The following is a 410,602-nucleotide window of genomic DNA, read 5'->3' on the forward strand; positions in this document are numbered from 1 at the left end:
GGAGGATCACTTGATCCCAGGAGGTTGAGTAAGCCGAGATGATGCCACTGAACTTCAGCTTGGGTGACAAAGTGAGACCCTGTCTCAAATAAATAAATAAATAAATGTAAGAAGGTAGTATAGTGCAGTGGTTAAGAGTGTTAATGGCCGGGTGCACTGGCTCATGCCTGTAATCCCAACACTTTGGAGGCTGAGGTGGAAAGATCGCTTGGGCCCAGGAGTTCCAGATAGGCCTGGGCAACATAGCCAGAATCCACTTATTTATTTAAAAAAAAAAAAAAAGAGTGTTAATACCAGTTAATACCAGAAGAAATGGGTTCTTATACCTGTTCCACTGCTTTTAGCTGTGTGACCTTGGGCAGAATATTTAATCTCTCTGACCCTGATTATTTTTATCTGTACAATAGAGATATTACAGTCTGCCATTAACATCCTGTTTTATAATTTACATTAGCCATTTGATGTGTAGCATATTCTTACTGAAAAATCTGTTTTGACAACTTTTGTTTTGGTTCAGGTTTTGGAGGCTAGAGATGGAGAACAGAATTCTTTCGATTTATTTTGCATAACTAAATAGAAAACGGATTAAGATTTGGAATAAGTTACAGGGAGGAGGGCTAATACGATTTGTCTTTTGAGAAATTTAGTAAATTTAAGAAGACCCTAAGAATCAGTTGAAGATTGTTTTAAGGAATTCTACTATATAAAACTAAAAACAGACATAAGGCCTAAAGTGTGAAAGGAAAATAAATCTTGGGGCCTCCACCTCACTAAGCTAAAGAGAAAAGTCAAGCTGGGAACTGCTTAGGGCCAACCTGCCTCCCATTCTTTTAAAAGTCACCCCTCTGCTCACTGAGATAAACGCGTATCTGACTGCCTCCTTTGGAGAGGCTAATCAGAAACTCAAAGGAATGCAACCATTGGTCTCTTATCTATCTATGCCCTGGACGCTCCCGCCCCACTTAGAGTCTTCCTGCCTTTGCTTTGAGTTGTCCAGTCTTTCCAGAATGAACCAATGTTCATCTTACATACGTTGATTGATGTCTCATGTCTCCCTAGAATGTATAAAACCAAACTGTGCTCTGATCACCTTGGGCACATGTCTACAGGACCTCCTGAGGCTATGTCACGGACGCGTGTCCTCAACTTTGGCAAAATTAACTTTCTAAATTAACTGAGATCTGTCTCAGATGTTGGGGGTTCACAAAAGGATACAAGAAGGTCTGTCATTTAGCAAGCTTCCAAAATGCAATTTTGAGTTATTCAACTGCTAAGCAACTCTTTACATGTGTCTCCAATGCAAAGGAGGGTACTTCTGAGTAAAGAAGTTTTTTTTTTTTTTTTAAGACAGAGTCTCGCTCTGTCACCCAGGCTGGAGTGCAGTGGCGCGATCTCTGCTCACTGCAACCTCTGCCTCCCGGGTTCACGCCATTCTCCTGCCTCAGCCTCCCGAGTAGCTGGGAGTATAGGCACCCGCCACCACGCCCGGTTAATTTATTCTATTTTTAGTAGAGATGGGGTTTCACCGTGTTAGCCAGGATGGTCTCGATCCCCTGACCTCGTGATCCGCCCGCCTCGGCCTCCCAAAGTGCTGGGATTACAGGCGTGAGCCACCGCGCCCGGCCAGAAGTTTCTGCTTTTAATTGCCCAGGGCCACACCTAAGAAATAACAGTCTCTGAAGGGAAGATAAGGTAGTGCTATCAAGAGAAGCGTTACTCAGCAAGCCTTCAAAAATATAAAAATAGCTTATTGTTGCAAGTTTTTCTTATTGAACACCATCCTATGGAAATATACCAGTAATAAGCAACTACAGAATCACATAGGACGGCACTATTAGGAAAACAGATTAAATCTTTACCCTGGCAATGAGTCTAATACATTTATCATTGTTGTGAATTTTAAAAGGTGTAGCAGGCCGGGCGCGGTGAGCCACCGCGCCAGGCCTAATCATAAATACTTTTAAAGTGAAGAGGCTTTCCGCTTCCTCAACATGAGTAAATCTTTCATGCTGCTTCTGGGAAAAAAAGTACAAGAAAAGCAAGACTTCCTCGTTGCCTTCTCTTTAAAAAGCAACAGCCGATGAACATGTGTTGGAGCGCTCTCGCCTTAACAGAATTAGAGATCTTCAGAATCACATGGCCTGGTGGTAGAAGCGTCTAGCCCTAGCTCATTAGGGTGCCACAGTTTCTCGGCCCACAAGTCAGCTTTTAACCACTTTTCTCCGCAAAAGGCCGGGCCGGTCTTCATGCGTTAATGAAGGCAAGCGTCTGATCCCGTGTGTGAGACGTGTAAGTTCATGGCATCAGGGAATCCCCAACGCGCGTATCGTAATAGAGGAGGGCGAGGTTCCTCACCTAACCCATAATTCTCAGCTCGCCTTTCCGGAAGCAAGGACTATCACCCCGACAATGCCTTCATCCGGGCGGAAGCGTCTCACCCTGAGTCCGATTTGGAAGTGACGAAGCAAGGTATTGTGGGACTTTGTCTGTCTCCCGGTACGCATGTGCCCCAGCCGGCCTCTCCCGGCTCTTGGAGCCACGTCCGGGCGGTGGCGTCGACGAGAGATGCACGTCAGCGAAACTGGCCAATCCCCTGCGTGCGCAAGCGCAGTGGCTCGGGCGCACCGGAAGCGCAGGGGGATGGGGCGGCGGTGACGCGATTCTGTCCGCGTTGGAGGGGCCGGGCCGCTGCTGGAGTCGCCGCGGCCGCCGCGTGACGTGGCACAGCCAGAGCCTAAAGGCTAGAGCCGGAGCTGCCGCGCCAGTCGCCTAGCAGGTCCTCTACCGGCTTATTCCTGTGCCGGAGCTTCATCGGCACAGCGGCCAGCGAGACGTTCCTGCCTCCCTCTTTCTTCCTCCGCTGTTTCTCTTCTCTCTCGTTTAGTTTGCCTGGGAGCTTGAAAGGAGAAAGCACGGGGTCGCCCCAAACCCCTTCTGTTTCTGCTCATCACAAGTGCCACTACCGCCATGGGTCTCACTATCTCCTCCCTCTTCTCCCGCCTATTTGGCAAGAAGCAGATGCGCATTTTGATGGGTGAGTGAGGGGCTGCCAGTCGAGGCGGCACCTGGGAAAGGCAGGGTCTCCACAATTGGGGTGGCCTCTGGGCCTGTTTTTCCCTCGGCCCGCTGTGGTGGGGGAGGGGCGCCGGGTCGGGGGTCGGGAGGAATTCTGACCGGGGAACAATGGAGCGGAGGGTGAGCGATTCCCCCCCTCCCCGATCTGTCGCCAGACGAGACAGGGACAGGGCTTCGGGCAAGATTTCTTTCTGGACTTGGCTTTTTCTCCTTGATCTTATTGAAAGCTGGACAACATTGGGCAGAGATGTGGGGAAAGCCAACTCTGGGAAGCAAACCCTTGGCGAGGCCCTTTCTGGGGGTGCTATCTGCATACCTTCTTGCCCGGGTGTGGATAGCGGTCAGGAGGGAGGCAGAGCAACTCCAGCCTTTTCCCTCCCCCTCTGCGTTTCGTGTACAGTCCCTGCACACTCCATTGGTATGTGAGCCAGCGGCCACCCGGAGCCTGGAGCCGCCCGGGGCAGGAAGTTGCGGTGGCCAGGGAGCACCCAGGAGCACCCAAGGTTTCCGAAGAGTCTGGAGTCCTTAGCGCTCACTTTGTTAAACTTAGCCTTGCGCTGGATTCCGTTTCAAGTTTTTCCCTCCTTGTTAATCTCATTCTCCGAAAACTGAGCTTATCTTCTATTTCTTTGGCTATTTTCAAAAACTTTAAATGTGTTTGGTTTATTCTCCTAGGTTTTCGAGCTTATTTTTAGCTGGCCTAAGGTCTAATGCAAAAAATTTTAGAAACGAATTTTTAAAAAATACCTGATAAATTTTCAAGTAACTGAACTGAACATCATGACGCTGAATTTTATGGTAGCCTTGTTAAGTAGTAACTACAATTTTTTTTAAATTTCTTTTTAGAAAATTGACTTTTTAAAAACTACTTTTTAGGGGGCGTGTTTTTGCTCAACTGAGGGAGAAGGGCTGTCAGTTGGCTGAAGTAAGCAACCGCTCCCGGTTACTGTGAGCCGTCTACATCACAGCTGAGTTCCATGGACTAGAATAACGCTGAAAGAAGCCCCTCTAACTTTGAACGTTGAAACTTGTTGGTTCATTAGCTTGTTTTCTACCGGAGGAGGTTTTATTTTCTCTTTTTTTTTTTTTGGAGACGGAGTTTTGCTCTTGTCACCCAGGCTAGAGTGCAGTGGCTCAGTCTCGGCTCACTGCAACCTCCACCTCCCGGGTTCAAGAGATTCTCCTGCCTCAGCCTCCCGAGTAGCTGGAATTACAGGCATGCAACACCACGCCTGGCTAATTTTTTGTATTATTAGTAGAGACGGGGTTTCACCATGTTGGCCAGTCTGGTCTCGAACTCCTGACCTCAGGTGATCCACCCACCCAGGCCTCCAAAAGTGCTGGGATTACAGGCGTGAGCCACCGCGCCCGGCCGGAGATTTTATTTTCGAGCTGTGCTACCATCAAAAGCTTGGAAACACAAGCTTCTGTAATATTTCAAGGTATATAAAGAGTAATAATATATACATTGGCTCATGTTTATTTTCCTCTTAGCGTACTTACATTTTGTGAATCAATTGTTTATGATTCATTCATAAAGTATTTTCTCTTTCAAAGTTTCTTAGATTTCCTTTGTCAAGAGGACAGAATTATTTTAGGAGGGCAAGCATATTTAAGTTTTAAGTGGCTGAAAGTTGGCAGTCTGAAAAAGGATCGGAAGTTAATGGGAGGACTTCGGACTGTGATAAATGAATTTCCAGTCTGTTCCTTAAAGAGATTTAACAACATATGGTTATGTTCCAGAACACATAGTATATTGGTCTTTTTACTGAAGATTTATTGTAAATGAATTGCTATTTTTCATTTCATTAGTCTTTTGTGATTGATGAAAGTATCAGAGGGGCAAGGAAGATAGAAGTATGCTACCAGCATTTTCCTATATTTACGATATTGGGAGGCATTTCCCTCCACCCCAAAAAATGATTCGAAGAAAGTGGGAGAGAAAAAATATTTAAGTTTCTGCATTCGTGCGGAGGATTTAGGAGTTACTTGTTTTGAATGTTTTATTACTCAGGCATGCTATTGTTTTGCACTTTAATTTTGGGATAATCAGTTTTCCTTGACTAAAAACACTTCAGTCACAAGATCAACATTTATGGTAACTCATCAAAGGAAGTATCAGCGTACAAGGGAGATATGTGCATGAACAGGGAAAAAGGTGGTTTGGAAGTTTGATAATTCTTACATTTTTCTGTCTGGCTTTATGAGTGACTGACAGCAAAAATAATAGATCACTTTTAAAGTGTCTGCCCCTTTCAACTGTTGAAATTATTAGTTAATGTTTTACATTAGTGTGCTTCTTTTTTCTTTATAAAGCTTAGATAAGATTCATGCCCTCCTGAGTCAGTGTTTTTTTCAGACTTTACCATTTTAAAGTATAAAGGAGATAGCAGTTAGCTGATGTGTCAGGTTTGCCAAACTGCTATGCAGAAGTTTTAAATTTAATTTGTACACCTGCTGTTCTTCCAAAAGTTCAAGTAACTTTAAAAGATATTGGAAGTTAGCTTGTAGTTAACCGTAATTAAAAAACCAACAGAGTGTATCAAATTTAACATCATCTGAACTATTGATTGACAGAAGTTATGTACTAGCTATAAGGGGAAGTTATGCAAGTGATGATATTGCCCATACCGCTCATGTTAGGAAGCAGTAGCTTCTGGTCAGGTGTGGTGGCTCACGCCTATTATCCCAGCACTTCGGGAGGCCAGGTTGGGAGGATCACATTGAGGCCAGGAGTTTGCGACCAGCCTGGTCAACATAGCAAGACCCCATATCTATTTGAAAAAAATAAAGCAATAGCTTCTGTATTTTATTTTGTTTATTTTTTTTGAGATGGTGTTTCAGTCTTGTCTCCCAGGCTAGAGTGCAATGGCATGACCTAGGCTCACTGCAACCTCTGCCTTCTGAGTAGCTGGGATTACAAGCGCCTGCCACCAAGCCCGGCTACTGTTTGTATTTTTAGTAGAGACGGGGTTTCACCATGTTGGTCAGGCTAGTCTCGAACTCCTGATCTCAGGTGATCCACCTGCCTTGGCCTCCCAAAGTGCTAGGATTACAAGCATGAGCCATCACACCCAGCCAGCTTCTGTATTTTGTATATCTTTTTAAAATAATTATTTTTTTTCCTTTTGAGTAGCTGAGACAACAAGGACATGCCATTAGACCTGCCTGGCTAATTTTTGACATTTTTTGTAGCAAGAAGGTCTCACTATCTTGCCTGTTCTTGGGCTGAAGCGATCCCACCACCTTGGCCTTGAAAAGTGCTAGGGTTAACAGGGCGAGCTACCGAGCCTGGCTGCATTGTCCTATTTTAAGTCTGGTTTCTGTATCTTGATCCATGATAAGATATAATATTGTTAAGTGAATCCTTAAATTATGTATATATCCAAAAATACTAATGTGTTCTGCAGAGGAATTACTAATTCTGATCTCTTTACTTTGAACTTTCCAGTTCTTGCCTGTTGAAAAGCTGAAAAAGTGTTACTTTTAAAAAGTTTGCTGATACCAGTGTAGTGTAGTATGCCAGTGTAGTTCTGTATTGTCTTGAATGTGACTTTGGTTTTGGGGGTCTAGAGATGTTCAGGAGAAAGGATCCTATATTTGTCACTTTAAAAAATATTACCAAGCTAAAGAGTGGTGTTTGATATTTGTTTCTTAGCATATTTTGTAAATCCATCTATTTATGTAATTTTTATATTTTTTTCCTCCTGATTCTAAAAGTAGTATATGTTCCTTCTGTTACATTTAGAAAATAGGTAAAAGAATAAAGTGATAATAACCTATCTGTAATTCCACTATTCTGTCATATTTACTCTCAGCCTTATTTTTATTTTTATTTTTTGAGACAGGGTTTTGCTCTGTCACCCATACTCTGGGGCACATACAGGTGGCATGATCATAGCTCACTGTAGCCTTGAACTCCTGGATTCAAGCAATTCCTCCTGCCTTAGGCTCTGGAGTAGCTAGGACTACAGGCGCCACTATGCCCAGCTGATTTTTAAATTATTTTGTAGAGAATGGGGGTCTTGCTCTGTTGCCCAGCTGATCTCGAACTCCTGGGCTCAAGGGATCCTCCTGCCTCGACCTCCCAAAGTGCTGGGATTACAGGTGTAAGTTACTACACCTGGTACATGCTCAGCCTTTTAAGAGGAAGTTTTTGTTCCTCTAAAATTGTAGTTGTGATGTTTAGTTTTGTGTCCTCTCTTTTTGATTTAGCTTATTACAAGCATTTTCTCAGGTTATTGGTTGAACATATAACTGCCAGCCTTTAAAAAAACAGGCTCTTCTGATTATGTGAATATAGGAAACAGAAAAGGCAAAAATCCTGTTTCATGCCACTGGCTGATAGGTACAGCCATCCTTAGATGCACCCTTTTGCATTATTATAGTAGTGCAATAGGCTGTCAGAAACTTTGATAATTTGCTGCTAATTAACTGATAAAAATGTAGATGTTTCTTATCCGTGCGTAGAAGCAGAACCTAAGTTCACATTTTTCCATATACCTGGTGGCCTCAGTTTCAGTTTGGATGATCAAGCGTCTGATGAATTTGATAAAATGTATTTGAGATGGCGTTTCACTGTGTTACCCAGGCTCAAGTACAGTGGTGCAATCTCGGGTCACTGCAACCTCCGCCTCCCAGGTTCAAGGAATCCTTCTGCCTCAGTCTCTCCAGTAGCTGGGATTACAGGCCCCGTGCCACCATGCCCGGCTAATTTGCATATTTTTAGTAGAGATAGGGTTTCACCATATTGGTCAAGCTGGTCTCGAACTCCTGACCTCAGGTGATTCACCTGCCTCACTCTCCCAGAGTGCTGGGTTTACAGGCATGAGTCACCATGCCTGGCCAAAACATGAAGATGCAGTATGTCCACCAGAAAAACCTAAAGGCAGGATGGCAGTATGTAAATAGTATTTGAGGTCTCTGGCATCAGAACTAGGTTTTTTGGTTTTGGCTTTTTAGAAAATTTTTAAATAAAAAAATCGAGATATAATACATATACCATAAAATTTACCCTGTTAAAGTGTACAGTTCCGTGGGTTTTAGTGTATGTATTCACAAAGTTGTGTAACCATCACCATTGTCTAATTCCAGAATTTTTCATCATCCCTCAAAGAAACCTGATACCCATTAGTAGTAATTCCCATTCCCCTTTCTTCCCATCTTCTGGCAGCCCGTAATCTGTTTTTGCAGCCCGTAATCTGTTTTCTGTTTCTATGGGTTAATCTATTCCGGATGCTTCATTTAATGGAATCATGATTTATGGCCTCTTTGTCTGGCTTTTTTCACTTGGCATGATGTTTTCAAAGTTCATTCATAATGGCCGGGCACGGTGCCTCACGCCTGTAATCCCAGCACTTTGGGAGGCTGAGGTGGGCAGATCACGAGGTCAGGAGTTCGAGACCAGCCTGGACAACATAGTGAAACCCCATCTATACTCAAAATACAAAAATTAACCGGGTGTGGTGGCAGATAGCTGTAGTCCCAGCAACTCGGGAGGCCGAGGCACGAGAATCCCTTGAACCCGGGAGGCAGAGGTTGCAGTGAGCTGAGATCGTGCCATTACACTCCAGCCTAGGCGACAGAGTGAGACTCACAGAAAAGAAAAGAAAAAAGTTCATTCATATTATAGTGTATATTAGTACTTCATTCTTTTCCTTTTTTTTTCCTGTTCATTAAATTCACATAAGCACCTCATTTCTTTTGATGGCCAAATAATAATTACATTGTATGGATAAACCACATTTTATTTATCCATTCATCAGATGATGAAAATTAGGTCGTTTCCATTTTCTAGCTCTTCAACATTCATGAACAAGTTTTTGTGTGGGCATGTGTTTTAAATTCTCTGATAAATACTTAGGAGCGGAACTGTGTCATGGTAACTGTCTTGAACATTTTGAGGACCTGACAAACATTTCCATTTTACATCCTCGTTTACATCCCCACTAGCAATATATGAGGGTTCTAATTTCTCTGCAAGACTTAGGTTTTAAATGTCTGTTCTTCTGTTTCTGTGATTGTGGGGGACATTTCTGGACATTAAATGTGTCATCTGAAAAATGAAAGGTTATTGTGAGGATTAAATTCCAAAAATGTATAGAATCACCTACTATGCTTAGAATGCAGTAAATATTCAATTTTAAATTATTATTTAAAATTATTATGCAGCCTGGGCACCATGGCAAGACCTCATCTCTACAAAAAAATTTTAAAAATTAGCTGGGCATGGTGGCGTTCCCCTGTAGACCCAGCTACTGGGGAGGCTGAGGTGGGAGGATTGCTGGAGCCCAGGAGTTTGAGGCTACAGTGAGCCATGTTTGCACCACTGCACTCCAGGCTGGGTGACAGATCAAGATCCTGTCTCGAAAAAAAAATGTATACATATATATACACACACACACACACACACACACACTTATAATTATGAAGGTATATTTCAAACTTGTAGATAATTTGAAAGATAAAGGAAAACATGAAAAATCTTATCTATCTGAAAATACTCTTTTGTTTTTCCAGTCTTAGTCCTTTCTGCAATATTTTTTTCTCCCTCAAAGTTGAGATCATTGGATCTAACCTTTTTTTTTTTTTTTTTTTTGAGACGGAGTCTTGCTTTGTTGCCCAGGCTGGAGTGCAGTGGCATGATCTCGGCTCACTGCAGCCTCCGCCTCCCGGGTTCAAGCGATTCTCCTGCCTCAGCCTCCCGAGTAGCTGGGATTACAGGTGCCCAGCTAATTTTTGTATTTTTTAGTAGAGATGGGGTTTCACCATCTTGGCCAGCTGGTCTCGAACTCCTGACCTCATGATCCACCTGCCTTGGCCTCCTAAAGTGCTGGGATTTCAGGGGTGAGCCACCGTGCCTAGCTGGATCTAACTTTTTTAATTTAAAATATAAGTATTTCTTGCTGCCATAATTATGGGCAAAGGTTTGTTTTTTGGGGTTTTTTTGTTTTTTTGAGATGGAGTCTCGCTCTGTTGCTCAGGCTGGAGTGCAGTGGCACGGTCTGGGTCACTGTAACCTCTGCCTCCTGGGTTCAAGCGATTCTCCTGCCTCAGCCTCCCAAGTAGCTGGGATTACAGGCGCCAGCCACCACGCCTAGCTAATTTTTGTATTTTTAGTAGAGACCGGGTTTCTCACCATGTTGGCCAGGCTGGTCGCGAACTGCTGACCTCGTGATCCGCCCACTTCAGCCTCCCAAAGTGCTGGGATTACAGGCGTGAACCACGGGACCCGGCCTTGTTTGTTTGAGACATGATCTTGCTCTTTTGCTCAGGCTGAAGTGCAGTGGTGTGATCATGGCTCACTACAGCCTTGATCCCCTGGGCTCAAGGGATCCTCCACACCCGGCTAATTTTGTATTTTTAGTAGAGACAGGGTTTCTCCATGTTGGTCAGGCTGGTCTCTAACTCCTGACTTCAGGCGATCCACCCGCCTTGGCTTCCCAAAGTGCTGGGATTACAGGTGTGAGCCACTGTGCCCTACTCACACCTGGCTAATTTTTGTATTTTTTGTAGAGACAGGGTTTTGCCATGTTGTCCAGGCTGGTCACAAACTCCTGAGCTCAGGCGATCCACCTGCCTCAGCCTCCCAGCATGCTGGGATTACAGGTATGAGCCACCATGCACAGCTTCCCAGCAAATTTACTTTTTCTTTTTTAAAGATGGATCTCGCTATGTTGACCAGGCTGGTTTCAAACTCCTGGACTCAAGCGATCCACTGCCTCAGCCTCCCAAAGTGCTAGGATTACAGGTGTGAGTGACTGCCTGGCCAGCAAAGATTTCTGAGGTAGTTTTCCTGCTATAGTAACACTTTGGTCAAAGTGCAGGTCTAGTTAAGGAGAACAAGTATTCCAGTACATCTTTAAATACAGTTGCTTGTTTCTGGACATGGAGGGGAGGGAGAACATTGCTGGGCTATACAGATTAGTCTTATCTGGGCTAGTTGAAAATTGGTAATATTTTTCATTTTGTGGAGAAATTTCATTGCCAAATATTGCAACATTAAGGAATACGTAAGAAATGACTAAAGTGGCTCAAAATTGTTGGACCAATATGTTTTTGAGTAAAGAACTATAAGTTTTAAGTGATGACTGTATATGTTTAATTCGTGCATTAAAGCTTATAAATACCTTTTTAAAAAACTCTTAGTTTGCATTTATACAGCATTGTTATTTTTGATACAACTGCATAAGATACATTCTGTATTGCTGTGAGCCATTAAACTGTTGTCTTGTAATTTATATTTAGAAAATAATTTGTGGACACTTAAAAGTCATTATGGGTGCATTATTTTTTACCCTTGAATTCTGGGGTGACCTAGAAATGGTTGCATGATTTTGTAAACACTTCCCTTTTTAAAAAAGTAAAATGAGTATGTAAAATATTATATATTTAAAGCCCTCAAGCAGTCATCTTCAAAAAGATACATCAGGAAATGTAAACAGCCCAACATTTTAATAAAAAAAAATCTACTTGGACAATTTTTTTTCTCTTTTCATAAAAGTAATACCTGTTTTTTGGGTAAAAAAAACTCCTATCAGTAGAGGAGCAAGGAAACTAATTATTCATACAGTATTCATACAAGCACATATAAAACCTATTAAAAGAAAACTTGGATTACCTACGTGCTTTTGTATAATTTAAAATGATATAATCATGATTTGTCTTGGATTTCTTCCATTCTTTGTCAATATTTTTGGATTTACTTTTTTTTTTTTTTTGAGACCGAGTTCCGCTCTTGTTGTCCAGGCTGGAGTGCAATGGCATGATCTCGGCTCACTGCAACATCTGCCTCCTGGGTTCAATCGATTCTCCTGCCTCAGCTTCCTGAGTAGCTGGGATTATAGGCATGTGCCACCACATCCAGCTAGTTTTTGTATTTTTAGTAGAGACGGGGTTTTACCATGTTGGCCAGGCTGGTCTCAAACTCCTGGCCTCAGGTGATCCGCCCACCTCAGCCTCCCAAAGTACTGGGATTACAGGCATGAGCCACAGTGCCAGGCATTACATTGTTTTTAAATGACAATCTGAGGTCCAGTTGGACCTCCAGTGATAACTGGCAGGTACCATAGTTTTGTGTGTGCGTGTGTGTGTTTCCTAATCAGCGTCTCAGTTTCAATTCTGACTTGGCTTAATCATATTTGAACTTAAAGGTTAATTTTGGTTAACTTAAAAATCTGATGCTTTCAAGAGACAGCTTTGTTGAACCATTTAAAGATCCAGTTGTTTTTTGCCACCCCCCTTTGTTTTATATCTTGTTACTAAAGATGCCAAACTTTAATATAGCTCCTTTTTATGTATTTTTTAGAATTATGTTTTCTGATCTTTTTGATAATGTTCCATGCTCAAAAAATAAAACACTTGTATAACAGTTGGTTTTTATTATTATGCTCATGAATGAGGGCTTGATGTGGGCTGATCACACTGACTAGTATTTGGGAAGGAATAAACCTGTATCCGAGTACGAAGTGGGGAACAGGGTTTTACAGGACAAAGGAATAAAAGGCTTGAGTCTCCAAAAAGAACTTAAAGTTATTCTTGGTAGGGTACAGAGTAGAAGGGGTTGTTAAGAGGGTAGAAGGAATCAGAATTGCCTGTAACCTTCAGTTCTCTTTTGGACTAACTGATAAAAGATAGACTTACTTGCACAGGAATGTAAATTAGATAAGTGAGATAATTTCAGCTCTTTTTTAACTTACTAGCATTGCTTTTATGTGCTAAGTCATGCTTTGATTTAAATATTAAGAAAGTGTCCTTGCTGAAATCAGTACTCGATTGAATCGATACAAAAATCTGTGATAAGATAAATCCAGGCGGCCAGATATGATATCCTAAGAACAATGATAGATTCAATGAGGTTATTAGATATTGATCTTTCATTTGTGAGGGCTTTAGCAAACACTGCAGAATATTCAGGTTTTGAGAGAATTATACCTACAAGCATTTAATTTGTTCTTCACTGTCACCCTAAAAGGAGGTATAGCCTCTTGTTCTAGTGTGGATTTTTTTTCACAAGCAAACACATTCCTCCCTACCTGTACTTCCGCTTCAAATGAATCATTTTAAGAATTTAGGCCGGGCACAGTGGCTCACACCTGTAATCCCAGCACTTTTTTGAGAGGCTGACGTGGGCAGATCACCCGAGGTCAGGAGTTCAAGACCAGCCTGGCCAACATGGTGAAACCCCGTCTCTACTAAAAATACAAATTAGCTGGGGTGTGATAGCACGTGCCTGTAATCCCAGTTACTCGGGAAGCTGAGGTAGGAGAATCGCTTGAACCTGGGAGATGGAGGTTGCAGTGAGCTGAGATCGTGCCATTGTACTTCAGCCTGGGTGACAGAGTGATACTCTGTCTCAAAAAAAAAAAAAAAAAATAGAATTTAGATATTACTTATATTGTAGATGAATGTGATAGGGTCTTTTTTTTATTATTATACTTTAAGTTCTAGGGTACATGTGCACAACGTGCAGGTTTGTTACATATGTATACATGTGCCATGTTGGTGTGCTGCACCCATTAACTCGTCATTTACATTAGGTAATGTGATAGGGCCCTTTTTTTTTATTATTATTATACTTTAAGTTTTAGGGTACATGTGCACAATGTGCAAGTTAGTTACATATGTATACATGTGCCATGCTGGTGTGCTGCACCCATTAACTCGTCATTTAGCATTAGATATATCTCCTAAAGCTATCCCTCCCCCTCCCCCCACCCCACAACAATCCCCAGAGCGTGATGTTCCCCTTCCTGTGTCCATGTGTTCTCATTGTTCAATTCCCACCTATGAGTGAGAATATGCGGTGTTTGGTTTTTTGTTCTTGCAATAGTTTACTGAGAATGATGATTTCCAGTTTCATCCATGTCCATACAAAGGACATGAACTCATCATTTTTTATGGCTGCATAGTATTCCATGGTGTATATATGCCACATTTTCTTAATCCAGTCTATCATTGTTGGACATTTGGGTTGGTTCCAAGTCTTTGCTATTGTGAATAGTGCCGCAATAAACATACGTGTGCATGTGTCTTTATAGCAGCATGATTTATAGTCCTTTGGGTATATACCCAGTAATGGGATGGCTGGGTCAAATGGTATTTCTAGTTCTAGATCCCTGAGGAATCGCCACACTGACTTCCACAATGGTTGAACTAGTTTACAGTCCCACCAACAGTGTAAAAGTGTTCCGATTTCTCCACATCCTCTCCAGCACCTGTTGTTTCCTGACTTTTTAATGATTGCCATACTAACTGGTGTGAGATGGTATCTCATTGTGGTTTTGATTTGCATTTCTCTGATGGCCAGTGATGGTGAGCATTTTTTCATGTGTTTTTTGGCTGCATAAATGTTTTCTTTTGAGAAGTGTCTGTTCATGTCCTTCGGTGATAGGGCCATTTTTATAACACAGGTTAATCAGACTTTGGTTTTCATTTTGGCACATTTAATGATGAAATGGATTTAAGCAGGGGTAAAATTGGCTTCATCTTCCTTTATTATCATTATAAGGTCACTAGGACATAGTTATATTAGGTTCATTAGAACATAGTTACACCACTAGGACATAGTTATATTAAGTTCATTAGAACATAGTTACACCACTAGGACATAGTTATACCAGTGTATTTTTACCCTTTAGCATCAAAATCTGTTACCCAAATTTTACTCTGTAAATAAGAGAAAATATTTTTACAAATCTTAAGATAATTCTTTATTCACTTGTTGTGTTGTCTGAATCAACTTCTAATTTGTGTTTTTAAAAATGGTAGTAGGCTGGGCACGGTGGCTCATGCTTGTAATCCCAGCACTCTGGCAGGCCCAGGCTGGCAGATCACTTGAGGCCAGGAGTTTGAGACCAGCCTGGCCAACATGGTGAAACCCCATCTCTACTAAAAATACAAAAATTAGCTGGGTGTGGTGGTGGGTGCCTGTAGTCCCAGCTACTCGGGAGGCTGAGGCAGGAGAATTGCTTGAACCCGGGAGGTGGAGGTTACAGTGAGCTGAGATCATGTCACTTCACTCCAGCCTGGACAACAGAGCGAGAGTACGTCCCCCGCTCCCTTGCCCCCCCCGCCCCGCCCCAAAAATGCTGGTAGTTCATAGAATTTAATTGGAAGAGATCTTAGATGATCTGATCCAGTCCCTTTCTTTATGGCTAATTTCTCTGGCCTCAGTGTCCTAAAGTCACTCAACTAGTTTGTCACAAAGCTAGAGATCAGAGCGTAAGTCAGCTATATACTTGTTTCCTTTTACTAGTACATGCTGTCTCTCGGTCTAGAAAGAAGAATGGAAAGGCTTTCTGTAGGAAGTGTTGCCTTTGGGAATCAGAAATAAGATTTCATTTCTAACTCATTTAGAAGTTGTCTTGAACAGTCAACTTCTACTTTTGAACTATAAATTTATTGTAAAATTATTTCTTGGAGTGTGCTTTTGGTCTGGATTTTAAATCTATAATGTCTTTTTCTAGTTGGATTGGATGCTGCTGGCAAGACAACCATTCTGTATAAACTGAAGTTAGGGGAGATAGTCACCACCATTCCTACCATTGGTAAGAAAGTTTACAGATGACTTTATATCATGATGATATGTTGTAAAGTGAAATATATACCGTCTAGTTTTGAGATTGTCTTTTTGTTAAGCGTGTTGATTATCTTAGAAGTACTTTTAAAACAGGCCAGGTGTGGTGGCTCATGCCTGTAATCCCAGCACTTTGGGAGGCCGAGGCGGGTGGATCGCTTGAGCCCAGGAGTTCAAGACCAGCCTGCATAACATAATGAGACCTTGTCTCTGTTGATGTTTAGGTTTAAATATCTTTTTTTAAATAAAAAGAAGTACTTTTAAAACACTATCCTAAGAAAATTCCACAATAAAAGGTTTTATTTTCTTAATGACGCTGCACAGCGGTCATTTTTGTTTTTCTTTGTAGGTTTTAACGTGGAAACAGTAGAATATAAGAACATTTGTTTCACAGTATGGGATGTTGGTGGTCAAGATAGAATTAGGCCTCTCTGGAAGCATTACTTCCAGAATACCCAGGTAAGGGATACTGTATGTTTTTATAACTTTTCTCTGTGGGTTTCATGCTCTAAAGTTTATATTAGTATCTAGTATTTACTTGGATATTGGTGTTTACTATGAGTTGGCATTTGTCTTATCACCACTTCCACATTCTTCAGTGGACTCTCACTTATGCCTTGAAGGCTAACTTACATAGGGTGGAAGAGTTGTAAAGCAATTACGGTAAGTGTTTGGAAGATGGGGTGGGTGCTGGTGTACTTCTCATGAATGAATTAGGTCTCTTATCCATAGTTCTTTGCTTTCCATCTTAGTTTAGAAAGTAAGGTCTGTATAAACTGTCATTGTAGTTTCTGATGAATGTAAGGCAATTTGATAGTCCTTTGTTTAGCCCAGTTACTTGTTTACTTTATTAAATACAGTACGGTCTGTTCACTGCATTGATTTGTAAGATATTTTTATATTGCCACATAGTATGTATATATAATACTGGCATGGAAGAGACTTTAGTGATCCTGTAGAACAGGAGTTCTCAAATTTGGGGGTGGCATGTAAGAATCACATGGGGAGCTTTGAAAGTCCCAAGACCTGGATCATCCCCTAGACCACTTGAATCAGAATCTCAGGAGATATAATCCAGGTACAGTAGTGTTTCTTAAACTTTAATATGCATATCAATCACCTGGGTATTTGTTAAAAATACACATTGAGTCCATAGGTCCTAGCTAAGGCCTGAGATTCTGTGTTTCTAGCAAGTTCTCGGGTTGTGCTGATACTACTGGTCTGGTATCTTACAGCACAGCACTATTGACATTTTGGGCTGGGTTATTCTTTGTTGTTGGGTATGGGGAGGGCTCTCTATGTGTTGTAGGTTGTTTAGTGGCATCCTTGTCCTCTACCCACTAGATGGCAATAGCAGCTGCCCTCAACTAGCAGCCAAAAATCTCTCCACACCTGCAAAATATCCCCTGGGGGCAAAATTGCTCCCTGCTGAGAACCACTGTTCTAATCTAACTCTCTTACATATGAGGAAACTGAAACTTGGAATGACTTACCCAAGTCAACTTGGAATGACAAACCAAAGGAGAGTTTGTTCTCACTCTACCTTTGTTTAACCTGGTCCCACCTCGATTGTTCTTTCTACCACCCAAGGAATTTCTTGTCAGTTTTTGTTTACTACTTAAGTTAGTAATTTTTTTTAAGTGTGATATCACTGCCACTTTATATGTTTAAGACTTGCAATGTCATCTTGTTATCAACCTCTTAAAACATTGCATACAATGGGGTTTATTGCCATCAGGTGGCAGTGAATACCCTAGGTGAGTGGCTGGGACAACCAGGTTTACATAGTGTGTCATATTAAATAAGTGGTATACTTTTTTATTTAAAAACGAGAATGTTTAGGCCAGGCGCGGTGGCTCACGTCTGTGATCCCAGCACTTTGGGAGGCTAAGGCGGGCGGATCACGAGGTCAGGAGTTCAAGACCAGCCTGACCAACACAGTGAAACCCCGTCTTTACTAAAAATACAAAAATCAGCCGGGCGTGGTGGCACGCACCTGTAATCCCAGCTACTCAGGAGGCTGAGGCAGGAGAATCGCTTGAACCTGGGAGATGGAGGTTGCGGTGAGCCGAGATTGCACCATTGCACTCCAGCATGGGCGACAAAGCAAGACTCTGTCTCAAAAAAAAAAAAAAAGTAGAATGTTTATGATCATCAATATAGCTGTGACTAGAAAAGATATTTGATACAGAGGCACATGCTTTAAAAAGCTTCCTTATGGAAAATGTTAAATACAAGGTAAACATTCCTTATCCGTAATTCTTGGGACCAGAAACCACTGTTTCTGATCTCAGAATTTTGGGGGTTTTGGAATTTTGGCATTGTACCCAGTTGAACATCCTAAATCCAGAAATCCAAAATCTGATATACTCCAGGGAGTTTTTCCTTTGTTATGTTGGTGCTCAGGAAGTTTTGGATTTGGATTTTTGGATTAAGGAAATTCAATCTGTACACATACAAATAGAATAGCATAATAAACTCACATGTATGTATTATGCAGCTTCAGTTACTAGGATATAACCAGTGCTGTGTTGTTTGATACTCATCTCTAATGTGCTCTACCCTTTAGACTGGTTTTTTATTTTTTTTGAGATGGAATTCTCGTCCTTTCACTCAGGCTATGGCGCAATCTTGGCTCACTGCAACCTCTGCCTCCTGGGTTCAAGCGATTCTCCAGCCTCCCAAGTAGCTGGGACTTCAGGCATGCGCCACTACACCTGGCTAATTTTGTATTTTTAGTAGAGACGGGGTTTCACCATGTTGGCCAGGCTGGTCTCGATCTCCTGACCTCATGTGATCCACCTGCCTGGGCTTCCCAAAGTGCTGGGATTACAGGCGTGAGCTACTGCGCTTGGCCAATATATTTTGAAAGAGTTAGATATGAAGTAAAACCTTGCTAATCCTTAAGCCTAATAATTCTTGACCAAGGGTAACCCTGGGTTTATCCCTAGATTTGTTTAGAATGCTTTGTAATTTACTTTGCATTCTTAATTTGAGATGAGACCCAATTCTGGCCTCTTTGGACCACCTTAGAATTAAAAGTCCAAGTACTACTTCCTAGGGAGTTCATGCTAGCTGGGGAGAGCTTTATGTGTTACCTAACAGAATCAAAGCTAAGCTCTTAGCTTGCATTCCCAGCATTACTGATCAGTTCTTCTTGCTATAAAATTTAAAAGAAACTATAGCTTTAACCATGTTTCTAACTTATACTAACAAACCATGGCACAGTGTGTAGTAAATTCCTCTTATGAGATAATTCCAACTAATTTGCCATTGTAAATAAGCAAATATTTGTCTTTTAAAATAATCTCATAGCAGCTGGGCTTATCTGTAGAATCCTAGCTTTTCTTCACTCTTGATTCTAGGCTGTTCCAGGAAGAAAATAATTAGGGATTAATTCCTAAAAGAATTCTTCTTTTCAATAATGTTACTTTGGGACTGATAGCATTATTTGCATTTTAAAACAAGTAAAGGCTGGGTGCAGTGGCTCATGCCTGTACTCTCAGCACTTTGGGAGGCTGAGGTGGGAGGATTGCTTGAGCTCAGGAGTTTGAGGCCAGCCTGGGGAACATAGCAAGACCCCGTCTTTACATTTAAAAAAAAAAAAAAAAAAAAGGAAAGTTAGTAGTCAAGATAAAATTAGGTCCCTTTTAGGGGCATTACCTCTTGTAAAGGGTAGGTTTCAGGACCAGGTGCTATGGCTTGTGCCTGAAACACCAACACTTTGGGAGGCCATGACACGAGGATCACTTGAGGCCAGTAGCAGTTCAAGACCAGTCCAGGCAACAGAGTGAAACCCTGTCTCTACAAAAAAAAAATTAGAAAAAAATTACCTGGGCATGGTGGCATACTCCTGTAGTCCCAGCTACTTGAGAGGCTGAGGTGGGAGGATCACCTGAGCACAGGAGTTGGAGGCCGAAGTGAGTTATGGTTGTGCCTCTGTACTCCAGCCTGGGGGACAAAAGGAGACCTTGCCTCTTTTTTGAAAAAAAGAAGAAACAAAAATAATGGAAGGTTTGGTTCTAAAAAGGAGTAGCTTTTGAAATATGGAAAGGAGGAGACATATTTGCTAAATAAATGCTCATGATAAGCCAAGAACAATGATAGATCTTTTATACCTCTGTGATTGCATTTAATCTTTAACAAGCTTATGAAGTTGGTAGTATTTTTATTTTATTTAGACGAGGCATATTCAAGGATTAGGTAATATATATAACAAGTAGGGTAAGATTTGAATTTGAGTCTGTCTTCCCACCACACTATATTGGCTCCCAAAGCATCAAACGTTATTTTTTGTTTTTGAGATGGGGTCTCACTCTGTTGCCCAGGCTAGAGTGCAGTGGCATGATCATGGCTCACTGCAGCTTCAGTCAACCTCCTGGGCTCATGTGATCCTCCCTTCTCAGCTTCCTAAGTAGCTAGGACTATAGACATGTGCCACCATGCCTTACTAAAATTTTAATTTTTTTCATAGAGACAGGGTCTTACTCTGCCCAGGCTGATCTTGAACTCCTGACCTCATGTGATCCTCCCACCCCAGCCTCACAAAGTGATGGGATTAGAGGTGCCATGCCAGCCAAAAGTTTTCTCAAAGGATAGGATATTTAAAGTGATGGTTTTCCAGGTGGTGTAGATGCAGTGTAAAATAAAATAAAAAAATTAAGTTATGGTTTCCAACAGAGATAAAGGAAATGGACTTATAATTTGCTAAAACAAAGGAAATTGTCATTTAATGGATGTAAAATAAGTGGTAGATGCCCCTGGAGAGCCCAGTACTGTGATAATCCTGAGAGGTAAATAGAAAATGATGTAGGATGGGGCTAGGCGCAGTGGCTCACACCTGTAATCCCAGCACTGTGGGAGGCCAAAGCAGGCGGATCACCTGAGGTCAGGAGTTCAAGACTAACCTGGCCAACATAGTAAAATCCTGTCTCTACTAAAAATACAAAAATTAGCCAGGTATAATGGTGGGTGCCTATAATCCCAGCTACTCAGGAGGCTGAGGCAGGAGAATTATTTGAAACTGGGGGGAGGGTTTTGCAGTGAGCTGAGATGGCACCACTGCACTCCAGCCTGGGCGAAAAAAAAGATGTAGTATAGTCCTTTGCCCTTAGTGGATGTAATCTAGTTCCTTTTTTTTTTGAGATGTAGTTTGCTTGTCGCCCAGGCTGGAGTGCAATGGCGCAATCTCAGCTCACTGCAGCCTCCGCCTGCCAAGTAGCTGGGATTACAGGTGTGCCACCATGCCCTGCTAATTTTTGTATTTTTAGTAGAGACGGGGTTTCACCAGGCTGGTCTCGAACTCCTGATCTCAGGTGATCCACCTGCCTCGGCCTCCCAGAATGCTGGGATTACAGGCGAAAGCCACCGCATCCAGCCTAGTTACTTACATAAATCAGTAGTGCAAGACAATCTGTGATAAGTGACATGATCAAAAGTACTTTAGGAGTCAGGGTTTATCTTTTTTTCTTTTTTATTATTTTATTATTTTTATTTTTGCCCCCTTTTTCTAGCTGAAAATTCTATACTTTCCCATTTGAAAGTTTTTAGAAAAACAGTTCAACTAATTGCTTCCTAATTCCTTCCATTTATCTTGTAGTATAGAATTCTAATAATGGGCCAGGTGCCATGGCTCATGCCTGTAATCGCAACACTTTGGGAGGCCAAGATGGGTGGATCACTTGAGTCCAGGAGTTTGAGACCACATGGGCAACATGGTGAAACCCCATCTCTACAAAAAATAGAAAAATTAGCTAGGTGTGGTGGCACGCACCTGTAGTCCCAGCTACTTGGGAGGCTGAGGCGGGAGGATCATTCGAGCCCAGGGGGTCAAGGCTGCAGTGAGCCAGGATTGCGCCACTGTGTTGAGACCCTGTCTGAGAAAAGAAGCTAATATTTGTATCTCTAAGAATTGATACTACCTTCCGTTTTTTAAAGAATGTCTTACTCGATCGAGTAAATCTTGAATTTTTCTCTCTTTTTTTTTTAAGAGATAGGGTTTTGCCATATTGTCCTGGCTGGTCTCAAACTGCTGGGCTCCAGTGATCCTCCTGCCTTGGCTTCCCAAAGTGCTGGGATTACAGGAGTGAGCCACTGCGCCCAGTCTTGGATTTTTCTTGCTATCATTTTCTTAAGATGTCCTCCTGATCTAGAGTTGGCAGGCAGCATTCTGAAGCAAGTTAATTTTTTCCTTCCATGATGAAGCAGATAAAAACTGTAGTGTACACACTCCCGCTATCCCACCCCCCTTTTATTACACTCTGTACATGCCTTTGAGTCAGTAAGCTAATTCAGTTAGTAAATTCATGGGGTTTTTTTTGTTTGTTTGTTTTTTGAGATAGGGTCTCGCTTTGCCACCCAGGCTGCAGTGCAGTGGCGCGATCTCAGGTCCCTGCAACCTCTGTCTCTCAGGCTCGTGATCCCTCCCACCTCATCTCCCAAGTAGCTGGGACTAAAGGCATGCACCACCACGCCTGGCTAATTTTTGTATTTTTTTGTAGAGATGACCTTTCGCCATGTTGCCCAGGCTGGTCTCAAACTCCTGAGTTCAAGCAATTTCAGGCCTGATCGTTTGACTGCCTCGGCCTCCCAGAGTGCTGGGATTACAGGATGAGTCACCATGCCTGGCCAAATTCACGATTCTTTAGGATCCTTGATTTGTTATTTTTCTTTTTGTTCCTACTTTGTGGCTATTTTGGTACCTGCACTTAAATGTGAGAGTGCAGAGGGAAGGGGGAAAATAGATACAATTTATTCTTAGGGTAGTTGAGAAAAGTAGTTAATTGGTGAAGGATAAGAATTTTTTAGATTTGAAATAGCACTAATAAACTTACAAATAGTTCTCAAATCAGCTTTTAGCATTACAGCCTTAAGTTCTTACTTTTAAAGAGACATTTTCTTCCTAATGTCTAACCATTGGTACCATTTTGCTGCCTTCTGTTTCATATAGTGTCATTTAACTGTTAAAATTTACTGAAACAATTTTTCCCCAGGGTCTTATTTTTGTGGTAGATAGCAATGATCGTGAAAGAATTCAGGAAGTAGCAGATGAGCTGCAGAAAATGGTAAGAATATACTTTAAATTCATCATTTTCAAGGTGTGCTTTTCTGAGTGAAACTGGTGGTGGTTTAGTACATTTTGACTATGATTAGATTACACAAATGGATTCGGGGGTGGCTAAAAATAAACTTAAGAAACTATATTATCCACAGGTTCTTAATAATGTACTTCAAAATCTCTTATAGAGCGTTTTAAAAAACACACGGAAGAGTAGCTACTTCAGTAAGTTGGGAGGAAGGTAGAGCAGCGTTGTTTTTTTTTTAGAATGCCTCATGGGTAATCTTGATGCCTGTCTGGCTGAGGATATCTGATTTAGCTCAGTCCCTTATTTTACAGATATCAAATCTATAGTGCTGTAGCAGTTTTGACCCTAGGAATCTTGGTTCAGATGTTTTGTTCCCAAGGTCATCGGTTCCATTTTCTCTATGCTGTGCCAATAATTACTTCAGAAATGTTTTTTAATAGTAACCATTTAAGGATAAGGAATTCCTTCTGAAAGTAGAGACAAATGTTTGGTTCACAGTGGCATTTTGCAGCCTTGCCATAGATTGGATTAATGTTTTCATGTGTTCATGTTGTTAAATGTACTAAATGGAGGAAGACTGCTGAGAATCCTTGTCATGATTTTAAACTTGTAGCCATAAAATATTTACTGAAATGAAATCTTAATTCTCATTCATTCCTCCTAAGATTAGAGGGCAGTTTGTAAAACCATTGTGCCAGTATATGTGTAACTAAGTCATTGTTGGATTTTTGCCTGAGTCAAATGTCACCAGCTTTCCCTCTTCAAAAAAAAAAAAAAAAAGCTTTGTTGAGACATACTTTACATACTATAAATGTCATCCTTTTAAAATGTGCATATCAGTGGCTTTTAGCATACGTAGCTGTACAACCGTCATCACAATCTAATACTAGAAAATTTTCATCACCCCCAAAGAAATCTTGGAACCATTAGCAGTCACTCCCATTTCCTTCCTCTCCCACACCACACTCCCAGCCTCTGACAGCCACTAATTACTCTGTCTTTAAACAGTCACCTATTCTGGACATTCATATAAATGAAAACATACAATGTGTTCTTTTGTGATTGACTTTTTTCACTTAGCATAATTTTTCAGAGTTCATCTATATTGCATCATGCATCAGTACAACTTCTGTTCTTGGTACTTTTTTTTTTGTATTTTTCATGATACTGCCAACACCCAGATAATTGTGTTATTGTCCCACTGTTGTTGGAAAGAAGTCCTAAAAGAATCATCATCTATCTAAGTACTTCTGCTACTAAGTACCATAAGATCCTGCCATAAATATTTTATTCCCGTATGTGTTTCTTGCCCTTATCAGTCCTGACAATGGGTAATCATGAAGGCTGAATGATGAGTGATTTGCTTTAATGGGGTGTAGGATGATTGACTTGGAAAACAGTTCTGTCTTACTTGAAGGCATATGATTGTTTGCTCTGGATTTAAAAACTGAAGGATATGAGACTTCAGTTGTAAGAGTGAACTTTGTGTCGAGAAATTAGGTTAATGTTTACTAATGTATCCAATGCTGAGTAAAGTATATATAGGAAGACAGTTTCAAAAATCGGATTCTGGTTGGTAGTTGTTAATGCCTTACCTTTTATTTCCAGCTTCTGGTAGATGAGTTGAGAGATGCAGTGCTGCTACTTTTTGCAAACAAACAGGATTTGCCAAATGCTATGGCCATCAGTGAAATGACAGATAAACTAGGGCTTCAGTCTCTTCGTAACAGAACAGTAAGTATTTGGAGGTTGATATTAACCTCTTGACTATTAAGACTTACTAGGATAGTTGTGTAAGCCAGTATTCAGTTTAAACATTTATTATCTCCTTTGGACAAATAATGAGCACATCATTTATTTAAAAATATGGTAATAAACTTTAAATACCCATGTAAAGATACAGAAAACTACTGTAGAATAGGTCTAAAGATTATTGATAGTTTCTTTTTTTCTTTTCTTTTTTTTTGAAGGGGGAGGTGGAAGGAATGGAAAGAAGATTATTGATAGTCTTAATTTTAATTTTGTATCTTTTAAGTAACCCTACATCAAATATTTTGAAATCTGGCTTTCTTATTAGGGGCCCAGTAATGTTTGTTTGCTTGTTTTAAAAGTGGAGATGGGGGGCTGGGCGCGGTGGCTCATGCCTGTAATCCCAACACTTTGGGAGGCCCAGGTGGGCGGATCATCTGAGGTCAGGAGTTCGAGACCAGCCTGACCAACCAGGGAGAAACCCTGTCTCTACTAAAAATACAAAATTAGCCAGGTGTGGTGGCGCATGCCTGTAATCCCAGCTACTCAGGAAGGCTGAGGCAGGAGAATCACTTGAACCCAGGAGGTGGAGGTTGCGGTGAGTCGCGATCACGCCACTGCACTCCAGCTTGGGCAACAAGAGCGAAACTTGGTCTCAAAAAAAAAAAAGTGGTGATGGGGGTCTCGCTTTGTTGCTAGGCTGGTCTTGAACTCCTGGACTCAAGCAATCCTCTCACTATCTCTCAGCCTACCAAAGCGCTGGGATTCCAGCCATGTTGCCCAGCCTTGTTTGCTTGTTAACATAACAGCTTATGGAGGAAACCAGGTACCACGGCTCACACCTGTAATCCAAACACTTTGGGAAGCCAAGGCAGGAGGATTGCTTGAGGCCAGGAGTTCCAAACCAGCCTGGGCAACAAAGCGAAACCCTATCTCTACAAAAACAAAAATTAGCTGGGTGTGGTGGCATGTGCCTTTAGTCCCAGCTACTTGGGAGGCTGAGGTGGGAGGACTGTTTGAACCCAGAAGTTGGAGGCCGCAGAGAGCTGTGATTGTGCCCATTGCACCCCAGCCTGGGTGACATAGCACGGCTGTTTCTTAAAAAAAAAAAAAAAAAATTGTAGTTCTCTAAAATTACTTGTCATTTTAGATCAGTGATTCAGTGATGGAGATAAATTATCAGAAACTTAGTGTCATAGGCTTTTTACAGTAGTTTTGCATTAACCTGTAAATAAGGGAAATACTGTGGCTGGTAAAAAATGAAACAAACAACAAAGAACCTATTGCAGGCCGGGTGCAGTGGCTCACGCCTATAATCCCAGCACTTTGGGAGGCTGAGGCGGGTGGATCATGAGGTCAGGAATTCAAGACCAGCATGGCCAAGATGATGAAACCCCATCTCTACTAAAAACTACAAAAAAATTAGGCACAGTGGCAGGCACCTGCAAGCCCAGCTACTCTGGAGGCTGAGGCAGGAGAATCACTTGAACCCAGGCGGCAGAGGTTGCAGTGAGCCGAGATCGCACCACTGCACTCCAGCCTGGGTGACAGAGCGAGACTCCGTCTCAAAAAAAAAAAAAATCTATTGCCTGTTTGAGATATCTCAGGCTGATTTGAAGAACATAAACTGGGCCGGGTGTGGTGGCTCACACCTGTAATCCCAGCACTTTGGGAGGCGAAGGTGGGTGGATCACTTGAGACCAGGAGTTCAAGACCAGCCTGGGCAACATGGTAAAACTCTGTCTCTACTAAAATTACAAAAATTAGCTGGGCGTGGTGGTGCATGCCTGTAACCCCAGCTGCTTGGGAGGCTGAAGGCACGAGAGTCTCTTGAGCCTGTGAGGCAGAGGTTGTAGTGAGCCGAGATCACACCACTGCACTCCAGCGTGGGCAACAGAGTGAGTACTCTGCCTCAAAACAATCAGTCAATCAATCAATAAATAAGCAAGCAACACTAACTGTAAATGATACAAGTTTTCCATGCTGTGAAGGTATGAATTTGAGCCTTACCCCAGCCTCCTAGGTTACTGAGATTTGGTATTCAAATAATTGGCAACATGGTATACCTGCAGTGGCCTTGCAACATTAAACTGGTCAAAAAAATTAATAGAAGTAAACTATGCCTTAAATGTAGATTGTTTTCTAGGTTTTTTTTTTTGATACCTTCACACAGTTACTAGAGATAAGATTCATTGCCATTTAAAAGCAAGAACTTTTTGGAATGCATGAGACTAAAGATAGTGAAATTGTCTGAAAAGCTTGCCCTTAAAATATTAACAAACCCTACTCTTTTTTTTGAGACGGAGTCTCGCTCTGTCGCCCAGGCTGGAGTGCTGTGGCACTATCTCGGCTCACTGCAAGCCCTGCCTTCTGGGTTCACTCCATTCTCCTGTCTCAGCTTCCTGAGGAGCTAGGACTACAGGCGCCCACCACCATGCCTGGCTAATTTTTTGTATTTTTAGTAGAGACAGGGTTTCACTGCGTTAGCCAGGAAGGTCTCGATCTCCTGACCTCATGATCCACCCGCCTCGGCCTCCCAAAGTGCTGGGATTACAGGCGTGAGCCACCACGCCCGGCCTAACAAACCCTACTCTGTCAAAAATTTGCCTCTTCTACTTTGAGTTTAGTTTTATGGGAAACGAGAGTTATAAAAACCGTATGGGTAGTTTATTAGTTACTAATTTCCCCATGATTTCTCTTTTCAGATTAAGTGGTAGAAAGTTTACTAAAAGGGAACCAAAAACCAGCACTGAAAAGAAAGCTGAATGACTGAGGGGGGAAAATCTTGTCTAAATATAATGAATAGGTAGAAGTAGCTTGCTTGATTGAGACAGAGTCTCACTCTGTTGCCCAGGCTAGAGTGCAGTGGCACAGCCTCGGCTCACTGCAACCTCCAGAATAGGTAAAGTGGCTTTATTTTTAAAAAATAATTTAATCTAAAAAAGTAGAGACAGAGTCTCACCATGTTACCCAGACTGGTCTCAAACTACTAAGCTCAAACGATCCTCCCATCTCCGCCTCCCAAAGTGCTGGGATTTATAGATGTGAGCCACCACGCCCAGCCAGAAGTAGCTTTAAATATGGGAGAGTTTTGTGAGAAGCAAGAGGTGTGAAAAGACTCTTAAGTTTGATTAAGAAAGTTTAAACACTGGTGTTATATATTAACTTTGTTAATCAAGTATTTTCTTGTCTTTACAGTGGTATGTTCAAGCCACTTGTGCAACACAAGGAACTGGTCTGTATGAAGGACTTGACTGGCTGTCAAATGAGCTTTCAAAACGTTAAATGAAATTGGATATCTAACCAAGGACATGTTTGATAAAATTGGTCTAGGCTTGTTACAGCAAAATTAGTTTGTATCTTGGTTATTAAACAGTGTCTGGGACTGGTTTGGGCAGAATATTAAACTTATTTTGTTGCCAATTATTGTTTACCAAGTATAATGTTGCTGTTTAGCAATGTGCTTGGTTTTAAAGAAATTCTCCTTGGGAAAAAAGTATCCTCTTTTAATTTTACTTCCCATAAGCATAAATGCCTGGACATAGCTCTTGTGAAACCTTTAAATAAATTGTTTTGAGTGTTTTTTGAGCCCCAGACAAATAATGTTTTAAAGTTATCTCCTTGCTACTTTACTGATACCTTTATCATTCCTGAGACAGTTTGCTAATTTAAAAATGTAGCATTCCATTTGTATTTATTTCTCTCCCTTGCCAAAAAGATTTTCTAATACTGCTTGTACCAGCCAGAGAAAGATCCAAAACACTACTCAGCTCTCTTGCACTGAGGAAATTTTTCCCCCTACATTGACTCCTGGCCTACATCAGCCAAACTTAACCTTGGTGGGGTTTGGATTTGATAGCTAATTAGTTCTCTGCTGGTTGCAAAGAATTGATATTTAGATGGTTTTTAATACTCAGCAGATTGTCTTCCTTTATATTGTGTCTTTTTTATGTTGCATGTTGCTTTTGTTATCAGCCTGGTTTTTTGCTCAGTATATGATAGTTCTGCTGATGTTTTGTTTATTGGGCAGACATATCTTCATTAAGAGTTTTTGGAAAACTCAACAAATTCGATGAATACATTTTCTTCATAACCCATTTGGAATTATTCCTAATAAAATGATAAAATACATAATTGTGTGTGTTCTTTTTGAGTTTTGAAGGTGTTTGAAATGTATTTTCTTATGTAGCCAACTTTGCTTGCATATTTTATGTACTGTGAACAGTAACACAGATCCCACTTAGTGACCAATTAGTAGGTTACTAATTGTATAAAGTGGAGATCTAGGCTGTTTTCATGTGTATAACAGCATGGGGAACACTATTAAAAACGTAGTTTTCTAAAGTCAGATCAAGGGTAAAAGGAGGGCCTGGCATGGTGGCTCACGCCTGTAATCCTAGCACTTTGGGAGGTTGAGGCAGAAGGGTCACTTGAGACCAGGAGTTTGAGATCAGCTTTGGCAACATAGTAAGACCCTGTTTCCCCGTCTCTACTTAAAAAACTAAAAACAAAACAAAACAACAACAATAGAAAAAAAACAGGTGGGGGGTGGGGAGGGGCGGCATGTGGAGTGGGGTAGGGAGAGTAAAAGGCAGTAATAAAATGAACTGCCCAAAAAGCATGTATGTATGTGTTTTTTAGTTAAGGTTAATTAAACAAAAAAATTCAGGTGCTACTTGTATGGCCAATATAGAGACTTAGTGATGCTACTCTCCTACAAAAAAGTTTCACAACCACTTTTCTTTTTAACAGGGCAAATTTTAGAACTTTAACAGAAAGCTGCATATAATTCATACAAAGGTATACCTCATAAACTACATCTATTAAGTTGTTAAGGGCTCAACTTGATAACTGAGTAACTTAGTTTCTGTCTGTATTCTCATGTTGCATTCTTAATGGCTTGTAAAGATTCAGCTAAATTTATGGATTGAAAATTCCAAAATCAAATGCATACTTTTAAAAAAAATGTATATTTTTGAATTGTCAAATAAATAACAATGGCCGGGCATGGTGGCTCACACCTATAATCCTAGCGCTTTGGGAGGCCAAGGTGGGCAGATTGCCTGAGCTCAGGAGTTCAAGACCAGCCTGGGCAACATGGTGAAACCCCATCTCTACTAAAAATACAAAAAAAAAAAAAAAAAGTCTGGCGTGCTGGTGCATGCTGTGGTCCCAGCTACTTGAGAGGCTGAGGCAAGAGAATTGCTTGAAACTGGGAGGCAGAGGTTGCAGTGAGCCAAGATAGCACCATTGCACACAGTCTGCAAGACTCTGTCTCCAAAAAAAAAAAACCAACACACTGGATTAACCAAAAGGAAATTAGAATTAGTTGATGATTAGGACAAAGTATATGTTTAGTTTGTGTTACTTGTTAGAAATGCAATTTCCCTAGCCAACTGGATGAATTCTCCCTTCTTCCTTCCAAAGAAGAGAGGTATCATTTCCTGTAGGATAAAACTGAACTACAGTATAGTATATGTGTGTAGTCTTACGGGGCATTAACTAGGAAATACAAAACATCAGTGAATAAGTTCAGTGTTAGGGCTAGGTATTTAACCTAGTTACGCAAAGGTGTTTACATGGACTGTAAAGGGACTAGAGAATCCACGTAATCTTACTTGTGATGTAAGGCAGCTCTTACTACCATTGGAAATTACTTTTTTTTTTTTTTTTGAGATGGTCTTACTCTGTCACCCAGGCTGGAGTCCAGTGGCAGGATCTTGGCTCACCGAAACCTTTACTTCCTGGGCTCAAGTGATCCTCCCATCTCAGCCCCACAAGTAGCTGGTACTACAGGCATGAGCCACCATGCCCAGCTAATTTTTATAGTTTTTAAATAAAGTATTAGGCTGGGTGGGGTGGCTCACACCTGTGATCCTGGCACTTTGGGAGGCCAAGGCGGGTGGATCACCTGAGGTTGGGAGTTCGAGACCAGACTGACTAACGTGGAGAAACCCCGTCTCTACTAAAAATACAAAACTAGCCATGCGTGGTGGTGCATGCCTGTAATCCCAGCTACTCGAGAGGCTGAGGCGGGAGAATTGCTGAACCTGGGAGGTGGAGGTTGTGGTGAGCCAAGACCGCACCATTGCACTCCAGCCTGGGCAACAAGAGTGAAACTCCATCTCAAAAATAATAATAATAATAATAAAGTATTAACTTAGCAACTTGACACGTTTACCCCTAAAAATTATTTTTTCTTCAGTCTTTGTATTATTTTTTTTTAAAGTTCCTTTTTTTCTTTTTCCAAACAAGTGGTTTAAATGTTTTGGGAAAAAGTATTGAGAGATAACCCTTAGCCTTTCCCTGTTTTATGCAAACATAAAATCACTGTCACTGTCCTTATTTATTGAAGTATTCTTATGAAATAGTTGATGCTATCAAGATTCAATGCTTACTGTTCACTCAAATGTTAAACCTACTGTTGGTCAAGCAATAAGAAGAGTTCTCTGTGACCACCCCTGTTGTACAGAACGGTTGATTATATCCCTAGATTAAGAAGTATTCTATCAACTAATTGTCAAATAATGTCAGTAGAGAAACTGAAGAGAAATTGTGATTCCCTTACAGGCTCACTTGGCAGCATCAGAGTTGAGGATAGCACGATTATCTGTTCTCTGGTTCCCCTGTCCAATAAGCATTTTTTTTTTTTTTGTCCACAACATTTCCCATTGTCTTTTGTCTCACTTTAACATAAGCTGCTTTTCTGTGACGTAATATCTTGATATTTTGTTAAGGGTTTCAATTTCCACGAAATTTTCCACTTACCTTATATACCCTCCATTGAAAATAAAAAAGGCATGGCAGCTCATGCCTGTAATCCCAGCACTTTGGGAGGCTGAGGCGGGAGGATCCCTTGAGGCCAGGAGTTTGAGACCAACCTGGTAAATATAGTTAGACCTCCATCTCTATTAAAAAAAAAAAAGTGAAGTGTATCTTTTGTGGAGAGTATTGGTGTCTCATTCAGACACTTGAGTTTACTTGAGTATACAGAATTATGTTTCAGGTAGTAGTAATTACTTTCAGGTCACTTACTAGAATCAAACTTTGTTTTTTTGAGACAGGGTCTCGGTCTGTCACCCAGGCTGGAGTGCAGTGGCATGATCACAGCTCACTGCAGCCTCAACCTCCCAATCTCAAGCGATCCTCCCACCTCAGCCTCCCACATAGCTGGGACTACAGGCCCACGCCATCACTCCTGGCTAATTTTTGTAGAGATGGGGTTTCACCATGTTGCTTAGGCTGGTCTTCAACTCCAGAGTTCAAGTGATCCACCCACCTAGGCCTCCCAGAGTGCTGGGATTACAGGTATGGGCCACTCTGCCTTGCCCAAATTTAATTAAATGTGAAATACCTGGTTCTTTGTCATGGAGGTTTGAAAGTGACTCCTAACTTGTCATTGAAAACAAGTGCTTTACTTTTTTTTTTTTTTTTTTGAGATGGAGTCTCACTCTTATCACCCAGGCTGGAGTGCAGTGGTGTGATCTCGGCTCACTGCAACCTCCACCTCCCAGGTTCAAGCGATTCTCCTGCCTCAGCCTCCTGGGTAGCTGGGATTACAGGCACACACCACCATGCCCGGCTAATTTTTGGTATTTTTAGTAGAGATGGGGTTTCACCATGTTGGCCAGGGTAGTCTTGAACTCCTGACCTCAGGTGGGATTACAGGCGTGAGCCACCGCATCCGGCCAAGTGCTTTTCAGTGGGGAGAAACTAGAGAGAAAACAAGTGCTTGTACCTTCTGGTAGCTTGTATTTCTGGATGTTTAAATAATGTAAATATTCGTCACCAGCTTTGGTGGAATTAGTATGAAAACTAGATTGAATAATAATAGTCTGTAAATTCATTACCTGAGGATCTAATAGGGAAAATATATTTCTACTAGCATATATATGTGACATTGCATTCATGGGCCACTACTGGAAGGTTACTTGGCTGCTGTTTCTTACTATGCTACTTTTAGAGGACTATCCCTTACATGGTTAAATTCTAATAAGATTGTGAGAAATGAATAGCAAAAGTGCTTATCTAGACACAGGCAAAGAATAATTGAGGTAGCTGTACTATTGGATGCCTGCCAGTATGGCTTCATGTGTTAGAGGCAGCGGAGTTAGGTTCCTTCCTGACCTTGTCAGTCATTTTTCTATATTGTTTAAATAATACGTTTTCAATTTTTTTTTTTTTGACACAGAGTCGTGCTCTGTCACCCAGGCTGGAGTGCAGTGGCACGATCTCAGCTCACTGCAACCTCTGCCTCCTGGGTTCAAGCGATTCTCCTGCCTCAGTCTCCGGATTAGCTGGGAGACTGTGTACCACCACGGCCAGCTAATTTTTTTGTATTTTTAGTAGAGACGGAGGTTCACCATGTTGGCCAGGCTGGTTTCAAACTCCTGACCTCAAGTGATCCAACCGCCTTGGCCTCCCAAAGTGCTAGGATTACAGGCATGAGCCTGTGCCTGGCCACACTGTCAATTTTATTGGGCATGTAAGTACTTGGTGTTGGACAACTTATCCTTGCTTTCTGGGAACTCACCAGATTTTGGTTACGGTGTTTCTTTTTTTTAGGCTGGGAACTAAAGGGATGTATGAATCACAGACTAAGAAAGATTTGCCTCCTGGATGGTCCTGAAAAGGCAAGGGATGATGGATTATTATTATTATTTATTTTTTAAGGAGGGGTGGCTAAACAACAAATAACATTTTAAAATGGGCAAAGTATTTCAAAAGACATTTCTCCAGAGATATATAGATGGCCAACGAGCACATGAAAAGATGCTTAACGTCGTTAACCATCATGGAAATGCAAATCAAAACCACAATAAGATGCCACTTGACACTAGGATGCCTATAATCAAAAAGATAATAAAGTGTTGATGAGGATGGAGGGAAATTGGAACCCTCATATTGCTGGTGGGAATGCAAAATAGTGCAACTGCTTTCCGCAATAGTCTGGCAGTTCCTCAAAAGGTTATCACAGCACCCAACAATTACATTCCTTGTATGTGCCCAAGAGAAACAAAAACACATATTCACTCAAAAACTTGTACACAAATGTTTATGGCAGCATTATTCATAGAAGCCAGGAAGTGGAAGCAATTCAAATGTCTGTCAACTAATGAATGGACAAATGTGGTACGTCCATAAGATGGAACATTCATCATAAAAACAAACTCCTGATACATCCTACAACAGTAAGAACCTTAAAAACATCCTAAGTAAAAGAAGCCAGTCACAAAAGACTACATAAATTATATGATTCAATTTATATGAAATGTCCAGAATAGGCAAATCCACAGCGACAGGTTAAGTTGTTGCCAGGAGCTAGGGGGAATGGGGAGTGACTGCCAAGTGAGTATGCAGCTTCTTTTGGGGGCCAGTCCTTGTCAACTGAGTTGATATGCAGTGACAAAAAGCTCTTAAGGGGAATGGGATTATGTGACATGAGCCACTGTGCTGGCCTGATTCCATTATTTATAATAGAATCATTAAAAATTCTACAGCTTGGATAGAAATACCCTTTCTTGGTTTAAGATACCCAAAACACTATAGCTCAGCTTTTCTGAGGAGGGCCACTGTTTATTTCTAACTGATTTTATCTTTGGATGTACCATTTCTCCAAACTATTCCACAGGGGATATAAGAATTATATGCAATAAATCCTTTTATTTTTATTTATTTATTTTTTTGAGACAGAGTCCCGCTTTGTTGCCAGGCTGGAGTGCAGTGGCGTGATCTCGGCTCACCGCAACCTCTCCCTCCCGGGTTCAAGTGATTCTCCTGCCTCAGCCTCCCCAAGTAGCTGAGACTACAGGCACGCGCCACCATGCCCAGCTAATTTTTGTATTTTTAGTAGAGGCGGGGTTTCACCATGTTGGCGAGGATGGTCTCGATCTGACCTCATGATCCACCCACCTCAGCCTCCCAGAGTGCTGGGATTACAGGCGTGAGCCACCGCGCCCAGCACAATAAATCCTTTTAAAAGTGTGTATATCACATTTTAGAATAACTGAGGGAGTACAATTGGAATGTTCGTAACACAAATGAATGCTTGATGTGATGGATACTCAATTTACTCTATCGAAAGAAATATGTCCCACATAAATATATACACCTACTATGTACCCATAAAATGTTTTTAAAAGTTGCTAAATATGTTCTTTTCTGGAGAAAAAAATTGTTTTTAATTTTTTTTAAAAAGGGCTATGTGTGGTGGCTCACACCTATAATCCCAGTACTTTGGGAGGCTGAAGCGGGAGAGTCATTTGAGTCCAGGAGTTTAAGACCAGTCTGAGCAACATAGAGAGACCCCCATCTCTAAACAATTTAAAAAATTAGCCAGGCATGGTGGCATGCACCTGTAGTCCCAGCTATTCAGGAGGCTGAGGTGGGAGGATCGCTTAAGCCCTGGAGTTTGATGCTCCAGTGAGCTATGATCATGCCACTGCGCTCCAGCCTGGGCGACAGCAAGACCTTGTCTTATTTAAAAAAAAAAAAAAAAAAAAAAAAGTGTGCTGACTGGGTGGGGTGGCTAATGTCTGTAATATCAGCACTTCGGGAGGCCGAGGTGGGTGGACTGCTTGAACTCCGAAGTTCAAGACCAGCCTGGGCAACATAGTAAAACCATTTTTTTTTTTTTTTTGTCTATAAAATATACAAAAATTAGCCAGGTGTGGTGGTGCACACCTGTAGTCCCAGCTATTTGGGGAGGCTGTGGTGGGAGGATTGCATAAGCCCAGGAGGTGGAGGTTGCAGTGAGCCGTGATGGCACCACGGCCCTCCAGCCTGGGTGACAAAGCCAGACCCTGTCTCAAAAAAGAAAAGAAAAAAAAAGTGTTTATATTATCCAGTATAAGAAAGTCAACTAAATAAAGCCTATCCAATTCCCCTACTGAACCATCTTCAATATATAAGGAACACAAATGGTATGAAACTAGCACAAATGCAACCTAGGAATACTTCAATACACTAAAAAAAAAGTACACCAACACTTCATGATAACATCATTAAAGTGAATTACTGGGCAAAATGGACTGTGTTATATAAATGCTTTGACATACATTCAATACATAAATTGGACAGAAGATAGAGATGAATAATTCAGTTTTCTGTGAAACTTTGCAAGGAAATTTTAAATTATGAGTAAAAATCTAACACTGACAATATGAACATGGATTTTTGACAACCCAAAGTTTGCTAGCATAGCAGATAGGTGAACAGATTTACTATATTTAAGATTATTTTGCCAATTATATATAAAATTAAAATTTAGGCCGAGTACCGTGGCTCATGCCTGTAATCCCAGCACTTTGAGAGGCTGAGGCGGGCAGATCACCTGAGTTCAGGAGTTCAAGACCAGCCTGGCCAATATGGTGAAACCCTGTCTCTACTAAAAATACAAAAATTACAAGCAGTACTGTATGGTTATTTTGAAGTTAGTGCTAAGGAAAAAAAAAATCAAGTTAATACAGCTCTAGTATTTTCAACATTTAAAAAAGTACTTTCACATAAAGTGAGAACACAGAACTTATATATTACCCATGTCAGTTAAAGCTGTTAAAAATTGTCCCCCCTACCCACTACAAAATGAAATCTAGAGTGGTTTTTTGGAGACAGGGTCTTGCTCTGTTACCCAGGCTGGAGTGCAGCGGCACCTTGATCACAACTCACTGCAGGCTTGACCTCATGGGCTCAAGTGATCCTCTGGCCTCAGCCTCCTGAGCAGCTGGGACTACAGGCATGCACCACCATGCCTAGCTAATTTTATTTTTTGCAGAGATAGGGTCTCACAATGTTGCCAAGGCTGGTCTTGAACTCCTCAGCTCAAGTGATCCTCCTGCCTCAGCCTCCCAAAATGTTGGGAATACAGTCAAGAGCCACTATGCCTGGCCCTCTAGATAGTGTTGCCTTCCCGTACTATATTAAGCAAATTATTAAAATTCTCAAAACACTGAAATATTTTTTATTTGTGTTTAAAAAATTCGTTTTCAGGGCAGTGGGAGGGATAGCATTAGGAGAAATACCTAATGTAAATGACGAGTTAATGGGTGCAGCAAACCAACATGGCACATGTATACCTATGTAACAAACCTGCACGTTGGGCACATGTACACTAGAACTTAAAGTATAATAATAAAAAAAGAAAAAAAGAAAATTAGTTTTCAGTTATGGAAGGTTGGGCTTGTAATCTCAACTACTTGGGAGGCTGAGGCAGGAGGATCATTTGAGCCCAGGAGTTTGAGGCTGTAGTAAGTTATGACTGCACCACTGCACTCCAGCCTGGGTAACAGTGACACTCTCTCTCTTAAAAAAATTATGCTGAGAATATTTTCTGAGTTGTCACATGGGTCTTATGATAAACTAATAATGCAAACTTTTATTTTTCATTATATATAAATATTGGATTTATGCCAACCAAACTAGTTTGCAGGGAACCTCTGCCTTTATTTCACAGCTGGAGAATGAGATACAAAAGACATCAATTTCCATCATAAGAACTTTCCACAGTAGGGTTCTTTGGACATTCTCTCCCTTGTATTAGGCTCCTCAGAAATCTATCTCCAGACTGAAACCAGCACATTCTGATGAGATCATAGCTTAGTACTCAGAAAAATCACTACTCAGTGGAATTCTTGAAATTTTGAAACAACTGATTTTAGCATACAGAATTTCAAAAAGAACATACATTACAGCTAGAAACGATTGTTTGCTCTGAATTATGATTATTGGCAGACACATTTGCTGTAGTGGCAACTGTGCAAGAGTTCATTTTAACAGAATAATATGTTCTGAAATACTCTTTTATAATCAATATAAAATTTTAGAATGTTAATTCCTATAGCAAGAACTTGTGACATTATAAAATGTGGTTTACCATAGAAAGTCACTAGATTTCCCATGTTTTCTTAAAATTAAATGTACTAAAAAATCCAAATGTAATAGAAAAATGCAATCACATAGGTGCTTTAAACAGACATTTCTGAATAACACTGCATTCTAACTCATGAGTACAAAGAAATGTGTATGCTATTTATACATTTTCTTAGTGTTCCCTACCTTTGGACTCCAATCATTTTAACATATCTGTATACTGGAGATTTGATCACAGTATATGGCACTTCACAATAACATTCCATGTCCTAATAATCTGAAATGCCTGTATACAATCTGAGTATATTGTTTAGTCAGAAAACATCAAAATTAAGGATATAGGACATGGAATGTCTGTTAAGTGCTGAGTTTTTCTGACTAGAGTTTAATCTAGCCAGTGTTAATGTGGAACCTGTATGCTTTTTTCATGGGCATGTTTGAATTTTTTCTTTCAAAATGTTTCTCAACTTTTTGATGTGACACTTTGTTTTCTCCCAAGTCACTCTAAGGGTTCTATCAAGATCTTTCTTTGAAAGCAGCTCAAAAACATATTTTTAAAATGAAAAAAAAAATTCACAAGAGAATCAAGTTTTGGTTTTAATCTATTATTTACATATTTGTAAACTGCTGTTAAAATGCTCTCAAAAATGTTATTTAGGAAGGCACAATTTGGTAGCATCAATTTTTTATTTATAGTTTTTTCTAAACAAGATCCCAAGAAACTTCCACTTTAATTTTTCCCTTGGAGTACTTAAAGTACTTCAAGGTTCAATGTCAAATGCAGATAAAACCCCTTCATTTTCAAACTTACTAAGAGTTAACAATACATTTGATAGTGAGCAGAATATGAAAGTACAGATGTTATCAAAAGAGGAAAATTCTTATGATACTGGGTTCAGAGATTAAAGAATTTGAAACAAGGGCTTTCATGACTGGGGAAAATCAAAGCTTTTCTTGAAGGGGGTGGGCTTTTAATACTCGAGCTATTAATTAAATGCAGAAATGAGATAACATAGTTATCGTGAACATCAAAAAAGCAACAACTAATACAACTAATGCATTATAAATAATGTATTTGATAATTGAATTAGTAAAGCTTGGTTACCACTCTAGGCTAGACACTAATCAGTATAACCATTTGTAGTTTCTAATTTTAAAAAGTTTGGCTTCATATTTAAATCTCCTTTTACTATATATATATTACATATATACACACTGTTATCTGTAACTCAAACTATACTGCTTGTCTGTAAAAAGAATAGTTTTTTATTTCAGAGATGCTTAAAAGTCCCACTACTCACCCTTTTTCCTGTTTATAAAAACCAACAATTTTGAAATTACTTCTAGCGTAGAAATGCTCAGTGATTCATCCAAAATTTCAAGCCCGTATCAGTAGGTAGTTTCTCATAAAGTAATGTGCTGTATTTTCTAATATCATATGGTCAAATACCCTGTTCATTTATGAACATTTTTCATGGGCAAGAGTAACTAAAGACAATGGGATCAAGTTGAATATGTTGCTACTCACTTTGAATACTAAATTGTGCTTGCATCCTAAAAATTAAAATGAACTGCAGTAAGAATTAGAATATAAACTGTGTTCATTTGTACCATACACTAAAAACTAAAATCCTAAAAATAAGAATGAAAATACCTTACTTGTTCATTGAAAAATGAAAGATGAGAAGCAATAACAATTGGTGACGATTTATTTTTATCTTTTGTTAAAGCTCTGAAATTGTAGTAAATCGCTAACTAAATTGAGGTAGAGGTAGACCCTAATGTTACTCCTTGCCATGTGTCAAGTCTCTCACCTTAGGTCTCTAAGGTCACCTATAACATAAGTCTCTCACCCTTAACTTATATACATTTTCCCTTAGTACATAAGCATGATTCATTTTGGAATGTGTTGTCATGAAAGAAAAATTAAGATCATTCAAATGGTACTTTAAAAATTCTGAACTCCTAGCTAAAAAAATTCTCTTATAAAAATGTACACAAGGGCCAGGCGCGGTGGCTCATGCCTGTAATCCCAACACTTTAGGAGGCCGAGGCGGGTGGATCACCTGAGGTCAGGAGTTCGAGACCAGCCTGGCCAACGTGGCGAAACCCCATTTCTACTAAAAATACAAAAATTAGCCAGACACGTTGGCACATGCCTGTAATCCCAGCTACTCGGGAGGCTGAGGCAGGAGAATCGCTTAAACCCAGGGGGCTGAGGTTGCAGTGAGCCGAGATTGTGCCATTGCACTCCAGCCTGGGCAACAAGAGCGAAACTCCATCTCAAAAAAAAAAAAAAAGAAACAAAAACAAACAAACAAAAACACGATAATTCAATCTTCCTTTTCTGAGAGTCTCAAGTTGGAGAAAAATAATTCAATTTTCTATTTTGCTAGTAATAAATATATTTGTTTCTCCTCCAATTGTAGAGGAAAACAAGGAAAGAGAAGATGTATGATGCAAACATTATCAACAGTTTCATAACGAAGACATCAGGAACATAACTAGGAGGGATGAACATTTTACCATTCCTCTTTGAAGGTTACATATAAGCTTTGATTCATATTAAATTTTCTGCTAAAATAACTACTTCCTTTTCAGACTTCAATTCCATTAAACACACATCTATTTCCATTTTAAATCACATACAAGTGCTATGTGATCAGAGGGATGGGAAACACTAGGTAAGGCCTGGTGGGTGGTAACTTCTTCATGACTAGGTAATGGAATCACCTGTTCAACCTCTAAAGCGTTTAAGTCTATGAAAATGTAATCTAGACATCCATGAAAGCCACCAACATAATTTGTGTAAGCAGGTTCACCACAAGCACTTTTCAGCTTGAAGAAATGCGTAAGAGACATGTTGCATCTTTCCTCCTCCCCATTGGAAGCCCAGTCTTCATGATCCTCTGGAATGCTGCCATTGATGACAAAATGATACATTCCTGTTGATGGTGTACTATTAAAGTCCCCACAAAATATAACTGGTATGCCAGGATACAGATCACATGAAACATGTCTAATGTGAGCCAAGGCTACTGCCATTTGAATGAGGCGAATATACCCACCTATGAATATAAAAAACATTAATGTAAGTATTTTTTAAAGTTGTCTTTAAGTTAAAAAACTACACAAATTACAGTCTCTGGGTGACGTTCAAGATATATATTTGCGTAATACAGCTTTAAACAACCTTAAGCGTGTTTAAGTCACTTGTGATACCAAATAAAACCTACCTTTAGGATGCCAGTAAAGATGGGTATTAGCAACACATATCCTTTTAGAAGAGTCCTTTGTAGACTGAAGAACTGAAACCTAAAATAAACGGAAAGTGCCAAGAGTTCAGTTGGCATTTGCAAATCTCCTGAATGTTTTTGTTTGTTTGTTTGGTTTTTTGGGTTTTTTCGAGACAGTCTCACTCTGTCAACCAGGCTGGAGTGCAGTAGTGCGATCTCGGCTCACTGCAAGCTCCGCCTCCCGGGTTCAAGCAATTCCCCTGCCTCAGCCTCCGCAGTAGCTGGGACTACAGGCGCGTGCCACCACGCCCGGCTAATTTTTTTGTATTTGTAGTAGAGACGGGGTTTCATCGTGTTAGCCAAGATGGTCTCGATTTCCTGACCTCGTGATCCACCCGCCTCGGCCTCCCAAAGTGCTGGGATTACAGGCATAAGCCACCACGCCCGGCCTGTTTTTTATCTAAGACTATATGGCGAACTAACGTTTTCTTCCATCTCCTTCCCTTGATGAACTAGGACTGTAGTCATGAAATCTGACTTGTTATTTAAGTTTCAGGATCTACATGACTAGCTTCAGTGTAACATGTTTTAATAATAGTCCAACATAGGCCGGGCGCGGTGGCTCACGCCTGTAATCCCAGCACTTTGGGAGGCTGAGGCGGGCGGATCACGAGGTCAGGAGATCGAGACCATCCTGGCTAACACGGTGAAACCCCAAACCCCGTCTCTACTAAAAAAATTAGCTGGGCGTGGTGGCACGCGCCTCTAGTCCCAGCTACTCGGGAGGCTGAGGCAGGAGAATCGCTTGAACCCGAGAGGCGGAAGTTGCAGCGAGCCGAGATCGCGCCACCGTACTCCAGCCTGGGTGACAGAGACTCCGTCTCAAAATAATAATAATAATAATAGTCCAATATATAAAGCTAGTAATATAAACAATACATTTTACATGACAACACTTTGACTGGAGAAAGTGTTTTCAAGCATAAGCACAGGATTTGGAGTCAGGCTTGACTGGGTTTGAACACTCATTTTACCATTTATAGCAATGTGATCTGCAAAAAGATGCTTTTCTAGCCAGTTTCGTACTGGTAATCACTGACAATACCATCCACCTCATGGACTGTTGTGTGGAGTCAATTAAATGATCTTATAAGGTGCATGAAACACCTTAGGTGCTCAAAAAAATGGTAGCTGCTCTTCTTACTATGAACAAAATCAATTACTTAAAAACTTTAACACACGAATGACATCTATAAAATGGGAATAGGGGAATTACTGTGAAGATTCAATGAGCCTATGATTTAAAAAAAACTAGTTTATATTTATGGAGCACTTCAAAACACACCACGCTCTTAAATTTTAAGTACTTTAAAATGTGCCAGAACAGTCCTTGGCAAGTAGTAAAAAACATTAGCTACTATTGTTCTTGCATTTAGCGTGTGTCCCTCTCGCTAGATTGTAAGCACTGTAAAAGTCCCTGCTTGTCCTGTTCAAGGCAACCTGCAGTGTGGCAGGCACACCAGAGGTGTTCAAAAAATATCTGCTGAATGAATGAAGAGTAAACTTTGTGCTGAAGATACAAGGGCAAACACACCTTTCAACATCTGGATACTTTCATCGCAGTTTTAACCCCCACCTCATTCGTCGCCTTCCTGGCCCCTAAAAGTGGTACAGTATGTTAAGAGACGGGCGGAGCTACTTTACCTGAAGAACAGAAGATCTCTGGAGCACCTTCTCCTGCGCTGATGGGTACAAAACCAGTTTCTCCAGCAGTTCTTTGTGAAGTGGGTCGGACTCGAGGGCTTCGTAGAATGAAATGTCATGCTGGCTAAGAAGGCTGAACTTAGACTTTCGGTAGAAAGTGGCCAGGCCTTCGTGCTGCTTGATTCGAAACACCCCCTCGAGCCCGAAGGCCTCTAGGGCGGGTACCAAGCTGTCAGAAAACACTGCGCGGTCAACCTCCTGCAAACAGATGACATCGGCGTTGTAGCCGGTGAGTTCCTTCTGGATAAGGTTCTGGCGGTAGTCGAGCTCCAGGGCGTAGGGGGCACAGTATGGGTACAGAACCGTTCGCGAGAACTCAGTCTGCGCGTACGTGTCTGCCAGGATGTTGTAAGAGACAGTGCGGATGAGAGCGTCCTCCGTCACCTTCTTCGTGTAGAGATGCCGGTGGTCAAAACTGCAGGTGCCAGGCCCAGCCTCTACCACACACACACTTTCCAACTCCCGGCTGTGCCCAAAGCGCTGCCCATCGCCTGGGGTGCAATGAAGCTTGAGCCTTAGCCCGATGTCGGCATTGGACGGGGTGTAGACGCGTTCCTCCACATCAGTCTCAGTCCAAGAAGAAGGTGAGGAGGGAGACAATGACGAGGGGACACCGACCTCGGGCTCCGCCGCTCCGGGCTTGGCTTCCTTATACCAGCGGAAAAGGGAGCTGGCGGGATCCCCAAATTCGAGGCTGAGTTTGGGGCACACAGGGAACCCGGCCATGATGTAGCGCGGCAACTGCAGTTCGGTGAAGGCGGGCGGGTTGCGCTCCACCTTGTACTTAACATCGCCGATCTGCAGCACCGCGCCGTCTTGCCAGGCATCCACGTTGAGCACGTCCTCAGCGACTGCCTCTTCCCGGTAGTACAGCTTCACCACGGGCTCGCAGGCCACAGCCGGCTCGGGCCCCGGCCCTGAACAGGCCGCACCACCGCTCGCATTCGGCCGGCTCTTCCTGCTCTTCTTGGCGGCGGCCGCCTTAGCGTGACCCTTTAGGGCATTGGTAGCGATGCGGCTGAGGACTCGACCCAGCGGCTCGCTCTGATCGCGCTGCATGTTCTTGTGGCTACCATCAGCCAAAGCGAATGACAGGCTCAGCTTGGGTTCCGAGGGTACACAGCGCACTACAGCGCGCTCCATCGCTCCCGCCGGTCTCTGGCTCTCCGCTTCAGCCCGGCTCAGCTTCTCCACCGCCGTCCGGATCACCCGAAGCGCGGCGCGGGCGCCTGGGAGCCTCCACATGAACCTGGTGGCTTAGCGGTCGACAAGACCCGCGGCCGATCAGCGGCCTACTGTCAGGTGGAGCTGAGGAGCCGAGGCCGCCGGCTTTGACTCATTCAGACCTCGCGACTTCCGGCCAGAGAAGAGAGGGAATGAAGTGCTTCCGCCTCGCACTTTCGCCCAGCGCGTGGGCACTCATGTCTGTAATACTCTGAAGATTAATTTTTACCTACAAGATAGGTTAGAATTATAGGGAAGTGAAGAAAATATAAAGGTGTCAGAGGGAAATACTAGATTCCACGGTTTTGTCGAAAGTGCATGTTAGTGACGAGAGGGCATGCCCTTCCAGCCGGAAGTGGATGGGGTGGTGTCACGTGTTCCGCTTCGCTGGAGGAGGTGGACACCTGTCTTGGAATCTTGGCTGGCGAACTCTCCTCCCCGCTCCCGGGGCTGGACTGCGCTAGGACGTGGAGACCTCCACCCGGATTGCGAGCTTTACTCGCAGTGTGGAAGGTGTTGCCCATTTCATCTCCACAGCTTTGCCGACCCTGATCGCTCGCTTCGGTGGCGTGGTGGGTTCACCCCAGGCTGAGTCAGCGCCTACGCACCGAGCAGAGCCTTTGTGGTAGTTAATAACGAACGATATACAATAACTCCGTTTAGTGAGCGCAGACTATGGGAGAAACGCTACACACACTATCTTATTTAAGCCTCATAGTTCTTATGAGGTAGGTCTCTTTATCCATCGCTTTACAGATGCAGAGTCCCGAGATATTACCTGTTCAGGATCACACAACTGTTAATTGGCAGAAAGAAATAGTACTGACAAACTGCGGAAGGCTGTTTGTTATTTTTTATTAGAGACAGGTTGTCACTTTGACGCCCAAGCTGGAGTGCAGTGGCCTGATCATAGCTCACTGCCCCCTCGAACTCCAGGGCTCGTGCGATCCTCCCGCCTAACCCTACCAAGTACAAACTGGCAAGAGCCACCCAGTGTTTATTTTTCGTTAGTAAACGGGTAGGAAGACTCTTTCTATTTAGAGTTACTACATTTAACAAATAAAATTACAAGATCTCAGTTAAATTCAATTTCAGATAAGGAATAATAATGGGGCATACTTATATTAAGAAATAGTTGTTTATCTGTTTTTATTTTTTTAATTTTTTTTTATTTTTTAGGTAGGGTCTTGCTCTTTCACCCAAGCTGGAGTGCAGTTGTGCGATCTTGGCTTACTGCAACTTCGGCTTCCAGAGTTCAAGCGATTCTCGTGCCTCAGCCTCCCAAGTAGCTGGGACTACAGGCACACACCAACACGCCCAGCTAATTTTTGTATTTTAGTAGAGAAGGGCTTCACCATGTTGCCTGGGCTGGTCTCGAACTCCTGGCCTCAAGCAAGCCCCCCGCCTTACCCTCCCAAAATTCTAGGATAACAAGTGAAAACCACCTCCCCTGGCCTAAGGAATCGTGCACTTTATTGCTATTTCTTTTAAAGGTGTTGAAGAAGCTAGGCGCAGTGGCTCACGTCTGTAATCCCGCACTTTGGGAGGCTGAGGCGGGTGGATCGCCTAAGGTCAGGAGTTCGAGACCAGCCTGGCCAACATAGTGAAACCCCGTCTCTACTAAAAATACAAAAAATTAGCTGGGCGTGGTGGTGCACGCCTGTAATCCCAGCTACTAGGGAGGCTGAGGCAGGAGAATCGCTTGAACCTGGGAGATGGAAGTTGTAGTGAGTTGAGATCGTGCCATTGTACCCCAGCCTGGGCAATAAGAGCGAAACTCTGTCTCAAAACAAAACAAAAAAAGGTCTTGAAGAACGAATGAATTGCTTTACCTGTAGACCAGAAAGAGGTCCAGTGTGATGAGTAAGGTGAGACCAGGGGAGAGTAGCAGATAAGAAAGATATGCATCCACCAGATTGTGTAGTGCATTCTAAGCCATAGTATGAAGTTCTGGATTTCTTCTGAAAGAGGGCCATTAGAGTTGTTTTGCTTGCAATTATGGAAAAGCTTTAATTTTCATTTTCTTGAAAGGGGAAAAGCTAAAAACATTTGGTTTTAATTGCAAGAAAAAAGGTTTCTGATACTGTAATTGTCATTGGCCTCCATGTGATTTATTTTTTATTTTTTTATTTTTGAGATGGAGCCTCACTCTGTCACCCAGGCTGGAGTGCAGTGGTGTAATCTCGGCTCATTGCAGCCTCCACCTCCCGGGTTCAAGCGATTCTCATGCTTCAGCCTCCCAAGTAGCTGAGATTACAGTGTCCACTGCCATGTCTGGCTAATTTTTGTATTTTTAGTAGAGATGGAGTTTCACTATCTCTACTAAATATGGTGAAATGCCGTCTCTACTAAAAATACAAAAATTAGATGGGGTTTCACCATCTCTACTATACATGGTGAAACCCTGTCTCTACTAAAAATACAAAAATTAGCCGGGCACAGTGGCGGGTGCCTGTAATCCCACCTACTCAGGAGGCTGAGGCAGGACAACCTTTTGAACCTGGGAGGCAGAGGTTGCAGTGAGCCGAGATCGCGCCACTGCCCTCCAGCCTGGGAGACAGAGCGAGACTCTGTCTCGGGAAAAAAAAAAAAGAAATATCTTCAGAATTTAATTTAGACATTTTGCATGCATCAGTTGGTCAGACAGATTTATGCTTTCTTTGCTAGATGTTTTAAAGTCATAAAACTGTTGCTTCCATGATATTTTTAATACTTGCTTGATTTGTGTATAAGTTAAAACTATGAGGTCTGGCTGCTGGGCTCCCCTGAAACCTTGCACACATTTTGATATGAGCTTTTGTCTTTGGCTTTGGGCCTCTGGATTCTGAGATCTAGACAGGTGGCCATGGTGAAGCCTGGAAACATATGTGTGTCTGTATCACCTGGACCACCAGCTGCATGTAAAGCTGAGTGCAGTATGGCCCTGTCCTCCCTGGCGCAACTCTGCATCCTTATCATGTTGGGAGGGGTTGGAACCTCCACCATCATCTTCACAGCTTTATCCTCTGTACTGGGCTCTATACCTGGTATGTAAATCCAGGACACAGATGGGCTCTGCCCTTCATAGCTGTCCTGGATGCCATATGGATACTCAGGAACAGGATGACTGGGGTTGGAGAAGGAGAAAGGGATATTGGGAAAAGTGCCTATGTCCAATATCTGAAAGGCCTTGGTTAAGATGAGACTGGCTGATGCAGGGTTAGGTTAGTTTTGTGTTTTCTTTGCTCTTTATTTATTTATTTTTTGAGATGGAGTTTCACTCTTGTTGCCCAGGCTGGCGTGCAATGGCATGATCTTGGCTCACTGAAAACCTTCGCCTCCTGGGTTCAAGCGATTCTCCTGCCTCAGCCTCCCGAGTAGCGGGGATTACAGGTATGCATCACCACACCCAGCTAATGTTGTATTTTTAGTAGAGACAGGGTTTCTCCATGTTGGTCAGGCTGGCCTCAAACTCCCGACCTCAGGTGATCCACCCGCCTTGGCCTCCCAAAATGCTGGGATTATAGGCATGAGCCACCATGCCCAGCCACTTTTTATTTTTTTAAGACAGGGTCTCACTCTGTCACCCAGGCTGGAGTGCAGTGGCAACATAATAGTTCACTGCAGCCTTAAACTCCTTGGTCTCCTACTTTAGGTACACACCACTACACCCAACTAATTGTTTTGTATTTGTTGTAGAGATGGGGGATCCCACTATGTTGCCCAAGCTGGTCTCAAACTCCTGGGCTCAAGCGATCCACCTGCCTCAGCCTCCCAAAGGGCTGAGATTAGCAGTGTGAGACACTATACCTGGTGGCTTCGTTTTTTCAAAATAAATAACTTTCTAGAATGGAAGGGGCTTAATGAAAATAAATAAATAACATAAATGGCTAGTTTTGCTTTCCATAAGCAAATGAAATACAGTTGTTAAGAACAAGTAAATTAGATAAGTGTGAATGGGATAAGCATCTACAAATAAACTTGTCATAGTTTCAAAAACTTTTTCAGTAATTTAAAATCTTAAAGTCGTGCTGTATTAAATGAAGTAATAGATAATTATAAATTGTCTGCATTGGCTGAGCACAATGACTCATGCATGTAATCCCAGCACTTTGGGAGGCTGAGATGGGAGGATCATTTGAGCCCTGGGCAACATAGTGAGACCCCATCTCTTTTTTTTTTTTTGAGACGGAGTCTTGCTCTGTCACCCAGGCTGGAGTGCAGTGGCGTGATCTTGGCTCACTGCAAGCTCTGCCTCCTGGGTTCACGCCATTCTCCTGCCTCAGCCTCCTGAGTAGCTGGGACTGCAGGCACCCGCCACCACACCCAGCTAATTTTTTGTATTTTTTAGTAGAGACAGGGTTTCACCATGTTAGCCAGGATGGTCTCAATCTCTTGACCTCATGATACACCAACCTCAGCCTCCCAAAGTGCTGGGATTACAGGCGTGAACCACCGTGCCTGGCCCGAGACCCCATCTCTTAAAAAAAAAAAAAAAGTAAAATGTCTGAGTTATTTCTAAGTAAAAATACTGAAACGTTAACTATTAAACTTAAGTTTATATACTTTGATGTCTTTTTTTCATTTTTCCCACTTATTCTCAAATGCTGTTTTTCTTTTTCTTTTTTTTGATGTGTTGTTTCATACGATATAGAAAGCTAAATATATTTGGATTCATTAATAAACAACACATTGAGAAAACATATCTTTTTAGAAATTATTAAGTGGCTCTTGTCTGCAAATACTGATATAAAACAATTCAAAATTACTGACTTCCTGGGTTTTCACTAGAAATTAGGGTTACTAGGAGTTAAAACTCAAATTAATATATGTAATTAAAACTACTGAAAGTAAGAAATAATTTTGTGGCCGGGTGCGGTGGCTAATGCCTGTAATCCCAGCACTTTGGGAGCCAAGGCAGGCGGATCATGAGGTCAGGAGATCGAGAGACCATCCTGGCTAACACGGTGAAACCCCGTCTCTACTAAAAATACAAAAAATTAGCAGGGCGTGGTGGCGGGTGCCTGTAGTCCCAACTACTAGGGAGGCTGAGGCAGAATGGCGTGAACCCGGGAGGCGGAGCTTGCAGTGAGCCGAGATCACGCCACTGCACTCCAGCCTGGGTGACAGAGTGAGACTCCATCTCAAAAAATAAAAATAAAATAAAATAAATAAATAAATAATTTTGTATACAGAGTATGATAAAAACAACATATCTTTTTAGTGAGGAAAAGTTAAGTCATGAGAATATGTGCTTTTGTTTAAAATTTTTGTTTTGGCTGGGCATGGTGGCTCACGCCTGTAATCCCAGCACTTTGGGAGACTGAGGTGGGTGAATCATGAGGTCAGGAGATCGAGGCCATCCTGGCTAACATGGTGAAACCCCATCTCTATTAAAAATACAGAAGACTTTAGCTGGGCGTGTAGTCCCAGCTACTCGGGAGGCTGAGGCAGGAGAATGGTGTGAACCCAGGAAGCGGAGCTTGCAGTGAGCTGAGATTGCGCCACTGCACTCCAGCCTCAGCAACAGAGCGAGACTCCATCTCAAAAAAACAAACAAACAAACAAAAAATTTGTTTCTAGTCACTGAAACAATAACAAAAAAAAGGAAAAACTTTTGGCTAATTAAAGGTTATTTAAAGATTGTTTTAGAATAAATGTATGGCACTTTGGGAGGCCAGGGCGGGTGGATCACCTGAGGTCAGGACTTCGAGACTAGCCTGGCTAACATGGTGAAACCCTGTCTCTATTAAAAATACAAAAAAAAAAATTTTAGCTGGGCGTCGTGGTGCATGCCTGTGGTCCCAGCTGCTTGGGAAGCTGAGGCAGGAGAATCGCTTGAACCCAGGAGGGGGAAGTTGCAGTGAGCCAAGACTGCACCACTGCACTCCAGCCTGGGTGGCAGAGTGAGACTCTGTCTCAAAAAATAAAAATAAAAATAAATGTGTGGAAAAATGTACACAAAAATAAATGGATATTAAAAGTTGGAGAAAAAATTTAAAAACTGTAAGAGGTTATAAAAGACTTATGGATTTCTTATGTGGTCAAAGTTGACTGAGACTGGATCTATTTGTTTATAAGGTTTTATTATTAATATTTATTTATTCATTGTTTGTTTTGTTTTTGTTTTGTTTTGTTTTTAAAAGCAGGGTCTTGATCTGTGACCCAGGCTGGAGTATGGTGGTGTCGTCATAGTTCATTTGTAATCTCAAATTTCTGGGCTCAAGCAGTCCTCTTGCCTCAGTTTTCCAAGTGGTTAGGACTACAGGTATGTGCCACCATGCCTGGCTAATTAAGAAAACTTTTTTTTGTAGAGATGGGGTCTTGCTAGCTGTGTTGCCTAGGCTGGCAACACTCCTGGCCTCAAAAGATCTTCCCACCTTGGCCTCCCAGAGAGTTGGGATTACAGGCGTGAACCACCATGCCTGGCCTTATGGTTTTATTGAAATTTGCTTTAGTAATACACTGATACAAAACTAAATTTGGTTCTCTCATTTGAACATGATTTTCTGGTGGTATTAATAAAAGATAGTAAGCCAGGCATGGTGGCTCACACCTGTAATCCCAGCACTTTGGGAGGCCAAGGCAGAAGGATTGCATAAGCCCAGGAGTTTGAGACCAGCCTGGGCAACATGGCAAAACCCTGTCTCTACCAAAAATACAAAAATTAGCTGGGCATGGTGGTTCATGCCTGTAGTCCTAGCTACTCTGGAGGCTGAGGTGGGAGGAAGATTTGAGCCTGGGAGGCTAAAGTTGCCGTGAGCTGAGATTGCACCATTGCACTCCAGCCTGGGTGACAGAGCCAGACCCTGTCTCAAAAAATAAAATAAAATATAGTAAAAGATTTTGTTCACTTTTTGAGTAAATTGCAAAAGAAAGGAGAGAGAGAGAGAGAGAGAGAGAAGCAGATTGTGTGCCTCATGCTGTCTTTAAACAATTTTAAAAAAATTTTTTGGGTCTTACTCTGTTGCCCATTTTAGGTCTTACTCTGTTGCCCAGGCTGGAGTGCAGTGGCATGATCTTGGCTCACTGCAACCTCCATCTCCTGGGTTCAAGCAATTCTCCCACATCAGCCTCCCAAGTAGCTGGGATTACAGGTGCGCATCACCATGCCCGGCTAATTTTCGTATTTTTGGTAGAGACGGGATTTCACCGAACTCCTGACCTCAAGTGATTTGCCTGCCTCGATCTCCTAAAGTGCTGGGATTACAGCTGTGGCCCACTGCACCTGGCCTGATTAAATTTTTTAATTAAAAACATTTTTTATAGACATAGTCTCACTCTGTTGCCCAGGCTGGAGTGCATTGGCTATTCACAGGTGCAGCCATAATAGCTCGCTGCAGCCTTGAACTCCTGAGCTCAAGTGATCCTCCCACCTCGGCCTCCTGAGTACCTGGGATTATGGGCACAGGCCACTGGATCCGGCCCTGCTCTCTTTGTTAGATCTTTTCCTTATTTGGAAAACTGAGTCTTCTCTCTATGAAAAAGTGAAGGATTTTGCTTTATAAAATCTTTTTTTAAAAAAACTATGGAATGCTTCACAAATTTGTGTGTCATCCTTATGCAGGCACCATGGTAATCTTTTCTGTATCATTTCAGTTTTAGTATTATGTGCTGCCGAAATGAGCACTGCTTTGTAAAATCTTTTAAATTTTCACTTTGGCTAAATGAATAACTGTTATTTTACAGTGACCTGTGATCTTCTTTTGATCAAATGTCTTAAAACTTTCCTTGTTTGTTTTCATTTAAAAAAAATTTTTTTGAGACAGTGTCTCACTCTCACCCAAACTGGAGTGCAGTGGTGCAGTCATGGCTTACTGCAGCCTCGACCTCCTAAGCTCAAGTGATCCTCCCACCTCAGTCTGCCAAGTAGCTGGGCCCACAAGTGCACACCACCAACGCCTGGCTAAGAAATACTCTGTAGAGACAGAGTCCGCCGATGTTGCCCAGTCTGGTCTCAAACTCCAGGGCTCAAGTGATCTTTCCACCTCGGCCTTCCAAAGTGCTGGGATTACAAGTTTGAGCCACTGAGCCTGGCCTTTTCTATTTTAATTGAGTGTTTTTATCCTTTGACATACTTGACAGGCTTCCCAAAGTCAAATTTCAAATTCTAAATTAAGTCTTTTCGGCCTCAAACTAACCTTAGGTTATCCCAGAATGGCCCCTGGAAGCCTAAGAGAGACGTATTAGGCTTATTTGATGCGTAAATTATGCAGGAAACCTTTGCATTACATTTATATGAACATGTTATTAATATGTGTTTAAAAAGTATATGAGATTCCTAAAAATCTGATGTGTCCTTTTATATGTTATCAGTCATAATTATGGCTACTATGTAAACTTGTTATAGACTACAGAAAAAAACAAATTTCCTTGTCAATCGCGTCATTGTTGTAAACTCTTACCAGGTCTTTCACCATAGCCATTCTAAATCTTGTTCATGGTAAATTGCTTTATTCTAATGTTTTTTCTAAATGATATTTGCAAGCAAATATAATCCTAAAGCATGTGTCTTCAAAGAGTTTATGAAAAGGATAAAAAGTCTCTGATAAATACTCTGGAATACAGGCCTCTGTTGATTATTCAGTTGGACTGAATAAGAACTTTAGAAACTCCAGTGGTAAAAACTGGACTTAAAATTGCTAATTTATCAAGTAGAACAAAAATTAATTACATGGGACAGAACTGATGAGGACTGAAATGATTTTAATGACTTTTTTGCTTGAAACATTGCTGACTTTTTATTATTATTTTCTTTGAGTTAAGAAAACTTTTTTCTCTGCATTATCTGTAGTTTTATAGCAATTTGGTAACTTTTTGGTATATTCTGTGAGTAAAATTGAAATATTTATCTTTCTCTCTACCTGATATCTCCAGAATTAGGAAACTATTCATGAGTATTCTTGTTTTATGGCAATATATTTATTTGTATAATCTCAAGAGGAATCTGTTCTTGTAAAAGAACACACTTTTGGAAACATTGGCTATTAAAAAGGACGTACATCGGCCAGGTGTGGTGGCTAACACCTGTAATCCTAGCACATCTAGAGGCCAAGGCAGGAGGATTGCTTGAGGCCAGGAGTTCAAGACCAACCTGGCCGACATAGTGAGACTTTGTCTCTGTAATAAAATTTTTTTTAAAGTTAAAAAAAAAAAAGGACGTACATTGTATTAGTCAGGGTTCAAAGTGGGAAGCAGAACCAGTAAGATATAATATATATCATCTATATCTATATCTATATATGTGTGTGTGTATGTCTATACATATATATACGTTTTTTAAACAAAGAGTTGGCTTATGCAATGGAGGGGGCTGGTTAAGCAAGTCCAAGGTCTGTAGGGCAGACTATCTGTCAGGAAGGGAAGAACCAGAAAATGGAGAGCAGTTGTAGACCCAGCTGCTGTTTGGAGTTTGACTCAGGGCATGCCCATCTCTTTATTATTTTTTTTTTTAATTTTTAATTTTTTAAAATAGAGACAGAGTTACACCATGTTGCCCAGGCTGGTCTCAAACTTCCTCAAGCAGTCTGCCTGGCTCAGCCTCCTAAGGTGCTGGGATTACAGGGTTGATCCACTTTGCCAGGCCTAAATCTTTTTAAAAGGATTTCTACTGATTGAGTCAGGCTCACCCAGGATAATCTCCTTAGACCAATGTCAATTGACCAGGGACTTGAATTGATCTGCAGTCTCCTCACAGCAGCCCTAGATTAGTGTTTGATTAATGACTGGGAGAAGGTGGGTATATCATACACAAGATTGCTGCCTTCTCTTTAGTCCTTCTAATTTAGCCTAACCAAATTGACATTCAGGCCAGATATGGTGGCTCATGCCTATAATCCCAACACTTTTAGGAAGCTGAAGCAGGAGTATTGCTTGAGTCCACTAGTTTGAGGCAAGTCTGTGCAACATAGTAAGACACTGTCCCAACAAAATGTTTTTAAAAATTAGCCGATGTCGTGGTGTGTGCCTGTAGTCCCAGCTACTCAGGAGGCTAAGGTGGGAGGATCCCTTGAGCCCAGGAGTTTGAGGATGTAGTGAGCTATTGCTGTAGTCTCAGCAATGCACCAAGATGTAACAGTTTCTCGTTGTCTGAGATAACACCTGGAGTTATTTGTCCTACCTCCAAGATGATTAAGGAGCGCAGACCCAAAGGTTAGTTTAGAACGAATGTTTAATAAGCAAAAGAAGAAAGCTCTCTGCCAGCAGAGAGGGGGACCTGAATGGGGTGCCCCCTATGAGGCTGGGGTCCAGGGTTTTTATGGACTGGGAAGGGGAAGGAATGTGCTTCGTCCCCCCCACCCCCCTACCCTGGGGCTTGGCCTGGTACTAATCAGGAGCTGTAATGATGATTCATAGATGCTGCTTAGCTTGGCCCGGTACCTATCAGGAACTGAAGCGAAAGTTTGGCCCTGGACCTTGGCCCAGGACCAATCAGGGGCTAAAGTGATGACTCCTAGAAGCCGGATTTACAATCCAAATAAAGGAAAGTAGAGTGCCCACCGGAACCTACTGGAGCCCACTGTGCCCATACCCACAAAAGGAAAAGAAACGTTTTTTTTCCTGGGAGCCCACTGAGTATACAAAGGACAAAGGCATTTCTTTGTTCCTTTATGTGAGTGAGGAGGAGGTCTGTGCAAGTTTTTGTCCAAATAGGCTGGAGGTTTTTCTATCTGTGGAGCCGTGGGCATGTCTCCAGCTGCAACACCCTGTGCTAGTTCCCTTATTGGTGCCTGCAGCTTGAATTTTTTCCCAGGCTGCTTTTTATGTTATGTGGGGGTGAGGCACTGACCCATGGGCTGGGGGTTCTCTGGGGACCCTTCCCTTGCTATCTACCTAAGGCAAAAGCTAGCTGACTCCTTTCACTATGATGGTGCCGCTGCACTCCAGCTGCACTCCAGCCTGGGCGACAGAGCGAGAGCCCTGTCTCTAAAAAATAAACCCTAACAAATTGACATTAAAAAAAACTGTCTAATCTGTCATAGGACTAGAGTTTAAAAGAGAAAAGGTGGCATGGTGCAGTGGTTCACGCCTGTAATCCCAGCACTTTGGGAGGCCGAGGTGGGCAGATCACCTGAGGTCAGGCGTTCAAGACCAGCCTGACCATCATGGAGAAACCCCGTCTCTACTTAAAAAAAAAAAAAAAAAAAAAAAAAATTAGCCGGGTTTGGTGGTGCATGCCTGTAATCCCAACTACCTGGGAGGCTGAGGCAAGACAATCGCTTGAACCTGGGAGGTGGAGGTTGTGGTGAGCACTCCAGCCTGGGCAACAAGAGAAAACTCTGTGTCAAAAAGAAAAAAAAAAGTCACATTATTTATACAAGTATTTTATTTTCTACAGAAAGATAATTTGCTTTTACAAAGTACCAGAAAGGTTTTACTTGTTCATTCACTCACTTAAATGACATTTTAGAGCACCTACTGTGTGCCAGACACAATAGTGTAGGCTATACTCTCATTAAAACAACAACAAAAAAATTACATAGCAACTGGCACATAGAAGGTGCTCAAACATTTGTTGAATGAATATGCTGTTAACACACCGGCAGAATTTATTCACTTCCCTAATTTAATTTTGGCACATAGTGTTCTTGTAGGCCATTATCATTTAGATGTTGTATGCATTGTGCAGCTTCAAACAGCAAAATTTCACATCTTTCTCCCAGGATACTCACTAAATTCACACACCTTAACCTGTTTGATTTTGCCAAAGAATTCCTGGAAGTGCTGTGTCAACAAATAGCAAATCTAGAAGCAAGATAAATTATATTGCTGATTAGTTACAATATTTACAGGATGTCACTAGGGGACACTTGAAGACTTGATTCTCTTGCTGAGAGTGTTTCCGTAAATCTATTTTCCAACAGATCTAAATTTCCAGTCTTGCAGTTTTCCACAATTTGAAGATTCTGATTTCCTGGTCCCCTTCCAAGGAAAGGCAGTTAGGTTAAAAAACAAAACAAAACAAAAAAAACCTCGCACCCCATTTACTTGAGTAACGACTTATTGTTGTGACAGGTAATCCTAATCCCTTGCAGCTTGGCAACTGCCTCTCCAGGCAACCTTCACCCAGCCCCTCCGGCTGGGGCCGCCACAGTTTCCATGGCGACGACTTTGTTTCCAACCGGTCAGCGACCGCCCTTCTCCAGCTACTCGTTTGAGAGCCGGTGGCGTTCCGGAGGTTTCTCCCTCGTTATCCCCCTTCCTTTCACCTGAGGAGAGGCTCTGACTCTCTCTCGCTCTCTGTCTCTGGCGTCTGCGCAGCGGAGAAGTAGTGAGAAACAATCAGGTACTTGTTCTCTGCTTTTCTTTTCCTTTCCCTCCCAGGGCAGGTATCGCGATTTGGGTTCCAACTTAAATATTCTTTCAAGGCAGGAATCTCCAAATCCTGTAGGCATTCATGGCAAATATAGTTGTTATCACGGTACAATTTTTTTTTTTTGAGACGGAGTCTCGCTTTATCGCCCAGGCTGGAGTGCGGTAGCGGGATCTCAGCTCACTGCAACCTCTGCCTCCCAGGTTCAAGCGATTCTTGTGCCTCAGCCTCCTGAGTAGCTGGGATTACAGGCGCCTGCCACCATGCCTGGCTAATTTTTGTATTTTTAGTAGAGATGGGGTTTCACCATGTTGGCCAGGCTGGGCTCGAACTCCCGACCTCAGGTGATCCGCCCGCCTCGGCCTCCCAAAGTGCTGGGATTACAGGCGTGAGCCACCGCGCCTGGCCCACCGTAAAATTTTTGAGCATTTACATGACATTTTAGATTTGCCATGCATCAAGTATGCCTATTTTTTGCTTGATCATAGCATCACTTTCTTGGAAGGCAGCAAGACTAAGATATCATATTGATGTTTAAAAATATTAATGATTGGCTGGGGGCAGTGGCTCAGGCCTGTAATCCCAGGACTTTGGGGGGCCGAGGCGGGAAATCATCTGAGGTCAGGAGTTCGAGACCAGCCTGGCCAACATGGTGAAACCCTGTCTCTACTAAAAATGCAAAAAAGTAGCTGGGCATGGTTGCATGCCTGTAGTCGTAGCTACTCGGGAGGCTGAAGCAGGAGAACCACTTGAACCTGGGAGGCAGAGGTTGCAGTGAGCCAAGATCGTGCCATTGCACTCCAGCCTGGGCGACAGAGCAAGACTCTGTCTCAAAAAAAAAAAAAAAAAAAAAAGCATTAATGATGTTAAATATCAGCTTTTACTGGGAAGGGGATCATCCCTCAACAACTGGATTTGCTGTTGTGGTGGTGGTGGTGGTTTGCATCTCGGGAAAATTTTGAACCCAGAATGCAACAGCTGTAGGTATATTTACAGAGGATCTACTTCAATTCCTTAGTTTCATCCATTAGGAAACAAGCCCTGAAGGGGAACTGACTGGCTCATTGCTGCATAAGTGGGTTTTAGAGTTCTAACAGGAATCCCTGCCAACTTACCTCAACTGTCGTTCTTTAGACTAATACCATACTTGGGAGGAAGATCTAAAAGTGTCTAGAATTTTATTTTTGGTATTGATATGTTAGATATGTTATGAATATATCAAGGCTTGCTGACATAATAATGGCTTTATGGACTTTTTCTCCTCAGAGTACAGGGTATTTTAATCTTTAGGGGATCAAGATGTCAGATGCAAACAAAGCTGCCATTGCAGCAGAAAAGGAAGCTCTGAACTTGAAGTTACCCCCCATTGTCCATCTCCCAGAAAACATAGGCGTTGATACACCAACACAAAGTAAGCTGCTAAAATACAGAAGATCCAAGGAGCAGCAGCAGAAAATTAATCAGTTAGTGTAAGTAGCATATTAGTAGATAATTCTTGCTTGGAATTCAAGTAAAATGATTAGTGTTCATATTCTCATAAAAAGTTTTAACTGTGGAGGTTGTTCATGGGTAAAATACTATTTTCAAGTTAATTAGAAAAACAGTTGAAAAGTAATTGTAATGGTAGCAAATATTATACACTGTACACTGACAGACATTGTTCTTATTGCCTATACTTCTTACAACAATCTTGTAAGGTAGGTACTATTGTTAGCTCCATTTTTTAGGTAAGTAAACTGAGGTATAGAGAAGTTAAGTAACTTGCCTAAGGTTGCACAACTGGGATTTGGACCTGGGTGCTCTGGTTCTAAAGTTCACATTCTTTAAGCACCACACTATTCCTCTTCTCAATATGTTATAACCATACTGGTCTCTGAAAGTAAAATCAAATAACTAAACCTCCACAATTTGAACAAATACTTAATAAAATATCTTGAAACTACTTATATTTGAAATTTTTTTGCTACAAAAGGAAACAGAATTCAACATCCTACTCACCGCCCCCAATTTAGTGGAAATTAAAACTAATTTGGGTACCTGCTGCCAAAGGCTGTGATGAGGTTGGTTCAGTTCAATTAGACAGTTACTGAGAATTTCCTAGACACCCGATTCTGCTGGTTTCTAGGGATAAATAAAAAGAAAAATACATGGATTTCATTTACAAAATTCCAAGCCAACACTTAAACTATTAAATGAGGATTTTCTCTCTGGTGGATTTCTGTTTCCCTTTCTACATTCTGTTTCCTTTCTTGGTCGGCCTTATTTAAAAACATTTTTTTGCAGCTAAGTATCATTGCCAATGTAATAATTTTAATTTTTGCTAATTTTGCTAATTTTACTTTCCTTACAGTTAAACAGGTCTATTAATCATATAACTTCTTTAGATTTACATTGTATTAGTCCAGCAATAATTTACTCATATTTAAATATACATTTATAGGGTATATAAACTAATATCAGTACATGTACTATTAGAGATGCTTAAGTATTCAAGACTTAGAAAAAAAAAAAAAAGATTACATGCCTGTAATCTCAGCATTTTGGGAGGCCACAGTGGGAGGATTGCTTGAGCCCAGGAATTTGAGATGAGTCTGAGCAAGATAGTGAGACCCTCATCGCTACAATAAAAAAAAAAAAAAAAAAAAAATTAGCCAGGTGTGGTGGGGCATGCCTGTGGTCCTAACTACTTGGGAGGCAGAGGCAGGAGTATTGGTTGAGCCCAGGAGGTCAAAGCTGTAGTGAGTGAGATGTGATGGCATCATTGCACTCCCAGCAATGAGCAATGGAATGAGACCCTATCTCAAACAAGCAAACAAAAATAGTCTTAAAAGAAAAAGAGAGGCCGGGTGCAGTGGCTCACACCTGTAATCCTACCACTTTGGGAGGCTGAGGTGGATGGGTTACCTGAGGTCAGGAGTTCGAGACCAGCCTGGCCAACATGGTGAAACCCATCTCTACTAAAAATACAAAAAATTAGCTGGGCGTGGTGGCAGGTGCCTGTAATCCCAGCTACTGAGGAGGTGGAGGCAGGAGAATCTCTTGAACCTGGGATGGGGAGGTTGCAGTGAGCTGAGATCGCACCACTGCACTCCAGCCTGGGTGACAGAATGAGACTCCATCTCAATAGAATCATTCCTAAGATTCTATTCAGTGTTTCAGTAGATTTAGAGTAGAGAAGGGAGTTCTCTAGGAATTATACATTGTTCCTTTTTTTTTTTTTTCTTTTCGAGACAGGGTCTTGCTCTGTCACCCAGGCTGGAGTATAGTGGCACGATCTCAGCTCACTGGAGCCTGGACCTCCTGGACTCTCATGATCCTCCCATCTTAGCCTCTCAAGTGGCTAGGACTACAGGCATACACCACCACACCTGGCTAATTTTTTGTATTTTTGAAGAGACACGGTTTCGCCATGTTGCCCAGTCTGGTCTCAAATTCCTGGGCTTAAGTGATCCATCTGCCTTGGCCTCCCAAAGTGCTGGAATTACAGGCATGAGCCACTGCGTCAGGCCTAGATTGTTTTTACTCTGTAACTTTTCATTATCTTGCATTATCATGTTGAACTACTTGCAGTTTCACAAATATACTGTATTTTTCACAGTTTAGAGATGTGCTCTGCAATTTCCCTCACTGCACTGTCTGCCGGAATACTTATCCTAGTTCTTCCAGGTTTAGTTTATGGATCACCTCCTCTAGAAAGCCTTCTCCTAATCCCTTTCATGTACGCATTTCTCTCACAACAGTTTATTTAGCAGATAGTAAGTATCTGCTGTTACACAGATACTTGTTACTGAGGAGACCATAGAAAACACAACAGATCGTGGCTTACATCCCAGCACTCTGGGAGGCCGAGGCAGGTGAATCACCTGAGGTCAGGAGTACGAGGCCAACCTGACCAACATGGCGAAACCCTTTCTCTACTAAAAATACAAAAATTAGCCAGGCATGTTGGCGGGCATCTGTAATCCCAGCTACTCGGGAGGCTGAGACATGAGAATAGCTTGAACCAGGGAGGTGGAGGTTGCAGTGAACTGAGATCGAGCCATTGCACTCCAGCCTGGCAACAGAGCGAGACTCCATCTCAAAAAAAAAGAAAAAAGAAAACACAACAGAAAGCATTGTGTCTTTAAGTTGTTTGTATGCTAGTGAGAGGAAACAGGTAGTAAACATGTAAAAAACGAAAAAGGCATGTTAACCTTTTAGATGATGATAGATACTACGAAGAAATAAGACAGTGGGGCTGGGCATGGTGGCTCACTCCTGTAATCCCAGCACTTTGGGAGGCTGAGGCAGGCAGATCACAAGGTTAGGAGATCAAGACCATCCTGGCTAAAGCAGTGAAACCCCGTCTCTACTAAAAAAAATACAAAAAATTAGCCGGGCATGGTGGCGGGCACCTGTAGTCCCAGCTACTCGGGAGGCTGAGGCAGGAGAACGACTTGAACCTGGGAGGTGGAGGTTGCAGTGAGCCAAGATCGTGCCACTGCACTCCAGCCTGTGTGACAAAGCAAGACTACATCTCAAAAAAAAAAAAAAAAAAAAAGAGGAAAAGAAATAAGACAGTGGGATAGAGAGAAGATATTCCCAGGAGCACCACAGGAAAGGCCTGTGGAGGTGATATGTAAGTAGAGATCTAGAGAATGAGAATAAGACTGTCATCTAAGTAAACATGAGAAAAGCTCTCTAGCAAAGGGGATAGCAAGCATGAAATCCCTGAAATATGAATGCTTTCAGTACATTCTAGGAACTGACAAAGACCAACATCTCTAGAGTATCATGAACCTGGGGAAGGGTAGTATCAGGTGAAGATGGAGAGGGAGGTGGGAGCAGATAGTGTAGGGCCTTGTCGGCCATGACAAAGAATTCAGATTTTATTTTTAAGTCCAGTGGAAGCTACTGAAATGTTTCAAACAAGGAAGTGACATGAAACCTGATTTACATTGAAAAGATATCACTCTGTCTATTAAGGATAGACTGAGGTGGAAAGGAAGAGGGCAGGAATAGGGGGACACAAAGAGACAAGGGAGGATGCCACTACAGTAGCATAGATGAGAACTTATTTTGGTTAGGATAAGGCTGGAGACAGTGGAGGAGGAAAATAGGTTTACAAGAGATGTGTGCCAGAGGCAGAATCAGTAGGATTGGCTGTTGGGTTAGCTTTGGTAGCTAGGTGGATAGTAGTACCATTTATAGAGAATTGAGGAAGTCCAGGAGGTGGGGGGTAAAAAGCAATAATTCTCTTTTGGAGCTTAAGTGCCTGTGTAACATTTAAAGGGAAATATATTAATAGCAGTTGGATATATCAGAGAAGAAGTCTAGACTGGAGATGTAAAAATTTGGGAGTCACCAGCATGTAGATGATTTTTAAAGCTATAGGGAATTGTTGGAATCACACAGAGAGCGAGAGCGAGAGTTAGGCAAGAGAGAACACAGGAGAGAGCACAAGCGAGCAAGTGAACTGAGAAAGGCAAAGGCCTAGGGCAAAAGGTTAGATGTGTGGAGAAAAGTCAACCAGCAGGTAGTGTAAGTATGACTGGTAAGGCAAGAGGAAAAGCAGAAGAGCAGGATGTCATAAGCACAGAGTATGTTATAACACAGTGTACTTTTATTTTCTTTGTTGTCTTTCTTCTCCACTTTGACATGCTTAAGGAGAGGGATCTCAACACAAATCACAGGGTTTGGCATGTTATTGTTGATGAATGAATGAAGGGATGAATGAATTTTTAAGGAAGAACCTTGCCTTATTGTGCTTTATACAGATCTGTAAGTAGTACAACTTTGGTGCTTAATTTAAAAATACTGCCTCAAAATTACCTGAAGCATAGTGTTGTATTAATACTGAGATTAGAATTGCTATGCATTTCTTTGGGAAAAATGCATTTTGAATTATTGGTTTCGTTTTATTTTTCTTGGATATGTTCACAACGTTAGGTTCATTTAAAAGAAAAAAAATGTTACTTCAGTCAGCACTCACTTTGCTAAACTTTACCTCTTACTGAATTCTACTTCATTTTTTTCCCTCTCCTTATTAATAAGCTCATTCTTTGAAAACTAACTTTATCTTGTGTGTGTTTCTTTTCGCTGCTTTCAAAAACTTTAAGTATATTTGGTTTATTCTCCTGGGATTTCAAACTCATTTTTAGATGTCCAAAGGTCTAATGCAAAAACTTTCAGCTGGGCGTGGTGGCTCGCGCCTGCAATCCCAGCACTTTGGGAGGCTGAGGCGAGTGGATCACGAGGTCAGGAGATTGAGAACATCCTGGCCAACATGGTGAAACACCGTCTGTACTAAAAATACAAAAATTAGCTGGGCGTGGTAGCGCATGCCTGTAGTCCTAGCTACTTGGGAGGCTGAGGCAGGAGAATCACTTGAACCCTGGAGGCGGAGGTTGCAGTGAGCCAAGATCGTGCCACTGCACTCCAGCCTGGCAACAGAGCAAGACTCTGTCTCCAAAAAAAAAAAAAAAAAAAAAAAAAAAAAAACTTTCAGAAACCATTTTTTGAAAAATACCTGATAAAATTAAAGGTTTTTAAAAAAACTCGAAACATACCTTTCTGGATGGCCATGGACTTTGGGATTCTCCATCCCCTTGCTATCTGCACCTGTTAGATGATAGGAGCGCAGACTTCCCTTTTTCAAAGGTGGAGTGAAGTGTGCGGACAGAGGGAGTTCCTGGGGTGAGGTAGGATGTAAAGAGTCATGGGCAGAAGTGGACCCCCTACTAGGACCAGTTCCTGGGAACGCTTGGCTGAGCCAGTAACATTTTGTAGCTTTCCAGAGTCTCAAGAATAAGCCTGCCTTCTTCCTTAGCTACTACCTCACCTCTTGATTCAAGCCAGTTTCTGTCCTTCACTGCATATGGTTTCTCACCCAGTCATTTGAAATTATCAAGTTTTTATTTATTTATTTGATTTTATTACAAAATTTTTTAGTTTAGCTATGATTATTCATGTTTTTGCCGCCCCCTGCCTTTTTTTTCTGAGACAAGGTCTCACTCTTTTGCCCAGGCTGGAGGGCAGTGGTGCAATCTCTGTTCACTGCAACCTCTGCCTTCCTGGCTCAAGCAGTCCTCCCACCTCAGCCTCCTGAGTAGTTGGGACTACAGGTGTATGCCACCACACCCGGCTAATTTTTGTATTTTTTGTAGAGACGAGGTCTCACCATGTTGCCCAGGCTGGTCTTGAACTCAAGCGATCTACCTGCCTTGGCCTCCCAAAGTGCTGGGAGCCACTGTGTCCAACCTGTTTATAATTGCTAATATACAAATCAAAAACAGTCAGGGAGTGAAAAGGCTCACTTGTATGTTCTTCCCAGCTCTTTTTATTTGTAGGCAGTAGGAGAAAACATGCTCCAGAAATTGTTGCTATGTTAAAGGGTGGCATTTATATATAAAGAACAGGAAGTCAGGCATATTTATGTTGGGATAATTACAGTGCAAGGCTAACTATGACTAGTGCCAACTAGCATACCAAAGTATAAGGTAAATTCCTTGGAAGTAGCAATCACTGAGAGCTAGACTCTTTAGGGAGAAATGACGGATGAAGGGAAGCCTGGCCAAGGTCTTGAAGATTAACAAAGAAAGGAGGAGGATATCCAGGCACATTTTCTACTTCATGTGAGAAAGCCTTAGGAGTTTTAGTTTCATACAGGCTTAGTAAGATTGAACAGGGAAATGAGGCTGCTCAAAAAGGCTAATTCAGTTTTAGGATACTTTAATAAATGTAGCATGTCTAGGAAATGGGAGAGAAAATTTTCACTCTGCACTGGTCAAACATATGGAATTCTGGGGTCACACCTTAAGAGGGACTTTGAGTGCTCACTTTGGCAGCACATGCACAAAAATTGGAACAATACAGAGAAGATTAGTAAGCTGTCTGCGCAAAGATGACATACAAATTTGTGAGGTGTTCCATATAAAATAAAAATAAAAAGAGGGACATTGATAAACTAGAATAGCTACAGAGGTATCCTAGTCTATTTTTTATTGCTATAACTGAATACTACAGACTGGATAATTTATAAAGAACAGAGGTTTAGGCCAGGTGTGGTGGCTCATGCTTGTAATCCCAGCACTTCGGGAGGCCAAGGCAGGTGGATCATGAGGTCAGGAGTTCGAGACCAGCCTGGCCAACACAGTGAAACCCCATCTCTACTAAAAATACAAAAATTAGCCAAGCATGCTGGCGGGTGCCTGTAATCCCAGCGACTCAGGTGGCTGAGACAGAAGAATCACTTGAACCCGGGAGGCAGAGGTTACAGTGAGCCGAGATCGAGCCACTGCACTCCAGCTGGGCGATAGAGCTAGACTCTGTCTCAAAAAAAAAAAAAAAAATTGGGTGTGGTGGCTCACACCTGTAATCCCAGCACTTTGGGAGGCCAAGGTAGGAGGATCACCTGAGGTTAGGAGTTCGAGACCAGCCTGACCAACATGGAGAAACCCCATCTCTACTAAAAATACAAAATTAGCCAGGTGTGGTGGCGCATGCCTGTAATCCCAGCTACTCGGGAGGCTGAGGCAGGAGAATCACTTGAACCTGGGAGGTGGAGGTTGCGGTGAGCTGAGATCATGCCATTGCACTCCAGCCTGGGCAACAAGAGCAAAACTCTGTCTCAAAAATAAAAAATAAAAATAAAATAAAATATATAAAAAAAAGAATAGAGGTTTATTTAGCTCACAATTCTAGAGACTGGGAAGTTCAAGAGCATAGTGCTGACATCTTGTAAGGGCCTTCTTGCTGAGTGATAACATGCTGGAAAGCATCACATGGTGAGAGGGCAAGACAGTCAGAGAGAGCTTGCTTTTATAACAAAGCCATTCCAATGATAATGAGCCCACTTCTTTGATGGTGACATTGATCCAATCATGAGGGCACAGCCCTCATTAACCCATTAATTCATTCATGAGGACAGAGGCATTAAGTTTCCAACACGTGACCTTTTGGGGGACACATTTAAACCATAGCAAGAAGAGAGTGAAGAAATTTGAAGGAAGCTGATTCACTTAATTAGAGTATAGGCTCTGCCATCAATCAGGCCTGAGTTCATATACCATCTCTGTAGCTTATTAACCATGTGAATTTGGCAAGTTATGTAATTTATCTTCATGTTCCTATCTGTAATATGGAGATAGAAATAGTGTGTATGTTTTAGGAATGTTGTGAGAATTAAATGCATATAAACATCTTAAGCCTATGCCTAAAACATAATAAACTCATAATAAACAGTAATTCATTGACAGGAATAATTAAAGGAACCAGATAAGTAAACATGGACAAAGAATGTGACTTTTTTCTGTATAGCTTCAGAGACTAGCAGTTACAAACATACAGCTCAATGTAAGAAATTTGTTTCTAAGAATATGAGCTAGCTGGCAAGGCATAGTGACTCACGCCTGTAATCCCAGCACTTTGGGAGGCCAAGGTGGATGGATCACCAGAGGTCAGGAGTTTGAGACCAGACTATGCAATATGATGAAACCCTGTCTCTACTAAAAATACAAAAATTAGCCGGGCATGGTGGCATATGCCTGTAATCTCAGCTACTTGGGATGCTGAGGCAGGAGAATCACTGGAACCTGGGAGGCGGAGGCTGCAGTGATTAGAGATCACACCACTGCACTTCAGTTGGGCAACTGGGCCAGACTCTGTCTGAAAAAAAAAAAAAAAAAGAGCTAGCTAACAATAAATTGGGCTGCCTCAGAAAGTGATCATGGTGGTGGGGTGGGGAAACAGAGCAAGATGGTGTAATAGAAGGCTCCACTGAACATACCCCTCAGCAGGAACACAAAATTTAACAATTGTCTACACACACAAAAATACCTTCATAAGAACCAAAAAATCAGATGAGAACTCACAATACCTTGCTTTAACTTCATATTACTGAAAGGCACTGAAGAGGGCAGGAAAGAGTCTTGAATTGCTGACACCAGTCACCCCCAGTCCCAGCAGTTGCTGCATGGCACGGAGAGAGAATCTGTGCACTTGGGGATGGAGAGTGCAGTGATTGTGAGACTTTGCATTGAACTCAGTGCTGCCTTGTCACAGTGGAAAGCAAAACTGAGCTGAACTCAGGTGATGCCTGCCCACAGAGGAAGCATATAGGCCAGCCCCAGCCAGGGGGGAATCGCACTTCCCAGTGGTCAGAACTTGAGTTCTGGCAAGCCTTATCATGGGGTGCTAAAGTACCCTGGGGCCCTAAATAAACTTGAAAGGCAGTCTAGGCCACAAGGACTGCAACTCCTAGGTGAGTCCTAGTGCTGAGCTGAGCTCAGATCCAGTGGACTGCAGGGGCACATGACCTACTGAGACACCAGCAGGTGCTGTTAAGGGAGTACTTGTGCCACTCCTTTCCTAACCCCTAACCCCAGGCTGCACAGTTTGCAGCTCCAAAAGAGACCCTTCCTTCCGCGTGAAGAGAAGAGAGGGAAGAGCTAAGAGAATTTTGTCTTGCATCTGGGATACCAGCTCAGTCACAGTAGGATAGGGCACCAGGCAGAGTCATGAGGCCCCCATTCTGGGCCCTAGCTTCTGGATTACATTTATTGACACATCATTGGCCAGAAGGGAACCTGCTGCCTTGAAGGGAAGGACACAGTCATGGCAGGACCCATCACTTACTGACTAAAGAGCCCTTGGGCCTTGAATAACCATCAGCAATACTCAGGTAGTACACTGTGGGCCTTGAGTGAGACTCTGAGACATGCTGGCTTGTCTGAAATTATCCAGGTTAGGCCAAGCACATTCACAGCCCTGTTGGCTATGGTGAGAGATGCCATCTGCTTGAAAAAAGCAGAGGAAAAAGTAAAGGGAAATTTGTCTTGTGTCAAATTTTACCACTTGCCCAGGTAGGGCACAGTGGGGTAGAGTACCAAGTGGGCTCTTGGGGTCCCTGATTCTAGGCCTTGGCTATTGGATGGCATTTCTGGACCTGCCCTGGGCCAGAGGGGAGCCCACTGCCCTGAAGGGTGAGTCCCAGGCCAGGCAGCATTCACCACAAACTGACTGAAGAGCCCTTGGGCCTTAAGTGAACATTGGGAGTAGCCTGGCAGTGATCCATATGGGCCTGTGGCGTTGGTGGCCATGGGGTGAGGCTCCTCTGCCTGTGAAAGGGGAGGGAAAAGTAGGAAGGACTGAGTCTCATGGTTCGAGTGCTAGCCCAGCAGCAGTATAATAAGACACCAGGTAGATTTCTAAGGTTTTTGACTCCAGTCCCTAGCTCCCAGTTGGTATCTCTGGACCCACCTGGGGCTTGGGGAACTCACCACCTGAAAGGGAGGGACAGAAACCTGTCTTGCTTCACCACCTGCTGATTGTAGAGACCTATGGCTTTGAGTGAACATAGGTGGTAGCCAGGTAGTGGATACAGTGGGTCTTGGGCAAGACCCAGTGCTATGCTGGCTTCAGATCTGACCTAGCACAGTTGAGTGGTGGTGGCTGTAGCAGTGCTTGTGTCATCCCACCTCCAGCTCCAGGCAGCTCAGCACACAGAGAGAGGCTCTGAATGTTTGGGAGAGAGTAAGGGGAAAAAAAACCAAGAGTTTCTGCCTGGTAATCCAGAGAATACTTCTGAATCTTATCCATGACCACAAGGTGATACTTCTATGAGTCTGCAAGAACCATGATGTTACTGGACTTGGGATGCCCCCTAATGCAGATATGGCTTAGATCACAACACCCAAGTTCCTTCAAATACCTGGAAATCCTTCCCAAGAAGGACAGATACAAACAAGCCCAGACTGCGAAGACTGCAATAAGTACCCAACTCTTCAGTGTCCAGACACTGAAGAACTTCTACAAGCATCAACACCATCCAGAAAAACATGACCTCACCAAACTAAATAAGGCACCAGGAACTAATCCTGGAGAAACAAAGATATGTGACCTTTCAGACAGAGAATTCAAAATAGCAGTTTTGTGGAGACTCAAAGAAATTTGAGATAACACAGAGAAAGAATTTCGAACTATATCAGATAAACTTAACAAGGAGATTGAAATAATTAAAAATCAAGCAGAAATTCTGGAGTTGAAAAATGCAATTGAAATACTGAAGAATGGATCAGTGTTCTTTTAATAGCAGTTTTAATGACAGAATTGATCAAGCAGAAAGAATTAGTGAACCTGAAGACAGGCTATTTGAAAATACATAGAATACATAGAATAATACACAGAAAATACATAGAATAAAAAAGAATGAATACATAGAATACATAGAAATACATAGAATACATAGAAAATACATAGAATAAAAAAGAATGAAACATGCCTACAAGATCTAGAAAATAGCTTCCAAAGGGCAAATCTAAGAGTAATTGGCCTTAAAGAGGAGGTAGAGAAAGAGACAGGATAGAAGGTTTATTCAAAGAGATAATATCAGAGAACTTCCCAAACTTAGAAAAAGATAATTGACATTCAAGTACAAGAAGGTTATAGAACACCAAGCAGATTTAACATTTAACCCAAAGAAGATGACCTCAAGGCTTTTTTTTTTTTTTGAGTTGGAGTGGAGTCTTGCTCTGTCACCCAGGCTAGAGTATAGTGGTGTGATCTCAGCTCACAGCAACCTCAGCCTCCTGGGTTCAAGTGATTCTTCTGCCCCCGCCTCCTGAGTAGCTGGGATTACAGGCACATGCCACCACACCCAGCTAATTTTTTTGTATTTTTAGTAGAGATGGGGTTTTGCCATGTTGGCCAGGTTGGTCTCGAACTCCTAACCTCAAGTTATCCGCCTCCCTTAGCCTCCTAAAGTGCTGGGATTACAGACGTGAGCCACCATGCCTGGCTCCTCAAGGCATTTAATAATCAAACTCCCAAAGCCCAAAGATAAAGAAAGGATCCTAAAAGCAACAGAAGAAACAAATAACATACAATGGAACTCCAGTATGTCTGGCAGCAGACTTCAGTGGAAACCTTACAAGCCAAGAGAAAGTGGAATGAGATATTTAAAGTGCTGAAGGAACCTTAGACTACTGCATCTGGAAAACATATGCTTTAAACATGAAAGAGAAATAAAGACTTTCCTAGACAAACAAAAGCTAAAGGATTTCATCAACATCAGACCTGTCCTACAAGAAATGCTAAAGAAAGTGCTTCAATAAGAAAGAAAAGGATGTTAATGAGCAGTAAGAAATCATCTGAAAGTACAAAACTCACTGGTAATATTAAGTACAGAGAAAAAACAGAGTATTATAACACTGTAACTGTGGCGTGTAAACTACTCTTAAGTAGAAAGACTAAAAGATGAACCAATCAAAACAATAACTATAAAATTTTTCAAGACATAGTACAGGTGCCGAGCAATGGGCTTCTCTTCGTGACAACTGGCACAAGTGCTGCAAGACAGGGGCAAGAGTAAGCCCTCCCACAATAAGTGGAAGTATGAGCTGGAGTGCCCTGCTGCCAACACCAAGATTGGCCCCCACTGCGTCCACACAGTCCGTGTGCAGGGACATAACAAGAAATACTGTACCTTGAGGCTGGACGTGGGGAATTTCTCCTGGGGCTCAGAGTGATGTAGGTGCAAAACAAGGATCATCAATGTTGTCTACAATATGTCCAATAACAAACTGGTCCGTACCAAGATGCTATTGAAGAACTGCATCGTGCTCAGTGACAGCACACTCTACTGACAGTGGTGCAAGTCCCACTATGCATTGTCCCTGGGCTGCAAGAAGGGGGCCAAGCTGACTCCTGAGGAGGAAGAGATTTTAAACAAAAACAATCTAAAAAAATTTAGAAGAAATATGATGAAAAAGAATGCCAAAATCAGCAGTCTTCTGGAGGAGCAGTTCCAGCAGGGCAAGCATCTGGCGTGTATCACATCAAGGCCAGAACAGTGTGGCCCAGCAGATGGCTATGTGCTAGAGGCCTGGGAGTTGGAGCTTTATCTTTGGAAAATCAAGGCCCAGAAGGGCAAATAAATCCTCATCCTTTCTGTATTTGCTTATGTAATAAAGGTGTTTATTGTTCTGTAACAAGAAAAAAAAAAGACATAGAAAGTGTAATAAGATATAAATAGAAACAACAAAAAGTTAAAAAGCAGGGGGATGAAATCAAGATGTGTAGAGTTTTATTATTGGCTGGGCACGGTGACTCATGCCTGTAATCCCAGCACTTTCGGATGCTGAGACAGGTGGATCACTTGAGTCCAGGAGTTGGAGACCAGCCTGGGCAACATAGAGAAACTCCATCTCTACAAAAAAAGTTAGCTGGGCATGGTGGTGCATGCTTGTAGTTCCAGCTACTCAGGAGGCTGAGGCAGGAGGATTGCTTGAGCCCAGGAGGCAGAGGTTACAGTGAGCCAAGATCATACCACTGTACTCCAGCTTGGGTGACAGAATGAGATCCTGTCTAGAAAAAAAGAAGTTTTTATTACTTTTCTTCTTTTTGCTTATTTGTTTGTTATCCAAGCAATAGTAAATTGTTATCAGCATAAAATAATGGGTTATAAGATAGTATTTGCAAACCTCATGGTAGCCTCACAATGGATACACAAAAAATAAAAAGCAAGAAATTAGATCATAACACCAGAGAAAATCACCTTCAATAAAGTAAGACAGGAAGGAAGGAAAGAAGGAACAGAAGATCACAAAACCAGAAAACAAATAACAAAATGGCAGGAGTAAGTCCTGCCATTACATTGAATGTAAATGGACTAAACTTTCCAATTAAAAGACAGAGTGGCTAAATGGATAAAAAAACAAGACCCAGGCCAGGCACGGTGGCTCACTCCTATAATCCCAGCACTTTGGGAGGCCGAGGCAGGTGGATTACTGGAGGTCAGGAGTTCAAGACCAGCCTGGCCAACATGGTGAAACCCCATCTCTACTAAAAATACAAAATTAGCTGGGTGTAGTGGTATGTGCCTGTAATCCCAGCTACTTGGGAGGCTGAGGCAGGAGAATTGCTTGAACCCGGGAGGCAGGGGTTGCAGAGAGCCGAGATCGCGCCATTGCACTCCAGCCTGCGCAGAAATAGCAAAACTCCATCTCAAAAACAAACAAACAACAACAACAACAACAAAACAAGACCCAAACACACTTCACCTATAAAGACAAGCATAGACTGAAAATAAAGGAACAGAAAAAGATATTCCAGGCTAGTGGAAACCAAAAAAGAGTGGAAGTAGCTATACTTATATCAGACAAAATATATTTCAAGACAAAACTTTAAGAAGAGACAAAGAAGGTAATTATATAATGATAAAGTGGTCAATTCAGCAAGAGGATATGACAATTATAAATATATATGCACTCAACACTGGAGCACCCAGATGTATAAAGCAAATATTATTCAAGCTAAAGAGAGAGATAGACCTCAATACAATAATGGCTGGAGACTTCAACAACCCATTTTCAGCATTGGACAGATATTCCAGACAGAAAATCAACAAACATCAGACTTAATTTGCACAATAGACCAAATGGACCTAGTAGATATTTTCAGAACATTTCCTCCAACAGCTGCAGAATACACATTTTTCTCCTGAGCACATCAATCATCATCAAGGATAGACCATATGTTAGGTCACAAAACCAGTCTTAAAACATTCAAAACATTTGAAATAATATCAAGCACCTTCTCTGGCCACAATGGAATAAAACTAGAAATCAATAACAAGAGGAATTTTGGAAACTATACAAACAGATGGAAATTTAAAAATATGCTCGAGTGACCAGTGAGTCAATGAAGAAATTAAGAAGGAAATTGAAAATTTTCTTGAAACAAATGATAATGGAAATGCAACATACGAAAACCTGTGGGATACAGTGAAAGCAGTACTAAAAGAGAAATTTATAGCTATAAGTGCCTACATCAACAAAGAAGAAAAACTTCAAATAAATAACCTAGTGATGCATCTTAACAAACGACAAAAACAAGAGCAAACCAAACCAAAATTAGCTGAAGAAAAGAAATAATAAAGATCAGAGGAGAAATAAATGACATTGGAATGAAGAAAACAATACAAAAGATGAATGAAACAGAAAGTTGACTTTTTGAAAAGTTAAACAAAATAGACAAACCTTTAACCAGACTAAGAAAAAAAGAGAGAGGATCCAAATAAATAAAATCAGAGATGAAAAAGAAGACATTACAATTGATACTGCAGAAATTCAAAGGATCATTAGTGGCTATGATGAGCAACTGTATGCCAATAAATTGGAATATCTAGAAGAAATGGATAAATTTGTAGACACATACAACCTACAAAGATTGAACCATGAAGAAATCCAAAACCTGAACAGACCAATAACAAGTAATGAGATTGAAGCCATAATAAAACGTCTTCCAGCAAAAAAAGCCCAGGCCCTGATGGCTTCACTGCTGAATTCTATTAAACGTTTAAAGAGGAACTAATACCAATGCTACTTAAACTAGTCTGAAAAATAGAGGAGGAGGGAATACTTCCAATCTCATTTTTTGAGGACAGTATTACCCTGATACCAAAGCCAGACAAAGATACATCAAAAAAGGGAAACTGCAGGCCAATATCACAGATGAATATTGATACAAAAATCCTCAACAAAATACTAGCAAAACAAATTCAACAACACATTAAAAAGGTCATTCATCAGCTAGGCGCGATGGCTCACGCCTGTAATCCCAGCACTGTGGGAGGCTGAGGCAGGTGGATCACCTGTGGTCAGGAGTTTGAGACCAGCCTGGCCAACATGGTGAAACCTCATCTCTACTAAAAATACAAAAATTAGCTGGTGGCGGGCACCTGTAATCCCAGCTACTCGGGAGGCTAAGACAGGAGAATTGTTTAGAACCCAGAGGGCAGAGGTTACAGTGAGCGAAGATCATGCCACTGCACTCCAGCCTGGGCAACAAAGAGCAAAACTCTGTCTCAAAAAAAAAAAAAAGAGAGAGAAATGGAAAAGCCCAGAAAATAATGGAAAGATATTCCATGTTCATTTATTGGCAGAATTATTATTTCTTTTTTTTTGTTGTTTTTTTGTTTGTTTGTTTGTTTGAGACAGAGTTTAGCTCTTATTGCCCAGGCTGGAGTGCAATGGCATGATCTTGGCTCACCGCAACCTCTGCCTCCCAAGTTCAAGCGATTCTCCTGCCTCAGTCCCCCAAGTAACTGGGATTACAGGCATGTGGCACCACGCCCAGCTAATTCTGTAGAGACGAGGTTTCTCCATGTTGGTCAGGCTGGTCTCAAACTCCTGACCTCAGGTAATCTGCCCACCTCAGCCTCCCAAAGTGCTGGGATTATAGGCGTAAGCCACCGCACCCAGCCCAGCAGAATTAATATTGTTAAAGTGTCTATACTACCCCCAAATATCTACAGATTCAATGCAATCTCTATCAAAATAACAATGACATTCTTCACAGATATAGAAAAAACAATCCTAGGCTGGGTGCAGTGGCTCACGCCTGTAATCCCAGCACTTTGGGAGGCCAAGGCGGGTGGATCACCTGAGGTCGGGAGGTCGAGACCAGCCTGACCAACATGGAGAAACCCTGTCTCTACTAAAAATACAAAATTAACCAGGCATGGTGGTGCATGCCTGTAATCCCAGCTGCTCAAGAGGCTGAGGCAGGAGAATTGCTTGAACCTGGGAGGCAGAGGTTGCGGTGAGCCGAGATTGCGCCATTGCCCTCCAGCCTGGGCAACAAGTGCGAAACTCTGTCTCAAAAAAATAAATAGATTAAAAAAAGACTTAAATCTCACACTATGAAACTACTACAAGAAAACACTGGGTGAAACTCTCCAGAATATTGGAGTGGGCAAAGATTTCTTGAGTAATACCCCACGAGTACAGGCAGCCAAAGCAAAAATAGACAAATGGGATCATATCAAGTTAAAAAGCTTCCTCACAGTAAAGGAAATAACAACATGATGAGACAACCCATAGAATGGGAAAAAATATTTGCAAACTACCCATCTGACAAGGGATTAATAGCCATAATATATAAAGAGCTCTAACAACTCTAATATAGTTTGGATTTGTGACCCCACTGAAATCTCATGTTGAATTGTATTCCTCTGTATTGGAGGTGGGGCCTGGTGGGAGGTGACTGGATCATGTGGGTAGATTTCTCATAAATGGTTAAGCACCATCCCCTTGATGCTGTCCTCATGATAGTGAGTTCTCGTGAGATCTGGTTGCTTCAAAGTGTGCCTCCCACCCCTGCTCTTGCTCCTGCTTTCACCATGTGACATGCCTGCTCTTCCGTCACCTTCCACCATGATTATAAGCTTCCTGAGGCCTCCCCAACAGCAGATGCTGCTATGCTTCCTGTGTAGCCTGCAGAACCAGGAGCCAATTAAACCTCTTTTCTTTATAAATTACCCAGTCTCAGATATTTCTCTCTTTTTAAAAAATTTCCTTTGTTTTTGCTTTTTGGAAACAAAGTCTCACTGTGTTACCTAGTCTAGTTTCAAACTCCTGGGCTCAAGCAATCCTCCTGCCATGGCCTCCCAAAGGACTGGAATTACAGGCATGAGTCACCACACCTGTCTTAGTTATTTATAGCAATACAGGAATGGCCTAATACAAACTCTATAGAAAAAAAAACCTAATAATCTGATTTAAAAATAGGCAAAAGATCTAAATAGACATTTCTTAGAAGACATGAAAATAGCAAACGGGCAGATCACCTGAGGTCAAGAGTTCGAGACCAGCCTGGCCAACATGGTGAAACCGTGTCTCTACTAAAAATACAAAAATTAGCTGGGCATGGTGGTGGCTGCCTGTAATCCCAGCTACTCGGGAGGCTGAGGCAGGAGAATCGCTTGAACCTAGGAGGCAGAGGTTGCAGTGAGTTGAGATCGCACCACCCGCACCCCAGCCTGGGTGACAGAGCGAGACTCTGTCTCAAAACAAAAAAACAAACAAAAAAGAGGCCGGGCGCGGTGCTCATGCCTGTAATCCCAGCACTTTGGGAGGTCGAGGCAGGCAGATCACGAGGTCAGGAAATCGAGACCATCCTGGCCAACATGGTGAAACCCCATCTCTACTAAAAATACAAAAATTAGCTGGGCGTGGTGGCGTGCACCTGTAGTCCCAGCTACTTAGGAGGCTGAGGCAGAATAGCTTGAACCAGGGAGTCGGAGGTTGCAGTGAGCTGAGATCACGCCACCACACTCCAGCCTGGCGACACAGCCAGACTCCATCTCAAAAAAAAAAAAAAAAAAAAAAAGATTTGGAAGTAACCTCAGTGTCCATAAACAGATGAACGGGCCGCTCTGTCTATGGAGTAGCCATTCTTTTGTTTCTTTACTTCTCTAATAAACTCACTTAAAAAAAAGAAAACAAAACAAAAACCAAAAACCCAGATGAATGGATAAAGAAAATGTGGTACATATCATAATGGAGTACCATTCAGCCATAAAAAAAGAATGAGAACCTATCATTTGCAACAACATGGATGGTCATTATGTTAAGTGAAATAAGGCAGGCACAGAAAGACAAACATGTTTTCACTAATCTGTGGGCACTAAAAATTAAAGTCATTCACTTATCTGTGGGTGCTAAAAATTAAACTCTTTGAATTCATGGAAATAGATTGTAGAAGGATGGTTACCAGAGGCTGTGAAGGGTAGTAGGGGAGATGAGAGGAGGGAATTCGGGATGGTTAATGGGTACAAAAAAAGAAAAAGGGTCGGGCATGGTGGCTCACACCTGTAATCCCAGCATTTTGGGAGGCCGAGGCAGGTGGATCACTTGAGGTCAGGAGTTTGAGACCAGCCTGGCCAAAATGGTGAAACCCCATCTCTACTAAAAATACAAAAAATTAGCCGGGCCTGGTAGCCTGAGCCTGTAATCCCTGCTACTTGGGAGGCTGAGGCAGGAGAATCGCTTGAACTGAGTGGCAGAGGTTTCGGTGAGTCGAGATCATGCCACTGCACTCCAGCCTGGGGGACACAGCGAGACTCTGTCTCAAAAAAAAAAAAAAAAAAGAGTAAGACATAGTATTTGCTAGCATGACAGGGTAACTATAATAAAAATAATTTAATTGTACATTTTAAAATAACTAAAAGAGCATAATTGAATTGTTTGAAACACAAAGGATAAATGCTTGAGGTGATGGATACCCTATTTACCTTGATATGATTATTATGCATAGCATGCCTGTATCAAAATATCTCATGTAATCCATAAATACATACACCTACTATGTACCCACAAAAATTTAAAAAATAAAGTGATGACTGCCACCTCTCTTCCAACATCCCCACCCATCTCACAGTACTCTCATGGTTCTCTCAAGCTGTGCCCCTGGAGTACCATGGGTACAGCTTGATATTGCTGAGAGGATTCATCTATTAGGTAAGGTACCAAACTAGATATGCAGGATCATTTCCAAATATGCTATTCTGATCATTCATTCAACAGATGCTTATTGAGCTCCTACATCTTGATGGATACTATTTAAGTGGTGTGGGGAGAGCAGTGAGCAAAATAGACATGGTCCTTGTCTTTATGCTACTTACCAGTCTATGGTTTTATGGCTCCAGTGGACACCCTTTCCTTCAGATTCTTTTTTCTTTTTTTTTTTTCTTTTGGTTCTCCTCTTACCTACCTGATGGTATCTCCTTTGCTCATTCAATTGTTGTTTTTCCTCATTCCCGTCATACTTGACACCCTCCAATCTTTTCTGAATTCCCTTTTAATTTCCCTTGTATGCTTTTTTCTTTGGCCATCTCTTCTAGTATATCTAGCCTTATAGACTATTAGATTTGTCTTCCTAAATATGTTTCCATGCTCAAAACCTCTCGATTACTCCCCATTGTCTATTGGATTAAAAAGCTTGTTTTTGAGGCCTTTAGCTGGATATTTCAATCCACTTCTCCAGACTTATCTCCACTTGACACTGTCACCTTTGGGTGGATTGAACGACCCCTGCTTCCTTTTTCACCCTTTGATCCTTTCCTTGCCTTCCTGTTTCTTGGGGTCTTTGTTTTTTTAGATTCCAGGAAAACTATGTCTCCACCTGAAATCCTCTCTTTCATTTAAAGCTCATTGCTAATGGTAACGTGTATGTGGCCTTCACAGATGAAAGTGAACTTGTCCCCTCTCTGAACCACAGGGTACCTATGTGGCAGTCTGTTTTTTTCTTCTCACTTAATCAGTTCATCATTCCTTGATATTTGTTGGTATATTTTAATAGGATCTAGTATTGGTGATTTACGTAATATAGGCATTCAATAAATATTTATTGACGGATTAAGGGATTATACAATAGGATTATACAACTTAAAGAGAAAATTATATCTTATGGATGCAAAAAAATCTATAAACAGTTTTGAAGGTAAACTGTTTCTTGAGCAGCTACTATGTGCCAGGTACTGTTCTAGGCACTGAGGATAACCACAGTGAATAAAACAGTTTACAAAATATTCTATATCAAACGATGGTAAGTGCTTTGAAGCAAGATAAGTGAGGATAAAAAGGATGGATAGTGAAGGAGGTGCTACTTAATATGGGGGTACGGGGAGGCTTTTCTGACAGACTGGCAGGCATTTGAACAGAAATAATACATATAAGTGCCCACTATTCATTGGGATTAATTTTTAAATGGTCAGTAAGTTATACTTGAAAAAATTTGATTCTGATTTTTAGTTTCACCCTGTTACATATATATGCATTATTTAAAAATTAAGGTCTCATTGATAATGTCTATTGGGATTTGTTTCTCGTAAAAAATTCAGTAAGATAACTCTTGAATATCTCTTAGTGTAGTTGGAAAAATGCTTAAATTGTAATGTTTTAGTAACTTATGCTAATGCTATCAAGAGAGTCATATTTCTAACTATAAATTTCAGAATTGATGGAGCCAAAAGAAATTTAGACAGAACACTGGATAAAAGAACACCTCTATTACCACCACCTGATTATCCTCAAACTGTAAGTTTATGTTTTCTCATTAAAAAGTTTATCCTTATATCATTTTAATTTGTAGTTAAGACAATCTCAATATAACTGATGTTTTTAAAAGAAATAATAGATATATTTAAACTATATATTTAATTTTTAAGCAATTTAAATTAATTTTAAAATGTTCTCCTTGATTTAGTTATATCCTGTTGGTTTGTTTTTGACAGATGACCAGTGAAATGAAAAAAAAAGGGGTGAGTTCAAGTTTTTATATTTCTTGTTTGAAAATGTTCAAATAAATTATTGCAAAGTAGTTTCTTCTAAGACCACCTGCTAAGTCCCATTCTAGAAAATAAATAAATTTAGAAACTGAGGTTTTTATTTTCTCTTCCCAAGGGAGCAAACATGTCATGAACAACAATATGGCAATATAGATTTTTTTGTTTTTTTGTTTTAGACAGGGTCTTGCTCTGTCACCAAGGCTGGAGGGCAGTGGTGCGATCTTGGGTCACTGCAGCCCCACCACTCGGGCTCAAGCAGTCCTCCCACCTCAGCCTCCTGAGTAGCTGGGACTGCAGTCACATGCCACCATGCTTGGATAATTTTTAAAATTATTTGTAGAAATGAGATCTCACTGTATTTCCCAGGCTGGTCTTGAACTCCTGGACTCAAGTGATCCTCCCACCTTGGCCTCTCAAATTGCTAGAAATACAGGTTTGAGCGACTGTGCCCGGCCAATATGGGTTTTAAGAATTACATTTTTGTTGGCATTCACTATTTGCAGATTAATTACGTAAATATTTTCATTCTTATTCCAAACAACTGAAAAAAACTCAAAGTGGCAGTTATAAAGGAAATCCATCTCTTTTTTTCATTAGGGTAATAATTGAGTATTCTAATATTGATATAATGATATAGTAGCCACTCAGCAAATATGTATTGAGAATCTGTTATGTGCTAGCCACATGCTAGGTGCTAGAGATTAAAAAAAAAAAAAAAAAGACACTGCATGAGTGACAACAGGGGACTTATGATTGGTGGAAAGACAAAAACATCTAAAATTTCTTTACTAGCAAAGGATAACAGAAACATACGGAGCTGGAGACATGAAAGAGGAAATCATGCAGCATGTTTTCAGATGGGGTATAAGCTTCTCAAGTCCCTTAAAATTCACTTTGGGGGATAGAGGCTGAAGATGTGAATTCAGCCTCTATGAATTCAGGATATTTGGAAGAAACTCTTTTTAGCTTTTCCTTGTTTTGGTTTTGGTTTTTAAAATGCTCTTCTTCCTCCTTACCTGGCCACCCAACGTTTCTGGAGAATTTGGACGTGGATCTTTCTTTTTACTGATATAATTACTGATACACAACAATCCCAAAACATTAATAAATATTTAATGTACAAATTGCCAAATGTATTTAATATTTGTGTGTATGTGTTTAGTATCCTCATTGTTCCTAGCCAGGCATACAGTCATTCACTCCTGAGCCCACTGCTCTTGGCAATATGGCTTCTAGGAATTCCATCATTTCATCATGAATGTCACCAGTAACTACTAACTGTCAAATTCAAAGGATATTTTTTCTTTTATTTATTTATTTATTTTTTGAAATGGAGTCTCACTCTGTTGCCTAGGCTGGAGTGCAGTGGCGTGATCCCGGCTCACTGCAACCTCCATCTCCCAAGTTCCAGTGATTCTCCTGCCTCAGCCTCCTGAGTAGCTGGGATTACAGACATGTGCCACCACGCCCGCCTAAATTTTGTATTTTTAGTAGAGATGGGGTTTCACCATGTTGGCCAGGCTGGCCTCGAGCTCCTGACCTCAGGTAATAAACCCATCTCAGCCTCCCAAAGTGATGGGATTACAGGCGTGAGGCATCTCGCCTGGCCAAAAGATATTTTTTCTATACTTCTCTCTCTTGGACCTCCACCTGTCTTTTTTTTGAGACAGAGTCTCCCTCTGTCAGCTAGGCTGGAATGCAGTGGTGTGATCTTGGCTCACTGCTACCTCTGTCTCCCGGGTTCAAGCGATTCTCCTGCCTCAGCCTCCTGAGTAGCTAAGATTACAGGCGCCTGCCACCACCCCGAACTAATTTTTGTATTTTTAGTAGAGACAGGGTTTCACCATGTTGGCCAGGCTGGTCTTGAACTCCTGACCTCAGGTGATCCACCCACCTTGGCCTCCCAAAGTGCTGGGATTACAGGTGGAGCCACTGCGCCCGGCCTCTACCTGTCTTTTTAAAAAAACTTTGATCAGTGGAACAGAATGGATGACCCAGAAATAGACTCACACAAGTATAGCCAGCTGATTTTTTCTTTTTTCTTTTTTTTTTAGAGACAGGGGTCTCTGCTGCCCAGGCTGGTCTTGAGCTCCTGGGCTCAAGTGATCCTCCTGCCTCAGCTTCCTGAGTAGCTGGAACTACAAGAGCATGCCACCATCCCCCTGATTTTTGACTAAGTTGCGAAAATCATTCAGTGGAGGAAGAATAGTCTTTTCAACGAATGGGGGAAAACAACTGGATATCCATAAAATAAAAAAACCTCAGCCTAAACCTCCCACCTTGTACAAAAATTAACTAAAAATTGATCATAGGTGTAAATGTAAAACATAAAACTATAAAAAAATTTAGAAACAGGCATAGGAGAAACATCAACTATAAAACTTTTAGAAAAATCTAGCCTAGGCAAGGAGTTCTTAGGTATGTCCTTGAAAGCACAATCTAGAATTTTTTTTTTTTTTTTTTTTTTTTTTTTTTTTTTTTTTCTGAGACGGAGTCTCACCTTGTCGCCCAGGCTGGAGTGCAATGGCGCTCTCGGCTCACTGCAACCTCCGCCTCCCCAGATCAAGCAATTCTCCTGCCTCAGCCTCCCGCAGAAAATTTTTAAAAACTCAGTAAATTAGACTTCATCAAAATGAAAAGCTATTGCTCAGTGAAAGACCCTGTTAAGAGGATGAAAAAACAAGCTACACACTGGGAGAAAATATTCACAAATTGGCTATCCAACAAAGCACTTGTATCTAGAATATATAAATAACTGTTTAAACTCAACAGTTATGAAAGCAAAAAATCTGATTAGAAAATGGGTAAAAACGGGCCGGGCGCTGTGGTTCACGCCTGTAATCCCAGCACTTTGGGAAGCCGAGGCGGGCGGATCATGAGGTCAGGAGATCGAGACCATCCTGGCTAACACGGTGAAACCCCGTCTCTACTAAAATACAAAAAATTAGCTGGGCATGGTGGTGGGCGCCTGTAGTCCCAGGTGGGCGCCTGTACTCGGGAGGCTGAGGCAGGAGAATGGCGTGAACCCGGGAGGCGGAGCTTGCAGTGAGCCGAGATCGCGCCACTGCACTCCAGCCTGGGCGACAGAGCAAGACTCCGTCTCAAAAAAAAAAAAAAAAAAAAAAAAGTAAATAAAATAAAACAATAAAAATAAAAAGGAAAAGAAAATGGGTAAAAACGGTCAGGCGCAGTGGCTCACGCCTGTAATCCAAGCACTTTGGGAGGCTGAGGCGGGCGGTTCGAGACTAGCCCGGCCAACATGGTGAAACACCATCGCTACTAAAAGTACAAAATTAGCTGAGTGTGGTGGCACACACCTGCAGTCCCAGCTACTAGGGGGGCTGAGGCAGGAGATCGCTTGAACTCTGGAGGCAGAGGTTGCAGTGAGCCGAGATTGCCCCACTTGCACTCCAGTCTGGACGACAAGAGTGAAACTCCGTCTCCAAAAAGAAAGGAAAAGAAAATGGGTAAAAGAAAGATAAGGTAACGCTGTAGCCTGTCGGGCGGCCCCACAGAGCCTCCATAGCCTCCAGCTTTCCCCAACCCAACGTCGGCCATCAGCTCCGCGGCGCTACCATGGCCGACGTGGAAGACGGCGAGGAACCCTACGCCCTGACCTCTCACTCCAGGAGCGCGGGCTCCAAGTCGGGAGGCGACAAGATGTTCTAGCTCAAGAAGTGGAACGTGGTGGCCATGTGGAGCTAGGACGTGGAGTGCGATACGTGCGCCATCTGCAGACTCCAGGTGATGGGTGCCTGTCTCAGATGTCAAGCTGAGAACAAACAAGAGGACTGTGTTGTGGTCATGGGAGAATGTAATCATTCCTTCCGCAACTGCTGCATGTCCCTGTGGGTGAAACAGAACGATCGCTGCCCTCTCTGCCAGCAGGACTGGGTGGCCCAAAGAATCGGCAAATGAGAGCGGTTAGAAGGCTTCTTAGTGCAGTTGTTCAGAGCCTTGGTGGATCTTGTTATCAAGTGCCCTTCAAAGGCTAGAACACTCCAGGGGATTAATTCTTCAAATAGGAGTCGATGGATCTGTGTTCCTTTGGGACACATCAAAGGCTTGGTTTAGCATTTTGTCAGTTTTATTTTCAGAAATTCTCTGCAATTAAGAAGACAATTTATTAAAGATGATCCTTTCTACCTCTGTGGTATGTGTCGCACACATAGCTTAGAAGTGCTATAAAAAAGGAGAGAACTCCAAATTTAATCACCTTTATAATTTACCCATTTCTATACAACAGGCTGTGGAAGCAGTTTCATTCAAAGGAGAACTTTTTGCATGCTTACGGTTGATCAGTTAAAAAAGAATGTTATGGTAACAAATAAAGTGCAGTTTAAACCCCGCCTCCCAAAAAAGAAAGATATGAACAGACATTTTACCATAGAGGATATATGGATGGCAAATAAGCACGCGAAAGATGTTCAACATCATTAGCCGTTATGGTAATACAAATTAAAACCTTGATTAGTTTTCACTACATACCTATTAGAATGGCTGAAATAAAAAACAGTGACAATTTCAGCTGACTTTTGACACCACTGACTATTTATTTCCTTTCTAACATTCCTTTATATTTATTCATCTGGTTCTCTATTATTTATCTATCATCTCCACGGGTTCCTCTTTCTTGACTGGCTGTAGCCACTCTTCTCTTTCCTTGAATCTCCGTGGATGATTCTCTCCTTTTCTGATTTCAACTACCTTTCATATATTGATGACTCCCAGAGACTTTTTTGCACAAATACCTCAGATTCAACGTGTCAAAAAAATGAGACCACAAGCTTCCTCCTTAAGACTCCTCTTGCACATTTTCTATTCTAGTTGTTATCACCATCTATCCGGTTACTCATGCTTAAAATATCTGAATCTGAACTTCTTTTTCCCCCTCCCCAACTACCTCCCTCCCATATACTTAGTTCCCAAGAGCTCTATATAGTTCTCAAAACAGTCATTTTCTTGTCCTAGCCTTAGATCAGAGCTTCATCTCTTGTCTTGACCACAGCAGCCAACAGCAGCTTTTCTTTCTTTCTTTTCTTTTTTTTTTTTTTTGAGACAGAGTAGTCTTGCTCTGTCACCCAGGCTGGAATCCAGTGGGGCAATCTAAGCTCATTGCAACCTCCACCTCCCGGCTTCAAGCAATTCTTGTGCCTCAGGCTCCCAAATAGCTGGGATTACAGGCACATGCCACCATGCCTGGCTAATTTTTTGTATTTTTAGTAGAGACAAGGTTTCACCATGTTGGCCAGGCTGGTCTCAAACTCCTGACCTCAAGTGATCCACCTGCTTCAGCTTCCCAAAGTGCTGGGATTACAGGTGTGAGCCACTGTTCCTGGCCAGGAATTGCTTCTTAATCAACTACTATGATATCGAGCACCAAAAATAGTTACTTAATGAATGATTGATGAATGAATAAATATAAAAACACATGTTCAATAAAATATAATAGCTGTTATAATAGAAGTGTGAAGAGACTACAGTGAGGGCATAATATAGAAAGTTTTTTTTTAATTTTTTCTGTTTTTTGAGACAGTTTCTCACTCTGTCACCCAGGCTGTTGTGCAGGGGAGTGATCTTGGCTTACTGCAACATCTGCTTCCCAGGCTCAAGCGATCTCTTAGCCTCAGCCTCCCGGGGAGCTGGGACTACAGGTGCGAGGCACCACGCTTGGACAATTTTTATTTATTTATTTATTGTAGAGATGGGGTTTCCCCATGTTGCCCAGACTGGTCTCTCACTCCTGAGCTGAAAGGGATCCACCTGCTTCGACCTCCCAAAGTGCTGGGATTACAGGCATGAGCCACTGTGCTGGGCCAGGAAGTTTTCAAGAAAAATTTTGAAAGTACATCACTTGACTTAGATAGTGTTTTGCTAAGGAAGATTATATACTTTAATTCTAAGGGTCAAACATATTTCTATTTTAGGAGATGAAATGGTTTTAGAAAGGTGTAAGTTATAGACACATAATTAGAATAATGCATTTAAATTTCATTTTTTCTTTCTTTATTTCTGCAACAAAAACCACATTCAATAAATTTCCTTTCACTATATAGTCATATAATAATTTTATTCAAGCTTAGTTTTCTATCTAATATTTCAGTGCTTGACCCTGACCTGCTTTCTAGAACTGCTATAGGTTTGGGGTATTGAGAAAATATCATCTTTGTTTGTATAATTTATTTATTCATGAGATTCTTAACAAATATCTATGCATACTTGATCCTGTGCTAGATGCTGAAGATTGATGGACAAGATGGACATATAAGCCCTTATGAAGCTTTTACTTTAATGAGGAAGACATATAATAATCAAATAAACAAAATTTTTCTATTTCATTTAATAAATAAAATTGTGATAAGTACTATGAAGGAAATACAGGGTAATATGGTAGTGACTGGTGAGGGAGTGGGGCCATATTAGGCAGGTGGTTAGAGAAGGCATCCCTGAGGTGGTGACATTTATGGAGACCTGAATGGTAGAAAGGAGCCAGCCGTGGAAAGACCTGGGGTTGAGAATTTCCCAACAGAGGGAACAGCTAAGTTTAAGTTACCTGAAGGAGAAAACAACTGGGTATGTTCCAGGAACTGAAAGAAGGCCAGCTGCTGATTGAGCTCATGGGAAAGTATAAAATAAACTTGAAAAGGGGGTCAGGAGCCAGATATAAGGGCCTTGTAGGCTATGGTAAGTTGCTTGGATTTTACTCAGAGTGGCAATTGGAAGTCATTGGAGGATTCTACCCATGGGGTAACATAACTTGATTTACTTTTAATGATAAAAAGTCACTTTGACAATTATATGAAAAAGCCCACTTAGATTCTTTAGAAGGATTGTGGCTATGGCAAAAATATAAAGGAAGAACCAGGTAGTTGTACAAGATAACAGTCTAGGTGAGAGAGAATAGTTTAGACTAGAGTGATAGCAATAGAGCTAGAGAGAAATTGTTAGACTCAGGATATATTTTGGATGTAAATGCGACAGGACTTGCAGATAGGGTGCATGTGGGCAGTGAGAAAAAGAGGAACCAAGGATGATTCTTAGGCTTTGGTCTGATTTTGCAGGGTAATTGCCGACACTTATTATTAAGATCATCTAGAAAGGAGGGAAGAGCTGGAGCAGGGAGAGGACCAAGTTCATTGCTAGACAGAGGTCAGCCCATTGATGTAGTGAGGGATTGGAGACTATCACACAAGACTTTTAAGATTAAGCAGTACATGGGCTGGGCATGGTGGCTCATGCCTGTACTCCCAGCACTTTGGGAGGCCGAGTCGGGTGGATCACGAGGTCAGGAGTTCGAGACCAGCCTGACCAACATGGTGAAACCCCATGTCTACTAAAAAGAAAAAAATTAGCCGGGCATGGTGACCCACGCCTGTAATCCCAGCTACTCAGGAGGCTGAGGCAGGAACATCGCTTGAACCCAGGAGGTGGAGGTTGCAGTGAGCCGAGATCATGCCATTGCACTCCAGCCTGGGCGACAGAGGGAGACTCCATCTAAAAAAAAAAAAAAAAGACTAAGCAGTACATTAATGGAGTGGACATAGAAAACGTCTTTCTGTAAGAATTTTGGAGTGAGCAACTAATTGAAAAAAATTAAAGTAAGAGACAAAAGAAAAAATGTCCATCTAGGCTACACATTTAAAATATCTTTTTATCTCAAAATAATTTTAGACATATGGAAAATTTGCAAAAAAGAGTACAAAGAATTCCCCTGTATGCTTTATCTGTTCCCATAATGTTAACATCTTTGCCTGTAACAATGATTACTATGGTTGTTGCCAAATAGTAATTTTTCTATCATTTCTTTTACATTTTTTATTGGAATTCTGTAGTAGGAAAGAACTTTTAATATTTTTCTTCACTTATTCGTTCATTTAGATCAGTGTGGACTATAGATTTTTATTTTAACCATTAAGTTATAATGTATTATTATTATTAATAATTATTATTTTGTAGAGATGGGGTTTTGCTCTGTCACCCAGGCTGGAGAGCAGTGTTGTGATCATGGCTCACTGCAGCCTTGAACTCCTGGGCTCAAGCCATCCTCCCACCCCAGCCTCCTGAGTAGCTGGGATTACAGGCATGAGCCACAGGCCTGGCTTTATTACTAATTCTGAAGTTCTAGTTGTTCCACATTTGGCCAGTGGGAGCCCTTAAAGTTGACTCTTTCATCTTTTTTTACATATCCCATCATTCTTTGAGCACATCCTTACTTTCTGGCACAATAAGATATTCCAAGATCATGCTATATATACTTTTTCTATTCTAGCCCTGTAATCAGTCATTTCTCCAGGGATTTTTGGCTCCTTTTAGTGGAGAATGGTATTTAAAAACCATGATTTGTGTGTTAAATGTGCTCCTCAATACTGAGCGTCATTGCTTCCTGGCTTTCTCAGCAGAAGATCTAGAGAATAATTATTTCTCTCTCTCTCTCTCTTTCAAAACCCATGGATTCATACTGATACCTCCTATTCCAGTAACACCCCAGGGTTTATTCTAGCCTGTCCCCCATTTTCTATGCATAGCTCCCTTCTCTGATAGTGAGGAATCTGGCTTTCATCCATTAGCCACAAGGTTTACTTATTTTGTTAAATCCTAGAGTATACATAAATAATTTCAAAATTGCTAACTCATACTACTGTGAAAAACAAACCTCACCATAGTTTAATATTCACCTATAGTCTTTTGTACTTAGCATAAGGATATATGGTTAAAATATTGTGTTCAGTATTTGTTAGTTCTACACTCCTTTTCAGTAGGTAATTATTAATACATTTTCAGCTAGGTAATTATTAATAACTTGAAATTCAGGTAGGTTCATTGGTTTGTTTTCATTTGGAGTTTCTTTTCTCCCTCATTCATGTTGATATTTTTTACTTATACTTTGAGCAGGTAAAACAACAGCAAGGTTTAAAATCAGAACTATACCAAAAGTACACCTCAGAGAAGCATCTCCCATCCCTTCTACCCTGTTCCCATGCCCCCATACTTTCTATCTGTTCCAAGCTACTCTTTCATATAACCAATCTCATTAATTTTTGATTTATCCTTCCTGTGCTTAATTTTTTTACAAATGAACAGGTGTGTTTTCTTATTTCCTTTTATCTTATACAAAATGCATCATACTGTAGATACTCTTGCATTTTGCTTTTTTTTTGTTTGTTTATTTCTTTTTCTTTTTTTTTTTTTTTTTTTTTTGAGACAGAGTCTTACTCTGTCACCCAGGCTGGAGTGCAGTGGCACAATCTCGGCTCACTGCAACCTCTGCCTCCCAGGTTCAAGCGATTCTCCTGCCTCAGCCTCCCGAGTAGCTGGGATTACAGGTGCCCACCACCGTGCCCAGCTAATTTTTGTATTTTTAGTAGAGATGGGGTTTCACCATGTTGGCCAGGCTGGTTTCGAACTCCTGATCTCAGGTGATCCGCCCGCCTCAGCCTCCCAAAGTGCTGGGATTACAGGCGTGAGCCACTGCGCCCGTCCGCATTTTGTTTTTAACTTAATAATGTATCCTAGAAACCGCTCCATATCAATTTTTAGAGATCTCTCTCATTTTTCACTATTGCTGCACAGAACATGAATGTATGCATCAGCCACTCTTAAATGTTTCCAGTATTTTGCTGCAATGAATACCTTGTATATGTATGCTTTCATACTGCTGGAGGTATTGTTTTAATTTCTGTAAGTGGGACTTCAATATGTAGTCTTATTAGATATTGCAAAATTTCTCTCCAAAATGTGCTAGCAATTTATGAGAGTGTTTGCTTCCCCATAGTTTCACAAAAGAATGTGGGGGTCATATTTAAAAAAAATTTTTGTCAATCTGATATGTGACAGATGGTATCTCAGGGTAGTTTAAATTTGCTCTCTGTAATTATGAGTAAGATTATACATTTAAAATATGGTTTAAGTGCCATTTTAATTATATTGTTATTGTGAAATGTTAGTTTATATCTTCTGCCCATTTTTCTGTTGTAGTTTTGATGTTATTTCCCCCTAAATGTTTACAAATTGTGATAAAATACACATAACATGAAACCATCTTAACCATTTTTAAGGGTACAGTTTAGTAGTATTTTCTTTTTTTATTATAATTTTTTAAATTTTACTTTACGTTCCGGGATACGTGTGCAGAACATGCAGGTTTGTTACATAGGTATACGTGTGCCATGGTGGTTTGCTGCACCTATTGACCCATTCTCTAGGTTCCATCTCCTTGCCCTCCATCCCCCAATGGGCTTTGGTTTGTGTTGTTCCCCTCCCTGTGTCCACGTGTTCTCATTGTTCACCTCCCACTTATGAGTGAGAACATGCGGTGTTTGGTTTTCCATTCCTCTGTTAGTTTGCTGAGGATGATGGCTTTCAGCTTCATCCATGTCCCTGCAAAGGACATGATCTCATTCCTTTTTATGCCTGTGTAGTATTCCATGGTGTATATGTACCACTTTTTTTTTTTTTTTTTTTGAGATGAAGTCTCGCTCTGTTGCTAGGCTGGAGTGCAGTGGCGCGATCTCGGCTCACTGCAATCTCTGCTTCCTGGGTTCAAGCAATTCTCTGCCCCAGCCTCCCGAGTAGCTAGAATTACAGGTGCCCACCACCACGCCTGGCTGGCTAATTTTTTTTGTATTTTTAGTAGAGACGGGGTTTCACCATCTTGGCCAGGCTGGTCTTCAACTCCTGACTTCATGATCCACCCGCCTCGGCCTCCCAAAGTGTTGGGATTACAGGTGTGAGCCACCATGCCTGGCCATGTACCACATTTTCTTTATCCAGTCTATCATTGATGGGCATTTGTGTTGGTTCCATGACTTTGCTATTGTAAGTAGTGCTGCAATAAACATATGTGTGTGCGTGTCTTTATAGTAGAATGATTTATATTTCTTTGGGTGTATTCCCAGTAATGGGATTGCTGGGTCAAAAGGTATTTCTGGTTCTAGATACTTGAAGAATCGCCATACTGTCTTCCACAATGGTTGAACTAATTTACATTCCCACCAACAGCGTAAAAGCGTTCCTGTTTCTCCACAGCCTCGCCAGCATCTATTGTTTCAAAAATATGGAATGCTTCACAAATTTCTGTGCATCCTTGCACAGGGGCCATGCTGACCTTCTCTGTATCATTCCAATTGCAGTGTATGTGCTGCCAAAGCAAGCACCGTTTAGTAGTATTTTCACATTCTTGTGCAGCAAATCTCCAGAACATTTTCATCTTCAAAACTGAAACTCTATACTTATTAAATAACAGCTCCTCATTTCCTCTTCCCTGTAGCCCCTGGCAACTACTATTTTGTTTTCTGTTTCTATAAATTTAACTGCTCTATTTACTTTATGTAAGTGGAATAATGCAATACTTGTTTTCTTGTGATTGGCTTATTTCACTTAGCATAATGTCCTTAAGGTTCACCCATCCCTTAAATTTTAAAGCATTCTTTACACTTTGTCTGAGATGTATGTTGCAAATATTTTCTGCCAGATTGTCAATTGTCTTTTGACATTTTAAATTGTTTTTGTTATGCAAACATTTATGTTTTTATGTAGTAAAAATTAATCTATCACTTGTTTCCTTTTTTGTATCTAATATTTGAATCATAGCTAGGAAGGTTTTTCCTATACTCAGGTTATAAAAGACTTCATCTATGTTTTTCTTCCTGATCCTTGTATAGTTTCATTGTTTAAGTTAAATTCTGGAGTTTATTCTTATGTATGGTGGAAGGTATGAATTATTTTATCTTTTTCCAAATGGCTAACCAGTTGTTCCAGAAATAGTTATTAAAACCTTGATATTTTTCCCAGTGATTTGAGATGCCATGTTTATCGTATGCTAAATTTTCTGATATACTGGTGTATTTTTGGACTTTCCGTTGTTTTCTACTGGTCTGTCTATTCATACACCTGTGCTACACCAAGCTTTCTGGTATGTTCTAATGTCTCCTAGGGCTGGCCCTCCACTGCAGATTTTCTTTCTTAGGGTTTTCTTGGCTATTCTTGCATGTTTATTTTTCCACAGGAACTTTAGGATCAACTTATCTAATTCCATAAAAATGTATGTAGATATTTTTATTGGTATTGTGTTAAATCAATTTTGGGAAAACTGAAATTTTTATGACGTTAAAATGTCTTTACTAAGATCAAGTGTCTTTTCATTCATTCATGTCTATTTTTAGTCAGACTATTCATTCTTATGGGAGAATTTATGAAATTATATTATACTACTATTGTACTGGAATATAATCTCAAGACAGCATGGGCTTTGTCTGTTTCATTCAGCTACTATATACTCAGCGTTTAGAACAATGTCTGAATATTTGTTGAATCGGTGGATATATTATAATAATAAGTTAGATAATAAGGAATAATAAGTTAGGTAAAGAATCTTTGTTTTGCCTTGAGAAAATGAAGACTATACCAAGAATATTAATTTGGCAAGAATTCATCATAAATAAAGAAAAAGATAAAATGGTTTATTTGTAGGATGTACTTTTGGATTAAATGGTTTTTATTCTGAAAATGTTATTTTTCAGAATATCTTTAATCTGAAAAAATGTTGTCTTAGGAAGAGAGAGTTCAGGAGTTACAATGAAATGATACAACCCTGCAGAACATTTAATTTCTTCTTATGTTCTCAGTTCAACTATATTTATATGAAGCAATGTGTAGAAAGTAGTCCTATAGTACCTATTCAGCAGGAATGGCTGGATCACATGTTAAGGCTGATACCTGAGTCTCTAAAGGAAGGGAAAGAAAGAGAAGAACTTCTTGAAAGTCTCATAAATGAGGTGTCAAGTGACTTTGAAAACAGCATGAGGAGATATTTGGGTAAGTAGCGTCTAACACATACCAGGCTTCTTTCACCTTGGCCTCCCCCCAACCCCACTGAATCAAAAATAGAAATAAGCAAAATGAATAATGAACACTATGTATTTAAACTATATCTGTTTTTTTTCTTCTTTTCTTTTTATTTTTTTCTTCGAGACATGGTCTCTGTCGCCCAGGCTGGAGTGCAGTGGTGCTATTTCGGCTCACTGCAGCCTCCGCCTGCTGAGTTGAAGCGATTCCCCTACCTCAGCCTCCCGAGTACCTGGAACTTCAGGCACACACCACTATGCCCAGCTAATTTTTTTATTTTTTGGTAGAGATGTAGTTTCACCATGTTGACCAAGCTGGTCTAGAACTCCTGGGCTCAAGCCATCCACCCACCTCAGCCTCCCAAAGTGCTGGGATTACAGGCTGAGCCACTCAGCCCAGCCTAAACTATATGTATTTCATAGATACGATTTTTATTTAAAGTTTTTGTTTTGAGCCTATACTTAAGTCAAAATCCTTACAATTTAAGGATACTTTTTGTATTTTTTTATTAGCTAACATCTCTTTGATTTTTTACTTTGTCTTTATGATTTTATCTATACTATTTATAGGTTTGCTAGAAAATACTAATGTGTTTTGGGAGATTTATTAGGGGTATAATCTTTGCTATTTTTAGAATAAACTTTTTTCCTTTATAAAAATTGACAAATAAAAATTGTATATAATTATCATGTACAATACGTTTTGAAATATGTGTGGAATAGCTAAATTGAGCTAATTAACTGATGCATTTTTTCCACATATTTATCATTTTTTGTGTGTGGTGGGAACATAAAATCTACTCTTGACAATTTTCAAGGGTACAATAAATTGTTACTAACTGGTCACTATGTTGTATAATTGCTTTCCTTCTTTTTTTTTTTTTGTTTGTGATGGAGTCTCACTCTGTCGCCCAGGCTAGAGTGCAGTGGTGCAATCTCAGCTCACTGCAACCTCCACCTTCCAGGTTCAAGCGATTCTCCTGCCTCAGCCTCCCAAGTAGCTGGGACTACAGGTGCCTGCCACCATGCCCAGCTAATTTTTGTATTTTTAGTAGAGACAGGGTTTCACCATGTTGGCCAGCCTGGTCTCGAACTCCTGACCTCAGGTGATCTGCCCTCCTCGGCCTCCCAAAGTGCTGGGATTATAGGCATGAGCCACTGCGCTTGGCCTCCATGTTGTATAATCTCTTGAACTTGTTCCCTCCTATCTAACTGAAATTTTGTGGCCTGTGACCAACATCCTCCCAGCCCCTGGTAGCCACCATGAAATGCATTTTTTTAAGTGGCCATGCTAGTGACTTTTGAGTAGATGGAATGTGAAAAACTGAGATCTTATTAAAGCTTTTCTTCATCTGAACTCTCCTCTAAAGTAAGGCCAAAATAGTACCAAGAACTTGATTTTGTTTCAAATAAAGGAGTTTTTTCTTACATTCCTTTTAATGCACAGTAAACTATACCATCCAAAATCAAAAGTTAGAAACTTTGATGTTAATAGATTGTGCAGAGATTTTCAAGAAGCATTAATATATCCATGTATTTTAGTGCAGAGCGTTCTTGTGAAACCACCAGTTAAATGGCTTGAAGATGAAGGAGGTCCTTTACCTGAATCTCCTGTGTGAGTAAATTATTTTAAAAACAGTACTTCATCCAATTTTTGATATAGATAAAAAATAAACTGATCTTACATTCAAGTATACAATTGTGGTGCTCAAAGATATTTTGAACACATCTAAAAAATAAAGTACTCTTGTTTTTCCCCCAGAGGTATTCTCTCTACTATGCTTGTTTAGTTCTGCATACATAACTGGGGAGATCTTTATGAATGCATAGCTTAACTTAGCCTTGAGTAAGCTTTGGTGTATGCCAGACAGATTTCTCTAGCGTTTTCTTTAGTCCTGAAGACTGTGTTCTTTCATTTTTACCGGGATAACTGAGCCAAAGCACAGTGGAAGTTAGCAGAGCTCTCAGATCTGGCCCATCACTCTGCCTTACTCATAAATTATTTCTGTTCTCTCTGAAGATAATGCAGTTCTGAGTTCTTGATGTGTTTTTATTAAATGCATATATCTTAAGGTTCCCATTGCTGACCACAGTTCCCTCTTCTCAAGCCCCAGTTTTCTCACTTCAATACTAATTTCATGTTATAAGCATTGTTTCCTAAAGTTTAGGGTGTATTATTTTAATCATGTTTGATATGGTGTTTTGCTTTTCCAGAGGCCTAGATTATTCTAATCCTTGGCATTCTAGCTATGTGCAGGCAAGAAATCAAATATTCTCTAATTTGCACATTATTCATCCAACTATGAAAATGTTACTGGACCTTGGTTATACAACATTTGCTGATACAGTTTTGTTGGACTTCACAGGAATTAGGTAAAATCCTGTATTTATTAATTAAATTTAAAATTTGAATGTCTCCTTGCTTGAGTCTATATTTTTGACTGTATAATTTTTAAAACGGATTCCTAAATCTTCAACACTTTTCTCTAGATTTTAGAGTTTAAAAAAATGTATCTTGTTTGTTTCAACAATTGTGTGGTTTTTTTTTTTTTTTTTTCGTGATGGAGTCTTGCTCTGTCATCTAGGCTGGAGTGCAATGGTGCGATCTCGGCTCACTGCAACCTCTGTCTCCCTGGTTCAAGCAATTCTCCTGCCTCAGCCTTCCAAGTAGCTGGGATTACAGGCGCACACCACCACACCCAGCTAATTTTCGTATTTTTAGTAGAGATGGGGTTGTACCATGTTGGCCAGGTTGGTCTCGAACTCCTGACCTCGTGATCTGCCTGCCTCAGCCTCCCAAAGTGCTGAGATCACAGGTGTGAACCACTGAGCCCGGCCCAACAATTGTGTTTTAAGACCAATATGTATCATTTGCTTCAAATCACATTTCTTTTTCTCATAAATAGAGCTAAAGGTCCAATTGACTGTGAATCACTGAAAACTGATCTATCAATACAAACTAGAAAAGCAGAAGAGAAGATAATGAATACGTGGTATCCAAAGGTTATAAATCTCTTTACCAAGAAGGAGGCACTAGAAGGTGTTAAACCTGAAAAACTGGATGCATTTTATAGCTGTGTTTCCACACTTATGTCAAATCAGGTAAATACACTTTATATATATTAAATGATAATGTTATTAAAATTCAATATTTTAAATAGAATTCTATGTAAACATAGTGCTAAGTAATTATTTTGAAATAAATTAAAATATTTCTACTGTAATTTTATTTAAATAATTTTAGCAGAAAAATACTGAGTTTCTGAAACTATCTAAAATGAAAGGAAATCTAGAAGTATATATTAGTATTATGAGTAATTACTTGGCTCATGCCTAAAGGATATATAAGTTAATTATAGCTTTATTTGGAGTATGTTAACAAAAGAACTATTCTAGTAACATATTTTTGAATTTATTAGATTCCAAGTTGATTGATTCTCATTTTGTTCTCAGTAAAATCTTGGTTTAAAATGTTATTGATCATTGTATAAGAAGTATCTGGTGGAAAAAATTTTTAAAGTTATTGATCATCTTTAAATGACAAATAGGGAATTTTTAATTTTATGAAATTCTATTTATGGCCTCTTCAAATTTTCACTGTTGAAGATATACAATTCTAGAAAAATAGTTTTGAAGAAAAACTTCCCCTTTTGGTAAAGACCTCCAACAATTCCATGAATTTTGTCTAGCATATTTAAAAGGATAATATACATATTTAATATCTAGTATGTAATGCTGTAACTAATATACATGGTTTCCTTTCTACCTTTACCCTCCTAAGAGGACTGTGATTATTTAATAAAAGTAAAGAGATGAGGAATGTCTTGAAGATCATTTAGAACCATGTTTGTCTGCTAGGCTAAATTCCCAACAGTTGGTTCTCTATAAGAAACCATTATTCGTACTTTAGAAGCTCCTTGGGCACGTTTCTAAGTTCCAGTGGCTTTACCTTCACCCAGTAGTGTGCTAGAAATATGGCTCTCCAGAAAAGAAAATCACCCTGAGGCTGGGCACGGTGGCTCACACCTATACCAGCACTTTGGGAGGCCCAGGCAGGTGGATCACTTGAGCTCAGGAGTTCAAGACCAGCCTGGCCAACATGGCAAAACCTCCTCTCTACTGAAAATACAAAAATTAGCCAGGTGTGGTGGCATATGCTAGTAATCTCAGCCACTCGGGAGGCTGAGGCACGAGAATAGTTTGAGACTGAGAGGCGGAGGTTGTGGTGAGCCCAGATTGTGCCACTGTATTCCAGCCTGGGCAACAGAGTGAGACTCTGTCTCAACATAATAAATAAATAAACAAACAAATAAACAAATAAAAGAAAAAGATAATTACCCTGATTTGTAGTGCTTGTCGACTTCTGTGGTGTAAATATTTCCACAGTGGTAAATTTCGAGCTTCTAAGAGTTTAGCAACTGGCTCACAAAATTCTTGAATATTTAACAATTGGCTCTTGAAAGGACAGGAGCCAGCTCTAGCATTCCACCGTACCTCACTCTGTGTGCATGTCCCCCTATTACATACTTACCTCTGACTGTCAGGCCTCCCCTGTCTTCAGTCTTTACCATGTTGTTTGATCTTCTGGAACATTTTCTGTACCAGGGACAGAATTACTAAAGAATGTGAAAAGTTCTGAGTCATCATTTTAAGATCGTTGATATTTTATTAAAAAATTAAGGTTTGGCTGGGTGTGGTGGCTCACACCCGTAATCTCAGCACTTTGGGAGGCTGAGGTGGGAGGATCACTTGAGCCCAGGAGTTCAAGACCAGCTTGGGAAACAAAGTGAGACACTGTCTCTAGAAAAAAAATCACAAATTAGCCAGGGATGGTGGCTCATGCCTATTGTCCCAGCTATTCAGGAGGCTGAGGTGGGAGGATTGCTTGAGCCCAGGATCCCAGGAGCTCAAGCCTGCTGTGAACTATGATTGTGCCACTGCACTCCAGCCTGGGCAACAGAGCAAGACCCAGTCTTAAAAAACAAAAACAGGCTCAGCGCAGTGGCTCACACCTGTAATCCCAGCACTTTGGGAGGCCAAGGTGGGTGGATTACCTGAGGTCAGGAGTTCGAGACCAGCCTGGCCAACATGGTGAAACCCCGTCTCTACTAAAACTACAAAAATTAGGCAGGCGTGATGGCAGGCACCTGTAATCCTAGCTACTCAGGAGGCTGAGGCAGGAGAATTGCTTGAGCCCGGGAGACAGAGGTTGCAGTGAGCCGAGATCGTGGCATTGCACTCCAGCCTGGCCAACAGAGTGAGACTCTGTCTCAAAACCAAAACCAAAACCAAAACCAAAAACAAAATTAGGGTTTGCATATAATGTTCTATTTATTGTTTTAGGTTACGTTTGTTAATATGTGTTCTCATTTATTTGTGGGAGCTACAAATTAAAACAGTTGAACTAATGGAGATAAAGAGTAGAAGGATGGTTACCAGAGGCTGGGAAAGGTAGTGGGAGAAGTGGGCGGGGGGTGGGGTGGGTGGTAAGTGGAGATGTTTAATGGGTACAAAAAAAGTTAGAAAGAGTGAATAAGCTGAGTGTGGTGGCTCACGCCTGTAATCCCAGCACTGTGGGAGGCCGAAGCAGGCGGGTCACTTGAGCTCAAGAGTTTGAGACCGGCCATGAGCAATGTGGCAAAACCCTGTCTCTACAAAAAATACAAAAATTAGCCAGGCATGGTAGCTTGTGCATGTAGTTCCAGCTACTCAGGAGGCTGAGGTGAGAGGATGGCCTGAGCCCAGCAGGCAGAGGTTGCAGTGAGTCGAGGTCTTGCCACTGCACTCCAACCTGGGCAACGCTGTCTCAAAAACAAAAAGCAAACAAAACAAACAAAAAGAAAAAAGGAAAAAAAAAAAGAAAAAAAGAAAAGAAAAAAGAATGAATGAATAAGACCTAGCATTTGCTAGCACAACTGGGTAACTACAGCAAAACATAATTTAATCATCCCTTTAAAAATAACTAAAAGAGCATAATTAGATTGTTTGTAACACAAAGGATAAATACTTGAAGTGATGGAAATCCCATTTACCCTGATGTGACTATTACACATTACATTCCTGTATCAGAATATTTCATGTAACCCTTATATACACCTACTATGTACCCACAAAAATTAATAAGAACATATGCTGATTAGCTGGGTGTGGTGGCACACGCCGTAGTCCCAGCTACTCAGGAGGCTGAGGCAGGAGGATTGCCTGAGCCCAGGAGTTCAAGGTTACAGTGAGCTATGATGGCACCACAGCACTACAGTCTGGGCAACAGAGTGAGACACTGTCTTAAAAAAAAATGTATATATATATGTGTGTGTGTGTGTGTGTATGTGTGTATACACATATATATAGTATGCTGAAGATAATTTTCAATTAAATGGATTGATAGGATGTTTTAATTGTAGACAATTATAATCGGATATAGACAATTATAATCAGTTTACTGATTTTAGTTAAAGATTGAATTTGTACTCTCTAAAGTAACAGTGATTTATATCATGCAGCTAAAGGATCTATTAAGGAGAACTGTAGAAGGATTTGTAAAACTCTTTGACCCAAAAGATCAACAAAGGCTGCCAATATTTAAGATAGAATTGACATTTGATGATGACAAAATGGAATTTTATCCTACCTTTCAAGATTTGGAAGATAATGTTTTGAGTTTGGTAGAACGAATAGCCGAAGCTCTGCAGGTATTACATCTTTACCCATCAGGAAAGAATTTTAAATTATTTGAGTCGAATCTCTATGAAGTGTATATGTACATACAATGTTATGACTCTTTGTGTTATTTTCCTCCCCCAATTATTTTAAATTAGAAATTGCTTTCTCTTTGAAAAAGTCTCTTGAAGGCTGGAGATGACATTTTCCTTCTTAGAACTTTTCTTGTAGCTATGAATTGATTTTTTTATTTGCATGTCTCATCTCCTCTACTGAGTTGTGAGCTTCTTTAGAACAAGATCTAATTAATATTTGTTCTTTCTAGAGCTTTCTGGCATAATTACTTTGTCAATAAATATTTGTCGGCTGGGCGTGGTGGCTCACACCTGTAATCCCAGCACTTTAGGAGGCCGAGGCAGGCGGAACACAAGGTCAGCAGATCAAGACCATTCTGGCCATCATGGTGAAACCTCATCTCTACTAACAATACAAAAATTAGCTGGGCATGGTGGCGCATGCCTGTAATCCCAGCTACTCAGGAGGCTGAGGCAGGAAAATCCCTTGAACCAGGGAGTTGGAGGTTGCAGTGAGCCAAGATCACCCCACTGCACTCCAGCCTGGTGACAGAGCGAGACTCCGTCTCAAAAAAAACAAAACAAAACAAAACAAAAAAAACCCCCATAATAAATAAATAAATATTTGTCAAATATTTATTTGTCAATAAATAATTAGTCAATAAATATTTGTTGAATGATAGAAAACTAACCCAACTTAAGGTTTTCTTTGTTTTGTTTTGTTTCAGACAGGGTCTCACTGTGTTACCTAGGCTGAAGTGCAGTGGCTATTCACAGACATGATCATAGCACACTGCTGCCTCGAACTCCTGGGCTCAAGTGATCTTCTTGCCTCAGCCTCCCAAGTAGCTGGGACAATAGGCACGTGCTGCTGAACCTGGCCCAACTTGTTTTATGTTAGACTACAAACTATACAATTTTAAATTATTATTTTATGTCAAGTTATTTTTTCTTGGGCCACTGAAATCTGAAAAGAATGTTTAAAAATATAGTATAAGTTCTACACGTAGGCCGGGCGCAGTGGCTCATGCCCGTAATCCTAACTCTTTGGGAGGACGAGGCAGGCGGATTGCCTGAGCTCAGGAGTTCAAGACCAGCCTTACCAACATGGTGAAACCCCATCTCTACTAAAATACAAAAAATAGGCCAGGCATGGTGGCTCACGCTTGTAATCCCAGCACTTTTGGAGGCTGAGGTGGGTGGATCACGAGGTCAGGAGTTTGAGACCAGCCTGACCAACATGGTGAAACCCCATCTCTAAAAATACAAAAATTAGCTGGGCGTGGTGGCGTGTGCCTGTAATCCCAGCTATTCAGGAGGCTGAGGCAGGAGAATCGCTTGAACCCGGGAGGCAGAGGTTGCAGTGAGCCGAGATCGCACCAATGTGCTCCAACCTGGGTGATAGAGCAAGACTCTGTCTCCAAAAAAAAAAAATCTACATATAGATTAATTATACAGTTAGATATTTATTGTATACATTGTTATTATTTTTATTTGTGTTAGAATGTCCAGACCGTCCCCTCTTGGCTATCAGGAACTTCAACACCAGTAAATCTTGACACAGAACTTCCTGAACACGTGTTACACTGGGCTGTTGATACACTGAAGGCAGCAGTACATCGGAACTTAGAAGGTGCAAGAAAGCATTATGAGACATATGGTGTGTATGACATAATATTATACCATTTGTCATCATTTTATTTGTGCTAGACTTTGGTCAGGTGTTTGTTTGTCTGGGGCTGCCATGAAAGAACAGGGAGAGCCAGAAGTGAGCATAGGCATAGCTTTTGGCAGAGTCAAGAATCAAACCCAATACATTTTGTTGTCCAGTCCAAAGGGTGCATATGAACTGGAGCAGGGTGATAAAGTCAAAGGCAGAGAGAAGAAATGTTGGGAATAATTCAAGGGTAAAAGCAAGGTAATTTCTGAGAATAGTTTCAAAGAGCCTGTAGCTCAGTTTTATTGGTCTGTAGTCTCCTCAAGTGTGTGTGAGGTCAGGATGTATGGTTATTCTTTGGCATTCTATTAACCAACATCTTCTATTAATTGGTGTATATGTACCCCTAAGTTATTCTTAAAAGCCTCAAATACTCTATTACGTTTGTTTTAAAATGTCTGTGTTTAACTTGGTTTGCTTTTATTCTACCCATTTTCTTAAAATATAATAAATCATGTATGTTAATACTCTATTAATAATAATATTTAATTGAGTAGGTTCCCCATTCCATGATCATATAAAAAAGTGTCTTATCTTCTAAAAAGTGTATTATTGAGATTTTCATTAGATTATTAATTTTCAGTTGAAAAATATAATTGGCTCTTTGATGGGACTGCTGTTGAGAATATAGAGACTTTTCAGACAGAAGATCATACTTTTGATGAATATACAGAGGTAAGTGGTAATTCTGTTTTTATTAATGCATTTTGAATTTTTTTGTAACATTAGGATCTTTCCATTCTAAAAAGTAAATGCTTAAATAGAATTTCTTATTTAAAATATCATTTCAGTAAAACTCATTGTCTTACCTTATAATTTCTTTAGTCATTCATTTATTCATTTATTAATTCAATAAAAATTTCCTTATCACATTCAGACACCTAACAAGATTTGGTGATGCAAAAATAAATGATAGGGTGGGAATGGTGGCTCATGCCTGTAATCCCAGCACTTTGAGACGCCGAGGCAAGAGGATTGCTTGAGCCCAGGAATTTGAGACCAGCCTGGGCAACATAGTGAGACTGTGTCTCTACGAAAGGTTTTTTTTTTTAAATTAACCAGGTGTGGTGGTGCATGCCTGTAGTCCTTCTTACTCAGGAGGCTGAGGCAAGAGGATCACTTGAGCCCAGGAGGTTGAGGCTGCAGTGAGCTCTGATTGCACCACTGTACTCCAGCTGGGCAACAGGGCGAGACCCTCTCTTAAAAAAAATACATAAGCACTGTCTTCAGGAGCTTATATTTGGCCTGGAAGCCTGACACGGAAATAACAACTATAAAGTATTGAGATAAGTACTGGAATAGAGATACGGACAAAGTGTTGTTTGCTTTGGGAAACTGGTGAAGATATTATGCAAGAAGTGAAATGTGAGTCAGGCTTTGAAATAGATTTTATAGGTGGAGAAGGGAGGGGATGTAGCATGAACCAGGATGTTCAGAGAATATAAATGAATGAAAATAGTTAAAGAATAGGGAACAGGGACACAGTACATGGAAGATTTAGAATATGATGAAGTTAGAAATGTAAGTTGGAGCCACATGGGAAAATCCCGGAGTATCTTTGCTCAAGAGTTTGTACTTTGTTCTGAAGATTTTTCACCATGGAAGTAATCTATTTGGATCTGAGTTTTGGAAAGATAATTCTGGGCTGGGTGCAGTAGCTCACGCCTGCAATCTCAGCACTTTAGGAGGCCGAGGCGGGTGGATCACCTGAGGTCAGGAGTTCGAGACCAGCCTGGCCAACATGGCGAAACCCCGTCTCTACTAAAAATACAAAAATTAGCCAAGCATGGTGGTCCATGCCTGTAATCCTAGCTACTAGAGGGGCTGAGGAGTAGGATCACTTGAACCTGGGAGGTGAAGGTTGCAGTGAGTGGAGATCATGCCACTGCACTCCAGCCTGGGCAACAGAGTAAGGCCCCATCTCAAAAAAAAAAAGGTAATTCTGACAGTAGTGGGGAAAAGGCAATTGAAAGAAGAAAGATTCCTACCTCCTCAAGGGACCTTATTCTATTGGTTAAAACTGGCCTTATATTTCTTCATTTTCCCCCTTTCTATTGACTGTTTAGATTTTTTAATGTATACTTTATACATTTTAATTTTTCTAACATCTTAAATTTTAAACATATGGAGTTTTGTTTTGTTTTTTGAGACAGGGTCTCACTCTATTGCCCAGGCTGGAGTGCAGTGGCATGATCATGGCTCACTACAGCCTTAACCTCCCGGGTTCAAGCAGTCCTCCACTTCAGCCTCCCAAGTAGCTGAGACTGGAAGCATACACCTCCATGTCTGGCTAATTTTTTTAAGAAGTATATATATATATACTTGACATTTTATTTTTATGACAATGTCTTTCAAAGAGCAGACATTTTAAATTATAATTAATTCTAGTCTATCAATTTTTTTCTTTTGAGGTTCATACTTTTTGTGTCCTAAGAAATCTTTCCTACTCCATGATCATAAAGATTTGTTCCTGTTTTAATCTGGAAGCTTTTCTTAGAATCCCTAAACAACACATGTGATCGTCTAGAAGTTTTATAGTTGTGGCTTTCACATTTAGGTCTATGACCCATTGTAAGTTAACTTTTGTATGTGGTGTGGGATATGGGTCGTGGTTCAGATGTTTTTCATGTGGACATCCAGCTGCCCCAGCATCATATATCAAAAATACTATCTTGTCCTCATTAAATTATCTTGCCGTCTTTGTTGAAAATCAATTGACCTTATATCTGTGGGTCTATTTCTGGATTCTCTATTTTCCATTGATTTATATATCTATTCTTATGCCAGTACCATGCTGCCTTGATTTCTGTAGTTTAATGGTAAATTGTAAAATCAAGTAGTGCAAGTTCTCCCACTTTGTTCTTTTCCCAAAATTATTTTGACTATTCTAGGTGCTTTGCATTTCCATATACATTTTAAAATCAACCTATCAATTCCTAAAGAAGCCAGCTAGGATTTTGGTTAGGATTCCGTTGAATCTCTGAATCAATTTGGAAAGAGCTGCCGTCTTGAAATAGAAGCTTTCAATACATGACCATAGTATGTATTTAAATTTATTTGGACCTTCTTTAATTTCGCTCAGCAATGTAGCTGTAGTTTGCATTGTACAGCTCTTGCAAATATTTTCCTAAATCTGTCCCTTAAAATGTTTCAGGTTTACTTGATTTTCTTATAAATAGTTTTTTTTTTTTTTTTTTTTTTTTGAGACAGAGTTTCACTCTTGTTGCCCAGGTGTAGTGCAATGGCGTGATCTCGGCTCACTGCAACCTCTGCGTCCTGAGTTCAAGCAATTCTCCTGCCTCAGCCTCCCGAGTAGCTGGGATTACAGGAATGTGCCACCACACCCAACTAATTTTTGTATTTTTAGTAGAAACAGGGTTTCGCCATGTTGGCCAGGCTGGTCTTGAACTCCTGACCTCAGGTGATCCGCCCACCTTGGCCTCCCAAAGTGCTGGGATTACAGGCATGAGCCACTGCGCCTGGCCATAAATAGTATTTTTAATAGCAGTTTTTATTTACAGTACAGTGCTGCATAGCAGCGGTGAGATAGGGCATCCTTGCTGTGTTTATGGTCTTATGGGAAATATATTCAGATTTTCATCATTAAATACATTAAGAGTAGGGTTTTTGGTAGATGCCCTTTATCATGTGGATGAAATTCCCTTCTATTCCAAGTTTTCCAGGAGTTTTTATCATGGGAGGGTGCTGAATTTTGTCAAGTATTTTTTGGCATATATTTATTGATCATATGGATTTTCTCTTTTTTTCTGTTAATATTTTGAATTATATTTACTGATGTTCAAATATTAACCCAATGTTGTTTTCCTGGGATAAACTTGAATTACCCTCAAAATTTAGTGCCTTAAAATACCAAACTTTATTATCTCATACTATCTGTGGGTCAGGAATCCAGCCTTGGATCAGCTGGGTCCCTGTAGTTCAAGGTCTCTCATAAAGTTGCAGTCAAGCTGTCATCTGGGGCTATGTTCTCATGAAGGTTTGACTGGGGGCAGAATGATTCCAAGTTCACTCAAGTGGTCGTTGATAGGATTTGGTTTGCCACAGGCTATTGAATTTCTGGTTTTGGATACATAGATATTTAGGATTGTTATGTTTTCTTGATGAACATTCTTTATTATTATAAAATAATCTTTTAAGTCCCTGATCTTTTATATATATATATAAAAATATATTAAAAATATAAAAATATATATAAAATCAGGGATTAAAATATATAAATATATAAAATAATATAAATATATAAATATATAAATATATTCATATATTTTTAAAATATATATTTTTTAAAATATATATTTATAAAATATATATATGTTTTTAAAAATATATATAAATATATATAAAATCAGGGATTAAAAATATATAAATATATAAAAATATATAAAAAATATATAAAATATATAATATGTAAATATATAAAAATATTTATATATTTATATATAATCTCACCAGCAGATATAATCTGGTGAGACTGTAAATGGTATAACAACTTTGAAAGAAATATTTATATATTTATATATTATATAAATACATAAAAATATATATAATATATACAAAATATATAAATATATATATATATTTTGAAATGGAGTCTCACTCTTGTCGCCCAGGCTAGAGTACAATGGCATGATCTCGGCTCCCTGAAACCTCCACCTCTTGAGTTCAAGTGATTCTCCTGCCTCAGCCTCCTGAGTAGCTGGGATTACAAGTGCCCGCCACCACGCCCAGCTAATTTTTTTGTATTTTTAGTAGCCACGGGGTTTCAACATGTTGGCCATGCTGGTCTCGAACTCATGACCTCAGGTGATCTGCCCACCTCGGCCTCCCAAAATGCTAGGATTACAGGCGTGAGCCACCGTGTCTGGCCCCTGATTATATTTCTTATTCTGAAGTTTTTTATTGATTCTAATACTCTAGCTTTTATTTTACAAAACAACTTTATTGAGAAGTAATTCACATATTATACAATCAATCTACTGAAAAAGTATAATTTATTTCTGTCATTTAGTGTTTCATATATTTTGGTACTCTGTTATTAAGTGCAAATATATGTGTAAATGTCGTATCTTTCTGATGGATTGACCCTTTTATTATTTTAAAATATCTCTGTTTATCTCTAGTAACATTTTTTTTTCTTTTTTGAGACAGGGTCTTGCTTTGTCGCCCAGGCTGGATTGTAGTGGTGCTGTCACAGCTCACTGCAGCCTTAACCTCTAGGCTCAAGTGATCCTCCTGCCTTAGTCTTCTGACTAGCTGGGAATACAGGCATATGCCACTATGGTGGGATAACTTTTGTATTTTTTGTAGAGAAGGGGTTTCACCATGTTGCCTAGGCTGATCTCAAACTCCTGAGCTCAAGCGATCTGCCTGCCTCAGCCTCCCAAAGTGCTGGGATTACAGATGAGAGCTACCACGCTTGGCCCTGAATTTTCTGTATACAACATCATGTCATGTGTAATAGTGATTGTCTTACTTCCTTTCTAATCTGAGTTCCTTTTATTTATTTTTCTTGCCTAATTTCACTGGCTAAGTACCTGTAGTACAATGTTTTGTTTTGTTTTAGACAGAGTCTCACTCTGTTGCCCAGGCTGGAGTACAGTGGTATGATCTCAGCTCACTGCAGCCTCAACCCCCCAGACTCCCGTGATCCTCCCACCTCAGCCTCCCAAGTACTGGGGACTACAGGCACAGGCCACCACACCTGGCTAAATTTTTATTTTTTTTACTTTTAGTAGAGACAAGGTCTCACTATGTTGCCCAGGTTGGTCTGAAACTCCTGGGCTCAAATAATCCATGCACTTTAACCTCCTAAAATGCCAGGATTATAGGCGTGAGACACCGTGCCCAGCCAATGTAGTACAAGTTTGTTTTTTTTTTTTTTTTTTAGACAGGGTCTCACTCTGTTACCCTGACTGGAGTGCAGTGGTAGAATCCTGCTCACTGCTGCCTTGACCTCCTTGGCTCAAGCAATCTTCCCACCTCAGCCTCCCAAGTAGCTGGAACAACAGACGTGTGCCATCACACCCAGCTAATTTTAGTATTTTTTGTAGAGATGGGGGTCTCACTATATTGCTCAGGCTGGTCTCAAACTCCTGGATGCAAGTGATCCTCCTGCCTCAGCCTCCCAAAGCTCTGGCATTACAAGCACGAACCACCCTTATCTTGTTCTTGATCTTAGAGGGAAATGTTCATTTTTTCATCATTAAGTATAATATTAGTTGTAGGTTTTTCCTAGACATGCCTTATGAAAGTTGAGGATGTTCTCTTCTATTCCTAGTTTGTGTTTTTACCATGAAAGAGTGTTGGGTTTCGTTAAATGCTTTTTTTTTTCTTTTTTGACTGGTCAAGTACCCAATAGTGAGAAAGGGGAAAGAGTAGAACAAGCAGTTTCATCTGTGATTGACTGTGAACAATCAAATGAGGTAACTCACTACCTTTAGACCAGTTTGTTTAATGCTTTTTTGGCATCTATTGAGATGACTATGTGTTTTTTTCTAATATGCGTACTTTTTACCTTATTTGGTTTTTATGGGTTCATGAAACTATTTTGTGAATGCATAAATGCATTATTACTTTCACAAATTCAGAGATGGTATATAGTTGTATTTTGGTAGCTGCAGGTATTTGTTCTAGGACCCCTCTATAGATATCAAAATCTGCAGATGCTCAAGTCTCATATAAAATGGTATAGTATTTGCATATAATTTATGTACATCCTCCAGTATACTTTAAACTATCTCTAGATTACTTATAATACCTAATGCAATATAAATGCTATATAAAGAGTTATACTGTATTGTCTTTCATTTGAATTATTTTATTGTTATTTTTATGGCTTTTTCCAAATATTTTCAATCTGCCATTAGTTGAATCTGCATATATGGAACCCATGGATACAGAGGGCCAACTGTATTCTCTTTCATTTGTATTTTACCATATATCTCAATACAGTGCTATGCAGAGAATAGACACAATAAATGTTCTATGAATTACCAACTAAATTTTTTGTGGTCTGGGTATAACCTGTAGTGTCTATAAGTCCTAAATATCAAGACCAAGCATATGTTTCATTAAAGTTTTGTTTGTTTTTGTTTTTTTGTTTTTTTTTTGAGATGGAGTCTCGCCCTGTTGCCCAGGCTGGAGTGCAGTGGCGCCATCTCCACTCACTGCAAGCTCTGCCTCCTGGGCCCAAGCGATTCTCCTGCCTCAGCTTCCTGAGTAGCTGAGACTACAGGTGCCCACCACTACACCTGGCCAATTTTTGTATTTTTAGTAGAGACAGGGTTTCACCATGTTGGCCAGGATGGTCTCAATCTCCTGATCATGATCCACCTGCTTCGGCCTCCCAAAATGCTGGGATTACAGGTGTGAGCCACTGCACCCGGCCTCATTAACTTTGAAAATGATTATTTCCTTAGGTCTATTATTTTGTAGTAACATTTTCTAGGATTTTGTAATAATGTTGGGATAGTTTATATAACTATTTAAAAATTTACTTTTAGATTTAGTAACATATTCCTGGATTTCTTTGTCAGTTTCTGATATACTATAGTTGTGGTTAGTATGCCTATTTTGGGGGAAATTTAAGAATGATGAACTGTAACATCTGTACAGATGAACTTATTTATTATTTATTTATTTATTTATTTATTTATTTATTTTTTGAGTCGGAGTTTCGCTCTTGTTGCCCAGGCTGGAGTGCAATGGTGCAATCTCAGCTCACCACAACCTCTGCTTCCTGGGTTCAAGCAATTCTCCTGTCTCAGCCTCCCGAGTAGCTGGGATTACAGGCATGCACCACCACGCCCAGCTAATTTTGTATTTTTAGTAGAGACGCGGTTTCTCCATGTTGGTCAGGCTGGTCTCGAACTCCTGACCTCAGGTGCTCTGCCCGCCTCAGCCTCCCAAAGTGCTGAGATTATAGGCCTGAGCCACCACTCCCGGCCTATTATTTATTTATTTTTTTAGAGACAGGGTCTCTGTTGTCCAGGCTGGAGTGCGGTGATGTGAGCATAGCTCAATGCAGCCTCAAGTTCCTGGGCTCAAGTGATCCTTCCACCTCAGCCTCCTAAGTAGCAAGGATTAAAGGCGTGTGCCACCATGCCCGTCTAATTTTTTTTTTTTTTTTTTTTTTATTGACAGAGTCTCAGTCACTCAGGCTGGAGTGCAGTGGTGTGATCACAGCTCAGCGCAGCCTCCGCCTTCTGGGCTCAAGTGTTCCTCCCACCTCAGCCTTCTGAACAGCTGAGACTACAGGCACACGCCACAACACCTGGCTAATTTTTGTATTTTTTGTAGAGATACGGTTTCACCATGTTGCCCAAGCTGGCTGGCTAATTTTTAAAAATTTATTATTTTTTTTTGTAGAGATGAGGGTTTCCCTATGTTGCTCAGGCTGATCTTGAACTCCTGGCTTCAAGCAATCCTCCTGTCTCAGTCTCCCAAAGTGCTGGGGGTTTACAGGCATGAGCCATCATGCCTGGCTTATACAGATGAATTTATAAGACGCTTGTGATTTGTGTAAAAATAAAACAGGACAGGGGAGTAGTTAGGAGTATAGTTAAAAAAAGATTGGTCATGAGTTGCTAATTGTTGAAACTGGATAATGAGTACATTTTACCTATTTTTGTACGTTTAAAATGTTCCATGAAAAAATTTAATATAATTGTGAAATATAACATACATAGTACATATGTATACATTGATAGGTAATTATAACCTAGGTGGTAATAACCATGTAGCTTAAGAATGAGAACTTTGCAACACCCAGAAGCCACCACGTGCCTCTCCCCAATTATAACTTTCTTCTGTCTTTATTGGTAACTATTACTCTGACATTTCTTGCTTTCCTTTATGGTTTTACCACCTATGTGTGTATACTTAAATAATATAGTTTAGTTTTGTCCATGGTAAGTTTGTATGAAAGGTATTATACTGTATATATTCTTTTGTGTTTTTCTTCTTTCATCATGGTAAAATTTATCCATATTCATCTTTTTTCAATGCCATGAGTTCTATCTACCCTTTATCTGGTGGTTTTTTTTTTTTTTTTTTTTTTGAGATAGAGTCTCACTCTGTCTTCCAGGCTGGAGTGCAGTGGTGTGATCTCAGCTCACTGCAATCTCTACCTCTCAGGTTCAAGCGATTCTCAGCCTCTTGAGTAGCTGGCATTACAGGCATGTGCCACCACACTCAGCAAATTTTTGTATTTTTAGTACAGACGGGGCTTCACCATGTTGGCCAGGCTGGTCTTGAACTCCTGCCCTCAGGGGATCCACCCGCCTCGGCTTCCCAAACTGCTGGGATTACAGGCGTGAGCCACCGCACCTGGCCTATTTGGTGTATTTCCAACCAAGAACAAGGCAGATGCTTAAGATAGTCTCTGAATCAATTAATTATTATCTTCCCCCTTGAACACTGAAAAATTTAAACCCAATTCACCACATCCTAGATACTCTAGAAAAATAGGACAGCATTGAGAGAGAGTAACGTGAAGGAAAGTTCTCCTGAAGGAAGAATAAAAGGAACAGGCCATTTCGGTAGAGAGTAGAGATCGAGTGAGAAGGAAGGCAGATAGAAACATTAAAGGTGGATTGTGAAATTAAGTCAAAGTTTGTCCAAAGTTGGTAAGTGTGTTTCACTTTTACCAAGTACAACATATCTTGTCAGATTTTCTTGATACTACTTTGTTTAATTTTAAAAACTTACCCCAGTGTTTGGGTACTAAGAAGTTGACATACATTCCAATATCTTGGATCTTGGTAATTGCAGAGCATCTGTTCCTGGATTATTATCATTATATTTTTAACAGATAGGGTCTTACCCTGTCACCCAGCCTGGAATGCAGGGTGCCATCATAGCTGACTGCAGCCTCAAACTCCTGGGCTCAAGCAATCCTCCCACCTCAGGCCTCCTAACAGTAGCTGGGATTATAGGCTCAAACCATCATGCCTGGCTTGGAGTATTTTGACAAAAACCAATAAGTTCCTTATATATATGTATTTTTCCTAAAGGTTGAATTAGAATCCTTCACCATGTGGACGTAAAGTGAAAAAAAATAGGATCTTTAATGAGCTATCAGTAATGGCAAAAGCAAATATTTATCCACTATGCAAATTGTTACATGATGTAAGTTTGTTTCTAAACAGAGAAATGGGTTGACTCTGGGGATAGTTTTAAAAAATAATTATTGAGGGAAATTTTACCTTGTGATATGTTCAGATTTTGATACTGTGAATGGTATCGTATTAGATATTTACTGGTAGATTGACAAATTCCTTAATGAAAGAATAGGTGAAAAAAATATGTCTGCAACAAGGGAAAAAATTTTAGTCACTTAGCAAAAAAGAAATAAAGTTGTATTTATATTATATAATTAAGACTTTCATAACAATACAATATTATAAAATCACTGAAAGTTCTAAACTTTTTTTTCATTTGAACACTTTTTTTCAAGTTTATAGAAAAATTTTTCAGTCTTGCCTCAGAAATAATGCTTTTGCCTCAGTGGATTCATTACCCTATGGTGCGTTTGGATTGTGAAGATTTGAAGACAGGCCTGACAAATAAAGCAAAAGCCTTTGCAAACATATTATTAAATGACATAGCTTCAAAATATAGAAAAGAAAATGAATGGTAAGTAGAATTAATTCCCAAGCTCAGAATTATATGGCTAAAAGAAGTATTTTGCTAAAGTAACTCTTGTTTAAAAACAAAAGCTTAAAATATGTAAGTACTTATAATTTTTTCTCCATAGCTGCCTCCTATAGAGGTGCCTTTGTAGTCCCATTGGGCTGGGTTCTTTTTGTTTGATATTGTTTGATACTTTTTAAAATGTAACCCAGGATTTTTAAAAAAAGAAATGGAAATAAACCAGATTCAGGTACAGGTTACATGATAATAAGATTGTAGACTTTTGGTGATTTTGGGCAGATCTGGGATCATCCTTGACCCCAATATTTACTTATTGTATCACCAAGCTTATTTTTCTCATCTGTAAAATGGAGACAGTAATACCTACTTTTCAGGGTGGCTATAAAATTGGATTCATAAACTAGTGGCCTGCTACCTGAGTGTGTCATGTAGATGTGTTTTGCTTGTTTCACCCTGTGTTTTATTTTGTTTAAACAGATTTTGGACTTGCTACCATCATTTTAAAATTAGGAGTACACACAGACACACACACATGCACGTGCGTGCACACACACACACACTCTTTGGATTTCTTACCTTTCTTGAAAAAGTGGGAAGACCATGCCACATCGGGCCTGCTGTGGTAAACACAGCTAAGAAGCAACTTTGCCTTTTAGACAGGGACTATGTCCTGTGGTTTGTTCACCCAGTGCTCAACCAATTCATCATCCAATTTATTGAACTCATTTGTTATCCGTGTGTCCCCAGAAAAGCTTGTAACTTCTGTAAAGATGAAAACTAATGTATGTATAGCACCTAGCACACTGCCTGGCACATGGTACTCAATAAATGTTAACTATTATGTTTATTTTCCCGGAAGCAAAGTGAAAAAATTGCATGCTTTGGAATCAGAAAGACATGAATTTGAATACTGATTGCCATTAACTAGTTCCATAACTCTGGGCAAGCTACTTAATTTTCCTGAGCCTCAGTTTCCTACTGTGTCAACTATGAAAAATAGTACCTTCCAGGCAGGCGCGGTGGCTCACGCCTGTAATCCCAGCACTTTGGGAGGCCAAGAAGGGCGAATCACAAGGTCAGGAGTTCGAGACCAACCTGGCCAACATAGTGAAACCCCGTCTCTACTAAAAATACAAAAAATTAGCTGGGTGTGGTGGCAGGCGCCTGTAATCCCAGCTACTCAGGAGGTTGAGGCAGGAGAATCGCTTAAACCCGGGAGGCGGAGGTTGCAGTGAGCCGAGATGGCGCCACTGCACTCCAGCCTGGGCTACAGTGCGAGACTCCATCTGAAAAACAAACAAACAAACAAAAACAAAAAGAAAAAGAGTACCTTCCTCGCAGGACTAATATTAGGATAACAGATAACATTTGTAAAATATCTAGCACCTTGCTTGGCATAGAATAGGAGCCCAATAAATATCTTAAATTGAATAAGCAAATATATGACAGTCAGAAGTCAAATTTATCAGGCATATTCTGTATAAAAGTATACTACACGAGAAGATATCAAAGAGGGTAAAGTATTAGACCTTTCCCTTTCTTGAGAGTTGTAACCATCCTGATGAGTAACAACAATGACAATGCCATAGTTAGTTAAAAAAAAAAAAAAAAAAAAAAGCCCTCTCCCTCTCCCGTCTCCCTCTCCCGTCTCCCTCTCTCGTCTCCCTCTCCCGTCTCCCTCTCCCGTCTCCCTCTCCCGTCTCCCTCTCCCTCTCCCGTCTCCCTCTCCCGTCTCCCTCTCCTTTTTTCGGTCTCCCTCTGTTGCCAAAGCTGGACTGTACTGCCGAGATCTCGGCTCGCTGCAACCTCCCTGCCTCGGGCTCCTGTGATTCTCCTGCCTCGGCCTGCAGAGTGCCTGGGATTGCAGGCGCGCGCCGCCATGCCTGACTGGTCTTTGTATTTTTGGTGGAGATGGGGTTTCGCGGTGTTGACCGGGCTGGTATCCAGCTCCTGGCCTCGAGTGATCTGCCCGCCTCGGCCTCCCGAGGTGCTGGGATTGCAGACGGAGTCTCGCTCACTCAATGCTCAATGTTGCTCAGGCTGGAGTGCAGTGGCGATCTCGGCTCGCTACAGCCTCCACCTCCCAGCCGCCTGCCTTGGCCTCCTAAAGTGCTAGGATTACAGCCTCTGCCCCGCCGCCACCCCGTCTAGGAAGTGAGGAGCGTCTCTGCCTGGCCACCCATCGTCTGGGATGTGAGGAGCTCCTCTGCCCAGCCGCCCCGTCTGGGAGGTGAGGAGTGCCTCTGCCTGGCCGCCATCCCGTTTAGGAAGTGAGGAGCGTCTCTGCCCGGCCACCCATCGTCTGGGATGTGAGGAGCGTCTCTGCCCGGCCGCCCATCGTCTGGGATGTGAGGAGCGCCTCTGCCCGGCCGCCCCGGCTGGGAGGTGAGGAGCGCCTCTGCCCGGCAGCCCCGTCTGGGAGGAAGTGAGGAGCGCCTCTGCCTGGCCGCCCCGTCTGGGAAGTGAGGAGCGCCTCTACCTGGCCGCCCCGTCTGGGATGTGAGGAGCGCCTCTGTCTGGCCGCCCCATCTGGGAAGTGAGGAGCACCTCTGCCCGACCGCCCCGTCTGGGAAGTGAGGAGCGCCTCTGCCTGGCTGCCACCCCGTCTGGGAGGAAGTGAGGAGCGCCTCTGCCCGGCCGCCCCGTCTGGGAAGTGAGGAGGACCTCTGCCCGGCCGCCCCATCTGGGATGTGAGGAGCACCTCTGCCTGGCTGCCCTGTCTGGGAAGTGAGGAGCGCCTCTGCCCGGCCGCCCCGTCTGGGAGGTGAGGAGTGCCTCTGCCTGGCTGCCACCCCGTCTGGGAGGAAGTGAGGAGCGCCTCTGCCTGGCCGCCCCGTCTGGGAGGTGAGGAGCGTCTCTGCCCGGCCGCCCCGTCTGGGAGGTGAGGAGCGCCTCTGCCTGGCTGCCACCCCGTCTGGGAGGAAGTGAGGAGCGCCTCTGCCTGGCCGCCCCCTCTGGGAGGTGAGGAGCTTCTCTGCCCGGCCGCCCCATCTGGGAAGTGAGAAGCGCCTCTGCCTGGCCGCCCCGCCTGGGAGGTGAGGAGCGCTTCTACCCGTCCGCCCATCGTCTGGGATGTAAGGAGCGCCTCTGCCCGGCCACCCTGTCTGGGAGGTGAGGAGCGCCTCTGCCCGGCCGCCCTGTCTGGGAGGTGTACCCAACAGCTCCGAAGAGACAGCGACCATCGGGAGCGGGCCATGAGGATGATGGCGGTTTTGTTGAAAAGAAAGGGGGGAAGTGTGGGGAAAGGAAGGAGAGATCAGATTGTTGCTGTGTCTGAGTAGAAAGAGGTGGGCATAGGAGACTCCATTTTGTTCTGACTAGGAGAAATTCTTCTGCCTTGGGATGCTGTTGATCTATGGCCTTTCCCCAGCCCAGTGCTCTCTGAAACATGTGCTGTGTCAACTCAGGGTTAAATGGATTAAGGGCGGTGCAAGATGTGCTTTGTTAAACAGATGCTTGAAGGCAGCATGCTCTTTAAGAGTCATCACCACTCCCTAATCTCAAGTACCCAGGGACACAAACACTGCAGAAGGCCGAAGGGACCTCTGCCTAGGAAAACCAGAGACCTTTGTTCATGTGTTTATCTCCTGACCTTCTCTCCAGTATTATCCTATGACCCTGCCACATCCCCCTCTCCGAGAAACACCCAAGAATGATCAATAAATACTTAATTAAAAAAAACAAAGAAAAATGAACAGGGCCTCAGCGTACTATATGGCACCATCAAGTGTGCCAATATACATGGAAGGGGAGTACCAGAAGATAAAACAAAGAGAGTGGGGCAAGTAAAATATAGAAGATGTCCCAAATTTGATGAAAAACATTAATCTATACTAATATTCATTAATCTAAAAAGCTCAACAAACTTAAAGTCACAATAAAAAGATTATCAAAAGGAAAGAAAAACATCAATTGCCACCGACAGTTGGGAGGGGAAGTTAATCACAAGGGGAATGAGGGAATTTTGAGGAGTAATGGAACTGTTTTATATCTTAATTTTGGTGGTGGTTATACAACTGTATGCATTTGTCAAAACACATAGAATTGCACACTAAAAAAGGTGACTTTATCTATTTAACTACATGTAAAGTCTACCTCATTATACCTCATTTTAAACAAAAAAGAAGGCCAGGCACAGTGGCTCACGCCTGTAATCCCAGCACTTTGGGAGGCTGAGGTGGGCGGATCACCTGAGGTCAGGAGTTCGAGACCAGCTGCCAACATGGTGAAACCCCGTCTCCACTAAAAATACAAAGATTAGCCAGGGGAGGCGGCGGGCACCTGTAATCCCAGCTACTCGGGAGGCACGAGAATCACTTGAACCTGGGAGGCAGAGGTTGCAGTGAGCTGAGATCGTGCCACTGCACTCCAGCCTGGCCAACAGAGCAAGACTCGGTCTCAAAAAATAATAATAATAAACAGGAAATAAAGGAGCAGTAAAGAGCTCTAAAATAGAATCTTGGCTTTCTTCAACTTGGATATAATTGACTTCCCTTTCATTCGTATTCCAGTTATCTCTCATTAACATTTTCAGTGGCTTAAGCATTCATTAAATTTGCAAGCACACACACACACACACACACAAAACTATAAGTTTATGTTTAACATAATTTTTTGGTATTTATTTTTGTAGTATCTGTGATTTTTCTGGAAAATTCCATACTTCTCACAAAATAATTATCTTATTATAAACCTATGATATAAAAGCAGCTGAAAATTTATCCAGTTTCCTTCACCTAGTTTATTCTTTGATTCCATTCTGTTTAAATTCTGTACTTTAGATAACATCAAAAGGAGGAAATGTTTGCCACTAGGTTAAGTACAAGGTCACTGAAGAGCAATCTGCTTACTTCACCGTTTGGTTTAGCATCTGTTTGGGCCATCTTGCTCTCATCATTTTGTTTGCCTCCTTTTCTTTTGCTGAAGTATCTCTGCCCAAAGGACTCAGATTCTGTGCTAGCAAGATGATCCCCAGGAGGATTATCTGTCTTTTTGCATTATCCACATTAATGCTTGCTCGCTCTTTCTTTCTTCCTCTTTCTTTCTTTCTTTCTTTCTTTTTCTTTCTCTTTCTCTTTCTTCCTCCCTCCCTCCCTCCCTTTCTTTCTTCCTTCCTTCCTATTAGAGACAAGGTCTTGCCATGTTGCCTAGGCTGGTCTCAAACTCCTGGACTCAAGTGATCCTCCCTCCTCAGCCTCCCAAAGTGTTGGGATTATAGGTGTGGGCCACTGTGCCTGGCCACATTCCTCCTGTATTTCTGATATTCGATAATTAACTATAAAGTCCTACATGATCTGATTCCTGCTCACCACTTCAACTTCGTTTGCCATTCCTAAAGTATGCCAAGCTTATTACCACCTTATGGCCGTTGTCCTTGCTGGTTTTTCTTCCTGGAATCTCTTTTCTTGGTATTTGAACAACTCATTTGTTTTTTCCCCTCACCTTGAATATCACCTCCCTAGAAAGGCCTTCTCTGGCCCCTCTGTATAAAATAGTGGCTGCTTCTTGACACTCCATCATTCTTTTTCCTTTTATGTTGCTTTATTTTTCTTCATAGCTTTTTTTTTTTCTTTAGAGACGGGGTCTTACTATGTTGCCCAGACCGAAGTGCAGTAGCACAATTATAGCTCACTTCCGTGTTGAACTCCTGGGCTCAAGGAATCCTCAGCATTTTTTTTTGCTACCTAACAGTGTACATATTTGTGTGCTTTTGTCTCTCTCATCAGCTTCAATACAAGCTTTATGAGGGCAAGGTCTCATTTGCTGCTATATTTACAATGTTTAGAATTTTCCTTAGCATACTGTAGGTACTCAGCTATTTATTAAATGAGTGAATGAGCAAGTATAATTTCCCACATATTTCTCCGAATTCCTGCATGAACTAAAAAATCATTTACCTCTTTTACACTTTGTTTTTACATGGTTTTTTCCTGATATTTCTAGTAATAGAATGACAATACAGATTTCTATTTCTTACTTAAAATTAAAAAAAAATTTAATAGAGACATGGTTTTGCCATGTTGCCTAGGCTGATTTCAACCTCCTGGGCTCAAGAGATCCTCCTACCTCAGCCTCCCAAAGTACTGGGTTTACAAGCGTGAGCCTCTGTGCCTGGGCTAGATATTTTTTTCTTAAAGAAAAAATTAATTTTAATTTTTAAAATTTCAATAGTTTTGGGGGGTATAAGTGGTTTGGTTACATGGGTAAATTCTTTTTTTTTTTGAGATGGCATCTTACTGCAACCTCTGCCTCCCAGGTTCGAGCTATTCTCCTGGAATCTCCTCAGCCCCCCAAGTAGCTGGGACTACAGGCATGTGCCACCATGCCTGGCTAATTTTGTATTTTTAGTAGAGATGGGGTTTCATCATGTTGGTCAGGCTGGTCTCGAACTTCTGACCTCAAGTGATCTACCCTCCTGGACCTCCCAAAGTGCTGAGATTACAGGTGTGAGCCACCACGCCTAGCAGGTAAGTTATTTAGTGGTGATTTCTGAGATTTTAGTGTACCCATCACTCAAGTAGTGTACACTGTACCAATATGTAGTCTTTTACCCTTCACCTGCCTCTTAGCCTTCCCCACACCGAGTCCCCGAAGTCCATTATATTACTCTTTTGCGTCCTCATAGCCTAGCTCCCACTTATAAGTGAGAATATACGATATTTGGTTTTCCATTCCTGAGTTACTTCACTTTGAATAATGGCCTCCAGCCGGGTGTGGTGGCTCATGCCTGTAATTCCAGCACTTTGGGAGGCTGAAGCAGGTGGATCACGAGGTCAGGAGTTCAAGACCAGCCTGGCCAACATGGTGAAACCCCATCTCTACTCAAAATACAAAAATTAGCTGGGCGTGGTGGCACGCACCTGTAATCCCAGCTACTCGGGAGGCTGAGGCAGGAGAATGGCTTGAACCTGGAGGTGGAGGTTGTGGTGTATCACGCCACTGCACTCTAGCCTGGGCAACAGAGTGAGACTCTGTCTCAGAAAAAAAACAAAAAGAAAAGAATAATGGCCTCCAGCTCCATCCAAGTTACAGCAAAGGACATTATTTCATTCCTTTTTATGGCTAAGTAGTATTCCATGGTGTCTATATACCACATTTTCTTTATCCACTTATTGGTCGATGGGCACTTTGGTTGGTTCCATATCTTTGCAATTGTGAACTGTACTGCTAATAAACATGCTTGTGCAGATGTCTTTTTCATGACTTCTTTTCCTTTGGGTAGATACCTAGTAGTGGGATTGCTTGATTGAATGGTAGTTCTATTTTTAGTTCTTTAAGGAACCTCAATATTGTTTTCCATAGTGGTTGTACTAATTTACATTCTCACAAGCAGTTTAAGTGTTCCCTTTTCACCAAATCCATGCCAACATCTATTGTTTTTTGACTTTTAAATTATGGCCATTCCTGCAGGAGTGAGGTGGTATCTCACTGTGGTTTTAATTTGCATTTCCCTGATGATTAGTTATGTTGAGCATTTTTTCATAGGTTTGTTGGCTGTCTTCTTTTAAGAAATGCCTATTCATGTCCTTTGCCTACTTTTGGATGAGATTATTTGTTTTTTCCTTGATGATTTGTTTGAGTTCATTGTGGATTCTGGATACTAGTCTTTTGTTGGAGGCAGAGTTTGCAAATATTTTCTCCCACTCTGTGGGTTGTCTGTTTACCCTGCTGATTATTTCTTTTGCTGTGCAGAAGCTTTTTAGTTTAATTAGGTCCCGTTTATTTATTTTTGTTTTTGTTGTGTTTGCTTTTGAGGTCTTAGTCATGGATTCTTTGCCTAGGCCAATGTCCAGAAGCTTTTTTCTGATGTTATTTTCTAGAATTTTTCTGGTTTCAGGTCTCGGATTTAAGTCTTTGATCTGTCTTGAGGAGATTTTTGTGTAAGGTGAGAGATGGGGATCCTGTGGCTATTCAGGTTTCCCAGCACTATTTATTGAATAGGGTGTCCTTTCCCCAATTTATGTTTTTGTATGCTTTACCAAAGATTAGTTTGGCCCAGATATTTTAAAGCACAGGAAAAAATTCTATGAAATATAACTTTAGTTGAATAATGCTGTAGGATATCTAGGTTCATATCCTACATGGGATATTCTAAGAGGACTGTTAATTAAAGAAACTGTGTATAAGGGTTTGAGGGTTTGATCTGTTTACTTTCTGTACTGTCATGTTTCACAAGAGGCACTAATAATAATAAAACTAATAATTGTACTAATGATTATAGTTATCAGTAAATAGAGTGTACTATGTGCTAGGCCCTTTGCATTCATTATTGTGTTACAACAACCCAGAAATATGAATGTTACCTGGGTATTTAAGAGAGTTGAAGAGGTCGCTAAAATTTTTTTCTAATATGCCATAATTTTGCATGTAAATATTACCTTAATTTTGTAGGTTTTATTGACATATAGTATATACTGAGTTATAGCAGATAAGCTTATTTTTTTTTTTTTTTGAGACAGGGTCTCACTCTGTCACCCAGACTGGAGTGCAACGATGCAATCATGGCTCACTGTAGCTCAACCTCCCAAGCTCAAGTGATCTTCCTGCCTTAGCTTCCCAAGTAGCTGGGACTACAGGCATGTGCCACCATGCCAAGCTCATTTTTGTATTTATTTTTTTTTTTTTTGTAGAGACAGGGTTTCACCACTTTGCACAGGCTGGTTTTGAACTCCTGAGCTCAAGTGATCTGCCTGCCTTGGCCTCTCAAAGTGCTATGATTACAGGTGTAAGCCACTGCGCCTGGCCAAGCTTAAATATTTTTAAGATACCTTAGTGAATCAAGCAATTATTTTTAGGATATCATAGTTCTTATTTTATAGTAATCGTCATAACACACATTTATTGAATATGATATAACATTAATTAACGTAAGTCTATTAAAGCGGAGTATTATGTCAGTATTTGCAGTGAATTTGAAGCAATTAAAGAACATGCATTAAAAGTCCCTGAAACAACAGAAGAGATGATGGATCTGATATCTTATGTAGAAAAAGCCCGGACTGTAGGAATCGAAGAGTTGATTTTAAGGATCCAGGTAAGAAATTTTAATTTGCATATTTTGGTTTGTTTTCATTGTGAAATATGATTTTCAGAGTGAAGATGTGTAAAATATATAGTTACACAAATAGTTGTAAATTGAGTGGTTATATTGCCACCACCTAGGCCAAGAAATAGGATATTGTCAACACCCCAGGACTCTGCATATAACTTTCTGATCACCATGCCTCTCCTTCTCCCCTGTCCTCCTCTAGAGGTTTCCAGTTGATTTTTACAGTAATTTTAGCTTTGAATTTCTTTTTTTTTCAATGTTGCACAGCTTTTTTTTAATTATTATTATACTTTAAGTTCTAGGGTACATGTGCACAACGTGCAGGTTAGTTACATACGTATACATGTGCCATGTTGGTGTGCTGCACCCATTAACTCGTCATTTAGCATTAGGTATATCTCCTAATGCTATCCCTCCTCCCTCCCCCCACCCCACAACAGGCCCCAGAATGTGATGTTCCCCTTCCTGTGTCCGTGTGTTCTCATTGTTCAATTCCCATCTATCAGTGAGAACATGCGGTGTTTGGTTTTTTGTCCTTGCGATAGTTTGCTGAGAATGATGATTTCCAGTTTCATCCATGTCCCTACAAAGGACATGAACTCATCATTTTTTATGGCTGCATAGTATTCCATGGTGTATATTGCCACATTTTCTTAATCCAGTCTATCATTGTTGGACCTTTGGGTTGGTTCCAAGTCTTTGCTATTGTGAATAGTGCCGCAATAAACATACGTGTGCATGTGTCTTTATAGCAGCATGATTTATAGTCCTTTGGGTATATACCCAGTAATGGGATGGCTGGCTCAAATGGTATTTCTAGTTCTAGATCCCTGAGGAATCGCCACACTGACTTCCACAATGGTTGAACTAGTTTACAGTCCCACCAACAGTGTAAAAGTGTTCCTATTTCTCCACATCCTCTCCAGCACCTGTTGTTTCCTGACTTTTTAATGATCGCCATTCTAACTGGTGTGAGATGGTATCTCATTGTGGTTTTGATTTGCATTTCTCTGATGGCCAGAGATGATGAGCATTTTTTCATGTGTTTTTGGCTGCATAAATGTCTTCCTTTGAGAAGTGTCTGTTCATATCCTTTGCCCATTTTTTGATGGAGTTGTTTGTTTTTTTCTTGTAAATTTGTTTGAGTTCATTGTAGATTCTGGATATTAGCCCTTTGTCAGATGGGTAGATTGCAAAAATTTTCTGCCATTCTGTAGGTTGCCTGTTCACTCTGATGGTAGTTTCTTTTGCTGTGCAGAAGCTCTTTAGTTTAATTAGATCTCATCTGTCAATTTTGGCTTTTGTTGCCATTGCTTTTGGTGTTTTAGACATGAAGTCCTTGCCCATGCCTATGTCCTGAATGGTATTGCCTAGGTTTTCTTCTAGGGGTTTATAGTTTTAGGTCTAACATTTAAGTCTTTAATCCATATTGAATTGATTTTCGTATAAGGTGTAAGGAAGGGATCCAGTTTCAATTTTCTACATATGGCTAGCCAGTTTTCCCAGCACCATTTATTAGATAGGGAATCCTTTCCCCATTTCTTGTTTTTGTCAGGTTTGTCAAAGATCAGATGGTTGTAGATATGTGGCATTATTTCTGAGGGCTCTGTTCTGTTCCATTGATCTATATTTCTGTTTTGGTACCAGTACCATGCTGTTTTGGTTGCTGTAGTCTTGTAGTATAGTTTGAAGTTAGGTAGCGTGATGCCTCCAGCTTTGTTCTTTTGGCTTAGGATTGACTTGGCGATGCAGGCTCTTTTTTGGTTCCATATGAACTTTAAAGTAGTTTTTTCCAATTCTGTGAAGAAAGTCATTGGTAGCTTGATGGGGATGGCACTGAATCTATAAATTACCTTGGGCAGTATGGCCATTTTCACGATATTGATTCTTCCTACCCATGAGCATGGAATGTTCTTCCATTTGTTTGTATCCTCTTTTATTTCATTGAGCAGTGGTTTGTAGTTCTCCTTGAAGAGGTCCTTCCCGTCCCTTGTAAGTTGGATTCCTAGGTATTTTATTCTCTTTGAAGCAATTGTGAATGGGAGTTCACTCATGATTTGGCTCTCTGTTTGTCTGTTATTGGTGTATAAGAATGCTTGTGATTTTTGCACATTGATTTTGTATCCTGAGACTTTGCTGAAGTTGCCTATCAGCTTAAGGAGGTTTTGGGCTGAGACAATGGGGTTTTCTAGATATACAATCATGTCATCTGCAAACAGGGACAATTTGACTTCCTCTTTTCTTAATTGAATACCCTTTATTTCCTTCTCCTGCCTGATTGCCCCGGCCAGAACTTGCAACACTATGTTGAATAGGAGTGGTGAGAGAGGGCATCCCTGTCTTGTGCTAGTTTTCAAAGGGAATGCTTCCAGTTTTTGCCCATTCAGTATGATATTGGCTGTGGGTTTGTCATAGATAGCTCTTACTATTTTGAGATACATCCCATCAATACCTAATTTATTGAGAGTTTTTAGCATGAAGGGCTGTTGAATTTTGTCAAAGGCCTTTTCTACATCTATTGAGATAATCATATGGTTTTTGTCATTGGTTCTGTTTATATGCTAGATGACATTTATTGATTTGCGTATGTTGAACCAGCCTTGCATCCCAGGGATGAAGCCCACTTGATCATGGTGGATAAGCTTTTTGATGTGCTGCTGGATTTGCTTTGCCAGTATTTTACTGAGGATTTTTGCATCGATGTTCATCAGGGATATTGGTCTAAAATTCTCTTTTTTTGTTGTTTCTCTGCCAGGCTTTGATATCAGGATGATGCTGGCCTCATAAAATGAGTTAGGGAGGATTCCCTCTTTTTCTGTTGATTGGTATAGTTTTGGAAGGAATGGTACCAGTTCCTCCTTGTACCTCTGGTAGAATTCGGCTGTGAATCCATCTGGTCCTGGACTTTTTTTGGTTGGTAAGCTATTAATTATTGCCTCAATTTCAGAGCCTGTTATTGGTCTATTCAGAGATTCAACTTCTTCCTGGTTTAGTCTTGGGAGGGTGTATGTGTCGAGGAATTTATCCATTTCTTCTAGATTTTCTAGTTTATTTTCATAGAGGTGTTTGTAGTATTCTCTGATAGTAGTTTGTATTTCTGTGGGATCGGTGGTGATATCCCCTTTATCATTTTTTATTGCATCTATTTGAATCTTCTCTCTTTTCTTCTTTATTAGTCTTCTAGTGGTCTATCAATTTTGTTGATCTTTTCAAAAAACCAGCTCCTGGATTCATTGATTTTTTGAAGGGTTTTTTGTGTCTCTATTTCCTTCACTTCTGCTCTGATCTTAGTTATTTCTTGCCTTCTGCTAGCTTTTGAATGTGTTTGCTCTTGCTTCTCTAGTTCTTTTAATTGTGATGTTAGGGTGTCAATTTTAGACCTTTCCTGCTTTCTCTTGTGGGCATTTAGTGCTATAAATTTCCCTCGACATACTGCTTTGAATGTGTCCCAGAGATTCTGGTATGTTGTGTCTTGGTTCTCGTTGGTTTCAAAGAACATCTTTATTTCTGCCTTCATTTCGTTATGTACCCAGTAGTCATTCAGGAGCAGGTTGTTCAGTTTCCATGTAGTTGAGCGGTTTTGAGTGAGTTTCTTAATCCTGAGTTCTAGTTTGATTGCACTGTGGTCTGAGAGACAGTTTGTTATAATTTGTGTTCTTTTACATTTGCTGAGGAGTGCTTTACTTCCAACTATGTGGTCAATTTTGGAATAAGTGCAGTGTGGTGCTGAGAAGAATGTATATTCTGTTGATTTGGGGTGGAGAGTTCTGTAGATGTCTATTAGGTCCGCTTGGTGCAGAGCTGAGTTCAATTCCTGGATATCCTTGTTAACTTTCTGTCTCATTGATCTGGCTAATGTTGACAGTGGGGTTTTAAAGTCTCCCATTATTATTATGTGGGAGTCTAAGTCTCTTTGTAGGTCTCTAAGGACTTGCTTTATGAATCTGGGTGCTCCTGTATTGGGTGCATATATATTTAGGACAGTTAGATCTGCTTGTTGAGTTGATCCCTTTACCATTATGTAATGGCCTTCTTTGTCTCTTTTGATCTTTGTTGGTTTAAAGTCTGTTTTATCAGAGACTAGGATTGCAACCCCTGCCTTTTTTTGTTTTCCATTTGCTTGGTAGATCTTCCTCCATCCCTTTATTTTGAGCCTATGTGTGTCTCTGCATGTGAGATGAGTTTCCTGAATACAGCACACTGATGGGTCTTGACTCTTTATCCAATTTGCCAGTCTGTGTCTTTTAATTGGAGCATTTAGCCCATTTACATTTAAGATTAATATTGTTATGTGTGAATTTGTTCCTGTCATTAAGATGTTAGCTGGTTATTTTGCTCATTAGTTGATGCAGTTTCTTCCTAGCCTCATGGTCTTTACAATTTGGCATATTTTTGCAGTGGCTGGTACCGGTTGTTCCTTTCCATGTTTAGTGCTTCCTTCAGGAGCTCTTTTAGGGCAGGCCTGGTGGTGACAAAATCTCTCAGCATTTGCTTGTCTGTAAAGGATTTTATTTCTCCTTCACTTATGAAGCTTAATTTGGCTGGATATGAAATTCTGGGTTGAAAATTCTTTTCTGTAAGAATGTTGAATATTGGTCCCCACTCTCTTCTGGCTTGTAGAGTTTCTGCCAAGAGATCAGCTGTTAGTCTGATGGGCTTCCCTTTGTGGGTAACCCGACCTTTCTCTCTGGCTGCCCTTAACATTTTTTCCTTCATTTAAACTTTGATGAATCTGACAATTATGTGTCTTGGTGTTGCTCTTCTCTAGGAGTATCTTTGTGGCGTTCTCTGTATTTCCTGAATTTGAATGTTGGCCTGCCTTGCTAGATTGGGGAGGTTCTCCTGGATAATATCCTGCAGAGTGTTTTCCAACTTGGTTCCACTCTCCCCGTCACTTTCAGGTACACCGATCAGACGTAGATATGGTCTTTTCACATAGTCCCATATTTCTTGGAGACTTTGTTCATTTCTTTTTATTATTTTTTCTCTAAACTTCTCTTCTTGCTTCATTTCATTCATTTGATCTTCCATGACTGATACCCTTTCTTCCAGTTGATCGAATTGGCTACTGAAGCTTGTGGATTCATCACGTAGTTCTTGTGCCTTGGTTTTCAGCTCCATCAGGTCCTTTAAGGACTTCTCTGCATTGGTTATTCTAGTTAGCCATTCGTCTAATTTTTTTCCAGGTCTTTAACTTCTTTGCCATGGATTCAAACTTCCTCCTTTTGCTCGGAGTAGTTTGATCGTCTGAAGCCTTCTTCTCTCAGCTCGTCAAAGTCATTCTCCGTCCAGCTTTGTTCCGTTGCTGGTGAGGAGCTGTGTTTCTTCGGAGGAGGAGAGGCGCTCTGATTTTTAGAGTTTCCACTTTTTCTGCTCTGTTTTTTCCCCGTCTTTGTGATTTTATCTACCTTTGGTCTTTGATGATGGTGACGTACAGATGGGGTTTTGGCGTGGATGTCCTTTCTGTTTGTTAGTTTTCCTTCTAACAGTCAGGACCCTCAGCTGCAGGTCTGTTGGAGTTTGCTGGAGGTCCACTCCAGACCCTGTTTGCCTGGGTATCAGCAGCGGTGGCTGCAGAACAGCGGATATTGGTGAGCAGCAAATGTTGCTGCCTGATTGTTCCTCTAGAAGTTTTGTCTGAGAGGAGTACCCGGCCGTGTGAGGTGTCAGTCTGCCCCTACTTGGGGGTGCCTCCCAGTTAGGCTACCAGGGGTCAGGGACCCACTTGAGGAGGCAGTCTGTCCATTCTCAGATCTCCAGCTGCATGCTGGGAGAACCACTACTCTCTTCAAAGTTGTCAGACAGGGACATTTAAGTCTGCAGAGGATTCTGCTGCCTTTTGTTTGTCTGTGCCCTGCCCCCAGAGGTGGAGTCTACAGAGGCAGGCAGGCCTCCTTGAGCTGCCGTGGGCTCCACCCAGTTCGAGCTTCCCAGCCACTTTGCTTACCTACTCAAGCTTCAGCAATGGTGGGCGTCCCTCCCCCAGCCTCTCTGCCACCTTGCAGTTTGATCTCAGACTGCTGTGCTAGCAATGAGTGAGGCTCCGTGGGTGTAGGACCCTCTGAGCCAGGCACGGGATATAATCTCCTGGTGTGCCGTTTGCTAAGACCATTGGAAAAGCACAGTATTAGGGTGGGAGTGACCTGATTTTCCAGGTGCCGTCTGTCACCCCTTTCTTTGACTAGGAAAGAGAATTCCCTGACCCCTTGTGCTCCCCGGGTGAGGCAATGCCTCATCCTGCTTCGGCTCATGCTCAGTGCGCTGCACCCACTGTCCTGCACCCACTTTCCGACACTCCCTGGTGAGATGAACCCGGTACCTCAGTTGGAAATGCAAAAATCACCCATCTTCTGCGTCGCTCACACTGGGAGCTGTAGACTGGAGCTGTTCCTATTTGGCCATCTTGGCTCCACCTCCTTAGCTTTGAATTTCTTTAGTTTCACCAATTGTGTGTATGTCCTTAAACAATATAGATTTTTTAAAATATTTTTTTCTTTTATAGTTTCTGCATTTAATAGTATGCCTTTACCTTTTCCAGCACAAGATTATGTACCTATTTACCTATATTTTACTCTTATTCTTTGTTTAAAAAACTTTTAAAAGTGTTAAACAACACATATACCAAAATTACATAAAACACAAATTGTACAATTTGGAATGTTCTAAAGTAAACAGCCAGTAATTGCCACCTAGGAAAATAAATAGAACCTTGCCAATGCCCTAGAAGCCCATCATAATCCCTCATCTTCTGGATTTTAGCACTATTCTGATTTTTTTTATTTTTTATTTTTTATTTTTTTGAGATGGAGTCTCACTCTGTCACCCAGGCTGGAGTACAGTGGTGAGGTTTTGGCTCACTGCAACCTCCGCCTCCCAGGTTCAAGTGATTCTCCTTCCTCAGCCTCCCGAGTAGCTGGGACTACAGGCACCCGCCACCACGCCCGGCTAATTTTTGTATTTTTAGTAGAGACGGGGCTTCACCATAATGGCCAGGCTGGTCTTGAACTCCTGACTTTATGATCTGCCCGCCTCAGCCTCCCAAAGTGCTAGGATTATAGGCATGAGCCACTGCGCCTGGCCTATTCTGATTTTTGTAGTGATTACTTCCTTGTTTTTTTTAATAGTTATACAACTTAAACTTGCATTTCTAATCAATATAGTTAATTTCTTCTGATTTTGATCTTTATATAAAGGGAATCATACTTTTTATATTCTTTTGCCTCTCGTCAATGTTATGTTAGTAGTGTCATTGTTCCTTAACTTTAGCTGATTTTCATTGCTGTCTAGTATTCCATTCCATATTGTATCCATTCCACATTGTATACAATAATTTATTTTAAAAATTTTACTGTTCTGGATATTTGGTTGTTTCCACTTTTGATATTACTGGCAATGCTTCTGTGAACATTTTTACACATGTATCCCAGGGCACACATTCATTCATTTCTTCCAGGTGTTATAAGATATGCTTTTATTCACCTTTACTAATTAAAGCAAAATTCTTTCTAAGTAGTTCCAGTTTTAGACTCCTATTAGCAGTGCACAAAGTGTCTATTATTTTAACATTCTTACTTGCAATTGTGAGATGGTTTAAATTTTGCCAGTCTATTGGGTGAAAGTTGTGGTATTTTCAATTTGCATTTTCCTAAAAAGAAATGAATTTGAACACTTTTCATATGCTTATTGGCTATTTGGAGTGCCTCTTTTGTGAAATGATAATACATACATTTTGCTCATTTATTTTTTTGGGTTATGTACCTTTTCCTTATTGATTTATAGCAGTTAAAAAAGTGGTAAAATGAACATAACACAAAATTTACCATTTTAACCATTTTTAAGTATACAGTTCAATGTAGTAATTTTAAATATATTATTAGGTATCTTTTTATTCACTCTGTAATTTAACTTTTTAATGGTGTCTTTGATGAACAGAAGTCCTTAATGTAAATGCAGTTAAATGGAGCAGTCTTTTATTTTATAATAAATGGAGCAATCTTTTATTTTTTTTCTTTCTTTCTCTTTCTTTCTTTCTCTCTCTCTTTCTCTATCTCTTTCTCTCTTTCTTTCTTTCTTCCTATTGGAGACAAGGTCTTGCCATGTTGCCTTAATTTTAGTGCAGTTAAATGGAGCAATCTTTTATTTTATACCTAGTGCTTTCTGTGTTTTATTTAAGAAATCATCTCCTACCTTGGTTCAAAGATATTTTTCTTCCACCCTTTTCTAGAAGCTGTTTAGTTTTGCTTTTGAGATTTAGGTTTCAATCCTGAAAATTTATTTCTGTAAATAATGTGAGGTCCAATTTAAATATTTTCCCATATAGATGAGCAATTACATATTTATTGAAGAAACCATCCCCACCATGTCCATATATGTGTAGATCTGTTTTGAGGCAGCTTGCTCTGTTCCACTGGCCTTTTTTTTTTTTTTTTGAGAAAGAGTCTCGCTCTGTCACCAGGCTGGAGTGCAATGGCGTGATCCCGGCTCACTGCAACCTCTGCCTCCCAGGTTCAAGAGATTCTCCTCTCAGCCTCCTGAGTAGCTGGGACTACAGGCACGCGCCACCACGCCCAGCTAGCGCCACCACACCCAGCTGATTTTTGTATTTTTAGTAGAGACAGGGTTTCACCATGTTGGCCAGGATGGTCTCCATCTCTTGACCTCATGATCTGCCCGACTTGGCTTCCCAAAGTGCTGGGATTACAGGCGTGAGCTACCATGCTCCGCCAAAATTTATTTTTATATACTAATTTAATACCCATCACTCAAATACCATCTCACACCAATTAGAATGGCAATCATTAAAAAGTCAGGAAACAACAGGTGCTGGAGAGGATGTGGAGAAATAGGAACACTTTTACAGTGTTGGTGGGACCGTAAACTAGTTCAACCATTGTGGAAGTCAGTGTGGCGATTCCTCAGGGATCTAGAACTAGAAATACCATTTGACCCAGCCATCCCATTACTGGGTATATACCCAAAGGACTATAAATCATGCTACTATAAAGACACATGCACACGTATGTTTATTGCAGCACTATTCATAATAGCAAAGACTTGGAACCAACCCAAATGTCCAACAATGATAGACTGGATTAAGAAAATGTGGCAATGTACACCATGGAATACTATGCAGCCATAAAAAATGATGAGTTCATGTCCTTTGTAGGGACATGGATGAAACTGGAAATCATCATTCTCAGTAAACTATCGCAAGGACAAAAAACCAAACACCACATGTTCTCACTTATAGATGGGAATTGAACAATGAGAACACATGGACACAGGAAGGGGAACATCACATTCTGGGGCCTGTTGTGGGGTGGGGGGGACAGGGGAGGGATAGCATTAGGAGATATACCTAATGCTAAATGACGAGTTAATGGGTGCAGCACACCAACATGGCACATGTATACATATGTAACTAACCTGCACATTGTGCACATGTACCCTAAAACTTAAAGTATAATAATAATAATAATAAGAAGAAGAAATTATCAGTCATAAAATAAATAAATAAATAAAATTTTCTATTTAAAAATTTGAACTTTAGGCCCTGCACAGTGGCTCATGCCTAAAATCCCAGCACTTTGGGAGGCCGACGTGGGTGGATCACCTGAGGTTAGGAGTTCGAGACCAGCCTGACCAATATGGTGAAACCTCGTCTCTGCTAAATACAAAAAGTTAGCTGGGCGTGGTGGCACATGCCTGTAATCCCAGCTACTTGGGAGGCTGAGGCAAGAGAATCACTTGAACCTGGGAGGCGGAGGTTGCAGTGAGCCGAAATTGTGCCATTGCACTCCAGCCTGGGCAACAAGAGTGAAACTCCGTCCTAAAAAAAAATTTTTAACTTTAATATTTTTATGTATTTTAAATTTCTCTTCTTAATTTTAAGTTTATCTGAAGATTATTTTGGAATGTCTGCATATACCATTATATAACTTGCAAATAATGACAGTTTTGTTTTTCCTGATCAAATGTTACACATTTGCAAAACTTTATTTTCTTTGCAACAATGGACTGTCTGGGACTCTAGTACAATGTCAAATAGCAATGGATGGCAGGTTTCCCATCTTTATCCCAACCTTAAGGGGAAAGCTTTCAAGATTTCACTATTGACATTTGTCATAGGTTTTATACAGGTACTTTTGCCAGATTAATGAATTCCCTTCTATTGCTGATGTGCTACTAGGTTTTTTGAAAAGAAAATTAGTATGATTGGACTTTGAATTTCACTACATGCTTTTTTGCATCAACTGTGGTGATCATATGCTTTTTCTCTTTAATCTATTAATATAATGAATTACATGGATTGTTTTTTATTGTAAAGTTTTATTTCTATATGCATTGTATATACATAATATATAGAAAGTATAAAATACATATTTAATGTTATTTTCAATACATAATTTTATATCTATATTATATATAGATTATATATACATATACATATGTATAATATAAAATCAAAAACCTTAAATTTGCCTTTGAATCTGTATTTCAATTCTTAAAAATTAGTACTACAGTACAGCTTATAGAGCAATGAAAGATATAGAGGGTAAAAATATTCAACCTGTCTACTCAGGTAATCTATTTTTTTAAGAGTTTTTTTTCTTTGCAACTCACCTCCAACTTTTTTTTTTTTTGAGACGGAGTCTCACTCTGTTGCCCAGGCTGGAGTGCAGTGGCACAATCTCGGCCCACTGCAACCTCCGCCTCCTGGGTTCAAGCAATTCTCCTGCCTTAGCCTCCAAGTAGCTGGGGATACAGGTGTGCGTCACCACGCACAGCTAATTTTTGTATTTTTAGTAGAGATGGGGGTTTGCCATGTTGGCCAGGCTGGTCTCTAACTCCTGACCTCAGGTGATCCACCCGCCTCAGCTTCCCAAAGTGCTGAGATTACAGGTGTGAGCTACCGTACCCAGCCAACTCACCTCCAACTCTTTCTGAACTATTACATACCACAATATTCTGGACTATTGCATACAGCAACATGTGAAGTAGGCCAAAAAGGTGGTGATGTTAGTGAAGATACAAAAGAAAAGATACTAAAATCTTTGTCATCAAAGATTCAAAAATAAAAAAATTTATAAGAATAAAATAATTTAAAATCCTTTAAAATCAAAATTAAAGGACTTCTGAAGATTTAATTACGTTTTTCAGTCATAAACAAGGGAGGACCAAAAGTTCCTTTATGTTAAATCAATTGCAAGTGAAAACTTTTTAAAAGCCTTATTTCTAGCGTAAAAGTATACAATTATGTGGCATGAAGCAGGATAAATAATACTGCAGCTATTGAAATACCCATCTGGTTTGGGTGATATATAAAATATCAGTTAATAATCTGAGCCAAATTGAAATCTGAAAGGGTATTAGAGATTGTTGTTGGTTCTTCTCTTTTTCATAATGACGTAGATTTTCTATATGACATATTATATCCAGAGTTTCTTTTGTAGGAATCTAAACACCAAATGAGTTACTTTTTAGATGTTTTCCTATTTCCTCAAGAAGACTTAGCTTTAAATGCAACTGTCCTCATGTGGCCTAGGAAAATTAATCCCATCTTTGATGAAAATGATGAGGTAAATATATTTTTCAGTATGTATTTTTGTAATCTGACATTTCAAGCACATCATTCACATTTAATTTTCATATCTCCTGGCCATCTAACTTTAAAAGTAATTTTGTGTGTCAATATGAGTTTGAGACTGGCCACACTTATGGCCCTCTAGGCTTAAGACAAGCTGTTAGGCTTAACTCACAAGGTCTGGTAAGTAGTGGGGCTGACATTTAGAAAGTCAGAACTATTATATAAATTAATAATAGAAGCACTTAACTGAGAAAGTGCTTTCCATTTATTCAATTATTTAACTCTCATAAAAATCCCACGTGCTCCCATTTCTTCCATTTTATAGATGAGAAATATGAGACTCAGAGAAATTAAATAGTTCAATATCACAGTGATAAAATTTATAATTTTATATCAGACTGAATATATTTCAGATATTGAAAAAGTCCTAATGTAAATCAGTTTAACCTGAATTGGGAGGTAAGATGGTATTGTAATAAAAAGCGTGGCCTTCAATCAGATAAACCAAGATTCTAATCCAGATTTTGATTTTTATGATTTTGTGAACATGAACGTGACTTCCATAAGATTCAATTTCTCTTCTCTGAAATGAGAATAATAATACCAGTAATAACATAGGTAAGGTATTTAATAGTTCTTGATACATGGCACATGCTCAATAAATGGTAATTTTATCATTATCCTAAAATCTGTTAAATAAAGTATTTGATTAATGAATATGAGTTGTTAAAGTAACTTTGGAGATCTAGGAATGTTTTTCTGTGTGGTTTATTATTCTTTGCATTTTTATGTTAGTAATTATAGGCATTGTTTTATTTTTGTACTCATTTTTACTTCTCTGATGGTTTTTATTATTATATACAGTATTTGGATTTCTGACTTGGTAATTCTTTGTTACAGATTAACTAACATGATCAAATTGTCTTTTAAAAAGCTAATTGAGAATGCTAAACATAAAAAAGAAAATGAACTAATGGCCAAGAGAGAGAAACTTATTTTGGAAATAGAAAAGGAATCACGCCGCATGGAGGAGTTTACAGAATTTGCAGAGCTGGAGCGCATGCAACAGGTCTGATAAATATATGAGACAATAGCTATGGCCAGCCCATAGAGTCATACAGGACATGTTAACATAAATGTAAAAATATAGAAAAATATAAGTTTACTATTTTTTTATGTTTACTCTATATTTTTCTATATATTGCATATATACATATATTTATCTAATAATATATAGTAAAATACATAAATATTTATTTAAATACTTTATATGTAGTCTCAGGCTCCTGAGTAGCTGGGACTAACAGGCATGTGCCAGCATGCCCGGCTAATTTTTTGTATTTTCTTGTAGAGATGGGGTTTTGCCATGTTGCCCAGGCTGGCAAACAAAGACCTGACTCTTAGGCCCAAAACTGGAACTATGTTATCTTTCTTGTGACTCAGTTCTCTATTTGTAGAGTAGACATAATCGTACCTTTTGCTCTCAATCATTGTTATGTTGTGAAGTTAATATTTAAAGTTGCCGTATAGGCCGGGCGCAATGGCTCACTCCTGTAATCCCAGCACTTTGGGAGGCTGAGGTGGGCAGATCACCTGAGGTCAGGAGTTCGAGACCAGCCTAGCCAACATGGCAAAATCCCGTCTCTACTAAAAATACAAAAATTAGCTGGGCGTGGTGGTCCGCATCTGTAGTCCCAGCTACTCGGTAGGCTGAGGCGGGAGGATCGCTTGAACCAGGGGGGCAGAGGTTGCAGTGAGCCCAGATGACGCCACTGCACTCCAGCCTAAAAATAAACTTGTTGTATAAATACAAGGACATATTGTACACAGTATCATATGATTTTATTTTTATAACATTACTTGAATATTTTTTAAGACAAAAAACTTATTTGCTTTCAGTATGTGACAGATGTAAGACAACTACAAAAACGTATTCAGGAATCTGAAGAAGCAGTGCAGTTTATTAATAAAGAAGAGGAACTTTTCAAGTGGGAATTGACAAAATATCCTGAACTGGATAAATTAAAAGTTAACATTGAGCCCTATCAGAAGTTTTTTAATTTTGTTTTGAAGTGGCAACGATCAGAAAAACGGTAATTGCTGGTAATGTAATAAAAATCAAGCAAATGATAGAAAATAATTTGTAAAATATAAATTGATTTTTTTTTTGGTTAAGTGTTTAAAAGTAGGATTTATATGTCCATTTGAAAGAGAACCAGGTACCATATAGGAGAAGCATCCAGTGCTGCTAAGGTCCCACTAACCTTACTAATACAATAAATATCCGAGATCCTTTTCTGGTTTATGAGCATAATGATTGGATTTTCATGCTCATGTGTGAGAGATGTGCCTCCCTCAAACGTTGTTACAATGTCGGCACATTACCCTTCTGACATGAAAAAAGTATATATAATATATGAGTTGTCATTTTGGTTTCTGAGAGTCAATTCTCTTTTTAATACAATAGATTAATTTCACTAATGTTTACCCCCAAAATTAGAAGTATGGAGTCAAATTGCATTTTATTTTTATTTTTGTTTTATAATTTCAAATTTTATTTTAGATTCGGAAACATTTGCATGTTTGTTTTGTGGGTATATTGCATGACATTGATATTTGGGGTACAAATGATCCTATCTCCCAGGTAGTGAGCACAGCACCTAATAGGTAGTTTCTCAGCCCTTGCTCCCCTCCATCTCTCCCACCTCTAGTAGTTCCCAGTGTCTGTTGTTCCCATCTCTATGTTCATGTATACCCAGGGCTTAGCTCCCACTTCAAAGTGAGAACATGAGATATTTGGTTTTCTGTTCCTGCATCAATTTGCTTAGGATAATGGCCTTCAGATGCATCCATGTTGCTGCAAAGGGCATGATTTCATTCCTTTTTAAGGTTGCATTGTATTACATGGTGTATATGTACCAAATTTTTTTTATTCAATCCACTGTTGATGGGCACCTAGGTTGACTCCATGTCTTTGCTGTTGTGAATAGTGCTGTGATGAACAGACAAGTACATGTGTCTTTTTGGCAGAATGATTATTTTCGTTTGGGTATATACCCAGTAATGAGATTGCTGGGTCAAATGGTAGTTCTGTTTTAAATTCTTTGAAAAATCTGCAAACTACTCTCCACAGTGGCTCAGCTAATTTACAGTCCCACCAACAGTGCAACAGTGTATAAGCATTCCCTTTTCTCCACAGCATCTGATTTTTGTTTTTTTTGTTTTACTTTTTAGTAATAGCCATTCTGGCTGATGGGAGATGGTCTCTCATTGTGGTTTGATTTGCATTTCTCTAATATGAATCTGCATTTTATTTGGGTACTGTTAATCGTCCATTTATAATCATACATATTTTAGCACATGCAGCATAATCAAAATGATTATTTTAGTTCTGTCTTTCTACCATCAGCTCTACTTGTGTGCCTGAGAAAAACTGTTAACAGCTCTTGCCCTCATTTTTCTCTCTTAAAAAACAAGGGGTCTAGCCTAAAGGATCTCTAAAGCCACTTCAAACTTCAAAAGTCTGAGTTTAATACTATTTTTTCTTTCAATTCAGGTGGATGGATGGAGGGTTTTTGGACCTCAATGGGGAAAGCATGGAGGCTGATGTGGAAGAGTTTTCCCGAGAAATTTTTAAGACACTAAAATTTTTCCAAACGAAGCTAAAGAAAGAATTACAAGAAAAAAGAAAGGCAGCAAGAAAACGGTCTTTGGAAGAAGAGAAAATTGAAGAAGAACCAAAAGAGAATGCTACTATTACTATGTGCAGTACAGTCATGGAACAGATAAAAGCTTTTAAGGTATAAATATATATAATAGCATTTTAATATTATAGCTATCTTCTCAACTTTTCTGTTACCTAATATATAAATTATAAAGCCTATCTTCTGGTTTTACATGTTTATTATTTATTATTATTAATAATTTTTGAGACAGGGTCTTGCTCTATTGCCCAGGCTGGAGTGTAGTGGTGACTCACTGCCACTGCCACCTCCTGGGCTCAAGCGATCCTCCCACCTCAGCCTCCTGAGTAGCTGGTGCTACAGGTGTGTACCACCATGCCTGGCTAATTTTTTGAAGAGATGGGGTTTTGCTGTGTTGCCCAGGCTGGTCTCAAACTCCTGTGCTCAAGCAATATGTCCACCTTGGCCTCCCAAAGTGCTGGGATTACAGGCATGAGCCACCACACCTGGCCTATTATTACTTTTTAAATAGGGTCTCACTCTGTTGACTGTGCAGTGGCACAGTCATAGCTCACTGCAGCCTCAGACTCCTAGGCTCAAGAAGAAGACACTATTTCTTCCCCTTTGGCTAATGAATTGGGTCTCTGTCACTTGTAATCAAAGGAGTATGGCCAAATGAAGGTACTGAGGAGAAACAATCAGAAAAAAATAAGATTTTAAATTCCTCTGCTGTGCCTCAGCCTCTTGGTCAAGCTCTGGACTCAAAAGCCTTCATCTAAGCATTTTGCAAATGCTAAAATGTTTTAATGTATTCACTCCCACCTCTGTTCTAGGCGTGGGTACTTGTGACAGAGCTGAGTGATTGGTTTTGGGAGGAAGTGGTAAGGGCAAGAGAGGGCACTTTATTCTTCTCATCTTTTGAATTACATCTGTTTGCATCTTTGATGTTTTGGTGTCCTATTCCCACAACTTTAGCTCCTCATCATGAAGCACCACTATGGAGTGTAGGAAAGGCTGGTTAGGTGGTGAATGGCAGCCATATTTGGGGCAGATCAAGGAGAATACACATATAAAGCCAGATCTGGCAAAAAATTCCTCTGGCCCAAGAAAGGCAGTAGAAGATTGCTCTACTATTAGGTCTTCTACTAATAGAAGACCTATTAGGGCAGATTGCACACTTCCTGAAAATGACACTAAGTCATTTTCCTATGGAAAACATAGGAAGAGTACACCATTGTTCATAATTTACTATAATAAAACTAAACAAGCATAATAAAATAGCCTACCATTAATTCAGCATAATCCAAACTTTGAAGTGAGGTTATAACTATTTTTTCTAGATGAATACATTAAAAAATTTTAGCATTTGCAAAATGCTTAGATGAAGGCTTTTGAGTCCAGAGAAATTATTGACCTATGGATTCTGAATCTTAAGAATTACTCAAGGCCAGGCACGGTGGCTTATGCCTGTAATTCCAGTACTTTGGGAGGCTGAGGCAGGCAGATCACCTGATCTGAGGTCAGGAGTTTGAGACCAGCCTGGCCAATATGGTGAAACCTCTCTACTAAAAATACAGAAAATTAGTTGAGCATGGTGGTGCATACCTGTAATCCCAGCTACTTGGGAGGCTGAGGGAGGAGAATTATTTGAACCCGGGAGGCAGAGGTTGCAGTGAGCTGAGATCAAGCCTCTGCATGCCCAGTCTGGGCAACAGAGCAAAACTCCAAAATTACTCAAGAAAGCCTTGATAGAGCTATTCTCATCATCAAGTGCTAATGAAGAGAAATAGAAAGGTTTGGAAGCAGGCTGGGTATAGCGGATGACACCTGTAACCTGTAATCCCAGTGCTTTGGGAGGCCAAGGCAGGAGGATCATTTGAGGCCAGAAGTTCAAGACCAGCCTGGGTGACATAGTGAGACCCTACCTCTACAAAAAATAAAAAATTAGCCAGGCATGGTAAAAAAAAAATTCAGCTGCACCTCAAGTCCCAGCTACTCGGGAGGCTGAGGTGGGAGGATCACTTAAGCCGAGGAGTTTGAGGTTGCAGTGAGCTATGATTATACTGCCGCACTCCTGGGCACAACAGAGTAAGACCCTGTCTCAAAAAAAAAAAAAAATAAGGGCATAAATTTACCAGGGCAGACCGCTTAGCCTATACTAAGTGCAGCAACACAGGGTAACAGTTTATTGGGAAGGATTTGGAACCACACTGCTTAGTTATAGCACAATTCTCCACTTGGCAGTGGCATACCTTGAGCAAGATATTTAGCCACTTGTGCCTCGGTCCTCTCATTTATAAAGAGAGAATAAGAACAGTTTTTTCGACAGTCAGTAATACATCCTTAAATTTCCACTGTCAGCATTTCCAGAGCACACAAACTCTGTGATTGGATTCAAGCATTGTTCCTGTCTATGTCTATTCATCTCAGAGATTCCATGGCTGTCTGATTTTTTTTAACTTAAAAATCATTTTCAATGTTGAATACATTTGCGTGGTCTAAAAAATATAAAAAGAGACATCTGAAAAGTCTCCTCATGGTTCTCACCTGTATAACTCAGGTGATCAATGTTATTACCTTCTTGTGTATAGTTCCAGAGTTTTATTACATATATAACAATGTGAGTATATATTCTTATCCTTCTATCTTTTTACATGAAGTGTAGCATACAATGTATATTATTTTCTTTCTTTGTTTTGCTTAATTTATCTTGGAGACCTTTTCTTCTTGTATATAGGGAGCCTCTTCATTTTTTTCACACCTGTATAATGTATGACTAATCTGGTGTGTGTGTGTGTGTGTGTGAATTGCAGATGTTCGAAGGTGTGACTGCAGGGTAAATTGTGGAAGAGTAAATGCCAGGTTAAAATCTACAGTTGAATTACCCTCTGTAGAGGTTATACCAACATATACTCTCATCAACCTTCATAACAAAATATCATCAAACTTTAGGTTTTTGCTACTCTACTAGGAGAATTTTCATTTTTCTTATTGCAAGTAAAATTTTAAGCATATTTTCATATATTTCATATATTTAAGAGTGTTTTATATTTCTTTTCCTGTAAACTGTTTTAACTTACCTCTGCCTATTTTTCTGTTGAATTATTGACCTTTTTCTTATTGATTTCTTTTCCTGTATGTATAGGAGATTAAGCTTTGTCTGTGATGTGAATATTTATTATTTGCTTTTTGACCTTGCTTATGATAGCTTTTGCCTTGCAGAACCCTTTTATTTTTATGTAATTATTTTTATTATTTTCCTTTATAGCTCTTGGGTTCTGAACTGTAGTTTAAAATGCCTTCCCCATGCCAAAATATTTTTTTCTAATACTCTTATAGTTTGTTATTTGTTCATATTTTATTCAGGATATTTGAGGTTATGTTCAGGAAGGATCTTGGTCTTAGTTTTCTTGTAATGTCTTTGTCAGATTTTGGTATCAGGGTTATGTTGGCCTTATAAAACAAATTGGGAAGTTTTATTTTCTCTATTTTCTGAAAGAGTTTTTTATAAATTGGTATTATTTCTTTCTTATTTTAGAGAAACATTCACTCGTGAAACCATTTAGCCTGACGTTTTGTTTGTAGGAAAGGTTTTGAAAACAGACTCTCTCTCTATATATATTTTTCAAGTACTTATTTATTTATTCTTCATATTCCATGAGGACCACGGGTTAGCTAAGTTCTGCTCCCAGTTGCAGTCCTGTTCTGCTCCTGAGTTTTCTAACTTCCAGGACACAGGCTATGTCTTGAGCTAATGTGGGCCAATCTCGCGTTAGAGAGAAAGGGCAAGGGCTGAACTAAACCATGTACCTGAGTTTAGATCTTCCACTCAGCTGTGACATACTTCATATCCACCCATATTACATTGGCTGAAGCAAGTCCTGTGCCAATTCCCCCTCTAGGGGAAAAGAGAATGTCTTTAATAGATATAGGGGCTATTCAGATTTTGTGTTTAATTTTGGTAGATTGTATTTTTAAGGAATTTGTCCATTTCTTCTAAGTCATTGATTTTGTCGCCGTAAAGTTGCTAATAACATTTCTTTATTATCTTTTAAATGTCTGTAGAATCTATAGTGCTAACTCCTTTTTAATTCTAAATATTGATTATTTTAATTTTCTCTCCTTTTTGTTGATCAGTCTAGTTAGGAATTTAGTTATTTATTGTTGGTCAGAGAGCTCACGTATCCCTGTCTGGTTAGAGTCAGTTACTGGTTCTTTGCTTCGTCTGTTTGTGGAGATCATGGTTCCCTGTTTGCTGTTGTTTTTGCTGGATGTACTCTGTGTCTTTGCATTGAAGTATTATTTATTCCAGTGTTTTTTGTCTGGCTTGTTTTGGTTTATATTGGATATATTTGCTTAGAGTTTCTTTACCGCTAGGTCACTGCTTCCTTTTCAGCTCCAAGTGGCACCTTAAGCCCAGGTTTGGCTTGGCTCTAGTACCTGCTGGGAGCGCTGCCCTTACTGAATGCGGACGGTCCCACAGGTATATTCTGGCAATGTGGGAAGCTGGCTAGGAGTTTGTGCCCAGGAGACCTATGGGACAGACCTCCTACAGTGTGGTGCTGCAAAATAGCCACTCTGATTTGGCATCTTCTGTGGCTTACAGAGTAACATTTCCAGGGCTGGGGATGGTAGTCCCACCTCTTCCCTTTGTCTCTGCTTGTCCATAGGAATTATTTATCCGTTCAGACACTGGAGTTGCTTCCTGTGGGTTAAGGCAGGGCAGGTCTCCTGCTAGGGAATGCAGGGTGGTGGGGTAGCTGGTTGTCTACTTTGACCTTGCTCTTATCAGGGTAGAAACAGTGAGTTGGGGGAAAATTTTCTGCCCTCTTGGTACCAAACAGAATAGAGGGAGGGGCAATGCAGATGTGGAAGTCCAATTCTCTTACTGTCTGCTCATCCTCTTGGAGTTTTTTCACTTTTGTGTGGCCCAACTACTCATGAGGCTACTCAGGAGGCTGTAATCCCAGTTACTTGGGAGGCTGAGGCAGGAGAATCTCTAGAATCCAGAAGGCGGAGGTTGCAGTGAGCCGAGATCGCATCACTGCACTCCAGCCTGGGGGACGGAGCAAGATTCCGTCTAAATAAATAAATAAAGAGTATGTCCTTTCTACTTTTTAGATGTTAAAACTTCATTTATTTAAAAAATACTTACTGAGTGCCTGTTATATTATGTTCTGATGAATTCTAGGGAATATGTGATGATAAGCAAAAACATGATGGTGATAACCAAGGGGAGGTTAAAACGAAGTCCTTAACTAAGCAAAACAAAAAGTGTGCTAGTTTATGGTCCTCCAATTAAAAAAATTTACAATATTAAGTTATTACTTATACAAAGTTAAAACATGACTCATATAAAAATAAAATAGGGGGCCAGGCATGGTGGCTCATACCTGTAATCCCAGCACTTTGGGAGGCCAAGGCAGGCGTCACTCAGCAGAGATAAAACATTGTTACATTTTGGGATTTGGGCACACATATTTTCCCCATTCATGCTATGTATGTGTGTTTATAACTATATATTATATATTTCTGCAAATAGTATATATAACGAATTTGAATTTCTAAAATAATACTTTTTTTTTTTCTAAATAGAGACAAGGCCTCACCCTGTCACCCAGGCCGGAGTGCAGTATTGCAATCTTAGCTCACTGTAACCTCAAATTCCTGGGCTCAAACAATCCTCCCACCCCAACCTCCCAAAGTGCTGGGATTATAGGCATGAACCATTGCGCCTGGCCCTTCATTCTTCTTTTTTACTCTTATAATTTTCCTGGCTATTTTTATATGCTTATTTTTGTAGGTGAACTTTAGGTTCATTTTCTTAGTATCTCTCTCCTTCCAAATCTAATTGAGGTTTTGATTGTACTGATAGAAATATATTAAATAAATTGAAGAAATGTAATCTTTATATCATCAAGCCTTCATCTATGGAATCTATGTGTGTGGAAGTCAAATGAGTGACTCATTATTGTTTATATTTTTGCCATTAGGAATATATTCCTACTGTCTCCATTCTGTGCAATCCAGGAATGAGAGCTCGTCATTGGAAACAGATGTCAGAAATTGTAGGCTATGACTTGACTCCAGACTCTGGCACTACACTGAGAAAAGTTTTAAAATTAAACCTTACCCCATACGTGGAACAATTCGAAGTGATAAGTGCAGGTGCAAGCAAGGTAAACATAAAGATCAACTGAAATACTTTATGTGATGACTTTGTTAATCAAGTAATCATAGTTTTTGTTGGGGTTGAATGTGTATAGTACTGGATAGCAGCAGGAGGTGGTGGAGGAGAGTGATAGAAGACCACTCTCCGGCCGGGTGCAGTAGCTCACACCTGTAATCCTAGCACTGTGGGAGGCCGAGACAGGTGGATCACCTGAGGTCAGGAGTTTGAGACCAGCCTGGCCAACATGGTGAGACCCTGTCTCTACTAAAAACACAAAAATTAGCTGGGCATGGTGGTGGGTGCCTGTAATCCCAGCTACTCAGGAGGCTGAGGCAGAGGAGAATCACTTGAACCCGGGAGGTGGAGGTTGCAGTGAGCTGAGATCCACTGCACTCCAGCCTGGGTGACAAGAGTGAAACTCTGTCTCAAAAACAAAACAAAACAAAACACTCTCCCCTCCCCCACCCCAACAGTGTGTGCTTACTTGTCCTGAATCCAGACGAGAAATGACTCCTTTGATCTCCTCTTAATTCTGCCACATTCCGATGTCGTTGGATGATGTGCTAGTGTTGGTACATAATTTTTTCATTAAGAGTACTGTTGTATGTGTGGCATGTGATATGTGTGTGTTCTAGCAGGGTAAGTATGGCCCTAAAGAATGGGTTCTTGAAGTACACAGAAAACATCTTCAGACTATGGGCTGCCTGTAGAAAGACCACTTCAGAGAAAGTCCTGCAGGTATTTTATTCTCTTGTCCATTTTTAATATTGACAGCAGTAGTTTTCATAGCAAGTGAATTCTTTAAAACTACATAATCGTTCTTCTTAGGAATTTTTAAATTATTGAAAAACCTTCTAACTTAAAAAGTTATACTGTAGTCACAGATTATCTTAAGGAAATGATAATGTAATACATCAAATGCTTACTGAATTCACTAGGGAAAGTCAATATAGTAAATAAGATCCTTTCTTCACCATCCCATTCTTTCTTCATTCCTCCCTTTTAGGAATTTTCATTAGAGAAAGCCATGAATACAATGATAGGAACTTGGGATGATATTGCTTTTCATTTAAGTCTATATCGTGACACTGGAGTCTGTATTCTTTCTTCAGTGGATGAGATTCAGGCCATCCTTGATGATCAAATTATAAAAACTCAGACAATGAGAGGCTCACCTTTCATCAAACCATTTGAACATGAGATCAAGGTATGTTAAACATGATAATCAGCTCTTGGTCATTTATACGGATTGCAATCCTATTACATATATGCTCTCATGGTAATAAGTAGCTTATTGGATTTTTTTTAAGTGTTTATCAAATCATAGACCTATAACCTTGATATTTTATTTCATAAAATACAAAATGATATTCAAAATTTAATATAGAAATATATACATCTGAGACATAAATGATTTTTAAAAGAAAAATGTCTTATTACAATCTTCTCCAATGGCAGTGATAGACTCGAGAGGAAAACAGGTGGTATTACTTATTCCAACTTTAGAAAACCTAGACCCTGTTTTTTGTTGCATTCTTGTAACTTGTAGTAACCATGCTTTAATTATAGTTGTAAACAGCTAGCATGAGGATCTTTTAGAGTAATTAATGAATTATTGTTCACTTGAGAAAAACAAATGGTATTTGAGGCTCCAAGATTATTTCGTATCTTATTGTTTATGAAAACTGTTCTAACTGGGGACTATATAAATTGGGGAAAGACAACTGGATTTTTTACCCTGATATCAATTGATTCGAAACTATGTTTCAGATGCTGCTCTGGAACTTTACACTTGTTAACCCACTTGATCCTTGCAGCAGACCTTCAAAGTAGGCACTGTAATTTTAATCTGTATTCATAGACAAGGAAACCAACATATAGGAGGATAGGTAATTTTTCTAAGTTCATCTAGCTAATAAGTGACAGAGCTGGGGTTCAAACCAAGGAAGTTTGGTTTTAATATGAGCATAAATAGTGTTTTATAGAAGATTTTGGCTGTCATTATTCAGAGAAAACAGAGTAATGTTCTTCCAAGAGGACATAAGGCTGGACATTATCCCAAGAAGCAGGCTAACCTAGCCTTTCCTGATAAGACATTACTTTTTTGTAGAAATTTACTTGTCTAACAAGAGGAATTTAGAAGACAAATTTAAAAGCTGTCTTAGAGATTTTTTAAAAATCGAAGATATGAGACTTAATCTCTTGACACATAGACCTTAGGCACATATTTAAGAACCAAAGAGAGATATTATATTAATGGTCTTCAGCTAATGAAATATCTTGTCATTTCTAGGGGATCTTTGAGAATAAGGAGGCTTATTTCATTTTATTTTTCATTTCAGTTCATTTTTCCCCAAATTGTGTTGATGTAGAGCAGGATTTCTCAACCTGTCACTGTTGATATTTTGGGCTCTATCATTCTCTGTGATGGGGGCTGTCTTGTACATTATAGGTTGTTGAACTGCATCTCTGGCCTCTACCCACTAGACATTAGTAGCATCTTCCCCCATCAGTTGTCACAACCAAAAATGTCTACAGACATTGTCAAATGTTCCCTGGGGTGGGAGGCAAAATTGCCCATGGTTGATAACCACTGCTGGTAGAGAAGGATATATTCTTGGATGGTTTTGGGACTCCAGATGGCTCACCGAGAGATTAGGAAACTGGTCAAAATAACGTTACAGTCATTTCCAATTGTGAGTTCCAGTGATTTAGGAAAACCTCAGACCTCTTAGAATTTTTCTAAGCCTTTGTGAGACATACATAAGTAACCTTAAGCTGTAAGATGTTTGCACTTATTTAAAAATAATAGTAAATTTAAAATGTATTTTCGTTGCTATAATTTATAGCCTTTCTTTAATAACTAGAATTTAGTGCAGTATACTTTTCATTAAGGCCTGGGAGGACCGCTTGATTCGAATACAAGAAACAATTGATGAATGGTTAAAAGTACAAGCTCAATGGCTGTACTTAGAGCCCATCTTTTGTTCTGAGGATATCATGCAACAGATGCCAGAAGAAGGGCGTCAATTTCAGACAGTAGACAGACACTGGAGAGATATCATGAAGTTTTGTGCTAAAGATCCAAAGGTGAAGTGTTTGTTTTCTCTCTCACAGTAGGTGAACCTTTGTTTTTGGAAATTAAGTAAAACATGTGACTTTTTTTCTGATTATAAAAATTAAACTTGCTCATTGTATACAAACTGGAAACTTCAGAAAAATATAAGAAAGCATAAAAGTATTAAAATAAATTTACTTTTCAATTAATAAGATACATTGCTTGTAACTCTTTAGTATACCTCGTGGAGCTGCTTCAAATGTACATCTGATTCACATGCCTTCTGCTATGAACACTCACTGCTCTCCTCCTCATAAAATAAATAGATAAATCAAATCAAATGGAGAGAGGAGAGACTGAGAACAAGAGAGAGGGAGAGAGAATGAATAGTGTAGGTGACTCACCTGAGATTCTACTAGTGACTCTGTATACTCAGAGTGATGGGGAAGAATCTGCTGTTCTCTCCATTGGTCTCACTTGATTCCTATGTCTCTCCCAGTAAATGTTGAGAGACAGACTATATATTTTTCATACGCACTGTGAACATAGTCCGTAGATATGCATCCACTTTTTCATCTGGTATTCAATTTAAGAAATAATAATTTATTCCCATGCTGAATGAAAAACTAGCTGTGCTGGACTTACTGAGAGTCAGTAGTGCACTGAAATTTATGAGTTTTAAGGATTTTTCTTTACCTGTTGACTTCAGAATCTTTGTGAAACATGATTTCTTGTAAATCAGACGTCAGCAATTTTTTTCTGCTAAGAGCCAAATAGTAAATATTTTAGGCTTTGCAGGACAGGTCTATTTTGCAGCTACTCAATTGTGTTCTGATTGCAGTGAGAAAGCAGCCAGAGATAATCTGTAAATGAATGAGTGTGTCTGTGCTGCAATAAAATTTTATGGACACTGATATTTTCATCTGTCACAAAATGTTCTTTTGATTAACTTCTAAAAGTGTGAAAATAATTTTTAGCTTACAACTCATACAAAAACTGACAGCAGGCTGGATTTGGTCTACAGGATGTAGTTTGCCAACTCCTTGCTGTAAATTGTTATGTTTATAGTTGACAGTAGTAAAAGTAAGAATTAAATCAAGCATCAGCCAAACAGACTTTTCTCACATCATTCGAAATAATATAGGAGAAATGACAATATGCATGACAATCATAACTTGTCATTTTAACTAGTGTCGTTGGATAAGTATTTATAACTTATTGAATTTTAATAGTTTTTACACTACAAAAAATTTCATTGCAAATTTTATAAACCTTTGACATTTTTTCATAAACCTTTTAACATTAAAAGATTTTAACCTATAGTATAGATTGATATTTAAGTCTTATAATATATCTGGCATAAAAGTGCTGACTTGAATGCATGTGTCTCGTTTAGGTTCTTGCTGCCACTTCTTTAACAGGTTTATTGGAAAAACTGCAGAACTGCAATGAACTTTTGGAGAAAATTATGAAAGGTCTTAACGCATATCTTGAAAAGAAACGTCTTTTCTTCCCTCGGTATGATAGACAATCAGTTGTGCTGTAATTAAAAGCATTTTCTTATGTGTGATGAATTATAACTAAAACTTTTGTATTTGCATGTTTTTCCCTAGTTTTTTCTTCTTATCTAATGATGAAATGTTAGAGATTTTATCAGAGACCAAAGATCCACTTAGAGTTCAGCCACATTTAAAAAAATGCTTTGAGGGCATTGCTAAATTGGAGTTCCTTCCCAATTTGGACATTAAAGCCATGTATAGCTCTGAGGGCGAGCGAGTGGAGCTGATTGCACTCATTTCCACGTCTGCAGCGCGGGGTGCTGTGGAAAAGTGGCTCATTCAAGTGGAAGACCTAATGCTCCGGAGTGTTCACGATGTGATCGCTGCAGCCAGGCTGGTGTGTTTCCTAGGATTTGATATATACCCTATATTCTGCAAATGCTTTGTTTAAGAGGTTTTGGAAACCAGTAAATTAACACTTAAAGTTCTTATTATTTTAAATCATTTATTTTCTTTACTTCTTTGTTCCTAACATTATTATTAATATAACGATATTGCTATTAATTGATAATAGTATATGATTGTTATAAAAGATAAAAGGTATTATGAGAGAGAAAAATAAGAGGTATATAATTTAGAATGGGGGGAAGGTCCAGTGATAGGCTATTGGAGGAGGTGATGTTGAAACTGAGACACAAAGGATAGGTAGGAATAAGCCAGGTAAAGAGCAAGTGAGAGAGGATCTAGGTATCCTACGTAAAGCCCTTGGGATCAGAGAGAACTGGGGATTTGGGAGATCCTGAAAGAAGACAAATATGTCTGGAGTAGAGTAAGCAAAGTGGAGAGTAAAGTGACATGAAGTTGGAAAGGAAGGCAGTTAGGAGTTTGCATTTTATTTGAAATGCAATGGAACACCATCTAAATATTTTAATCAGGGAAGGGACATAGTCTGATTTATATTTTTATACCACTATGGCTATGGTATAAATAATAGATTAGTGGAGGTGTGAAAACAGGAAGGCAAATTAGGAGACTCAGATTAGTTCAGATGAAAGATGATTTGGGCTGGTTTGCCAGAGATTCAGGTTCAAAAAATAAAAATAAAAACCAAAAATAAAGGAAAAAAGATGTGGTCTGTCACTAGGCAAATGGCAGAAGATAGGGAGCAAAGTAGAATATCAAAAATAAATTTTGTAGTTAATTTCAACAGGTCTTGATGATGAATTGGTTGTAGAGTACAAGGATAAGGAGGGGGAGGTCTCAAAAATCACTTTTAGGCTTCTAATTTGAGCATATGGGTGGCATTTACTCTGGGTGATTCCTGGAGGAGAAGCAGGTTTGTGGAGGCTTAGGGGAATATCAAGAGCTCAATTTTAGATATATTAAAATTGAAATGCTATGAGCTAGGCTAGTGGATATGTTTCATAGGCAAACAATCCTGCACATTAGCACATGCAGATCTGTAGGACAGTTCTCTTCAGACATGAGTGGTAAATGCATGACCTAGTTCACTTACTGCTTTTTACACTTAAACAACTACTTAAAAACTCAAATGAGATGAACAAACGTTAAAGGGGGATATGTCATAAATTTGAAAGAAGGATAACACTTGGCACTACATGTATCTCACTTATGTTAATTCAATTAACCTAATCTTGAATGATAAACACGTATATTTCTGCCTTTAGGACCACAAACGAGCAGTTGTAAAGTAGTAGAATAGTTTTAAAAGGCGTCGAAGCTTTATATTCAGCAACTCACTGTATGTGAGTGAGTGTTCTTTTTCTTTCACCGAGAGCCCTATGGAGCTCGTCTTCTTGTGGTGGCTATTCTGTTCAACTTCAGTGTTCCTACAGATAAATCTTGACTTTTTCTCTCCATTTACTATTTGTGATTCAAAGCAAACTAAAACACATAGGAAAGAACCACCATTGTCCATGAAAGTATTTCTTCAATTAGTATAGAAATTGAACTTCTATGTACCTAGCAATAGCTCTCAGTCACCATTCATCCATTCATCCTTCTTTGAAGCTTAGGTTAGCTTATCATTTACATTTATTTCTAAATATGGCTAAGAAGCATTTTATAAGAATACTGATATCCTATTTTAACATTCTTATATCTAAGATGATGTTATTTTATTGAAAATATAATTTGCATTAGCATCAGCTTCAAAATTCATTCTGTAGTTGTTTTCAATTTATAGTTTGGATCTGCTAAAATCACTTCCTGTTGAAAAAGCTATTTTTAAAAGGATTAAACCTCTCCCTCCATAAATCCATTTAAATGCATTTTGAATATCAAAATGTTAGAAAATTTGAATATCAAAGTGTTAGAAAAAAATGAAAGTATACCTTGAATTCAAAACTATAGATTGTTCAATTACACATAATTGAACAAATATATAATTGTGAAATTGTATACCCTGGTCATATAGGTTTTCAGAAAAGCTATGGATAAATAATACAAGGGCACTATTAGTGCAGTTTTTAACTATATTGTATAGTCTCCTTTTCAATTAAATCTTGGCATCAATATACATAATCTATTTGACTAGTTTTTGTTGTTGTTGTTGTTGTTTTTGAGACAGAGTCTCACTCTGTTGCCCAGGCTGGAGTGCAGTGGCATGATCTCGGCTCACTGCAACCTCTGCCTCCCGAGTTGAAGCAATTCTCCTGCCTCAGCCTCCTTAGTAGCTGGGATTTCAGGTGCCCACCACCATGCCCAGCTATTTTTTTTATTATTTTTAGTAGAGATGGGGGTTTCACCATATTGGCCAGGCTTGTCTCGAACTCCTTACCTCAGGTGATCCATTTCCTCGGCCTCTCAAAGTGCTGGGATTACAGGTGTCAGTCACCACACCCGGCCTTGACTAGTTTTTTCTAAGTTTACTAAAATTTTTATATTTTATTATGATAGAAGTAATAGGTATTCTATATGGAAAACTTGACAACTCTCGACAGCAAAGGAACATAAAAATCACATAGAAATCAACTTCCAGAAGAATCAACAGTTAAATCTGCCCATTATTAACATGTTGGTGTTTATCTTTCCATTCTTTTATAAATAAATATTTCAAAAACATAATAATTTATAAAATTTGGAGGGAGTCTTTTAGTCATTTAACATTTTTTATGACTATATGATATTCTAGCCTATGTATGTACCAAATATTGCATTTCTCTATTGCTAGACATTTAGCTATTTTTTCTCATTCAACCTTTTAAAGTTAGAAATTTATTTTAATTGTTCAGGCTTATCCAGAATCTGCAAGAAGAAACTGGGTTCGAGAGTGGCCTGGCCAAGTTGTACTTTGTGTTTCTCAAATGTTCTGGACATCTGAGACACAGGAAGTTATAAGTGGCGGGACGGAGGTAAAGCATTGTTTGCTTTTAAGTAACATCTTTCATTCCAGGTTTTTTTAAATTTAATTTTATTATTTTTAGAAATGAGATCTTGCTATGCTACCCAGGCTGGTCTTGAACTCCTGGCCTCAAGAAATCCTCCCACTTCAACCTCCCAAAGTATTAGGATTAGAGGCATGAGCCACTGTGCCTGGCCCCATCCTATGTTTCTTAGTTAACTTATCTATTGTTTGCAAAGACAATAAGTCTGTCAGTTTCTACATATAATCTTAAAATCATAACTATTCATTGAGAACTTTTTTTTTTTTTTTTGAGATGTAGTTACGCTCTTGTTGCCTAGGCTGGAGTGCAATGGCGTGATCTCGGCTCACTGCAACCTCCGCCTCCCAGGTTCAAGCAATTCTCCTGCCTCAGCCTTCCGAGTAGCTGGAATTACAGGCATGTGCCACCACGCCCAGCTAATTTTGTATTTTTAGTTGAGATGGGGTTTATCCATGTTGGTCAGGCTGGTCTTGAACACCTGACCTCAGGAGATCCGCCCACCTTAGCCTCCCAAAGTGCTGTGATTACAGGCATGAGCCACTGCACCTGGCCCAAGAACTTGTTCTTAATATTTTACTGGGCTTTGACAAAATCACTCACAAAATTCATTTCTCCGTGTGTGTGTGTATACGTGTGTGTGTGTGTTTAGAGACAGGGTCTTGCTCTGTCACCCAGGCTGGAGCGCAATGGCATAGTCATAGCTCAGTATAACCTCAAACTCCTTGGCTCAAGCCATCCTCTTGCCTCAGCCTCTGAATAGCTAGGACCACAGGCACATACCACATCCGGCTAATTTAAATTTTTTTTTTTATAGAGACAGGGGTCTCTCTGCTTTGCCAGGCTGGTCTTGAAATCATGTCCTCAAATGATCTTCCCACCTTGGGCCTGGTGCCGTGGCTCATGCCTGTAATCCTATCACTTTGGGAGACTGAGATGGGTGGATCACTTGAGGTCAGGAGTTCGAGACCAGCCTGGCCAACATGGTAAAACCTCGTCTCTACTAAAAACACAAAAAATTAGCCAGACCTACTGGCACATGCCTGTAGTCCCAGCTACTCAGGAGGCCGAGGCAGGAGAATCGCTTGAACCCAGGAGGAGGAGGTTGTAGTGAGCCGAGATCCCTCCACTGCAGCCTGGGAGACAGAGACTCTGTCTCAAAAAAAAAAAGAAGATCCTCCCATCTTAGCCTCCTAGATGCTGGGACTATAGGCATGAGCCACCGCACTTGAACTCATTTCTATATTGAGATAGATTAAGAAGTCAGAATTGTTTTATAAAAGACTAAATATATAAAATACGTTTTAATTATGATGTGACATCAATTAGATTGCTTTTTTTTTTATTTTGTAGGGATTAAAGAAGTATTATAAGGAACTTCAGAACCAACTGAATGAGATTGTAGAGCTGGTAAGAGGAAAGTTGTCTAAGCAGACCAGGACCACTCTGGGGGCTTTGGTTACTATTGACGTTCATGCTAGAGATGTGGTCATGGACATGATTGAAATGGGTATGTGACTTTTTCTTTAATTTTTAAAGATAAAATGTTGAAAGCATCTGTAAACAAAGACTTGTACTATATGTATTTTTCTCTCAACAGAATTTTTTTTAACAATCTTTTTTATAAGTTGGCAAACATGAATTATTTTTAATATTTGCTGTTATAAAAGATAAAATACTTCTTTTTAAAATTATTTCCATTTAAGGATCATGTGTCTTATTTTACTTTATTTTTTCTAGGTGTCTCACATGATACAGATTTCCAGTGGCTTGCTCAGCTCCGATATTATTGGGAAAATGAGAATGCCCGAGTTCGTATCATTAATTGCAATGTAAAATATGCTTATGAATATCTTGGTAACTCACCTCGACTTGTCATTACGCCTCTAACTGACAGGTGTTACAGAACATTGGTATGCATTTAAATTATCTTAATTCACACATTAATAATTACTTTTTGCTGTAGCGTCATCTTTTCTCACTTGTCTTACCTGCAGTAGTTGAATACAATTATCCCTTTCTAATCCCAAATTCTCTTTATGCAAAATTATAATAGTGAATATTTACTTCTGGTTGCTTTTGTAGCATACAAGAGTGTTTGAACTTTATCGTATGAAAGTTGTGAGTCACTCCGATTGGGGGTAATTAGAAAAAGGAAAGTATTGACAATATAATAAGAAAACTGGAGCTTTGGAAAATGGTATCAGTTTTTGCAGTGGTGTCTTGGGAGAGATGACAGGAAGATGAGAAAAGTACATTTGGGCTTTAGGACACCAAATTAGTGCTGTTAAATAGGATGGAGAGATGAAATGTACGGGGGTGGTGCTGAGACCTGAGATCCAGAGCTGAAGCTATGGAGGATAGAGCTGTAACTATAAAAACCCTGGGAATGTGGTTGCCGGATAAAATACAGGATTCCCAGGTAAATCTGAATTTCAGACAAACAACAAATAATTTTTTAATGTAAGTAAATATGTCCCAAATATTTCATGGGACATACTTACACTAATAAATTATTCATTGTTTATCTGAATGGTAGCAGTGGAAATTACCCAAGTCACATGGCACCAAAATATGTTACCAGTGGAGCATATCTGTATCGGTACGAGACTGCAGCAACCTCAATTCTTACCTCCTCAGAAGAAAGAATTCGACTGAGGGGCATAAGGCAGAAAGAGACTGAGGCAGGGTTTAGAGCAGAAGCGAAAGTTCATTAAGTGTTAGAGCAGGAATGAAAGGGGGTAAAGTACACTTCAAGGAGGCCCAAGTGAGTGACTTGAGAGATCAAGTACGCAGCTTGACCTTTTGAGTTTTATATGTTGGCATACTTCTTGGGTCTTGCATTACTTCTCCCCACTCACCCAGCTCCTGAGATCTTATGGGGAAACAGCTGATCACCAGTTTCAGGTGTTTTCTATTTGTTAGGAGCCCGCCCATCCCTGGCACCAGCTGTGACCAATTATTACTTTAGAGAGACAGTTAACAACCCCTGACCATCACCTGATGGTCACTGGACACTCCTGGTGTGTGTGGGGTGGGGAGCATTCTCCGGCTCTGCTCATACCTGACTAGCTACCCACTGTAACAGAATTTTTTGTTTGTTTGTTTTGTTTTGTTCTGAGACAGAATCTCGCTCTGCTGCCCAGGCTGGAATGCAGTGGCGCCATCATGGCTCATTGCAACCTCTGCCTCCTGGGCTCAAGGAGATCCTCCTACCTCAGCCTCCTAAGTAGCTGGGACTACAGGCAGATGCCACCACACCCGGCTAATTTTTCTATTTTTCTAGTAGAGATGGGGTTTCAGCCATGTTGCTTGCCCAAGCTGGTCTTGAACTCCTGGGCTCAAGCCATCTGCCTGCCTCAGCCTTCCAAAGTGCTGGGATTGCAGACGTGAACCACTGGACCTGGCCGTTATCTGAAATAAAATTTAACTGGGCATTCTGTATTTTTATTTGCTAAATCTGGCAACCCTACCTACGGGAATTGAGAAGGAGCATCAAGAAGTACCACTCTACCTGTGCTGAGTAAGTGAAATTAAAGTGTCTTCGAATGAGTTATCTTAAAGCAGAAATGAAGTGGCAGTTCTTGTGCAAAGGATTTATTAGGTAATGTTCTTAGTAAAAAACCTGTAGGGAAATAAGGACAGCAGGATGGAACAGTAAAAAGCTAAGCAAAGATGTGGTTTCAACAGATGTACAGTTGTAGCCTGATCTCACAGGGCACTCTGAAGCATGAATGGCACAAATTATTCCACTTCGAAGCAGCAGGGTCTGACTTTTGTACCCGTTTAATGTCATTGACTAAGGGTCACCTCTGGGGCAGGGATATGAGTAAGCTTTCAGGCATTTTCTTGCTGATAAGGAGAAAAGAGCAGCTGTGAACTATTTGCAACTGACACAGCAAATGGGGGATGAATGCAATGGCTGGGTAAAGGGGCTCTGGGTAGGGCAACAATGGGTCTGGGAGAAAAGGTTTCACCAAACCCTTTATTTTCTCAGGTAGCTGCCTGTGGGCAGGAACTATGTCTGTCTTGTTCTCTACTCTAGTGCTGAACAAGGACACAGTTATCCCTAAATATTTGTTGAGCAGATGAATTTCAAGATAGGATGTCATATCTGTTACCTCTGTGAAGTCAGAAGCTGTGGCGTGCCTGTAAGGTGGAGGCTAACAACTTTGAGTTGTAAAAATCAGAATCATATTCAACACTTTTTGAGATGGAGTTTCGCTCTTGTTGCCCAGGCTGGAGTGCAATGGTGCGATCTCGGCTTACCACAACCTCCGCCTCCCCACTTCAAGTGATTCTCTTGCCTCAGCCTCCCGAGTGGCTGGGATTACAGGCATGCGCCACCATGCCCAACTAATTTTGTGTTTTTAGTAGACACGGGGTTTCTCCATGTTATGCAGGCTGGTCTCAAACTCCCTACCTCAGGTGATCTGCCCACCTCGGCCTCCCAAAGTGCTGGGATTACAGGCATGAGCCACCTCACTGGGCCACCTTTTTTTTTTTTTAAATTGAGACAGTCTCACTCTGTCACCCAGGCTGGAGTGCAATGGTGCGATCTTGGCTCACTGCAACCTCCGCCTCCCAAGTTCAAGTGATTCTCCTGCCTCAGCCTCCCAAGTAGCTGGGATTACAGGCATGTGCCACCGTACCTGGCTGATTTTTGTATTTTTCGTAGAGACAGGGTTTCACCATGTTGGCCAGGCTGGTCTTGAACTCCTGACCTCAAGTGATCCACCTGCCTATGCCTCCCAAAGTGTTGGGATTACGGGCGTGAGCCACTGTGCCCACCTGGGATCATATTAAATGCTTGAATATAACACTAGACACTGAGAAAAAGTCTCCTAGAATATTTATTATTCATAATAAAGGGAACATGTTTGTGAATATTTTCTTAAAATTGAAAAGGAAGAGCCCGAGGTTTTCAGCAATCAAGTTAATGGGCATTAACAATATGGCATCCATTATAAATTTGAAATAGGTTGGCCAGGTGTGGTAGCTCATGCCTATAATCCCAGGACTTTGGGAGACTAAGGCAGGAGGATTGCTTGAGCTCAGGAGTTTGAGACTAGCTTGGGCAACACAGTGAGACCTCTTCTCTACTAAAAATACAAAAAATAAACTGAGTGTGGTGGCATACACCTATACTCCTAGCTACTCGGGAGGCTGAGGTGGGAGGGTTGCTTGAGCCCAGGAGGCAGAGGGGCACCTAGTCAAGATCTCACCACTGCACTCCAGCCTGGGCAATAGAGCGAGACCCTGTCTCAAAAAATAAAATGGATGAACTATCACTGATACTGCATTTTTTACACTAGCCGTCTCTCTTAGATTTTTAAAATAAAGTAAAAATATTTATCATTTTGTGGTTTACTTATTTTTAATAATAGACCTTTTTTTGAGCAGTTTTAGGTTCATAGCAAAATTAAGAGCAAACTGCAGAGTTCGCTTATTCCCCCTGCCCCCCTTACATGCACAGCCTTGGTCACTTAGCCATACTTTTTCTAAAAGAAGTTAAATTTGAAACTCCCATGAAACAGACTCCATAGTTAGAGCTGACTGTAATTTATGTTTCTAAAAATTTCCAGCCACTATTCCAGTCATTGTGGGGACCCAGGAATAATTCAAATACTGCTGATATTGTCATTAAGCACTTTAAAGACTAATTGATGAGAAAAAAGAATGTACGTAATTAAGTATAATACAAGGTAGAAAGTGATACTACCGGTAAGAGAAGCATAGAACAGTTTTATGGGAATGTAGAAAATGGAGAACATACCAAGAGTAAAAGGGAATAGCCAGGCAAATCATAGACAAAATTATATAATAGGTCATCTGTTTCTTTTCCCAATGATGGGTGCCATTGATAGCTCTCACTTTCTGGTGTTCTACCCCCTTTGCAGTGAGCCATCCAGAATGTGTCATGATTGTCCTCCACAACCATCTCCACAACCACTTCTAATTAAAACCTTCCTGAACTAATTTTACCCCCACAAGGCTAGATTTTCTTTGTTTTTAAAGGCAAATGGGATACCTATGAAAGTGTCAGAAGACAAGTTTTGATAAATTTTCACTTTTTTGAACATTTTAAAATGCTTTCTCTTTGTGCAGCTAGAAAAATTTGGGCTAAAAATTAACTGAACAATGTAATTATATAATGGCTTCTCTGAAGCTACAGAACAGGCTAAATCCATTTGGTAAACAAGTGTCTGTTTTTTTTTAAATTTAAGCATGGATTTCTTTTCACATGTATTTTTCATTTCAGATAGGTGCTTTCTATTTAAACCTTGGAGGTGCTCCAGAGGGGCCAGCAGGCACAGGAAAAACTGAAACCACCAAGGACTTGGCTAAAGCTCTTGCTGTACAGTGTGTGGTGTTCAACTGTTCTGATGGGCTAGATTATCTAGCAATGGGAAAGGTAGTTAAATTGCTGAATCAATAATATTAAATGTTACAAACTTACAGCTAGGTCTAATTGGATAAATGGAAGCAAACTCATGTTTAAACATATGAATGTGGTTTGAATATTACTTGGACTTTCATTTTAGGAGTAAAGACATTGTTTTTATCCTTGGAACTTTTACTAAATTTAACTTTCAATTCTGACTTAAAATATTAGATATTTGTTTTAAGAGGTGATATCCTTTCCTGAGAAAAAAATCACTTTCCTTTTTCTTTGTCCTTAGTTTTTTAAAGGATTGGCTTCTTCTGGTGCTTGGGCTTGCTTTGATGAATTCAATCGAATTGAGTTGGAAGTGTTGTCAGTGGTAGCTCAACAGATCCTTTGCATTCAGAGAGCTATTCAACAGAAGTTGGTCGTGTTTGTTTTTGAAGGGACAGAACTTAAGCTCAATCCGAATTGTTTTGTAGCTATTACCATGAATCCTGGCTATGCAGGACGCTCTGAATTGCCGGACAATCTTAAGGTAATATTATTTATTTATTTATTTATTTATTTATTTAATATTTTTGAGATAGTCTCACTCTATTGCCCAGGCTGGAGTGCAGTGGCACGATCTCGGGTCACTGCAACCTCCACCTCCCAGGTTCAAGCGATTCTCTTGCCTCAGCCTCCCGAGTAGCTGGGACTAGAGGCACACGCCACTACACCTGGCTAATTTTTTGTATTTTTAGTAAAGACGGGGTTTCACCATGTTAGCCAGGATGGTCTCGATCTCCTGACCTCATGATTCGCCTGCCTCAGCCTCCCAAAGTACTGGGATTACAGGCGTGAGCCACCGTACCCAGCCCATATTTTTTGAGAGTGTAAGTTTGTGAATTAAAAAAACCCAGCATAATCCATTCAAAATGATTTTTTTCCATAAAATCGTAATTTCCCTCCCAAAACTTTTTTAAACATCCAAAAAATACTAACTGCATAAAAATATTAAAAATACTACTGAAAAAAAAATTAGAGTTTAGAAAAAAGGTGCTGCATTTGGAGAATAAACTGACAACACCACACCTTTGAATACTTATGCTCAGCTTAAAAACAGCTTCATTTATGTACATAATATATTTCATTTATTTTATACTTCAGGTTCTTTTTAGAACAGTGGCTATGATGGTTCCAAACTATGCGCTTATAGCAGAAATCTCCCTCTACTCTTACGGATTTTTGAATGCAAGACCTCTGTCTGTGAAAATAGTAATGACCTATAGGCTTTGCTCAGAGCAGCTCTCATCGCAATTTCATTATGACTATGGAATGCGAGCAGTAAAAGCCGTTTTAGTGGCTGCTGGCAATCTAAAACTAAAATACCCAAATGAAAATGAAGATATACTTGTAAGTATTAAATATACACATTGGGAAAGTTTCAGTAGAAAGATAATTTTCTTTAGTGAGGTTAATCAGGGACTACAAATAGGCACTTGAGAGGGTTGAGCTTTGTCTTTTCATATGAGGTTGAAATGATGGTTTTTTGGGTTATGTTGTTATACTTCATATGAATACAAAGACTTTTTAGTTTGATAAGCATAGTATTGGCTTTTTATTATAGGGATTCCGTAGAGCAATGTAAAATAAACTTTGACTTTTAGCCGGGGGGTGGGGTGGGGCAGGGCGGGGCGGGGCGGGGAGGGAGAAGTGGGGTTGCAACTGCTGACAGCTAACTTACATTGTACTTTTTGGGTAATTTTAGCTTCTTCGATCAATTAAAGATGTAAATGAACCAAAGTTTTTATCACATGATATACCTTTATTTAATGGAATAACTAGTGACTTATTTCCTGGTATTAAACTTCCTGAAGCTGACTATCATGTAAGTAAACCCATGAGAATGACTTATTCGGCATAATAAATTCATCCGATGACTCAATTGTTCACCAAGAGTTATTAACAAGTGAAATTATTCTGTTTTGAGGAAAATCCCCTATTTTGACCACTTTAGTTAATAACAATAAGTAAATTTGGGTACCTTCATATTATATGATACCAGGGTTAACCTGTCAAGATTCAGGTTAAACAGGCCAGGCACGGTGTTTCACACCTGTAATCCCAGGACTCTGGGAGGCTGAGACGGGTGGATCACCTGAGGTCAGGAGTTTGAGACCAACCTGGCCAATATGGCGAAACCCTGTCTCCACTAAAAATACAAAAAATTAGCCAGGCATGGTGGTGTCCCACCACTGCACTCCAGCCTGGTCCACAGAGCAAGACTCTGTCTCAAAAAAATAAAAATGAAAATAAAGTAATGTTCTTTGTAAGAGAATAGGTATTATTTTATTTTATTATAATAATAATTATTTTTTGAGACAGAGTTTTGCTCTTGTTGCCCAGGCTGGAGTGCAATGGTGCCATCGCAGCCCACTGCAAGCTCTGCCTCCCGGGTTCAACCTGTTCTCCTGCCTCAGCCTCCCAAGTAGCTGGGATTACAGGAAGAGCCACCACGCCCAGCTAATTGTATTTTTAGTAGAGATGGGGTTTCTCCATGTTGGGCAGGCTGGTCTTGAACTCCCAGCCTCAGGTGATCTGCCAGACTTGGCCTCCCAAAGTGCTGGGATCACAGGTGTGAGCCACTGTGCCTGGCTGAGAAAAAATATTTTATTTTCTATCTTGTGATTTATAATATTAGTATGCATACTGTAATAGTGTATTACACTATTGTGTAATATATAGTATTGCATACTAAATACTATTGTGTATTTAATTAGATAGAAATGAAAGTAGTAAAACATCCTATAGGTAACATAATAAGGCTTTGTTTCTCAAATTTACTTAATAGACTCATTTTTTTTTTTTTAAAGGAAACGGTCCTTAAAACAAACACACCCGGTAACTATGGGTAGTGATGGATGTGTTAATTAGATTGTGGTAATCATTATATAATGTATATGTTTATCAAATCATCATGTTGCACCTTAAATATATAAAATTATTTGTCAATTAAAAATTTAAAACAACAAAAATAAGACACAAACCACTCGCATTTCCAACTTCATGTAAATTATACATATTATAATGAAGCTTAAATATGTATATACTTCTGCTTATAGCTGTTATAGAAAACCAGAATACAATTTAAAATTAATTACAGATCAGGCATGGTGACTCACACCTATAATCCCAGCACTTTGGGAGGCCGAGGCAGGTGGATCACCTGGGGTCAGGACTTTGAGACCAGCCTGGCCAACATGGTGAAACCCTGTCTCTACTAAAAATACAAAAATTAGCAGGGCGTGGTGGTACACGCCTGTAGTCCCAGCTTCTTGGAAGGCTGAGACAGGAGAATTGCTTGAACCTGGGAGGCCGAGGTTGCAGTGAACCGAGATTGCGCCATTGCACTCCAGCCTGAGCGACAGAGAAAGACTCCATCTTAAAATAAAAATAATAAATAAAATAACATTACAAACAAAATAATCTCAAATTCAATTTAACACAATTAATGAAATAGGTAATATGTGGCTGAAAGTAACTGGTTACTTTATGAGAATTTCTATTGTGAAATGTACAGTGAAGATTCTCTTGAGTTCAGCGTTCATAAACTACCTTTTGCCAAGTGATGATTCAATTCTTCCATGTCTCTCTTTACTGATATGACTGCAAAATCTTTTTGTTTGAGCTGTCAAATCATTAAGAGATCACTTAACTTGAAGACATCTTTTTTTGTCTGTTTTTTAAATTCTTATGCTCAAATACTAATATGCATTTTATGGCAGGTTAAGGTGACTATCAAGATGATTCAGGATATGCTAATATGATTTTTAAACACCAAAATGAAAACACAAAATTTTAATATATCCTTGAAGAACTCTTATGTACTCTTATGAATACAGCAATAAATCCATAGATTCCAGTTGGAAAAATAGTACTAAATTGTCATCTTGCTTTTTAATGTGTTCTGTGTTTGTTTTACTGACTTCTTTTGGATTTCAAAAAATGTTTATCACTCCATTTTATCTTCTCTATTGGCTTTATAGTTTTACCTTAGTGGTCACTCCACAGGATGCAGTATATATCCTTGGCTTATTACAACTTTACAGTTAGTATTTTACCACTTGACAGAAAATATAAGCACCTTAAATGGTATAGTTTCATTATCCACTCGCTCCTGCCCATTGTGCTATTGTTGTCATATGTTTTACTTCTATATATTTTGTAAACACCACAATACATTGTTATTATTTTCTGCTTTAAGTATTGTATTTGAGGAAAAAAAAAGCCTCTTAGACTACCCTTTCTAGTGCTTTTATTCTTTCCAGCAGATATATGTTTTCATTTGGGATTTTTTATTTTTAACCTAAAAAACTTCCTTTAGTATTTGTGTGTATGTGGGTCTTCTGGCAACAAATTCCCTCACCTTTTGTCTGTCTGAAAATGTCTTTATTTAATCTTTATTTCTGAAGAATATTTTCACGGATATAGAATTCTAGATTGGCAAGGCATCTCCTCCCCACCCCACCTTGCCCCCAGCATTTAAAGATGTTATTTCATTGACTGCTGCCTTTCAGTGTTGTGCTTAGAAGTCAGGCATTTTTATTATTTATGCTCCTCTGGCTGTTTTAATATTTTTTCTTTTTCTTTTTTGGTTTTGAGCAGTTTGACTATGTGCCTAGTTTTGTTTTGTACTTTATTGCCTGGGATTTGCTATGCTGCTTGAATCTGTGTGTTGATGTGTTTTGCCAGAAAATTTTCTTTTGTTTTCTTTTTTTAGAGACAGGGTCTCACTTTCGCCCAGTCTGGAGTGCAGTGGCATGATCATAGCTCACTGCAGTGTCAACCTCCTGGGCTCAAGCAATCTTCCCGCCTCAGACTCCCAAGTAGCTGCGACCACAGGCACGTGCCACCACACCCAACTAATTATTTTATTTTTCGTAGAGACAAGGTTTCACTTTGTTGCTCAGGTTGGTATCAAGCTCTGGGCTCAAGCAGCCTCCTAAAGAGCTGCGATTACAGACATGAGCCACTTTACGCAGCCAGAAAATTTTCAGTAATTATCTTTTTATATGTTTTTATGCCTTAATTTTTTCTCCTCTCTCCTTCTGGAACTTCAGTGACATGTATATTAGACCATTCTATATAGTTTCATGTGTCTCTCATGGCTCTTTTTTTTTCTTTTGTTTTTCATTACTTTCTCTCTGTAGTTTGGATACTTTCTAATTGACCTATCTTCAAGGTTAGTGGTTCTTTCTTTGGCTTTGTCCAGTTTGCTGATAAGCCCATTCAATGAATTCTTAATTTCACATATTTTGATTTTTTTAGTTCTAGTGTGTCCAATTGGTTCTTTTTAGAGAGTTTTTTGCTAAAATGCTATATTTTTTCCTCTTTTTTTTCTATCTTATAATCTATTCTTTTTATACTTTGTAAATGTATTGTCAAGTTCTTATCTGTTAATTATGACATCTGGGTCATCTATGAGTTTGCTTTGTTTACTGTTTTTTCTCTTGGTCATCAGCTATTTCTCATGACTTCATTGTTTTTTTGATTCTGTTATGAAGTGACTATTTAGAGTTAGGGTCTTGCTCTGTTACCCAGGCTGGAGTACAGCAGTGCAATCATGGCTCACTGCAGCCTCCAACTCCTGGGCTCAAGCAATCCTCCTACATCAGCCTTCTGAGTAGCTGGGACTACAGGCATGGACCACCACACCTGGCTAATTTTTTTTGTATTTTTAGTAGAGAGGAGGTCTTGTTATGTTGCTCAGGCTGGTCTTGAACTCCTGGGCTCAACCCATCCACTCACCATGGCCTCCCAAAGTGCTGGGATTACAGTCATGAGCCACCACTCCTGGCCTATTTACTTATTTTTAAAGGAATTTCAACTTTTAGATTCAAGGGGTATATGTGCAGGTTTGTTTCGTGGGCATAATCATGATGCTGAAGTTTGAGGTATTATTGATCCCATCACCCAGGTACTGAGCATAGTACCCAATAGTTAGTTTTTCAGCCCTTGTTCTCCTCCCTCTCTCTTCCCCTTAGTAGTCCCCAGTGTCTGTTGTTGCCATTATTATGTTCATGAGTACCCAGTGTTTGCCTACCACTTAAGAGTGAGAACATGCAGTATTTGGTTTCCTGTTCCTGTGTGAATTTGCTTAGGAGAGTGGCCTCCAGCTATATCCATGTTGCTGCAAAGGACATGATTTTGTTCTTTTTTATGGCTGCATAGTATTCCATGGTATATATGTACATTTGCTTTATTCAATCTACTGTTGATGGGCACCTAGGTTGATTCCATATCTTTGCTATTGTGAATAGTGCTGTGGTAAACATAATGCATGCATGTGTCTCTTTGGTAGAACAATTTATTTTCTTTTGGATATATACCCAGTAATGGGATTGCTGGGTCAAATGGTAGTTCTGTTTTAAGTTTTTTGAGAAATCTCTAAACTGCTTTCCACGGTGACTGAACTAATTTGCATTCCTACCAACAGCATATGAGTATTCCCTTTTCTCTGCAGCCTTGCCAGCATCTGTTGTTCTTAACTTTTTAGTAATAGCCATTCTGACTTGTGTGAGATGGTATCTCATTGTATTTTTGATTTGCATTTCTCTGATGATTAGTGACGTTGAATATTTTTTCATATATTTGTTGGCTGCTTGCATGTCTTTCGAGAAGCGTCTGTTCATATCCTTTGCCCATTTTTAAATGTTTTTTTTCCTGTTCAATTGTTTAAGTTCCTTATCAATTCTGGATATTAGACCTTTGCTGGATGCATAATTTGTGAATATTTTCTCCCATTCTGTAGGTTGTTGTTTTTTCTGTTGATAGTTTCTTTTGCCGTGCAGAAGCTCTGTAGTTTAAATAGGTCCCACTTGTCAGTTTTTGTTTTTGTAGCGATTGCTTTTGAGGACTTAGTCATAAATTCCTTTCCAAGGCCAATGTCCAGAATGATGATTCCTAGGTTTTCTTCTAGGATTCTTACAGTTTGAGATCCTAACTTTTCAGTCCATATTGAGTTAATTTTTGTATATGGTGAAAGGTAGCGGTCCAATAATTCTTCTATATATGGCTAACAAGCCATCCTAGCACTATGGATTGAATAGGGAGTCTTTTCTCCATCGCTTTTGTCCACTTTGTTGAAGATCAGGTGGCTGTAGGTGTGCAGCTTTATTTTTGGGTTTCTAGTCATTCTATTGGTCTGTGTCACTATTTTTGTACCAGTACCATACAGTTTTGGTTACTGTAATCTTATAGTTTGAAGTTGGGTAATGTGATTCCTCTGCCTTTGTTCTTTTTGCTTAGGATTGCTTTGGCTATTCAGGCTCCTTTTTGGTTCCATCTGAATTTTAGAATAGTTTTTTTCTAGTTCTGTGAAAAGTAATCTTGGTAGTTTGATAGGAATAGCATTGAATCCGTAGATTGCATTGAGCAGCATGGCCATTTTAACAATATTGATTCTTCCAATCCTTGAGCATGGGATGTTTTTCCATTTGTGTCATCTATGATTTCTTTCAGCAGTGTTTTGTAGTTCTTCTTGTAGAGATCTTCATCTCTTTGGTTAGATATATTCCTACTGTGTGTGGGTATGTGTGTGTGTATATCTATTGTAAATGGAGTTGCTTTCCTTTTTTTTTTTTTTCTTTTTTTTTTTTCTGAGACAGAGTCACTCTGTTGCCCAGACTAGAGTGCCGTGGCACAATCTCTGCTTACTGCAGCCTCCCGAGTAGCTGGGATTACAGGTGCATGCCACTACCGCCCAGCTAGTTTTGTATTTTTAGTAGAGATGGGGTTTCACCATGTTGGCCAGGCTGGTCTCGAACTTCTGACCTCAAATGGTCCACCCACCTTGGCCTCCCAAAGTGCTGAGATTACAGACGTGAGCCACCGCGCCCGGCCAGATTGCCTTCTTGATTTAACTTTCAGCTTGAATGTTATTGGTGTGTGGAAATGCTACTGATTTTTGTACATTGGTTTTGTTCCTGAAACTTTACCATAGTCATTTATCAGTTTCAGGAGCCTTTTGGCAGAGTCTTTAGGGTTTTCTAGGTGTAGAATCATATTGTCAGAGAAGACAGATAGTTTGACTTCTTTTTCTATTTGGATGCCTTTTATTTCTTTCTCTTGCCTGATTGTTCTGGCTAGGACGTCCAACTTTAAGTTTTGATTGTATGTTAAACAATGTGTATAAAATAATTATACAGGCTAAGGTTTTCTTTGTTTTGTTTTGTTTTTGTTTGTTTGTATTTTGTAGTTGAGATGAAGTTTCGCTCTTGTTGCCCAGGCTGGAGTGCAGTGGTGCGATCTTGGCTCACTGCAAGCTCCACCTCCCGGGTTCAAGCTATTCTCCTGCCTCAGCCTCCCAAGTAGCTGGGATTACAGGTGCCTGCTGCCACGCCTGGCTAATTTTTTGTATGTTTAGTAGAGATAGGGTTTTGCCATGTTGGGCCGGCTGGTCTTGGACTCCTGACTTCAGGTGATCCACCCGCCTTGGCCTCCCAAAGTGCTGGGATTACAGGCGTGAGCCACTGCACCCGGCCAGGTGGTATTATTTTCCTGCAGAAAAATCATGAGTTTTTTCCCTATTTCAGGTAGCTAGGTTGTATTGCTAATCAATTCAATTGAGAGTTGACCTAAGTCAGAGTTTTGTTGCAGCATTATTGAGCTTTAGTTTACTTCTGGCTTCAAACGTCTTCAGAGTAAGAATTGTCCTGCCATATGATTGGCCCTTCCCTGTAGTAGGATTTTGGGATCTAAGTGTTCTGAGACTAAAGAAATCTCTCTGTGTGTCTTTCCAGCCAAGCCCTTGGTCTCTTGTGTCACTACATGCTGAGCAAAAGCATGGATGGTTGGGAGAACCAGCTTGGCATTTGGGCTCCTCCAAATTCAAATCTGTCACATAAGCCCACACAACCATTAAAGTCTCTATTGGTTTCTTCCTACTTTGGCTAAGTCCTTCTGTCTATAGCAGGCCCAATCCAATATCCACCATGTCCAGACTTAGAAAATGTCCCCAGGGTGAAAACAGCTGTTGCTTTGTTCTTACCTAGAAAAGGCTCATCATCCCTTTCTGAAACTGAGTTCTTTTATATATTTATTTGCATCCAAAGTACTTCTATGTGTTTAAATTTTTTATAATTTTAAAAAACTTATTTGTTTATTTCTGGTTACTACAGTGTGCAGGATTGTCTGACAGGTCTTTCTATATCCTAACCAAAAGTGAAATTCTGGGAAACACTATTAAAAGGAGTTATTTTCATGCAGCATACACCCAGTACTATGATGCTATGATCATTCATAACTTATAATAGGGAAGACTAATACATTAAAAGTATTTTGAGTCTATGTTTCTCCTCTTGATTTGAAAAAATAATAAAGTTTTAAGAAATAATAAACAATGAAGATAGTTTTTTTTAACTAGTAAATTTAAAATCTACATTTATAAGACAGGTATGACATTTATAATATTGTGTTGTAGAAATGCATTACTTTTTTTTATTTCAGGAATTTTTGGAATGTGCTCATGAAGCCTGCAATGTACATAATCTTCAGCCTGTTAAATTTTTTCTTGAAAAAATTATTCAAACATATGAAATGATGATTGTTAGACATGGGTAAGATTATATATTGCTGTAGTTAGATGTTATTTCTTAATTAAGCTGTTAAAACAACTAAAATCCATGAACCAAAGACTTGGCAAACTGATTAGGTGAGTTGAGAGCAACCCCCACCCGCCCCCTGACCCCCCAGTGGTTTAAAAGGCAAAGGTTTATTTCTCATACTGCATGTCCAACAAGGGTTGGTGAGAAGTGCTCATTCAGTGACCTAGTACTAATAAATACCACCATTTGCATAAAAACACACTCTTCCCTTCCCAGGGAGGCACCTAAAAGTTCTAATCAATAAATGAACCAGACTCAAAGTTCAGGATCCCTAGGTGACGATGCATGATAGCCTTTGTATCATATCTGGAAGTTGTTCCTCTTGATCCAGAGACCTACAACCTAGAAAGACAAGTTATCTTTTCCTCACAAACCCAGTGCACAATAGTGGGCTTATCAGAACAGGATTACCAGAGCAAACACTCCCATTCAGAAACTGAATAATAGAAGACACAGCCAACACTGTTCTGTAGCAATTCTGAAATCCAGCTGGTCATGTGAGGGCCCCAGTTCTGGAGATGGATTGATTGTGAAACTAATAGAGTTTAAACTTCAGGACCTCTCACCTGAAGGGCCTCATCTAAGGAGCCATAAGCATTTTGTATATGTGATTTATTATACAGGGTGTCATTAAAGTGGCTATGGACATTTTGTATTTATAGTTATATAAGTAAAAGTTATATATATGTTATATAAGTAAGTTATGTGTGTGTGTATATATATTTATATTTACTTAGCCGCCTTTCTTAAAACCTGAATCTACTTCTGCTTGGTTTTTGCTACCAGGGAGGGGCTTTCCAGTTTAATTCTTCTTCTTGGGCCTTAGTTTAACCTTCTGAGAGGTCTTTCCATTTCCATTTTCTTCTCTGGGCACATATGAAGTGGGCAATAGAGAAAATACTGTTCTTGGGGGAGTTGAGAAATGTTTTCAGCTTGCTTCCTGCCTGTAGAAAGTTGGGATCTCAATGGTCACGATTTTTTCTAAAGGTAGGGTTACAAAAACATTATGTAAATTTTTAAACATATACAAAAATAGAGGGAATAGTACAGCCAACCCTTATGCATCCAATACCCAAGGATCATTTTAAATATTATTTATTATGTATTTTTGAGATGTAGTCTGTTGATATCGCCCAGGCTGGTCTCAAACTCCAGGGCTCAAGCGATCCTCCCTCCTGAGCTTCCCAAGTAGCTGGGACTACAGGTGCGCACCACCATACCTAGTTCCCAAGGATTATTTAAGTCTTGAACATTCACTTATATTTTAGACTAGACTCACAGTTTTTTTGGTAGTAAACTCCCTAAAAAACAATCAGCTTTTTATCTATTTGATTCTAGACAGCTCCATGTTCCTATATCCATAACTACTGTCCTTAATAAGCCATACCTTTTAAAATTTCCTTGAAGTATCTTTGACCTTATCAGGCTTTGTGGAGGGAGCCACAATCTTAGTCTGTTTTTCATGAATCATTTTATTCTCCTGAAATGATTACTGGGAATTATATTCCTTTTTTTTTTTTTTTTTTGGAGACAGAGTCTTGGTCTATCACCCAGGCTGGAATGCAGTGGCAAGATCTCGGCTCACTGCAACCTCCACCTCCTGGGTTCAAGTGATTCTCGTGCCTCAGCCTCCTGAGTAGCTGGGACTACAGGGACATGCCATCACGCCCAGCTAATTTTGGTATTTTTAACAGGGTTTTGCCGTGTTGGCCAAGCTGGTCTTGAACTCCTGACCTCAAGTGATCCACCCACCTTGGCCTCCCAAAGTGCTGGGATTACAGGCATGAGCCACCCGGCCCATATTAATCCTTCATAGGTTTTAATAATGTGATACAATGACCCTACCCTTGATTTGATACTTGATGCCAAACTGAGTTTTAATAGATTTTTGTTTAAAGGTTTTCTTAATTTTATCTTTTACCAGTTGCGAATGAGAATAACCTGATACATTCAATTCTAGAAGTCCCTGAATTTCTTGACTCCCTCTTTCATTCCTGCTTGCAAACTGACCATGTTTTTTTCTGGGCTCATTTCTTAGTTATGGTTCTTTTTTAAATGAAACCAGTACCTGTCATTATATACTAATAACATTCTGTTTACTATCCTTTTCACCTAAAATTCTCATTTCCTTAGGTAATTAGCTGTCTTCCAGGTAATCTCAAGGAATACATTTACCAAATGTTTCATCATTCATTGCATGACAATAATTGTCCATATTTTAGCCTCTGATACCAGTTAATTTGTCACTCACAACCTGGCCTTTAAGCCAATGCCACATTAGGGTTTTATTATTATTATTATTATTATTATTATTATTATTATGGCAAGAATACCCTCCCCCCTTCTAGGTACCAACTTTTGTTATTAAGGGTGGGCTAGGATATTCTGTAAGGACTGTCAACACCCAAATGTTAGTGATTTAAAAAACAAAGATTTATTTCTCATTTATATATAGTAGGTTACCAGGGCAGCCCTGCTCATTATGACCACTCAGGGCCCAGGCTGTTAGAGTAAGCACCACTTCAACATTGTGGGTCACGGCCATGCTAGAGGGAAAAGGGAGCTCTGTGAGGTCTCTAGCTGGCAATTACCTATCCCCACTTGGAAGTAATGCCCATCATTTCCATTTACTACTCATGTTAGAACTAGTTACCTAGTCTTTCCACAAGAGGGCCAGAAATCCTATATGTGCCAGGAGGGAGGAGATCCAGAAATAGTCGGTAAAGAACACTAATAGTTTTATGGCAAATGAAGACTTTGGGAATATAAATCTTTCCCAGTTCTCTCCTTAGCAGGCTTCAGGTTTAGTTTTTTTAAGAGTATACAGATAATAAGTTTTCATTGTCATTTGGAGATTGTTTATTATATTCCCTTTTGGAGAAAATAATATTAGAGTGAAGAATTTGTAGTCAATCAGTTCAGAAATTAAATATGTTTTCTTCATGTCTGAGAAAAATTCATATGATTTCAAAAATTATAAGTAGTAATTATCACAGAGTAAAGTTTTATAGACTGATATAAATTATTTAACTTTTTAAAGACTTATTGTATAATTATTTCTTTTCCTTCATAGTTTTATGTTAGTAGGAGAGCCTTTTGCTGCTAAGACAAAAGTTCTGCATGTGCTGGCGCATACGCTAACTTTAATGAATGAACATGGCTATGGAGAGGAAGAAAAGGTCATTTATAGAACTGTAAACCCGAAATCTATTACTATGGGCCAACTTTTTGGACAGTTTGACCCAGTGTCTCATGAGGTAACCTAAATATAAGTATTCCCAACTCTCTTATGGAAAGTGCCTGTTAAAACAAGAAATGTGAAGTATTTTCATAGTTTCACTCTTAAATCCAATTTTATGAGGAGAGCTTTTTAATTCTTTTTTTTCCTCCTCAGTGGACTGATGGTATTGTGGCTAACACTTTTAGAGAATTTGCCTTATCAGAAACACCTGACCGGAAATGGGTTGTATTTGATGGTCCTATTGACACTTTGTGGATAGAGAGCATGAACACAGTATTGGATGATAATAAAAAGGTAAATCATGATCAAAAGAGAAGCAGATTCAGCCAAGATTAAGCAATTTTATGTGTTCAACAACTAAACTAGGACTCTATTTAGAATAAAGGATGCAGCAAGTTGAGTAGGTTTATAAATTCTCTTTTCAATAAAAACTGTGCTATAGTAAGTCCTTGGGTTAATTTTTTTTTTTTTTTTGTAGAATGAAAGTATATTGTATTAAAATTACTGTGTTAGCCAGAAGACATAGTAATCTAGGGTGAGAATAAGTTGTTAAGTGACTTCAGTCTTATGGTTTCTTATAGAACTTTAATATTTTAGGATAAAATAACAAAAGCCTAATTCCTTTTGAAAACATGGAATGCTTCAGTGTTTATATATAGTATATCACCTTCGGCGCTATGAGATATACAAAAGAACTAGAAAGTGAAAGTATTCTAATATTTATTTTAATTGAGAGACAACATATATAAGGTATAAAATGTATACCAATTTCAAGTGTAGATTCTATGATTTTTAAAATATGTTTTTATACTCACATAATCATCACCCAAAAAATGACACATGAAATTTCCTGTACCCTACAAGGTTCACTCATGTTCCTTCCTAGTTTGTTTATCTTCCTCCAGAGATAATCACTCTTCTGACTTCTATGATGAATTAGTTTTGCCAGCTCTTGAACTTCATATATTGGAATCATATTCTTCAGTGTTTTTTTTTAAATCAGTATATGTGTGATGTTCATATTATTGTAGTTCAGTTTTGTTAACTTATTTATGTCTATATTAGTATCCTAGTGTGTGAATATATCACAAATTATTTCCATACTTGCATGAAATGACTGCCCTACTAAATAAACAAACTCATTTAATTAGCATTTAAAGATACACTCAAGGCCGGACGCAGTGGCTCACGCCTGTTATCCCAGCACTTTGGGAGGCTGAGGCAGGTGGATCATTTGAGGTCAGGAGTTTGAGACCAGCCTGAGCAACATGGTGAAACCCTGTCTCTACTAAAATACAACAACAACAAAAAAATTTGCTGGGTGTGGTGGCGCGCGCCTGTAATCCCAGCTACACAGGAGGCTAAGGCAGGAGAATCACTTGAACCCAGGAGGCAGAGGTTGCAGTGAACCGAGATCACACCACTGCACTCCAACCTGGGCGACAGAGCAAGACTCCATCTCAAAAAAAAAAAAAAAAAGATATACTGAAGTACTTTATCATAAGTGGTTAATCATTCACATTCCTTCTTTCATTCATTCAGTAATATTGGTTGAGCTGAGGGTGGAAAGTAAATAGAGAAGAAGCAGGAAGGTTATTCTAATTGTAGAGTGAAGTCTAAGGGTTCAGAGCCAAGTAGATGGATTGTCTCTTACTGCATGAGAGGGAATTATGAAAAGACAATTATAGGTGAGTGTATGGATTTGATTGTGGAAATTTGAAGGCAAATCCTTGTGATGATTTCTCTTTTCTTCATGAAGTGATGGGCCTTGGTTCTTTGCAAAATTAAGGATAAAAGAAGAGACTTAAATTAGCCTTTGTGGAAGATGGGAAAGAGAGCTACCTAGGAAAATATAGAAGCACTTCTGGGTAGCACTGAGAGCCTGATTGAGTGAAAGACCATAAATTATTAGTAGTAGTACCAAGGTCTGCCTTTGTGAGATACTCTCTACCAGTCTAAGCAGCTTAGGTGTAGGTGATATTGTAGGCCTGGAAATATAGTAAGACTTTAAAGATATTGACATGAGAATGGTAGAAGCATTAGACCATAGGACAAAAGCTGCCTAATGAAAGAAGTGAAAACATCAGGGATGTGAAAATGAGGAGCAAGTGTAGTAGGAGACAATGAATGAAATAACTGGATGGATTGGAGGCTGTGGGCAGAGACTGAGATACTTGAATTTAATATTTCAGAATTGTGTAGTATTTCTGGAGAGAAGGTCCCAGATACATAAAGTGGACAGCTGGAGTGGAGCAAGGTGGTCAAGGATCTGATGGGCAGCCGTGTTGAGATTCTCAGTCTTTATAAACACTGGATCAGGCAAGAGTTATAGTAGAGAGAGAGAGATTAGGCCATGTCCCAAGGACTTTAGCTATTGAGAAGGGAATCATTGAGTACTGTTGAGTGGCAGGAAAAAAACAGGGGTTGTCAAGGGTTGTAACTGGGGATGGAATAGAAGTCGTTGGGAAACAACACAGGGCAGTGAGGAGAATGCTGACCCTACCTTTCAAATTTGTGCAGAGTTAGGAGGATGTTTGCTGAAATAATCTGGTCAAAGATTAAAAGTATTCTAGACCAGCACATCCAGTAGAACTTTTTACAGTACTGCAACTATCTGCGTTCTCTGAGAAGGTAGCTACTAGTCACATATGGCTACTGAGCATTTGAAGTGTGGCTTAGTGCAGTTGAAGAACTGAATTTTAAATTTTATTTAGTTTTAGTTAGTTAAAATTAAATAAAAATAGCCACATATGGCTAGCAGCTACCATATTGGACAATCCACCTCTAGATCATTTTACAGCTAAGAAACGGAATCCGCAAATGTTAAATTTCTCATTGTTGACATGTGACTACATAGGGGAAAAACTGGAACTAAAGTGATGATTGTAAAAGCAGAAAGGAATCACTGAAAACTAAATGTAGAAGAATTTAAAAGACTTAGTAATAAAATTAATTTAGGTATCAAGTTAATAATAATTATTAATACTATTAAAAGTTAATGATAATTCCATAGGTGCAAGCCAAAGAGATTGAGGAGATAGGATGGCTTTAATAATAGACAAGATAGAAATTTGAGGGAAAGGAAGCAGTTGATAAATTCAGTTTTTGACATATTTGATAAAAGAAGAAATGTTTTAGATTAAGAGACCAAGGAGACATAAAAAACCCAATGCATAGTCTTTGATTGAATTTTGCTTTGAATAAATCCATTGAAAAGACATTTCTGGTACAACTGAGGAAATTTGAGTATTGACTGAGTATTAGATGATAATGAAGAATTATTAATTTTGTTAGATGTGATAATGTTATTGTGATTACATAGAAAATATACTTATATTTTGGAGACATAGGCATTTGGATGTGAAATGCCATGATGTCTGTAATGCTCTTTAAACTGTTTTTTTAAAAAGGTAATGGCAATATGGCAAAATCTTAACATTGATTAAATCTATGAGCTGGGTATATGAGTACGCATGCTATTCTCTATTTTCTATTTTTTAATTTAATGAAAAGGTCTATGGTCACTTTATAAATTCAGGAGTATTTCACTTAATTTTCTTAATAGCCGATATTTCTATAGGATTTTATAGGTTTTGGACTTTGTCTTATAGTCCCCCTTCCTACAATTCTACGAGAGAGCTATTATCCCTGTTTTATAGATGAAGAGACTGAGACCCAGAGATGTTAAGTATTTGCTTAAATACTTAATAATTAACAGGGCTAGACCTAGAATTAAGATTTTCTGGCTTCCATTCTAATTCTTATTGCATTATATCACAGGAGCTACTTTATCTTATACATAGTATAAATTTTTATCTGAGAAACTTGAAATTTAAAAAAATAAATGTTTGAAAAATAATTGCTTTTAGCTTTGCCTTATGAGTGGAGAAATCATTCAGATGTCCCCCCAAATGAGCCTCATCTTTGAAACAATGGACCTTTCCCAGGCATCCGTAAGTTCATAATTTAATACAATGGTGGTTTGTTCATTTCTTCATTCTTTAATTTAGCCAATAAGTATTTTTTATTATATGTCAGAAAATGGGTTAGGCACTAGGAATATAAAGATGAATAAGACACAGTGTATGCTTGTTTAGGGAGGATGAGAAGCATGTTAATAATCCCAATACACAGCTATATGTTAGTGTTTTAAGAGTGTGAAGAGGATGGCTGGGCACGGTGGCTCACGCCTGTAATTCCAGCACTTTGGGAGGCTGAGGCGGGCAGATCACCTGAGATGGGAAGTTAGAGACCAGCCTGACCAACATGGAGAAACCCCATCTCTACTAAAAATACAAAGTTAGCCAGGCGTGGTGGTGCATGCCTGTAATCCCAGCTACTCGGGAGGCTGAGGCAGGAGAATTGCTTGAACCCGGGAGGTGGAGGTTGCAGTGAGCCGAGATCATACCATTGCACTCCAGCCTGGGCAACAAGAGTGAAACTCTGTCTCAAAAAAAAAAAAAAAAAGTGTGGAGAGGAGTGAGCATCTGTGAGGAGGATGGATAGAAGAGCACCATGGAAGGTAACTGAGTGTTTGATCTGATTTTGAGGAAGATGTAAGACTTCTCCAGGGAGACTGGATTTGGAAATCCTAGGCATTTCCAAATCGAGATAATGTTTAAAGACATGGAGCCTTTGCATGTCTGGGGAACTGAACTGCAAATAGTTTTCTGTATGGGGAACGTCTAGACTGTGTGAAGCTATGTGAGGCAGATGGGAGCTAGATTATGAAGGATCTCATGAGTCATCCTAAGAAGTAGTTGATAATTGCCAGGTGCCACTGGTATAAAAGCAACAGTGCAAAAAGAAAATTTTGCCTTTTTTCTCTAGCCTGCCACTGTAAGCCGTTGTGGTATGATTTATTTGGAGCCTTCACAGTTAGGATGGGAACCACTTGTGTCTTCTTGGTTGAATTCACTGAAAGGACCTCTGTGTGAACCAGAACACCAAGCTCTTCTGAGAGGACTTTTTGTGTGGTTAATACCACCCTCTTTAAACCAGCGTAAGAAAAAATGCAAGGTAATCCTATAATTCTCTGACCTATTCAAGTTTCTTTGTTTCCATTCAACTTGACTAAGTCTAAAGTCACAGTGGTTGGTAGAATGAATAACTAAAACCAGTTTGTCCTTATGCATTTACTATCCACCGTTGGTTTTATATTGCTTAAGTTATAGCTGAATAACTCAGGGGTTGAATTTATTCCAGCTAAACTATTTGTATACAACCATAGTGTCTAAAACTGTAAAAATTCTAATTACTTTCCGTATTTCAAATTATTTTAAATATGTGCCTCTAAAAACTCACATGTATATTTAGTGAGTTTATGAGTTATTTAATATTTAGTATTTTATGACAAAACTTTACATATTGTATTAGCTTCCCAGGGCTGTCATAACAAATTGCCACAAACTTGATGGCTAAAGCTACAGACACGGTGGCTCACTCCTATAATCCCAGCACACTTTGGGAAGCTGAGGTGGGCGGATCACTTGAAGTCAGGAGTTTGAGACTAGTCTGGCCAATATGGTGAAACCCTGTCTCTACTAAAGATATAAAAATTAGTGGCATGGTGGTACATGACTGTAATCCCAGTTACTCAAGAGGCTGAGGCAGGAGAATCACTGGAACCCAGGAGATGGAGGTTGCAGTGAGCCGAGATCATGTCACTGCGCTCCAGCCTGGGCAACAGAGCAAGACTCCATCTCAGAAAAACCCCCCCCAGAACCAAAAAACACCCAAAAACCAGAAATTGATTGTCTCACAGTTCTGGAGACCAGAAGTCCAAAATCAGGATGTTTGTAGGGCTATACTTCCTTGGAAGCTCTAAGGGAGACTCTTTTCTTACCTCGTCCAGATTCCGGTTGCCTCAGGTGTTCCTTGGCTTGTGGCTACATAACTCCAACCTCTTCTTCCATCTTCACATGGCCTTCTTTTTATTTTATTTTATTTTTGAGACGGAGTCTTGCTCTGTCTTGCTGTGTCACCCAGACTGGAGTGCAGTGGAGCAATCTCGGCTCACCACAACCTCTGTCTCCCAGGTTGAAGCAATTCTCCTGCCTTAGCCTCCCGAGTAGCTGGGATTATAGGCACGTGCCACCACACCCAGCTAATTTTTTTTGTATTTTTAGTAGAGACAGGGTTTCTCCATGTTGGCCAGGCTGGTCTCGAACTCCTGACCTCAATTGATCCACCCACCTTGGCCTCCCAAATTCCTGGGATTACAGGCATGAGCAACCGCATCCGGCCAATCTTCACGTGGCCTTCTACTCCACATGTCTCTCCTCCGTGTGACAGTTACAAGGACTTGGATTTAGCACCCACTAGATAATCCAGAATGATGTCTTCCTCCTGAGATTTTTAACTTAATTGCTTCTTCTGAGACCTTTTTCCATATAAGATCACATTTATAGGTTCCTCAGGTTAGAACATGGAAATATCTTTTTGGGGACCATTGTTCAACCATTTCCACCATCTCCTACACACACACATTAGCTTCTTACATATAAATAAATATATTGATATAGAGAGGGGAAAGAGATAGTTTTATCCTAAAATGTTGTTCTAGGGATAGAAAAAAGTCCCATTTAAAAGAAAAAAATGAGCAATTCCACTTTATGAAGATTCTGTATAGTGTCTTCATAGAGAAAATAGACAAAGTCCCTTGCAGTTTTAAAGCTCTAATGCTATATGTTGTAAATAATACAAAATAGGCTCCACCTTTCCAGGTAATGAGTAATGGATTTTCTTCTCATAGTTCATTCTCATCCAGTCAGTCCCCAGATTTTTTTTTTTTTTTTTTTTTTTTTTTTGAGACAGAGTCTCTCTTTATCCCCCAGGCTGGAATGCAGTGGCACTCCACCTTTCAGGTTCAAGTGATTCTCGTGCCTCAGCCTCCCAGGTAGCTGGAATTACAGGCGCAATTACAGGCGCACACCACCACACCTGGCTAATTTTTGTATTTTTTTGTAGAGATGAGGTTTCGCTATGTTGGCCAGGCTGGTCTCGAACTCTTGGCCTCAAGCAATCTGCCCACCTCGGCCTCCCAAAGTGCTGGGATTACAGGCATGAGCCACCTGGTCCAGGCCCCAGGATCTATTGATTTTCCCTTCTTGATAACATTTATACCTGTCTTCTTTCCATCCCTGTTTCTGCAGCCACCTCCTCGCCCCACCCTTCCCGTTATAGCATCTCAATTCTGACCATCATCACTTCCTACCTGAATCAATACAATACAGCTGCTCTGGTCCAGTCTACATCCTGCTACAGAATGAAGTTTCCAAAACACAAATCCTTTCTGTTTATTCCTTTATTTAAAACCCTCCCTTGGAACTCTCTTCCTCTCGTAATTAAATCCTTAATACAGCATATAAAAACGTTTTAGGATCTGACTCTTGTCTATTTTTCAAGACTAATTTTTGGGCATTCCTCCTTCATACCCTATTTTCATATCCTACAGAATCCCCTTAATAATCTGTGTCTGCTCACATCTCCATTTCTTTGTATACATTCCCCTGCCTTGAATATCCTTCCCTTGTTCACCTGGCAAACTTACATTTTCCTTCCAAGTTCAGCTCAGCTATTATTACTTCCTCCAGGAAGCCCTCCTTGGTGTATCTCTCTCCCGTTTTCCTCCTTGTGCACTCCTCCAGTTGTTTATCCCAAGCACTCTAGTAGCCTCCTCCTACCCTGAGACTTTCTCTGTCATATCATTATTACATCATATTGTTTTTGTCTATTTAATTTTAATGTCACCCATTTTTAGGGATTCTTTTATTTCCATATCTCCTAGCTTGCCACATAGGTATAGTATGTTTTTCATAAATGTTTGTTGAATGAATAAATGAATGAATGGCTCTTAGAGACTTCATTTCTGCTATCCTTAGAACACTGTTTATTCTCTTGAAGTAGCTAGTTTTCATTTGTCAGAGAATTTAGAATGTATTATGTGCGATTGTACAATTGTTATGTATAATTGTGTAATATAATATGGGAAACTAAAATATTTGAGAAATGTTTTATCATGCCTACTTAAAGTTTTTAAGTTTAAATATTAAAAAGACCTTAAGAGGCTAGGTGTGGTGGCTCATGCCTGTCATCCCAGCACTTTGGGAGGCTGAGGCGGGAGGACTGCCTGAGTCCAGAAGGTTGAGGCTGCACTGAGCTGTGATCATACTACTGCACTCTAGCCTGGGCGACAGAGTGAGAGCCTATCTATTAAAAAAAAAAAAAAAAAATAGCCTGGTGGTGCACACCTATAGTCCTAACTACTGGAGAGGCTGAGGTAGGAGGATCCCTTAAGCCCAGGAGTTGGAGGCTGCAGTGAGCTATGATTGTGCAACTGGACTCCAGCCTGGATGACAGAGTGAGACCCCATCTCAAAAAAAAAAAAAAAAAATAGACCTTATTAAAACCATGTATGCTTTTATCAGCTTTTAAAAATAAAGTGTTTTTCTTATCTTCTAAATAAGATGAAAATTAAGAAAGTTATCTTATTTTCACCTTGCAGGAACTGATTCCTACAAGCAATAGCAATGTGGTTGTATCTCTCACACGCCTCTTTGAAGTGCTACTTTGCAATGTGGTAGAAAATGATCCTACTAGCAAGCACATTCGTGTTTGGATTATGGTTGGTTTTATACTTCATGTAGTTTTTAATTACGAATAAATTATGCTTCTGGTACATGATGTTTATATTGAGAAAGACATGACAAGATCCAAAGCTGTTTTTTGGTGAGCATTGAAAGAATAGCTGGAGGCAGTAAAGTTGCCCTGATGCCTGGTATTCTGATATAATAAAAAGCACTGTAAAGAAATGAAAATGTCAGAAGGGACCAAAACTATCTATTTTTTTTTTTTCGAGACAGAACAGAGTCTCACTCTGTCACCCAGGCTGGAGTGCAGTGACGTGATCTCAGCTCAATGCAACCTCCACCTCCCCACCCCAGGTTCAAGTGATTCTCCTCCCTCAGCCTCCCGAGTAGCTGAGATTACAGGTGACTGCCACCGCACCTGGCTAATTTTTGTATTTTTAGTAGATATGGAGTTTCACCATCTTGGCCAGGCTGGTCTTGAACTCCTGACCTCGTGATCCACCTGCATCGGCCTCCCAAAGTGCTGGGATTACTGGCATGAGCCACTGTGCCCGGCAACTGTCCTTTTTTTTTTTTTTTTTTGAGATGGAATCTTGCCCTGTTGCCCAGGCTGGAGTGCAGTGGTGTGATCTCAGCTCACTGCATCTTCTGCCTCCTGGGTTCAAGTGATTCTCCTGCCCCAGCCTCCCGAGTAGCTGGGATTACAGGTGCGTGCTACCACACTGAGCTAATTTTTTTTTATCTTTAGTAAAGACAGCGTTTCACCATGTTGGCCAGGCTGGTCTCGAACTCCTGACCTCAGGTTATCCGCCCACCTCGTTCTCCCAAAGTGCTGGGATTACAGGTGTGAGCCACCACGCCCAGTCAACTATCCTATTATGAAAGATTATAATTTGATCAACAATAAAGTGATTTAATATTAAACAAATTTGGACATTAGGTGAATTAATTTTATTAATTAATTAATGTTAAGCCAGCATGTAGGCAACATAAAAGCTAGCTATGAAAGACCAGGAGTAGGCCAGGTGCCGTGGCTCATGCCTGTAATCCCAAAACTTTGGGAGGCCAAGGTGGGCAGATCATTTGAGGTCAGGAGTTTGAGACCAACCTGGCCAACATGGTGAAACCCCATCTCTACTATAAATATAAAAATTAGCCGGGCGTGGTGGCAGGCGCCTGTAGTTCCAGTTACTCAGGAGGCTGAGGCAGGAGAATTGCTCCGTCTCAAAAAAAAGCCAGGAATAGGCATCCAGCCAGCTAGGTGGAGTGTTGCAGGCAGAATTCATGGAGGCCTCACGTAGGGAGAAGTCAGTAGTCTTGGTTAGCTAGGCCAGAGGGAATGGCACAAGTAAACAGATTATCAAGAGCCTGAGGAAAGAGGTTTTTAATGTCTTTTTCCTGGTCTATGCTGGTTTCCCATGCACCACCTTATTCCTAAATGCATTGATCCTCCTCCCTCTCCCCTCGCAGCATGGCAGTTGCCTCCCATTGTTTTTCCTTCGATTTGCTGCCCAAAGTATCTGCTGCCTCAGACATCTCACATTCCACGGTTTCTTGCTAACCATACCCCTTCCTTTTATCCTCCTTTTTTACCTTTATATCTTTCCACTTTAGAAGATATTGAACAGACATATTTGAAATATAATTTATTTATTCCTTTTTCTCTCTAGGTTGGGAACTGCCTTTTACAAAACTAAGTTTTAGCTTTCTTCCATATCTATCACTGTTACTGTTTATAAAAGTATCATGGGAATAGTTTACCTATATAACCTTCAGGTTTCATTTTTCCTGAACATTTTATTCTGTTGGTAAACCTAAAACCTAAACTTTTCAAGTGGTTCAGAATCACTTCAAGAGAGTTATACAGATTGATATCTAGGTGAAATTTTTCTCTGAATATATATTTACTTTTGAACTAGATAAGGCATGTACCTACAGTAAAATTCAAAAGGCAAAAGTGGGTTTTGCCCACTTTTCCATAGCAGTCCCCCAGCCACACTGAAGGCAGCTAATATTACCAGTGCCCTATATAGAATTCTAAAAGTATTTTATGCACACACTCTTTTACATGTATACATTTTTAAATACATTAGCATACATTATCTACTGATTTGCATCGTTTCTCCATTGTAATATGTCATTTTCATATTAGTGCTTATAGAGTGACCTTGTTTTTTAACAGCTGCATGTATTTCAGTGTATTAGCAGAATCCAATTAAACAGACCATTTCTGAAAAACAATTTGGGTTGCTTTTGATCTTTTGCTATTACAAATAGTGCTGCAGTGAATATTCTTGTACATGTATCATTTTCACAGGTGGAAATATATTTGAGTATAAACTCCCACAAGAGAAATTCCTAGGTTACTTGGTAAGGACATTTTATTTATTTATTTTTGTTTTAAAAAATATTTTGTAGAGATGGGGTCTTACTATGTTGCCCAGGCTGGTCTCAAATTCCTGGCCTCAAGCAATCCTTCTGCCTTGGCCTTCCAAAGCTCTGGGATTACAGGTGTGAACCACCATACCCAGCCAGTATGGGTATTTAAAATTTTGTTAGACGCTGGGCGCGGTATCTCACGCCTGTAATCCCAGCACTTTGAGAGGCTGAGGTGGGAGGATCACGAGGTCAGGAGATGGAGACCATCCTGGCTAACATGGTGAAACCCCGTGGTGGCAGGCGCCTGTAGTCCCAGCTACTCGGGAGGCTGAGGCAGGAAAATAGCTTGAAGCCGGGAAGTAGAGGTTGCAGTGAGCTGAGATCACACCACTGCACTGCAGCCTGGGTGAGAGAGTGAGACTGTCTCAAAAAAGAAAAAAAAATTTTTTTTGATAGATGTTGGGCCAGGCACGGTAGCTTATGCCTGTAATCCTAGCACTTTAGGAGGCTAAGGCAGGTGGATTGATGAGTCTAGGAGTTCAAGACCAGCCTGGGTAACATAGCAAAACCCCGTCTCTACTTAAAAAACAAAAACAAAAAATTAGTCAGGATTTGTGGTGTACCCCGGTAGTCCCAGCTACTTGGGAGGCTGAGACACAAGAATCACCTGAACTGGGGAGGTTGAGGTTGCAGTGAGTTGAGATGGTGCCACTGTACTCCAGCCTAGGCAACCAGAGAGAGACGCTGTCTCAAAAAAAAAAAAAAAAAAAAAAAAGACATGCAAACATTTTGATAAAAATTGCCAGAGAAATGACTTATGTGGCTTAGCGGTGATCCATTCCACTTTATTTACACTTATGACCTTGTTCAAGTAAGTTGAGCACGTCCGAATATATTGAATTTTGGTTAATGTTTCTCCTAAAATGCCTTTTAAAATAATTGCTATAAGTTAAAATTTTTCTCCACCAACAGGCTTGCTTTATATTCTCTTTGATTTGGTCGATTGGAGGAAGTTGTGATACAGATGGCCGTCATGTTTTTGATACTTTCATACGATTAATCATACTGGGAAAAGATGAAGAAAACCCAGTGCCAGATTCTGTGGGTAAATGGGAATGCCCATTTGATGAAAAAGGCCTGGTCTATGACTACATGTATGAGGTATGACATAAAAAGCTTGGTATGTTAAGATAAAACACAAAGGCTTAGACCAGCAGACAAAGCTCCTGGGTTTTCATCCTAGAGTTATTTTGACTCCTGCGGTGAGCTTTTTAAGCTCCCTTCTTTTTAGTTTCACCTCCCATAACTTACTGGCTGTATAAATAAATTTGCTTCAATAATATTTTTATAATTTCACATTTAAATTAAATTTATTTTTCCATTTTATTAAATAATTCCCCAAAGCATTTTTTAAACAGCAAGTATTTGAATAATTATTTGATTCATACAAATTTTATTTCATCCCCCATAAGATCTAAATAGAGTATTAGTTATAATTTCACTTAAATCTCAAGTTTTATGATAAGGAAGTAAACCTAAAAAGGTTAGTGACTAGCAGAGCCAGAACTTGACTCAAGTTCTCCTGACTGACAGTGCAGGACCCTTTCGCCAAAACCATGCTAACACAGAATTTTAAGAATCTGGCCAGAAAGAGAGCTTCATCCTCATTAGCCATAGCGGGAAGTCAATAAAGTAATCTCTAAAAGTGAAAAAAGGGGTGGAAACACAAGCATATTCTTTCTTTTTTTTTTTTGAGACGGAGTCTCGCTCTATAGTCCAGGCTGGAGTGGCGCAATCTCGGCTCACTGCAAGCTCCGCCTCCCGGGTTCATGCTACTGTCCTGCCTCAGCCTTCCGAGTAGCTGGGACTACAGGCTTCCGCCACCACGCCTGGCTAATTTTTTGTATTTTTAGTAGAGACGGGGTTTCACTGTGTTAGCCAGGATGGTCTCGATCTCCTGACCTCGTGATTCACCCGCCTCAGCCTCCCAAAGTGCTGGGATTACAGGCATGAGCCACCGCGCCTGGCCCACAAGCATATTCTTTAAGAATCGAAAATAAATACCAAACTATCCAGCTTAGAGAAGGTAAAGGTCTCTAGGAAGGGGAAAATGACAGTAGGGGAATGCTGTTTTTCTTAACCTTGTAAATCTTTTGACTGTAAAATATGTACATATATAATGTTGATAAAAATAAAAGATAAAACTTAAAAATACAAATATGAATTACTAAAGAAACATTCACCCAAACTTACAAAGTTACCACAATTCAAACACATAACATAAACGTGTACAATTTGCTGGAAAATAGGAAAAGATTGTGAGATTCCAGCCACAGCTCTGGAACAGGGTCCTAGGGGGCTACTTTGGCAGGTATTAAAACTTTTTTTACTTAATAGTGGAAGGGCTGGGGGTCTCCAGGGAGGGGTCAAAACAACCTGGAGAAGAAGATAATGGTTGGGGGTGGAGTGAAGATTGGGAGGCACTCAGGGGTGTCAGGACAGCAGTTATTTAGCCAGTGATTCAGAAGAATTTCAGTATCATAACAATTAATACAGCTATGCTGATATATATCCTAGTTGTTTCAGCCTGGATCAAAATGCCAAAGAGAATAATGTTAGAGAAACAAATATAGTGGTTTTATGTGATATTTTATTTTTAGTTAGATTATTGCCCATTTATTTTAAAATATAAAAAAGTAAAGCCAGAATCCAGGAAATTGTGACTTGAAGTACATTAGAGTGGCTTTCAAATAAATACTCGATGTATGCAAAAGGACACCTTGAAGGCATTTGGGGAATATTGGAGTGTTAAGAAGACATAAAGGCAAAAGTATCTCAAATGTTAGATATGTTGAATATGTGATAACAAAAGTTACATTATGTTTTTCAGTTTATTAAAAAGGAAAATTGAAAAAATATATATTTTTTAAATTGGTGTTTAAATTTAATGAATGCTTATTTTATTAATCTGCTTATGACTTAAAATATGCTATATGTGTTCTTTTATATGAATGTAATATTTCATTAAAAGGGGGAAGACTAAAGTTTTTAAAAGCTAATATAATAGTATAAGTGTTGAAAAGAGCCTTTCAGATACAGCAAGTACATGGTTTTAATATTTTAAAACTTATATTTTCTTGTAGTTGAAAAACAAAGGTCGCTGGGTCCATTGGAATGAATTAATTAAAAATACTAATTTAGGAGATAAACAAATCAAGATTCAAGATATCATAGTCCCTACGATGGACACAATTAGATATACGTTTCTAATGGATTTGAGTATTACCTATGCAAAGTAAGGAACTCTGCTATAAACAAGCATTTTGAATGTAAAAGTACCATTTTAATAGGATTATGGCAATTTTTGAAGTATTTGAGATCATCCTTTTTCAGATAACTGAAATCCTGGGGGACTTGTTGACATGTTGAAAGTGACATCTGTTGCTATTGGCAAACCTGGTATGCACACTTCCCATTGCCCACTCCAAAGCCCTTGCCATCATACTTTGCTGCCTCATAAGTCGCCTTACATTTTTGATTTGTAACAGCACACTGAAAGTCTGCTGCTGTTACTGTTAAAAAGGTATGCAGTCTACTTAAAGATTCAGCGTACTCCTGAGACATCAAAGTAACCATGATCCACATTCTCCTATTACATTTAGCATTTTTCACCTATGTCCTATGCCAGTTCTGGATTCCATAACATAAGATAAATATTAAAAACTCAGAAGAGTCCATCAAAAGTAAAGACACATGAAACTGATCAAAAGCCTAGATGTGTACGGTTTGCATATCCACACCAACTTTCTTAATAACATTTAATAGTTATTTTTCTTTTAAAACACTAGGTATAATTTACCATTCATACTATTTAAACTAGACAAGTTTATATAATCATAAATGTCATTTTTTAAAAAAGAACCTGTTTCTGAATGCATTCTGTGACCAATTTTATCTCGTTTTAAAAAAAAAAAAACAGGAAAAATAGCTTATGAGGGAAAATTAGTTTACCCCTATTTTGTGTCCGTGGTTGCATTTTTGCATTTAGAAGCTAAGCAAGGAAGACAGTTGCCAATTCTGTGACATTTCTAGTATAGCAGTTCTTTTTTTTTTTTTGAGACAGAGTCTCACTCTGTCACCGAGGCTGGAGTACAGTGGTGCAATCACGGCTCACTGCAGTCTTGAATTCCCAGGCTCCAGCGATCCTCCCACCTCAGCCTCTCAAGTAGCTGGGACTACAAGCATGCACCACTATGCCTGGCTTTTTTTTTTTTTTTTTGTAGAGACAGGTTGCCCAGACTCATCTTGAACACCTGAGCTCAAGCAATCCACCTGCCTCAGCCTTTCAAAGTGCTAGGATTACACCGTGCCTGGCAATACCGTTCTTTTGTGCCAAGAACCATTTGTCAGAATAATACTTTTAAATAAATAAGTACAAATAGAATTATAAAGTAAACCATATATATATTTATTTTGTTTTTTTATTTATTTGGGACAGTCGCTTGTGCTCTGTTTCCCAGGCTGGAATGCAGTGGCATGATCTCTGCTCACTGCAACTTCTGCCTCCTGGGCTCAAGCACTTCTCCTACCTCAGCCTCCCGAGTAGCTGGGATTACAGGCACCTGCCACCACGCCCTGCTAATTTTTTGTATTTTTAGTAGAGTCAGGGGTTCACCATGTTGGCCAGGCTGGTCTTGAACTCCTGGCCTCAAATGATCCACCCACCTTGGCCTCCTAAAGTGCCGGGATTACAGGTTTGAGCCACCGTGCCCAGCCTGTTTTTTTCTTTTTATATCGAAATACATTTATGAAAATATTGAACATATTTGGGCCATAGTAGTAATATATATATGTTTCTTTATTAACACATTAAATAACAAGATCTGTCAGTAGATCTGATGACTATAATACCTTTGAAGAAGGAATGGGCATGAGTGATATTTTTGAGATACTGTAACAATTGTAATGTGTAGGATAATAGCTATAATTTCTACTGGTGACAAAGACACAGGTACTAGTCACACAATTGCTACATTTTAGAGGATAGCAAAAAGTAAAGGTATAACCTTTTTGTCATTCAAGTTCACAGATCTCTGAATTCTATGAATGTTTTTAGTTGGCTCAGGGACCCCAAGTTAAGAACAGAAATTTATTAGTACTGTTTTAATAAATAGATTTTCATAGAGCTAGTGTTACTCAGACTGGAACATGTAGATGAATTCTCAGGGGTCACTCTGGTTCTAAAAGAACTTTAATTTTGTGTTCATATTTCAGTAACAATTTTTCAAAATTAATACTAGCATAGTTTGGCTCACTTAGATGACCCCTTAGAACTGAATATGGCTATTACTCAGTTTCAGTGCTGGCCTTTGTGTTTGTCTTTTTTTAAATTTTTTTTTTAGAAGGTGTTTCACTCTTCTTGCCTAGGCTGGAGTGCAATGGCACAATCTCAGCTCACCACAACCTCTACCTCCCGGGTTCAAGCGATTCTCCTGCCTTAGCCTCCCAAGTAGCCGGGATTACAGGCATTCGCCACCATGCCCAGTTAATTTTGTATTTTTAATAGAGATGGGGTTTCTACATGTTGGTCAGGCTGGTCTCGAACTCCCAACCTCAGGTAATCCGCCTGCCTCGGCGTCCCAAAGTGCTGGGATTACATGCGTGAGCCACCGTACCCGGCCTGTGTCTTTATGTATTGTGTAGTAACAAGTTATCATTCAAAATGATAGTATTTTATTTTTAATGCAGCATTTCTCAAACTGGGATTCTCCAGAGTTTTGTGAACATAAACTCATATGATTACTTTTCCCCTTAAAATTAGTTATGATCACTTAAGAATGGGAAACCTTGCTTGAATTCCCCATTCACTGAATGGGGAATTCCTTAGAGTTTGCTTTTAGACAAATATTTTCAGTTAGTAATTGAATTGATTTAAAAATGCTATTAACAGTATACATATACATAACTGTTAGCTTTAGAATTCACTGTCATTCCATCTCTCACAAAACCTTTGGCTATTGAGATCACTGGGAAACAGCCTACAGCTGTCTTATTGTCATCCCCTTCTTATTCACATACTGCCCCCATGTCTGTACCCTAAAAGTACAAATACAGCTCTTCTCTGAGGAGACAGACTTTGACTTTCTGGTCTGAAAAGTTAAGCATATTATTACTTGTTTCATAAGTGTTTTATATATAGCAACATTACATCTATTCAAATAATAGTTTATTACTATTAAAGTATCTGCAAGGCCGGGCCCAGTGGCTCCTGCCTGTAATCCCAGTGCTTTGGGAGGCTGGGATGAGAGGATCACTTGAGGCCAAGAGTTTGAGACCAGCATGGGCAACATAGCCAGGCCCTGTCTCTTTAAAACATTAAAAGTAAAAAAATTAGCCTGGTGTGGTGGCATGCCACCTGTAGTCCTAGCTACTTGGGAAGCTGAGGCAGGAGGATCACTTGAGTCCAGAAGTTCAAGGCTGCAGTGAGCTATGATTGTGCCACTTCATTCCAGACTGGGTGACAAGAGTGAGACCTTATCTCAAAAAATAAAAATAGATCAGGCATGGTGGCTCATGCCTGTAATCCCAGCACTTTGGGAGGCCGAGGCAGGTGGATTACTTGAGGTCAGGAGTTGGAGACCAGCCTGGCCAACACGGTGAAACCCGTCTCTACTAAAAATACAAAAATTAGCTGGGTGTGGTGGTGCACGCCTGTAGTCCCAGCTACTTGGGAGGCTGAGGCAGTGGGATTGCTTGAACCTGGGAGGTGGAGGTTGCAGTGAGCCAAGATCACACCAGTGCCCTCCACCCTGGGGAACTAAGTGAGACTCTGTCTCAAAAAAAAGAACAAAAAATAAAAAGACACAAAATAAAGTCTCTGCAATGTTATGCAAAAATGTATGCCAATCATTACTTTTATCTGTCTTTCATGAAATAATAACTATAGGTAAAAATATGAGTTTTTAATGAAGATGATTTGATTCTTATGTAAGCTTTTAACTACCACCTCCTTTAGTAGAAATGTATTCTGACTTTTTTTCCATTTTGAATAATATATTCATTGTTTTCATTAAGGCCACTCCTTTTTGTGGGTCCAACGGGTACAGGAAAATCTGTGTATGTGAAGGATAAGCTAATGAATCACTTGGAAAAGGACCAATACTTTCCTTTTTATATTAACTTATCTGCACGGACCAGTGCCAATCAGGTTCAGGTTAGTTTAAAGACAGAAATGTGGGTCTATCATTAATTTTTTTTGTCTTATTTGCTCAGTGTTTAAAATTGTACATTAAATAAGCAACTGTGTAAATCTATGAATTTAAAACTTTCAAATGTTTGGGTAGTTACAAGTTTTTGGAATTAATGATACAAGTTTCAGAGAACATTTTTACATTAATAGTGGGTTATTGAGCTTTATCACCTGTTTTTTTTGTTTTAAGCCTGAGAAGAAACAACAATTGATTTCTTAACGGGTGAAGGGAGTATAAAAGACACCCACACACTCACACACACACAAACACACACATAGGGTGGGGCAGGGGTGAGGAGACCCAGGGAGAAATGAGAGAACTTTGAATTGTTCTCTCAAGACCCTCCTGGATGGTCCTTAGGGGAATTTGCTGCTCCCTGGACTTTTCAAACCATGGGCCTGTGACAGGAAGCACGTGAGTGCATCCTACCCTTTGCCCTCAAATGTGTCAAGGTGAAACTACTTCATGAAACTGTTTCTAATTGCCGTTTTTATAGTCCATTCCCAAATTTATGCCTATCCATTCTCTCCTGGCCTTATTTCTGTCATTTTAAGTCTATATACTTCACTGAACTTCAAAATCTTACAAATTTAGAACTCCTTTACTGTGGAGCTTTATTTGAATGAAAATAATTTTGGTTTATTTTTCCAGTGGACAAGTGAGTTCCCAAAGCATTAGAACTATAAGAAAGCATCCACATTTATTTTAGCTATAAAAAGCTGCCAAATGTAAAGATTAATGCATTTAAATATTAAGTAAGTTAAAATTAATAGATACATTGTTGAGTACAGATGGACACAAAGAAGGGAACAGAAATCGCGGCCTACTTGAGAGTGGAGCGGGGGAGGAGGGTGAGGATTGAAAAACTGCCTGTTGGGTACTATGCTTATTACCTGACTGGTGAAATAATCTGTACACCAAACCTTCGCAACACACAATTACCCCTATAACCTGCATGTATACTCCCTGAATCTAAAATAAAAGTTGGAAAGAAAAATTATTCAGTGAAGAAAAAAATAAAAATTTGTTGGTTATCCAGTGAGGAAAATAATGTAGAAATTTTGGTGACATTTGTAGAAATGTTGTAGAAACATGCATATACTATACAAAGATAATACATAAATATACGTGTGTAATAATTGTGAGTGCATAGGATTTCAACAAATGTTTGAATGATGTTGATTGTGAAGTTTAGTATCACCCTAAATATGAATAAATAAAAATAAACACACACATAATGCTGCTTGGTATGATTTCCCTACAGAAACTTAAACTTTTTTTTTCTGGTGTTAAATATGGTATTTTATGTTAAGTTAATCATTGATAAATTAAGCAAATAGTAATTGTTACTGGTAAAAATCCCATGGATTCTGGCAAAATGGGTTGTTTTACTTGTTGATACTGATTTAACGTAAGTATGATAATAAATTCCTAATTCAATTATAGGTAAATATACCACTCTTCCTTTATATTTTAGAACATTATCATGGCTAGATTGGATAAAAGACGCAAAGGAGTCTTTGGACCACCTATGGGAAAGAAGTGTATAATTTTTATAGATGATATGAATATGCCTGCATTGGAGAAGTATGGAGCTCAACCACCTATTGAATTACTACGACAATTTTTTGACTGTGGACATTGGTAATAGCCTTTTCAGATTAGCTTCTTTCATTTAGTAATATGCATTTGAGTTTCATTCATATCTTCTCATGGCTTGATAGCTCATTTCTTTTTAGCACTGAGTAACATTCAGTTGTCTGGTTAACCACAATTAACTAATCCATTAACCTACTGAAGGACATCTTGGTTGCTTCCAAGTTTTCAACAATTATTAATAAAGTTGCTATAAACATTTGTGCATAGGTTTTACATGGACATAAGTTATCAACTTCTTTGAGTAAATACCAAGGAACACAATTGCTGAACAATATGGTAAGAATACGTTTAGCTTTGTAAGAAACTACCAAACTATCTTCCAAAATAACCATACCATTTTGCATTCCCATCAGGAATGAATGAGAGTTAGTGTTGCTCCACGTCTTCTCTGGCATTTGGTATTGTCAGTGTTCTAGATTTTGGCCATTCTAATGAGTGTGTGGTGGTATTTCATTGTTTTAGTTTGCATTTCTCTGATGACATATGGTAAGAAGCGCCTTTTAATATGTTTATTTGCCCTCTCTGTATCTTACTTGGTGATGTGTCTGTTACAGTCTTTGGCCATTTTTAAATTGGGTTGTTTGCTTTCTTATCATTTAGTTTTAAGAGTTCTTTGTATATTTTGGATAATGGTCCTCTATCAGATGTGTAATTTGCAATTGTTTTCTCCAAGTCGGGCCTGTCTTCTCATTCTCTTGACATTGTCTTTGGCAGAGCAGAAGTTGTTAATTTTAATGAAGTCCAGTTTCTCAACCAATCTGTTGGTGTTGTGTCTGGAAAAAGTCATTGCCATACCCAAGTTCAACTAGGTTTACTCCTTTGCTATCTCCTAGGAGTTTTATAGTATTGCATTTAATATTTAGGCCTGTGATCTATTTTTAGTTAATTGTTGTAAAGGGTGTAAAATTGTGTATAGGTCAGTTTTTTGCATGTGTATGTCCAGTTGTTTAACAATATTTGTCTTTTGCTAAAAGACAGGGTTCTTGCTATGTTGTCAAGGCTGTTCTCAAAATTCTAGCTTCAAGCAATCCATCTGCCTCAGCCTCCTAGGTAGCTGGGATTATAGGTATGAGCCACTGTGCCCAGCAACATTCCTTGAAAAGACTATCTTTGCTCCATAATATTGCCTTTGCTCCTTTGTCAAAGATCAGCTGACTATATTTATTGGGTCTATTTCTGGGCTCTCTATTCTTTTCCATTGACCTATTTGTCTGTTCTGCCAGTACCACATTGTCTTGACTACTGTAGTTTTATAGTAAGCCTTAAAGTTGGGTAGTGTCAGGCCTCTGACTTTGTTCTTCTCTTTCAATAGTGTTGACTAATCTGGGCCTTTGGCCTCTCCATATCAACTTCAGAATCAGTTTCTCAATATCCAAAAATTAACTTGCTAGGATTTAGATAGGGATTGCATTGAATCTACAAGTAAGTTTGGAAGGACTGTCATCTTCATAATATTGTTTTCCTATCAATGAACATGGAATACCTCTTTTTATTTAGCACTTCGATTTAATTCTTCAGGGTTTTACAGTTTTCCTCATATAGATCTTCTATATATTTTGTTAGATATATCCCTAAGTATTTCACTGGGGGTGGGTGCTAATGTAAATGGTGTTGTACTTTTCTTTCTTTCTTTCTTTCTTTTTTTGAGACAGTGTCTCACTCTGTCACCCAGGCTGGAGTGCAGTAGCATGATCTCAGCTCACTGCAACCTCTGCCTCTGGGTTCAAGAGATTCTCCTGCCTCAGCCTCCCAAGTAGTGGGATTACAGGCATATGCCACCATGCCCAACTAATTTTTGTATTTTTAGTAGAGACAGGTTTTCACCATGTTGGCTAGGCTGGTCTCGAACTCCTGACCTCAAGTGATCCACCTTCCTCGGCCTCCCAAAATGCTGGGATTACAGGCATGAGCCACTGTGCCTGGCCCAGGTGTTGTACTTTTAATTTCAAATTCCACTTGTTTATTGCTGGTATATAAAAAGGTGATTGACTTTTACATGGTAACTGTTTACAAGCTTGCTATAATCGCTTATTAGTTCCAGGAGTTTTTTGTAGTTCTTTCAGATTTTCTTCATAGATCATCATGTTATCTGCAAACAAGGACAGTTTCATTTCTTTCTTCCCAGTCTGTATACCTTTTTTTTCGTCTTATTGCTAGCCCTTAGTATGATGTTGAAAAGAAGTCATGAGAGGGGACATTCTTATCTTGTTCCTGATCTTAGTGGGAAAGCTTGGAGATTCTCACCATTAAGTATGATGTTAGCTCTAGGGTTTTTGTAGATATTCCTTACCAAGTTGAGGAAGTTACCTTTATTCCTAGTTTACTGAGAGATTTTTGGCTTTTTTTGCCTTTATTTGAGACAAAGTCTTGCTCTGTCGCTCAGGCTGGAGTGTGGTGGCATGATCTTGGCTCACTACAACCTCCGCCTCCCAGGTTCAAGTGATTCTTATGCCCTAGCCTCCCAAGTAGCTGGGATTACAGGTACACACCACTACACCCGGCTAATTTTTGTATTTTTAGTAGAGACGGTTTTGCCATGTTGGCCAGGCTGGTCTTGATGTCCTGACCTCAAGTGATCCACCGCCTTGGCCTCCTAAAGTGCTGGGATTACAGGTGTGAGCCACCACGCCCGGCCTGGAGGATTATTAATTGGCCTAACTTCCATATTTTTTATCTCAAGGAATAGGAAGGTCTGAGAAGAGGGAGAGAGATGGGGAACAGCCAGTCAGTGGAACAGTCAGAACACACACAATATTTATCAGTTAAGGTTTTCTTCTTATGTAGGTCAATTCATGGTGCTTCAAAACAATTACAATAGTAACATCAAAGATCACAGATCACCCTACCAGATATAAAAAAAATGGAAAAGTTTGAAATATTGCAAGAATTACCAAAATGTGACACAGAGACCAGAAGTAAGCAAATACTGTTGGAAAAATGGTGCCTATAGACCTGCTCAACACAGGTTTCTAAAAACCTTTTTCAGATTGTTAAAAAACACAATATCTGCAAAGCTTAATGAAATGAAGTGAAATAAAATGGGGTATGCCTGTACTTTTCAACTATTAGTTTCAATTATTGAAAATAATTTACAGGTTACATCCTTCAAAGTACCATTCCCCCAAGTCAAGAATTTGTGGGTAGTGCCCAACCTAAGTAACCATAATCAGCACCCTATTTTTCTACCACGTTTTTAACTGTATATTTTCTGCGGCTGCTTGGAACTACCTACCATATCTTTGAGATGGCTTGTATTTGACAGCAATCTCATGGATAACCCTTCCATTCTCCCCACACCAATTTATGGTGATATGGTTAGTTTCTCACATGCAAGATATAGCACCTTTTAATTAGGATTAATAATTCTTCCTTTCCTCCTCTTAAATGTACTTTTCTATTCCTCAGTATGCCATGATTTTTATCTCAAGACAAGGGTAGATGAATTTCAAAGCTAAGTCATATTTTACAGATGCATTTTTGTTATTACTATAGGCCCTAGGAATTCTGCTTTTAGGAGATAACCATTGTTGAGATGATCACTGTGATTATCTCAGAAGATAGTCACTCTCCTGAGTTATGATTATCAGCAGATAATCACTATTCCTCAGTGATTTTTTTCTATATAAGTGTATTTTTATGTGTAAAACAGGCTCATATTACATGTAATATTTTGTAAATTATTTTACACTTATATATTTATCTCAAATAGCCATATCAGTGCATATTTGTCTACTCATTCATTTTATTGGCTTTAATATTATGTGGATGTCACTGTAATTTACTTAGCTGGTCTTCTATTGATGATTATTAGGGTTGTTACCAAAAACCATATTTTCATACTTTCTAGCATGCTTTTAGTCTAAGGACTGGCTAGATAGACTCCTCCCCCAGCCTCTGTATGTGTATGTCTGTATGTCTGTGTGTGTGCAATAGCTTCAGTATTAGAGACTTGATGGCTTATTGACAATAGCAACCTTTTACTCTGAGTGGTTCCAGCTAAATTGTGTCATTTCATATTTCTTTTTGATTAAAACTTCTTTGAAATTTCATTTTTCCCTAATGGGTTCCTTTCTATAACAAAATGTATGGATCCTATTTAGACATCTTTATCCACTCTGAAGATACAGTTTGAGACGAGAAAAAGAAAATCAGGACATTGCCATAACCAGTTTGAGTATATAATTTAGTGTTCAAACCGTGACATTTCTGGAGTAAAAGGGGAGTGTTATTAATAATTACTTCGGCACAACAAGCACAAGCCAGAATTGTCCTAGGTAAAATGAGATATATGGTCACCTTATCTATAAACAGCTACAAATAGGATTGATCACTCATCCATGCTTCTAGATTTGGAATAAGAAAGGAGAAATGGAGAGTCAAACTGTAAGGAAGAGTAGGAGGAAAGAGAGGGAAAAGTAAGAGGAAGGGTCTTTCCAGATACCCAAAATCTGGGTAACAGAATCAGTCATTGAGGGGAGAAACCAAATTCTGCTTTAAAAAAAAATTCTCTCCTACTCAAAGTGTTATCTGAAGTTATTCCTTTTAGAGAAGCTAAAATCTGATTAAATTTCTTGGGAGATCTATATTTCATCCCATCTTATTGTCTTTATAACAGATAATCTAAATTTTTTGTGTGTGCTTTCTAAGGTACGACCTTAAGGACACAAGTAAAATCACGCTGGTGGACATAGAGCTGATTGCTGCAATGGGCCCTCCAGGTGGTGGAAGAAATCCAGTTACTCCCCGTTGTATTCGACATTTCAACATCTGCAGTATTAATTCTTTTAGTGATGAGACTATGGTCCGAATCTTCTCATCTATTGTAGCATTCTACCTTAGAACTCATGAATTTCCTCCAGAGTACTTTGTAATTGGGAACCAGATAGTCAATGGGACTATGGAGGTCAGTCAATAATGCAATGTAAATGTTTTAGTATTACATATTTCCCTCATTTGGCCCTTATTTTATTTTTTTAATGTTGTTTCCCACTTAGCTATCTGCTTTGGTCTTTGGTGTCAGAGAAACTGTTTAGAAGACCAGAGAATAGGAAGATCATAGGATTTGAAATGAGGGAATCCAACCTGGGTTGAGCCTTGACTGCTATTTCCTAGCTATATGACTTTGAGCAAGTAATTTGACATTCCAGAGGCTGTTTTTTTAATAACTAAAATGGAATAAAACACCTATTTCACAAGGTTGTTATAAGGAAAACATCTAAAACTAGTATCTGCCACATCACAGGTATTTTTCTGTTAGGTTCCTACTCTGGTACTTGTCGTTTCTTCTTTCTATCTTCCCTCCCATTTTTCATGCTTGTCTTAAATAAATTTAAGCAGCTAATGAATACATTACTTTTAGTCAGACCACATAATTTATAAGTAGCAATGAAAAAATAATTATAAAAGAGAAATACAAGGGTAGAAATAGACAACAAGACTCCCCATATGGCCAAAGAACAGTTTTTAACTTATTTCGAATGTGTTATTTGCCTCTGTTCAGAGTCTAAAGCCAGCCTCATCTCTAATGGTAAATGGGAAACAATATATTTAAAGGCATGTCAGTCATGATCTTACCAAACTACACTTTCTAGAAGCTTGGTAAAGCAAGTTTCATTTTGTGATCACTGCAACAGGAAGCAGAAAGCTCCCTAGAATCCTTCCATCCATTTCCAAGAACATCAATCTTATCTTCTAAAATTCTCCCCTTGTTTCAGTGGAAAGTGTGTGCTGTTCAAGTAAAGAAACTACTATGAGCAAAGAGATAGTACATTTATTCTGATACAGAAAAGTGTTTCTATTTATAAAACATAATATTTGTATTTCGGGCATGTCCTGGAAAATACAGAGGTGTTGGTCAGGTAGAAGGGGATACAGAAAGCATCCCTGCCACCCCCCTACCCCTGGCTTTTTTTTTTTCTGTCTTTGAAGCATTGTAGACCTACCATGTGCGGAGGTTGGAGCAGGGAGATGAATCACAGAACACATATGAATAAAAAATGTTGGCTGGACGCACTGACTCACGCCTGTAATCCTAGCACTTTGGGAGGTGAAGGTGGGTGGATCACGAGGTCAAGAGATTGAGACCATCCTGGCCAACATGGTGAAACCCCGTCTCTACTAAAAATACAAAAATTAGCTGGGCGTGGTGGTGTGCACCTGTAGTCCCAGCTACTTGGGAGGCTGAGGCAGGAGAATCACTTGAACCCGGGAGGTGTAGGTTGCAGTGAGCCAAAACCTCACCACTGCACTCCAGCCTGGCGACAGAACGAGACTCCATCTCAAAAAAAAAAAAAAAAGTTTTTTGGTTTTGCTTTTTTGACTGTATTATAAAAGGCTTAATTCACCTTCCTTCAAAGAGAATAAAATACCTAGGAATCCAACTTACAAGGGACGTGTGAAGGACCTCTTCAAGGAGAACTACAAACCACTGCTCAATGAAATAAAAGAGGATACAAACAAATGGAAGAACATTCCATGCTCATGGGTAGGAAGAATCAATATCGTGAAAATGGCCATACTACCCAAGGTAATTTATAGATTCAATGCCATCCCCATCAAGCTACCAATGACTTTCTTCACAGAATTGGAAAAAACTACTTTGAAGTTCAGAACAGAACAGAGCCCTCAGAAATAACACCGCATATCTACAACTATCTGATCTTTGACAAACCTGACAAAAACAAGCAATGGGGAAAGGATTCCCTATTTAATAAATGGTGCTGGGTAAACTGGCTAGCCATATGTAGAAAGCTGAAACTGGATCCCTTCCTTACACCTTATACAAAAATTAATTCAAGATGGATTAAAGACTTAAATGTTAGACCTAAAACCATAAAAACCCTAGAAGAAAACCTAGGCATTACCATTCAGGGCATAGGCATGGGCAAGGACTTCATGTCTAAAACACCAAAAGCAATGGCAACAAAGGCCAAAATTGACAAATGGAATCTAATTAAACTAAAGAGCTTCTGCACAGCAAAAGAAACTACCATCAGAGTGAACAGGCAACCTACAACATGGGAGAAAATTTTTTGCAACCTACTCATCTGACAGAGGGCTAATATCCAGAATCTACAATGAACTCAAACAAATTTACAAGAAAAAAAAACCCCATCAAAAAGTGGGTGAAGGACATGAACAGACACTTCTCAAAAGAAGATATTTATGCAGCCAAAAAACACATGAAAAAATGCTCACCATCACTGGCCATCAGAGAAATGCAAATCAAAACCACAATGAGATACCATCTCACACCAGTTAGAATGGCAATCATTAAAAAGTCAGGAAACAACAGGTGCTGGAGAGGATGTGGAGAAATAGAAACACTTTTACACTGTTGGTGGGACTGTAAACTAGTTCAACCATTGTGGAAGTCAGTGTGGCGATTCCTCAGGGATCTAGAACTAGAAATACCATTTGACCCAGCCATCCCATTACTGAGTATATACCGAAAGGACTATAAATCATGCTGCTGTAAAGACACATGCACACGTATGTTTATTGCGGCACTATTCACAATAGCAAAGACTTGGAACCAACCCAAATGTCCAACAATGATAGACTGGATTAAGAAAATGTGGCACATATATACCATGGAATACTACGCAGCCATAAAAAATGATGAGTTCATGTCCTTTGTAGGGACATGGATGAAATTGGAAATCATCGTTCTCAGTAAACTATCGCAAGAACAAAAAACCAAACACCGCATATTCTCACTCATAGGTGGGAATTGAACAATGAGAACACATGGACACAGGAAGGGGAACATCACACTGTGGGGACTGTTGTGGGGTCGGGGGAGGGGGGAGGGATAGCTTTAGGAGATATACCTAATGCTAAATGACGAGTTAATGGGTGCAGCACACCAGCATGGCACATGTATACATATGTAACTAACCTACACATTGTGCACATGTACCCTAAAACTTAAGGTATAATAATAATAAAATAAAAAAGAATAAAAAAGAAAAGTCACCAAATCCGACAACTCATTTAAAAAAAAAAAAAAAGAACATTAAACTTCATTTGGTGAATTCAGTACATAGTAAACATATACTTCATTTCCTTATAGCCAATTTAGATATAAGGAAGAAGGTGGGGTGAGGGAATAAGAGATAGAAGGGAAGAGAGAGAACAAGTTGATTTGTTTTGAAGTTGATTGTAGTAACAAGAAAATTATTTCATCTTCCTCTTCATTTGGAATGATTCAGCATGAGTTGTCTGATTTCCCTTTCTCTGAAAAATTTTGTTTTTCACTATTTAACCTCAGATTATTCACCTTTAAATGGCGTAACCATAATAACTGGGAAATTAGAGACAGGTTTCTACTTGGATGGGCTTGGATGGAATCGGATATTAAGTTCCCTCAACTTTATAATGCCTGGTTGAGTGCTATAAGCCAAAATAAACATATATGCCATGCTAGGCTTAGTACTATGCAATTTTCCAAGCCAGTATAATCTTTTTTTTTCTTTTCTTTTTTTTTTTTTTTTTTTTTTTTGAGACGGAGTCTCACTTCATTGCCCAGGCTGGAGTGCAATGACGTGATCTTGGCTCTGCAATGTCTACCTCCACCTCCCGGGTTCAAGCCATTCTCCTGCCTCAGCCTCCTGAGTAGCTGGGATTACGGGCATGTGCCATGACACCTGGCTAATTTTTGTATTTTTAGTAGAGACAGGGTTTTGCCATGTTGGCCAGACTTGTCTCGAACTCCTGACCTTAGGTGATCTGCCCACCTCAGCCTCCAAAAGTGCTGCGATTACAGATGTGAGCCACCCCGCCCAGCCCAAGCCCATATAATCTGATAGAGTAAATAAAATATTTTGTATAACATTCCATTGGTTACATGACTTTGCTGATTATAAGCATTTTATTTTTGCTTTGTTGCTTTTTTCATATTCAGATATATAAACAATCCGTGGAAAATCTTTTACCCACTCCCACAAAATCCCATTATACTTTCAACTTGCGTGATTTTTCACGTGTCATCCGGGGCTGTTTACTCGTTGAAAGAGACGCTGTGGCGAACAAACACATTATGATCCGTCTGTTTGTGCATGAGGTTCTCCGAGTGTTTTACGATCGCCTCATTAATGATGATGATCGAAGATGGCTGTTCCAGTTAACTAAAACTGTTATAAAGGACCATTTTAAAGAATCATTTGACAGTATCTTTTCACATTTGAGGAAACAAAATGCACCAGTGAGTATGGTGATTAAGAACATATTGAGTTAAAGCAGTACCATATATGAATTGTTACAATTAAGTTATATTTTAAAAAATAATTTCTTAATGAACATATTCTTTTAGCATTCCTTGTAAATAGGTGTTTGTTTTGAGAAGATTTATCTTCATAGGAAAGTATGCAACATAGAAGTTATTTAAAGAATAACACCTTATGTGATAGGGAATAAATGATATAATAGATATAAAGTGCTTAACATGATGACCATCACTTAGTAACTACTCAATAAATGCGAGTCGCCCAGAATGACTTCTCTAGCCTAATAATAACAAAACATATAAATCTTACTTTTCTTTTTATATCCTAAGGATATAATTTCAGGTATTAATTTTATAAGTGCATTATTTACTACCCTAATGTTTAAAAACTTAATTACTTCATAACATGGATGAAACAAAAATTTTGTATGTTTTCTTAAATTTATTTTTGAATGTTTTAAGTTTTATAATTTGTTGATTTCCTTTCTATAGGTAACTGAAGAAGACTTAAGAAATCTCATGTTTGGTGATTATATGAATCCTGACCTTGAAGGAGATGATAGAGTTTATACTGAAATTCCAAATATTCATCATTTTAGTGATGTTGTGGACCAGTGCTTAGATGAGTATAATCAAACACACAAAACAAGAATGAATCTTGTCATTTTTAGGTACCTATATATGGTGTTGATGCTTGAAATTGCTATCTGTAAAATGTTATTATGAAATGTTTAAAATGTACCAAAAGGTGTAAAGAAAAATACAGTGAATGACTTTGTACCCATTATCCAGCATAAGACATAAATAGTAATTTATTTGAAATTCCCTGTTATAGCCACCCTCTCTCACTGCATCCTGTGTCATATGAGTAGTAGTGAAAAGAAACTTGTGTTTCTTTTTCTTTTTCTTTTTTTTGAGACTGAGTCTTGCTCTGTTGCCCACGTTGGAGTGCAGTGGCACTATCTCAGCTCACTGCAACCTCTGCCTCCTGGGTTCAAGCCATTCTCCCGCCTCAGCCTCCCAGGTAGCTGAGCCCGGGTAATTTTTTTTTGTATTTTTAGTAGAGATGGGGTTTCACCATACTGGCCAGGCTTGTCTCGAACTCCTGACCTCAAGTGATCTGCCCGCCTTGGCCTCCCAAATTGCTGGGATTACAGATGTGAGCCACCACACCTGGCCGAAATTTGTGTTTCTTAGAACTTTTACTATACATGTGTGTATTCGTAAACATATATCTAGTCTTATTTTACATATTTTAAAACTGCATATAAATAGTATAATACTGGATATAATCTTCCGCTAGTTGGTTTATTCCATATTGTGAGAGTCACAGAAAAATGAATATTTACCACTATATTGCATTCTATTGTATAATTGTACCACAATGCAGTCATTCTTCTGAGACAAATTTCAGGTGACTTCTAGTTTTTGCTATTATAAAAAAGGCTTTGAAAATTCACATCTGTGTCTCCTTGGGTACATGTGTGAGAATTTCTCTAGGCTATTTTCCTATAAGTGGGATTATCATGTCGTAGTATATAAGCATCTTCAACTTTACTAAATTTTGCCAAAACATCTTTTAAAGTGATTATTATTTTTGAGAGCTTCCATTGTTCTTCACCTTTGCTGATGCTTAGGATTGACAGATAGTGTAAATTTTTCTAGTCTAAGGAGAGTGAAATGGTATCTCATTATCATTTTAATTTTAATTAACCTAATTACCAGTGAAGCTAAGTGCCTTTTCTGAATGTGTTATTTTATAGGTAATGATCTTTTCTCACATAGAAATCTTGAGACTGAAGAAACATATTTAATAAAAGTGATAATATACTGCCAGTATTAGCAGTTAATATTTCATTTTATTTGTATAACTTGTATATCAAATTTCCTGAATTTGAACTTTTAATTAGTTTTCCCCTACATCAAATGATCCAGTTGTAACTGCTTTTGAAAAATCACCCTTTTTGATAGTAAACTCTTTAAAATTGGGATAGTAACATATGGGACAGCAAAGTCACATTCTTCTAAAGAAGTAAAACAATAGTTACATGTAAATATACATTTACATTTATATTGTAATGCATTAATAAAATTTTTCTTTTGTGATAGGTATGTTTTGGAACATTTATCAAGAATATGTCGAGTTCTAAAGCAGTCTGGTGGAAATGCTTTGCTTGTCGGTCTTGGAGGAAGTGGTCGTCAATCTTTAACTCGTCTGGCTACATCCATGGCAAAAATGCATATTTTTCAACCAGAAATTTCTAAGAGCTATGGTATGAATGAATGGAGGGAGGATATGAAGGTAAAATTATGAAGAAGCCTAGTATCTAAAATGAAAACAGTGCATTATTTTACTTGTAAAGAGAGAACCAGCCTGTGTAGCTGTGTACTGAACTCCAGTGATGATGATGATGATAATACTGTCCATAGAGCATCTACTGTGTGTGCTGAGTTCTGTCTTGAGTGCTTTACCTAGCCTTTACCGCTTTTACCTACATGATCTCATTCTATAGGTACAGCAATGCAATGTAGCAGGTGGGTTGTCTCTGTGTTTTACCAAAGCTGAGTGACATGTGACACACAACAGAGCAAGGCTTTCTAACTCAAGTCTTATCCACTACACTATTACCATGACTGCTGCTTTAAAAAAAAATTGATGTATAATATTTGTACATATTTATGAGGTACATGTGATATTTTGATACATGCATAAAATGAATAACTATGGAGTCAGCACATTTAGGGTATCTATCATGTAGAACATCAATCTTTTTGTGTTGGGAACATTGCAAATCTTCTATCTTGAAATATGCAATACATTGTTAAATATAGTTGTGCTATTGTACTATTGAACACTGGAACTTCTTCTAACTGCATGTTCGTACACATTGACCTGCTTCTCTATATCCTCCCCTGTCTGCCTCTCCTTTCCGGCCTCTGATAGCTGTCTTTCTACTCTCTACCTCCATGAGGTCAACTTTTTTGGCTCCTACATATAAGTGAGAACATGTGATGTTTATCTTTCTGTACCTGGCTTGTGCCACTGACTATATATTTATTCCAGTTCAGAGAGGACTTATTTCAGATAAATAAATGGTTTCTAGCAGATTTAACCATGAACCTGATGATGATGATGATGGCACTAATGTTGTCTTAGTAATAGTTTCTTTAGAAACTAAAGAATCTTAATAGTTTCTTTAGAGCTTTGTTGCTGTCCCGGTAACCAACAGGATAGTGGAGTGCATACTTGGGGCTTCATCCTTATATGCCTAGGGGTCTGTAGCCCCAACAGAGAGATGATACAAAGTGAAAAAAAAAAGTAGGGAGAAATTGCTGGACTTCTTTCACAAACAATTTCTACAACCTAAAAGTTAGCATAGAGAAATGGATTTTTCTTTGCTACTTCTAGGCGGAAATGGTAGAATCCGAGCTCATACCAAAGAAATCTATCTACATAGACATGAAAGGAAAATTACCCTTACATTGCTTCTTTTTCTGCCTACACTTTAGAGGAAAACTTTTGATGCATTGTCCACCAAATTAACTACAAATTTAGAAATCAGCATACTTCATGTACTACTTCATAGTAGTAAGAACATGGACTTCGAAATTAGACAGATACAGTATTAGTTCCTGCTTTGCATGATTTGTTAGCTATGTTATTTTTAGCATATTACTAAATCGACCGGTGCTTTAGTTTTTAGGGACTTATCCATTTCTCCTAGGTTATCCAGTTTGTTGGCATACAATTGTTCATATCATTCTCCTATAATTCTTTGTATTTCTGTGGCATTGGTTGTGCTACCAGAGTGTGCTACTATTTTCATTTCTGATTTTTGTTGAGTCTTCTCTCTGTCTTTTTTTTTTTTTTGTATTGATCTTCTATTCTCTATTTCATTCATCTCCACTCTAATCTTTATTATTTCCTTCCTAGCTTCCCTGCTAGCTTTGGGTTTGGTTTATTCTTCTTTTTCTAGTTCCTTGAGGTGTCTAGTTAGGTTGTTGATTTTATATCTTTCTTCTTCTTCTTTTTTTTTTTTTTTTTTTTTTGAGATGGAGTCTCGCTCTGTCACCCAGGCTGGAGTGCAGTGGTGCAATCTCTGCTCACTGCAACCTTCGCCTCCCAGGTTCAAGCGATTCTCCTGTCTCAGCCTCCCAGGTACCTGGGATTACAGGTGCACACTGCCATGCCCGGATAATTTTTTTTTTTTTTGTATTTCAGTAGAGATGGGTTTCACTTTGTTGCCCAGGCTGCTCTCTAATTCCTGAGCTGAGGCAATCCACCTGCCTCAACCTCCCAAAGTGCTAAGATTACAGATGTCAGCCACTGCATCTGGCCTCTTTTTAAATATATGTGTTTACAGCTACAAACTTCCCTCTTAGCACAACTTTTGCTGCATCCCTCAAGTTTTGGTTTGTTTGTTTTTGTTTTCATTTTCTCAAGATATTTTCTAATTTCCCTTGTGATTTCTTCTTTGACTTACTGGTTAACAATTAAATTAACAGTTTAATTTTCATATAGTGTGATTTTTTAAATTTTTCCTTCTGGTATTGATTTCTAGTTTTGTTCCATTGTGATCAGGAAAGATACTTTCTATGATTTCAGTCTTTTAAAATTTGTTAAGACTTGTTTTGTAGCCTAATGTGTTCTATCCTAGAGAAAGTTTCATGTGCACTTGAGAATAATATATGTTTTGCTGTTGCTGGATGGAGTGTTTGGTAAATATCTGTTAGATCCAGTTGGTCTACAATGTTCAAGTTCTCTATTTCCTTATTGATCTTCTGTCAGGTGTTCTATCCATTATTGAAAGTGGGGTATTCAAGTCTCTTACTATTATGGTAGTCCCCCCTTACTTGTGGCTTTTCTTATTGCAGTTTTAGTTACCCACAGTCAACTGTGGTCCAAAAATAGATAAGCACAGTACAATAAGATATTTTGAGAGTGAAAGGGACCACATTCACATAACTTTTATTACAGTATATTGTTACGATTGTTCTCTTTATTATTTGTTGTTAATGTCTTGCTGTTAATTTATAAATTAAACTAATCATAGGTATGTATGGAAAAAAATAGCACACGTAGGATTCAGTACTATCTGTTGTTTCAGGCATCCACTGGGGGTCTTGGAATGTATCCCCTGTGGATAAGGGGGAACTACTGTATTGTGTTGCTGTACAATTCTTCTTTCAATTCTGTCAAAGTTTGCTTCATATATTTAGGATATCTGTGGTTTGGTGCATAAATATTTATACAGTTGACCCTTAAACAACACCAACCCCCAACACAGATGAAAATCCACATAAAATTTTTTTTTTTGAGGTAGAGTCTCGCTCTGCCCAGGCTGGAGTGTAGTGGCACGATATCAGCTCACCACAACCTCCACCTCCCGAGATCAAGTGATTCTCATGCCTCAGCCTCCTGAGTAGCTGGGATTACAGGGGCACACCACCATGCTTAGCTAATTTTTTTATTTTTTGTAGAGATGGGGTTTCACCATTTGGCCAGTCTGATCTTGAACCCCTGAGCTCAAGCAATCCTCCTGCCTTGGCCTCCCAGAGTGCTGGGAATACAGGCTTGAGCCACTGTGCTTAGCCCACATATAACTTTTGACTCCCCCAAAACATAACTACTAATAGCCTAGTGTTGACCAGAAGCCTTACTGATAACATAAACATTTGATTAACATGTATTTTGTATGTTATATGTATTAGACTGTATTCTTATAATAAAGTAAGCCAGATAAAAGAAAATGTTACTTAAAAAATCCTAAGGAAGAAACATATATTGACTATTCATTAAGTGGAAGTGGATCATCACAAAGGTCTTCATCCTCACGATCTTCACGTTGGATAGGCTGAGGATGAAGAGGAAGAAGGCGAGTGGGTTGGTCTTGTTATCTCAGGGGTGGCAGAAGCAGAGGAAAATCTACATATAAGTGAACTCACATAGTTCAAACCTGTGTTGTTCAGTGGTCAACTATAATTGTTATATCTTCCTGGTAAATTGACCCTTTTATCATTGTGTAACATCCTTTCTTGTGGTTGTTTTTGACTTAAAGTCTATTTTTGTCTGATGTTAGTATAGCTATCCCTGCTCTCTTTTAGTTACCATTTGGTTGGTATGTCTTTTTCCATTCTTTCACCTACATATTTCCTTGGATCTAAAATGAATCTCTTGTAGGCAGCATATTAATGGACCTTTTTTTTAATCCATTTGGCCACTCTATGTCTTTTGATTGAGGAATTTAATCCATTAAATTTAATGTAATTACTGATAGGGAAGGATTTATTATTGCCATTTTGATATTTGTTTTCTGTGTGTCCTGTAGCTTCTTTTTTTCCTCATTTCTTCTTTTATTGCCATGTTTTATGTTGTGATGATTTTTATTTGTAGGGGCATTCTTTATTCCCTTCTCATTTCCTTTTGTTTATATTCTACATTTTCTTTGTAGTTACCATTACTATTACATAAAACAACCTAAAGTTATAGCAAATTATTTAAAACTGCTAACAACTTAACTTCAGTTGCATACAAAAATGCTACTCCTTTATAACTCCACCCCTCCCCCATTTTTTGTTCTGGATGTCACAAATTGTATTTTTATATATTATGTGCTAATTAACATACATTTATAAGGCATGTTTTTATTTTTTAGAATTAAAAGTAGATTTATGCACCAAAATTACAATAATACAGGATTCTCTATTTGTCTACATGTTTACTTTGACTGGAGAACTTTATACTTTTGTATGGCTTCATGTTACATTCTAGGTTCTTTTGTTTCAACTTGAAGGACTCCCTTTAGCATATCTTGTTGGGCAGATATAGTAGTAAGGATTTCTTCAGTGTTTGTTCCTCTGGAAAGGTTTTAATTTCACTTTCATTTTTGTAGGGCAGCTCTACCAGATACATTGTCCTTGGTTGACAGGTTTTTATCTTTCTGCAATTAGAATATGTCACCTTACTTCCTTCTGGTCTGTAAAATTTCTGCTGAGAAATTCACTGCTAATCTTAAGGTAGTTCCCTTGTAGATAACAAGTTGCTTTTCTCTGGCTGCTTTCAGGATTTTCTCTTTGTATCTGACTTTTGACAGATTATATTGTTTCTTAAATGTGGATTTCTTTGACTTCATCATAGTTGGAATTCATTGATCTTCCATAAAATGAATTTTTATATCTACTTCTTTCCTCAGATTTGAGAAAGTTTCAGCCATTATTTCTTTAAAAAGCTCTCTGTCCTCTCTTCCTGTCTCTCTTATTCTGGGATTTCCATAATGCATATATTGGTCCACTTGATGGTGTACCATAAATCCCTTAGGCTTGCTCCACCTTCCTTTATTGTTTTTGTTTTGTTTTTGCTCCATTAACCTGGTGATTTCCAATGACTTGTTTTCAAGTTGGTTGACTTTTGATTCTGCCCAATCAAGTCTAATGTTGAACCCCTCTAGATAATTTTTTAGTTCAGTTTTATGTTTCGGGTCCAGAATTTCTATTTATATTTTATAGTTTCTATATCTTTGTTAATTCTCATTTTGTTCATGCATTGTTTTCCTGATTTAGCTCTGGGTTCGTTTCAGCTCATTGAGCATCTTTAAGGTAGTTATTTTAAATTTTTTGCTAGTCAGTTCATAGATCTGCATTTCCTTATGGTTGGTTTCTGGAGCTTTATTTTGTTTCTTTGATTGGGCCAAGTTTCCTTAGTTCTTTGCATCCCTTGTGATCTTTTTGAGAGCTGACCATTTGAAATACAGCCACCCTTCCCAATCATTATGACTGGCCTCATGCAGGGAAGATCTTCACCAATCAACCTAGCTAGAGGTTCTGGGACCTTTCAGACATTTTCTGGGGACGCGTCTTCTTTGAGGTTGTATGTGTGCTTTTATTGTTGCATGTATGAGTGCTTTTGACTGTCTTAATTTCCTGTTTCTTCTCAGGAGCTTTCAGTTGCTGATTCCGTTGTATTCCTCTGCCCTTGATCTCTTGCTCTCCCTGGTGCCTGCCTGTAGAACTGCAGCTTCTGCTGCTGTAACCCACCAGGGAACTCACCTATGTTTCAGTGGCCTCCAACCTGGTGTCCAAAATTGGCCATTGTTCCTTTTAGCACCTGAAGGCAGGTGAAACAGCCCCCACACAAGCCAATATTTTGGGCTCAAGTTCAACTATATTTCTTCTGTCCTGAGGAAGGAGCCATGATTTGGATGGTATTCTCTAGATCTCCCCACACTATGCCCAGTTGAGGGAGGGGCTAGAATGAGAAAAATATGAGGTACTGTCTTACCCTTTTGGGAATAGTCCCTTCTCTTGTTCATGGTCTTTTCTGGGTGCTGCAGCCACTTAACTAGTTTCTAAAGTTCTCACAAAGGTAATTGTGTTCTGTATATTGCTAATACGTGTCTTCAGGGGAGAACAAGGGTCTAGAGCTTCCTAGCCCATTATCTTGCTGATGGTCACTTTCTAGATTTTTCATTTGTAAAATTTGGGTAATACCACCTATTTCAAAGATTATTGTGATATTAAATAATTTATATTATATATAATTTATATATAATATATATAATATATATAATTTATATAATATAATATATTATCTATAATTTATATAATATAATATATTATATATAATTTATATAATATAATATATTATCTATAATTTATATAATATAATATATTATCTATAATTTATATAATATAATATATTATCTATAATTTATATAATATATAATATATTATATATAATTTATATAATATATAATATATTATATATAATTTATATAATATATAATATATTATATATAATTTATATAATATATAATATATTATATAATTTATATAATATATAATATATTATATATAATTTATATAATATATAATTATTATATATAATTTATATAATATATAATATATTATATATTATATATAATTTAATTTATATATTATATATAATTTAATTTATATATTATATATAATTTATATATAATATATTTAATTTATATATAATATATATAATTTATATATTATATATAATTCTATATAATTTCTATATAATTTATATAATTTATATATAATTTATCTAATTTATATAATTTATATATAATATATAATTTATCTATATTATATAATTTATATATAATTTATCTATATTATATAATGTATATATAATTTATCTATATTATATAATTTAATTAAATTATATTAAATAATTTATATTATTTAATTAAATAATTAATTTAATTTAATCTAGTTAATTTAATTTAATTTAATAATTATATTATTTAATTTTTAATAATTAAATATTTAAATAATAATTTTATATTATTTAATTTAATAATTAAATATATAAATAATTTATATATATTTAATTTAATTATATATTATATATGATATAAGTTGTATATAATATATAAATTATATATAATATAAATTGTATATAATATATAAATTATATATAATATAAATTGTATATAATATATAAATTATATATAATATAAATTATTATATATAATATAAATTACATATAATATATAATTATATATAATATAAATTGTATATAATAATTTATATATAATTTATATTATATATAATTATAAATTATATATAAATTATATATAATTATAAATACATATATAATATAAATTATATATATTATAAATTATATATAAATATATATAATTTATATTATATATATTTATAATTATATATAATTTATATATAATTATAATTATATATAAATTATATCCTTACATACATTATATAATTTATATATTATATAAATTATATATATTATATAAATTATATATAATTTATATTTTATATTATATTTAATTATAATTATAAAAAATATAATTATAATTATATATTTTATAATTATATTATTATATTATATATTATATAATATATAAATTATATATAATTTATATTATATATAAATTATATAATGTATGTAAGGATTTTAATAATATTCCCGACATATAATTAATATCTATTTTTTTGAGATGGAGTCTCACTATGTCACCCAGGCTGGAGTGCAGTGGCGTGATCTCCACTCACTGCAACCTCCACCTGCCGAGTTCAAGTGATTCTACTGCGTCAACCTCCCTATTAGCTGGAATTATAGGTGCCTGTCATCATCCCTGGCTAATTTTTTTTTCCTGTATTTTTACTAGATTTCACCATGTTGGCCAGGTTGGTCTTGGATCACCTGAGGTCAGAGGTCTGAGACCAGCCTGGCCAACATGATGGAACTCTGTCTCTACTAGAAATACAAAAATTAGCCAAGTGTGGTAGAACAGACCTGTAATCGCAGCTACTCAGGAGCCTGAGGCAGGAGAATCACTTGTAGTGGAATGCACCTGTAATCTCAGATACTTGGGAGGCTGAGGCAGGAGAATCACTTGTAGTGGAATGCACCTGTAATCTCAGATACTTGGGAGGCTGAGGCAGGAGAATCGCTAGAACCTGGGAGGCAGAAGTTGCAGTGAGCCAAGATCATGCCACTGTACTCCAGTCCAGTCAACAAAGCAAGACTCTGTCTCAAAAAACAAAAAAAAATCACGATGCTCGTGACAATAAGTTAAATATGTTTGTTTATATTGTATTGTAAATTTTATTTTAAATTAAAATTTTTATGGTTCTCTTTTTTTTTTTTTTTTTTTTTTTTTAAGATGCAGTCTTGCTCTTGTTGCCTAGGCTAAAGGGCAGTGGCACAATCCTGGCTCACTGCAACCTCTGCCTCCCAGGTTCAAGCGATTCTCCTGCCTCAGCCTCCCAAGTAGCTGGGATTACAGGCATGTGCCACCATGCCGAGGTTATTTTGTATTTTTCATAGAGATAGGGTTTCTCCATGTTGGTCAGGCTGGTCTCAAACTCCCAACCTCAGGTGATTCGCCTGCCTCGGCCTCCCAAACTGCTGGGATTACAGGCCTGAGCCACCGCACCCAGCCTAAATTAAAACTTTTAAATTTTTTATTTAAAGTAAGACAGAGTGAGGTGTCTCACTCTGTCACCCCAGCTGGAATACAGTGGCATGATCATAGTTCACTGCAGCCTCAACCTCCCAGGCTCGAGCAATCCTCTCACCTCACCCTCCCTAGTAGCTTCATGTGGGACTACAGACATGTACCACCATGCCCAGCTAATTTTTTTTTTTTTTTTTTTTTAGAGATGGGCTCTCATTATGTTGTCCAGGCTGCTCTCAAACTCCTGGGCTCAAGTAATCCTCCTGCCTCACCCTCTCAAAGTTCTCAGATTATAGGGGTGAGCCACTGTACCCAGCCTAAGATTTATTTTGATATAATAATAATTATAAACCTGACATGATTTGATACAATACTACTTTAAAAACTAGACTCTCTAGTTTTGATGACAGAAAATTATTTATAAGAACAAAACAGCCTTCATATTGGAAGATGGCTTTAATGGGAAAAGGACATAGTTGTTTTTGTGTACAATATAAAAATCCACCATTTATTTTATGGAGTGAAAATATTAGTTAATATTTAATGATTTAAAATACATAGTTTTACAATATAGAAGGTTATTTTTAAAAATAACTTACAGAAGTCGTAGTGCTATTTTCACTGTGAACTACAGCCAGTTTGTATCCTGACAAATGTTTAACAACCAGCTTTCCAGGACTAGGGGTGAGAGGAAGCCTCTGATGGTAGATTTTCTAATTTTCATGATGTAAAAACTCCCACCATGGCTGATTTGAAGCTCCCAACATGTTGTCACTGAGAATAGAACTGAAAAGAGATATGCATAGAACACCATGACATGGTATTTTACTGTATTGATACAATAACTTGAAAAACTTTCCAGAGCATAGATAATAGTAACACAATAAAATAGTTAGGAGATGATGAGATTTACGCTTTTACCTCCCTTTTAAATATAATTATATTTTTATATAATTGTAAGTTTATGTAATTCAATTTTTAAATCCTGGCTATGTTTTACAAACTTCTGACAAGTTCCTGAAATTTTAACAGTCAGTTCTAACAAGCCTATACAAGTCAACTTCAGCACACTACTGAGCCCATATCTTATATTAGGAATTTGGGTTGCAGTTGACCCCTGCATAAAAACCCCAGCCTGTCTACACTGAAGCGTCTAGAGGTAGATAGGCTTTTGACATAGCTGAATTTGGGGTCTCAAATTATTTCCTTAGTAATTACTCTTTCTATCTCCTGACACAACTCTCCTCCATTTGGTTTCCTTCTCCAGCAGGCTCATTCCATGAGGCAAACAGTTAGCTCCAAGTAATTTAGGTTACTGGCCTTTATATATTCCATCTCAGAACAGCCAGGATTCTTTCTGTTTCAAGTCCATCTCAGTCCCTGAAGTAAGACTATGATTGGGCCCTGCTTATATCATATGCCTTCCTCTGAATCAGTGATTATGTCTAGGGTTTTGGGGAAACTCTGACCAGTTTGGATCTCCCACCCAGGGGATGGAGGGAGTGGAGGCCCCAGTTGACAGCCCCAGTAGAAGTGGGGAGAGGTACTGCCCTAAAAATCAAAGTGTTGTTATCAAAAGAAAGGGAAAGTGAGAGAAATCAAAACCAACAGATGTCTACCGCATTCTGCTTACAAGTGCATTTTTATTTTAAGGGTTTGTTAAGGAATGTGGGCATGAGGGGCCAGAAGACTGTCTTTCTCATCACAGACACTCAGATTAAAGAGGAAGCTTTTCTAGAGGATATCGACAGTGTGCTCAATACAGGAGAAGTGCCTAACATTTTTGCAGCAGATGAGAAACAGGAAGTGATGGAGGTAAATGCTTTTGGGGAAGTGCTGCTCCTAGCACAAAAACTTTATTTCTTGAAACCATTTCTCTGCTCTTCAGGATAAATATAGTTTGTACATATGATTTTGTGTATAATTAAAAATTTAAAGTATATTAGTTTAATACATCATTGTTTGGTGAATTTTAAATTACTTCTACCATAGTTATGAGGCATAATTTTTATAACCCCTATCTTCATAATAATGGCAGTTTGTTTCACCTGTTTAATATTATTTAGCATGTTTTATGAGTGATTAGAGATTTTTAAATCATCTTTTAAGGTTACATTGATGTAAGAAAACATGATTTTAATGCTACTTTATTAGTCTGTGGTTTACACGGGTTAGTAAATTTTTTATAAGTTTTAATAAAACTACCTTATGGGTTTGATACATCTGAAAGTCTTGTTTGTGATTTAACTGACAAAAAATACAATGGTGACGTGTCCACTACTGTCATATACTTTAACCCTCATTTCTTTTTTTTTTTTTTTTTTTTTGAGACAGAGTCTTGCTCTATTGCCCAGGCTGGAGTGCAATGGCACAGTCTCGGCTCACTGCAACCTCCACCTCCCAGGTTCACGCCATTCTCCTGCCTCAGCCTCCCAAGTAGCTGGAACCACAGGTGCCCGCCACCATGTCCGGCTAATTTTTGTATTTTTAGTAGAGACAGGGTTTCACCGTGTTAGCCAGGATGGTCTCGATCTCCTGATCTCGTGATCCGCCTGCCTCGGACCCCCAAAGTGCTGGGATTACAGGCATGAGCCACCTCGCCCAGCCACTTTAACCCTCATTTCTAAGATGAAAGTAATGCCACACTTTCTCATTACCATAATCACTTTAACCCACAAAATATATCACTCACACCTGGATATTTAATTCCCAACCTCCAGCCATAACATCTGGAGTGAAATGGACTCACACTTTCAAGTACTCTGCTTTTCTCTTCCATGAAATGGCAGCACAGATAAGAGTTCTTCCTACATGGGGTTGTTGTGAGGTTTGAGAATCAAACAAAATAAAGCACTTATGTAGTGTCAGGCACTTACACAGCCCTCAGTAAATGGTGCATTACCAGTTTATGGTATGGAGTGTGAAAGGATAAAAGAGGACAAAACAACAACAACAACAACAAAAACCCATGTTCTTTGCTTTTATCTGGGATATGTCAGAGATGTGACCAAGGCTGCGAATTAGTGGTGTTCTCCCGATTTATAGGAGAAATGCGACCTCCATATGCCCATCCAAGGAATAGTCACCTCTGGGGAATGGAATTTCCTAAGCTTTGCTAGGCTTTTCTGCTGCTTTAGCTATTATCTATCTTTTCTTCCCATCACTTTGCTGTTAAACTTTTCCATTGCTTCACTATTTCTGTTTCATATTTGCTATTTTATATACATCTATATTTTTTAAACAGGATCATATCCTATATACCGTTGCAAAATTTTTTTTTAGTTATTTTATCTTGCTTATCTTCCCGTAGCACAAAATACACTGTGTGTGTGTGGGTGGGTTTTTTTTATTTGTTTGTTTGTTTTTCCTAGAGATGAAGTCTCACTGCTCTGTTGCCCAGGCTGGAGTGCAGTGGTGCAGTCATAGCTCACTGCAGCTTCGAATTCCTGGGCTCTTACCTCAGCCTCCCAAGAAGCTAGGATTCCAGGCATGAGACACCACTTTATTATTTTTAACTGTTGTAAAACATCCACATATTAGCATGTTATACATTTACAACTAGTTCCTTAATGATTGATACTTCAGCTGTTTACATTTTTTTCTCTTAAAAACAATGTAAAATTATATTTGTATACATCTTGGTGAACTTTTGTGATTATCTTTATAAGGTAAATTCTTGGCAGATAACTTGTTTTTAAATTATAGAATTTTGGAGTTGGAAGAGGTTTTCTAAGTACAAACTATGTCAAGGCCATTCTGTTGATATAAAACCAAAATTTTACAGATATTTACAGGGTGCAATACAACTTCTTCATATTCTAATATCCACCAATCTCATTACCCAGCTTATCTATTTTTATTTACAAAGTTTTTATTTTCTGATATTCCCTAGGGTGTTCGCCCAGTAGCTCAGGCTGGCAATAAACATGATGAACTCAGTCCCTTAGCTCTGTTTGCTTTCTTTGTGAATCGCTGCAAAGATAATCTTCATGTCGTGGTGGCCTTTAGCCCCGTTGGAGATTCCTTTCGAAATCGCTTGAGACAGTTCCCATCCCTCATCAATTGCTGTACCATTGACTGGTTTCAGGTTTGTAATTTTTCTTGGTTGGAGGGGAGGGCAAGTAACTCTTTTGGAATTTTACTGAAATATTTGAAAAACTTTATTAATATACATTCAGCAAGTGTTTCTTGATCACTTACTGTTATGACAGGCGTAATGTTCAGCACCAGAGACTGATAAGACTATATGATCCTCACTAGGAGCTTACACTTGTAGACTGGAAGAGAGAAAAAGCAGTCAGTAATCATGATTATATAAGAGAGCCATAATGTTGACGTGCAAAGGGTATACATACAAAGGCAGTGAATTTCTGAGGCATGAAGATGAATTAGTTACATAGAGGGGGAGTATATTAGGAATCAATAGGAAATTTGTATGTAAAGAAATTTATTATGAGGAATTGGCTCATATGATTATGAAGCCTAAAAAGTCCCAAGATCTGCAGTTGGCAGGTGAAAGCCCAGGAAAACCAGTGATGTAGTTCCAGTCTGAAGGCCAGCAGGCTCAGGAGCCAGGAAGAGCCAATTCAGTCCAAGTCTGAAGGGAGGAAAAAAAAATAATGTCTTAGCTTGAAGGCAGTCATACAGGAGGAATTTGGGGGAGGGTCAGCATTTTTGTTCCGTTGGATTGAACAAAATTGGACAAGGACAATTGGATGCAGCCCACTGACATTAGGGAGGGCACTCTGCTTTACTCAGTCTATAATGATTTAAGTGTTGAACTCATGTAAAAACACCCTCACAGAAACACCCAGAATCATGTTTGACCAAATATCTGGGAACCTCATAGCCCAGTCAAGTTGACACATAAAATGAACCATAATTAGAGAATAGTACTGGGAAAAGGAGAAGGGTGGGGAGAGGATGGCTCATCTGCCCCACTGAAAATTGTTTGGTATAGCTGGCTGGCATTTTAAGGGCAGCAGCAGTTGAGATGGAGCTTTGGGTGGGTACCAGGTTACAAAGACATTGGCAAGGTATTCCCAGGAATTTGGTTTTATACCAGAGATATCACAGTAGCATCAACATATTTTTAGATAATCTGCATTTAGGAAAAAAACCAAAACAGTTGGAAGCTGTGTGGTGGGTGAATTGGAGTAGGGCAAAACAAGAGACAGGAAAACAACTGGGCAACAATTTCAGTCGTGCTGGAAGCAAATGATGAAGGCCATTGCCTCACCTAAGACAGACTGTCACTGTCTGTGTAAAACCATTTGGTATTCATACTCTTGAGAACAGTAGCTCATGGTACCTTCTATTTAATTGTTTTATGCCCAATAGAATGTGGACTGTGCATTGACCCTGGATAATTTTTAAAAAAAAAAATAGTTTCTGGTACTGATTTGTTTTATTCTCTTTGCCTATGTATTATCAACTGCATTCTGGTTTTGTTTGGGAAATCACCCTCCGTGTAGCTATGTATCAGAGGGACTGAATCATGGTTGGTCTAAGTCAATATATATATATTTTTGAGACAGGATCTCTGTCGCCCAGGCTGGAGTGCACTGGTGCAATCACAGCTCACTGCAACCTCTGCCTCCTGGGCTCAAGCAATCCTCCCACCTCAGCCTCCAGAGTAGCTGGGACTATAGGTATATGCCACCATGCCCAGCTCATTTTTAAATTTTTTATAGAGACAGGGTTTCTCTATGTTGCCCAAGCTTGTCTCCCACCTCAGCCTTCCAAAGTGCTGGGATTATAGGCATGAGCCATTGTGCCCGACCCTAAGTCAATATTAGTGCTCTCAGTCAGGCATGGTGGCTCACGCCTGTAATCCCAGCACTTTGGGAGGCTGAGGTGGGTGGATCACAAGGTCAAGAGATGGAGACCATCCTGGCCAACATGGTGAAACCCCATCTCTACTAAAAATACAAAAGTTAGCTCAGTGTGGTGGTGCACGCCTGTAGTCCCAGCTACTCAGGAGGCTGAGGCAGGAGAATTGCTTGAACCCAGGAGGTGGAGGTTGCAGTGGGCCGAGATTGTGCCACTGCACTCCAACCTGGCAACAGAGTGAAACTCCATTTCAAAAAAAAAAAAAAATATATATATATATATATATATACACACACACACACACACATATATGTATATATATATTTATATATATATGTATGCTTTCATTTCTCTTGCTAGTGATTGTTTTATGCCTGAGCCCATGTATGAACCATTCCTTGCCAATGGGTCTTGAGGTAAAGTCTGCTGGGGAACTTTGGGGAAAAAAAGTATTTTCACTATAAAAGGAGTCACATGGTAAGAAAAGGGCCTTTTTTGTCTCTCAATCTTGTTGCTTGAGAATGTGATGCCCATAGCTGCAGCAGTCTTCATGTCACCATAATGGGACAAGCCCAAGGATGAAATAAAGTGCACTGAGAAAGGGAACAACAAGACAGAAAGAACGTGAATACTTGATAATACAGTTGAGCTTCTAAATGAAGCAACCATGGAAATACCCTACTTCTGGGTATTACTCTATAAGAATATGCATCTTCTTTTTTTTGAAGATACAGTAAGACTGGTTTTCTGCCTCTTTAGTCATAAATATTCTAACTGCTACAGATAGTATTAAATATGCATGATTATTAGCAGGATGATTAAAAATGAAGCACCCAGAACATAAATATAAGCCTCTGTAATGTTTGTTTGTTTGTTTTTTCCTGTGGACCTGCTTTTTAATGGAGGGGACAAAGAGTGAATAAGATAAAGAAGTAAATATACACAAGATAAAATATACATGAACTGGTGACAAACACTAAAGGGAAGACTAAAACAGGAAGAAGTGCATGGGAAAGGTGGGGGAAGAGAAAGAGGATGTTGTAATTTATTTTATTTATTTATTTTTTATTATACTTTAAGTTTTAGGGTACATGTGCACAACATGCAGGTTTGTTACATATGTATACATGTGCCATGTTGGTGTGCTGCACCCATTAACTCATCATTTACATTAGGTATATCTCCTAATGCTATCTCTCCCCCCTCCCCCCACCCCATGTCAGGCCCCAGTATGTGACATTCCCCTTCCTGCGTCCAAGTGTTCTCATTGTTCAATTCCCACCTATGAGTGAGAACATGCAGTGTTTGGTTTTTTGTCCTTGTGATAGTTTGCTGAGAATGATGGTTTCCAGCTTCATCCATGTCCCTACAAAGGACATGAACTCATCCTTTTTTATGGCTGCATAGTATTCCATGGTGTATATATGCCACATTTTCTTAATCCAATCTAAGCCTCTGTAATGTTTTTTAATGATGTGTAAGTTATATGACATTTAACCTGGCATTTTATCAAATTTCACTAATCTTTAGAAGTTCTTTAGAAGTCTCTTTTTAGATTTAAAATATGTATTGGTACAATTGGATCACATGAATATAACAATCTATTAATAAAAAATGCATACACTGGCAGTATGTGCTTAGGCTAGACACCAAAAAAAATTGGTCTTAAAATGCATATTGTCTGCCACAAAGGAAAAAAATTATAAGCATATTATTGAAACTAAATGAAAGGAAATCTGGAAAATACTCTAGTGAGCAAATAAAGATTAATGATATGCCATGTGTTGGTAAGTGCTGAGAAGAAAACTCAGTATAAAAGACAGAGTAATGGGGGAAGGAATGCTGTTTATATAAAGAATGCTCTGGGAAGGCCTTCCCGATAAGTCAGTATATGAGCTTGGATGTGAAGGAAGTGAGAGCATGAACCACATGGAGGTCTGAGGGAAGAGGGTTCTGGTCAGAGGGAAAAGCACGTCCAAAGACTCAGAGGTAGGAGCATGCTTGGCATATTCCAGGAAAGCCAAGGAAGGAACCATTTCACTAAGATGGAGAGGACTGGCTAGGAAGCAAATTTATAGGGAAGAAAATTTAGAAATCAACTTTGGACGTTATAGTAGAAATTATGATGGTCTCCCAGTAACAGAAACCCAAACTAAACACACTGGGTTTTTTAACTCTCATATGAAAAAAAAAAATCTAAAGGTAAGCAGAGTGGGGCTTTTGTGGCTTAACAAAGTCATGAGGATCCCAAGTTATTTCTGCTTTACTCTCCTTAGCATGTGATTTCCATTCTCAAAGTAACTTAGGACCTGAGGTGGCTGCTGGAGTGCCATTGTTCACAACCATGTTCCAAACAAGAAGTAGAAGAACGAAAGTAGGCCAAAAACGATATCCCAGCTCTATATAACTCTCTAAAAAGTCTTCCCTGAAGTCCCCACCCAACAACTGCTTATGTGTCATTGGCCATTCTGAATTCCAAGGGAGTCTAGGAGATTGAGTCTTTTAGCTGGGTATATTGCTATCTAGAATAAAATTGGAGTCCTAAGGAAGAAGGGGCTAGTAGATATTGGGTGGGCAACTAGCAGCTTCTGCCACTGTCATGATAAATTTGGGATGCCTACTAGACATCCAAGTGGAAGAGTTGGGAAGACAGTGTAATATATCTTTGATAACTAAAATTTCATTGATCCTTCCTTTATATTATCCTTTTTTCATTTTAATATATAAGAATATTAGGTCTTTCAGAGACCTCAGTCCCTCTTATTCTATTTTCTTCATTAAAGTTTTGATTTTCTCAACACCAAATTTTTCTCCCATACAAAGTCATGTAACTTACTATGCATTAACTTATGGAGTTGGAATGAGACTACTGTTCATCTTAAATTTCAAGTGTTTTTTTTTTCTTATTTTTAGTCATGGCCTGAAGATGCTCTTGAACGTGTAGCTTTGAAATTCTTAGAAACACTGGAGCTTACTGAGGTTGAACGACAAGAGATAGTTCCAATCTGTAAACACTTTCACACCTCCATTATGGATCTTTCAGAAAGGTTAATATTAGTAAATTTAAAAATGACAATGAAGGGATTTGTGAAGCCCATTTCCAAATTAATTCACATGTATTTGCTATCCCCTTTCCTACTGTACTTAACCTGGTTTACGTGATATCTTGGGTCTCTTACCAAGTTAGATCCTCCTGGCTTATGAAACATGTGAAATAGTCTGATTCTTTCTTGTTGTAGTTCATCTTTTATTAGACATATTTGTTGATTTGTGGGTTTTTAAAAGATAGGATCTCACTTGATTTGTGTATTTTAAATATGTCACCGCTAGTTGATATTTTAAAGACAAGAAATTATAATGTGGTAATATGTAGGATTCTAGAGTCTTAAAATGTTCAAGTACTCAGTAGCTTCTGTATAAAATGTAATCTTTATTAAATGTCTGTTAATGGTATGTTGCATTTACCTTTTTGTAAAATCCATTACTTAAAGTGAGCTATGTTATCTGCCTCTCTTTTAGGTTCTTGCATGAGTTAGGACGACATAACTATGTTACTGCTACTTCTTATCTTGAACTCATTGGTTCATTTCGACAGCTTTTGACACAGAAGCGACAAGCTGTCATGGAAGCAAAACAACGATACGTGAATGGGCTTGACAAATTAGCTTTTGCTGAGTCTCAGGTAAATTTGATGAGCTGCTCAAAATGGTAATATATACTGAGAAGTATAAGAAATAATAATACAAGCTACAGTTTATTGAGAATATGTGATATGCCAGGCTCTTTGTTGTGTCTTTCACATCTATTCCTTCAGTTATTCTTCATAACAACTCTATAAGGTAGACACTTTTATGATCCTCATTTTACAAGTGAGTACAGTAAGTTTTACAGAAGTTCAATAAGTTGCCTAGACCACACAGACTCAAATATATCATGTTTTATTTTTAATTAATTTTTTACCATTTAAGAGAATACAAGTTTAGGTCGCTTTTTATTGTAAAAGCTGGTTAAATATAAGATTTGTGGTTTTTTTAATGAGTCAAGTGATAGTAATACTTACTAGTGTTAGTTCAACATAAGTAATAGAGGTTTGGTTGGCTGATCTTTGTATCATATGTCATGCACATAGTATATCAGGAATACTCTGAGATGCTGCTTTGTTTTCAATCTACATTTCTTCCATAGTGACTGCATTCTCCTACTGAGGTCTTTTGTGAAGAAAACTAGCCCACACTTTTTTTTTTAGATGGAGTGTCACTCTGTCACCCAGGCTGGAGTGCAATGGTGCAATCTCGGCTCACTGCAGCTCCACCTCCCGGGTTCAAGCAATTCTCCTATCTCACCCTCCCAAGTAGCTGGGATTACAGGCACATGCTGCCACACCTGGCAAATATTTTTATTTTTAGTAGAGACGGGATTTCACCATGTTCCCTAGGCTTGTCTCAAACTCCTGAGCTCAGGCAGTCCACCTGCCTCGACCTCCCAAAGTGCTAGGATTACAGATGTGAGCCACCGTGCTTGGCCCTGGCCCACACTTACATAGTTTTGTTTATTATGCAAAGAACTAGAACAAAAAGTTAAGATTTTCTGCTCCAATACTTTTATGGATACATTTAAATTTCTATTTTCTGCATTTGGTTTCAATAGCAATTATAGCAATGGAAACTTTAATCATATTATAAACTGTTTCTTTAGGTTGGTGAAATGCAAATGGAGCTTGTTGAATTACAGCCCAAATTGGAGGAAGCTAAAATTGAAAATGCAAATATGATGCAGGTAGAGTATCCTGAATGTTTTTGATGTCAAAGGACAATTGAAATACATAAAATTAGCCTTCAAAATAAGGGTTAATGTTTTGCTACTAGACTTTAGAGACTTTACCCTTTTCCATTGACTGGCTATCTCACTGGGTCCAACGTGTGTTCTGTCTTTTTTGAAGGAATTTGTGAAGCCCATTTCCAAATTAGTTCACATGTATTTGTATTTATCCTCATTTTATTATAGACCCTTCTATCCTTCAAAATGATATGTTAGATTCCCTAATTTTCAAATATTCTTTTGTCTAGGATTGAGAAAGCAATAGGGTGTTTGAGAAATTGTCTTCATCTTTCACTTCTTTAGGTTATTGAGATAGAGTCTGTACAAGTAGAAGCGAAAAGACAATTTGTGAAATTGGATGAAGAGATAGCCAGTGGGAAAGCTGAAGAAGCCCAAGCTCTGAAAAATGAGTGTGAAAGTGACCTAGCTGAGGCGATTCCAGCCTTGGAAGCAGCTCTGTCTGCACTGGATACACTTAAGGCAAGTGTCTGAATTAGCTACTTTGTGTTTCATCAACCAAGGGAAGCTGAATATGGGTATTTGGCTTATTAGAAGTGGCTGTATTTCAGTGGGTGATATTATATTGTTTTTGTCCAATCAAATGAAACTTGCCTCTTAACAGTTTACCTTTGATATATTGTTGTTTTTATTTTATTGTATTGTATTTTATTGTATTTTATTTTATTTTATTTTATTTTTTGAGACAGAGTCTCACTTTGTTGACCAAGCTGGAGTGCAGTAGTGCAATCATGGCCCACTGCAGCCTCCATCTCCTGGGCTCAAATGGTTCTCCTACCTTAGCCTCCTCAGTAGCTAGGATCACAGACACACACCACTATGCCTGGCTAATCTTTTTAAACTTTTTTTTTATAGAGACAGGGTCACCCTATGTTGCCCATGTTGATCTCAAATTCCTGGGCTCAAGCGATCCTCCCACCTTGGCCTCCCAAAGTGCTGGGATTACAGGCATGAGCTTCCGTGCCTGGCCTATTTTTGCTTTTTATATATTATTTATAATTTTCATTCAGGATATTCTAGTGGGAATGAGACGAATAGACTCCAAGAGGCCAAAGTGGTTCTGTACATGGACCAGCAGGCGTATGTTAAGTACAGTGTGGAGCTAGTCTTCTGCAGCCTCCTGGACTTGCATACACAGAAAAACTTAAAGGCCATTTCCAGTACAGCTGTGAGGGGCACCTATCTGTACCACATTATGTTGTACGTAACTTTTTACAGGTCTTTAGGCAAGACCAGAACAACTGCACCAAGCACAGCAGGAGAGATAGCATCTGTTGAGTAGGGAGTCAACATTGTATTCAGGTCCCATTCTTTGCCTTTTTTCCTAATCAATACTCTTTCATGTAACAGGCCTGACAAGACTGTAAACTCAACCTATGGATAATTCAGCATCTCACAGGATCAAACTCTGATTTTTCAGTAACATCAGCCCTGTAGTTATAAGACAAGATTATTTTACGGCATTTATAGAAATTTCCTAGTGCTGTGAATCAGGAATTTAAAACTCTGAGCTTATTATATTCTTTCTTCATGCTCTCAGTACTTTTTTTCTTTTCTTTTCTCCTTTTTTTTTTTTTTTTTTTTTTAAAGACAGGGTCTCACTCTGTCACCCAGGTTGGAGTACAGCGATGTGATCACAGCTCACCACAGCCTGAAACTTTTGGGCTAAAGTAAACCTCCCTGCCCCCCGCCCCAACTCAGCTTCCTGAGTAGCTGGAACTACAGTCACATGACACCATGCCTGGCTAATTTCTGGCACATTTAAGAGTCACTTATTACCCTGTGATCTTTCTGCATTCTCTCCTTAGAGATTTATTACAGCAGCTACTTAGTTTGACAAAGCCTTTTTTAAGAGGCACTCCATTCTAGGTGACCATGAGCATTAATTTAAGTAACTTCTCCTTATGTTCCATGAACTTGCAGCACTCCATCCCCTGATACAGGATTCTTGATGCCTTCAAACTCTCACCAATTTAGATCATTAATATTAGGTTCCCCTTTCATTGAGAGTCTGTTGCTTATACCCTTCCTCATATCAAATGCTGTATTACCTGAGTTAGAGTTCAGTTTCAGAGAAGAGAGTTGGACTCTATTTAGTATAAGTAGACAAAGATTCTTCAGGGAATTTTATAAATGGATTACAGAATTGTTGGAAGAGGTAAAAGAATCAGTTCCCAGGCTGAGCTTCCAGGAATGACTCACAAAGCCACGCTGCAGAAATGGTCTACTAGAGCAGCTGTCTCTCTGAGTAGGAAGCCTGCAGAGCTTCCTACACTGCCACGTAACCTCCACTATAATCTATATTGTCACAATGGATGTCTCGCACCCTGCCACTCACCCCATTTATTATCTGAATTCTAGTATCACTCAAGTGATCTGGAATCTAATTCTCACCCAGAACTCCAGTTGCATGAAAAACTAAGATATATAGTTGTTAGCTTTCCAGCATTTGCATCTTGCAAGAAATGTCAGAAATATATTGGAGTGGGTAAGTGAATCTATACTATCTATTATAACAATATATACCTTTTTAGAAAATAGGTTTGGAATTGGGACGTACCTCTTCTTTCATCTTCTTCAATACAACTAATATATATAAGCAAATATAGAGTTAAGTCTTTGTCTAAATTAGGATTCTTAACCTAGGTTCCACGTATGGGTGTGGTATGTGACTGTATATGTGAAAAATTATATTTTCTGGTGGATTTATAGCTGCCATTATATTCTCATAGGCATCTATGACTGACCCCTCCCAACATTTGAGAACCATTAGTCTTAATCTGTGCTGAATTCTCTTTTGCTAATTCTTTCATAACCTAAAGTAAAAGAAAAAAAACAACTTTGATTTCAAATAAAAAGGGATGCTTTTATTATTCCCCAACATTACTTTAAAATTTTTCATTATTTAAAAGTAAACTATTCTGAAGATGTCCTGTTTGTTTTTTGTTTTTTTCTTTTAGCCAGCCGACATTACGATTGTGAAATCAATGAAGAATCCTCCATCTGGTGTTAAACTAGTTATGGCTGCTGTTTGTGTCATGAAAGATATAAAACCAGAAAAAATTTCAGATCCTTCAGGGACTGGAGGCAAGGTAATAACTTGACACAGATTTGAATCATATTCATGAATGTATAGAACTTGTCAGCAGCAACTATTATCAAATATCAACAGTACCCAAATTAGGGAAGAAACATTGTTTTCCAGATATTGTCTGTATATATTCCAGGGTAAAGCTAAGACAATGTAGTGTCAAAAAACGTGGTTCCAGACCAGTCTGGCTAACATGGTGAAACCCCGTCTCAACTAAAAATATATAAATTAGCCAGGTGCAGTGGTGGGCACCTGTCATCCCAGCTACTCAGGAGGTTGAGACAGGAGAATTGCTTGAACCCAGGAGGCAGAGGTTGCAGTGAGCCAAGATTGTGCCACTGCACTCCAGCCTGGGTGACAGAGTGAGACTCCAGCTCAAAAAAAAAAAAATGTGGTTCTAGTTGCTTCCATCTCCTTTTCTGTCTATGCAGAATTCTCCACTACCATGGGCTTGGAACTAAATGAACACTGAGATACCTGTACTTTTCCAGCTAAGATCCTTTCTGGGTATTCCAAAAAATCTGAGTTAAGCAGTATAGCAAAGTTGTTAAAAGCATGTGCCCTGGAGCTAGAATGTCTGTATTCAGAAATCCGGACCCCACTAGCAGTGTGACCTTGGTTAAGGTATTTAACATGTGTGGAATTCCATTAAAAAAAGACACGGTACTCATAGTATCTACCTCAAAAAGCTAGTAAGAGAATTAGATTAGTTAATACATATAAAGTTCTTAGGTATAAAGCCTCACGAACAATAAGTGCACAATAAATGTTAGCTGTTATTATTACAGTTATTATTCAAGGATACATCCTTTAAAAAGGAAGGCATAGTATTCATTCTAAACTGAATTTACAGACTAATTTTCTTCTCAGGTTTTTTTAATACCTGGGTTTAAATTCTTGAATTAAAGAATTAGATTTTTTTTTTTTTTTTGGCCATTCTGTCCTTCATTGAGATAATAAAGAAAATAAATAGGCTCTTACCTTATTAAGTTATTCTCATTTACACACACACACACACACACACACACACACACACACACACACACACACACACACACACACACCCCTCCCTCCCTATCAGGCTTCCAGAAGTAGAAAAAAATTTTCAGCTGGTTATTTCAGCTCTTTTGCCAGTATAAGTAGCATGTGCTTTTACCCTATGGTTGGCAGAACAACGTGTACTCTTTGGCCTTCTGCTTTCTCCTTTAATTTCACTTGGAGAGCCTAGGTAAGTGAGGAGTTTGTGTTTAAGAAAAAGTTTGTTACTTTTCTTATTTGAAAGAGTCAAAGAATAAAGGAAAATAAATTTTGAAGTAATAAAAATTTATTTTCTTATATGAAATTGTGATGGCGTTTATGCAAGTAGCTCAGGTTTTCAAAAGAAATAATCACATTATTTTCCTTTCAGTGTTTACTTTTTTAAACAAATTCAGTCTATAAATGCATTTCCATATTTAAAAATATTTTATGTTTAACATGTTCTTGAGGAAAGTCTTAATTTCCAAGGAGATGTAAGTTGATATTTTGAAAGTATATGATTAAGCTGGGCATGGTGGCTCATGCCTGTAATCCCAGCACTTTGGGAGGCTGAGGCAGGTGGATCACTTGAGGTCAGGAGTTGGAGACCAGCCTGGCCAACATGGTGAAACCCTGTCTCTACTAAAAATACAATAATTAGCCAGGTGTGGTGGCAGATGCCTGTAGTCCCAGCTACTCGGGAGGCTGAAGTGGGAGAATCACTTGAACCTGGGAGGCAGTGAGCCGATATTGCACCACGGCACTCCAGCCTGGGTGACAGAGCGAGACTCCATCTCAAAACAAACCAAAAGTATACGATTAGTTTCTCTGGATAATGCCTCTTAAACTTCAAGAAGAAAAATTTTGCATCTAGCATTTTTACTTGCAAATTTAACAAATTTCCATAAATTTTATTTGTAGATATTAGATTACTGGGGACCTAGCAAAAAACTTCTGGGAGATATGAATTTCTTAAGAGATTTGAAAGAATATGACAAGGACAACATTCCAGTGAGTTGCATTGGGTTTTTTTCTATAAATGTGACTTGGCTAAAATGTTTAAGAACGTTAATATGATGCAATAGTTTACAACACATATAGAAATAGTCCATTTTAGGATTAAGATAATTAATAAAGAGATATTACATTTATTAATGATACTATGAATTTTCATAATGTTTAAAACCATTCCTGTCTCAGATAATTAAAAAGTTATTTAATAAGATACTCTTTTAGTGTATAATTGACTTGAAAGAGTTGTCTAAATGTCTTCTTATGATAATTATTAAGAAATCTGATACACAAATTTATGTAAGATTTAAAAAGTGGCCGGGAGCAGTGGCTCAAGCCTGTAATCCCAGCACTTTGGGAGGCCGAGGCAGGCGGATCACGAGGTCAGGAGATCGAGACCAACCTGGCTAACACTTTGAAATCCCGTCTCTACTAAAAATACAAAAAAATTAGCCGGGCGTGGTGGCGGGTGCCTGTAGTCCCAAGCTACGCGAGAGGCTGAGGCAGGAGAATGGCGTGAACCCGGGAGGCGGAGCTTGCAGTGAGCCGAGATCGTGCCACTCCACTCTAGCCTGGGCGACAGAGCAAGACTCCGTTTCAAAAAAAAAAAAAAAAAAAGATTTAAAAAGTATAGCATATTATTTTCTATTCAAATTCTTATTCTTAATGTTTAATTGTTCTTTTCCATTGTTTCCATTTGTTCTCGTATGTCTTTTTTTTGTTTTTGTTTTTTGAGACAGAGTCTCACTCTGTCACCCAGGCTGGAGTGCAGTGGCGGGATCTCGGCTCACTGCAACCTCCACCTCCCGGGTTCAAGCAATTCTCCTGCCTCAGCCTCTTGAGTAGCTGGGATTACAGGCACCCGCCACTATGCCCAGCTAATTTTTGTACTATTAGTAGAGACAGGGTTTTACCATGTTGGCCAGGCTGGCCTCGAACTCCTGGTCTCAAGTGATCTGCCAGCCTTGGCCTCCCAAAGTGCTGGGATTACAGGTGTGAGCCACTGCACCCGGCCTAAACTTGTAAGTCTTTTAATATTTTTGGAAGAAACATTTTGCCTTAATATCTGTAATACATTTGCATATTTTGCTCACAAATATGATGTATTTCTGCTACAATTATGCTTATTTTTAAATTATCTCAAAATACTTATTTTGGTTTTTAAAGCCAACATTAACTTTTTTATACAAATGTTTTTATTGTATATGTTTTTTTTCCATCTGATGATTATGTGATCTATATTGAAATTTTAAAATTTAAATCTTTGTTGTATAGGTGACTGTTATGCAGAAGATTCGTAGTGAATACTTAACGAACCCTGAGTTTGATCCCCCTAAGGTTGCTAAAGCTTCTTCTGCAGCTGAGGGTCTGTGTAAGTGGATTATGGCCATGGAAGTGTACGACAGAGTTGCAAAGGTATTTTGAACATTAGCACCATCTATGTTTTACTAAGATATTCCCAGGAATTAAAATCTGTGCTTATATTTACTGGTTAAGAAGTTTCTCAAAGTGACCACAGAGAGAAGTTGTCCTGCTGTAGTGTATTATCATATATTGATTGCACACCTAGTAGACGAGGAGAATATTTGTGCATAACATAACCTGGTTGGGGCTGGTGTGGGTGGTAGTGATGCAGGAGCAGGGATGATGAGTAGAATTAGTCAGATTTACTTATAGCTTTAGGACCCAGGACAAAAGAGAATTAAGGTTTGATGAGGCAGAAGCAAAGAAAAATCTAAAACATCAAGGGGAAAGTGCCAGATTAAAAAGTTGATTCAAAGGATCAGAAGTAAGAAGATCCAGTAGAGTTAAGAGGCAGAGCATGGAAAGATCCCCTGAAACAAGAACATGCATTGACATAGAACCTTTTATGGAATACCCACTGGGTCCAAATTTCTGGGAGAGCAGAGAATAGTTAAGAGCATTTTGTAAATTTGGCTAGCAAAGGACCAGGGCAACAAAGGCTTTGCCCTTGCAGCTTGCAGAATTCTACCTAAGGAAGAAAGAAATATAAATAAAAAGGTAGATGAAAATACGTGGTAGCTTGTGTTTAAAACAAGCTCAGAAGATAGAATAGATGATCAAGCTGTAATAATTGGGAAGGTCTTCCTAAATGATATATGTACATGTCCTTATAGAGAGGTAGAGACTTCGTTAATTTCAAAGGAGCAGACCTGAATAAACTTGTTAAAGAAATAAAATTAATTTTATCTAGGATATCTTTCCATTAAACATCTTGTCCCTTCACACAGTAGTCTCATGGTAGCTCAGCTAATTTCCACATGTTCCACAGATGTGTAGAATCTTGTGGATCCTTTCTACAAAGCAGAGAAGCCAAGGCACTCAGGCTTTTTCCTGCCTTCCCACTCTATAACTCCACACTGCCATTTTTATTCTGATACAAGCTGCCCCATGTTGATACAGAAGCATGGGAGGGAAATATGCAGCAGTGTCTTCTCTGAAGTCAGAAGCAGAAAAGGGAACTTCCTGCTTTCTGTCTACTTATTTAACACATTTTCTTTCATGATTTCAATGCAGCAAAGAGAAAGCAGGGCATTTTGTGTCTGATACACTGCTCTCTCTCTCTTGTCCCTCCCTGCCTTCAGCTTCATTCATGGCAATTTACCAGAAGAGTTAGGTCTGTCTTCTTTCTAACAGGCACACACTCTCTCTGGTCATCTTCTACATTCTTTGTACCAAGGGCTTGGAGGACGCTTGGTGATCCAGTTGGCCAAACTGCATTCTTGATAGCTTGATGAGCATAACAAAAAAACTTTAGGAAATCTCTTTTCTCTCAGTCAAGTGTGGCTTTTCAAGATTTGTTGGGGAAAATTCAGTTTTGGTAGTGAAACTGAGCATCGAGGTTTTCTTCCTTTTTATTTCCACCATCACAGCTCTAATCCTGGCAAGGCAGATGTAAGCCTCAGTCTGACTGGGAAGAAAATCACAAGCTTGGAAAGGAAAAAAAAACACCCAAAACATATTCATGTGTTTAAACAAACACTTATTATTCCATGTTATATGTTTTTCTCTGTTATTTGACAATAGTTAAGTGACACCTACTCATTATTTTGAGACATCTTGTGACATTTTTTGCCACATATTTTGACATTTTGTTAGCCCAGTATAAATTATCTATTTTATAGGTAACAATTTGCTAGTCCAGATTTATCTATTTTATACAATATATAGGTGTATTTTACTTTGTATGTAAAAACAGAAGATTTAAGGCAAAATGTTTATATAATTTATTACAATGCATTTCTAATCCATAATATTTATAAGGGAGGAATTATATAGATATCAATTTTACATAGTACACATCATATCTGCATATATTCTTCCCAAAAAGGTAGTGGCTCCTAAGAAAGCTCGCTTATCAGAAGCTCAGAAGTCTTTAGCTGAGACAATGGAGCTTTTGAATCAGAAGAGAGCAGAACTGGCAGAAGTAGAACATCATCTGGAAAATTTACAAATGACATTTCTTGAGAAAACAGAGGAAAAGGCTGCTTTAGAAGACCAGGTGGAACTCTGTGCTAAGAAACTTGAAAGAGCCTCACAATTAATTGGAGGACTGGGTGGAGAAAAATCAAGGTCAGATTTCTATTTGTTTTAACAAGATTTAGGAACGTCAGCCTTGAATATGTGACCTTCTTTGGGTATTTATTGTGATTACTGATTTTACAATGGCTGGTTGAGAATGTGGGACATTCTAGAAGACACCTGGCCAGGCTTTTCCAAACAAGGATATCAGTCTTGAGGATGGTGTTTACAAATTGCTTTCACATGGTCTTTTAAAAGAGGCAAACAAGGCAAATGGTAACCATTTTTTAAATCCAAGTGGTAAGTATGTAGTTGTTTGTTGTACAGTTCTTTCCAATTTTATGTACGTTCAAAATTTTTTGTAATGTTTGGAGGGAGTAGTGAATGCATGGTTCATTGGTTAAATTTTATGTTAAGGAAGATATAACTGGCTTAATCTAACAAAGCTGGTAAGCTTTATTCTAATGTATTTACTTGGATTGGACAGCCAGCTATTTCATTTATTCTATTTGTTGAATTAATAGCATGATAAAGTAATAATATATCTTTGACAAGACTTTGTAGTACAGATTAGATAGTTTTAGAATACACTTTTTTATTGTATGGGTTTCATTAAATGGAAAAAATACCAATCTTAATATGTCAGCTTCTATACAGCTTAAATGTAATTTTTGGTAATGAATTGCAAATGTTCCTATGTTTTACAGTCTAACAATAAATACTAAAACAAATAGCACAGCCACTAGACCAAATCATCCAAGAGAAAATTATTAGGCAAAATGTTGGTGTTTGGGTTTTTTTGTTTATTTGTTTTTGTTTGTTTTTGCTTTTTCTGAAGGGCCAAGTCCTCTAAGAAATGTCTAATATTCTAATAATGAAAGGAAGATTGTCATTCACATAATTTAGATACATGTTATAGCATATAAGAGCTAGAAGGGTTCCAACCTCATTTTACAGATAAGCAGGTGTCCAACATTTTATAGCTTTTTGTTACAGAATTGGACTGGAAGCCCTTGCCCTTTCAATTACTGTCTCACATCATTTTCTGTTGTAAATCTGTTTTGCCTTTGGTTGATGGCACAGATGGTCGCAAGCTGCAGATGACCTTCAGATAACATATGAAAATTTAACTGGCGATGTCTTAGTATCAGCAGGAGTAATAGCTTACCTTGGTGCTTTCACTTCTGGCTTTCGACAAACATGTACAAAAGATTGGAGCATGTTGTGCAAGGTAGTGGATTTATATTTTGTAAGTCTTGTTTTAGAACATCCAAAGTATGTTTTGGGATATTTTGGGGGAAAGGATGATAATAACAGCAGAAAAGAAGAAATAACTGAAAACATGGGGTCTTTCTTTTTTTGCTTCTTGTTTCATCAGTAAAATACTTCCACCATTCAACTTTTAATTTCTTTTCTTTCTGTTCCTTAGAGTTATTAAATAATGCCTAGTGACAATTAAACCAATATTTTAATTTAAAAAATATTTCAGTTAACAAGGTGAAGGAAAACAGATTTTTGTTTATTTCTTACAGAAGAAAAAAATCCCATGTTCAGAGGAGTTCTTGTTGAGTAAAACCCTGGGTGATCCAGTAAAAATTAGAGCTTGGAATATTGCTGGATTACCAACAGATACATTTTCCATAGATAACGGAGTGATCGTTAACAACTCTAGGCGTTGGTAAGAAATATAAACTATTTATTTTTTCTGTTGTTTTATTTGAAAGTTTTCAAACATATAGAAACATTGAAAGAATTTTATCATAAGCACCAATATAACTACTACCTCCTAGATTCTGCAATTAACATTTTAGTATTCTTGCTGCTTTATTATGTACCTGTCCTTCCCTCTATCACTCCATCAACCCATCTTTTAAAATGCATTTCCATGTAAATGGCAGACATAGGTATACTTCCTTCCAGATACTTCAGCATGCATATCATCAACTAAAGTTCAATATTTGCTTATGTTTTATTCTTTTGAGGTAAAATTTACATACATGAAATACACAAAACCATACCGTTCAGTGAGTTCTAACAAAGATAACACACCAGTGTAACCCAAATCTCTATCAAGATACAAAACATGACTACCACCAGGGAAGTCTCCTTATGTTCCTTTCCAGTAAATCCCTACCCTCATCCCACCCCAGGAAATAATTGTTCTGATTATTTCCCACCATAGGTTAGTTTTGCCTAGGTTATTTTTGTATGGATTACTTCTAGAATTTCATATAAAGGAATCATAATGTATACGTTATTGGCATATTTTTTCTGAGATTTATCCATGTTATTGCATGCATTGGTACTCTGTTCCTATTTTTTGTTGCTGAGTTCCATTTTATGAATATATCACTGTTTATGTATTCTCCTACTGATGGACATCTGGACTATTTCTAGTTTCTGGCTATACAATGTACTTGTTTTAACTAGGTATTGCTACCCATCTTCAAGATACTATAACTTGATAATTTATGCAATTTCATGGGTACCTTTTTTATTTGCTATCATTGTTAGTCTGATAATTATAAAAACTTTTCAAATGGCCTTTATTGTTATCCTTTTATTTATATCACTTTGAAAAACTTGGAAAACTACTTTCCTTTGAGAAATAGTTTTCTATAATGGTTATGTAGTGACACTATCATCTAATTTTAAAAGTCTTTTCATGGGACTGTGTCTCAAATATGCTGTGATAGGTACTATGGAGCTCTTAGATTTATCAGGTACTAGTCTAAGTGCCCTACATCTTCACAATGTCCTGTGAGTTAGGTATTATTATTATCCCATTTTATAGATGAGGAAATTGAAGCCCAGAATGATTTAGTAATTTTAAATTAGTAAAGATAACTTAGCGAATAAGTGATAGAGTCAGAATTTGAATCCAGGCAATCTGACTTTCAAATCCTTGCTCTTAATTACTATGCTGGAGTGAATTGTGGAATAGGATATCACACTCACTGCCTTTAAAACCATAATGGAAATTTCAGTCTTCTTTTAGATGAGATAAATTAAAGATATAAGGAAATCTAACATCCTGAAAGTTTGAGTTATTGTTTGTTTTATATTCTTTGCAAATCTTTCTGGAAGCTTCAAAACAACTAACTCCTGTTTATATTGTCAGTATTGTTTTAATAAAATAAGAATGTATATAATCATATATTGAGTTTGTGCTCAAAACTTTACTTGAGAGCAAAGATACTTAGGTTGAAACTTCTAAGCAATAAGCAAAATTTAATATAATCTGAAAAAGAATATATTTTAGTTATAAAAAATGTGTTCTGTGGTAGAGCAGAGATCATTCTGTTTAGCAGAATATTAGACCCTTGTGTCGGTTAATTCTGTTTTAGAACCCATTTCCATGTGTTTCATGACCATTCAGATTGTTTAAATTGCAGTTTAGAAAATGCTGTTGTGGGCTGGGCACGGTGGCTCACGCCTGTAATCCCAGCACTTTGGGAGGCTGAGGCAGGCAGACCAGAAGGTCGGGAGTTGAAGATTAGCCTGGTCAATATGGTGAAACCCCATCTCTACTGAAAATACAAAAAAAAAAAAAAATTAGCCAGATGTGGTGGTGTGCGCCTGTAATCCAGCTACTCAGGAGGCTGAGGCAGGAAAATCGCTTGAACCTGGGAGGCGGAGGTTGCAGTGAACCAAGATTGCACCACTGCACTCCAGCTGGGGTGACAAAGCGAGACTCTGTCTCAAAAAAAAAAAAAAATCAGTTGAGTAATATAGATTAACTGTAACCACTGAGTCCAATTTCTAATTCCTGTGAAAAACATCTGCTTGGTCTAGCTTAGGACAAATATTCACCTTAGGTCTAGTAACTTACAGCTGCAGGGCCCAAGCCAGAGTAACAAACATGAGTATTGAAGACCAGGAGTGTAGTTCTCAGAAAAAGAGTCATGACCTGGAAAAGCAGTGTACTTTTTACAATTAGGACTCTCGTGTTTGCTTCCTTCTTTTTGCATTTTTGGACATGAAGAAAGGTAATTTTATTTATTTTTATAATGATAGCCATTTACTCCAGCACTGTTTGTTGAGTTATCCATTATTTCCTCACTGCTTTGTCCCTTTAGTCTTTCTAATTTTAGTGAGGACTTGTGAATTGCTTTTAAAATGACTTTCTTTTTCTTTCTACTTTTAATCACAGTATTTAGATCATTTACGTTTAGTGGAATTATTGATACACTTAGATTTAAATCTACCATCTTGTTCTTTTCTATTTGTCTCCTTTGTTCTTTGTTCTTTTTTCTTTTTCTACTTGGATTTGGATTAACTGAATTTTTTTTTTATGATTCCATTTTATGTCCACATTGGCTTATTGGTTAAACACTCCCTATTTTTAGTGTTTGTGCTAGTGTTTATAATATCATCCATCTCTAGTTCATTACTGAATATCTTCAAATAATTTTATGCTATTATATATATAGTGTAAATATCTTTCAACAGTATAATTCTATCTCTTTTCTGTCTTTTGTGCTGTTATATATTTCACTTTTTCATATGCCATAAATTCTATAATACATTCTCTTTATTTTTACTTTAGACAATAATTTATCTTTTAGAGTGATTAAATATAAGAAAAAAGTCTTATGTTTACCTTCATCTTTTTCCCATTTTGGGAACTCTTAATTTCTTTGAGTTTCTGTTTGGTTTCACATTTCTTCTGCCTGAAGAATGTCCTTTAACACTTCATGTGAACAGGTCTACTGGCAGTGAATTCAGCTTTTTTCTTTTTCTGGTCTAAAAAAATCTTTTAAAAAAATTAATATGCCCTCTCCCCCTCCCCCTCCCTCTCCCCTTTCTTCGGTCTCCCTCTCCTTCTGTCCCCTTTCTTTGGTCTCCCTCTCCTTCTTTTTTCGGTCTCCCTCTGTTGCCAAAGCTGGACTGTACTGCCGTGATTTCGGCTCACTGCAACCTCCCTGCCTCGGGCTCCTGTGATTCTCCTGCCTCGGCCTGCCGAGTGCCTGGGATTGCAGGCGCACGCTGCCACGCCTGACTAGTTTCTGTGTTTTTGGTGGAGACGGGGTTTCACCGTGTTGACCAGGCTGGTCTCCAGCTCCTGGCCTCGAGTGATCTGCCCGCCTCGGCCTCCCGAGGTGCTGGGATTGCAAACGGAGTCTCGCTCACTCAATGCTCAATGTTGCTCAGGCTGGAGTGCAGTGGCGTGATCTCGGCTGGCTGCAACCTCCACCTCCCAGCCGCCTGCCTTGGCCTCCTAAAGTGCTAAGATTACAGCCTCTGCCCTGCCGCTGCCCCATCTGGGAGGAGCGCCTCTGCCCGGCCGCCACCCCGTCTGGGAAGTGAGGAGCCCCTCTGCCCAGCCGCCGCGTCTGGGAAGTGAGGAGTGCCTCTGCCCGGCCGCCATCCCATATAGGAAGTGAGGAGCGTCTCTGCCCGGCCGCCCATCGTCTGGGATGTGAGGAGCGCCTCTGCCCGGTCGCCCCTTCTGGGAAGTGAGGAGCGCCTCTGCTCGGTCGCCCCTTCTGGGAAGTGAGGAGCGCCTCTGCCTGGTCGCCCCGTCTGGGAGGTGAGGAGCACCTCTGCCCAGCCGCCACCCCGTCTGGGAGGAAGTGAGGAGCGCCTCTGCCCGGCTGCCCCATCTGGGAAGTGAGGAGCGCCTCTACCCAGCCGCCCCGTCTGGACAGTGAGGAGCGCCTCTGCCTGGCCACCCTGTCTGGGAGGTGAGGAGCGCCTCTGCCCGGCCGCCACCCCGTCTGGGAGGAAGTGAGGAGCACCTCTGCCCGGCCGCCCCGTCTGGGAGATGAGGAGCACCTCTGCCCGGCCGCCCCGTCTGGGAGGTGAGGAGCGCCTCTGCCTGGCGGCCACCCCGTCTGGGAGGAAGTGAGGAGTGCCTCTGCCCAGCCGCCCCATCTGGGAAGTAAGGAGTGCCTCTGCCCGGCCGCCCAGTCTGGGAGGTGAGGAGCGCCTCTGCCCGGCTGCCACCCCGTCTGGGAAGTGAGGAGCGCCTCTGCCCGGCTGCCCCGTCTGGGAAGTGAGGAGCGCCTCTGCCCGGCTGCCCCGTCTGGGAGGTGAGGAGTGCCTCTGCCCCGCCACCACCCTGTCTGGGAGGAAGTGAAGAGCGCCTCTGCCCGGCTGCCACCCCGTCTGGGAGGAAGTAAGGAGCGCCTCTGCCCGGCTGCCCCGTCTGGGAAGTGAGGAGCGCCTCTACCCGGCCACCCCGTCTGGTAAGTGAGGAGCGCCTCTGCCCGGCCACCCTCTCTGGGAAGTGAGGAGCGCCTCTGCCCCACCGCCCATCGTCTGGGAGGTGAGGAGCGCCTCTGCCCGGCCGCCCCGTCTGGGAAGTGAGGAGGACTTCTGCCCGGCCGCCCCTTCTGGGATGTGAGGAGCGCCTCTGCCCGGCCGCCCCGTCTGGGAGGAAGTGAGGAGCGCCTCTGCCCGGCCGCCCCGTCTGGGAGGCGAGGAGCGCCTCTGCCTGGCTGCCACCCCGTCTGGGAGGAAGTGAGGAGCGCCTCTGCCCGGCCACCCCGTCTGGGAGGTGAGGAGCACCTCTGCCCGGCCGCCCCATCTGGGAGGTGAGGAGCGCCTCTGCCTGGCCGCCCTGTCTGGGAGGTGTACCCAACAGCTCCGAAGAGACAGAGACCATCGGGAGCGGGCCATGAGGACGATGGCGGTTTTGTTGAAAAGAAAGGGGGGAAGTGTGGGGAAAGGAAGGAGAGATCAGATTGTTGCTGTGTCTGTGTAGAAAGAGGTGGGCATAGGAGACTCCATTTTGTTCTGACTAGGAGAAATTCTTCTGCCTTGGGATGCTGTTGATCTATGGCCTTTCCCCCAGCCTGGTGCTCTCTGAAACATGTGCTGTGTCAATTCAAGGTTAAATGGATTAAGGGCGGTGCAAGATGTGCTTTGTTAAACAGATGCTTGAAGGCAGCATGCTCTTTAAGAGTCATCACCACTCCCTAATCTCAAGTACCCAGGGACACAAACACTGCAGAAGGCCGCAGGGACCTCTGCCTAGGAAAACCAGAGACCTTTGTTCATGTGTTTATCTCCTGACCTTCTCTCCAGTATTATCCTATGACCCTGCCACATCCCCCTCTCCGAGAAACACCCAAGAATGATCAATAAGTACTTAATTAAAAAAAAAAAAGAATCAAAATTGAGGCCGGGCGTGGTGGCTCACACCTGTAATCCCAGCACTTTGGGAGGCCGAGGCGGGCAGATCACGAGGTCAGGAGATCAAGACCATCCTGGCTAACATGGTGAAACCCCGTCTCTACTAAAAATACAAAAGATTAGCTGGACGTGATGGTGCCTGCTTGTGGTCCCAGCTACTCGGGGGGCTGAGGCGGGAGAATTGCTTGAGCCTGGGAGGCGGCGGTTGCGGTGAGCCAAGATCACGCCACTGCACTCCAGCCTGGGTTACAGAGTGAGACTCTGTCTCAAAAAAAAAAAAAAAGAATCAAAATTGAATCACTTGTGTTAAAAATTCTCACAAATGGAGCTGGGGAAGGTTCTCATGCACAACTGCCTGATAACGAGAACTATTAGAAAAGAATCTGCAAAAACCACAATCTTTTACAAAGGCCATCGCAAACTTACATAAAAAAATACTTTTGTGATGACATCTGCCAGCAACTGCCTGTCCAACTTGGGACTGGTGCCACTAGTGTTATTGATCCTTGTAGCCAAGGATAATTGATTCAAAACAATTATGTAATCCCCCTCTTTTATCCTTTAAAAATCTTTATCTTCCTTTACCTCCCTGAATATGCACGTTTACTATGGCATGTGTATTCCCATTGCAATGCCCATTCCCAAATAAATATGATATAATTTATTTATTTTGAAAAAAAATTAATATGTAATAGTTGTACATATTTCAAGGATATATGTGATATCTTAATACATTCATTCCATGTGCAGTGATCAAATCAGGATAATGGGGTATTCATCACTTTAAACATTTATATTTTCTTTATGTCGGGAATATTCCAATTCTTCTTTTCTAGCAGTTTTGAATTACACAATAAACTATTGTTATAGTTCCCCTACTGCACTCAAATGCTAGATCTTATGCCTTCTACTTAACTACATTTCTGTATCTATTAACCAACCTTGAAAAAAGTCTTTATTTCATCTTCATTTTGAAAGATTTTTTTTTTTTTTTTTTTGCTGAGTTTAGAATTCTGGGTTGACAGTTGTTTTTTTGCTTTTGTTTTGGGGCTTTTTGTTTTTTCTTTCAAGATGTCACTACATTGCTTCTGACCTACATAGTCTGATGAGAAGTCTACTCTAAGTCTTACTTTAGTTCCTCTTTATGTAATGTGTCTTTTTTTCCCTCTGGAAATTTTCCAATTTTTCTCTGTCTTTAGTTTTCAGCAGTTTGATGTGTCCAGGTGTGTATGCACGTGTGTTTGTGTATGTGTGTGTGTTTTGAGATGGGGGTCTCAGTTTGTCACCTAGGCTGGAGTGTAGTAGTGCAATCATGGCCCACTGCAGCCTTGACCTCCTGGGCTCAGCCTCCTGATGTAGCTGGAACTACAGGCATCTGTAGTGCCCCCACCTCCCATCATTTTTAACAGCTGTATTGATAAATAATTCATGTACCATAAAATTTACCCTTTTAAATTGTACAATTCAGTGATTTTTAGTATGAAATGCTACACTTAAGAAATATAAATACATTTTTAAAGTAATTTACCATTAATAGCCTAAAATCAAAGAACAAGTCATTTTCTAAGAAATGAATACTGTGAGTATATGTTAAGATGTTAAAAGAAGACATTTCATTAAAATTTTTCTTATCTTTGATATTTATATATATTATGCTTTCCAAGAATAAAAAAGACTAAACTTCAGTTAGGGAACCACTGGAGTGGCAGTAGGGGTAAACTTTCAAATCTACTTTCAGCTGCAGTGTGTGTGTTGCCTTTACTTCTTCAGGATTCTTTGGAGTATTGCTGGACACAAACATGTTAATTTTCCATCTTGGAGTTTCCTCAGTCATGTAGGTGGTATGAATTTATATCCTAAACGTGTATGAGATATAGACCCACAGCTACACATTCATATTTTCAGGGGACACTTTTTCCTAGCCAGATATGAGATGGGAATCAAAACATTTCCTTCTTTTCTCTTTATGCATAGGCTTGAAATTTTTCTGTCAGTGACTTCATTAAGCCTTTTGTGAGTTTCAGCTTAATGCAAAGGTCTCAGTACTAGCCTCCCCCCACATATGGACCTAGTGAGCCTCTAGGTTATCAGACTGACACTCTTCCCAAGTCCAGGTGTCAGTTTAGCTCACAAACTTACTGTTCTGGATTTTAGTTTTATCTGTTTCAGCACCTGTGTTTTTCTGTATCTATGTATTAGTTATGTGTGAATGTATGTATGTGTCTTTTAAATGCAAGCCTCAATTAACCAGTGCATTTAAAATAATGTCATATTTTATCCATCAGTACTAGGAGGAAGAAGGATTTTTAGCCAGTCATGCTGTTGTGACCATAGTTTATAATTAATCATTGTGCTTGCTCTTTATAGTTTCTCACAGTTTGTCTGTTTATAATATTGTGCAGTGGTTGAGAGCAGTTCAGACTCTGGAGTCAGGACATTTGGGTTCAAGCTTCCTCACTTTCTGTCTTGAGATTTTGGTAATGTATTTGACCTCTCAATGCCTCGGTTTCCCCATCTGTAAATGAAAATAACTCCTACTTCATAGAAATGTTGTGAGAAAGCACTTAGCACATAAGTGCTCAAGAAATGTTAGTTTTTTATAATTATCTTTGAATATCTCATTTTAGTCTATATCTTAAGTTCTGATTTTGCTATGTTTCAACCATGATGAAAATACTTACTATGTCTCCTAGGTGGAGGTAGGAGACAAACAAATAAAATGCAAAATAGTGTGTTCCTTTTTTAGTATTTATACATTGCTTTGGCTACTTAACAGCAAAGCTTATTTTCCTCCAAATTACCACCTCTGTCAGAAACATAGATGGATAATGCTGCTTTCTTCAGACTGCTCAAAGATCTCAAATGTAGCCTAGTATTATTTTCATACCTAGAGCAAGGTATACTTGGAATGCAAATACCATGGCCTGGCCTTATTTCTATGATGGACACAACAATCCAATTTTCCAGTATTCACATAAGGTTATATTAACTAGAAGTCAGATTTCTTTCAGAGTAGACAAGAATCTCTAATTATTGGATAACCAAGAACATTTATTTAGGCATTACCAAGGACATTTATTAACATTAGAATGTTAATTTATAGATGTTACATTTTGTGAGGGAATGAACACTTACTGTCTTTTTCCAATAATAAAGACATGAAAGGAAGAAAATAATATCTCTTTAAACAGGGGCTTGAAAGGTACTAAAATCATTTACTAGTCTAATTACTAGGTAACTTCTATGAAAAAATAACTTTCTTGTTAGCAGAATGCCTTTGCTTTCTTGCTGTGGTAGGAAAAGTAGATTTTAAGTACCGTCTAGACCTTTTTGTACTTTAAGTAGGATTTCAGCACAATTAGAGCCAAGAAAGAAAACATCTAGCCAGCTAGTTTTGTCTCTGGGGAAAGAAAGAAACTAAAAGAACACAGTTATTTGAGAATAAATTAAAGAGCTTATTCATAGGGAAAGGGGATTTTAGCCCTAGCCCTAGAAGCTGTTGGAATAGAAAGAGAATGGGAAAGCTGAAGTGACATGGGACAAAAACTCCCTTTTCTATTATTTTATATATATTTATTTATTTATTTAAATATTTATAAATATTAAATATATATAATTTATATATAATATATAATTAAATAAAATTATATATAATATGTAAAAATTATATATAATTAAATAAAATTATATATAATATGTAAAAATTATATATAATTAAATAAAATTTTATATATATATATATATATATTTTTTTTTTAATGGAGTTTCAATCTTTGTTGCCCAGGCTGGAGTGCAGTGGCGCGATCTCAGCTCACTGCAACCTCCACCTCCCGGGTTTAAGCGATTCTCCTGCCTCAGCCTCCCCTGTAGCTGGGATTACAGGCACCCACCACCGCGCCCAGCTAATTTTTGTATTTATTTACTTTTTTTTTAGTAGAGACAGGCTTTCACCATGTTGGCCAGGCTGGTCTTGAACTCCTGACATCAGGTGATCTGCCCGCCTTGGCCTCCCAAAGTGCTGGCATTACAGGCCTGAGCCACCGCACCCGGCCTCTGTGCTATATTTTTAAAAGAAAATTTAATGTACTGTACTGAATACAAGAGAAACCTAGGACAGTCACCATCATCCATGAGGAAGAGAAAAGCACATCATATATTACACATCTGAACCATGAATCATATATTCTTGAACACAGTCTTTACTATACTAACTCAGAAGAAACTCCTAAATAGATCTCAGATATATACCACCCTAAATTTGGACACGGTTTGTAATTCTACTCATAATCTAAGGAAATCCCTTATATGCTAGTGGATCTTTTGTTTTAAATGTTTATCAAATATTTTATAGTATTATTTTCATATTACATTAACAGATGTCATGTATTAAAGTTACCATGAAGACAGCATATTATATTGGAAAGGGCAGAGCTCATAGATTCACAAGGTCCTACTACTTCTAATACTGAACTAGTTTTGGAACCTTGGAACCTTGGGCAGAGTACTTCCTGAGACTGAATTTCTTCATTTGAAAAATAAATAAGAAAAAAAAATTCCTTTTCACTTTTTTCTCATAGGACTTTTGTGAAGAGTAATGCTGATAATGTATGTGAAATACTTTGTATTTGTACAGATTGATGGTGATGTTTATTATTTATATAATTTTAAAGAAATCTCAACGTCTATGTCTTCCTCTCAGAATTTTTCTTATTATATTCTAGGCCTTTAATGATTGACCCCCAGGGTCAAGCCAATAAGTGGATCAAAAACTCTGAAAAAGAAAATCAGCTTAGTGTTATTAAGCTATCAGATTCAGACTATATGAGAACATTGGAAAACTGTATTCAGTTTGGAACTCCACTTCTATTAGAAAATGTTGGTGAAGAACTGGATCCATCTTTGGAGCCTTTACTACTCAGACAAACTTTTAAACAAGGTATAAAGCAATTACTATTAATCTGTAGAACTGAAAGATGATTGAATTATCTTGGAGGCATGAAAGAAGCCTACTACATAAATTTAATAACAATGTTAATAATGCAGAACTTCTGGCTCATTGTTATGAGTGAAAGGAAATTTGGAACAAGCTGTCAGGAATGAACCTTCGCCAGGTATTCTAAGATAAATACATTGCCCTCTCTTCATTGCCTTAACCGCTGTTATCTAGACTATCAGAGAACATAAAGAAGTTGAAGCCAGCTTGAAATTCCTTTATCCTGTGATCCTTGACCACAAAAAGTCTATTGTTATGAATAGTGATGGTGTCAAACTCCTGGCCTCAAGTGATCCTCCTCCCTCAGCCTCCCAAAGTACTGGGATTACAGGCATTAGCCATCATGAATAGTGATGGTGAATGTGGGCCTGAGTTGAGTTTAGGTAAACATTGTCCACCTAATATCTTTCTGTTTATAAAAATTTGTCTCTGCCAAGTGCTATTACCTTTAAGAGCTTTAGTCATTTACATATATTTTAGAATCGTGACTGAAAATTGATGGAGGAAGAAAGCTCAAAAGAAATCTTGATTTACAAAGCTCTATGACAACCAGAGAAAATGTCCTATATTAACCCAGAAAGAGTCCTGCTGTATAATTGCTTACTTGCTGCTGTGTCTGTGACTTTTGCCACTCCTGTTTTCTGTATGTTATTATTATCATTTTGAGACAGAGTCTTGCTCTGATGCTCAGGCTGGAGTGTGGTAGTGCAGTCTCAGCTCACTGCCTCCTGGGTTCAAGCGATTCTTGTTCCTTAGCCTCCAAAGTAGCTGGGATTACAGGTGTGTTCCACCACGACACCCAACTAATTTTTTTAGTATTTTTAGTAGAGATAGGGTTTCACATGTTGGCCAGGCTGGTGTTGAACTCCTTACCTCCAGTGATCCACTTGCCTTGGCCTCCCAGAGTGTTGGGATTATAGGTGTGAGCCACTGAGCCTGGCCCTGTTTTCTATTTTAAACTACTTTAGGACCATTTATTTGTAACCTAGGCAAGGCCATAGCATGAGGGGCTATGTAACTAGCTCACTTGTTATGCATTTGTTTTCTGAAATATAGGTGGCATTGATTGCATCAGACTTGGTGAGGTCATTATTGAGTATTCCTTTGATTTCAAATTTTATATCACCACAAAACTGAGAAATCCACACTATATGCCAGAACTGGCTACAAAAGTGTCTTTGCTCAATTTCATGATAACTCCAGAAGGACTTGAAGATCAATTACTAGGTATTGTTGTTGCAAAGGAGAGGTACGTATTTTCTTAGATGCTTCTAGATGGTTTAAAAAGGAATATTTGTAGGTCATTGATATTTTTGTTTTGTGAATATTTTAAAACTTTGTCAAATTTTATACTTTGTTACTATAAATAATCACATAATCCTCTAAAATAGCCATCTGTAACAAGTAAGTTATAAGCCAACCACGTTATATTGGGCTTTTAGTATGGGCAGTTGGGTTCGGGTTACCTGCCATTGTTACAGGAAAGGGATTCCGATCCAGACCCCACGAAAGGATTGTTGGATCTTGTGCAAGAAAGAATTCAGGGCGAGTCCACAGAGTATAATGAAAGCAAGTTTATTAAGAAAGTAAAGGCATAAAAGAATGGCTGCTCCATAGACAGCCCCAAGGGCTGCTAGTCGTCCATTTTTATGGTTATTTCTTGATTATATGCTAAACAAGGGGTGGATTATTTATGTCTCCCTTTTTTAGACCATAGAGGGTAACTTTTTGACATTGTCATAGCATTTGTGAACTATTACGGCACTGGTGGGTTGTAGCAGTGAGGAGGACCAGAGGTCACTTTTGTGGCCATCTTGGTATTGGTGGGATTTAGCCAGCTTCTTTACTGTAACCTCTTTTATCAGCAAGGTCTTTATGACCTGTTTCTTGTGTTGACATCCTATCTCATCCTGTGACTTGGAATGCCCAACCGTTTGGGAATGCAGTCCAGTAGGTTTTAATCACATTTTACCCACCCCCTGCTCAAGATGGAGTTGCTCTGGTTCAAATTCCTCTGACACCATGACTTCTGACTTTGGAATGAGCCAGAAATTTCACCCCTAGGAATCTATGCTATGACCGTAAATAGAAATACATTCATATATATATATATAGGATATTAATAAGAAAATGCTTAGCAAAAGAAGGAAAAAGCAGCATATAAAACTATATCCAGAATAGGTGATATTTTGTTTAAAAAAAGATTGATATTTATCTACATATATAAAAAGAATAAAAAAAGATTGGAGAGGAATACACTTCAATGTTAAAGTAATTATCTCTGTGGTGGTAAGATTATGGGTAATTTTTATTGTTTTCCTTATACTTTATATGTGTACTATTTTTATTTTATTTTAAGTTCCAGGGTACATGTGCATGATGTGCAGGTTTGTTACATAGGTAAACGTGTGCCATGGTGATTTGCTGCGCTTATCAACCCATCACCTAGGTATTAAGCCCAGCATGCATTAGCTATTTTTCCTGATGCTCTCCCTCCTCCTACCCACCCTGACAGGCCCCAGTGTGTGTTGTTCCCTACCCTGTGTCTACGTGTTCATATTTTTCAGCTCCCACTTATAAGTGAGAACATGTGGTGTTTGGTTTTCTGTTATTGTGTTTGTTGACGATAATGGCTGCCAGCTCCATCCATGTCTCTGCAAAGGACATTATCCTGTTCCTTTTTATGGCTGTGTAGTATTCCATGGTGTATATGTACCACATTTTCTTTATCCAGTCTATAGTTGATGGACACTTAGGTTGATTCCATGTCTTTGCTATTGTGAATAGTGCTGCAGTGAACATACACGTGCATGTGCCTTTATAATAGAATGATTTCTATTCCTTTGGTATATACCCAGTAATGGGATTGCTGTGTCAAATGGTATATCTGGTTCTAGGTCTTTGAGGAATCACCAGACTGTCTTCCACGATGGTTAAACTAATTTACATTCCCACCAACAGTGTAAAAGCGTTTCTATTTCTCTGCAGCCTCACCAGCATCTGTTGTTTCTTGACTTTTTAATAATCGCCATTCTGACTGGCATAAGATGGTGTCTCATTGTGGTTTTGATTTACATTTCTGTAATGATCAGTGATGTTGAGCTTGTTTTCATATGTTTGTTGGCCACATAAATATCTTGAGAAGTGTCCTTGTGTCCTTTGCCCACTTTTTAATGGGGTTGTTTGTCTTTTCTTGTAAATTTGTTTAAGTTCTTTGTAGATTCTGGATATTAGATCTTTGTCAGGTGGATTGATTGCAAAAATTTTCTCCCATTCTGTAGGTTGTCTGTACATTCTGATAGTTTATTTTGTTGTGCAGAAGCTCCTTAGTTTAATTAGATCCCATTTTTCAATTTGTGTTTTTGTTGCAATTGCTTTCGATGTTTTTGTCATGAAATCTTTGCCTGTGCCTATAATAAGGATTAAAGACTTAAATGTAAAACCCCAAATATTTTTTTTTAAATGAGGAAAAACACTAAGGTACCTGGGAGGGCTACTAGTAAAGAATTTCTTCTGGAAGGAAATCTGATATCACTTGAATCTAAATGTAGCATTATCAAGTGGTCTAGTAAATGAAATCGAATTAAAAGTGGAAATATGTAACCATGAAGTGTTTCTTCCAATATTTAAATCCCACTTGTAGAGTGTCCAATATGGAGCCATGTCATAACATATTCTATTCCATGGTAGACTGTGTTATTTTGAAGTTTCATCCCCTTTTTGTTTGATATAAGTGTTTTGACATAAGTGCCAATTTTGCCTTTCACTTAAAGAACCAGTTTTATGACCAGTCATCCTTTCAATGTTTGCTACTATAGAAAATATGATGAAAATGAGACTTAGTGATGACAAAATCAAGAAATAGATAAGAAGTTCATACTTCGAGTTTCTTCTCCAGTTCTTACTCTTGCATACCAGCTATGCCATATGGATAAGTCTAATGTATTCTTAGACTTACTGTGGCACATGTTATTGCCACATTTTACGTGTATACAATTAATGCTTTTTCTGCTTGAACTCTCAAATAGTTATATGTGTGAAAGTATTCTTCCCTTAAAGCAATTAATCACCTTAGTTTGTGTTAGATGTCTACAAATTTGCGATATGTAACACTTAGATATAAATTTAGATAAAATACTACAAATTTGGACTAAATGTTTCTATCTTTTTAGACCAGAATTAGAAGAGGAACGAAATGCCCTTATTCTTCAGTCTGCAGCTAACAAGAAACAGCTGAAAGACATAGAGAAAAAAATTTTAGAAACATTATCATCATCAGAAGGAAACATTTTAGAAGATGAAAGTGCAATTAAAGTCTTAGACTCTGCCAAAATGATGTCCAATGAAATAACAAAGAAACAGCAGGTGAAAAAAGAATCCTAGAAATCTTTTGATTTAAATCTTAAGATTCTTAAGAAATCTTAAGATCCTGATTTGCTTCCAGTCCCCAAGGAAGGTGCTGGAGTAGCCTTGCTGGAAAGGAAAAAGAAAATGATAAAATACCAAAACATAAATTTAAACTCATAAGAGAATATCTTACTGTTAAATTATTTAAAACCTGGTCTGATCTATATGGTATCTATACACAGAAGAAATACATTTAGAATGAACATTTTAAAATGTATTTATTATTATTGGATAGGTAAGGTATTATTATAAGTATCAGATAGGTATTATTATTGGATAGGTAAGGTATTATTAGAAGTATTGGATAGGTATCCAGTTTCAGCTTTCTACATATAGCTAGCCAGTTTCCCCAGCACCATTTATTAAATAGGGAATCCTTTCCCCATTTCTTGTTTTTGTCAGATTTGTCAAAGATCAGATGGTTGTAGATGTGTGGTGTTATTTCTGAGGGCTCCATTCTGTTCCATTTGTCTATAACTCTGTTGAAACTGGATCCCTTCCTTATACCTTATACAAAAATTAATTCAAGATGGATTAAAGACTTAAATGTTAGACCTAAAACTATAAAAACCCTAGAAGAAAACCTTGGCAATACCATTCAGGACATTGGCATGGGCAAGGACTTCATGTCTAAAACACCAAAAGCAATGGCAACAAAAGCCAAAATTGACAAATGGGATCTAATTAAACTAAAGAGCTTCTGCACAGCAAAAGAAACTACCCTCAGAGTGAACAGGCAACCTACAGAATGGGAGAAAATTTTTACAATCTACCCATCTGGCAAAGGGCTAATATCCAGAATCTACAAGGAACTTAAACAGATTTACAAGAAAAAATGAAACAACCCCATCAAAAAGTGGGCAAAGGATATGAACAGACACTTCTCAAAAGAAGACATTTATGCAGCCAACAGACACATGAAAAAATGCTCATCGTCACTGGCCATCAGAAAAATGCAAATCAAAACCACAATGAGATACCATCTCACACCAGTTAGAATGGCAATCATTAAAAAGTCAGGAAACAACAGGTGCTGGAGAGGATGTGGAGAAATAGGAACACTTTTACACTGTTGGTGGGAGTGTAAATTAGTTCAACCATTGTGGAAGACAGTGTGGCACTTTGTCAAGGATCTAGAACTAGGAATACCATTTGACCCAGCGATCACATTACTGGGTATATACCCAAAGGATTATAAATCACGCTACTATAAAGACACATGCACACGTATGTTTATCGCGGCACTAGTCACAATAGCAAAGACTTGGAACCAACCCAAATGTCCATCAATGATAGACTGGATTAAGAAAATGTGGCACATATATACCATGGAATACTATGCAGCCATAAAAAAGGATGAGTTCATGTTCTTTGCAGGGACATGGATGAAGCTGGAAACCATCATTCTGAGCAAACTATCGCAAGGACAGAAAACAAAACACTGCATGTTCTCCCTCATAGGTGGGAATTGAACAATGAGAACACTTGGACACAGGATGGGGAACATCACACACTGGGAGCTGTCATGGGGTGGGGGGGAGCGGGGAGGGATAGCATTAGGAGGAATACCTAATGTAAATGACGAGTTAATGGGTGCAGCAAACCAACATGGTACTTGTATACATGTGTAACAAACCTGCACATTGTGCACATGTACCCTAGAACTTAAAGTATAATTTTAAAAAAGAAGTATTGGAAAGGTATTATTACTGAACAGGTAAGGTATTATTATTGGATAGGTATTATTAGAAGTATCAGATAGGTATTATTATTGGATAGGTAAAGTAGGCTACTTGGGTTCATCCAGGTTTTAATTGACTCTTCTCCGGAAAATTGAATTTGAGAGCTTGTCTTACCTCTGTTTCTGATTGGCATTGTTGGTGGAGGTAGTTGCTAGTTGATTGAACAATTAGGGATTCTAGGAATAAATAGAGATTCTTAGACATTAATTCCATCATTATCTTGTCATTTGTCGGGAAGACGGGTATAAGAGTTGAGGGTGGCAGGTGGAGGAAGAGAGGCAAATAGTTTACAGCCAATAATGGATTTATTGCAAATTCACCTAACAGAGCTGAATGAGATATATATATATATATATATATATAGTGTGTGTGTGTGTGTGTGTGTGTATATATATAGTGTGTGTATATATATATATATATAGTGTGTGTGTATATATATATAAGTGTGTGTATATATATGTATATATATTTTTTGAGACAGAGTTTCGCTCTTGTTGTCCAGGCTGGAGTGCAGTGTCATGATCTCAGCTCACTCCAACATCCACCTCCAGGTTCAAGTAATTCTCCTGCCTCAGGCCTCCTGAGTAGCTGGGATTACAGGCGCTCACCACCACACCAGGCCAATTTTTTTGTATTTTTAGTAGAGACAGGGTTTCATCGTGTTGGCCAGGTTGGTCTTGAACTCCTGATCTCAGTTGATCTACCCGCCTTGGCCTCCCAAAGCGCAGGGATTACAGGCGTGAGCCACTGTGCCCAGCCCTGAATGATATTTTTATATTACTTCTCTTTTTATAGAATAATACAATGTTATAAGCAGGAAAGGCGTTAGCAAGCAGTTATTTTTTGCACTTCATAGTTGAGAAAACTAGGGCCCAGAAAGGTTGGCAGAGGCCCAAGTTTACACAATTAAGTGGTATTACAGAATGACTTCTGTAAGCTAACGTTATTGATCTTGAGGCCTTTCAGTTTTCCTTGACCCGCCCAATGAATTACGTGCTCCTTCACTTCAGGGTAATTAAAAAATAAAAAGAAACCTAAACAGAGATTGCACTAATTACTCAGCATCTCTGCACTGCTCCCCACCCCACAGTGCACCCTTGCTCTGGGACAGAGGACTTGTTGTTGTCGTTGTTGTTGTTGTTGTTGTTCCAGAGTTTTGCTCTTGCTGCCCAGGCTATAGTATAATGGCGCCATCTTGGCTCATTGCAACTTTCGCCTCCCGGATTCAAGCGATTCTTCTGCCTCAGCCTCCCAAGTAGCTGGATTACAGGCATGCGCCACCACACCTGGCTAATTTTGTAATTTTAGTAGAGATGGGGTTTCTCCATGTTGGTCAGGCTGGTCTTGAACTCCCAACCTTAGGTGATCCGCCTGCCTTGGCCTCTCAAAGTGCTGGGATTACAGGCATGAGCCACTGTGCCCGGCTGGACAGAGGACTTTCTAAAACTCTAGGCACCCTTCCCTTTTGGATAGATTTATTTTGCATGAATGTGATGGTAATCATGCTTTCTGGTCACTTGTACTATTTGGTGCTTTGTTTTGTTTTGGGTTTTTCATCTTCGTGGAGCCAAAGGAGTAGGGTCTTAGAGTAATATTCTGTGGCAGCCCCCAGTCTGGGACCATGGCTGAGATATTCTGTAATGTCTCCTTTCCCAATACCCGTCCATCAGAGCAGAACAAGCTACTTCTTGTTCCCTCACCAAACTAGTTTTCAAAGGGGAGAGAAGATAGGGAGCATTTATTGGCTTATTTCCTATTAAGACTCGAAGAGAAAGGGAGATATAATTATTTATTGGTTCAAGTACTTTATCTTACAGTGAGAAAAATATAATAAATGATAGGACCTTTCTGACTGGATCCCACTGATCATTGCAAACACAGTTTTAAATTCACTATATGGTGTGAGCTAAAACATACTCTGTATCTGACCCTGACTTCTATTCTACCTCTCTCCACCTACCTAATGTAAGAAAAAACATCTTCAGGGAAAGCTCTCCAAAACAGTCAAAATCTGCTTTTCCCTTTTCCCTGAGCCCACAAGATTAAACAAACACAAACAAAACTTTACAAGTTTATTCTAGAGATTTCAAAGTTTACCCCTACAGCTACTCCAGTGGTTTCCTGACTGAAGTTTAGTCTTTTTTATTTTTGGAAAGTATTATATATATAAATATCACAGACCAGAAAAGTTTTACAAGTAATGAGTTGCCCTCTTTTAACATCTTAACATATACTCACAGTATTTCTTTCTTTTCTTTTTTTTTTTTTTTGAGATGGAATTTTGCTCTTGTTGCCCAGGCTAAAGTGCGATGGCGCGATCTCGGCTCACAGCAACCTCTGCCTCCCGGGTTCAAGCCATTCTCCTGCCTCAGCCTCCAGAGTAGCTGGGATTAGGGGCATGTACCACCACATCTGGCTAATTTTGTATTTTTAGTAGAGACGGGGTTTCTCCATATTGGTCAGGCTGGTCTCGAACTCCGGACCTCAGATGATCCACCCGCCTCAGCCTCCCAAAGTGCTGGGATTACAGGTGTGAGCCACCGTGCCCAGCCCACAGTATTTATTTCTTAGAAAATATCTTGTTCTTTGATTTTAGGCTATTAATGGTAAATGATTTTTAAAATGTATTTATATTTCTTAAGCCTAGCATTTCATGCTAAGGATTCAAGTTTAGCAAACACTGTTTGTAAGTATACATAGATCAAGCCATGGAATATGAATTAAGTTATTATTTAATATTTTAAAATTATAGCCGGGTGCAGTGGCTCATGCCTGTAATCCCAGCACTTTGGGAGGCCAAAGCAGGTGGATCACCTGAGGTCAAGAGTTCAAGACTAGCCTGACCAACATGGTGAAACCCCATCTCTACTAAAATACAAAAATTAGCCAGGTGTGGTGGTGGACACCTGTAATCTCAGCTACTTGGGAGGCTGAGGCAGGAGAATCCTTTGAACCCAGGAGGTGGAGGTTGTAGTAAGCTGAGATCGTGCCACTGCACTCCAGCCTGGGTGACAGAGCAAGACTCCCTTTCAAAAAAATAAAAATTATATTTCCTGTTTGTTTCTGCTTGCTATTGCTATTAATTGCAAAATGGCATTTTAATTGAAAGTCAAAGTTTAAATAGCAAAAGGTTTAAGTGAGAATACTAAAATTATGTTTTCTTACATAAGATGTCATTAATTCCCATTGTCGATAACTTTGTTTTACTTATTTATAGTTAGGACTGAGATTCCAAACTTATTTTTAGTTCATTTGTGGTTATACAGTATAATTTTGGGGAAAGTTTGTTTGCAAGGAACAGGAACCCACTTGAATTAGCTAAAATAAAAAAGATACAAGGGAATAATTTATTTTCCCAATTATAGGACATACATCCATACCTCAAGGATGAACGGAAGGCCTTAGGTTTCTGTACTCTCTGTCTCTTCCTCTACCTCTGGGGCTGTGTGGTCGTTCTGTGCTTCCCTCTACTCTATCTGAAGAGCAGTTTATTTTAAGACTTTTATATCTCTTCCTTTATATACTCATCTAGCATGTAGAAACCAACATGTAGAAAAAGTCTCACTACCTTTTACTCCTAATGCCAATGCCACCTAACTTCAGTTTCTGAGGCTTTTAAAGTTTTAATTCTCCAGGGAAATTTTTGATTACCTTATCTTGGATCTGGTTCTATCCCTGCCTCTTGATTAAATTAGCAACAAACAGGATTTGATATAAACGTGACTACATAGGCATACCATTCATCAGAGTCTGTGGATAGCATTACCAAAGAAGGAAGAGTGAGTTGGAATAGTGCTCGAAACATTTTTTCTAGAGAATATCAACCTATCCGATTGAGTTGATGAGCTATTATCTTGGAGAACATTTTTCTTTGGGGGTTGAATATCTACAGCCCTGTTAAGTTAGAAAATTAAACATATGAGAAGCTAGTTGAAAAAGCATTCTTGTATATAAAACCATCAATCAACAAATAGTTTTGAATACCTACTTTGCCAGACTGTGCTGGGTTCCAGTACACGAGTTAACACCTTAAATATACGCACATGTACACTTGCTCTCCATCCCTCTCTCCCTCTTTATCTCTGACCTGTTAAAATAAAAGAAGGTGAATGACTACAGTAGATACAGGTCAGTCAGTCAAAGAATAAGCAAAGCTTTCTTATTTGGTATGTCTCAAGAAAGAGATAGTTGGTAGCTGATCATACTGTTAATCTAAAGTTTAAACTTGTTTTTTCTTTTTTCCTCTCTTGTTCCTCCTCTCTCTCCTTCCCCTTTCCTCCATCCCTAGTTCTTTCCTTCATCCCCTTTTGTTTTCTTTATTTCTGGCTTTTAGTACGATAAAGCCCTCTCTTGTAAACCATACTTAAACTCATATAATGTTATTGCACTGAGATTTTTTAAAAAATATATATACTTCATTATATGAAAAGTACATAATTAAAATACTCTTCCTATTTCTTAATCTTGCTTTTTCTATTCTCCTAGATTGCAGAAAAAACAGAACTCAAAATAGCAGAGTCTCGAGAAGGCTATAGAGCCATCGCCAAACACTCATCAGTATTATTCTTTAGCATTGCAGACCTGGCTAATATTGATCCCATGTATCAGTACTCTCTCACGTGGTTTGTGAACCTTTATATCAACTCTATTCATGACAGGTAAACATTCTCTCACTTTATTCATCTTCCCGAGGTTGGATTTTCACAGCCCTTTCCATTTAAAAAAATGTTACTTTTTTAAAAACTTATATAATATATATCCATTACAGAACATTAAAAGTGTGGAAAAATGGCCGGGTGCAGTGGCTCACACCTGTAATCTCAGCACTTTGGGAGGCTGAGGCAGGCAGATCACTTGAGGTCAGGAGTTGGAGACCAGCCTGGCCAACATGATGAAACCCCGTATCTACTAAATATACAAAAATTAGCCAGGCGTGGTGGCGGGCGCCCGTAATCCCAGCTACTCAGGAGGCTGAAGCAGGAGAATCGCTTGAACTCAGGAGGTGGATGTTGCAGTGAGTCGAGATGGCGCCCCCACACTCCAGCCTGGGCAACAGAGTGAGACTGTCTCAAAAAATAAAAATAAAAATACAAAATAAAAAAGTGGAAAAGTGAAAGAAAAAAAGACATACGAAAGATAATCAAAACCTCCTTTCTATTTTAAGTTGTTGTTTCACTCCTACTCAAGATTTAGGCATGGAGGGATTAACTTTAATTTTTTTCTTCTCTCTTTTAAATATTTCAATGAGGCAGGCACATGATTTATTTTTCCTAGCAACTCTAGTGTATCTTTCTCCAAGACTGAGGTCTCTAAAAGGCTTCAGTCCCACATTTCTTTTTTCTTTATTTTATTTATTTATTTATTTATTTATTTTTGAGACAAGGTCTCACTCTGTCACCCAGGCTAGAGTGCAGTGGCACAATCACAGCTCACTGCAACCTCAACCTCACAGGCTCAGGTGTTCCACCCACCTCAGCCTTCAGAGTAGCTGGGACTACAGGTGCACACCACTATGTCTGGCTAATTTTTGAATTTTTTTGTAGAGATGGGGTTTCACTACGTTGCCCAGGCTGGTCTCGAACTCCTGGTCTCAAGAAATCTTCCCGACTCAGCCTCCCTAAGTGCTGAGATTACAGGAGTGAGCCACTGCACCTGGCCCCACATTTCTAATAGTTTTCTAGATATTTGCACTTTAATCACTTAATGAATGTATTCAAATTTCGGAGTCAGACTGGAGTTGGGGATTACACCTCAGTTCTGCCACATACTAGCTGCATGCCTACAGGCAAGTTCGTTAACGTGAGGTAATTGCCTCAATTTTTCTTCTCTATAAAATTGGGATAATAATAGTACCTGCCTTTTGGATTTTTATGAGAATTAAATGAGATAATTTTTGTAAAGTGTTTATAACAATGTCTGGTATTTAGTAACTGCTGTACTTGTTAAGTAAAATAAAAATACGACTTGAGCCAATCATGTATGCTGTGAGAAATTTCTACATTGGCTCTTGGTAGAATAACCTCTGCTGAGTGATTGAAATCCCTTCTCAGTTGGGATTTGGAATTTGAATTTATACAACCCATATGATGAAGGAAATTCAAGTTAAAGAATTGACATAAAAATGTCAATATCAAGTTTTGGTGAGGATGTGGAATAATTGGAACCCTCTTACACTGCTGGTTGGATTTTAAAATAATGTGGCCACTTTGTAAGTTCTTCAAAATATTAAACCTAGATTTGCCATATGACCCAGCAATTCCACTCCTGGGTATATACCCAAAAGAATTGATTGCATATGTTCACACAAAAACTTAAAGTTAAAAAAAAAATTAGGCATAAAATGCTATATTCAAGTTACTTGGGTAAGTTTTTCCCCCTTCAACATGTGATGTTATTCATGTGAAATACAGTTAGGTTCATTTGTTTATTTTTATGTTTCATTTTAGGGTTTTTCTTCATCTTTGTTGACTTTAATTTTATATATGTTTGAGTACATGAACCATTAATGACTCCAAAATTCAATCCTGTACCAAAAGATCTACTCAAAGAAGTGTCAATACCACCATCCCATTCCCATGGTCCTATGTATTACTTTTTAAAAATCAAATTTTTAATTTTGAGTTAAGTGTAGATTCACATGCAATTATGAGAAATAATAAAGATCTCATGTACCTTTTACCCAGTTGCCCCAATGGTGACATTTTGAAAACCTGTAGAACAATATCACAACCATGATAATGACATTAATACAGTCAAGATACAGAATATTTCTACCACCACAAGGATCTCTGTGTTCCCCTTTTATAGCTATACCCACTTCCTTCCCATCCTTACCCCTTTCGTAACCCTTGGCAACCACTAACCTGTTCTCCGTTTCTGTGCTTTTGTTACTTCAAAAATTTTATATAAATGGAGTCATATGGCATGTAACGTTTTGAGACTGGCTTTTTTTACTCAGCATAATTCTCCAGGGATTCGTTCAAGTTGCTGTGTGTATAAATATTTGGCTCTTTTTAATGGCTGAGAAATAATTCATAGCACAAATTTACCACAGATTAAAATCTGTTTAATCATTTACCTGTTGAAGGACTTCTGAATTACTTCCAGTTTGGGGTTACTATGAGTAAAACTGCTATAAACATTCATGTACATGTATTTGTGAATAGAAATTTTTATTTCTCTGAGATAAATACCCAGGAATGCAATTGCTGGGTTATGTAGCAGTTGTTGGTTTAGATTTTTTTTTCTTTTTTTAGCAAACAAGACATAGGGTTTATTGAGGACTCTTTTTTTAAACTTTCAGGTTTAGGGGTACATGTGCAGGTTTGTTATACAGGTAAACTACATGTCACAGGGGGTTAGTATACAGATTATTTCATCACCCAGGTAATAAGCATGGTACCCAATAGGTAGTTTTTTGAACCTCACCGTCCTCCCACTCTCTACCTTTGAGTAGGCCCCAGTGTCTATTGTTCCCTTCCTTGTGTCCATGTGTACTCAGTGTTGTAAGTGAGAACATGCGGTATTTGGTTTTCTGTTCCTGCATTAGTTTGCTTAGGATAATGGTCTCCAGCTCCAAAGGACATGAGTTCATTCTTTTTTGGTGGCTGTGTTGTATTCCGTGGTGTATCTGTACCACATTAGTTTTATCTAGTCTACGATTGACAGGCATCTAGGTTGATTCCGTGTCTTTGCTGTTGTGAATAGTGCTGTGATGAACATACGCATATGTGTCTTTATGGTAGAACAATTTATATTCCTTTGGATATATACCCAATAATGGATTGCTGGGTCAAATGGTAGTTCTGTTTTAAGTTCTTTGAGAAATCTCCAAACTGCTTTCCATGGTGAACTAATTTACATTCCCACCAGCAGTGTATAAGTGTTCCCTTTGCTCCACAACTTCGCCAATTTCTGTTATTTTTTTGACTTTTTAATTATAGCCGTTCTGACTGGTGTGAGATGGTATCTCATTGTGGTTTTGATTTGCATTTCTCTAATGCTTAATGATTTTAAGCATTTTTTCATATGCTTTTTGGCCACGTGTATGTCTTCTTTTGAAAAGTGTCTATGTCCTTTGCCTACTTTTTAACGGGATTGTTAGTTTTATGCTTGTTAATTTAAGTTCCTTACAGATTTTGGATATTAGATCTTCATCAGATGTACAGTTTGAAAATATTTTCTCCCATTGTGTGGGCTGTCTGTTTACTCTGTTGATAGTTTCTTTTGCTGTGCAGAAGCTCTTTAGTTTAGTTTTTAAAAATTTTTTAAAGAAAGTGACAGCCTGGGCAACATAGTGAAACCCCGTCTCTACAAAAAATACAAAAAACTAGCTGGGCATGGTGCCATGCACCTGTAGTCCCAGCTACTTAAGAGGCTGAGATGGGAAGATTACTTGAGCCCAGGAGGTAGAGGTTGCAATGAGCTGTGATCATGCCACTGCACTCCAGCCTGGGTGACAGGGTGAGACCCTGTCTCAAAAAAAAAAAAAAGAGTACCAAACTATTTTTTAGAATGGCTACATCATTTTATATTCCCATAGGTATTACATTTAAAAATTGAACTGAAAAAAAAAATTGAAAGCAATATATGCTTATTGTAAACATTTTTTGGAATATGAAAGTATAAAGAATATCAGTCATAACTCCACCCAGTAACTACATTTATCCATATGTTTTCTGACTTTTTATGCATTTTTTTTCCTTTTGAGACAGAGTCTCATTCTATTACCCAGGCTTGAGTGCAGTGGCATGATCTCACACTGCAATCTCCACCTCCCGAGTTCAAGCAATTCTTCTGCCTCAGCCTCCCTCGTAGCTGGGATTACAGTTGTGTACCACCACTCCTGGCTAATTTTTGTATTTTTAGTAGGATGAGGTTTCACCATGTTGGCCAGGCTGGTCTCGAACTTCTGACCTCAAATGATCCACCCACCTCAGCCTCCTGAAGTGCTGGGATTACAGGCAGGAGGCACTGCGCCTGACCTTTTCATGCATTTTTTAAAATATGTAGATCTTTATCTAGATTTTATGCTTCTTTGGGGCCGGCAAGTGTTTCATAATTCTTTGTCTCTTACATTCCCCGCCCTAGCATAGAGCCTTACACTAATAGAGATTTAATAGGCATTTTTTTTTTAAATGAGCTGATTGTTTTCAGTCACTTTGGGGCAGAATAAGATATTTAGGATTTGGAAAATAGAGAGATGGTGTAAACCATATTTCACTTTCTCAGAGAATTATACCCTACATTTTAAAACTTTTTATTTTAAAATACTTACAGACTCACGAGAAGTTGCACACAGAAAAATATGTGCAGAGAGGTTTCATGTACCCTTCATCTTGTTTCTCCAGTGCTAGCATCTTGCCTATAGTACAACCGAGAAACTGACATTGCTACAACCCATAGAGCTTATTCAGATTTCACCAGTTTTACATGCCCTTGTGTGTGTATCTTTATATGTTTTTAATAGTGATACTTTTGTAAAATAAAAAGTGTATATGTTAATTCACATTGCTTATATTTTCTTAGTTTTGTTTGACAATACGTTTTCCTTCTTTTTAACTTTTAGTAACAAATCCAAGATTTTGGAAAAGCGCCTACGATATTTAAATGACCACTTCACATACAACTTATATTGTAATATATGCCGATCACTATTTGAGAAGGATAAGCTGTTATTTTCCTTTTTATTATGTGCCAATCTTCTTCTGTAAGTTACTTGCTTTTACCACAATTTGTTTATTTTTAAAACCTCCCTGGAAAATCAAATCTGTAAATATGTCTTCTCACAGAAGTCTATATTTTTCTTTGGTTAAGTCATGATTTTGCTTGTGCATTTCACTGATAACAATGGCTTCTAGGTTAGTATTGGTGTTTATTTAATTTTTAAAATTTATGTAACACAGAAAAGTTCACAGAGTATTAATATACAGTTCAACAAATTCTTACAAAGGGAAGATCTGGTGATGAAATAGAACATTTCCCCACCATCCTTGAAGTACTTGTACTCCTTTCAATTACCACCTCCTTACTACCCCAAAAAGGTAACTACTATAGACTCATAACACTGCAGATTAGCTTGACATATATATATATTACATATATGAATGAAAGCAAGTAATATGTATTCTTTATTCTTTTATCTGGCTTCTTTTCCTCAACATTACTTTTATGAGATTCATCCATGTGGTAGCATGAGGCTAGTTCATTTGCTTTGACTGCTTTACAGTATTCCATTATAAGAATACATTGACGTTTACCTGTTCTACTCAATGAACAGATGGGTTGTTTCCAGTTTGGCACTATTATAAGTAATGGTGCTATGAACAATCTTGTGTATAAATGTAGGGGCACATGCGCACACGTTTCTGTTGGGAAGATGCCTAGAAAGAAAATTACAAATTGTTTTCCAGAACAGTTGTACCAGTTTACATCCCATTAACAGAATTTGAGCATTCCATTGCACCAGATCCCCACCAACATTTTATTTTTGTTGGTTTTTTGTTTGTTTGTTTGTTTTGAGACGGAGTCTCGCTCTGTTGCTCGGGCTGGAGTGCAGTTGTGGGATCTTGGCTCACCACAACCTCCGTCTCCCGGGTTCAAGCGATTCTCCTGCCTCAGCCTCCCGAGTAGCTGGGACTACAGGCATGCACCACTATGCTCAGCTAATTTTTGTATTTTTAGTAGAGACAGGGTTTCACTATGTTGGCCAGGCTGGTCTCAAACTCCTGACCTTGTGATCTGCCTGCCTTGACCTCCCAAAGTGCTGGTATTACAGGCGTGAGCCACTGCACCCAGCCCCCACCAACGTTTTATATTGTTGTTTTTAAAAAATCTATTTTGGTATGTGATACATATTATTGCATCATGGTTTGAATTTATATTTCTCTGATGACTAATGAAGTTGATCACTTGTTCAGGTTTATAGGCCACTTGGAAATCTTCTAGTGTACTTGTTCACATCACTTGTCCATTTCTCTATTGGGTTTTTCTTAGTGATTTGTGTGAGTTCTTTATATATTCTAGACACAAATCCCTTGACAATTGTATGTGACATATTAGCACTCACTCTCTAGTTTGCTTTTTCTTTCTCTTAATGCTGCCTCTTTTGCTGAACACAAGTTCTTAATTTTAATATAATCTGATTTATGGTTCTTGCTTTGTGAAAACTCTTTTCACAGCCCAATATTATGAAGGTATTCTCCTATATAACCATCTGGAAACTTTATTCTGCCTTTCATATTTAGATGTACAAGCCACATGCAATTGATGTGTGTGTGTGGTCTAAGGAAATGTCAAATTTTACATTTTTTCCATGCAGCTCTCCACTTGTTGAAAAGACTTGGCCTTTTCCCTACTGCTCTGTAGTGCCTTCCTTGCCATAAATAATACATTCATATATCTAGATCTGTTTCTGGACTGTCTATTCAGTTCCATTAATGTGTATGTGTGTATTTAATCTTGATGTCTGATAGTGTTTCATCTTGTTCTTTAATTTTTTATTCAACTGGTTTTTGGGGGAACTGGTGGTATTTGGTTACATGAATAAGTTCTTTAGTGGTGATTTCTGAGATTTTGGTGCACCTATCACCAGAGCAGTGTACACTGTACCTAATGTGTAGTCTCTTATCCCTCCCCACCCCCCACACTTTCTCCCAAGTCCCCAAAGTCCAATGTACCATTCTTATGCCTTTATGACCTCATAGCATAGCTCCCATATATGAGTGAGAACATACGAAGTTTGCTTTTACATTACAGTAAGTGAAGCGAGTTACTTCACTTAGAGTAATAGTCTCCAGTCCGGGTGTGGTGGCCCACGCCTGTAATCCCAGCACTTTGGGAGGCCGAGGCAAGTGGATCGCCTGCGTTCAGGAGCTCAAGACCACCCAGGGCAACATGGTGAAACCCTGTCTCTACTAAAAATACAAAAAAATTAGCCAGGCATGGTGGCGCATGCCTGTAGTCCCAGCTACTCAGGAGGCTGAGGCAAGAATCAGTTGAGCCCTGGAGGCAAAGGTTGCAGTGAGCTGAGATAGCACCACTGCATTCCAGCTTGAGCTACAGAGTGAGACTCCGTCTCAAAATAAATAAATAAATAGTCTCCAATTCCATCCAGGTTGCTGCGAATGCCATTATTTTGTTCCTTTTTATGGCTGAGTAGTATTTTGTGGTATATATATTTCGCATTTTCTTTATCCACTTGTTGATTGATTGATGGGCATTTGGGCTGGTTTCATATTTTTGCAATTGCAAATTGTGCTGCTATAAATGTGTGTACAGGTGTCTTGTTCATATACTAACTTCTTTTCCTCTGGGTAGATACTGAGTAGTGGGATTGCTGGATCAAACAGTAGATCTACTTTTAGCTCCTTAAGGAATCTCCACACTGTTTTCTGTAGTGGTTGTACTGGTTTACATTCCCACCAACAGTGTAAAAGTGTACCCTTTTCACCGCATCCACGCCAACATTTTTTTTTCATGGCCATTCCTGCAGGAGTGAGGTGGTATCACGTTGTGGTTTTGATTTGCATTTTCCTGATAATTAGTGATGTTGAGCATTTTTCCATATGCTTGTTGGCCATTTGTATATCTTCTTTTGAGAATTGTCTATTCATGTCCTTAGCCCACTTTTTTATGAGATTGGTCTTTTTTCTTGCTAATTTGAGTTCTTTGTAGATTCTGGATATTAATCCTTTGCCAGATGTATAGATTGTGATGATTTTCTCCCACTCTGTGGATTGTCTGTTAACTCTGCTGATTATTTCTTTTGCTGTGCAGAAGGTTTTTAGTTAGTTTTAGTTTAAGTCCCATCTATTTATCTTTGTTTTTGTTGCATTTGTTTGTTCTTCTTTTATACAAGAATGTCTTTCTTATTCTTGGATCTTTGCATTTCCATATAAATATTAGCATCATCTGGTCAAGTCCAAAGTGGAAAGATACCCAGTAACACGCTGAAGTTTTGATGAGGAGTGCATTGGAACTGTAAATCAGTTTGTGGAAAATTAACAATTTCGCAATATTGAGTGTTTCAATCTAAGAACATAGTATGTCACTCCATTTTCCTTAGTTCTTTTTCATTTCACTCTATAATGTTTCATAGTTTTCTATATCTTGCCCATCCTTTTTTTGAAAAGGCTTTATTGTGTAGAGCAATTTTAGATTCACAGCAAAACTGAGCAGAAAATAGAGATTTCTTACATACAACCTCCTGCACTAACAAAACCTCTTACCAGAGTGATATATTTGTTAGAATCTATGAGCTTGCATTGACATATCATTATCACTCCTAAGTAAGTTCATAGGTAACATCAGGCTTCACTCCGGGTATTATATACCTATCAATTTTGACAAGTGTATAATGTCATATATCTATCATTATAGTCTTACTGCTCTAAAAATCCTCTATGTTCTGTTTATTCAGCCCTCCCTTCCATCAACCGTGCCAATCACTGATTCTTTTGTCATCTCCATGGTTTAGTTTTGTCATTTCCAGAGGGTTATATAGTTGGAATTATGTACTATGTATGCCTTTTCAGATGGGATTTTTTCTCTTAGTAATAAGGTTCCTCCATGTCTTTTCATGGCTTGATAGCTTATTTCTTTTTAGTGCTGAATTATATTCCATTGTTTGGATGTACCACAGTTCATTAACCTACTGATGGACATCTTAGTTGCTTCTAAGTTTTGGCAATTATGAATAAATATGCTACAAACATTCATGTGTAAGTTTTTGTGAGAACATAAGTTTTCAATTCCTTTGGGTAAGTACCAGGAGTGCAACAGCTGGATTGTATGGTAAGAGTATGTTTAGTTTTGTATACTGCCAAACTGTCTTCCTGAGTGGCCGTACCATTTAGCGTCTCCACCAGCATTGAATAAGAGTTCATATTGCCTATTTTGGAAAGTGGCCATTTTAATAGTGTTTAGTGGTATTTCATTTTAATTTGGAATTTCCTAATGAAATGTGATGTCGAGCATCTTTTCCTATTATTTGCCAACTATATATCTTCTTTGGTGAAATGTCTGTTCAGGTTTTTGCTTTTTTTTTGTTTTGTTTTAAGACAGATTCTTGATCTGTCACCCAGGCTGGAGTGGCAGTGGCTCTATCTCGTCTCGGCTCACTGCAACCTCTGCCTCCTGGGTTCAATGGATTCTCCTGCCTCAGCCTCCCTAGTAGCTGGGATTACAGGCACCTGCCACCAAGCCCGGCTAATTTTTGTATTTTTCGTTGAGACAGGGTTTTACCATATTGGCCAGGCTGGTCACAAACTCCTGACCTCAAGTTATCTGCCTGCCTTGGCCTCCCAAAGCGCTGGGATTGCAGGCGTGAGCTCCTGTGCCCAGCTGTCAAATGTTTTTTCTACATCTTTTGATAGGATCATATGGTTTTACTTCTTTACTCTCTTGCTATGATGAATTACATTAATTGATTTTCAAATGTTGACTCAGCCTTTCATACCTATAATAAATCCCACTTAGTCAGGGTGTATAATTCTTTCTATACATTATTGGATTTGATTTGCTGTATTTTGTTGCTAATATTTGCTAACATTTTGCTCCTTTTGTTGAGGATTTTTGCATCTATTTTTATGAGAGATTTTGGATGGTAGTTTTCCTTTCTTATAATGTCTTGCTTGGCTCTGGTATTAGGTAATACTGGCCTCATAGAACCAGTTTCCACTATGTCCTGGAAGACATGGTGGAATTGGTTTAATTTCTTCCTATATGTTTTGTAGAATTATTCAGTGAACCCATCTGGACTTGGTGCTTTCTGTTTTAGAAGGTTATTAATTATTGATTCAATTTCATTAATAGATACAGATCTATTCATATTATCTATTTTCCCTTGTGAGAGTTTTGGGAGATTCTGACTTCTTTATCTTTACATAATGCTCCTCTTAATTCCCAATAATTTTCGTTGCTCTGAAGTCTTCTTAGTCTGAAATTAATATAGCTACCCTACTTCCCCTTAATTAGTGTTAGCATGGTATATCTTTCTCTATCTCTTTACTTTTAATGTATCTGTGTCTTTATATGTTTAAAATGGGTTTCCCGTAGACAGCATATAGTTGGGTCTTGCTTTTGGATCCACTCTGACAACCTGTCTTTTAATTGATGTATTTAGACCATTGACATTTAAACTGATTACTGATACAGTTGGATTAATATCTACCATATATGTTACTGTTTCATATTCATTGCCCTTCTTCTGTTGTTGTTGTTGTTATTGTTTTCATCTTCTATTTTTCTGTCTTCTCTGGTTTTAACTATTTTGTATGATTCCATTTTTTCTCTTCTCTTAGCAGATCAATTATACTTACTTTTTTAAAAAACTTTTTTTGTTATTGCCCTTGAGTTTGCAATGTACATTTACAACTAATCTATCTAAGTCCTCATTCAAATAACACTGTACCACTTCCTGCAAGTACTTTGTAACAGACTATTTCCAGTTTCCCCTCCCCCTGTGCCTTATAACACTGTGGTCATTCATTTCACTTATCCATAGCTATAGTCACCAAATACATTGTTGCTATTATTATTTTGAACAAGCCATTATTTTCATTTTTGTATCTTTTAATTAACACATAATAATTGTATGTATTTTTTGGTTCCATAGTAATATTTCAGAACATACAGGTTATAGTGATCAGATCAGGGTAATGAGCATATCCATCATCTCAAACATTTATCATTTCTTTGTGCTAGGAACATTCAGTATTGTCTCTTCTAGCTATTTGAAAATATATACAATTGATCCTTGAACAACATGGGTTTCAACTGCACCAGTCCACTTATACACAGATTTTTAAAAAATAAATATATTGGAAAAATTTCTAAAGATTTGTGACACTTTGAAAAAATGCACAGATGAACTGCCTAGCCAGAAATATTTTAAAAATTAAGAAAAGTTTAGGTATGTCATAAATACATAAAATACATGTAGATATCTATTTTTATGATTTACTACCATAAAATATATACAAATCTATTATAAAAAGTTGAAATTTATCAAAGCTCACACACAGTTCATACATGGCATCATTTGCAGTCAAGAAATGTAAACAAATATAAAGATGCAGTATCAAATCATAACTGCATAAAATTAACTGTAGCACACACTGTACTACTGTAATAGTTTTGTAGCTACCTCCTGTTGCTGTTGACGTGAGCTTAAGTGTTACGATTATCCACTTAAAATGTCAGGTGATGCTTATCATCTCAAGAGCAGTTCACCTCTTCAGTACATTGGGTATGGCAGTAAAAAGTGATCTCTTCATGGTTCTCATGTATTTTTCATTGTGTTTAGTACAATATCACAAACTTGGAATAACATAGGACCCATACAAAGTGCCACTAGTGTATAATTCTTTGTATACTTTGATTTGCTCATATTTGGTCGAGAATTTTTATGTCTATTTTCATGAGAGATTTTGGTCTGTAGTTTTCCTGGAAGTTCTCCCAAGAGACAGAGAAGAGTCATTACATTACAAGAAAAAATGGAATTGTTTGATATTTACCATAAATTGAGGTCTGCAGCCATGGTTACCCACCATTTCAGACAGACATTTCATCTTGTAAACAGATTATGTAAACTTACAGTATCGATAAATACAGTATATACTATAAATGCATTTTTCTTATTTTCTTGATAACATTTTATTTTTCTGGTGTACTTTATTGTAAGAATATAGTATATAATGCATATAACATATATGTACTAATTAACTATTTATCAGTAAGATTTTCAGTCAACAACAGACTACTAGTAGTTAAGTTTGGGGGGAGTCAAAAATTATACATGAATTTTGACCACATTGGGGGGTCAGCACCTTAACTCCTGTGTTGGTTGTTCAAGAGTCAAATGTAATATATTATTGTTAACTACGCTCATCCTACAGTGCTATTGAATACTAGAACTTCTTTTGTATCCTTTAACAAATTTCTCCCTAATCCCTGTTTTTCCCTATGTTTCTCAGCCTCTAGTATACTCTGTTCTACTTTTTACTTCCATGAAATCAACTTATTTTAGCTTCTGCATATGAGTGAGAACATGTGGTGTTTTTGTGTTCCTGGCATATTTCACCGAACATAATGTCGTTCAGTTTCATTCATGTTGCCACAAATGAGAAGTTTTCATTCTTTTTATGGCTGAATGGTATTCCATCGTGTACAACCACATTGTCTTTATCCCTTCATCTGTTGTTGGACACTTAGGTTGATTCCATACCTTGGCTATTGTGAATAGTGCTACCAAAAAAAATCAGGGTGCAGATATCTCTTCAATATAATGATTTCCTTTCCTTTAGATAAAGGCCTGGTCGTGGGATCACTGGATCATACAGCAGGTTGATTTGTAGTTTTTGAGGAACCTCCATACTGTTCTCCACACTGGTTGTACTAGTTTACATTCCTACCAACAGTGCATAAGAGTTCCCTTTTCTCTGCATCCTCACCAGCATTTGTATTTTTTGGCTTTTTGATGATAGCCATTCTAACTGGGGTGAGATGATATCTCATTGTGGTTTTGATTTGCATTTCCTGAAGGGGTGGCCTGCCCCTCCACACCTGTGGGTATTTCTAGTTGGGTGGGACGAGAGACTGAGAAAAGAAATAAGACACAGAGACAAAGTACAGAGAAACAACAGTGGGTCCAGGGGACTGGTACTCAGCATACCAAGGACCTGCACCGGCATCGACCTCTGAGTTCCCTCAGTTTTTATTGATTATTATTTTCATTATTTTAGCAAAAAGGAATGTAGAAGGAGAGCAGGGTGATAATAAGGCGAAGGTCAGCAAAAAACATGTGAGCAAAAGAATCTATGTTATAATTAAGTTCAAGGGAAGATACTCTGCCTAAACGTGTACATGGGCCAGATTTATGTTTTTCTCCACCCAAACATCTCAGCAGAGTAAAGAATAACAAGGCAGCATCGCTGCAAACATGTCTCACCTCCCACCATAGGGTGGTTTTTCTCCTATCTTAGAATTGAACAAATGTACAATCGGGTTTTACACCGAGACATTCAGTTCCCAGGGACAGGCAGGAGACAGTGGCCTTCCTCTATGTCAGCTGCAAGAGGCTTTCCTCTTTTACTAATCCACCTTAGCACAGACCCTTTACGGGTGTCAGGCTGGGGGACGGTCAGGTCTTTCTCATCCCACGAGGCCCTATTTCAGACTATCACATGGGGAGAAACTTTGGACAATACCCAGCTTTCAAGGGCAGAGGCCCCTGCAGCTTTCCACAGTGCATTGTGCCCCTGGTTTATTGAAACTAGAGAATGGCGATGACTTTTACCAAGTATACTGCTTGTAAACATTTTGTTAACAAGGCATGTCCTGCACAGCCCTGGATCCCTTAAACCTTGATTTCATACAACACATGTTTTTGTGAGCTCCAGGTTGGGTCAAAGTAGTTGGGTCAAAGTGACGGGGCAAAGCTACAAATTAACAACATCTCAGCAAAGCAATTGTTTAAAGTACAGGTCTTTTTCAAAATAGAGTCTCTTATGTCTTCCCTTTCTATCTAGACACAGTAACAGTCTGATCTCTCTTTCTTTTCCCTACAATTTCCCTAATTATTAGTGATATCAAACATTTTTTCATGTGTTTTTGGCCATTTGTGTGTTGTCCTTTGAGAACTGTCTGTTCAGATCATTTGCCTATTTTTTTTTCTTTTGAGACAGAGTCTCACTCTGTCACCCAGGCTGGAGTGCAGTGGCACTTTCTTGGCTCACTGCAACCTCCACCTGCCCGGCTCAGGTGATCCTCCCACCCCAGCTTCCCAAGTAGCTGGGACACAGGCACAAGCTACCATGCTTGGCTAATTTTTGTATTTTTCTTTTTGTAGAGACAGGGTTTTGCTGTGTTGCCCAGTCACACACTCCTGGGCTAAAGTGATCCACCTGCCTTGGCCTCCCAAAGTGCTGAGATTACATGCATGAACCACTGTGCTAGCCTCATTTGCCCATTTAAAAATTAGATTTTTTTTTCTGTTGATATGTCTGAGTTCCTTGTATATTCTGGATATTAATTCTTTGGTGGATGAATAGTTTGCAAATATTTTCTTTTCTTTCTTTTTTTTTTTTTCTTTTTTTTGAGTCTCCGTCTGTCGCCCAGGCTGGAGTGCAGTGGTGGCATGATCTCGTCTTACTGCAACCTCTGCCTCCTGTGTTCAAGTGATTCTCCCACCTCAGCCTCCTCGGTAGCTGGGTTTACAGGCACCCGCCACCATGCCTGGCTAATGTTTTTTGTTGTTGTTGTTGTTGTTTGTATTTTTAGTAGAGATAGGGTTTCACTATGTTGGCCAGGCTCGTCTCGAACTCCTGACCTCGTGATCCACCTGCCTCAGGCTCCCAAAGTGCTGGGATTACAGGAGTAAGCCACCACATCTGGCCAGTTTGCAAATATTTTCTCCCATTCTGTAGGTTGTCTTTTCATTGTGTTGATTGTGTCTTTTGGTGTGCAGAAGCTTTTTAGTTTGATATAATCCCACTTATTTATATTTTGCTTTTGTTGCCTATACTTTTGAGTTCTTATTCATAAAATCTTTTCCAGGACCGATGTCCTGAAGCATTTCCTCATGTTTTCTTCTAGTAGTTTTATAGCTTCAGGTTTTACATTTAGGTCTTTAAGCCATTTTGAGTTGATTTTTGTGTAGAATAAGAGGAGAGAGTCTAGTTTTGTTCTTCTGCAGATGGATATCCAATTTTCCCCAGAACCATTTACTGAAGAGACTGTCCTTCCCCAATCAATGTTCTTGGCATCTTTCTCAAAAGTCAGTTGGCTGTAGATACATGGATTAATTTCTGGGTTCTCTATTCTGTTCCACTGGTCTGTGTGTCTGGTTGTATGCCAGTACCATGCTGTTTTCATTAATAGAGCTTTGTGGTATATTTTGAAGCCTGGTACTGTGATGCATCTAGATTTGTTCTTTTTGCTTAGTATTGTTTTGGCTATTTGGGGTCTTTCGTGGTTCCATGCAAATTTTAGGATTTTTTTTTTCTATTTCTGTGAACAACGTCATTGGTATATTGATAGAGAGTGCATTGAATCTTTTGATCACCTTGGGTAGTATAGTCATTTTAACAATATTAATTTTTCTAGTCCATGAAGATGGGAACTCATTCTATTTTTTGGTGTCTTCTTCAATTTCTTTCATCATTGTTTTTTGGTGTTTTTTAAGTTTTCCTTGTAGAGAGCCTTCACCTCCTTGGTTAAATTTATTCCTAGGTATTTTATTTTTTGTAATTTTTGCAGATGGGATTACTTTCTTGATTTCTTTTCCAGCTAGTTCATTGTTCTTATATAAAAACACCACCAATTTTTGTATGTTGATATCTATATCCTGAAACTTTACTGAATTTATTAGTTTTAAGAGTTTTTTTGGTAAAACACATGAAAAAATGCTCACCGTCACTGGCCATCAGAGAAATGCAAATCAAAACCACAATGAGATACCATCTCACACCAGTTAGAATGGCAATCATTAAAAAGTCAGGAAACAACAGGTGCTGGAGAGGATGTGGAGAAATAGGAACCCTTTTACACTGTTGGTGGGACTGTAAACTAGTTCAACCATTGTGGAAGTCAGTGTGGTGATTCCTCAGGGATCTAGAACTAGAAATACCATTTGACCCAGCCATCCCATTACTGGGTATATACCCAAAGGACTATAAATCATGCTGCTATAAAGACACATGCACCCGTATGTTTATTGCGGCACCATTCACAATAGCAAAGACTTGGAACCGACCCAAATGTCCAACAACGATAGACTGGATTAAGAAAATGTGGCACATATACACCATGGAATACTATGCAGCCATTAAAAATGATGAGTTCATGTCCTTTGTAGGGACATGGATGAAATTGGAAATCATCATTCTCAGCAAACTATCACAAGGACAAAAAACCAAACACCGCATATTCTCACTCATAGGTGGGAATTGAACAATGAGAACACATGGACACAGGAAGGGGAACATCACACTCTGGGGACTGTTGTGGGGTGGGGGGAGGGGGGAGGGATAGCATTAGGAGATATACCTAATGCTAAATGACGAGTTAATGGGTGCAGCACACCAGCATGGCACATGTATACATATGTAACTAACCTGCCCATTGTGCACATGTACCCTAAAACTTAAAGTATAATAATAATAAAATTAAAAAGAATAGTTTTTTTGGTAGAGTCTAAGTTTTTCTATATATAAAATCATCTCATCCACAAACAGGGACAATTTGACTTCCTCCTTTCTAATTTGAATGCCCTTCATTTTTTTTCCCTTGCCTAATTGCTCTGGCTAAGACTTTCAGTACTATTAATATGTTGAATAAGAGTGATGAGAGCGGGTATCCTTGTCTTGTTCCAGTTCAATATATGGTAGCTGTGGGTTTGTCTTATATGGCCTTTATTGTGTTGAGGTACTTCCTTCTATGCCTAATTTATTGAGAGTTTTATGAGGGATATTGAATTTTATCAAACGCTTTTTCTGGATCTATTGAGATGATGATGTTGTTTTTGTCCTTCATTCTGTTGTATCACATTATTTGTGTAGGTTGAATAATCCTTGCATCCCTAAGATAAATCCACTTGATTATAGCGTATGATATTTTTGATGTGCTGTTGAATTCAGATTTTGTTGAAGATTTTTACATTTATGTTCATCAGAGACATTGGTCTATAGTTTTTTTATGTTGTGTTTTTATCTGGTTTTGGCGTCAGGGTTATGCTGGCCTTGTAAAATGGGTTTGGAAGAATTCCCTCCCCTTCAATTTTTGGGAATAGTTTGAGAAGAATTTTAAAAAATATTAGTTCTTTAAAAGTTTGGTAGAATTCAGCAGTGAAGACATCTGGTCCTGGACTTTTCTTTCTTGATTTCCTTTTCATCACTGTGATTCAATCTCATTACTCATTATTGATCTATTCAGGTTTTCTATTTCTTCTTGGTTCAATCTTGAGAGGTTGTATGTGTCAACAAATTTAGCCATCTTCTCTAGGTTCTCAAATTGATTAGTTTCTAATTGTTTATAATAGTCTCTGATGATCTTTTGTATTTCCACGGTATCAACTGTAATGTCTCCTTTTGTTCGTGATTTTATTTGGGTCTTCTCTTTTTTTCTTAGTCTAGTTAATGCTCTGTCAATTTTGTTGATCTTTTTGAAAAAAACAGCTTTTTGTTTCATTGATCTTTTCTATTTTTTTAGTCTCAATGTCATTTATTTCTGCTTTTTTTTTTTTTTTCCTTTTTCTAATTTTGAGTTTGGTTTGTTCTTGCTTTTCTAGTTTTCTTGAGGTGCATCATTAGCTTATTTATTTGAAATCTTTCTACTTTTTAATGTAGGCATTTATTGCTATAAACTTGCCTCTTGCTATACTTGCTATAAACTTGCTATAAATATGGCTTTTGTTGTGTCCCATACGTTTTGGTATGCTGTGTTTCTATTTTCATTTGCTTCAGGGAATTTTTTTTTTTTTTAAACAGGGTGTCACTCTGTCCCCCAGGCTGGAGTGCAGTGGCATGATCACAGCTCACTGTGCTTTCAACCTCCTGGGCTCAAGCAATCCTCCCACATCAGCCTCCTGAGTAGCTGGGACTGCAGGCATATGCCCCCACACTTGGCTAATTTTTTCTGTTTTTGGTAGAGACAAGGTTTTGCCATGTTGCCCAGGTTGGTCTTGAATCCCTGGACTCAAGCAATCTGCCTGCCTCAGCCTCCCAAAGTGCTAGGATTACAGGGGTGAGGTATTTTTTACTTTCTGTCTTAATTTCTTTTTTTAATCAGTTGGTCACTCAGGAGCATGTTGTTTAGTTTTCATGTATTTGTATAATTCTGAGTGTTCCTCTTGTTATTGGTTTATACTTTTATTCCATTGTGGTCAGATAAGATACTTAATATTAGTTCAATTGAAACAATTTTTTAAGGTTTCTTTTTTGTGTCCTAACATATGGCCAATCCTGGAGAATGTTTTATGTGCTGATGAAGAGAATGTGTATTCTGCAACTACTGTGAAATGTTCTGTAAATGTCTTTTAGGTCTTTTTGTTCTATGGTACAGTTTAAATTTGCAGTTTCTTTGTTGACTTTCTGTCTAGATGATCTGTCCAATGCTAAGAGTGGGGTGTTGAAGTCTCCAACTGTTGTTGTATTGGGGTCTACCTCTACCTTTAGATCTAATAATATTTGCTTTGTATATCTGGGTGCTCTGGTGTTGGATGCATATGTGTATATATATATATATTTTTTTTTTTTTTTTGAGATGGAGTTTCACTCTTCTTGCCCAGGCTAGAGTGCAATGGCGCAATCTTGGTTCACCACAACCTCCGCCTCCCAGGTTCAAGCGATTCTCCTGCCTCAGCCTCCCAAGTAGCTGGGATTACAGGCATACGTCACCATGCCTGGCTAATTTTCTATTTTTATTAGAAACAGGGTTTCTCCATGTTGCTTAGGCTGGTCCTGAACTCCCGACCTCAGGTGATCTGCCCTCCTTGGCCTCCCAAAGTGCTGGGATTACAGGCATGAGCCACCGTGCCCGGCTGAAAAGTTTCTCTTTTACAAAAATTTTATTATTAAAATAGAGGGTCTCCCTGTGTGACCCAGGCTGGTCTGGAGCTCCTGGGCTCAAGCAGTCCTCCTGCCTAGGGCCTCCTAAAGTGCTGGGATTACAGGCGTGAGCCACCGTGCCTGGCCAGGTGCATGTATTTTTATAATTGTTATATTCTCTTGTTGAATTGATTCCCTTATTATTATATAATGTTATTATTTGTCTCTTGGTACTTTTTAACTTAAAGTCTGTTTTTTTCTGATGTAAATATAGCTACTCCTACTTCCTTTTGGTTTTCGTTGGTGTGGAATATCTCTTTTCATCCTGTTACTGTCAGTCTCTTGTCTTTTCAGGTGAGGTGAGTTTCATGTAGGCAGCATATAGTTGGGTGCTTTTTATTCATTTAGCCAGTTTATATATTTTAATTGGGAAATTTAATTTGTTTACATTCAAGGTTATTATTGATAATAACCTGAGCTTCTGTAATTTAGGATTCTCTGTATTTATCTGTCTCTTACCAGTTAGGAGGCAGTGAGTTAGCCATATGACCTCAGTTCTCTGATGTATCTAAGAAAAGTTGCTGATTTTCAGTTTGTTCAGCTTTTTCCTTATTGTGAGGATGTGAGTGATGATTTCCAAATTCCTGACATTATCTTTTACAGACACTTAAATATTAATGATTTTTTAAAAAAATCTTTTATGTTTACCCACAAAGTTACCATTTCTATTGTTCTTTATTCTTTGGTGTAGATCCAGAGTTCCAATTATCTGAAACTTCCCCTAAGATATCTTGTAGTGTAGGTCTACTTGTAATGAATCTTTTCAATATCTATACATCTGGAAAAGAAATAAGTAAATATCTCAATTTTTATATTTTTATCTTTAGGTTTTTTTCTATTCCTATAACAGGTTATGTATTTTTATTTTTAGGGGTTGTGTTTGGTCTATTTAATATTGCCTATTTCTTCTATTATGTTCATGCTTTGCTTTAACTCCTTCAGCATGTTTATGATAACTATTTTAACATTCTTATTGGCTAGTTAAATTATCTCTTTCACATCTACATCTATATCTAAGACCAATTTTTTTCCTAGTTATGGATGCTGTGAATTTTATATTGGTAAATGCTGGACATTTTGTATTCCTTTAAAGAGCTTTAGACTTCACTTTTTTAGGTAGTTAAATTGCTACTGGATTAGTTTGATCTTTTCAAGACTTATTCTAGGTGCAGTGGCCCACACCTCTAATCTCAGCTACTCAGAAGGCTAAGCCAGGAAGATTACTTAAGCTCAGAAGTTTGAGGCTGCAGTGAACTATGATTGTGCCACTGCACTTCCAGGCTGGATGACAGAGCAAGACGCCATCTCTTAAAAAAAAGAAGAAGACTTGTGTTTAAGCTTTCTTATAGTAGTTTTAGAGTAACCTTTACTCTAAGGCTATGTTAGCTTCACTACTAAGGAGACCTGAATTCCTCTGGTGCTGAACAAAGACTCAACTCTGGTTGGCAAGAACCTATATTTCCTAGTCTTGTGTGATCTCTGGGAGCTTTCAGTTTACAGCCCCTTAGATGTCCTTTTGCTGGCTTCCTGGAATTTTACCTTACTGATGCACGCCTTAGTACAGTCATGTGCCACATAACAATGTTTTAGTCAGCAACAAACTGCATATGCAACGGCGGTGCCATACGATTATAATACCATATTTCTACTGTTTTTTTCTATGTTTAGATACACAAATACATGCCATTATGTTACAGCTGCTTACTGTATTCAGTACAGTGATATGCTGTACAGTATTCAGTACAGTAATATACTGCTTACTGTATTCAGTATGGTAATATGCTATACAGATTTATAGCCTAGGAGCAACAGGCTATACCATATACACCATCTAGATTTGTATAAGTACACGTTATGATGTTCACACAATGATGAAATCGCCTAACAACACACTTCTTAGAATGTGTGACTAAAAATTTTATGAGTAATGCCTGGCTGTATTTATCGTTAGAACCAAGAGAGCACCTCTGTAGATTTTTAAGACATTCATTCACCTTTTCCATTCATCTTCCTCCTCTGCTCACAAACTCTAATCACCTAAGCTTTCCCTAATGCTGATGTCCTCAACTCAGCAATACTGTTGAGGAGAACTTAATATAATGCTGGTTTCCTCAATTCAGCAATACTGCAGAGCTCTGATTCTGATCACACCTCCCTGCTCTGTAGTCTAGAAAGTGCCTCCAGGCAGCCTGCTGAGGAACGGGGGTCACTTTATTCACCTCTTCTCAGAGGCCACAGTCCTGCACTGGCTGTTGCACAATTTCAAAAAACAGTTGTTTCATTAATTTTGTCCAGTTTTCTAGTTGTTTACAGCAGGTGGGTAAGTACAGTCCAAGTTATTCTATCCAGGTTACAAAAGCAGAAGTTGACATCATTCAATTTTAAAATCAACAATTTTATAATAGTCCTTATTTTGGGAATACAGGGCAAGGAAAGAGATTGAATACCAGGAACTGATGTTTCTTTTAACTGGAGGAGTAAGTCTTAAAAGTGCTGAGAAAAATCCTGATCCAACTTGGCTACAGGACAAAAGCTGGGAGGAAATTTGTCGTGCAAGTGAATTTCCTGCCTTCAGAGGACTCAGGTAATTGTTTAAATTTGATGATTTATCATTGAATGGCAATAGGTAAACCTGTTCTTCAATTTAGTGATTTTTAAATGGTCCTATAGCTGTCTGGTTTCTACTCCTTGTTCAACAATCTCTTTTAAGTTTTTCCCAATAAAAAGAATAATTCTTAAGCTTTTTTCCATTAGGCAACATTTTTGTGAACATATATATGAATGGCGAGAAATCTATGACAGTAAAGAGCCACATAATGCTAAATTTCCAGCACCAATGGATAAGAACCTAAATGAACTGCAGAAAATAATAATTCTTCGGTGTTTAAGACCTGATAAGGTAAAAGACCAATGTGTTCTATTTGGAACCCAGATAATTTGTCAGTTATGAAGTGCTAGGATTAAAGTTATTGTTATTTGATTCTTTAACTCTCAGATTGATTATCCAGCTTACAGTTCATTGAGCTCCTTGGATTTAGATCTGTGGGTTTACTGTTTTCCTCAGTTTGGGAATATTTTTGGTTATTATTTCTTCAAATATTATTTCATCCCACCCAGGATTTCAGTTGCATATACATTAGATTGCCTAATGTGATGCTAATGTAATATAATGTAATTGATACTTTGTTAATTATTTTTTAAGCCTTGGTATCTCCTTGCATCAGTTTGGGTAGTTTCTGTTGCTCTCTTTACATTTGTTGATTTCTTCTTTTGTATTGTCTAATCTGCTACAAATCCCTTTCCCATTTTAATTTTAGTAATTGTATATTTCATCTCTAAAAAATTTGTTTGGTTCTTTTTTTGTATCCTATTTCTCTTTTTATCTGCTAATATTTTCTTTTAAATAGTTGAACACAGTTATAACTGTTTTAAAATTACTGACTACTAATTCCATCATTTCTGGATCTGTTTCTATTGACTGATTTTACTTTTAGTTATACATGATATTTTCCTGCTTCTTGGCATGTCTAATAATGTTTGATTGGATATTGGACTTTGTGAATATCACATTGTTGATGAGTTAGATTTCATTTTCCTGTAAAGATTGTTGAGTTCTGTCCTGCTAGTTCAGGGATCAACAAACACCTGTGGGCCAAATCCAGCCCCACGACCTCTTTGGTCCATCCCATGAACTAAGAATGTTTTTTATATTTTTAAAGAGTAGTTTTGACTGGGCACAGTGGCTCATGCCTGTAATCCCAGCCTTTGGGAGAACAAGGAGGACAGATCACTTGAGGTCAGAAATTCAAGACCAGCCTGGCCAAGATGGTGAAACCCTGTCACTACTAAAAATACAAAAATTAGCCAGGCATGGTGGTGCATGCCTGTAGTCCCAGCTATTCAGGAGGCTGAAGAAGGAGAATCGTTTGAACTGGGGAGGTGGAGGTTGCAGTGAGCAGAGATTGTACCACTGAGCTACAGCCTGGGCAATAGAGCGAGACTCCATCTCAAAAAAAAAAAAAAAGTTGCCTTAAAAAGAACATGTATCAGGGCACGATGGCTCATGCCTGTAATCCCAGCACTTTGGGAGGCCGAGGTGGGTGGATTGCTAGGTCAGGAGTTCAAGCTCAGGAAGCTGAGGCAAGAGAATCACTTGAACCTGGGAGGCAGAGGTTGCAGTGAGCCAAGATCGAACCACTGCACTCCAGCCTGGGTGGCAGAGCGAGACTCTGTCTCATAAAAAAAAAAATAATAAAATAAAAAAGAACATGCAACAGAAACTGTATATGTCCCACAAAGCCTAAAATATTTCCTATCTGGCCTTCTACAGAACATTTGTCAACTTCTGTGGTTATGTAGTTAGATTACTGAAGTTTGAATTGTTCCTTTCAAATATTGTTTAAGATTTGTTAGGACTGGTCTAGAATAGCCTTTATTCAATGCGTAGTTTAGCTCTACCAAAGTGCCACCCGTCTGGGGCCTTTACCGAATTCTCCAAGCGATCACTAAGGACTCTCTATGGCTTTTGGGAACCTGAATGAGTCCCAGCCTTCATGAACAGTGGTAGTTCCCCAGATCTCCTGGTTACAGCATCTCAGATGCTCTTTCCTTAGTCTCATGCATACACACCATAGTGTTCAGCAAGGATTCAGAGGTACTGTGAGCAGATTTCTGAACTCTTCCTGGATAGTTCTATCCTACTTAGAACTCTGCAACTTCCAGCAGCCTTGGCCCCTTTGTAGTCTTTTCTTGTTTTCCCAACTCAGTGTCACTGCATTGCTCTGCCTTAATAACTCTCCCTGTTCCACAGTGTAGCATACCTCCAAGAAGAAAGCTGAGAGAATAGCATTCAGTTTGTTTTCTTTTTCTGAGTGATTACAGTCCTACACCACCTATTGCTCCCTGTGCAAAAATGGTGGTTTCATTAATTGTGCCTGTTTTTTAAATTGTTTGTGGTGGTAGGGTATATCCAATCCCTATAACGACATCATAGGTAAAAGTAGAAAATGGCAGAAAATTTTGTACATGTCACAATTTTATTAGTTCAAACATGCACAGAAATTTTTCCAAAGGTGAGATAAGTAGGCTGATACCAATGTTCACAAATTCAAAAAAGGTGATCATAGTATTACAAACGGATAATTTTGTAATAGAAAGAAAACAAAAAACCATGTTCATACATCTAGTTTAAACTTTGAGTAATGCTAAAAAATTATTCATAACAAATGTTAAAGCAGTAAGGAAGACTTTGTTCAAGACTATCACAGTAGGAAAGAGAGCTCAGGCTTAGTTCCAAATACAGCAGACACAGTTGGGGATTTATAGTCAAGGAGCAGGGTGGGGGGAAATTAATAAGAAGAGACACCAAGGGTAGGGGGATTTCTTGCTACCCTGACCTAACAGAATTCTTGCTGAAAGCAGGCCAGGGTGATGAGATACCACCTGGGTGATGGCAGGGTATGAGGAATTTGATCAGATATGGAGAGTGATCAGATGTAGAGGGTGGGGGACTCTCACTAAACTGGCTAGCAGGATTCTTGCTACAACTGGGCTCTTGAAGACAAGGCCTCATAGAAAAAGCGGTTCAGAGGAGCCTGCCTAACTAAGGTTTGTTTGAGGAAAGAATCTTTACCAGTAAGTCACTTCACCTACACCATGAAAAATATGAAGGTGTTGAAAGTGATTGCAATAGTCCCTTAGTTTCTTCCTTCTTTTTTTATGTTTTAAATTTATTTTTATTTATTTATTTTTTTTATTATTATTATACTTTAAGTTTTAGGGTACATGTGCACAATGCGCAGGTTAGTTATATATGTATACATGTGCCATGCTGGTGTGCTGCACCCATTAACTCGTCATTTAGCATTAGGTATATCTCCTAAAGCTATCCCTCCCCGCTCCCCCCACCCCACAACAGTCCCCGAAGTGTGATGTTCCCCTTCCTGTGTCCATGTGTTCTCATTGTTCAATTCCCACCTATGAGTGAGAATATGCGGTGTTTGGCTTTTTGTTCTTGCGATAGTTTACTGAGAATGATGATTTCCAATTTCATCCATGTCCCTACAAAGGACATGAACTCATCATTTTTTATGGCTGCATAGTATTCCATGGTGTATATGTGCCACATTTTCTTAATCCAGTCTATCGTTGTTGGACATTTGGGTTTGTTCCAAGTCTTTGCTATTGTGAATAGTGCCGCAATAAACATACGGGTGCATGTGTCTTTATAACAGCATGATTTATAGTCCTTTGGGTATATACCCAGTAATGGGATGGCTGGCTCAAATGGTATTTCTAGTTCTAGATCCCTGAGGAATCACCACACTGACTTCCACAATGGTTGAACTAGTTTACAGTCCCACCAACAGTGTAAAAGTGTTCCTATTTCTCCACATCCTCTCCAGCACCTGTTGTTTCCTGACTTTTTAATGATCGCCATTCTAACTGGTGTGAGATGGTATCTCATTGTGGTTTTGATTTGCATTTCTCTGATGGCCAGTGATGGTGAGCATTTTTTCATGTGTTTTTTGGCTGCATAAATGTCTTCTTTTGAGAAGTGTCTGTTCATGTCCTTCGCCCACTTTTTGATGGGGTTGTTTGTTTTTTTCTTGTAAATTTGTTTGGGTTCATTGTAGATTCTGGATATTAGCCCTTTGTCAGATGAGTAGGTTGCGAAAATTTTCTCCCATTTTGTAGGTTGCCTGTTCACTCTGATGGTAGTTTCTTTTGCTGTGCAGAAGCTCTTTAGTTTAATTAGATCCCATTTGTCAATTTTGGCTTTTGTTGCCATTGCTTTTGGTGTTTTAGACATGAAGTCCTTGCCCATGCCTATGTCCTGAATGGTAATGCCTAGGTTTTCTTCTAGGGTTTTTATGGTTTTAGGTCTAACATTTAAGTCTTTAATCCATCTTGAATTAATTTTTGTATAAGGTGTAAGGAAGGGATCCAGTTTCAGCTTTCTACATATGGCTAGCCAGTTTTCCCAGCACCATTTATTAAATAGGGAATCCTTTCCCCATTGCTTGCTTTTCTCAGGTTTGTCAAAGATCAGATAGTTGTAGATATGCGGCGTTATTTCTGAGGGCTCTGTTCTGTTCCATTGGTCTATATCTCTGTTTTGGTACCAGTACCATGCTGTTTTGGTTACTGTAGCCTTGTAGTATAGTTTGAAGGCAGGTAGCGTGATGCCTCCAGCTTTGTTCTTTTGGCTTAGGATTGACTTGGCGATGCGGGCTCTTTTTTGGTGCCATATGAACTTCAAAGTAGTTTTTTCCAATTCTGTGAAGAAAGTCATTGGTAGCTTGATGGGGATGGCATTGAATCTGTAAATTACCTTGGGCAGTATGGCCATTTTCACAATATTGATTTTTCCTACAGATGAGCATGGAATGTTCTTCCATTTGTTTGTATCCTCTTTTATTTCATTGAGCAGTGGTTTGTAGTTCTCCTTGAAGAGGTCCTTCACGTCCCTTGTAAGTTGGATTCCTAGGTATTTTATTCTCTTTAAAGCAATTGTGAATGGGAGTTCACTCATGATTTGGCTCTCTGTTTGTCTGTTATTGGTGTATAAGAATGCTTGTGATTTTTGTACATTGATTTTGTATCCTGAGACTTTGCTGAATTTGCTTATCAGCTTAAGGAGACTTTGGGCTGAGACAATGGGGTTTTCTAGATATACAATCATGTCATCTGCAAACAGGGACAATTTGACTTCCTGTTTTCCTAATTGAATACCCTTTATTTCCTTCTGTTGCCTAATTGCCCTGGCCAGAACTTCCAACACTATGTTGAATAGGAGTGGAGAGAGAGGGCATCCCTGTCTTGTGCCAGTTTTCAAAGGGAATGCTTCCAGTTTTTGCCCATTCAGTATAATATTGGCTGTGGGTTTGTCATAGATAGCTCTTACTATTTTGAGATACATCCCATCAATACCTAATTTACTGAGAGTTTTTAGCATGAAGCGTTGTTGAATTTTGTCAAAGGCCTTTTCTGCATCTATTGAGATAATCATATGGTTTTTGTCTTTGGTTCTGTTTATATGCTGGATGACATTTATTGATTTGCGTATGTGGAACCAGCCTTGCATCCCAGGGATGAAGCCCACTTGATTATGGTGGATAAGCTTTTTGATGTGCTGCTGGATTTGGTTTGCCAGTATTTTATTGAGGATTTTTGCATCAATGTTCATCAAGGATATTGGTCTAAAATTCTCTTTTTCGGTTGTGTCTCTGCCTGGCTTTGGTATCAGGATGATGCTGGCCTCATAAAATGAGTTAGGGAGGATTTCCTCTTTTTCTATTGATTGGAATAGTTTCAGAAGGAATGGTACCAGTTCCTCATTGTACCTTTGGTAGAATTTGGCTGTGAATCCATCTGGTCCTGGACTCTTTTTGGTTGGTAAGCTATTGATTATTGCCACAATTTCAGAGCCTGTTATTGGTCTATTCAGAGATTCAACTTCTTCCTGGTTTAGTCTTGGGAGGGTGTATGTGTCGAGGAATTTATCCATTTCTTCTAGATTTTCTAGTTTATTTGCGTAGAGGTGTTTGTAGTATTCTCTGATGGTAGTTTGTATTTCTGTGGGATCGGTGGTGATATCCCTTTATCATTTTTTATTGCGTCTATTTGATTCTTCTCTCTTTTCTTCTTTATTAGTCTTGCTAGCAGTCTATCAATTTTGTTGATCCTTTCAAAAAACCAGCTCCTGGATTCATTAATTTTTTGAAGGGTTTTTTGTGTCTCTATTTCCTTCAGTTCTGCTCTGATCTTAGTTATTTCTTGCCTTCTGCTAGCTTTGGAATGTGTTTGCTCTTGCTTCTCTAGTTCTTTTAATTGTGATGTGTCAATTTTGGATCTTTCCTGCTTTCTCTTGTGGGCATTTAGTGCTATAAATTTCCCTCTACACACTGCTTTGAATGTGTCCCAGAGATTCTGGTATGTTGTGTCTTTGTTCTCGTTGGTTTCAAAGAACATCTTTATTTCTGCCTTCATTTCGTTGTGTACCCAGTAGTCATTCAGGAGCAGGTTGTTCAGTTTCCATGTAGTTGAGCGGTTTTGAGTGAGTTTCTTAATCCTGAGTTCTAGTTTGATTGCACTGTCGTCTGACAGACAGTTTCTTATAATTTCTATTCTTTTACATTTGCTGAGGAGAGTTTTACTTCCAACTATGTGGTCAATTTTGGAATAGGTGTGGTGTGGTGCTGAAAAAAATGTATATTCTGTTGATTTGGGGTGGAGAGTTCTGTAGATGTCTATTAGGTCCGCTTGGTGCAGAGCTGAGTTCAATTTCTGGGTATCCTTGTTAACTTTCTGTGTTGTTGATCTGTCTAATGTTGACAGTGGGGTGTTAAAGTCTCCCATTATTATTGTGTGGGAGTCTAAGTCTCTTTGTAGGTCACTCAGGACTTGCTTTATGAATCTGGGTGCTTCTGTATTGGGTGCATATATATTTAGGATAGTTAGCTCTTCTTGTTGAATTGATCCCTTTACCATTATGTAATGGCCTTCTTTGTTTCTTTTGATCTTTCTTGGTTTAAAGTCTGTTTTATCAGAGAGTAGGATTGCAACTCCTGCCTTTTTTTGTTTTCCATTTGCTTGGTAGATCTTCCTCCATCCTTTCATTTTGAGCCTATGTGTGTCTCTGCACATGAGATGGGTCTCCTGAATACAGCACACTGATGGGTCTTGACTCTTTATCCAATTTGCCAGTCTGTGTCTTTTAATTGGAGCATTTAGTCCATTTACATTTAAAGTTAGTATTGTTATGTGTGAATTTGATCCTGTCATTATGATGTTAGCTGGTTATTTTGCTCGTTAGTTGATGCAGTTTCTTCCTAGCCTCGATGGTCTTTACAATTTGGCATGATTTTGCAGTGGTTGGTACTGGTTGTTCCTTTCCATATTTAGTACTTCCTTCAGGAGCTCTTTTAGGGCAGGCCTGGTGGTGACAAAATCTCTCAGCATTTGCTTGTCTGTAAAGGATTTTATTTCTCCTTCACTTATGAAGCTTAGTTTGGCTGGATATGAAATTCTGGGTTGAAAATTCTTTTCTTTAAGAATGTTGAATATTGGCCCCCACTCTCTTCTGGCTTATAGAGTTTCTGCCAAGAGATCAGCTGTTAGTCTGATGGGCTTCCCTTTGTGGGTAACCCGACCTTTCTCTCTGGCTGCCCTTAACATTTTTTCCTTCATTTCAACTTTGGTGAATCTGACAATTATGTGTCTTGGAGTTGCTCTTCTCGAGGAGTATCTTTGTGGCGTTCTCTATATTTCTTGAATCTGAATGTTGGCCTGCCTTGCTAGATTGGGGAAGTTCTCCTGAATAATATCCTGCAGAGTATTTTCCAACTTGGTTCCATTCTCCCCGTCACTTTCAGGTACACCAATCAGACGTAGATTTCGTCTTTTCACATAGTCCCATATTTCTTGGAGGCTCTGTTCGTTTCTTTTTATTCTTTTTTCTCTAAACTTCCCTTCTCACTTCATTTCATTCATTTCATCTTCCATCACTGATACCCTTTCTTCCAGTGGATCACATCGGCTCCAGTTCTCGAGCTTTGGCTTTCAGCTCCATCAGCTCCTTTAAGCACCTCTCTGTTTTGGTTATTCTAGTTATACATTCATCTAAATTTTTTTCAAAGTTTTCAACTTCTTTGCCTTTGGTTTGAATTTCCTCCTGTAGCTTAGAGTAGTTTGATCGTCTGAAGCCTTCTTCTCTCAACTCGTCAAAGTCATTCTCTGTCCAGCTTTATTCCATTGCTGGTGAGGAGCTGCGTTCCTTTGGAGGAGGAGAGGCGCTCTGCTTTTTAGAGTTTCCATTTTTCTGCTCTGTTTTTTCCCCATCTTTGTGGTTTTATCTACTTTTGGTCTTTGATGATGGTGATGTACAGATTGGGTTTTTGGTGTGGATGTCCTTTCTGTTTGTTAGTTTTCCTTCTAACAGACAGGACCCTCGGCTGCAGGTCTGTTGGAGTTTGCTAGAGGTCCACTCCAGACCCTGTTTGCCTGGGTACCAGCAGTGGTGGCTGCAAAACAGCGGATTTTCGTGAACCGCGAATGCTGCTGTCTGATCATTCCTCTGGAAGTTTTGTCTCAGAGGAGTACCCGGCCGTGTGAGGTGTCAGTCTGCCCCTACTGGGGGGTGCCTCCCAGTTAGGCTGCTCGGGGGTCAGGGGTCAGGGACCCACTTGAGGAGGCAGTCTGCCAGTTCCCAGATCTCCAGCTGCATGCTGGGAGAGCCACTGCTCTCTTCAAAGCTGTCAGACAGGGACATTTAAGTCTGCAGAGGTTCCTTCCTTCTTTTTTTAAAAAAAATTTTACCGTTTTAGTAAAGTCTCACAAGGAACATTATCGAATGCTCTGTCTCTGAGTAGATTTAAACAGAGGCCTACATAAATGTTTTATTCCTTACCCTGATTCCCAAAGACCTTTGTACTTGGTTAATATTCATCTCATTCTTCCCTGATAGTTGTGTGTGCATATGTGTCTGTGTATAGACATACACAGTGACTCTCACTAGAGAGTCACTTTAAGTCCCTGGAACCCCTAAACAATGGTTTATTCATTATTTTATCACCAGTAGCCTCCCTTGTTCATGGCGAAAACTTAATAGCTTTGTATCTGGGAACAGCTGCCTATTTGCACTTTACAGAATGGCTCCCTGATGGGCAGTAGAGATATTGTTTCAATACCACATGTAGGGTTTTTGCTTTGTCTGCCATGTTTGGAAGCCTGTGCTTATATACCATGGCACTTACCCCATTAGAGTGAACAATAATTGTCGGCTTATTTTTTAGGATCTCCCACTAGACTATGAGCTTCTTGAGGTCAAGATTCATGTGTTATTTTGCTCTATATTGGCAGGATTTAGAGCAGTGTCTGGCAGATGGTAGAAGCTCAACAAATGTCTATGAATTAAGTTGAATTGAATTGAGTTAAACTAAATGGAATTAAAGCCTATATTATTCAAGCCTTCTACTTGTTTCCCTCTGTTCTCCAGAGAAATAAAACAACAGGGGAGGGGAATTGATTGATTGATTGATTGATTGATTTTCTGAAAGGAATTGGCTGGTGTGATTGTGGACGCTGGTGAATCTGCACGGTGAGCTGGCAGGCTGGAAACTCAAGGAGGAGTTGATGCTGCAGCTCAAGTCCAAAGGCAGTTTGCTGGCAAAAGGTCCTCTTTCTCAGGAGAAATCAGGCTTTTTTCTTTCTTAAGGCTTTCAACTGATTGTATGAGGCCCACCACGTTATGGAGGGCAATCTGCTTTACTCCAAATCTACTAATTTAAATATTAATCTCATCCAAAAATACCTTCACAGCAACATGTAGACTGCTATTTCACCAAATATCAGGATATCATGGCCTCCCAGGCCATCTTTGGCTCATTTATATAACAATTCAATAGGTTAAAAATGGTATCTAAGTATAGTTATAATTTGTATTTTTCTTATTATGAGTATTAGAGTATAAATGAAGCTGCTGTAACAAAGGGACCTAAAGTACAGTGGCTTAAATCAAATAGAAGTTAATTTCTCTCTCTCCTAACAGCTCAGAGGCAAATGATTAAGGGCTGACAGGGAAGCTCAGCTTCTGAGATCACCCAGAAACTCAGGTTCTTTCATGCTTACAGTGTGGTCCTCATCAGCAAAATGGAAGCTGGCTTGTGAACACTATGTCGAAAAGAAAAGAAAGTGTTGAAGGCAAATAGCTTCCTTAAAATATAATCTGGAAGATCCATACATAATTTCTATTTGTATCTCTCTGGCCAAAACTTAGTCACATGGCCACATTACCTGCAAGAAATGCCAGGAAAACTTGGGGTTCTAATACCAAACAGAGACAAATAAGTGGGACAATATGCAATCTCTGCTATAATGAGTGACATTGAGCATCCCTCATATGTTTAGGATCAATTTGTACTTCATTTTCTCTAAGCAGTTTGTCTCCTTTGCCCATTTTTCTTTTGGATAGTCTTCTCCTAGAAATGCATATAGTTTTTATTTATTAGAGAAATTAGTGCTTTGTCTATGATGCTACATGCTTTTTTTGACCATTAGGCTCAAATTGTATTCTTTGTTGTTTTTCAATAATATTCAAATCTGTTATGTGAAATAAAAGTTGCTCTTAAGATCATATCTTTTCTCTTCAACAGATAACCCCAGCTATAACAAACTATGTAACTGACAAACTAGGGAAAAAGTTTGTAGAGCCTCCACCATTTGATCTGACAAAGAGTTACTTGGATTCAAATTGCACCATTCCCTTAATTTTTGTTCTATCTCCAGGAGCAGATCCTATGGCCAGTAAGTGCATATACTGTAAACTTTTAAGAAATTATAAATAAAACATCTTGCTCAATACTCATTTCTTATATGATTATAAATCAGTTAGTAAATCCGATATTTACAGAGAAACGTAACTAGAATTTTTCATTATGAAACACCTATACATAAGGCACTTTTTTATAATTTTAGAGTAAGTAGTGTGACCGTTTTTTTGTGCCTCTCATAGGCCTGCTGAAATTTGCAAATGATAAATCTATGTCTGGAAATAAGTTTCAAGCTATTTCACTGGGACAGGGACAAGGACCGATTGCAGCAAAAATGATTAAAGCAGCAATAGAAGAAGGAACTTGGGTGTGCCTACAGAATTGCCATCTTGCAGTGTCCTGGATGCCCATGTTGGAAAAAATATGTGAAGATTTTACCTCTGAAACCTGTAACCCATCCTTTAGGCTTTGGCTGACAAGCTATCCATCTTCGAAAGTATGTTTATTTCCTTATAGAGTTCAGTACATTTACTTAGCTATCTGTAAATCTTGTTTGTTTTGTTTGTTTTGTTTGTTTTGAGATGGAGTCTTACTCTGTCTCCCAGGCTGGAGTGCAGTGGCGCAATCTCGGCTCACCGCAACCTTTGCCTCCCGGGTTCAAGCGATTCTCCTGCCTCAGCCTCCCTAGTAGCTGGGATTACAGGCGCATACCACCATGCTCGGCTAATTTTTGTATTTTTAATAGAAACAGGGTTTCACCATGTCAGCCAGCTTGGTCTCGAACTCCTGACCTCAGGTGATCCACCCGCCTCAGCCTCCGAAAATGCTGGGATTTCAGGCGTGCACCACCATGCCTGGCCAGCTGTCTGCATATCTTAATCAAGCCTCAGATGCTTAACCTTAAGAGGTTTTTAAAATATTTCTGGAGTCCTCCATTATGCCTGTTTTTTAATCCACTAGTATATGCACTTTTAGAACCACCACTTGCTATCTTGTATAATGCTCTCCATTTATTTTGTCTTAGTTCCCAGTAACAATTCTACAGAATGGAGTAAAAATGACTAATGAACCTCCCACGGGTCTTCGGCTGAATCTCCTTCAATCATATCTCACTGATCCAGTTTCTGATCCTGAGTTTTTCAAGGGATGCCGTGGAAAGGAATTGGTAATTTCATCTTTTGGAACTTTTAAAATGTGTTTTATAGTGATCAAATATAGAAGTGTAAAATTTTATTTAATAATGCTTTTATAAAATTTTTATTTAATGTTTTTAAAACTTTAAGCATTTCCTAACAAGACAAAAATTGTACTTATCTTGTTCACCATTTTATTCAATAGTTTGTGTTCCACTTCCCACATAGTAGACATCGAAATAAATATTTGTTAAATGAATGAATCTTAGTTGGTAAGCCAAAGCCCAGTAATGTTTTTGATTAGGACCTGAGAGTAGAAATCTATTTTCCCATTGTTTATTCTTTTTCAACAAGTATGTGTGCCAGGCCCTCTCCTAGGTAGTGTAGATATAAAGCAATGAGAACAAAATAGACAGACAAAGAAATCTGCCTTTATGGAACTTAAATTCTAGTAATAATGTTAAGCATATTAATAGTGCTTTTTCATGTATCCACCTCAAACAGTTTTGTTTACAGTACTGGAGACTTTAAGGGTCCCAGTACAGAGTACTCATTTCCCTGCCTGAATTCTTACCAATTGAGAAACAGGGAAAAGTATAAATGTATGGTAACCAAATTATAAGCTTAATTATTGATATAGGCTAGATTGGAAGATATAGCTTATATCTGTGAACAAATGGGTTTTATATTACTGAGCCCTAAAATTAAGCAAATTTATCCACCCAGAAGAGTAAAGGAAAACCCAGGTCCCTGTAAGAAGCTCACTTCTAAGAAAGAAAAGGGAGAAGCTGGGCTGAGCATATCTGGTTAATTTTCCCCAAGTTTACCAGTCAGGTAGGTCACTCCCTTCTCCTGCAGCAAGTGAGTACAAGAATGGAGAAAAGTCCAGCATGTTACATTATTAATTGGGCACATGAAACATTACTGAGGGAAAATCATCCCCTGCCCTCACCCCAACATGTACTATTTATCATATTTGCATGTTTGAGCTAGAAAAAAATGATATTGAAGGTAAAATAACTAAATTCTTTGAAAGTCAGGTATTTTCCCTCTGCTTAATGATACTTTCTGTGTACCCTAGTTCTGCGCCATAATTTTGTTTGCAAATCTTAGAACAAGAGAGGATATTTTGTGGTTTTATTTAGAAAGAGAGCTTAGTAGAATGGAGAAGATAGTATGGTGTCTGATCCCCATCCAGAGTTTGAGCTCCTGCAATTAGAAGAGCGAGGGCAAGACAGAGAGAAGGGAAATTTTGAAAGATTCTAAGCTCAAGCAGAGCAAATTTGGGACTCAGATTATTCAAATAAAAATGGTGCTGAGTTAGAGAAGAAGCATTCTCATTCCTTGTGTATTACAACATTGAGCAAGCCACGTTGGCACCATAAGTATTGGGATTTGTTGGGATACCTAAAGTTAGTATCCTTGTCATGTATCATCATTTTTGTGATGAACAGTGGTAGTAGGTAAGGCTTCACTAAGCAACTTCTCTGGTAGTACAAACAAATGAAAGCTGGGGTAAGAGAAGTAAAAGAATGTAAATGCCCTGTGACATGGGTTCTTAGTATGCATCCGATTCTCCTAAAGGGCTTGTTCAAACACATCTTGCTGGGTCCCATCCCCATAGTCTCTAATTCAGTGGGTCTGGGGTGAGGCTTAAGAATTTATAGTTCTAACAAATTCCCTGGTGATGTTGATGTGGCTGGTCCTGGAATCACACGTTGAAAACCATTGCCTTCCAGTTTCTGCAAGTGACTAGTTTGTAGACATACTGAAATTCCACTGAGGCTTCCAGAAATAGCTGGAATGCCTTTCGATAAGGCTAATTTCTGACAATTAGGCCAGCAATAATTTGAACTTTCATTACTTGGCCATTAAAAGTAAATAAGGTCTTTTTAGTCACAGGTTGTTGATATCTTGGGCATTTGAATTACCTAACAATGATAAGACATTCGTTGTCAGTCTATAGATCTGTCTGCTGTACTCTATTCTCCTTAAGCGCAGGGATACGTTTCTGTATCTTCACTTATTTATTCAATAAATATTTATTGAGTACCTACTAGGTGCAAGGCATTCTTATAGGAACTGGTAATATGGCAATGAACATATATAAAAACATGTAAAAATTCCTATCTTTATGGAGCTGACATTTTAGTCAAAGGAAACCTATGGAAGGCAAGCTCAACCATAATCCCCACAAACCTGGGGGACTTGTTAAAGCTACAGATGTCAGTGCCCTACTTCTGGAATTCTGATTCACTAAATTTGAAGTATGGCTCAAGAACAAGCATAAATATAGCATATCATATATATACACCATGGCCAAGTGGGATTTATCCCCTGGGATGCTAAAATGATTCATCTTATAAAAATCAATTAATGTAATACACATTAATAGAAGAAGGATAAAAATCACATGATCATCTCACTAGATGCAGAAAAAGCATCCAACAAAATTCAACACTTGTTTATAATATAAGCTCTCAGCTAGGCATGGTGGCTCATGCCTGTAATCCTGGCACTTTGGGAGACTGAGGTAGGAGGATCACTTGAGGTCAGGAGTTCAAGACCAGCCTAGCCAACATGGTGAAACCCTGTCTCTACTAAAAATGCAAAAAAAAAATAAATAAATAGCAAGGTGTGGTGGCATGTGGCTATAATCCCAGTTACTCAGGAAGAGGCAGGAGAGTTGCCTGAGCCTGTGAGGTGGAGAGTGCAGTGAGCTGAGATCGTGCCACTGCATTCCAGCCTGGGCAACAGAGCAAGACTCCGTCTCAGGAAGAAACAAAACAAAACCAAAAAACAACTCTTAACAAACAAGGAATAGAAGAAAATTACCTCAACATAATAAAAGCCAATATGAAAATACCACAACTTATATTATACTCAACCATGGAAAAACTGAAAGTTTTTCCTGTAAGATCAGAAAGAAGGCATGGAAGCCCACTCCTTCTACTTCTGTTCAACATAGACTGGAAGTCCTAGACTGAACAATTAGTCAAGAAAAAGAAACAGGAGGCATCCAAATCAAAGCAGAAGAAGTAAAATTGTCCTTGTTTGCAGATGATGTGATCTTATGTATATAGAAAACCACAAAACTCCACACAAGAAAAACCTGTTAGAGCTAATCAATGAATTCAGTAAAGTTGTAGGGTACAAAATCAACATATAAAAATCAGTTGCATTTCTGTACACCAACAACAAACTATCTGAAATGGAAATTAGGAAAACAATCCCATTTATAATAGTACCAAAAACAATAAATTACTTAGGAATAAATTCAACTGAGGAGGTGAAAGATGTATATACTGAAAACTACAAAACATTGATGCAATAAGTTAAAGAAGACACAAACATGGAAAAATATCCCATGTTCATGGATTGGAAGACTTAATATTATTAAAATGTGCAAACTAACCAAAGTGATCTACAGATTTAATTTAGCAATCTCTATCAAAATTCCAATCTTAAAAAACTCTAAAATTCATATAGAACCACAAAAGATCTTAAATGGCCAAACCAATGTTGAGAAAAAACAAAGCTAGAGGCTTTGTTCTCTGAAATCAGGCTACTTCCTGATTTCAAAATATAATACAAAGCTACAGTGATTAAAACAATATGGTACAGGTTAAGTATTCCTTATCTGGAATGCTTGGGATTTTTTTTTTTAATTTTGGAATATTTGCATTATACTTACCAGTATTTGGAATGTTAACATTCCAAATACAAAAATACAAAACCTGAAATGCTCTAATGAGCATTTCCTTTGAGCATCATGTTGGTACTCAAAAAGTTTTGGATTTTGGAGCATTTTGGATTTTGGGTTTTGGGCTTTAGGATGCTCAACCTGTACTAGCATAAAGTCAGACATACAGACCAGTGGAAAAGAATAGAGAGCTCAGAAATCAATCTACAAATATAAGGTCAACTGATCTTTGACAAAGGTGCCAAGAATATACAATGGAAGAAGTATAGTCTCTTCAACAACTGGTATTGAGAAAACTGCATGTCCACATGCAAAAGAATGAAATTTAACTCTTATCTTACACTATACACAAAAATCAACTCAAAATGGATTAAAGACTTAAATGTAAGATTTGAAACTGTAAAACTTACGGAACAACACTTAGAAGGAAAGCTTCATGACATTGATCTTAGCAATAATTTCATAGACACCAAAAGCATAGGCAACAAAAAGAAAGTGGGATCAAATCAAACTAAAAAGCTTCTGCACAGCAAAGGAAATGATCAACAAAGTGAAAAGCCAACCTAAGGAATGGGAGAAATTATTTGCAAACCATATATTAGATAAGGGGTTAATTTCCAAAATATATATGGAACACCTCAATAACAACAACAAAAAACAAAGAATAACCAGATTAAAAATGGGCTAAAGATTTGAATAGACATTTCTCCAAAGAAGACATACAAATGGCCAACAGATATATGAAAAAATACTCAATGTCACTAGTCAGCAGGGAAATGCAAATCAAAACCACAATGAGATATCATCTCATACCTTCTGGGATGGCTATTTTCAAAAAAACAAAAAACAGCATGTATTAGCAAGGACAAAATTGGAGCCCTCGTACACTGTTGGTGGTAATGCAAAGTGGTGCAGCCATTAAGGAAAACAGTATGGAGACTCTCAAAAATTAAAAACAGAGCATTTGATCCAGCAGTCTCACTTCTGAGTATCCAAAAAAAATTGAAATCTGGATCTTTAAGAGATATTAGCAGGCCAATGTTAGTTGCAGCACTATTCACAATAGCCAATATGTGGAAGCATCCTAAATGCCCATTTGTAGAATATTATTCAGCCTTAAAAAGAAGAAAATACTGCCATATATGACAACATGGATAAACCTTGAAGACATTATCCTAAGTGAACTAAGCCAGTCACAGAAAGAGAAATGCTGTATGATTCCACTTATATAGGGTATCAAAAATAGGCAAACTCATAGAATCAGAAGGTGGTTACCTGGGGCTGTGGGAGGGGGAAATAGGGAGTTGCTTATTAATGGGAATAGTGTCTCAATTATGCAAGGTGAATAAATTCTGGAGATTAGCTGTACAACATTGTCCTTATAGTTAACAATACTGTATTGTAGACTTAAAAATTTAAGATGGTAGATTTCATGTTAAATGTTTTACCACAAAATGAAAATTATTAAAACATATGATGTAAACAAACAAATTTGCATGTTCAACTAAGTTAGCAACCACTGAGCACAACAGCCATGATAGTGTTATGAACTAAGGGAGGACAAAGAAAGGAAGGGAGGAAAGGGGCAAACATTTATTGACCACCAGCAGATTTCAGTTAGTTTAAATATATAAGCCTTGCAACAGTCCTCTAATATAGGTATCATTTGCACACCTCTGTTTGTTAAATAAGGAAACTGAGGTTCAAATGAATTAAATAAATTATTGAGGTCATTGAATTAGTCCGTTCTTACACTGCTATAAAGAAATACCCGAGACTGGGTAATTTATAAAGGAAAGAGGTTTAATTGACTTACAATTCCACATGGCTGGGGAAGCCTCAGGAAACTTACAATCATGGTGGAAGGTGAAGTTCGGAAGCAAGCACCTTCTTCACAAGGCAGCAGGAGAGAGAACAGTGAAGGAAGAACTTCCAAACGCTTATAAAACCATCGGATCTCGTGAGAACTCACTATCACAAGAACAGTATGGGGGAAACTGCCCCCATGATTGAGTCACCTCCCTCCCTCAACACGCAGGGATTATAGGTCCCTCCCTTGAAAAGTGGGGATTACAAATTGAGCTGAGATTTAGGTGGGGACACAGAGCCAAACGATATAAGTCATACAGCTCAGCCCAGTGTTGGAGGTGGGATTTGGTACCCAGGACATCTGACTCTTTCCATTTGTGTGTGATTAACTCTGCTTGGCTGAGTTGAAAAAAAGCTTCATGGAAGAAGTGATATTTGAAGTAGGCACAAGAGGTATATTTAATATGTACAACTATTATGACAAGGTTGTTGAAAGAGCAATAAGGACCTCATTTTGGCTAAACTGGTAGGAAATAAGAACGGGAAGGAATATTAGGTCAAGACTGGAAGTCTTTACATGCCTTGCTAGGGAGTTTGAATGAGTCAACACAAAACAGCATCATGTCATAGAAAACAAACTAAAATGCATACCCTCACTGATGGCAGGTCAGTGGTGTCATCTTTAGGCAGAGAAGGCAGCATCCTACTGCCCCCTTGTCTTAGTCAAAAACAAGCAAAAAAAAAAAAAAAAAAAGGGGAAGGGGTTATTTTTTAAGAAAGTATATTTTAATGTTTGAAAGTTTTTTAAAGAATATCTAGTTTTTAAAATATCTAGATAACAGGACTGTGGCAAACTACTCTGATGTCCTTTGTCACAGCTCTTCGGTCCATATCTAATTTCAGCCACAATTGTAGAAGATAGTTCTTGGTGAGTTCAGACTCTTCATAGGCTACAGCACCTTATCTCAAGTATGCATCTTTCTGTTTTCTTTCCTCAAGAGTTCTCTGATGCAACAGGAGCCTTCTTGGCCTGTAGACACACAAGCATAGACCAGAAATGTGGAGAAATTATCAACCCCAGGGGCAACCTTCAACTATTCTGAGACCACTTGTCCCAGCAGAACTGAGTCCTCATCACAGCAACAACTTCCATAATTCTTCCTGATACTTTTCCTCTTTCTCTGCCTCCCTTTCCCTACTCCTTTCCTGCTTCCTGGGATCACTTCTCACATACACCCACCTTCACCTGCATCTTTCTCTCAAGGTCTACTTTTGGAGGAACCCAGTCTAGATAAAGTCCAAAGACAGAAACAAATGCAATCATTCAGTTTTCCAGAATTTTAAGGATGGTTCCTGCCTTAAGAAAACCCACTATTTAAAAATATGTAGAACATATATGTAAATTAGATCATTGTTCTTATTGCTGAAGGTTCTTCCCCTATGAAATGTTTCACCACAGCATTCATCTAGTATGTTTAAAATATGCTTTGATGTACTTACAACATTTCAAAAATGGATCTACTCAGTAAAGCATAGTGTACTTGCATTTTAATATTGAAGAATAATGTCTACTACTGCATTATATGAAAATAGCTGGATGGATTTTCACTGGATTTGGAGCTATGTTTGAAGTGTTCCAAATTAAAATACATGCTGTGTATCATACTTGAAATTTACTTGGGGGGACCTTAAAGAGTTGGGCGACCATCCTCTGGAACACTGACACAGATTTCTTGAGAAGCCCACACGACATGCATGTCACAGACACGAGGATGCCACAAAGCAGATCAAATAAACAATGGTTTCAAAAATGATTTTCAAATGGAAAGTCACAAAGTCATGAATGACATATTGGGATTTATTCATATCATAATGGTTAATCATTCCCCTGCACTTACAGTCTCAAGGATATGCCAACAAGTTTACAGAATAACATTTAAGTCTTGAAGTTGTATATCTCTATGAGTAATATCAAAGTATTATTGGTCAATACTTTGGTAAGATGATAACATTTTTGCATTTTAACAAGGTTTAATATTACTATGGTTTGTCCAGCTTTGGAGATTTGAATTAAATCATAAGATGAATACTATTTATAGTAAGTATTACTTTAGATAGGTTTTTTTAAAATAGAAGTTTGTAGAGATACGTGATCACAGAATCTTGTGAGAAAGATCATTTATCTATTCCTCTCATTTTACTGATGGAATCTGACCGGAATTTTTTTCTTGTTGTGTACTTTTTATATTAAAGGCCTGGGAGAAGTTACTGTTTGGAGTTTGTTTTTTTCATGCCCTTGTGCAAGAGAGAAAGAAATTTGGTCCTCTTGGTTGGAATATTCCATATGGATTTAATGAATCTGACTTGCGCATCAGTATCCTACAACTGCAGGTAAAATTAACAAGAAATTAACATTCATGAAGGATCACTATTTATCAGGCCCTAGGCAAGTCTTTTGCTTGGAATAACTGATTCACTTCTCCCAACACCACTAACAGGTGGGTAGATGGTAATAACTATGGCTTATGAAGCACTATCTCCATCTGGATTCTTTGTGCTGCAAGTAATGGGAAATCTGATTCAAACTGGCTTCAACCACAATGAAACTCATTACTCACATAATAAAGAGGTGCAGAAGGACACACTCTGGGTTTGGTTGATTCAGCAACATCACAGTGTTGTCATCGAGGACCCTGGTTCTTTGTCTTTGTGCAGTGCCATCGTCAGTGTTGGCTTAACATATGTCCCCACTATCCTCTACTTTCCTCCACTTGGTCAAGTCTACAGCTTAGCTCTATCAATCAACAGAAACAGCTTGTCTACTTTCAGCAGAAAAATAATTTATTGAAAGGATATTGGGTAGCTGAAAGTATCACCAACAGAGCTGGAGAGCCAAGCTCAGAGAAGAGGCATCCAGAGTCAAATCCAAAATCACTCGGTGTCTGATAAGGCAGCATCTCTACCCTTGTTGAATATTAGACCCCAGAGCTTGTATGGCTGCCACATAGACTCTAGTCTACTTCAGGCCTCTGCTGTCATGACCACATTCAAAGAGATTCTTTGCTGTTACTAATTTTTTTTTGAGATGGGGTCTCGCTGTGTTGCCCAGGCTAGAGTGCAGTGATGCAATCATAGCTCACTACAGCCTTGAACTCCTGGGCTCAAGCAATCCTCCTGCCTCAGCCTCTGGAGTAACTGGGACTACAGGCACATGCCACCATGCCCAGATAAGTTTGTTTGGAGACAGAGTTGCACTCTGTCACCCAGGCTGGAGTGCAGTGGCATGATCTCCGCTTACTGCAACCTGTGCCTCCCAGTTCAAGCGATTCTTATGCCTCAGCCTCCCAAGTAGCTGAGACTACAGTTGTGTGCCACCGTGCTTGGCTAACTTTTTGTATTTTTTAGTAGAAATGGGGTTTTATCATGTTGCCCAGGCTTGTCTCAAACTCCTGAGCTCAGGCAATCCACCTGCCTCAGCCTCCCAAACTACTGAGATTACAGGTGTAAGCCACTATGCCTGGCCCCTTGTAAGTTTGTTTTAGTTTTTTTTTAAACGTATTTTTTAGAGACAGGGTCTTGCTACATTGCTCAGGCTGGTGTCAAACTCCTGGTCTCAAGCTGGGTTATAGGCATGAGCCACCATAGCTGGCCTGTTCTTGCTTCTCTGTACATTAATCCCCTACTTAGTTTAAGGTGGACGCATCTGAGTAGCCAAGCCCAGGTCACAGGCGTAGGCTTTAGCTGTAAGGGAGCTTGGAAAAATGAGTAGCTGGCCTTTCACACAAGCACAGAATATTAATATTTTTCTGCTCTTTTGCTGTTCTGAGGGGCCTTTTTGAAATAGGACCTAATGAAGGGAAAAGAGAAGCATTGATAAAGTCTAATTAATTGGTGCTATTAGATTTCAGTCAGATAGGTTTTTGGAAGGCTATAAGCATTTAATCATATTTACATCAACCTTTAAAATAAAAATTGTTAACACATAATTTGTATAGAAATAGTTGATATTTTATCGAGTCTTTAAAAAATATCAGGGCAGAAACCTTAACTGGAATAAATATGTCCGTTTGAAAATCCTTGTAACAGTTGTTGAGATTGGTGCCTATGGAATTGTAACTGCATGATGAAATGACATTGATTTTAAACATTGGTTTTTGAGACCAATTTAGTTGGTACAGCCTAAGCTTGGAGAATATTTTGCCAAAACCATCATACTGCATATAATCAATCATCTTCTGGCCAAGCGCCAGCCTACAGCCTCTGATGTCATCAACCTTTCTAGCCCCAACATTGGAAACTGCCAGCATTGGCTGGATCCATGTTTCATTTCTTCAGAAACTGGAAAGATGATTGAGGATTAATCCTTAAGCCATCTTCACCTGGTATGAGCAGGCTGCCTCTCTCCAAAAGACAAATCAGAAAACTGATGGCTAAGTGGATAGACAGCCAGAGAATGAGCTGTTGGTCTCCACTTCTTGCATATGCCACAAATTTAACATTAAATTCTCGTGAAGTCTCTTCCTTCAGCTTTGGGAGGGGAAGGAACCCAGTTGAACACACCCTTCCCCTCCCCCAAAGAAGAGACAGGGAAAAACTTTCCTCTTTTTGCAAATAATTCATTTCCCAAAACGACGACCTTCCCTCTTTCTCAGTCCCCTTTCATCTCTCTTAACGCTTCTCTTCCGCTTCAAAACGTGGGAGTCTTAAAGGATTAAGCCTTCTTTCAACTTGGTTCTAGAAAATTTAGAATTATTTCTTTCTCAACTGTGCATAATTACTATTAAGTAAACTTCAGGGGCAGGAAAAGCTCTCAACCCACAACTTATACCATCCCAATACACATACTATCAAAAATTCCTGTATATTAGAACAAGTATGGGATCTTGAACTGGAAGAAATAAATTCAGGCCTTCGTATTACTTCGCATTTACCAGACTGTTTCCTACTCTGCAGAGTTATTGAGAGGTGAATAAGACAATATAAAAACTATGCAAATGATAGTTTTTATTACTATTACTACAACAATAATAAGGAAACTAGAAATGATATGTATTGTTTGCCAGTGGAACTGTGTCATAGTGTGTGATTTATGCTGTTGCACTAAAGTTTGAAATTGCTTTGTTTTTAATCACATGGTGAAAAGTGTCCTAAACCAGGCACCTGGTTCTCAGCCTTGGCATGATTGGCATTTTGGGCCAGATAGTTCTTTGCTGTGGGCAGCTCTCCTGTGTATTGTCTAGCAGCAGCCCAGACTTCTACCCAATAGATGCCAGTAACACCCCAGCCCCCACCACAGTTGTGACCATCTAAGTTATCTCCAGACATTGCCAAATGTAACCTGGGGGACAAAATTAACCCCAGTTGATAGCTAGTGCCATAAAACAAGGTTTATCCAAATTCATATGAAAAATACTTGGTAATTTCCATGTCATCTTTTTTTATTAAATGTTTTTCTCATTACAGAAGCAATATGTCTTTATTTCAGAAAAAATTAGAGACACAGACAAGCAATTTAAGATAAAATACTATCAGCCAGGTGCGGTGGCTCACGCCTGTAATCCCAGCACTTTGGGAGGCTGAGTTGGGTGGATCACCTGAGGTCAGGAGTTCAAGACCAGTCTGGCCAACATGGTGAAACCCTGTCTCTACTAAAAATAGAAAAAAATAGCTGGGCATGGTGGCACACTCTTGTAATCCCAGCTACCTGGGAGGTGGAGTCACGAGAATCACTTGAACCTGGGCGGCGGAGGTTGCAGTGAGCTGAAATCATGCCACTGCACTCCAGCCTGGGCGACAGAGCGAGACTCTGTCCAAAAAAAAACTAACAATCTCAGCTACCGAAAGACAACTCATGATGATAATTCTTTTAACCCCCTTTCTAGATAGAAAGATACATACTTAAAATGGAAATGAAGTGAAATACTTTAAGGTTTTTCTTGTTTCATTTTTCCTTTGCTTCAGTTATTTATCAATGAATATGATACAATTCCATTTGAAGCTATATCTTACCTGACTGGGGAGTGTAATTATGGAGGAAGAGTGACAGACGATTGGGACAGACGTCTCCTATTAACCATGCTGGCTGACTTTTATAATCTGTACATAGTTGAAAACCCTCATTATAAGTTTTCTCCCAGTGGAAACTATTTTGCACCTCCTAAAGGCACTTATGAGGACTACATTGAATTCATTAAGGTAATGATGTCACCAAAAATAAGGTTAGATTAATGTGTGATTTTTCTAACAGCAAATGGTGAATGTTCTTCTCTAATGTATAGGTTTAGACAAATATTATGGTTTTAATCAACTTTTAATAAACTTTTTCTAGTAATTACTGAAAATTAGAAAAGTTTGAGTATTCTGTTATTTGATATTGGTTTTTAACCCTTTTTTGGTCTGCACATGTCTGCCTTATGAATTCATGTATTGTAGGAAAGGAAAAACTTTACCCTCTTATGTTCAGTGCCAGGGGCCTGCCAATCAAACTAACAAAAAACAAATTAGCAGGAGAAGAGGCAGTATAGTTTGTATGGATATTAACATTTTTCTGTGCACATGAGCTTTGCAGAAAAGGAGTGAAAACCAAATGATGCAGTTGTACTTGGGCATTTACCATTTTAACAGAGGGTGATAAATTGTAGAGAGACATGACTAGATAAAGGAAAGGGGGTTTAGAGTTCTAGGGGCAATACATTGTGGAAAGTGATTAGGAAATATATGGGGGAAACTAGTGGAAGATAAGGATTATTTTGAGTGGGGTCTATTTATACAGACTCATCTCAGTGCCAGTTCTGTCTCCAGTGAGAAGGGTCATTCTCTTCATCCTGGTACAAGAAAGAAGAAATGTATGCCACAAGTCAAAAATGGAAATTGATGCCCTACTTTTAGACAGATAAGGGGAGGGCAGAGACCTCTTTCTGTATCTGTTGATTATTAATTGCCTTCAACTCACATAACCCCTGTGCCAAAGTAGCATATTTTGGAGTAGCATATCCTGATCATCCCTTTCAGTATCCAGGGAAAATATGATGCATGCTTAATTTGTTTTCTGGTAGAAACTTCCATTTACTCAACACCCTGAGATATTTGGATTACATGAAAACGTTGACATCTCCAAGGATCTTCAACAAACAAAAACCCTCTTTGAGTCCTTGCTCCTCACCCAGGGAGGCTCCAAACAGACAGGAGCCTCAGGAAGTACTGATCAGATTCTGTTAGAAATTACCAAAGATATCCTCAACAAGGTAATGTTTAGCTTAAAATATGTTACTTATAATATAAATAAAAATGATACTGAAATGACAATCTGAAAACTCCATGTACTAGCATTATGATCTTGAGCAAGAACTTTGCCTCTCTAAGCATTAGTCTCCAGATCTGTTAAATGGTGATAATACTACCAGTTTTTTTAAGTTTTTTGAGAACATTAAAGAGATCATGAATTTAAAGTGGCTTATAAAATGCCTGGCATATAGTAAGTTCTTAGTAACTGTGCTAATGTACATATGACTTATATACATTAATGTACGTTATGAGCTAATGTACATATACACCCTAGTATTAGCTATTATTATATAATGGCTGAATTAAGCTAATTATCCATTCTGAGAATAATTTGTGATCTTCAAAATCTATTCTTTTAAAAAGCTCCCTAGTGATTTCGACATTGAAATGGCACTACAGAAGTATCCTGTGAGATATGAAGAAAGCATGAATACTGTGTTAGTACAAGAAATGGAAAGATTTAACAAGTAAGGATCTATATCCCTAGTGATTCAGAAGGCAACTGTCTTCTTATATTAATAAGAAAAATAAAATAGTGTTGAAGTGTTGGGGCAGCGAAAATTTTGAGGGTGGTATGAAGAAATAATAGGCGATGTTTCTCAGGGCTGCTTCAAGCGGGATTGGGGCGGCGTGGGAACCTAGAGTGGGAGAGATTAAGCTGAAGAAAGATTTTGTGGTAAGGGGTGATATTGTAGGGTTGTTAGAAGAAACATTTGTCTTATAGAATTATTGGTGATGGCCTGGATATGGTTTTGTGTGAATTAAAAAACTAAATGGAATAAGAGAAGGAGAAAAACAGGTATTAAAGGACTAAGAATTGGGAGGACCTAGGACATCTAATTAGAGAGTGCCTGAGGAGGTTCAGCATAGCCTTGCCAGCAAAGATTATTTATTTACTTTAAGAGTTAAGAGTGGCAGTTTGGGGATAGCACCAGGAGATATCAGCTGTGATGGCTTGGAGAAACAGTGTAAACCGGCAGTGTAAACAAGAGCAGGGCATTTATGAGTAGTTGAGAACGGTGAATAGGAGTATGACTAGATAGAAGATAGTAGGGATGACAAGTTTTTTGGGGTGCAGTCCAAGTTGGTCTGGTGTCTGGAATGAGACTGGGGCCTAATAAAAAGGAGCGTCTATACAGGAGCTTAAATGGGCTGTACCTTGTAGCATTCTGAGGACAGGCCTGAATTCTGAGAAGGGCAAGTGGTAAAAGTATTGTCCAGTCCTTTTTAAGTTGGTGGCTGAGCTTGGTGAGGTGTGTTTTTAAAAGACCATTAGTTCACTGAATACTAAGAGCCTGAGAAACTGCTTGGGTGATTTGACTAATAAAGGCCGGTCCATTATAGGACTGTATAGAGGTGGGAAGGCCAAACAGAGGAATTATGTCTGACAGAAGGGAAGAAGTGACCGTGGTGGCCTTCTTAGACCCTGTGGGAAAGGCCTCTACCTATCCAAAGTGTCTACTCAGACCAAGAGGTATTTTAGTTTCCTGACTCAGGGCATGTCAAGTAAAGCCAATTTGCCAGTCCTGGGCTGGGGCAAATCCCTGAGCTTGATGTGTAGGGAAGGGAGGGGGCCTGAATAATCCCTGAGAAGTAGTAGAATAGCAGATGGAACATTGAGAAGTTATTTCCTTGAGGATAGAGTTCCACGATGGAAAGGAAATGAGAGGTTCTAAGAGGCGGGTTAGTGGCTTGTACTATAGCATAGCCTGCCTTTGCTGGTGTGTGGCGATTAGGCCTGGTGGAACTGCCATCAGTAAACCAAGTGTGATCAGGGTGAGGAACAGGAAAGAAGGAAATATGGGGAAATGGGGTGAATGTCAGGTGGATCAGAGAGATACAGTCATGGGGGTCAGGTGTGGTATCAGGAATAATGTGGGAGGCCGGATTGAAGTCCGGGCCAGGAACAATGGTAATTGTGGGAGACTCAACAAAGAGTGAGTACAGCTGAAGGAGCTGGGGAGCAGAAAGTATATGTGTCAGGTGTGAGGAAGAAAATAGATTTTGGAAGTTATGAGAACTGTAGAGAGTGAGTTGAGCATAGTTTGTGATTTTAAGGGCCTCTAAAAGTATTAGGGTGGTGGCAGCTGCCGCACGCAGACTTGAGGGCTAGGCAAAACAGTAAGGTCAAGTTGTTTGGATAAAAAGGCTACAGGGTGCAGTCCCGGTTCTTATGTAAGAATTCCAACTGCACAGCCCCGTACTTGGGCTGTGGGTAATGAAAAGGGTTGGGATGAGTCAGGGAGAGCTAGGGTGGGGGCAGTCTCTAAAGCTGTCTTCGAGGAATGGAAAGAGGAGTGGGGAAAGGATTTAGGATCTATGGGGTCAGCTAGGTTTCCTTTTGTGAGTTTATATGTTTTATGGCAAAACCAGGTATCTGAAGTTGAAAGTATCTAACCATGCCCAGGAAGGAAAGGAGTTGTTGTTTTGTAGAAGGTGCTGGGGTTTGAGAGATCAGCTGGACACAATTGGCAGGGAGAGAACATGTGTTTTTATGAGAATTATGCCGAGATAGGTAACAGATGAGGAAGAAATTTGGGCTTGACTGAAGTAATGGGCGCTGTCTGTGAAGCCCTGTGCTAGTATAGCCCAGATAATTTGCTGAGCCTGGTGGGTGTCAGAGTCAGTCCAAGTGAAAGCAAAGAGAGGCTGGGATGAAGGGTGCAAAGGAATAGTAAAGAAAGCATGTTTGAGATCCAGAACAGAATAATGGGTTGTGTAGGGAGGTATTGAGGATAGGAGAGCATATGGGTTTGGCACCATGGGGTGGATAGGCAAAACAATTTGGTTGATAAGGCGCAGATCCTGAACTAACCTGTAAGCCTTGTCTGGTTTTAGGACAGGTAAAATGGAGGAACTGTAAGGGGAGTTTATAGGCTTTAAAAGGCCATGCTGTGGCAGGCGAGTGATAACAGACTTTAATCCTCTTAAAGCATGCTGTGGTATGGGATATTGGCATTAAGCAGGGTAAGGGTGATTGGGTTTAAATGGGATGGTAAGGGGTGCATGATCGGTCGCTAAGGAGGGAGTAGAGGTGTCTTATACTTGTGGGTTAAGCAGGAGATACAAGGGGAGGATGTGAAGGAGGCTTTGAACTGGGGGAAAAGGTGTCAGTGAGGTGTGGCTGTAGCCCAGGAATAGTCAGGGAAGCAGATAATTTAGTTAAAGTGTCTCGGCCTAATAAGGGAACTGGGCAGGTGGGGATAACTAAAAAGGAGTGCTTAAAAGAGTATTGTCTAAGTTGGCACCAGATTTGGGGAGTTTTAAGAGGTTTAGAAGCCTGGCCGTCAATACCCACAATAGTTATGGAGGCAAGGGAAACAGGCCCTTGAAAAGAAGGTAATGTGGAGTGGGTAGCCTCCATATTGATTAAGAAGGGGACGGACTTACCTTCCACTGTGAGAGTTACCCGAAGCTGGGCGTCCATGATGGTTTAGGGGCTTCTGAGGCGATCGGGCAGTGTCAGTCTTCAGCTGCTAAGCTGAGAAGATCTGGGAAGGAGTCAGTCAGAGAGCCTTGGGCCAGAGTTCCAGGGGCTCTGGGAGTGGCTGCCAGGTGAGTTGAACAGTCCAATTTCCAGTGGGGTCCTGCACAGATGGGACGTGGCTTAGGAGGAATCCTGGGCTGCGGGCATTCCTTGGCACAGTGGCAAGATTTCCAGCACTTGTAACAAGCTCCTGGGGGAGGAGGTTCTGGAGGAATGCCTGGCCGCTGCGGTTCAGGCGTTTTGAAGTTCTTGTGTGCTGGAGATGTGGCTGGGATTTGTCTCACAGTGGAGGCAAGGAATTGCAACTTTTTTCTATTATCGTACACCTTGAAGGCGAGGTTAATTAAGTCCTGCTGTGGGGTTTGAGGGCCAGAATTTAATTTTTGGAGCTTTATTTAAAGTCGGGAGCGGATTGGGTAATAAAATGTATATTGAGAATAAGACGGCCTTTTGACATTTTAGGGTCTAGGGCTGTAAAGCATCTCAGGGTTGCTGCCAAACGGGCCATGAACTGGCTAGGTTTTTCATATTTGATGAAAAAGAGCCTAAACACTAACTGATTTGGGAGAAGTGGGATAAAGAAAAAGGAGCATTAACCTTGACTATGCCTTTAGCTCCAGCCACCTTTTTAAGAGAAAATTGCTGAGCAGGTTGGGGAGGGCTAGTCGTAGAATGAAACTTTAAGCTGGACCGGGTGTGAGGAGGGGAGGTGATAGAAAGATTATAGGGTGGAGGAGCAGAGGCTGAGGAAGAATTGGGACCTAGCTCAGCCTGGCGAGGAGCAGCCTGGGGAGGAGGGGAGAGGTCTGATGGGTCTGTAGAAAAGGAAGATTAGAAAGACTCAGCGACGCTTGGGGTTGGGACTGAGGGGACAGGCGGGAGGGAAAGAAGGAGGGTTTGGGATGAGTCGCATTGGGAACAGAGACTAGGGAGGGAACAACGTGTAAAAGAATGCCTGGACATCAGGCACCTCAGACTGTTTGCCTATTTTACAACGAGAATTATTTAGCTCTTGTAGGATGGAAAAATCAAAAGTGCCGTTTTCTGGCTATTTGGAACCACTGTCGAGTTTGTATTGGGGTTAAGTGGCATTGCAGAAGAAAATAAGGCATTTAGGTTTAGGTCAGGTGTGAGTTGAAGAGGTTTTAAGTTCTTGAGAACACAGGCTAAAGGAGAAGAAGGAGGAATGGAGGGTGGAAGGCTGCCCATAGTGAAGGAGGCAAGCCCAGAGAAAAGAGAGAGTAGAGACATGAAGAGAAGGGGTGGGGGGTGCTTGCCCCCCAGGAAAGTGGAGAAGGGGTAGAGACATGGAGAGAAGGGGTCGGGGGGTTCTTGCCCTCCAGAAAAGCAGAAAAGGGGTAGAGACATGGAGAGAAGGGGTCGGGGGGTTCTGCCCCCCAGAAAAGCAGTACTTGCCGCTAAGGGTGAAGGACCAAGGCAGGCATCCCTGTGTGGTCAGACACCTCTGAAACGTGGGTGAATAATCAGGCAGGCATCCCCTGCGTGATTAAACACCAAGGGAAGACTGTCTTCCCAAGTCCGTGACCAGCACCGGAGTTTTGGATTCACGGATAAAATACGTCTCCTTTGTCTCTACCAGAAAAGGAAAGGAACTGAAATTGAGAGAAGGGAGAGATTGAAGTGTGGTGCCAAGATTGAAAGGAGAAAGAGGTTGAGGGATAGTAAGAGAGGCTGGAGAAGAGAGTAAAAAAAAGGCTGCTTACCTGATTTAAAATTGGTGAGATATTCCTTGGGCTGGTCGGTCTGAGGACCCGAGGTCGTAGGTGGATCTTTCTCACAGAGCAAAGAGCAGGAGGACAGGGGATTGATCTCCCAAGGGAGGTCCCCTGATCCGAGTCACAGCACCAAATTTCACTCGCGTCTGTGTGGAGAGACTACCAAACAGGCTTTGTGTGAGCAATAAAGCTTTTAATCACCTGGGTGCGGCAGGCTGAGTCCGAAAAGAGAGGTTTTGTCAGTGAAGGGAGGTAGGGGTGGGGCTGTTTTATAAGATTTGGGCAGGTGAAGGAAAGTTACAGTCAAAGGGTGGTTGTTCTCTGGCGGGCAGGAGTGGGGGTCACAAGGTGCTCAGTGGGGGAGGTTTTTGAGCCAGGATGAGCCAGGAAAAGAAATTTCACAAGGTAATGTCATCAGTTAAGGCATGGACCAGCCATTTTCACTTCTTTTGTGGTGGAATGTCATCAGTTAAGGCAGGAACAGGCCATTTAAATTTCACTTCTTTTGTGATTCTTCAGTTACTTCAGGCCATCTGGATGTACACGTGCAGGTCACAGGGGATATGATGGCTTAGCTTGGGCTCAGAGGCCTGACAGCAACTATCCAAAGTCAATAAAAACACACAATGGTATTGAGCCGAAAAGACTATTAAATCCTGTCATTTCATTGGAATTTTCCCCTTTTAAAAAGTTCTGGCCAGGCTCAGTGACTCATACTATAATCCCAACACTTTATGAGGCCGAGGCAGGAGGATCGCTTGAGCCCTGAAATCCCAGCTTCGGAAACATGGTAAAACCCCGTCAACAAAAATTTAAAAATTATCCAGGCGTGGTGGCGGGCGCCTGTAGTCTCAGCTATTTGGGAGGCCGAGGTGGGAGAATCGCTTGAGCCTGGGAGATGGAGGCTGCAGTGAGCAGAGATCGTGCCACTGCACTCCAGCCTGCGTTACACAGTGAGACCTTGTCTCAAAAAAAAAAAAAAGAAAGAAAGAAAAAGTTCCATATCTTCTGTCTCAGAAGAGAGGGTATCTTTTTTTTTTTTTTTTTTTTTGAGCTGGTGTCTCGCTCTGTTGCCCAGGCTGGAGTGCAGTAGCAAGATCTGGGCTCACTGCAAGCTCTGCCTCCTGGGTTCACGCCATTCTCCTGATTCAGCCTCCTGAGTAGCTGGGACTACAGGCGCCCACCACCACGCCTGGCTAATTTTTAGTAGAGATGGGGTTTCACCATGTTAGCCAGATGGTCTCGATTTCCTGACCTTGTGATCCACCCGCGTCAGCCTCTCCAAGTGTTGGGATTACAGACGTGAGCCACCACGCCCGGCTGAGAGGGTATCTTTTAAAATGTAAAAATGATGATGAAAAGAGATCTGTTATTATTGGTTTAAAATATTTATTAATCATAACTTCTCATCCATCTGTTAACTATTCTTCTTAGGAATTAGAGACAGAATAAACATTAGCTAGACCTATGTGTAGTCACATCTTTTGTCATTTTTCTGCTACCTGGCCAGGCGCAGTGGCTCACGTAATCCCAGCACTTTGGGAGGCCGAGGCAGGTGAATCACCTGAGGTCAGGAGTTTGAGACCAGCCTGGCCAACATGGTGAAACCCCTTCTCTACTAAAAATACAGAAATTAGCTGGGTGTGGTGGTGCATGCCTGCAATCTCAGCTACGCAGGAGGCTGAGGCAGGAGAATTGCTTGAACCTTGGAGGGGGAGGTTGCAGTGAGCTGAGATCGTGCCACTGCACTCCAGCCTGGGCAACAGAGTGAAACTCTGTCTCAAAAAAAAAAAAAAAATATATATATATATATATATGTATATTATATATATATAAAAACACCTGATGCCTTAGTTAATTCAGCATTTCTTATACAAAGGTTATATTTATGTATATATAATAACACACTATCTCTCAGCTGCTCAGGCTTCTAGCCTAAAAACTTTCACTACAAGTATATTTATGGTGTTCTTAACAAGTTGGGCCTAAGTGCAAGTAAAGTATTTGCAAGTGTATAAATGAATATACAATTTATGTTTTCATGCAGTGTTTCCTTAGTTTCAGCCATTGCACGACATCATTACAGCTTTTTCATATTTGCCTGTCACCTGAAATATTATTTACCTAATATTTTTCCTTAAATCATTCTCTGCTTAAATTAGCCAGGTCCTAAGCAAAAATAGCCAGAAAGCAAAAATTTTGATATGCTAGTTGTATTACTTTCTATATTTTAAAATATGTATGTAATGATTAAAATGAAAAATGTTCATACATGTATCACTTAACATTAGCTCACATACCACCACATGGGAGGTGACACATTTTGGGAAGCAATCCCATAAAGCTGGGAATGAAATTCCTGCTGTTCTTCTTCTGGAAAGACTGTATGTTGATATCATCATATATGTTGATGACAGTTTCTTTCATTGCAGTTTAATTATAACTATACGTAACACTCTACGGGACCTTGAAAAAGCTATTAAGGGCGTGGTTGTGATGGATTCTGCATTGGAGGCACTCTCCGGCAGCTTACTTGTTGGAAAGGTTCCAGAAATATGGGCCAAACGTTCATACCCAAGCCTTAAGCCCCTAGGAAGTTACATCATAGATTTCCTAGCCCGGTTGAACTTTTTACAGGTAAAAGTGTGTGTGTGTGTGTGTGTGTGTGTGTAAAATACATTTCTAAATATGTAAAATATACAGGCACATGTAAAATTTTATTTTTTGGGTTAACTGGGGAGATATTAGTTGTTGGCTGTGGTCACTTGAGTGTCTCTGAGTTGAATGAAATGTGATGAGTAGCTTTGTGATAGTCTGATGAAAATTTTAGAATATTGAAAAATATACACATTTCAAAGTACTGAGTGGAAAATTAAAATTATACTTCATCCAAACCAATGTAATATGTGACATTTATATTTTTCAAAATTCTAAGTTTGTGGTTTTCTGAGACCAAGATTCTAAGTTTGTAGTCCTCTAAGACCACAGTTTAAAGTTGTCTTGTGGTTTTAATACTGATGGTAAGTCAAAAATCCTGAGGCTTGCATTTTTTTTTTTTTTTTTTTTTTTGAGACAGGGTCTTGCTCTGTCATCCAGGCTGGAGTGCGGTGGTGTGATCTTAGCTCACTGTAATCTCAAACTCCTGGGATCCTCTTGAATAACTGGAACTACAGGCATGTGCCACCATACGTGGCTAATTTTACTTTTTGTAGAGATGGAGTCTCACCAAGTACTCCACGCTCGTCCCTCACTCCTGACCTCAAGCAGTCCTCCCACCTTGGCCTCCCAAATCACTGGGATTACAGGCCAGAGGCTTGGGTTTATCAATAATTGGCCATTGTCTTTAAATCAGTGCCTCTTACCTCAGAAAACCAGGGAAAAGATAAATATTTTGAATGCCCCCTCTGCCCTCCCCCCAGCACAAACATCAGACAGAACACTGCATTTCCTTCTCAACTCCACTGCCTGCCCCCATTCTATGGTTGTTATTTATGAAGGAGTATGGGGTGAGGAGGATCCCAAAACTATTTTTTTTTTGGAAATTCACAAAGGTATATGATCTTTCAGTGTTCAGTTGCCTTTTTATTGCACAAAAGCTTTATTTGTTTCACTGTATAAGCTAATCATAAAATAACCAGTGCTTGTAAGAATGTAGAGAGACAGACTTTCTCCTATATCGCTTTAAAATTTTTGCCAATCTGATAGGTCAACCATATCTTGCTGTTTCCATTCGACTTTCTTTAATGACTAGTGAGCCTATGCTTCTTTAGTATGTGTGCTTTCCATTTGTGGTGTGTGTAGGTGTGTGTGTGTATTGTCAATTCATATCGTAGGCCCATTTTTCTTTTGTATTATTTATCAATTGATAGCTTTTCATGTAGATTATATGTTTAACAAAAGGAATAATATAAAACAGAATATTGAAAGGGTTTCCTCCATTGTTCTCTTACCCTTACAGAAGCTATAGTTCTCATTATCTTTCTTTCTCCTGGACTCTTCTTTACCTCCTAATGGTTCCTAGAGTTAACAAGTTAAGCAAATGAGTCATCTGAATTTTCTATTATTTCTGTCTTGGGTGCAACTGACTGGGGCCAGCGTCATGGTCAGTAAAACAATTTACCAAGACAGTCGTAGGTAAAGAAAGGCAGATTTATTAGAGAAAGTAAGAAAATACATTGCAAGAGTGCACTGGGCAGCACAGCAGAGAAGAGGCTATCTGCAAAGAACCAGGGGCTGGAGGGAAGTTTTGTAGGGTGGTACTAGAGGGGCTACACAGAACGAGGTGGTGCTGCTCGGGCTACAGGCACAGCAAGGTATTTGGAAACAAGATGTGCTAGTGGATTGTCTGTAATGAGACATTTTTCAGAACAATTGTTCTCCCCCACCTGGGGCCTTTTCCTCGTTGTTAGAGGACTCTACACTTTCCTCATTTCTCTCTCACTGTTCACCCTACCGGTTTCCTTTTTAGTCAGTTCAGGCTGCTATAAAAAAGCAAAATATACTAGATAACTTAAAGAACAGACATTTATTTCTCACAGCTCTGGAGGCTGGAAAGTCTGAGATCAAGATGTCATCATGGTCAGGTTATTGGTGACAGCTCTCCTGGTTCACGATGAGAGAAAAAGACAGAGAAAAATGTCTCTTCTGTTTCTTCTTATAAGGGGGCTAATCCTATCATGAGGGTTCCACCCTTATGACCTAATTACCTCCCAAAGGCTCCATCTCCAAATACCATCACCTTGGAAATGAGGGTTTCAATCTGTGAATTTTGGAGGAAAACAAACATTCAGTCCATAGCATCTTCGCATTCTCTCCTTCCCGTGCCTTTTTTTTAAAAAAAACTTTTTGCACACTGCCTAAAATCCCAGTGTAAATCCTGATCTAACACTTACCTATCTTTGTGACTTTTAGCAAGTTACTCTTCTTTCTGTACCCCAGTTTCTTCATCTGTAAAATGAGAGAAATAATATTCAACTCACTGTTATTTTATAGAGTAAATGAGGCAATGCATATGAAATGCTTAGCACAGTGCCTGGCATGTACTAAGCACTTAGTAAATGGTAGCTAATTCAGAGGTAGTACAAGTAGCTGACCACAGACACTAATGACACCCTGGGATAAAGGAAGCCATGGGCGAGTGGGTTTTCTGAATGCTTGCCTTGTGGGTCTTTACAGCCTTCTTGTGCTTGGTGCTCGCTCTGCTTGGTTTTGCCCTTATCAGACTTCCTCTCTTTCTCTGCCTCTTCTTGACCTGATAGCTTGTACTGTTGTAGCATCTCCAGCAGCAGTTTGTTCTCTTCCTCCTAGAGAGCAAAACTGGCTTCTTCCCAGAGTGTATTGCCTGCTCAGAGACAAAGTCCATTTCATTGATTCATCTGTTCATTTCATAAATATGAATTGAGACCTCATTTTATTCAAAGCACCTTGTTGCGTGTTCTGTGGTAAAAAGATAATTACAACAAAAGTCCTGCCCTGAAGCTGCCAAGAGCTTACAGGGAGACAAGCCATGTATCTAAAGAAAATTAGTACACTATAGTAAGGGATGTTCCATAAAAGACCAACATGTAAAATGCTCTGGGATTGCAAAGAAGGGAGAGAGTTCTTATGGCACAAGAAAGCAGAGATTGTTTCATGGATGAGGTAGCATTTAAGTGGGATTTAAAGAATGAATGGTTTAGATACTGCAAAGAAAGGAAAAAGAGATCGCTATGTAGCTTGTGGGATAAAAGGCACTGTACCACTTTGGATTGATTCCATTATAAGTAACAAAAATTCTGACATAAACAAAAATAAAGTTTGTTCCCTCATGTAACTGCAAACTCCAGGAGCTAAAGTGGCTTCAGGTAACATTTGACCAGGGTGCAAACACGGATATCTTGTCCTGGCTTCTTGCACTTCATCTGTTGTCTCCATTCCCTTTGAGTAAACTCCATCCTCAGGCTGTCATCTGATGGTAGCAAGATAGCAACAGCAACTCTGGCCTCACATCCACACAACTTTGAGGAGTTAAGAGTGAGTCTTTTCTCCAAAAGTCCCAGCAAGAGTTTCTGCATCTCTGGCTTTGATTGGGTCACATGTCCATTTCTGAATCAGTCACAGGCTGGAGGTATGACTGGCCAGGTGTGAGTCACCAGCCTACCCTGCAAGGCTAGGTGGAGTTCTACCACCAGATGTGCCTGGACTGAGAGAAGCTTGGACTGAGAAGGATGGTATCACTTTAAGATAGGCAGGAAGACAACAAATGTCCACCCGGCACAAAGAGACCAGCAAATAGTCTAGTCCCTTTAGTCCAGTCCAGATTAGAATGCAGGATGCCTGAAAGAAGTAAAAGAGATATAATAGAACTGAAAATACATTGGGGCTGGATTGTGAAGTATCTATGTTTTTGGTTTGTTTGTTTATGTGAAGTATCTTGAATAGGAGATCAAGAGGCTTAAGCTTTAATTTGGTGCATCACTGAACAATTTGGTAGGTCACTGATGCTACACTGATGCAAGATGCTACATCTGATCCAAATTCTGCACAGTGAGTTATATTCTGGCAGCATTCTTCTGGATAGATTGAGCAGAAAGGGAAGAAGCAAGAAGACAGCACGCACTGGTACAGAAAGAAGACCATGAATAGCTGAACTGGAGTGTGGGCAGTGGACACAGAGACAAGGGGTTTAAGAGGGTTAAGGAACTGGGGGCCGAGTGCGGTGGCTGACACCTGTGATCTCAGGACTTTGGGAGGCCGAGGTGGGCAGATCACTTGAAGTCAGGAGTTCCAGACCAGCCTGGCCAACATGCTGAAACCCCATCTCTACTAGAAATACAAAAATTAGCCAGGCATGGTGGTGCACGCTTGTAATCCCAGCTACTCAGGAGGCTGAGACAGGAGAATCACTCGAACCCAGGAGGCAGAAGCTGCAGTGAGCTAAGATCATGCCACTGCACTCCATCCTGGGTGACAGTGCGCAATTTCATCTCAAAAAAAAAAAAAAAAAAATAGGGTTAAGGAACTGGAATCAACAAATGAGGTCTATAATTAGACAATGTGTAAGATGTCCAACGATGGTTGCTTTTGAGTGGGATGATATAATAAAGCATCAAATAATTTACATTTGGCTTTTGCAGAAGATTTGACTCTTCAAACTATGTTTCATTCATGTTAATGCTCAAATTGTTTTGAGTTTTCCAAGACAAGTAGAAGGGGAAAGAGGTGGGAGGGCCAAGGTAGGCTGTGTGTTTGACGTCAGGGAAGAGGGCCTCGTGATGGAAAATGTGGGCAACATAAGCAAAAACCAGAATCAGGAATTGTACATCAGGTGGCACTTGCATAACTTTAAAAACTGACATAATGTGTTTTGTTTTCCCTTTATAGGAGTGGTATAATTCAGGAAAACCTTGTGTGTTTTGGCTGTCAGGTTTCTTTTTCACTCAGGCCTTTTTAACTGGAGCTATGCAGAATTATGCCAGAAAATATACCACCCCTATTGATTTGCTAGGATATGAATTTGAGGTATAGTAACTCCTTAAAGTCAACAGTATATCATTACATTAAGTCATGTATTTAAACCGAGTTTATATATTGTAACCCATTGTAAGCAATTTTACTTCATTCTTTGTGTTGTAAGAATATTTGTCTTGCTATCCCTTAGAACTTTTATATATTGCAATATTTGATTTAAATAATCCAATGCTGTTCTTCTACTTTAGCAAAAAATATTATGAGGTACAGTACAATTTGATAAAATACTTCAAAAAGAAGTACTTTTATACTTTTTTACAAACTATGGCTGAAAAAATGTATAGTTTAACAAGCTGTTATACAATAAAGTTTCCCTGAATGTGTTCTGAATATTTCGCTAATGTGTTCTTTATGAGATGAAGTTGTCTGGTGAGGATCACTGCTAGTGTGTGCCTATCCCTTCAGGTTATCCCATCTGATACATCTGACACATCACCAGAAGATGGTGTTTATATCCACGGATTGTATCTCGATGGCGCACGCTGGGACCGAGAAAGGTCAGTGGTTTCAGCTGTCAGGACCTCTTCATTTGTAGCTGAATCATAGATAAGCAATCTGTTGCTTTAAAAAAAAAAAAAAAAAAAAAAAAAGTCCTCTTTTAAGGCAAGTAATAATAATATCAGAACTCTCACATAAATCATTAGTCAAGCTGGGGCAACTGACAAGTTGTTATTTTTTAGGTGCTGAATAATTTTTAGTCAATATTTCAGTAGTCTTATTAGTAGGAAAGTTAGCTGAAAATTATTTTCCTGCCTATTCCATTTTATAACAGTTGCCTTCTATTTTGTAATGTGTAGCACTACCTCACTTTTAAACAGTTTACAGTTAGTTATAATGAAGTTCACCTTTCTGTTAGTGAATGGGAAACCTTTTCTTGCATTTTGATGAGATAATAAATAAATATTTACAATAAATATTGAATTTCCTGCTTCACTCAGGAAATTAAGCAATACTATTCCTGTTTAAAATATATGGGATACAGAGAAGGAGAGAAAGTTTCCCTTGGAGCCCTGGCCTCATGGACAGTCATTAAAAATTGGCAGACATTGATATGTGTCCACTGTTTACCCTTTGCCTTTCCATCGTCTTTTGTTTCTCTCAATTCTTCATTGCCATTTTCTCATTTTCTTTTTTTACATTTCTTTTTCTCTATGCCTCTAGTCCTTTCTTTTAGTAAAAGCCAATATCTAAGTAACAATCTGTTCTTAGAAGCAAATTTCATAAGTTATTTCTAATAATTTCTGTCAATTTCTCTTTACAGTGGATTGCTTGCTGAACAATATCCCAAATTTCTGTTTGACCTGATGCCCATCATATGGATAAAACCAAGTAAATATTCTCTCAACAAAATTTATTTGAAGTTTAGGGAGAATAAGGATGGATATTATACACTGCTCCCCAAAATAAGTTTTTGCTCAAAACTTTTAGGATCTAGCTTAATTATAATAAACATTGATAGAATATTTACATTAGAAATTATTATTATCTCTTTGTGTGTATGGCATTTATATTATTTTGGGAATACCATGCTGCTTTTTTATGCTCGTAGCCTATGGGATATGTCATTCTTTTCAGCCCCTCCCCCCACTTCTACAAGGGGGTTCACAGACTGAACAGCTGCCCATCCATATTTTGATTCTGAATTCCCTTTGCACATTGCTCAGAGGCACAAATTAGCTTGACACAGTCTCCAGTTAGTGACTAGCATTTTCTGGCTATAAGAAACTGCTAGGCCTAGGAGCCAGCCAGGTGCCCCAAGGCATAGATGTTGCCAGCCACATGGGGTGGGGGCCAATTTTGCCCCATTTAGGAAACTGCTCGCTCCTCCCCTGCTTCTGCCATCATCTTTCTACAAGTCTGGAAAAAAAAGTCTCATTCTTTTGTTTTCTCTTCCCTAACTTTTTAATTCTTAAATAACAACAATTTCTTAAATGAAAATATTTACCGATCACCCAGAATCACCATCCAACCTATCAAATATTCTCATTATGAATGTGGTTCAGTTATAACTATGAGAAACATGACCTTAGTTTGGAAAGACTCTTAATATCTTTTATCTGGCTTTTTGGGGATTGTATACGGTTTCTTTTCGTGAATTGGTAGAGTTGGCCTGTTTTTCTTATTATTTACCTGCTAAAAACAAATAGAAACGTCAGCTTCTTCTAATGTGTGGGTTTCTTGGATTAGAGCTCTAAGCAGTTGTATTTCTTCTTTTGAGTCTCCCCCACTACCTATACTGTATTTTATTCCTTCATCCCTCCCTTCTCATTCTTCCCTCCCAAATCCTCTTGAGTTTTCTCATGCCTGTTAAGCAGTCAGAACTTTAAAGTCTATTCCTATCTTCCACACCTAGAATCATGCACCATACGAAATACTTGCCTTCGGCCGGGCGCGGTGGCTCACACCTATAATCCCAGCGCTTTGGGAGGCCGAGGCGGGCAGATCACGAGGTCGGGTTCGTGATCTGCCAACATAGTGAAACCCCGTCTCTACTAAAAATACAAAAATTAATGAGGCGTGGTGGCAGGCCCCTGTAGTCCCACCTACTCAGGAGGCTGAGACAAGAGAATCACTTGAACCTGGGGGGCAGAGGTTGCAGTTAGCCGAGACTGTGCCACTGTACTCCAGCCTAGGTGACACAGCGAAACTCGGTCTCAAAAAAAAAAGAAAAGAAATACTTGCCTTGTTTCACAACAGTAATACTATATGTAATGTGAAAAAAAAATGCTGTAAAACCTTCATATATCACAATTATGATCTTAGATTTAGTTCTGGCCATTTTATTACAAGATAAATAGTTCTTTTCGTACCAATGGCTGTTTTTCCCTTTATCAAATGAATATATTTCTTTTTTTTTTTCAAGCTCAAAAATCTCAGATTATAAAGTCGGATGCCTATGTCTGTCCCCTCTACAAGACAAGTGAACGTAAAGGAACTCTTTCCACTACGGGACATTCTACTAACTTTGTCATTGCAATGTTGTTAAAAACAAACCAACCTACTCAGCACTGGATCAAGCGCGGGGTTGCTTTGCTTTGTCAGTTGGATGACTAAATTGGACAAATGTATAAAACATCCAAAAGTTTTTTTAAAAAACCTGTCCTACTTAAAATATATACATTATAAAACCAAGTATCTTGGTGTTATTCTTTTAAATGGTCTTTGCAAACACTCATTGCATTGTTCTCCTTTCTGAGGAGAACTTTTTGAAGTTTTGATTGTATGTGAAAAATAGATTTGGGGATTAAATGGATAAAATTTAACAAATATCAGGAATTATCTCCTTCACAAATGTCAAGTCATTCCTTCAGCTTCAGTATAGTTTACTTTCCACTCTCCTACCTAAAGTAATTATACATAAATATTTCAAATACATAAATTAAATTATAAATATGGAAAATATTAAAACAGTTACACAACTATACCTCTTTATTTCTTACCTCTAAGACATCGGTTCCATTTCTCACCGCATCCTTGTGACTAGGAAAGGAAACTCAAAGCTGCGAAGTTGGCCTGCAAAGGCAGTAGGATGGCTTGAGGGCAGTCCGAACTTCTACACCTGCAGTGAGAGTGTGCTTCTCGGCATTTGCTTCATATTTAATTTGAAATGTCAAGTGGTTCCTTTGCTTTTTTTAGTGTATATTAACAATTTAAAAATATTTCAACAAAACAGAATTTTGGTCAAAATTTTATCTTGTGTAGAGTGAATTCTTCCCTTAGGATTCCAAGGACACTGAAGGCCACAGTTCTGCAACCCAAGGAAAATGTAGTCACAGCTACCTAGTGAATCTAGTACATTGGGACAGTCACTTTGGATAATTGGGTCAGAGCAAAATGTTTGGGTTCTCTTAAATGAAAAATTGATTGCGGTTTGCAGTGGCTATGTGCATGAATTCTCTTTGCATGGCCAACCCCCTGCAAAAGCATTTTATCCCAGGAATAAAATATTTAATCCTTTAAATTTGATGAATGTAGCAGTGAAGAAAAGAGATCATGTTTCCAAAAAGAGCTAAACCACATGTAAAAAACAAGGAGAATGTGCCAGACTGTCTTATGATGAAGTATTTATAGTAAAGCTATTAATGGAATGGTCACTACAGGGGAGAGGAGATCCTAAATATAAATGAAAATTCTGAGGCTTACATGTGTTAGTCCTTAACAGTGAAAACTTCAGTGCTGTCCTAGAGGATAAAACAAAAGGTAAAAAGTCTTTGAAATGTGACCAAATGTATTCTATGCTAAAACTGACATTTTTCTTTTAAAACCATTTAGATATTGCCTAGTAAGATACATTTGTTTTTACTACTGCTGTATCTATGTTGTAATTATGAGAATACATTTGTTCCTATAACATGTTTATTTTTAATGTTTATTAAGTAAAATATTATTTTCAGCATCACACTCACTGTGTGTAGGAAAGATATTATTTTGAATGAGTGCTACAATCACTGTGAAAGACTCACAAGCCAAGTTGAACAGATCAATCAGAGTGTTGTCAGTGTTAGAGTGGCACTAACCAAAGTCTTATTTGAAAAGTGGTTTTTCCTGAATAAGCTTTAAGTCAATGGCTATTCATGGAAACTTCTAATTTGTGTTGAATCTGTGGCAGTCCAGAAAACTCTTTTAAGTTTATAGAAATTTTTTAGTGAATATTTTGTTTCCTAAATTTTGTGTATTTTTCATTTGTTAATCCTACCAATTTTCTAGGTTTCTGAATTTCATTTGTAGTTTTAAGCAGTTGATCTCTTCACAACTGGAAAAATATTTTTAATTCACTCTGACTTTAAAGTAAACCTGTCCACGTTTCACATGGATAATTACACCAACGATGAAGACACAGATGAAGACTTTGACACCCAGCTCATCATTCAACAGAGTTTACAGGATATTTATAAGCCAGGAACAGCACAACATGCACCTAAGGATGAGAGGTAATGGTTTTCTCATTGGCAATATAGTATTAAGTGTTGTATTCAACAGCTGACACTTGTCATTAGCTTAACTCTAGTGTTGTGACAAAAACAGGAGGGTCAGAATCCAAGGAGCTGTCAATTAAATATCTGTAAGATATTATGCCTAACTAGACAGGAATAATCTGGAAATAATTCAGAAATTAATTAGGCAATAAAAATATCTGAAGGAGGTTAGCAGCAAATCTGGGTGAGGTGATACAGACTGGAAATCAGAAGAAAGAAAGAAATGAGGATATGAAGGGCTAGAGAAAAACTAATACGTCTTGTCTTTGGGAATTGAAGAAACGCATAAATCTAGCCGGGACACATAGAAAGTTAGTTATCTTCAACCTTAGTAGGGTAGGTGGGGATGGGGTCCAGTCTTTGATCTACTCAAATCAAAAGGAGGAATTACATAAACTTGAACGAGGCTTCTGAAAGTGTAGATTCAGAGTTTTGTTGGACAACACTGAAAAAGGACCAGTGGGACCCTGTGTGGGGTGTAAGAAGAGTCGTCCTGGATATGGGCAGTCTGCAGTCAAGCACACCTGCTCACACACTCTCTGGCCAATCAGCAACCTTGGTCTCCTGAGGCAGTAACCATCATTTTTTCTGGGGTGATAACCCAGTTTACTTGGGATGGTAATCTCTATTTGCCTGCTGGATGTAAAACTAGAAAAATGTCTTTTAACCCCAAGAGATTTCATAACTAAATAGAGACATGATGAAGTACATCAAACTTATATAGTATTTTTAAAATGTAACAAACCACGGAGTGATCACTATGTGTCATGTTATTTTAAGAACTTCATAAATACTAACTTTTAAATTCTAATTCTCATTACCTCTCTATGAGGTAGGTCCTATTATTATCCCTATTTAGAGAGGAGGAAAGTGAGGCACAGAAAAGTTAAGTGGCTTACCCAAGGTCACAGAACTAGTAAGTGAAGAGCCAGGCAGTCTGATTCTAAAGTCTGTGCTCTGAGCCACACACTATTCCTATACTTTTGTGTTCAATTTAGGATTAGCTTTTAAAATAATCTTTAAATATTTAAAGTTTTGTAAAGAAATTAGCCTTATTAGATTATCTGTTATATTAACCTTATGATTAAAACCTTAAATTGCATAACTGAGTAACTGACTTTGAACTCATAATTTTAGGCTGAAAGGTATAAGAGAGTTGGGCTAAGGAGAGTATTGAAATGTTTCAGAGAAACTGAAATTGACTGTGGTTATGCATCTACTTGATTAGATTTGCAGGAACTGTATGATACGTAGACAGGCTTGCTGATTTAGTCAGGTACTTGAAGGAGTTAGAAAACTAGAACATACTTGTGACATGTGGAGTAATGGTCCCATCCAAAGATGTCCTAATTTCTGGAACCTTACATGGCAAAGGAGAAGTAAGGCTACAAATGGAATTATGGCTGCTAATCAGCTGACTTTTAGATAGGGGGTATATGCTGGATTACCCAGGTGGTCCCAGTGTAACACAGGATCTTTAAGTGTGAAAGAGGGAGGCAGGAGAGACAACTTGGGAGATGGCAGTGTTAAAAGGACTAAACCCAACATTGCTGGCTTTGAAGATGGAGGCAAGGAGTCCACAAGCCAAGAAATGTGGGTGGCTTCTAGAAGCTAGAAAAGGCACAGATAGATTCTCCCCAAGAGCCTACAGAAGGAACACAGCCCTGCTGACACCTTGATTTTAGTCCAGTGATGACTGTTTTGGATTTTTGAACTACTGAACTGTAAGATAATAAATTTGTTTTATTATTGTTGTTTTAAGCCACTAAGTGTGTGGTTACTTCTTACAGCAGCTATAGAAAACTAATACAATACTAAATCTATGAATGCAGGTTTAAATGTTTAAGATAATTTAATTGACCAAATTGTAAACAGGACAGACTGTCAGAGGGAATTTATTCTCCTCAACCTGGGTTCTTTAAATAATTAAAGAATGGAAGGTGGCCAGGTGTGGTGGCTCACGCCTGTAATCCCAGCACTTTGGGAGGCTGAGGCGAGCAGATCACGAGGTCAGGAGATCGAGACCATCCTGGCTAACACAGTGAAACCCCGTCTCTGCTAAAAATACAAAAAATTAGCTGGCCGTGATGGTGGGCACCTGTAGTCCCAGCTACTCTGCAGTGAGCCGAGATCGTGCCACTGCACTCCAGCCTGGGCGACAGAGTGAGACTCCATCTCAAAAAAAAAGAATGGAAGGTGACAATCCTTATTTGCTAGGTTTTAAAATAAGTTTTATAAATTGAGATTTAAAGCCTTAAATAATAAAAACATTACTTAACTGCTAATAGTGTTTTCTGAGCACACATTCTGACTGTGAATATTTTTTAATACACCATTTTTATTTACTATTTTTTAAAATAGTTTCTGCTAGAATCATTGACATTCTATAATGGCCATCAAATTTTACCATGAGATAGTGTGACATTTCAGTCATAGGCAGGCTTGATTCAGTTCAGCCAACACTGATTAAGGGCCTACTGCAATCCAGGCTCACATAGTCCTTGCCCTAAAGAAGCTAACAGGCTAATGCGGAAGACAGATAGAGTTAAGGAGCTTCCCTAGAATTTTGTTAAGGGCCACATTACATTTTACAAATAGAAGTATTTCTATTATGCCTCAGTCATTGCCTCCTATGCAAGTTCATCCTGGATTAACTACTACTACTATTACCCTTTCCTTTTGATTTATATCAGATAACAGTTTTTTCTCCTCAGTTTTGGAATTACATATGTATTTTTCTCTATGCAGTTTCCATTCCTTTTTGAGCGCTGAGTATAAGAAGATAGTTGAAACAATAGAGAAAGTTAAGTACTCCTCTTCTATCCCCTTTAACTTGTGGTAAGATGTGATGGTGACATTGGCTGGACGCAGTGGCTCATGCCTGTAATCCCAGCAGTTTGAGAGGCCAAGGCGGGTGGATCGCCTGAGGTCAGGAGTTCGAGACCAGCCTGGCCAACATGGTGAAACCCCGTCTCTACTAAAAATGCAAAAAATTAGCCAGGCATGGTGGCGGGCGCCTGTAATCCCAGCTACTCGGGAGGGTGGGGTAGGAGAATTGCTTGAACCCAGGAGATGGAGGTTGCAGTAAACCGAGATTGTGCCACTGCACTCCAGTCTGGGCAACAGAGCAAAACTCTGTCTCACACACAAAAAAAGGAAAGATGTGATGGTGATGTCTGGCAGCATTTCCGCTCGAAGCTCAGGAAGCCTAGAAGCAGGAGCTCTTTGCTTCATTGAGCTGAACACTATGGGGGTCCACAGCTGATTGTCAAGAGTCTGATGTAGGCTTTTCTGGGAGAAAATACTTCAGCTCAATGAAGCAAAGAGCTCCTGGGTTCCTTCCTAGACAGAGCTGTTTTTTTGTAAGTAACAAGATGCTGGGGGTGTTCACAGGCCCAGGTGTGGAACGCTAGATGACGGCCTTACTGTCTGTCATATGCCTTTTATCTTTCATAAAAGGTGGTGCTAGAATTCTGTTGTCTTATGCATTAACTTTGGTGGTAGAATTCAGGAAGCAATATGGGCTTCCTTTTAAGTGTGCCAAATGTGAATCTGTTCTCATTTGACTCGTTAATAGGTAAGGAAGATGCATTGTCACACTTAACCAAGTACCATTCCGCATTTGATGAAGCAGATGAGATAGGCTGGATTCCTCTGCATAAGGCTGCAGTGCAATTAAATAAGAAAATTTTGGAAATAACCCTAAGCGGTAAATTCCCTTTGACTCTTCTTGATGCTTCTGAGAGATAAATTTAACATTCATTTCTATATCTTCATTTGTGTGGTATGATGAATTTATTTCAGCTTCAGACCCCAGTCTGTGGGAGCAAACCACTCACAATGGTGAAACGCCACTTTTTTTGGCTGTCAGCAGTTGCCTCTTAGAAAATGCCACTTTTCTTCTTCTCAATGGCTGCAATCCAAATGCTAAGAATTTCGAAGGCAATTCTCCTCTTCTTACAGGTAAATGAATACCTTGTTTCTGAAAAAGAGTCTGTGGCACCGAGTCTCCTTCATGCCCCCAGGTTTCAAAGGCAGCTTTTTGTGCACAGTTGCAGCACTGTCACTCTGTTCCCAACTGACCAGACATGGGTACCGACCCCCCAGAAGCTTTCCATAGGCTGGCCTGTGAGGTGGCCTGATGCAAAACCTCTGCCCAATTAAGAGCAGCTCATTTTGCATGGTGCCTTGATCGAGCCAGTTAATTCTCATATAAGAAATCAGAGGGGAATAGAATTACCTCATGGAGCAGGGGTGAAGGGCAGGCAGCTGAAACAGAACAGTTGGTTGAAAACTATTAAGAAGCAGATAGTCATATCTCTAGATCACTCCTGCCCAATCCCAGCAGAATCCTGGAGGTTTATTCTCTGCCTAGCTTAAACGGAGAGTCTCTGGACCATGGAATTTTAGGTGACGGTGGGAGTACTAGATTGAAAACACTGGAGGAATTAAGCAAACATAATTGAGACCGCCCAGCCCTCCTCCTAGAAGGCTGGCAGCCAGGCCCTTACCCTTCAGGCTGCTGGGGGTTTTCTGGAGGAATCTGCCCAGCCCAAGAAGAAAGAACTAAAGATAGTGACATTGGGGCTTTCCCAATAAGTGGCCCTAACATATCAACCTATTGTTAAACCCACAGTCCACAAGCCCCACCCTCTGCTTAAAATTTCCAACCAGCTTTTTAGTCTTCAACTTTTAATTATGAGCAAATAGCCGAAGGCTATCTGAGGAAAATCTTCAACAAACAGAATTAAGCAACTTTAAGATTATTTAGGAAAAATAAAATTTAAAGGGAAATTGTCATTAACTTCCTCAGAGAAACCATTTTAATAAGAACAAGATGTTAGCAAAATTAGAAAACAAAATATTCTTGAAAATTAAAAATATGAGCAGATATTTTAAAAACCAAAACAATGCTGGAAGATGGAGTTCAGGAAAGCTTCCAGAAGAAGAAAATAAGAAATGGAAAATAGGAAAGAAGTGAAAATTAGTTGGATGATCCAAGAGGAGCAACGTGAATAAGAGGAATGAGAGAACAGACAAGATGGAGGTGGTATATGGCCAATGCAATAAGTCAAGAAAATGATTTCCTAAAATGAAGGAAAAGTGTTTCCAGAATAAAGGGCCACACTAAGTGCCAGCTCAATGAACCGTAAAAGACTCAATACCCTCGGCACTTTGTCTTAGAGCAATGAGAGAACTTTCTGTGGCAAATTATAAATGGTTATTAGCAGAATTCATACTGATTCAGCACCTCAGCAGCTAGCAAGACTCCTCATACACATTTGATGCCAATAATTAATGAATGAATAGCAAGATGGATAAAGTTAGGTGTTTTAGGATCTTGGGGGTCTAAGTATCCTTCTCTAAATGTGAGTTCACACTATAAATGCAGAAAAGCCAATTATTAGAGGATTTTGTGTAACAAAAAGTTCTTTAAAATGTAACATGTAGAAATAAATTCAAGGATACATGTGAAAATGTTAACAAAGATCATCTCAGAGGTGGAATTAAACTTTTCTACTTACACAGCCTCTTTTAAATTATAATAAAAAATCATAAAAAGCTAAAAAAAAAAAAAAAAAAAAGAGACAAGTCACTAGGGAAGACTCACAAGTCACTGTGGAAAGAAGTTTCCACAGACTTCCTGAGAGAAAAAAAAGGAATACATAATATAAAAAAGATGAAAAATCAGAGTGGTTTCAGACATCTCAATGGTAACTAGAAGCTTGAAGTAATTGGTGGTGAATAATAGTTTTACAGATTCTGAGGAAAAAATACTTTCAACTTAAAATTCTATATTTCCTCCAACTCTCAAATCTGACAGTAGATTAAAGACATAAAATATATTTTCAGGCATAGGAAATCTCAAAAACTTTCTTGCTCCCTGCTGTTAGGAAGCTAACGGAGCAAATGTTCTACCAACATCGGAGTAAAGTAGAAAAACAAAAGCTTGGGATCCAGGAAACAGAAGATCCAAGCCAGATGGGAGGCAAATGAGATCCCTAAGATGAGGGGAATAACGATCTTAGGATGACCAAATATGACCAGGCACTGAGGTCCAGATTGGAACAGGTTAGGAGGCCCCAGGTAGAGGCTTCTTCAAGGCCATGGTGGCCTAGGAATGACATCTTGAAGGGAGATGTTGACAGTTTAGAGAGTTTGGGGTGGAATTAATGATAAATTGGAAACTAAGCAAATGAAACATAAGACAAGTATTAACTCCAGGGAAAACAAAAAGATGTGCAGAAAAGGAAATGTAAATATGGCCTACCTTTGAATAACATACATGAAGGTAAATATTAAATATTTAACAAAAATTATGCTTCAAAAATATTAGGATGGTGGGACGAGAAATGTGCACATGTGGTGGGGACAGGAGGAAAAAAGTTAAATCCTCATTTTCTATGGTAAGAAGTCATTAAATTATACCAAAACCAAAAATCAACAAGTATCAATACAAGCAGGTTACTTAGAGACATGGGCATGAAGAACAAAGAATCAGCTAAAGGATCCCTCTGGAGAAGGAAAAAGATGGTAGGGAAAGAGTAATGGACTTCACAGTAATTGGCTCTTTAAGTTCTGTACATGTATAGCTTTTATCAAAATAAAAGCTGAAAATTAGGCTGTACACGGTAGTTCACGCCTGTAATCCCAGCACTTTGGGAGGCTGAGACGGGCGGACACCTGAGATCAGGAGTTTGAGACTAGCCTGACCAACATGGTGAAACCCTGTCACTACTAAAAATACAAAAATTAGCAGAGCATGGTGGCAGGCATCTGTAGTCCCAGCTACTCGGGAGGCTGAGGCAGGAGAATCGCTTGAACTAGGGAGAGACGAGGTTGCAGTGAGCCGAGATTGCGCCACTGCACTCCAGCCTGGGTGACAGAGCAATACTGTCTCAAAAAAAAAAAAACAACACTGAAAATTAAAGAGAGACCAACAGAGTACTGCCAAAAATTAGGATTTGGGGTCCCTTCATGGTTTGTCCCAAGATGCTAAGGCTTTGCATTTTATAGAAAAAACACTGAGCAGAAGAGCCTTCTCTGAGAAAGCACGCATAAACCATAAAGCACCCTAGCACTGTATAGTGAAAAGAACTCTGGGTCAGATCTAACCTCTCTAAACCTGTTTCCTTGTCTATAAGATAGTATTTGTCTTGTGCGTAGAAAAATCACATATGTAAAAACCATGAAGCTGTGAAGCCTGTTGTAACGATGGTAGAGCTAGTTTTCCTCTCTTCACTTCAGCCTATCTGGCAGGTCAAATGATTCCATTTCTGTGGCACCTAAACAGCATGTCCCCATTGATAGGTCATGGAAAATGCTGGGTTAAAAAGTTAAGCAAATGCATTGCAAGATTCCTCAGAGACTTCAGTATACCAATGTGCAAAGTGAATCTTGAAGAGGGTGACAGAATATACAGTGCTGGCTGAGAGCAGTGGCTCACGCCGGTAATCCCAGCCTTTGGGAGGCCGAGGCAGGAAGATCACTTGAACCCAGGGGTTTAAGATCAGCCTGGGCAACATACCAAGACTGCATCTCTACAGAAATTTTTAAAGAAATTAGCCAGGCATGGTGGTGTATGCCTGTAGACCCAGCTTCTTGGGAGGCTAAGGCAGGAGGATTGACTGAGCCCAGGAGTTCAAGGCTGCAGGGAGCTATGATTGTACCACTGCACTTCAGCCTGGATGACAGAATGAGACCCTAAATATATATATTTACATACATACATACACACACACATACACATATATACACACACACACACACACACACAGTGTTCCCAAGCCTTTTATTATTATTTTAACTACAAAATCATTTTCTTTACATTTCCTTACAGAAACTGAAGGGGCTTTCTGCACAACATACTTCGGTGTGTTGCCAAAGTGTGTGAATGCAGAAATGATAGAACTATCATCTTCTATAGCCTCAACCACTCCCACCAGACGTGCATATTTCAATTGTGTTTTAGTCATTCATTTTCTGGGGTAGATTCTGTTTTGTTTTTTTTTTAATTTTTGCCATGTGTCAGAGTCTGGGCTGTCTTTTGTTTTTTTCTTACTTTAAAGCAGCTACAAACATTTCCAGGACTGTACTGAATAATTAAGTTCCCATTTTCTTGAAGAATAACGATAAGTGAAAGGTTTACATTTGTGTTTCAACCACATAAGCAATGAATAATTACTCATGGCTTACAGAAAAACATAGTCCATTGATGTAAAACATTCTCAGTATTATTTGACACATGCCTTACTTTACAATCTGTTTCCTAAACACAGAATGTTGGGGTCTGGGAGTGGGTGGGAAGAACTGCTTAAGAAAGCCTGAGGGATACTTGCAGATATGCTACTCTGGTCTTAACTTCCTGTTGAACACGCCCACCACACTTCTCATTTCCCAGCTGTGCTGCGTGACTTCTATGACATGGCTGCCTTGCTGATCAACTATGGAGCAGATGTCAATCTGCGCTGTGCCAACGAGAGGACAGCTCTCCATGAAGCAGCCAAACTGGGCAGAGAGGACGTGGTGAAGCTTATGCTGGTTTCTGGGGCACACCCTGACCCACAGAGCACGTATGGATTCACTCCTCTTGCTCTTGCTGCCCAAAGTGGACACACTGAAATCATGGAAATGTTACTGCGGAAAGGCAAGATCTTCTGTTTGGTCAGCACACTAACAAAGGGTAACATGATCCAGGGGTTCTCCTCTTAATGGAGAGCTTCAAAATAATAAAAGTTAACATTTTATTTAAGCATAATATAAATGTTTGATAAAAATTATGGGTTAATAGTGTTTACTGAGAAGCCTAACATAAAGATTGAATTTTTTATTAGGTCTGACATACTTTCCCTAAAGTTACCAGGATGCAGGTTACATTTACTTAACATTCCCTCACTGTGCTAAGATGATGATGGTTTTTTAACTTTTTTGTGGTGTTGTCCTTTTCTAGAATCATAAAATCAAACACCCTGCAACATACTCTACACGTTACCTCTGCCGAAGTCCAAATCATGAGGCAGTTTAATCTGTTACCAAATGGCTTTAGATGTTAGGAAATTCTTCCTGATTTCTTCTCTTTGGGTCCCAGTTCTTCACTCTAGTAATAACCAAAACTCCAAGAGAAGGGGAAAGCAACTTAAACTTATTGGGTAGTGTCTATGCAACAAGCATTAAACTACCCATGTTGCCTCATAACCCTTTAAAAACTCTGTGAGGTAGGTATTATCCTCATTTTATACTTGAGGAAAGTGAGGGTCAGCCATGGTACCAGTTGCATGACTTCCCTTCAAACATGCCCCCTCCCCTATCCCCAGCTCTGTAGCTGTGGTCATTTTGAATCCTGGCTTAACTAGCAGGGACCCTTGGCTCAGAGAACTTTGGCCTTTACTGTCTTTGAGGAGAGCTCATTGATGACATTGTTAGATGAAGCAAGGTAGGATCAATCTAAAGCTTTTTTTCAAAAAAGCAAATTTTTACCAAGATTTTTAAAAGTCTCAATAATAGAATTATCTTTATTCTCCTCCCTGTCTAGAAGTATTATTTTGTTCTTTAACAATACATAGTCCTGGTCTCCAGTATTCTAGATGGCAGAGACTCCTATATTTAAGAACAACCTTGTGCTTTTTAGACATATCTAAATCTTTCCTGTTGTATAGGGGAGGCTAGTTTCTAATCAATGGCCATAAGACATTTTAAGTAAAATGTTTTAAATGATCAATATAAGAAATGTCTAAAGTCATTAGGTGGAATAACAAAAGTAAACATTGGAATCTTTCATTTATGAGGAAAGAGTAACCTTTTGTATAGATCATTGATTAAAATACAGAGAAAGAAGCAATAAATGTTAAATCCTTTACCCTGCAAAGAAACCAGTATCAGTTGACCTCAGTGAGTAAGCATTTCCTTTAAGTGACTCCTTACGAAGTAATTTGCACCAAGTGACATAGATGGTAAATGACAGAGCCAGTATTTCAAGGTACATCTGTCTGATTCCAAATCACATTACCACCCTACATTGCTAGAGTGGCAACATGGCATCATAGATATAAGCCCTGGGTCTAGAATACCTGTATATGAATCCTGACTACCTTGCTTACTAGCTGTGCATCTTTGGGGAAGTCACTGAAACTCAATGAGTTTCTTCATCTTTAAAATGAGTATGTTAAGCACCTACTGCTGGGGGTTGTTACAAAGTTTAAAAATTATTATACATATAAAGGAACCAGCACATAGTGGACACTCAATAAACAGAGGCTTATTGGACTTCTTAAGGCATTCTTGGAATGGGGTTCTTGGGCAGCCACTGGACCCTGATGACTCTTATGGAGTCTGTGTTAAATTAAAGTCACTACATCTTTTTTATGTGAGTTTCAGAATGCTTTCCGTAACTTTTGTCCATTCAAATGCTACTCTTTCTTCAGAGCCCATTTTACTGGGAAGACTTCCACAACTGACCCAAACTCTCTTCTCCTTCCTTCACCTCCCAGCTCCCCTTACAACCCCAGCCCTAGATCTTCTAGAAGACCTTTTGCCTGTACCTGTACTCTTATTATTCACATCACTCACATAACACTTAACATACAGGGTGTAAGTTAAGCATTCTTAATCTGAAAATCTGAAATCCAGAATCTTCTAAAATCTGAAACTTTTTCAACATCAACATAATGCTCAAAAGAAATTCCTACTGGAGCATTTCAGATTTCGGATTTCTGGATTTGGGACTTGTAAGTATAATGCAACTTGTAAGTGTAACGCAAATATTTTTTTAAAAACCCCTGAAATCTGCAACAGTTCTGGTCCCAAGCATTTTGGATAAGGGATACTCTGTACTAATAACTGTACAACAACTTACTTCTTTGGCTATTGGCAGTTCCTAACCTCAATTAAAAACAGTTACAGTGTCTCCTACTATGGTCCCCTACAAACAAGCTAAAACAGAACAAATGCCCTTTTCCACCAAAACAGTATCATTAGATGGCATGGTATTATAGTTCGATAGATTTGTCTAGTACCATCCTATATGTGTGTTATGAGTTAAGTGGGCTTTTATAGGCTGGTCTAGAAATAAAAGCAACTTTTATAACAGTATTTCTACTTGAATTTTCAAGTTCCAAACAAATGGACATCAAATTACTTCAAAAACTAACCTACTTATAATTTAGAAACTGCCATTTTTTTCTTCCCCAACTAGTTTATAAGTTACTTGAAAACAGAAGGTATATATTTTGTTACTTTGATTCTTGGTGCTTTGCTAGAGTGCGTGCTCACTAATTGCTTTTTGGTGACGGTGATATATTTTTAAGATTGCTCAAGAAATACAGTGAAAAATAATTTTTGCATTAACAAGTCTTTCTCCTCTTAGGAGCTAATGCTCATGGGCAGGCCTCTGATTCTTCTTCCATCTTACTTGAAGCCGCAAGTGGAGGAAATCCAGATGCTGTGGCTCTCTTGCTGGAGTACGGAGCTGATGCCAACATCCCTAAGAATTCAGGCCACCTGCCCATCCATGTGGCAGCTGACAGGGGCCACTTACTGTTAAGTTCAATTACATTATTGTAAATAATAAAAATAGTAATAGCTACCTTTTATTTTGAGCTGCTTCTAGGAACTTTATAATCTTTAATCACCGATCCCACAACCTAAACATACTGGTTTTTTTTTTTTTTTTTGAAATGCAGTCTCCCTCTGTTGCCAGGTGCTGGGTCTGAACCATAGACCCTGGCCAAGTGACAGATGAAAGGAGTACTTAGACATAGGTATCCAGTGAAAGAGTGGGCTAGGGGACCAGGCTGCTCAAAGAAAGAGTTGTAGCAGCCACGGCCCTGACAAGCTGGTGCTTCAGGCATTTATTTAGTACAGATTTAATGACAAAGGCTTTGACCCAGCACATCTTGTGAGTAATTAACAAAGCTCCCCCCCAACCCCCGCCACCAGAGCAGTCCTACATGTGGATGATTAAAGGCCAGTTCCGAGGCCTAAGTAAAGTAACTTATCTAGATCAATTCCCTTACACTTCCTTGTTACCTACTCTGAGAGAATTCAGCTGCCTTCAGCCAAATCCTTTCCTGAAGCTTTTGCAAAACCTCCTGGCCTTCCAAGAAGGTTTGCTTCTTTCTGTAATTTTTATAATTTTTCCCACCACGCTGACTGAACTCCTGCAGCCAGGCTGGAGTGCAGTGGCATGATCTCAGCTCACTGCAACCTCCGCCTCCCAGGTTCAAGCAATTCTCCTGCCTCAGCCTCCTGAGTAGCTGGGACTACAGGTGGGCACCACCACACCAGCTAATTTTTGTATTTTTAGTAGAGATGGGGTTTCACCATGTTGGCCAGGATGGTCTCGATCTCTTGACCGCGTGATCCGCCCGCCTTGGCCTCCCAAAGTCCTGGGATTACAAAGCTTGAGCCACCGCGCCCAGCCCTAAACATACCTTTTAAAGATGAGAAACTCTTAGGAGAATTGCTTGAACCCGGGAGGCGGAGGTTGCAGTGAGCCAAGATCGCACCACTGCACTCCAGCTTGGGCAAAAAGAGGAAACTCCGTCTCAAAAAAAAAAAAAGAAACTCTTGACCAACTAGGAAAAACTAGAAATGGCTGTTTAACCTCTGAAGCCACCGAAGAGATAGAAAACTTTTTTTCTCAGGTACTTAGACAATATGGGAAGCCTCAGGTCTCTGAGCTAAGTCTGAATTTTATAGCTTAGACGGTAATTCCATTCAATTTTACTTGGTATCTGAGCTTCTGGATGAAGGAATTATGCTTTTTTTTTTTGGTTGCGGGTTCTAAATGCCCCCTGAATATTGATGCTATCTAGTATTACTATAAAACAATAATAAGTTAGTGCTACATCTTAAAAACAATGTTGAAATGCATTTTGAAATTCTTTCTCAGAGCTCTAAAGATACTGATTCCAGTTACGGATCTTGCTGCCATTAAGCAGAGTGGGATCAGTCCAGTTCACTGCGCAGCAGCAGGAGCACATCCTCAGTGCCTGGAACTCCTCATCCAGGCTGGATTTGATGTGAACTTCATGCTGGATCAGAGAATTAGCAAACACTACGATGACCACAGGAAGTCAGCTTTGTATTTTGCTGTATCAAACAGTGACCTCTCTTCAGTCAAGCTGCTTCTGAGTGCTGGAGCTCTGCCTAATCAAGACCCGGTTAACTGCCTCCAGATAGCCCTCAGGATGGGCAACTATGAGCTGATCAGTCTGCTGCTAAGGCATGGGGCCAATGTCAATTACTTCTGCAGAGTTAACCCTTTACATTTCCCATCAGCACTGCAATACACTCTGAAAGATGAAGTCATGCTCAGGATGCTGCTGAACTATGGGTATGACACAGAGCGATGTTTTGATTGCCCACATGGAGACAAAGTCCATCCTTCCTATACTGTTGAAGGCTGGACATCTACAGTTATCAAAGATACTAAGGTAAGTCCACAGTATTGGCTGTATTCCCTTACAGTCATTATTGGTGTCCCTGGAACTATGGCAATAAATAGATTACATCCATTCTCTCCAGAGGCTTAGTTGAAGAGATCCTAGTATAATAATTATATGATAAAATAATTATGATAAAATAAACAAAATAGTAGAAAGATAAAAAAGGAACAAAAACAGTACAGAGGTAAAAGTGATTTAACTCTGCCTAGCAGTGTGAGGAAGTTTCATAAATGAAGCAACTGATTAAATGATTTATTTTGATCATATTTCTGATGAAAAAAGAATCAGAATAAGTATAGTTGACCACTACCATCCCTTCCCGTTTTTGAGACATTTTTCCGTCTTGGCTTTCATCACACCACATCTCCTTTGACTACAATGCTAAACCACAGATACTTTGTGTTTTTCATTTACTTTCCTAATTCTGACTTTGTTTCCCTCAGTTCTGTGAAGTAATAACTTTGTCATGGCTGCAACATCTCTCTGGAAAGGTTGTTCGAGTGATGCTTGATTATGTTGATCAAGTTCGGATCTGTTCAAAGTTGAAAGCTGTGCTCCAAAAACAGGGGATCTGGTCAGAAATACATTTTATCTTAAGTAAGTATCCTTCTTGTAGAATGACTTTTTAAAAAAATACTAATTGTATTCTTATTTGGTTGTTTTAGAATTAGAACACCCTTCTCTTCTGGTTAAAAGCTTGACTTAAACCAGAAAAATACTATTCCTATCTTAAAAAATGTTACTAACTACATTTAATTTGTATTTATTACCTTTTCCGAGGAGATAAAATCTGTTAGGTAACTACTTATTATATAGGTAGGTAATACTTTCATCCCAATCCACCTAAACCATGGAAACAAAAGAACACCATGGACATAGGAATGAAAAGCTATTATATGGCAATAAAAACAAGGATGAGAAAAAGCTAAGAGCCATGTCTGTAGAGGGTATCAAAATGACCTTCTTCAAGCAAATTCAAAGTAGCACGTAAGACAAATAAGTAATTTATTTCATTTTATTTCCCCTTGGGTGGTAATCTTCAGTTCCTACCCTGTCCCTGAGGGTGCTAAAACACAAAGATTTTTTTTTTTTTTTTTTTTGAGACAGAGTCTCACTGTGTCAACCAGGCTGGAGTGCAGTGATGCAATCACAGCTCACTGCAACCTCCGCCTCCTGGATTCAAGCGATTCTCCTGCCTCAGTCTCACTAGTAGCTGAGATTACAGGCATGCAGTCACCACGCCCAGCTAATTTTTGTATTTTTAATAGAGACGGGGTTTCACCACGTTGGCCAGGCTGGTCTCGAACTCCTGGCCTCAAGTGATCCACCTGCCTCGGCCTCCCAGAGTGCTGGGATTACAGGCATGAGCCACCCCGCCTGGCCACATGCAGATTTAAGAACTTCAGATCTCACAGGCCAGATCCATGATTGATGCCAGTCTTTGGATTCTAACTTGACATGGCTCTGGAACCATATCTACAACAAGGATTGCAATAAGAACTGAAAAACTGTTTCCCTATTGACTTTGCCATTTAGTAACAGCCAATGAAATGCTATCAAATACATTTGCTAACAAAACCCTAAGACACTAAAAAAAAGTTCTTTTTCTCTTTGGATAATGTGCCTTTTCTTTTTAGCAAACCCTCGCTCCCTAAAACATTTGTGCCGCCTAAAGATCCGGAAATGCATGGGACGGTTACATTTGCGCTGCCCTGTCTTCATGTCATTTCTTCCATTACCCAATCGTCTAAAAGCATATGTCCTTTACAAAGAATACGACCTTTATGGACAAGGAATTTTTACAGGAACCTGGTAATCAAACCATTCTAATGGAAAAGGTATAATTTTGCAGCCATGTTCCTTAAAATTTCACTTATGTATGATTCATATTTTTTGCTTTACCCACCAACTAAAATCTCAATGCAGTCTAAGTCCTTTAAAAAGTAGCTCTGCTTGGGAGGCTGAGGCAGGAGGATTGCTTCACCTTGGGAGGTCAAGGCTGCAGTGATCACGCCACTGCACTCCAGCCTAGGTGACCGGAGCAAGACCCCATCTCTAAAAGAAAAAAAAAATTTCTTCAAGTAGCTTTGAACATAGCCTCTCAACATATAAATGACTAGCATTCTCTAGGCAGTTAAAAAAAAAATAAAACCCAAATAGTAAAAATTTCAATTAACTGAAATACACCAGTTTTATATAAATCCAATGTCTATGTGCCCAAAATAATAGATGCCACTTCTGACAAGTCAAGATAACTCACTGCAGTATCTTTTTTATAGAGAAGTATATATATAATACAGTAGTCTCCCTTATCGTCAGAGGATATGTTCCAAGACCCGCAGTGGATGCCTGAAACCAGGGTTAGTACAGAACCCTAAACATACTGTATTTTTTCCTACACAGTTACGTATCATACAATGTTTCAGTCATCATTGGACTACATATGTAATGGTGGTCCCATAAGATTATAATGCTTATTTTTACAGTAAAAATAAGCATTATATTTACTATATGTTATAATTATATATACTATATGTTATAATATATGTTATAACATATATTTACTATATGTTGTAATTGCCTATTCAGTACAGTAACATGCTGTACAGGCTTGTAGCCCGGGAGCAATAGGCTACATAACACATGGCCTAGTGTGTAGTATACCATCCCATCTAGGTTTGTATAAGTGATTCTGTTTGCACAATGACAAAATCACCTAACAACACATCTCTCAGTAGGTATCCACATCTTTAAGCCAGTTGTTAAGCAACATACAACTGTACACACATGCCCTACAGTGTGGATACACTGGACAGAGGGATGATTCAGGTCAAGGCAGGATGGTGAGAGACTTCATCATGTTACTCAGAATGGTGTGCAATTTAAAACTCATAAATTATTTGTTTCTGAGATTTTCATTTTAATACTTTTTTTTTGAGATGGAGTCTTGTCCTGTCACCCAGGCTGGACTGCAGTGGCATGATCTCAGCTCACTGCAACCTCTGCCTCCCGGGTTCAAGCGATTCTCGTGCCTCAGCCTTCCAAGTAGCTGGGATTACAGGTGTACACCACCATGCCCAGCTAATTTTTTTATTTTTAGTAGAAACGGGGTTTCACCATGTTGGCCAGACTGGTCTTGAACTCCTGACCTCAGGTGATCCGCCCGCCTTGGCCTCCCAAAATGCTGGGATTACAGGCATGAGCCACCACGCCTGGCCTCCTTTTAATAGTTTTGGGCTGCGGGTAACTGAAACCACACAAAGGGAAACCATGGATAAGGGGTCTACTGTACATTTCAGTGATTGGACTGAATATATACTGACCCCAGTACATGACTCAGAAGTTTGCTGTTCTTGTGGGAAAGTCCCAATATCAGCTTAGTGTCTATTACTGTTTCTTTGTAGAGTCAAGTACAGAGGTAGGGTAATTCAGTTAATTGAAATAGAACCCTCAATTGAAATTTCCATATTAATGAGAAATGTGTGTGTCCCTTCTTTCCACAAAACCCTGGCTATGGCTGACCATTTACTGGTTAATGTGATCACTGGAATTGGAATTACAAGTGTTTTCAAATGAATGATGGCTTATGGTTTCTGTATTGAACCTAGCCTGATAATGGACATGAAGAGGCTCATTGATGGCAGTTACGTTAAATTTTTATTTCTATATATTTCATACTGCATGTAAGTATAGGTTCCTTTTTCTGAGATGGAGTCTCGCCCTGTCACCCAGGCTGGAGTGTGGTGGTGCAATCTCAGCTCACTGCAACCTCTGCCTCCTGGGTTCCAGAGATTCTCATGTCTCAGCCTCCCGAGTAGCTGGAATCACAAGAGTGTGCCACCACACCCAGCTAATTTTTGTATTTTTAGTAGAGATGAGATGGGGTTTCACCATGTTGGTCAGGCTGTCTCGAACTCCTGACCTTAAGTGATCTGCCTGCCTTGGCCTCCCAAAGTGCTGGGATTACAGGCATGAGCCACTGTGCCAGGCCTGTATGTAAGTATACATTTCTATGTGTGGAAAGTGAGGAAAGAAACTGAAAAAGACATTCATTCAACCATACTTGTGTCACATTTAGAAGCCATATCAACAGGGAAAACAGGTAGAATGATATCGTCCATTTTCACTACAGCCCAGTCAGCTATGGCCTTGATGTTTATATGTTTAGTCTTGGTACTTTTTAAAAGAATTAGATAGTTCATTTTCTAGGGAAACTGAAGCTATATGATTTTTTTTCTAGTGTAGGGATTAATGGCTATATAGACTATTTCAGTAAGCACAGACTTTAAATTATTTTTATAGTTTTTTTACATTAAAAAATTTATATAGCTGACATGAATAGTTTTTATTTTTTTAAATCAAACTGATAAGTGAGTGGTAGATTATATATCTTTCAATATAGAAATATATTTAGGCTATACATGCACTTATATCAGATAAATTATATAATTCTAAAGTTAATTTCATCTATTCCCTGTACCTTCTAAAAGTGTATACACATTTCTATAAAATCCAAAACAAAACACTAAATCCCAGAAGAAAGTAACTATTTGACATAAACTATAAAGAGCACATGGGATGAATATGCATTAGTATTGAAATTACAGATCCAAGCTATACTGTGGTATGCACAATAACCTGCCCCTGTAAATTAGGGGAATTTCTGTAAGTAGGACCAAACAGTAGCAAGTATACGTCAATTAATGAAGTCTTTTTCCTTTACTAAAAGAAAAAAAGTCACCAGTGATCGATTAGTTTGCTTCTATAACAAACTTTTCCCAATAAAGTGACATTTTTTTTTTCATTTTAGCTGCTGTGGAATTATAGTTGGGCTAGCTGTATAATTTATAATGTCATAACAGATTAAGAAGTCCATTGTTTTACAAACATCTGAAATTACTTTGAGAAATAAAGTTCCGAGTATCAAATATTTCATTAAAAAACACTGTACAAAAATCATGGGCTTTATTATACATTAAAAAATCTTCTAACAACTTTTTTCCTGAAGCCTTGTCAGTATATACCTATTGTGACAAAATGAAAAAATAAGTTCTCCACCCCACATGTATACCAATACCATGATCACATAAAGTCGAGTTCTTCAAATCCAATTCTAAAGTGAAACATTGCATGATTTTAAATTGTACACTGCATGATTAATAGTATCAGTGAAATAAGAATTAATTCACTTACATTACAAAATCACCAAATATACAAAGCAATTTTGCGTATTAGTTACAGCTTAATCCCCAGTCTCATATTAACTGAAGTAAATTTCATGAGTGAAGCCACAGAGATTGGTTAAAAAGTATAATATAGTTCCAGTTTCAAATCTTTATGTATTACTAATTAATGTAGAAAGACAAAATCTCATGGGAGAAGAGTAAACCAAACTTGCTAAAAATAAAAGGCTGCTTTCTACAATTGGTGTGTTTAAATATTTAAAATACAATCTGAATGCTAAGAGGTTGTTTCAGAACCAACATTAATAATTTCATTTTAGGGCCGGGCACAGTGGCTCACGCCTGTAATCCCAGCATTCTGGGAGGCCGAGGTGGGCGGATCACGAGGTCAGGAGATCGAGAACATCCTGGCTAACATGGTGAAACCCCGTCTCTACTAAAAATACAAAAAATTAGCCAGGCGCAGTGGTGGGCCCCTGTGGTCCCAGCTACCCGGGAGGCTGAGGCGGGAGAATGGCGTGAACCCAGGAGGTGGAGCTTGCAGTGACCCGAGATCGCGCCACTGCACTCCAGCCTGAGCAACAGAGCAAGACTCTGTCTCAAAAAAAATTTTTTTTCACTTTATTCAGGTGGCAGGTTTTACAATATACTAGCTCTTAGGATCTCTCAGCATTAATAGGATTCAAATTTTAAATAATATGGTTCCTAGATATAATGCAAAATTAACTCAGATGCCTTTACCATATACAATTTTATCTTCCCTAGGATGCACATCCTACTGACCTTTTCCCAAGCATAGTGGAAACACATTTACCACCCCTAGATTGTAGAGCCTGAGGATTCTTTTGAAATTAAACAATAATCATTGCAGATGTGGCAAAAACTAGACTAGCTTTAGGGACTCTGTTCAAGATAATAGCTTTAGTCCCTTGTTAGCAAGTTCTCAAAATTTTTAAAGGTAGAAGGAATAACTGGTTTCCTATCTACTGACTTCATTGCCATAGTTACAAACAAACATACTGTTCATATAGGTAACAGAATGCATTGTAGAAGTAGGCAGGCTTAATGTCTTTTCTTTTTAAAAAGCAGTTTTGTTGATTTCTAACACCATTAAGTCTAAGTTTGAATGTGAGAAAAGATATCCCAAAATCTAATCCAATTACCCTCAAAGCATCTCAAGAGCTAGAAGGGATTTCAAAGGAGGGTAACAATCAGCTTTACCACTAGGCAGAAACCCATGGGCAGCCTTTAAATAACAAAAAGAGCTTATTAAAACAGATACTTAAATTTCTGCAGTAATGGAATAGTTCATATAGTTCAATAGTAACGGAACAAAAGCTGAATCATCTAAAATTGTTAAACCCACTCATAACTTCTATTTAGCATTGGAATGCACTTTGATCTGACCTATGGAGATGGGTTTATTATTGTAGAAATTCCTGTGAACATGACTTAAAACGAACTACAGGTCTGTCCAGCATCCTTAAGTCTGCCAGTGCCCTTAACTCTAGCCTACACTATGACCCAGGGTGCTGACAAGGGGCAGCACTTGCTACCATGCAAAGCACCAGCTTAGTAAAGCTGCCTCCTAATGATGAACACCTTCCTTGTAGAATAACAGATTTCATCTGAACTAAGTGAGGTGACAATTTGTAGTATAAACAAAAGACTTAATGGAACAGAAAGCTCCAGTCTCCAAAAGGTCTTAAAAACAGGACTTGCCATGACTACTTAAGTGCTGGCAACAGAATAAATTCCAACTTCAACAAAACAAAAGAACTGATACACTATTGTGAAAGCATTCCCTTTGGTAAGCACAAAATAAACTTTTTATCAAAAGTATTTCATAAATTTCTACTTTTTTACTGTATGTTTTGGTAACATAAAGCATCAGTAAATAAACGTTACACCCATTTGGCACATGGATAGAAGGAATATCATGATCCTATATATCATTATCCTATTCCTACAGAAAACAATGTACATATACAGTGTGAAACAGCCGAGTTATATTTTGAGATCTAAAACAGATGCCATTTCTAATGCAGAACTAAGAAGAAAAAACCGTATATCAAAGAAAAAAAAGTCTTAGTGGCTAACCTCTTGAAAAATTTGTAAATGTGTGACTATGTAAAGTATTTTACCCACTATATTAACTTTGTATATATATACTTTTTCATGTGAAACACATGAAAACATAATTTCTATTAGCAGTGTTAAAAGTGATTACAGAAAAAAAATTAAGGTTTAACATAGACAACAGGCAGTAGAGAAATGTTATTTTAACCTTGGCACCAGGTTAAATCCTTCCTTGGTCAACTTCTCCTATACTCTACTAGGCATTCAATTCATTTTCTATCTTTCATAAAATTGGACCTTTTATTCATTTGAAGAGTAGACATATTTACAATAATTAGTGCAAATTATTCTATTCTCATACATTAGTTATTTGCCTTTGTGGATATAAAGTGGTGATTCAGTACGTTATCAAAACATGGCATTATGAAAATATTGGGAATATCAGTCTGAAATTTAAAAGATTACATTTTCTAAACTAAACTCTGGGAATTTTTACTTTAAGCATGAAACATAATTGTTATAGAACTTCTTTGAAATGTCACTTGACTTTCAATAAAAACTATTTCACACAATGCAGAAAATACAATGTATCATTCCACAGCAATATCTTTACTTGTCAATCCTAATCTAAAATGTACTGAACAAAAATCTTTTAATAAATTCCAATATCTTATTTGTAACCACTACTGCTCTGCAGCAGTAATTGAAGTCCCAACCTGAGAACTAAGAACGTGATAATAAAATGCCAAGGGCTCTATCAATCTTGAACTGAAGACACTTAAGCTTCTTTCCTACTGGCATCAAGTGCAGTACATTAGAGAAACGTGAGCAATCCCAGAAAGTGCCCTGAGATCAACAGTACCACCTGCCACAATTTGAAACCTTAAGTGTAAAATCTCTGTTCTAATTATTTTATAAAAGTTCTATTGCACATTTAATATTGTTAAAATATTTGCAAACTTGTAGAATTCTCTGTATAAAGGGCTTTAAACTTATTCAGCTAAATGCTTCCCCATCGCCAGCAAAATGTTCCTAATGAAAGAAAAGCATATCCATGAATGTCTAAGCCTGAAGAATAAATGATTTCTTATGGACACAGCCAATTACAATGCAAGAATTAAAAGTTCACAATTTGAAGGAAAAAATTCTTGAGCAAATGTAATTCCTCAGCAGTCTACTTCAGGGAGATGAGCAGGTTTCCTTTAGATGTTAATACATAGTACATTATGTTTAAGGGGGAAAAAAGATCAATGCAAACCTAAGTCATCAAGTTCAATCTGTTTTTTAAAATGTAGCTACAACAAATAAGCAAATATGAAGCTTAATCTCCTCCTTGATATTTCAACATAGTTGTTACCTTGTGCCATTTCACCATAGAAACTGTCAAATTCCAAGGGGGAAATATCTACCAAAAGTATAAGTTTATGCTTCTGACTCTCTCTTCTTTCCTCCTTCTCCCAAATCACTCTCTTCTGACTGGCTACTGCTAAGGACAACAAACTGCCCCTCACTACTGGCTTGGTTTGGTCTACTGGAAGCAGCTATCAACCGACTTTGTTCTTCCAAGTCCTAGTGGAAAAGACAAAAAAGAAACTAAGTTACTTGTCTGCAGTCAAATGGCAAATTATGCAGTTAAGATACATTCTTGAGAGCCACTTCAATTCTTCTGTCATAAATATGTACACATACTTCTGACAACTTGATAAAAAGAAAAGCTACACCCAAACAATACAACACCAAAATGAATTTTGGCACCATCCTATAAAAGCCAGCATTCAAACTAAAATCTAATATTTTCTTTCTTTTTTTATGACCAACAACAAAATAAAGCCCATCATCATCTCTCACTATACATTACAGTAAAACCCTCGAAAGGGATCACCCCACACTCCTTTCCCTTCCCCTCTCCAGCCCTTTTCTCCATCCCTGTCCAATTCGTCTTGCTAAATCAGGTGTCACCTTCCCTCAGCCTCGCCTATCAAGAAAGCCTCACTTCAGTGTCATCTTTGCCACTTCCCTCTTCTTTGTCCAGACAGCAAGCCCACAGCCAATGCTTACTGATCTGTTCTAAGCATCCCAGCTGTCTCCTCTTTTCTATTCCTACTGTCAATCTACAACCCATAACACGCTCTTACAATCTCATGGATCATTTAATGCATTCTTCAAGTTTTGCTCTGAAATTTGTCTTTTAAAATTATCCTGTTGGATGGACAATGATTTGACACTCCTGGCAATATTAAAAATATACATTTCATTATATATTTCATATAACATATATATATTTATTTATTTTCCCCCCATAGAAGGCAAAATGGCTTTCAGCAATGGCAGTTAAGTCTACACAGCCTGTCAACTGCTTTGACAGAGACAACCTCCTCTGAAATATTAAAGTTCTGGTATATTTTTGAAACAGTCATATTACATGTCAACATAACTATAATGTAAACATCATATCAAAAAACAGATGTGACCCTTTTCTGCTGTGGTATGAATCATCTGTTTATGAAGTGGCTGAACAAGCAGAAACAGCCCTTCATTTGGAAATTCAAATCTGAAAGTTATAGTGCTGAATTAAGTCTTCACAAACAACACATAAAGATCCAGATATTAGGACTGTATACCTTTTCAATCTGTTTTTGTTTATTGAGTTCTTTCTGTTGCTTCTCTTTTACTCTCTCTATTTCTTTTTGTTTTTCTGATGCCCTACGATCCTAAAGAACAGATGAATAAAACTAATGAATTAAATATGAAATAACTTTAAATTTTAGACATTTCAGTTAATATCACGTGTAACCTTTCAATATTTTTTTGCATTTATACATAAGAAAGCACATCGACAGTTTATATTCAATGGTAAACAATTATCCAAATTCTAAATGCTATGTTGGTAATAGTATCACTGTTAACCTTGCTTAGCAAAATCATTTTATTTACTTGCTAATATGAAAGAGCTAATATACTACTTTAGTTAACATTCTTGGAAAATCAAGCATCTTGGATTCCTTTTTTTTTTTTTTTGAGATAGAGTCTTGCTCTGTTGCCCAGGCTGGAGTGCAGTGGTATGATCTCGGCTCATTGCAACCTCCGCCTCCCGGATTCAAGTCATTCTCGTGCCTCAGACCTCCTCAGTAGCTGGGATTACAGGTGCACGACACCACACCCAACTAATTTTTGTATTTTTAGTAGAAACGGGGTTTCACCATGTTGGCCAGGCTAGTCTTCAACTCCTGACCTCAAGTGATCTGCCCGCCTCGGCCTCCCAATGTGCTGCGATTACAGGCGTGAACCACTGTGCCCAGCCACATCTTGGATTCTTACCAGTTCAGCATGCAAAGCTATCTGTTTTGCCAGTCCAACAGAATCACATATCTAAAAAGAGAAAAAGTATGAAAAATTCAGGCAGTTCTCACAACAAAGCAAAAATGTCAAGTATCCAAATAACTGATGAAACTAGTTTTATAACTAATCCTAATACATTGCTACAAACAAAAGCATATTTAAGAATGCTCAAGCCCCCAAACCAAGGCTTTGTATGTTTTCCTTGAAGTCTATAGGATTCCACTGCTTAATCTCAGCTTCATATACCCCACTTCTTGTTATGTCAAATTCATTACTGTCATAGTAAGGCCTACAGGGAAGAAGCACACAGCTGCTAATGCTATTCTAAGCTGAAGACATCTGAAAATGGCTGGTTTTGGGAATATACTCCCTTCCCAACATAAATGAGAGGCTAAAAGATTGCACCAGCTATCAGTGGCAGGGAAAACATGGGTCTGTGGAGTCAGAAGGCCCAACCCATCAGCTTGGCTCTATTCAGAGATGCTTTGCTCAAGCAGTTCAGTAAGCCTAGGCAAAATTTGGGAGTTTTTTCCAAAAATCTTAGAATTATATAAGAATTTTATTTACACAAAAAACTACAAAATACTGATGAAAGAGACTGAAGACACAAAAAAACATCCCATGCTCATGGATCAGAATAATATAGTTAAAATAACCATATTGCCCAAAGCAATCTATAGGTTCAATGCAAACAGCCAAAGCAATCTTAAACAAAAAGAACAATGCTGGAGGCCACATTACCTAACTTCAAAATATATTACAAGGCTATAGTAAGCAAAACAGCAGGGGATTGTTATAAAAATAAGACATATGACCAATGGAACAGAATAGAGAACCCAGGAACGAAGCCACTTGTTTACAGCCAACTGATCTTTAACAAAGCTGACAAAGAACTTTCACTGGGGAAGGGATATCCTCTTCAATAAATGGTTCTGGCAAGATTGGAGAGCCACATGTAGAAGAATGAAACCAGACCCCTCCCTCTCACCATACACAAAAATCAACTCAAAATACATTAAAGACTTAAACATAAGACCCAAAACTATAAAAATACTATAAGAAATTATAAGGATCAGAGCAGAAATAAATGAATCTGACATGAAGAAAACAATACAAAAGATCAACATAACAAAAAGTTGGTTTTTTTGAAAAGATAAAACTGACATTTAGCCAGACTAAGAAAAAGAAGACTCAAATAAATAAAATTGGAGATTAAAAAGGAGACATTACAATTGATACTGCATAAATTCAAAGGATCCTTGGTGGCTACTATGAGCAACTACATGCTAGTAAATTGGAAAATCAAGAAGAAATGGATAAATTCCTAGACAAACACAACCTACCAAGATTGAACCATGAAGAAATCCAAAACCTGAATAGTCCAATAACAAGTAACAAGATCCAAACCATAATAAAAAGTCTCCTGGTAAAGAAAAGCCCAGTACCTGATGGCTTTCCTGCTGAATTCTACCAAACATTTAAAGAAGAACTAATACCAATCTTACCCAAAATGTTCCAAAAATAGAGGAGAAGTGAATACTTCCAAACTCATTCTACGAGGCCAGTATTACCTGATACCAAAACCAGACAAAGACATATCAAAAAAAGAAAACTACAGGCCAATATATCTCATGAATATTGATGCAAAAATCCTCAACAAAATACTAACAAACCGAATTCAACAACACATTAAAAAGATCATTTATCATGACCAAGTGGGATTTATCCCAGGAATGCAAAGATAGTTCAACATATGCAAATCAATCAATATGCTACATCACATCAACAGAATAAAGGACAAAAACTATTTAATCACTTCAATTACTGCTGAAAATGCATTTGATAAAGTTCAACATCCCTTCATGATTAAAAACCCTCAAAAAAACTTGGTATAGAAGGACTATAGCGCAACATAATAAAAGCCATATATGACAGACTCACAGCTAGTATCATACTGAATGTGGAAAAACCAAAAGCCTTTCCACCTTATACATGGAAGATGAGTAATCAGGTAAGAGAGGAAAAAAGGCATCCAAATTGTAAAGGAAGAAGTCAAACTGTCCTTGTTTGCAGATGATATAATGATTTTATATTTAGAAAAACCTAGACTCTACCAAAAAACTATTAGAACTGATGAATTCAGTAAAGTTTCAGGATACAAAATCAACATACAACAATTAGTAGCATTTCTATATGCCAACAGTGAACAATCTGAAAAAGAAAGAAATAAAGTAATCTCACTTACAATAGCCACAGATAAAATTAAATACCTAGGAGTTAACCAAAGAAGTGAAAGATCTCTATAATGAAAACTACAGGCTGGGCGCAGTGGCTCAGGCCTGTAATCCCAGCACTTTGGGAGGCTGAGGCAGGTGGATCACTTGAGGCCAGGAGTTTGAGACCAGCCTGGCCAATATGGTGAAACCCCATCTCTACTAAAAATACAAAAATTAGCCAGGTGTGGTGGCACACACCTGTAATCCCAGCTACTTGGGAGGCTGAGGCATGAGAATCGCTTGAACCTGGGAGGCAGACGTTGAAGTGAGCCAAGATTATGCAACTGCACTCCAGCCTGGGCAATAGAATGAGACTCTGTCTCAAAATAAAAACAAAAAACTGTAACACACTGATGAAAGAAATTGAAGAGGACACCAAAAATGGAAACATATTCCATGTTCATGGATTGGAAGAATCAATATTGTTAAAATGTCCATACTACCCAAAGCAATCTATAGATTCAATGCAATCCCTATCAAAAAACCAATGACATTCTTCACAGAAACAGAAAAAACGATCTGAAAATGTATATGGACTCATAAAAGATTCAGAATAGCCAAAGCTATTCTGAGCAAAAATAACAAAATTAGAGAAATCACATTACCTGACTTCAAATTACAATGCTACAGAGCTATAGTAACCAAAACAGCATGGTACTGGCAAAAAAAAAAAAAAAAAAAGACACATAGACCAATGCAACAGAATAGAAAATCCAGAAACAAATTCACACAACTACAGTGAACTCATTTTTGACAAAGGCGCCAAGAATATACATTGGGGAAAAGACAGTCCCTTCAATAAATGGTGCTGGGAAAACTGGATATCCATATGCAGAAGAATAAAACTAGACCCCTATCTCTCACCATATACAAAAATCTAATCAAAATGGATTAAAGCCTTAAATCTAAGACCTAGAACTATGAAACTACTACATGAAAATATTGGGGAAACTCTCCAGGACATCAGTCTCGGCAAAAATTTCTTGAGTAATACCCCACAAGCACAGGCAACTAAAGCAAAAATGGACAAATGGGATCTCATCAAGTTAAAAAGCTTCTGCACTGCAAAGGAAACAATCAACAAAGTGAAGAAACAAGCCACAGAATGGGAGAAAATATTTGTAAACTACTCATCTGACAAGGGATTAATAACCAGAATATACAAAGAGCTCAAACAACTCTATAGGAAAAACCTTAATCTGATTTAAAACTGGGCAAAATATTTGAATAGACATTTTTCAAAAGACATACAAATGGCAAACAGGCATATGAAAAGGTCCTCAACATCACTGATCATCAGAGAAATGCAAATCAAAACTACAATGTATCATCTCACCTCAGTTAAAATGGCTTATAGCAAAAAGGCAATAACAAATTCTAGGACGCATGTGGAGAAAAGGGAACCCTTGTACACTGTTGGTGGGAATGTAAATTAGTATAACCACTATGGAGAAAAGTCTGGAAGTTCCTCAAAAAACTAAAAATAGAGCTACCATATGATCCAGCAATCCCACTGCTGGGTATATACCTAAAAAAAGGAAATCAGTATATTGAAGAGACATCTGCACTCCCATGTTTGTTGCAGCTCGGTTCACAATAGCCACAACTTGGAAGCCACCTAAGTGTCCATCAACAGATGAATGGATAAAGAAAATGTACACATACACAATGGAGTACTATTCAGCCAGAAAAAAAGAATGAGATTCTGTCATTTGAATGGATGATATATGGATAAAGAAAATGGATAAAGAAAATGTGGTACTTACATACAATGGAGTACTATTCAGCCATAAAAAAGAATGAGATTCTGTCATTTGCAGTAAGATATATGGAACATGGAGGTCATTATGTTAAGCAAAATAAGCCAGGCACGGAAAGACAAATATTGCATGTTTTCACTTATTTGTGGGATCTAAAAATCAAAACAATTGAACTCATGGAGCCAGAGAGTAGAAGGGTGGTTATCAGAGGCTGAGAAGGGTAGTGTGGGGATAGGGGGTGGGAGGATGGTTAATGATTTAAAAAAAAAAAATAGAATGAATAAGACCTGGTATTTCATAGAATAGAAGGACTATGGTCAATAATAATTGTACATTTAAAAATAACTAAGAGTATAATTGGATTGTTTCTAATACAAAGGATAAATGCTTAAGGGAAGGAATACTCCATTTTCCATGGTGTGGTTATTATGCATTGCATGAGTATAGCAAAATATTTCATGTACTGCATAAATATATACACCTGGCTGGGCAAGGTGGCTCACACCTGTAATCCCAGCACTTTGGGAGGCCGAGGCAAGCGGATCATCTGAGGTCAGGAGTTTGAGACCAGCCTGACCAACATGGAGAAACCCTGTCTCTACTAAAAATACAAAATTAGCTGGGCATGGTGGCACATGCCTATAGAGCCAGCTACTCAGGAGGCTGAGGCAGAAGAATCGCTTGAACCCAATGGGGCGGAGGTTGCAATGAGCCAGGATCGTGCCATTGCACTCCAGCCCAGGTGACAGAGCAAGACTCCGTCTAAAAAAAAAAAATGCATACACACACACAAACACACACACACACCCCTTGTACCCACAAAAATTAAAACGAAAAAAAAAGATCATCCTACTTTCACCATTTTAGCTCTAATTAGTCTCTTGAGAAACTTTGTTAGTATGATATTCTCAATAATTGTTCTATTAAAGGTTCTTTTTCCAGCTGGGCGTGGCAGCTCATGCCTGTAATCCCAGCATTTTGGGGGGCCAAGGCAGGTGGATCACTTGAGGTCAGGAGTTCAAGACCAGCCTGGCCAACATGGTGAAATCCTGTCTCTACTAAAAAAATTAGCCGGGCATGGTGGCACACACCTGTAGTCCCAGCTACTCGGGAGGCTGAGGCAGGAAAATCACTTTAATCCAGGAGGTGCAGGGTGCGGTGAGCCAAGATTTTGCCACTGCACTCCAGCCTGGGCAACAGAGCAAGAGTCCATCTCAAAAAAAAAAAAAAAAAGTTATTTTCCATAGGAAAAAAAAATACTAGAAGAAAATGAAGGGAAAACTCTACTGCACATTGGTCTCGGCAAAGATTTTATGCCTAAGACCTCAAAAGTATAGGCAATAAAAATAAACAAGTGGGACTTAAACTAAAAAGTGTCCAAAGAAATAACAGAGTAAACAGACAACCTGTTGAATGGGAGAAATTATTTGCAAACTGTTCATCCAACTGGGGACTAATACCCAGAATATACAACGAACTCAACAGTGAAAAAATCAAATAATCCCACTTAAAAGTATGCAGAGGATATGAATATGCATTTCTTAAAGGACACAAAAACAGCCAACAGGTATATGAAAAAATGCTCAACATCACTAATCATTAGAGAAATGCAAATCAAAATGACAATGAGCCATTCTTACCCTAGTCAGAATGGCTATCACTAAAAAGACAAAAAATAACAGATGTTGGTGAAATGCAGAAAAAAGAGGAACTCATACACTGTTGGTGGGAACATAAACTAGTACAACCACTATGGAAAACAGTATGGAGATCTCTCAAAAACTAAAAATAGGCCGGGTGCAGTGGCTCACGCCTGTAATCCCAGCACTCTGGGAGGCTGAGGCAGGCAGATCACGAGGTCAGGAGATCGAGACTATCCTGGCTAACATGGTGAAACCCTGTCTCTACTAAAAATACAAAAAATTAGCCGGGCATGGTGGCAGGCACCTGTAATCCCAGCTACTCGGGAGGCTGACGCAGGAGAATGGCGTGAACCCAGGAGGCAGAGGTTGCAGTGAGCCAAGATCGCACCACTGCATTCCAGCCTGGGCGACAGAGTGAAACTCCATCTCAAAAACAACAACAACAACAAAAACTAAAAATAGAACTACCATTCGATCCAACAATCCCACTACTGGGTATCTACCCAAAATTAAAGAAATCTGTATCGAAAGGATACCTGCACTCACATGTTTACTGTAGTACTATTCACAATAGCAAAGATATTAAATCAATCTAAATGTTCATTAACAGATAAATGAATAAAGAAAATGTGGTACATATACACAACGGAGTACTATTCAGCCATAAAAAGAATGAAATCATGTCATTTGCAACAACATGGGTGGAACTAGAGGTCATTATCTTACGTGAAATAAGCCAGGCACAAAAAGACAAGTATCACATGTTCTCACTTGTATGTGGGAGCCAAAAAATTGATCATGTGGAGGCAGAGTGGAACGATAGATAACAGAGACTGGGAAGGCTGAGTGATGAGGAAAGGGGGAGGATGAAGAGAAGTGGATTAAAGGGCACAACCATAAATTACGATAGAAAGACTATATTTAATATCTGACTGCAGAGTAGGGTGACTATACTTCACAAAAATGTACTGTACTTGGGTGATGGACACTCTAAATACCCTGACTTGCTTACTGTACATTCTATACATGTAACAAAATTCACATGTGCCTCATAAATTTGTATAAATTGTGAAGAATTCAATCAGTAATTACTAAGTAATTTAATTAGTAAGAATTTAATAATTATTAAATCTTAGTAAGAATCACTTAGTAAGTGGTTATGACAGAGATATTCTGAAAAGCCATGTACCTTTTCCCCCTCATTGTTTGACTCAAATATATAGCAGACTGATGACAGATTACTTTCACTTCTCCCGCTTGATGTCCGAAGAACAAATCCAAAAAGGCGCTTATTTTCCTGGTGTGTAGCATACAAAACTACACAAGGTAATGGAAACTGCCACAGAAAACATCAGAAGCAAACATGATATCTTACAAGTCATTACAGCAGCACTCGTGATGAACTCATATGCTAAGTTCTAAAAATATAAATATTTTAATATATTAAAGCCAATTATTTTAACAGACTTGTAATGCAGAAACAAGTAATGTCATATTTGGTTTGAATTAACAAGCAGAAAAAGGTTGTTGAATATTACATTTGTTTTATTAGTTATTAACACATTTTACAAAGTCAAAAAGAACTGTGTTAAAAAAATTACAAAAAGAATTGTGTTAATTATTTTAAGTTACATAAAATGTTCAATGATAACTTTTTGGAGATGGCCATAGACTTAACTACAACAGCCAAAGACCAATCATAGCTGATACTATCACACTTGAATATACAGGATCAGGATTATTATCAAGTTGTAAGATGTGTATATATACAAAGGGACCTAAAACAAAGCTTAAATCATGTGGAACTCACCGTGAGCCTTGTAACTTGTGTCTGTGGATCAATTAACCTAAAATAATAATTTAAAAATTGGAAAACAAATTTTAATTAGGCTGAAATTATGTAAATGTTTTTTCTACAGTTTTTTAAGGGAGGGTTTTACTTACTTTAAACAGTCACAAGTGACTAATAAATGCGATTCTGTCATACGAAAGATGTTATGGATGGCCCGGGCAGCTAAGATTTGGCGCATAGTTTCATAAACAACATCTGGATGGTCATCTGATTTCACCTCCATTGAACCAAGGAATCGGACAATAAATAACTGATGAAGAATAGAATCTGTAACAGAACAAGGTGTATTACATATATTTTTTTTACTGTATAAATTTACATTTTATTTTTTTCGCCATATTTCTTTCCCAAAAGAATAAAATACACTGCCTCCTTTTAGATTTTCCAGTGAAAAATTCAACAACCTAAGGGAGACATTTCAAAATAACTCCTAACTACAGTATTCCAAGTTATAGGAAAATTAGGGTTTCAAATTCAAATAGCTAAAAGTAATGCTTCAACAACTGGCAGTTCTGAGGCCAGGCGTGGTGGTTCACACCTGTAATCCTAGCACTTTGGGAGGCTGAGGCAGGAGGATCCCTTGAGCCCAGGAGTTCGAGACCAGCCTAGGCAACATAGGGAGCCCTGTCTCTTAACAAACACACACACATACACACACACACACACACACATACACAACAATAGGTGGTTCTTACAGCATTTCTGTAAGTTTAGAATTCAAATAAATAGTTAGTGGCGGAAAAACAAAATTTATGCTCCAGTACCAGAAGAGAAACATATGCTGTTAGGAAAAGCTTGAAAGGTATCTTAGGCACTGAGAATTTGACTATAAGGTCAAAAGTATGAGAGTCTATCGTTTTGCATGAATCACATCTTAAGTCAGATTAAGTTCTGTTGCTTCAAGTGTACTATAAGTAAGTGGAGGAAATTCTGAAGTAAAGACAACATTAAAACTGAGCTTAGTAGCAGAGCAAATATAAACAATAAATTATTCACAGTTTGCTGAGAAGCAGTTCTAAAATATATGAATGCTGCACATCTGTCTTACCTTCAGTTTCAGATTTTGTACTTCCTCCAGATTCTCCAAATGGATTTGTACGCCTAAAAAGTTTAGAAGAAAATATGAACACATGGTCAGTTACCATGAGCCACATAGAAGAAATCTAATCATTAAAACCACAGTTAACATTTTAAAAAGAAAGTTCTAAAATGCCCCATCCTATTAAGAAACACTATTGATCACTAAATTACTATGATGAAGGCCTCTGCCCTCACACACTAACTGATCAATGTTGATGCACTTTAGAAGACACAGATGAATTGGAAGTTTAGACATACACAACAAAAAATCAACATAATAAACCATGTTGCAAAAGTTATTGAATTTAAATAAGCTAGCACAGAGGAACACTGATTTAACTGCAATCTTAGCTGCTTGAGAAAAATGCCAAGAATGTCCTGGAATTGTAAAAACTTCTTTTCAGGTTCTGTAAGTACATGTTACAAGTTAGCTATAATCTAGTTTTAAACCTGTATTTATTAAAGCATAAGTAACAATGCAAAAAGAAAAGTGAACTGGAGATGGACGCTACCTTCCTCCTTAGTGTGCATGGCTTGTGGCACACCACAGTGAAGGAACAAAAGTACAACTCAAAGTAGGTTTTGGAGGGCTGGGCATTGTGGCTCACACCTGTAATCTCAGCACTTTGGGAGGCTGAGGCAGGAGGACTGCTTGACCCTGGGAGTTTGAGATCTGCTAGGGCAACACAGGAAGAACCCATCTCTACCAAAGAAATTTAAAGATTAGCTGGGTGTGGGGGCGCACGCCTGTGGTCCCAGGTACTCAGGAGGGTGAGGCAGGTGGATCCCTTGAGCCCAGAAGGTCAAAGCTGCAGTGAGCTATGATCATGCCGCTGCACTCCAGCCTGGGCAACAGAGTGAGACCCCGTCTCAAAACAAAACAAAGTAGGTTTTGGAAGCAGAGAGCTAAGTGGTTCTTAAAAAACACTGACATTAACATAACAGGAAATTAATCTCTTTAGTATGTGTCCTATTACATCAAATGCTAAGTGTATTTCTGTGATCAAATGTAAATGACTTTTTCTGGGTCATAGCCATGTATATCCAAATTAATATATTACCAATTTATTAGGTGTCCACTCTACTTAATAAATGATTTGCCTTAAGTCATGTTTCCTTCAACCACAGCCAAGGAAAAATTTTAACTGCTTTGGTGAGAATATTCATTATATAACTAAAAGATGACTCATTCATAATTCATAATAGTGATAATGTTTTAGTAACTTCCTGAAGATTTCTTATTCTGGTATAAGATAGTATTTTCTAATAAACCTATATCACATGTATTCCCTCAAGAATTTTTTAAAAACTGTCATGACCTAAAGACAGCTATCAACTTTCTTCTGCAATTTTAAGAGCAAGTATCCAAGAAATAGACCTAATAAGCAATACAGAATTAAATATTTTGAAACTAAATTATCTTAACTCCTTAACTGAGGCAGAAGACATAGAGAAAAAAACCTGCATGGTTCTTCCCTAACAATATGTTACATAATTAAACAAAGAAAGTACAGCATAGCTGATATACATAATAAATAAGAGATGACTCTGAAATGCAGACAGGGGATTATAAGCCTTACAGACCACAGCACAATGTACCTGTGATGCTATCACCCACCTGCCTCCCTGGCCAAAGGCTTTTGCCTGGCCAGGCTGATCTTCACACACAGGAGAAATTATGTCAAACTGTATTGGGGTGTCTGGGGCAACAAGAGAATCTAGAGAGAGGGCAGCCAAATTTGTAGACTCAGATCCTAAGGATCCTGAACTGCTGGTTCGAGCAGTCGGTGGCCGAGATTGTCTAAGCATAAAACAAGAAGACATTGCATTTAATTTTCCCTTTTGGATATTAAATATTTAACAAACTATGAAAAAAGAAAACACAATATTATAAGTCAATGAGAAGTCTTATGTTTCAGTACAAACATAATCCCAGATCACAGATACTTTAAATAGCCCATATCCTTCTTTAAGTAACTCACAGTGTGGTAACTTACCCTGCTGCTGGCCGCAGGCTCTCGTGCCTCTGCTGGAAAGATGGGGAAGGAGTGACAGCTTCTAGAGCTGATTGATTTACTCGTGCAGCAGTTTCCTATTTTAATTTTTTTAAAAAAGGACTAATATTAGTAAAGTAAGCAAACCAAAAGTTTGAATGTAACTCTGAATTGTTAGAATGCTTCTGAGTTACACTTAAAATATAAATTCGAGCTACTAAAGTAGTACTATATTCCCTCGTCTTAATATTAGGGTACATAACTGATTTCCTCTTATTTCCTATAATCTAGCAAAAAAATCTGATTTTCTACTTCTACATAATTATTAGATATTGCTTTTTCTTTAATTTTTTAAAATTCCCTGCAAGTGTTGCACACTTTAAATTTTTAAAGAATATATTGTTTTCTTTACATTTTTAACTAGCAGATATTTTTTATTAAAGTTTGTATTGCTAGCACCCAGCCCAGTGCCTGGCACAATGGACAATCGATACATTTGTTGAATAAAGAAATTTAGAAGGAATAGGAAATATTCACAAAATATGAGTATTTTATAACTATGCTGGTAAAGTTTACACAATTTTCCAGAATATATTTATGCTCAGAAATATCTATGTCTATTAATTTATAAAGCTGTCATATTTTCAGACCAAAAAATTTAAAATAAGAAAGCTTTCCATAAGAAATACTTTAGACTTACTGTTTTATTTAAAATACTGGCTAAATAAAAATGGTATTTAAATTAGAGATCTGTTTTAATCATGTACATATAGTTAACATTTCTGTATACTTAAAAATGGTTAACATGGTAAATTTGCAGATTTTTTCACAATTTTTTAAATGGGCTTTTTTTGGGAGATACGTTCTCTGTTGCCCAGGCTGACGTGCAATGGCATGATTATGGCTCACCGCATCCTTGATCTCCTAGGCTCAAGCAATCCTCCCCCCTCAGCCTCCTGAGTAGTTGGGACTACAGGCACTATTCCATAAAAATGGTCTTTAAATTAGAAAAAATAATCACATAACAATTTTGCATTTCTTTGTCTTATGGTTAGCAAAATGACCAATACAATGCTACAAACTGATCAAAATTCCTATTCTCACTAATACAGATAAAATAATTCTGGATAACCTAGGAAATATTAACTAAAAATTAGAGTTCTGATAATTGGTAGTAAAAGACTATAAGTATTACAGACTATTCAAATCCAAACACTGTATTCCCTAAATGATAAAATAAATTATTTAATTTGTATTTTAATGGTATTTTTTGTTGCTCCCAAATAACCTTACAAAAAGGAAAAGCTAGATTGGCAGGAGATCAAATTACTAAAAGCAAAAGGCTTCTCTATAGTTAACACTGATTTTCTGTAATTAAACTCATAATTTATTTTATTAGACATAATTGTAATAAATGTTACAATGTAAATATAATTACATTATAAAACTAACAAATTACTAGTATTTTGGAGGTAATGAGATTTTGTTTCTATGGTTCAAAACTTCCTCCTAGGCATCCCTTGGCTGGCACCTCAAAGCCATTAAGATAAAAACAGAACTCTTCTTTCCCAAATTCTTCTTCTCTTACCTTGGGTTTAAAACCTGGAAGTCATCTTTACCTTAGTCATCTCTTTCATCCTTCATATCAATCAGTTACTAAACTAGTCTAGCCCTCCCATCTAATCCACCATTACATCAACAACAGATTATGATTTAGAAGAGTGAGAGCCTCCCAAAGAAATTAGCCCTCCCAGCCTCAGCTGAAATCATCAGCCAGTAGTTGCCTGGACTCTCATAGCACAGACAGGCCCACCAAGAGTGGCAGAGGTCAGACAGCTCCTGTCCTAGAGTCAAGTCCTTTTCCAACTATACTGCAGTACCTACTTGACTCCTTCCAGAATTCTCTGTACCCCTGGGTTCTACCTGTATGTTTGGACTGTACCTGTGACTGTGTCTACACTTCAGGGTTCATCTGGTTTGATTATACTTGCTACACAAAATATATTTTGCAAAACTGGGAATTCACGCTGTATCACCCCAGACATACTGAATCATGCATTTTAACAAGACCCTTAAGTGACTTGTATGCACATTTCAGTTTTGTATTCTCTATCAAGAACCTTTAACTTGGCTGGGCGTGGTGGCTCACGCCTGTAACCCCAGCACTTTGGGAGGCCGAGGCAGGTGGAACACCTGAAGTTGAAAGTTCGAGACCAGCCTGGCCAACATGGCAAAACCCTGTCTCTATTAAAAATACAAAAATTGACTGGGCATGGTGGCGCAGGCCTGTAGTCCCAGCTACTCAAAAGGCTGAGGCAGGAGAATCACTTGAACTGGGGAGGCAGAGGCTGCAGTGGGCTGAGATAGCACCACTGCACTCCAGTCTGGGCAACACCGCAAGACTCTGTCTCAAAAAAAAAAAAAAAAAAAAAAAAAATGTTTAATTACACTACTAGTTTCATAAATCTGCCATTTCTGTATTTGTACTCTTTTTTTGTCTTATCTGTACTGTGTCTTCTTTTCCTCAAAACACAAACAAATCCTACCCAACTCAGGTTTCCACCATCTCCACAGAGCTTTCTCTAAAGTCCACACTGATCTTAATATTCTCAAAACTATTCTCAAAACCTAAGCCTTTAGTCATCACCATATGCTTTAAATTACATCCTGTTTTATCTGAAATGTTACTTAAAGTTTTAGTTTTGTCTCTCCATACAGATAGGCTCCTAGAGGGCAGAGGCCATGGCTCAATTTTCTTCTGTATTTCCTTTCTTCATGGTGCTCAACAGAGAGTTAAATAGTCAACACCCAATAAATATTTGTTGGTTGACTGAGTATCTTTTGAAATAATTTATTGTTCCAGGAAGACCACTCATTACATTCATGGCACATTACAGCTACTCATTCAGGCTAGGCACAGTGGCTCACGCCTGTAATCCCAGCACTTTGGGAGGCTGAGGCAGCCAGATCACCTGAGGACAGGAGTTCGAGACCAGCCTGGCCAACATGGCCAAATCCTGTCTCTACTAAAAATACAAAAATTAGCTGGGTGTCGTGGCACATGCCTGTAATCTCAGCTACTGGAGAGGCTGAGGCAGGAGAATCGCTTGAACCTGGGAGGTGGAGGTTGTAGTGAACAAAGATCAGGCCACAGCACTCTGGCCTGGGCAACAGGGCGAGACTCTGTCTCAAAAAAAAAAAAAAAAAAAAAAGCTACTAATTCAAGGTCAAATTAAAAAATTACAGAACTTGAGAAATTATGAATTAATAAAAACATGTAAGCCACAAAATTACTCAATTTTGCTAGATCTGGGTAACATAAAATAAAAATATTACCTCTGGATTTTCACTTAAGTATATTTGTTTAGATATGTTGTTTATTGTACAGATCCACTGCAAGAAGAAAAAACAGAAAAATATAATTAATAATTTTTTTCTACAAAGCTTCTCTTGTAAAGGCAAATGTTCAATACTCAACTGCAACAGATGTGTTTCATTAGAAGTAATACATTTATCTTCCTTATAAGAAAACATTTCTTAAGGAGGGTGCATATATATAAATATATATAAAAGAACATTCAACATTTTTATTACTTAAATATATGAAAACACTTAGTAGATTTATATAAGAATCTCAAGTTTAATTCATATAAGGAAATAAAAAATATAGAAATCATGTTAAATTATACTTAATAATCTATATTTATCTTTTTATATCACTTTCCCTCCTAATCCCCACCAAACAAGACAGTGTGAACTCAGGTATCACAATTAACACAAATGTAAAAAAATTTAAAAGATAAATATATTCTTGGTGAATATATTTTACATGCCTCCCTTCTGTCAAGTTTATAAATAATTAGCATAGAAAACAATCTCTGCTCTACATCTGCTGCTTCACTCTCGAGGATTCAAGTGCCCAAAGAGCCTCACTAATCTAAACAAATATTTTGTTTGGTAAACTATGCAGAGAACAGAGACATCTGTCTGTGTTCCTCAGAGACTAAAAGCAAGTTTTAATATTACTCTTTTCCATAAGAAGTAAATAAAGGTAGATCTCTATAGCATTTCCAACTTTTATCTTTTACCAACACAATTATAATGCCAAATTAAAAGACTAAAAATCAAGCTAAGATACATTTTCATGGAAGAATGTTTCTCAAGATAAAGGTTTGAAGCATCAATTATTGCTAATACCTTACCTTCCATATCTGATATACTAGGAATAAAAATGGAGCCAAAAATAAAAGGCTCATGAGAAAGAACATAGACTCCCAAATTTTTGTTTTTCTATCTTTCATTTCTCCAAGGTTTTCAGTTTTAGTTGCTTCCTGCCATGTCACATCTGCTGCCACTATGTTCTTAGTGCAGCAAATAGTGTCTCAAAGGATTGGTGAGAGAAGGGAATAAATTAAACTGTCACCTCATGATACTAACAGCCTGCCAGACAGCAACAGTCACAAGGTCATTTCTCAATCTGGGCCTTTAAAATAGCAGAGATGATCTCTAAGGTCCTTCCCACTATAAAATTCTGTGAGAAACTTAAGAATATTGCTCGAGGACAATAGACTTTTACAAAAACAAAAAAGAAAAAGAAAGATTTTTAATTAACTAGGATTTTCCAAAATTTCTACAATGAATACATTAATATATGTTTTGTCATCAGAAAAATATTTTAAAATGTCACTGAAGAAATGAACTAGGTAAAATCTTACCTCTTCATGATCTTTTTTACTCTCTGCTTGCAAAATTGAAGATCTGGAAGAGAAGACGTTTGAGCCTCAACTGTTTAAAAAAGTATTTCCAACATAATCTGAGATAACTTTTTAATCTTTAAAGTTAAAGGCATATATAAAAATCGATATTAAAAGAACAAAAACAAAACACAACCAACAGTATCTTAGGAAAAGGAAACCATCAGAGGTATCAGGACGCAGACTTTAACAACTCTGACTTTGACTATCTATGCCAAGATGTCCCAAAAAGGGAACGGGTGCTGATCCTCAGAAGAGAGACCATGACAAAGTTACATTTCAGTGAAGGCAATGCATTTCAACTTATCATATATATTTCATATATATTATGAACTTATATATATTTCAAATATACATCAATGATCCTAATAGAAAAAACTGTACTTCATTATTTCTCCTTTAATATTAAATCAAATATTTCAGTGTTAATCACTAACATATCATTATTTCACTTTTCTATAGATATAATATTAGAGTTCGAGAGAATAATAATTTTTACTAATTTTGCATCACACCAGGAATGTGAAATGGGAAATCATGGTAAGCATTAAGCAAAAAGTAAGTACTTATGGTAAGTAACATGTTAACAAGTTGGTAATTTTGATAAATGAATACAGTGATTCCCAACATCTGGTGTGATAAATCCACACAATATTGGCATTCATTATATGTTTGTAGAAGGAATGTGAAATTAAACAACCATTTTGATAAAGGATAGTGAGCTATAATATCTTTTTTTTTTTTTTTGAGACAAAGTCTCACTCTGTCGCCCAGGTTTGAGACAAAGTCTCACTCTGTTGCCCAGGCTGGAGTGCAGTGGTGCGATCTCAGCTCACTGCAACCTCTGCCTCCTGGGTTCAAGCAATTCTCCCTGCGTCAGCCTCCCAAGTAGGTAGGATTACAGGCACCCACCACGCCCAGCTAATTTTTGTATTTTTAGTAGAGACTGGATTTCACCACGTTGGCCAGGCTGGTCTCAAACTCCTGACCTCAGGTGATCCACCCGCCTTGGCCTCCCAAAGAGTTGGCATTACAGGCGTGAACCACCAAGCCCGGCCTATAATATCTTTTTTTCAGGGGTAAAGGTCAAATTTATTTATTTTTATAATATCTTAATGTGCATAAATACAGGGGAAAAAATGACTTTCAGGGAACCCAGAGGCTGCTCCTGAATATTAAATTAAGAAAGTTCAAAGGTCAAAAGCAGTATTTTAATTGAGTGGGGGAAAAATGGCAGACAGTCTAAACATCTATCATTAGGAAACTGTTTAAATTATAATGTATGTCCTTAAATAGATTATAGAATAGCCATTATAACATGTTTTTAACAGGTGGCTGCAAATCCAAATTACAGTATTTCTTCAACTATTTATGTACTTAAGTTAAAAACTGGAAGGCAATGGACAAAAAAGTTAATTGTTGCTTTTGATTAATAAGATGGTAGGATTTTTTCATACTCCTTTTTACATTTTCCATGCTTTTTGACAATTTCTTTTAAATGCTACTTTAAAGATTCTCATTTAATGCAAAGGTAATAGAAGCCTGGACATGCTGGCTCATGCCTATAATCCCAGCACTTTGGGAGGCTAAAGCAGGAAGATCACTTAAGTCCACGAGTTTGAGACCAGCCTGGACAACATGATGAGACATCTCTACAAAAAAAAAATTTTTTTAATTGCCAGGCACGGTGGCATGCACCTGTGATCCTAGCAACTTGGGATCCTGAGGTGGGAGGATCCCTTGAGCCCAGGAGGTTGAGGCTACAGTGACCCATGTTTACACCACTGCACTCCAGCCAGGGAGACACAGTAAGACCCCGCCTCAAAAAAAGGTAATAGAAATTTTTTAAATGGCATTATAAACATTAATGGAAAAATAATCCGATCAGAAATATTTGATTAACATTTTAAAATAACAATATTGTTAGCACCTACTATATGTCAGTCACATTACATGTGTTAGAATTTCTGTTCCTCACAACAATTTACAACAGGGATTACAACCCCCCCATTCACATTTTACGTGAAGAAAAATGGAGCTGAGAGGGGTTATAGACATTACTGTACTGTCTGAGACCATACAGTAAGTAATGGATCCAGAATTTGAACTTTCTGACCCCAGGTTTAGGACTCTTTCCATTAACTTGTTCTGTCTTCCCTGATACTATGCAGGATTTTCAGTTCCAGTTCCCTAACATGAAATCACAGGTCTTTACTATATGACATTGCTTTGAGAACTTCAAAATATCAAGAAACCATTTAACCAAGTCAGAGACAAAAATTCAATATATTTCTACAAGATTAAAAAGCAATTTATCTTAATACATAATGAACCTAAAATGTCCATAAAATTTCTAAACAAAAAGGAATTATCTCACATTTCAGAAGTTTAAAATATTATAGATTAGTAGTAGTAGAAAAAAAATACTAACTTTTTTCCATCGAAAGAGGTGATCTGAAAACAATATCGTCTGTCTTCACAGTCCACAGCCATCACTGAACAGTTGTCTATGTCCATGGCCAGGCCTCCTGCTACATCCCCACGGGCCTGACTCATTAAATTTCCACCCTGCGTGAAGTAAAACTGTCTGTCCCAGGTAGATGACACCAAGCCTGTTTTACTGAACGAAGAAAGCACATTCACTGTTGAATAACAACATACCTGAAATCTCATCATCGGCTAGACACAAGATAAAGCATGTTACAAAGAACTGGCTTGCAAAGAGGCACCAAGATGCCAAGAAAATAATAAATATAAATATGCTTTCAGTCTCTAAAATAAATTCATGTATGTTGACTCACTTTTGTGAATGTGTATACAGTTTCCAAAACAAGGCTGGAAATTATCAAACTGTGGCTCTGTTATAATGATCCATAAAATATAGGTTATAGTTCAATTTCCAAGGGAGTAAATTCAAAACAATAGAATTTATTTTATTTCTAGGGTTAACCTGCTTCATCCTATCATCAGGTGAAAACTAACATTTGACTTGGTGCTATAATTACAAATATATTAAAGTAGGATAAATGATATTTCACAGCATTCTCATGTTATGATACAATATATGAATATTTATTTAAACTCAAATTAGTTTCACTTCATTTTTTTTTTTGAGACAGAGTCTTACTCTGTCCCTCAGGCTGGAGTGCAGTGGTGGGATCTCAGCTCACCACAACCTCTGCCTCCCGTGTTCAAGTGATTCTCGTGCCTCAGCCTCCTGAGTAGCTGGGATTACAGGCATAAGTCACCATGCTCAGCTAATTTTTGTATTTTTAGTAGAGGTGGGGTTTCACCATGTTGGCCAGGCTGGTCTCGAACTCCTGACCTCAGGTGATCCGCCCGCCTCAGCCTCCCAAAGTGCTGGGATCACAGGTGTGAGCCACCATGCCCAGCCCTGGTTTCACTTCTTTTATTATTCTACATTATTCAATAAATATCTAGGTAGGATTTTACTTCTGAAAAGTATTCATGTACCTCATCTGTCAAAAAGTTCACATAAATACTAACACCTCTAAAAAGTTTCAACCTTTAATAAAAATCAAAACAATATGACAGACATCAATTATTTACTATATTCATTTGGTATTGTCTTACATGATATACAATATACAAAAATAACAATAGTTTTCTTACTTCCTAGCATTAAGGTATCCGGCCTTTCGGGTTAAATTTCGATTAACAGGAAATTTGGTGGGGTCTGGGTCAGGCACATATAAGGGATCACTGGCTACTTCCAAATCTTCTATTGTCTGTTGCATGGTCTCTATATCACTGTCCATTTCCCTGCGAACACTGACACAGAACAGATTATTTACTACAAATCACAATCAATAAAGAACTCCTTACCAATCATGTTTACCCACATATTTGTTTTGGGTATGTTTTCTTAAAGAGAGGGAGAGTGGCATGGGTGGTTAAAACAACACGAATATATTTTAAAACAGGTTTACAGTTTATTTGAAACTTAGATATTTTGGAAACAATACTAAATTCAAAAAACGAATGAAGACCCCCTGAATGCCTGATTTTGGCGTAATTTTCAAACTGTTCTGCCCTGTGCCTTTAAAACAACAATCACTTTCATCTCTCTCCATACCGTGGACTGACCACATACACTGCTTGGCATTTTGAACCTGATGAGAACTGCTTTCTCTCTAAGCTTTCATGGCTTGGAAACAATATTTAGTAATCTCCCATCAAACTTCCACAATTTCAAGTTTAAAAATAATTTCACTTATGGGGAATTACTATTATGTGTCTGTTATATTCAGACATAAAACTGAGTTTAGATCAATAAAATTATCACTATTATGAAATTCAAAGTTCACAATCTATGGAAAAAAGACGTTAAAAAAAAAAGAAGTAACCATGAACCACATAAGAAACTCTCATGGCAGGGAAAATATTCCCTCAGGAAATTAAATGATAAATATCTTTACATTATGTCATTGAGCTATTAAGCTATAATTCACATCATTTCATTTTCAATTTTAAGGAAAAAAATACTTACTTCTGAACGCTTGTTCCAATATTAGCTAAAAATTCTTCCAGTTGTTCATTAAGATTTTCAGAACCCATCTTAAAGAAACTTATCTGGAGAGTGGGGAGTGGGGGGAATTGAACAATACAAAAATAGATTAAGCAATACTTAAAGTAAATCGTATAAACAATCTCTAAGACACATGGTTAAGTAAAAAACAAAGGAATATTCCCATTTGTGTAAAAATACATTGTAGTTTGTGACTTTTACTGTACAGGGAGCCATTAAGGAAGTTAGACTTAAATTCCACTGTATATCCTTTTATATTTTTTGAATTGGAACAAGTAATATATATATATATGGTTAACAATCTTTTAAAATTGGAAAATAAACTTTAAAGTATTTCCAATAAATTATATAAAGTATTTCATGTTTACTACAAAGATAAGTTTTCTATCTGAGGAATAATCAGTAAAGTACTCTTTTACCTAAATAGATTCAATTTTTTTTTTTTTGAGACACGGTCTCGCTCTGTCATCCAGACTGCACAATAACACCTCACTGCAGCCTCAGCCTCCTAGGCTCAAGGGATCCTTCCATTTCAGCCTCCCAAGTTGCTGGGACCACTGAGGCATGCTACCAAGCCCAGCTAATTTTTTCATTTTTTGTAGAGATGGGGTCTCCCTACATTGCTGAGGCTAGTCTCAAACTCCTGGACTCAAATGATCTTCCTACCTCGGCCTACCAAAGTGCTCGATTATAGCCATGAGGCACCGTGCCTGGCCTCAATTTTCTTTAAACTGTTGATTTGTATTAGACTGACACTTTGTCTTATACTACCCAAAACAAATTTTCTAGCCCCCTTCCTGATGTACTCTTTGGGCACGATGGAGTTCATCTATTATTTTTAACTCAGGAAGTATGCAAGGAATATGGGATAAACTCAAACTTGTTCATTCTCTTTCAGATCTATTATGAAGCAAGTGTTTAGTTGAAGCTCTAGCAATAGGTGTAACTCTGAAATTCATTTAGTTTTCTGTTCTCAGTCCCCAGCTATGGTGAACAAGTGGTTTCATTTGCCTAAAATATTTGAAATCTTCATTTGCAAAGAAAACCATTCTTCCTAACTTCCTTAAAATAATAGTCTGATGACATTTTAAAAATTACTTCTTAAAACACAGACATAAACAAGGATGTTGAAAATAGTTTATAATACCCTTATACTTAATGTAAATATCAAGATTAATACAAAGCTTTTAGGACAGTTATAATCCAAATACAGAACAGTATTTACCTGAGCTTGCATGTACCCAAGTAGAGGTTCTAACAATGCTATTTTCTTCTTGTACTGAAGAGTATTTAATGCACAAAAATAATGCATCATGGTCTGGTGTTGTTTCTTTCTGGATGTGTACACATCTTCTGTTACTTCATACTTCACCTTTGAATGAAAAGATTTAAATACTTAAGTAAATAATCTGCTATTATTTACTTAATTTTGTATTATCTTCAGTAGGAGCTGTGGAGAAGAGCCTACCCAAGGAATTGAGTATCACAAGCAATTGAACATTAATGTTCCTGTTTTCTGATCTTTTAGAAATCCTTCAACATACTGGTTAAGCAAATTTTCCTGTTTAACTTCCAACCACATAATTTATAAAAGGCACATAGAGGCCAGGCGTGGTGGCTCATGCCTGTAATCCCAGCACTTTGGGAGGCCAAGGCGGGAAGATCACTGGAGGTCAGGAGTTTAAGAACAGCCTGGCCAACATGGTGAAACCATCTATACTAAAAATGGAAAAAAAAGTTAGCCGGGTGCGGTGGTACACGCCTATAATTCTAGCTACTGGGGAGGCTGAGGCATGAGAATAGCTTCACCCTGGGAGGTGGAGGTTGCAGTGAGCCAAGATCACACCACTGTACTCCAGCCTCGGTGACAGAGAGAGACTGTCTCAAAAAAAAAAAAAAAAAAAAAAGCATATTGAAAACAGAATTCTGTACGTAACTAAGAATGGTACAATAACTAAACTAAGCATGGCAGAGAAAGCTTACCACAAGGAGGAAGGGCAGACAATTGTTATTAGCTTAGTCATTAGTCTTTGACTTTGATCAGTTCACAGCATACCATTCTCCCCTCCTGGTTCTCTCCCTGTCAGTCTTCTTCTCTTGCACTTGCTTGTCTTCCTTCACCCATACTTGAAATATGTGTGCTCCCTAGAGTTCTTTTATTCAGACAACAAATATTTACTGAATACCTATTATGTAATAGGCATTAGGTTCTTCTGTCTTCCTGCTTTCCTTAGAATCCTCAAGTACCAAGAATATTCTAATATTCCAATATACCAATGACTCAATGACTCACAAATTTTATCTACTCCCTCTCACTCTTCCAAGTGACAGAGTAAACACATCTCCAGCTGGGTTCTTTATGTGTGTTTATGTGCTAAAAATGTACAAAACTGAAGATAGTTTTGTACACAAAACCTGTTCTGCTTTGTTTCTTAGCTTTCTTAATTACTACAGGATCCATCCAGACATCGAAGAAATCTAGGACTCATTTTTTATTCCTCCTATTACCACAAGTCTTGTCAATTCTACTTAAAAAATATCTCCCAAAAGTACTCCTTCCTCTCCACTTTCATTAACAACCTTAGCTGAGGCCTTCATTATATCTCTGCAAACTATTCCAACTCCTTTCATTGGATACCCTCTAGTCTTGTCCTCTTCACATTTTCATTAGTATGTTTGTTCTATAACACAATTGCATGATGTTTTTCACCTACTTAGAATCCTTTGGCGGCTGTCCACTCCCTCTAACACAAATTTCAAGGTCATTAATATAGTAATCTGGTACCAATATACTTCTTACCCTTTCTGCCATATCTCCAAACATTTCCTTTATTGTCACAGAGTACTCTTAACCTTTACACTCTCCCAACTCCACCATGTGCCTCTGAAAAGCTGTTTTTCTTTCAGGAAAGCACTCTCTCCAATTCCAAACTGGTGTTATCCACTTATCTTCAATGTAAATGTCACCTTTTAAAAGTGTAACCTTTGCTGGCCGCGTGTGGTGGCTCACGCCTGTAATCCCAGCACTTTGGGAGGCCGAGGCAGGCAGATCACCTGAGGTCAGGAGTTCGAGACCAGCCTGGCCAACATGGTGAAACCCTACCTCTACTAAAAATACAAAAATTAGCTGAGCATAGTCGCTCACACCTGTAATCCCAGTTACTGGGGAGGCTGAAACAGGAGAATCACTTGATCCCAGGAGGCGGAGGTTGCAATGAGCCGAGAAGGCGCCACCGCACTCCTGCCTGGGAGACAGAATGAGGCCCTGTCTCAAAAAAAAAAAAAGTGTAACCTTTCCCAATTCACCAGTCAAAGCTAACTGCTGCCCTCTCTGTGCTCTCTCAGCATTTTATTAAAACTCCGATTATTGTATTTAAATAATAACGGAGTTAATTCATGCCTTCTTGTCATCCTTGTACTCTGGTTCCTAGTCCACCTGCATGCCTTCACACAGGTAGCCTTCAATAAATGTGGAGTATCAAGTCTTTGAGGGCAGGAGTGAAGCCTATTCACATTGTTCCCCCAAGGTACCCAACAGACTGCTTGACGTATATTAGGTGCTCAATGAATTTTTAAATAAAATGAAGTTGGTGAAAGAGTATTTTTTAAAATACTTTGAGCAGCCAGAAGTAATGTAAAATATATCAAATTTTATACCCAGAGCCTTTAACTACTTCTCTAAGGCCAAGTGACTAATAGAGATCTCAAAATGTATACATTTTATCAATACACCATTAAGTAGTAGTCTGCAGCTAAAATTAGAAACGAAAAGGAAATCAATCTTTGTACTAAACTTTGTGTGAGAAACATTTCCTTTGTCACAGTAGCTGTTGCACAGTAAATCCTACCCAACTGTGGATTCCCACAAGCAGTCACTGTGTTTCCACCAGCAGCTGCAGCCAAGGCTGCAGACACCAACACCCAGGCACAGAGATCACCTCAGTCACAAGCATCTAGAATGACCTACACATCAAGCCTTGGACTAGATGCTGGAGAAAGACATGATCCTAAGGCACGCCCAAAAGAACCTGTTAATACTCTGTTCTCTCATCTTTACTTGAATGCATTTCTCCTCAAATACAGTGTAATATTTCTGTATTTCACTCCTTGAACAAATATCAAAAGATATATATTTCTATAAATAAGGAGGGCCTCATAACAGAATTTCATTATGTGTGTGACCACTCTTATCTCAGAAGACATTTTTGAACACACCTATATATTCAAACAGAACCAATGCCATGTCATCAAAATACAAAGCAACAAGAGGCAATGTTATATACTGGGCATCAGTTAAATTTCCAGAATAGTTATATTTACTTATAACATCAAATTTTGGCAGAAGAAAATATTTTGTTTAAAGAGGTCAACGATTATCAGAAAGGTTTCAAACAGCTAGAAGGAAAGAATAAACTAAGAGTAATATAACAAAACATACAAAGTAACTGCTGGCTCTATTTTGATAGAGGAAAAACTAAACAACCTAATGAATAGTTAATATGACACTGAAGGAATAAATATGTACCACACCTTGTCATTTTCTCTTTTTTTTGATAATCGGCTATATCTATTAATTGCAGCATCATGATCTGGAAAAAAGAAACGAGTGTTAACAATACAACAGTACTTTTCAAAACTTACAAATGCTTTCAATGGTCTTCACATGTGCACCTTTCCACAAACGTACCAAAGCAAGAATTTCCTACCACATGACCACTGCACTCAAATTTTCCCCACAGCCAAATTTCCCCTAAATTATGTGTCTACTTCTCAAATTGGTTTTTAAAAAATTAATTCCAAGGAAACTAATGCACTAAAGCTTTTTAAAGTTTTTTCTAGTACAAAAATAGCTAACACAGCTTAGACACAGTGGCACATGCCAATAGTCCCACCTACTCAGGAGGATGGGGCAGCAGGATCACTACAGTATGCTATGATTGTGGCTTGAAAAGCCACTGTACTCCAACCTGGGCAACAGAGCAAGACCCCATATCTTAAAAAAAAAAAAAGTGTGTGTGTGTGTGTATATGAAACACTCATTAAAGAGAAATTGGGATATATAAAAGAACAAGAAGGGTAAAATATTATACTACCTCTTTAGGCATTATGAAGATAGTAACCTATAAGACTTAATTTCCTTAAGATTTTTCTTAAATTACACTGTATAAACAGTGTAATTTAAGTAGCAATACTGATTTAAGTAATGTTCACTTATTTTTAATTGGGTTTTTTTTTCAATTATTACAAAGAATCTGGCCACAGATATCCACTGATAAACAAATACATCACTGCAAGAAATAAGTGTGCAAATTATAGGGCTTACCATTACTTGCAATCTGAAATACTTCCTTTAACGTTAGTATTGCTGAAAAAGTTCAAGAATAATTTAAGTTTCACATATTTATGAAATACATTTGTTTGGAAAACAGTAACTGCTACTTAAACTATGATAATATTTCATACTTCAACATTCACGGTGAAAAAGCTACTCTGTGTTTCAGCTAGTCTATGAAACATTTACTATCATTAGCAACAGTTACACCACCAGAAAATCTACTTGCTACAAATTAGTGATATGACATAAAAACCAATTTAAAAACCCACTGTAAATGGTAAGATATGCAAATATTCTGACTTAGTGCCAGAATCATGCATTTTTTATATATGAATCTAAATATTCAAATGCTAAATGAGAAACAAAACATCTCATTAATAAGATTATGTCATTCAGTCCCCTTACATTGAAGAAAAGATATCTTGTTCTAGACCTTAGAAATGACCATTCTTGAGGATCACAACCACAATTAGTAACTCATCTTTAAAATACATTAGATGTACTGGTGACTGAGTAAAGTAAAGGTGGCACGGGTTGCAGTTCAGAAATGGTGTAGGTGTAGAATGGTATAATACGCATTTGTCTGTATTCCATGTATAATTTAAATACTTTACCATTCACTGATACATTAGTTCAATAATTTTAATCTCTCTAAATATTTTGGAAGTAAGTGTGTATGGCTGAGATTACAAGTTATGGGAAAGCAGAATCAATTCTATAAAACTCTCATTGTATCACCTAGTAATCCTAAGTGGGTAAAAATAAAACCCACAAACGACTAGGTTGCAGATTGTTAGATGTGCCAGTACCCCTACCTCTTGCCACTTCGGCCCATACACACATCTCTATACCCTGTGCCACTATCCTAACTCAGGCCTTGGTCATATCTCACTGGACTCCCACAACTTCCCAGTCTAGTCTCCTACATAACAAGGCTACTCTATTCCATCCTCCAAAGGAATTGTGTCTCTCCTTAAAGACCCCCATTGGCTTCTCCTTTGCTCATAATCTGAAGTCTAGCCTCTTAGCATGACCTACTCCTATCTATTCTATTTCTGGATTCATCTCCTGCCTCACTCTAACACATATAGCATTGCAGCCACACTGAGTTTCTTGCTACTGTCAAATAGGCTGTGTATTTCTAAAAGCCATACCTTGTGCACTCTAGTTCCTCTAACAGAACAATGACTCTTCTCCTGGCAAATTCCTCTTCACTGTTCAATGCTCATGTCACATCCTTGGGTAAAGCCTTGCTGACCCCCTCCTAACAGCCCCGCCAGCACCTTGCTCACTCCCTAATTATAAGAGATCTAAGTGTTGTAATTATGCGTGTGCCCACTTCCTTCTCTAGAATTTCTGAAAAGAGGGGATATCTTATCCATATCGGTATTTCTCAATATCTAGTTTGACATCAAGCAGGAGCTCCTATAAATGTCTGGTAACTGAGTAAAGACGACAGGCTGTCGTCCAGAAATGGTGTAAGTATAGAGTAATATGCATTTTACAAGCGTTGATCTCACGGCCAATGAAAGTAAACATAAGCTTGACTTCAATACCTTTCAGATCTCTTTCTTTAAACTGGGTAATGGGGAACATCATGGCATCAGCAAGTTGAGTTGAAAGTACTGCATGACAAGAGCTAAGCTAGAAAAAGAAAGACCAAAAAGGCCAAATAACTATACACAGACATTTAACCAGTGTTATGTAAATTAAACATAATCTAGTAAAAATGGTTCTGACATATTTTATATAGGAAAACACTAAAAATTATGTCATATAGTACAAAATACTATATAGTCAAAAAATTCCATTTACTAAACTCTTAGAAAACACAGAATGACCTTGGATTTGGTACCAGTTTCTTGCATATGACACTAAAAGCACAAGGAACAAGAGAAAATATATAATGGACATCATCAAAATTTAAAACTTCTATGCATGAAAGCGCACTATCAAGAAAGTGAAAAAAAAAAACAACTCAGAATGGGAGAAAATATTTGCCAATTATGTATCTGATAAGTAACTTGTATCTAGAAAGAGAACTTTTACAACTTAATAATAAAAAGACAACCAATTTAAAAATGGGCAAAGGATCTGTATAATTTCTTCAAAGATAAACAAATGGCCAATAAGCACATGAAAAGGTGCTCAATATCATTAGACATCAAGAAAATGCAAATCAAAACCACAATGAGATACCACTTCACACTCACTCAGATGGCTATAATTTTTTAAAAAATTTTAAATACACACAAACTAAAATAATTGTTGGTGAGGATGTGGAAAAACTGGAACCCTCCTACATTGCTGGTAGGAATGTAAAATGGTGCAGGCACTGTAGAAAACAGTTTGGTGGTTTTCTAAAATTATTTAACTTTTAAATAAACATAAAATTACCATGCAATGATCCAGCAATCCCATTTCTGGGTACCTACTCAAGAGAACTGAAAACTGTTGTTCAAAACAAAAAAAACAAACCTGTATATGAATGCTCATAACAACATTATTTGAACTAGTTAAGAGGCAGAAACAACACAAATGAACAATGACTAGATAAACAGATACACAGATATATAAAGAGATGACCAGATAAACAAAACTTGGTATACCCATAACAATGAAATTTTATTTAGCCAAAAAAGGAATGAAGCACTGAGGCATATTACAACATGAATGAACCTTGGACACATTATGCTAAGTGAAAACAGACATAAAAAAGTCTAAAATTATGAGTCCATTTATATGAAATATCAAAAGTAGGCAAATCCATACAGAAAGAAGATTAGTGGTTGACAAGAGCTGAGGGAGCAGGGAGGTGGAAGTGACTGCTTGATATGGTTTGGCTGTGTCCCCACCCAAATCTCATCTTCAATTGTAGCTCCCACAATTCCCACGTTGTGGGAGGGGCCCCGTGAGAGACAACTGAACCATGTAGGCAGTTTTCCCCATACTGTTCTCGTGGTAGTGAATAAGTTTCACGAGATCTGATTTTCTAAGGGGTTCCCCTTTCACTTGTCTTTCATTCTCTCTCATCTGCCGCCATGTAAGATATGTCTTTCGCCTTCCGCCATGATTGTGAGGCCTCCCCAGCCACGTGGAACTGTGAGTCCATTAAACCTCTTTTTCTTTATAAACTACCCATCTCAGGTATGTCTTTATCAGCAGTGTGAAAACAGACTAATACACTGCTTAATGGGCACAAGGCTTCCTTTGAGATGATGAAAATGTCCTAAAAACCAGACAGTGGTTATGATTGCATAGCACTGTGAATGCACTAAATGTCATGAATGACAAATTTTATGCTATGCGTACTTTACCACAATTTTTTTAAATGAAAAAAATTACATTATTTCTTTATCTTGATTTCCTGGTAAAACATTTTGCTATAATGGGTTATTAAAATATTTCAAAAAAATTACTTTTCCAGTTAAGATTCTAGAAAACACAGGACTATCGAATGGTCCATGTGAAAAGAAAAGGTTTTACTGCAACAGTAGAGAACAGTTAATGATTCTCCATAATCTCTCACTACCTTTTTTTCCTCTTAGCTTTTAGGTCTTTGTTTTAATGATTTGTTGTGATGACTGATTTGAGGAATTCAGGGTTGATTCTGGCTGTTTAGGATAGCAGGATTAATAAAGACTAAACAATAAAATGTTGCTTAACAGCAAAAGAGCAACCACAAAGAACCCAGATGTAGCTCACTACCTAACTCTTCTCTCCCTGCCTACATCAAATGACACGTCAAGATTCAATGTTACACGGGCTACGTATAGAAGAAGCACATCTATATGTTTATTCCTGGAAAACAATGTTTTAATCAGGTAAAGAAAGTATTGTTTTGATGAGCCAGCCACCAGGATGTGGAAGTTAGGTTCCTCTTTAGTCATCTCTGTAATAGAGCTTTATTCATAAAATAAAAGCTAAGCAACTGGGTAACTTAATCATAAGACGATTTAATCAAGCAAAATCAAATAAACGTTTACCTCATCTATAACTTTTGAAAACTGTTGCAATGTAGAGCTCATAACTTCATCATCACCTCCCAATGGAAAACGCTGAAAAGCAAGAAACAGAGATGAGGTAAAGTTTCAACGTTGTGTCTTTTGGGAATGACATTACTATAATTTACATTTTTAAATAACTTCAGAAAACTTCCAAAATTTTGAAAAAGCTCTAAAATATCATTTAACTAAAATTGTGTAATGTATATAATAAACATTAATTGTTTGTTAAGTAACCAATTGACATGGCATATTGGAATACCCACCGTACTGGAAGTTCAAAGATTTAGCATTTAGCTCCAGTTCCTCCAATAACAGTGTAATGTTCAGCAAGTCACAACTTCTTCATTTGTAAAAAGAAAACAAGTAAACTAGATAGCCTCTGTATTTAATATTAAATCATTAAAATTCTCTGAACGTAAGTGCTATCATGAAATTTCAATGGCATATTCTGTGAATTTAAGAAAATTAAGGATTCTTGTTGAAAGCCTATCTATACAGATACTATACTTTTAAAATTATGCTTTTAAAACTTTGATATACAATACCTGTTTTTCGTATTCTTTTAAAAGTTTTGAGGTCAGGTGTGTTGCTGCACTTAATTCATTCTATGGAAAAAGCATTCAAATTAGCATATTACTGAGAAAAAAGTCTTAGTTTTTTCTTATTAAATACCTAATTTATTTATTATCACTTAACATAAATATTGTACGTTTTTTAAAACCTTCATTAAATCACTGGAAAGGGGTACTACCATTAAAGCACTTTAAAAGAAAACTCAAACCATAAAATAGACACTCTTAAGGAATTCAGCAGTGTTCCTGGTGTTTGTTTTTTGCTAATAAAAACTAAGCACTAAATACTTTAAAGCCTAGAAATAAACTGATATAACTTTAGCAAAATCTTTAGAGCATCTATGTTGATGACTGATTACTGCCCTCTGTAGATGCTGATACTAGACTACAGTAAGCACTTAATAACATACAACCAAAATGCGGTTGACCCAGTCATATAACATAGCAACACAGCCATATGAAAAACTTTAATTTAGTTTTTTTGGTGAATATAACAAATAGAACATTTCTTTAACATATTAATCATATATCTCTATAGTCAGAAAGCAAAGCTTCAGAGCCTGATCACAAGGAAAAACTAAACAACAACATAGCAACTCTTAAGTACGTAATGAAAATGTGAAGCCAGAAAGCAAACAATATGAGAAGGGAAAAAAATAAAACCTGTACACTTAATTAATCCCAAAGAAAGTATATTACAGAACCTAGGTTGCTGTTTAAGCTTATAATTAAGTTATCCAAACATAGCTTCAAATTTTATTCCTGGTCAACAAGAAAACCTAGTCATACCCTTCAGCTTCTTGTATTCCAGAGGTACATCTAATTTTTAGTGCCTTCTTTTAACTAGACAGAGGCAGCCAACTTTCAAATCCTCTACTGAAAAAGGGAAAGTGTTGGCCGGGTGCAGTGGCTCACGCCTGTAATCCCAGCACTTTGGGAGGCCGAGGCGGGCAGATCACCTGAGGTCAGGAGTTCGAGACCAGCCTGGCCAACATGGTGAAACCTCGCCTCTACTAAAAATACAAAATTATCCAGGCATAGTAGTGCATGCCTGTAGTTTCAGCTACTCAGGAGGCTGAGTCAGGAGAATTGCTTGAACCTGGGAGGTAGAGGGTGCAGTGAGCTGAGATTGCACCATTGCACTCCAGAGCCTGGGAGACATTAGCAAAACTCCATCTCCAAAAAAAAAAAGGGCCGGGTGCAATCTCAGCACTTTGGGAGGCCAAGGCGGGCAGATCAGCTGAGGTCAGGAGTTCGAGACCAGCCTGACCATCATGGAGAAACCCTGTCTTTACTAAAAATACAAAATTAGCCGGGCGTGCTGGTGCGTGCCTGTAACCCCAGCTACTCGAGAGGCTGAGGCAGGAGAATCACTTGAACCCGGGGGGCGGAGGTTGCGATGACCCGAGATCACGCTACTGCACTCCAGCCTGGGCAACAAGGGCAAAGCTCCATCTCAAAAAAAAAAAAAAAAAGTGGGGGTGGGGAAGTGTTCCATAAGATTGTAATAAGCATGATTAGGGAAAATACCAGTGATGACATGGGGTCTTCATTCAAATCTTAGGAAAGATCACTATCAGTGAGTTTAATGGGGGGTTCCCCCAAACTATGTTTGGGGAGAATGGGCAGATGCTTCAATGTTCCATCACTTTTGTAGTACTACAAACTGTACACTAGTAGTTGAAATGTCAGTTCTGTAATACACTCAATGTTCATCAATCCATTCAACAAATATTTATTACTATGAGCCTAACACAGGGCTAAGCAGTGGTAAACAAGACAGACACTATCTGTCCTCATGAGGCTTAAAGATTCATGTTTTAAAAGCATCAAGTTAGTCCTTAGTGTTTTACCTGTGCATCATAAATCCGATGCATAGCTTGATACAACTGGTTCATATAGTTGGAAATAGCTGTGGCATCTTCTTCAAATACACCTAGTAAAGACCTTGTCTGTATAAAACAATAGCAATAAGTTTATGTTAATCATTATACAAATCAGATGGAAAAATACTTTTTCTAAAGGAAGCAAAAATCATAGGATATTAAAGTTCTAGTAATTCTGAGTTTTAATCTATTTTGTCTCTCTTTTGATAGTAATGTTAAGAAGTCAGAGTTTTTTTTGTTCTTAGTTTCACTTCAACAAAGCAGAGGTATTTTCCAACTATGTCACACAAACTTTAGGAGAAACAACAGAGGTATATTTTCATAAACTAAAAATTCTATAAACTAAGAACAAATCAACAGAAACATTCAAAGCTAAATTAACAGCATTCCATGTAGTATAAATATTTTAAATGTCTTACTTCAGGATAATTTAGTATGATTATTTCTTCTATAGTTTTTTCTAGAAGAGGCCAAACCCCTCCCTGTCCTAATCTAAAAATACCACAGTACACCCTCCCCAACATGGCCGACTCTTCAGCATATAAAATGCTAACTAGGTTTTTCTGAATGCACAATTTGGGGGTTTTCCTTTCTTCTTCTTTATACATGCCTATATTGTTTGGCTTTTGTTTTGTTTTGTCGTTTTTCTACTATGCACATTTAAAAATTATCTTCATTTTAGGCTGAGCACAGTACTTCATGCCTGTAATCTCAGCACTTTGGGAGGCCGAGGCAGGGAGATCATGAGGTCAGGACATTGAGACCATCATGGCTAACACAGTGAAACCCCGTTTCTACTAAAAAATACAAAAAATTAGCCGAGCGTGGTGGCACGTGCCTGTAGTCACAGCTACTCAGGAGACTGAGGCAAGAGAATAGCTTGAACTTGGGAGGCGAAGGTTGCAGTGAGCCAAGATCGCACCACTGCACTTCAGCCTGGGTGGGCGACAGAGCAAGACTCTGTCTCAAAATAAAAAATTTTTTAAAAATTACCTTTATTTTAAGGGGGAAAGCTTATAAGTAAATGTTAAGAATGTCAGGCCGGGTGCGGTGGCTCACGCCTGTAATCCCAGCACTTTGGGAGGCCGAGGCAGGTGGATCACGAGGTCAGGAAATCGAGACCATCCTGGCTAACACGGTGAAACCCCGTCTCTACTAAAAATACAAAAAAATTAGCCGGGCATGGTGGCGGGCGCCTGTACTTCCAGCTACTCGGGAGGCTGAGGCAGGAGAATGGCGTGAACCTGGGAGGCGGAGCTTGCAGTGAGCCAAGATCGCGCCACTGCACTCCAGCTTCGGCAATAGAGGGAGACTCCGTCTCAAAAAAAAAAAAAAAAAAAAAGGATGTCAATAAAAATTTATCAAAGATAAGGAAACTAAGGCTATCAAAGGCAAGGTAGACATACTCACATTACATCCCAAAGGCCCAGGGGAAGAATGAAAATACCAACAACTACTGGAGATAACTGCAGCTTAAAATCTAAAAGATGTATTTTTATTCTAAAAATAATTTATGCCTCAACCTTAGAAACTGTTGTGGGTGTCGCTGTTGTTGTTTGAGACAGGGTCTCATTCTTTCTCCCAGGCTGGAGTGCAGTAACATGATCTCGGCTCACTGCAGCCTTGACCTCCCAAGCTCAAAAAATCCTCCCACCTCAGCCTCCCAGGTAGCTGGGACTACAGACATGTGCCACCATGTCTGGCTACTTTTTTTCTATTTTTTGTAGTGACAGGGTCTCACTATGCTGCTCAGGCTGGTTTCAAACACCTGGGCTCAAGCAACTGTCCTACCTCAGCCTCCCAAAGTGCTGGGATTACAGGTCAGGTGTGAGCCACCGCACATGGCCAGAAACTTTTTTTTCTTAAATCAACTTATTCCTTAGCTTCCTATTTTCAGAGGAGGAAGTTAAGTGAATATAGTATAAAGAAGGGGAAAAGACACAAAATCATTATGCCAGTAAGTCCCTATTTTCAGTCCTCTACTTCCCCAGGCCTCAGAGATTTAGATTTGACAGAATCTTTTTCAAACACTCCACTACAATTCCGTATAGTGCTATTTTAAGATGTAAAAAAGAAAGCATCAGGAAATCTTGTTTGGCTAGTGCCATTCTTAAGAAAAATCTGCCGCTTCTTTTTTTTTTTTTTTCTTCTAAAAATGGGTAATTCCAATTCAAGGAGTTACATATTTATGTAAAAACTTGTAGCATAATTAAATTTAAAAGCTCTTCCTAGCGCAAAGCAAGTTGAAACAGATTCCCTATTTTAAGCTGACAATATCAACTTCAACACTGGATAATTACTGTTTGTTTAAAGTTAGTAGCTTAAAAAAACAGAATCAGTATGGTACCATTTCATCGAATCTATGATGGTATCTATTGTAAGATGCATCATTTTTATTTTTGTACTACTCAAACAAAACAATGCTGGCAATTAAGCTATGATTTAAGGTTTTCTTATGTCTTGAATTTTTTACCTTATATTTATGGAAACAGACCTTCACACAGAATTTTATCATATACAGCTCTCATGTAAACATAAGAAATATAAGCATCATAAATTTATTTCTAAAACTTCACAGAGTTCGAATCTTATGAACCACTTTTCTTTTTTGTTTTTGTTTTTTGTTTTTTTGTTTTTTTTTTGAGTCAGAGTCTCACTATGTTGCCCAGGCTGGAGTGCAGTGGTGTGATCCTGGCTCACTGCATGCTCCGCCTCCTGGGTTCACGCCATTCTCCTGCCTCAGCCTCCCGTGTAGCTGGGACTACAGGTGCCAGCCACCACGCCCGGCTAATTTTTTGTATTTTTAGTAGAAACAGGGTTTCATCGTGTTAGCCAGGATGGTCTCGATCTCCTGACCTTGTGATCCGCCCGCCTCGGCCTCCCAAAGTGCTGGGATTACAGGCGTGGGCCACCGCGCCGGGCCCATGAACCACTTTTCAACTCAAGAGTCATCAATATCCATGTTTTCCTATACATTATCATTCTCTGTGCCATGAGGAGATAAGTATTTCTTAGAAGTACTCCATTTTTGTCCCTAATATTTTCTTCCAAGAAACTGATACTCATTCAGCAAGTTTTGATGATGTCATTTGCCATCTCACCAGACGTCAAAGGAAGGTTTTCGGACAACAATCGGGACTGATACTCCTTTCTCAAATGGTGGCAAAATTGATTTGTTAGTTGAATACTGAGAGACTACACTTGGCCAGTATGCTACTAGGAGAAACAACCAAGTATGTACATTTGCAGGCAATGTGAAATACATTACTACTGCTACCTGGCTGATAGCAATTGTTAATATACCATCAACTCTAAGAGGAATCCCAATCAGAGACATCAAAATGTTGGGAGGAAAGGCACATCTCATGATTAATTCTTATTATGCAAAAAAAAGAAGATCCCATTTGGGACTGGGGTTTGTCTTCACCGTTCTATCATAGATGAATCACTAAGATACATATCTGCACATAAAATCAATTAATTTTTTAAAGATCATTATCTGTTCTTAGTAATTAACAAGGTTTATTTTGATTTTGATTTTCAAAACAACATATAAATATGGACAAGGCATCTAGTATAAGCTTAAGATTTTCTGGCTCAATGGATGATCTTTTGCAGAATTGTCTGGTTTGGGCAAGGTAATTCCAAACATGCTTTTTCCCCCGCTAGGTTCCAGGCAATATTCTTAAAAGATGCTTGTTTGATCAGCTGGATTTTGGACTTGCAAATTCTCCCTAATTTAATACGTAGTTACTATAAATCAAAACTAAAAGAAGGGTAACTGTAATTCAGGATAGTCTTCCATCACTCCCAGGCTCTTTTTTTTTTTTTTTTTTTTAAGAGCCAAAGCCTCGTTCTGTTACCCAGGCTGGAGTGCAGTGGTGTGATTATAGCTCACTGCAGCCACAGACTCCTGGACTCAATCGATCCTGCCCTAGCCTCCTGAATAGCTGGGACTACAGGCTCATGCCACCACGCCCAGCTAATTTTATTTTTTGTAGAGATGAGGTCTTGCTATTTTGCCCAGGGTGGTCTTGAACCCCCACCCTCAAGTGTTTACAAGCATAAGCCACTGTGCCAGGCAATGGCTCTAACTTTTTTAGATAGCAACTGGCAGGCCACTTTTGATTAGATCTAAATGATCTAAAAAAATTAAAAACTAATCAGACCAAAAACTTTTAGGGCCTGGTACAGTGGCTCACATCTGTAATCCCAGCACTAAGGCCAGGAGTTCAAGACTAGCCTGGCCAACATAGTGAAACCCTGTCTTTACAGAAAAAAAATTTTCTTTTTTTTTTTTTTTTTTTTTTTTTGAGACGGAGTCTCGCACGGTTGCCCGGGCTGGAGTGCAACGGTGCAATTTCGGCTCACTGCAACCTCCGCCTCCCAGGTTCAAGTGATTCTCCTGCCTCAGCCTCCCAAGTAGCTGGGATTACAGACGCCCGCCACCACGCCCGGCTAATTTTTTGTATTTTTAGGAGAGATGGGGTTTCACTATGTTGGCCAGGTCGGTCTCAAACTCCTGACCTCGTGATCTGCCCGCCTCAGCCTCCCAAAGTGCTGAGATTATAGGCGTGAGCCATCACGCCCAGTCTTTTACAAAAAAATTTTTAAATTAGTTGGGCTACTCGGGGAGGCTGAGGAAGCAGAATCACTTGAACCCGGGAGGTGGAGGTTACAGTGAGCCAAGATCATGCCACTGCACTCTAGCCTGGGCGACAAGAGCGAAACTCCATCTCCAAAAAAAAAAAAAATAAAATAAAATAAAATTAGCTGAACTTGGTGGCGTTTGCCCAGGAGTTTGAGGTTTCTGAGCTATGGCTGCACCACTGCAATCCAACCTACGTGACAGTGAGACTCTGTCTCAAAAAAAAAACAAAAAACTTACCATGAGCTTTAAAAGTCTTCATATTCTTTGCTGCTCTGCTTCTTGGACTCTATTCTAGATAAAATAGTTCAAACTGAGAAGAAAATTTATGCTCCAAAGCATTAATCTCAGCCCTATTTATAAAAGCAAAACTTTGGGAAAACTCTAAAAGTCCAGCAATGGGTTGTGAAATCAGTTAAGGAAATGTGTGGTCTTCAAATTTTTTTATTTGGAATGTAAAAACATATGAAGATACTTAAGTGATAATGTTAAGTTAAAAGCAGGATAAAGATCATTATGCACAATATAATCTCAATTCCATTAAAACATGTAGAAGAAAAAAAAACAGTAGAATAAAGAAAGCAAACTGTTAATAAGGTTTTGCGGGGTACCCAACAGGTAATTGTGTGTTATTCTTTTCTGGACCTTCCAATTTTTCTGAAGGAAGCAACTATTATTTTTTTTTAATAATAGTCAAAATAAAAACATGCCATTAAGGCACAACAGCTGAGGTTCAGAGAAGTTGAATGATTTGCCCTGAAGCAAAAGGTAGTAAGTGGCAGTGATGACTAAAAACCTCCTCAACCCTAGATCCAAGGCTTTGCATTCTGCCACAGGTTCGACCTAAGAATCACCTCCAAGTATCTACACTTCCTAAATCCCAGTTGTCCCAATTAATTTTCCCAAGCAAATTTTACCTAGTTCAAATTTATTGCCTTTCAACATTGAAGGGATATCAACGTGGCTACTTCATTAAAAATTAGCTGGCACAGGCCAGGCGCGGTGGCTCACACCTGTAATCCCAGCACTTTGAGAGGCGGATCACCTGAGGTCAGGAGTTCGAGACCAGCCTGGCCAACATGGCAAAACCGTCTCTACAAAAAATACAAAAACTAGGTGGGCGTGGTGGCACACGTCTGTAATCCCAGCTACTCAGGAGGCTGAGGCATGAGAATCACTTGAACCCGGGAGGCGGAGGTTGGTTGCAGTGAGCCAAGATTGCACCATTGCACTCCAGCCTGGGCAACAAGAGCAAAACCCCGTCTCCGGGAAAAAAAAAAAAAAAAAAATAGCTGGCACAGTGACACACGCCTGTAGTCCCAGCTGCTAGGGAGGCTGAGGCAGAAGGATCACTTCAGCATAGGTGTTCCAGGACATAGTGCACTACGATAGTGTCTGTGAACTGCCATTGCTCTCCAGACTGGGAAACATAGCAAGATCCCCATTTCAAAAAACGAACAAATATACTGTAAAACGGACACTAGTATGATGCATGCTTGTAAAGAAAAAAAAAACCACAATTCTTAAGTTGTAAACTAATCTGTGCAAAAACCTCAAGAAATTAGATGAGTCAAGAGTTTATCTCTGCCTCACAAGTCATTTCTAGGGCGGTGTGCAATCCATTCTGAGCCGTTTGTAGTCTTTATGGGCTATTAAAAAAAAAAAAAGCCAAGTAAGAGAAGAAAGGTAAGGCAACCTGTTGAATCTTACATAATAAAAAGTAAAATGACAAAGTACACCTGACTTTTCCACAACCAATTCCACAAACATTTTGCAAATCATCTGCAACAAATACAGTTTATAAATTTATATGGAGAAATCATCAAGAAAAAAATTGAACGGAGTATACTGGCAGTCAAGATAAACCAAATGTGAGTTTTTCTTTTTGTCACTATAGGCTGATAAGAGTACATTAGCAGCAGGCAACTGGCCTGTGAAGATAACTTTCAGAATAAAAAAGAACAAATCAATTCTACAATCAGAGCCCCATTTCAACTTGGCAATTAACATTGGCACAAAATCCATGGCAGAAGTGCCATCCAGGAAAAGGAGATCTAGCCCTCTTCTGCTTTTCTTCTTTGGGGGCCATGTTCAACTGTAAAGACACACGAAATGGTGCAACTGCATTTCTAAATCAGCAATAATTCAGAAATGTTTCATTCTAAATAGTGTCCAACCAGCAACACCGTCTTAAACCGTTTAAATTTTTGTGTAAAAAGGCTTAGAGATGAAGTTTTCCCTATGCAAGTTACAGCCCCTGCCAACATTTTAAAAAATATAGCTGATTTCATTCTTCAGTACTGAAAACATATTAAATGGTTACACTTTCCAAAACTGTCTTAAGCTAGAGCAACCACAGCATCATTCCGACGCACAGAACACAGGGCTTTTATTTTGATGAGTTTATTAAGGCCAAGTCTGCAGGGAGCAGCGCAGCGTTGAGGAGCGGCGAAGGCACCGTCCATCCCTCGCCGTGCACAGCTCGAGTGACAGCGACCACAGTCACGGCCGCGACACGGGCACACTCGGCGGGGAGAGCGGTCTTGGGCTCCGGCACCCGTCATGGGCTTTGCCGTTAGGTCTCCACACACAACCTTACAGCCTCTCCCCAAGAAAAACGATCCACTTCCTTCCCTAGCTTGCTGAGCCTCGGAAATCATTAAATAAGACTACCGGGGTTTCTCTCCCTTCTGAATTTTTTCTGAAGAGGTTCTCGGGGAGAAAATTCCAGGATCGAGATTTGGCACCTCACATCACCGCGATAAAAACGGCGCCTTTCGTCAAATAAAAAGGAGACCCGCGCGCGTACGTGACCGCCCGGCCCACGAGCACCAGCGGCTCGGTCTCCGCCTGCGGCCCATGGCCCAGCCGAGCAGGCCCACGCGGGCCTTGGGCGGCGGGCCCAGCCTCCACAACTCGGGGCGCGGCCTGCGACGGGCGTGACCTAGGGCGGCGGCGGCCCCCACCTGGGCCGGGGCGGGCACCTGCGGGAGCGGCGGAGGCGCCAGACCTGGGGTCGGCCCGCTGGACTCTCCCTCGTCGCCCACCAGCTCCCGCGCCTCACCTGCGGGCTGTCCTCCAGCGTCTCCTCGATGGGCAGCTTGTCGATCCCCGGCATCGTGGCGGAGGGAGGGCGGCGGCAGGAGACGCAGCGGCCGCCCACAGCTCCCCGCGCCGGCCCGCCCGCCGCAGCTGACCCCGGCCCGCCCTCTCCGGCAGGCGCTGCCGCCGTCCCCGCCCGCACCGCCTTCTCCAGGCGCCGAGCGGCTGTGCGGGAAATCCCGCCCCCTCGGCCTCCCTGCCCCGCCTCCCGGCGCGTCCATTGGCTCTCGGGGACGCCCATCTGCGCTGCGGCGGTGGTCGGGAGGTTCCCATGGGGCGCTAGGCTCTCCCGCGAGCGCGGGCGTCGGAAGCGGCGGAGGTGGCAGTGTCTGCCCTGGGATGGCCTTCCCTGCACGCGCGCGTTTGTACCTAAATCGCAGGGGACCGTCTCTTCCTCAGCTTGCCGGCGCGAGGAGTCGGAGCCTCGAGTTCGGGCCACACGGGGGAATTTGGGTCGGGTTGACTTTTCCCTCAACATATTTTGTCAGAGACCTTGGAGAAAGTCCTACTGTTGGCGCCTTTTAGTTTCCTCAGATGATAACCTTCCCAACTCCGCTCGAAGCATCCAGTCTTAATCCCCTCCAGCAGAATGGTGCTGACTAACTCAATGTGTGAGATCCACAGCTGTGTCAATAATAGGGCTTTCTGGCAAACTTGTGAACGTAGTCTCGAAATTGTTTTTCTGGACGCTTGAATATCAGTATATTCAGTTGAAAACACGTGATTTTGTTGCCAGTTTATCAGTTCCTACCTGGCCTCCCGAGGTCAGTCCTTCAGGACTGACGCTGCAACTCCAACTCCCATGTTTCTTTTAAATCACAAAGGAAAATATATTTTAAAAATCAGGATACACTGATTAATTATGTTAGTAACTAATTGGCATTTCTGTTTCATCAAAAAGTTTTGGAAGCTTTAAATAGTTTTAGCCTCTAATTTTACAATAAAGTGAAGCTCAAAGTTGGGAATTTGACCGGATGAGGGCTACAAGCCCATCCTTTCCTCCTCCCTCTTCATCTTTCCCAACCTGTGACCCTGGCTCGTTTATGTCTCTGTATAGTTGTAGGCTTTCGTCATTATACAGAGAAAATAACAAAGTAACTAGTGTCTTCTAAACATCTAGCCATTAATTCCACCAATCCATTCCATTTTCATTCAAGAAATAGCAGAGATGCTGAGTAAAGATTATTAGCTTCCTGGTTCCACAGATACATGGGAACAAATCCAGAATAGTAGTAGCACAAATCCAAATATAGTAACAAATAGAAGTTATATATTTTAAACGAAAATAGTAGATTTTCCCATGATCTCTTGAAGGAAAGATAAAATTATGTTTTTAAAGTTTTGTTGGGTAGACTTGCATTGTAGTTTTACGGAATTATTTTTAGTGTCACAATCTTTAAAAGTTTTCCCCTTAGATTGTTTATCAGCCAGTCTCTCTCTCTCGAAGAGTTCTTTAGTTTTTGAGGAAGTTGACTTGGAGGCAGTTCTTACAATGAGTTAAGGGTTCCCAGTTGTATTACAGTTTCTTTTTCCTTGATATCTCATTTCTACTCTGCCAACAAGAACACCATGCACCCCAGCTCTAAAGAAGGAAGACTTTCAAGGTAAGTGACCTTCCTGATTGAACTGAGTTAGATTTTAAATGAAGGAGAAGAAAGGTTGTGACAACTGTTAAGAATCAGGAGTAAGTGAGTCGTGTAAACAATGTATAAAAAAAAAAAAAAAGGCCGGGCGCTGTGGCTCACGCCTGTAATCCCAGCAATTTGGGAGGCCGTGGCAGGTGGATCACCTGAGGTCAGGAGTTCAAGACCAGCTTGCCCAACATGGCGAAACCCAGTCTCTACTAAAATACAAAAATTAGCCGGGCGTGGTGGCGTGCCTGTAGTCCCAGCTACTCAGGCGGCTGAGGCAGGAGATTCAATTGAAGCCGGGAGGCCCAGGTGCAGTGAGCCGAGATCGTGCCACTGCACTCCGGCCTGGGCGACAGAGCGAGACTCCGTCTCAAAAAAAAAAAAAAGAAAAAAAAAAAAAAGAAAAGTATTTGTTACCGAATTAACTTGGCCAAACCAAATAATTCCGATGAAAAATTCGATTAGGTATCTGAATTATCTGGGTGTGGTATTGTCAAGTTAAATGGTTTCCTTCTTAGTATGTTATGTACACCTAAACTGTGTTTCTGTAAAGGACTCTGAAGAGGCCATTACATTATTGCAGAACGGCAAGGAATTCTTGCCGGCCTCAGCTGGTTAAAAAATAAGACAGGCTGGGCGCGGTGGGGCTCACGCCTGTAATCCCAGCACTTTGGGAGGCTGAGGCAGGCGGATCAAGAGGTCAAGAGATGGAGACCATCCTGGCCAACCTGGTGAAACCCCGTCTCTACCAAAAATACAAAAATTAGCTGGGCATGGTGGCACGCGCCTGTAGTTCCAGCTCTTTGGGAGGCTGAGGCAGGAGAATCGCTTGAACCCGGGAGGTGGAGGTTGCAGTGAGCTGAGACTGCACTCCAGCCTGGGCGACAGAGCGAGACTCCATCTCAAAAACAAAAAATAAATAAAAATGAAAAAATAAAACAAACAAAAACAGGTTCACATTCAATTGGATGGAGAGGTAGGTTTAGTCAAATCTAGTTTTAACCTATTTGTACTAGAATCCAGTTTTAACCTTCCATTTGGATTCTCTAGCTTTAGGCCACTGTATACCCGCTCATCCAAAAATATGGTTGTATTTCCTAAGTTAAAACATCTCCAAAGCTGCAAAATTCATAGTCCTTTTTGATAACCACTTTAAGTTTGATCAGCCTAAGTTTTGTGCAGTTAACCAAACTCAGTTCATTTTAAGCCAGTTTTCTTTTATACAGGAAATGAGGCTTGTTCAGAGAATGCCTTAGGGGTTACTGGAGACTCATGTGTGGGTAGTAGAGTAAAAACTTTGGGCAACTGGTTAATTTTATGGAAAGCAAGTCAGGATTAAACAACATCCACTAAAGATTTCTTTGAGATGTTTCACATATATACCTTGAGACATTTCACACCTATAATTTACAACAAAAGGACATACAGTCTTGTAAATAGAGTTGTTAATTATTAGTCTCCTAAAATTATGTTTGGTCTTATAATTAGGTTTTTACATGATACTCCTTGAAGTTCTGGTCTGTGATCTGTAATAGGAAAGAATCCAATAACCCAAGTGATGCTGGTGCTTTACTTTTAAAAATTATCCCTTTAGGTCAGTGGTTTCCAAACTTAATGCACACATAAAAATCATCTGGGAAGGTTGTTAGAATACAGATTCTTGAGCCCTGCTGGAAGATTTTGGTGTAATAGGTCAGAGTCAGGGCTGGGAATCTCTCCAGTTAAGTCTGAAGTGGGTAATCCACAAACCACATGAGGAAAAACTCTATCCAAGATGGAGAATGATCATTTCCCTTTCCTAAATCACTTTGTATTTAAAAACAGTTTTTAAAGAGTCAGGTGGGCACAGTAGCTCATGGTTGTAATCCTAGCACTTTGGGAGGTCAAGGTGGGAGGATTGCTTAAGCTCTGGAGTCTGAGACTAGCCTGGGCAACACAGAGACACCATCTGTACAAAAAATAAATTAAATTAAATTAAAAATTTAAAAAATAGGCCTGGTGCAGTGGCTTATGCCTGTAATCCCAGCACTTCGGGAGGCCGAGGCGGGTGGATCACCTGAGGTCAAGAGTTCAAGACCAGGCTGGGCAACATAGTGAAACCCCGTCTCTACAAAAATTAGCTGGATGTGGTGGCAGGTTCCTGTTATCCCAGCTACTCGGGAGGCTGAGGCAGGAGAATCGCTTGAACTTGGGAGGCGGAGGTTGCAGTGAGCCGAAATCACACCACCGCACTCCAACCTGGGTGACAAAGCGAGACTCAGTCTAAATTAAAAAAAAAAAAAAAAATTAACAAAAAATAAAGAGTCAAGCAAACATTTAGAAAAGGAATCCTAGATTCCAGCTGAGGATGGCGAGAAGGACATGATTTCCAGGCTAACGAGCCTGGAAACCACCTACTCACAAATATTCTCTGAAAGACTCCATCAATCTAAAATTCTGGGAAATTCATACTCCTTTTAAAGAGTATAATGTATAATGCAAAAAATTCTGGCTGTTACCTGGTAAATCACTCCTTAGTAGGACTAACTTTAACAGATAATTCAATTATTTTCTTAATACCAGCTGAGATAAAGCAGATTCAGGAAATAGCAGATTTCAAGAAAATTGATAATTTGGGAACTTGAGTCATTTAATCTATTTTAAAACATTAGAGCCAGTAGCAGAGTAGGGGGAAGCTTTGGACAATTGGAGGGTAGAACAAAAAGTTCTGAGGAATGGGTGACAAAAAGAGGTGGGAGGGCAGTAAGGACCATCTGGTTCTTCATTGTGCCACTGCAAACTAGCTTCTGCCTTTGACCTTGACCTTGATGTCACTTTTACTCATTGCCACAGCATCCTTAGAATGCGGGACAATTCTGCAGCTTCAACTTTCTTGACGGTAAAAAGAAAAAAAAAACTTCTAGGAAAATTGTATATGCTTTTGTTTATCTATGGTTGCCTTGATTCCTTTTTAGAAGAACACGTTAATTAATTTGTTTGACCAGGCCAAGAACTTTAACACAAAATAGCATCATAGCCCTTCTGTGTGGAGGTAGATGAGCAGATGGTTATGAGCTCATGAGCTTGGGCTGTGATTTAAATTCTGGCTCCACTGTTTAGTAGCTCTGTGACTTAAGTAAGGTTATTTAACTTCTCTGTTTCTCCACTCTGTCATCTGAAAAATGGAGCTTAATACTAGAGAACTTATATTAATAGGGTTGTTAAGATGATTAATGAGCTTTTGGAGTAGCTCCTAGCACAATAAGCATTCAGTAAAAATTATCTTTTTCATTATCAACTATTAAATATTAAAATATTTTAATATGTTGAAGCTTTTTTGTCTCTATCATATTTTTTTAAAAACCAATATTTTTTTTTTTTTTTTTTTTTTCTTTTCAGAAATGATGTTTATTGAAATTCTGATAGTTGTATGGGAATATCTTTTTTTTTTTTTAAGTTCCAGGATACATGCGCAGAACCTCTACATTTGTTACATAGGTATATGTGTGCCACCGTGGTTTGCTGCACCTATCAACCCGTCATCTAGGTTTTAAGCCCCGCATGCATTAGCTGTTTGTCCTGATGCTCTCCCTCCTCTCACCCCCCCACCCTCCGACAGGCCCTGGTGTATGTCGTTCCCCTCCCTGTGTCCATGTGTTCTCATTGTTCAGCTCCCACATATGAGTGAGAACATGCGGTGTTTTCTATTCCTCTGTTAGTTTGCTGAGGATGATGTCTTCCAGATTCATCTATGTCCATGCAAAGGACATGATCTCATTCCTTTTATGGCTGCATAGTATTCCATGGTGTATATGTACAACATTTTCTTTTTTTTTTTTGTTGTTTTTTTAAAAACCAATATTTTTTAAATCAGAAGATTGGGCTCATTACCTTAGAGAATTCTGATGCTATTTTAAATAACATTAGTTACTCTTGCTAATGTTTTATCACTGATTTCAGGGCTTTTGAGGCCAAAACCAAAATTTCAAAATCAATAAATATGTTCTTTGAAATTCTGGAGGAAAAGTGTACCAAAACAATTACAAAATAGCCAAGATTATTGCCATTTTGAGGTTTTTAGGAGTTTTTGTTTTGTTTTGTTTTGTTTTTTGTTTTTTTGTTTGTTTGTTTGGCGGGTGGTGAGTGGGTAGAGGTGCCCCAAAGTTAAAAGATTTTCATGACACTTACCCCACATGGGAATTCTGGAAGGAACAGTCAAATCATTGGAGAAAAAATTGCTCATAGGCTGGGGGCAGTGGCTCACACCTGTAATCCCAAAATTTTGGGAGGCTGAGGCGGGAGGATCGCTTGAGCCCAGGAATTTGAGACTAACCTGGGCAACATAGTGAGACAGTGTCTCTACAAAAAATTTAAAAATTAGCCAGGTGTGGTGGCACATGCCTGTAGTCCCAGTTACTCGGGAGGCTGAGGTGGGAGGATTGCTTAAGCCCAGGAGGTCAAGACTGCAGTGAGCCGTGATCTTGCCACTGTACTCCAGCCTGGTGATAGCGAGACCCTGTCTCAAAAAAAAAAGCTTTTAGAGAAATTAATATGTCCTGTGCCTGTTTAATCATTGAAAACATTTTAATATTTTCAGAGCCATAGAGGGCAGTGGAAAACAGAGTAGTAGAATTGATTATACCAGTACTATTTATCCAATGGCTAACACAAATAAGACTCTCAGGGATAATTCACACATGCTTCCAAGAACACTAGATGGCGCCAATTATTTAGGATTCAGACTACCTCAGGGAACAGCTGTCTTCATTCAACAAATATTTATTAAATAATGAACAAAACAAAAATATCTGTCATTGTGGAGCTACAGGTTAGTAGATATGGTGGGGAGAAAGACAATAAAAAATAAATATAGTAAGTAGTATTAGAAGTATAGCATGTTGGCCGGGAGCAGTGGCTCATGCCTGTAATCCCAGCACTTTGGGAGGCCGAGGCGAGTGGATCACGAGGTCAGGAGTTCGAGACCAGCCTTGCCAATATGGTGAAACCCCATCTCTACTAAAAATACAAAAATTAGCTGAGCATGGTGGCACGAGACTGTAGTCCCAGCTGCTCGGGAAGCTGAGGCAGGAGAATCGCTGGAACCCGGGAGGCAGAGTTTGCAGTGAGCCGAGATTGTGCCACTGCACTCCAGCCTGGGCAACAGAGCACGACTCCATCTCAAAATAAATAGATAGATATATAAGAAGTATAGCATATTAGAGCTACAAGGCTGTAGTGAGCTATGATTGCACCCCTGTACTCCAGCCTAGGCAAACCTTATCTTATATAGTAAAATAAAGAATAGTATGTTAGAATGTCATAAGTGCTATAGAAAATAGAGTAGGGAAGGCCAGGCACAGCAGCTCATGCTTGTAATCCCAGCACTTTGGGAGGCTGAGGTGGGAGGATGGCTTGAGCCCAGGAGTTCAAGACCAGCCTGAGCAACATGACAAGGACCCATCTTAACAAAAAAAAGTTTTAATTGGCTGGGTATGGTGGTGTGTACCTATAGTCCTAGCTACTTGGGAGGCTGAGGTGGGAGGATCGCTTGAGCTGGAGAGTTGGAGGCTGCATTGAGCCATGGAGTAGAGGCTGCACTCCAGCATGGGTGATAGAGCAAGGCCTTGTCTCAAAAAAAAACAAAAAAACAGAGTAGGGAAAACAGAGCCGGGGCAGCTGCAATTTTAAACAGGTTCTTCAGAATGGGCTTCATTGAGAAAGTAACATTTGAACAAAAACTTGGAGTGGCTGGAAAGAGCCATGGGGATATCTAGGGAGCAAACATTCCAGAAGGAGAGACCACCAGGGCAGAAGCCGTCACCCCTAATGTAAGAGTGGCCTGGCCTTGTTCAAGAATTGCGCAGAGCCCAAGATGACAGGAGAAGAGCAAGCCAGGGGAAAGCCTGAGGTATAAAGGAAGGGAGAGGAGGCCACGTCAGGCAAAGCCTTGTGCCCACTATGAGGACTTTGGCTCTTACCCTAATTTTGGGCAAAAACACCTTTAATAAAGGCAGCGATTTGAAACAAATGTTGGGGAAACTGAAGAATTGGTGATATACTATGTAATAACTTATGGGTGGCCAGGCGTGGTGGCTCGTGCCTGTAATCCCAGCACCTTGGGAGGCCGAGGTGGGTGGATCATTTGAGGTCAGGAGTTCAAGACTAGCCTGGCCAATATGATGAATCCCTGTCTCCACTAAAAATACAAAAATTAGATGGGCAGTGGTGGTGCGCGCCTATAATCCCAGCTACCTGGGAGGCTGAGGCAGGAGAATCACTTGAGCCTGGGAGGCAGAGGTTGTGGTGAGCCAAGATCGCGCCGCTGCACTCCATCCTGGGCGACAGAGTGAGACTCTGTCTCAGAAAAAAATAAAAATAAAAAATAAAAGGCAAATAAACTTTGTCTTAAGTAAACTCAATCATTTACAAGATCCTTTGATTTAAAGGGAAAAAGACTACATTAGTGATTTAGCTAAATCACATTCACTATAAACAGGACCAAAAGTAATGTCTTAAGACAATGCTTTAAAAAAGTCATAAAAAACGACTTCATGCTCTGCTACAGGGCTACAGTAACCAAAACAGCATGGTATTGGTACAAAAATAGGTACATAGACCAACGGAACAGAGTAGAGAGCGCAGAAATAAGGCTGCAGACCTGCAACCATCTGATCTTCAACAAAGCTGACAAAAACGAGCAATAGGGAAAGGACTCCCTGTTTAATAAATGGTGCTGGGCTATCTGGCAAGCCATATGTCAAAGATTGAAACTGGACCCTTTTTTACGCCATATACAAAAATCAATTAAAGATGGATTGAAGACTTAAATGTAAAACCCAAAATTACAAAAACCCTGGAAGAAAACCTAGGCAATACCGTTCTGGACATAGGATTAGGCAAAGATTTCATGATGAAAATGCCAAAAGCAATTGCAACAAAAGCAAAAATTGACAAATGGGATCTCATAAAACTTGAGAGCTTCTGCACAGCAAAAGAAACTATCAACAGAGTAAACAGACAACCTACAGAACGGGAGAAAATTTTTGGAAACTATGCATCTGACAAAGGTCTAATATTCAGCATCTATAAGAAACTTAAACAAATTTACAAGGAAAAAACAACCCCATTAAAAAGTGGGCAAAGGAGGCCAGGCGCGGTGGCTCACGCCTGTAATCCCAGCACTCTGGGAGGCCGAGGCAGGCGGATCACGAGGTCAGGAGATCAAGACCATCCTGGCTAACACGGTGAAACCCCATCTCTACTAAAAATACAAAAAATTAGCCAGGCGTGGTGGTGGGCGCCTGTAGTCCCAGCTACTCGGGAGGCTGAGGCAGGAGAATGGCGTGAATCTGGGAGGCAGAGCTTGCAGTGAGCCGAGACCACGCCACTGCACTCCAGCCTGGGCGACAGAGCAAGACTCCGTCTAAAAAAAAAAAGAAAAAGTGGGCAAAGGATGCGAACAGACACTTTTCAGAAGATGTCATACATGTGGCCTACAAGCATATGAAAAATAGCCCAATATCATTGATCATTAGAGAAATGCAAATAAAAACCACAATGAGATACCATCTGTAGGGAGCTGTAGGCCATCATCATTAGCAAACTAATGCAGAAACAGAAAACCAAATACCACATATTCTCACTTACAAATGGGAGCTAAATGATGAGAATACATAGACACAAAGAGGGGAACAACAGTCAGAATGGCTACTATTAAAAAGTAAAAAGATAACAGGTGCTGGTAAGATTGCAGAGAAAAGGGAACACTTATACACTATTGGTGGGAGTGTAAATTAGTTCAGCCATGTGGAAAGCAGTGTGATAATTCCTCAAAGAGCTAAAAACAGAACTACCATTCAACCCAGCAATCATATTACTGGGTACAAACCCAAAGGAATATAAATCATTCTACCATAAAGGTACATGCATGTGAATGGTCATTGCAGCACTATTCACAATAGCAAAGACATGGAATCAACCTAAATGCCCATCAATGGTAGACTAGATAAAGAAAATTTGGTACATATACACCACAGAATACTATGCAGCCATAAAAAAAGAGTAAGATTGTCTGGGCATGGTGGCTCATGTTTGTAATCCCAGCACTTTGGGAGGCCAAGGCGGGTGGATCACCTGAGGTCAGGAGTTCAAGACCAGCCTGGCCAACATGGCACAACCTGTCTCAACTAAAAATACAAAAATTAGCCGGGTGTGGTGGCGGGTGCCTGTCATCCCAGCTACTTGGGAGGCTGAGGCAGGACAATCACTTGAACCCGGGAGGCAGAGGTTGCAGTGAGCTGAGATCACGCTACTGCACTCCAGCCTGGGCAAAAGACTGAGACTCCATCTCAGAAAAAAAAAAAGAATGAGATCATGTCCTTTCCAAACATGGATAGAGCTGTAGGCCGTCATCATTAGCAAACTAATGCAGGAACAGAAAACCAAATACCACATGTTCTCACTTAAAAATGGGAGCTAAATGATGAGAATACATAGACACAAAGAGGCAACAATAGACACTGGGGCCTGCTTGAGGGTGGAGGTTAGAAAGAGGAAGAGGATCAGAAAAAAATAACTATTGGGTACTAGGCTTAGTACCTGGGAGATTAAATGATCTGTACAAGAAACCCCCATGACACAGGTTTAACTATGTAACAAACCTACATGTGTATCCCTGAACCAAAAATAAAAGCTAAAAAATAAATACAAATGGGTTTATAGTTTTTCCTCTTCCCTTTCTGAATACTAATTCAGCCTTAAAGCCATTAGGTGCGGCCAGGTAAAGTAGGAATAGATACAAAGTGGAGAAGCCACGGGGGCCCAGAACAGGGTGTTGGAGTCCAAGCTGTGTGAGGAGGACATCCCCACAGAGGAGTCGCCTGGTGTGAGGTTTCAGAGCCTGTGCAAGGTGAGGAGGCATCTGTGGAGGGGGTTGTCAGAGCACAAAAATGGTAAAGAGGGTGTTTGGTGGCAGGATGTTGGAACAAAAGTGGGGTGAAGAGGGCACCTGCATGAGAGTGCAGTTTGGAGCCCAAGCGTGACGAGGAGGACTTTTGTGTGGGGTGGGAGTTTGGTGCAGGATTTCAGAACCCAAGGGGTGAGGGAAGTACCCATAAAGGAGGGAAGCCTGGTGCAGGGTCTCAGAGCCTTATACCTCAGAGCAAGGTGAAAACAGCATTGATGTGGAGCATGGCTAGGTCTGGGGTGTCAGAGCCCAAGTAGGAAGAGAAGGGCTTTTTGGGGAAGCACCTAGCACTAGCACAGGGGATTGGTCCTCAAGTGAGTTAAGGAAGCCATCTCTGTGAGTAAGAGGTGATGGCAATGAAAGTTTGGTTATATACATGGGACAGATCAAGTAAGTAAATATATTGAAGATAATGGAAGCCAGGTTTCTCACTGTCAAAGGGATTACAAATATGGAAAGGGAGAAAATTGGAATGAACCCTCTGGTGCTGGATTGGAATTACAGTATCCATGTGAACTCACAGATTTCAGTAAATATATGGAAATAAATGTAGATATAAACGTGTATATGTATCACATGCATGTGTTTCCTAGCTCTTCCACTGAGAGGGCCTGGGAGCAGAGATGCCCCAATGGCAATGAACACACATACAGCCCAGATTTTGCCCTCTAAACACCATTCTCCACTAAAAAGAAGCTTGGAGGGCTCCTTGGAGGAATGGCTTATCCTAAGTCCCTGGAACAAGAAAAGAACAAGATGTATCTGGGACATCTTGTTGTGCCAGAAATTAGAAAGTGTTCAAAAATGATGTCAGACTTGAAGGGGACTCCCATTGGCCAAATCTGGGGAAATTTGAACATCATAATAAATAATGAGATTATAACCTATTAAAATAGGAAACTGTGAGTCCATACTGATATAAATAAATGATATAAATAATTCAAAAATTTGATGAGAAACAATATTTACATAGGGTTAAAGTACCTCCTCCACACAAAATATTATAAAGGGGAAAAGAGTAACTTTACAGTGGAGAAAGCTGGCAGACATCTTAATCAAAATTAAATATCACCAGTAATGTGACATATCAAAATCATGTGCTACCTGATTGGAAATAATGAGAACACAGCATTACTTCTGTGACATTCCTACCAAAGATGCTCAACCTGAACGTAGTCACGAGGAAACATCAGATATAACTTTATTTTTTATTTTTTGAGACAGAGTCTCACTCTCACCTAGCCTGGAGTGCAGTGGCACAATATAGCTCACTGCAGCCTCAACCTTCTGGGCTCAGGTGATCCTCTCACCTCAGCCTCCTAGGTATCTGGGACTACAGATGCACACCACCATGCCTGGCTAATTTTTTGTGGCTTTTATAGAGATGAGGTCTCCCTTACCAGGCTGATCTCTAACTGCTGGGCTCAAGTGATCTGCCTGCCTCAGCCTCCAGCCTCCCAAAGTGCTGGCATTACAGGTGTGAGCCAATGTGCCCAGCCCAGATAACCTTAAATGAAGGACATTCTACAAAGTAGCTGACTGTAATCTTTAAAAAGTGTCGAGGTCATGAAGGTCAAGAAAATACTGAGGATCTTTTGCTGATTGAATGAGACTTAAGAGACACAATTGAAGACAATGTGTGATTCTGAACTGATTATTTTACTGTGAAGGAAGTTATTTGGGGCAATGAATGAAACTTGAATGGGGTTTGATGATTACATGGTAATGATATAACCAATGTTACTTTATTGATTTTGATGGTTTGATTGTGATTATATAGGAGGAAATCCTTGTTTGCAGGAAAAACATTATTCAGGGTTGATGGGGCATCATGTCAGCAACTACTCAAACGGTTGGAGAGAAAGGTTTTTGTACTGTACTTGCAACTTTTAAGTAAGTTTGAGATTGTTTCAAAATTAAATAAAAAACATTACAGATTAAAACCAGGTACATAGCTATAATCATGAATAGACCGTTGAACATGATACATTGCTAAATTGTTCATTTTTGCGTTAACATTTTTCTGTGGTTTTTTTGTTTGTTTGTTTGTGTGTTTTTTGAGATGGAGTCTCACTGTGTCACCCAGGCTGGAGTGCAATGGCACGACCTTGGCTCACTGCAACCTCTGCCTCCCGGGTTCAAACAATTCCCCTGCCTCAGCCTCCCAAGTAGCTGGGATTATAGGCGCCCACCACCACACCTGGCTAATTTTTGTATTTTTAGTAGAGACAAGGTTTCACCATGTTGGCCAGGCTGGTCTCAAACTGCTGACCTCAGGTGATCCGCCTGCCTCAGCCTCTGAAAGTGCTGGGATTACAGGTGTGAGCCACCGCGCCTGGCCAACATTTTTCTGTTTTTAAAGAGAGATTATTAAATAGGTGTCTTGGCTATAGAAAAGAAGAAACTTTGGGTCCTGGAAAGTGGTAAGACCTCTGGGCACTCAAAGTAAAATATTCCAGAGTTCATCTTTGCTCTTTTCTATCCCTACTTTTATGAGAACCTAAACACCACTGAGAATTCTCATATCTCCCTAGAAGAATCCATTGGTAACCATGATAGCTGCCTTATTTGATTACAACCTTTTAGAAATATATATTTATTTTAAAGTATTTCTAATATCTGAGTTGCTAGATTTCTGAACTGTTATTTGCAGTCTTCTAGTACTAAAATGAACTCACTTATTTAGGTTATATGTGTGAGATATATGACAGTAATATTTACTATTCTAGATAAAGTTATTCCCTAAAATATTTTTAGATCTTTATCATTTATCACATTCTGTCAATTTTCACTGGAGTTTTACCATCTCATTCTGGGAACTTTGTCTTAATTCTGAAGTAATTCAGTTTGCTAAATACTTTCCCATTTGTGTATATAATTAGAAATACAATTTGTATTGTATTTTGATTGATAAACGCTCCTTCATCTATATTCCCTTCTTAGTTAATGATACCATCATTCATCTGGTCATCTAAGCTAGAAATATTGGAATCACATTAACTTTCTCCTCCTCCCCTCAACAGACAAGCACACACACACCCCTGTCTCTGACGGGCCTTATATTATGTTGCTTTTCTCTGACCTTTTCTTGAAACATCTCTGCCTCAACACATCTCTGAAAAGCCCTTATAATAACATTGATAACAGCAATAAGTAAGTAATGGTAAGCAGTTTATGTAATGTCTACTATGTGTCAGGCTCTATTCCAAGAGCTTTGCAGATTTTAATATATTGGATCATTAATTAGGCACTATAATAATCCCCATTTTATTGCAGAAGAAACAGGCTCAAAAAGGCTAAGTTATATGCTCAAAGTCACATAGCTAAGAAGAGCTGGAATTTAGACCCAGATAATCTGACATTAGAGTTCGGTTCTTAACCCTTCCTCGGTCCTATTCAATCTCACCCAAGTAGATTTGGGCCATTTTCTATTCCCATAGTCACTTGTGCCTATGTTGTTTATTTTGTTATATTGTAATGTGTATGTACATACTGGTGTTCTTAGAAGACTAAAGAGAATGTTACTATTTACAAAAGTAGAGAGAATAATGAATCCACATATACCGGTCTCTAATTCAACTCGTCAACATTTTGCAATACCTGCCTCAATTATCTCTTTCTTGGTTTTCTTTCTGTTTTCCTAAAATATTTGAAAGCAAAACCCAGACATCATGAAATTTCACCTGTAAATACTTGAGTATCTTTTAAAGGGGCATATTAGGTAACCATAATCACATTATCATACCTAATAAAATCAATATTAATTACTATCCTCTTAATCATGAGTTTCTTGAAGGCAGAAATGATTTCATCTCTATGCTCTGAGTCCTAGTGCACTCCCTGATATATGTTGGAGTTTAACAAATGTTTGTTATCATTGAAAAGTTTATTTATTTATTCATTTATTTGAGACGGAGTCTCGCTCTGTCGCCCAGGCTGGAGTGCAGTGGCATGATCTCGGCTCACTTCAACCTCCGCCTCCTGGATTCAAGCAGTTCTCCTGACTCAGCCTCCCGAGTACCTGGGATTACAGATGACTGCCACTGCAGCTAAGTTTTGTATTTTTAGTAGAGATGGTGTTTCACCATGTTGGCCAGGATGGTCTTGAACTGCTGACCTCGTGATCCGCCTGCCTCGGCCTCCCAAAGTGCTAGGATTACAGGTGTGAGCCACCGCGCCTGGCCAGAAAGTTAGAGTTGTTTAAAACCATAACATTTATCCCCCAGAAACAATGTTATAAATAACTATCAAGTTCTTGGGTTAACTGACAACTCCCATTTAATCTACAGCAATTAGATTAAATAGCACTAAAGTTTAGGCCTGAGCCCTTTGGAGCCTAAATCCTAAACCATTTTATCTTTGAATGTTGAGTCTGAGAAAAACCTGAGTCTAATTTAGCTCAGCCCTGAGTTTTCTTGTTCCCACTGTCAATCCAGGCAGGACATAAGAACAAGGGTTCGACTGGATGAGAGTGTTCATTGGTAAAGAGTTCTTAGAAGGAAATATGGCAGCATCCACTAAAAAATAATATGCTTTTCAAAGAAAGTTTTCCATGGATTTCCATGCATTTCCATACACCCCTGCATGTGTGCTAACATGTATGTAGAAGACGTTCATTGCCAAAATGGTATAGTAAAAAATTGGAGACAACCTATATGCCTCATTATCAGGGGTATAGATTGATAAAATTATGGTTCATCCACTTGTAGTGCCAAGCAGGTGTTGAAGGGAGAGGCAGAGCTATACATGTTTGTGGTGTGTGTGTGTGTGTATGTGTCACACTATGGAAGTGTGGACCACATTACAGAACAGTACATGTTTGACCCCATGTGCATGTGTGCCAGGGCGGGGAACATCACACACCGGGGCCTGTCGGAGGTGAGGGGCTGGGGGAGGGATAGCATTAGGAGAAATACCTAATGTAAATGATGAGTTGATGGGTGCAGCAAACCAACATGACACATGTATACCTATGTAACAAACTTGCACGTTGTGCACATGTACTCTAGAACAAAGTATAATAAAAAAATATATATGTGCATGTGTGCATCCTCCTATTTAAGTCAAAGTATTTTGAAAGACAGGCAGGAGAAACGCTACATTGCTAGTGGTGATAGCCAGTAAGCTGGGGAGGTAAGATGGGGTAAAAGTAAAGGAGACTATCATATTTTACTCCATGTACTGTTGTATAGAATGAATTTTAAAATTTACGTTTTTTCTCTTTGCTACTTGGATCAGCATAGAATGAATCTTTTTTTTTTTTTTTTTTTTTTGAGACAGAGTCTCGCTCTGTCCCCAGGCTGGAGTGCAGTGGCGTGATCTCAGCCCACTACAACCTCTGCCTCCCCAGTTCAAGGGATTCTCCTGCCTCAGCCTCCCAAGTAGTTGGGACTACAGGCGCGTGCCACCACACCCAGCTAGTATTTGTATTTTTAGTAGAGATGGAGTTTCACCATATTGGCCAGGATGGTCTCGATCTCTTGACCTTGTGATCCACCCACCTCGGCCTCCCAAAGTGCTGGGATTATAGGTGTGAGCCACCACGCCCAGCCTATAGAATGAATCTTTTAAAAATAAAAATGCATTTGTCTTTTGGTTGACTTCATATCAAATTTTTTAAATCAAGAGCTTGATATGTACAATACATTATACTGTAAACAATTTTAACTGGTTTGAAAATCAAAAATATAACACTTTACTCTTTTGAGATTTGAGAAGAGCAAAGGCTGAAATGCTTTTTAATTGTTATAAACCGAACGTACTCAATAAACTTACTTAACATTTCGTATGTGACAGGCACTGTGCTGGGTGCAGGGGAGATGGAAGACTGTATGAAACAGACCTTACTCTCCTAAACCTCGTAATCACTGGGAAAGCTCCTGTGTGTCTCTAGTAACAATGGCAGAGAAGGGCCATAGAAACCACAGAGTGCCACAAATAAGAATTGTTCAACATGACTTGAAATTTTTAGATTTTAAGCTTGGATTTTTTTTTTTGAGATGGCATCTCACTCCGTCGTCCAAGCTGGAGTGCAGTGGCGCGATCTCACCTCACTGCAACGTCTACCTCCTGGGTTCAAGCAATTCCTCCTACCTCATCCTCCCCAGTAGCTAGGATTATAGGTGCTCGCCACCACGTCCGGCTAATTTTTGTATTTTCAGTAGGGACGGGGTTTCACCATGTTGGCCAGGCCGGTCTTGAACTCCTGACATCTTGTGATCCACCTGCCTTGGCCTCCAAAAGTGCTGGGATTACAGGCATGAGCCACCATGCCTGGCCTTTTTTTTCTTTCTTTTTTTTTTTTTTTTCTTGACAGGTCTTTCTCTGTAACCCAGGCTGGAGTGCAGTGGCATGATCACAGTTCATTGCAGCCTCAACCTCCTGTGCTCAAGTGATCCTCCTACCTCAGCCTCCTGAGTAGCTGGGATCACAGGCGCATGCTACCACACCCAGCTAAAGGTTTTTCAATTTTTGAAGAGATGAGGTCCCACTGTGTTGCCCAGGTAGGTCTTGAACTCCTGGATTTAAGCAATTCTCCCACCTCGGCTTCCCAAAGTGCTTGGATTATAGGCATGAGCCATGGCACCTGGCCTAAACTCAGATTTTTTTTTTTTTTTTTTTTTTTTGAGATGGAGTTTCACTCTTGTTGCCCAGGCTGGAGTGCAATGGCACGATCTCGGCTCACCACAACCTCCACCTCCCGGGTTCAAGCGATTCTCCTGCCTCAGCCTCCCTAGTAGCTGGGATTACAGGCATGTGCCACCATGCCCGGCTAATTTTGTATTTTTAGTAGAGATGGGGTTTCTCCATATTGGTTAGGCTGGTCTCAAACTCCCGACCTCAGGGGATCCCCCTGCCTCGGCCTCCCAAAGTGCTGGGATTATAGGCATGAGCCACCACACCCAGCCTAAACTCAGATTTTTAAATGAATGCCCTATCTCAATTTTTATTAAATTTTAGTTACAGAATGCCATAATGTCTTCTCTTTTGTAGATTGCCCTGGAGTGATACACATGTAGTTCACAGAAAACTGGGATTACTTTACACATTAAAAAACAATAGTTAAGCCCTGTTCAAGTAAACTTAAATAATAAACAATACTAGTACAGTATTTAAGTTGCATGTCAGGTTTCAAATGTCACATCTTGCTAGTCCCATCTGTCCATCCATCCATTTAATTCACTTATTCAGCAAATTTTATTGAATATCTACTTGGGCATTGTTCTAGGAAACACTGAAGGCATTGCAGTAAAAAATGAACTTATATTTTAGAAAATTCATTTTAACATTAAAAATCCTGAAAGTGTGAAATCAGTGCAATTCCTATGCAAAAGTAAGGAAGGGGCAAGGTTCACTGGAGCTTTGCTTATTCCATTTCTTATTACGCTCACAGCATAATAATTGTATGGCTGGTTTACAGAAATCTCTGCCAAAACACCTCAGACCTAGTACATTTTTCCTGATGTTAATGATTTGGATATTAATTGAAATACACAATTTAAAAATAAATATTTATCAAAACATGAATAGATTTACATGTTCCTAAAACAAGAAAAAACATAAACCTCTCAGTTTGTACTTCATCTTGTATGTATAGATATTTGAAATATAGACCGTCCAATTTTATTCCTAAAATCTCTTCTCTCTAATGTCAATATGTCAGACTTTTCTTTCTCATATCAAAGTAAGTGTTGAGAGATACTGAGTATCATATGCAAAGTTTTCACAGTTTTTTTCTTAATTGATTAGTACACTTTGGTATTTATACTATGAGATCATTGGTGAAGATGTTACAGTGGCCATTAATTGGTGAAGTCAATAAAACAGGATTTGGAGACAGAAAATACAAGTCAAGGCTCTGCCACTTCCTAGTTAGTGACTTCTGGTATTACAACTGTACTCTCAATTTCTGTTTTCTCAGCTACCAAGTGATAAAAGATTTGTGAGAAGATTAAACACAAATATGCTAAAATGCTGGAGAAGCAATAAAGCTCTGTAGATATTTTGTGTTTGTATTCATTATAACATTGTGCTAAATAAACAGCATTTATTAAAAACCAGCAGAAGATACTATTTTAATGGTGAAATACTGTTCTCATGTCAGAACAAAACAAAGGTGTTTGTTTTTTGTTTTTATCATCACTATTTTCTTTTCTTTTCTTTTCTTTTTTTTTTTTTTTTTTGAGATGGAGCTTCACTCTTGAGATGAAGTCTCATTGAGATGGAGTCTCGCTCTGTTTCCCAGGCTGGAGTGCAATGGTGCAATCTCAGCTCACTGCACCCTCCACCTCCCGAGTTCAAGCAATTCTGCTGCCTCAGCCTCCCAAGTAGATGGGACTACAAGCCCCACCACACCCGGCTAATTTTTTGTATTTTTAGTAGAGACGGGGTTTCACCATATTGGCCAGGCTGGTCTCGAACTTCTAACCTCAAGTGATCCACCCCGCCTCTGCATCCCACAGTGCTGGGATTACAGGCGTAAACCACCGCGCCCGGCCTATCATCACTATTTTCAGTATTGTTCTATACTTCTAGACCAGCACTGTCCAGTAAAACTTCTTGCAGTTATGGAAATGTTCTCTGTCTGTGTTATTCTGTTTGGAGCCACTAGCCGTGTGTGTCTGTCCAAGTTTAAATTAAATTAAACTTAATTACATTTAAAATTCAGTTCCTCAGTTGCACTAGCAACATTTCAAGTGCTCATTAGCCACATGTAGCTAGTGGCTACCATATTGGATAGCTCATATGAAGAACATTTTCATCATCCCAGAAAACTCAATTGGTTTAGAAGTTCTAATCATCCAGAATTACACAATAATGTTGAATAAGAGTGATAATGAAAGCATCACATATTTATCCATCCATCCATTTTATGCTTTATGCATTTTTTTTCTTTTTTTTTAGATACAGTCTCACTCTGTCACCCAGACTGGAGTGCAGTGGCATGATATCGGCTCACTGCAACTTCGCCTCCCCAGTTCAAGCTATTCTCATGCCTTAGTCTCCCAGGTAGTTAGGATTACAGGCATGTGCCACCATGCTCAGCTAATTTTTGTATTTTTAGTAGAGACTGGGCTTCACCGTGTTGGCCAGGCTGCTCTCGAACTCCTGACCTCAAGTGATCTGCCTGCCTCGGCCTCCCAAAGTGCTGAGATTACAGGCATGAGCCATCATGCCTGGCCTACAACTTACTTTAAAATGCATAAAACAAGTTCTGGTGCCGTGGCTCACGCCTGTAATCTCAGCACTTTGGGAAGCCAAGGTGGGCAGATCACTTGAGGTCAGGAGTTCGAGACCAGCCTGGCCTACACGGTGAAACCCCATCTCTACTAAAAAAAATACAAAAATTAGCCGGGTGTGGTAGCACATGTCTGTAATCCCTGCTGCTAGGGAGGCTGAGGCAGGAGAATTGCTTGAACCTGAGAGGCAGAGGCTGCAGTGAGTTGAGATCGCACCACTGCACTACAGCCTGGGAAACAGGGAGACTCCATCTCAATCAATCAATCAATCAAGTTGTAGACATCAATATACTTCCCTCTTAAACTCTTTAGCATATGTAACATTGACAAGTTAAGTACTTGTTTATGCTTTTATAGATAAAATTTTGCATACAGTGAACAAATTTTAGAGTACCAGTCAATGAGTATTGACAAATGCATACAGCTGTGTAATCCAAATCTATCAAAATATAGAGGATTCCCATCACCCCAAAAAGTTTCCTCATTTTTCTTCCCATTTAGTCCCTGCCATCACCCCCGCCTTCTGAAGAAAGTGAAGAAACAAACAAAACCATCACCTTAATAGAAAAATGGGCTGAGGGAATACACTATTATTTCACAAAAGCAGAAATACACATTGACCAATAAACCTGTAAAGAAATTAATGCCCAACCTTACTTGAAGAAATGTGAAACAAATTATTTTATGTGTCAGATTGGCAATAATTTAAAATGTTTATAACAGTGAGTATTGGCCAGGGTGTGGGGAAGGACGCTCTCATGACGACCCAAAATGCTCTTTAACTTATCCAGAGTATATTTCAGTAATTATATGCATTTTTATTTTATGAATTCCATTTAGTTCTTTTTAAAATCTTCCCACTCATTTCTAATAATTTCTTTTTGCTTGTTCCTATTGATGATTGTAACTCTTAGTTCTTTAAACTTTCACTTGTTAGAAATTTTACAATCTGTTGTTGTTAACTCCCATATCTGAATTTCTTCTAGATCTGTATCAGTTATGGTATAGACTTGACTGCTATAACTTACAGACCCCCAAATAACAAGACAGACATTTATTCTTTGTCCAAGTAGGTAGTCCAGTACTGATATGCAAAGTCCAATCCACAATCCACAGGGCTCGAAGTCCTCTTCTCATTACACTGCTATTCTCAACATTTCGTCAGCTCCCACCATCTTGTCCACAGTCCAGATAGTAGAAAAGAGAAAATGGGAACACAGAGGGGTCACCCCTACCTTTTAATAGCTGGGCCTGAAAGTTAGACATGTTGTTTCTGCTCACATCTCAGAGGTAAGAAGTCACATGATCACACCTATATGCAAGGCAGTCTGGGAAATGTCATTGTTAACCTTTACCTAAAAACTATATTGTGGCCCAGTATAGTGGCTCATGCCTGTAATCCTAGCACTTTGGGAGGCCGAGGTGGGTTGGATCACTTGAGGTCAGGAGTTCAAGACCAGCCTGGCCAACATGGTGAAACCACATCTCTACTAAAAATACAAAAAATTAGCCCGGCATGGTGGCACGCACCTGTAATCCCAGTTACTCAGGAGGTTGAGGCAAGAGAATTGCTTGAACCCAGGAGGTGCAGGTTGCAGTGAGCCAAGATCATGCCACTGCACTCCAGCCTGGGCGACAGACTGAAACTCAAAAAAAAAAAATTATATTGCTACTGAGGAAGGATAGAATGGATATTGGTGGACAACTAGCAGTCTCTGGAACAAGCTATAAATCTCGTTTCTGCTGGCTTTCCCTCATGAGGTGGCTGGCCTCACATGCTTGATGATATTTGATTATGAGCTTATGTTTGTTTGCTGTTAATCTGTGGAAATCTTGTGAACCTAAATTAGGGATGCTTTCCTCCAGAGAGGGTTTAATTTGCCTTTTCTAGGAACCAAGAGGAGTCTTCAGCCCCACCTACTGCTAGTCTGAGGATTAATATCTTGGTTTTTGATGCTAAAGTTATTTGCCCTTGGAGGCAACCCCGTGTTTACCATCTGGTTACTGATCACTGCTCGCAGTTCTGATTTCAGTGCTTGGTTACTGGTTTTGGTTTTTGTTTTGTCTGATGAACAAACAAATTTTCTCTTACTTGTTGAGATCTCAGCAATGCATTTAAAGGTATGTTTTATCTATAATCAAGCTGTTTTGTAATATAAGGGTGTTACAAGGAATATGACCCAGCATATTGCCAGACCAAAAATGTCCCATTCACTCTTCAGTTTACTTTCAAGTCTGGCTTTTTCTCTACTTTTTAGGCTTGCCAAAGCTGCCAATACCTCTTTGTTAACAAATCTGGTGGATATATTTCTGTCTTCATGTTACTCAACCTCTCAGCGGCATTGACACAGTTGACCATCATTTATTCTTTCACCTAGTATGAGCTAAGCACTGTTTTGTTTTGTTTTGTTTTGTTTTTGCTTTTTTGAGATGCTGTTTCGCTCTGTCACCCAGGCTGGAGTGCAATGGCGTGATCTCGGCTCACTGCCACCTCTGCCTCCTGGATTCAAGTGATTCTCCTGCCTCAGCCGCCCCAGTAGCTGGGATTACAGGCATGTGCCACCACGCCCAGCTAATTTTCCTATTTTTAGTAGAGACAGTGTTTCACCATGTTGGCCAGGCTGGTCTCAAACTCCTGACCTCAAGTGACCCGCCCACCTCGGCCTCCCAAAGTGCTGGGATTACAAGCGTGAGCCACTGCGCCTAGCCCAAGCACTGTTTTGAATGCTAGGGAGTGAACAGAACACAATAAAATCCTATAGAGAGGAAACAGACAATAAACATAATAAACCTATATTTTGTAATATGGCCAAAGGTGGTTAAGTGCTGTGGAATAGAAATGGGAACAGGGCAAGGGATGTCAGGAGTGCTGGAAGAGAGGTTGGAGGTTAAAAGGGGAGAAAGGTAGGCCTCATTGAGAAGGTGATATTTGAGCAAATACTTGAAAGAGATAAATGGGTAAGCTGTGGGGAATCATAGGGGAGGAACATTACAGATGGTGACAACAGCCAGTGTAAATGCCTTGAGGGAGGATTGTGCCCGATATTTTCAGGAAGAGGAGGAAGAGTCCACTGTGGCTGGAACAGAGTGAATATGGGAGGGAGGAGTAGGAGGTGAGATAAGTAAATAAGGAAGTCTGGCAGGTCATGTAGGGTCCTGCAGGCCATTGTAAAGACTTTGACTTTCCTTGAGATGGGGAGTTGTGTTTGTGTTTGTTTGTTTGAGACAGGGTCTTGCTCTGTGTCCTAGGCTGGAGTGCAGTTTTGTAGTTCACAGCAGCCTTGACCTCATGGGCTCAAGCGATCCTCCCACCTCAGCCTCCCAAATAGCTGGGACTACGGGTGCAGGCAACCATGCCTGGCTAATTTTTTAATTGTTTTGTAGAGTTGGGGTCTCACTATGTTGCCCAGGCTGATCTTGAACACCTGGCCCCAAGTGATCCTCTGCCCTCGGCCTCCCAAAATGCTGGGATTATAGGCATGAGCCACCATGCCCAGCCAGGAGCCATTTTTTGAGCACAGTTGTGACATGAACTGACTTATGTTTTTAAATGATCCCTCTGGCTGCTGTGTTCATAGAAAGCCATGGTGGGTCCAGGGTGGAAGCAGGGACCACTAGAGATGCTATTGCAACCATTCTTTTCCTTGACCCTTTTCCCTCTCTTGACTGTATTCTTGGATCTCCAGATTTTCTCCTGTCTTGCTAGCTGCTCCTTTTCCAGTACCATTTCTGTCCCAATCTCCAAATGTTGGAGAACCTTAGACTCAGTGCTGAGACCCTTCTTGTATCTAGCACCATTCACTGAGTAATTTTTTTTTTTTTTTTTTTTTTTTTGTTGACACAAGGTCTCACTCATTCATCCAGGCTGAAGTGCAGTGGCGTGAATACAGCTCACTATAGCCTCTACCTCCTGGGCTCAAGGGATCCTCCTACCTCAGCCTCCCAAAGTTCTGGGATTACAGGCATGAGCCACTGTGCCCAGCCACTGGATGACCTTATGCAAACCTATAGCTTCTAAAACCATCACTATGCTGGTGATGCATAAACTTAGCACTCTAGCACTGAGCTTATAGCAACTTGCTATCCAAACTGCAGCTGTTCATTACTCCCCAAACCTTTCCTTCCCTAGCCCAGGCTTTCACATCCCAGTAAATGGCATTGTATTTGCTCAAGCCAAAAAACCTAGTCATCTTTAATGCCTTCCTTTCCCTTACCTCCCTATCCAATCCATCAGCAAGACATGTTCTTTAACCTCTGAATCAAAGAGCTATATCCTCTAAAATGCTATGTATATAATAACCTCAAAAACTTCAGTGGAGCCAGTGTAATGGCTGGCACCTGTAGTCAACAGCTACTCTGGAGGCTGAGGCAGAAAGATTGCTTGAGCTCCAGAGTTCGAGATCAGCCTGGACAACATAGTGAGACCCTATCTCTAAAAAAAATAAAATAAAATAAAAAAATGAAAAGAAAAAACTTCAGTGGCTTAAACAATGAATATGTTTCTCACAAAACTACAGGTCAGTTGGTATTTGGCTGAGATTGGCTGGACTTGGCTAACTTGGCTGCAGGCTGCAAGATGGATTAGGATCTGATCCATGTGTGTTCATTCTGGGGCTAAGGCTGTAGGGCAGCAGCTATCTCAGGGATGATCTCACAGTGAAGTCAAAAGCACAAGAGGGGGCTGGGCGCCTGTAATTCCAGCACTTTGGGAGGACGAGGCAGGCAGATCACTTGAGGTCAGGAGTTCGAGACCAGCCTGACCAACATGGTGAAACCCCGTCTCTACTGAAAATACAAATTACATGCCTGAATCCCAGCACTTTGGGAGGCTGAGGCAGGCAGACCACTTGAGGTCAGGAGTTCAAGACCAGCCTGACCAACATGGTGAAAACCCATCTCTACTAAAAATACAAAAATTAGCCAGGTGTGATGGCATGTACCTGTAGTCCCAGCTACTCGGGAGGCTGAAGCAGGAGAATCGCTTGAACCTGGGAGGCAGAGGTTGCAGTGAGCAGAGGTTGCGCCACTGCACTCCAGCTTGGGTGACAGAGTGAGACTCTGTCTCCAAAAGAAAACAAAAACAAAACCCCCAAATGGGCACACTGAGCTTCTGCTCACATCACTTCCCACAAACAAGCCCAGAATCAGGAGGTGAGAAGTATACTGTATTCACCATGAAACCACAGCAAGGGGATGGTTATGTAAGATATGGGGATTGGAGAATTGGGACCAAGTATTCAATTATTCAATCTCCCATAACCTTCTAAAGAATTGCACTTCTCTCCAAATCTACCCTCTCTCCTCACGCTTTTTTCAAAGGATCATCATCTTTTGCCGCTAAACAATTGTCTTTGTTTTCACCACTGTATCCCTCACACCTAGAACAATGCCTAGCAGGTAGTATATGCTTAGTAAATATGTGTTGAATAAATAACTCCCCAACTGATCTCCCTGGTTGCACTCACTTCTCTCTAATCCCTTTCCACAGAGCAGCCAGAGTAAGGTTTAAAAACATAAATTCTATCATTTTGGTCCTAGCTTAAAACCCTACCCTGGCTTCTCTTTGCACTGGAACTCCTTACCATGTCCTTTATAAAGGCCATCCATTATCCAGCCTAGCCTGGCTCTCCAAATGCACCTGGTACCACTAACTTCACTCCAACTACTGCCTTCTTCCTCCTCAAACATTCCAAGTGATTTTCAACTGCAAGACCTTTGTACTTGCCATTGTCTCTGAGTGCAGTGCTTTTTCTCAGGCTCTTGGCATGCTAGCTCAGCTTCAGCGAAAATGTCACTTCCTTAGGCCTTCCTCCACCATCGACCATCGACCTCTGTACTTTAAGTCACCCTCTGCCATTATATTGCATCTCCATCACCTTGTTCACTCCTTTCAATATGTTTATCACGCCATGAAATTAGCATGTTTTGTTCATCACTGATCTCTAGCACCTATAATAACGTCTGGCACATATTAAGTGCCCTGTAAAAGTCTGTTGAGGCCAAGCATGGTGGCTCACGCCTGTAATCCCACCACTTTAGGAGGCCGAGGCAGGTGGATCACTTGAGGTCAGGAGTTTGAGACCAGCCTGGCCAACATGGTGAAACCCCCATCTCTACTAAAAATACAAAAATTAGCCAGGCTTGGTGGTGCACATGTGTAATCCCAGCTACTCAGGAGGCTAAGGCAGGAGAATTGCTTGAACCCAGGAGGTGGAGGTTGCAGTGAGCCGAGATCGCGCCACTGCACTCCAGCCTGGGTAACAGTGAGATTCCGTCTCAAACAAACCAACAAACAAACAAACAAAAATCTGTTGAGTGAGTATATGAGAAAATGCTTCCCTCACATTTTTAGATAATTTTTCCTGCCTTTTATTTTCATCTACTCATCCATATTTAAATGATATATGTAAATCCAGCCGGGCGTTGTGGCTCAAGCCTGTAATCCCAGCACTTTAGGAGGCCGAGGCGGGCGGATCACGAGGTCAGGAGATCAAGACCATGCTGGCTAACACGGTGAAGCCCCGTCTCTACTAAAAATACAAAAAAATTAGCCAGGCGTGGTGGCGGGCGCCTGTAGTCCCAGCTACTCGGGAGGCTGAGGCAGGAGAATGGCCTGAACCCGGGAGGCGGAGCTTGCAGTGAGCTGAGATCACGCCACTGCACTCCAGCCTGGGCGACAGAGCAAGACTCCGTCTAAATCCAAAGAAAATCAATTTAAGCTGAATAAAAATATTGGAACATCTTTGTTAATAAAGAAGAAGTTGAAAAGTGGAGTTGCTCTGACATACGCTGTGGCATCCTTCTGCCTTGTGTCTCTGAGGCACTCATCTGCAGGGCTCAGGGGTTCAGTGAGGCCTACACTGACATCTACCCCTCCACCTCCTGCACTAATTCATCCTACCTGGCTCACCTGTTTCCTTTTCCCATTCTTACCCTGGCTAACATACTAGATAATTTACCTATAATTATTATTTGTTTCCTGCCCCCACCCTGCACCACTGTGAGCTCTATGAAGGCAAGGATAGTATTTTGTTTTTTTCTGGTTCTGAGAAGGTGCTCAACCAATTGTGGAAGGAAATAATGAATGTCTCAAAGGAGAGAAAGAAAGCTGAGAAGGTCCTGTATTCTCTAGCTTCCTCCTAGTCATCCCAGATTAAGATACCCCCCACCTTTGCACAATCTACATCTCAGCACTATATACAAATCTCCATGAGGTGTAAATGTTCACCGGTTTATTCATCCGCAGAATGGTTTTACACCTATATTTATAAATCCATATGCCTGTTGATGTTTTGCACGTGAGATCCTTTATTTACCCGAGAGCTTTCATCAGGAGGAATTTAGCTCAATATTTGTGAGATCATAATAGGATAAAAGCTGACGAAGATGAGCTCCATCCTATAGAGGCTATTTCCTCTATGAGTGGAGACTGTTTTTCCCTTCCCTGAAGGAAAGACCAGCAGTTGTTTAAATAATGAATAAAGCTAAGCACTTAAATTTATCTTCAGGAAGATACTGGAAGAAGAGGAGGAGCAGAGTATAAGAACTACAAGTATACCTTTGCGGGGGGAACAGCCAGTTCAAAATCTTCCCAATCAGCAGTTATACTTTTCTTTTAATTTTAAGTTTTCTTAGGATTATGAAATTAAAACATTCTGTTCTTGGTTATTTTCATAAGCCTTACCATCTTGAAAGACTCCATCCTCTGCCCATCCCTCAAAAGATCAACAGGGGAAATTTTTCTTTAGAAAGCAAACTATGTTCTTTTCTTTAAAATAACCGTGATAGAGAAATTATTCACTTTAAGTAGTCATGCTTCTAAGTTGCTTGGAGGTGATTACATATGAACCTTCATATAAACATGTATCTCTCTCATTTAAAAGAAAAGAGGAAGGAAAGGAATTAGCCCATTAATTATTTAAAATACTTGGTGCAACTGTTCCTATGAATTAATCCAGGCACTTGGAAGACAATTACACTCCATGTTAATAACATTGCCAACCTTTTCCACTATGCTGCACTCCAAATACTATTGTATTTTCATTGACAACATTCCCTATTACATATGCATGTGAAAAACAGGCATTTTCATCAGAATTACCGTAATAGCATTAAGAGATTATTATTTTTTCCCATTTCCTTGGAAGAAAATTTACTTAAATTAGATTATTTATTACTCGACTGCTCTCGTATCTTGCCTGTATGTTTAGGTAGCTGGAGCCCATGAAAGTATAAACTTCAGAATAAAAAGCTTGATTTTATACATTAATGATTTCAAATAAAAGATAAGTGCCACATTTGTGCATCACTTCTTTAGAGAAAGTTAAGTCTGTGTTCTGCTTAGGAGAGATAACACTTTTTGTCCCTGTAGGTGGCCCCCCTGGTGTAGCCATTAGTTGCTAATTACTTGCAAACAAATAAACAATTAACTCCTTAAGCTGCTGGCTGGGCAAGTGTTCATTGACATGCTAAAACTTTCTAAGACAGGATTTTAATTAGTGACGTTCTAAATCCAGCCCCCTTGTCAGCGGAGCTATAAGGTGAACTGCAGGAAGATCCCAGCCCTATACACGTGGGGCAGAGCCAGCAGAGGCCAGAGCTGTTGCTCTGTGCAGACCACGAGAGGATGTCTCCCAGCCTTCAGGAAGGCGCTCAGCTTGGGGAAAGCAAACCCTCAACTTGCTCCTTTTCAATTGAGAGAATCTTAGGACTGGACCAGAAGAAAGACTGTGTTCCATTAATGAAACCCCACAGGCCCTGGGCAGACACCTGCAGCTCCTCAGGTATGCCACAGCTTAATTGTTTCAATTCTTTGTTATTCCATTTACAGTGTTTAATTTGCCCTTTATTTCATACTACATAGAGCTAGAGTTTAGGACTTTAATTTATTATTATTATTATTTTTTTTTTTTCTGAGACGGAGTGTTGGTCTTGTTGCCAAGACTGGAGTGCAATGGCATGATCTTGGCTCACTGCAGCCTCCGCCTCCTGGGTTCAAACAATTCTCCTGCCTCAGCCTCCCGAGTAGCTGGGATTACAGGCATGCACCACCATGGCCTGCTAATTTTTGTATTTTCAGTAGTGGGGGGTTTCACTCTGTTGGTCAGGCTAGTCTCGAACTCCTGACCTCAGGTGATTCGCCTGCCTCAGCCTCCCAAAGTGTTAGGATTACAGGCATGACTCACCACACCCAGCCAGAGTCTAGGACTTTTAATGCCTCCAGCTGAGTTCTATGGGAAATGAAAAGGATATCAGCTTTGGATTGAGCAAAGTGGGTAAGTTCATTCACAGGAGATACCAAGAACCTGCATTTACTTCAGAAGATCTCTCCCTGTTTGACACATCAGATATTTGAAATCTCTTTTCACTGAAAAATAAACGACATTCAGAGACCAAAGAGGCAGGATTACCAAGACAGGATCTTCATTTTTGATTGGTTTTTGGTTAATGGGGGGCAATTCTCTTGTGAACCCCAGAATTCCACTAGGAAATGAAAGATGAGTTCCTGAAACTACCTCTATAGAACTTTGTGGAACATAAGATTGACCATCTAAGATAGGGCTTATTTTTCTGTTTTTAGGGAAAGATGGTAACTTATGTCTACATGTCCCAAATCCTCCCAGTGGGATTTCATTCCCTAGCATGGTGGATCACCCAATGCCAGAAGAAAGAGCTTCGAAATATGAAAATTACTTTTCAGCCTCAGAAAGACTGTCTTTGAAAAGAGAGTTGAGTTGGTATAGAGGCCGAAGACCAAGAACTGCTTTTACTCAAAACCAGGTGGGAAGTTTTTTCACCCAATAATGATAATATAAGGGCTTTAATTGACACCAAGTTGAGCACCTTTGGTGAGATACCACTTTGGTATCTCAGTTTAGAAGCCTTATTAATGAAACAGTAGACTATCATATTTTAACAATTTCTAGGTAATCATTTTTAAAAAGGCATCCATTTTAATTGCCAAGATTTAAATGTAGTCATTTTACTCTAGAAATTAAAGCTCATTTTTGGTGACATACTGAATATCAACATTTTTTTTTCTTAGATTGAAGTGTTAGAAAATGTCTTTAGAGTAAACTGCTATCCTGGTATCGATATTAGAGAAGACTTAGCTCAAAAATTGAATCTAGAGGAAGACAGAATCCAGGTAATTTTCAAATTTAGTTGTTATTCATGATGTTGAAATGTTAAGAATAATGAAATAATGTTTCTGAGACCTATTTTATTTTTCCTTAACTTTAGATTTGGTTTCAAAATCGGCGTGCAAAACTGAAAAGGTCCCATAGAGAATCACAGTTTCTAATGGCGAAAAAAAATTTCAACACAAATCTCCTGGAATAGATAGAAAACTAAACAAGTGGAATTATCTTCTAATTGCAGAGCATGAAGAATCAGTGGAAATATTAAGTGTTAAAATGTGATGTTTTCTTTCCTGCATTTAATCTGAATATTGTCATTTTTTTCTGAAAATATATTGTAAATAATTACTATTATATCATGGTACATATTATATTTGGGCACTTTTAGTTATAGTAAAGACCTTTTCTATATATTTTAATAAACATTTTCAGAAAAGATTGCTATTTTTTAAGTGAGCCAAATTAATCTAATAAATTAGTTTGTTAAAATCAATAGACTCATGACTAAGTGATTCCACAAGCTGGATTCTAATTATAAAGTATTTCAAGTAAAATGATCTGAAGAACAAAAGTGTGAGTTGTTTCCATTAGTTTCCTCCATGCACATTTTGAAACATAATTATGCTTCACTATATTATAGATTATGATTTATTCATGAATCTTCAACTTCTCTTGATTTATAGCATAAAGCAGTGAGAATTTCTCACCATTTATCAGAACAAATTCTTACAGCATGTTAGTTTCAAGTTTTTTTTCCAAGCAAAGTCATTATGCCAAAGTAGAAATACACAAGCATCAGCTGTCATATTTATACCATTGGTATTGAATTGCACAAAAGAAGTAAGCAGCAAATAAATGCAAAATTTTAAATAGTTTTCTAGTTTAATTTTGTACTTTACTTTCATTCATTAGTGATAGTGATCATGTAGCTTATATCTATTTCCAGTTTAATGATTTCTAATCAACTGCAATATTAAGTTGACTGAGAAGATAGGATAACTGACCCACCTTTTGTAAGTGCTCTGACATAGTCACTGGAAATAATCAAGGTGCTTTCTAAGTAACAAAAACTATGTGTTTTCATTTTCCCATTTTACCTGCCAATTAAAGATGGGGGGCTGGGCGCGGTGGCTCACGCCTGTAATCCCAACACTTTGGGAGGCCGAGGCGGGTGTATCACGAGGTCAGGAGATCGAGACCACGGTGAAACCCCGTCTCTACTAAAAAAATACAAAAAATTAGCTGGGCGCGGTGACGGGCGCCTGTAGTCCCAGCTACTCCGGAGGCTGAGTCAAGAGAATGGCGTGAACCCGGGAGGCGGAGCTTGCCGTGAGCCGAGATCGCGACACTGCACTCCAGCCTGGGCGACAGAGCGAGACTCCGTCTCAAAAAAAAAAAAAAAAGATGGGAATAGGATAAGATATATAACAAGAAGGGAGCCCTCTCGGCTGGAAATCTGGGCATTTGTTTTCCAGTTAATGGAAGACTTAAGTGGGTGGTTGTTTTTTTTTTAAATGTCAGCTTAAGACTCTGACTTTGTCCACTGGAAGCCAAATTTCAGCTTTGTCCATTTGAATTGAATTCTCCCTTGCTTCTCTTTTCTTTCTGTCCTCTGTCCTTTCTGACGTCCCAGTGATGATCAAGGTGGAAGGTTCTCATTGAATTATTGAATCTATAATCACTATTTTTTATATATAAAAGACTAGAGGGAGTTTGCATATTATTTCTAAGGAAAAGCAGCATGACTCAGATTTTAGAGCTTTTTAAAATTATTTACTGAGAGCACATTTGAGGTAGAGAGCTATGTGTCCCAACAATTGGTCAGCAATAAGCGTGCTTATTCTATTCCACTGTTGCTGAGATGGAGAGCGAGGAGGAGAGGAAGGGCAACAGGGTAGTTAGGAAGAACATAGGCATTACATGTTTTCCAAAAGAGACTGGGCCACTTTTTCCAATATAAAGAGCTGCTTCCATTCATATAAAAATTGGAAGCACTATTTATGAAATGTATTAGTTCAAATTTATCCATGAAGAGTTTTCTTTGTTTTCCATTAGGTTATTATGAAATTATGTTAAATTGAAAGACTGGAAGTTACCAGGAGTAGGCTCTGGGGGAGTGGGTTGGAGGGGAATGTGTCACATGATGGGTAAGCTTTTATTTTAATTCCAAATTTATTGTCATTCTATATTCTGCAAACAATATAAGCAGTATAGGAATAGAGTAAAATCCCCCTTGAATCTCATCCTTCAGAGATAATCATCATTAAACATCTTTATAGATCTTTTTGTGTATCACAAAAACATCTTTATATATGTACACACACACATATTTGTTGTTTTTGCTGTAATTTTTTAAAATGTGATCACACTTGACATTCAGTTTTGCATCTCTCTGAAATCCTGCCATGTCAGAATTATAGCTCTGTCTCCTGAACGTCTGCTTGGTTTAGGATAAGATTTCAAGTCTTATACACAATAAGAAACTATTCCACATTATTAATATTAATATTAAAGTATTTTTGAAGTAGTGCTTTTCATAAATTGAGATTTTTCAAAGAGTAATCATAGTTTATCTAGAATTTCTACAATTAAACCTAATTCCCAAATCTCTGAGGAATGTAAAGATTCTGTGCAAAATGATAGAATCTAGAAAAAAGTGAAACACCATCACAGATATCGATTGACAACTAATAATGCACTTAAGTTTTTTTTTAATTACAAAAACTGGTCATACCTCTAAAAAGTCTGGTGAGGAGAGAAACATAATAACCCTAGACCATCATTATCTCAGTATTTTCCAATGACAATTTTATATAACTGATTTACGTGGCCCTAAAATTCATTTTTATTTATAATTGAAATAAATTGTGTTTACAACTGAAGTTATATATTTATAACTGAAGCTACATATGTATAACTGAAATCATTTATAATAGAAATGATATATTTATAACTGAAACATTTATAAGTCAGAAAAATTAAAACAAGAATTTATATTAAATAATTAACTATAAATGTAATATGCCTATCTTTTTTATATTTTTTGATACTAATAACAATATAAGTTCTATTATAACTTTTGTGAAGCAAGTTCATAATATATAAGAATACTCAAGAAGCAGGATAATATAAAAGATTGCTAGTGTATTTCCCCTAAAATCTTTTTTAAAAATCTAAAGATAAAGGCTGATCTTGTTAAAAGAAATAATGAATCAGTAACATTTTTGGAATTACAGTTGCTAGAAATTTGGAGAGAATATAATGATATTCGGGGGAAAATTGGACTAGGG

General features: G+C 39.1%; 6 protein-coding genes, 4 non-coding genes and 2 pseudogenes across 12 annotated transcripts; 8 read left to right on the plus strand and 4 right to left on the minus strand.

Moving 5' to 3' along the window:
- Positions 1-258: 258 nt before the first annotated feature.
- Positions 259-28,617, plus strand: ARF4 (ADP ribosylation factor 4). The gene is made up of 6 exons (XM_054479677.2): positions 259-3,034; positions 15,543-15,623; positions 16,002-16,111; positions 22,645-22,716; positions 24,346-24,471; positions 27,685-28,617. The coding sequence occupies exons 1-6, from the start codon at positions 2,968-2,970 to the stop codon at positions 27,769-27,771; spliced, it is 543 nt and encodes a 180-aa protein (XP_054335652.1). The 5' UTR covers positions 259-2,967; the 3' UTR covers positions 27,772-28,617.
- Positions 28,618-38,021: 9,404 nt separating this feature from the next.
- On the minus strand, positions 38,022-44,424 carry PDE12 (phosphodiesterase 12). The gene is made up of 3 exons (XM_054479674.2): positions 42,294-44,424; positions 40,590-40,668; positions 38,022-40,421 (listed from the first exon to the last, which is right to left on the minus strand). Exons 1-3 carry the CDS (start codon positions 43,596-43,598, stop codon positions 39,979-39,981), a joined length of 1,827 nt encoding a protein of 608 aa, XP_054335649.1. The 5' UTR covers positions 43,599-44,424; the 3' UTR covers positions 38,022-39,978.
- On the plus strand, positions 43,910-313,596 carry DNAH12 (dynein axonemal heavy chain 12). The gene is made up of 76 exons (XM_063661044.1): positions 43,910-44,305; positions 46,851-46,949; positions 55,592-55,842; positions 57,136-57,338; positions 77,645-77,726; positions 77,924-77,950; positions 90,601-90,790; positions 92,362-92,434; positions 93,034-93,192; positions 93,726-93,921; positions 97,320-97,508; positions 99,054-99,210; positions 99,851-99,942; positions 109,745-109,923; positions 118,840-118,975; positions 130,444-130,569; positions 131,512-131,646; positions 132,477-132,670; positions 134,134-134,377; positions 140,254-140,439; positions 141,439-141,639; positions 143,328-143,522; positions 144,887-145,008; positions 145,104-145,386; positions 148,244-148,363; positions 149,747-149,903; positions 150,134-150,306; positions 154,656-154,808; positions 155,077-155,316; positions 155,931-156,176; positions 156,532-156,651; positions 164,271-164,380; positions 167,502-167,685; positions 167,823-167,963; positions 171,539-171,622; positions 172,500-172,688; positions 176,176-176,295; positions 179,612-179,800; positions 181,783-181,934; positions 185,714-185,852; positions 187,367-187,533; positions 192,196-192,451; positions 196,454-196,753; positions 197,267-197,445; positions 198,884-199,076; positions 209,383-209,544; positions 211,622-211,816; positions 216,475-216,608; positions 217,081-217,243; positions 218,257-218,337; positions 218,683-218,859; positions 221,358-221,489; positions 223,427-223,516; positions 224,792-224,932; positions 226,869-227,110; positions 228,143-228,290; positions 228,592-228,737; positions 238,921-239,135; positions 240,249-240,441; positions 243,365-243,557; positions 249,827-249,999; positions 254,910-255,050; positions 271,373-271,531; positions 271,702-271,846; positions 282,102-282,252; positions 282,461-282,714; positions 283,243-283,383; positions 291,117-291,254; positions 294,825-295,058; positions 295,919-296,107; positions 296,511-296,614; positions 303,803-304,007; positions 308,733-308,870; positions 309,285-309,376; positions 310,141-310,208; positions 311,743-313,596. The coding sequence occupies exons 4-76, from the start codon at positions 57,169-57,171 to the stop codon at positions 311,931-311,933; spliced, it is 11,883 nt and encodes a 3,960-aa protein (XP_063517114.1). The 5' UTR covers positions 43,910-44,305; positions 46,851-46,949; positions 55,592-55,842; positions 57,136-57,168; the 3' UTR covers positions 311,934-313,596.
- Positions 51,079-51,186, minus strand: LOC129034324 (U6 spliceosomal RNA). Its single transcript, XR_008501828.1, has one exon. It is a non-coding gene; the product is annotated as a U6 spliceosomal RNA (small nuclear RNA).
- Positions 63,680-63,786, plus strand: LOC129034339 (U6 spliceosomal RNA). The gene has a single exon (XR_008501842.1). It is a non-coding gene; the product is annotated as a U6 spliceosomal RNA (small nuclear RNA).
- LOC129034153 (small ribosomal subunit protein eS8-like) lies at positions 66,946-69,782 on the plus strand (annotated as a pseudogene).
- Positions 80,992-82,039, plus strand: LOC129032468 (RING-box protein 2-like; annotated as a pseudogene).
- LOC129034317 (U6 spliceosomal RNA) lies at positions 89,025-89,130 on the minus strand. The gene has a single exon (XR_008501820.1). It is a non-coding gene; the product is annotated as a U6 spliceosomal RNA (small nuclear RNA).
- On the plus strand, positions 132,867-132,972 carry LOC129034442 (small nucleolar RNA U13). Its single transcript, XR_008501917.1, has one exon. It is a non-coding gene; the product is annotated as a small nucleolar RNA U13 (small nucleolar RNA).
- A 92-nt stretch (positions 313,597-313,688) lies between the features above and the next one.
- Positions 313,689-329,560, plus strand: ASB14 (ankyrin repeat and SOCS box containing 14). 2 transcript variants are annotated; one of them, XM_054479678.2, is made up of 10 exons: positions 313,689-313,810; positions 316,604-316,658; position 316,896; positions 317,433-317,564; positions 317,660-317,818; positions 322,257-322,502; positions 325,218-325,389; positions 326,745-327,288; positions 327,744-327,897; positions 328,938-329,560. In XM_054479678.2, exons 1-10 carry the CDS (start codon positions 313,689-313,691, stop codon positions 329,114-329,116), a joined length of 1,764 nt encoding a protein of 587 aa, XP_054335653.1. In that variant the 3' UTR covers positions 329,117-329,560. The 2 variants fall into 2 exon arrangements, with proteins under 2 accessions (XP_054335653.1, XP_063517117.1); XM_063661047.1 differs by lacking the exons at positions 313,689-313,810; positions 316,604-316,658; position 316,896 and having other exon boundaries at positions 317,322-317,564.
- A 2,683-nt stretch (positions 329,561-332,243) lies between these two features.
- Positions 332,244-377,516, minus strand: APPL1 (adaptor protein, phosphotyrosine interacting with PH domain and leucine zipper 1). 2 transcript variants are annotated; one of them, XM_054479671.2, is made up of 23 exons: positions 377,322-377,450; positions 374,498-374,551; positions 369,577-369,675; positions 367,697-367,756; positions 367,131-367,202; positions 364,701-364,788; positions 363,133-363,174; positions 362,340-362,398; positions 359,035-359,181; positions 357,771-357,853; positions 356,894-357,052; positions 355,692-355,880; positions 353,222-353,264; positions 351,843-351,899; positions 348,510-348,604; positions 348,131-348,313; positions 346,481-346,533; positions 345,525-345,699; positions 345,391-345,427; positions 344,770-344,916; positions 337,881-337,931; positions 337,184-337,273; positions 332,244-336,131 (listed from the first exon to the last, which is right to left on the minus strand). In XM_054479671.2, exons 2-23 carry the CDS (start codon positions 374,498-374,500, stop codon positions 335,985-335,987), a joined length of 2,079 nt encoding a protein of 692 aa, XP_054335646.1. In that variant the 5' UTR covers positions 374,501-374,551; positions 377,322-377,450; the 3' UTR covers positions 332,244-335,984. The 2 variants fall into 2 exon arrangements, with proteins under 2 accessions (XP_054335646.1, XP_054335645.1); XM_054479670.2 differs by lacking the exon at positions 374,498-374,551 and having other exon boundaries at positions 377,322-377,516.
- A 127-nt stretch (positions 377,517-377,643) lies between these two features.
- On the plus strand, positions 377,644-407,883 carry HESX1 (HESX homeobox 1). The gene is made up of 5 exons (XM_054479679.1): positions 377,644-378,963; positions 405,690-405,956; positions 406,754-406,953; positions 407,219-407,320; positions 407,416-407,883. The coding sequence occupies exons 2-5, from the start codon at positions 405,800-405,802 to the stop codon at positions 407,512-407,514; spliced, it is 558 nt and encodes a 185-aa protein (XP_054335654.1). The 5' UTR covers positions 377,644-378,963; positions 405,690-405,799; the 3' UTR covers positions 407,515-407,883.
- Positions 407,884-410,602: the final 2,719 nt, after the last annotated feature.

The sequence above is a fragment of the Pongo pygmaeus genome, chromosome 2, assembly GCF_028885625.2.
Source record: "Pongo pygmaeus isolate AG05252 chromosome 2, NHGRI_mPonPyg2-v2.0_pri, whole genome shotgun sequence".
Classification (NCBI taxonomy): domain Eukaryota; kingdom Metazoa; phylum Chordata; class Mammalia; order Primates; family Hominidae; genus Pongo; species Pongo pygmaeus.

Coding starts and splice junctions, on each gene's coding strand:
- ASB14 (XM_054479678.2), top strand. CDS start 313,689: ATGGATAATTACACCAACGATGAAGACACAGATGAAGACTTTGACACC. Junction 325,390..326,744: donor GCTGACAGGGGCCACTTACT/GTTAAGTTCAAT, acceptor ATTCTTTCTCAG/AGCTCTAAAGATACTGATTC. Junction 327,289..327,743: donor CAGTTATCAAAGATACTAAG/GTAAGTCCACAG, acceptor TGTTTCCCTCAG/TTCTGTGAAGTAATAACTTT.
- PDE12 (XM_054479674.2), bottom strand. CDS start 43,598: ATGTGGAGGCTCCCAGGCGCCCGCGCCGCGCTTCGGGTGATCCGGACG. Junction 40,669..42,293: donor AGAGATCTTCTGTTCTTCAG/GTAAAGTAGCTC, acceptor CGTTTATTTTAG/GTTTCAGTTCTTCAGTCTAC. Junction 40,422..40,589: donor TCTTTACTGGCATCCTAAAG/GTAGGTTTTATT, acceptor TTATATTCATAG/GTGGGTATATTCGCCTCATT.
- DNAH12 (XM_063661044.1), top strand. CDS start 57,169: ATGTCAGATGCAAACAAAGCTGCCATTGCAGCAGAAAAGGAAGCTCTG. Junction 141,640..143,327: donor CATTTGAACATGAGATCAAG/GTATGTTAAACA, acceptor CTTTTCATTAAG/GCCTGGGAGGACCGCTTGAT. Junction 179,801..181,782: donor TCTATGACTACATGTATGAG/GTATGACATAAA, acceptor ATTTTCTTGTAG/TTGAAAAACAAAGGTCGCTG.
- HESX1 (XM_054479679.1), top strand. CDS start 405,800: ATGTCTCCCAGCCTTCAGGAAGGCGCTCAGCTTGGGGAAAGCAAACCC. Junction 405,957..406,753: donor AGACACCTGCAGCTCCTCAG/GTATGCCACAGC, acceptor TTCTGTTTTTAG/GGAAAGATGGTAACTTATGT. Junction 406,954..407,218: donor CTGCTTTTACTCAAAACCAG/GTGGGAAGTTTT, acceptor TTTTTTTCTTAG/ATTGAAGTGTTAGAAAATGT.
- APPL1 (XM_054479670.2), bottom strand. CDS start 377,375: ATGCCGGGGATCGACAAGCTGCCCATCGAGGAGACGCTGGAGGACAGC. Junction 359,182..362,339: donor AAAAAAGAGAAAATGACAAG/GTGTGGTACATA, acceptor TTTCATTCAAAG/GTGAAGTATGAAGTAACAGA. Junction 345,428..345,524: donor GTCACTTGTGACTGTTTAAA/GTAAGTAAAACC, acceptor TTATTATTTTAG/GTTAATTGATCCACAGACAC.
- ARF4 (XM_054479677.2), top strand. CDS start 2,968: ATGGGTCTCACTATCTCCTCCCTCTTCTCCCGCCTATTTGGCAAGAAG. Junction 15,624..16,001: donor CACCACCATTCCTACCATTG/GTAAGAAAGTTT, acceptor TTTTCTTTGTAG/GTTTTAACGTGGAAACAGTA. Junction 22,717..24,345: donor CAGATGAGCTGCAGAAAATG/GTAAGAATATAC, acceptor TTTTATTTCCAG/CTTCTGGTAGATGAGTTGAG.